This window comes from Oryctolagus cuniculus, chromosome 4 (assembly GCF_051225735.1).
Source record: "Oryctolagus cuniculus isolate XC-2025 breed Fujian yellow rabbit chromosome 4, ASM5122573v1, whole genome shotgun sequence".
In the NCBI taxonomy this organism is placed as follows: Eukaryota; Metazoa; Chordata; class Mammalia; order Lagomorpha; family Leporidae; genus Oryctolagus; species Oryctolagus cuniculus.
Window position 1 is genome coordinate 48,056,450 of NC_142870.1, and position 576,716 is coordinate 48,633,165.

Here is a 576,716-nt window from a genome sequence, read left to right on the forward strand (position 1 = left end):
GTGATTCTGACTTTAAAAATAAATATTTAAAAATTAAATTGACATCTTGCTATTTGGTTATTATTTACACTCCTTGTCTATACTCCTGTGGAACAGTAGTCATTCTACTTTTCTTGGTTGAACATTATGGTTAGTGGTGCGTTAAGTCTGTGATTATAAATTGAAATTATTTTATTGCAAATTTTAAAGGAAAAAAGAAAGGAAGAAAGGAGGGATTGAAAGATGGAAGAAGAAAGAGTAGTTTGGTTATCTCCTTGACTTCTAAGTATGAAAAACGTGAAATCTGTTCTCTTCATATTAAAATTTTGAAAAAGAAATTTCTTTTGTCTGTTACAAACTATCATGAAATGATAGCAACTTAATATTGATTATAAACATAGAAAAGAGACAAACTATAATGTGATAAGAAATCAACAGAGTGAAGATCCATCCTACAAAATGGAAGAAAAGGCCGGCGCCACAGCTCACTAGGCTTATCCTCCACCTTGCGGTGCCGGCACACCGGGTTCTAGTCCCAGTCGGGGCGCTGGATTCTGTCCCGGTTGCCCCTCTTCCAAGCCAGCTCTCTGCTGTGGCCAGGGAGTGCAGTGGAGGATGGCCCAAGTGCTTGGGCCCTGCACCCCATGGGAGACCAGGATAAGTACCCGGCTCCTGCCATCGGATCAGCGTGGTGTGCCAGCCGCAGCGCGCTTGCCACGGCAGCCATTGGAGGGTGAACCAACGGCAAAGGAAGACCTTTCTCTCTATCTCTCTTTCTCACTGTCCACTCTGCCTGTCAAAAAATAACAATAAAATAAAATGGGAGAAAAATTTGCAGAACATGTAAGGAACTCTAACAACTCAACAACAAATAATAATAATAATCCAATTTCAAAATACATGGTAGTTCTAAACAGATAGTTCTCAAAAAAAAATACATACAAATGCTTAACAGGTATGTGAGAAGTTGCTCAACTTCACTAATCATCAGAGAGGAGAAAATCAAAAGAACAATGAGGGACCAATATTGTGGTATAGATGCTGTTTTCCCGTCTGTGACACCAGCATCCCATATGGGTGCCAGTTTGAGTCCCAGCTGCTCCACTTCTGATCCAGCACCCTGATAATGGCCTGGAAAAAGTGCTGGAAGACAGCCCAACTGCTTGAGCCCCTATCTCCACATGGGAGCCCTCGATGAAGCTCCTGGTTTCTGACTTTGGCCTGGCTCAGCCCCAGCCATTGCGACAATTTGGAGAGTAAATCAGAAGATGGAAGATTGATATCTCTCTCTCTCTCTCTCTCTTTCTCTTTCTCTCTCTGTAACTCTGCATTTCGAATAAATAAAATAAATCTTAAAAAATAGTGAGATATCACTGCGTTCCAGTAAGAATGGCAGAATAAAAAAAAAAATGTGCTGGTGAGGATGTGGAGAAAATGGAATCCTTGCACACTATTGGTGGGAATATAAATTAACACACAAATTGTTGAAAACAGTAATCCGCAAAAAAGTTGAAAATAAACTACCGTATGATTCAGAGGTTACACTTCTTGGAATCCATCTGTCAGACATCTATGCTTCCAAGGCTACAGCAGCACTATGCACAATACCCAAGAATTAGAAACAACCTAAAGTCCATTCACCAGTAAAAAAGACAAAGAAATGTGGTACACATACACAGTGAATTACTACCTAGCCATAAGAAGTGATAAAATCTTGTCATTTGCAACAACATATTTGAACTGGAGATCATTATGGTAAGTTAAATAATCCAAGCACAGAAAGACAAATACTGCATAATCTTACTTCTATGTAGAGTTAAAAAAAATAGATGCTCTCACAGAAATTGAAAATATAATGGTGGCTATGAGAAGCTGGAGATGAAAGAGATGGGAGAAAGAAAGGTTAATCAACAGATTCTGGGCTATGCTGGATAGGAATAAGCAGTCCTAGAGTTCCATTGCACAGCAAAGTGACTTTATTCCATTGCACAGCAAAGTGACTTTATATATAAATATATATAAATAATAAATAACATATATAAATATATATATTATACTTCTCTATTCTAGAAAACCTAGAAACTGAGATTTGGTATGCTTTCACCATAAACAATTATTAAGTGCTTGATGGGGCCAGCACTGTACTGTGGTGGGTGGCGCTGCTGCATACTCACATCTTTGGTAAAGCTGAAACTTCCACCTGGAGAGTTGTTGCCCTAAAGATGTACTTATGTTTCTGACTATTGCACCAGACTGCAAGCACTTTTTTTTTAAGATTCATTTATTTATTTGAAAGTCAGAGTTACACGGAGAGAGAAGGAGAAGCAGAGAGAAAGAGAGGTCTTCCATCCACTGATTCACTCCCCAATTGGCTGCAATGGCCAGAGCTGTGCCAATCTGAAGCCAGGAGCCAGGAGCTTCTTCTGGGTCTCCCATGTTATTTCAGGGGCCCAAGAATGTGGACCATCTTCGACTGCTTTCCCAGGCCATAGCAGAGAGCTGGATGGGAAATGGAGCAGCCAGGATTCTAACTGGCACCCATATGGGATGCTGGCACTGCAGGTGACAGCTTTATCCGCTATGCCACAGCGCCGGCCCCTGCAAGCACTTTCAAAACATTTTTTCACTCACCTTATGTTCTTACTCCCAGGTATAATATCTGACACATTATTAAATAGATGAACAAATGAATTAAGGAAACATTCAGAATCAGAGAAATAATGGTATTTCTCCTAAAATTAAAAATTTGTGGTATTAGTGTCCTACTTTAGTTCTTCCCATAATGGTGAAATACACATACGAAGATATAATAGAAAATTAGGGCAAATTTTAATATTTTAAATCTCTAAGATTAATATATAAGGCCTAAATATACCAGATTATGGTCAATCATTTGAGCACAAATACAAGATTAAAAAATTGAAATTTCTCTGTACAACTTCTCATGATCTTAATAATTTCAAGATGATATTTCAAATGCAGCCCCCCAATACAAAGACTATTAAAAATATATTTTTGTAAGTTAACATTAGGATTTCTGCACATACATAAAAATTGATCTGGAGCTAGACTGCACATCTGGAAACATTTTATAAACTGGAATAGAACCTCAAGAGAAATCCAAATGCATTATAGACTTATTCAAAAATTTCAGCTTAATTATACTTCTCATTCTCTTTAAGAAGTCATGCTTTGAGATTGGATTGTCATCAAAGCCATATGCCTAACCAAATGTGTGAAGAAATACAAGGTTTCAGAGTAAAACATTAGCAATATATGTACAAATGAAAATGTGTATGTCTATCGAAAAATAGGCATAGGCTTTAAATAGTTGCCATTTTTTTCCTCATTATAGAACCATTTAAGCTTCATAGAGAATCCTAACTGTGTTCAACTAAAAAACCAGGTAGAAAAAAATTGTATTAGGATTGGGCATTTTTCCACAGTGGTTAAGATACCAGTTAGGGCACCCACATTCCATAGAAGAGAAAATGGGTTGAATTCTGCCTCTAGCTTCTGATTCCATCTTTCTGCTAGTGCAGACCCTGGGAGGCAGCAATGATGGCTTACGCAGTTCTGTTCTTGATAACCACACAAGATACCTGGAATGAATTCCAAGCTCCCGAATTTGGCCCACTCCAGGCTCAGTCATTGCAAATATCTGAGGAGTGAATCAATGAATGGGAGCACTCTCTGTTTCTGCCATACAAATAACTACATTTTCAAAATTTTCAACCAAAAGGAACAAATTTTTTTCTTTTTTTTCACTTTTATTTAATAAATAGAAATTTACAAAGTACAGCTTATGGATTATAATGGCTTTTCCCCCACCCCATAACTTCCCTCCCACCTGCAACCCTCCCATCTCCTGCTCCCTCTTCCATTCCATTCACATCAAGATTCATTTTCAATTATCATTCTATACAGGATATCAATTTAGTATATATTAAGTAAAGATTGCAACAGTTTGCACCCACACAGAAACATAAAGTGTAAAATACTGTTAGAGTAGTAGTTATAGCAATAATTCACATTGTACAACACATAAGGGACAGAGAAACTACATGAGGAGTAAGTGCACAGTGACTCCTGTGGTTGACTTAACAATTTAACACTCTTGTTTATGGTGTCAGTAATCTCCCTAGGCTCTTGTCATGAGTTGCCAAGTCTATGGAAACCTTTTGAGTTCGCTGACTCCAGCCTTATTTAGACAAGGTCATAGTCAAAGTGGAAGTTCTCTCCTCCATTCAGAGAAAGGTACCTCCTTCTTTGATGGCCTGTTCTTTATACTGGGATCTCACTCGCAGAGATCTTTCATTTATGGTTGGTTGTTTTTTTGTGTGTGTTTTTTTGTTTGTTTGTTTTTTCCAGAGTGTTTTGGCTTTCCATGCCTAAAATACTCTCATGGGCTCTTCAGCCAGATCCAAATGGCTTAAGGGCTGATTCTGAGGCCAGAGTGCTATTTAGGACATCTGCCATTCTATGAGTCTTCTGTGTATCCTCCTTCACATGTTGGATCATTCTTTCCCTTTTTTATTCTATCAGTTAGTATTAGCAGACACTAGTTTTGTTTATGTGATCCTTTTGACTCTTATACCTATCAGTATGATCAATTGTGAACTGAAATTGATCACTTGGACTAGTGAGATGGCATTGGTACATGCCACCTTGGTGGGATTGAATTGGAATCCCCTGGCACGTTTCTAACTCTACCATTGGGGGCAAGTCAGCTTAGCTTGTCCCAAATTGTACATCTTCTCCCTCTCTTATTCCAACTCTTATATTTAACAGAGATCACTTTTCAGTTAAATTTAAACAACTAGGAATAATTGTGTGTTAATTACAGAGTTCAACCAATAGTATTAAGCAAAAAAAAAATACTAAAAGGGGTAAAGTATTAAGTTGTTCATCGACAGTCAGTTCATCACAAGGGCTGATCAAGTCATTGTTTCTCATAGTGTCCATGAAATCTGGTCATTTGCAACAAAATGGAGGAATCTGGAAAACATCATGCTGAGTGAAATAAGCCAGTCCCAAAGCGACAAATATCATATGTTCTCCCTGATTAGTGACAACTAACTGAGCACCAAAGGGGAAACCTGCTGAAGGAACTAATCTTAATATACAATCTTCATCATGAAGGAAAACCTGTCTCTCCTGCTCTATGGAGGGTTGATATAAGTTATTTTCTTTTATTAGTTTTAATTATTAATTCAAAGAAAAAAAACTGATGTGTAGGCAACATGCTTCACCAGCTGGTGTTGAACAAACAATTCCACATGTTGATTCAAATGTAGAGGGTAAAAACCTCTGCCTTAGTGTGAATCTGATATCTTTATTAAGAATCAGATATAACATTCTGCTTTTCACCTTATATTTAACATAAATTCTATAAAGTGAGAAACATTAGAAAGAGATTATATAGATTTTGTTTATGGAATGACTTGAAGAGAGATTTGGGAGGCCAGCATTGTGGCACACAGTTAGGCTGCCAGTTGCGAAGCCAGCAGACTGTGTCAGAAGGCCAGTTTGAGTACTGGATGCCCCACACTTCAGACTCAGCTTCCTGCTAATGTATTGGGGAAGGCAGCAGAGAATGGCCTGACACTTGGGGCCTTGACACTCACGCGGGAGTCCGAAATGGATTTCCTGGATCTGGGCTTTGGCCCAACTGAGACCTGGCTGTTAACAGCTATTTAGTGGGTTAATTAGTGATGGAAGGTATCTCTCTCTCTCTCTCCCTCTCTCTCCCTCTCTCTCCCTCTTACTCTTAGTCTCACTCTCTGTGTCTCCCTCTCTCTTGCTCTGTCTTTCAGATAAACAAGTCTTTTGAAAAAAGAAAAAATACTAAAATCCATGCAGATTAATAGTACTCAAAAAGTTTATGAAAATGTATATTATTTATGCACAATTTCAAATTTTTTAAACCAAAATGAATATTTTAATTTAGAGGGAGAGAGAAAGAGAGATTCTCTTTCCAGATATCTGGATGATCATCTCACTGAACTTAGGAAAATATTTAATAATGATGGAGTTTACTAATAGGTCCTAAAGCTTTATTCATTTCCCTTAATGCTTTATTACTTTGGAATCCTTTCTCATTTTAAGCACCTTTTCTTATACGTTTTATTATTAACTTGTTCACTAGGGAAAAATTTCAAAGTATAGAAAGTCAAAACAACTGAGGAAAAGTTCATCTGTACTTCCTTCCAGAGATAACTATTGTTAACTACACTTTCCTAAAAAGGATAGAAATTGTCACTACAATATACACTAAAGTCCAACAAGTTCTTAACAGTGCTAAATTTTATGAGGAAAACAGACAAAGCTGAACTTCTCCCAAGAATATTTGAGCAATTCTTGGGTGTCTCTTAGAATAACTGTACTTTAAACAACTGCAACTGAAAACTCCAAGGTCTGAAAACTCTGGGATGATAGGAGATTCATTGAATATGGAAGTAATTAAAGTCAGGAAATGGTAAGGAAATGACAACAGAATAACTATAAGGTAGAGAAAGCTCACAAATATTTTTAGGAAAAGGCCAATGAATAAGTCAATTTTCTGAACATCGCCAACATTGATGGCAACTCGTCTTGGGCAAACACCTTTGGTTGAAGAGAACTGAGTATTTTCTTGGAGACATTTCAAACCCTGATCCAAGATTGTTAACATATTAAATAATTGTAGAGAAGGCTCTGAGAGAGGATAAGAATAAAGGAGGCTGGCGCCGTGGCTCACTAGGCTAATCCTCTGCCTGTGGCACCGGCACTCCAGGTTCTAGTCCCGGTTGGGGCACTGGATTCTGTCCTGGTTGCTCCTCTTCCAGTCCAGCTTTCTCCTGTGTCCCGGGAAGATGGTGGAGGATGGCTCAGGTGCTTGGGCCCTGCACCTGCATGGGAGACCAGGAGGAAGCACCTGGCTCCTGGCTTTGGATTGGCGCAGCGTGCCGGCCATAGTGGCCATTTTGGGGGTGAACCAACAGAAGGAAGACTTTTTGCTCTACTAACTCAAGTCCTTATTTCCTGTAATCTCTCTGCTTCCTTTATCTAAGTTCCTGGAAATGAAAGGAAAGGAAGGAAAAGGAAAAGTGGGAGTGAGGAAGAGACAGAGAGGGGGAGGATGGAAGAGACAGGGAGGAGTACTTAGGGAGGAAGTGGTAGAAATAGAATGGACAATCAGTAGAAAATTTTTCAGAAAGTTCCTGCTGGATGTCTTCTGAAAAACTACAGCAATTACAAAAAACAATGCATTAGAGGAGTGAAAAAAAAATAAAATAAAAGCCTGCAACAAAAGACAGATCAGCAAGAATTTGAAAACAAGAGAGATAATAGAATGTTTTGAAATACTCATTGTAGTGATAAATACTATACCTTTCTCCTGTGTTGACTTGGACAAATCATTACTCGCTATTTCACCACAGAATTCATATGCTGATAACTACATAGGCCACCAATAGCCATAAAATAACCTCAGGTTGTTGGAAAAATCCTTTTGGTGTTAGAGGTAAGTTGAAACATTACTATAATGACCTACTAGCCCTGCGTCCATTCTTTAATGCCTTCTTCACCACCACCACCCCAAGGCTACTGGATTAAAAACTAAGAAAACTAAGAAGGCTGCCTTCTTGATTTCTTTCCAAGAGACAAGTTAGTGCCTGAGTACAGGAGTAGACAATGATGAACAATCATCAGCTGTTCTCACTACAAGATAAGAAAGGGTGAACAACAGTGGCTCACAGTCCCTGCAACTTGTCACAGTCCACTTCACCACCTTACTTCTCCTAAAATTTACCAAGACCGACACAGAATAATGTTTGTGTTTTCCAAAACAGGTACTTATAATATAAAATAAAAAAATAAAACCATTAACAAAGAATGACAATGAATTGAACATATATGAATTAGAACAGAATGAAGGAATAAAAATTAAAGTATAAATAATAAATATACTTAGATATATGAAGGAAGATGCTAGCAATATCAAATAAAACAAGAATTTTAAGAACAAATTAGGCACTAGGTATTAAATAGTAATAGTTGAAAAGAGAAGAAATTGAATAAACAGCATGATGAACACAATTTAAGAACAGATCAATTAGCAGGAAGTCAGATTTAGTCAATTTTCTAGAAGTTAAAAAGAAAACCAAAATGAAATTTAAGTGAAGAGATAAGGAGAGTTCTAGCACCAATAACTATATGACGGGAATCTCTAAAATAGAGGAGATAAAGAAAAGATGAAATAATGAAGGTATATTGGCTAGAACTAAAATATGATAAAAGGACACAGATTGTTAGGCCTCTGATGACAAATAAATTAAATAATAAAAAAATTCACCTTTAGATGAATTGTTGTGATATGAAAGGATACCAAAGACAAGAAAAGAATCCCAAAAGTTACCCCAGAGAGAGGCAGATAATCATCCACAGAAGAGGAGCAACCAGTGGAACTTAGACTTCTCTGTAGTAGTTTTAATTTTGAAAGAAAATAATCAAAATAAGAATTTTATATACAGCCACATTAACATCTAAGAATTAGGGGCAAACAACCTCCTAAGGCATAAAATACCTCAAATATTTTTCCATATTAAAGTCATCTTGAAAACAATCTTGAACAAAGTATCAAAAATAGAAGAGGAAAACCAAAGGTGACTGTTGTAAAAATTCTATAAACTAAGCATTATCATAATACCTTGAAAACATGTTTAATCAAGAAAGCCAGACCAAATAAAAGAATGAGAAAGTGCATCTGTAAACAACCAGAAGTAAATTCTAGCAAATATCAATACTGCTGTGAGTGAATCATTCTGTAGGATAATCAGTGAAATCTACTGACCAAACTCAGAATGAATATAGAATTTATCCAAGAGTTCCTGATATCAAATCAAATCACAGAATCAATAGCATTTTGTATATGACCAATAACAAATAAAAAAAATAAAAATGAGATACTAAACATTCTGGACTATAAATTCCTATGAATTATTTTAAAAACAAGTACTCAAGTTTCTAATTTGAAAATTTTAAAACTCTACTATAAAGCCCAGATGAGCTAATTAAATCAAAGGATATAGCATGTCCTTGGGTAAGACGACTTAAAAAGGCTCTTCTAGTTTGGTCTATAAATTCCATGCCAACCTAATCCAGTAGGATCTGATAAATTTATGTTAAAATTGGTATAGAAAAACAAAAACCTACAAATAATAAAGTCTATATAAAGAAGAGAAGAAAAAAGAATTATTTGGCCTATCAGACTATACAACCCTGGTCAAAAATAAAATTTAAAAAATGCAGGATCAGTGTGTTATTGGCATAAAAATAGAAAATCATCCAATAGGACAAAATGAAGAAGAACTCAGCTATAGACTCATGATTGGAAGTATATGATAGGAGCTGGCGTTGTGACATACCAGATAAAGCTGCCACCTGAGATTCCAGCATCCCCTGTGAGGGCCAGTTCAAATCCCAGCTGCTCCATTTCTGATCCAGCTCCCTGCTAATGTGGATGGCTCAAGTGCTTTAGCTCCTGCTTACCTACATAGGAGACCTGGAGGAAGCTCCTGGTTTCTGGCTTTGGACCAGCCCAGCTCTGGCCATTGTGGCCATTTGTGGGGTAAGTCAATGGATGGAAGATCTCTTTCTTTCAATGTCTCTCCCCTCACCCTGTAACTCTGCCTTTCAAATAAATAAGTAAATCTTTTTAAAAACAGAAGCATATGAAAAGAAAAGAAGCACAATTCTTGCAAAAATAGTAGAGTGTTTAATTAATGAATTAGGAAGATTAACAAACTGGAGCTTCATTCATAACATATGCAAATGTAGACTCCAAGGATGTTGATTCAGATGTGTAATATAAAAACTAAAAAGCCAATAATAGGTAATATAGAAGGGAAACTTGGAGATGTACAGGTGGGGAATGACATCTTAAACAAACCCTAAGACCATATACACACATAAAAGACAAAACTTGTTACCTTAGGCTTAAGAATTTTCTTTAAGAGAAGACCTTGGTAAAGAAAATCAGAGAAAAATTATCAAGATTCTTTTACACAGATAACACTGAGAAAATTAAAAAGGAGAAAACATCAATCCCAGTAGAAAACAAGCCAAATATATGTTCTATCAATTTACAGAGGGGGTAGTTTTAAAGGTCAACTAGCAAATGAAGAAAAGCTCAAATACATCAGTAATTATAAAGACATATAGTCAAATAATGAGCTATTTTTTCCAATGTTTACCAAAGTTAGAAAGCTAGATAATGCCAAGGGTTGGCAGGCTTGTTGGAGTACGGGAGTCCTCAGGACCACAGGTACAGAGATGGATGGTGCAGCCATTCAAAGAGCAAGATGGAAATACTTACTTGAAGACATGTTTAGCCTATAATCCAGCAACTCTGTCTACATGTATATGCCAACTTAATCCTCACGTAGATCCTTAGGGATTAGGTAGGTAGCTTTGTATGTGGGACAAAAAGCTGTAGACATTCTTGTGACACCACTGAGGAACTGGATAAGTAACATATGGTAAAGTCACTGTGGAGAACCCTACAGGAATCTAAAAAAGAGTCACGGATCACCACTTACCTGAAAAGGAGATAAACTGGGGAAACACAGGAAAACATTGAGTTAAGAAGTTACCACTAGCCACAAAATAAAAGTAAAGTGGAGTTATAAGTCAGGAGCTGAGGCAATGCCTAACAGCTGTTAGGAAAACACTCCTAATCAAAGCAAGAAGATATCTCTGGTCAGTCAGATAACATTGTGCTATGGACAATACCCTCCTACCCATGCTGACTGGACAGTTCAAATATAAGTAAGGCGGGAACAGTATTGACTGGACTGTTCAACTATAAGCAAGGAGGTAACAGCATGGATTGGACAAGTTGGAGGATGGCAAGCTGGAGAACTGCCGGAAATGAGGATAAAAAGGGAGCCCTTGCACCACTCTCCATCCTCTCGGGGATCATGGCCCAGTGTGTGTGAACCTTTGGATCTCCACACATCTGGAGCTAAAATGGCAGCCCGCTACTCTGCATGGAGCAGGTAGCAGCACAAGCCAACCTGCAGAGCTATCCCTGAGCTGTAATACCCCACTGTCTGTGTGAGTGGGGGGGGGGGGGGGCCAGTGTGAGCAAACCTCTGGATCTACTCGCACTTGGAGCTGAAGCGCCAGCTCACTAGCCCCCTTGCTAAGCAGCAGAAGGCAACTACAGGATCAAAACTCCAGCCACGATGCTGCCTCACCGCCTTGCCTGGACCCCTTATCAGCCTGCTGCCAGACCTGACCACAAAGCCAGACCAGGCCTCTCAGCTGGGGTTCTCTCCAACTTCTCGCCTGGCCGTCATCCTGGGAACTTTGAGCCTCCTGCCCAGAGTGACAGCCTTCCCACGACTACTTCCTGCTTGTAAGTGACTGATCTGAGATCCATCTGTGCCGAGACATGGAGCTCTTGACCTTGAACACTGACACTCTTTTTCGTGACTGTGATACGACCCTTGAAAACGCAGCTTTTACAAATAATGTTAGTCATGTGTAATATAATGTAACTACGTTTTGACCCTATGCAAGGTATCTGTAAATAATGCTGGAGACCTTGATGTACATGCACTATTATAATTAGATAGCCCTCAAAATTACTTTAACACTGTATACTGTGATCTATGGATTAATGAATAAGTTCAAGTATGGTGATTGATTCCAGTAGTCCTCTAGTCATTAAGGAAATAGTGTTACTCTGATAGTTAAGTATTATAGTAAGTTAAGTAGATGATAAGCAGTTATGTTAAGCTAAGTAATTCAGTAAGTGTGTTAAGTTAGCTATAAGTTGTGATAAGTGATATTATTGACATTATTGATAGTGATAATAGTGATATTGATAAGTGTGTTAAGTAATTATGTTAAGTTAGGTGATTGGGCCCAGTAGTTAAGCTAAGTAGCTACATTAAGCTAAGTAGCTAAGTAGTTAAGTCACATTAAGTAGTAGTATTAAGTTTATTGATAAGTGTATTAATTAGTATAGGTTGATAAGTATATCGATACTGATAAGTGTATTGACCTCAGTGAACATGTTGATGAATAGTATGATAAAAAACCCCTGGTGTGTAAGCAATAAAATCTCTCATTGGGATGACAGTATTGTGTCCTGGTGTTCCTTTCTTCCCTGTGACTGACAAGTCATATGTCGCACTTCTACTGTCGAGCTGAGTGACAGTAGGCACTCACGACAATCACGCTGTAGTGTACGAAGCTAAAACAATGTTATCATACCACTCATGGTCACAGGAAAAGTAATAAGAACACTTTTGTAGGTCAAAATGTTAAGAAAAAGAACAGGATCTATACTAACACTGTTTCATAGTTGAAAAATACATGTACGTGAACAGCATAACCTACTTTATAAGAACATAAAAGCAGTAGGATATACATACATATAATGGTTGAGTTTTATGGAGGAGGGTGAACAATGAGAACAATGAAAATATGTCACCAGATGAAACGAGAAAGGTGCCTTGTTCAGAACAGTGTAGATCTGGCATTCTGAGGAATGGGGCAAATTAACCTTCTTGTATAATTTTTAAGAATAGTAAGAAGACAAATTGTAGGACAAAATAAATTTTAGCTATTAACATGCTAAAAAGTGAGATTCAAACCAAACAAATACAGAGTAAGGCTCATATTCTCCAACTTTTGCCTCAGGAAGAGATGCAGATTTTCAACCTTCTGGTGCAAGCACTGACAATAAAGAAATTGAAATTTACCTCATTTATACAAGAATATCCCATGTTGTGAATGCCCTTACTTAAAATTATTAAAATAAACACAGTTGTGATGGTATATATTTCATCCTTTTATCTTTGTTTCAGTAAACAAGCATCATTCTGTACCAGCCAGAATTTTTAATGGTATAAAAAATGAGAAAACGCATATGTATGAGCTATCCCAACATTCATTCAATGAACAAACATATATGGAGGTCCTACTATATTGAAGCAATATAGAGCAACAAATTGAACTCTATTTACCACAAAATATGAATAAAAATTTTAATTCTCAGTTTAAAGTTATTCTTGATTCATTATATCATGTATATAATACACCAAATTTATACAGTTTTTATCATAATCATGTCTCAGTATTATAGTTACTGGATCAAAGTCAGCCCTGACAATCCGCCTTGTTTCTTTAAATGTCCAAAATGCATATCAAGAACCTTTAGTAGTGAGATCCATTTTGAAAATAATCTCCTCACGCCCAGCATTCTGACCTTTATTAATCATCTCCCATAAAACTGGTCTTTGACACCACAGACAAATACAACTTTATTAGTTGCAAATCTATTTGGTGGCTTCTAAATGGCTTTCTCAAATTGCCCTGCTCTCACAGGGCAACAAGTCCTTTCATGTTGATTAAAATACTTGAGGGACACAAACAACAACAAAAGAGTAACAGGAAATCCAGTCATTCCTTTCATCTTCCCAGAGGGAGCTGCTCAATGGAACCAGCTTGACTTTCTTCAAACAAAACTTCCCCTTTGGTGGCTGAAGAAAGGCTTTGGCAAACACTTATCCTTTGATATGATACACACTTGACAAAAATCACAGTGCAAATCAACCCACTGCTTTGAAGAAAATACTTATTCAAATCCTGAAGCTCTTAAGTGCCCCAGGACTTACTGCATGGCTAGCAACGTGAGGCCATATGCGTCTGTGGCATCAACTTAAAATCGTTGGACTTCAGGCCACAGCTGCCACCTCACTCCTTTATTTAACTGCAAGTGTACCTTGAAAAATTGTTTAGTTTCCAAGAATATTCTGGAACGTTATTTCTGTGTTTCATTCCAGTGAGGCATACATTTTATTAGGTAAAAGGAATGTGAGAAAATCCTTGTTTTGTAGTTTGTTCCTGTTTGACCTCCTAGAATGTCCAACAACATGCCATTTTTTTTCCCTAGTACAAACTGTGCTTCTAAAGGAAGAATGCTGAAGTACCCAGGGTCAAACCAGATTTCTAACATGAAGTATCAGGTTTGGAAATCCCACTTTCAGGATCCCACAAGAAATGGCACATTCAAATTAGGATCGTTCAACAGGAGTTTGATAAAAGGATTTAGAAATGTATGAGCAGAGGTAGAAAACTCACAAGGGATAAGGGGATGCCCCTGGCTCTTTAACAGGAAGAATGTGAGCAGCTGTGCTCAGCAGCCCTACAGGGAGAAGACAAGGGAATAGACTCCCAAGGTTATTCCCTACTTCCCATCTCCCCCTGCTATTTCCAATTGTTCCCCAAGGGGCAGAAGACAAGGGAGCCAGGTCACACATTCCCCTACAGGTGACCTGCCAAAGGCCAGAGAAACACCTCCATGGATCTCAGCGTGCAGAAAATGACCAACACATACACATCATCACATCCACTTAAATCACCCAGAAAAGGAGACATTTGTTAGGGATAACAGCAGAATGGTTCTTTGAGAAAGGCCTTTCAGTTTCCAAGACAGAAATGTGGGAACTAAGTTCAATGTGCAGTTCAATTAAAAACATATTAGATTCTGTTAATGACTTACATATTTATTTCACCAAAATATGCAACTAGGTTTGCCTTGAAACAACTATAATGGAGGTACATAAAATAGATGCAGAAGTGCAACAGTAAATATTCTTTGAAATAACATATTGCAGTAACAAGTACTTTTAACAAAATGTTCCCCTATGTGATTGAAGAAAACAACACTGAGGAGAAGGTCCTGGTACCAAATGTTTTCCTCAGCAGCTCTGGCTAATCTCTAGATATTTTTGCTCTAGTATTTCTATGATATTTTAGGTCCAGAATCTCTACAAAAGTACTTGTACATGGTCTTCTCTCTTCTCACCCCCAAAATCCCAAAAAGAGTAACTCTGTGAATGATACAGTATGTGTGTGTGTGTGTGTGTGTGAGAGAGAGAGAGAGAGAGAGAGAGAGAGAAAGCTTTTACATTGAAAATATTCAATGTACATATTTTTGATTACTGGGCAATTGGGCTTTTTGACATCTATTTTAAGAGAACAATGAAATGCATGAGAACTATAAATAAGAAATACAGCTAAGAAGGCACTATCTCCTTTGCTGTCCTTAGGTGATCAGGATTTTGCAAGGATGAACCATGATTTACAAATGTTCTTACTAAAATAATGGGAAATTTGACCCAAGAATCTTTATCAATTAAATTGAAATAATAGTCTATAACAGAAACTAATAAATGCAATATTAACCTGTCAAAATCAGTAAAATTCAGAAATGTAGTATTAAGTAATTAGAAGATAATAAAATCGACACACACACACACACACACACACATACACACAAAGACTTCAAGTTAAAATTATGGCAGTGAAAAGAACAATAGCCAAAAGAAGGTGTTCATGCCAAACCTGGGAACAATTATCTGTATGACTGTAGAGAGTTCTATAATACATAGGATATAAATGAAATAAGAGCGGCAATGCAATGATGCTTGTTGAGGTGGTTACAGGCAAATGGGAGTTACAGAACAACACTTTACAAACAATTAATTAACATAAGTCATATATATAATTTCAAAATTTTCTAGGTAAATGTAAATAAGAAAAACAAAATAAGTGAAATCCACTTTTAAAATTGTTTTTACTTAATAATAGCAATGTAGCATATATATATTTTTTAAATATTTCACAGTCCAGAATTTATTTCTCTTATCTAACCATAACTTAGTACCTGTTGATCAACCTTTTCCCATCTTCCCCTCCTCTCAATCTCCCCCAGCTTCTGCTAACTGTCATTCTACACTCAAGTTCTGTGAGATCAATGGTTTCAGGTTCCACATATGAGTATGATTATATGATGCTTCTCTCTCTGCGCCTGGCTTATTTCACTTAGCATGGAGACGTCCAGTTCCATGTTGTCACAAATAACAGGCTTTCACTCTTGTAATGGCTAAATGACATTTCACTGCATGTATGTAGCACATTTTCTTTTTCCATTCACCAGTCAATGGACACTTAGGTTGTTTCCACTTTTTGGTATTGTGAATAATGCACCAAAAAACATGATAATGAAGATGTGTCTTTGGCAGGTTGATTTTATTTCTGATTTTATATACATATATGCATGTGTGTGTATAAATATATGTATATCTTGTCAGTGAATTACTGAATTATAAGATAGTTATATTTTTAATTTTTAGGACCCTTCATACTTTTTTCCACAATGGTTATGCCAATTTGCATTCCCACTAACAGTCTGCATGCGTTCCCTTTTCTCCACATCTTTATCAGGAATGGTTTTTATTGTTTTTATTTTTGATAATCAGTCATTCTAACTGAGGTGAATGATATTCCATCCGGGTTTGGACTTACATTTACCTGATGAGCATCTTTCCTAAACTTCTTTAAGCCTTCTCATAGTTACCACTTTTTAATAAAAAAAAATCTTTTTGCTATCGAATTATTTCATTTCCTTATATATACTGGACATTAACCTTTTGTCAGATTATAGTTTTCACAGATTTTTCTCCCATTCTGCACATTGTCTTCACACTGGTGTTTCCTTTGCTTTTCCGCTTCATGAATCTCATTTATCTAATATTGTTTTTGTTTCTTGTGCTTATGCAGTCTTATTCAAAAATTCCTTGCCTGATTCCAGTGTTGCAAGACATACTTTTTTCTATTAGTTTTATAGTTTCAGGTCTTGCATATAAATCTTAGATCACTGTTGAGTTGATTTTTATGTGATGAGAGATAGAAGTTTATTTATATTCTTCTGCTTGTGGGTGTCCAGTTTCTCATCACCATTAATTTCACCAATGTATGTTCCTAGCACCGTTGTCTAAGATTACCTGTGGATGCTTCGGTTCACTTCTAGGGTACCTATTCTGTATTCAGGCTATATGTTTTTTTTTTTCTTTCTGATGCAATACCACGCTGTTTTGTTTAGTGTACTATGAGTAAACTTTGAAGTTTAAATCACTTGAAGTATAAAATCACTTGCTTTGTTCTTGTTGTTCAAGATTTCCCTGGCTATTTGTGTTTTTTGTGTGTTTTCATACAAATTTAAGGATTTTGTTTTTAGTTTTGTGAAGAATGTCATTGGAATTTCAATAGAAATAGCATCAATCCATAGATGGCTTTGTGTAGTATGGACATTTTAACAATATTTATCCTTCCAATTCATGAACGTAAAATGTCTTTCCATTTTTTAAGTGTTTCTCTGATTGCTTTTATCATTGTTTTGTAGTCTTCCTTGTAGAGATCTTCTTTGTAACCAATTTATTCGGTTAAATTTATTCCTAGGATTTTATTTGTTCGTTTGTTTAGTTATTAAAAATAGGGTTGCTCTCTATTTCTTATTTTGGTGATTTGCTACTGTATATAGCAACACTACTAGTTTATGTATACTTATTTTATTTTCTGCAATTTTACTGAATTTGTTTATTATTCTTATAGTGTTTTGATGAAGTCTTTGGGGTTTTCTGTATGCGATATGTTGTCATTTGCAAACAGTGACAATTTCACTTCCTCCTTTTTAATTTGGATGGCTGTTATTTTTTTCTCTAACTTGCTCCACATTTTAGAGAGAAAATTTCAACTTTTCCCCATTCAGTATGATGTTAGTGCTGAGCTTGTTATACCTGAATATATTTATTATTTTGAGGTACATTCCTTCTTTACCCAACTTGTTCAAAGTTTTTATCATGAAGGGAAGTTGCCTTATCTGCATCTATTGAGATAATCATAGGTTTTTGTCTTTCATTTTATTGTTGTGATGTAACTTTTTTATTGATTTGCATTTGTTCAATCATCCTTGTACCCCTGGAGTAAATCCTACATGACAATACTGAATAATCTCTTTAATGTGCTGTTAGATTCTGTTTGAAATTATTTTGTGGAGGATTTTTGCATCTATATTCCTTGAGGATGTTGGCCTATTTCTCTCTTTATTGTTTTGTTGTTGTGACCCTGTCTGCTTTTGGTATATAGTAATGTGTTCAATATTTAAAAATTATTTATTTACATAAAGAGAGCAGATTTTATACATTTCATACATAAAGTCTGAAGAAGATAACAAAACTTCCCACTCCCTCCCTCTTTCCTTTCTTATTTTTCTTTTCATTTTTGAGATAACATGCTTTCAATTTACTGTATAATCACAAATTTAATCCTCCACAAAATAAAGAATTCAACAGGTAGAGAGTAGAAAAACCACTGTTCCTTAGGAGCATAGACCAGTACTACAACCAATAATCAAGTCTCAAGAGGTCAATTTCACTCATACACATTATATTTTAGTACTATATAGATTAGCTACCATATAACAGAGAAAACATATGCTATATGTATTTTTGGGATTGTCTTTTTTCACTAAGCATAATGGTCTCCAGTAGCATTTATTTTATTTTGAAAGACAAGATTTCTTTCCTTTTATGGCTGAGTAGTATTCAATCATATATACATATACGTATATAGATTAGATATATTTATTACATTTATATATATGTATATAGTTATCACATTTGTATATAGATATAGATGTCACATTTTCTTTATCCTTTCATCAGTTGATGGACATCCAGGTTGATTCCATATCTTAGCTATTATGAATTGAGCTGCTGTAGACATGGGAAAATCAGACAACTCTTTGATATGCCAATTTCATATCCTTTAGGTAAATTCCCAAAAGTGGGATGGCTAGGTCATATGGTAGATCAATTTTCAGGTTTCTGAGGAATCTCCATACTGCCTTCCATGGTGGTTGTACTAGTTTACTTCTCGCCAACAGTGTATTAGGGTATCTTTTTCTCCATATCCTTGTCAGCATTTGTAAATTTTGATTTTTGGATGATATCCATTTTAACTGAGGTGAGGTGAAATCTCACTGTACCTTTTATTTGCATTTCCCTGATGGCTAGTGATGTTCGATTTTAATTTGGTTATTTTAATATTCTGTAGACCTCTTTATTCACTTAGTTCCATAGATCAAGCCCACCAATAAGTACACTCCTATTGTCATTTTGAGAAAGGTTACAGGTGCTCTTTTGTTCATCCCAAGTCGAAAGAAGTTGCATATTTAACCAATTTTAAGAGAATATTATATATGAAAACTCAAGGCTTCTATCATTTATATCTTGTCTATATAAATGCTACTTGCAATATTTAAACGTATGATTGTCCAAAAAAGCACACATAAACCATGCCTTTTTCCAAAAAAAGGAATCTATTGTTGGTACAATCACATGATAAATAATTTTTAAAAATCAATTTATATAAAATTATTTAGGGACCCGTTTACTCTACTGAATTTATTTGTTTATACAAATTTTCCAGATGAAACCTATATAAATATCTATGGATTTAAGTGATATAAATATGTTGATTTTCCCCCAATTATACTGCAGCCTGAAGTTCAAATAGAATTAACAGTTTCTTACCAGTTCTTAGAAAAATAGGTAAGATGTTTTTGTAAACTGTATGCACCTCTTCCAGATGTTAGTTCAAAATGTGATGAACTCCTTTTGAAACCTTAAATTAGTGCTTTAAGGATCAGCAGAGTTCAGGGTTTATGAGGTAATTCCATAAAATACGATTCATAGTGTAAAATCAAACACACATTTTCTGTGGAATAAGTTCCTTCAGTATTACTGTCATAAGAGGGAAATTAATTATGGAGACTATTTTTGAACAAACAAAAATTCATGACCTTAATTCAATTATTTTATTCATTTAATTCCTTGAATTTTCTGTTTGTAATTACCTATGAGGTTCCAGCTTTCTTATTCTACAACATTCATGAAAGTCGAGATATATTTCCCTTAATGGAAGTAAATATCTATTAACTTTATGTAAAACAAAAATCTTTATATAATTATAAAAGAATAAAGGTTGATTTTCAAATCTGAGATAAAGGATTTTCTCTTGAATCGGCAGTTCCTAAGCATACTGTGGAGAAAGGTAGGTAAGAAAACAGTGAATAGAAAAGAAGTAGATTATATTTTTTACCTTGAGCACGCATTTCTACTTACCTGATTTAAATATTTAAAGATGGAAATTTAACTTAATTAATTCAACAAGCAACTTTTGTCTGCCATCAACTTATCCTCAAGGACCTCCTTCTTTTTTATCACACAAACTCAGCATCTGCGGCTCCTACTCTGCCAGAAAGTTTTCCTAGAGAATTTTTTTTTAAGTAGAACCCAAAGGGAATGCTGAAAATGGAGGATAAGACTTGGAGCTCTCTGCTCTCTTTGTAACAAATCAGGAGCTCAGACAACCAGGCACCTCTGGGCCAGCAGTAGCTGTCTGAAAAAGCAGTCTCTTTGGAGGAGATGACAACTCTTCTCCAATAAACTTGAGACTTTCTGGTAATATTTAGACTTGTTTCATTGGTAATAGCAAGTGCCAGAAAAAAACCACTGGACATGATAATTCCATGTAATACCTTCAGAAAATATTCAGCTGTTCCAGCAAGAATGGGATAGAAAATGAGAAGTGACCTTTGAGACTCAAATACATTCAAGGTTCATCATGAAACGGACTCATTCCCTTCTTAGTAGTTTTGCCTACTTTGCCTGCATGCGTTCTCCTCTTCAGAAATAAGATTTTCTCATTATTGCCGAGCCATACTTGAAAATCCACACATCCACTGAGTGTCCTGATATTTCAAATCCAAAGGAAAATGGTAATTTTTTTCTGAAGGCAATTATGACAGATCTAATCTGAATGAAATCAGATATCTAAATTCCACTGATGTCTTCAATTTATCTGGCATTTAAATGCTACCTTAAAGTTCAACTTGTGTTATATATTTCTAGCTTCTACAACTATACAGTCAGCCTCTTATGAAGTTAGCCTTTGTTAAATTCATCCTCATACTAGCTTCCACACCTAGGACACAGCCTTCGCCTTATGTGTTATTTAATTGAAGTTAAATGGATTTTACAAATGGAGAAAGGGAGGCAATGAAAAGTAATATAATTTTGATAACAAAATTATTTGCTGGTGAAAGATATGAAACTAAAATGTAGATCCCCAGGGCAGATATTGGGCACAGTAGGTTAAGTTGCTGCTTGGGATACCAGCATCCCATATAGGAGTGTTGGTTTGAGTTCTCACTCTTCTGCTTCTGATCCAGCTTCTATTAATGTATCCTGAGACACAGCAGATGATAGTTGAAGTGGTTGGGGCCCTGCCACTGGCATGAGAGTCCTGGATGGAGTTGTGGGCTCTTGTCTTTGGCCTGGTCCAGTCCTACCTGTTGGGGGTTTGGGGGCGTAAGCCAACAGATGGAAGATCTTGCTTTCTCTTTCACTCTTGCTCTCATTCTCTCACTCTCTTCCTCTCTCACTCTCTCTCTCTTGCTCTGCTGTTCTGCCTTTTAATTAGATGAATACAAATGAATATTTTAAAAATATATAGACTTCCCTCTTACAAACTTATTGCTTTTTCCAGTAACAAATATGTTTCAAATACCACACATTTATTCATATGCCTTACCCAATTTTAGTATCCACTTAAAAAAACGAAACTGGTAATACTTCCATTAATGAGTGAAGTCACTCATATTTGCGTGGTGCAAATAATACCTCTAAACTGTTTCAGCAGAATGAAAGAGGAAGAATAACTGACATGAGATAGAATTGCTCACTTTCAACTGATTATTGCAACAGCATTAGAAGATAATGAGCAGAAAACTAGGCAGGGCAGGTGGCAATAACTAGGTAATAATGCAGTCAAGAGGAATAGCAACAAAATTAAAAGGACAAAAGGAAACAACTGTCATAACATCTAGTCACTTGACAAACATGTATTCAGAATATACTGTATCCCAGCCAACGCGACAATTAGATAAAAATGTGGACCTGTCTCTTAAGGATCTCTAGCAGAAAAGACAAGTTTTCATACCAATATGTCAGAATGGTGAAACTGATAAATCATAAAGGAGGTTTAAAGAGCTTTGCAGGCAAGGGAGGGGCATAGCAAGCTACATTGGCAGCTTGTTCTCACTGTGCTTCCTAATTTAACACAGCACCCAGCTCTCTGCGGTCACTTAATAACTGCCAGTTGGCAAATGGATAAATGCCAGTGGATGGGAGAAAGGGATGAGTGTATTATCTCCCCAGTAGCCCAGCAAGCTGGTGATATAGGGTGGGAGCCTCCGAGCTGTGATAGCTACACAGTGCCTCCCAGTGGTCACAAATTGAACCCACCTTTAATCATAGTATAATTGAGTGTAGTATATATTATATTTAATAATTTATTATGCAATATGTGATTTAGTGTAGTAACTGAAACCCTTTTAACAAACTTTGGTGTTCATTCTACTTAAAAGTATTTCTGTGAAACAAAATAATGTGAGCTAAATAAACAAAAATTTCCTTTCCAATTCCTAAAGCTAGATCTATGATTTTAAAATAATATTCTAACATAACCAAAGTAGTGCTAAAATTAACATGAAGCAGAACAAATAAAAATATGTTTCTTCAGAAAACTACGACTTGTTTCTCAACTAACAAGAATGCTTCTCCTGGGGAAAAACAAAGGGAATATTTTTCTGAGTTTCACCTGAAAATAGAAGATAGTTTTCTTTACATGGAAGCATTATTAGCTTAATAAGAGTTTCAAATTATTTCAACTATGTATAAATCAAGTACATTCTCTACCTTACAAAGAAGAATGGGTCATTATATTTTTGGCCATTGGTACATGAATTTTTCGTTGATATGTAATTTTTCTTCTAATAAAGGTAGCTATATAGTAGTAGACCATTCTAGCATATTGAATTTTATCGAATCCAGTTCAGTTAAGGTCAAAAAACAATCAGGGTCAGGTACATGCCAAACATCATGCTAAGTCTGGAAAAATAAAAGATGAGTAAGATTCAGCACCTATCCAGAGAGAATTCATGGTGAAATGAAGACAGACGTCATTGTCTTCCAGGAGACAGACGAAACATAAAAGGAAATAATAGAAACTGGCAGTGAGATAAGGCATCAGAATTATGATGTCATTGCCATATATAACTCTCACTTGCTATATATTCCCCAGTTATTCCATGAGCAGTTGTCATCCCCAGTCTATTCATAAAGGCACTGGGAATACCCTGACCTATGACTCCATTGTTGTCAGCCATTCATTTGTGCCTGCATATTAAATTAGATGAGGGTTCTGAACTGACATCAGAAAGAAAGGAACAGGCAGCTAAGGGAAACAGCTAAGCTTTAAACTGAAATCCTTAGAGAAATGCACTGTCAAGAGTGTACCTAGAAAATTCAAGAAGCAAGGTGTTGTATATGGCTGTGTAAGTGTCCAAGGAGATCTTTCTATCCCCAGATGAGAAAACAATGCATGGAATGAAATGATAACACTGTCCTAAAACTAGACACCTAAGTGAAATGTGTAGACATCTGTTCATGCGGTGTGACCCCTAGCGACATAAACCAATTGCTACAACTAGAACAGTCATAAAGTACTGTCTTTAAAAGACCATTCTTCAAAATGTAATGTTAAATGATTTTGTAAAGATAGACATTTAAATGAAATCTATTGTTCTCTCTAATAATTAAATAAATATAATATATAAAATTATAAGGGAGAACACACCTTAACAGCACCATCTAAAATTTATAATAAAGGAGAAAGCAATTTAACAGAACGGATTTATATAAAGTCAATGAGACTGTCTCCTTTAAATGACTAAGCATGTTATTCTGTGTGTCCTCTGCTACTGTTATCATGTCTGCATATCTGTAAGACATTATTTTGGAAGTTTTCATATTTGGTTGCAAGCAAAAATGCTTTTCCATTTCAAAATTTATTTCAATGAATTTGGCATGACAGAAAATAATCGTCTATAAATATGAAATTTTTGCTACAAGTAGTCTTTTAGTTTCTAAGTAATGAAACACTGAACATACATCATCAACACATTGGCTAAATAATAATTTAAAATAAAACTGACAATGCCCATTAAAATAAAGAGTAATTTATTTTATATACTATCTGTACCTTTTTATAGTGCAATGAAATTTATATATAAAAGTCAAGCCTATGTATAAGATGAAGAAAAAACAAGTAAATGGGCTTACACATATGAAACTAGAAGTGAGTAACATTTTATCCTCTATCAGTGTAGGATGGAGGTTAACTAAGGTCATTCTTAATATAATGAAGACAAAAATCACCAACAGTAGTCAAATAAGAGGTCTTATTTGTACTTTCACTTCCTTCAAGATGTCTGTCTTCTATTTTCCCTTTGGCATCCCAAGGAAAAATTTAAAGAGTAGTTATATTTTTCCCCTTTTGCTTCTCAGAGAGAAAAATTTCTTTCACTTTTCTGCTATTCCTCCATGCATCACTTGTGAGGAGGCAGAAGAGGTAGTTACCCATGGCAAGAGGGATGAAGACACACCTGTCGCATATTCCCATCCAACTTTTTGAAGTGGCTATTTCTAGTCCCACATTATGGGGGGAAAAGATAGCATTATGATAAATCACAATATATAAGCCACTTGGAAACTGTCCCTCCATGAGGAACATATACTACAATGCATGGCAGGCTGTATAAACAGATTAAAAAGCTAACATAACTTGTCAAGTCTATCAAGTGTATACTAATAAAATTAAAATCAAAAGAAAGGAGATAATGTATGCAAGCCATTCCTGAAATAGAAAGTTCACCCCAAAAAGGCTCCTGAAACAGGATTTCTTAAGATCAACACATCAAGAAATTCCTAAATGATGCATCTTCTTCTAAGCCAAGGGCAGAGAAATGCATGCTTGAATTTTCTCTTTTTCTTTCATGACCACAATGCACAACGATTTTTAAAAAACTAATAATAAGAGAGAGACAATGTTTTCCAAATGAAAATAAGAGATGCAGTCAACAACAGGGGGCCATACCAACAAATGCTCATTCATGGCACTAGGGATCCTGGCATTCTACAAAAACAACTCAGGTCACTTCAGAAGCTCAAGCTGTAAGGTTCAGCAGTTATGAATTCCAGGGATGGTTTTCTTTTGTTTTGGCATGTAATCAGAGAACCAATAGAAGTACTTCTAGCTAGAATGACTAAAGTCGGTATGGGATTTGAATGTCAGAGACTGCTTTCAGACACATATATCCAGAAAAGTGTTTGTAATAAATGATAATGTCCAGGCCACTTGTGGTACATAAAAGGTCGCCTTCAGTTTTTTCATTGTTGTTGTTTGTTTGCACTATGTGTCTTCCTAAACAAATTTCATTTTCAAGAGCATTTCAAAATTTGTTGCTAAATTTCCATATATACATTTTCTGTGTTTTCCTACAGAAATGTTAACAACTAAGCCCTGAACATTAGAAGTCAACTGCAAGGTATGGAACTTAATAACTAAAGCTTCTTCCTTATAATTGAAAGTGTTTAATGACCATCATGTCCATTCACAAATAAAATTGTTTTTTCACACTTTCTTCTCTTTACCTCTTACACCAGTGTTTTGAAAATATGTATGTGGTCTATCCAATAGCTCTCAGCACCCACATTTCCACAAATTATTCTGTATCTCAGTTAGAGAAACTCTAAAACAACACCGTCAGTCAAGCAGATTCACAAAAAAAAAAAAAAGAAGTACAAATTTCCAAATCAGCACAAAAGTAAAATCTTCAGATAATAAAAAGAGAGAAAAGTTAAAAAGAAGAGGAACTCTTACCCTACATGTCTTAATTGCAAGTCCCACTGCTATCTTTTATTTTTCTTGTTGTATTTAACATATATATATTTTTCCCATGTATTATAGTCATGTCAAAGATCTATCGCACCAAATAGATCCAGATGGAAAAAAAGAAAAATGATCTCCAATTCACACTACAAAATGGACAAAGGGGCTTAGGTTTAATATCCACTACTATATAGATAAGTCTCTTAGGTATCCTTGCACTCTCCAGTTTAAGAAATCTTTAATATCAACATGTGGATGATTTGGACACATTGGGATGTCATTTGTAATAGGTCTTGCCCTCTCTCTCTCCTACAATACTCCATAGAATTATGAATGAATGTATTCCCTTTATAGTTAAAAGAGTTTGGAAATTAAAACTATCTACCCAGAGGTAGATAAGTAAAATCTCACTTTATGAAAGCTTTCCAGATGTCTTTACATCCGCTTCTTTCCCTTAAGGCAAAGAAGAACCAAGGTGGAAAACCGTGATATTTTAAAGAATTCTTTTTCTGCCTGGAAGTTTTTCCTGCACAAGGCAGAGTCTGTATGGTGCAGCTTATGGAATTTTTGGCAGACTGATGTTCACAGTCACATGCAAGGACTCAAACGTTTTGTTTTTTCTAAGCTCAGCAGCTACCACTAAATGTAAACTTGCTTGCTTTGACATGGGAAATCATAACAGAAAAATTACAATTAAACAAACTATGTTCTTTGCCAAACAGCCCCTAAGGTCAGACTCTAAGTCAGTCAAACATAAACGTCATTTCAATAATCCCAAATATGTTGCTAACACATGCAAAAATCTGGAGTAGTCAACTTTCCTTGAAGCTGAATGACCTATCAATAACAATACATCAGAGCTACTCACTCTCAGTCCCCAAGGATCTCAGTGTTTTATGTACCCTCTGCCACTCAAATCATGATTACAACGTAGACAGAGTTAATATTCTACAGATTTAGAAATCAAGGAGCAACCAAGATGAAAGAGCAGGACACTGTAAGTCCAATGCCACATAAGAGAACAAGATGGTGAATCTGATAAGCTGAGTAGAGAGAGGACTCCAGGAGACAACAAACTTGCCAGGCAGATTGGGTTGATGCAAGCCTGTTATGTACCCAGTCCTCCACTGGAAAGTAAGAATGTTGTGTCCACCAGAGCAGCTACTTTTTTGACCTCAGTAAAATTTATTTCCGTCTTTTATTGTCTCTTCACAAATAACCAAAAGAATAATTTTTAATTTATAAAATAAATCCACTTAATGCTTTAAATGTCTTAATCATTCAAAATGTTGGAGAGAAAAAAAATAATAATAAATTTAATTCATTTTAAAGCAAGAAAGGATTACAGGGATTACTTTTCTCAATCCTTCCCTTTGTGAAAAGGAAATTAAGATCCAAATGGGTGACATGAAATGTTCTATATAACAGAATGGATAAGCAACAGAACTTGGACTAGACCTAGATCTACTTAGCCCTGGTCTGACGTTCATTCTACTATTCCATGTGACCGCTCATGAACAAAACCTGTACTTCTGAGATGCTTATTTCATCATTTTGTGATATCTGGAAGTTATGAATCAAGGAATTATCTAAAATGAAGTAGTTTAAAAGATAAAAATATAAATAAACATATTCTGACCTGGGTACATTGGAAAAACTCATTCAAATATTTAGGCAAGTAGGTTAATATTCATTAGCATTTATTATAAAATATTAATCCTCCTTAAATTTAGACAAGTAAGCCTTAGTCCATAAGCACAGATTTATTATTTATGGAAATTTTCTGGGTAATGCTTACTATATATATTTAAGTCCTTTTAAAATTGAGGCTTTCCCAAATGTTTCCTCTTTCCAACCTGAAACAAGTTTCTTAAATGACTATTACACTCAAACATTATCCTAAAATATTTTTTAAAAATTTATTTTTTATTTATTTGAAAAGCAGAATTACAGACAGAAGAGGGAAGGGGGGGAGAGAGAGAGAGAGAGAGAGAGAATCTTCCATCCACTGGTTCATTACCCAAATGTCCACAACAGCCAAAGCTGGACCAGAAGGAAGCCAGTAGCAAGGAACTTCTTCCAGGTCCCCATGTGGGTGCAGGGGCCCAAGCACTTGGGCCGTCTTCTACTGCTTTCCCAGGCACATTAGCAGGGAGCTGGATCACAAGTGAAATGGCTGGTTCTTAAACCCAGGGCCAATATGGAACACTGTTGTTGCAGGTGAAGGCTCAACCTGCTACTTCACAATGCCTGCCCCAGTCCTAAAAATAATGGCTCATGATCCCTCAGATTTTTTACTAAGACGGAAGTAAGCTAATGAGTTATTAAAGGAATATGAATAGGATTTAACTAATTAATACTGTTCACCCTGAAAGCCTATATTTTGTTCTTTGTTCTACAGTGATTTCTTTATTTGCTATTAGAAAGACTTTATCACAATTAGTTTTTATAATATTGAGTGAAACCAAGTTTTAATATGATTTATTTATAATTTCTGTCTTTAATTCAGCCTGTATTAAAAATATTCCTGTAAATTGAAATTTCTAGTTCTGAGTGGCCTCAAAATACATACTGTACTTATAAATCACATTTAATACTTCAGTCTTCTAGGTACAGTATACAAAAATAACTTTTGCAAGAAAACTTGGAATGGTTGTTTCAACACAAGGAGTAAAATGCAAAATTTTCTAATGAGAACATAAGTGTGAATTTTTAAATGTACTATCTTTTCCCTGGGGTATGTTTGTTATAGTATTATGGGACCTAGAAATTTTCAGTTCCATACATTATGGAAGAAGATGAGACATGATTGCTTTTTATTTACTATTCTGTAATAGAGTTTACCAATCTCTATGTAAATGCACAGTTATCTTTTTGACAGTATCTTTGCTGATAATGCATTTGCAAATAAAACCCTTAAGCATAATAGGTTACCCAGACTGAGCACAGAAAGTAGACTGCCTGACTTGAAAGTGAGTGTGATAAAAAGGTCAGCAAGCATGTTCAGTATCTAATGATTTCTCATCAGTGTTTTACAAGGTCCTGTCAATCCAACAATACTTACTGCAAGCCTACTCCGTAGGAAGTAAACCCCTCTGGTTATGATGAGTGTGCACTTGCTCTAATAAACAAATTTTAAAATAGCCTGTGGTGAAAATGCCTGTGATCTTGGCAAAGAAGCAAACATGGTAACTAAATCTGAATTCTCACACCCAAGTAGGGAAACTATGTGGACTCCTCCGTTTCTGAAAGGTTGTAAGGAGCAAATAGGATAACTGTCAAAATGCAGAAACATTTTATTCTTATTAGAAAAAAAAGGATAATATTTTACTTCCAACTTTTCATTTTATGCTATTTTGGACCTGATATATAAAGTAAGAGAGCACATGTTGTGACAGTATTTGTGAAAAAAATGAAGACTAACACTGTCTTTCCTTAAGGGTTTTGTTATTTGTTGTTTCCATTTTAAAAGCATAAAGAGCTAATGAGAAGTTTTCTTTATGTGTTCAAGGATCTTCAAAATAAGAATGAGTTTCACAAATGCAAAAGAGAGTTAACAAGAGGACAGAACAAAAGTAAAATCCAAGAAAATCTGCTTATCCGTCTTACAGCAGGTTCTTCTTCAGGGAACAAGGAGTGAGGACAAGGCCTCACAGCCGCCGCACTCTCACTGAGCGTCAGTGTTTTGGCAGATGGAACACAGAATAAATAAAAAGGCTGCTCCTGCAGTAATTCAGGCACAACCAAGCCTTTACATTGGATTTAATTGACTGACTAAATGTTAACTAGGACTGGCATTGAATGTACAAACAACTCTACTAGATACTACAACTGGATATCCATTTATTAAAGGAAAATGCCTTCAAACAGAACTAGAACAGTTGAACAGAGGCATTTCCACAATAGTATATAAATTTATCTCTAATTATCTGATTTATCATTAGCTTCCTGCTAATGCACGCCATGGAAGGCAGCAGTGATGGTTTAAGTAGTTATGTCCCTGCCACCCACATGGGATACCTGGACTGAGCTCCTGGCACCCACTTCATCCTAGCTCAGCCCTGGCTATTACAGGCATTTGGAGGAGTGTACTAAAAGATCGGTTCTCTCTCTCTCTCTCTCCCTCTCTTCTCCCCCTCTCTGACACACACACACACACACACACACACACACCCTCTCCCTCCCCCTCTCTCTCTCCTTTATAAAAAGACAAGGAATCTTGAGGCTGGCGTTGTGGTCACAGCTCTACCTGTGATGCCATCATGCCTTGTGGAAGCCAGTTCGAGTCCCAGCTGCTCCACTTCTGATCCAGCTCCCTATTAATGTGCTTGGAGAAACAGCAGAAGATGACCCAAGCCTTTGGGCTCCTGCCACCCAAGCAGGAGACCAAGAAGGAGTTCCTGACTTTCTGCACGGTATAGCCCTAGCCATTGTGACTGATCAATTGGGGAGTGAACTAATTGATGGATAGATCTCTCTCTCTCTTTCTCTCTCTCTCTCGCTTTGCCTTTCAAATAAATAAATAGATCTTTTGTTTAAAAAGGAATCTCAAAGAACAGAAAACTAGCTAAATATGAGTCTAAAGCCCTAACAGTTTTACTGCAATCATCTACCTAGCAATCTATTTAACGCGATTGAGCAATGCAGATACAGCAGTGTCTGGCAGTCCTTAGGCTGCATGTGATATTCAGCACTGATCATTGCAGCAAGAGTTAAGCAGGCCTTGAGAAACTCCACAGCATATTTTTGAACAGTCAACTTTCAACTTCTGCCCAGAAATGTTTGCCTTGATCTAGTCTGCACTATAGTTCAGATATTCACTGAAACTTCTTAACCCTTAGTTTTCAAAAGTTATTTCCTATGCAATGCTCTGCTATATATCCTTTTTTTTATTTTTTTTTTTACAGGCAGAGTGGACAGTGAGAGAGAGAGATACAGAGAGAAAGGTCTTCCTTTTTCCGTTGGTTCACTCCCCAATGGCTGCTGCGGCCGGCACGCTGCAGCCAGCGCACCGCACTGATCCGAAGCCAGGAGCCAGGTGCTTCTCCTGGTCTCCCATGCGGGTGCAGAGCACAAGGACCTGGGACATCCTCCACTGCACTCCCGGGCCACAGCAGAGAGCTGGACAGGAAGAGGAGCAACTGGGACAGAATCCAGCACCCCGACCAGGACTAGAACCCAGGGTGCTGGAGCCACAGGCGGAGGATTAGCCTATTGAGCCACGGCACAGGCCTATCCTTGTATGTTCTACACACATGAACTTACTTTCTTTCTTTGCCTATGACTTTTTCTAGGCTCTGAAACCCCGCACATGGCTGTCAGTGAAGGTCCCTTAATAAAGAAAAATGGAAAAGCTGAAATAAATAGTTCTTACCAAATTCCTCCTAACAACTCAGTGGTCAGAGTTTCTCTCTAAGGCATTGAAACAACTAGTGGAACACACTCTAACGAGATACCTAATCATTTCTCACTTAGAGTTTTCCTCCCCACATTGCAGGATATCCTTGAATCCAAGTATTACAATTATATAGCATTTGTCTTTAATTCTAGTGTCTTTCACTGACTAAGTATTCAATAAATATATTTTAACAAATGTCAAGTAATCCTGAAAGTGCCAAATTAGTATGAAAATAACACCACAGGCTATTGATTCTTCTTGATGAACTTATATTGATTCTTCTTATAAAATTTATACTCATCATCGAGGAATCTGAGTGTGGATGAGAAGTAGACTTTCAATTATTGAAGAAAGAAATTAAATATCCAAACCTATGATGTTTCAGGCCTATGAAAGGTATGTAGAATGTAAACTAAATGTGTTTCTTGATTGAAAGAAGTACAACATCAGTATTGGATATATTATGTCTTATTTGTTGCATGCAGAATAAAATCCTGCTTCCATGTATCATGTATCAAGAAGTTATTAGAGATACAGGAGCTAGTCAGTTTCCTGATAGTGGGCATATTCAGTTATTTACCAGAAGCTCACAACATAGATTAACAATCCTACTGTCATGATTTTTAATAGACAACACTAATACGAAATAAGATGTTTTATTGACTCCACAAAAAAATGTTATACCTTTTAGAATAAAGTGTATCTGCAACAGGATTACTTTGATAAGGCCTTCATGTTTTCCTTTTCTGCACCATGACCACGGAGCTCTCTACAACCATTATCAATAAATAGTAGGCCACTACAGCAAAACAAACCCCCTAAAATAATACTGTGAAACCATAACACAGCTAATGACCAAAATATCTTCCTAACACTAACAGTGGAAAGTTATCAATGCAATGGTCTACATGGGTGTTGAAACTTAATCCCCATTGTTGTGGTATTAACAAATGGGACTTTGTGTGGGGTTGACTAATTCATGAAGTCCTGTCCTCTTGAATCAATTAAAGTCTTATGAAAAAGTTAGAGGAGGGTGGTCATTATGGCACAGTAGGTTACGCCACAATCTGGGAAGCCCACATCCTGAATTGCAGTGCCTGAATTTGAGTCACATCTCTGATTCCAACAGTTTCCTGTTAATGGGCACCCTGGGAGCCACAGATGATAGTTCAAGTTCTTGGGTTTCATGTGGCAGACCCAGGTGGATTTCCGGGCTCCTAGCTCCTAGCTTCAGCCTGACCCAGCCCCAGTTGTTGTGGCCATTTGAGAAATGAACCAGCAGATACAAGTTTCTCCTCTTTCTCTCTCTCTCTTTCTCTCTCTCTCTCTCTCTCTCCCTCTCTCTCTCCATCCATGCCTCCCTCTATCCCTCCCTCACTTTCAAATAAATAACAAAACATTTTTTGAACAAAGTTAGAGAGAATTAGGTTCTGCCTCCTTTTGCCCTCAGTCCTTTCCACCATGTGAGGACACCTAGATGTTGCCTTCTGTAAGGAAGGGACCTTCATCAGACACTGAATTTGCCCAGCCTTGATCTTGGACCCTCAGGCTTCAGAACTGAGAAAGTAAATTTTTATTCTGTATAAATTACCAAGTTTATGCTATTTTGTTGTAGCAGCACAAGCACACTAAGACAATCTGTTACTGATCCAGGCCTGAAGCCAGCTTAATGTACACTGATATATATGCTAATTCTGTGTGTGCAATCCAAGCATAATCATGGTTTGTCAAAATTGGAGGCTTGGACTCTCAACTAAAGAAATTACTGCAAGATGATTTTACTTTTTCCACATAAAATTTTCAGGAAATTGATCTATGATGCAGAAAATCACAAAGAAGATAAAGTATTAAATAAGAATCAAGGGCAGTTTGAATTTATAAAACCTATTTTAAATTTTTAAGTTGTTCAAAGGGAGAAGTTTTGTAGTGGTCAGAAAGTGTATGCAAATTAAAACAAACCCTGAATCCATCCCTTAAATGTTATTTCTTACAGAGAAATATTTATTTGTGTAGATCAGAAGACCTTAGACTAAAGAAAACAAGAGAGACGCAGTGGGACAAGGAGGGAATGTGAACTCAGGCCGTCTGTAATTCTAGCTGGTGGTGGCAGCATACGCAGGAAGGTTTGAGTTAGAAGAGGCAGGCTTCATTAGTAGAGGTAAGCGGTGATGAAGGTAAAGAATAATAAGAGCAAATATTTACTGAGACTTCAGTATGATCAAGTCCTTATTTCAGAATTCCTAAAGCTCTTCCAGCTTGCGGTATAGAAGAACAGAAGTTGCATACACTGAACTAGTCCCATTTCTTTATTCTACTGATAAAGATCCTTACCCATAATGGAAAAAGAATTTTCAAAAGTGCTGAAGCTGGCATTATTACTATTTCTGGTTCCTTTTTTTTCCTACTAGCTCATAATGCTTCAGGGAAGAGTTTTCCCAGTGTTTTTAGACAATTAAATAATTATTGTGAAACTGGATATTTTGATTTTATACTGCTAAGTAACTTTTAAATGGTGGTGTGTTTTGTTAGCCATGGCATTAAACTGAGCAGGAGCAAAGGAAACAGCAAAAACTAGAAAAACAAACATAATGAAAAATGTAGCACCTCTAGGCAATGTTTATTAACTAGAAACAACATTTTACTTTAAAATTGCATATGGACTTTTATAGCTGAATTTAGAGGAATAATGAGCAGAAGTCTTTGCCCAAGTCTGAAAGATTTTCTCCTTGTGATAAAATTTTCTTATAGTCTCTTAACTGTATATCTCCTAACTTCAACATTTTAGAGATAGATTCTTTGTTGTTTCATATGTGATAAAACCTATTTTCACAGATAAGGTGCCATTTAAACTGGATCTTAATGAATGAATAAAAGTTTAGTAGGGAAAGAAAAGTAATAGGAAAAGAGTGTTCTCTGGAGAAGAAATAAATCAAGCAAATCATCAAGGAAGTGGTGGATTGCCAACAGCCAGCCAGATAGGAGCGTCTTGGAAGCTTTTTGCTGTAAAACAAGTGAAAGATGCTCAGTCGTGTACAGTGATGGTTGCTATATTAGAGAGATTCAAGGAAACTCTGGTCAAGCATGTACTTGACTAAGGGATGAGCTGGATATGGGTAGTGAGGGAAACTGGGAAAGAGCTGAGCGTGATTTCAAGTTTCAGGCATGCGAAGCTTCCCATTGACACCTTTAGCTAAAATTTTTAAGATACAGGAAGGGAATATTTGGATATATTTGGCCTGTGGTTTTCTGAGCCATGTCTCAATATGCTGTAAATCACATGCTTGTGTAATCGCTTCCCCCAAGGGCATGCCAGAACCAGGAATTTGCTCCTAGCTCCTAATGTATAGTAAGGGTCATGTGATTCTCTTCCATGATTAGGGGTCACAGTCTGTTCAGACTGCTAATATAAAATGTCATAAACTGGGTGACTTATAAATAATAAGTATTTATTCTTCACAGTTCTAGAGGCTGGAAGGTTCAAGATTAAGGCACTGACAGATTCAATACCCAATAAAGGTCAGATTATTCATAGATGGTATAATCTGTGCTTTCATGTGGTGAGAAGGGTGAGTGGTCTCCCTCAGTCGTCCTTTACTAGGGCACAAATAATATTTGTGAGGGTTCAATCCCATAACCTAATCACTTCCCCAAAACTTCACTTCCAAAAACCATCATGTGGGCGTGTAGATTTCAACATATTAATTTGAGAATACATAAACTTCAGACTGTTGTACCCAAGCAAGTGCAAACAGAGGAGCACCACACATTGATAAAATTTGATGGTCCGTTATTGCCCATGGCTGAGATTCGGCTCATGTTCTAATGAACTCTCAACCCCAAAGTGTAAAGCAACAGGGTTTATAAAGGAAAAAACCACAAGGAGGGGAGGAGGAGTACATGGTTGATAGGATCAGAGGGAAATACGTGGTTATTAGGGTCAAGCTGACCTAAAGCCTATGCAAAACTAATATCAATTATATTCTTAACAATACCAGTTATAATCTTGACAGTAATCCAGGTATTGTTCTAAATAAGATGTAAGACATAGACAAATTACAATCTTTTCATTAACCCAGGTGCTGCCTATTTGTTTTTAAGCTTGAGTGATCATGCTAGGGAGTTTCTATGCTTTGCCAGCTGTGATGCAGTTTGCCAAGTGTGATGCAGTGGACTCTTATTTCTTGTCTGAGTGTTTTAGGCCATAGTTTTAAACAACAGTCTTTTTTATTTTTACTTATTTTATTTAGTAAATATAAATTTCCAAAGTACAGTTTATGGATTACAATGGCTTCCCCCCCCCATAATTTCCCTCCCACCTCCTGCTCCCTCTCCCGTTCCATTCACATCAAGATTCATTTTCAATTATCTTTATATAGAGAAGATCGATTTAGTATATATTAAGATTTCATCAGTTTGCAACCACACAGAAACACAAAGTGTAAAATACTGTTTCAGTACTAGTTATAGCATTACTTCACATTGGACAACACATTAAGGACAGATCCCACATGAGAAATAAGTACACAGTGACTCCTGTTGTTGACTTAACAATCTGACACTCTTGTTTATGGTGTCAGTAATCTCCCTAGGCTCTAGTCATGAGTTGCCAAGGCTATGGAAGCCTTTTGAGTTTGCTGACTTTAATCTTATTCCAACAGGGTCATAGTCAAAGTGGAAGTTCTCTCCTCCCTTCAGAGAAACGTACCTCCTTCTTTGATGGCCCTATTCTTTCCACTGGGATCTCATTCGCAGAGATCGTTCATTTAGGTTTGTTGTTGTTGTTGTTGATTTTGCCAAAGTGTCTTGGCTTTCCATGCCTAAAATACTCTCATGGGCTCTTCAGCCAGATCCAAATGCCTTAAGGGCTGATTCTGAGGTCAGAGTGCTATTTAGGACATCTGCCATTCTATGAGTCTGCTGTGTATCCCGCTTCCCATGTTGGATTGTTCTCTCCCTTTTTGATTCTATCAGTTAGTATTAGCAGACGCTAGTCTTGTTCGTGTGATCCCTTTGACTCTTAGACCTATCAGTATGATCAATTGTGAACTGAAATTGATCACTTGGACTAGTGAGATGGCATTGGTACATGCCACCTTGATGGGATTGAATTGGAATTCCCTGGCACATTTCTAACTCCACCATTTGGGGCAAGTCCGATTGAGCATGTCCCAAATTGTACATCTCCTCCATCCCTTATTCCTACTCTTATATTTAGCAGGAATCACTTTTCAGTTAAAATTTCAACAACTAAGAATAATTGTGTGTTAATTACAGAGTTCAACCAATAGTACTAGAACAAAACAAAAAAAAATACTAAAATGTATAAAGTATTACATTGTACAGCAACAGTCAGGACAAGAGCTAATCAAGTCACTGTTTCTCATAGTGTCCATTTCAGTTCAACAGGTTTCCCCTTTGGTGCTCAGTTAGTTGTCGCCAATCAGGGAGAACATATGATATTTGCAAAAAAATCAAGAGCCTTTGTATACACAGGCAATGTCACGGCTGAGGAAGAACTTCTAAGATCAATCCCATTCACAATAGCTACAAAAACAATCAAATACCTTAGAATAAACTTAACCAAGGACATTAAAGATCTCTATGATGGAAATTACAAAATCTTAAAGAAAGAAATAGAAGAGGATACCAAAAATGGAAAAATCTTCCATGCTCATGGATTAGAAGAATCAACATCATCAAATGTCCATTCTCCCAAAAGCAATTTACAGATTCAATGCAATACCAATCAAAACAATGAATACATTCTTCTCAGATCTGGAAAAAATGATGCTAAAATTCATTGGAGACACAGGAGACCTCAAATAGCTAAAGCAATCTTGTACAACAAAAACAAAGCCGGAGGCATCACAATACCAGATTTCAGGACATACTACAGAGCAGTTGTAATCAAAACAGCATGGTACTGGTACAGAAACAGATGGATAGACCAATGGAACAGAATAGAAACACCAGAAATCAATCCAAACATCTACAGCCAACTCATATTTGATCAAAGATCTAAAACCAATCCCTGGAGTAAGGACAGTCTATTTAATAAATGGTGCTGGGAAAATTGGATTTCCACGTGCAGAATCATGAAGCAAGACCCCTACTTTTCACCTTACACAAAAATTCACTCAACATGGATTAAAGACTTAAATCTATGACCTGACACCATCAAATTATTAGATGGCATTGGAGAAACCCTGCAAGATATAGGTACCGGCAAAGACTTCCTAGAAAAGACCCTGGAGGTGCAGGCAGTCAAAGCCAAAATTAACAATTGGGATTGCATCAAATTGAGAAGCTTCTGTACTTCAAAAAAACAGTCAGGAAAGTGAAGAGGCATCCGACAGAATGGGAAAAAATATTTGCAAACTACGCAAGAGATAAAGGGTTGATAACGAGAATCTACAAAGAAATCAAGAAACTCCACAGCATCAAAACAAACAACCCACTTAAGAGATGGGCCAAGGGCCTCAATAGACATTTTTCTAAAGAGAAAATCCAAATGGTCAACAGACACATGAAAAAATGTTCAAGATCACTAGGAATCAGGGAAATGCAACTCAAAACCACAATGAGGTTTCACCTCACCCCGGTTAAAATGCCTCACATTCAGAAATCTACCAACAATAGATGCTAGAGAGGAAGTGGGGAAAAAGGGACACTAACCCACTGTTGGTGGGAATGCAAACTGGTTAAGCCACTATGGAAGTCAGTCTGGAGATTCTTCAGAAACCTGAATATAACCCTACCATACAACTCAGCCATACTACTCCTTGGAATTTACCCAAAGGAAATGAAATTGGCAAACAAACAAGCTGTCTGCACATTAATGTTTATTGCAGCTCAATTCACAATAGCTAAGACCTGGAACCAACCCAAATGCCCATCAACAGTGGACTGGATAAAGAAATTATGGGACATGTACTCGATAGAATGCTATACAGCAATCAAAAACAATGAAATCCAGTCAGTTGCAACAAGATGGAGGAATCTGGAAAAACATTATACTGAGTGAATTAAGCCAGTCCCAAAGGGACAAATATCATAAACTACAGTCTTACAATGAGGTGGTGCTTTCTCATGAGAGAGTCTCAGGCGCTCCAAAATGGAGCCCCTACTGTCAAGGTGTTACTTCAAAACCATAGCATTAGGTTGGCAATACTGTGACTTGCATCTTGCTGGCAGATTCCTTCTTTTGCTAGCTTTGTTAAAGGAAGCCAGAATGTTGGGATATCCCTAAGACACAAACTGAGGGCAGCCTCCAGTCAGCAGCCAACAAAGAACCAAGGTTTTCTGTAGAACAACACTTGAAGAATTGAATCCCACCTAGAACTATGTCTAGTGGCTTTGAGCTGGATGATTCCCCAGTCAAACTTTCAGTGAGAATCTAACCAAATGCCAACACCTTGATTATAGTATTATAAGAGACACAAAGCAGAGAACCCAGCTAAACTCTGCCCATATTCTTGACCTACAAAAACTGTTAGGTAAGGAGTCAGAAACTGAGCCTATGTGTGTATGAGAAAGGCCTGAAGACCAGCACCCACTGGAGAAGCTACAGAAGCCCAGCACCTTGCACTTCAAAGTCCTGCCCGGATCCTGATGACCTTCCAGGGGTTCCTGCTCCTTCTACCTGGCCTGATAAACATCCTTCCTCTTAGGTGGGGTGATGCCAGCCAGGGCGATGCCAGCCAGGCTTCCCCTATCTGATAACTTCAGGGGGAAAACTAAGAAAGGAATTTTTCATATTTACATCCAACAAGTCATTTGTTTGGGAGGAGAAGGAGATGGGGAGGGAAAAGATGGGAAGTCAAGACCCATCCCCTTAAAAACCCCAGCCTAAGTGTGCACTGCGCTCTCTCCCTCAGGTCCTGTCTGGAGAGGTGCCCATCCATTCTTACGGATGTCCCTACCCTAATAAACCTTGCTATTTTGCTTTCCACTGCTCTTTGTCTAACACCTGAATTCTTTCTTGCACAAAGACAAGGACTCTTTGCTTCTCTAGTAACAAAACAGTGAAAATATCCGGTTGCCCCTCTTCCAGGCCAGCTCTCTGCTGTGGCCAGGGAGTGCAGTGGAGGATGACCCAAGTGCTTGGGCCCTGCACCCCATGGGAGACCAGGATAAGTATTTGGCTCCTGCCATCGGATCAGCGTGGTGCGCCGGCCGCAGTGCGCTGGCCGCAGCGGCCATTGGAGGGTGAACCAACGGCAAAGGAAGACCTTTCTCTCTGTCTCTCTCTCTCACTGTCCACTCTGCCTGTCAAAAAATAAAAATAAAAATAAAAGTGAAAATAATAAGTGTGTTCTACAATAATCTATTTCACAGCAATAACTATACAACAATAATTAAAACCAGGGAAGCAAATGAAATTTTAAAAATTAGTTATCCCTGAAACAAAGTTTTGAAGGTAACCAAGAATATCTTTGGGCAATGAGTTTCTACCATTTCTCTCACGACAATTTCTGAGTTCCCAGATTCTCAGTTATTTAATCTGTCACCTGTCTCCCTGTCAAAAAGAAAGCCAGCCTGATAAATTTATTCCAGGAAAAATTATTCAGTCATAATGTGTTAAATTGGGTGGAGAGAATATCTATATTTTTAAAGAAGGCAGGGCCCAGTGTTGTGGCACAATGGCTTAAGTTGCCACTTGTAAAGCCATCATCTTAGTCCCAGCTGCTCCACTTCAGATCCAGCTCTCTGCAATGCCCCTGGGAAAACAGCGGGGAATGGCCCAAGTACTTGGGCCCTTGCCACTCGTGTTGGAGGCCCAGATGGAGTTCCAGCCTTCTGTCTCCAGCCTAGACCAGCCCCAGATGTGTGGCCTTTTGGGAGTGAACCAGAGAATAGAAAATTCTCTTTCTCATTCTCTCTCTCTCTCTCTCACTCTTGCTCTCGCTCTCTCTCTCTCTCGCTCCCTTTCAAATTCAATAAATAAATATTTTAAAAAGAGAGAAGAGAAATCAAGGGAAAATACTCTAATCTGGCAGGCACTGATATTTGTGGGTAAGTAAGAGTTTTACCCTAGGCCGGCGCCGTGGCTAATTAGGCTAATCCTCCACCTTGCGGCCCGACACACTGGGGTTCTCGTCCCAGTCGGGGCGCCGGATTCTGTCCCGGTTGCCCCTCTTCCAGGACAGCTCTCTACTACAGCCCGGGAATGCAGTGGAGGATGGCCCAAGTGCTTGGGCCCTGCACCCCATGGGAGACCAGGAGAAGCACCTGGCTCCTGGCTTCGGATCAGCGCGATGCGCCAGCCATGGGGCGCTGGCCGTGGTGGCCATTGGAGGGTGAACCAATGGCAAAAGGAAGACCTTTCTCTCTGTCTCTCTCTCTCACTGTCCACTCTGCCTGTCAAAAAAAAAAAAAAAAAAAAAAGAGTTTTACCCTGGATAAAAGGACAGAGAGATAGATCACTCCCATATCTGGTTCACTCCCCCCGCAACCCCCAGATGCCAACAATGGTCAAGACTAAGCAGTGTTGAAGCCAGGAGCTGGGCATTTAATACGGGTCTCCCACATAGATGGCAAGAATCCAACCACTTAAACTATCTCCACTGCCTTCCAGGGTCCACATTAGAAGAAAGTTGGAATCAGGAGCCAGAGTTGGAAGTTGAACACAGCAGCTTCCAAGTGGGACATGGGTGTCCTAAAGAGCTGCTTAAACAGTGGGGTCAAATGCCCACTCCTTTTCCTGGCTTTAATTATGATCTCTTATCTGCCTGTGGAAATATTTACATATTGTTTTTTACTTCATTCTAGAATTAATATTCTCAATGGTGAGAGTGAGCAAACTGTGAATTTGTTCAAAACAATGCCATGGGGCCGGCGCTGTGGCATAGCAGGTAAAGCTGCTAAAAGGACCTGATCCTGGACACGTGTGTCTCTATCTCTTTCTCTTCGTCTCTCTGTCTCTCTCCCTCTCTCTTCTTCTCTGTCTCCTGACCTTTGTCTCTGTTTCTCTCTCTTATGCTCTCCTTCTCCCTTTTTCTCCTTCTTCGCCCCTTCCCTCTGGTCTGCTGACTTTCCTCCAATAAACCCGAAAGAAGACAGAAAGACAGAAGGAAGGAAGGAAGGAAGGAAGGAAGGAAGGAAGGAAGGAAGGAAGGAAGGGGAGAGAGAGAGAAAGAGAGAGAGAGAAAGGAAGGAAGGAAGGAGGGAGGGAGGGAGGGAGGCCAGACAATCATCATCCTCACATCTTTATGTCTCTTTCAATACATCTGTCCATGAAGCAAAACATTTACCGTCTTTTGGAATTATCTCTTGAGCTTTTAAAAATGTGAATGCCTCATTAGTGGGCTGTTGCTGTGGATTTCTTTCTGGGAGGAGTGTGGTGGGGGCAAGAGGCGCGGAGTCACCACACAGACCCCGGGAGTGGGGTGAAAGAAGGCCTGAGGCAAGCAGCCTGCCGACTCGTTTATTTCAGTTGCTACAACAGCTTATATAGCCAAGGCAGCCAATCCGGTGAAGGGGCGCTCTATGCCCTAACCAATCACACCCTGTTGCCAGGCAGTTTCTGAAACCATCCAATCACAGCCTGTTGCCAGGCAGACTCCGCTGTCATGTGGTTTCCAAAGCCATCCAATCACAACGTGTTGCCAGGCAGACTCTGTTGCCAGCAGCCATCTTGCCATGGCTTTCTCATTCCACTACAGTGGCCACAGAGATTGTGGTGCATAGCTTGAGGAGAGGTCTAAGCATGTGTGCTCTAGAACTCTTCATGGTGATTCCACACACAGTCACAGTGCAAGGCCACAGGTTACCAGAATTTCTGGATGTGAGCCTTCCTACTTCAGTAACTGACCTGACAATGCTGGAGAAAGCCGTCACCGTCAGAGGTGTGTGAGAAATACACACACAGAGTTATTTAGACAACTTCTCTAGGAACTAATCCTGCGACTCATCAATCCTCTCAGCCATTATGAACCAATAAAAGGGGTCAGAGTGTAGAGAAAAATAAAGGTATTTTGATAAAAACATATTTAGTGAGAGCCATTTTCACTCACCCCAAATGAGAGGAGAACTATTCCTTTACCTTAAACTTTTCTCAGGGGGTGATATGTTCCAAGGGGATCATTCTCATGGCTTTGAAATTCCTTCCCTGGAGCCGAACAACATAAAGAGTGACAAACTGAGCCTGAGAGAGGTAGGCAGATAGTGGCCTGGGTTTAACTCCCAGGCAATCTAGGGATGAAAAGAGTCTGATAGCTGACTTCAAACAAAATGAGGAGATTCCTACTAGGTGGCCATTGGGCTGCCTCTCAGCAGTGGTAAGAATAAAATATCTGCCTGGGGTCACCTTCTAACAGCAAAAAGGACCTCAGAGGGAAACAAAAGTAGACTGGTGTGTCAAGTTGGATACCCACAGGAACCTGTGGAAGGAGACTTAGTCTCCGTGACCCCAGCAGAGGAATTAGTGGTTAATCTTCCAGTGTCAAGAAACCAGAGGAAGTGATAGGGCTGCCCACAAGCCCATGAATGGGATCTATCAAGGAAAGAATCATGATTAAGCCCAGACAACACATAGTCTGGCAAACTAGTCATGATGGCATAATCTGAAGTCAGAGCTTTCCCAGCCCCTCACTTCCTTTCCTCTCTCTTCCTGCCTTCAAGCCTACAGCAGAGAGTATATGGAGAAAGCTACCAAGTGGTGAGAGCAGGGTGATGTGGTGGTTCAGGCTTGGTAAAGAGCCAGAGGGAGACCAGGTATGCCTCCTCCCCAACTTGGGCTTCCATGTCAGAAAGTGATTCAAGCTGGGGATGGAGAAAAAATTTTGACAGTAATTATGTTCATAGTTTATATTAGTATAGCCCACACATCCGACGAACCAAAGGGATACTATGTTCAAGAAACAAAGTTAATGAGATAATGATTATGTAAGAATGACCAAAAAGTGATGATGCCTGCAGCTGTTTTCATCTCAACTGAATACATTTTGAAGGAGCAGGAGGAGATAAAAATTAAGCTGCATTTTAACTGTGTCATATGCTCTGCTTCCTTGTTATATTTATTGACTTAAAAGATTACTGTGGGGCCAGTGTTGTGCTGCAATGGGTTAAGCCACTGCCTGCGAGGTCAGCATCCCATACCTGAACACTGTTTCAGGTCATAATTATTCTGCTTGCAATCCAGCTCCCTGCTAATGTGCCTGAGAAAGCAGTGGATAATGGCCCAAGTGCTTGGGCCTCTTTATCTACGTGGGAGATCCTAATGGAGTTCCAGGCTCCTCAGGCTCCTGGCTTTGGGCTGACCCACCCTTGGGCATTGCAGCCAAGAGATGGAAGATCTGCATCTCTCCCTTTCTCTCTTTCAACCTGCCTTTCAGATAAACAAAATACAAAAAAAAAAAAGAGTGACTTGATTATAATAGAATAATGCCATGGAACTTCTGCCTGGTGAAATTTATAATTTGTGAGATTGATAATTATTTTGGATGACTTGGAAAAGAATATAATATTTACATTGAATACAATGTAAATAGAATTTTATTTTCTAACCATTCAGATAAAACACAGTAAATATGTACAGATATTTTATACCTATAGTCACCTCAAAAGAGGTTGCTAAAAAATCTCCAGTTGTTGGGTAGGATTCATCCAACATCCAACAGTACTTACATATTTAGTGTGTATATATTTCCTTATTCTGAAAAGGCTTTAAGATGACTTTTATAAGAGATGCATGACAAAATGGTAAAATAAAAAAAATAAAAACAGAAAAACAGGTTCAGGCCAAGGAACTATAAAGAGGATTTATTTCAACTTGCTAGATGAGGAAAGCCCAGATGGTCAAGAAGTAAGCTCAACATGTCACTTTTCACCTTCCTTGAAACCAATGCTACCCAAGAAAATACAGTTATGTAATCTCCATTATCAAACATGAGTTTCACAATATTCTCATCACCACATCATGCTACAATTAAACTCTAAAAATTCTCAGTATGTATGGGATCCACAGAGAGGAGAATTGCCAAATAGAGGCAAAATAAAAGCAAAAAAAAATCCTCCAGCATCAATACTTGTATTACTCATGTTCATTGACCATAAACATGAAAGGAAATATTGGCATCCCTTTAATTTCCTGTGGCTGCTACAACAAGTGACCATTTTTTTATTGGCTTAAAGCAAAAGAAACATCTCCCTTCACAGAGAATTTATCTGAAGGCCAAAAGTCCAAAAGCAGTTTCACCAATCTGAAATCAAGTGTGTCAGGGTCGTATTACTCCCCAGTACCCTGGAAGAGACTCTGTTCCTGGACTCTTACAGCTTTTAGAGACTATCTCCATTCCTTTGCTGTACCACTGCAATCCCGGCCTCTGTCATCACATTGCTATATTCTCTTCTGTGGAAAATCTCGGTGTGCCTCCCTCTTATAAAGAAGCTAGTGACTGGCCGGTGCCGTGACTCAATAGCCTAATCCTCCACCTGCAGCGCCGGCACCCCGGTTCTAGTCCCGGTTGAGGCGCTGGATTCTGTCCCGGTTGCTCCTCTTCGAGTCCAGCTCTCTGCTGTGGGCCGGGAAGGCAGTGGAGGATGGCCCAAGTGCTTGGGCCCTGCACCCGCATGGGAGACCAAGAGAGTCACCTGGCTCCTGGCTTCAGATTAGCACGGTGCATGCGGGCCACAGTGGCCACTGGGGGGTGAACCAACAGAAAAAGGAAGACCTTTCTCTCTGTCTCTCTCACTGTCCACTCTGCCTGTCAAAAAAAAAAAAATGCAAGTGATTGCATTTAAAGATCATTTGGATAATCTAGAATAATCTCCCCATCTTCAGATTTTTAACTGAATCATATCTGCAAAGAAACTTTTATCCAATATAAGGTAATATAAGGTAACAACTGAATGTTCCAGTTGCTATCTTTCAAAGAGGAGGGTCATTTTTTAGCCTATCTCAGTGTATGAACTGCAATAAATCCATGATACAACATAGAGTAAAATTTTTTTCATCCACCCATGTTTGGTAATAAGTTGACTTTCTAAATTCAGAAGTCATGGTGACTATCAATAGCATCTTCATTAATGTAGCAAGTTCCCACACTGCAGTTGCAAATAGGAATTTTAGTACTCAATGGTAAGAAAAGAATAGATTTCTGAAAGCTAACAGGAGTGCTAAAATAAAGTGTAAATAAAGTGCTAAAATAAAATGTAAAGATAGAGCTAGATTATTATGCCATTTCATTACTCATATATGACTCCACTAAGAGCACTATATAAGGTACAAAAATTTATTGTTCTCCTATTAGTATAATAAAATCTAAAGTATCTCGGTGTGGATCCTTATCTCACCACAGAATTTAATGCTAGACAGGATCTCAGTCCATCATCCTTAGGTTTTAGATAAGAAAGCGAGGCTGAGTCAAATAATGACCCCATAGCCATCCACACAAAAGAAAGTAGAATTAATATATACTCACTTCTGGTCCATGCACTTTCCTTTGAGCTATCTAACTCTTATTTTTGGTCATTACTGAAATAAAAGTTTCAATTACTCTCCTAACAAATATCTTCTATCTTTAGAATTAAAGAGCATTAGTTAAATCTTTATTTCTAAATAGTCTTACTGAACCCGCTATATGAACGCTGATCTACGGACAAGGTACGTACAGGAGAATAGTGCCTAATTCTCAAATGCTGTTAGGTTAATCCAAAAAATTTGGTCCAGATAAGATTTAATGTGAATAAAAGGAAATGAAAGTCTGCGAAAGTACTCAATACAGCTAGATCTACCAGGAGCAGCGAACAGAGCTTAATCTGCAACAGCTGGAGAGGTTTGCCTCTACAAATTAAATTAAAGATGCAGAAATTGTCTCTCTCACACAGAACAACTTGGTTTTGGTTTTCTAAACGTCACTGGCTATTTATCTATTATTTTCTTATGAAGAGAGACTTGATAAAAGGGCACAATGTCACTCTGATATCCTTTGTAGATAATTTGCTTTCAAGTTTTCCAGGCAAGCTTGAAGAGACAGTTGATTACAACATAAGCCGCCCTTGTATCTCAAACTGATGCCATGATACTGTTTGACAAATCCATCTTAAAAAACCTGAGTGTGTAGGTGATTTTGAAATGATTTACTTCTTCTAGTTGCTCATAACATAAAATGCAGGAGACATTACAACGTGGTCCAAATTTTTTCTCAGAGTATTATAGATCGTGTTTGGACAGTTAGAACTCCCTGCTATTATTTATTCATGCCAACATAAATTATTCTCTTCAAATGAACTCAAGTCACGTAAACTCTGGCTTCCAGGAACCAGAGCACGCTGTCTTTCGGAGAGATGTGAAATTCACCTCATTCCTTGGAAATTGAAAAATCAAATAACAAACAGTCCCAGTGTTTGCAATCAATACCTGCTTCTGTAACTCCTTGAGATTGTTTGACTCCAGAGTGTGCTGCAGTCTTGGGAGTATTAAAGACTTGAAATGCCTTCTTGCTATCAACTCCAAAACCAAGATGAGCTACAGTAGGGAGTTGCCTTTATTATGGGGGTTTGAAGGGGATCTCTGGTTTGTTTTATTTATTTTAAAGCCAAAAGCCCATTCAAGGGTGATGAATGGTGTCAGTTTGACAGCACCAAAGACTGAAATTCTTCATTTCTTCCAGGGTTTAGCAGGGCAGTGACTGCAATTTCTTTTACAGTTTACCCGGTGAAGTGCCTGAACCCTTACCTGGATAAGCTGATTCTAAAACTGTGGTATCGGCATCATGATCTATTCGGACAATTTCTTCTCTCCTGATAGCCCTGATAAGTATGAGGGTGGCTCCGTTAAAAGAGATGCTTTTTTACTTTTTTAAGAGATTTTTTTTTTCTAGTTGGAACTGAACAAAGGCTCCTGATTGAATTTATTCAGGTTGGAACTCTTATTAAAGGATAAAGAAGGTTTGGACTTGGCCTCAACAATGAGTGTACTATGGACCCAATCTCAGATATGGTTCAGATTTATTGACTGAATTTTACCAGATGGAAAGAAAGTCTTTAGGAAAGTTTATACTTACAAAGTCTACCTTTCTACTATAACAGAAGCTTTGCCCTGTGTATGAATGGCATCAGTAATGGTGAGGATACAGAAGAATGGATATTTCTCTGTTGCTGAAAGGCTCCCATGGAGAAAGAAGAGAATATGTTGTATCCAGCTGGTCATTACCATCCATGTAACAAAGGACTTCTGGTGGCTCATATACAGTCTGGTTTTAAATAAGAATCATTTTCTCTGAAATAACTTGCTTTACTCATCCCACCTCAAAATTAATTTCAGCACCTAAATATATTCATTGACAGGATATAAAAACTCAAGGAAAGGATGGAAGACATTATTTTCTTATTTTTATCATTCCTTTCTCAACCTTTTAAATATTATGTTTACTTTTTAAAATGTGATTATTAATAGAGTGAATATATAAATAGCGGGAAAGTGTGAAGAACCATCATAAAAATATTTTACTGAAGTAATGGTGCTGACTTAATGTGCAGAGCAAGAACAATATGAAAATTGTTACTAAAAGATTTTGAGAGAATAATGAAAACAACTTGTTTCAAGGTGTTCTAGTTGGAAAAATAATAATGCACACACACAAAAAAAATAAGCAAGTGGATTTGTGAAGCAAACTTCAGTATTACCAGAAAATTATGAGCATTCTTAACAAAATTATTGCATTACTTTAGAGGAAATCTGAATTATTAATGGGGCTAGACCCTAAATTTCATACTGATGGAATTCAGATGAAGAATAAATTAAGAGGTCAGTGCTGTGGCGTAGCAGGTAAAGCTGCGAACCTCTCCAGTGCCAGCATCCTGTATGGGCACCGGTTCGTGTCCCTGCTGCTCCACTTCCCATCCAGCTCTCTGCTATGGCTTGGAAAAGCAGTTGAAGATGGCCCAAATCCTTGGGCTCCTGCACCCAAGTGGGAGATATGAAAGTGGCTGGAAGACCTCTCTCTCTCTCTCTCTCTCTCTCTGCCTCTGCCTTTCAAATAAAATAAATAAATATTTTTAAAAAATTAAGGGGCCAGCACAGAGGTGCATCTACTTAAGCTACTACCTAAAACATCAGCATCACATATGAGTTGCTCCACTTTCTGATCCAGCTTCCTGCTAATGCACCTGGAAAAGCAGAGGAAGGTGGCCCACGTAACTTGAGCTCCTGTGATCCATGTGAGAAGCCCAGTTGGAGTTCCAGGTTCCTGGCTTTAGCCTGGCCCAGACCTGACCATTGCAACCATTTGGGGAATGAACCAGTGGATGGAAGATAGTTCGTTTCTCCCTCCCCCTTCCCCCTCCCCCCTCCCTCCTCCTCTCCCTGTTCCTCTCCCTCTCCTTCTCCCTCTCTCTCCCTCTGTGTAACTCTCCCTTTCAAATAAATGAAATAAACTTTAAAAAATGGAGGATATGAATTATAAACTAAATTTCAGTAAGAAAAGAAGTAGATTTGAAAAACAGAGTTGGGGAAGGACATTTCTTGTGGGGAAAAAAACTATCAAATACATGATGTGACCATGAATTACATCAGAAGAGTGGAGCTGCCTTCTATAAGGGATGAAACCCATTTTGAAATTATCTTAATGAACACCATTTCTCCTCGTGCAACCTGTGTCAAAAAGTAAAGCAAATTATAGGAAACTAAGCTGGGGAAGTACAAGAGAAGAGCCAATCTCTCCTCCTGAAGTATTCAATTTTTGTGTTGAGCTTGATGGATTAAAAAAAGAAGGAAAAGAGAACTCTTTCTAGGCTTTCCCTGATGAAACCTAAGCAAGAAATTAGCTTGAATTAATCCATTTATTTAACACTTCTTTTTATTTAAGACTTATTTATTTGAAAAGCAGAGTTACAGAGAGTCAGAGAGAGAGAGAAATCTTCCATCCACTGGTACAATCCCCAAATGGCCACCACAGCTGGAGCTGGGCAAATCCAAAGTCAAGTGCCAGGAGCTTCTTCCGGGTCTCCCACAAGGGTGCAGGTGCTCAAGAACCTGGGCCATCTTCTACTGCTTTCCCAGGCCATAGCAAAGAGCTTGATTGGAAGTGGAGCAGCAGGTACTCAACTGACACCCATATAGGATGTTGGTGCCTATACCTGCAGTGGCTTTACCCATTATGCCACAGAACCAGGCCTTTTTTAGCACTTCTTAGTGCTTAGTGCTTAGTAACTGGTTCAAGTATTGATTATCACTTTCTAATTTGTGGTCTTGATCTTTCCTTTCCCTACTCTGTTTGTAGTTTAGTTTTATTCTCTATTGCATGAAAATAATACTACTTATCTCTTAGAGATATTTTCAATATTCGCTCAAATATAATGATGCCTAACACAAAGTTGAAATGAAAGCATTAGGTCCTTCACAGACTGGGCTTAGTCACCTATGAAAGATGACAAACCCATAAAACATCAGGTATCTTGCCAAAGATGCTGTAGATTGAAGGGCTAGGTCTGATTGGTATGTCCAGGTCTACTGTCCTGTGATTTGTCTGCTCTATTGTACAGCCTCAAAGTGATCATACTGATAATTAAGAGAGTATCTACACAAATCTATAGATATATTTTTATTTAACCTAGCCAACATCATTTACATACTTAAATGTATAAATAAGTCATTGTCATACTTCTTTTAAGTGTATACATTTATTTGTTTGAAAGGAAGATATATATATATATATATATATATAGAGAGAGAGAGAGAGAGAGAGAGAGAGAGAGTGTTCTTCCAACCACTGATTCACTAACCAAATAAAACAGCCATGACTAAGAAAGGCCAAAGCCAAGAAACAAAACTCCATCGTGATCTCTCACATAGGTGGCAGGGACCCAAGTACTTGCACCATTATCTGCTGCTTTTCAGGTGTGTTAGGAAGAGCTGGATTGTATACAGAATGTAATATCACTCTGAAACGGGATTTGGATATCCAAGCAGTGGTTTACCCCACTGCACTACAAGGCACTCCCCTTATACTTCCAAAACCATGTACGTGTCTGTATTCTTGTATTCACCTCACAGATTAAACATGGAGCACCTCATAGACAGTGAGTGGCAATATTTTCTGTTAAAATAGGCACTCAAATATATTAAGGGAGACCTATTTTAATCTAAAACTAAAAAAGTTCTTACAGAAGTGTGTAGATCATACCTCTACTCCACATTTATATGATCATATTTTGGCTGATCTTGCTTGATACTTCAGAAAGAAGATTCGCTAATGAGATGCCATGTTAAAAATCACAAACACATTTGTGTTCACTGGAATTCTCTATTTCCTAGAATATAGGAGAGAGATTAGCTTCTTCCCTAATCCCATCTTCATACTACTCATCCTTGTATCTACTAGTTCTCATTTCTTCTCTCCTCCATTCTAAAGGAAATAGTTTTACTTGAGGTAAAATGAAAGTTCTTGATCATATTAAAAGTTCTGATATCGGTGGTATGAGAGCTGCATAGTAAGTGTCAAACCCAGCCTTCCAAACTGCTCTTTGAGATGTTGGAGTTACAAGTCTCGGAGCACATCTGGAACCTTAGCCCAAGGAGCTCCCTGGTTGTCAGTGGTGGGTGTGAGAGGTAGGCTGGATGACTGGAGAAGGAAAAACACTGGTTGCTCTGTCTGCTTCTTGTTCTTGTCTCAGTAACACCAGCAAAACACTTTCTTGCCACCAGTGACACTGTAGTGAGCACAGTTAATTCCAATATGCAGGTTTTCCAGTATTCTCAGCATTTGCTTTTAAATAATTGTTTCAGGCATTTTTAATCATTTACTTAGTTTTGTTCTTATCACCAACAATACCAACAGATTGTCGCTTGCTTCCCCCCCACCCCACCCTTGCGCTCTGTCAGAAATCTCTGGAGCAATCATACCACCTCTCAGCTTTCCCCCAAGAAATTCTCTTTTGTGGAAAAGGAAATACTAGGAAGAGTATTCAAATAACTAAAATAAAACTTGTTTCAACACTGCAAGCTATGAGAACATGAGATTTTATTTCCAACTCTGTTTAAATGTGTTCGTATAAAATATTATGGAATGAAGTAATTAATTCAAACTTGCAATTTAAAGAAACCAACTCCCTTGGGAACTTCTGTGGGATTAGAATTTTTTTTTTCATTTTCCTTCACAGATGCAGCATAAAATATACCAGAAACCTAAACCACTGAACTTCTCACATCTGTTTTTTCTACTTTAAACATCAAAGTCTTCCATTTTTTTTCTTTTCTTCTTTTCCTGCTCTCTATGTCATGCTGTAAAGAGCTCTGTAAAAGTGTCATCAACTAGGATTGATAAAGTGAATAATGATAACAATTTTTTCTCTATTATTCTCAGAATCAGTGCTTAATTTTTCTTATAACTAGTGAAACTAAATATTTTCAGTTTGCTATCATTCCATAAGAAAGGAATACCCACAAAATAAGTTTGAAATATTTTGGAAAGTTTTTATGTTGAAGATTTTTAGTCTTCCAGAAAAGTAGAAAGACTACTATACTAAATTCCCATATACCCATTGTGATGGACAATTTGATGTGTCAATTTAGCTATGCCACCAATGCCCAGAAGAATGGCCAAACATTTTTTATGGATGTTCCTGTGAGGGTGTTTTTGGACGAAGCCAACATATGAATCCATGGGCTTTGAAGCAGATGGCCATAACGTAAGTGGGCCTCAACTAATAGGTTGCAGGCCTAAATAGAACAAAAGATTATAATCTCCTAGAGCAAGAGAAATTCTGCCAGCAGATGCCTTTGGACTTCAATTGCAATACTGGACCTTCCCTGGGCCAACCTGAATATTTTAGATTTCCCATTAGCCATTACTGTGTTACCCAGTTCCTGAAACTAGCTCTCTCCTCCTCTCTCTCTTTCTCATTATACCTCTCCCCTTCTCCCCATCCCATTTCTCTCTCCTTTCCTACCCATTTATACATACATCCTACCAATTTTATTTCTCTAGAAAGCCTATCATCACAATTAAAAGCTGGAAATTGCTATACTGTTTCATCTCATTTTGTGTGTAATAATTTAGAGTAAAATAGACCTCAAGATACATCATCTCTAAATAAATCACCACAGCACTATCCATAATCTCAAAAAATAATATTTTCCTACAAAAGAAAACATCACTGTTGCAGTTGGAAAACTTATTAGTTTTTCGTATGATTAAAAGCATAACTACATCTTGAAATTCTCTGATATTTATACAAGAAGCCAATGAGGAGTCATGTGTTGTGTTGTAATAAAACATGATGATTTATAAATGATGCTGTGCACCTCATCCTGCAAAATAAGAGGTACTTTTAATCTGATTGCTACACTATTAGTGGTGATAACATTAAACTCTCTGTTGAGGGGATGGCAGCAGGACTCCTTCTTTGTAAAGTTACATCTTTTTCCCTTTGTGACTACCAAGTAATCTTTGTGATGGTGTTTTGGCATCCTGTAGCAATCTTTCATCTAATGATTTTATCATCCATTAAGGATTATTGCTGGGATCATGTATTTTATGGGAAGCTGCAAGAAATATTACCAGAATGTCCAATAAAAATTTATTGTAAGATTACAAGAAAGCCAGTTCTTTTCCTCATACTTTCCTAATTTCTTCAACTCTGAACACACAAGCATGTAATTTTGGGTAGTCATGACTACAGAATTAAGGCCTACACAAATGACATTTCTTGTATATAATTGGCTAACATAGCATTGTTTTTACAAATTACCTTTCACTTTTGTAGGACTTTAGAAACTTTTGATTTTTTTAATTCCCATTTTTTTCTCATATTCACTTGGAATCAGAGGTTCTAAAACAGTGAGCTCTACTTATTTGACACTAGATTTTTCACTTTTCCTACTATTATGTATCTTCTGCAGATAAAAATTTGCTTTTCATCTTAACTGAGTCTGTGAAGAAGGAACACCCACTGAGCAAGAATGGAAAAGATATTAAATTTAAGGGATATAGAGAGTTTAGAAATTAGCATTCTGATAGGAACAGAAGATGCTTAGGCAATACTGGAAAAATGCCAGATCTTTATGTTTTTGGTCTGCCCTAGTAAATTGTGGAGGTTTAACTAAGATCCCAATAGACTTTTGAACTCGGAATACTTATTCAAACTCATTGTGAACCCTTTGAGGTTGACTCATTGCTAATATTTTTCCATTTAAGGGTAAGATTTCCCACTGACACTAACCAACACAACCTCAGTGTGGGTAAGTGGAATAGGAAGTTCAAGATCACTGAACTCTTGTAAAATGACTTATTTATTGTTTTTACTTAATTCCTCAGACATGCTTTGTGGGTTTATTATTATTATTATTAGATTTTTAGGTTCTATTTTCCATCCAGTGGCCATAATCTTCCTAGAAAAATCCTGAACAACAGGGACAGCTGTTAAAAGAATGAGCTCACTAATTAGTTTCATACTGGGAAAATAAATAGTGTAAAAAGTAACTTACCTTATTGTTTATTTCTTAAGGAAGAGTGTGGAAAATGTCCACTCCTGACTTAATTGCAATAAAATAAACATGATTCAATTTGTGTACTTTGGTTGACAAATTTTCTAAGAGAAGAACTGTTCCAAATTAAAATAAGAACCTGTCTTTGTAAGTTTGGTTGTTATCTACTTATCTACCTATTTATTTATCTTTTTAGTCTGAGAAAAATTCAATGGTGAATAAATTATTCTCTTAAATCTAGATGGCATACAACAGCCTGATCCTTGAAGAACTCCAGCCTTTAGTCTGCATGCCATTCCACCATGAGAGGCAATATACCAAAAGCTTCAACTGAGTAATGTTAGGTTAATGTAGATTCTAAATAAATATCTTATGCTCTTAACATTTGCTGTTCTGTTTTAATAATGTAGTTAACTCACTCATCAAAAGATAGTTGGTTGTAGATTTGTGTATTAAGTTCTGGGGACTCTAACCAGTTCTATTGATCCACATTTCTATTCCTTTGCCAGTATCAGACTGTTTTGATTATAACTGCCCTGGACATGTATTTAAATCTGGTATTGTGATGCCTCCAGCATTATTTGTCTTGTTTAGGATTGTTTTAGCTATTCAAGGTCTCCTGTGATTCCATATGAATTTTAGGGTCACTTTTTCCAGATCTGCGAAAATTCTTTGATATTTTCATTGGGATCACATTGAATCTGTAAGTTGCTTTGGATAGCATAGCTATTTTGGTGATATTAATTTTTCCAATACATGAGTATGGAAGATTTTTCCTTTTTTTATGTCTTACTCTGTTTCTCCCCTCAGTATTTTATAATTTCATTGTAGCAATCTTGCACATCCTTGGTTAAACTTATCACAAGGTATTTAAATTTTTTTGTAATTGCTGTGAATGGCATTGATCTTGCAAGTTCTTTTTCAGCCATAGCATTGTTTGTGTATACAAAGGTTATTGATTTTTGTGTGTTGATTTTATATCCTGCAACTTTGCCAAACTCTCTTATGAGTTCCAATAATCTCTTAGTGGAGTCTTTTACTCATTTTATCTCTAAAAATGTCATGTTGCTTTCCTTTAAAAGTGCTATCTTTTTTTTTCAATTTTTCCTTTTTGCCTTTTCACTGAGTACTTGTTTCTAAGGTAAATAATTGCATGTCACACATGAAATGAAAAATGTCTTACAAACATCATTGCATATAAATGTGTGTTTTATCTCATTTTGTGTTTCTACTTTTTTTTAAAGGGGAGTGACAAACAGAGAGAAAAGGAGAGACAGAGACAGAGTTTGTCCATCCATTGGTTCACTCTGCAAAATGGCCACTATCACCAGGGCTGGGCCAGGAACTGGCCTGGAACTTCATCTGGGTCTCCCACATGGGTGTCAGGGACCCAAGTACTTGGGCCATTATCTGCTGCTTTTCCCAGGCACATTAGCAGGGAGTTGGATGAAAAGCAGAGCTATTAGGACTTGAACCAGCACTCTAAAAATGGATGCCAACATCACAGGCCATAGCTTACCCCCACTAATTACCACAATGCCAGCCCCATGTTTCTTCTTCCTCCTCAAAAAGCCAATATTCTATCATTCATAAATTCATCTTCTTTCTAGACAAGGTTAAAATGTAATGTGCATCCTAATTGTTATGTGGTTCAACACAACTTTGTTTCTCATTTTTGCCTGGCACCAAAATGATGACAAACCCACAAGCAGGTTCTATGGGGAAACAAAATGCCCATTTGTATTTCCCTATAACCACAGGGGCTACCCAGCATCTAACCTGGGAGGTCAAGCAGCTATTTAGATAGAAATGGCCACCTGCGTTACATCACCTCCATCAGACAAAAGTCAGAAAGAAAGTTAGATTGAGGGAAACAATAAGAAAAAGGAGCTGCTAAAAACAAAGGAAAAAAAAAAAAAACAAGATAATAGGAAAATTTAACAATGAGGTTTTTATTTTCTTTGTAAAGGTCTCCACAAAGTTCTGGAATAAAGGACCATTGTAACATTATGTACAACTAGTAAGCTAAGAAAGAACTGGGAGTTTTACAGAGACTATTAATTAAGAGAGCTCAAAACCAAATAAAAATAAAATATTTTTACTAAATTTATTATTGTATTTAAGTTATTATTAGATATACGTGGCATTAATTTCAAGCATTGTCTTAAGAAAATTAGCCGGGGCCAGTGCTGTGGCATAGCTAGAAGGTTAACCCATCTCCTGTGTGCTGGCATCCCATATGAGCACTGCTTCAAGTTCTGGCTGCTCCACTTCCTATCCAGCTCCCTGCTAATGGCTAGGGAAAGCAGTGGAAGATGGCCCACGTACTTGGGCACCTGTACCTGCATGGCAGACCCAGAAGATGCCCCTGGCTTCTGGCTTTGGATCAGTCCAATTCCAGCTGGCCCCAGTTAATCTCTTACAGAATGTCTTTCCAGATATACCCAGAAACAATATTTTACCTACTACCTCAGAATTCTTTAGTCAGTTTGGCACATAAAAGGGTTGATACATTCGTTAGGGAAGGATATGAATATGAGTGCCCAGAGAGTGCAAATGTTATGGACTGAATTGCGTTCACTGCTGTATTCTTATTCTGATGCCCTAATCTCCAATGTGACTATATTTAGAGACAGGGCATTTAAGGAGATAATTAAGCTCAAATGAGAGCATGAAGCTAAGGCCCTAATCCAAAGGACCAATGTCCTTAAAGGGAAAGGAAGAAACATGAAACACATGTGTGAAGAAAGGAGTAGCCAGATGAGAATAAGCAAGAAACTGCAGTTTGAGACCTTCTCCTGTGGTTGTAGATTTATCTATTCATTCTTTTTCTACTGCCAGTTTCAGGTTTCATATTTTGAAGTTCTGTTATTAGATGCATGCACATTTGAAATACTTATATCTTCTTGATGAAATGATACTTTTATCATTATGTTATATCCTTCTTTATCCCTGCTAATATTCTTTTTTCTGGTTTCTATTTTTCATGACATTAAGATATTCACACAAAATTCCTTGAGTTTAATGTTTTTCTATGCTGCAAGGCTTAACATATAATATCTCAATATTCATAGTGAGTTTCTTGTACATAACATATAGATGGTTTTACTGTCTCATCCTGACAAGCTCTGCCTTTAATTACTGTAGTTGTACCTACATTGACATAGATGTGGACTGAGTATTGTTCTGAATGTTGGCTTTACAACAAACAAATATAACACGTATGAATTTAATTACAAAGCTATACCAAAAAAACTCACTTTGTTGTACAGTTGGGAGTTCTGAGAAAAGCGCTTTTAAAGTCAAGAAGGATTCTGCTACTAAAATTATATTCAAGCCATGGATTACCTGGTTTGATTTCTTAATAGTAATTTGGGTAAAGAATTATTTTTGATTCATCCACACCAAGATGTTTTAGCAGATGCCCAAATAAATTCTGATTTTTCTTTATAGATGTGGGTCATTGTTCCCTACACTACAAGTACTACTATACATTTAGGGAGCTAATTTGACAGCCCTGTGGCTTAAAAAAAAAAAAAGATTTATTTATTTATTTATTTATTTATTTATTTGAAAGTCAGATTTACACAGAGAGAAGTACAGGTAGAGAGAGAGAGAAGTCTTCCATCTGCTGGTTCACTCTCCAATTGGCCACAATGGCTGGAGCTGCGCTGATCTGAAGTCAGGAGCCAGGGGCTTCCTCTGGGTCTTCCCATGTGGGTGCAGGGGCCCAAGGACTTGGGCCACCTTCTACTGATTTCCCAGGCCATAGCAGAGACCTGGATTGGAAGAGGAGCTGCCAGGACTTGAACCAGCACCCATATGGTATGCCAGCACCACAGCTGGCGGCTTTACCCACTACGACACAGGGTCAGCCCAGATCAAGTGCTTTTAAAACTTTCCATTCTACTCAAATAACAAAGAAAAGAAAGGAGAGCTGTTATCTCATGAGCTTTATCCTCTGTCCAGATGTTTTCATTGACTTTGCCACTTTAATGCTCTAAGTCTTCATACCACTGCCTGGAATATGAAAAAATATCATTTTTGTCAAAAACTTTAAAGAGTACAGTCAAGTGTCTTGCTTAATTAATTAATATTCTTTCTCTGAATACAAATCTTGTCTTTATCTCACCTGCTTTTACTGAAAAGAACATCTGTGTTTTATATAAGATATGTTTCTGTCTTCTCTTTCATTTGATAATTTCAACTTAAGAAAAGCAGCTGGCGCCGCGTCTCACTAGGCTAATCCTCCGCCTTGCGGCGCGGGCACACCAGGTTCTAGTCCCAGTCAGGGCACCGGATTCTGTCCCGGTTGCCCCTCTTCCAGGCCAGCTCTCTGCTGTGGCCAGGGAGTGCAGTGGAGGATGGCCCAAGTGCTTGGGTCCTGCACCCCATGGGAGACCAGGATAAACACCTGGCTCCTGCCTTCGGATCAGCGTGGTGCGCTGGCCGCTGCGCGCCAGCCGCGGCGGCCATTGGAGGGTGAACCAACGGCAAAAGGAAAACCTTTCTCTCTGTCTCTCTCTCACTGTCCACTCTGCCTGGCAAAAAAAAAAAAAAAGGCAAAAGCAAAGGGCTAGTGCTATACAGAGAATAGCCCAACTCCCATCAAAGAAATGAGTCTAGGAATAAGTTGCTGGATTTTAAAGGCAGGATATAAAAATATAAATGAAAACAAATTAATAAACACCACTAAGTTTTAAGCAGGTTACCCTACCTGTCATGTAGATGTCAGCTAGAAAGTAATAGACTTGGAGGAAGACCACTCTTTATTTATTTTTATTTATTTGAAGAGCAGAGAGTTAGAAAAAGATAGAATTTTCCAGCCACTGGTTTGTTCCCCAATTTCCCATAACAGCCAGGCAGAAGCCAGGAGCCAAAATTTCCATACAGGACTCTCATATAAGTGACAGAGACCCACCAACTAGAGTTATGGGAGACAGAGTGGGAGGTGAGAAGGAGTGGGGGTGGAGGGCAGGTATGAAAGAAAGAACCGCTATATTCCTAAAGCTGTACTTACAAAATTTGCATTCATTGAATAAAATCTTTCTTAAAAAATTATATATAGGGGCCAGTGCTGTGGCTCAGCAAGTTAACGCCCTGGCCTGAAGCTCCAGCATCCCATATGGGTGCCGGTTCGAGACCCGGCTGCTCCACTTTCAATCCGGCTCTCTGCTATGGCCTGGGAAAGCGGTAGAGGATGGCCCAAGTCCTTGGGCCACTGCACATGTGTGGGAGACCCAGAAGAAGCTCCTGGCTCCTGGCTTCAGATCGGTACAGCTCCAGCCGTTGTGGCCATCTGGGGAGTGAACCAGCGGATGGAGGACCTTTCTCTCTCTCTCTCTGCCTCTCCTCTCTTGAAGTAACTTTGACTTTCAAATAAATAAATAAATCTTTAAAAAGAAATTTTATATATATATATATGATGCGGGAGTCCCAAAAGGTTGCTTAAGAATGCTCTTTAATTCTCTCTTAATTTAATAGATTTGACTAATGTTTTGAGCTACTGTGTTTATCCCAGGAAAATTCCTTTTTTAGTCATTTGTCTGGAAAATGGAGAACTTTAAAAGAGAAATTCAGTATACCAAATCATGAGCTAACTCCCTACAGAAAATTAATAGACAGCTATTTTTTCACAAATTATATAAATAGATATATATTACTGTTATGTGTTTCAGAGATTTCTCTGTAATAATTATGAGTGTATGTGTTTCAGAGATTTCTCTGTGATAATTATGAGTGTAGGAAAATCACACTCAATCCATGAAATATAGCCACATTCATTAAATGTGTTTTATTTTATATTGAAATATATTCTGCCACAAAATGACAAAGAAAAGGTATTAATAGAAAATACAATTGAGAACTGGAATCTACATCATTTTATAAACATAATCTTGTTACAATTATTAAAATTATATAATCTACCCTTTTAAAATATACGTGGAAAAATCACTCATACATTAAAAAAATCAGCATGCATAAAAAGCACAAAAAGCTGGCACTGGACCTATTCTGCATTGGAAATATTTTTTGATTGATAAACTGTTTTCTCTGCTCAATTATTATAAACTGAAGGTCACTCCACTCATTTATAGGAAATTTCTCTATTTGAATAAGTATGCCTTGTCCTAAAGTGCTTATTAGAAGAGTATGAAATGATCTTGAACTGTTTCCTAATTTTTGACAGTGACTGAAAATATAAAACCCAGCCACTTTATTCTATTTCATAGTGAATTTTACACTATTCTGCTTTCCTAGGCATTTTCTTCTAGGTCTCTATTATATAAAAAGTTGAGGCAGATATCCTGAGAGATAAGAGATACTTGCAAATAGAGCTGAAATTATAACCAGTGGGGATTAGAGTATAAGAAAAGAAGGTGACATGCTGTTTTGAATAACAGATGGAATTTGATAACACACAAAGCCATCATTTTAACATTTGTGGGGATCTACCAATGAAAAATATGCTGAAAATGGAAAAATATATTACATTATTAAACAGCACAATGTTAAATTGTTTCATGCAACATTTTTTATATCTACGAGGAGAAATAAATTGCATCAAACTGTCTCAAAATTAGATCGATCTGCAAGTAAATTAACGTTTGCTCATGTATAATAGAAAGAAGGCTCCATCTACCTGACTTGTACTATTTGCCTATATTTACTTGCATCCTCTTCACATTAAAATTGTAATTTTTAAAGTTTCTGTATTTACAGGATAAGCAGAATAATTCCATATCTCAGGTATGATTTATTTTCCTACACTCTTTGGGGAAATGGAATAATTCTCATGGATGACTGAGCATTAAATATGGTTTCATTATCTTAGTTTATTCAGATAGTATTCAATTACCAACTTGATGGTGTCTATATGCCAGCAAGATAGTTTTTAATTTTGATACCAACAAGTCATTAGGATTAACAAGTTAATATTTGTCAAATTACTCTGCACACTCAAGTGTATGGTTCTGCATTGGTACAAAGGATTATCTGGTAAGCTAAATTAACAGAAGTGAGCAGTGTGGTAAAACAAGAATCATCTGCTTTTAGGAATTAAGGAATTATATATAATTAATGGAAAGGAAGAATAATTAGTGAATACACAGTACTTACATAATAATCAGTTAACACTTTAAAAATAATTAACTTTCCTAATGACCATTTTCAGCAAAATTAATGTAGTTTGCATGGCTAGCTAGTGACAACTAAAATACTAACAGCTCTTCATTATAGCATTGCCAGAGGGGGTGGAAAGGATGTGGTGAAAGCAAACCTTCATGTTTTTCATTAGTATACTCCTCATGGTTTCTTTTATAAAGAAGAATAATTTCTCTTTAGGCTATTTAGCTTTGGTTGAATTGACACAATGCAAAATATATACATATATGAGTGTATCATACCCACATATAATATAAATATAGGGATTTCTGATTTATACCATATATAAATTTATACCATATATAAATGCAATTAATTTCTGAGGAAGTAATTATTAAACTCTCTCAGTATCATCTTTGGCATTTTCTCTTTCCTTCTTCTGCTCAGTCAGTCACTAACCTGCATGTATATTTTTCCCTCTATACTTACTCCAATCTTTCTTTTTTTCTTTATTTTTTTAATTTTTAAGGTGAACAAATTTCATGTATTTCATATACAGAGCTTTAGGAGCCTAGTAATACTTCCTACCCTACCCTCTCTCCCACCCATGCTCCCACACTCCCTCCTCGTCCCTTTACCATTCCTTCCTTTGATTTTTACAATGCTTTTCCACATGCTCCCATCACTCCATGTCTGCTCTCCTCTGGGTGTTTTGCTTCAATTTCCAACTCATACATTTTATCTTACACATAGAAATCCTCTTTCTCCTAAAATGTGCCTTACAACTAGGTTCAATTCTGCTCAAAAATACCAGTGACTCCTCACTATCTAAGACAGAGCCCAAACACTCGAGTCTGACATTCAATCTGTTCAAAACACAATGCAGCACTCCTCTCAAGTCTTACTTCATTCTTCTATCCCTGCACTTTAAATATTCTTTAAATTTATTAACTGGATACTATGTTTTTATAAAGTTAATAATTTAGGTATCCAATGGTAAGATGATGGCCAGACTCAGAATACTTTAAGTTACCAGCTATTATAGTGACCTCCTAACCTATTCTGAACTTTTCTTATTAAAAAGGACTTTCTAGACTAGAATTTTTTCTAGAAGTCATATAAATACCAAGTTACTATTTATCATCACAGAGCTAACTGCTTCCTGGTCAAGGGAACAATGTGTTAAAACTTCCTGCAGTGACCACACTTGTTTCTAAGTATGCTACTTATTGCCAACACTTTCTAGGACAATGAATGTGTACAGTAGGAAATGTTCTTTCTTTCATCCTTGACTTTTGGAGCTGTGGAAGCTTACCAACAATGAGGCCCTCTATATGGGCATCTTAACTGCCACATACTGTTTTTGGCAGAACATCTATTGGGAGTCTTTTGGAAATAGAAATTTTGCTCAACTATAAGGGGCAAAAAGACCTGTGAGAGAATTACAGCCCACAACATTGTCTCAATGCTTATTAATGAAGTATTCTATAATGAGAGGTTTCCTGAAATGGTGAAAAGAACGAAGACAAGGAATTCATAATGTGCAATGTTAGATTTTGGTGACTGACCATAAGGATTATTCAGTCCAAATCCCTTACCTTGCAATCAAGCCCCCAAAATATGGATTTATTTGTATAATATTCCACAGTGAAGTGAGTGTGATAGAAAGAGAAAATAGTAAGAACAGTACAATTCTTACTGCAAGCTGGTCCACAGATTTTTCCATAAAATTATTGTATGTATCAAAGGTCTCCAAAATAGAATCCATGCACTCCAGGATGTAAGTAAAACCAAGCCACTATACCAATGTAGAAAATGTTACATTTTTAATTTTTTTTTTTTTTTATAGTAGGCTAAGCCTCTGAATGTGGCACTGGCATCCTATATAGACACCAGTTTGAGTCCCGGCTGCCCCTCTTCCAATCCAGCTCTCTGCTAATGGCCTAGGAAAGCAGTGGAAGATGGCCCAAGTGCTTGCGTCCCTGCACCCACGTGGGAGACCTGAGAGAAGCTCCTAGGTCCTGGCTTCACATCTGTCCAGTCCCAGCCATTGCAGCCATTTGGGGAGTGAACCAGTGGTTGAAATACCTTTCTCTCTGTCTCTTCTTCTTTCTGTCTGTAACTTTATCTCTCAAAATATAAATAAAATATTTAAACAGTGAAAAAAGAAACAAGCAATTAAGTTTCACAAAAGTTTATTATACAGTTTGACACTAGAGTCCTCACTAATGTGCTGTTAGTCACCTACAGCATTCAGGATGCCCTGAGGAAACAGTGCTATCAACAATTAGGAGAAATGGGACAGACATGACTTCATTTATTCAGTTTTTTTCATTTTATTGATAAATGTCACAGTCTACATTTGCAAAAGAAAGTGTGTTTATAGATTACATTTCTCAATTTTAGTCATTAATTTACAAATATTATTGTCCAGTCGCAACTAATTAAATACATATAAAATTTTAAATAGCAATTTTAAATAGTTCCTTCAATTAAACTGAGGCCTGAAGATATACTAATAATGTATAATTAAAAGAAAAAAATCTAGAGCTTATATTATTGCTAATGCTGGTAAGAGAACTTCAATGGCCACACTGATTTTAAATATCAGGCACAGCATGCAAAAGTAATGAAAGATCAGCCAGCTCTTCAAGAACCCATCAAAAAATTAAAATATCAAGAAAACTTAAATATGAACATCCATCAACTAAATATCCACACAATAAAGTTCAGTCTAGGCCGGTGCCGCGGCTCACTGCGCTAATCCTCCGCCTTGCGGCACGGGCACACCAGGTTCTAGTCCTGATCGGGGCACCGATTCTGTCCCAGTTGCCCCTCTTCCAGGCCAGCTCTCTGCTGTGCCCAGGGAGTGCAGTGGAGGATGGCCCAAGTGCTTGGGCCCTGCACCCCATGGGAGACCAGGATAAGTACCTGGCTCCTGCCATCGGATCAGCGTGGTGTGCCAGCCGCAGCGCACCAGCCGCGGCGGCCATTGGAGGGTGAACCAATGACAAAAGGAAGACCTTTCTCTCTGTCTCTCTGACTGTCCACTCTGCCTCTCAAAAAAATTTTTAAAAAAAGTTCAGTCTAAATGTATACTGTGCCTTGAGACATTGGTTCATGATTTATATATACATATGTATATGTATATATAAAACAAATAAATGAGTTAATGAATGCTATGACCAAAAATATTTGGAGACTGCTCAAAATAAGGAGCTAAGTAGAAATTAAAAATAGGCAGGGGAAAAATGGAAACAACTCAAATATTCATCAGCAGATAACTGTATAAGGAAATTGTGTCTTTTATGGAATGGAATACTATGCAATAAAAAAGAAGAAATTATGTATACAATAAACAATATGTATCAATCTCCAAAACACTATGTTGCAAGAAAGTCATTAATCAAAAAAAAAAAATCCTAAGGGATTGCATTTGTTTGAACTTTAAGTTAAAAATTGATCATGATGGAAATTAGAATAATGGTTACCTGGGGCTAGATAATGAATGGAAGGGAGCAGGAGAGAACTTTCTATGACCATGAAAATATCCTGTGCCTTGTTTTAGGAGCTGATTTCACAGATGCCCACAGTTATCTAAAATCCATTCAGTAGTACATGTGAAATCTGCTCATTTCACTGAATATAATATTTACCTGGCCGGCGCTGCAGCTCACTAGGCTAATCCTCTGCCTGCGGTGCCGGTACTCCGGGTTCTAGTCCCAGTTGGGGTGCTGGATCTGTCCCAGTTGCTCCTCTTCCAGTCCAGCTCTCTGCTGTGGCCCGGGAGTGCAGTGGAGGATGGCCCAAGTGCTTGGGCCCTGCACCAGCATGGGAGACCAAGAGTAAGCACCTGGCTTCTGGCTTCGGATCCACGCAGCGCGCCAGCCGCAACACACTAGCCTTGGCGGCCACTTTGGGAGTGAACCAACGGAAAAAGGAAGACCTTTCTCTCTGTCTCTCTCTCTCTCACTGTCTAACTCTGCCTGTCCAAAAAAAAATTATCTGAAAGTAATGAAGCTGGATTTACATAAATAATATCAGGTGGAGTTGTTCACACTTTTGTCTGAAATACTCAAACTCTTTTTCTCTGATATTGTAACTTTTTAACTTATATTTAGTAAATATAAATTTCCAAAGTACAGTTTATGGATTACAATGACTTTCCCCCCATAACATCCCTCCCACTCGCACCCCTCCCATCTCCCCCTCTCTCTCCCATTCCATTCACATGAAGATTCATTTTCAATTATCCTTATATATAGAAGATCGACTTAGTATATATTAAGTAAAGATTTCATCAGTTTGCACGCACACAGAAACACAAAGTGTAAAATACTGTTTCAATACTAGTTATAGCATTACCTCACACTGGACAACACATCAAGGACAGATCCCACATGAGAAATAAGTACACAGTGACTCCTTTTGTTGACTTAACAATCTGACACTCTTGTTTATGGTGTCAGTAATCTCCCTAGGCTCTAGTCATGAGTTGCCAAGGCTATGGAAGCCTTTTGGGTTCGCCGACTTTGATCTTATTCTGACAGGGGCATAGTCAAAGTAGAAGTTCTCTCCTCCCTTCAGAGAAAGGTACCTCCTTCTTTGATAGCCCCATTCTTTGCACTGGGATCTCACTCACAGAGATATTTCATTTAGGTTTGTGTTTTTTGTTTTTGTTTTTGTTTTTTTTTGTTTTTTGTGTGGTTTTTTTTTTTTTTTTTTTTTTTTTTTTTTTTGCCAGATTGTCTTGGCTTCCCATGCCTAAAATACTCTCATGGGCTCTTCAGCCAGATCTGCATGCCTTAAGGGCTGATTCTGAGGCCAGAGTGCTATTTAGGACATCTGCCATTCTATGAGCCTGCTGTGTATCCCGCTTCCCATGTTGGATCGTTCTCTCCCTTTTTGATTCTATCAATTAGTATTAGCAGACACTAGTCTTGTTTGTGTGATCCCTTTGACTCCTAGACCTATCAGTGTGATAAATTGTGAACTGAAATTGATCACTTGGACTAGTGAGATGGCATTGGTACATGCCACCTTGATGGGATTGAATTGGAATCCCCTGGCACATTTCTAACTCCACCATTTGGGGCAAGTCCGATTGAGCATGTCCCAAATTGTACATCTCCTCCCTCCTTTATTCCCATTCTTATATTTAACAGGGATCACTTTTCAGTTAAATTTAAACACCTAAGAATAATTGTGTGTTAATTACAGAGTTCAACCAATAGTACTAGAACAAAAAAATACTAAAATGGATAAAGTATTAAGTTGTTCATCTACAGTCAGGACAAGAGCTGATCAAGTCACTGTTTCTCATAGTGTCCATTTCAGTTCAACATGTTTCCCCTTTGGTGCTCAGTTAGTTGTCGCCAATCAGGGAGAACATATGATATTTGTCCCTTTGGGACTGGCTTAATTCACTCAGCATAATATTTTCCAGATTCCTCCATTTTGTTGCAAATGCCAGATATTGTAATTTGCATTCATGACCATCTCTCCTCCTAAGCTGTAAGCTTACAGAAGGTGGAGGTCATGGCCATATTTTGCTCCACTTTGCTGCCTTGTGCAGAATTTCCATGGTACTTCTCATGACAGGTGTCGCTAAACAAATGAGACACTAAATTTTTATTTACTAGTTTTTTGATATCCTTTTAATTAGTGAGCAGTTCTTTATAATAACCCCACAAGGAAGCTTCTCACTGCTCTTAAAACAGCAGCAAATAAAATTTTCCAGGTTTCTGAAAGCATCTTGGGTTTTAAATCAGTAATTTGGGGCCCCCATTTAGGATGGATGGGCTTCTTATTACCTATGGGAATCATAGGTAGATTCGTTCATCTCCCTGGATTCATTTAATGTTCTGTGTGAATGGTGGTAAGACTCAACTCATAAGGAACAGAGGATTGTAAGTGATACACAGAAAAGCACTATCACACAGTACGATGCACGTAATTAGCTCACCACAGTGTCAGTTTTATTCCCATGTCCTATAAACATGAATGCATTTTTCCCGTAGTCATCAAAATAATACAGCCTACTAAGTTTTTCTCAAAATTAAAGCGTGTGCAGATGGCCAGAGGAGTTCAGTAATTAACCTCTTGTTCCTGCATAATTTGGAGTTGCCAAGCTACCTCTTTCAGTCCTGTTTTTAATTTGGTGTGACTGGGTAAGTGCCAGTGTTAAGACCCACACCTTTTGTGGCTTTTGTGTCAAAAGCCTCTCTTAAACCTGCGAAAAACTTCCTCCCAGAGCGTGCCACAGCTCCCTCAGGATGTGACAGCTGAGCAGGCAGCTCCTGGTGGAATTCCGTTTTATGAGTCTGCTGAAACAGCTGAGGAGCTTCTCCTGTTCCACTCACTGTTTTACTGCCTACCTCACCCAAAAATGTAATGTCAGTTGTTTCCTCTAACTGCCTCATAACATATTCCATTAAAAAGCAAAAACCTAGGGGAGGGAAGCCAGCAGTTTATATTTGTTCTGTTCCCCATAAATATCTTGTTAAAAAATAAATGTTTTTATTTACAGTAATAAAATTCAACTCTAAACTTAGTAAAGGTTTTTCCTCACTTGTGAGCTATCATCCAAAACTCACAAGTCTCTGACAAGTCCTGCTTTCTACATTTCAGGCATTTTACGGTCAAACCTACAAATCATGGAAATAATGATCTCTGAAATTTTAGCTCTTTTAAAACAATACCTATCAATTTCTTCATATATTCAATGCAAACACACTTCTTGTGAGTCATTTCAGAGATAAAAGACTATGCAATTGAAAATGAACCTCTTGGCCAGCGCCGCAGCTCACTAGGCTAATCCTCCGCCTGCGGCGCCGGCACCCTGGGTTCTAGTCCCAGATTCTGTCCTGGTTGCCCCTCTTCCAGTCCAGCTCTCTGCTGTGGCCCGGGAAGGCAGTGGAGGATGGCCCAAGTGCTTGGGCCCTGCACCCACATGGGAGATCAGGAGGAAACACCTGGTTCCTGCCTTCGGATGGGCGCGGTGCGCTGGCCGTAGCAGCCATTTGCAGGGTGAACCAACCTTTCTCTCTGTCTCTCTCTCTCACTGTCTATAACTCTACCTGTCCAAAAAAAAAGAATTAAAATGAACCTCTTGATAGGAAAATATTTAGACCTTTGTACTTTAACATAGAATAATTTTCCCTTACTTTTCCATCCTCATATTTTCTCACTGATTTAAATAAGAAAATACCTAATTTAATCAAGTTAAATGATTTCAATAAGCAAAATGATCTTGACAGAAAATGGTGTTTTTACTGGATAAGCTAGAGGGAGATGCATGTAACCTCAGGTGAAGTCCAAACTCGCAGCATCCTCTAAGGAATGGCTGGATCTTGTCCTCTGAGTGACACTTCCAAAATCATGTTGACCGAAACAACTCAGTCCTTTGGCCACATCTAGTTGTAGCAATTATCAGTTCACGCATCAAAGACAAACACATCAGAACCAGATAAAGGTGAGGTCAATTATCTCTAAAGTACTTTGGCCTGAAATTCTACCCCCATGAACTTGTGATATATTGAAAGATGATAAACCAAGCCAATGAAAGGTTCATATTTTTAGAAATAAAATGTCATAGTGCCTGCATGGTGGCTTGGCAGATAAGCTGCCACCTGACTCACTAGCATCCCATATGAGTGTTGGTTCATGTCCCGGTTGCTCCACTTCAGATCCACCTTCCTGCTAACGGTCTAGGAAAAGTAGCAGCTGATGGTCCGACAGCCTGGGCCCCTGACACTCATGTGAGAGACCCCTTTAAGCACCTGTCTTCTGTCTTCAGCCTGGCTGAGTCCTGGCCGTTGGAGTCAATTGGGACATGAACAAAGCAGAGGGGAGGCCTCCCTCTGTCGCTCCCTCTGTCGCTATAACTATGCCTTTCAAATAAACAAATGAACCTTTAAAAATACATATATAAATGTCAATGAAAAGATGCTTCATATTAATGCTAGATCCTAGATAATACTTAGCTGTGGCTTCAATTCTCCAAAAGGCATGGTATAGTCAAACATTATGACTTTCAACCTGATATTTCTATATAAACTCAATAAGCTTCTGTGGCCATTCATGTGTGCCTCCTTCCTAAGTACTGAAGAACTAATATAACAATATCAATGCTGTGAAAATTTATTTGTGTGATTAACATAGAATATAATAGGGGCCCACACTGTGCTGCAAAGGTTTAAGCTGACCCTGGTGATACTGGTATCCCATATTGGAGCACCACTCAAAGTCTCAGCTACTCTGTTTCTGATTCAGCTTCCTGCTAATGTGCCTGGGAAGGCAGCAGAAGGTGGCCCAAGTTTTGGGGCCTGCCACCCACATAAGAAACCAGAATAGAGTTCCTGTCTCCTGACTTCAGTCCATCTCAGATATAGCTAGTTGCAGCCATTTGAGGAGTGGACCAGCAGATCTCTCTCTCTCTCTCTCTCTCTCTCTCTCTCTTTCTTTCTCTCTCTCTCACACACACACACATAAATTAATCTTTAAAAAATAGAATATGATAAAATGAAGGTCTATCATTGACATTTTAGATCATATTTTTAACTTGTTGATTACCACTAGGAATGTATTCAAAGGGAATGCATTTTAAAGGAACAAAAGGAATTTATTTAGCAAAGCAGTTGACTGTAAAAATTGTGTAATTTGAGAGAAGAATACCATTGCAAATATATATAGGAACTAATTCATTATCCTAAACTCCTTATTTCCTCAGACTTGCTCAGGTTAAAAGTAGAACTTCTATTAAAAAAAAAAGTTGAAAAACACTAAGAAGAAAATGAAAATTCTCTTCAGTTCAGATAACAGAACACAAACCAATCGAATCATCATTGTTGTTCCAACAACAAAAGCAGATAACAGAAATAAAGAAACACAAATGCTATACAGGAAAAAAAAGGAAAACATCAAAATTAAAGCCAAACTTCTTTGAAAAGCTCCTAAAAGGCAGTGTGGACTATAGGACAGCTCCTACTAAGCTCTAAGTGGATAATAATCAGATAGAAGAGAATTTTTATTTTAGCGTGGCTAATTGTTATTCTTCCCCTAGTTTTGCTTTCTCAACAATGTAAGCCCTGACACAGTTTGCACTGTGAGTCTATGCATTCCAGTATTATATGCTACCATATTTGTAATGCAAATCTAATTATATTCAGTCATAAAATATTAATTATGGTTTTGCTGCTTGTAGTTGATTTTAGTAGCAAGCCATGCAATCACTCAATTTCTATGGGCATGTGGCTTCATAGATTCCAGCTTCCTGTGAAACTAGGTATATTCTGGTGTTTTAGTAATGTCTTTCAAAATTTGGCCCTTATTTTCTTGCAGTAATTTGAAGATGTGGTTGTACTACACTATTTCACTCATTATAGTTCACTTTTTAAATGTTTATTATTTATTTGCATCTACTTGAAATGCCCGGTAAGAGAGAGAAAAAGAGAGAGAGAGAAGGAAAGTGATCTTCCGTCTATGGTTCATTCCCATTGTAAAAGGCAGGGTTGGGCCATGCCAAGGCTGGGAACCTGGGTCTCCCATGTGAGTATCAGAGACTCAAGCACTTGAACCATCATCTGCTGCCTCCGCGAATGTGTTGCAATGAAGCTAAATCAAAATCAGAGTAGGATTAGTGGTGTATTAAATCTGTGAGTATACAGTGGACTAAAATCATGTTTTTGCAAAAATTAAACAAAGGAAGGTGGGAGATTGAGGGAGGGAAAGAGAGAAGGGGGGAGTATGGTTATCTTCTTAGAATTGTACCTGTGAAATACATGAAATCTGTCCTCTTTATATTAATAAAAATTAAATTAAAAAAAGTGGAGTATCCAGGATGTGAGCTGGCACTCCAACAGGGGATGCAGGTCACCACAATGCACCACAGTGTCCCTCCTATACTTCACCTTCTGTACACCTGGCCTTGAAATCCTTCATGATTTCTCTTCCTCCCACCTCTCTTGCTTGATGCTTCCAACCCAGACTTCTGAGTTATCACTCATCTCTCCCTTTGTAGAGCTCTTTCTCTCCCTGTCTCCAAATCACTGATACACATGTCCTCCTTTTCATTGGATTATCCTAACCTTTACCCAGAAACATTGTGCATATATTGAGGGTTTTTTTAGAAAGCTTTTATTTAATGGACACAAAATTCATAGGTATAGCTTTAGGAATATAGCAGTTCTTCCCCCCATACCTCCCACCCCAACTCCCATCCCACCTCCTACTCCCTCTCCCATCCCATTCTTAATTAAGATTTATTTTTAATTAACTTTATATACAGAAGACCAACTCTATACTAAGTAAATATTTTCACAATTTGCAACCACACAGACACACAAAGTATAAAGTACCGTTTGAAAACAAGTTTTACAGTTAATTCTCGTAGTACAACTCATTAAGGACAGAGGTCCTACAGGGGGAGTAAGTATACAGTGACTCCTGTTGGTAATTTAACAATTGACACTCATATTTATGACATCAGTGATCAAAGGGTGTGGACTGGTTTCTGTGATGATGGTCTATTCAAACAGCTATCCAAACTAATCCATCTTAGGTGGCAGAGTTTAGCAAATTTTATCAGAAGAGTGCTGAGCAGCAGAAGGCAAGTGTCAAAATTTTGTTTCCAAAAAAGAATATTGTACTTAACTAGCTATCATGTTTATTGAGGTCAACAGTAAGGAAGAAACTATTTAAAGTACCCACCTAGAATCTGGCCTAGTACTAGGCTGTAAATTCAAAAGCAAGCTTGTGGGAAAGTTGGTCTACTTCTTCTCAAAATAGCCAGGGGTGGGGGAGTGGGGAGGGGGGAGAGAGGGAGAGAGAGAGAGAGAAGGGAAGGAAAAAGGAAAGAAGGATAGATGGAAAGAAGAAAGGAAAGAAAGAGGAAGGGAGGGAAAGGAGAGAGGGAGGGAGGGAAGGAGGAAGGGAGGAAGGAAGGAAGGAAGGAAGGAAGGAAGGAAGGAAGGAAATACACAGTTTGGCTAGTGAATAATTCTCCACCTAGTCACTACTCACTATCAAAGAGCAATTTAATTGATTCATCAAATATCTACTGACATTCTACAAGCGGCTGTCAACGGTGCTAGATGTTGTGGGAGAGCGGTAAGTTCGATAAAAGCAGTGTTCCTCCCAGCATAATAGGGGACAAAGTAAATTGTGCAATTTGACCATTCTAGTGACCTTGCAAGTTTAAATTACACTATCCTTTTATGAAGAAGCAGACACTGGATTTTAAGTCCAGATAATAAACCTCTCCTGATTGTTCCCTGTACTTCTCAAAAGAGATACAATGAGAAGTCTAACTTCAAAGTAGGCAGAGTAAAATAGAAGCACTTATGGGTCCTTGTTTTCCACACAACCACCTAAAAAAGATCTATCTTTGAAATTCTAAGAATTTCATGAAACAGGGTACAACCTTGAAAAGTTTACCCAATAAAATTTAGAATTCAAGGTACATGGGAATGTCATTATTCAAATGCAATATCTTAGCATCACCAGTAAAATTATTTTTTTGGCTCAGAGTCTTAGGTTGTGACGATGGGAAATCCTAAAGGTCAGTCCCTAGACTGCAAACACTGGTGCCTGTGACTGGATTAGTTGGTTGCACTCATGACTTATTACGAAACAACTTCTAGCTCAATATTCGTATAACTGATAGGACCTTAGAGAGGGAAAGCACCACAGAAATCACTTGGAGTTGATTTAATGATGGGAAGTCAAATCTCCTGACCACTTGGGGGTAACTAGGTTGAGGTGAGATATACATTAATTTGCTTCACTTTAGTAAACTATTTTACTTCATAACATCATGTTGTACATCTTAAATATATGCAATTAATTTTTAAGCTTATGTCCACTTGATAGTTTCATTTTTCTTTTTTATTTCATTTTTCCTCTATATTTAGCTTTCTAAACCATTTTAGATATCAACATTGCTTTCCCTAAAACACCAGGTTTAATTTTTCAATATTTTCTGCTGTGATGGATGCTCATCTAAGCAAAAAAAATTAAATGGACTTTTGGGGGACTTGCATTTCATGAAAAATGTGAAATTTCAGCCCTAAATTATTCTTTCAAAGAATAAATATTTTTATTTGAGCCAAAATTACATTTCGTAAGCTGTGTCAAATCACTATTTCAAAATATTTTAGAAACTCACACTATATAAGTATAGCCAAGGAAATGCTTTCCTTTTGTTTTAAGAGCCCTTATCTAAAGAACAAAGGACCACCAAGTCAACAATATTCTATACCAACCCAATGTTGAACAGTGTGAAAATGTGATGTGACAATTTGGAGTGGAACACATAACTCTCCTTCATGTTTAACCAATTATTTTATGTACTGATAAGAAAGAGGATGTCCCAAGACAATATTTCAGTCACCAAAAATTTTTCACTAGAATAGAATTGTGTAAAAAAAAATTAGAGAGCAAACAGAGAAAGAAAATAAAGGAATAGAACAATGAAATCTTTGTGTAAGTTGTATTTTCATATACAAAAGGAAAAATGATGAACACATGAGTTCAGAGGCCCAAAATCATCAATCAAAGTAAATTTGAGTAAGGCATGAAGGATGGACCAACTACAAACATAAAAGAAATTTTTTTTAAAAAAGTGCTTAAAAGTCTTGTTTTCCCTTTGATACAAACACCGGTTCTGCATTTAGCTGTTTAATTTTGTTTAATCGCTATCTAGGAGTAAGAAAACAGAAGGAAAAGTAACCAAGAGGGGGAAAGAAATCGTACCAAAAAACTCTCCTTATCTAAATTTTAAGGAGGGAACTTAGAGCATCTGGCGATGGAGGGCAGGAATATAGGAATGGAATGGTAGCTGGACTCAAAGAGGCCCAGTGAGCCTTTTTGATCATCTGCAGTAATGACTAGTATCAGTCACTTGCTGGGCCTGCAAAGCCTCCAACCCTGCTGTGTAACCACCTGAGTATTGCACTAAATGACCCTCCATGGTCCCCACATGCTATAGTAGATCAATCGTGTTTCAGCATTTTCACAGCTGGTTATTTAGTTAAATGTGGGCAATTCCCCAAGTCCTCATTTGATTTTGGAATGTATCTGTTCACTTAAAGCACACTGTAACTGTAACATGTTGCCTTGGATAGTGTATTTGTACCAGGGGAATTAGTTCAACACTCCTGGGTTCTTACCAACACAACACCCTCTCGGAAGGATGGTCAAGCTCTAAAAGCATGCTATCTGATAATGGCTGTTTTTAAATAGAGAAGCTGTTAAAATTCATAAGAAAAACACCAGCGTTGCCTGAATTTTAGTCCAATTTCAATACAACTCCCTCAAAGAAGTGGGTCACAAAATACCAGAAAAATTGCCCACACATTCTAAAATAATTAAATTGGCCAGATTATGGATTTGTTGCCAGAGTTAAATTATGGCATTTTAATTTTATCATTTTATTTTTGAGATGTCATTTTTTTATTCCTTTTATGTGAGAATTTCCTCTTGCCAATCATTGAACAAACAGAAGGAATCTATTCTCCCTCTCTTAGAAGGGAAAAATGATGAGATTATGGAATCTGTTTAATCCCGTGGCCACTCCCAACAGTAGACCCCCAAGAATTGGCTGCTGCTGTAATGTAACAGCTTGCTCCCAGGTCTGAGTTTACCTTTTTTCTATAGGACAATGGTTACAAGTCTTCTCCCTCAGTCACTAGCTATAGAGTTGAAGAAAAGTAACTGGATGCTGCATTTGTTTGTTAAGAATGCACCGTCTAGGTGGTGTTTATGCCCAATCTGTCTCAGTCTCAGTGTCTCCCTCTGTAAATGAGAAGGATCTTGGAATCTAATTCAAAAAGTTCTACAAGACATCAGAACTAATGTATGTGAAGTCCCTGTCATAACACCTACCATGTAGAACGTGTCCCATGATTATTAGCTAGCTCATTGTCAAGTGCCTTATAAAAGACAAAAAGGAATTTGTAGTTTGATAGTCAAAGGCAGGAGGGAAAAAGAAATAGAGCAAAAAGTGAAGTTAGAAAAACATTAAAGGAAAAAACATCTTAATTCACTTCATTTTGATTGAAATCACTGTATTGCTTTGTGCCCTATCTGGGTGCTAAAGGAAGGAAAGTTGAGTCGATCCCCCATCCCTTCCTTATTTAACATTCTATTTCAAACAGAAGCTACAGAAATACATCATTTCTGGGCATAATGGAAGTTGGTTAATTAACACTGTGATTTTTGTATAGGCTCATTTCTTGAGTACCTGAAAGAACTCACAAGTACAAAGAAGTAGAATATGGTAGTTAAGAGTGCCTCCAAGCAAGTACAAAATTGACAAAACTATAACAAAAATACTCCCAAATAACCTGAAGTAGAGATATTTATGTGGGTATGCATGAGTCTTTTGTATTTTAGATGCTCTAGAATTCATTCCTGAAAAAGGAAAATGAATATGTCTACAGTTACATGAGTATGAAGTTAAGAAAAAACATTGAAAAAGCCTCCCCTGGATTCATCTGACTGTTTTCACTTTTTCAGTTTTCTAGAAAGGCCTCAAAATTAAAGTTTTGTTTCTTTTGCAAAGAAGTGAGGCAGAAACAGACAGCAGAGAAGCAGGAACTAACCCCAAGGGGTTAATGAGGGTGTAAGAGATTGAAGGGAGACAGGGCTGGGTAGCTGCTACAGCTGGGGATTGTTAATAGCAATCAAGGGCCACTATAAACAAATCAGCAGGAAATAGAGAGGCTCTACATTTTCCTGGCTTTGTAGCAGGAGCCATCTGGACAAAGGGAATTTGGCTTAAAACCTCCAAAAGGGAACTTGTTTTTAACCATTTCAGTATGGTAGATCATTGTAGTAAACAAAACAAACCAGCTTATGCTTTAACAGATGACGTTACTATCACAAAATATAAAATCCACAGTGGTTTATAATTAACACAACAGTAAAGGAAGAATTTATAGCTAAGCAATAGTAAGTATAGTTTTAAAAGTAGCCAGGGAAAATTAAACCCAGAAGAGAGAGAAAATATCATTAGTTTATAATATATATACATATATATATAATGTATTCTCCAGAGTTTGAAATCATTGGTTGTTTAATAGCACATGAGACAGCAGGACTGGTGACTATGATAAACTCTGTTTAAAAACATTTTATGGGATAAGCATTGTGGTCAAGGAGGTAAAGCTACCCACTTGGGATGCCTGTGTCAGAATACCTGGTTCTAGTCTAGATATTCTGTTTCCAATCCAGTTTCTTGCTAATGTCCCTGAGAGGTGGCAGATGATGGCCCAAGTGCTTGGGATCCTGCCATCCACATGGGAGATCCAGATGGGATTCCTGGCTCTTGGCTTCAACCTGTCACAGCCCTGGCTGTTGTGGAATGAATGAGTGAGGAGTGGCTAGAAAATATCTCTCTCTCTCTCTCTCTCTCCCTCTCTCCCTTTCTCTCTCTCCCCTTCCCTCCCTCCACTCTGCCTTTCAAATAAACAAATAAATGTTTAAAAATATGTATTGTAGATAATCCTGGATATCAGGGCTGCTAATGAGGATGGAAGTAAAATACAATCTGAAAAACAGAATCTAAAAGGCTTTGCCACCAACAAAAGGAATGTCTGGACACGCTAAAAAGAGCAACAAACAAGCAAATGGTGGTAGTTTTCTTCTTTTTGTTTTTCTTTTTTTAGGATTTATTTATTTATTTGAAAGTCAGAGTTACACAGAAAGAGAAGGAGAGGCATAGAGAGAGAGAGAGGTCATCCATTCGCTAGTTCACTCGCCAGTTGGCCGCAAGGACCAGAGCTGCGCAGAACCAAAGCCAGGAGCCAGGAGCTTTTTCTGGGTCTCCCACAGGAGCGCAGGGGCCAAAGGACTTGGGACATCTTCTACTGCTTTCCCAAGCTATAGCAGAGGCAGGATAAGAAGTGGAGCAGCCAGGACTTGAACCCGCGCCCATATAGGATGTCGGCACTGCAGTAGGCAGCTTTGCGCGCTATGCCACAGTGCCAGCCCCAGTGTTTTTTTGTTTTTGTTTTTTTTTTTTTTTTTTTCCCCAAAACTCATCTGCTGGTCTCCACATTCACAGATCTTCTTCATCTCTGCTGCACTTCCAAACAATTACTAAACTCAGACCAAACTCCAAGTCTTTTGTTTTTTTTTTTAATTTTTACCTTGACATTTGCTTTATTTTTCTATGATTCTTTTTGCTTTCATTTGTAAGAGGTAACATCTCATTGTCAAGGGGATAAATAGGACACTCTCCTGAGATGAAGGGGATTCTCCTTCCATGAATTAAGCAGGGTTAACTGATTGTTTCTCTTGGCTTCCTTTCTCTTTCTGTTGTCAATCCTTTGTTGTGAGTCTTGCAAATATTAAATCCAGCTAAAATGCTGACTTCAGAATTTACAGGAATTGAGGAACTAATGCAAGTCATTGACCATGACTTGAGGTTATCTGGATCTGATAACTTCGGGTGCTAAAATGTTTTTAGGAGGTGTCTTCACTATGAGTATTATGTGGGTAATTTTTTTTTTTTTGACAGGCAGAGTGGACAGTGAGAGAGAGAGACAGAGAGAAAGGTCTTCCTTTACCGTTCGTTCACCCTCCAATGGCCACCGCGGCCAACGCGCTGCGGCCGGCGCACCGCGCTGATCCGAAGGCAGGAGCCAGGTGCTTCTCCTGGTCTCCCATGGGGTGCAGGGCCCAAGCACTTGGGCCATCCTCCACTGCCTTCCCTGGCCACAACAGAGAGCTGTCCTGGAAGAGGGGCAACCGGGACAGAATCCGGTGCCCCAACCGGGACTAGAACCCGGTGTGCCAGCGCCGCAAGGTGGAGGATTAGCCTAGTGAGCCGCGGCACCGGCTATGTGGGTAATTTGATGCTAAAGGATACCTCAAAGATGTGGGGATACCCCATGGAGTTGAGCTCAACAGCCAAAATCAGCCCTTCAGTCCAGCATTCAAGTCCTGGCCTTCTTGCATGCATGTATAATGTGTAGCGAGCGTTAGGCTTATGTGGGACAGCTGTGTCCTGCCGTTTGGCATTTGAGAAGAGGCAAAACATCTCTCAGTTCCAGTTTCATAATCTGCAAAATGGAAAAAAATAGTACTCATTGCACAGTATTTTTACAGGGTGAGCTCATGTGTGCAAAGTCTTTAGTCTGATGCCAGGCATAAAGAATATGTTCCAGGGGCTGGTGCTGTAGTTTAGAGGGTAAAGCCACAGCCTGCAGTGCCGGCATCCCTTATGGATGCCGGTTCTACTCCTGGTTGTTCCTCTTCCGATCCAGCTCTCCACTATAGCTTGGGAAAGCAGTAGAAGATGGCCCAAGTTCCTGTACCCATGTGGATGGTCATTGCGGCCATCAGGGGAGTGAACCAGCGGATGGAAGATGTCTCAATCCTCTCTCTCTCTCTCTCTCTCTCTCTCTGTCTCTCTAACTCTGCCTTCAAATAAATAAATGATTTTTTTTAAAAAAAGAATATGCTCAAGAAAGTTAGTTATTATTATTACCAGAAATTGCTTCTGAAAACTTGTATGACTTCTCTCCATTGTAGACAGACTCAAATTTGACTTGTTCTGAAATTGTGAAATAAGAAATATTTTCCTTTGATAGTTCTATTCTGCTTTGCGATTATTTTTGTCAGGTGCATTATGTGCACACAATTCCCACAAAATAATAGCAGAAATCATTTCTTGGTTTTTGCTGTTCTCTCCTGGGCAGCAATTATAATTTGCTGGAAACATAGTTTATTATAAGTCATCAAATACATTTCCCTATGGTGTCATTGCATACCACCTATCTAAATATTTTTCTGCTGAGTTATTTATTTATTCCTCAGAATAAAAATAAAGAGAGCCATATGACAAAGAATATCATTTACTTATCCAAGGGTCTTAAAAGAAAAGGAATGTACATCTTTAATACATTGATCCTCTATTCCCAATGATGATTTCAAATATCAGAGGTTTTAAACTAATTGTATGCCTTCCAAAAATTCTTAGATTGTCCCTAAGAAGGAGAGATTCATATTTGCAGAGTGTGGCTGAAGAGGGAAGAATTTGGTTATTTATTCAGACATCATTGAATTATGGAGATGGAAAACTGAGATTTTTAGGTGTTGATGAGGGTGGCTCTCTCGGAAAGTGAATTGATGAAAAAATATGAAGGCTTACAAAAGAGTTAACTCTACCAATATCTGACAAATAGCATTCCAGGGGAAAGGAGCCACAAACGCAAATAATGAAATAGTTTTCCAAGCAGTCAGAGCAAAGCCATATTTGTGAGTGTATATACCTATAGGGAGTATTTGTATACAATTTCCTTAATTTAATTTAGGCTGAAGAATTCTATTGCAGAAAATGTCATCATTGAATCTTCTTGTCTTCTGTGATAAATCATAGGGTTACTCATTTGAAAACTTAACTTTAGTTTGAAATTATGGATTAAGTGAAGAGGGTTAATAAAAAAGGCCTCAGCTACAGCCCTTCCAGTTTAAAAGAACACTTTATTCCCCATGGTTAAAGACTAAGTCCTTAACACCCAGGAAAGAAGTTTCCTTCAGAAACTCCCTGAATTCACTGTAAGTGAAAATTGTTATCAGCAGGGTATACATGGCCTATAAGATATCTGATTCCTTCAACCTCTAAGATTAAAAAAAAAATGCCCAAAATGCAGCATGAGACCTTAGGAGGAATAAAATAATGAACCACTGAACTACTGGTTAAGAGGTGGGAGCTAGGAAGAATTCAATTCAGCTGACATCAATCGGGCAACAAGATGAGACCTATGCTAGATACACAGAAAGAAATCCTAGCCATCCAATGGGGAAGACAGCTATTCTTAACAAACAAATAAAAACCCTTATAACTTTTTTATGATTTGTTTATTAATTTGAAAGGCAAAGTTACAGAGAGAGAAGGAGAGACAGAGAGAGACCTTTACCTGCTGGTTCACTCCCGAAATGACAACAGCAAGGGCAGCGCCAGGTTGAAGTCAAGAGCCAAGAGCCCCATCTAGGTCTCTCATGTGTGTAGCATGGTCCCAAGTATTTGGGCAATCATCCTTATCCTCCCCAGGCACATTAGCAGAGAGCTGGATTGAAAACAGGGCATCCGGGGCAGCATTGTGGCATAGTGGATTAAGCCACTGCCTGCAATACCAGCATCCCATGTGGGCACTGGTTTGTGTCCTTGCTGTTCCAGTTCTGATCCAGCTCCCTGCTAATGTGCCTGGGAAAGCAGCTGAAGATGGCCCAAGTGTTTGAGCTCCTGACACCCATGTGGGAGACCTGGATGAAGCTCCTGGCTCCTGGCTCCTACCTGGACCAGCCATGGTCATTGCTGCCAATTGGGAAATGAACCAGCAGAAGGAAGACACCTATCTCTGTCTTTCCCGCTTTCTGTAACACTGCCTTTCAAATAAATAAATAAATAAATAAATCAGAAGGAAGGAAGGAAGGAAGGACGGACCAGGAGTAGCTGAGACTTGAACCAGCACTCCAATAGGGGATGCGACTCTTTGGCCTGCTGTACCACTACGCTGGCCCCACACTTAAAATTTTTTAGCCAAAATGAAACCAAAGATCTTCAATATCATTTTTATAACTTGAAGTATAAATCTAAGAGACACACAAATCTTCAACTAGGCCACAGTTGTGGGGAACTGCTGGTCCGAGGGCTGCATAAAGCCCATGAAATCACTGGGTCTGCCCCTGCCAAGGAAACCATAGGCAGGACTCAAAATTCAATAAATGTACAGCAGATTAGTTTTTAAGTTGATAATTTTGTATGGCCCACGAATTATGTTATAAATATCTAAAAGGTCCTTGGCATAAAAGAGTCACCCCACGCTTGACTAGAGTATGTGAAAGATATATAACTTTCCCATCTAAGCCATTCCATATTAACTTACCATTAAAGAAGAAGCACGTTTTGCTTTATTTTTAATTGCTTGTCCATTTATCTGTTTAGCTGGCATTAGGAAACCTACTGTTTATTTGATTGCTTTGTGTTTCAAGAAAATTAATATCATCAGTACAAATATAATTAATTTGATGTGCGAATAATCACGCTGATTTCCGAAAAGAAAAAATATGTAAGAGTATGTTTGAAAATTTCTCTTTGTATTTCTTTTTAAAGACTTTTTTTTAATTTGTAAGTCAGAGAGAGAGGGAGAGAGAGAGAAAGTGAGAGAGAGAGGGAGAAATCCTCTGTCTGCTGGTTCACCCCACAGACACCACAGTGACCAGGACTGCAGCAGGCCAAAGCCAGGAGCCAGGAGCTTCTTCGGTTCTGCCACATGGATGGCAGGGGCACAAACACTTGGGCCATCTGCTGCTGCTTTTCCCAGGCCATTAGCAGGGAACTGGATCAGAAGGGAGCAGCCCAGGCTCCACCAGATGTGCATATGTGCTGCCAGCATCGTAGGCAGTGTCTTAACCCACTACACCGCAATGCTGGCTCGCTCTCTCTTTTAGGAAGTCAAACATTCTGTTTTAGGAAGTCAAAGGTGAAAGTAGAACACAGTTTGGTTTTTATATTCTAAATTTTCTGTTTCACATGAATAACAGAGTCACTCAATACACAAAAGATACCTGACACCCATCACCCTGAATATTACTTCCTTCTTTCTGATGGGCACCCGCCAGATTTAATATCTACCTGACCAGTATAACACAGATCGGCTTAAGGTTTACTACCAGCCAAACCTAATGGAAATGCGTCAGTCTGCTCATTAGTGGCAAACAAAATGTAGTAATGTTTCACCAAAACTGTATCTAGATCTCAAGGTCCAAGAATTTCTTATCAGATTTCAAGAGTAAACAGAGAAGAAAATAGAGAAAGATGCTTGGCAAGATAACATCCTTAATCCTACCTGAGTCCTAGCCTGAAGTTTCTCATTGCTAACAATCTTATTTTTATCTGGTAGGTGATTAATCTTTTGTAAGAGTCATTCTCAATAGTTAGGCTTATCAAAATCAAGAGTAGTTTGACCACATTTCTATTTGAATATCACTTTGAACTGCCAGCCATGCCCTCATTATCTGAAGTTCTCTCGGCTTTGTATAGCTCCCATGTATTTCCCTTTTTCTCATTTCCTTCCAGCACCACCACACACAATGCCAAGGCAGTTTCTAGCATTATATGATTAGGCTTTAAGATAGAGGTGGTATTTATTAAGCACTCATTTTCTCCTGGGTATTCTTACTAAGCAGTTTATCTATTTATTTTTAGAGGTTTATTTATTTATTTATTTATTTGAAAGGCAATTGTGAAGAGACAGAGGCAGAGAGATTGAGATCTTCCATCACTGATTCACTCCACAAATGGCCACAATGGCCAAGGCTGGGCCAAGTTGAAGCCAGGAGCCTACAACTCCATCCAGGTGTCCGGTCTCCCACATGGTGGCAAGGTACAAGCACTTGGGTCATCTTCTGCTACCTGCCTCAGCACGGTAGCAGGGAGTTGGATGGGAAGCAAAAGAGCTGTGACTTGAACCAACATTCTTGTAGGATGCCAAAGTTGCAGGTGGTAGCTTAACCCGTTGTGCCACAACACCAGCCCCCAACCTACTCAATTTAAAAAATTAGAAATAAAGTTATATTGTACTTGCACCTACCTTCGTGTTTCTTAAACTAACATGAAATATGAACCAAATGGGGAAGCCAGTATTTTGGAATCTATGCAGAGGTCTAAAACCATTGCCTTAAATTTATGATTTTATTAATTTGTGACAGTTACATGATCTTGCCATAATAATACCAATTGACATTTACTATGATTAGACGTAATTCAATTATTTTGATAAGTATTCAAGTATTCAATTACATTTCCCAGAAAAATGAGAAATACATTTTTTAAATTTATTCCACACTTATTATGACATTATGGCTTGTTTTCAGGAAACTTCACTCAACCATAACTGAAAATATGGATAGATGCATAAGCATTTGGCACAGCAGTTAAGACACTGCTTGGGACATCCATGTCCCATGTCATAGTGCTTAGGTTTGAATCTCAATTCCACTTCTAATTATACTTTCCTGATAATGCAGACTCTAGGAGGCAGCAGGTGATATCTCAAGTGCTTGAGTCTCTGCCACCAATGTGGGAGACCCAGATTGAGTTCCAGTCCCCTAGCTTTAGCTCCTGGCCCAGACTTGGCTGTTGAGAGCAACTGGGGGATGAACCAGTAGATGGAAGATATCTTTCTGTCCCTCTCTCCCCGTACTTAAAATAAATAAGAAGGTTACTTTTAAAGAAGTTATAGGAGGAATACAGCATGGTTAGAGGCCAAAAAACTTTTGTCTAGGACTGTCTGCAACATGCAGTATGATTTTCCCTAAGGTCAATTCACATTCAAGCTTAATCCAGTTGGGATTTTTTTTCTCCCCTAAAGTCAAGGAAATCAGAGTTACCAAAAAGTCACTTCAAAAAAAAATTTAACATTAACATCAGATAAATAATTGTTCTTAGTTATCAACACATATATGCATATATATTATACAGTCAAGGACTTACACATATATTATACATATTTATATTCTATTGGTAAATTCTATTATTTCTACAAACATGTTCTATCCCAGTAACCAATATGTACAAAATTTCCTCTCACTACCAAAGCCACAGTTAATCTCTCTTCTTTATAGCATGACTCATTTCATTTTAACTCTCTCTTTTAAAAAAAAATATGTATTTATTTGAAGACAGAGTTCCAGAGAGAGAGAGAGAGAGAGCGAGCGAGCTCTTCCATCCCCTGGTTAATTCCCCAAATGGCCACAAAGGCTGGGGCTGGATCAGACCAAAGCCAGGAGCTTCTTCCAGGTCTCCCACGTGGGTGCAGGGGCCCAAGGACTTGGGCCATCTGCTGCTGTTTTCCCAGGCCATAGCAGAGAGCTGGAGCCGAAGAGGAGTGGAGCAGCTGGGACACGGATTGGCTCCCACATGGGACGCTGGTGTCTCAGGCAGCAGCCCAGACCCTCTCTTAAAACCTCTTGTCCTGTGTTCCATTTGAATTGACACTGAACTCTGCAGTTTTCAATGCCTGTCTGGTTCTGTTTTGTTTTGTGAATCCTCCTCGGGAGCCTATACTCTCTATTTTCCCCATCTTTCTCTTTCCACCTGGAAGCTTTCCACAAGTAATAGAAGGAAGCTGGCACATAACTGAATATGAACTGCAACATAAAATCCCCATGACTTCTCTTTGACTCCCCCCCCCCATATTTTATACTAACTCCAGCCTTTTGCATAAATCATCAATTGCAAGTGCTTCTGGAAGGCCACCACAAAACACACCAAACATGGGAGTTAAGGGAAAAGGTTCATTGATGGGAGAAATCCAACAGCCCAGAGGTAAGGGGCAAAGAAGAGAGGGGGGAGAGAGAGGGAGGGAAAGAGAGGGAATCAGGAGAGAGAGAGCACATGTGCGAGAAACAGGTTCTGTTATACCTTTGCAGGGTTAGGGAAGTGGAAGCGAAGAATCCTTTTGGGGTGGGGTGGAGCTGATGCTTTGGTTGGGCCATTTGGTCACCTGGCTTCTAGCAATGACAGTGGGGGCTAGAGCCGAGGATGGTGTCCGAAGCATAGATCATGCCACAGATAAGACTGTGCCATGGGGCTAGCACTGTGGCATAGTGGTTAAAGCCACTGCCTGCAATGCTGGCATCCCATATGGGCACCAGTTTGAGTCCTGGGGGGCCCCATTTCCGATCCAGCTCTCTGCTAGGGCTTGGGAAAGCAGTAGAAGATGGCCCAAATGCTTGGGCCCCTGCACCGCATGGGAGACCCTGAAGAAGCTCTTGGATACTGGCTTTGGATCAGTGCAGCTCCAGCCATTGCGGCCATCTGGGGAGTGAACCAACAGAAGGAAGACCTGTCTCTCTGTCTCTCCCTCTCGCTGTAACTCTACCACTCAAATAAATAAATAAATAATATCTTAAAAAAATAAGACTGCACCATTTTACTAACAGCTTCTTGTTTTTTTAAATACAGCCAAAACTGACACATTTTACATATGTCGGTTTATTTAATCTTCACAATGACTCTGTAAACACAAGTACATTATTAGTCCCATTTCACAGAGGAGGGAAGTGAGCAAAAGGCCACAGACTAACAAGTATAGTGTATGAATAATGGCAATCCGGCTCCAGAGTTTATTCCCTTAACCAGCACATTAATCTGTTCCTTTGTACCCAATATTAGACCTTTTTATTTATATTTTGATAGTTCTGTCTTAGTAAACTAAAAATGGTATTGTTACAAGGACAATGCCAGTCTAATTCAAACTGTATTTGAAATTTTCTGACTTTCGTTAGTTATTAGAAGTTGATATATATACCAGGGACTAACCACATTGGACATTGCCAAACAAAATGCTAATACATCAGGGAAAAAAATACAAGGAAGAGAGGAGAGAAATGTGATGAAGCCACATAAATAATATATTTGCTGAGATTTTCTCCAGGAAATTAATCACCTCCTTTCAAATCTGTCTACTGCCTCAAACAATTGCTGAAAGATTAATATTCTAGTCCCTTCAAATGGATTTCTTGCTTTGTCAGAAGGATTTGTGTACTTGAGATTTTTTAAAATCAAAATAGTAACCAAATTTTGAAAGTGTGCTACTATTTACAAAGTACTTTTATATACATTTTTCATTGAACTATATTGCCCTTTCCTCATTCCTAATGGGATTAGTAAATGTGATAGAAATATGACAATGAATTTTCAGAAAAATATTTTTTAGCAAGTGAAAGCGATTCTTCATCTTCGCTTCCTTAAGAACTAAAAACCTATTTAACTTATAAAAAAGTTCACAGCACCATGGCAAGTGCATCATTTTTGTGCTATTTTCTACAAAATAGTAATCAAGACAAAGAAATGAGAAAGCCTGACAGCTAGCATCCATGCCCCCCAAGAATGGTAAGTCATGTGCAAGTCTATCGATTCATGCTCCAACTTCTGTAGAAAGACATACATGCCTAAACTACCCCCAAATTAGGAATTAGAACCCTACCTCCCTTCTCCTTCTCTGTCTCCCTCTTTCCCTCTGACATATACTGACCAACACACAGAGCAATAATACAAGAGAATCATTTTCTTAATGTACAAAGTTCCTTTCTTCCATGAATTCATTTATTAGTTAATAGCAAATAGAAAATAAGTAGGTAATGGCCGGCTCCACAGCTCACTAGGCTAATCCTCCACCTTGCGGCACCGGCACACGGGGTTCTAGTCCCGGTTGGGGAGCCGGATTCTGTCCCGGTTGCCCCTCTTCCAGGCCAGCTCTCTGCTGTGGCCAGGGAAGGCAGTGGAGGATGGCCCAAGTGCTTGGGCCCTGCACCCCATGGGAGACCAGGAGAAGTACCTGGCTCCTGCCATCGGATCAGCGCAGTGTGCCAGCCACGGCGGCCATTGGAGGGTGAACCAACAGCAAAGGAAGACCTTTCTCTCTATCTCTCTCTCTCACTGTCCACTCTGCCTGTCAAAAAAAATAAATAAATAAGTAGGTGGTCTCCTATATAGAATTATTTGCACCTACTGAAGAGAAAGTATGTTAAGCCTAACAAAATCATTGCAGGTAAATTAGTTGTGGAGGAGATTGACATTTATATATTGTACCCTCTTGGATTCCCATTCTTTGGGGGGGGGGGGATTTTATACTTTTTGTTGTTTTTACATCTTACACACTAAAGGCATTGTTCCACTGAGTTTAGAGAAAATGCAATCACTTACAGATTTTTTTTTTTTTTTACTGGTCAGCAAATAAACAGTAGATGAAGTTAAGAGCAGGATTAAGGAAAAGATCACCAGTGCTATTCTTTATTCTGCAACCAATAATTTTACAATTAACAGGAAGTAGGCCAGCTGTTTCTCCAGTAAAGACTTTTTCATAGGAATTCTTGTGATGTGATTGCCAAGAATAGATTTCTACATCTGCTTAATGTACTTTGAAGAAATGATACATTTTCAAAGTAAACCAATCAATTTCTTCAAAAGTGCTCTTACCTTAATAAGAACAAAACATTTAACCAAGGATTCTAAAGCACTTAAAGAATGTTTCCAAGTATAATTTACATCTATAACGTAAATAGGCACCAACTGCCATCTCTAAACTAGAAAAAAAAAAAGTACTATTTTCTGAGCTTGAGGCTAAATCGTTAGATAGGGTGTGTACCAAGCTCATGTCTGTGAATCTTCCTCTCCTAAGAAGGGAATTACATGCAAATGTTACCACCCAGCAATACAGATAGTCTGTACTATGTTTAATACAAATTGATATCATGGATTCAAACAATCGTTGCTCTACAAAGACTCAAGTAACACAAAGATTAGACTAATACATGGTGTTAATCAGATTGATGTTTGAAGTCCACTAAGTCGTCACTGTAGCTGTTCTTCAATTGTTCTGATTTTTGTTTTTGCTTTTTTTCCCAAAAATCATAGTCTGATACTTCTCATGGAAGCAAGTTGAAATAAAAATTTGTCATAGAGACATCTGTAAATGATATTCTAACTGTAGCCATGGCCAGATCCTCAAATTTAATTATGTGTAAAATGATAAATAAAACAAAAGGAGTTTCCAAATGTAATTAACATGGTAAACATTAAGTGGGTTCAATGGATATTATATTTAAGAAGTTACAAAATTTTACAGGCGTGTAATACCCATACAGTATTTTCCTTTGTAGCATTCACAACACTAGTCATGAATGACAGCATGCAATAATCTATTTAAAATCTTCCCGAAACTGTGGGTGGGTTTTTTTCCATACAAATACATCATTGATGATACTACCCAGCTCCATTAATGAAAAAACAAGGCCAATGCCAGACTCAAATATGAATTGAGAAGACAGAGCCTAGTCATCGAGTCTGCTCAATTTTTGCTCCTCCAGGCTTAAAAGGAAAAAAAAAAAATCATCTTGTCTCAGACCCTTTTTTCTAGTTTGAGATGTTTTCCAGGAGTCTAATTAGTGCAAATGCTTGAGCAGAACTTAAGTCCTGGCCTTTTGGTCAGCAATATCTTTTAATGCCTGCAGGGATTACCAATAACAAATTATCAAGGATAGCAAATGCCAGTGTTCCTTAAGTTTTGAGCCAAATGCAGCAAAAGCATGTATTCAGCAACAATAACTAATATTTTCAATGTAGTCCTGGGTGATAATAAAGAGAACGAGCTCTGGAACAAAGTGACCGAGTCAAATTTGTCCCTTTCATCGATGTGACTTTTGAAAAGTTACTTGACTTTTCTCCATCTTGTCTCAATTGCAAAAGGAGGATAATTACACAGTTACTATGAGGATTGAATGAGTTATTAGGTCTACATAAAACTCTTAAACATTTTGACTAATCATTGTTATATTTCATCATTCAGTTACTTGAGAACATTTTGATTATATAACATTATTTTGAATGTGCGCATTCCCAACAGAAAATACACCTTCTTTATGCCACTGGTTCTCAACTGTAAATTGGCATCATCTGGTTTTAAAAACACAACTAATGGAGGCTGCAGCCTAGGTATCAGAATGTTTCAAAGCTTCCCAGGTTATTCTACCATGCAGCCAAGTTTAAGAACATGATTTATTTCCTTTCTTACCTAGATGACCCATCTCTATAAAACAATTTCAGGTAGCAGATGCTAATTCCCTAAGTTTCCTATGACCTATGACAGTTGCCTTTGTCCTTTACTGCAGCTACAACACCATAGCACATACTGGGTAATGAAAAAACAACAGCCACTTATTTCTTTCATTCCCTGAGGCTGCAAAGTTCAAGATCAACTTGTCAGCAAACTTGGTGTTTCATGAAAGTTCACTCTCTGCTTCCAAGATGGTGCCTTGCTGCTGTGTCCTCACAAGGCAGAAAGTGGAAGGCAAAAAGGTGGTAGTTGGTTCCTCCTGGTCTGTCAATAAAGGCATTAATCCCATTCACCTGCAAAGGGCTCTGTTACCACCACCTCTAAAGGCCTCACCTTCTAATACTATCGCCTTGGGCTTTAATTACAACATACGAATGTTGGCTGTACACATATTCAAACCATAGCAACTACTGTTCTTCATCATTAGCATGCCCAGGAATCACACTAATACAAAGATTGTTAACCATACTCACAGAGTTTCTGAATTGGTAAGTCTGAGATAAGGTCCAAAACTTTCCATTTCCAGCAAATCTCAATGAAATGCTCATGCTTCTGGTCCACTTACCAAGAATTAGTGCAATTGAGGCAATATTTAATCACCACACTGTCCACATCTTTAATGTGGTCTGTAGAAATCTTGCCAGAATTTGAGTCAGTTCTTTGTCTCATGGTTATGAAGAATTGTGGCACAGACAATGAGGATGGGCAAAAGTAAAAGATTTTGGGGGAAACAGACTTCTTGTTAACCAGGCAGGTGACCCAAGAGAGGGTTCCAATAAGGTCTGAGTGTCAGGAGCTTATATAGCGGATGCATACCAATTCTTCTACATAGGTTTTATAAATCAGGGGTCTGCATTTTTTTCCCATGTTTCCCAGGTAGTGGTCATGATTGCTGACCAAGAACAAATGTTACCCGGCTGAGCACTTGAGAAATGTGGCAGTTGAGAAATATTGCTGACCTGACCAGTTAAGGAAGGTTCTGCTAACCTAATCAGTTGCTAAGCACCTGTGACATGCTGCTTTGTGATATGATGTGGTCTGGAACTAAAGCCTAGTTCCTGTGGTTACCTATGGGTAGGGGACCCATTGTGTTCCCTAACTGTCTTTTCATTTTCTTGAGGCAGTGTCTTTTGTCTAATTGGTGGATGACAGGTTTCATAAAAACACCTGGTTCCTCATTCCCACAGAGGCCTTTCCTAACTATTAACCCTTATAACTCCTCACATTTGGACACTAGAGAGAAATAGGACCAACTGAATAAGTACTAAGAGAGACACAGAGAGGGATTTTTAATGAACTGAGTTACATGGCTGTAGAGATGCTGGGTAAGTGCAAAATCTCTAAGGCAAGCCAGATGTTCAGAAGCCCATGTAAGAATTTCAGTTTGGGGGGCCAGCGCTGTGGCATGGAGGGCTAAAGGCTGCAGCACCGGCATCCCATATGGGCGGTGGTTCAAGTCCTGATTGATCCAGCTCCCTGTTAATGCACCTGGGAAAGCAGCCGAGGATAGCCCAAGTCCTTGGGCCCCTGTACCCACGTGGGAGACACAGAAGAAGCTCCTGGCTCCGGCTTCAGATCTGCACAGCTCAGGCTTTTGCGACCATTTGGGGAATGAACCCATAGATGGAAGACCTTCTCTCTCTCTCTCTCTCATTCTCTCTCTCTCTCTCTCTCTATATATATATCTGTAGCTCTTTCAAATAAATAAAATAAATCTTGAAAAAAAAAAAAAAACAAGAATTTCAGTTTGAATCCAGCAGCTGTCTGCTGGCAGAATTCCTTCTTGATTTTGGGAAGTCAGTATTTGTTCTATTAAGACCTTCAACTGATTGGATGAGATTCACCTAACTTATGGATCAAAATCTGTTTATTCAAAGTCCAACAACTCAAATGTCTATGTTATCCAGAAGATATCTACATAGAAATGCCTATAATATTTGACTGAATATCAAGTACCATGACCAAGCCAAATTGACACATAAAGTTAACTATCACATGGCTCCATCTATATATAAGTGTTGAATCCTCTATGGAAAAGAAATAATTTTTCTTCTCCAAATTTATTTGCCATTCATGGCTGTTGACAAATTCCAGATTAATTAGATGTGGGCTGAAATAACAGGAAAAATTGAGTGATACACAGTGATTAAGGTTGATTGTAATAAGTGATAAGAGTGTCAATATATTTAATGATCCTATAGGAATAGCTTTCTAAATAAAATGTTGAGCTGCATGTGAAAAAATAGACACAGGACTCACTCAAGGTATAGTCACAAAGCTGATTCTTCCTCTCCCAACAAATCCATGTCTGAGTTAGGCCTCAGCAGTTAAGCCCTCTAGGTTTTCCTATTATCTGCATCAAAACACACACAGCCTTAGTTCTGATCCCAAAGAATCCTAATCTCAGCTGTGCATTAAATGGAAAATAAAATTAAAGTGTTATCACATCATGAAGTGCAGAGATAATTTGCTGACATTGACTGATTTTTATGTGACTTCATAAACCAAACTCCTGCCCAACCAAATGTCCTGCCCACATTATTTTTCCAATGAGCAACAAATGGACAAGACAACTAAGCCCTTGAAGAACTTATTTTCCCACACTGAGGTCTATTGGCAAGGATTAGAACTAATAGGAGCGCTTTTTCAAAACATATGCTGTCTCATTATGCACACAGGATATGTAACTATTCCCAATGATGGGACTGTTTCAGATAATTTAAATAAAATCCTTCCTCCCATCAGTGATTCTCAATCCTAATTGTGTACTAAATTCACCTTGTAAGCTTTTATTACATACAGATGCCAGGGCTCCTCCCTGATCCAATTAAGTAAGAACCTCTGTGAAGGCTGGAGAATCAGTGTGTTTTAAAGCTTCCCAGGTGATTCTAGCATGCAACCAAAATCAAGAACCACTGCCTCATATTCAGAATAAACCATGAGATCACGGAGTTTGTGGGGCAAAGGAATTACACAACTGACCACAAAATAAATAAAACCTTCACAGTATCAGTTTTATAATATATAGTTACAAACTTTATACGTTGAGCCAAATGAATTTAGAAGCAGACTAATTTAGGAGGAGACTTTAGGATGAAACAAATAGGCAGCGTCCTTCCAAGCACTGTTTAACTTCTCATCCTCTAGCTCTGAAATTGATACTGAAATAGGAAGTCTTATTTTTTAATGGTCCTACAAGTATGCAATATTACAGGTTGCTTGAAATAATAACTTTCAAAGTAAACTGATTTTTAAGAGCAGAATTCTTTTCTTTATTTGGTTTTTCTGTTTGGTATTCTGAAAAACTTGAAAGGCAAATGCCTGCTAACATTATGAAATTTCTGCTATGTCCTAAATCAATTGAATAATCACCACTATTCTGTTCAGATGGGAGCTCAATAAGTACTAGTGATAGGCTGATGGAGGATGAATCATCTTGTTTATTTTATTTTATTTTATTTTTTGACAGGCAGAGTTAGACAGTGAGAGAGAGAGAGAGACAGAGAGAAATGTCTTCCTTTTTCCGTTGGTTCACCCCCCAAGTGGCCGCGCGTTGCACTGATCTGAAGCCAGGAGCCAGGTGCTTCCTCCTGGTCTCCCAAGTGGGTGCAGGGCCCAAAGACCTGGGCCATCCTCCACTGCCTTCCTGGGCCACAGCAGAGAGCTGGACTGGAAGAGGAGCAACCAGGACAGAATCCGGTGCCCCGACAGGGACTAGAACCCAGGGTGCTGGTGCCACAGGCAGAGGATTAGCCTAGTGAGCCGCAGAGCCAGCGGATGAATCATCTTAACCTAAGTGCTTTCATTTATAAAATACTTCAAGTGGCCGGTGCCGCGGCTCACTAGGCTAATCTTCCGCCTAGCGGCGCCGGCACACCGGGTTCTAGTTTCGGTAGGGGTGCTGGATTGTGTCCCGGTTGCCCCTCTTCCAGGCCAGCTCTCTGCTGTGGCCCAGGAGTGCAGTGGAGGATGGCCCAGGTGCTTGGGCCCTGCACCCCATGGGAGACCAGGAAAAGCACCTGGCTCCTGGCTCCTGCCATTGGATCAGCGCGGCGCGCTGGCCGCGGCGGCCATTGGAGGGTGAACCAACGGCAAAGGAAGACCTTTCTCTCTGTCTTTCTCCCTCACTGTCCACTCTGCCTGTCAAAAAAAAAAAAAAAAAAAAAGAAGAAGAAGAAGAAGAAAAGAAAAGAAAAGAAAGAAAGAAAGAAAAAAAAGAAAAAAAAAAGAAAAATACTTCAAGTGGGGCAGGCACCATGGCACAGTAGGTTAATCCTCCGCCTGTTGCGCCAGCATCCCATATGGGTGCCGGTTCTAGTCCTGGTTGCTCCTCTTCCAATCCAGCTCTCTTCTGTGGCCTGGGAAAGCACTTGAAGATGGACAAGTGCTTGGGCCCCTTCACCCGCATGGGAAACCAAGGAGAAGCACCTGTCTCCTGGCTTCGAATCGGCATAGCTCCGGCTGTTGGCGGCCATTTGAGAAGTGAACAAACAGAAGGAAGACCTTTCTGTCTCTCCCTCTCACTATCTGTAACTCTACCTCTCAAATAAATAAATAAAATCTTTTAAAAAATACTTCAAGTACATATATTTTTATACATACATTCAAATAAGATAAATATTTAAGTGCTTTGACTTTGGGGTAGTTAATATATTTGAAAGACAAATAGAGACAGAGACAGATTAAAAAATAGACAAAAGTGCCATCCAGTGGTTCATTTCTCTGCTATCTGCAACACCTGTGATTGGATCAGGCCGAAGCCAGGAGCAAGCAATTCAATCTGGGTCTGCTACATGAATAGAAGGGATCCAGCTACCTGAGTCATCACCTGCTGCCTCCCAAGAATCTGGACTGGAACCAGGCAGGCCTCAACCCCATGCAGCTTATGTGCAATGTGGGCATCCTGAGTGGCATCTCAAGCAATGTGCCAAAATCCTTCCCCAAGTACTTTGCTTTTAGAAAAGCAATGTATATTTTCAGAAAACATTTACAGTGCAGAAGGTTTTGTCCACTCAAAACAGATAAATTTAAGAAATACCAAAGAATTAATGAATACAAAGAATAAGAAATATTGTGGAACTGTTATTCTGAAAATATTTCAGATATCACAAAATTTTAAGTATCATAAAAAAATTGTAGTTGTTAGTAATCCTTATTCAAAGGAAGCAACCTGGGGCCAATGTTGTGGCACTATGGGTTAAGCTAGCACCTGCAATGCTGACATTCCATATGGGCACCGGTTCAAGTCCCAGCAGTTCTACTTCCCATCCAGCTCCTTCCTTGCTAATGATCCTGGAAAAGCAGTGGAGGATGGCCCAAGTCCTAGGGCCCCTGCTACCCCACAGGAGACTCAAATGAAGTTCCTGGCTCCTGGCTTCATCCTGGCTCCAACCTGGTTGTTGCAGCCTTTTGGGAAGTGAACCAGCAGACAGAAGATATCTCTTTCTCTCCTCTCTGTGTGTGTAACTCTTCCTTTCCAATAAATAAATCTTTTTTTAATAATTCACTTTTTTAAAAAGAGGCAGCAACCTATACATAAACAAAATAATGCAGATTTGAAATTGGAATGAGTAGGCATTTATCTATAAGGATGGATTATAGAAGTAACTAGTGTAATACTGTATCTCTCCCCAATCCCTCAAAGCACATCAATTATGACTGAAATGCCACCAGCGTGGTTAAGCATATCTTTAAGCTTTGATCACTTGCAGCAAATACTCCTGAGAAAACTAGCAGTCTCAGTGGATTAAAGTAATTTACACAGGCTATGACCTGAGAGCCGTGGATATAAAAAATGGGAGTAAGGGTTTCAGGACAGCATCAAAGTCTGTCTTTCTCTACTTTTTAGAAACTGCAATTATGAGACTCACCCTTGTCTTCTCAGGTTCAGTCTCTCCATCTGAGAAAAGGCACTATTATTTAGGGCACTGAAAAAGGGACCACTTATAATCATATATTTAAATATAATTTTATAGTTGCAAATTTGAGATTTTATTTTCACATACCTTTAAATATAAAAATAGAACAAATTTGACAAGAGCAGTGTACTCAGTAAAATTTGAGGAAAGATAGGGAGGTAATTAACCTGTTAAAAATAAAAAGAAAACTTTAAAAGAGCTTTCTAGAATTCCAGGGGCTATTCTAGAATAAATATGAGAATAAATTTAAATAATTTTGCTAATGCATTTGCAGATAACATGTAACTCCTACATTGGCAATATTGGTGATTTTTTTAATTGTATTTTGTTGTATTCATTTTTAACTTATTTGACTTTTCAGTAATGTTTTGTTTTTGCCAGGACTAAAAGAAATGCAATTAAATTTATAAATAGAAAAATTATACCATATTATAAATATAATATTGTATTATAATTATGTATAATATGGGCATATAATTAATATTATATAGTCACATTAATACTATATTAGTTAATATTAATTTATACCATATAAAATATCACAGATTTAAAGGCATAAATTAAGAAATATTTATTTTATTTACATTTTTACCATATTGTATGTGTCATTTAGAGAAAGCATTTTGTCTGCATTATATGTGGCATGTAAATTTTGATATTAGTATTCTAACATTAATTTTGTCCTGGACTTGTAATTTGATTTCTCATTTTAAAAATGAATAATAAACATTATATTCAAATACTATGTTAAAAAATCCCTATAAAAGTAAAATTAAATTCTGAATAGAAAAGATTTTAGCTATGGTTTGTATTTTAGAGATACATGGGTACATGGTAAATAAATAAATATAATTTATTATGAATTGAGTGAATGTTTCCAATTTCAAATCTCTACTACTATGTTCACAATCTCAGTGAAAATATATCCAAGATCTCCTTTGAAAATATGAACAGAACCTATCCCACTTTTGCTTCATGGCTACTAACATGCTATTCATTTTTTTGCCTATTGTTGGCCTTGTTATCAGCAAGTTTCTTTTTTTAAAAAAAATTATTTCACACTAGATATACATATACAGAAAAGTTAATAGTACAAAGGGTTCCCATATTTACCCCACACCCAGCTTCCCCAGTATTATCATCTTATATTCATGAGGTACACTTTTCATAATTAATGAATCAATGTTGATGCATCATTATTTATTAAAGTCTATACTTTATTTGTGTTTCCTTAGTTTTTATCTAATATACTTCCCCCTCTGCCAGGATTGCATCTGGGAAACCATAATGTATTTAGTCATCTGAGGTATTTTACTCTGATAGCTCCTCCGACATTCCTCTTCCTTATTTTTGGTGACCTTGACGAAACGAAGTACTCAAGGAGTATGGATGAGGTCTTTGGTAGAATGTTTTTCAGTTGCAGTATTTCTGGTTCGTCTGTGTGTGTGTGTGTGTGGTGATGACTAAAGTTAGAGAGTCTATGGGAGGAAGACCATAAAAGTAAAATATCCTTTTCATCACACCATATCAAGACAGCTACTGTCAACATAACTCATGACTGCTGATGTTGACCTTGATCACCTGGCTGAGGTAGTGATTGTCTTGTGTCTCCACTGTGAAGTTCTTTTTTGACCTGTCTTGCTATACTATGCTCTTTGGAAAGAATGTGCTGTGTGATCTATCTTGTTGAGGGCAAAATGTCTGTACAAATTATTTGTAATACATTGGAAATTTGCCTGTTCTCCATTTATTTGTTTAACGTATTATTTATGTGTCTCAATATATCCATTTATGCTGGATCTCTTACTCTGTATTATACAACCCCAAATTTGCATCTTTTATTAAATGTGTATGCTATACTTTTTGTTATAACCCAATACTACTATTTTTCAACCAAATGGCTCCAGTTTTCTCCATAGGGAGTGGTTTCCATTGATTCCTCAGACTTTGGATTTGCCCACATTGCAAATTATTTTTTTCCTTCTCTTTTCCTTTCTCTCTTTTTTCTTTTGGTGGGGACAGCATCATTTCCAGAAATTCCTAAAAACTCTCAAACCAGGATACCTTTGCAATGATGAGCTAAATCATTAATCCAGTAAATTTTCCTGGAACATCAATTTCATTACCACATTTTGGAGGCACAGAGTGGGAAGAGAAGTTCTTAAAATAGATCAGCCTTTAAGGGTTTAGATCTGGCTAAAAAGCTCGTGATAGCATTTCAGGCACACACAATTATTCTTAAGTGCTGAAACTTAACTGAAAAGTGATCGCTGTTAAATATAAGAGTGGGAATAAGAGAGGGAAGAGATGTGCAATTCGGGACATGCTCAAGCTGACTTACTTCAAACGGTAGAGTTAGAAACATACCAGGGGATTCCAATTCAATCCCATCAAGATGGCATGTACCAATGCCATATCACTAGTCCCACTGATCAATTTCTGTTCACAATTGATCATAATGATAGGACTAAGAACCAAAGGGATCACATAAACAAGAATAGTGTCTGCAAATACTAGCTGATAGAATAAAAAAGGGAGAGAATGATCCAACATGGGAAGTGAGATACCCAGCAGACCCATAGAATGGCAGATGTCCTAAACAGCACTCTGGCCTCAGAATCAGCCCTTAAGGCATGCGGATCTGGCTGAAAAGCCCATGAGAGTATTTCAGGCATGGAAAGCCAAAACACTCTGGGGGAAAAAAAAATGACCTAAATGAAAGATCTCTGTGAGATCCCAGTGGAAAGAACAGGTCATCAAAGAAGGAGGTACCTTTCTCTGAAGGGAGGAGAGAACTTCCACTTTGACCATGGCCTTGTCTAAATATGATCAGAGTCAGTGAACTCAGGGGGCTTCCATAGCCTTGGCAGCTCATGACAAGAGCCTAGGGTGATTACTGATGCCATAAACAAGAGTGTCAATTTGTTAAGTCAACAATAGGAGTCACTGTGCACTTCCTCCACATGTAGTATCTCTGTCCTTAGTGTGATGTACATTGAGATTTAATGCTATAGCTAGTACTCAAACAGTATTTTCACTTTATGTTTCTGTGTGGGAGCAAACTGTTGAAATCTTTACTTAATGTATGCTAAACTGATCTTCTGTATATAAAGAGAAATGAAAATGAATCGTGATGAGAATCGAAGGGGAGAGGGAGTGGGAAAGGGGAAGGTTGCGGGTGGGAGGGACGTTATGGGGGGGAAGCCATTGTAATGCTTAAGGTGTACTTTGGAAATTTATATTCATTAAATAAAAGTTTAAAAAAGAACATAACTTAATTCATTTATTAAAACAAATGATAATACCATGGTGTTGATAATATTTCCCCAGAACCTTTAGGGCTAAACAGGAAACGTCAAAAATATTTACTATAGCTGCTTACATACCAATCACCTGGGACACACATCTACTTTTCTTTGCTTCAGGAGCCGCTTCTGAGGAAAGTGTGAGAAAGGTAGCAACATGTCTTTGATGTAGACAAGGAGGTAGTTAGCGGAGAGGAGCTAGGTTAGGCAAGCCCTATCTTGCTGCAGCCCTGCATGGCCCCATTTCAGCAGCAAGGTCTGGACATGACAACTCCAGCTGACCCAGGGGGCCCTTTTAGCAGGTACTGGGGAATAAGCTTGGCCAGGCAGTGTGGAATCTCGCTTGCATGATCGCCCAGTCTGTACCATCCAAAACCACCTTTTACACAATGCTCATACTCATTTTTATGCACCACCAAACTACTCCCTTTCTGTATAACAGAAAGGACAACTTCTGTGATGTTGCAATTTAGAATGAGTGCCAGCTAGAATTATCCAATATGGCTGCAGGTTGCATATCTGCAATGCACTTAAATTCACCATAATGTCATTATAATGGAATTATCATGGCCCACATTCCCACTATCATCATGCACCTGACACCCTGACACTTCCCAGATTTCCAAAAAAGGGTAGGAAAATTGGTGGCACTCAAGGCCCACCTCAAAGCATGCCTCCTTAAATATTCAATTAAACTTACCCCAAATAACATCCTCTATGCCTCCATATACTGAAAAAGCACTGCCCCATACTTTGTTGATCGCAGCTCCTTCTCTTTTGGCTTTTCTACACTTATTCCTTGACTGTGTATTTATATATATACAAACCTTTCTTTTCTGCTCACCATTGTATCTCTTCCTCTAATTCTTTCTCATGTTCAGACAAGATTTTTCACCAAGCCTAGCCAAGAGCCACCCCCACAGTACCTTCCGATTGTTCATCGAATTGTCATCTGGATCTCTTACTCTGTATTATACAACCCCAAATTTGCATATTTTATTAAATTTAAGAACAATGAGAATTTATTATGTAGCTGATACTTAAATATACCAAGGTACTTAAAAGATTTCATGGAAAATTAGAATTCCAAGATTCCAAGATACTTTATTGTGGTCCAAAAAATGTTGAAGTTTCATAATAAGCAATGTCTGTGAGCTTTTTGAAAACCCCCTTGCAGGCACTCAAAGGGATACTCAAGGATATGCCACTATCATTGAGGGAAGAAAGAATACATAGTAATCATATTTACAGATTTATTAAGTGTGTAGAGATGTACTTGAAATAATGGAATTTAGTAACTCCCACAAGAATTTCCACAGACAATATGGTAACTGCTGAATTCATACAGGATACAGGCAGAGGCCTGGTCACTAGAGAGAGAAGCAGACAATCTGAAAAGCCTGGAAACTTAATTGAATAGAGAGGAAGAGTTCTCTAAATAACATATCAAACAAGGTTGAGAAACATGACAAAGCAAGAAATTGTGTCGTGAAGAATAGGATAAGAGTGAGTATGAAAACAGAGGCCAGCATTATGGCACAGTGGATAAGCTGCCATCTGCGACACAAGCATCCCATATCAGAACACAGGTTGTCCAGGTCCCAGCCACTCAATTTATAGTCCAGCTCCCTGCTAACGTGCCTAGGAAAGCAGCAGAAGATGGATAAAGTGCTTAGGCCCCCGCGACCCGTATGTGAGACCTGGATAAAGTTTCAGGCTCACGGCTTCAGCCTGGCCCAGAACTGATTGTTGAGGCCGTTTGTACGGTGTACCAGTAGATGGAAGAGATTCTTTCTCTCTCTCTCTCCCCCTCTTGCTCAACCTCTGTCACTCTCCCTTTCAAATAAATAAAATTATTTTTTTTTAAAAAAAAGAGTATTAAAATGAAGAATGTTTCCAAGTTCCAAACCAAGAGAACAATCCCAAAGAGATTTGTGGGGGAAAATATCAAGAGTGAAAAATCTCGAGTCTTGGATTGAATATGATGAATTTTCTGTCATTTTTGACAGTCAGAAGAAAATGGAGACTGGTGTTAAAACTTAACCAACATGAGAATAAGAGCGGAAGATAGTTTTCCCCATTTCTCCTAGTGGGAAAAGCGCCTTATCTGATATGTTTAATTATTTCAACCACAGCATCTCTTCTTTCAACATGAAACGCAAAGCCATGACTATTCTCAGTGGACGTTTCGGTGGAATTACTGGGCTTCCTCAATTTTCAGCCTCTCCAGGGGAGTGAAGTTCAACTCAGGGGCATTGAACCAAGCCTCCTTCTAAGAGTTTCTTAATGGTTCACTTTCTCACATCCATCAAAAGATTTTCCAACTCTTTTATAATTTATTATCTTTTAATTTTGTACTATTTCAAGTAACACAGAAAAGTATCAAGAAGAGTACAATGAAAACACTTAGTCTACACGTTTTCTAATTCGTGGGCACACACTGTACTCAAAGGATGTGAGAGTTACAATCCCACAGTGAAGCATGGTCCTACTTCCTTCCTGGTTCTTGCCTGAAAAGATGGCCTGAGCAAACTCCCCTCCAGGAGATAAGCAAAATGACCACAAGGGTTCCTACACTTGGCAACCTGACGTCTTCCAGACCATAGAGTCACCTGGTAGTAGCCATGCCTGTGTGAGCCAGACTTGGATCAGACTTGTGGCCAAAAAAACACACAATAAATAACCGGAAATAATTACAATATTTTCAAATCACTTAAAGATGTCTTTTTAAAATGACAATAAGATGGGATACACTTTAAAAACCACAAACCATCTTGAATAATCTGTTCTCCGCATCTTTGTAATTCTTGACATTCCCTTCAGGGATAGCAGTGGTTTCTAAATTCTTCCTCTGTGATCTCTCAACCCCCACCTAAGTACTCTACTCAGCCCAATCCGCCCATGATGATTTGTTCCTTTCTGGCCTCTCTCATTTTCCTTCCATACTTATTATTTTTTCTCTTCATGAAGTAAGTACTTCATCTTCTCTGTTCCACGCTTTTTTAAAGAAAAAATAATAATTGATCTTAAGCAGCAGCAAAGTAACATAGGAACTGCAAGAATTCCTGATACAGGGAAAGAGCCAGCAGCAAAGGGAAGAGAAACATACAACAGGGTAAGCACTCACTCATTAAAATATTTTGTTCCCATCACATGTGAACGCTCCCTTGCAAAACAATTTACTGTTGTATTGTTTTATTTTTTTCTCAAACTCCAGGCTCTTCAGCAGACAATTAGAACTCCCAGAAGGTCTCCAGATCATTCTCTTTTAGGATCCCTTGAGTTCTTGGAACCAGTGGGAAACTTCATAGAAATCTCTATAATGTCAAACCACAGAGATCTCAAGAGTCGTCCAGCCTTGGAGCTGCCAAATTCTTCAATGCCTCCCTGGCGCCTCAGAGGAAATGCTGGGATGCAGCACAGTGCCAGGTGCTCAGGAGTCTGTGCCTCCCTGCTGTACCACTCCCTAAAGAAGGTTGGGGTTTCCATCTGCCTCAAGAATGGCAGAGCTGGCATTTCCATGTTGCTTCCTTTTTTTTTTTTACAGACTGTTTTTGTGCTACTTTGCTTTTAATCACTAAGAATAAGTTTAATTTCATGATGAACTAATTTTTTTTTAAAAAACTTAAGTATTAGAGTACTACCAAAGAAGAATAACCTTATAAAAATATAGAATCCATTCTTTTTCTGTTTCAAATGTCCAAGGAATTTTAGATTATCAGTAACAATATTTAGCTAACCAGAGATCTTTATATAAGTTATTAGTTTCATAATAAAGAAACAACATGTTAAAAGAAATCTAAGATATCCTTTTGCACACAGTGGCAGCTCTATCAATTTTCTTAGATAAATCATTCTTAAAGAAGCTAAATTACTAACAATGACTGTAGATAATAGTCTCTAATAGAAAACTAAAACAATACTTTCCAAAAAAATTACAACTACTACTTTTTTCTGAAAAACAAAGAATAGTAAGTGAATCTGCTCTTAGGAAAAGTGCATTTTAAGGTAACTTATTTTAATCATGCTACCTGTGATAAAATGTGCACACACTTTAATAATTGCCATGAATGTATCAGGGAGTTCTACATTCTTAATTTGCATTTACAGAACAAAAAAAAAAACCAGTGTAGTGAATTCAGAGTACTAGGGGTTGTAACTAGTAGAATATGGACTTTCTACTGTACCTTCAACCTGTCTAGCACCACTTCAATTGTGTGATGTGTAACTACCTATTACACTTCTTAGACTGTTTATCCAGCTGAGTAAAGACATCAGCCTAAGTAGCATGAAGTACCTTCATATTATACCTAAGTGCTTGACTGCTTTAAAGACATTATTGAATTGTAAATACATAGTAGATAATAATTACATAAAATAAATGAAATTCATACAGAATGAATGAATTCTTATTTAAAACATATTATGTACCACTTATGAGAAATGCTGAATACTAGAAGTAAAGTTCTTTAATTTTGGATGGCCATACTGTGAATACATATGTTTAATGGCATTATAAAATATCACTTCTAAGGCACCATTATGTTTGCAGACAGCATATTCTTAGGTCACAAAGTTATGATTCATATATATCAAGTCACTTAGCACTGCTGGCAAGTGTTGCCAGCCTGAAATATAAAACAGAGAGGATAATAAAACTTTAACAAGCAGCAATAAAACTAATGAAATATAATCTCAAATATACTACTCTAATTCATCCAGAGAGGAAACACAATCACCCAATCCTAAGGATGAGGAAATGGAGCCAGCTCCATAAAAACACATTCATCACAGTAACGTGGATCATTTTAGAATTAGAATGAAAAGAAAACTCAGGCTGCTTCAGTCGTGTCATTATCATGGCCAAATAAATGAGGATGACAGGATGAAGCAACAGTTCACATATGTTCATTTTGGCTTCATACTTAAAATTATTGAAATGAAAATATTGATGTTTTTTTAAGAGGGATAATCTTTCATGCTGAGGACAGAGAAATTTCATGATAGGTTGAGCAGCATTTAAGAAGTGAGTTACGACTTCCAAGATCAATATGTAAGTGGGTCACACGTTTATTTACATACGGTTTGCATGTGCCTATAATAACCATGCAATCTGGTCCAAAACAGCTTCAGCTTGATGTTTATTGCCGCATCCCTTGAGGTTGTAATTTGGCAATTGTGTGTTTCCCCTTATTTCTTGTCATTCTCATCTGTTTTTGAGAATCTAGAATTTCAAATGTGAGAAAATTAGGAGAGAAAACAAGGCGAGAAGACAGCAGAGGAGCAGAAGAGTGAGAAAGGGAAGAGAGAGACAGAGAAAGACACACTCTCTTGGGAGTCCTTTCTCTGTGGTGTTGATGTTCTGCACACAAGTGACTGAAGCATCAGAGACAAAAACAGTTTCTCTTCGTGGACAGTCCCTGTGGTTGTGCATATGGTGGAGTGTATGCATCCAAGATATTAGTAAAGGGAAGTAGATCGAAAGCTGCTTGTTCTCAGAAGTACTCAAAAGACAACTGGTAGTCTTCTGTGCTCAGTTTTTGACTACCAAAAGATTAAAACAAATCCTAAGAAGTCATATCAGTGATCAATTTCTCCAAGGAGGCTCAGGAAACACATGTGAAATGGGGTAGAAAAATGAATAAGAAAGTCTGTTCAGTTATGTTTTAGATAAGCAAAAAAATGAAGAAGTCCAAGATGGTGCTCATGGACTCCATAAAAATTTGGAGTTCCTGTTTTTCAAAGGACAACCTAAATGAAGTAGCAGGAATATTTTCCCAGTACAATGAATTCATAGTTGGTGAAATGGCCTACCACAGGATGAACTTCCTGAGTCACTTTTAAAAACTTACTAAGGTGATGAAAATTAAACAAGAGAAGGAAATAACTCATGAAAATGTATGAATAATAAGATTGAATTACTCTTTTTAATCCATACATTTTATAAAAGTCAACAGGATGAGATTTAATTCTGAATGATACATCTTGCTTGCTTCCTTTTTCCTCAGATAGCTTTTAAAATATTCTTACTCCAACCTATTGATTTTATTTGGTTGATACGAAAACAAAAATTGACTTCGAAATTGTGCTCTTCAAAATGATAATTCTCACTATTTCCAACCAATCCTGAAATTTAGAATGTAGGTAACATTTTTCATCATTAAAATAGTGCTTTAGTTTATTACTTACCTCAGAGGTGTCCTGACAATTAATAATATAGACTAAAAATACTTTAGAGAAGTGAAATAATGAGTTTTGCGAGACTTATAGGTTAATAAAGAGTTAATGTTACTATTTTCATACTGAATATAAATGTTAATCGTTCTTTCTACTGGGCGAAAAAAAGCCATAGTAATACTTTCAACATTCACCTTTTTTCTCTGAATACTAAGAATTCTAGAAACCTCAATCTAAAAGGACTTAAATGGACAATATGGTTAAAATGAAAAATGTTCCGTTGAACAGGAGAACTGAGTTGGACCATATACTTGCTATAAGTGGGTAATTTGGGTTATACAGTCAAAAGTCTTTTTAGGGTATGCTTTTAATTATAAGACATTCATGTACCGCCATCGTGTGGCAACGCAAGCACATAACAGCTTATTTGAAAGGGTCTGAGTGTCCAAAAAAAAAAAAAGGAAGAAATGCATTTGGTTCATGCTGCTATGCTTCATCTTCTAAAAAAGAACCTATCGGTTAGTATTTGCAGACACTAGTCTTGTTTATGTGATCCCTTTGGCTCTTAGTCCTATCATTATGATCAATTGTGAACAGAAATTGATCACTTGGACTAGTGAGATGGCATTGGTACATGCCACCTTGATGGGATTGAATTGGAATCCCCTGGTATGTTTCCAACTCTACCGTTTGAGGCAAATCAGCTTGAGCATGTCCCAAATTGTACATCTCTTCCCTCTCTTATTCCCACTCATATTTAACAGCGATCACTTTTCAGTTAAATTTCAACACTTAAGAATAACTGTGTATTGATTACAGAATTTCACCAAAAATATTAAGTAGAACAAACAAAAAAAAATACTAAGAGGGGTAACATATTAAGTTGTTCATCAACAGTCAGGGCAAGGGCTGATCAAGTCACCGTTTCTCATAGTGTTCATTTCACTTTAACAAGTTTCCTTTTTGGTGCTCGGTTAGTTGTCAACAATCAGGGAGAACATATGACACTTGTCCCCTTGGGACTGGCCCATTTCACTCCGCACAATGCCTTCCAGATTCCTAACAGGGATCACTTTTCAGTTAAAATTTAAACACCTAAGAATAATTGTGTGTTAATCACAGAGTTCAACCAATAGTACTAGAACAAAAAAAATACTAAAATGGATAAAGTATTACATTGTACATCAACAGTCAGGACAAGAGCTGATCAAGTCACTGTTTCTCATAGTGTCCATTTCAGTTCAACAGGTTTCCCCTCTGGTGCTCAGTTGTCGCTGATCAGGGAGAACATATGATATTTGTCCCTTTGGGACTGACTTAATTCACTCAGCATAATGTTTTCCAGATTCTTCCATCTTGTTGCAGATGACTGGGTTTCATTGTTTTTGACTGCTGTATAGTATTCTATAGAGTACATGTCCCATAATTTCTTTATCCAGTCTACTCTTGATGGGCATTTGGGTTTGTTCCAGGTCTTAGCTATTGTGAATTGAGCTGCAATAAACATTAATGTGCAGACAGCTTGTTTGTTTGCCAATTTCATTTCCTTTGGGTAAATTCCAAGGAGTGGTATGGCTGGGTTGTATGGTAGGGTTATATTCAGGTTTCTGAGGAATCTCCAGACTGACTTCCATAGTGGCTTAACCAGTTTGCATTCCCACCAACAGTGGGTTAGTGTCCCTTTTTCCCCACATCCTCTCCAGCATCTATTGTTGGTAGATTTCTGAATATGAGCCATTCTAACTGCAACAAGAATAGTGTCTACAAATACTAACCGATAGAATAAAAAAGGGAGAGAATGATCCAACATGGGAAGCAAGATACACAGCAGACTCAGAATGGCAGATGTGCTAAACAGCGCTCTGGCCTCAGAATCAGCCCTTAAGGCATGCGGATCTGGCTTAAAAGCCCATGAGAGTATTTCAGGCATGGAAAGCCAAGACACTGTGGCAAAAAAAAAAAAAATGACCTAAATGAAAGATCTCCACAAGTGAGATCCCAGTGGAAAAAACAGGTCATCAAAGAAGGAGGTACCTTTCTCTGAAGAGAGGAGAGAACTTCCACTCTGACTATGACCTTGTCTAAATATGATCAGAGCCAGTGAACTCAAAAGGCTTCCATAGCTTGGCAACTCATGACAAGAGCCTAGGGTGATTACTGATGCCATAAACAAGAGTGTCAATTTGTTAAGTCAACAACAGTAGTCACTGTGCACTTACTCCTCATGTAGAATCTTTGTCCTTAGTGTGCTGTACATTGTGATTTAATGCTATAACTAGTACTCAAACAGAATTTTTCACCCTGTGTTTCTATGTGGGTGCAAACTGTTACAACCTTTACTTAATATATACTAAATCGATCTTCTGTATATAAAGAGAATTGAAAATGAATCTTGATGTGAATGGAAGGGTGAGGGAGTGGGAAAGGGGAGGGTTGCAGGTGGGAGGGAAGTTATGGGGGGAAGCCATTGTAATCCATAAGCTGTACTTTGGAAATTTATATTCATTAAATAAAAGTTAAAAAAAAAAGAACCTAGCAAAAGACATAGCTGTGATAACCTGGGACCACAGATCTACACTTATGCAAGTGCTCACTTACCAGTCTGAGATGGAGTGTGTTTGAAGTCAGAACCAAGTCAACTGTCAATGATAAGACCACAGGAAACAAATAATATTTCCCCTTCAGAACTGCTTAATATTTCAGCTGTTTTATATCACAAGCCTATAAAATATACAGAGTTGTTTTATTTATATAATTATTTCCAAAATCATGGTATAGTTATGGTAGTATTTTGTAACAATATTACCTTTTTTATCTAACTGAAAGACTCTGGGTATATGAATGGGCAAGTGTAAGTATACATATAGGGCAAAGCCGAGGAAATGTCAACACACAGAACAACGTTGTATTTTTCTCACTTAGATCGTTCATATCTACTTTTCAAAAGTACAGCATTAAACTCACATCTAACTTCCCCCTACTTGATGTTCAATATCATCTCTAATACTGAAGAAAGGATGCAATCATTTAAATCATGATCATAAAGAGATTGTAATGAATCAGTATCTTCTAAGTTAAACTTTTTCTTCCGAAGGAGGGAGATAGGCATCAAAAAAGTCTATTTGATAAGAGAGTGATTCTGGATTTAAAGTCAAAAGTTTTTATAAAGTTTTTACTTGTTTAGAAATAAAATATTTCTAAAATATAACAAGAACTACAAAGAAGTGAAAGTATGCTAATGATTTCACTCATCTTATAAAGTATTAAATGAGGGGCCAGCTCTGTGGTGTAGCAGATAAAGCCACTGCCTGCAGCGTCAGCATCCCATACGGGTGCCGGTTCAAGTCCCAGCTTCTCCACTTCCGATCCAGCTCACTGTTATGGCCTGGGAAAGCAGTAGAAGATGGCCCAAGTCCTTTGGGCCCATGCACTTGCAGGGGAGACCTGTAAGAAGCTCCAGGCCCCTGGCTTCAGATGGTCCCAGCTCTGGCTGTTGCTGCTATTTGGAGTGTGAACCAGCAATGGAAGATCTCTCTCTCGCTCTGTCTGCCTCTGCCTCTGTAACTCTGCCTTTCAAATAAATAACTTAATCTTTTAAAAAAGAAAATGAAAGTTTTAAATGAGCAATGAGCTTTTCTTTACCTTTAGTTGATAGTATACAGAAAAAAATGTGGTCATTTGAACTCTACAGAATCCAAATATTTTTCAAGGAATGCCAAATGTTTTCCAACACATTATCACAGAATATAAAATTTAAATAAATCAACGTGCTTCATGAAACAAAATCAAAATTTACTTTCCTCTCTTATCTGTTGAACAATAACAAATTGTTTATTAAAAATATAAAATTACCAGCAGATTTCATATCAGAATAAACCTAACTATATATTTAAATTTGGAGTCTTAAACTCTTACTAGTTCTATAATGTCCTTCATTTTAATATAGTGACATTCTATGGATATTCATGAATTTATAAGAGCTTTAAGTAAATGAGCTTTGTTCTGATGAACCAAAGGATATATGTATATGAGAGAAAAGAAAATATGATGTAGTGAGTGCATGTATCCAAACTAATTGAGTGGTGATAGAGATTACCTTATCTTTTTTAATAAGTCATATTCTATTTATTTCTTTAAGAGTTTATTTATTTATTTTATTTTAAAGGCAGAGGTATGGAGAGAAAAAGAGAGACAGGAGGAAAGTGAAGGAGATCTTCCATCCACTGGTTCACTCCCCCAGTGCCCAAAACAACCAGGAGTAGGGCAGGCTGAAGTCAGGAGCCAGAATCCCATCCAGATCTCCCTCAGAGGTGCAGAGGCCCAAAGACTTAAAACATCTTCCACCACTTTCCCAAGCCATTAGACAGCTGGATCAAAAGTGGAGCAGCCTGGACTCAAACCAGTGCCCATATGGGATGCCAGCACTACAAGTGGAGGCTTAACCTGCTATGCCACAGCACCAGCCCCTGTTCTTTTTGATTTATGAAAACTAATAAAGTACCTAAAAGGTAATCTATAGAAGTGAAATTGACACTTTGAGATGCAATGATTTTGAACAAACCTTGTCTGTTGAAGAACAGTGTTTTTGGTTTTTTTTTTTCTACATACTATTTGTTGAACTCTACTTAATGTATGGTTAATCTAATGAACATAAACGTAACTGAAAATAAATATTTGTGAAAAAAGTAAAAATGGGAACAGGAGAGGGAGGAGGAAGAATGGTGGGAATGTGGGCAGGAGGGAAAGTGGGGTGGGAAGAATCATATGTTCTTAAATTTGAATGAATGAAACACATGAAGTTTGTATATTAAATAAAAGGTTTCTAGGTAAATAAATAAATAAATAAATGCAGAGGATGAAGGATTGGAATTGGTACTCTACTAAGGGATTCAGGCATCTCAAGCAGTGCCACAACACCTGCTCCCTGCTTGACCAGGTTTATTGTCAACAACCTGGCTTCATTGGCTTTATTAGTATTCAGCAATTTCATTCTGTGTATGAATGCTAATAGTGACATTATGCTACATACTCCAGGTACCCTGAAATTGCATGGCATAAGAGTAATTTTGAAAAAGTAATTTGAAAACCTACAGTCATTCTAAAAACAGTTTAAACCAACCAAACAAAAACTAACACAAAGAAATATTATTTAATTTCCTCTGCAGCCTAGAAATTTCTCCATTTCATTCTCATCACCCAAATACAATTTCTCCCAGTTTTACATAAACACACAAATAAAAACAAAATTAAAACAAATATAAGCACTTGCAACATAGTACTGGTTCAGCTAGATGCAATAATGCATATAGATGATTGTAGAATTTAGTACATCTATCTAGATGCAAGTCTTTGCAAACTGGGAGTGGGCAAAATGGGCCCCAGAGCCTCCACAATTCCTTGTAGATTTCTGACCTGCAGGACTGTGAGATAATAAATTTTTATTGTTTAAAAAAAGATAATAATTAAGGGCGGTGAGACTACAATTAAGACCAATCCACAAATTACTTGTCTGACAAGCCCAGAAAAATTTAGTTACCATGGGTTTGGTTCAGCAGCAGTATAAGGGCAGCCACCAATGGTAAGGCTGAAAGTCTCCAGAATCTTCCACCTCCTTGAAGGAAATGATGGGCGTTCAGAAGATGGGTCTATGATGTAACATCAAGGAACTAACACTGTCAGCTTCACAGTTGCAAGTCTGTTGTCTTAAGGAGAAAGATGCATGCAAACCATTTTAGCCAATGTTATTTTGACCAAAAGTACTGAACTTGCTTGAGACAGTTTAAGCAAAGCAGGACATTTGCTATGTGGATATAAGAGTACTGTGCTACTCAGAGAATGATGCTGACAGAATTTTGTAGAGGAACTGAGCAGAAGCATTTAGAGAGCTGTGAGAATTTGAGAATGGACTTTCTTGCTTGCTAGCTCTTTACTAAAAAGACGTGGGCTCAATATTCATTCCCTATGGCTATTGTAATAAATGATCAGGAACCCAGAAGCTTTCTTCCCTGTGTGTTCTGGGGGCTGCTCCAGTCATCCTCTTTGGAAAAAAGGCCTCGATTTAGTGAAGTCTCTTTTCCAGGAAGAGCTTGAAAGTTAAAAGCACCACGCCTCCCAGCATGGTCACAAGCTGGGGATGAACTGGCACATGGTATGGTCTGAATGTGTTCTCCAAATTTCACATGTCAAAACTTAATCATCAGTGTGATAGAGTTAACAAGTGGGGACTTGAGAAGATGATTAAGTCTCCAGGGCAATGCTCTCATTTATTGGATTCATGACATCATGAAATAGGTGCCGGGGCACTGCCTGTCTCCTTTGTGCCCTTTCGCCTCCTCCTTCCACCATCAGAGGACATAATGTTCAAGGATCTGGGCCCTCACTGTTACAGGAATTGGGAGCTGGTTCTTTGTCTCACTGCAATGAATTACAATGAGGACAAATAGAGGGGGGGTGAGCCAAGCAGGTGGAAGTAGATTTTATTGAGAAACAGAGATTCCTGCTTGCCAAGAGGGGTCCCCAAGGGAGGAGTTCAAAAAGGTCTGGGGATTGGGAGCTTATTTAGTGAGCACATATCAATTAACCAATTCTTCTACATAGTTCCAATGTGTCAGTGATCTGCTTTGTTTTCCTATGTCTGCATACTGATGGTGGTTCCTGACCACTTAACAAGCATTACTATGTCGACAACTTGGGAGATGTGGCACTTGAGGAATGTTATTGATCTGACAAATTAAGGCAGGTAACGCCTTCTTGATCAGTTGTTAGGATTTGAGACACTCTGCTTAGTGATGTGTTCTGGTATGACGCCGGTTTCTCTTGGAGGATTACCTATGGGTATGAGACCCATTGAGTTCCTTATCAATCTTCCCATTTTCTTGGGGCAATGTCTTTTGTCTAATCAGTTGATTCAGGTTTCATACAAACTTCTGGTCCTTTGTTCTCCCAGGACCCTTTCCTAACAGCCTGTTAACCCTTCCAACTCTTCCCATAATCACACACTGAACCTGTTGGTGCCTTATTGTATTTTTCCAGCCTTCAAAACTGTAAGAAATGAAGGTCCACTCTTAATAAATTACCTAGGTCAGGGATCTTGTTGTAACAGCCCAAATGCACTAGTCAGTGTGAGGGTGGGAAAGCCCAATTCCTTTGCCTTCATTCAGCACAAACAGCATCTTATAACTTACGTTGCAAAATTCCCTGCCGGGTCAGGCTGTTACCCACCCTTGCTTGAAACAGCAACCTTGTGTCCTTCGCCTCCTTACCTGGAGGACTTCCTTAATAAATTGTGAATTCCCTACTTAATGTCTCCTTATTTTGAAGATACTGACTTAATTCAAAGGGTTCCTCACAGATACCTTGCGAAATGATCCCTTAGATTAAGGAAACCAACCTTAATCTAAGACAAAGCCGTGTCACACAAAGCCAATAGGAGCAGTCAACACCCATTGCAGAAGTGGAACTGGACCATCCAGTGTCTCTCTGTGCCGTGGGCATCTCAGGAACTATTCTGTTCCTCCCAGCAAGTTGATTTTGTTTTTGTCCCTGCACACATCTATCACTGCTTAACTGTATGTGTTAGTCTGTGCTGCTATAACGCAAAACCAGGCTTTGGGCTGGCCCAGGTCTGGCTATTGTGATCATTTGAGGAATGAACCAACGGATGGAGGCGCTCTCTCTGTGTGTCTCTCCCTTCCTCTTTCTGTGACTCTGCCTTTTAAATAAGTGAAAATGCATCATTAAGAAATTAATAAAATAGTACAAAATTTATTTATAATATGTATCATAAAGTTATTTTATCATTTGTACGTTAATTGGTTAATTTGGACCACACTCACAGATTCCCAAATGCCATCTATCTGCCACTGACTACATGTTCATGATTGTTTTAAATAATTGTAATCTAGTTCAATATAGTCTGCCTAAACTAAATGTTTTCATATGAATCATGAACTGAGGATATCAATATGAAGAATTCATCAGTCCTATTCTCAAGGTGGGAGCTTGCAATCTTCCTATTACATAACACATTAAGTTCCAGTTCCTTCAGTATATATATAGGAACCTGGGATCTAAGGAGAAAAAGAAGATGCCATTTTTGCATTAATGGTGTATGTCATTTCATAGGGAAAGTGGATACAAACAAAAAAATCATGAAAATAATCATCACATGTAGATAAGGCTATGAAAGAAAGGAACATGGTATTGCATGAATATATATTAGTGAAAATTAATGTATCATGGCAGGCAAGAAAGACTTCCCTGAAAAAAGGATGATTCAGCTGAGATTTGACATAGAGTCAGAGTAAGCTAAATGGTAAAGGAAAACAATGATGAGGGCGGGCAGGCAGTGAATTTTTAGAGTAAAACAACAGCATGTGCTAAAGTTCTGCGAATGCTGATGAAGCCCAGAGCGACTGGGGAGCAATGAATAAGGAAAGCAAGTATGAGAAGATCAGGCTGTAGGCCTACATCATCATGTAGACCAGGCTGTGCATAGCAGGGGGTGCTGAGTCCGAATGTTGGTGTTTATCTAAGGGCCATAGAAGCCACTGGGGAGATTTTAACCAGAGAGATGACTAGGTCGCCCTGGCTGCAGTGAGGAGAATGGATGGAGAGGAGCAACTCTGCAGCGAAACCAAAGCTGTACAGGCAGGCAGAAGGTCATGGAGACTTTGTTAGGCTTTGTGGTTCTTGAAGATGGATAGAAACAAATATTAAATATTCAAAAATATCTAAAAACATAATAATGTCCAGCCAGAACATAGACACAAAGATTTGTTCTTTCTAAAGTGAACAGGAAAGCTGTCCCAGAAGTAGCACGAAAGGTAAGCTTGAACAATAAATAGAAGTTTGCCAGCACAAAAGTGAGGAAATGATGTTTTTTGCAGAGAAAATAGCACAACCAAACCAATGAAGTCTCAAAAATGAAGTTCAACAAAGGAGAAACTTCTTCTGGTGTGTTTTGTTCATATTTATAAGCAATGCTTGCCTTGAAGTACAACATATAGTAGCTATTCAGTAAATGAAAGTGTTTAGAAAGGAAATGCCTTCCAAGGCAGTGAAATATAAGGTACTCAAAAGATATTGGGTACAGAGAATGAGAATGACCAAGGAAACAGGCGAAAACAAGGTGAGATTGCGTTCCTTTGCTGAGCAGTCAGAGACAGCTTTAAGGCACACCAACAACCTGATGGGGCTGGGTCTTGTGGCACAGTGGGTTAAGTCACTACCTGCAATGCCCCACCTGGTTCAAACCCATCTCTTCCACTTTGCATCCAGCTTCTTTGGCCTGGCCTAGCCCTGGCTGTTGGTGGCACTTGGGAAGTGAACCAGTTGATGGAAGATCTCTTTCTCTTTCCGTTATTCTGAATTCAAAACAAACAAATAAATAACTACAGAAATCAACCTAATGAGCCTTTGTTGTCAAAAAGTGAAAGCAGGGGCAGTTATTGTGACACAACTGGTTAAGCAGCTGCCTGTGAAGCCAGCATCCCATATGAGCAACGGTTCAAGTCCCAGTCATTCCACTTCTGATGTAGTGCCCTGCTAATGCACCTGGGTAAGCAGTGGAAATGGCCTGAGTACTTCAAGTACTTGGTCCCTGCCACCCACATGGGAGACCTGTCTGGAGTTCCAGACTCCTGACTTCAGCCTAGCTCAGCCCTGGCTGTTGCAGCCATTTAGGGGAGTAAACCAGTAGGTGGAGGATCTCTCTCTCTCTCTTTCTCTCTCTGCTTCTTTCAAACATACAAAATGAGTATACTCAACAGTGCAGCAAGTTTGTGCTAAGTCAGGAGATAAATGGCATATCCTCTGGGAGTATTTTCAAGCTCCTGCAGATGGAATCAGCAGATGGGGGTTCTCTCTTTCTCAAACAAATAAATAAAAATTCAAATATCTGCAGCCATGTGGGAGGCCCAGAAGAAGCTCATGTCTCCTGGCATTGGCCAGAATTCATCTTGGCTGTTGTGGCCATTTGGGGAGTGAACTAGCAGAAGTGAGATCTCTCTCTCTCTCTCTCTCTCTCTCTCTCTCTCTCTCTCTCTGTTTCTCCTATCTCTCTCTCTCTAACTCTGCCTTTCAAACAAATAAATAAACCTTTAAAAAACAATTTTAATATCTGAGTTATGGTATCAGAGTTAAATAAATCTTAATCTGAGTCAAAAATCAAGAATTTCAAAATAATTTTTTGTTTAGGATGAACTACTTGAAGTTAACATCCAAACCCCTAAAAGACACAAGGTCACTCTCCAATGCTTTTATAGTCACTTTTTCAGTTTTCAAGGCAACCAGAACAGAAGATAGAAGATGCAGTGAGAGATTATCAAATCAGCCATGGAAGTATATGAACTAAATAGAAAACCGAAGATGAAATTTGGAAAAATTCACATTTAAAGGATTACTTTCAGCTCCGTGTCTCTGCCAGCACAGAGGTGGAGGAGTCGGAGAAAGCAGCCGCAGAACCAGATCCACTAGAACGGATGGGGCAGGAACCAGAGGAGGAATCCACAGAAGCAGGGGGCAGCAATTATATTCCTGGACCATGTCCCACCGAAATTCCGTCCCTTGCACGTGCACTTTTTGAGCGCCTAGGGCAAGGTTGGACACAGGTTATTTCAGGCAGAAGACCAGTTTGTAAGGTGCAAGAAAAAGGTAGCAGGGGCCACAGAAGGAAAAAAGCGGGTCAAAGTACAGCGAAGACTACACAGACGGCTGGGTAGAGTTCCAGGACAAGCTGGTAGCTAAACGCATGGCCGCCAGTGTGCACAACCCAGGTGCAGCCCCTTTCATTATGACCTTGCAGCGGTTTAACTGATCCCACCTGGACACCTTGCCTTTGAGCACCTTGCATACTGTATTCCAGACCAGGATGGCAGGTGGCCTGGGCAGAGATGCAGCAAAACTTATTACACACAGAATCCTTGGAAACACAAGCCTTGGGGCTGGTGTCGTGACAAAGCAGGTTAAGCTGCTCTTTGCAACACCAGCATTCCATATCAATTTCAGTTTGGGTCCCAGCTGCTTCACTTATTCCCTGCTAACCTGCCTGGTAAAGCAAGAGCAGATGGCCCAAGTTATTGGATCCTGCCCACCATGTGAGAGACTAGCATAGAGTTCCTGGCTTTGGCCTGGCCCAACCTTGGCTGTTGCAGCCATCTGGGGAGTGAATCAGCAGATGGAATATGTATGTCTGTCTCCTCCTTCCCCACTCCCCATCTCTACCTTTGAAATAAAGAAATAAATCTTCAAAGCAAGGTTTTATACATTTATAGGTTAATGGAAGGCTGGAGTTGTATTTTAACATTCCTTTACTATTCTCTAGGTATAGCCTTTTGGGTATGCCACCTTTCCAGAAAAGTTGGTGATAGCAGTTCCAGTCTATGGCTGGAGAGTGGCACCAGTTAGACTGGCAGGAGGCCAGGGTCCTGTAAGAGGATGAATTAGTGATGGCAGGAGAGACTCAGTATGGCAGCACTATGGTTTGTTGTCACACACACTGATTTCTTAGCCTACTTTGTCAATACCTTATTCATTATTTACTAAGCTACTCTTGGGTAAACAGAGACCACGGGTAATAGCATGGCCATTGGTGTTAAGAGCCTTCTGCCCCATAGACTAAGGTAAGCACGGTGGCAGATGTAGGGGCTACTGAAGGGCATGAAGTGCTCTTACTGCAGACCTGATTCATGATTATAGTCTTCAGATGTGGGCCAGTCTGCACTATATTTTCCAGAAAATTCCTGAAAAGTAAATGGGGAAGATGACAGAGCAAAAGTCTGAAAGAGCTTGTTGTGTTGCTACAGGTGGAAAGTTTGATGAGTTGCCTGTCACATTCAGATCATTATAAAGATGGGTATAGCCTAGATGGGAGTGGAACAGATGCTCCTCAGGTGCACTTAGAATACTGGAGTTGCAAACAGGTGAGCAAAGCAGCCCTGGGGCCTCATAGCATTAATATAAGCCACTAAGAACCATGGAGAATTCTGTTATTGCAATAAACTAAGAAGCCTACACGCAGTGACTGGTCATTCAAGCTGTTAACTTACAGAGTGTAGTAAGAGTGTGGTTGCAATTGTTTGGTCTGTGCTGTTTTGCTTGTGCTGTTTGTTGCTTTAGATTCCATTTCTCTTGTCAATTTTCCATGTGTGCTTTTTGGTAGAGTCGACAAACCTACTTTGTAAAATATAGCCATATTACAATCTTGATGGGTGCACTTTATTTGAAAATTTGGAAGAATAAAAGTGACCACCAAGGAAAATAAATAAATAAATATTGACTTTCGCAGAGCAGGGAAGAAAAAAAAAAAACAAAACAGACAAGCCGGGGAAAAAAAATTTGATGGGGGCAGGGCACAAAAACAGATTAGAAGCATTTCAGCTCAGATAGGAAGCCACAGTCAACAGGTTTCAAATTTTGTTAAAAGGTCAGTGAGAATTACCATTCAAATCTTCATTTTTGCAAATAGGAAGTCAAGGGTGACATTTTCAAAAATTTTTATTTATTTATTTGAAAGGCAGAGTCATAGAGAGAGTGAAGAGAAAGATTTTCCAACTGCTGGTTCACTCCCCAATTGTCCACAACAGCCAGTGCTGGGCCATGCCCAAGTTAGGAGCCAGGAGCTCTCTCTGGGTCTCCCACACGGTGGCAGGGGCTCAAACTTGGGTCATCTTTCTTTGCTTTCCCAGGCCATTAGCAGGGAGCTAATCAGAAGTGGAGCAACCGGGACACAAACCAGTGCACATATGGGATGCCAGCGCTGCGAGTGGCAGCTGAACCCACAGCACCACAGCGCCAGCCCAAGAGTGACTTTAATAAAAGCGATTCTAGTGGACTATCTGTGATCATCATTGGATTATGTTGTAAATAGAAATGTATTTTTGTAAATAAAGCAGCTAATACGGATTATTCTCTTGAGAACGTTAGCAGCGATAAGGAAAGGCAAAACAGATAGCTACTAAAATCAAGAATTAACTAAAAATCATTTCCAGAATGGCAATATCCTGGATAAGTTTGTAGACCAGGGAGAATAGGCAGAAAGGAAAAAAGCTGATTAAGAAGGCAAGGATGGAACCCAGAAGACATTCCTGGCTCATGGCCTCTGCTTGGGTAAGCCCTGGGTGTTGTGACCATCTGGGGAGTAAACCAGTGGATGGAGGATCTGTCTGTCTCCCTCTCTATCTGTATCTCTTTCAAATAAAATACATCAATCTTAAAAAGTAAAAAAGGGGGCCGGCACTGTGGCATAACGGGAAAAGCGGCCACCTGCAGTGCCAGCTTCCCGTGTGGTCACCGGTTCAAGTCCTGGCTGCTCCACTTCCGATCCAGCTCTCTGCTATGGCCTGGGAAAGCAGTAAAAAATGGCCCAAGTGCTTGGGCCCCTGCACTTGTGTGGGAGGCCTAGAAGAATCTCCTGGCTCCTGGCTTCAGATCTGCTCAGCTCCAGCCATTGCAGCCAGTTGGGGAGTGAACCAGCAGACAAAAGATCTTTCTCTTTCTCTCTCTCTCTCTGCCTCTCCTTCTCTCTCTGTGTAACTCTGACCTTCAAATAAATAATCTTTAAAAAAATAAAAAGGAGGGGCCAGCACTGTGACGCAGCATGTTAAAGCCTCAGCCTGCAACACCGGCATCCCCTAAGAGTGCTGGTTCAAGTCTTGGATTCACCACTTCCAATCCACCTCCCTGTTAATGCACCTGGCAGCACAGTGGAGGGTGTCCCGAGTTCTTGGGCCCCTGTACCCACATAGGAGACCCAGAGGAAGCTCCTGGCTCCTGGCTTCGGATCGGCTCAGCTCTCTGTCTCTACTTCTCTGTAACTATATTTTAAATAAATAAAATAAATCTTTGAAAAAAAAAAAGAAAGTAAAGAAGACAGGGTACAAGAAAAAGGAGGAAATGGGGCAGGAGCAGAAGGGAAATCGGTCCTGGATAAAAGATACACTGTTTTCCCCTTGCATCAGGGGAGCAGGGGTGAAGGGGACTGGAAAGTTAGGGTAGATGGTAAGATTTGTGTGCTCTGTCTTCTCAGGAAATTCAAATATTAGGTTATCTGCTGAGGGCTCCAGCATGAGTAGATAATACAAGTTTGTTAAAGTTATAAGAAAGGAGGTGTGATGGTTAATTTTATGTGTTAACTTGATTGGGATAAGAGATAGACAGCTGGTGAGGTATTATCCTGGCATGTCTGTGAACATATTTCCTGAATAGATTAACATTTGAATCAGTAGATTAAATAAAGAAAATCTACCCTCAGCAGTGTGGACATCATCACCTAATCTACTGAGGGCCTGAATAGAACAAAATGGCAATGGAAGAGGGAACGGCTCCCTCTTCGTTAGCTGAAACGTCCATCTGGTCCTGCCCTTGACATCAGAGCTCCAGGTTCTCCAACCTTCAGACTCCAGGATGTTCACCAGTGATCACCCAGGGTCTCAGGGTTGGCTTTGAATTCAGAAATCAAAGCATCAGCTCTGCTGGTTCTCAGGCCATCAGACTCAGGCAGAATTGTATCACTGTTTCCTTGGTTCTCCAATTTCTAGATGACATGTCATGGGGAGCCTCCATCAACACAGTAAAGTGAGCCAATTCCCCGAAGAAATCCCATCTTAAAAATCTGTATTAATAGATACAGGTTCATAGACATATGTCTAATAGACTTTCTTTTCAGGAGGCCAAATATAGAAATGTAAAATAATTATCTAGCATATTCTGAATGTACTAATTGCCACTGAATGCATTAAAATGGCTACAATTCTGTTATGTGAGTTTTATCTCAAGTGAAAAAAATAAGTGGTGAGCAGAAGTGAACCTGAGAAGCATGCAATCAAGGTTAGCATGAGAGTGAAGAAAAGTAGGAAATCTCGAAACCCCCGAGCTTACGTTACGGTTCTGTTTTGACTTGGCTGAACTGAAATAAAATTAAGACAGAAATTTGAGTTTACCTTCAAAGGCAGATAGAGAAAAAAAGCAGTGTTTCAGGCAAAAATACAAGATGAACAAAAAGCAAAAATGTAGTTGGATAATAGGCTTTTAAGTTAGGGGAAAGACAACAGGTCTGCTAAATGTAAATAATTGTGGGTTTTTTCTTTTGCAATTGAGTAGAACTCATTTAAGCTATTCCCAAAGATGTCAAAGTAATGATGAAACACTTCTTTTGTAAGAGTATTTGAAAAATAATGGCATGTCCAGGTCGATGTAAAAGTTGAGGATTTCCTTTGAGACAGTTCTGGCATGATTTGTGGATGTGGGATGTTCTGCAGTAATATGAGTCATATGTTTTGCCTGGGATATGCAATTCCAAGAATGAGAAGAAAAACAGGATGCGTCGTTGCATGTCAATATTTTCTTCCAGGGTAATATCTCTTTAGGATGCAGTGTATTTTACCCTAAATCGTCCTGTTTCAGTCTTGAGGAGAAAGGGCTTAGTCTTGCTTCTTTCTGGACAGAACACAAACACAGATGCCTTCCATGTTTCCCTTTATCTCTTGTTAATGCTCTGCAGTAAACACATGGCTCTGAAAAATTTCACTGTCAAGATAATCGTTCTTCTGGAGGAGATGGTAGTGAAGCATATTATAGTTCATCTCAAAATGCTAAAAAAAAAAAAAAAGCATTTACTAGAACTCAGATGGCTCATTCTTTTTCACTTTATTCCTTGTTCTCCTTTTTGCCTTCACTGGTGCTGAATGAAGATTGTTCAACTATCCATGAAGTCATTTGTATTTTAGGAGGCAGGGAGACTGTTCAGAAGCAGATCCAGGTTCAAAAAGAGTAGTGGTATTTTCCCTGTACATAAGTGTTTGCAACCTAGTTGGTGAAGAAGTAAAGCAAATATATAACAGAATTTATTTATTCAACAAATATGTATTGTTTTCTAAATGCCAGGCACTGGGGTCCAGGTAACACTCATCCTTTTAAAAAAAATTGCTATTCTATGGAGGGAAACATATTGTAAATTAAAGTACACTTAAAATTATATACAAATATAGTTAAGTGCTATAAAAGAAAGTGGATAGAGGGGGTTGGCAAAATCTAAATAAAGGCAGGAAAAGTTCTTTTAATGGAGTGAAAAATATGAAAAGAAAATGTCAAGAAATGAAGACAAGTAAATCAAATGGCAGCTAAGGAGGGCCACAAAGTAAGTGATCTGATATGGTAGGGATGATGGGTGGATGCAGTAGATGGGGAAAGATCATAAAGGACCTTGGACCCTCCAGCGATCTTGGGTAGAAAACAAAGCAGTGAAAGCATTTAAAAAACAAAACAACAACAACAGACAAAAACGGGCTTATCCACAGCACTAGTCCTTTTAGTCCACAATAAACATTTACTCTTAGTCCTTGGACTGAAGAATTTTTCAGGTGAAGAAAGGGTTAGGGTCAGGGAAAACTATGGAGGAAGTATAGTGACATTTCACATTTGTGTCTAATTACCATGTGTGTCACTTACCCCCCAAATTGATGGCACAAATGGAGAGAAAGTTGATGTAAATTCTGATTTTAAAATCCAAGTCACTGTGTTGTGGTTCTCCAAAGAGACAGAACCATTTGAGGAAGAGAGAGAGAGATCTTCTGCCCACTCCAAAAGACCTTATATTTGTTTCTAATAAGAGGATATTTAAATTTTCTAAAATAGAAAAAAAGCATTATATAGCCTCTGCCAATAATTGACTACCTTAAGGAATAGAATTTTTATTTCAATGAATCTATGGTGTACAACTGAGGCCAAGTTGGGTATGAAGTTCTATAATTTTCTTCTTTTTTTTTAACTTCATAAACCACATAATCAACTGAGAAATTATTTAAGGAACCACAATATATCAATGCTTTTAAGCAGTTCTTTCAGGAAGCAACAAAGACATTTTAATGCTTTCACGGGAAATACATCTAAATGAATTATTCTAGTTAATTATTTCCTTGATTCCTTGCCTTCCTCCTCACATAATTTATAAGCAAGTCAGAATCTATTTCTTTTGTTAAATGATGATTAACCTGAGTGCTTAGTGGATTAGCATTTCTGGTCAGAAACAACATGGGTCTGAATGATTGCTGTGGTAGCAGTGAAAATTGTGTTGGTGAAAAAAGACAGCATAAATAAGTATGTCAAGGTTTTCAAATATCACTCTTTCCTAAATCTGGCACTATTACACAATGGGACAGATGTGAGACATCTTTAATTAAAGAGAAGAGATAATCTCTCTTTTTCAGAAAAATGGAATCAAGCTAAGCACGCTGTTGTCACTTGCAAGACAAGCCTAGGACAAAATTGGGAAGCATCAATGCATGAGATAGGATCTTTAGCAATCACTTCATTCAAAACTAGATTTTGTACTACAACATATCAAGTTTCTAGTTCCATAAATGAGAAGATAAGACTTTCACCCATTGTGACACCACTACTTTAATGAATCTAGGAATTCAACCAACATTCTATTTAGTAACAATAATAAAAATAGTAATAGCAAACATTTATACATCAATTACTATGGGCAGTTTATTCTTTCTGCAAACCAAATAACCATGGCACTGTTATTATCCCAATTTACATATAAGGAAACAAAGGCATGGAGATATTAAATAACTTATCCAAGTTCTCATAGCTCTAACTGATGGAAAAGACATTTAAGCCAAATAATATGCATTCAGAATTCATGCTTATTATAATGTAACATTACTCTCATTTTCTGTTATCGCAAATTTTAACATTACTCTAATGCGTAACGTGAATTTACACATATTGTAAATATAATTAGCTGAATGGTGTCATACTGCCCCCAAAAAAGATACGTTCATATCTTAATCTCAGAACCTATGAACGTTACTTTGATTGGAAAGGGGGCTTTTGCAAATTTAGTTAAATAAAGCATCCTGAGATCATTCTAAATTATCCAGGTGGGCCCTAACTCTAATGATAAGTGTCCTTGTAAAAGACAGACACAATGGACCCAGTGTTGTCATGCAGTGGGCTAAGACCAAGAAACATTCTTTCTTCCCTTGAAATCCATGAGTCAATCAAATACTTTTTCAAGCATTCTCCTTTTGTTTAAACTAATTCAAGTTGAGTTTCTACTATTTGCACCCAATGATATCCTAACTCATTTATGTTTATTGTCAGTAATGATTTAGTGTTGAGAATAGAAAGTCTGATTTTGGTTTAATATTAAAGGAGAGCATCCTAACAGAGCTGTAGCAGACATGTAAAGTATGATACTCAGACAGTCTTCAAGGGAACCTACTGGTGGAACATACCTGGCTGACAGCCCTGGTTGTTACACACCCTGGAACTACCAGGGCTGCTTCCATTCAATGACTGAGCACAGTACACATATTTATGTCAGGCTTTGCCCACCTGATGGACACTCTTCTGATGGGCAAACATTTTCAAGAATTCCTCATCGATCTCATTGAAATCTTCCCAGAACTGCACAAAACTTGACTTCCTAGCAGTTAAATGAACAGTAAGGATGCCTTCAGCCCATATCCCAGTGCCTGGGAATGCCCACCTCTGGCTCCTGACTCCAGCTTGCTCCTAATATGGATCCTGGGAAGCAGAAATGATGATGGCTCAAGCGATTGGGTTCCTGCCACCCATCTGGGAGACATGAACTGAGTTCCTAGCTCTCAACTTTGGCTCCCTTTCCCATTGCAGGCATTTGAGGAATAAGCCAGTAGATGGGAGCTTTCTCTCTATCTCTTCTCTTGTGTTGTGTTCTCTCAAATGAGTAAACTTTAAAAAAATTTTAAATATCTGAGACTTCCTATCAACAGACTTCCTTCTTTTCTTTCACAGGTGTCAGATTATAGGGTTTCCTGAATATTCGCCCTACCTTTTCCCTGGGTCTTCCTTTTTCTTTCACAGGTGTTTCTCCCAATAAATCTATTGCCTATTTCATTGATTTGCAAGTTTTGCAGCATAAACACAGACCAGAGGGCTTAAATGATAGAAATTGATGTTATCAAGGTTCTGGTGACTGGAAATCTAAGAACAAGGTATCAGCGCAGTTTCTTGGCGGCATCTCTCTGTGACATGTGGATGGCCACCTTCTGGCTCCGTCACATGGATTTCCCTGTGTGTGTGAACATGCCTAGTCTCTCTCTTCCTATAAAGACATTATATTAGATTGGGGCCTGACTCTATCTCACTGAACTCTTAAAATTTCATTGAACCTCTCTAAAGTACAGTCAAATTGGAGTTTAAGGCTTCAACAAACGGATTTTGGAGGGGCATAATGCAGTCTGCAACACCCATCTAACCCCCTCTTGGCATCTGTTTCTTGAAGGTTCTAAACTGATGCACTGAATAAAGAGAAAATGGGTCCCTTTTGACAAAGAGTAATTAAGCATCAGTGGAAGTGATCACCCAGAGCCTGAGCAATTACTTTTCAGTGATAATGACTGGCCCTATGGATTAAGTTTCTATTTAAATTCCACACCTCCAAAATATATTTTTAAATTGAACACATAAAAAAGTAATCTGGAATCTATCATTCTGATACAAAGGTTTAGAACGGATTACATTAATATTTATCAAGACACAATGCTAAGAGTAATAGAAGACAATGCTGCCTTCGGTTCTAAGGGTTCCTTTCATCTCCATAATCATTTTTGAACATAGGTGCATAGATATTTGTATTCTGTTCATTCTTACAACCCAAGTGACCAAAAACAGTGTAGTGTTTGGTCCATTCCATGTGTTCCATGAATAGTTGTTGAAGGAATTGTTTATCATTGCCTTCCCAACACCTCCAGTTATTGCAATATGCAGATGTAGTTATTGCATATGGTAGATGGTTCAGGTTCTACGTGTTAGAGTTGAACTGCAGGATTATGATGATTATATTACAAACAAGAGGTATAAGACTAGAGTTAACTGATTTTTCTTCATTGCATATCCTAGAAAGTTCAACCTGGGGACAGGAAGTGAAATGCTATATATCCCCAGTCTTTGTAGACATTTCTAAGGAGTATTTTAAACATCAGAAAGGAAAGCACAAACAGCAAGAAGTATGAGTTTAACTCATAATGGCTTAGTACAAGAAAGTTTCTTTGAAAACTACTATTTATACTTGGATATACATTTGCCAAAGGTTCTGAAATAATTCAGTGCTTGCAGGGAAAATAAATGAATCTTTAAAATTTCTAGAATAATCCTGTTACATATTTCTTGAGTTATATAAAAGTTACAGGGATCTTTGAAATTCAAAGATTCCCTTCTAAGGAGGTATTGAATACATATTGAGAGTAGCTGCACTATTGCTTAGTGATTGATTCTACCCAAGTGTTCAGTTCAAGCATGCTTTTTTCCTTCATGAAATATGGAAGACATGGCATTCTCTCTCACTCAGTCATCTTCATAGGCTACTGAATTTGGCACACTACTGGATTTTTCCTCTCCTGCCATCCTAAGAGTGTCCATTTGTGTGTGGTATATCTGCCACAACTGATTCTGTTTGGGCTTGTCTTATGGCAAGAGATTTAAGTTTCCACAGTTCTGATTCCAATACAAAACTCTCAGCATGAAGCAATCACTGACAACTCCCTTTTGTGTAAACATGCTGAGCCCCAAAGAAGTCAGGAACAAGGCTCAAAAATGTCAAAGACATTTGTGGGTCCACTCATTCTTGGCAGAGTGCCCTAAAGTCATCATCCTTGTCCTCGCCTACAGGGCATTTTTTGATGACCTTGGCAAGAGCTTGGGGTGTTCACACTCTAGCAGCCATACCACCAATAGCTCTGTGTCCAGGAACATCTTTACCACAGCAAGTCCTCAGAACCATCTCTACCTTGGAGAAATTAGTTGAGCACCCTCTTTTCCTGCTTTGCTCTTCACTGCTCTACCACTTCCTCTGTGACTTCTCCTGTCTCTGTGGCTTTCATTCCTCATCATTTTGCTTGTTTTCAATATTCCATGTATTCATTGTGCTTGTTTTTAATTTTTTTTTTCATTTTCTGCCAGGTTTGCTTCCTCTTTCCATATTCCTCTGCCTCTCTGTCTCTTTCCCTTCTCCCTTCCCTTCATCTCTGCCTGTCTTTCTTCTTGCCTAATGTTTTATTCTTTCAGTCCTTTGGTCTTTAAAAAACATTATGTATTTGAATGGCAGAGCATTAGAGAGAAGGAGAGAGCGAGAGTGAGAAAGAGAGTGAGAGAGAGAGAGGTCTTCCATCTGCTGGCTCACCATTGCTCACCCCACAAAAATGGCTGCAGTGGCCAGGGTTGGACAAGGCTGAAGCCAGGAACCTGAAGCCAGGCACTCCATCCTGGTCTCCCACTTGAGTGCCATGGCAGAAGTACTTGGCCATTTTCCATTGCCTTTACAGGCACATCAGCAGGGAGCTGGATAGGCTGGGATGACAACCAATGCTTTGATATGGCATGCTAGAGTTGCAAATGACAGTTTAACCCGCTGCACCACAACACCAGTTCCTAATCTTTTAATTTCTATTTCTACCTCGCTATCCCTATCTTTAATCTTTTTTCTCTGTGGGCTTCAATTTTTTACTATCTACTTGTATTTAAGAATTTATAGGCAAGTAGATATTTAGTTTTCCTATTTTTTTCTCTCTTACTATGAAGATCACTGCCTATAGGAAAGTTTCTGCTAATACAAAATATGGTATTGACTTCTATAGCTGTCCTAGAGTGCTGTTATAATTGAATGAGAAACAAAGAATATTTCCTCAAAGGAAATTATTTTTCCCCTTCTTCCACTCTTTTTTCCTTTTCTCATTTTCTTAGTTTTTCTCCTTTTTTTAAAATTTATTTGACAGGTAGAGTTACAGACAGTGAGAAAAAGACAGAGAGAAAGGTCTTCCTTCCATTGGTTCACTCCCCAAATGGCTGCTATGGCCGGTGCTGTGCCGATCTGAAGCCAGGAACCAGGTGCTTCTTCCGGGTGCAGGGGCCCAAGCACTTGGGCCATCCTCCACTGCCCTCCCGGGCCACAGCAGAGAGCTGCACTGGAAGAGGAGCAACGGGAACTAGAACCCAGTGCCCATATGGAAAGCTGGTGCCGCAGGTGGAGGATTAGCCAAGTAAGCCACGGCATCGGCCCCCTCCTTGTTTTTTTACATTAAAACAATTATCAATATTTACTTATTGAGGCTGGCATTGTAGTGCAGTGGGTTAAGGTATCGCCTTCAATCCCATATGGGTGCTGGTTCGAATCCCAGTTGCTCCACTTCTAATCTAGCTCCCTGCTAATGCACCTGGGAAAGCAGTGGAAGATGGCCCAGATACTTATGCCCCTGCCACCTATGTGGTAGACCCAGGCTTAGCTTTGGCCTGTCCCAGCTCTAGCCATTGCGGCCATTTGGGAGTGAACCAGTGGATCAAAGATGGATCTCTCTCTCTCTCTCTCGCCCTCTTTCTCTTTGTAACTCTGACTTACAAATAAGTAAATCTTTTAAAAAAAAATAGTAACTTGTTGATATTCATCAACCACAGTATAATGGTGTCATCTGGGAGAAAATTATGTCCAGTAAGATGACAAAGTACAACTTCTGGCATATGTCAGGTACTCAATTCATGTCATTTTTCATTTCTCCCCTTTTTATACTCCAGTCTACAGTCCAATCATAACCTTTCAATAAATATTTGAGCTTCATCTTTCAACTGAAAACTAATAGGCTGTAAAAAGAGTTGCATGTATATTATGTAATTGTATGTGTTGTTCAAAGAATTGACAGAATAATGATACTATTCATATACATTTTTAAAATAAACACTAATTTAATGTGCTTTGTGTGGTGTAAAATAACTATGGTGAAAAAACATTTTCTAATACTGTCTGTTAAAACATTTCATACACACCTCCTGTGAATGGTTGGGTCAGAAGCAACAAACTTGTCATTTGAAATATATTACAAAAAAAAAAAAAGAAATATATCACCATCCAGTAAGTGACAATTTTACCTGCTCACTTCTTTGATTATTGAGACAGAATACTCAACATATCCTTGAGTGGTTATCCTATTGTTAAAATCTGTTCTATTTTCCATAGTTTGTTTTCTCCTTCAACAATCACCTCTAGCAACTTTCTCTTGTAATTATATATTGTATTCAAGGAAAGATATAAACTTTCATACTTCTTTATTCTCTTTACCATCACTAAATGCTGCCTTTTCTAATCCAGATCTTGCGTGAGCCACTCAAATTTAAGGAATGTACTCATCCTGGCTTCCAACTCATTCCAATGTAAACAAACCACTCTTCTTCATGGAATCCAGTTTCCAAGCAGCAAGATTCCTGTGCTTCTCTCATGAAAATTTATCTCAGTGTTTTTCAGATTCAGTGAAGATCCAGCATCAAATGAGAAACTAGGAAAGGGAAAGATGAGAAAGCCAAGCTGGTCTCACCAGGCAACTGTTCTGGAAGAAAAGTCAAGCCCTCTGTTCAATTCATATTTAAAAGGCCTTCACCTCTTTCACCTTCATTAGGAAAAACAAAACAAACAAACAATACTAGTATCTGCCTATGATACAAGGCATTTAATGACATAAAGTTTTGTTTTAGTTTGCTTTTGAGAAAAATAGATACTTGCTTATGATGACAAAATTAAATTTTACTTTTACAAACAAAAATTGAAGCAATGCCATTTGAAGCAAAAAAGTCCAATTTAAAATATCTGTTCCATTATTTAATTTCTAAACAGCCACAGAAACAAGAATTTTAAATGTAATTTATATCACAACAAAATTTTTTTCTCAAAAAAAAAAGAACCTTTTAAAAGTTTCAGGAAGGCAAAAATACCACAAAATAGTCAAAGATCACACATCATAGGTAAAAACTGTCAACTGTTATGGTATAATTACACATAAGAAAAAGATACTATCAGCAGAGAAAAGGACATTTTAAGAATTGGTTTTATCATTCCAAACTGATGGACATGAGTGAGCTCTGATATCATTATGCTTAGAAACGGCTTCATCCAGGTCCAACTGTACACCATTAATATTCACTTCCATGCAGCCATTATAGAAGGCATTCACTGGTGTGGCATTGAAGGGAACATCTGTGAAAACAGAATATCAGGCTATTAGTCCAAAATTTTGAGCATCTTATTTGCCTTTGATTAAAAGAATCATTTAGATTTTCCATTTCCAATGAAATTCTAATCCTACAGGAAAAGTTAATAATATGAGTTCTATTCATAAACACATTTTATATGACTCCTATACACATAAGGTACTGTGCTTGGCGTGAAATTCAGTATATTCATGACTTTCTCCAATTCTTTTTTTTTAAGATTTGTTTTATTTATTTGAAAGATAGAGTTACAGATAGAGAGTGAGACACAGAGAGAGAGGTCATTTATCAGCTGGTTTACTCCCCAAATGCTGCAACAGCTGGGTCTAGATCAGGCCAAAGCCAGGAGTAAGGAGCTTCTTCCAGGTCTCCCATGTGGGTGCAGGGGTCCAAGTACTTGGGCCATCTTTCACTGTTTTCCCAGGCACATTAACATGGAGCTGGATCGGAAGTGGAACATCTGGGACTTGAACCGGCGCCCGTATGGGGTGCTAGTATCACAGGCAGAGGCTGTTCCTACCATGCCACAATGCTAGACCTGGCTTTCTGCAACTCTATAAACATATTCAGTTACATTCAAATTGAAGACAAGTAGAAACACTTAAGAGTAGAAAAGAGCATATTCTTACATGTGATATTCTACATTGTTATAAAAATAACAAATAAATAAATACACTTAGCAAGATGGCTGAATAGAGAGGTCCTGCACATGCCTCTGCCACGGAGGAGAACCAGAAATAACAAGGAAAGGACCAAGTTTTCCAGAAGACAGACTGAGGGAAAATGTCAGTAAAAAAAACCAGTGACCAAGGCTCCAAAGCACACAGAGACTCAAAAAGCCAGCAGAGAGACAGAAACAAAGCACATCACAGCTCCTACCCTGGTGCCTGGATGCGGGACTCCATCTTGCTGGGACAAGGTAAGCAGAAAGACCTGTGAAATCCATCATCGCCTCAGACTGGCAGCACAAACTACAGGAGAATCCTACAGTCCTCGCCGGCTTTAAATCTAACCTAGAAACCCGACTGGAGCCCAAGTGAGAAAGGGATCCACGTTGCCTCCCACACGAAACCCCAGACCAGAGCTGGGGCACCGCAGCTGCTGCAAAACTCCATTCCATGGAGGTGACAGCAAGCAGCCCTGTTGCTCCCCGAAGGGCCCAGACACAGAGTCATGGAACTTTCGAGGGCAGAGAGCAGACCCCTCTGCATGCTGCAGCCGCAGTATTGCTGGCCACAAGTCCCAGAGCCATACTTACTTGCTTTACCCCATTGCTTTATGCAATCAGCCCTTCTGCTTCATGGGGCTTGGTGCTAGCAGCAGCTGACACAAAAGCCCAGAGGAATAGATCTGAGGAAATCTCCCTGGGCACCTCTTAACACAGGGTGCCCAGAGGCCAGGGCACAAGCCCCAGGGTCACTCTTGCATGACTTGTGGGAACTGGGAGCAGGCCCTTGTGTGTCCTGCAGCTCTGGAACACGCATGCTGGAGGGCTCCATCTGCATTCCTGTGCTTCAGGCTGGCAGTCACCAGCACACAGTCCCTAGCACAATCTGCATTTACCCTGTGAGACCTGGGTAAGGGCCCCACTGCATCCTGCAGCTGTGAGACCACGACTGATGGTTCTGTAAGTTCCAGGGACACCTGTGCTCTTCTGTTGAGTCTGGGGAAAGCCTCACGTGCAGTCTTCTGTCCCAGAACTTCATTAGCTAATGCACAATCCTTAGTTTAACCTACGTTTACCTCGTTAGACCTGGATAAGGTACCCTCTGAGTCCTGGAGCTCTGGAATTACGACTGTTGGAGCTATATTCCATGGTCAAATGACTTCATCAGCACAGACGTTAGGACCCCAATACATCCTGCAGCTCTGGATCAGTGATAGTTGTTTGAGACCCAGGGACACTTCTGGTTACCTGTAGAGTGTCAGGAAGGCCTTATCTGCATCTCGTTGATCCAGGTTTGTGCCTGCTAGTGCACAATTCCAAGCATAAACCTGTCACAACCTGTGGGATGTGAGTAAGGCACTCTTGGAGGCCTGCGGTTCTGGAACAGGGACTGTAGAAGCTATATTCTGCAGTCACCTGATCTGAAACCAGGAGCCAGGAGCTTCTTCTGGGTCTCCCACGTGGGTGCAGGGGCACAAGCACTTGGGCCATCTTCCACTGCTTTCCCATAGAGCAGAGAGCTGGATCAGAAGCAGAGCAGCTGAGACGCGAACCAGCGTCCACATGGGATGCCGGCACAGCAGGTGGTGGATTAGTCTACTATACCACAGTATCGGCCCCAAAGAGACATTTAGTTACTGCCTCAGTCTTGTTTTTTTCTGTCTCTCCCTCTCTCTATCTGTAACTCTACATCTCAAATAAATAAATAAAATCTTTATTTTTTAAAAGGCTCTCATCAAAGAAAATTCCAGGGCTTAATGGCTTTACAACTGAATTCTAAAAAAACACTTAAAGAGGAATGAACTCTAATATTTTTCAAATTATTTCTAAAGACTGAAAAGGATGTAACACTACCAAACCCTCTCTATGAGACCAGCATCACTGTGAAACCAAAACCAATGATAAAACATAAAATGAAAACTACAGGTGAACATAGATGCAAAAACTGTCAACAAAATATTGTCAAACCAAATCAAACACTACATCAAAAGGATCATACATCATGATCCAGTGGGATTAATCCCAACTAGGCAGGGGTGGTGCAACATCACCAATCCATAAACATAAATCACAAGAACAGAATGAAAAACAAAAACCATATGGTCATCTCAATGGATACAGAAAAAAGCATTTGATAAGATGCGACATTCTTTCATAATAAAAACTCTCAAAATGCTATATATAGAAGGAACATACATCAAAATTATTAAGGCTACATATGATAAACCCACAACCAATATCATATGGAACGAGGAAAAGCTGAAAGCATTTCCTCTCCTTCAGATCTGGAAAAAGGCAAGGAGGTCCACCTTGACCACTCATATTCAACACAGTCTTGGAAGTATTAGCAAGAGCAATTATGGAGGAGAAGGAAATAAAGGGCATTGAAACTGGAAAGGAGGAAGTCAAAATATCCATGCTTGCAATGACATGACTTATACATGCAGAAACTTAAGCCCTCCACAAAAACACTGTGAGAACTAATAAACCAGTTTCAGTAAACTCACAAGATATAAAGTTAATACAAAAAATAGTAACATGTTTCACCAATAATGACCTTTCTGAAGCAGGAATAAAAAAATTCCATTCACAATTGCTTTGAAAAACAAATATTTAGTAATAAATTTAAACAAAGAGGTGAAGGTCTCTCTAATGAAAATGATAAAAACACTGCTGAAAGAAATCATCAAGGACACAAAAATCAAAAAGATATTCCTTGTTGATGGATTGGAAGAATTACCATTGCTAAAAAACCCTTACTACCTAAAGCAGTGTACAAATTATATGCAATCTGCATCAAAATACTAATGACTTTCTTCCACAGAATTAGAAAAAACAATGCTAAAATTCAAATTAAAGCACAAAAGACCCAGCATAATCAAAGCAATCCTGAAAGTGAAAAACAATCAAGATGGAGGCATCACAATATCTAACTTCAAACCATACTAAAAACCTATAGTAATTAAAACTGCGTGGTACTTGCACAAAAATTGGCACATAGACCAATAGAACAGAATATAAAACCCAGATATTAATCTACATAAATACAATCAACTAATTTTTGACCAAGGTATCAAGAGCACACAGTAGAGAAAGAGTCTTTTCAATAAATAGTGAAATAATGCAGACACAGAAATACAAATACCACATGTTCTCCTTCACATGTGGAAACAGAGGAGAGGAGAGGAGAGAAGAGGGGAGGGGAGGGGTTTGAGGAGGGGAGGGGAGGGGAGGGGAGGGAGGAAGAAATAAAAGAAAAGAAATCAAAACTCAGTCTAAATACAAAATGGTGATAGCTAGAGGTTGAGAAGGGGAGAGTGGAAGAGAAGCAGTTTGAATAACGGGTACCAAATCAGTTAGACTGAAGGAATACGTTTGTAGTGTTACACAGCATACTGGGGAGCCTATAGTTCAAAATAACCTGTAGACATTACAGGAACAAATAGGAAGAAGCTCTAAGCCTCCAACCATAGTAATGTTAAATAAGAGAAATTATTGCTTGCCTTGTTTCTGCACATGCATTGAAAGATCCTACTGTAGTCCATAAATGTGTACAACTATTATTCTTTAAAATTTGAACAAAAACACTACACTAAAAGAAGAGTAGAAAAGAGCATAATCTTATGATATTATACATTTGTTATAAAAATAATACATATATATTATTTTCTCTGTAAAGTTGAGCAACAGCTTAAGGACTGTTAATATCTATTAAATTATAGTTAGTTGGAAATCTTTTTGAAATGCCATAATAAATATATCTCTTTTCCTACTGTTGGACAAAAATAAAACTTTTATATTTTCCAAAGAAATGGTGTCTGGCTCAGAATACACCAACAGGTCACAATAGACGATTCACTTTTATGCAATATTTGTTGTTCTAAAATATAAAATTTTTAATAACTCCTAAGTGAGTAGGTAAAGGTGATTTTAGGACCTCTGTACATTTCTGCCCTTTCACTCTCTTTATCAAACTGAATTCCAAGTAATAGTCTTGGCTTCTTAAGAATTGAATTTCATTTTAAAAACTTTCATCTCTTGCTTTCTCTTTTTTGGTGTATCTTCTCCCTGAATTTCAATTCACCATGGATATTTTTCGGCCTCAGTACCTTATGCCAAAAATAAATACTTCAATCTTTCCACCCCTGATTTGCCGACATAGTGAATAAAGTCTACCCTCTACTATGAGTTCACAGCAGTTTTTAAAACAATCCTTTTCAAGTCTACCTAAACATCACATACTATGCTACTGTTTAATTTAATATCCCAATTTTCATCCCCCATTAATTTTTCCTCACTCTCTCTCTCAACACATCCTGCATCAAGTCAGTCCTCAGTGTTGTTGCAAAGTCCTGGAACAGCTGTCATTTTAATATTTGTGTGTCTTTAAAACTCTTTCAAAATTCCATTTGGCTAATTTGTAAATAAGGCAGTTTGTGGTCTCAATACAAATTCATTATTTAAACTTCCTCATGATTATTATGGTAATGAACTACTTAACTAACTATATCTATCTCTTATCTATCTACCTATTATTTCTACCACTCTAACCATCCTGTCTATTCTTTCTATCTATAAATAAATTTTAGAACCTATTTATTTCTATTCCTTTGAAATCTAGATAAAATTTCCACGCATAAGTAATTAAGGCCCTGAGGGTATACAGCTACATAAGGAAGGTTGCTGGAAGTCCAGAAGTCGAGCTAAGAATTCTCCCTGAGAACAGTCTGCACGTGGGGCCAGCGTTGTGGTACAGCTGGTAAAGCTGCTTGTACTGCCAACATCCCCTGTGAGTGCTGGCTTGTGCCCCAGTGGCTCCACTACTGATGAGCTCCTTGCTAATGGCCAGGGAAAGCAGCAGAAGATGGCCCAATGTTTGGGCCCCTGCCACCAACATGGGAGACCCTGATAAAGCTCCTGACTCCTGGCTCCTGGATTTGGGCTAGCCTGGCCATTGTGGCCATCTAGGGAATGAAGAAGCAGATGGAAGATCTCTGTGTGTGTCTCTCTGTAACCCTGACTTTCAAATAAATAAACATATCTTTAAAAATAAAATAACCTGCAAATAATATCTGAAAATACTTTTAAAAAACTTATGTGTCAATTTTTTTGCAATATAAAGTAAAATGCTTGTGCCAATTACATAGTTTTCAATTTTAAATTAACTGATTTTCTTAGTTTTTCCTATGTTAAGAAGGATATCCACTCCTGCAACTACTCATGACAGATACTTAAATCCATCCTTAATATCTTTCAGTCATCAAACCTTATTTATTTGGTTTCTTACATACGTCTCCAGTCTGTTCAATGCATACTGTCTGCAGTTGAGTAGTTTCCCCCTCTTCGTCATCTGTAAAATGGGGATCCTCAGTGCTGATTTCACAGGACCATTTGATGACTGAGCGACTTGGTACATGAGGAACACTCTGCACAGTGCCTGCACATTGTACCATGCACCTGGCAATGCTGTGTACTTCCTCCTGCTGCTAAGACAGCTTCTTTCCCTGAAGGCCCAACACCTGTCTAGTTCTCAGCTGCACCACCTGTGGCTCCACCTAGCCCTCCAGGTGAATTTTTACAATGTGTGATATTGATGTAATAGTCTTTACTCTAAGACCTTTAAGTCATTCTTAGGTCTGTTATAAGGCCCTGAACCAGATCTACAAACCTGCCATCCACCCACTCAGTTCACAGCCTCATCCTGCACTACCAACCGCTTGCTCAGTAAGGCTCTAACCCTAAGGATCTTCTGTGTAGTTCTCAAGCACAATCTTTTCTCATTTTGTGCCATTTTACTTGTATGACACCACCTGGTTAAATTCATCTAATCCTTCAAACATCACATTTATATTTTAACCTTATATTCAGAAAGGTTGTTCCTGATCCCAAGTCAAATCTCCATTTTTAAGCTCAAAAAACAACAAAGTTTTCATTTACAGAAATGATCAAAATTTTAATTATTTTGATATTTTCCTAATCATTTGTCTAACATCTTTCTCTTATACTAGACAGTAAAAGCTTTAATAGCAGGGGCCATATCTATGTATTACTATATCCCTGGTATTTGGGACATAAGTTCTTGATCTATATTGGACAAGTGTTAAACAAATGGAATAATGAATGAATAACTGTGGGATAAATGATGAATGAGTGGAAGAATAAATACTGCACTGTCAAGGCTATTGTGAGGAGGACATGGATCATCCTTTCTGACTAGGAGAGCCAAATGCAGAACGGTCAGTTTTGGTTCACCATTAAAAACAAACAAAATATAGTAACAAAATATTAAGGCAGCAGAATGGGGAAGGGTAAATTATTGAGTATTAAGATGGAATTAGAAAGGAGTAAGAAGTTCTTGGGTTCTATTGAACAGTAGGGTGACTGAAGACAACATACTATGTATTTCTTTCTAAAAACCAGAAAACAAAACACTGGGTGTAGCATTGTGGTGGTGCAGCGGACTCAGCTGCCACTCGGGATGCTGGCATCCCATACCACAGTGCCTGTTAGAGTCCTGGCTGCTCTGTTCCTGATCCAGCTTCTTACTAATGCCCATGGAAAGCCAGCAGAGGTGGCTCAAGTACTTGGGCCCCTGTCACACATGTGGGAGAGCAGTATGGAGTTTCCAGCTCCTGGCTTTGGCCTGGACCAGCCCTGCTGGTTGCCATTGTGGGAGTGAACCAGCAAATGGACTATCTCTCTCTTCTTTATAAATAAATATATAAATAAATCTTTGAAAACAGGATTTTGAATGTTTTTATAATAAAGAAATATTAAATGAGGAAATTCATGTATATATCCTCTTAGATATTATAAAATGTACACATGTATTAAAATATCACATGATACCCCATTGCTACATACAATTTTAATGCAGATATTAAAGGGATTTTTCCAAAAAATGACAATATAAGCTTCCAGAAAAAAAAATAGGTATTGGAATTTTGTATTCCCTTCTGATGTCTTCTTGCTAAAAGTATATATTTAAAACATCCTAAATTTAAGATAGTTTTTTAAAACTAAAAGAAAAAGTAACATTACCTGGAAGGCCACCCAGATAAGTGGTCACTGTTCCTTTCATTGCTTCGTCCAAAACAGCAAGATGTCTCTGAAGGTCTTCAGAGTAGATGACATCTTTTACAAGCGGAGTTGACAGCTCCAGATGGTTTCTGCTGACGCTGAATTCCAATTGCGATTGTTGACCAGAACACAGACTTATGGACTCGAGCTGGTATATTACTCTATTCTCAACAGATACCAGAATATCCTAAAGAGCAAAGGCCCAATATAAGCAAATACCAAGAGTAATGCCATTTAAGAGAGATTTTGAATTTTGAAATTAAAAAACTACATAAAAACTGTTTATTTTTATTTATTTGAAAGGCAGAGCAACCACAGAGGGAGAGACAGACAGAGACAGAGAGACAGAGAGAGAGAGAGAGATCTTTCATACACTGATTAACTCCCCAGATAGCCTACAATAGCCAAGGCTGAGCCAGGCCAAGCACAGAGGCTGGGACTCCTTCTGTAACCCACATGGAAGGCTGAGACCCAAGCACTTCAGCCATCCTCTGCAGGCTTCCAGGCACGTCACTCATCATCTGCTGCCTCCCAGAATGCGCATTAACAGGTTTTGGATTGGAAGCAGAGGCAGGACTTGAACCCGACACCCTGATATAGGATCTGGGTGTCCCGAGCAGCAGCTTAACTGCTACAGCACAATGCCCAACCCCAAAAAACTGAATCTTAAGGAGAAAAAAATTATAAAGCCCTCATGCTGTATGAAAATTATTAATTATAATAATAATCGTAATTTTAATATATATTTTAGGTTTTTTTTGGTTTTTTTTGTTGTTGTTGTTTTTGTTTTTTGACAGGCAGAGTGGATAGTGAGAGAGAGAGAGACAGAGCGAAAGGTCTTCCTTTGCCGTTGGTTCACCCTCCAATGGCTGCCGCGGCTGGCGCGCTGCGGCCGGCGCACCGCACTGATCCGATGGCAGGAGCCAGGTACTTCTCCTGGTCTCCCATGGGGTGCAGGGCCCAAGCACTTGGGCCATCCTCCACTGCACTCCCTGGCCACAGCAGAGAGCTGGCCTGGAAGAGGGGCAACCAGGACAGAATCCGGCGCCCCGACCGGGACTAGAACCCGGTGTGCTGGTTTTACAAAATGCAGGTTTACTTAAGATGAAAATGTAAACTGGCTTCTAAAAACTCAACCAACAGAGTTGTTTTACTAACAATGGGCACCTGCAGTAGTATCTTCCTGGCTCTGGTTTATCTTTATGAGCCTTTTAATTTCAAAACTCATATATGGAAAAAAAGGAACTGATTACTGTTTGCTGGAGTAATGTGGAAAATTTGAAGTGCTTTACTAAGCACATGCCGGCAAGATCAAGGGTTTGTCTCTGTCACAGAAACAGTCCCATAGATTTGGGACAAAGTGCAAGAAGATGCCTTGAGAAAGAAACCCCAGGAATCCCGGGCAGAAAGTCAGAGCATCTACCAGAAAATTCTCAAAAAGGAAAACATATGCATGTCGCTGAATTTTCAAACTGCTGATATGCCTGAAATACCAATTTGTTGATAGTGATGTATACAGATAGCTCATATGTGATAGAGCAAATGTATAAAAGAACAAAGAAAATAAAAACTAGAGAGATTGGTTTTACAATGATTCCCAGGTGGTACAAAGACAGTCTGAAATGTACACTTGGAATCCAAGGTATCCACGTTAAGTGAATAGTCTATACTTCACAAATAGAGGTTATTTGAGGAAACCTGTTATTGTGTTATATGAGCACATATACACACCCTTAAATTTCTTAAAGGAGATGGCTGTTTCATAAAATACTCCAGAAAGATCAATGGTAAGTGAAATACCATTATGAAACACTGTAACTAGGATTTGAAAAGGGAATCTGACTTGCAGAAAGAGCAAGGAGACAAACACAGACAGAGTAAAAAAATGTCAAAGACATGACATGAATTAACCTTCTCTAGTGTTTGAATGTAATGTTGAAGATAGGAATTTAAAAAAAAGCAAAAAAAAACCCTGAAATCCAAATGTAGTAAACTTGTAAATTATAGATTAACAATAAACAAAAAACACCAGTCAGTGGGACTTTAAGTTGTTTATTTTTAACCACTAGAACTTGCTCCTGCTCCCCATTGTCTTTTTAAGATGTAAATAGTACTCCTTTTTTCATTATTGTATGCATTATTCAATTACATGTCTCTCTAAAGGTTACTGAGAGCATTCAAGCCAACTCAGGCATAAACATAAGCTTCTTGCTGTAACTTGTTGGAATCCACTGTGGATGACACATGGAAAGGACTATCAGCCTCTAATAAATGTCTGAGCAATACAGATGTTCTGATATCTCTTATATAAGTTTCCTTTTATCCATGACTTTCCTGTTCTTCTTTGTAATATCATATAGGAGTTGCAGGCAAGAAGCCAAGTGGATCAGTATTAGTTTTCTCTCTTATTTCCTAATGTATTCATGAGAGAAATGATTACAAGTTCAAGGAAGCACAAAACACTATAATTAAACACTAAATAATCTGGGAGTGAATTGTTACCAGTCTCACTTCTCTTCTGTTAGTACAGACTAATTCCCACGCTGCTCCAAGAATTCTGAATAAGGATGGATCTCTACATACTCTCTGCTGGTGCCAAGCAGCCTGTGTGTGTCCCCTTCACCTTAGCTCTACAGTCCCTTCTCGCCTTAATTTTTGGTACAGATCTTGTAAATAAGTCAATATTAATGGACATTTTTTGGATCCTTAATAACGTGCTGAAGATTGTGCCAAATACTATTCACAAATTATACCACAAATCTTTAAATTAACCCTTTGAGGCAAATATTATAATTAGATTGATTAATTTCAAAAATAACAAACAGAAACAAGCAAAACAAGGTTCATTACAGGTTTAGAGTAAAGTTACCTGAGAAGTTTCAGAGGTGGATTGTACCAAGGACAAGGCAAATGGCACTGTGTTACCAGAAACCAAGGCAAGCATAACACCAGTGCCTGTAGACGGGCGGATCTTCAAGGTCACATTGACTTGCCAATCTTCAACATAGGATAGGTTATCTGTTTATAAAACATGGAAACAGAGGCAGGATCAATAAACTGCTAAGTGCACTGGGAACAATCCTTGTAATCTAATTAATATTCAAAGCTTTCTTGGTGAAATATGAAAGATTTCAGTTCCCCTTCTCAAAGGTCTATATTATTTAGACAAACCAAAACATAAGTCTCTTTAAATACAGGCAAGAAACACACAAATGTAGCCCAATCCTTATATCTTTCCAGGAAATTCTGGTTCATGGTGTTAAGGTTATTCACAATTTTCCTTATTTGCTCTTTCAAAGTTCCTCCTTCTCTCTTGTTCAAAAGCTCGGAGAGGTTGTATTTTAAAATATACATTTAGAGGGAAGTTCAGACAATTCATTGTAATATTTCTAGGGAGAAATGTGACTATAGCTTCCACCACAATACCAACCACTCATACTAGCATGTCAGGAAAGATGACCTATACACATAAAGCAGTTGGATTGTACAACAATGGAGAAATATTTTGAAGTCAGCTGATGATTTTGACATCAGATTAGAGGGGCGAGCACTGTGGTGCAGCGGGTTAACGCCCTGGCCTGAAGCACCAGCATCCCATATGGGCGCCAGTTCTAGTCCTGGAAGTTCCTCTTCCAATCCAGCTCTCTGCTATGGTCTGGGAAAGCAGTAGATGGCCCAAGTCCTTGGGCGCCTGCACCCACGTGGGAGACCTGGAAGAAGCTCCTGGCTCCTGGCTTCAAACTGGAACAGCTCCGGCGGTTGCAGCCAATTGGGGAGTGAACCATCGGATGGAAGACCTCTCTCTCTCTCTCTCTCTGCCTCTCTTCTCTCTGTGTAACTCTCTGACTTTTGAATAAATAAACAACATCTTTTAAAAAAAAAAGAAATCAGATTAGAAACTTTCGTTCTTTGATTTTCTCATTATAACCCTTGTCAATCTTTTACATGATGGCTAAATTGATCAGTGCACTAAAGTGCAGCCTTGAAAAGGTACATGTCTCTGACATCATGCTTTGTTTTCCATGGCAGCCACTAAATAAATATTTGTTGAATTAATATGTTTCAAAGTAGTTGGAGTCTTAAAAAATTAGTTCACAAACTAATGAAGTCTTCTTCATTTAATGTGAAGTAATATAGCAAAGAATAAAGATCACTTTGGGCCTTCGAAAAGGTGAATAGGAATGGAGAAAATACTTTTTTTTTTTTTTTTTTTTGACAGGCAGAGTGGACAGTGAGAGAGAGAGAGAGAGAGAAAGGTCTTCCTTTGCTGTTGGTTCACCCTCCAATGGCCACCGCAGCCGGCGCACCGCGCTGATCCGAAGCCAGGAGCCAGGTGCTTCTCCTGGTCTCCCATGGGGTGCAGGGCCCAAGCACTTGGGCCATCCTCCACTGCACTCCCTGGCCACAGCAGAGAGCTGGCCTGGAAGAGGGGCAACCGGGACAGAATCTGGCGCCCTGACCGGGACTAGAACCCGGTATGCCGGCGCCGCAAGGCGGAGGATTAGCCTACTGAGCCGCGGCGCTGGCCTACTTTTTTCTTTTACGAGATACTTTTCCATTTAGCTAAATGTAATAATACCATTATATATTTTCTCTATAATCCTAAAAATCCTACTAGAAAGAAATACATATAATCACTGTGAGATAAGTAAATCTAATACAGGATATGAGCACTCAAACTAAAGTGAACATGCAAATGTATAGAAATTATAATATAACATTAATTATTAATTATATAGTACTTCAAGTTTCCCATGAAATAACTAAGTACTTATAAAAGAGTATTTTCTCAGGTATAGTGTAACATTTTCATTTTCTTTTCAGGAACTTTTCCTTTGAAAAAATCATTGTGGGCTTACTTTTTTCATATATTCGATGATTACCCCATTTAAAACATTTTTTTAAATCCTTCATATGAAGAACAAGATTAAAGGCATTTTATTAATTTGTTAGGAAAACAGAAATCACTGGAGAAAGTTCTTTCTTGTAGCTGTAGTAACAGAGCTGGCATTATGGAGTAATGGGTAAAGCTGCTGCCTTTGATGTCAGCAATCCATATGGGTGCTGGTTTATGTCCCAGCTGCTCCACTTCCTATCCATCTCCCTGTTAATGCCCTCAGGAAAAGCAGCAGAAGATGGCCCAAGTGTTTGGGCCTCTGCCAGCCACGTGGGAGCCCCAGATGAAGCTTTCTGCTGCTGACTGTGGCCTGGCCCAGCCCTGTTCATTGCAATCATCTGGGAAGTAAACCAGAGGACGCCTGATCTCTCTCTCTCTCTCTCTCTCTTTATCTCTTTATTCTCTCTGTCTCTCACCCCACTCTGTAGCTCTGACTTTCAAATAAATAAATATATTTTAAAAACTGTAGTAAGTCCTTTTTAAGACTACAAATAAGTATATTTAAAATAGAAATGTTGTTTTAATGCAGAGATATCATGTTGACACTAACTTAGTTGATAACGAAAATTACTAGTAGCTCAAATAATGAACTCCTAAAACAAATAAGACAATTGGATAAAATAAATAAAATGGACAAACAGAGGCAGGCATCTGGGATAATGGTTAAGACACTGATTGGGATGCCTGCATCCTTTATTGGAGTGCCTAAGTTCCATTCTCCTATCTGCTCCCTATTCTATCTTTCTGCCTGTGTGCACCCTGGGAGGCAGTAGGTGATGGCTCAAGTACTAGGGTTATCTGCTTTCCATGTGGTAGACCCAGACTGAGTTCCTGACTTTTGGCTTGGACCTGGTCCAGCGCTATCTGCTGTGGGCATTTAGGAAAGATAAAAATCTATGTCTGTCTCTGTCTTTCAAATAAAAATTTAAAAACCGGAGCTAGTGTTGGGGTATAGCAGGTTAAGTCACCACTTGCAATGCTGGCATCCCATCCTGGAAAGTTATGCCTCAGCCTAGGAAGATCTCTCTCTGTCTCCCCCTCTCTCTATGTTGCTCTTGTCACTCAAATGAATGAATGAATGAATGAATAAATCTTTAAAAATATTTTTAAAATATACAAGTAGCCAATAAACATATGGAAAGATATATAACTTCAGAGAAATTAGGAAAATAATATTTAAAGCTAAAAAATTTATTTTGAAATCAGATTAGAGACAAATATCAAGAACATTCTCATTCTGCACATAAAGTATTAATTGATAAAAGACTGGATTAAAAATTGATGAAAGATATGCAGTATGTATACCTTTGCATAATCTTTGATGGAGATAATCTAATTCCAAGATTTTCTCCTATAAAATTAATCAAATAAGGGTACTAGGATATATCTTCCAGGATGTTCACAGAAGTATTATTTGTAAAGGTAAAAACCTAGCATCTGTGTGGCAAGATTTGCTACTCTGTTTAGGTTGCAGAAACTGGAATAAACACTAGTCCCAGCCTTACAACACCAACAAAAACCAAATTATCAGCATAAACACAACTTCTCTTGAACTATTAAAGACCTGACTATTGCAGAGCAATAAACTAACCAGAAACCCAAAGAATGATAAGTGTTTCCAAGGAGAGACAAGAAGAGAGCACTTTGTTACCCAGGGAAGACACCATATGCCATACAATTTGGTCAGAATAATCTAGGTAAAGCTTTTAACAAATTGCTGAAGCACACTTGGGGGATTGTGTAAGAGTATAAAAGCCCTTAAAACTAGATATAGGAGGGAAATTCAGATCCACATCATACTCAGTGCTCAAGAGAAATACTGGGGGCAGGGAAAAGAACCAGAGCAAGCTTCCCTCCTGGTGCAGTCCTGGGAGCAGCACCAGCTGGAGGAGGGCACAAAGCCCCTTCCAGATCCTTCTCTGCCTCCTGTACAACAAAAGCCCAAACATTAGGGGAAGGGCAGTAAACCTTGTCATTAGTACTCACGTATAGAGCCATTGCACTTTCATAGTAGGGAAAGGAAATAGGAGAGACGGATTAACAAAAAAGAAAAAAAGAAAGCAAGTTCTCTACTACGGAAGAGGAACAGGAAAACATCTTGTTCCTGACCACTGGATCGATGAGAAGCACACAGTCCTGTGATTCAGGCATACAGCACTTATGCAACTGATTCTGTATAGAAAGATAAGGACTGTTTCCCTGACCCCCAGACCCTATACCTTGCTAGCAGATGTAAGTTTTTTTTTATTTAATGAATGCATTTTTACATAGATACAACTCTAGGAATACAGTGGTTCTTTCCCCCATGCCTCCCACCCCACTTCCATCCCACCTCCCATTCCCTCTCCCATCTCCTTTTTCATTTTGGATCATTTTTAGTATGACTTTATATACAGAGGACCAACGCTATGCTAATCATAGATTTCAACAATTTGCCCCCATGCCCACACACAACATATAGAGTACAGTTTGGGGAGAGAATTTGCAGTCGATTCTCATGTTGCAATTCAATAGGGGCAGAGGTCCTACATGGGGAACAAGTGACAGTGACTACTGTTGTTCCTTTAACAATTAACACTCCTTTTTTATGACGTCAGTGATCATCCTAGGCTCTTTTCGTGGGCTACCAAGGCTATGGAAGCCTTTTGTGACTGTAGATTTCGTCGGTATTTGGACACGGCCATAAGCAAAGTGGATGTTCTCCTCTCCCTTCAGAGAAGAGTGTCTCCTTCTTTGATGACCCTTCCTTTCCTCTGAGGTCTTGCAGAGATCCTCCGTGTAGGATTTTTTTTTCCAGGGCCTTGTCTTTTCATGCCTGAGATGCTCTTGCAGGCCTTTCAGCCCGACCAGGAAGCGTTATGGGTTGATTCTGAGGTCAGAGTGTTATTTACTACGAAAGTCATTCTAGGAGTCTGTTGTGTGGACTGCTTCCCATGTTGGACCCTCCTTCCTTTTTTAATTCTATTATTTTTACTGGGTACTTGATGTTATTTATGTCGTCCCTTTTAAACTTAGACTGGTCTATCTGTTGCCTTTAACATTTGATATGATCATTGTAACAGTGAAGATGGTGTTTATACACCGATTCTTATGGGTTTGGAGCCCCATGATTAGTTGATTAGTTCTTAGGCTGTACCGGAGAGGTAAGTCGATATGCCTGTATGCAGAACTATACTGTTTTACAGTTTTAGACTCCCTCCTCCACTAGCAGGAGTAAGTATTAAGTAACAGCACTCTGTGGGGAATCTGTAAGAGCACTCTGGGCATTATCATGAAGGGAGTGCCTAAAATTGAGCTGCTATTAGAATCAACTTGATACTGATCAACTATTAAGAAAAACTCTTGAGAAAACCAACCTGTACCCTAAACAGGTGGTAGTATTAAAGGAGTCTGAAGCCTGTAGCACACTATATTTAATCCTAGAAACAAGAAAACCCAACTAGTTCAACCTCCCTCAATAGAAGCTTAGCAAAAGAAGTGGTAAGCTCATTTCCACATATAATCCAGATATATTATTTATTTATGTCAGTCTTCACTTTTCTACATAAGATGCTCATCTCAAAACCAAAAGTTATGTAATACACAAAGAAGCAAGAGGAAACAACACCTAGTAAAGACACAAAGTAATCAATATGATTAGATGCAAATATGACATAGATATAGAAACTTCTAGATAGGGAATTTAAAATAATTATGATGACTATGTTGAAGGCTAGAGTGTGGATAAGCTTAATAATAAATAAATAGATGAGAAGTTTTATTCACTTGTTTATTAAGCTTGAAAGGTAGAGACAGAGACAGAATGTCCATCTACTGGTTCAATTACTGAATACCCACAACAGTCAGTATTGGTCCAAGTCGAAGCTCAAAGCTGGGAACTCTATCCAGGTCTCCCAAGTGAGTGATAAGAATCCAACTGCTTGAGTCATTACCTGCTACCTACCATGGTGCATGTTAGTTTGAAGGATAGAAGCCAGGGACTGAAACCCAGGCACTCAAAAAAAAAAAAAAAAAAAAAGAATGCAGGTATCCAAGCAGCAGCTTAACTCTAGGCCAAATGCCTGACCCTGGATGAGAAATTTTTGAACAGAGGTAAATGTGATGAACACAGATCAAATGGAAACTCTAGAAATGAAGGTGAATCCCTTTGGTGCATTAACTGGTAGCCTTAACACAAGTGAGAATTCAGGAAACTTTAAAATAGATCAAGTGAATATAAACAGAATGAATCAGGCTGTTTCAATAAAGCTTAAATAACATAAGCATGTCCAGTGGTCTTTATATTTTTTTATTACACTGGAAAATTTTATAAGAATTGTTCAACAGGAGCAATAAGCATAAGACACATGGTAAGCACTCACTGTTTACCGAAGGAATCACTGTTTGTCAACAAATAAATGTAGTCCTTAGAAAAGAAAGAGAAAAACGGTAAATCACTTACTATAATCTATGTGAAATTGAGCAATTCCAGAGCCAGGGTAGTAGGAACCCTTCTCCACAGTGACGAGGCAATGCTTCTTTTGTTTTTGCTGAATAATCTCCTTTACTCCTGAAGCCCCCTGTTTCATCAAATTCCAGCCTCGCATGCATCCATCTAGACGAGGATTAATCTAACAAATTAAAATGTAGGTCATGGAGTACACTGTAAGCAAGTTAGACTGCTAAGTTACTTAACTGACTAGTGGAATGGATTTCATTTGGATAGAAAATCCTTCCTTTGATGACATTTTACAGTATTTTATTTATTTTGATTAGAATTGAATTGAATCCTTCAAGTTGCCTTTCAGATGGACAGTCTTTCTCAGCAAACATGAGTTTATGCCATCCTAAGTGTCCAATAGAACCCTAATGAGTCTCAGCACCCCAGGTTTTACCTGTCTGTTCTACGCCATCCGGCAGTAACTTTCCTCCTCTCAAGTTCTACATAAGCTTCTAGCCATTGCCCGGGCTCTAAGCTGATTTTTTTGTTTTTCTGTAGTTACATTTACAATATACATACATTTTACAAATCAAATTCTAAACTTCTTCAGAACAAAACTGTTGCAGGCTAAGGCCTACGCCAAAGCATCCTACCAGACTTAAGACATATAGTAACTATTCCATAAATGTTTGATTATTCTTGAGTAATTTGCTTCATGTTTAAAGTGTCTTGATTTATCAACTTCAGAGAGCAGGCATATTCATTCTGACAGGGACTAATTAATTCAGGTACAAAATCATAATATAGGAATCTTTTAAAAGTTAAAAGTAGGGGTGCTGGCACTGTGGCATAGTGGGTAAAACCACCACCCATGAAGCCGGCATCACATATGGGCACCAATTCAAGTCCCTGCTACTCCACTTCCCATCCAGCTCTCTGCTAATGCACCTGGGGAAGCAGCAGAAGTACTTGGGCCCATGCACTCATGTGGGACACCGCGAAGCAGCACTTGGCTCCTGGCTTCTGGTCTGGCCCAGTCCTGGCCATGGTGGCCATTCGGGGAATGAAGCAGCAGATGGAAGCTCTCTCTCTCTCTCTCTGCTTCTCTGTTTCTCCCTCTTTCTGTGACTCTGCTTTTCAAATAAATAAAATAAATTTAAAAGAAAACTAACTATGAATTTCCAGGAGTGAAAGACTGATATAAAGGTAGTAAATATGTAAGTTAAATCAGAAAGTTTATCTGGCAGACCTATGATTTCAAAGAAAATTCTAAAAATTTCCAAGGACAATTAGTCTCCTTCATGAAACCTATTCCACAGTTATTAAACAAATATTATATCGAGTTATGACAGGCTGCAATTATATCTTCTATAATTTTTTAATAATACAGTTCACCTTATTGCTATCTTTAAACTTTCATATTTAAGGCTTACAATAGATATGATAAATTCCTTTGACTAGTTTTTGTAATATATGTTTTTTATAACTATTAAAAGATTAACACTGAAGTGACACTTCAGAATTTTTTTAAGAAAAATCACTTATCCATGAGTAACACTGGAGATCTAAATGGGCATAAAAACGCTGCATCCATTTTCTTATTTCCTTAATATAATTTCAAGGGTCACTAATGCTATTTTTCCATGTTCAATTCAAATTGTCACACTTGGTATGTTTAACAAAATAACTTCTACTGACTCTCAGAAAAACACATCTTCAAACCTATTACAGACAAATGGAATTCAGCCATGGAGAATGATATACTTGTACAAGCTTGGATCATTACCGGTCTAATGAGAGCATTTTCCACTTTCCGAGGTAATCCTGCAAAGTACACTTTGGTTTCCAGAAATCCATTTGTAGGCTTAAAAAGGCTTCCAGGTTTATTTATATTCATCACAGGTTCCTGAGCTATTTTGATACTAACACTGTGTTCTAACTCTTCCACAGACACCTACAATTAAACAGACAAAAATTATCAAACCACCAGGCTACACGTCATTTGAAAAAATGGGACTGAAAAATCCTATTGCTATTCCTATAAATAACTTTCTAAAATAATCACTTTAGTGTAATTATTAATTTGTTCCCATCCATTTGGAATGTTAAATTATGATAAACGTGAAAAAAGTGTTTTAAGGTTATGATACTAGGTCAAAAATTAAATATGTACCATATTTTAAAGTTTAAAACAATCAATATTATTCTATTAAGTTTAAATATTCAATTATATATCTCTCAATCCCAATATTCCATAAAATTAACTTTAAAATAAAGCAAGCCACTGTATCTTAGAAACATTTTAAGTGTTCTTTTTTGGCAATTGTCTGATAGTACACATATGGAATCAATAAAGTAAATAAATTCTAAATCTAAACTAAGGAATATCAATATGTTCAGCATTGTTTTCACCTCACATAAATTATTTCATTTCAAAACACAAAAGTGATTGAGGTCTTAAGGAACCATATATAAAAGTAAATTAAGATTTTTCCAATTTTGAAGATAACTTGGATTTAAAAAAAATATTGCAAGTGCTGATAAAAAAAAAATCCTCCCACAAAGGCAATTTCAAAAATTATTACTGTAACTGCTTCGTGTAAAACTATAGCACTAAAAATGCAAATTCTTTTGCTTACTGATTAATGACACTGGCCAAACAATAGGCACATTTAAACCATACTACCAGGGCTGGTACTGTGGCACAGTGGGTTAAAGCCATGGCCCCCAGAACTGGCATCCCATATGGGCACCAGTTCAAGTCCCAGCTGCGCCACTTCTGATCCAGCTCCCTGCTGATGCACCTGGGATGGCAATGGAAGATGGCCCAAGTCCTTGGGCCCCTCTTCCCATGCAGGAAATCTGGAAAAGCTCCTGGCTCCTGCTTCAGATCAGCTCAGCTCTGGCTGTTACAGACATTTAGGGAGTGAATCTGGTGATGAAAGACCTCTCTCTCTTTCTACAATTTTGCCTTTCAAGTAAATAAAAATAAGTCTTTTTAAAAAATAAAACCATACTAACATAGGAAGGGAAAAGCTACTTTGAAATGTAAAATAGATTTGTATCCTTTACAACATGACGATGGCCAATAGCACCACTTTTTTTTTTTTCAGAATCTGAACTTCCAGCTGTTTTTTTTAAACTTTTATTTAATGAATATAAATTTCCAAAGTACAACTTATGGATTACAATGGGGTTCCCCCCCCCATAACTTCCCTCCCAGCCGCAACCCTCCCCTCTTCCACTCCCTCTCCCCTTCCATTCACATCAAGATTCATTTTCAATTCTCTTTATATACAGAAGATCGATTTAGTATATATTAAGTAAAGATTTCAACAGTTTGCACCCACACAGAAACACAAAGTGTAAAATACTGTTTGAGTACTAGTTATAGCATTAAATCACAATGTACAGCACATTAAGGACAGAGATCCTACATGAGGAGTAAGTGCACAGTGAATCATGTTGTTGACTTAACAAACTGGCACTCTTGTTTATGGTGTCAGTAATTACCCTAGGCTCTTGTCATGAGTTGCCAAGGCTATGGAGGCCTTTTGAGCTTGCCAACTCTAATCATATTTAGACAAGGTCATAGTCAAAGTGGAAGTTCTCTCCTCCTTTAAGAGAAAGGTACCTCCTTCTTTGATGACCTGTTCTTTCCACTGGGATCTCACTTGCAGAGATCTTTCATTTAGGTCATTTTTTTTTTTTGTCACAGTGTCTTGGCTTTCCATGCCTGAAATACTCTCATGGGCTTTTCAGCCAGATCAAAAAGCCTTAAAGGCTGATTCTGAGGCCAGAGTGCCAATCAGCAGCACTTTTAACTATTCCCCCTTTTCAAACTAGCCTAGCCTCCTGGAGCTTATCCTAGCTGGCTTCTCCTTAATTTTTACAACTCCTTCTCAGTCTCCTTTGCTGGATCCTCCTCTTTCCTACTCTACTATAAAGCCAAAGGCTCAGTTCTCAGACCTTTTTAGGAATGAGACTGTATGGCCCTACTCAGGGAACAGGGAGGACTTTTATATGTCACAATGAGGAAAAGTCATGTAGGTATTGCAATATGCTAGACATTCTACAAAATACAAGATAGTCATGAATAATAAATCATAAAATATCCAGTATTCTGCCAACCTTCTGAACATCCCTATGAGATATTCATGTTGGGAATATTCATAATTATCTGAGTTTATTTATATATGAACAGAAAATGCTTGTACTGTTTTAGCATTCAATACATTTTTCAAGAAAGCAATAAACTTTTAAAGCAAGGATACAATGATATTTGTTTTGTTTATAGCTTTTTCTCTTCTTTTTAAAGATTTATCTATTTACTGGAAAGACAGAGTGAGACGCAGAGAGAGAAAGCAAGAGATCTTCCATCTGTTGGTTCACTTTCTAAATGGCCACAATGGCTGGGACTGGGCCAGGATGAAGCCAGGAGCCAGGAACTCCAACTGTGTCTCCCACATGGGTGGCAAGGGCCCAAGTCCTTGGGCTATTATCTGCTGCCTTCCAAGGTGCATTAGCAGGAAGCTGCATTGGAAGTGGCACAGCTGGGACTTGAACCAGGCACTCTAATATGAGATGCCTGAAATCACAAGCAGCAGCTTAACTGGCTGCACCACAGTGCTGGCCCCTGTTTAGATCTTTATCAAGCATTCAAATTCTGGTTGCTCTACATCCCATCCAGCTTCCTGCTAATGCACGCTGGGAGGCAGCAGATGATTGCCCAAGTAATTAAGTCTCTGCCACCACGTGGGAGACAGATGGGATTCTGGCTTCTGGTGTCAGCCTGTCCCAGCCCCCTGGCTGTTGAGGGCATTTGGGAAGAGAACAGAATGATAGAATCAACCTCTCCCTCTCTCCTCCTGCCCCTTCCCTTTGAAGCAGATGAAAAATGAATAAATAAACATGAAAAAGTTTCTCACCATTTTGGAAAATTAGTATTACTGATAGCAACATCATTTATGCACTTAACTGCTAACAGAACACCTCAGTCTCAGTCTTCATTTGTGGCTATTAGTCTAGGAATAGAAGCAAGCTTTGACAAGTATTATTATTCTTGAGTATTTACATATTGAAATATATTATTTTCTACATATTGAAACATTATTTTCTAATATAGGGCCATCTAATAAATTATAATGCCTTTATTTCTTTATAAAAGACAGCATTATATTGGATAAAAATGAAGGCAGCTTTTATCACTGATGCATTTCATTATAGGAGAATAAAGAAGCATCACTGTGTATGCAAGCGTATTCAGTCATTGGATGGACGGAGAATCATTGATCAAGAAAACCAATTTAATTACCTTAAAATCACTTAATGCTGAGTATCCAAAACTTTGAATTGGACACTTTTGTATTTATGTACAAACACATTTCTTCCTTTCTTTATTTTTAACTTTACCTATGTATATCCAGGTGGTGTATTTTATACAAATATATGGATATTTATATTATATGAGCAAATATTCTATATGTATAATTTATAGTAAATGATATTTTGATTTCATATTTATTCTACACGTCCTAGACATTTATCCAAATTCTCCTTGAAATTACTGATGTTAGGGGCAAGCAATGCGTCATAGCGGGTAAGCCTGCTGCCTGCAATGCCAGCATCCCATATGGGCATGAGATCAGGTCCTGGCTGCTCCACTTCCAATACAGCTGCCTGCCAATGCACCTGGGAATGCAATGAAAGATGGCCTGAGATTTGGAGACCCTACACCCATTGTGGGAGATGTGGAAGAAGATCCTGGCTCCTGGCTTTAGATTGACCCAGCTCCAGCATTTGCCGACATATGGGGAGTGAACCAGTGGATGGAAGATTCTCTCTCTCTCTCTCTCTTTCTCTCTCTCTCTCTTTTTCTACCTCTCTCTCTGTAATTGTGACTTTCAAATACATAAAATAAACCTTTAAAAATGACTGTTGTTTTTCATTATGTTCTATGGATATCAATTCTATTTTTGCTCTTTTGCTGAAAAAGTAATTTTTTTTCTTTAGTAGATGATTAGGAAACAGGCAGTAAAATGTGTTCAGCACATTGCGGGAGTAGCTGTGTCCAACAAATATTCTAGATGCAGATGTAGCAGGAAAGACATAGTAGCTAGTTGCACTACCCAAAGCATTGGCAGAAATTAGAGAATTTTAGTGATCTGTCTGACAATTTTAGCTGTTCCTGTGCAGATACTATTTTCTTGGAGTTAGTAGTTCCTGGCTTCTGGCCTCAGCTTGGTCCAGCCCTGGCTGTGGTGGGCATTTGAGGAGTGAACCAGCAGAAGGAAGATCTCTGTCTCTCTCTTTCTCTGCTTTTCAAATGAATTAAATAAACTGTAAAATGTACAATTACCCAAGGATAAATAAATCCCTTTTAGGTGAATGACATTGGTGTCCAGATGTCTTTTGTTCACACATCTAGTTATTCTATGTCAAGTTATATTACATTAGTTCATAAAGCAGCACGGTGTGAAATGGAGGTCCTACACTCAAAAGTAGAGAAAATCTCTTGATCCAGTTCTATCACCTTGAACTCAAGAATTTAGCACTTTAAAAGCACTCACCCAAAACTTATTGAATGCAGGAGTGCCAAAGTGGGCAAAGGATGGAAGGAAATAATTTAGTGATGACCTGACATGGCTTCTCAGTAGGTACCTCTCACCAGCACCTGTAGCACCTGTGGGCCTAGAAGCTGTCTCTTTAGGCATCATATTCTAAGGTGAGGCCGACTTTTCTTAGCTATTCTCTGCTGAAAGTAGCTTGAATCACTGTAGTACTATATATGGAAGGAAAGCTCAACCACTAGCAATAATAGATTAGCAATAATCTCATCTCTTTCATTTTAATTAAAGTGTCATTCGTGATTTTTTTAAAATAATCTTATCTTCTAATCCCACTTTTCCATGGATTTTCAAAAATCTTATTTAGTTAGCTTGTTTAAAAGGCATGGAGATATACAGACAGAGATTTTCCATCTGCTGTCCATTCCCTATATGTTCACAACAGTGAGGGGTGGATCAGGCTGATGCCATGAGCCTGCTAATCAATCTGGTCTCTCATGTGGGTGGCAGGGACCCATGAAGCTGGAACACACAACAGAGTCAGAACTTCAACATTCTGAGATGGGTTGCAGGTATCCCAACAGATGCCTTAACTGCTAGGTCAAATGCCCGTTTCTCCATTCATATCATTCTATGGGGGTGCAAACTGTTGAAATCCTTACTTAATGCATACTAAACTGATCCTCTGTAAAAAAAATAATAAAAAAAAAATAAAGGATACTTTTGGCTAATATAAACATGTTAGAATCATATAAAAAGAATTCTAGTTTCTGAGCATTCTCATAGATATCTGCTAATGTATACTGCTTGCACAAAACTGACCACTTTTCTATATGCTTACATCGAAAATTGAAATAACTTTTGCTATTATGCATAGTTCTCTTTCATTTTAAAAGTATTTGTGGTAACTGAGGGTAATTTTCTTTTATCAGTGGTGTCTTCGCATTAACTGTTATGCCTGCTAAAATTCCTGATCTATAGCAGGCACACCATTGTCCACCGAATGATGGCATCTTAGCCACTAAAGAAGATAAAGGGCTAAAGACAATTGTTCACATAACTAAAAATAATTTATGTATGGGAAATCCTAAATACATGAAGTGAGTGAGTATTGTGACTCATTTTATTTCAGAGATTTACAGTATACAGAATATAATTCAGATGGCATCCAATAAATCTGAATCCATTTTGGGGGGGTATTTTTGTGGCACAGCAAGTTAAACCACCACTTCCAACCCTGGCATCCCATATGGAGGTGCCAGCTTTTGTCCTGGCTGCTCCATTTCACAGCCAACTTCCTGTTAATGCATCTAGGAAGGCACTGGAAGATGCTCAAGTTCTTGAACCCTTACCACTTATATGGAAGACCCAGATGAAATTATTGGTTTCTTGCTCTGGCCTGACCAGCCATCCCTGGCTGTTTATGGACATTTGGAAAGTGAATCAGTGGAGTATAAGATCTCTCTCTTTCTACACCCTACTCTGTTGCTTTGCCTTTCAAATAAATAAATAAATCTTTTTGAAAAAGTTTAAATTCATTTTTGTCTGGTACTATTGTAAAAATAAATTAAAATTTTATACAAACTGCATCATAGTGGTAAGATCTTTATGAAATCTGTAAAACATACCATATTCCAGAGTCCATCATTAATAACTTGGCCTCCAGTTGTGATTTGGGCTGCATAATCATTCTTAAATTGAATTTCAATCTTTCCTTGGCGAAGTGCAATCAGGAACCAAGTTGAGTGATCGAGAGATTCTGCATACAGTATAACGCCTTCTGAATCATATGTCCGGAAATCAAATTCAGCTGAAAATCTAAACAATGGACAAACAGAGATACTTAACAGAATCTCTATAGAAATAAGAAAACTAAATAGAAATAAGGAAACTAAATGTATTTTTTTATTCTTGTAGTGACAAACAGTAACATGTTGAAAGAGTTAATTGTTTTGTTCCCTGGAATTAATAAAAGGCAGGGCAGAATTAGACTGCTCAAGTATTATCTGACTCCATGTATGTTTAAAAATCAAGTAATTATATTATCTTACTCGTTCTTATATTATTTTTCCCAGAGAACAGATGCTTTGGTAATTTTTCATTTTTTGGCATGTTTTGAAGGAATCTTTCATATGCTGGAATTAATACACTTGTATAAATATTAGGCATACTGTATCTCTCCTACAGTCTTTTATGTGTTGCATAATCTGACATTAAGGTGATTTTTTTTGCTGTATCCATAAATGATTAGTAAAAGATGTTACAATTTCATGATTGGTTTATTCATCAAAAGGCACATTTCCCCTATGATTTCACCTGTGTCAGGAAGGAATCATTCACAGAGATCTACAAGATAGCATCTGGATGACTGCAAACATAATTAAGCCTTTATGTGTGGTCAGGAAGGTAACATCAAAACTGTATGATGTATCTGTTAGTTTGATTTCAAAAAGCTCTCCAAAAATTCTTACTGTATAAGTCACTACAATACAATATATGGACAGAAAGCTTAGTAAGTATAGTCTAGACATGTCTTCGGGGGTATCTGAGCTATGGCAATGTCTATTTTTATTAAGACTTTAGACGTGTAAGTTGTTAGAGGGGAGAAAATTCTTAGGGATAAGAGCTTTTAAATAGCATATGTTGATACATTGCCCTTGGAATATTAAAATGAGAATCAGCATTAAAATTTCCAAGGGGCCAGCAAGTCAAAATGATTCAAAAAGGACAAATAGGAACAAAAAAGTTGTATGAGAGCTGTATGACAATCTGAGGTCAGTTCAAATAAAGATAAGTTAAAAAATCAGGACTTCAGATAATAGCTAAACGAGGAAAGAAGGAATTCTACCCCCTAACTCACGTTATAGACATAATAGTAATAAAGGCACCATTTACAATGCAGCATGAATCTCAGGTAAACGAGCAAAGAAAAGGTGACGGAATAAAATTTTTATCTTCAGAATTCCAGGGAAATATTCTTAAGATGTATAATGTCGAGTAAAGTATGTTGGGTGGATACCAACGTAATAGATCTACTGAATTCAGTTTAAACAAAAAAGAACTATTTTGCTTGGAATAAGGACTTTTATTTGCTTTCATAACTATGTGAGCACTTGGCTCATGTGAAGTATGTATTATCCTGCCAAAACCCAAATCTTTGTATGCTTAGGATCTTCCAGAAGTTTATCCTGTTATGGAGATAATTTTCTTTTCTTTGTAAAATCATGCTAAAATGGTATTTCAAAGAGTCATGTTCTGCATATTTATTTCTGGAATACATCATCAGCATACTGATTCATTACATTGGGGAGCAATTCATTCTTTTCAGAAATAACAGGAGGAAAAAAAGCGAATTTGTTAACATTTGGATAGTAGAAGTATCTGATTATGGGAAAAGATGCAAAGAGATTTGCAAAGAAAAAAGCACTATCTCTTCTTAATGTTGGTTAAATAGGTGGCAGTTTATGAAGCTTATCAAGCTATACATTTTGTATACATGTATACTTCTGCACTTACATGGTACTCAATAAAAAAGTTTAAACTACTAACTAAATAAAAACACTGGAAAAATTAGTATTTGATCAATTCTGATTCAACAGTAGGTAATAAACTATTGTGAATTGCCAGTGAGAAATGAATACTTCTAAAGTATCTGAAGGTTTATATGCCATAATAAACTTTCTTCTCTCTCATTCTCATTATTCCCATAACAAGAAAGGGTTGTCTCTAACTGGAATCATGTGAAGATTTTATCTGTCTGAGATTAAAGGAGAAAACCAGGTATTGGTGGAAACATGTTAAAAGAACTGTGATTACAGAAGTCAATCTCAGAATAACTTCCAATGTTCCTTAATGATCAAATTTCTATTATTCTAATTGAATTGTTTAATGAATATTAAATCATATATGTGTGAAAGTAAATTCTAAGCATGAATACTTATTTAATTAAAATATTTTAAATTTGTATAATCAGTATCAGGGACTAACATTGTGGCATAGCAGGTTAATCTGCCACCTGTGATGCTAGCATCCCATATGAGTGCCATATAACTCCCAGCTGCTCTACTCCCAAACCAGCTCCCTGCTAGTGTGCCTGGGAAAGCAGCAGAGGATGGTCCAAGTGCTTGGGCCCTTGCCACCCAGGTAGCAGACCCAGATGGAGTTCCAGGCTCCTAGATTTGGCCTGGCTGATCCCCGGCCATTGTGGACATTTGGGGAGTGAACCAGCAGATGGAAAATCTCTCACTTTTGTAACACTGCCTTTGAAATAAACAAATAAATATTTTAAAATAAATAAATAAAACATAATCAGTCTTATATGTGTTTTTTCACACTATTCCAATAAAATTTCTATTTTTCCCAGTTCCAACAATGTAAGGTTTTTAGAAAATTTGATAATTGAAGTACAGTTATGATTGAAAAACTTAACAGCTGCTTCCTCCATAAAGTCAACTCCACTATAGGAATAACAGATAAAACATTCAGACAGGCAACTAAAACCATGTAATACATTTAATATACACTCAAGCAACCTTATGAATCTTTCTTAACAATTTTTAAGATATTCTAAAAGCAATTTTCTAGTATAATCCCATTATGTGGTTTTTATACCATGCATAAAGAACAATGATAATATCACAAATATGCTATATCTACTTTCCCAGCTTATCAGAAAATATGAATTCACTAGAGAAGGAAGAATGTCAGGTTAAAGTAAAAATGATCATCAGTAAAGGTCAGCCCAGAAAGATCCAAAAAGGTTCTAGCATGAAACCTGTATGAGTGAAGGAGTGAGTCAACTTTGGGGTTCCCCAAATAATTTGATGGGTAGTAACACCTTAATTATCAGATTGATCATATAATTTCATACACTTCAAACCACTTCAATCGCTTTTCTTCTGTTGGAAACCTGAATTATCACTGAGATTGGTAACTCACCTGGTGATTTCCGGCAAATGAAATTTTAAATATAAAACAGCTCCCACAAATTGCTCTGCCAAGTAAAGTAACTGGTAATTTTTGTCAAGGTCCAAAGGAAGGCACACTGGAACAGCCTAAAAAAAAAAAACAAACAAAACAACAAACAAGCAAAATGAGTAAGTTGTTGCTTAGTATTTGTCAGTTTGTGCATCCTTTCTCTGGTCCTTAACATAACCTTTGTGTTACACTAAAATAAATTAAGAATATCCTTACAAATAATAAAGCAATGCCTTCCATTCCTCATTTAGTGTATCAGTATAACTTCCAAGAATATGATTGTTTTAAAGCCTTGTTTACTATGTGTGGCTTTAGGTTTTTGTCTTTAATATTTCCTTTGCAAATCTCTGTCCTAAACACAACCTTTCTCTGCAAGGATGAACATGTACATCTTTAGTTAACTATCAGCTATGATCCTTTCCATTAATTAGATCTGAAATTTGTTTTTATTTGTAACCCATGGAAGAACTAATGTACCAAAAGAGAACTTCATTCTCTCACTTGTTAGCCAAAAATGTTTTCAAGCAATATTGTACTATCTAGATAGTAAAGAGTACTAAAAAACTTGGTAGGAATAAATTTTAACTTATCATCTTAGTCTTCAAGGAATTTACAAAAACATGATTTACAGTCATCAAATGTGTATCAGTTATTTTTCTTTTCTGATAGTGAAAACAAACATTAACATGGAAAGCAGGGCAAATGTTGTGGCAAATCAGGGTAAGCAACAACTGTGATGAACACTTGTTATATCAGAGTGCTTGGGATCAAGGTCCCCGTCGATCTTCCAATCCAGCTTCCTACTAATGCACCGGGGAGGCAGAATTGAAGGCTTACGTAGCTGAGTCCCTGCCTCCTCTATGGAAGACCTGTATTGAATGACTCCTGACTTTAGCCTGGCCCAGTCCTGCTGCTCTGGGCATTTTGGAAATAAGCAGTGTACGGACAATCTCTTCCTCTGTTTATCTCTCCCTCTGTCTGTTTTAAATAAAAATGAATAAATGAAAATTTAAAATAATAAAATAAAATGCTTTTTAGCGAAAAACTCTTGAACATATAAGGATATTTTGAGGGAATTGTGTACAAAGCATTGTAATAAATATGGGCCCGGAAATAAGATTCAGTTCCTCATGATAAATATATTTGAGAGCAGAGGATGATGCAACCATGGCAGATGCAACAAATACTGCAACAATCAGGAAGGAAGTTATCAAACATTCACACAGTGCAGCGCTTCATCTCAGTAGCACCTAAGTTATCACATACGCCAACCAGCTTACCTGATCTTCCTTCATGAAGCAGCTAGCATAATGTGGACTGTTAACATTTCTCTGGACAAATACACCTCTGTCTTGGTAACAGATATACATGTATTTGTTTATACATAATAATTATTTAGGAATTATACACATAATTATTTAGGAATTTGTCTCATAGCTGGCCTCATTATCACATAAATTTCACTTGTTATGAAACACAGATGTAAATATTGGAAGAATCATTAATGTATGATACTTACTTAGAGCTTCCCTTCCACCCCCTGAAAGGCCACTGTGGGGAGCAGCCCGGACTGGACTGAGTTACTGGAATTAAGACTTATTCTATGCATCTGCTCTCCCACAATATGGCGCTGGGAGAGAAGTAAACAGCTTCCGCACAGCTGCCTCCAGTTCAACCAATAAACTGTAGGACTTGCTCCTGATTGGAGAGCAGCGTACTCGGTGTGTGGGCAGCCGAGTTGGGATTGGCGGAGGAGGCCTATAAAGGAGGAGAGAGACGGCATGCACCGGGAACATCTAAGGGGAACATCTAGCTGAAGGAACACCTGTGCAGCCCCTGAGAAAGCCGGCCGGCGGTGTGCCGCTCCCCTGCGGAAGTGGGGAAAGCGGCCAGGGGGAACCGCCCTTCCACGGAGGTGGAAGGGACAGTAGCCAACCCAGGAAGAACCAGCAGAAAACCCGGGGAGGGCCGAGCAGACAAAAGAACAGCGCAGGGTCCTGTGTCGTTCCTCCACAAAGAGGGGGAGCGACAGGCCACCACAAAACACACCAAACAAAAGGAAAGGTTTTATTGTTGGGGGTGGAGGGAACCCAACAGGCTGCCTCCACATGCACAAGAGGGCACGTGCTGGAAAAAACAGGTCTTATATAGCCCTGCAGAAATAAGGAAGGGGGACTAAGTTCCAGTGGGTGAGGTGAAGGCAACCCATATGGTTGGGCCATTTGGTCACCTGATTTCTGGTAAGCCAGGCTGGACTTAGGAAAATGAAATTTAATCTTGGAGAAAGCGAAACTTATTTCACAGGATGGCGACTGGGTTGGCCAAAAGCCTAAGATGGCGCCAGTTTCACGTACACCCTCCACCAAAATAAAGAGTTTCAGTTGTTGACCTGTTTGTTTCAAAGAAGGAAAATCCAGCACCTCCTCCACAACATTCAATTCCCAGGACAACTATGGATAAATCTGAGTTACCAAAAGCAAGCTTGTTTGCACAACAATGTCCTCTCTGAATTTTAATATACTTAACCCCACTGAATCCTATTCTGACAAAGTTGTTTTGCTTGATTGTTTGTGAGCACTTACAAGTCCTAACCTGTGCAAGGTGTGATCAAACTTGTCAGAGTGGTGTACAGAAGAGTCTACTGCAAAATATTTTCCTTAGAGTTTCTATGGAGGATCGCGTTCTCACAGAGGAGGATTCATCTCAGCTTCTCTTGCTTACTTTAAGAAGCACACACACTTTCTCTTTTCTAAATGCTATAAATGGGCGCTCTGTCAATTGTGACCATGTAGCCTTGTTTTGTGTTCTGGTTTTTTTTCCCCAGTCACTAATTATCCCCAATGTCTACAACTTACATGACCATAGTTAGTAAACAGATTGCCGCTCAGAGCCTGGATAGAACTATAACAATTGCTGTAGAACATCCGTATTTTCCTGACTTACTCAGTTATGTGGAAATAAATACCGGGATCTCTTACTTCAGGGAAGATGTACATTTAGCACTGAAAAACGTTTACCTCGCAGCTTTTCTTATCTTGAGCAAGTTTGAATCCTTTCTTCCCATCACAATAACAGGAGTAGCCACCGGGATAATTGACACAAAGTTGAGCACACATGTTCTCAGAGCATTCATCGATATCTGGGGTATAGAAGAATATAAACCTTAATAGCTCTTAAGTGCTCAATCCAATAGGCAGAGGAGTATTCTGATTTGGATATTAGGTAATCCGTGATACAAGAAATTCCTATGACATCAAGTCACATTTAAACACTTGGCAAGCAAATTTACATGTGTTACTCGTGTAAGTTTTATTAGCACATTTGAAATAATTTCAATTTATAACTTTTAGTAATTAATACTAACATAACAATCATACAAATTTTTTAATTAGAAGAAAAAAAACTGAAAGTCTCAACTGTATTTCTGATTATGTAAATTCTCTTGTGATTACTTCCAAATTCTTTACTTTGAAGAAAAGAAGAGGAGCAATGGGGATGGGAAAGAGAGGAGATGACATGGCGGAAAAGAAAAGGACGACAAGACCCTTTAACTAAAAGTTAATGCAATAGGGGATTAAGTTTCCACATTATGAATGTTTCTCATGCAATAATTAATGGTGGTAGCTCTCTGCTACAGCCTGGGAAAGCAGTAGAAGATGGCCCAAGTCCTTGGGCCCCTGCACCCATGTGGGAGACCCAGAAGAAGGTCCTGGCTCCTGGCTTCAGATCGGCACAGCTGCGGCCATTGAGGCCAATTGGGGAGTGAACCATCTTAAAAAAAAACTATGATGTTACCTCCCATATTGTGAAAATACCTGCTTTATGTTTTTTTAAAAGCTTATTTTATTTATTTTATTTTATTTGAAAGGCATATTGATGGGGTGGGGGCATCTGCTACCCACTGGTTCCCTCCCTAAATGCCTGTAATGGCCAGGGCTGGGCCACGCTGAAGCTAGGAGCCTGGAACTCCATCTGGATCTCCCACATGGTTGGCAGGAGTCCAGGTACTTGGGTCATCTTCAGCTGCCTTCCCAAGTGAAATAGCAGGAAGCTGAGTCAGAAGCAGAGCATCCAGAACTCAAACCATTGCTCCAGTATGGGAAGCCAGCATGAAGTAGCACTTTAAACAGCTGTACCACAACACCGGCCCCCTGTGAAATTTTCTGTATGGTCCCTGTCCACACTCTGCATTTTGAGAAAAATAATTCTTAAAATTTTGTGGCAATAAGTTTAAGCTAATGTCCCCTTCTGAGGAACATATAATTCTTTTTCCCTTTTTAAAGATTTATTTATTTATTTATTTAAGAGGTAGAGCTAAAGACAGTGAGAGGGAGACACAGAGAAAAAGGTCTTCCATCCATTGATTCACTCATGGCTGGAGCTGCGCAGATCCAAAGCCAGGAAGCAGGTGCTTGTTCTGAGTCTCCCATGCGGGTGCAGGGGCCCAAATATTTGGGCCATCCTCTACTGCTTTCCCAGGCCTTAGCAGAGAGCTGGATTAGAAGAGGGACAGCTGGAACTAGAACCGGCGCCCATATGGGATGCCGGCACTGCAGGCAGAGGATTGACCTACTGTGCCACACAGCCAACCGCGGAACATAAGATTCTTAACATTTTCATCAGATTCACCCTGTGATCTTGGAAAAATCCCAAGTTGATAACTGCTATTATTTGTTCTCATAAAATCCTTGAAAATAGATTCTCAAAGTTAATGGTAACTTAAAAACAATAAAATCATATAATATATGTTTATATATGTATGTGTATGTAGTCATAATATTCTATAAATATCTGTCACTCAATGAATAAAATTACAATATAAGAGATGAAGGTGACTAGTGATAAATCTGTAAATGCCTAGGGTTTGCAGCAGTAATTTCCCCCTGGAATGGTAGCAGAGGAGAAATGGTGTGTAGATAGATACTTTTAGTGAGCTTATAAGGAGATAAGTAAATTCATAGAGAGAAAGATTAGAGAGTTCCAAGAGTTACCTCTATAAAGGTAACTAAAAAAAAGCTTATGATTAATGATTACACAGTTTTTGTTTGGGTTGATGAAAAAGTTTTGGAAAAGACAATGGTGGGACTGGTGCTGTGGTTTAGTGGGGTAGTAGGCTAAGATTCCACCTGCAGCACTGGCATCCCATATGGGCACCAGTTCATGTCCTGGCTGCTCCTCTTCCAATCCAGCTCTCTGCTATGGCCTGGGAAAGCAGGGGAAGATGGCCCAAGTGCTTGGGCCCCTGCACCCATGTGGGAGACCTGGAGGAAGCTCCTGGCTGCTGGTTTCAGATCGGCCCCGCTCCAGTTGTTGGGGCCATTTGGGGAGTGAACCAGAGGATGGAAGACCTTTCTCTTTGTCTCTCCCTCTCTCTGTCTGTAATGCTGTCTCTCAAACAAATAAATAAAATCTTTTTTTTTTTTTAAAAAGTGGTGATGGCTGCATAACAATGTAATCAATGTCACCGAATTGGACACTTAAAGGGCACATTGTATATTACATGTGTTTTGCCATAATGGAAAAATTAGTATTGATTTGGTGAGCTTTAAACCAAATTTAAAGACATGTATAAGATAATTTATATAACAAATATTATATAATTTATAAATATAACATATGCATATGTATGAAATTTAAAAAAAAAAAAACCTCTAATAGCTTTAATCTATGTGAGGCCTAAATGCCAGCACCACTGCACCCCTTTAAGTAACAGTACCTCCAAAGGGATATCCCAAGTCCACGGGCACTGAAATCAGTGATAAGTATTTCTCAAATTTCTAAAGCTCAGTTATCATTTATAATACATGAGACAACAGAACTATGTAGTTTTCCACTTTAGAATAAATTACTTTCTTCTATAAGCACAGAAAATCACTGGAAAGCTTGGAATAAAACCTCCGTCTTTAAACCAGGCTTATTGTTTCATTCACAAGATTTTTAAGTTTAGATTTTTCCTTTGTATGTATGCATTTTTCCTTCAACTGAAATTTCCTTTGTCTTTGAATATTATTTAAATGATGTGATAACAGATTTATCTTGCTTTTATCACACATGGAAGTATCCAATGCATTTATAGCTTAAATAGCCAATTGGAATACAAAACACTAAACCTAAAGACCATATGTCTCACATGCTTTCACTCTGGAAGGAAGCCAATGATTACTTGGTTAACCAAGCTAGCTCATGGATCAGAAAATCTGATTGTTGATGTCAAGCAAAACCAATGCTTTTAAATGTGAACTCATTCTTCAAACCCACCCTCTCCACCAACAGCCAGATACCACCACCGTTCTACCTTCACAAGACTTTGCTGTGGGATTGTATCTGTAGCCTTCAGAGCATTCACATTCAAAGTCTCCTGGGGTGTTCTTGCACACAGCTGTGCCACAAACGCTTGGCTTCACAGAGCATTCGTCCATATCTATAAATAAAACCAATATATTAAAAAATTTCCCATACAAAAGAATCCTTGATTTGTATTTCCTGGATCTAGTTTAATATATGTGAGACAACAGAGTAGTTTTAGAACAATAAAATATTAAATCTATCATCATATTTTAATTCAATAAATATGAATTCTCTGTACAAATGCATTGATATTTACCATGTTCCTTTATAGTTAAAAGCAGTAGGTTTCAGTTATTTTCTTATCTACCAGGTCATAGTATGAAAATAAATCTTAATATTCTTCAAATGTATTCCTAAATACATGTTTCTGAAATATGGTCTTCAAAATATATTCATTCCATATTATCAGAAATGTAAAAGAAAGGAAATGGACTGTCTGTTTTAACTTGTTTTTTGGAAACATCCAAATACCTAATTTGTACATTATTATTGTTGCATAAAGTATTCAATATAGATGCAAATTTAAGATGGAATTGAATAATCTCAAAGTACTTACTAAGATGCAGTTAATTCAATGTAAGTTTTAGCACCAAATTAGTATCCTATAAATTGGAGATGAATTTATTATATCACAGAGTACAGTAGGAATCAAAATACAGATTGCAAGCAATAATCAGATAAGCATTTATGAGGAAAACAAGAGAGTTACAGGAGCAGTCCAAAATGATAACTATCAGTGAACTTTTCTCATCTCTACTCGCTTGACAAAGACAAATTCAGAATGGAAAAATGTGATTTTATTATAAAAAGTTGAGCTTGTTTCCCTTAGACTAACAGCCAAAATGTCTGACATTAGTTAAAATAACTTGCACAAAAATAATATACTCAATCCCTGGGGTAAGGTAATTTTTTTCTCTATCTTGGCAGTATCAATCCCCAATTAACTCACAATAAAATATATATATTTTTAAAAAAGTCATAAAATCAACATTTTTGGAAGAAAATAAAAGCATATAGCTAGCATTCTTTGGTTCAGGGTGTAAAGCAGAATGGTTTAGATTGTGTGAGTTTAGGCTGATTTCATGACTCTACAGTGACATCTAATGTCTGATGAAAACTTCTATTTTTCATTTCTGGAAAATTTCTGGTAACTTAATCCCAAACCTATCCACATTTTGGCAAAGGTCTCACAGGAATTATCATATTCTTCTAACAGTTTTGTATTCTATCACTTAAGTATTATGGACAAAAGGGTATGTAAATGAAGAATATATATTCAAATCATCAGGGACATTCATACTGAGAACTTTCTGTAATCATTTATATACATGTGTGTAATAATTCAGTGGATAAGAGCTAAATACTTATGAATATAAAAATTCATGAATTCTTTAGAAGGACATACTATTCAAGTATTTAAAAATATAAGCATGAAAAGGTAGTAGCTGCTGATGGACTGCATATAGCATTCAGGAATTATGACAGTTTCCTACAGTTGGTGTTCTAATGATACTATTCTAAATACCTGAACTCAAACATACTTTCAAACAGATACATAAGATATATGGTCAGAAATTAGGTACTGGTTTAGAAGAAATTTGTGATAGAAGAAATTGCTAGTTAATTCACTTTACTTTAGTTATTTAAACTGCACTTTAAACAAGAAAACTTTACATTTTATTTACTCTTTTCTTTTAACCTGGTAACAAAACACAGAACAAGGACGAGTACCAGAAAGAAAGGAAAAATTTCCATTAATTGTTTCCAGTTTCTAAAGGCTTTTAAAATGTCAATTCCAGGCTACAAAATTTTATTTTTTTTTAATTTTTAAAATTTTTTTTATTTGACAGGCAGAGTTATAGACAGTGAGAGAGAGAGACAGAGAGAAAGGTCTTCCTTCCGTTGCTTCACCTCTCAAATGGCTGCTACAGCCGACACTGTGCCAATCCAAAGCCAGGAACCAGGTGCTTTTTCCTGGTCTTCCATGCGGGTACAGGGGCCGAAGCACTTGGCCATCCTCCACTGCCCTCCCGGGCCACAGAAGAGAGCTGGACTGGAAGAGGAGCAACCGGGACTAGAGCCAGGCACCCATATGGGATGCTGGCGCCGCAGGTGGAGGATTAACAAAGTGAGCCATGGTGCCAGCCCAAAATTTTATTTTTAATTATCCTCATATCCAACACAAATATTTAAGATTTAATTACCACAGTTAAAGCAATCGAATAGAAAAAAACAGTATACACAGAGAAAAAAAAAGTCAAAATTTGGGATACAGGGAAACAAAAAAAATATGTAGTAAAATGAATTTTTTAAACTGACAAGAATAATTTTAATCTGAAGAAAAAAGAGTTATAACCAATGATATAAAGGGCAAAAAAAACTGGATCATGTTCATTTTTCCCAAAACCACAACAGGAATTGAGAATGTAAAATAAAAGTTTGATTTGGAAATCAGAAAGGTATTTCTGAGAAGGAAGGCTGACATAAAGTGATTAGGTTACTAAAGATTGTGGTAGATTTCTTTGAATAGCCGTTCATCATATTAGAGTAAAGGAAATGCTATTATAATGTCTGAAAACAAAGGATAAACAAAAACCTTGCAAAGACCTGCATTGAAGTCACCTTATAGGAATTCGTTGTGAAAACACACACACATGCATGTGCACCTGCACAAGAAAAGAACAGCAGCAAAATACTCCTGTTATCGGCTAAATAAAAGGAAATCCCATAGTATCACAAGGCTGTAAGTTGGATACAAATGTTTACTATGAGCACTTACAAACAGAGCTTCCTAGAATTTCCCCAGGAAAATTCTTCTGACTGAATTTTGCTCTCAAACACTAAATACACCTTGACTCCACCTTCTTTCCCTTACCTTTACAGTCTTTTTCATTTGCAAGCATAACAAAACCACTTTTACAAGAACAATGGTAACTTCCAGCTGTGTTATCACAAATCTGGCTGCAACCTCCGTTTATATTTGTGGGATCTTTGCATTCATTTATATCTAAAATGGGGAAAATAAATTGTTATTATTTTTTAACTAAAAGAGTTCACAATTTCATTTTCACATTTCATAATACAAATGAAAACTGCACTTTTTAAGAATCCCACTTCTTTCTTCCAGGACTACTCTTTCTTTGATAGGAAGGGGGAGCCAGTCTTCTTTGGGATGCTGTTACACTCAGAGTCACAGCACAGTGAACTCCCGGTGAAGCAAGTGATACAGAACTGCTAGGAAGGGGCCTCCCCTCTATCCTTAGCTGTCTGGCCGAGTCACTCCTGGACGAGTGGCCACCATCATGGGGTGGACCGAGGTCTCATCACTGGGGACCCCAGCATCATTGGTATATGGTCTCTCATGGGTGGCCTCATTCCAGGAGCTGGTCCCACAGGCGTCATCCCAGGAGGAGGAGGGCCCATCACTGGCATCACGGGAGGGCCTCCGATATGGGGTGTTGGCATCCTACTAGGGTGAGGAGGACATAGGAGGCTGGAGGGGCAGGCGGTAGAAGAGTGGGCTCATCAACCCTGCAGGAGAGGAGCAGAGAATAGAATAGAAGGCATGTTTCCTGGGTGAAATGCAGCTGTCATCTTGTCAGTCAGGCACTGGGCCTACCGTTGCATCCATTTCCAACATTCTCTTTGTGTTTCCTACCACTGCAGTGCGTCTCTTGCAGATGGAGAGTCATGGGTGAGGTGTATATCGCAATAGTCACTGTAAAACCTGGGCATGTTGCTCTGCAGGCTGTTGGCCACTCTGTTCCAATAAATTGCTTTCAAAAGTAATATAACCTTCAGTGACCTTTCCCTGAGGCCAGTCAGGGTGGGTTTATACACATACCAATTTCGCACTTTTCTCCTTGCCAGCCTGGTTTGCAAATGCATGTGAATGTAGCTTGGCCATCTTTGCAGTTCAAATATCCCTCTTCACTACATGGCAGAGGATTACACTGGTCTGGAATAGCTGAAGGAAACAGATAGCTATGAATTTTTGTGTCATGCCATGGTGAAATAAAACTATGTGACTTTTAATATAAATTCTCTTCATGAAGCCTATGGTCAATAAAAAAATTACAACTCCTTCCTCCAAATAGTACTTTTCATTAAATTTGAGTGTTAGGCAAAACTTTACAATTATTTTGTGAAAGCAAACTCCTTGTACATTGCAAATATGTAATCATTTTATAACTATAACTTAGATAGCTTTTCTGATTCTTAATCCAATTAGGTAAGCAAAACAAACAATACTACTCTCAGGATAAACAAAAAAAATGAGCATGGAACTTCCAAGCTGAGTTAAGATAGAATAACAGGAACCACGTTTATCTCCTTGCCTTAAGTAACTGAAACTCAAAATATATTAAATAATTGTTTTCAAATATGGGAGAACAGGTTACAGAATGTGGTTATTCTTAAGGGAAAAGAAAGAAACAAGGTGAGCTCTAAAATTGCATCCCCTTACTGCCTGGAGACAGTTTCCATGCAACGGTACAGGGAACTCAAACAAAGCTGAATTATCTCCCAGAGCTGAGAAGGCAAATATTGGAGTTAAGGAAGGCCAAACTAGAATTCTTTGGTCAGAACACTGTAAAAGGAGAGAAAAATGAGGGAAAAAGGCTAAAGACCAAGGAAGAGATAAACTCCTGAGATCTGCAGAAAGATCTTCTAGGGTTCTTGGTTAGACAATGGTTTGTAAGGAACAACTTCCAAAGCTCACTAAAGGTTAAGGATAGTGCATTTTAGACAGCAACACTGAGCAGACTTCACATTACAAAGGACATCAGGTAGAATACTCAAAAGTTTATAGCTTTATTATTGGGGCTAAATTAGTTTTAGATCAATGGCTACTCCACACCGCCTTAGGGGCCTTAAATTTAGGCCAGAGAATATTTCTTTCAATTTATTCCAAGTAACTTAGCTGAACAACAGAACAAAAACAAACTCTATTTAGAAGCAAACAAAAAATTCCAGAACCCAAGAACATAAACTGTCTGCTTATTTCCCTTTGCTTAGGTATGACAGTACTTTGCTGCCTGTTGTTTAATTTCCAAAAATGTTGCTTCATATATATTTGACCAGAATTCTACTTATTTAAGCCAAGAGGGTAGTGTAACACCGTTACTCCATCTTAACCTTTTTCTGCTATTACTGAGAGTAGTATTATTTACTTTGTCCAGTATATAATTAAAAATAACATGATAATGTGTAATATTAAAATGTAAGGCCAGAAACAGCACAAAAAACAGAAGGAAATTACATTTTATAATTATAAGTTCTGTATGTATAGCATATTATTACTTGAATGTAGATTATGAAAAGATTAAAATACATATTGCCAACTCTAGAGACAAGAGCAAAAGAAGTTTAAGAAGCATAATTGATAAGCCAATAATGAAGATAAAATGAAATCAACTCCCTTTCCCCCCACAAAAAAAGAGACTTAATTAACTCATATGATTACAGGGGAAAAGGAAAAAAAAAAAACAAAGAGCAGATGGATCAATAAATTTAAACCATACCATATCTGTGTTTGCATCAGAGAGAAATGGCTACAGTCCAACACCACAGTTATGACAGAAACTGTCAAATTATATAAACTAGCAAGACTCAAAAGGAACTTATTTGAAATATAAACAAATATATATGTTAAAAGTTAATGGACAGAAAAATAAGCCATGAAAACACTAATCAAAAGAGAGCTAAAATGACTATATTAACATAAGATAAAGCAGAATTTAGAATAAATCATCAAGTTTTTAAAAAGTGGTAATAAAATGGATATTAGTTAAAATTACAGAAAATAAACTGATAGGAAATTGTTATCAAAACTATTACTCTCTCTTCCTTTGTTCAATTGAGAGAGGAAAAATAAGGTATAAGTAAAATGTTCAAGCTAACAGTTTTACTTATGTGTAATTATAACCATTTTAGGGAAAATGAAGACAAATGAATATCTAGATAATGCCAATGTTAATTCTTCACTAAGCAATCATCCCAATTTATGTGCTGGTTTCACATTCTTCTCTCTCAGCTGGTAAATTGGTCAATTATGGAAAAATAATTCACTAGAATTATCACTAGGCCCTTTGAAAACTTCAGAACAAGAATGCTAACTTGATTCACATGACAATTTCTGCATTTACATTATTGATGCCAGAAAGTAAAAATAAACATGATTATATTAATCAACTGTAACATTTGATTGTACCACATGGTTATGCAACAACAGTCAAAATAAAGCTGCTGGTAACAAAAATTCTGAGGTCAGTGCCTAAATCTTACTAGATGATGGCACTGTTAATTTTAAATGTTCATTAAATGAAAAATTCATTTGAGTAAAAGAGTAGCATTTACAACTCAAAAATATTAATTTACATGCAGTTTGAAAATACTTCCCTGCAGGACATACAACCCTTCATGGGATCACTTGTTGGTTTTTATGCTTTAGTTTATGTTAACATGAGTGTACTTCACTGCAGGGTTTGTTTTGTTTTGTTTTGTTTTTAAATTCAGTGGTAGAAATGCTTACCATTGACACAGCTCCTTAGGTCAGGATAAGGATTAGCTGACCGGCGTGTAGCAGTGAATAATTTGGCTCGGAAAGAGCCAAGGCAACCTGTAAGTAAGAACAAATATAATCTATTGAGAGAATACACCTTTGCTTGATCTAAAGTCATGGTAGAAATTATCCTAAGAGGTGGAAGGGTTGGAACATGGGGGGAGGGAGGGAAGGAGGAAGGGGTGTGGAGTATCATTATGTTCCTAAATATATATATGAAATACATGAAGAGGCTGGCACCGTGGCTCACTGGGTTAATCCTCCGCCTGCAGAGCTGGCATCCCATATAGCCGCTGGTTGTAATCCCGGGTGCTCCTCTTCCAATCCAGCTCTCTGCTATAGCCTGGGAAAGCAGTGGAGGATGACCAAGTCCTTGGGCCCCTGCACCCTCATGGGAGACCAGGAAGAAGCTCCTGGCTTCAGATCAGCACAGCTCTGGCCGTTGCGGCCATTTGGGGAGTTAACCAATGGACAGACCTTTCTCTCTGTGTTTCCCTCTCACTGTCTGTAACTAAACCTCTCAAATAAATAAATAAAATCTTAAAAAAAAAATACATGAAACTTGCATAACAAATAAAATTTAAAAAAAAAAACTGTTGCTCCATGTGTATTTACAAGAATCAGTAGTCAAAAGATGAACCCTAATATTTTTTTATTAAATTAAAATGACAAGCAAGACGGCAAATATACAGAACTATGATTGATAAGGTTTTGGCAGTTTCTTCCCTCGGGAGAAGAACCTTAGATCCAGAAGTGGGCACGGGCACTGTGGTGTAGTGGGTAAAGCCACTGCCTGCAGCACCAGCATATGGGTGCCAGTTCAAGTTCCAGCTGCACCACTTTCAATCCAGCTCCCTGCCAATTGGCTTGGAAAAGCAGCGGAAGATGGCACAAGTGCTTGTGCCCCTGAACCCATGAGGGAGACCTGGATGCAGCTCCTGGCTCCTGGCTTCAGATTGGCCCAGCTCTGGTGGTTGTGGCCATCTGGGGAGTGAACCAGTAGATGGAATATTCTCTCTCTCTCTCTCTCTCTCTCTGTAACTCTGCCTTTCAAATAAATAATCTTTTTAAAAAAGGCAGAAGTGGAATAGACCTTGTATTAGCAGAGACATTTATTGTCCCTTAAATCTATACTTTTAATCATGTAGCAGGTATGTGATAGTAAACCAGAATTTGATTCAGAAAATGTATATAACTCAGCCATTTGAATGAGCTAGTGTTTCTGGTTGCTGTAGGCGATTTACAATTCTAATATTTGTACAATAATATTTGTACAAATACTTGATGTTACAAAGCACGCGTCCTTCATTCCTTTTGTTCTGCAAAACAGCTCTGTGAAATTAGATACAGCAACTTGGCAAATATTCTTAGCAAACAAAGAATTAACAGCTGAAATAACAGTGATAAAACACGAGACTAGAGGTCAGTTAATGCCATAAGCATATTATTAATAGGCACCAAAGACACATTTATCACTTCATTGTTCAGATTGTCACCAACTTACTAAAAAAGGTGATGCTCTGTCTTTTGCTTAGTGACAAAGCTCCCAGATTAATATCTAAAATAATCATTCCATGTTGCTCATAACTTGTGGGTCCAAACTTTGGAAACAATTTGGTTGGGTTATTTGTCTTTGCTGCACTGCAGTCAGTTCAAGTGGCTGGGGCTGGGGATGGCTTTCCACTCACATTGCCAGCACACATCCTTGGCATCTTTCTGACCATATGGCGTATGCTGCTTCAGGGCCTCTCCATAAGGCTGAACTTCTCTTAGTAGGCTGGTCTAAAGTAGCAGGCAGAATGTTTGCTTGGGCTTCAGGAGTAGAAGGCTGAGTACTGATGCCCCCTCCATCTCTAGGGTATCTTGTTGTAATTGGTCTTTGAAAAGCCCATCCCTGACTTTTTTTTTTAAACAGATATCTCTGCCTATCTTCATTTCTACTCATATTTACTCATAGGCACAAATTCCAATGGATTTTGTGTATTTTTTACATTTGTATGTGTTCTTGTGAAATATATATGTATGATTTTGCATCCATGGATTTCTTTCACTTCAGAAAATGATTTTATGTTATATATTATATATATATATTTTACATATAATATATTCTTTAAAATTTTCAATCAGCACTCTATATGACTCATCCATGGTAATACACCTTTCTTCTAACTGCAGAACATTAATTCATAGTACACAATACCTATTTTTAGAATCCCTGCAAGCCCAGATACTCAGATTGCCTCCCACCGCCCACTTCTACAAGTATCACTGCACTGCTGGGCAATTTCTCTGGAACACATACTCAAGGGTAGAACAGCGGGAGTAGTAGATGGCCATGCATTTAATGGCCTTCCAGAGGGGCATTCCCACCAGCATAGCAAAAGGATTTCTACCTCTTTGCTTTCCAATTTTCCTCATAATAATAGGTAACAAAGTGACATTTTGTAACATTTTACTGATTTCTAATGAGATAAGGCATATCTTCACATCATTTTTTAAAATGTTGGGGTTTCACATTCTGATTTTTTTTGTAATTTGCACCATTTTATTGGCAGTTTTTTATTGTCCCTGTGCAGTTTCAAAAATTTAAACATTTACAAATGTCATGTCTCATTCTGTCACTTGTATTTTCATTGTATTTTCCTGTCTATCTTGTAATAAAAGCTCAGAATTTTGTTATGATTAGATTTATCAGTTATTTTTGCTTTGTAATTTGTGTCTGAATTTCTTACGCTATTGATTGCAAAATTATTCTCCCATCATTTTATTTGATTTCATAGTTTTACCTTAATATTTTTAATCCTTTCTCCATTTAGGGTCTGCCTTTTAGTTAGACTGAAGTATTTAGGAGCTCAGATTTATTTTCTGTTTACTTTTCCCAATACTATTTTCTAAACAATGTACAGTGACTTGTGGTGTCATCTTTATCAAATATGAAAATGTGTATACAGGGGTCTTTTTCTGAGCTCTCTTCATTTCCAGAAGTCTACTTGTTCTGATAATGTGAAATGGCTTTCATAGTTTATATTGATGAGGTATTTCTCCTTTTCCCATTGGAGGCACGTGTGAACTTTTATTCCTTAATTTAAATTTTAAACTGAAATTACTTAATTCCTTAAATTAAAAAAAATGTTCTAACCAGGAGTATTGTTCTACATATAGAATCACTCAATTCAAGGTCATGAAATGTCTTTTCGCGATTTCAGCTCATCTTTTTTTTTTTATTTTTTATTTTTATTTTTTTTTTTTTTGGACAGGCAGAGTGGACAGTGTGAGAGAGAGACAGAGAGAAAGGTCTTCCTTTTGCCGTTGGTTCACCCTCCAATGGCCGCCGTGGCCGGCACGCTGTGGCTGGCACACCGCATTGATCCGATGGCAGGAGCCAGGTACTTCTTCTAGTCTCCCATGGGGTGCAGGGCCCAAGCACTTGGGCCATTCTCCACTGCACTCCCGGGCCACAGCAGAGAGCTGGCCTGGAAGAGGGGCAACTGGGACAGAATCCGGCACTTGGACTGGGACTAGAACCCGGTGTGCCAGCGCCGCAAGGCGGAGGATTAGCCTAGTGAGCCACGGCGTCGGCCCTCAGCTCATCTTCTAGGTCTTGAGTTTTAAATTTTTCTCTAGAGACTTTTTATATTCTTAAAACGTTTCAGGACACTTTATAGGATTTGCTGTTGTCATAAATGGTATATAATCATATATTTTTCTATTAGATTATCACTTGTGTGAAGAAAGAAATGTGAATTTATATATGGTAAATGTAGAATTATCTGACTCTCTTATGTGTTCTAATATTTTGTCTATGGTTAGTATTTTTTTCTAGGTAAATCATGTCAATTACAACTAATGATAGCTATATATGTTTTGTCTTCCTTTCTGCCTCCCTTCTTCCTCCTCTCTTTCTTTTACCTTCCTTTTTCTATGGCTTTTTGTAAAATTAGGGATGTTTGATATTTTCCTAGCAGCATACTCATTTTATCTAAGTTTCCAAATGTATTTGGTATAGCTGTTTATGATACTTTATGGTTATCTTAAAAAAAAAAAAAAGACATAGTCATTTGTTTGAAATGCAAAGTGACAGAGACAGAGAGGTATCTTCCACGTACTGGTTCACTGCTTAAATGGCTGCAACAGCTAGGGCTGGGCCAGGCTGAAGTCAGGAGCCAGAAGTCCATCCAGGTTTCCCATGTGGGCGGCAGGAACTCAACTACTAGACCCATGGTCCGCTGCTTCCGAAGCACATTAACAGTGAGCTAGATTGGAAGCAGAGCAGCCAGGACATGAATCTGCGCTCTCATATGGGATGTGGATGTCCCAAGCCATAGCTTAACCTGCTGTGCCACAGCACATGCCCCACAATTACCTTTGTAAATCCTATAGGGGTTTAGAATATATTCCTTTTCCATACTGTGTTTTGTCTGTTGCCTTATACATTTTTTTTTAATTGCTTCTCCTTGATCATCCTTACCAGAAGTCATTCTAACTTAGGAATCTAAGAAAAAGATTTTGTGTTTGTGAAACCTCTCTTTTGTTTTTCCATGTAACTTAAATTTTATCCCTCCTTTTGTTTATTTATTTACTTTTACTTTGGGCTTTTCATTTGTTTGCTTTCTTGATCTGAGAGCTTAGGTCATTTTCCAAATCTTTCATTTTGTCCTCTTATTGCTGCCTCAGCAGTCAGTGCTGCAATTTTCCCCACACACGCCAGGTCAAGCCCGCCTTAGGTCTACACAGGTTTCTCATACTTCTTGCTGTGAATCGACTGAAATGTTTTATGAACCCCTGGAAGTCTTAAATCCAAACACTGTCCAAAAAATATGGGCTACAGCAGTCTAATTTCGTGAGTAATCTTATCTCACTACTAGGAGCTCTCTAAATGAGCTCTATTAATTAGTAAAACTGTTATTAAGTTTTTACCAGGGACAGAATTGTAAATTTGTTTTTTTTCTAATTAGGGCTACTGGCCCTTAAATATTCCTATAAAATACCAAATGACAGAAAAGTTTAACTTAAGTAGGATTTTTTTTCTCTTTTGCACATAGAATTTAAAACATATACCTATAAATAAATGCAGAAGAAAATATACAGTTTAAATCAAACAAATCATAATTATAAGTATACTTGTGTTTCATATGATAGGTCAATTAAATCATAATATTTTACATTTGGGGTCAGCATTGAGGCACAGTAGGTTAAGCCGCAGCCTGTGACATGATCATCCTATATAAGCGCTGATTTTCAAGTCCTGCTCCACTTCCCATCCAGCTTCCTACTACTGTACCTGGGAAGGCAGAAGATGATGGCTCACATACTTGGGTCCCTGCTACCCACATGAGAGACACAAATAGAGTGTCAGGCTCCTGTCTATCGCCTGACCCAGCCCTGGCATTGTAGCCATTTGGGGAGTAAATCAGCAGATGGAAAATCAATCTCTCTCTAACTCTGCCTTTAAAATAAATTAATTAATTTTAAAAAAATACTTAACATTTGAAGTTGAACACAGTATAAAATCTACTTCCACATATATACTTCTTTTATATTTCAAGAGTTCTAAAGTTAGAAAATATAGTTTCAGCATACACTTAAAAAAAGTACAGAAGCGGAAAAGTTAAATAATCTGCTTAACATGAAACAGCTAGCAACTTTTAGGTTTCGATTAGAGGCCACATCTTATGTTTTTGTGGATTTTTTTTTTGTACTTTTGTCTTCTATTATGCTGCCAAATATGATAGGCAAAGAGAAGAGACAGTTCAGCAGAGCCAGAAACGAGGAAGCTGAGAGAGATAAAAGGAAAAAAAGATTATTTTATTTAAGGATCTTTCCCCAAACACAAATTTCGAACTGAAATATTATTTATCTTTAGCCAGTGTACTCACTGATCACAGAAGTACATTTGCTAATGTATCGCTCCTACAAAAACAGTCTCATTACATGAGAAGGCAACAATTAATATTATATTTTTAAATGCAAGCTTATAATTTTAAATTGACAATCTATTCTAAATATATTTTAATTATATTTAAATTTTTATCTAAATTTGAGAAGCTGTAATGGTCTTGATATTCTCACTCTTCGCCTTAGCAATGCAAAAAGTTTTTGTTTTAGAAAGTAATGAGTCACATGCGGCTTAACAGAAGGAGAGGCCTTTTCACAGATATATGCATCTGTCTAAAATATAGCGGTTAAAGGTTTTAGAAATCTTGCTGCATTTTCGTAACTGTAGACACAAATAACATCACCTCACAATTTTGTCCCTTTACAATTTGAAAAGACATTCTTTAAGTTTGATATTAGTAGCTAGAAAAGGGAAATAAAGGAAAGAAAACAAGAATAGAGAAGTCCGGGAAGAAAATCAAGGCTGACATGCCATATTTTACTGAGTGTTTTGAACACATTACCTTATTTTATTTCTTGTGAGGAACTTATTAGATGAATTATTTCTATCCACTTGGCAGATGAGAAAACTATATGATAGAGTGTAAATAATTTTAAGATCTTGCAGTGTTCTGAAGAGACATACCACTGAGTTGAATCTTACAGTGGTGACAGGGTGCACTGCAATATAGTATGTTGTAGCTGAGTCTCCCTGGCCCAAGATGTACCACAAATATGAGATTATAACTATCTTGGAACCTTAAAACCTACAAGTAGGGGCAGCTGTTATGCACAGTGATTAAGATGCTGCTTCTGATGCTGGCATCCCAGATCTGAGTGCAGGTTCAAGTTCCGGCTTTTCTACTTGTGATCCTGTTTTCTGCTAATGCGCCTGAAGATGGCCCACTTACTTGGATCCTTGCCACCCACATAGGAAACTAATGGAGTTCCTGGCTCCTGGCTCCTTGCTCCTGTCCCAGCCCTAGCTGTTACAATTGCAGCCATCTGGGGAGTGAACCAGTGAATGGAAGACATTCTCTCTCTCTCTCTCTCTCTCTCTCATCCTCTCTCTCTCTCTCCCCATAACTCTGTCTTTCCAATGAACAAATAAATCTTTAAAAACAAAGTTAGTTATAAAATTGTATCAACAATTCTAAGCTAAATAGTTGTTAATGTATAGCAGAGCCCATTTCTGCACATTATTTCTCAAATAAGATTTATTTTCCATTTCAAGTTGGCTGTGTTGAGAATGGGGTGGAAAGATGCACAAATAAGAAATACTCTGAATCTAAAGGGAGGAGGGAGATACCATTCACTGTTCTGGACCGACAAAGAATCACTTGAGAGACAGGTGCACAAATCATAATCTACTTTTATTGTTTAGAAATGTTCACAACTCTCCCAAGTAATAATAATATAAAATATTTCTGTATCTGCTTAAAACAAATTGGAGTTTATTACCTTCAGTGATATTTAATTGAAGTCATGTAATCTATTTGGGTATGGAAACACTTCATTCTTTTGAAATCCCAGAATTATATACAAAAGTAAAACATAGATGGGGTAATGTGTAGTGATGAAATGCTATGGAAAGAGAGAACCTGTAATGATTTCTAGAAATATTTAAATGACAATTATTTAAATGTAATATTGAAAGGGTTTAGAGATATTTCCTTTCAGGTAAGATAATCTATGAAAAATCGCATTCTTATAGAAAATCTAGATACTTAAATACGACTATCAGCCCAATGACATTATGAAACAGACAAAAAATGAGTTAAAGAACCATTCCAAATATTTCTACGTGTATTTAAATAAAAGGACAGCAGCATTGCATACCAAATAGTTTCACTCCCATGAACAGTGAAATAATATTGGATGGAATATATAAGTTTCCTTCCACATTTAAGATTATACAGTTGTGATATAGCAGGTTAAGCTGTTGCCTGTGACACTAGCATCCAATATATGAGACCCAGTTAACATCCAGGCTGCTCCACTTCTGATCTAGCTCTTTGCTAATGCGCCTGGGAAAGCAGCAGAAGATGCCCCAAGTACTTGGGCCCCTGTCACCCATGTAGAAGTCCTGGATGGAGTTCCAGGCTCCTGGTTTCAGCCTGGTCCAGGCCCAGCTGTTGTTGCAATTTGGGGAGTTAAGCAGTAGATAAAATTCTCTCTCTCTCTCTATCTCTATTTCTCTTATTCTCCCTCTCTGTCACTGTGAATTTCAAATTAATAAATAAATCTTAAAAAAAAGATTATTTAGTTGTGATCCTTTGAACTCACCTAAGTATTTTGGGTAAAAATAATCCTAGAAGAAAAGAAAAGAAGAAAACATATTTTAGAAAGCTTAAATGTTATTATAAACTTAAAACTTAATTTCATAATGTGTTTTACACCAAAGATGTAAATAAATCACATAATCATATTAACTGTCATTATAACAAGAATATATAAAATAATAAAACTAAACCAACAAAATGCTTAGACTTAAAGCAATATTGGTCAACTAAATCACATTTCAAAAGCGTCTAATTTACAAACAGTTTCTATTTAAGATACAAAATGCTAATTCTTTCATAGTGATTAGATTTATGGAAAACACATTTTATATAATGAATTCCCCAAATCAGATTTAATGTTGAATAATAGTGACATAATTTGAGGTGAATTAAATTGGACATTTATTTTGTAGCATCTCATGTACATGTAATAACTTACTTATAAATTGGGTCTGTATTGAAAGTTTGTCTGTAAATCAGTAATTTCACTTAAGGAATGTGCATTACCAAAGGGAGAAAAATGTTAAAAATTCCCAACCATGAGTTTCCCAGGCTGCTTCATAAAAGCATTCTTAAGCCATGATGTAAATAATGTGTAGCATTAATAGAATGAAAGCAATTCACAAGATACCAGAATTTCTACACAAATATTCAAAAGCATACTCAATGCTCCAATTCAGTAAATACAGAATATCTTCATACTGGACAAAACTAGTCCCTCATTCTTTCTTCCTCTCATATATAAACTGGCCCTCCACTTATCTTATAAGGACGGAATCTCCTACCAAGCAGTTGAGGCAACAATCTAGTCTTCTACACAAGAGCATCCAGGATAAGCAACAACAAATGGTTTCAAAAGGTGATGATATGATAGTGAAATGAATATATTAGGAACAGTGAATGAGGTAGGCAATAGGGTGAAGACTGGGAATGTGGGTGGGGTTTCCAGAGATGTGCCTGGAGTGGTAGGAATAGGGTAGAAAATGATAAATAGTAACAAGTGTTCATGTACTATTCCTTTCATTTCTCCCACTTCTGCCTTTCTCTCTGTCATCTCTTTCTCTTCTGTCAATGAGACCTACGTTACAGTTAGCAGAGACAAAGAAATGCTATTGAGTTTTCTTTTGCCATAACATTCCTCATCTCCATATGATCTACCTCACTCCCATTTTATTACTAAGACTAAGCTATTAAGAACACATCTACACTGTTAGAAGTCCTAGTCAAGTATTTCCTGGGTTGTATAGCAAAATAATATCTTGGATACATAGACATGCCTTGAAATATTCCAGCAAAATAAAAATTAGAATGATGGAGTGAGAATAGGCAAAATGGGAATGCAAGATTGTTGTTGATAATTGTTGAAGGGGGGGTGATATATTGGAGTTTATTATATTGTTCTCTCTATTTTGGTATATATTTAAATTTTCCATAAAGAACAATGTATGCATATGTATCCACACACTCCAATATACAAATGTGTGTGTATGTATATGTAAATATATATATGACATTGTATCTATGAGGGTTCTTCAAAAGGTTCATAGAAAATTCACATTAATTTTAATTCCATTTTCCATGAATATTTTGAAGCCTTCTCTTTATAGTACATTCCTTCTTAGTAAGGGAATTTATATAATTTATACTATATAAGTACTTATTCTTATTAAGAAAGGTAAAATATGTAGAAAACATGCATACTTACATACTGTACATATGTATTATATATAAATTTCCACTCTATTATAACATGTGCATATTTTTCTCTTGTCAATTGTTAATCCACACACAAAAAAGGCAACAAAACAGAGAGAAATATTTTTATTCAATTTTGGACAGTATAAAACTTTATCTTTGAAACTTTTAGAAAAGATGGTAGTAAAAAGAATTAAAGAATACCACCAGAAAATACAAGTTTAGGAAAACATTATCTGCTCATTATCTTTAATCAATTCTCATGGACCTGGGTGCAATGGCAGAGGCACAGAAGCACTTTGTACAGGTTTCCCACCCCTCTTTCCTCCTGGTTTCACCTCAGGAAAAGGATCTGAAGTCTCCCTGAAGGCTATCAGAACTAAATTCTCAAGGTCACCTTCAAACTCATTGTTAGAGGGACTACTTTTTCTACTGCTTTTAGAACATTACAGAACATCCTCCCTTAGGAAAATTAGGAGACTAAAGCTAAGAGCTGGGAATCCCACATTCCCATATGATAGGTGTCCGCAGGTCTTTAGGATTATTTTTTTCTATATAAACTTAGAAAATGTTACACATTGAGGCATATGTTGTAATTTCAGAAATTACTGCTGTATAAAGTGAGCTCAGGAGTCGTTCCAGGGATTTGTAGAATACATGAAAGCATACTCAGTGTGCACAGTAATGTAATGAAGTTCTCATTAGGCAGTCACAGAATACCTGCTATATACCAACCTCTGTATTCGATGGCCCTGTTTTTTTACTCTAATAATATAGATATTTTAATATTTTTATTTATATAAGGTGAAAAAATTTCATGTATTTCATAAATACAAACTTAGGAGCATAATGCTACTTCCCACCCTACCTTCCCCCCTGCCCAGATGGCCCTGTTTTCTAAAGCCTTAAAATTTATTTAAAAGTAAATGTCAATGGAAAGACTTAAGGAAGTATAGTGATAACAACAGAAGCAAAGACACATATTATACTTGAGATGTCCCCCTCTTTACCACTCCAAATTTTCTTTGGGAGAAAATACTCGCAAACCACAAGGTCAATACTATTTGCTGATAATGAAGTGTAAATGAATCTTCATTTGGTTAGAACACAGGGTAGTGTCTTCCTATTAAGCCCACTTTCCTTGAAAGTCACCTGCTTTTAAAATAGAAGTGGTTACTTATGGAACATGATATGCAAAAATTTAACTTTAAAATGGAACACAAACTGGAAATATTCAGTCTGTAATTATGTGCCTAAGTGTTTGTACTTGAGAGTTGTTATAAATTCTTACCGTTTCAGGGTCATTTTCAAAGACCTCCCTAGCTTCTTCTTTGTTGCACAATTCTTCAATGCATTCTCTTTCAAGATTACCCTTTTTGGTTTCTTCAAGCATAGAATTTGCACGACGTTTCCTTACCAGGACCTGTGAAGCATGTTGCTTCGTTAAAACTGAAGAAAAAAATAAATTGATATGAATAAAAAATGTTTGATTCCTCTACCTAACATTTATTTTATTAAACAATTAGAATTAAACATTTTTTTTCTGTCCACACATTGAAAGTTTGCCTGTTACAGTGGAAGAGACATCACAGTAAACAACTATGGCAGAAGTCATATTCACACTACCTTTAAAGTAACAGTAATACATTTTCACAATCTGAATGGAAAACTTTTGGCATCTCTGTGGAGTTAAAGAAATATAGGGCTTTGTAAAATCAGCTATTTGCAATGTACTTGATAAACTAAAACATTGGATTACACATACCAACAGGAAAACGAGACTACATGGAAAAAGGGAAACCAGATGCAAAGCACAAAATATGGAAGGCAAAGAAAAATTTGTAAATTTACATTAAAAATTTCAAACAAATGACCAACAAAATAACAAAGTTCAATACCAGGTAAGAGCCTTGAAGGGAAAAAAAACTCATCGCATGGGATAAATTACATCTAGAATTTGTAAGTCACTTTTGCAAATTAAAAGCAAGAACAACAATAAGCCAACCAATATGTTAATGTGCAAGACTATATACAAAATAATTTAAACAATACAAATGAAATATAAAGGAAAACTGCTCATAAAATCAACAAATTAGAAACATTCTACATATCTTTCAGAATGAGAAAGAAAAAATAAGTTCTAATATTTCTGAACTGTGGAATAATGTGCTATTGTTAAAAAAGAAGGATGATCGGGGTGGGCATTTGGCCTAGCAGTTAAAATGAGAGTTGGGACAACTGCATTCCTTACCAGTGTGCCTGAGTTCATGAGCCAGCTCTGCTTCTGATTCCAGCTTCTTGCTTATGTACCCTGTGATGCAGAAGGTGATAGCTTGAATAGCTGGGTCCCTGCCACCCATGTGGGAGACCTGGACTGAGTTTCCAGCTCCAAGCTTAGGCCTGGCCCAGGCCCAGCCATCACAGGCATTTGGGAAGTGAACCAGCCAGTGGGAATTCTGTCTATCTCACAAATAAATTAATAATTATTCTTTTTTTAAAAAAAGGAGGATACTCTTATACAGAGAACTTTCAGAAACAATTTAAAAATGCAAGTTATAGAAAGCCACACCCATAGCATAATCCTATATTTTTATCAGCTAAAGCTGTAGATGTGTAAATATCATTGGGACACTTACATACAGAAGACTTTGAAACATGCTCTAAATGCTAACAGCAACTATATTTGAAGAAAAGAATGGAAAACCTGAAATTTTGGTTTTATTATTTTACTAGATGAATAGGACGTAATTTTTTAAATGAGAAATTTTAAAAAGCACAAATAAAAATCTATGAGTAGTTTTTTATGCCTTACTTTAATAAAAACAGTTCTTCCATTAAGAAGATAAGAAAGTAATATGGTTTGCTTTCTTTTCTATTCCTGATTTCCTTACCTGGTAAATAATAACAAATAAAAGCAAAAGGACTAATTAATCAATTGTCACCTTGGGGCCAGTGTGGTGGCACAGTGGGGTAAGCTGCCATCTGCATCTCTTACAGAGTACTGGTTCAAGTCCTGGCTGATCTGTTTCTGATACAGATTCCTCCTAAGGAGCCTGGGAAGGCAGTAGAAGACAGCAGACATACTTGGGCCCCTACCACCCATGTAGGATACCTGAATGGAATTCTTGGCTTCTTGCTTCAGCCAGGCTTAATTGGCTGCTGTGGCCATTTGTGCAGTGAACCAGATGGGGGTGGAAGATGAAAGAGGATAGAAGACGAAATCTCTCATTCTCTTTCTCTCCCACAATGTGTGTGTATGTGTGTGTTTATATTGTCTTCCATTTCACTCTGCCTTTCAAATACATAAATCTTTAAAAATTCTCACCATAGGTATTAATGAAAAATTGAAAAATTTCAAAAGTGAAGTAGTATTACTTCATTTCCCAACATAGAATTTGGGGTTGCATTGATAACACTATGTTTTATTGTTTTTATCACTGCACTTTAAAATAAGGATAGAACCAAGGCTGTAGGTATATATATATAACACATGGACGCCATGGGTATGCTACCTGCCAATTGTATTACTGACTGATAAATGACAGCTCTCTCAACAACAAAAAAGTCTTACAGGGCAATTAGCTCGTTTATTTGAAGTAGTTTGTACTCTGTAATAAATACAGCAAAGACTTGGGCCTTCTGAACTACAAAGCAAATGTGTGAATCTTTCTGGGAAAATCAATAAAACTTTCAATGAATTATGAATGCACTGATTCAATAACAAAACAAAGGTCAAATTCACTTAGGAAAACAAAACCTCCATAAACATTCACTCCTTGCTATTTCTTCCGTATAAAATACTTTCTGGAACAAACAGCCGAATATTGATTTTTCAGATCGCTTTCTCTGCAGGGACCACCAATATAAAACATAGACCAAGTGTAACAACACATCCTACATTCATGTCTGTGAAAGGGGATGTTTTCAACCACTTAAGGAGAACCAAGGTGTGTTTTAAAGGAAACAGAATAAACTTTGTTATTTTAGAGATGATGAAACTAAGGTAAAGAGCATGCAATGTATTTGCCCTAAATTATAAAGTTAATAAACAACAAAAACTAGTAGTAGGTCATAGGCATTAACATTCAGATCTGCAAATCACCCACTATTATTTGAGGCTTCCCAGAAAACAGGAAGTTTTATTGCCTCTACTTATAAGAGAATTATCAAAAAGAAAAAAAATATACCTCTGATCTAAAGGACAATTGCTAACAAATAATAAAACTAATTGTCCAAATATGCTGTACCAAATTTGTATATCTGTTTTATTTCATCTAGGTCCATCCCAATGATGTTTTAAATTGACATGCTACTTAATAGTTTTCAAAGCATGTATTATTACACTTAAATTTTTTCAAAACATTTATTTATTTATTTGAAAGAGTTACAGAGAATGAGAAGCTTAGACAGAGGGAGAGATCTTCAACCTGCTGGTTCACTTCCAAAATGGCCACAGCAACCAGAGGTAGGCCAGGCAGAAGCCAGGAGCCAAGAGCTTCTTCTGGGTCTCCCACATGGGTGGCATGGGCCCAGGGACTTGGACCATCTTCCATTTCTTTCCTGGGCACATTAGCAGGGAGATTGATGCTACACCAGTGCTGCAGACTGAGGCTTAACCTGCTATGCTACAACTCCAGACTCTAACTTGATCTGTATATAAACAAAGAAATAAACCACAGGAAAGAATTATCCCCATTTTCCTGTTTGAGAGATTGAAGCTGAAAGCCCAAAGTCACAGGGCTAACAAGTTATGCAAATGAAATTCAAATATGGATGCCTATTGTGAAGCTGAAAAAACAGCTAACACCCCTAACCTAGCAAACATTCCAGCTTTGGAACACCGGACACTGTAGTGTGAGTTATTTTCCTGACAGGGCAGGCAACTGGGAGCTGCCGCAGCTCAGCCACCTACAAGAGTATCTTACCCCCTATTCAAAGTTCAAAGTACATTTTTGAATGCATATGCCTTTTACACCACTGTAAAGTCAAAACACTGTTAGTCAAATCATCGTAAGTCGGGGACTGTATACTCATTCTCTTAGTCTAGTGCTCTTCCTTCTGTGTACAGCTGGCCTATCGTATCTGAGGATTCCACACTCACATTCCACATCCATGGATTCAACCAACTTCAGATGGAAATTTTTTTTTTAATGTTGTTTGCTCTGAGTTGTACTGTGGAGTTGAGCTTACGGGGGCAGGGTGTGTGTATATGTGCAGATTTTTCTTGTCCTTATTCTTGAAACAATACAGTATAACAACTATTTACATAGCATTTACATTGTAATAGGTATTGGAAATCTAGTCATGATGTAAAGTATATGAGAGGATGTGTTTACTTTATACACAAATATTATACCATTTTGTACAAGGGGTTTGAGATTTCAGTATCTGTGAAAGGTCCTGGAACCAATCTCACACAGATATTTAGAGACAAGTGTAGTCTGACACTGACATGTTATATACTTAACTTTTTTCAAAAAGAAAGCACGTGCCATTTTTCACTGCTTTTCCCAGGCCATAGCAGAAAGCTGGATGGGAAGTGGAACGGCTGGGACTCGAACCGGTACCCATATGGGATGCCGGCACTGCAAGCAGGGGCTTTACCCACTGTGCTACAGCGCCAGCCACAGTGTGTTTTCAAAGGAGTCTCCTAAACTGCAGGATGAGCCAAGTACAAAAGTATTTCAAAAAGTTAGTAGAAAAAAGAATTAAGGGGCCAGTGCTTTGGCATAGTGGGTAAAATCATCACCTGCAGTGCCAGCATCCCATATGTTCGAGTCCCAGCTGCTCTACTTCTGATCTACCTCTGCTATGGCCTGAGAAAGCAGTAGAAGATGACCCAAGTGCTTGGGCCCCTGCACTCTTATGAGGGACCCGGAAGAAGCTCCTGGCTCCTGGCTTCGGATCGGCCCAGCTTGAGCCGTTGCAGCCATTTGAGGAGTGAGCCAGTGAACAGATCTTTCTCTCTCTTTCTACACCTCTGTCACTCTGTAACTCTCTGCCTTTCAAACAAACAAACAAACCTTTAAAAACAAAAGATGTCTATTTTGGTGCAAATTTGAAATACACTCATATTAGCAGTCATTAAAATGTTCCTGAAAATGCATATACTGAAGAAACTATGCATAATATCAAAATGTTTTTGCATCAAAATATACATCTTTTAATTCCATTTTCCACTAACAATTACCCTTTTATGTGGTTAGAGTGATTTTACTAGCAAGTTCAAAGTCCTTCAGCCAAAAATTATCCAGCCAATTGGTCTGTAGGAATGTCTAAAAAGTTTCATTATTTATCAGAATAATGATCATGAAACATAAGCACATAAAGGCATGTTTGCATTATCTCCTTCTAATCCTAGTCGCAACAGTGCTAAGCGGACCACAATTTTTCATCTCATACATGAGTAGGCTGAAGCTGACTCAATTTTCCCAAGTTCACAACCTGTTCTCTTTTTGTATTTATGACTACACTATTCCTAATCATTTGTTTCATTTCTTTGGTTTAAGAAGTATTTCAAAAAAGTCCTTGTTAAAACCCAACTATGTTGCTTGGAAAGTGTTACATTCAGGTTCAAAACATTAGATTATAATGTTGTGCTATGTCTTTCCAGATAAGTATGACTGAGTTTGATTGATTTTTTAAACTTATCTGAGTCATCCCTTCATCAAAACAGTGACTATAGCAGGTGGAAAATTACCCCTAAATGTGATAACATAAGCACTGTTCAAACATTAGTTGAAATCTTCCTGAAATCATCTAGAGGTTTTACTTGTGCCCTTCATATCAGGGGTAGAATTGTTGTTTATGAGTATAAATCCAATTGTCTTATATACAAAAAGTAATTTATTGTTATTGTTTTCATAAAAGTACCCATAATAAGGTATGTGGAGTTGGCATGGCCACTGTTTACAGACAGATTTCTCACTGCTCAATTCAGTTTCAACTTGGTGAAGAGCGATTTCTTTGCTCAAGTCCCCTTACCCACTTAATTGTCCTGTATGGCTCCTGTCTGTTCAGGGAGGGCAGGCCACAAGTCTGCTGGTTTGCCAAATCTGAGCAGGCAGATATGGGACAGGGGTCAGGTGAGAGAGGGTTCAAGTGTTAGGACAGCTCGGCTGCTGAAGCTCTTGCACTTTCCCTCTTGTCTTCTGTATTTCTCCCTCCAGTTATCTCTGCTTTGGTTTTGCCTTCTGCTTCTCCTTGCCCTTTCTATCTGGCATCCCAAGAATGAAAACTGCCTCGGGAAGAATGTGTCTGAGAAAACAATCTTTGGCTAGCATTTGGGCTGGCAGAGTGTTTTTATCTTTGTTTGTGCTTCAGTGTTTGACACGGTAGGGAAAATGGCTTTAACCATACAAATAGAGAGAACAACCAGATAATATTCTGAGACATAATCCTGCCTCACCTGGATATTTCCCCTAAACAAAGCTGGAGAAAAACAGAATTACACACAATACAGAAAAAAACCTTTAGTTATTAATGATAGGAAACGAATGATTAGGCATGTTTAAAACAATCAAATGTAATTAACATTAAAATATTTCAATTTTTTTTCATAATGATTTCTACTACAAATGATTTCCAACTGTCAGGTGGATGGAGTAATTAAATCCTCTGAAGGCTGCAGGAATTAAGAAAAACACAAGGATAGGTCATTTTTAATTAACTGATTAATTTATTTGAAGCACAGAGTGATGGGAAATAGGGTTGGGTTCTCATCTGGTGGTTCACTCTCCAAACAGCTGCAAAAGCAGAGACTGGCCAAAGCGGAAACTTGGTGGAATGGCAGCTGCTCAATTATGTGAACCATCACCACTGCCTCCGGGATCTGTACTGCAAACTAGAGTCAGGAGCCGGAGGCACGAATCAAACCCAGGGATGCCAGGGTGGGACAAGGGCATTTTTACCTGTAGGTTAAATGTCAGTTTTCAAACAAGTTTTCAAAAAAGCGTTCATCAGTCCACACAATTATCAGTAATTTTCAGAAAATCTTGTGCTAGCTTTCAGAATGAAATGTTACACACACACACACACACACACATATATATGTTATGCTTTTCAATGTTTTATAAAGTTTGTTTTTAGGGGCCAGAGCCGTGGCTCACTTGGTTAATCCTCTATCTGCGGTGCTGGCATGCCACCTGGGCACCCGGTTCTAGTCCCAGTTGCTCCTCTTCCAGTGCAGCTCTCTGCTGTGGCCCGGGAAGGCAGTGGAGGATGGCCCAAGTGCTTGGGCCCTGCACCCGCATGGGAGACCAGGAGGAAGCACCTGGCTCCTGGCTTCGGATAGGCACAGCGCCAGCCATGGCGGCCATTTGGGGAGTGAACCAGTGGAAGGAAGACTTTTCTCTCTGTCTCTCTCTCTCTCTCTCACTGCCTATAACTCTACCTGTCAAATAATATAAAAGTGGTTTTTTTTTTTTAAAGGAGGGTTACTACACTTGCTTTTCTCCAAATTTTGCATTTTGTTTCATTTTAAGCATCATGCTGCTGAGCAAGTCAGGGGACCCAACAATAAATAGGCTGACGAAAAATAATTTAAGAGTCGAAAATCATAAGAGATAGATATGGATATGGATTTAAATCCAGAAAAGAAAAAGAAGAAATAATGTGTGATTTACATACTGCATGCATAAAAGTGAATGCTAATAGATTTGGATTAGAGGAGAGAGGATTGGCATTTATTTCAAACTAAGAAAGCCACGGGTAGCATTTCTTTTAAGTGACCACTGACCCCTATCCTGGAACAGATCAGTGAACCAGGAGGAAAACAATGCCTGAACTGTTTAGCCACCACAGAGTGAAATTGACCTCTCCTTACTTGAGGTTTAATTATAACTTTAATTAACACTCCCTATTCTAGAAAAACAAATAAATACAAGTAAATCACTTTGCTACTGTCTGCACATGATTAAAACTTTGACTCAGCCTTAGAAAGAGAAAGCAGTAGGTACTGGTTATTCGCTCGTAAACAACATTTTTACCCAAAAGATGGAACAGGCAAATTATTATTCAGAAAACATTACATTGGCTATTTCTTTGATTTATTTGCTCTTGGTAAATGATACAGGGAAAATACTTCATTTGAAGGGATTCAGAGTTCAGACATGAAGAAGGAAAATTTCATAACACATTTTTTTTCTTCTCTGGACTACTATGCGGCTAACTAGCTGTACTTCTTGAAGCTAAAGCAGGTCTGTTTCATAACACGCAAGAACAAATTCACACAGTCAGCTTCCCTTGTCTTCTTTATCTCATATCCATTAAAACACCAAAACATTTGATTTTGACGTCATGGACCAGAGGCTACCGCACAGGAAATGTTTTGCTGTTGTTCCATGTGACCTATTTTGTTAGGATGGCATCAATATTATTAGATCACTGGCCCGTGTCTGTATCGATGTTTAGAAAATCAACAGGCAAAGGGTTCTTGGACATTTTAAAAGGCAACAGTGAAAGCACTGGCCTAATTCTGCAATATTCCACTCTTGGCAGATCCCTTAGATCTCAGAAATAAGCAAGCCTGAAGTGTGCTTATAGACTTAGAAAGAACCCAGATCACAATGAGTTCCTTTTTGACTCTTAGGATATTATTTATTATTTAAAGTGTTTATGTGAGAATATTTTTAAAAATGTTTAAGTTAGAATACTTCAGGCTATTAGAAACAGCCTGAAACAATGGAATAAAATAACTTATGGGGCCAGGGCTGTGGCACAGAGGGTTAATGCCCTGGCCTGAGGTGCTGGAACCTCATATGGGCACTGGTTGGAGACCCGGCTGCTCCCCTTCTGGTCCAGCTCTCTGCTATGGCCTGGGAAAGCAGTAGAAGATGGCCCAGGCCAGCACCATGGCTCACTTGGCTAATCCTCCACCTGCGGCTCCCGCACCCCTGATTCTAGTCCCAGTTGGGGTGCCGGATTCTGTCCCGGTTGCTCCTCTTCCAGTCCAGCTCTCTGCTGTGGTCCGGGAAGGCAGTGGAGGATGGCCCAGGTCCTTGGGCCCTGCACCTGCATGGGAGACTAGGAGGAAGCACCTGGCTCCTGGCTTCAGATCAGCACAGTGCGCCGGCTGTAGTGGCCATTTACATTCTTGCATTCTCCAATTAAAAAATACAAACTGGCAAATGGATTAAAAAATAAGACATCTATTTGCTGCCTATATGAATCATACCTCAGCAACAAAGAGACACACAGACTGAAAGTCAAAGGATGGATAAAGATATTCCATGCTAAAGAAAACAGAAATGAGCAAGTGTAGCCATCCTAATATGACAAACAATAGACTTTAACAAAAAACTGTCAAAAGAGACAAGAAGTGCATTATGTAATGATTCAAGGATAAATTCTACAGGCAGAAGTGACTATAATAAGTGTATATGCACCCAATGCTAGGTGCCTAGTTATTTAAGACAAATGTTAACTATTCTAAAGGGCAACATAAACTCCAATACAATAGTAATAAGGGACTTCAACACCCCTCTTTCATCAATGGGTAGATCAACTAGAAAGAAAATAAACAAAGAGCCGGCGCCGCAGCTCACTTGGCTAAGCCTCCACCTGCGGCACTGACACCCTGGGTTCTAGTCCCAGTTGGGGCGCCGGATTTTGTTGCGGTTGCTCCTCTTCCAGTCCAGCTCTCTGCTGTGGCCTGGGAGGGCAGTGGAGGATGGCCCAAGTACTTGGGCCCTGCACCTGCATGGGAGACCAGGAGGAAGCACCTGGCTCCTGGCTTTGGATCGGCCCAGTGCGCCGACCATAGCAGCCATCTGGGGAGTGAACCAACGAAAAAAGGAAGACCTTTCTCTCTGTCTCTCTCTCTCTCACTGTCTAACTCTCACTGTCTAACTCTGCCTGGCAAAAAACAAAACAAAACAAAACAAAACAAAACAAAAACAAAGAAACAGTGGAGCTAATTTACTCTATTGACCAAATAGACCTAACTGATATTTATAGAACATTTCATCCCACAGTTGAAGAATATACATTCTTTCATCAGTGCATGGAACTTTCTTTAGGATAGACTATATGCTAGGCCATAAAGCAATTGTAAGCAAATTCCAAAAAATTGGTATCATACCATGCATGTTTTCTGACCACAATGGGATGAAACTGGAAATCAACAACTCAAGAATCTCTAGAAAATATGCAAACACACGGCGCCTGAACAACATGTTCCTGAATGAACAGTGAGTCATAAAAGAAGGTCAAAAGTGAAATCAAAAAATTCCTGGAAACAAATGAAGGTGACAATACAACATATCACAACTTAGGGGATACAATAAAATAAGAGTAAGTTTTTAGTAATTGGTACCAACATCAAAAAAATTGGGAAGGAACCAAATAAATATGAGCTATCAATGCACTCAAGGACCTAGAAAAACAACAAAAAGCAAAATAAGTAGCAGGAAATAAATAATTAATGTTAGAAGATATAAGCAAAATATAAACAAAAATATAAAAGATCAGTGAAATGAAGAGCTTATTTTTTGAAAAAATGCAAAATTGATACACCATTGGTCTAACTACCCAACAAAGAGGAGAAGACCAAAATTAAGAAAATAAGAGATGAAAAAGGAGATATAACAACAGATACCACAGAAACAAAACAAATCATCAAGAGATACTACAAACAGCTATTAGGAATTATTAGGAGGAATGAAATAATTAAAATTAGGGAGGAGATAAAGAAAATTGAAAAAATTACAAAATTCCAGTGGAGAGAACATATTTTGAAAAAATAAGCAAAATTGATACACAATTGGTTCAACTAACCACAAAAAGAGGGAGAAGACTAACATTAATAAAATCAGAGATGAAAAAGGAGATATAGCAACAGATATTACAAAAATAAAGGAAACATCAGTAATTACTATAAAGAGCTGTATTCCAAAAATTAGAAAATCTAGAAGAAACAGAATCCTGAACACATACAATCTACAAAATGGAGTCCTGAAGATATTGAAAACCTAAAGGGACCAATAACCAAGAAGGAGATTGAAACAGTAATAAAGAACCTCCCAACAAAGAAAAACACAGAACTAGATGGCTTCACAGCTGAATTCTACCAGACTTTTAAAGAAGAACTAATCCCAATCCTTCTCAAGCTATTCAAAACAATTGAAAAGGAGGGAATCCTTCCAAACTCCTTCTATGAGGCCAGCATCACCTTAATTCCAAAAACAGAAACAGATACAACAAAGAGAACTATAGACCAATATCACTGAAAAACATAGATGCAAAAATCTTTAACAAAATACTAGCGAATAAAATCCAAAAACACATCAGAAACACCAATCACCCAGAACATATGGGATTTATCCCTAGTATGCAGGGATGATTCAATAAATGTGATATATCACATTAACAAATTGAAGAATAAAAGCCATATGATTATCTCAATTGATGCAGAGAAAGCATTTGATAAAATACACCATCGTTTCAAGATAAAAGCCTTAAACAGATTGGGTATAAAGGGAACATTCTTCAACACAATCAAGGCAATTTATGACAGACCCAGAGCCATCACCTTATTGAATGGGGGAAAACTGGAAGTATTTACACTAATATCTGGAACCAGACAAGGCTATCCACTTTCAACACTGCTATTAATATGGTCCTGGAAGTTTTATTCAGAGCCATTAGGCGAGAAAAAGAAATCAAAGGTATACCAATTGGTAAGAAGGAGGTCAAATTATCCCTGTTTGCAGATGACATGCTTCTATATAGAGATGAACCAAAAGACTCCATGAAGAGACTATTGGAACACATAGACAGCTTGGTAAAGTGGCAGGGTATAAAATTAACACACACAAAAAAAATACCCTCTGTATACCCAGACAATGCCATGGCTGAGAACAAATTTCTAAGATCAATCCCTTTCACTATAGCTACAAAAAAGTTTTTTTTTTTTTACTTTGGAATAAATTTAACTAAGGAGGTGAAGATCTGTATGATGAAAATCACAAAACTTTAAAGAAAAGGATGAAGACACAAAAAAAATGGAAAAATTTTCCATGTTCACAGATTGGAAGAAATAATATCATCAAAATGTCCACACTACCAAAAGCAATTTACCAATTCAGTGTGGTCCCAATTAAAATGCCAATGACATTCTTCTCAGATCTAGAAAAAAACAATGCTAAAATACATATGGAAACACATGAGACCCTGAATAACTAAAGCAGTCTTAAACAACAAAAACAAAGCCAGAGGCATCACAATACCAGATTTCAGGGCATACTACAGGGCAGTTAAAATCATAATAGCCTGGTGCTGGCACATATATAGACATATAGACCAATGGAACTGAATAGAAATTACAGAAATCAATCCACGCATATACAACCAACTAATCTTTGACAAAGGAGCTAAAATCACTCCCTAGGGAAAGGACAGTCATTTCAACAAATGTTAGTGGGAAATTTGAATCTGCACATGCAGAAGTATGAAACAATATCCCTACCTTACACCTTATACGAAAATCAACTCAAAATGGATCAAGGGCCTAAACCTATGACCTAATGCCATCAATTACTAGAGGAGAAGACTGGGAAAATTCTGTAAGACATTGGCATAGGTAAAGATTTCTTGGAAAAGACCCCAGAAGCACAATAAATCAAAGCCAAAATAGACAAATTAGATTACATCAAGCTGAGAAGCTTCTGGCTGTAAAGGAAACACACAATAAAGTAAAGAGGCTGCTGACAGAATGGAAAAAAATAATTGCAAACTATACAACTCATATAGGATTAATCTCCAGAATCTATAAAGAGCACAATAAACTCAACAACAACAAAACTAACAATCCAGTTAAGAAATGGGCAAAGGATTTCAACAAGCATTTTTAAAGGAGGAAATTCAAATGGCCAATAAACACATGAAAAAAATGCTCAGGATCACTAGACATCACTAGACAATTTTATGTTATCTTTAAAGTCTGCTTGGAAGAATAAACAAAAAATGTTTAGAGAAATGTAAACAACTTTAAATTTGAAAATTATATTTTATGTCTTCAATTTTCCTTTATCATAGCAGTCTAATTTTGTTTTATGGATGCCAGATCCTCTCAAATCAGGGAAATGTGAATTAAAACCATAATGAGGTTTTACCTCACCCCAGTTAGAACAACTCTCATATGGAAATCAACAAACAATAAATGCTGGCAAGGATTTGGAGAAATGGTACTCTAATCTACTATTGGTGGAAATGTAAACCAATACAGCCAGTGTGGAAGACAGTATGAGATACCTCAGATAGCTGAAAATAGATCTACCATATGACTCAAATCCCACTCATGGGAATTACCCAAGCAAAATGAAATCAGCATATGAAAGAGTTATCTGTACCCCCATGTTTACTTCAGCTCAATTAACAATAGCTAAGATACAGCATCAACCCAGATTTCCATCAACTGATGACTGGTTAAAGAAAGTGTGATATACATATGATATGGAATACTCTTCAGCTGTAGGAAAGAAAGAGATTCTGTCTTTTGCAATAAAATGGATACAACTGGAAACCATTATACTTAGTGAAATAAGCCTGTCCCTAAAAGACAAATGCCATATATTTTCCCTGGTCTGTGGTAACTAACAGGGTTCCAGAAAAGTAATGTATAGGAGTGAAATTGACACTTTGAGATTCAATGAGTGTTTACAATCCTTGTCTCTACTGTTGAGGAACAGTGGTTTTTGTTTTTTTTTTATAGTATTTGTTGAACTTTTAACTTAGTGTAGGGTAATCTTATGAGTATAAAATAAACTGAAAGTAGATCACTGCAAAAATTGAAAGATGGAATAAGAGAGGAAGGAGGAGCATGGGTGGGAGGGAGGGTGGGATGGGAAGTATTACTATGTTCCTAAATCTGTAAATATGAAATTTGTTTACCTTAATAATTTTAAATTAATGAAAAAGATCCATATGACAAAAGCCATAAAATGTTACTATTAGACATATAAAAATTCTTATATAGTGTCTCAGATCATGATCCTAGATAGAAAAATCCAACTCTTTAAAATGCCTCCCACTTTAATTTCACTCAAAAGTCTACTGAATATTGTACAATTTTATCTTTAAAGTCTGCTTGGAAGAATAAACAAAAAAATGTTGAGAGAAATGAAAATAACTTTAAATTTGAAAATTATATTTTATGTCTTCAATTTTCCTTTTTCATAGCAGCTTAATTTTATTTTACACATGCCAGATCCTCTCAAATATATGGAGGATATTTTTACAAATTTTTTAAAGTAATTTTATGTGTCTTCAATTAACTTTTCCCTTTGGGGTCATTTGTTCTGCATATTCCTCTTATCCTTTTCATTCATGCTATGATTTACGCAAGTATTGGTAGTCATTGGCTATTACACTCTTTCAGATATTCAAAATGAACTATAAAGTGAGATAAATAAAAACTTTGCCAGTGTGGCATAGTAGCAGAGCAACAGATGTATAGAACATGTGTTCATAAGGCTCCAGGATTCTCAAAAACTGTAGTGTCTAAATTTTTCTGGAAAAACAAGTACCCCGTAAGCAGGAGACTCTCAGATGGCTGCTATCTTTAGAATCCCAATGATGCCAGGACCATCGATCTTTCTCATCAACATTGATCTGAGCCAATAACCACACTAGAGAGTGTTATGCTGTAGCAGGGACCAGGACATAATCTAGATCTCATATCTAGAACCCCACACCTGGCCAGCTAGCTACATAGGTTCAGTCTTCACATTTTTATGAACAGGTAATCAAATACAATTCATTTTTACAAATTGAATATTTTTTATCCCACTTAGTAAATACAGCAGGGTTTTACTACATGCATATATCAATGGAGTTGGAGATTCATTCTATTTGCATCACCCTAAAGTTCACATCAAACAGAAAAATTATGAAAACAAATCTGGGGGGCAGGTGCCGTGGCTCACTTCGTTAATTCTCCGCCTGCAGCACCGGCATCCCATATGGGCACTGGGTTCTAGTTGCGGTTGTTCCTCTTCCAGTCCAGCTCTCTGCTGTGGCCTGGGAGGGCAGTGGAGGATGGCTCAAGTCCTTGGGCCCTGCACCCACATGGGAGACCAGGGAGAAGCACCTGGCTCCTAGTTTTGGATAGGTGCAGCGGCAGCCAGAGCAGCCATTTGGGGAGTGAACCAATGGAAAGAAGACCTTTCCCCCTGTCTCTCTCAATGTCTAAAACTTTACCTGTCAAATAAACAAAAAGAAAGAAAGAAAGAAAGAAAGAAAGAAAGAAAGAAAGAAAGAAAGAAAGAAAGAAAGAGAGAGAGAGAGAGAGAGAGAGAGAGAAAGGAAGGAAGGAAGGAAGGAAGGAAGGAAGGAAGGAAGGAAGGAAGGAAGGAAGGAAGGAAAACAAATCTGGGAGCAGAGGAAAAAAGATCTGTTTATCTTAAAACACAATTACTACCAGGAAAACTCAAGGTATAAACCACAGAAAAGATGCAACTAATACGAAAGAGGTTTAATACTTTTAACATATCCAGAGAACCTACAAATCAATAAGAATTAAAAATCCCTATCAGAATAATGGAATAAAAGCATCAATAGGCATTTCATTAAAAATAAAATGACTAATAAGCATATGTATAAAAGGAGGTTGGGATGTTGCCAGAACTCCTACAAGCCTCACCAGACAGAAGACAAACACATGGTAACAATAATATTTGTGGCTGAATTTCACTTTGTGATCCAGAACCTCCAGTCACAAGGTTTTCTTAAGTATTTTGGCCAAGTTTCACTTCAAGATAAGACACCCAAATCCCCACATTCCCTTCAAAGTTTTATCTTTTTCAGGACTATTGCATTGAAAAAGAACAACATTGGCAAAAATGAGGAAACTTAAAATCTACTTTTAAAAGCAGATTTCCAGCCGGCGCCGTGGCTCAATAGGCTAATCCTCCACCTTGCGGCGCCGGCACACCGGGTTCTAGACCCGGTTGGGGCGCCGGATTCTGTCCCGGTTGCCCCTCTTCCAGGCCAGCTCTCTGCTATGGCCAGGGAGTGCAGTGGAGGATGGCCCAGGTGCTTGGGCCCTGCACCCCATGGGAGACCAGGAAAAGCACCTGGCTCCTGGCTCCTGCCATCGGATCAGCGTGGTGCGCCAGCTGCAGCGGCGGCCATTGGAGGGTGAACCAACGGCAAAGGAAGACCTTTCTCTCTGTCTCTCTCTCTCTCACTGTCCACTCTGCCTGTCAAAAATAAAAAAAATAAAAAATAAAAAAAAAATAAAAAAAAAGCAGATTTCCAAAGAGAAATCTAACAAGGTATATGCAAAACCTTTAAAATAGGCATGCTATTTAGACATTCAGCTAGCAATTCTATTCCTAGGAAATGATCTAAAGAAATGAACATGGAGGTATGTATAAATATAACACTGTGATATATATATATATATTGTAATATAATATATATATGACACTATTATTGATATAAGCAAAATATTAAAAATTATCTGATTATCCTAAAATATGATTTTGGATAAATACAATGAAAACCTAGGGTGATGTAGATTTTAACTTACCAGTAAGAAAACAGTCAGCATACTTTTAGGTGAAAAATAAAGTTAACATAATATATAGGGCACAATTCCCTTCTTGTACTTACACAGTACTTTCTAAGAGTGTACATAGGCAGATAAAGTTTAGAAGATGATGAATATGGTAAAACATTACATTGATACTTATTGATTACATTTACATTGATTGCATTATGGGTACTACAGATGCATTTTTTTAGAATGTAACTGTATTTACAAATTAGATTGCATTATACTTGGTGTTATGGTTTGAATGTGTCCCCCAAAAGTTCATATGTTGGCAATTTAATCCCCAAAGTCATATGTTAATGGTATTTGGAGGCAGGGCTTTTGGGAGGCAACTAGGATTAGATGAGGTCATGAGAATACGGTCCCTGTGACAGCATTGGTGGCTTCATAAGAAGATAAAGAGACCTGAGCTATCATCTGTTCCCTGTCTCATTACAGGATGCCTTCTCCATGTTGTGACGTAGTGCAAGAAGGCCCTCATCAGAAGGCAGGGCCTTGCTCTTGGGTGCCCCACCTTCAGAACTTTAAGAAATAAATTAATCTTTATAAATTACCAACTCTCAGGTATTCATTTACAGTCACAGAAAATGGCCTTGGATTACCTGAGTAGTTTTAAGATGTTAAGGAATCAGTAGAAAGGAGCTAGCAGTTTAAGCTGGTAAAAGATATCCAATGAAGCCAAAAAATCTAAATGGATGCTCAGTTTCATAACAATATATCGTACATTTCAAAAATAACTAAGGGAGGGTTTAAATGTTCTTACCACAGTAAATCATAAGTATTTGATGTGAGCGATACTTCTATTAGCCTGATTTGATCACTCCACAATGTATACATGTATCAAAACAGCACACTGTATACCATAAATACATGCAATTACTATCTGTCAATTAAAATAAAATAAGTGTTTTTAAATTTGGACCTCAGGGAACTCTTAACATTTAAGAGAAAGCAGAGGTCATCAAAAAAAAAAAAAAAAGCAAAATATGAAGACATACATACACAGGGAAAAAAAACTGCAAGACAACAATGTTTACAGACATAAAAGTGAATTGCAAAAAGATAAGAGAGTTTCCACACTATCCAAATGCTGGAAAAATGTGACTAACAATGAGAGTTAAAATGTTTACAGTTGGTATAATAATGAGATCACCATTAACATTCTCAGCAATACTAGTGGGAGGATGAGAAGTTTTCAAGAAATTCAAATCAGAATAGGCAGAGAGGGAGAGAATGATAACTTCTGATAGAGTCAAAGCAAGGGTAACATTTTTCCAAAGCTGTGGAGGGGCATTCACAGGATAACTGGGAGACTGACGGAGAAAATGCCAAATGTACCATTCGGAAAGAGAGATTTCATATAAATGCAGGAAGTCATAATTTTATTGTTTTTATATTTTTACCAATACCATGAAGATAAATTATTGGAGAGGGGCTGGAGCTGTGGCATGGTGCATTAAGCTGCTGCCTGCAACCTCAGCATCCCATATGACCACCAGTTCGAGTCCCAGCTGCTCCACTTCTGATCCACTTCCCTGCTACTGAAAGCAGAAGATGGCTCGAGTGCTGGGGACCCTACACCCAAGTTGGAGACTCAGAAGAAGCTCTGGAGCTCTGGGCTCCTGGCTTCAGCCTGGCCCAGCACTGGCTGATGTGGACATCTGGAAAGAATCTCACTCTCTCTCTCTCTCTCTCATCTTTATCCATTTCTCTGTCTCTGTCTCTCTAACTCTGCCTTTCAAATAAATAAATAAATCTTTAAAAAAAAGATTGAAGATTCCAAGATGGCAGAAAAGGAAGGGAACTTACTGCTCAAGTCTAGGGGAAGACAGTTAAAAAAAGTGGAGAGAGTGCAATCTCAGGGAAGAGTTAGGGGGAAAACCACAGTGGAAATTCTAGAGAAGTTAGAGGGATGCTGGGGATCTACATGGAGGATATGGATGTGCAGCACAAGTGTGGATACAACACAGGACCCCAGCGGCCGAGAGCCTCAGCACCAGCTTTGGAGACTGAGGTGAGAACAGACTGCAGCAGCTCAAGCCACTGGCAATAAAACTGCAGGGAGAGCCTAGTGTGAGTCTGGCCTGGATCCCTATGGGGGACAGTGTACCTGCCAACCTAGAGGGGAAAGAGGGGCAAGTTTCTCTCTCTCCTCAACCCCCTGACAATGGTGCCCTGCAACTAGCTGAGAGAGGATGGGCATCATTTTGGAACAAAACAGCTGAGCCAGCTTATGTTCGCACACCCAGCAACCAGCCAAGATGAGACGACTAAGTCTGGCTGGAAGGATTGACAGGGGGCTGGACACCCACGGAGGACTGTGCAGTGCCCCCACAAGCTCTGGGGTTTAGGCTGCCTGGGCGGAGGACCCACAGTTTGCTGACTCTGGGAATGTCTTCATCTCTCTGTGGATAGGATGGACTGGCAAGGCAGAGTGGATCCTTGGTGCCCCGTGACTGTGGGAGCCTTGTGTGCTGGGACTGTGGAACCACTGAGGCTGCCTGGGAGGGTGCAGGGTGTGGATGGGTCTCAGGGCACTTGTTGTGGGTGGCTCCACACACTCGGAGCTCCCTGATTGCCTAGGGTGGGTCACTGTTGCGGGATCCATGACTGCATTGAGTGTTTCACATAAAAACTTGGTAGGTAGGGTAGGCATTTGGCAGAGTGGTTGAGACACTACATGGGATACCTACACCCCAAATAGGGCTGCCTGGGTTCAAGTCCTAGCTCTGCTTCCAATTGCAGCTTCTTGCTAATGTGCACCCCAGGAGGCAGCAGGTGATAGCTCAAGTACTGGAGTCCCTGCCACCCACATGAAAGACTGATATTGAGTGCTGGTCTCCTGGCTTTGTTTCGGCCCAGCCTGGGCTATTGCAGTCATTTGGGGAGTAAATCAGTAGATGGAAGTCCTCTCTCTCTCTCTTTCTCTGCCTTTAAAAAAACGAACAAACAAAACAAATACATCCCGGGTTGGCAAAAGAGGTTGTACTTCAGTCACAATGCAAAAGAATCACCATCTTTCTTTGATTACCAATCAGGAGTCAACTGCCTGATCCAGAACCCCTTGAAAGAAGGAAAGGGAGATGCCCTTGAAGAAACATCCTTCTGTAACCACTCTGTATCCTTCTGTTTGTAGTTTCCATATAGTAAACTTTTGTCCTACTTTCTCAAATGCAAAGCAAAATATCCTGTGGTAAGCGTTTGACTTAAGTAGTTAGAATACCTGCATGGGTCCCACGACCAGCTATAGATCCCAATTCCATCTTGCTGTTAATACAGATCCTGGGAAGCAGTGGCGAGGACTAAAGTAGATGATTTCCTGCCACCCACTTGAGAAACCTGGGTTGGCTTTCCAGCTCTCAGCTTTAGCCCCTCAATCATTGTGCACATCTGTGGAGTGAGCCAATGGATGAGAGCTAATGTGCTCTCCCTTTCTCTTTCTCTCGCTCTCGCTCTCTCTCTCTGCCATCAAATAAATAATTTTTTTACAGGACTGAGCTTCTTGAAAAAAATAAAATATCTTTCCTGGGAGATTATAATAATGAAAGAAATTCAAAACACCTGTGGTAATTATCGGGTATTAGCCTCAGGGAAGTAAAATCTCTAAGATTTAAAGCATATTAGAATTGTGGCTTATGAGGCCCAGGGCTGGGGCACAGCAGGTTAAAAGGCTGCCTGTGACACCTGCATCCCATATGAGTGCCCAGTTCAAGTCCTGCTTGTTCCACTTCCCATCCATCTCCCTGCTATTGCACCTAGGAAGGCAGTGGAAGATGGCCCAACTGCTTGGACCTCTGCTACCCATGTGGGAGACCCAAATGGAGTTCTAGGCTCCTGGCTTCAGCCTGGCACAGCCCTGGCCATTGTGGCCATCTGGGGAATGAAACAGTGAATAGAAGATCTCTCTATATATCTCTCTGTCTCCTGCTCTTTCGCTGTAACTCTGCCTTTTAATTTATTTTTTGTAAAACTGAGGCTTATGGAGATCAACTGATCAAGTAACAACTATAGACCTAAACTCTCATTCCTTCCATAGACTTTACAGTACTCGACAATTTTCAGCAACAGTTTGATCATATTGGAATATTCTTGCCCAAGTGAGAAAAAATTTGTTGTGTACCTGGGTGTCCGTTACTAAGGTGGAAGAATAAATTTTGGTGGATCTCTTATTTTTGAGGCACGTTCTATCTTTAGGTGTTCTACTCAGATACACTTTACATAGGAGCCCAAAAGCTGCCACATGCAGTTAGGAACCAGAATAAAAGAAAGCAAGAATAAACCAAGTCCAAAGTTAGTAGAAGGAAAGAAGTAACAAAGGTCAGAGTGGCAATCAATGAAATAGAGACTAAATAAAAATACAAAACACCAATAAAACCAAGAGTTGTTTATTTGAAAGGCAAACAACAATAGCCGGAAATCCACGGCAGAATAGGGAGGGAGTTTACTGCTCTAGACTAGGGGAAGGTAGTTTAAAAAAAAAAAAAAAGTGGAGAGAGTGCAATCTCAAGTAAAAGGGAAAAAACTGCAGTGGGAACTCCACGAAGGAAGAGGGACGCTGTGGGTCTATGTGGAGGGTGTGGATGTGCAGCACAAGCTTTAACACAACACAGGATTGTAGCCACTGAGAGTTTCAGTGTCAGCTCTGGAGTGTGAGATGAAACCAGACTGCAGCAGCCTCTGCACTCCCTACAGCTGCAGGCAGAGCCTCGCAGGAGTCCATTCTGAGCCCTGTGAGGGACAAGGTACATGACAACCTAGAGGAAAAAAGGGGGCATGATCTCTTCCTATCACCCTGAGATCGGTGCCTGGCAACTGAGAGACAGCAGGTGCGATTTTGGACATATGTAACAGATGCGCTAACTTGTGTGGGCACCACAGTAACCAACCAAGAGGAGAGGCCTGAGTCTGGCTGGGAGGACTGACAGGGGGCTGGGCACCCATGCAGGACTGTGAAGTTCCCCCAGCCTCCCAACACATCACAGGCTCTGGGGTACAAACTGCCTATGCGGAGCACCCACAGGCATCTGGCTCTGGGAGCATCTCCACCTCTCTGTGGACAGGACAGACTGGCGGGATGCAATGGATTCTTGGCGCCTCGTGACTGTGGGATACTTGTGTGCTGGGACTGTGGGAACACTGTGGCTGTGTTGAAGGGCACAGGGTGTGGCTGGGTCTCTGGGCACTCACTGGGGGCAGCTCCACATGATCAGGGCTCCCTGATTATCTGCGGTAAGTCATTGAGGAAGTATCCATGCTGACACTGAGGACTGCACGGATCCTTTGTGTGGTTCTTGCGGTAGCACGGATGAGTATTGCACCCAATGTGGGCTAGCACTTGGACATTGGGTATTGCCCACCTTGGAAAAGAGGAGGTGAGGGTGTGATTATGCCAACGGAGCTGATCAAACCCTCCCCTCTCATAAAAAAGAGATCTACCATGCCCAATGTGGGTGTCACCCTGTATACTTGCCCCACCCTCTAGCACTGACAAGAGCTCCCTGGCCGTAAGAATCTTTAGAAATATGCAAACACATGGCGACTGAATGACATATTCTTGAATGAACAGAGGGTCATAGAAGAAATCAAAAGAGAAATAAAAAAATTTTGTAAATGAATGAAGACAAAAATACAGCTTATCAAAACTCATGGGATGCAGCAAGGGTGGTGTTAACAGGGAAGTTTTTAGCAACTGGTGCCTACATCAAGAAATTGGAAAGATACCAAATAAATGAGCATCTCAAGGACCTAGAAAAGCAACAACAAACCAAATTAAAATTAGAGAATAAATCAACAAAATTAAAGCAAAAAAATACAAAAGATCAATGAAAAAAAGATCCAGTTTTTTTTTTTTTTTTGAAAAAATAAATAGAATTGATACACCATTGGTCCAACTAACCAAAAATAAGAGGGAGAAGACCAACGTTAATAAAATCAGAGCTGAAAAAGGAGATGTAACAATAGATACCACGGAAATAAAATGAATCATCATGATTTACTACAAAGAGCTGTATGCCAACAAATTGGGAAACCTAGAAGAAATGGATAGATTCCTGGACAAATGCAACCTACCAAAATTGAGCCATGAAGTCAGAGAAAACGAAAACAGACCAATAACCCAGATGGAAACTGAATCAATAATAAAGTCCCTTCCAACAAAGAAAAGCCCAGGGTTGGATGGCTTCCCTGCTGAATTTTATCAGACATTTAAAGAACAAATTCCAATTCTTCTCAAGTTATTCAAAACAATTAAAAGGGAGGGAATCCTCCCCAACTCCTTCTGTGAAGCCAGCATCACCTTAATTCCTAAACCAGAAAAAGATACAACACAGAAAGAAAATTATAAGCCAATTTCCCTGATGAGCATAGACACAAAAATCCTCAATAAAATACTGACCAATCAAATCAAACAATACATCAGATAGATCATTCACCCGAACCAAGTAGGATTTATCCCTGGTATGCAGGGATGTTTCAACATTCGCAAAGCAATAAATGTGATACATCACATCAACGAACTTAATAACAAAAAACGTATTATTATGTCAAGATGCAGAGAACGCATTTGAAAAAATATAGCATCCTTTCATGATGAAAAGATGTTAAGCAAATTGGGTATAGAAGGAACATTCTTCAACATAATTAAGCAATTCATGACACAACCTTCACAGACAATATCTTATTGAATGGGGAAAAGTTAGAAGCGTTCCCAACGAGAAGGATGCCCATTTTCAACATTGCTATTAATATAGCCCTGGAATTTTTAGCCAGAGTCATTAGGCAAGAAGAAATCAAATGGATACAAATTGTGAAGGAGGAAGTCAAATTATCCTTATTTGCAGATGACATGTTTCTGTACAAAGGTGAACCAAAATACTCCACTAAGAGACTCTTGGAACTCATAAAAGAGTTTGGTAAAGTGACAGGATATAAAATTAACACACAAAAATCAACAGCCTTTATATACACAGACAACACCATGGTTGAGAGAGAACTTCTAAGATCAATCCCATTCACAAGAGCTACAAAAAAAATTAAATGACTTGGAACAAAATTAACCAAGGATGTCAAAATCTCTGTGATGACAATTACAAAACATTAAAGAAAGAAAGAGGAGAAGACACAAAAAATGGAAAAATCTTCCATGTTCATGGATTGGAAGAAACAGTATCATCAAAATGTCCACACTACTGAAAGCAATTTACAGATTCAATACAATTACAATCAAAATACCAAAGACATTCTTCTCAGAACTAGAAAAAACAATGTTGAAATTCATATAGAAATACAGGAGACCCTGAATAGCTAAAGCAATCTTACACAACAAAAACAAAGCTGGAGACATCACAATACTAGATTTCAAGATATACTACATGGTAGTTATAATCAAACAGCGTGGTGCTGGCAAAAAAAAAAAAAAAAAAATGGGTAGACCAAAGGAATAGAAGAATAGAATAGAAACTCCAGAAATAAATTCATGCATCTACAACCAACCTATCTTTGACCAAGGAGCTAAAATCAATCCCGGAAGCAAGGACAGTCTCCTCAATAATGGTTCTGGGAAAACTGAATCTCCACATGTGAAATAAGACCCCAAAAAGACAAATACCATGCATCCTTCCTGATCTGTGGTAACTAATAGAGTACCTAAAAGGTCATCTATAGCAGTGATATTGACCCTTTCAGAAGCGATGATTTTGAGCAGCCCTTGTCTTGACTGTTGAGGGTGAGTTTTTTTTTTCCATATAGTTTGTTGAATTCTTTACTTAGTATAGGGTTAATCTTATGAGTATAACATTAACTGAAAGCAGATCTTTGTATAAAGTAAGAATGAGAATAGGAGAGGGAAGGAGAAGAAGCATGGGAGTGTTGGCAGGAAGGAGGGTAGGATGGGAAGAATCACTGTGTTCCTAAATTTGTATATATGAAATTCATGAAGTCTGTCTGTATACCTTAAATAACTATATCTACATAAAAAAGTAAACAAAATTAATACATTTTAGCTGGATTTATCAATAAAAAAGAAGCCACAAATAAAAAGGGATAATTTTGTTTTAAAATTTTTAAAGGTGAACAAATCTCATGAATTTTGTACATACAGATCTAGGAACATGGTGATACTTCCCATTCAATCCTCCTTCCTGCCCACATACATACCCTTCCTCCTACTTCCTCTCTTATTCTCTCTCTTAGTTTTTATAAAAATCTACTTTCAGTTTTTTTTTATACTCATAAGATGAACCCTATACTAAGTAAATAGTTCAACAAATTCTAAGAGGAAAAAGAACACTGTTCCTCAACAGTAACAGATATTAGAAACATGGTATTTGTCTTTTGGGGACAGACTCATTTCACTAAGAATAATGGTTTCTAGTTGCATCCATTTTGTTGAAAAAGGCAAGATTTCATTCTTTGTTATGGCTGAATAGTTTTCCATATATATATATATATATATATATATATATATAATTTTCTTTATTCAGCCATCACTGATTGACATCTGGGATTATTCCATATCTTAGCCATTGTGAATTGACCTGCAAGAAATATGGGGGGTACATATAATTCTTTAATATGATTATTTAATTTCATCTGGGTACACTCCCAGGAGTGGGAATGCTGGGTTATATGATAGATCTATTTTTAGCTTTCTAAGGTATCCCCCTATTGTTTTCAACAATGGCTGTACTAGCTTACATTCTTATCAAGGGTGAATTAGAGTACCTTTTTCCCCATATCCTCACCAGCATTTACTGTTTGTTGATTTCTATATGGGAGCAATTCTAACTGGGGTGAAATGAAACCTCATTGTGGTTTTGACTTGCATTTCCCTGTTGGCTAGTGATCCTGAGAATTTTTCCATGTGTCTGTTGGCCATCTAAAATTCCTCTTTTGAAAAATGCTTGTTCAAGTCCTTTGCTCATTTCTAAACAAGACTGTTTTGTTGTTGTTGAGTCTCTTGAGCTCTTTATAGATTCTGGATATTAATCCTTTGTCTGTTGTATAGTTTGCAATTATTGTCTCCCATTCTGTTGGCTGCCTTTTCACTTTGTTGCCTATTTCCTTTTCAGTGCAGAAGCTTTTCAGGTTGATGTAATCCAATTTGTCTATTTTGGCTTTGATTGTCTGTGTTACTGGGGTCTTTTCCAAGAAGTCTTTGTCTATGCCAATGTCTTACACAGTTTCTCCTAAGTTCTCTTCTAGTAATTTGAGGGAATCGGGTCATAGATATATATCCTTGATCCATTTTAAGTTGGTTTTTGTATAAGGTGTAAGGTGGGGGTATTGTTTCTTACTTCTGCAAATAGAGATCCATTTTGCCCAGCACCATTTGTTGAAGAGACTGTCCTTTCTCTAGAGAGTGATTTTAATTCCTTTGTCAAAGATTAATTGGTTGCAGATTAATGGGTTGATTTCTAGAGTTTCTATTCTGTTCCATTGGTCTGCATGTCTATATTTGTGACAAAACTCAAACCAGCACCCACATGGGATGCTGGCATCATAGGTGATAGGTTAATCCACTAGGCTACAATGCTGGTCCCAATAATAAAAAAACTTAAGCAGCTTCTGCACAGCATACAAAACAATCAACAGAGTGAAGAGACAACCTAAAGAATGGGAGAACATTTTTGCAATCTATTCATCTGACAAAGGACTAATATCTAGAATACATTAGAAACTAATAAAACCTCAAAAAATAAAAAAATATATAATTTAAATGTGGGAAATTATATGAATATATGCTTTTCTACAAAAGAATGCAAATTTTCAACAAATTATGAAAAAATGCCTAGCATCATTAGCTATTAGGGATATGCAAATCAAAAAACAGTGATTAAGAAGCCTACCACTTGGCCGGCGCCGCGGCTCACTAGGCTAATCCTCCGCCTAGCGGCGCCGGCACACCGGGTTCTAGTCCCGGTCGGGGCGCCGGATTCTGTCCCGGTTGCCCCTCTTCCAGGCCAGCCCTCTGCTGTGGCCAGGGAGTGCAGTGGAGGACGGCCCAGGTGCTTGGGCCCTGCACCCCATGGGAGACCAGGAAAAGCACCTGGCTCCTGGCTCCTGCCATCGGATCAGCGCGGTGCGCCGGCCGCAGCGCGCCGGCCGCGGCGGCCATTGGAGGGTGAACCAACGGCAAAAAGGAAGACCTTTCTCTCTCTCTCTCTCTCTCTCTCTCACTGTCCACTCTGCCTGTCAAAAAAATAAAAAAAAAAAAAAAAAAAAAAAAAAAAAAAAAGAAGCCTACCACTTGAGACATTCACATCCCATAATGGAGTACTTGAGTTCATGTTCCTGCTCCACTTTTCCTTCCAGCTTCCTGCTAAAGCACACGCTGGGAGGTTACAGTTGATAACTCAAGTATTTGGATCCCTGTCATCCATGCAGGAGACCCAGAATGAGTTCTTGGATTCAGTCTATCCCAGCTTCAGCTCTTGTGGGCAACTGGCAAACTATCTGCATCATTCTGTCTGTTTCTCTCTCTCTCTCTCTCTCTCTCTCTCTCCCTCCCTCCCTCTCTCTCTCTTTCATAAATAAATAAAATGAATAAATGAAAATTTTTAGAAAGACAATAACAAATGCTGGTAAGGATGTAGAGAAAATGAAATTGTTATACACTGTTGGTGGGAATATAAATTAGTAGAGACATTATGGAGAGTAGTATGTAGGTACCTTACAAAACTAAAATTAGAGGCTGGTTTTGTGGTTTAGTGGGTTATGTTATCCCCTGCAATGCTGGTATCCCATATGGGCACTAGTTCAGATACCAGCTACTCCACTTCCTATACAGCCCCCTGCTAATGGTCTGGGAAAAGCAGTGGTCTAAATAGTTCAAGTGCTTTGGCCAATGAAACTTATGTGGGAGACCTGGATGAAACTCCTGGCTCCTGGGTTCAGCTTGGCCCAACTCTGCCTACTGCAGCCATCTGGGGAATGAACCAGTGAATGGGATATATATATACACACACACACACACACACACACATTATATATATATATATATATACAAATACATATATATATATATATATATAATTCTCTCTATTGATAATGTGATTTGGATAGGCCACCTTAAAGCAGATGCTACCTTTTCATCTGGACAAAAATATAGTGTTGACAGCACAAACTGTAATTCACTGATATGAATAACAAGAGCTTAAAGAAATAACTAAGTTGTCTGCAGGTTATTCACTCTCTCCACTTCTTCCCCTCCATCAACTTCCTTCTATGGCCTCATAAAGAGAGACCTATGTTCAACTAATAGAATTCTCTGGTTTAAGGATGCTTCTGGGGGCCAGCACTGGGACACAGGGGGTTAAGCACTTGCTTGGGATGTCAGAATCTAATACCGGAGTGCTGCTCCACTGCCATTTCCGCTCTCCTGCTAACGCACCTTGTGAAGGGCTGGTTAATTAGGGCTCTTCTATCACAGGCTAGCAGCAGTATGTACTCAGAGGAAGAGATATTTGTTCTGTACTTGGATTTAATTTTTCTGTCAGCATCACTGCTGGTAAAATCAGCCAGTGTTTTATGCTAAGACACAACAGTACCTCTAACTACAGAATTCACATCATAATTAAGGACATAAATCAGAGGATGATAATCTGGGTTTTCACTGATATTAACGAATACCCTAATACCTGGAAGGAGCTAGTCATATGGAAGGATGAACTGACTAATTATTGAGGACTCTCTTACTGGCCTTTGAGACATTATATTGTCTTCCAAAGTTTGGTAAAAAAAAAAAAAAGTGGGGCATTCTTCCTACCAGCCATCACCAATATACAGCTATTTTCCTCCTTGTTTTTTATAGATTTATCTACTTATTTGAAAGGAAGGTGACAGAGAGAGGGGGAAGAAGTAGAAGGGAGAGAGGGAAAGAGGGAGAGAGGGAGAGAGAAAGAGAGAGAATCTTCCATCCGCTGGCTTATTCCACAAATGCTTGCTACAGTTGGGGATGGTCAATTCCATCAGCCAGGAACTCCACCCAGTTGCAAAAACGGGTGGCATGGGTCCAAGTACTAGAGCCATCATTAGTACATTCGTAGAAAGCTGTATCAGAAGTGAAGGAGATGGGTTTCAAACTCACACTCATATGGGACGTGGATATCCTAAGCAGTGGCTTAACCCACTGTGCCTCAACGTCTGGCCCTGTAGTGCTGTTTTCCTAAAGCAAAAGCACTCAGGTGAGGAATGAAGGTAGAAAGAGAAGAAACACTGATCATGATTTGATGCTTAATGACTTAAAGTGTGAACGTGTCCCCTAAAAAGATGTTTAAGTCCTAAACACTAATACTTGTGAATGCAATTCTATTTAGAAATAGGGTCTTGTCAGATGACCAAATTAAGATGATCCTTAGGGTAGTTCTTAATCCTATATGACTGGTGTTCTTACAGGAGGGAACATATGAACATAAAGGGAAGATGATAAGATACAGGACTAATGTCATCCATGAGAAAAAGGACATGTGAGGCCACCAGAGGCGGGGAGAAAGGCATGAAGCAGATTCTCTCATGCCCCTCACAGGAAGCAACTCTGCTGACACTTTGATCTCAGAGTTGTAGCCTCCAGAATTGGCAGATCAGAAATGTTTCTTGTTTAATCTACCCAGTGTCTGATACTTGTTATGGTGGTTCTAGGAAGTGAATACAGTGAGCTAGTCTGATGTTTTTACTTATTTTCCTTCCAACTAGGTTCTATTCATCTAGAAATCTGGAAACCAAGCAGGAATGAATTCACCAGGATATTTAATATATGTTCAATTGAAATCAAAGCTGAAACTGCTGTGTAGACAATTGGAGCTCTTTATCTTTATCAACAATAGAACAATAAGATGATACTGAAATGATAACAAGCAAGGCAAAATAATGTTTTTTGCCACATAGACTTCAGGGTTAGCTCCTCCAAGATTCCAGGATGACGACTATTACACATAGCAGAAACAGAAGAGAGGCTATGGATGAACATCCATGGGTAGGAAGAAGGCCAGGTTCTTGCTGAATAAGGGCGTGGTTCATCTCACTGTGCAGACACAAACCAAATGAACAACTTCCTGGGGGAAATTAAATGGGTAGTGAAGGAATTATGAATACCAACTAAAACTTATAACCAAGGGAAAAACAGCAAACTCTAAAGTCATTTGACTCTCTTGCTTGTCAGTCATTTTGGCCTGTAAGATGTCCTGGTGGGGACAGGTGCTGTGGCATAGTGCGTAAAGCCTCTGCCTGCCATGCTGGCATCCCACATAGGTTCCTGTTAGAAGCCTGGCTGCTCCACTTCCAATCCAGATCCCTGCTAATGTGCTGGGGAAAGCAGGGGAAGATGGTACAAGTCCTTGGGCCCCTCCACCCATGTGGGATACCCAGATGAATCTCCTGGTTCCTGGCTTCAGCCTTGACCAGCCCTGGCCATTGCTGTCATTTGGGGAGTAAACTAGCAGCCAGAGTGGACCTGCCAAAATGGACATTTCCTATTTTCCTTCACTACAGGTCATTAATTAGGAATGATTAAAATATGTACATAGTATACACTGAAAATATACACACTTTTATCTCTCATTTAATCTCTATCTCTACACATACACACACACACATACACACACACGAGGGGACTTCAAAACATTTATGGAAAATGTAATTAAAGATGTTTATTTCAGTGCAAATTCATGTATGGATGTCAAATTTTCATGAACAAAAATAAGCATCTTTTAATTTCACTTTCCACAACTGTTTTGAAGTCCCCGTGTGTGTGTGTGTGTGTGTGTGTGTGTGTGCGATATCTGGAAAGACAGTTAATATCTTCAACTTCTCTATAGAGAACTTGAACTAGGTGATTTCTAAAAATTCTCTTGGTAATAAATCTGTGAGTTGTAATTTTTTTCTTTGAACCACAACTGTATTTTTACACATGACATAATGAATTATGGAGTTCTAATTATTTCTCAAATTTAAAATCTTAAGTAAAAACATTCCATCTCTCTCATCAGTAAATCAAGACATGATTTGTAATCCAATTAAGTTACCAAAATTTTTAGACAGACATTAAAGAATCAATTATCCTTTTTGTGATATACTCATACAATTAATTTATTTATGCCAAAGATGTCTCTAGATAATATGTAATTCTCCATGTCTTCTATACACACATATATTTATATAACACACACACACAGGTCATTTTTACCCCTCCAGATTCACTCAAAATGTAACATTATGTACAAAAAGAGAGGCTCTAGAAAATCCTTGTGATGACAAACAGCAGGGGCTCAAACCACTTAGCCTGTTTGCACTCTCCAGAAGGCTGACTGCCAAGCAAATATACTAGAATTTGGCATTCCTTATATGCTAGATAATGAGTGCATGAAGTCGCACACAGGCTTAATGATAGGGATTTAAGAAATTCTTCAGCTAGAGTTCTTTAATGCTCTTATAAGATCAACAAATAATGTCTTTACCCTTAAGTTAGAATTTTAAAATATTTAATTCACCTTGATCATTAATTCATAAAACTAACGGAATGTTAGTAAATTCGTATTTACTTCTCCTGAAACTTCTATCAAAACTTCTATCAAAAAGCTTACTTTGGGACTAAAGTTATTTCTAAGTCACAGTAATGTCTCCCATGCTAATTCCTGAGAATAAAACATAGCATAAGGATACATTTTTAGTTCATGAACATACTCATACTTTAGGAAGCAAGCAAATCAACTGCCAACTAAACTGGGCCATTTCTTTTGTATTTGTATACTGGGAAAACTCAGTATCTTGCCACGGATCTGGCATGGGAACATAAAAATACAAAGTATAAAGAATTCATGCACACTCAAACTAGTGGCACGCACTGTCAAAATCTTCAGTACAGAAAGGTCTGAGAAATAACAATATTTAACAATCTTTGCATTCTAAGGTTATAAAAACACATCTACTGTGTGCAAACCTTCCGCCATACTAAAACATTTGTCGATGTTAGTGAGAAAAGCAAACCAAGCTCAAAGTCCAGAAATTGCAAAAGGGAGGCTGGTTGCAGGAGAGGGTGCAGGCTGGGGGCAGGCGCCTGTCCTAAGGGATGGAACAGCGATTGCTTTTCTTCTCTGGAATGTGCTCATCATTGCCCTATGACTGGGACCTGCGGCTGCAGCAGGGAAACAGGTAGGTGTCCAAATTCCTTTAGATTCTTAGGTTCACCCAGGTTCAGGCAACACCTAAGTTCCACAGAGGAGGGGGGAAAAAAAAAGGCCCTGTCCCACCAGGACTCTGCCCGCTGGCTCCAGGATCCGAGGCTGCCTCCGTCAGCTGCGTGGCTGTGGGGACATACGGGAAACTTCCGAGGAAGCTGCCGCCCGAGAGGAGAAAATCCTGCCACCAGCGCACGTAGCCCGGTTGGCAGTGCTGGCCGAGGGTGAAGACAAGACGCTATGGGTTACTCACAGTTTGCCTCTGAGACGGGAAGCACTAGGGCGAGACACGCCAGCAGCGCCCCGCAGCGCCCCCCGAGAACCCTCATTGCAAAGCGGCAGAGGCGCGGGCGGGGAGCGGGAGCGTGCCGCGGGGCCCGAGCGCTCGGCGCGCGCGCAGCTGCGAGCCCTGGCACTGCTCTGGGTGGACTGCGGCGCGCCGGCGCCGGGGAGGCACCCCTGGGGGCGGGGGACCGCCCGCTCCCAGCCCCCAGCCCTAGAGGGGGAAGTGATAACAAGGACATTTCCAGGAAGCTTTTGCGGCTAGGGGGGAAGGGCTGAGGGACAGCGTTGCGAGCCCGGTAAACACAGCCGAGACCTGCGTCCTCGCCCGCCCCCAGGTCCCTGCGGTTGCTTCCACGGAGGAAGGACACGCAGTCCAAACCTCCGGCCACCCAGGCTGCAGGGCCGAGAGAGAGCTTTGAGAGCTCAGAGGACAGGAGCTCCGGGCTTAGAAGAAGTGCTGAGGATGAGGATGTGACCCAGAACTTGGAAGCCAGTGAGGACCTTGAGGAAGGAGAATGGAAGAATATAGGATGTTTGTGATCGTTCATATCTTTGTTGTGGTCTTGTATTTATGGCTTTAAAAAAACTGCAAAAAGTATTTCGGTGACATCTGAAGTTGTCACCTTCGAACAACTCATTTTGGGTTTTGCACATTACCGCTAGTTTTTGTACTGATGGAACATATTTTAAACGTGTTTAAAGCTGCCTTTGTAACTAAACTGCCTGAATTCAAATGCAGTGCATACTCTGCCATTAATTAGTTGTGTAACTTGGGGCAGACATTTGGTGTAGTGATAAAGATGTCAGCGACATCCTGGGCCAGCACTGTGGCTCTGAGGGTTAACCTGCCACCTGCCATGACAGCATCCCATGATCGCCCGTGAGCTCTAATGGATATCCTGGGGAAGCAGCAGAAGATAAGTGCTGGGGCCCCTGCCATCCATGTGGAAGACTCAGATGGAGTTCCTGGTTCCTAGCTTCCAATGCAGCCATTTAGGGTGTGAACCAAGAGATGAAAATTATCTCTCACCCTTCCTCTCTCTCTCTGTAACTGCTTTGCAAGCAAATAAGTAAATCAAAAAAAAAAAAAAAAAAAAAAAAAAAAAAAGCCAGCATCCCACATCCGTGTACTTGGTGTACTTGGGTTCAGGTGCTGGCTCCCTTCTATATCCCTTCTTCCTGCTAATGTGCACACTGAGATGCAGCTGGTGATAGCTCAACTTGTTCAATCCTTGCCAGCCACAGACCTGGACTGAGCTCCTGGCTTCCACCTGGCCATTGCTGATGTGGCCATGTGAAGCAGATGGGTGATCTCTTTGTCTCTTTGCCTCCCATAGAGATAACTAAAAGTTATAGCCCACCCCCCCCACCTTTCAAATAAATAATTAAGAAATTAAATTTCATGACCTCTCTAAACCTTCATTGTATAAATAAAATGCTAATAATAGTAAGGTTTTTTTGTTTTTTTTTTTTTGTTTTTTTTTTTTTTGTTTTTTTGACCAGCAGAGTTAGACAGTGAGAGAGACAGAGAGAAATGTCTTCCTTCTGTTGGTTCACCCCCAAAATGGCCACTACTGCCAGCATGCTGTGCCTATCCAAAGCCAGGAGCCAGGTGCTTCCTCCTGGTCTCCCACGAGGGTGCAGGCTCAAGTACTTGGGCCATCCTCCACTGCCCTCCCGGGCCACAGCAGAGCTGGACTGGAAGAGGAGCAACCGGAACAGACTCCGGCGCCCCAACTGGGACTAGAACCCGGGGTGCTGGCGCCGCAGGCGAATGATTAGCCTAGTGAGCCACGGCACCGGCCAATAGTAAGGGTTTTTTAAAATATTCATTTTGTTTGTTTGAAAAGTAGTTAGATCTTCCAACTACTGTTCCACTCCCCAAATGGCCATAGTGGCCAAGGCTGGGCCAGGCCGAAGCCAGAAGCCAGGAGCCAGGAGCCAGGAGCTTCTTCCAGGATTTGGGCCATCCACTGCTGCATTCCTAGGTGCATTAGCGGGGATATGGATCAGAAGTGGAAACACTGGGACTCAAAACAGTGCCAAGATGGGATGCTGGCATTGTAGGCAGCAGCTTTCCTGGTATGGCAAAATGCTGGCCCCAAGAGTAAGTTTTCATAGTGTTAATGTAAGGATTTTCAGAGATAACATATAGAGGCTAGCATTGTGGTACAGTGCCTGCAATGCCAGCATCCCCTGTGGGTGGCAATTCAAGTTCCACTGGCTCCACTTCCAATCCAGCTCCTTGTTAATGCTCCTGGGAGAGCAGAGGCACAAAACTCTCTCTCTCTCTCTCTCTCTCTCTCTCTCTCTGTAACTCTGACTTTCAAATAAATAAATCAATCTTTAAAAAAAAAAGAAACAACATATAAAGCTATTAGAATGAGTCAAACAGTACTACTCAACGAATATTTTAGTATTTATCTGGCCAAATGAAGTATCAGTTGATTTCCTTTGTGTCTGAGTGAAATTTGATAGGGCACTCATATTGCAAGGGTCTCTTCGGGCTCTAGTTTTTTTTTTTGTTTTTGTTTTTTTTTTTTTTTTTTGGTTCTGTGACTCAGCTGGATGGAAATTGACACTAGAATCCCCTAGAATCCCCTTTCTGATAAAGAGCATGAGCTGTGGAATTCTCATTCACTTAGTAGAAGATGAATTTTCTTTCTCTGCCTTTCTAGGTCTGGCTGTTCAAAGAATTAAATTGATTTAAGAAAAATTACCAGGAGAAAACAATATTCAGTTACACATATACAAATGGGAGTCACAAAATATGAGATTCAAGAAGGTGGCCAAATGATCTTGTTGCATATCATCCCGAGCTATCCAAAGAGATAGGGGTTTAAGGCTTCTGGGAACAGATGCTGCAAATTAAGAGAAGGCAAGGGGAGGAAATGTAGGGATGGTCAGTAAAATATTATTATGTAGATAATAAAAATTAGCTCTCCTCCTGCTGCAGATACTTATATTTTTACTAAGGGAAATTTCCTTAATAAATGTAAATTTCCTCTACAAAAGAGAAAAAACTTGTGCTGTATTTTAGGAAGTTGGGGGAAAATAAGGAGTATTTTCTTCTGCTGATTCTGGATTGTATTTAACTCAAAATTATACACATGCCAAAGTGGCACATTTTGGAGTGGCACCCCCTCTGAACCTCTTCAACTCATTCAAAAATGAATTATTAAATATATCTATAAATCCGCTGTCTTTTAAATTCCCTTCCTTTTTGGCTTGTCTGACAACACCAGGTCCAGGTCTACCTATTCACCACTTCATTCTCATCCCCACATGATTTAAATATAAATCCAATGCTAATCTCTACAGAATTGTTTGGGTTATAGTAAGCTAAATAATCATTAAGTACTATATTTAATTATAAAATATTGAAATGCATTTAGACCATGACTTTTTTTTAAAGATTTATTTTATTTATTTGAAAGACAGTTACAGAGAGACGTAGAGCCAGAGAGAGAGAGAGAGAGAGGTCTTCCATTCGAGGTCTTCCATTCGAATGGTTCACTCCTCAAATGACCACAACGGCCAAAGCTCAGCTGGTCCAAAGCCAGGAGCCAGGAGCTTCTTCCGGGTCTCCCGTAAAGCTGCGGGGGCCCAGGGAGTTGGGCCATCTTCTACTGCTTTCCCAGGCCATAGCAGAGAGCTGGATTGGAAGAGGAGCGGCGGGAACTCCAACTGGTGCCCATATGGGATGGCAGCACTGCAGTGGCGACTTTACCCACTATGCCACAGTGTCTTCCCCAGACCATGACTTTTTTAACAAAGATTTTATTTATTTATTTGAAAGAGTTACAGAGGAGAGGCAGAGGCAGAAAGGGAGAGAGAGAGACAGAGAGAGAGAGAAAGAGAGAGAGAGAGATCTTAGTATGGCTGGTTCACCCCCCAAATGGCTGCAAAGGCCAGGGCTAGGAAAGGCCAAGACCAGGAGCCAGGAGCCTCATCTGGTATCCAGTGTGGGGCCAAAGCACTCAGGCCATCTCCTGCTGCTTTCCCAGAAGCATTAGCAGAGATCTGGATTGGAAGTGGAGAAGCCGGGCTGGCGCTGCAGGTGGCGGTGGCTGCTTAATCCGCTATGCCACAGCGCTGGCCCCCTAGGCCACTCTTAAAGATAAAAGTCCCATTTGGGAATCTGCACAACTTATGAGGAGGCATTAGGAGGAGAATAGCAACTTTGAGATCTCAAATTTTCTGAAGGAGGAAAATACCTCCAAAATCAGAATTCAAAAATATTCATAAAAATTATCTCTAATACAGAAATAAAAAATAGAAATAGTATGAATAGAAGAAGGCAGTGAAGGTGAAAGAAAAATCTTGCTCTTCTTAACTCTTCAATTGAAAATGAGTATCTTTCTAGTACCACAAATATGCATCACGATGCCAGCAATAGTTGTCAATGCTGAAATTTGCATCCCACACTGTAATACTGAATTTGGAAAACCACCCCAAATAAATTTAATAATACATCTTTAGATAAAATTTTCAGGTTTTTTAAGTGACTTTTCCCCTAAAGATTGGTTGATTTTGAAAGTCATAGTTTCAGAGACAGAGAGAGAGAGAGAGGGAGAATTTCTATGTGTTGTTTCACTCCCCAGATGGCCGTAATGTCCAGTGCTGGGCCAGGCCAAAGCCAGGACCCCAGGAGCTTCTTCCAGGTCTCCTAGGTGAGTGGCAGGGGCTCAAACCCTGGGACTATCCTCCACTGCTTTTCCTAGGAGCATTAGCATGGAGCTGGGCGGGAAGTAGAGCAGCGAGAACTGGAACCTGTGCCCAAAATATCAATATTGATCATGAAATGAAGGAGTGATAGCAGCAAAACTGTTTCATCATTCAGAATAAACTAGATCATACTGTGGTAAAATAACCACAAATTTGCAGTGCTTTTTTATTTATTGCTTGCTCATAAGATGTCTACTACTGCAAGTGTGAATTTCCAAGCAACTGCCTTCCATGTTTTGGCTCAGTATTCTATGCTGTTTGACTTAGTAGTTCCAAGTCAACATAGGCTTCCCCAATTACCATTGAAAGGGAAGAGGACAGAACATGGAGAATTGCTCAGTAGCTCCTAAATGACTTCACCAAGAAGTGACACAGCATTGACATTTCATTGGACAAATCATGTCACATGGCACTCTTGACTTAAGGAGGGTGGGAATAACTGTCTCATCCATCTATAACAACTAGAAATGGCTTAACAGCATTTGTATCTACCACACCACTTATGATACTGAATAAACGGAACCACCATAGTTAGCTAAGTGACTGCCTATATGTTGGCACTAGAAGTGTATAGCTGGTGTTGAGCATACTCACATTTTTAGAAAAATGGATATAGTTCCAGAAATGCTCAAGGAAACGTCACATAGTATGACTTTCAAGACTCAGAGGTAATAATTAAATTTTCCAAAGCTACATGTTCTTAAAAAGCAGTAGATAAAGGAAGATCTTAGAAACTAAATTTAGAAAGCCAGAGGAAGTCTGGCCAAGGAGATAAGGGAACCAGGATAGTGCATAATTGTGGAAGGCCAAGGCAGGCCAGAGTTTTAGAAGAGTTAACTGTATTAAAGGTATTAAATGATGCAAAATTGAAGAGAACTGATTGGTAAGTAGGAAGAGATATTATATCACAAAATATGTTTAGAGTAGGTTGATGGGACAGAAGCCTAATAATAGTTAATAGATAAAATAATGATAATCAATAATAGAGCTTTTTATGGTTTGAAAACCACTAGTTAAGGAAAGTCTGTTGTGAGAGCAATGAGTAGGGACAGTAGTAAAATGGCTTGTAATTAAGGGAGAATTGTGGTTTCATCTTGCCTAACTTTCCTATTCCCTTACCAAGGAGACTGAAGGTAGGAGAATATGTATATTAAATGTTTACAGGATAGGTTACACGAAACTACAAAATCTGCTATTATTCATTAGAAATAGCACTTGAGCTTTATTTATCTTATTTCATCATTTAGCAACCCTATATTTTATTTTAAAGTACAGGATTTGCATCCCTGCAAAATTATTTGGGCTCTCATGTTACAGATGGGTTACAGAGATTCAGAGACAGTAAGTTGTATATATGTAAATAAGTTTTACATATGAGTTTGAATTAGGGTTGCATGAGTTCGTAAAGGACAGAGAATAATTTAAAACCTACATCAATCTTAGTTCCAAACCATTATTTTCCCTTGATTACACAAGAATTCCCACTGGTCTCCTTTTACTGGGATTTGAAAATATATAATTAAAAGTAGAAACTGAATATGAACATGTAGGTTCCTACATTTAATGAGTGCTTTATTTTCTATAGGAATGTACTTGTTATATTTATCTCCAAAGATTATAAATACAAATCCAGATACTAAGTACCTCTTTTCAAAAGTAAAACATTACACAACAAACAATTATATCGCCATCTACATCTTGCAGAAATCAATAGCCAGCAACCTATGTATCTAAAAATCCTGGAATGAACACCTATCAAAATGCTCACCCTAGTTATTTTTGGTTGATGAATCTAAGATATTTTTCTCACCTTGGTCCTTTCAATGTTTTTCACATTTTCTATAAGTAATATAAATTTCTTTTGTCACCATAATCCTACTACAACAAATAGCAAACAATTTCATTTCACGTTTTATGTGACAGTAACTGCAGGTTAAAATGTCACTGTCATTTGAATTATTAAGATATTTTAGCAAATGAGTTTTTCCTTTGCCAGTAACTTATAATTGTCTCTGCATTGTTTCTGTAGTTGTGCAGGCTGAGTCTGCCAGAACCCCAATAGGTTCCCATGCCTACTGCATAAAACAAAGCAGCACAAAATCCCATGCACAGTAAGAGCTGAGATCTCTGGATCTCGGCTGGGGTTATTTGAGATAAAATCAAAGGAGCATCCTCGGTTCGCAACACATTTTGCACAGGTACAAAGCCTTGCCTAAGATCTGACCGGGATCTCTCAGTTTATATCTGGACGCTCCGGTTGCCTAGTTACGAGAACCATTTTCCCCCTAGCTCCGCCTCCTTCTCTTGGACCACTCCCCTGTCCCCGTCTCCTCTATCGGTCGGGGGCGGGGAACCGGGCCCACTCAGCCACTCAGAGGCCCCCGCTGCGGGGCCTCAATCAATGATTGGAGAATTCCTATGTGGGCGGAGCTTGGGGGAGGGCCTTCCGCGCCTCGGCGGAACGTCAGCACGTCGACGCGGGGCTTTTCTCCAGCCAGGTCCCGCTAGCCCTGCAAGGGTGTATCTCCGCCCTTCTCCCCGCAGTAGCTGGGCAAGAAGGACAGTTGCCGTCCGCTCGCGGGCGAAAGCGGTTCGCGGGGCTTTGTGATCCTAACGGCCGCCGTTCCTTCGCCCTCGGCTTCTCCTTCGGGCCTGCTCGCCTGGGGGGCGCCTTGGAGAGGCGGAGGCCCCCGGGACACGGCCCGGGGTGGCCTGCAGCCCATCGGGGCTCGGATGGGAGGTGACGGGAGGAGCGACCTGGGATGTTCAGTCTGATGGCTAATTGCTGCGGCTGGTACAAGCGGTGGCGGGAGCCCGTCAGGTAGGCTGGAGCCGGCTGTCCCGGCGCGGTCCAGGGGATGAGGACAGTTGCGCCCCAGGGGCTGGCCGGGGCCCCGCCTCTGCGCCCGGGGGACTCCTCTCCTAGCCGCGGAAGATGCTTTGGTTCCCAGTTTGGTCCCGGGAGGAAGAGTGGAAGACACAGTGCTTATCCTTGTTAGGTTTTACATAGGATTGAATTTCTTTAAAAGTTGTGGAGTGTGTGTATGTGTATGGACTTGGAAAACTATTTGTGGTGTATTTTTCTCCGAAGCTTTTGTAATGGAAATTTTTTGAAATGAGACAGACACGCATGGGATGTATTTTCTCAAGATCCACACATCGCATTCTCTGTCTCTGTCTCTGTCTCTCTCTCTCTCACACACTATCTTGTTTGAGGACCTAGGTTTGAAATCTGGCTCCACTACTTAACAATTACATGACTCAATTTTTGCTCCACCTTCCTCATACATTAAAGGAGGGTGATAATATCTGTGTCTTTGAAGTGTTGTATTCAGTAAGTGATGGATAGCGTTTTCTTTATTGCAGCTTCAGTTTTCATAAGGACTTTAAAGCCTTCACATTGAAAGGGTCCACTTTTTAACATTTCATTTTGGAGTGCTAGCTGTATTGATATTCAGTTCCTGTTTCTTTGTGGTCCCTTTAACAAGTATTTAAGAATATGCCATGTGCCAAGAACCGTGTTGGGAAGAGTGAAAATGATGGTTTTGAAACAGGGACCCAGCCTATAAGGAAATGAATTCGTTTCTCCTTACAAATAATGTTAACTTTTTTGTAATTCTCTGAAATTAGGCCAAGGATAAAATACAGCAAAGTTTCAAAATCTTAACATTTCAAAAATAGTATTTGAAGTACCATAAGGATGAACTGTGTTTTAAAGAAATGATTCCGGAAAACAACCCTTACACAAAATACATTTCGGAAAAAATTTTGCTTTAAAACAAATCTCTTGAAAACTTTTTCACCATCATTAACTCTTAACTGGATTTGTATGCTTTAAACATAAGTGATATGATTGATTTTTTTTAGAGATTTATCTTATTTATTTGAAAGAGTTACAGAGAGAGGAAGAGACAGAGAGAGATGACTTCCATCCACTGGTTCACTTCCCAGATGGCTGCAATGGCTGGAGCTGAGTTGATCTGAAGCCAGGAGCCCAGAGCCAGGAGTTTCTTCTGGGTCTCCCACATGGGTGCAGGGGCCCAAGCACTTGTGCCATCCTTTACTGTTTTCCCAAGCACATTAGCAGTGAGCTGGATTGGAAGTGGAACAGCTGGGACTTGAACCAGTGATCATATGGGATGCTGGTGCTGCAGGCTGGGACTTTAACCCACTGTATCACTGCGCCAACCCCGATATGATTGACTCTCAAGAGTCAAAGATACATTTCTGGGTGTGTAGACTGATTTATTCTAATCATATTCTGGTCTGGTTTCAGAGTCTCTTATTAGGACTTGAAGGTTATTCGTAATAGGTGGCTCCTTTTGTTTCTCTCTGTGTCTGCTTTAAAAAATGTATTTGATTTTTATGAAGGTATTTTTGCATATAGCCTTTCAACTAAAGATACCCAAAGTTGTAATTCAAAGAAGGAATTTTCAATTTATCTCATCGCCATCAGTCTTCACTTCTCTTAGGCATGTAGTATGTCTCTGGAATGATTTGTTTAAAGAAAAGGTAGAGTTTGGAGGAAGGTGAATGTATTGATTTCCAAGTCGAATAGATAATTGAATTTTGTTAGTAAAGCAGAATCGAAATTCAACTTTTTAACTCAGACTATATTTCCTTCTTTAGTAAGCATTGTCTAAATCTATGCTGTTCAGTAGGCTAGCACATAGCTACATTTGGCTATTCAGCATTTAAAAAGTGAATAATCCAAGTTGGGATGCAAGAAATATGTAATTCATATGAGTAGTTTAATTACCCTTTAACAATAATCATCCTTAAATAAAAAATATTAGCAAGTAGTTTCATTTGTTTTACTGGAATAGATAAGAGGCAAGCAAGCTGATTTTATGCATTTATGATGGTCTGTAAGCTTTCAAAAAGTTGTCTCTCAGTATTTTTTTTTTTTTTTTTGACAGGCATATTTAGACAGTGAGAGAGAAAGAGAGAGAAAGGTCTTCCTTTCTGTTGGCTCACCCCCCAAATGGCCGCTACGGCCAGCGCGCTGCGCCGATCCGAAGCCAGGAGCCAGGTGCTTCTCCCAGTCTCCCATGCGAGTGCAGGGCCCAAGCACTTGGGCCATCCTCCACTGCACTCCCAGGCCACAGCAGAGAGCTAGACTGGAAGAAGGGCAACCGGGACAGAATCCGGCGTCCCAAGCGGGACTAGCACCAGGGGTGCCAGTGCCACAGGCGGAGGATTAGCCAAGTGAGCTGCAGTGCCAGCCATCTCTGAGTATTAATTTTATGTTTAACATATCATTTTTAAAGTTTTAGTTGTGCTATTGTTTATTGGGATTCCTCCTCATATTTTATGAAGACATGTTTGCAAATGTATGATGGTTATTAACATACTGTGTTATGAGTTTCCATTCTGACTTCTCTGTTCTGTAGTCTTTCTATTTACCTACCTTTCCTCGCTTAGATACTCTTTCAATGAGCATGTTATTCTGTAGATTGGGATCAGGGTTTCAATTCATGTGATAAAGGTAAGGCCAGAGTTAGAAATCAAACATAAAGCACCATCTAGGTTTGTAGTCAGGACAGGATGATAGGCATTTCAGGAACCTAGCCAGTGTTCAAACCATACCTGCTATTGTTGACTACAAGTCAGAACCTGAACATAGGCTTTTAAGCTATGTAAATTAAACTTGAATAGACTGTAATGCTAGACTGCCAGACAAGTAGCTTACCCCAATAGGAGCAGTGCAGTGTAGTGGGCTTTTTCTTTTTCTTCTTCTTTCTTCTTTTTTTTTTTTTTCTTTGAAAGGCAGAGGAACAGAGGGGAAAGAGTGGGAGAGGGAGATAGCTGCCATCCACTGATTCATTCTCCAATGGCCACAAACAGCCATGGCTGGGCCAGGCTGAAGACAGAAGCTAGAAACTCTACATGGATGGCAAGGACCCAAGTAACTGAACCATCATCTTCTGCCTTTCCAGGTGCATTAGCAGGAAGCTGTACCAAAAGTAGAGCAGCTTGGCCTTGAACCATCACTCTGATATGGGATGCCAGTATCACAGGTGGCAGCTTAATCTGCTTTGCTGCAGCTCTGAAACAGTAAAATATTTTGTTGCTTTTTTTTTTTAACATTTTGAGACACTAGTACAGTGATAAAAATTGTGAAATTACTTTTGGTATAATGCTATTAGCTAAACCATAGTCTTTATTCTCAGCTTACCAGTTTTTTCAACTAATGTCCTTTTTTTCTCTCCAGAATCTAATTAATCTAGGATCATGTCTTACATTTGCCATGTCTCTTTAGTCTCTCCCAATCTGTGACAGTTCTTCAGTCTTTCCTTGTTGTCGCTCCCCCTCTTCGCGGAGGAACGACACAGGACCCTGCGCTGTTCTTTTGTCTGCTCGGCCCTCCCCGGGTTTGCTGCTGGTTCTTCCTGGGTTGGCTACCGACCCTTCCACCTCCGTGGAAGGGTGGTTCCCCCTGCCACTTTCCCCACTTCCGCGGGGGAGCGACACACCGCCGGCCGGCTCTCTCGGGGGCTGCTCAGATGTTCCTCAGGTGTTCCTGGTGCATGGTGTCTCTCTCCTCCTTTATAGTCCTCTTCCACCAATCCCAACTCTGCTACCCACACGCCGAGTACGCTGCTCTCCTCCAATCAGGAGCAGGTCCTGCTGTTTATTGGTTGAACTGGAAGCAGCTGTGTAGAAGCTGTTTCCTCCTCTCCCAGCGCCATATTGTGGGAGAGCAGATGCATAGAATAAGTCTTAATTCGAATAACAGTCTAGTCCGAGTTGCTCCCCACACTTGTCTTGCTTGTTTTGAAGATACCCCTCAATTTGTTTGATACTTTCTTCTGATTTGACCAAGGTGTCATATTCTTGAGAAGAATACCTCAGAGGTGATGTGTCCTTTACAGTACAAGGGAAATGATGCTGATGTGTGATGTTAACCTTGATCATTTGGTTAAAGTGGCATTTGCTAGGTTATTCAATATAGTGTTTGAGTCAAATTGATTTGAGTGTGAATCCTAGCAGTTTGATATTTTTCCCTCTGTCAAATGCTGGTCATTTCTCCATGGGAGCATTTTGAAAGACAAAGTTTATTATTTAAGTACTTGATGCTTGGCTTATATCTGTCACTCATTAAATGTTATTTCTGATCCTAGGAAACAAGTATGAATTAGTGCTTTACTCTGCTCAATTCATATTTTATTTTCTTTTTAAGATTTATTCACTATATTTGAAAGGCAGAATTACAGAAAGAGTGAGAGAGATTTTTCATCCTCTTATTCCTTCTCCCAATGGCCACAATGGCGGGGGCTATGCTTGGCTGAAGACAGGAGCCAGAAACTCCATCCAGGTCTCCCACGCATCTTCAGCTGTCTTCACTGGCCAATTATCAGGGAGCTGCCGAGACTTGAACCAGTGCTCTGATACAGGATACCTACATCACAAGCAGCAGCCTAACCTGCTAAGCAACAACAGTGGCCCCTCATATTTTATTTTTATCATGATAGCTACCCTTCCCTTTTTCCTTTCCCGTCTTAGTGACAGGAAGGTTCATTTTCCTATCCAAAATTAATTCTTTTAACTGTGCTGTATGTTGCTTCCTCCTTTCAGTTGTGAAGCATTCAGTTCATCCTAAAGTATAAAAGCCAGTGACCACGAGAGAACTTTTGAGATTGAAGAATAAACTTAAACTTTTATCTGAAAATGTATTATTCAGGTTTACTGTCAAATATACAAAATCTCTCTGTCTTCAGAGCTTTTCTTGTATTCCTTTTTTAGAATGTAAACATGGTAGGGGCTGTTATTATGGCACAGTGGGTTAAGCTGCCACCTGTCATGCTGGTATCCCATATAAGCAGTGGTTCAAGTCCTGGCTGCTCCACTTCTGATCCAGCTCCCTGCTAACACACCTGGGAAAGCAGTTGAAGATGGCCCAAATGCTTGGGTGCCTGCTATCCATGAGGGAGACTCAGATGAACTTCAGGCTCCTGGCTTTGGCCTGCCCAAGCCCCAATTGCCCTTGAGTCCTCAATCATAACACATCCAAAATTGAGCTTGTATCTTCTCTCATTTCCATACCACATGTCCCTGTTGTTTCTTTGTATTTATTAGTAGTGAATTAGTTCAATTTTACTAAAATTAGTTCAGTTTTACCCAAATCAGAAGCTGGGGTAATCCTAGATGCCTGTTTGTGCTTTGGGTTTTCCTACATCAGCAGGTCATTTTTGTTTCTACCTGCTTAATGCAGTAGCAAGATATACATTCTTTTCTTCTCTTTTTTTTTTAGAAAACTTTTATTTAATAAATTTCAAAAGTAAAACTTTTGGAGTATAGCGGTTTTTCCCCCCATAACCACCCTCCACCCTCAAACCATCTCATCTACTCCCTCTCCCATCCCATTCTTCATTAGGATTTATTTTTAACTAGCAAGATATACATTCTAAGACTACCAGTGGATGCCTGAAACTACAGGTAGTACCAAACTCTGCATTTTTTTCCTATATATAAGTGCCAATTATAAAGTTTAATGTATATACGAGGCATAGTAAGTAACTAAAAGTGATAACTGATAATAGAACAATTAGAAATACTAATCTAGACTGTAATAAAATTGCTACCATCACTACTCTTGAGTTTTGGGGGCCATTTTTAAATAAAATAAGTGTTACTTAAGCATTGAAATACAGTCTTATTAACTGAGAAGTCTGATGACTAGCACGCAGGTAACATATACAGCATGCATGTGCTGATCAGAAGGATGACTCATACCCTAGGCAAGATTTCTTTGCACTCCTCAAAACAGTGCATAATTTAAAGATAATTAATTTAATATTTCTAGAAATTTCTGCTTTTATTTCCATAATGAACTTGAGGACTGGTAACTGAAACCATGGAAAGCAAGGCTACATAGGAGAAACCATTATAACTTTTAAATGTCTTCCTCTATTTCCATCCTCCTACATTGGTTTTTTCTGTTTTAGATTAGTTTTTATTAATTTTCTCTCACATTTCTCTCACAGACTTCCATATTACTCTCAGTGCCCTTTTTGGTATACAACTGATTTTACATTTTTATTTATTTTAAACAGTTACAGAGAGAGAGAGAGAGAGAGAGAGAGAGATCCATCTTCCATTCTCTGAGAGAGAGAGAGAGAGAGAGAGAGATCAATCGATCTTCCATTCTCTGGCTTACTCCCCAAATGGCCATAACTGCCAGGACTGGGCAGACTAAAGCCAGGAGCTTGGAGCTTCTTCTTGGTATCTTACTTGGGAGCAGAGCCCTAAACACGTAAGCCATCTTCTTCTGCTTTCCCAGGCACATTAGTAGGGAGCTGGATTGGAAGTACAGCAGCTGGGACACAAGCTGGCGTCCATATAGGATGTAGGCACTGCAGGTGGTGGCTGTGCCTGCTATGTCACAGTGCCCTGGTTTTACATTTTTAATGCTTTCTAATTGCCTTAATGGTAATACTAAACTTTTTACAGTGTATTCATGATTTGTCCTCAGCCTGGGTGTTTGGACTCTCTTCTCCTCTGGTCATGCCAGATATGGGTTACTAAATTCTCTGGACCCTCCATTCTTACTTGGAATGAGCCTCTCTTCTTTGGGGTGCCCCTAATCAGACTTCAAATCTCTGTTGGAGGCCGGCGCTGCGGCTCACTAGGCTAATCCTCCGCCTTGCGGCGCCGGCACACCGGGTTCTAGTCCCGGTCGGGGCACCGGATTCTGTCCCGGTTGCCCCTCTTCCAGGCCAGCTCTCTGCTGTGGCCCGGGAGTACAGTGGAGGATGGCCCAAGTCCTTGGGCCCTGCACCCCATGGGAGACCAGGAGAAGTACCTGGCTCCTGCCATCGGATCAGTGCGGTGCGCCAGCCGCAGCACGCCGGCTGCAATGGCCATTGGAGGGTGAACCAATGGCAAAAAGGAAGACCTTCCTCTCTGTCTCTCTCTCTCTCACTGTCCACTCCATCTGTCAGAAAAAAAAAAAAATCTCTGTTGGGAGATTCACCCATTCAGGAGACCTTATGTGAAACAAGCAGCATTATTTACTCTTTCTTTGTGTTTCCTTAGCACAGTGTTTTTGTCTCCACTTATCCATGAATTGTAATGAAATGTTTAGGCAACCATGCGATAGGCCTCCTAGAATGTCTTCAGGACAGGAACTGTTGTTACTTAAACAACATTTAAAAGTGATGGATGTGAACATGGAAAGCACAGTTCAGCTGAATTACCCATAATCTCACCCCCCAAGAGATGATCACTATTCCTAGAATGATGACATAATACAATACTGTTTTATTACTTCTTTTTATTTCTTTAATGCATCTTAATATCTTTCTGTTACATTATACATTTTTCTTCAACACCTTTTTAATAGCAGCAGAGTAGGGTGTTGTATCTATTTACAAAGTGTATTTAATCATTCCTCTGTTATTAAATATTTAGTGAGTTTAAACATTTTCACTTGTTACCGGTAATGCTTTGGTGATAATCCTTGTATGTTTGGAATATTTGGAAGAATATAATATTTGGAAAGGGAATTTTAATTCAAATGGTGTAGAAAATTTCAGGTGATTGATACTGTTAGTATGATTAATTGGAGGACCATTAGACTGAGGTGATCCAGCGCCTCAGTATAAATGATAACCCAACTCAATATAAATGGTAAAATGAAACTTAGTCTTGACCAATCAAAAACTACCAACTAACCTCCACCTATGGACTTTCCATTTGAACTGAGGGCAGAATGACAGAGAGAGAAAGAGAGAGAGAGAGAAAGATTTTCCATCCGTTGGTTTATTCCTCAAATTCCTACAGTTGTCAGGGCTGGGCCAGATCAAACCCAGTAGCCTGAAACGCCTTGTGAGTGGTGGCAGGGGCTCAAGGACTTGATCCATTGTTTGCTGCATCTCAGGCACATTAGCAGGAAGATGAAGAGGAAATGGTGCATCTGGGATTCAAACTGGCACTCCAATATGAGGAGCAAGCATTGCAAACTGCAGCTTAACCGGCTGAGGCACAGTACCTGCCTGCCTGCCTTTTTTAAAAAATGAATTTTTTTAAATATTCATTTACTTATTTATTTGAAAGGCTGAGTGACAGAAAGAAGAGAGAGAGAGGTCTTTCATCTGCTGGTTCAGTCCCCAAAGAGCTTACTCCTACTAGCATATGAAAAAGTGCTGTTTTCACTTAAAAAATGAAATGCTGTCCAGGTTATAGGATAACCTGCTGTCTGCTTTCAGTTTCTTCTTGGTTATGGCTAACAAAAATGTTTTTTCCTTGGACGTTTGTATTTCTTGTTTGGAAACTGTCCATTGACTTTCTTTCTAATTTTTCTATTGAGGCTGATACATTTTCTCATTGAGTTTTAAAAAAGATTTTAAGTGTTTATAGTAACAGAAATTTCTTGTGGAAAATGTTGCAGGTATTTTTCTTATACATAATTTTAAAATTTTTGTGGTTTTTGAAGTATAGACATTTCAGTTTGCTAATTCATATACTATCTCCTTTTCCATGTAATGTTTAGAAAGTTCTTCAGCATTACAAGATTATATTCACCTATACTTTTCTCTAGTACTTTACCATTTTAATTTTTAGCATTTAAATATTTTTTGCAGTTTGTTTTGTGTTTAGGAAGCAGCCTTCATCCTGGGTACAGAACACATGGTGTGTCTTGATTTGTATGGACTGTGTAATAAGTCCTCACTCTTCTTTATTATCGTCTGCATACTTTGAGCTTTTGTTGTTTATACGTAGCATCATGTTATGAAAATAGTACATATAAAATATAGTGTTACAATAGGAAAAAGTCGTAAGACGATTTCCAAGATTTTTAGCTAAAGTCAGGCAAGAGAATTTAGGAAGGGGTCTGATTTTGTGTTTAGAAGAAATGTGTGCACCCTAACTAAGCTTTCCATGAGCATGATTTCAGGAATGGTCCACCTAAGAAAGAAGAAAAGACCAATTCAAATTTTTAAAAAAATGACAAAGAGGGTTATAATATGGGTGTACTTAAAATTAAGTTTGTGGAAACCAAATTGTATCCTGTACCTGAGTGCCTGAGTTTAATTCCTGGCTCCATCTCCTTATTCCAGCTCCCTGCCAGTGCAGATCTTAGGAGGCGGTGGTGCTGACCCAAGTAGTTGGGTTCCTGTCACCCATGTGGGAGACTTGGGGATTACTTTCCCATCTCTTGGCTCAAACCCCATCCCCAGCCCACACAGGGAGTAAATTAGATGGGAGCTCCCCCTCTCTCAAACAATAAATAAAAATATAAGATTAGTTTAATTTTGAAAGTGAAATTTTTGAAATTCATGAATGCACAAATCTTCAAAAAGTTCATAAAAAATGTCAAACATTAGGGCTGTCCTTGTGGCACAGAGGTACAAGCTGTTGCTTTTGATTCCAGCATCACATATCAAAGTGTCTGTTTGGATCTTGCTCTGCTTCTGATCCAGCTCCCTGTTAATGCACCTGAGAAAGTTGCAGAAGATGGCCCAGATAATTGGACCCCTGCCACCCACACAGGAGACCCAGATGAAATTCTGGGCTCCTAGCTTTGGCCTGTCCTAACCCTGGCCATTGTGGCCATTTGGAGGAATGAAATAGCTGACAGAGATCTCTCTTTGTCTCTCCCCCTCTCTGTCACTCTTTCATATAAATAAACAAGTAAACAAATTTTCATAAAAAATGCAAGCCATGAAAAAAATATCCATGGATGATGAAAATTTTTTCATCAAAGTAAACATCTTTTAATTTCATTTCTCCATGAGTTATTTGATGTACCTTTGTATAAAATAATGAAAAAATATTTTTACCATTATTTTATTGAAAACTGTAACAAGTACCCATGTGTTGCCTACCTAGATTTTACAAATATTAACCTTTAATCATCACATTTCAGTTGTTTAAAGAAATAGGTAACAAATCCTTGTAGCTTTCTGCCCTCTGTTCACCTCCTACCATCTCTCCCCAGAGGCAACCACTTGTCTGGATAATTTCTTGCTGGTTTGTGTTTTTCAGCATCACAATTCAGTCCATAAAAACTTTATTTCCATTTTATTAGTAAATTATTCACTATGGCCAAGTCTAAGAGACTTGAAGGCAAACTGAGCAGTGTGATTCAGGGCTTTCTATTCATCATGTTGTTGTCTAGGAAAGCATACTGTAAGGTGGTATGTCATCTCTGCTCTGGAGTTTTTACTGGAGGAATAGTTAGCTGCCTAATACCAGCTTTCTTGTTGATAACTGTAAATCTAGACCATTTATAGAAATTGCTGAGTTCTTAATTACCTAATTATGCTGTACATACAGATTAGCAAGGATTATCTAATGTGCTACCTGCTGAACTGCAGTGTTTTACTTTTTATCCTTGTAGCGTTTGTTTATATATGGTAAGAATTATAGAATTTTAGGATAATAAAGAACCTAGAGACATTTTCATTCCATGTCTCTAAATTTTAAAGATGAAAAACCTACAGTAAGAATTTGACTTCATCAAGGCTTCAGAGCTAGGATATGACCCCAAATTTGGTTCTTTTACTACTTATTAGTACTCAATAAACTTAGATAATGATTTTGATATAATGTTGGGCTAGGTTCTATACTCTAAATTAAAATACCAAAATAATAGTTTCTTTTAGAATTTTTTATTTTTAAATTTTTTCACATTTACACAATAATCATACAGATGTTGCCAAATTCCTTTTCATATATATGCATTTGTTTTTTGGAGGGATTTATATAGGTATTTGTGTTAAAATTTAGACCTTCCTTCTTCCTGTATTTTTTTTTGACAGGCAGAATGGACAGTGAGAGAGAGAGAGACAGAGAGAAAGGTCTTCCTTTGCCGTTGGTTCACCCTCCAATGGCTGCCACGGCCAGCGAGCTGCGGCCGGCGCATCGTGCTGATCCGAAGCCAGGAGCCAGGTACTTCTCCTGGTCTCCCATGCAGGTGCAGGGCCCAGGGACTTGGGCCATCCTCCACTGCACTCCCGGGCCACAGCAGAGAGCTGGCCTGGAAGAGGGGTGACCGGGACAGAATCCGGCGCCCTGACCGGGACTAGAACCTGGTGTGCCGGGGCCGCAAGGCAGAGGATTAGCCTATTGAGCCGTGGCGCCGGCCCTTCCTGTAGTTTTAATTATTGCTTTTAAGTGTTTTTAGTGATACCTTGATGAAAACAAGCCAGTCTACCTGGCTGATTTTCTCTGTGTGTAAAAGTATGAGTAAATATTAGGATAAACAGAATGGTTCAAGTAATTATTATTGCTTTTATAGACCATTATAGTTATACTTCCCAGTGGAATCTGCTGTGCATTCAATTCCTACTAATAGTGAAACCCTTAGTACTTATATCTGCTTTTCTTGCAGAGATAGTGTGATGATAATTAACTTTGAACTATCAAGACTTGCTATGTAAATTAGAAGCATTGGCTATTGCAGGGTTGAGGAAAACAGAGAGCATTTTAAGTCTGAGATGTTTAATTTGAGGTAGTTTATCACAAAGATAATTGTGTAAATTTTTTTAGTCTATGATGTTCATTTTTTAAAAAAAAAGCTTTTTTTAAAACATTTTTATTTATTTTAATTTTATTTGAAAAAGAGAGAGAGGAAGACTGAAACCAGGAGCCCAGAACTCCATCAAGATCTCTTTCATGGGTGGTAGGGACCTAAGTGCTTGAGCACTCATTTACTGCCTCCCAGGGTATGCATTATCAGGAAGCTGGATTGGAAGGTGAGGACCTGGAACTTCAACCAGATACTTTGATATGGGATATGGCCATCGCAAGTAGCAACTTAACCACTGCATCAAATTCCTGTCCCAATAGTGTTCTTCATTTTACCCTTCTGAATACTGTTCTCAGTGCTGCTGTTTCTTTCTTCTTATTTTTTACCTAATAACAACTTGTTGTTTTCTTCAGTGGTCCTTGGAGTTCTATTCTCCACTGTATCTTGCCTCTTCTCTCTCTCATGATTTCCCTGGGCTGTTTCATCTCATTCCCGTGGTTTTAATTGCCACTTAGATGAGTCATAAGTCCAGTTGAGATCTCTTTCCTGGCACCAGACTCCAACCATGGAACCAATACTCCTGACAGATTAACTTTTTTTTTTTTTTTTTTTTTTTAACATTTCTTTAGTTGAAGGGGAGAGTGTCAGAGCAAGAGAAAGAGAGATCTTTCATCTACTAGTTCACTCCCAAATATTTTTGTGCACAATAGCCAGGACCAGGAGCCTAGAACTCCATCTGTGTCTCCCATATGGGTAGTAGAGGCCCAGGTAGTTGAATCATCTTCCACTTTCTTCCCAGGCTCAGTAGCAGGCGTAGCCAGGACTTGAATTGGTGCTCCATTATGGAACGCTAATGAACTGCATTTGCATCAGTTATTCTCTCTTGCTTCAGATACATGTGTTTCTAACTCCCTCCCTTAAGGCTTGACTCATATTTTACCTTCTGAATGAGACCTTCGCTGATCACCCTAAATAAAATGGTCTCATTCCCAACCTCACTCCTCCTATTTATTCTACTCTATTCTTCCTTGTATTCACATTACTTAGTCTTCTAACGTACAATGTAACTTACTCTTGATTTATTTATTATAATTTTATTGTTTGTTTATTGTCACTAAAATGTAAGCTTATAACACAGGAATTTTGGATTTTTATTTCTTTATAATGTGTATTGTTTTCATTAGGGTTGTTCCATGAAGGAAGGGTTCTCCCCATCTTTTCTAAGTAAAACTACAGCTTTTTGAGTACTGTAGATTTCAGGAGTGGTATTTCTGTCCCTCAGTCACAGAAAGGGGGGATTTCTGTTTTTTTGTTTGTATTTTGTTGTGGTGATGGTGGCTTTAATAATCAGATGGATCTCAAGTACCTAGAACACTGGTGTGTGGTGTCAAACAGTCAGTGATTATTTGTTTAATATATGACCAGTTTGACTTTTGCAAGAGAGCTGGTTCTTTGTCAGCTTGAGGCCCACAACTGGACTGCCTCAGGCCCTCAGGAGCTCTGTCTTTTCTTTGTTCTGTGAACCCTTTGAATACATCTGGAATTTTTTTTAGCAAGTCCAGGTTCAAGAGAGCCAGCTCTAGGAACATTAAAGAACACCTTTTACTGCCCTTTCACTTGTAACTCCTTAAGATGATTGCTCATGAGGAATCACTGTCCTTGGCAGAAACCCTGACTCTGTCCCACAGGACTCAGGCCCTACCCTGCGGTCTTAACATGGCAGCTGTGTTAAGCTGTGGCTCTGTGTTCCTGAGACAGTCTCATTCCCAGATCCATGGTGGTAACGGAGTGTTTCACCTTTTACCTTGTGCAAAGGTTACGCTTGGAACAGAGATGAGCTTTAGTGGTAAACTGAATCAGACAATTAATAGGATCAGTATAATAGGGTTTTTTTTTTTTAATTTCCCAAGTTTAAGACGTTCCTAGGAGTTGGTGAATTAGGTTCTGATTCTTACTCTGTAACTGAATCCTATTGTGACTGTTGGCAAATTATTTAATTTATATGGGCTTATGTTTTTTTAGTTGTAAAATCGAACTAGAATATATATAATTTTGGCTGCATGGAGCTTAGGTATGTCATCAGAAACATTTTATGCTTCATATTATAGGAACACTTTCAAAATGTTAGTATTTAAGTTAATGATCATGCTATATTATATTTAATATTTTATGTTTCATAATTTGCTGCATAACTAAAAACAATTGAGCCTAGAGAAATTATTTGCTTGTATACTTACATAAATCAACAGATCAATTATAGTCCATAGAATTCAAAAAGAAATCAAGTCACTCTGAATAACTCAGAGAGTTAGACTCTGTGTTCCTCTTTTTCCTTCTTTCTTCTTCGGCTTATTTCTTCTCTAGCCTTTGGATTATATGTGTACAATTTTACTTTATGTGTTTAGGAAATAGAAGTATGATGTTTTAAAGGTATTTTTTGTGAATTTTACTTTCAGATCTTTATTTTGTTTATTTTTCCTTTAGCACCCAGCAGATTATCTTATAAATAGTAGGTGCTCTTTAAATGTTGCTTGAAAGAATGCATTTGCTTTTATTTTCCTTACTACTAAATCAACCAGAAAGTGACTTTTACATTTCTGTTATTTTAAGAAAAGTGACTCTTGTGATGGTCGGACTTGATAATGCTGGTAAAACGGCAACAGCAAAGGGAATCCAAGGAGGTAAGCTAAAAATATTTATGTATCTTCTGAACTCTGTTAAATTATTCTGAATTATTTTCTTATGTATGTTATATTACTTTATTACATATTAATTGAATATGGATAATGTGTCCTTGATTACTTTATGTCTTAATATACTTGTGACCAATATGGTGGCTAGGACATATCTTAGTTTTGCCAGTGTACTATCATGGAGTAGATGCACAGGTATGGAGGTTACAGGGGCTTGTTGATTAGCAAGGGCAACAAAAAGGAAAAAAAAAAAAGTTAAAAAATAAATAAATAAACTACCCTTACCTTTAAGAATACCCATCTTGTACATAATTTTTTTGGGCTAGTACTTATTATGACTATGCCTAGATTAAAAAAGAATAGAAGTGTAGTTAGCCTACATTGTTCTTTGCATTTTTTCAATAAGATAAACAATTTTTAGTTACAATAAAAATAGAGTCTCTGTCATTAAGGGGCTTTGTATTATATATATTACATCTCAGTGGATGCACTTAGTCTAAATTTAATGCTTTGTACTACAATATTACATCCTCTATGCTAGTGATTTTATTAGATGCTGTGCATATATTACTAGCCAAGCATCTTAATGGTGTGAATTAGAAGAAAAGCCTAACATATATTTGTTCCTGAAGGCTGATGATCAGAACAAGTATCATGCAAATCAAATAGTTGTTTCTAACACCTTACAAAACTCAGTGTTGGAAAAAAACATTTCGTTACCTCAAATTCCATGTAACACAAATTTTGTGTTGTTCTCTGTGGATTCTTCTAAAACTTTTTTTGATATTCCTTATGCTGCCCTCTAGGTTATATCTTTTCAGAGCACTCACTGTCCCCATCTAAATGCAGAGCTCAACAAACTTTTTCTGTAAAGGGACAAATAGTAAATTTTTTGGTTGTGGAGCTGTATGTTTTCTTTCCCAAAGGTGTAATTTTGGCATTGTAGTGAAAGCATTCATAGATAATACGTGAACATATTATATATGTGTATATATATGAACATATTATATATGTATATATATTATATATACATAATATGAGTATGGCCATGTTCCAATGAGATTTTATTTATGACCATGGAAATTTCAACTTCATATGATTGTCCTGTGTTATTAAACATTCTTTCTATTTTTTTTTTGTCATTTAAAAATCTAAAATACATTTTTAGCTTGTGGGTCCTACAAAAATAGGTGGCAAGGCAATTTGACCTACAGACATGATACCTTATCTAAATTTTTTCCTTCTTCCATTGAAGGGAGCAGACACCTAAGAATCTACTTACCAGACCATGTCTGATTTGTTGTATGGACTTGGAATACCCTCTTTCCATTAGGCCTTTTATCTTCTATGTTCCACTTATGTATGACCATCATTTCCTTTTTCTAAGTCTAGAAAATGCTTACAGTATCACATAATAAACTGAAAGTCAAAGCTGCCTTAACTCTGAGGTCTCCTCTGCTCTGTTTCTGTTTTTATCTAATATTTGCTTTCAGCCTACTCCAGTGAGTAATTTTTTACTTCGAATTTTTTATGGTTCTAATTATGTAAAACTACTTAACGTTTCCCAAATTAATCCTTATTATACCTTTGTATTTTTTCTTATGTTGTTCTTATTTGTCTTATTAGGGAGAATATCTACCTATAAAGACGTGTTTTTGTCATATACTCTCCTCTTTTATAAGGTGTTTTTTCTAGTATTTATTTTACTATATTTATTTGAAAGAGTGACAGAAAGGGAAAGACAGAATGATCTTCCATCTGCTGGTTAACTTCCCAAATGCCTGCAACATCCAGAATCCCAGAGCTCCATTTAGGTCTCCCTTGTGGGTTCCAAGAACCCAAATACTTGTGCCACGATCAGCTGCCTCTTAGACATTAGTAGGAAGCTGGATCAGAAGCCGAGGAGCCAAGACTCATACCAGGGCCCTCCTGTAGGAAGTGGGTATCCCAAGCAGTAGCTTAACCTCTTCACTACAATGTCTGCCTAAAAGAGCCTTTTCTGATTCCTTTTGTCCCCAGCCATCCCATAGGTAGAATTAAAAACTAAATACATTCTCTTTTAGACCTACTTAATTGTATTTTGTCAGTATATCTCACCAATTCTCTGGAATGTCAGTTCTCTAAGTGTGGGGAGCAATCCAGACTGGACTAAGTTACTCGAATTAAGACTTATTCTATGCATCTGCTCTCCCACAATATGGCGCTGGGAGAGAAGTAAACAGCTTCCACACAGCTGCCTCCAGTTCAACCAATAAACTGTAGGACTTGCTCCTGATTGGAGAGCAGCGTACTCGGCGTGTGGGCAGCCGAGTTGGGATTGGTGGAGAGGACTATATAGGAGGAGAGAGACGGCATGGTGGTGTGGGTTGGTTGGAGAGTGCGTTGGAGAGTTCGCGGGGAAGTTCGTTACTTCGTTCTTTCTCATTTCTCTCTACTCATTCTTGCTTTGGGAGTTTGCTGTTTACTTCTCTCCCAGCGCCATATTGTGGGAGAGCAGATGCATAGAATAAGTCTTAATTCGAGTAACTTAGTCCAGTCTGGATTGCTCCCCACATCTAAGGGCACTTTTACTCATTTTGATGTCCTAGTTGTTTATGCCATACTTTTTAGTTATAATAGGTAGCCTCCTTAAACCATCTCTCCCTTGGCTTCTATTCCTCCACTTATTTCTTGCCCTTTGCTTATGTCTTGACCTTTTAAAAAATATATATTTACTGGTTTCTTTTGAAATACAGTACCTACTTCCTTTCTAACCATACAGCTGTTGCCTAAAGCCAAACCTTCAGTGTCTTTCACCTGGAATGTCACAATACCTTATTATTTTGTATATATTATTTATTTATTTACTTGAGAGAGTTACAGAGAGCGAGAGAGAGACAGATCTTCCATCTGCTGGTCCATCTGATGACTGAAATCGTTGGAACTGAGCTGATTCAAAGCCAGTAGCTTCTGGGTCTCTCAAGCAGGTGCAGGGGCCCAAGCACATGGGGCATCTTCTACTGTTTTCCCAGGCCACAGTAGAGAGCTGGATCAGAAGAGGAGCAGCCAGGACTAGAACTGGCACCCATATGGGACTCCAGCGCTGTAACGGAGGCTTAGCCCACTATGCCACAGCACCAGCCCTCACAATATCTTCTTAATCTAAATTTAGCTCCCCTACCATGAACCTCAGTTTTTCTATCAACTTCTCTTTTTCATGGCTGTCAGATGATTGTGTTAGTAGGTCGTAAGTTCAGCTGTTCTAAAAGAGACAGCACAGAGTCAGCACAGCCCAAGCTGCAGTGTCTCTTATGACCAAGCTGCTGGAGTCACATGCTGTCATCTCCACCGATCATGGGCCAGCCCTCAATGTGTTGGATACAACCCACAGCAAGGTCACGGGCACCACTTCCTGGGGCCGTCATAGAAGTGGCTACCCCAGACCATATGGCCCCAAAGCAGAGCGGGACAGTCAGAGCTAGAATTGGTTTGAAACACTAAGAGGAATATTGTGTTGCTTAACTGATAAAGGAAGTGGGAACAGCTGTTTTAAGTAATTCAGGTTTTTCTGGGATTTGGGGAACAGAGGTAACACTAACTAGAAATGGGGAAAGGAAAGCAGTTGGATTGGAGGGAACAGATCTTGTTATGTTTAAGTGAACACGGAGATGCAGAGAAGTGCCTAAGCAAGGGATTGACAAGCTTTCTGGAAAAGACCAAATGTAAATATGGCAGGCTCTAGGGGCCTCGCCATTCTTGGTCACATGTCCTTCAGAAGGGGGTCATTACAACCCTGTAAAAACACACAAACCATCTCGGAGCAGGCTGAACGGAAACAGGTGCAGGCTGCAGGCGGCCATCCCCTGCCCCCAGTCACTGTTGTAACAGCTGAACACAGCAAGCTCAAAGCCCCAGAAGGCCAGGCTACATTAGGACTAAAGACTCACTAATCCCTGGATATGCAATAGTTTTATAATAGTTAACTCTCTCCAGTGACTACAATTTTTATAAATTAAAAATACCCTTGCTTAACATGTATGCTCCTTCACCACTGGCTGGTGATTTCCCACAAGAGACTAGGCAGCTCAAGCAACTGGCTGCCAGCAGTGATGATTGCACTGGGGGCTGGGTGTCCACGCCACCAGCACCAAGGTGTTTTACCTGTTGTGCAGTTTGCTCCACACCCAACAGGAATTAGCATCCACGTTTCACTGATGCAGAACTCAAAGCCCAGCAGTCACGGGACCTGCCCAGGCTTGCTATTGCACGCCTATAACAAGCAGAGGACCATCTCACTGAGGACAGCACTTTCCTTACCTGCCTGCCATCCTCCATAGCCCTGCCTCCCTTTGGAGACTGAAGATATAACAGGGCCTACAAAGATCTTTCCTTTACACAGCGGGTTACTTAAGGCTCAGCCTTAAGTAGAGATTTGCTGATGACAACTATGGGTGGGGAGCAGGGCTTCCAGTAAAGGCACTAAGCAGTTAATTCCTAGATCAAAGCATGTCTGCCCCTTCGGAAATATGAGGGTAGGAATGCCAGAGGCCAGAGGGACACTGGCTCAAATCAGATACAGCTTTAATGTTTGCTTCTAATGCCAAATGGGAGGAGAATAGGCAGTTCCATCCCTTTTCTGACAAGAAAGGCAGGCTGATCTCAAAGAGTTCCTGGTACTGCTCTCACAGGGATAGTATGGCAGAAGTTACCTGGCCAAGGTCAAAGCCCCAGTGCATGGACCTCAGGGTGGTTCACTGGGCCTAGCTTATAAAAAGAAAACTAAATGGGCAGGTTAAGATGCCATTTAAGACATTTGAGTCTCTGAGTACCTGGCTTTGAGTCACAACTCTAGCTTCTGACTCCAGCTTCCTGATGATGCAGACCTCAAGAGGCAGTGGTAATGGCTCAAGTGATTAGGTCCCTGACACCTACCTGAGAGAGCTGGAATGAGTTCCCAGCTCCTACTTTAGCTCCAACCAAGCTCCCACTATTGTCTTCCTTTGGGGAATGAACCAGCAGATGGTCTGTCTCTCTGCTTCTCAATAACATTAATTTTTTTATAAAAGCCATGTTTTTCTTGAACATCATTCTAGCATTTTCTGACTTGAGTGAAGGGTTGACACAGAAGCTACTGTGTTCAGCTCCCACTCCTGCCCAACTCAAGGGAAGGAAATGAAGGCTAGGCAGAGTTTTGGGTTGGTTTCTTGGCTTCTTTCCTGGTCATCTCTCAGTGTTCTGTTTGGGACTGTTTCCAGGCCATCCCATATCCTAAAGGCAGAAAATCTGCAGATGCTCAAGGAGCTTCAATAAGCTTCAAAGTATCCACATAGCTACCTCTGCCTCCTTTAGTAAAGACATAAATAAGGAAAAATAGATCCCATTTCATATTCCAAAACTAAATAGGTATATTTTGTGTTACTTGTTATACACATATAGTTGAAAATCTACTTCTAAATTAAGCCCAAGATCTGGGACTATGGAAGGTAATGAAATTGAAAAAACACCAACAAAATGGGGCATGCTAGTGGCTGTGAGGTGCCTGGAACGAGCAAGGGCCCAAGGCACAGGCCTGAGACCAGCATGCACTAGAGCCCTGCCTGTGGGGTCTTGACAAGGCCAGATCTGGGTTCTACTGGCTGAATCTTTAACAACCTCCCTTCAATAACAGCCAGGGAGGTGCGGCAGCTTCACTGAGGGCAGGGCTCCAGGTGAGCACCCTTGCTTTTGTTTCGGTATTTTGGACGTTGGGTAAATTAACTTCCTACTCAGTTAAAACAAAACAAAACAAAAATCTTCCCACCACAGAAGTTAAATTGGCTAAAAGCCAGGAGGAGGTAGTGAATCACTGCCTTTGTCCTGCCCCTTTTGGAAATGTCTTCTGATAGACTTAGCCTGCTGCTGCAAGTTCCCCATGCAGTGCAGGTGATTGACTGTGCTGGGTGAGCTCTGGTGGGTCCCTGCTGGACAACTGCAGTCTCACAAGATCTCAGCCACTAGGTCCTCCAGGTCTGTGTGCAGGTTGCCAATCACCCACTCCAAGGCCTCCCAGTCCATTGCATTGGATGCTAGTGTGTTGGCCATTAAACTTTGCATCTAGCTGCCAAGGCTAATGCCTTTCACAGTGATGATGGTTTCCTGGTGAGCGCCGTCATGGCAGGGTTCTCTGGGTGGGGTGTATATACCAGCTTCTCACTGACACAAAATTTGTGAGTGGGATATTGGTGGATCAGACTTCCATTTTCTTTTCCATTGGATCTACAACAGAATGCTATTTGATGTATGTCAAAGCCCTGCTGGTTCCCAAAATTGCTTACAAGAGGCCAGGTAGCCCCCACTTTGTGCTGAGCAGGCACAGGCTGTGAAGCCGCCCATACCACTACATGCCACTCTCCAGCATGTCCTCACCTACTATGCATGGGTTATTGGGTTCAGATACCTCCTCATGGTGATCTTAGTCACCTTGTGCTATGGATGCCCAAATACCACGTGTTCTGAGCTCCAGGTTTTCATCACTGTGGCCGCAGGGCACACTTTCAGAGCAGCTCTGGACACAAATCTTCGTGGCCACCTCTCAGAGCCTCAGATGCCAAGGTTGTACTCTAAGTAGTTGTATACCTAAACAGTGGTTGTAGTAGCAGTAATCATCATCATCATCATCATCAAAGGCTAGGATTCTCTACCCAATAGTGATTCTTAATAGGGAACTTTGTGATTTTTGGATGTGAAAATTCTTTTCATGGAATGTACATTTTGGGTATCAGCTTGGTTTCATAATGCAGTTAATTGTTTATATTTCTTCAATAGAGTAAGAGTTTGTAAGAACAGAAGATGAATTGTATTAAACATTATATTTCTAGAATCTTGCTCAGTGCTTAGAATAAACCAATGCTAAGTAAATATTTGACTACATATTTGCATTTTTTTTTTTTTTTGCCAGGCAGAGTGACAGTGTGAGAGAGAGAGAGTTATAGACAGTGAGAGACAGAGAGAAAGGTATTCCTTCCATTGGTTCACTCCCCAAATGGCCACTATGGCTGGCGCTGTGCTGATCTGAAGCGAGGAGCCGGGTACTTCCTCCCGGTCTCCCATGCAGGTTCAGGGACCCAAGTACTTGGGGCGTCCTCCACTGCCCTCCTGGGCCACAGCAGAGAGCTTGACTGGAAGAGGAGCAACTGGGACTAGTATCCGGCGCCCCAAGAGGGACTAGAACCCGGGTGCCTGTGTTGCAGGCAGAGGATTAGCAAAGTGAGCCATGGTGCTGGCCACATATTTGCATTTTATCTTAGACTTTCTAGGAATTTAGGATGGTTAGATAAGTATATGGAAGAACAAAATGAAGGATGAATGGATGTATGGACAGCAGCTTCAGCCATCTTAGCAGTTTGGTGCTGTATTATTGGATGTTATATACTTTGTGCTGAGTGGTAAGGATGGCAAGATATGGTCCCATCTGCTAGGAAAGTATAGGCTATTGTAAGATCAAAAAGAAGGGGGAGTGTTATGAGAGGGGATTAAAGTGATATTGGAGATAGGAAGGAATCATTAGAAAATAGTTTATGGAGAAAGTTATACCTCATCATTTAGTCTTACGGATTTTTTTTTTTAAAGATTGATTTACGTATTTGAAAGAGCATGCAAGAAAGAGAGATCCATCTTCCATTCACTGCTTTATTCTCCACATGACTGCAACATCCGGGGCTGTGCCAGATCTAAGCTAGGATCCTGGAACTCCATCTGGGTCTTCCACATGGGTGGCAGGGACCCAGGCACTTCAGCCATCTTCCGCTACTTTCCCTGGTGCATTAAGAGGGAGTTAGACCATAAGCAGAGCAACCAAGACTCAAAGCTGAGCTCTGATATAGGAGGCTGGAGTTGCAGGCAGCATGGTTTAATTCATGCCCTAATTCAAGGCCCTGCAGTCTTAAGTTTTGAAACAAAAATTCTAAGTAGGAACCAGAGTGAAAAGTAGAGAGTGTTCCTTATTTTGGCTTTTCTAGTCCTAAAGACTGGCTGCCCATTTTATCTATGGAAATGAGCTCTGACCTGGAGCAGAGCGATATTGATTTTTTAGTTGATTTTATTTATTTTGAAAAGCAGAGAGGAGGGAGGAGGAGGAGGAGAGAGAGGAGAGAGAGAGAATTTCTTCCTTCCACTGGCTTGCTTCCCAAATGCCTTTAGCAACTGGGGTTCAGCCAGACTGAAGCCAGGAGCTGACCCCTCAGTCAGTGTCTTCCACTTGGAGTAAATAGGGACCCAACTACTTGAACCATTGCCTGTTATCTCCCATGGTGCACATTAATGGAAGCTGGAATCAGGAGTGTAACTGGGACTCAAGCCCAAGCACTCTGATATGGAATACGGGTGTCCCAAGTTGATTCTTAACCCTTGCACCAGTTGTTTACCTCTTGATACATATTTTTAAATATCCAGTGCAAATCTGTTCCTGAAAAATCAAGTTGCTTATTTTAGGTCCAACTTTTGTCTCTCTCTCTTTTCTCTTTCTAGATAATAAGGGATAGTTAGCAAAAACGGTGACTTGTAGTGTCCCTTTTAACTTTCTTAGGAACTGTGTAAACTGTACTAAGGTGCTTGGCAAAGGGGAATCTGACTTTCAGTCATAACTAAGACTAGCAATTGCCTTCAAATTTATCTGCATAATAGTGAATGTTTTGTAAAATGTGAGAATCCAAACCAGTGTTGTTCAGTAGAACTTCCCGTAATGATGGAAATGTTCTATATAGGCTTTTTCAGTAAGGTGGGCCTCTAGTCACTTCTGTCTTTGCAGCGCTTGAAATGAAGCTGATACAACTGAAATTGCATTTTTAGTTTTATTTTAATTCAGTTACATTTTAAAAGCCTCATGTGGTTTGTGGCTACTGGCTTGGACCATGCGATTCTAAATAAGGTCCTGTGGGGTAATATATTGTAGTGGATTCCAGTGATGAAGGGAGAATGGAAGAGATAAACATGAAGCTTGATCTTTATTTATTTTTATTTATTTTTCACTACCATTGAGTCAGCAAGCTCTATTTTTACCTTTCTTATATTTTTTCCATTCTTTCTACAACCTTTATACCTATTCGCAAAGTGTATATCATTCTTACTTTTAGTCACTCTAGAGACCTTTGCAGGATGAATATTAAAGCACTGCTTTAATAGCCCTTACTTAAGTCTTTGGTCTGCCAAATTTCTTCAGTGGCTCCCCATTCTCTGTGTTCAGAAGTATCTTCAATCTGACTTCAGTATACATTCACCACCTTGGGATTTACTCCAGCCATGATGATTACTTTTGCCTACTTTGCCGACTGTTCTTTTTTTCTGTTACTTAGATCATTCTTAAGCCTGTTTAAATCTCACCTAAACGTGAGGTCAAAATCCCTTTTGCCTATGAAGTTTTTCATGACGTTAAAGGATGTTTAATTTTAATCTCTTACTGTTATTACCATTCCTTGGCAATTATAATTATATGCCTTCTATACCTTCTTTGTGTTGTTATATATGGAAGTACAAAGAAAAAAAAACCTCAATTTTAAATTTATTGGATCATCCAAAACATGTACTTTTACAGTTTTCAGAGTACCATCAGAAGTTTCTTTAATGCAATTGTAGCTTTAATTCAACTAATTAAAAAAAGAGTGATCTTAATTCTTTGTAGGTTCTCTCATTCTTTGATTCTCCTAAACTTGTTTTTTCTCTAAATCAGAAGTGGAGAGCCTTTTTTCTTCCAAAGGCCATTTATATATTTATAACATTATTCATGGGCCATACAAAATCATCAACTTAAAAATTATAGATTTATTGAATTTCAAGTCCCTTCTGTGGTTGCCTTGGCAGGAAAAGACTAAATGATTTTGTGGGCCCCTGCTCTTAAATATTGATGGTTTCCTTTATAGCTCCCCAGAAATTGTCTTAGCCAACCCAAAGGGAATGACTATGAAGTTGAAGGTTGAAACATATTGTTTGTAAGGCCGGCGCCGAAGCTCAATAGGCTAATCCTTCACCTAGCGGCGCCGGCACACCGGGTTCTAGTCCTGGTCGGGGTGCCGGATTCTTTCCCGGTTGCCCCTCTTCTAGGCCAGCTCTCTGCTGTGGCCCGGGAAGGCAGTGGAGGATGGCCCAAGTACTTGGGCCCTGCACCCCATGGGAGACCAGGAGAAGCACCTGGCTCCTGCCTTCGGATCAGCGCGGTGCGCTGGCCGCAGCGCGCCAGCCGTGGCGGCCATTGGAGGGTGAACCAACCTTTCTCTCTGTCTCTCTCTCACTATCCACTCTGCCTGTCAAAAAAAAAAAAAAAAAAAAAGGCCGGCGCCGTGGCTCAATAGGCTAATCCTCCACCTTGCGGCGCCGGCACACCGGGTTCTAGTCTCGGTTGGGGCGCCGGATTCTGTCCCGGTTGCCCCTCTTCCAGGCCAGCTCTCTGCTATGGCCAGGGAGTGCAGTGGAGGATGGCCCAGGTGCTTGGGCCCTGCACCCCATGGGAGACCAGGAAAAGCACCTGGATCCTGCCTCCTGCCATCGGATCAGCGCGGTGCGCCGGCTGCAGCGGCGGCCATTGGAGGGTGAACCAACGGCAAAAGGAAGACCTTTCTCTCTCTGTCTCTCTCTCTCACTGTCCACTCTGCCTGTCAAAAAAAAAAAAAAAAAAGAAACATTGTTTGTAATTTGGGGAATGAATAGCCTAAGGCAAGAGTTGTTTCATTTAGTCAGCTTATATGACTTGTTGTTATTAAGTCTCTGCTGGGTGCCGTGTTATCTCTGTAAAAAAATAAAATAAATTCTTATGTTGAATGTTTTATAGTATCTTATGTCTCCCCAAACCAGTATGCTAGGACATAGTGTCTATTGTATAGACAAATGATAAACATCCCATTTAATACTTAGGTAAAACAAATAATACTTTCTATGTCATGTAAGTTGAAAATTAATGTCGTTAATTTAAATACTTCAGATTATTTCTTTTGTATCATCTCAAACAGAACACCCTGAAGATGTAGCTCCTACTGTTGGATTTTCCAAAATTAACCTTAGACAAGGGAAATTTGAAGTCACCATCTTCGACTTGGGAGGTGGAAAAAGAATTCGGGGAATCTGGAAGAATTACTACGCTGAGTCCTATGGAGTAATATTTGTTGTGGATTCCAGTGATGAAGAGAGAATGGAAGAGACAAAAGAGACAATGTCTGAAGTGCTAAGACATCCTAGGATTTCAGGAAAGCCTATACTGGTGTAAGTAACATTAGTGTCATTGCTAACATAGGGCAGTGGCATTACCTAATAAAGGCATTGATCTGTTACAAAATATGCAAAAATCACAGATAGTCATGCCCTAGTATAACAAAATATGTGCAGTTAAGTGGTAGTTGTTAATATTTTGAGGCCTTGCTATAATACTGCCCACAGAGTAAAGGGTTGAGGCTTTGTTATAAACAAGTTTTATAATTAAATCTCATGGGTATTCAAGTATAAACTTTTTGTTTTATTGATGGTTTACTTTTCATTGGATTTTGCCTTTTGAAATTGTCTACTAACAAAATTCTAGAGTATTTTTCTATTGTTTCCTCTTTTAATAACTTAGATTTTGTGTTTGTCCTCTTTCTTGGAAGAATATTCTTGTTTACATGGTTTTCCTAATGTCATTGATTTCTCAATTTTTACTTCTACAATTACATATTTAACATATGATCTTTGTTGTTAGTAGCTTAGTCATATGCTTAAATTATTTTTTCCAGGTACCAGAACATTTTTTTAAAAAATAACAAAGGACTTTTGTACTCATAGCATTTATGCATAGTAAACACCAGATGGTGCTATAACTATGAGATATAGTTAAGAGAAAGCACTTTTTTATAAATTGCCCTTTAGCTTGGAGTTAATTGAACTTTTCCCCATGCCTTCTTGTTCCTTTTCCTTCATTTTTGTGATTCATCATTAAAGATTTAGAAAACAAAATTAGCCTTTCATGTGTTTAGATGAAAGGTTGTCAGTTTCTTAGTGGTCCTCAGTAGTAAAATAATATTTTTGCTTTTTTTAAAAAAAAACTTTTAAATTTATTTGAAAGGCGGAGAGACAGAGAGGGAGAGAGAGAGAGAGAAGGATCTTCCATTCTCTGGTTCACACCCAGTTGGCTGCTGCAGTTGGGGTTGGTCCAGGCTGAAGCCAGGAATCTGGAATTCAACCCTGGTTACCTACATGGAACATCTTCCTATGCCTTCCCAGGCACAATAACAAGGAGCTGGATCCGAAGCAGAGCAGCTGGGACTGGACCTACCAATATGAATTACTGGTGTCACAGATCATGGCTTAACCTGCTATGCCACAATGCTGGTCCTTTTATTTTTTTTTAAATTGTTATTTTCATCTACTTGAAAGGCAGAGAAAAAGAACATGAGAGAGAGATATAAAGAGAGGGATCTTCAGATCATCCATCTGCTGGTTCACTGCTCAAAAACTTGCAACAGCTGGGGCTAGGCATCCCAAGCCTTGGACTGATATCTGGGTTTCCCACATGGATGCCAGGTTCAAGCACTTGAACCATTATTTGCTGTCTTCCTGGATGCATTAGCAGGAAGCGCATCAAAAGCAGAGTATCTGGGACTTGAACCAGCATTCTGGTAAGGAAAGCAGGTATCCAAGTGGTGAAATGATCTGCTGTGCGTTAACATCTACTCCGTTTACATTTTTAAATGAAGTTTTGATTCCAAGTGTTAAAATTTTATTGTGGAGCCAACATTTTGGTGTAGAGATTTAAGCTGCCACCTGCATCCCATATGGGCACCAGTTTGAGCTCGGGCTGCTTTACTTCTTTTTTTTTTTTTTTTTGGTAAAGATTTATTTTTATTTACTTGAGGGAGAGAGGGCGAGAGAGGTCTTTCATCTTCTGTTTCACTCCCCAATTGGCCACAATGGCCAGAGCTGAGCCAGTCTAAGGTCAGGAGCCAGGAGCTTCTTCCAGGTCTCCCAGATGGGTGCAGGGGCTCAAGGACTTGGGCCATCCTCTGCTGCCTTCCCAGGCCATAAGATAGAGCTGGATCAGAAGTGGAGCAGCTGGGATTTGAACTGGTACCAATATGGGATGCTGGCGCTTCAGGCCAGGGCTTTAATCCATTGTGCTACAGCACCGGCCCTCTCTCCCTCTCCCTACCCCCGGCTGCTCTACTTCTAATCTAGTTCTCTGGTATGGCTTGGGAGAGCAGCAGAAGATGGCCCAGATACTGGGGCCCCTGTACCTGCAGGAGATACCTGGAAGAAGCTCCTATCTTCCTGGCATCAGATCTGCCTAGCTCTGCTCCTTGTGGCCATTTGTTGAGTGAACCAGCAGATGGAAGATCTCTCTTTCTCTCTCCTCTGCCTCTCTGTAACTCCACCTTTCAAATAAATAAATAAATCTTTAAAAAAAATTTTATTGTGTCATTTATTGGTAAAGCCTACACTTCTTAATTTTTATATATTTAGCTAGAGAACTTATTTGATGTATATATATCAGTGATAACCTTTGTGGAATCTGAAGTAAAACTTTAACAGATAAACATGAAGAGTGAATTTTGTTGAACCACATGTTAACTTGGTTTCTTTTCTTTTAACTTTTATTTAATAAATATAAATTTCCAAAGTACAGCTTTTGGATTACAATGGCTCCCCCCCCCATAACTTCCCTCCCACCTGCAACCCTCCCATCTCCCGTTCCCTCTCCCATTCCATTCACATCACGATTCATTTTCAATTATCTTTATATACAGAAGATCTATTTAGTATATATTAAGTAAAGATTTCAACAGTTTGCACCCACACAGAAACACAAAGTGTAAAGTACTGTTTAAGTACTAGCTATAGCATTAATTCACATTGGACAACACATTTAGGACAGAGATCCTTCCTGGGGAGTAAGTGCACAGAGACTCCTGTTGTTGACTTAACAATTGACACTCTTGTTTATGGCGTCAGTAATCACCTGAGGCTCTCGTCATGGGTTGCCAAGGCTATGGAAACCTTTTGAGTTTGCCAATTCTGATCTTATTTAGACAAGGCCATAGTCAAAGTGGAAGTTTCTCTTCCCTTCAGAGAAAAGTACCTCTTTTTTGATGGCCTGTTCTTTCCACTGGGATCTCACTCGCAGAGATCTTTCATTTAGGAATTTTTTTTTTTTTTTTTTTTTTTTTTTACCAGAGTGTCTTGGCTTTCCATACCTAAAATAGTCTCATGGCTCTTCAGCCAGATCCGAATGCCTTAAGGACTGATTCTGAGGCCAGAGTGCTGTTTAGGACATCTGCCATTCTCTGAGTCTGCTGTGTATCCCACTTTCCATGTTGGATCGTTCTCTCCTTTTTAATTCTTTCAGTTAGTACTAGCAGACACTAGTCTTGTTTATGTGATCCATTTGACTCTTAATCCTTTCATTATGATCAATTGTGAACTGAAACTGATCACTTTGACTAGTGAGATGGCATTGGTACATGCCACCTTGATGAGATTGAATTGGAATCTCCTGGCACATTTCTAACTCTACTGTTTGGGGCGAGTCTGAGTGAGCATGGCCCAACTGTACATCTCCTCCCTCTTTTTTGCACTGTTATATTTAACAGGGATCACTTTTCAGTTAAATTTAAACACCTAAGAATAATTGTGTGTTAATTAAGGAGTTCACATGTTAACTTGGTTTCTACAAATGCTTAGGCAGAGTCAGGGATTTATAGACAAAAGTAAATAGTTTTAATGACTGTTAATCATCTGTGAAATAATTGCATGTTTTCAACCAAATAATCATTTATTTATTCTTTCATTCACTTATTTATGCTTTTATTCATTTGTGGTTGTATTAATTCAACTGATATTTATTGAACATTATTATTTGCTAGGTTATGACATTAGGAACATATTCTTGAATGAGATACACAATAAGTACAATTAATAAATTGTATCACACATTAGATGATAAGTATGTTGAATGCAAGGAAGCAGGTAAAAAGACATCAAGAAGCTGATGGTGAATTAGGATAATCACAGTAGGCCTTACTGAGAAGATGACATTTGAAGTTAGTAGAGATTTCTGGAAAAGTCCTAAGGTAGAAGTATACAATTATTAAGTGACTACAGTGAATACTGAGTAATCAATTAACTATTTTAGCAGTATATCTGCTTTCAGTCTATTACTCACAGTGGGAGTAACTGCTTCACTATTATATTCTCAGTATTAGCCGGAACTCTCAGAGACGTGAAAGTAATTATATATTATGTTCATGAAATACAGAATGGTTTACCATTTGACCAACTTTTGTCAGGGGAATTTTACAACCATAGAATTTTTTTATTAAAGGAAAACTTTTCTTTTTACACAAAACATGCATGCTTAAAAATTTACCAAGATGTAGGACTTTTTTATGCTTCTTCAAATTTTAAATGATTTTTGAAAGTTGACTTGCCATCTGGAGTCAGCCACTGCTAACATTTTGATGAATTTCCTGTGCTTCCTATGCATATTTTTATAAAACATTCAGTATTCATATGTTACATAAAATTTTGTATCTCACCCATTTTATTTTATTTTATTTTTTGACAGGCAGAGTGGACAGTGAGAGAGACAGAGAGAAAGGTCTTCCTTTGCCATTGGTTCACCCTCCAATGGCCGCTGTGGCTGGCGTGCTGCGGCCGGCGCACCACGCCTATCTGAAGGCAGGAGCCAGGTGCTTTTCCTGGTCTCCCATGGGGTGCAGGGCCCAAGCACTTGGGCCATCCTCCACTGCCCTCCCTGGCCACAGCAGAGAGCTGGCCTGGAAGAGGGGCAACCGGGACAGAATCCGGTGCCCCGACTGGGACTAGAACCCGGTGTGCCAGCACCGCAAGGTGGAGGATTAGCCTACTGAGCTGCGGCGCTGGCCATCTTACCCGTTTTATAAAACAGCTCTTGAATGTCTTCCAGAGACCCATGTTTGGAAGTTTTATTTTTTTTTAAAAGATTTACTTATTTTATTTGAGAGTCAGAGTTACACAGAGAGAGGAGAGACAGAGATAGAGAGAGAGGTTTTCTATCCTATGGTTCAACCCCAGTTGGCCACAATGGCCAGAGCTGCGCCGATCCGAAGCCAGGAGCTAGGAGCTCCTTCCAGGTCTCCAGTGCGGGTGCAGAGGCCCAAGCACTCGGACCATCCTCCACTGCCCTCCTGGGACACAGCAGAGAGCTGGACTGGAAGTGGAGCAGCCAGGTTTCGAACCGGCGCCCATATGGGATGCCGGCGCTTCAGGCCAGGGTGTTAACCTGCTATGCCACACTGCTGGCTCCAGAAGTTTTCATATTTACTTCTTTCTCTCTGATCCACAGATGCTACTGTGTTAATATCATTTTTTAAAATTAATTAATTTTTGACAGGCAGAGTTAGACAGTGAGAAAGAGAGAAAGGTCTTCCTTCTGTTGGTTCACCCCCAAATGGCTGCTACAACTGGCACTGCACCGATCCGAAGCCAGGAGCCAGGTGCTTCTCCTGGTCTCCCATGCGGGTGCAGGGCCCAAGCAGTTGGGCCATCTTCCATTGCCTTCCCGAGCCAAAGCAGAGAGCTGGACTGGAAGAGGAGCAACTGGACAGAATCTGGCGCCCCAAACGGGACTAGAACCTGGGATGCCGGAGCCGCAGGCGGAGGATTGGTTACCTGCCTTTAATTTCTATTCACTTCTTGCTTAAGTTACCAATAACAACAATCTCCTAACTGACTTCTTGCTAGCAGTCCTACCTGTCTTCTCAGCTCTCCTCTATATTACCTGCTGGAGCTCTTTTTCTTAATTGGATGCTTTTCAAATTGCCAATTTGGTACTTGCTTGTTATAACAAGTGAAACAATGCAGAAATATTTGAAGAATAGGAGAGCACTTATATGTAACTTTGATATTTTTGCTATTTCCTTGCTTAAAATTCTTCAGATTCCCTTCATAGCTCTAAGTTCTTCTGTTTATAAATTATCTGAGTCTAAACAAGATGATGTAGGGCTGACACATCCTCTCAGAACTCACTTAATACTTGGGAAACTTTGTCTTCTTACTCCTCAATATTGAGCAAACAGAAAATAATAGACTTCCAAGAAGATTCCATCATTTAGTAGAAAGAAATTTACTTAAGAATTAGAATCTTGCCTATGATCATAAAATTACAAATTGATAGATCCAGAATTCATCGTTCTTTATGGGAAGCAGAGTAGCTGACCTTAGCAGGTCATGGATATCTTTAGCTCTTCAGAATTTATTCCTGTGCTCTAGCCTGACAACACGTGTGATTACAAATAATGCCTCAGTGTCACACATTTGAGCCTTTTTTTGGAAAGTCAGAATCAGAACCTGATTAGGCTTCTGTGGTTTTCTTTAAAAATTTTTTTTTTATTTTTAAGATTTATTTTCTTTATTTGAACGAGTGACAGAGAGGGAGAAACAGAGAGGGAGAGAGATCTTCCATAGCAAATGTATTTGTATTAAGCTACATATAAGTAACATGAACCAGACAGTAGGTTACTAAATATATCCTAAGAACCAATTTTAATAAAAAGTGATTTGCAACATAAATGCCTTGCAAATGCTTACTTAGCTATCATGTTAAACCTGTTCACTTAGTCAGTTTTCTCTAATGTTGACTACAATGATTAACTTTGCCTTATCCTTTTTATTTAAGATGTATTTATTTGAAAAGCAGGGTCAAGAAACTCCATCTGCTATTTTACTCCCCAGGTTGCTTCAATGGCCAAGGCAGGGCCAGGCTTAATCCAGAGCCTGGAACTCCATCTGGGTTTACCACGTGGGTGGCAGAGGTCCAAGTATTTGGATCATCTTTCACTGCTTTCCTAGGTGCATAACAGAGAGCTGAATTGGAAGTGGAGCAGCCAGGACTCAAACTGATGCCCATATGGGATGCCGGCATCACATGCAGTGGCTTTACCTGCTGTGCCACACCAGGCCTTAATTAGCCTTTTCTAACTTATGTAACAAAAAGAAAAAACCTGGCAGCTGCTTGCCACTTGTGCCTAGAGCCCATGCCTGTAGCCGAAACTCCCAGCCGCCTTCCCTTACTGAGGTGTGTCTGACAAATTTGGCCTCGTCTGATTTTCCAGAAACGAACTTCTTGGTTTGAATCTGTATTGTGAAAACTCTTAGGGATACTAGACTGGCATAAAGAGATGTCACTAGGCTGATGGGATTTCCCCATCTTATATCATGCAGTTCATGCTGAAATCCTGGCCCTTAACATTCCAGAAGATAATGCTGATATGGCCAGTTTCAGCCTTCTAAGAGTTGTTGCCTGTAATCTGCATTCCTTAGTGAAAACAGTGGCTTCTTCAAATGTAACTGGTTTGGAGTCTTTTGAGCATATTGATGATGGTGAAATGACCTTATGGAAGTTTCAGCCAAAGTCTAGGTTTGAGTAACAGTTGTATTTGAAACAGGGTACAATGTAGAGGTGTCTGCAGAGATGTGTTGTTCTGATAGTGAAGTCACCTACTTGGAGACTATTTGCCAGTTAGCCTTGAAGGCTTTCACTCATACAACACAATATGATGGATCAATTTCAGGTTACTTCAGGACACAGCAAAGGAATATCTCAACTGCCTTTGACCTGTAGAATGAACCCCCTTGGGGCCGGTGCTGTGGCGCAGCGGGTTAACGCCCTGGCCTGAAGCGCAGGCATCTCATATGGGCGCCCGTTCTAGTCCCAGCTGCTCCTTTTCCGGTCCAGCTCTCTGCTATGGCCTGGAAAAGCAGACTTGGGCCCCTGCACCCACAGGGGAGACCTGGAAGAAACTCCTGGCTCCTGGCTTCAGATCGGCACAGCTCTGGCTGTTGCGGCCATCTGGGGAGTGAACCACCAGATGGAAGACCTCTCTCTGCCTCTTGCTGAAACTCTTTCAAATAAATAAAAAATAAAAAAATCTTTAAAAAAAAAAATGTACCCTTGTGTACCTCGTGCCAAACCATACACTCTGAAGCCCAAGCTCCCCATTGCTATTCTCACAGGAGCTGTTGGATTCATAAACTTACAGCTGGCAAAGGAATGCAGAAGTCCTTTAGGCAGTCAAGTCATGGCCTCTTTCAGACATATCCATCCATCAGGTGCTGCTGTTGGAATTCCTCTCAGTGAATATGAGGCCAGTCTGCATGTTAAATCATTTCTTTAAGATTCTTCCACACATATAAACTCATAAGCAAAAGCCAGAGGAGCTGATGGAATGTCTTTATTTGGTGATTTCTATTGAATTTTCTGCTGTTTGTGATGTCCTAACTGCAAAAATTATCTCCCGAGAAGTATCTTGTGGTATTGTTGCTGCCTTGAAAATACTTTGTAAAAAGAAAAATAAAAAATGGCTGTGTTCTTCAGATGGACTAATCTCACAAACCAGATGAAAATGAAGTTTTAATGCTTTTGGTCTTTGCTTAATAGTGTCATCTACAGGCCATTGTTTAGCAGTGTTGTGACTTAGAATAAAGATTTGCTAGAGTCTGCCCTCAGAGACATTTTCGTAGCAACCATTGCTGTCAAGTATACTCAGTTTCTGTGTGCTGTGTCAAGAATGGGCAAGTAACTGGCATTAGAGCAGATAGCTTACACACTTTGTAGGGATAAGGCAAACTACTCTTGTCTTAGATGCCATCCATCAGTGTTTGTGATGGGATTTAAGACAAGAGTGAAGAAAGTGGAAGTCTTCAGTGATTTGGTCAACATGTGACTGGAACCGTTGGTGAGGATGCAGATTTGATAACAATGGAAGATACTCCTTGAGGAAGTCCCAGAGTTATTAATTGAGGCTGAGAAAAAGGAATGAATTAACAAGCTAAGTGAAGTTTCTGTCAGTTTTGATGCCTTCTTTCCTTTCAGGAATAATGTAGATAGAGATAAAAGGAGTCATAGTATGGTAAACATTGCTGCTCCTGCCAGTTTTTTTGCTGACAAAGTCATGATCAAGGCTTGTGATGAACTGGGAATAATGTTTATCCATATGAGTCTTTAGATCTCTTACCACTGGTTTTATTACATATTATTTTATGGTTTTCTTATAGGTACACAATTTTAAAAAATAGCATTACATCTTAATAGTTGGAAAAAAACATCAAAACTTCAAATTAGATAGTCTGATAAAGAAGGTTTTTCCAAGAGAAAAAGTAAATTGCTTTTGCAGTAGTATAAATAGCACTGGAATGAGGAGAAATACCTGATTTTAAGCTGAGTATCCACCATAGAAATTTTTCATTAATAATACAAGGCAGAACAGATGTTTAACCGAGTGGTTAAGGTGACTTTGTCCTATACCAGAGGACCTGGGTTCAATATCCAGCTTCCTGCTAATACAGACCCTGAAAGCAGCAGGTGATGGATGGATCAAGAAGTTGATTTCTTGCCACCCATGTGAGAGACCTGGATTGAATTCCTGTCTCCTGACTTCAGTGTTGGCTCAGCCCTTGTCATAGGAGTGAACCAGTGGATGGGATTGTTAATAATTAAATAATGCTACAAAAATATGAGACATTGTTTGTTAATTATCTAGTAAACTGGGATGGGAGGTATTAAACATCTTAACCTATTTAGGTTTTCAGCAGTTTACACCACCATTATAACTAGTATTAGGCTCTTTCTATACCTCCTTTCCCTAGTATGGTTTTGAAAGTTACCCTTGGATGTGGCACCAGCATCCCATATGGGTGCCAGTTCTAGTCCCAGCTGCTCTTCCACCAATCCAGTTCTCTGCTGTGGCCTGGGAAAGCAATAGAAGATGGCCCAAGTGCTTGGGCCCTGGCACGCACATGGGAGACCAGGGAAAAGCACCTGTTTCCTGGCTTTGGATCAGCGTAGCTCCAGCCATTGCGGTCATTTGGGGAGCAAACCAACGGACGGAAGACCTTTCTCTCTGTCTCTCCCTCTCACTGTCTGTAACTCTACCTCTCAAATAAATAAATAAAATCTTTCAAAAAATTACCCTCAGAGAGATAACAAATCATCCCTCTTTCTTATTGTTGAATCTTCTAATACTTTTAACCAGAATGACTCTCATGACCCACAGGCTAAAATTTCCTTCTAGGGCAATAACAGTTTCTACTTTGGTTAGCACACTTGGGCTGTTGGAATGGTGCCACTTTCTCATTAAATACTGTCTGCTTTTCTCTAGAGTTATATGGTCTAAGTTAACTTTTTGGTCAAATCTCACAGAACATCACAAATGGAATGTTTAAAATGAAACTAAGCATATAGAAAGCAGTTTCCTTCATAGAGGAAAACAGGAAAACATCTTTGATTTGATCTTACTAGGTCTGAGAAACATTCTAATAAAAGTTTGTGGACCCAGGGTCTTTTTGTTTGTTTGTTTATTTTCTACTTGAAAGGCATCTTTTCCCCCACCCCCTAACACACACACAGACACAAAGTTCTATTTTCCATCCACTGTTCCATTCACTCCCTAAATGTCTGCAACAACCACCATTGTGTCAGGCTGAAGCTGGGAGCCTGGAACTTCATCTGGGTTTCCCACAAGTGTGGCAGGGCTCCAAGCGTTTGAACAACCATCGCTGCCTCCCAGGGTGCATTAGCAAGAAGCTTGATCAGAAGTGGAACAACTGGGACCTGAACTGGTGCTCTTCAGAGAGGGATGTGGGCATCCCAACCAGCTGCTTAGCCTGCTGCACCTGAACACCCGCCTGTTCTAGGGACTTTTGCCCGTGAGTGGCCTCCCTATGAAATCATATACACAATTCCCACTGCATGTGCATTTTTCTTGGGAGTAGATCCTCTCATCCAATTTGTAAAGGGAATTTATGACCAAAAAGATTAAAAAACATGCAGTGAATATCCATATTAGGAGAAACAATAACCAGATTTTTGTTACTATTTTTTCAGTACAAAATTTTTGTCTTTAGTCTTTATGTGCTCACCTGACTCACTTCTAGATAATATTATAGGAAAATATTAGTATTACTGGGAAATGTTAGGAAAATACAATTTTCTTTGAGTTATATTTTTTTGGAAGGCAGAATGACAGGGAGATTTTCCATCTGCTGGTTCACTTCCTAAATGATCTCAAAAGCCAGGGCTGAGACAAGCCAAAACCGAGTCAGGAACTCCATCTGATTCTCCTACATGGATGGCAGGAACTCAGTTACTTGAGCCATCATCTGCTTTCCAGACACAGCAGGGAGCTTGAGAATACCTACAACTGGAACAAGCTCTTCAAATGCAGGCATCCCAAGCCAAGATTTAATCTGCTGTGTCATAGTGCCTGCCCCTGAGTCATATCTTTACAAATTTCCCAGAAGAAGCTCAGGAGGTTATAGATTAACCTAATATTGTTGTTGGAAATTGAGTAAAAAATTTGGGCCAATGTTGTGGTACAATGGGTTAAGCCACTGCTTCTGATACCATCATCCTGTATCAGAGTGCTGGTCTAAGTTCCAGCTGCTCTGTGTTTGATCCAGCTCCTTGCTATTGAGCCTGGAAAGGCAGAAGAGGATGACACAAGTACTTGGGCCCCTACCACTCATGCAGGAAATCTGGACAGAGTTCCTGTCACCTGGCTTTGTCCTGGCCCAATCCTGGCTTTTAATGGTCATTTGGTGACTGAATTGTTTAGAAGGAAGACCTCTGTCCATCCTCTTTCTGGAACTCTATACTTAAAAAATACAAACTAATATTTTTTGAAAAAAATTTTGAGTCAAATATGCTAAGTTTATATAGTAAGTTGGAGATTTGGATCATTTTTTAGAATACTGGAGACATGTAAGTATTTACCTATGTCACATCATCACTCGATTCTTAGATACAGTGATGAGTTTCCTAATTTACTAATTTTACTCTGAATCTCCTACTAACTGAATTTATAGGGCCAGTGGCTTAGGGTTTTCCTCCAATGCAGTGTCTTCATTTCTCTTATTTTCTTACAGTGTTGACTCACCTCCAAACTTCCTTACTGAGGGCTTCCTTTTGAATTTTTTTTAAAGACTTATTTTATTTATTTGAAAGAGTTACAGAGAGAGAGAGAGACAGACAGACAGACAGAGTCTTCCATCCGCTGGTTCACTCCCCAAATGGCTGCAATGGCTGGAGCTGAGCCAATCCGAAGGCAGGAACCAGGAGCTGCTTCTGGGTCTACCATGTGCAGGGGCCCAAGGATTTGGGTTGTCATCCACTGCTTTCCCAGGCTTATTAGCAGGGAGCTGGATCTAAGTGGAGTAGCAGGGATTTGAACCTGTACCCACATGGGATGCAGATGCTGCAGGCTGGGTCTTTGACCCTCTGTGCCACAGTGCCAACCCCTCCTTTTGTCTGTTAATAGCATTCACCTTCACCTGTAGCAGCTGCACTTTTCAGTAAAGCTGCTCAGCTAGTTGACTTTGTAAGTCATTTAAACACTGAAGCCTGCAGAAGTTCCCCTCCTTTCTCCCTCCATCCCCAACACACTCTGGCCTGGCCCAACTCAAGGTGTTTAGGGTGTTTGGAGAGTGAACCAGTGGCTGGAAGCATTCTCTCTCTCTCTATTGCTGTGCCTCACAAAAATAAATGGATGTTTAAAAGCATTGTGTAGACATATAAAATGCTAATGGAAAATATTTTATAAATCCATCTGGATATAATTATACTAATGAATATTGAGTAGTGCTTGATGTTATCACCTTTCATGATAAACAAGGTAGGAACAGTTATAAATAAGTATCACTAAGCTTAAGATACAATTTTAGGAGAGATATGTGTATCACTATCTAGTTAGCTATGGAGATGATCATCTATTTTAAATTTCTTTGTAAAATTATATTCCCTAAATATTCTTTTTTTTTTTTTTTTGACAGGCAGAGTTAGACAGTGAGAGACAGAAAGGTCTTCCTTCCATTGGTTCATCCCCCAAATGGCTGCTACGGCTGGTGCGCTGCGCAAATCCGAAGGCAGGAGCCAGGTGCTTCTCCTGGTCTCCCATGTGGGTGCAGGGCTCAAGCACTTGGGCCATCCTCCACCGCCTTCCTGGGCCACAGCAGAGAGCTGGCCTGGAAGAGGAGCAACCAGGACTAGAACCTGGGGTACTGGTGCCGCAGGCAGAGGATTAGCCAAGTGAGCCGTGTTGCCGGCCCTCCCTAAATATTCTAAACTGAAGTATCTGAAACATTTTTTTCACCAGTGATGCTTGGTAGTTAATAGTAGAGTTTTTATTTTCTTTATTTTTTTTAAGTTAAAAATCACAGTATTTATGATATATGTGTATTTATTACATATATAAATCCAGTGTTGTTAAGTACCCCAAACTCCATTGGTCCATTTTTCTCTTCCACTGTACATCCCTGGAAAAGCCACTATCTTGTTGTGGACCATTGTCTGCACCTTCTGTGCCACCACCCAAGCACTAAGCATTTATTGGTTGAAAACCCATGACTGAAGTGGCTAATTCTACCTTAATGTTGTGACCACACATTTCAGGTGGGCCCTGATTACTGTCTGGTTAGCCCACTACCGTTCTCTTAATATTTCTTATCCTTCTCTCCAAAATGACTGTTTCTCCTTGTCCTTTCTCCCTGTCTTTCTTGATCCTGTTGTGCTTTCAGTTGAGTTTTTCCTCATGGTTCTTTAAGGGAACAATCAAACAAGAGTTCCTTATTTTTCCTGCCACCAGATTTATTCAGCTATCTGCTTTTATTCCTAAATTCTGCCTTCCCACCTATCATATGGAAGATGTGTTTCTGCTCCAACCCAAGGCCAGCCTTTCCATTTGTACTTCCAAATCTCAGCTGTTTCTGCTTTTGCGTATTATTCCTTCTCCATAAAAAGAAAATGTTTATTTATTTGGAAGACAGCAACAGAGAGAGATCTCCCACCCACTGGTTCACTCTCAAATGCTATAAAACCTGAGACTGGGCCAACCAAAGCCAGGAACCAGAAACTCCAATCAAATCTCCCGAGTGCTCAAATACTTGCTGTTTTTTTCTGCCTCCCAGGTGAATTAGCAGGAAGCTGGATCAGAAGTGGAGGCATGACTTGATCCCAGGCACTCTGATATGGGATGCAGGCATCCCAAGTGATGGTTTAGCCACTCTACCTCAATACCTAGCCCATCCCCGTTCTATATCAGGAGTTTCTCTCAGTGGATTCATTCTCATCAGCAGAATGCACTCTTAGGTTTCTTACTTTTAAGTATTGTGGAATGCTTTAACTTTACATCCCTCTCAAGTTACTGACTCTTCTCTACAGTGCCCTATTCAATCTTCTGGGAAGAATTATCTAGTGGCTGCTCTATTTCTTTATGTCATGTTCTTTAACATGTTCTGCTTGTGTTTCTGTCCTTAAAATTCTTTGAAACTACTCTTGTTGGAGTAACAGTTGTCTCCGTGTTGCCATATCTATTGTTGCTTTGCTTCTCATGTTTAACCTGAAGTTGAGAGTTTCTTCTACTTTTTTCTTCTTTAAAATTTCTTTTGCATTATAGCACACTTTTTTGGTTTTCCTCCTACCTCACTTTCCATTTTTTGTCTCTTTTACAACTCTTCAGCTTTAAGCCTCATTTTTAGAATACAGCAGACTCTTTATTGAACTTGCTGTTTTTATATCCACTTACCTTTTCAGGTCACCCAACCTTTATATACCATTTATCTATTGATCACTCAACTGACATATCCCAAGAACCCCTACTGATATAGCTAATATTCTACATGTTTGTATTTTACATCTTATAATTATTTCAGATTCTCTTGGATAAAATGAATGCTTGATTTCTTTCTCACCTGGTTAATTCTGAAACCTTCATCCGTCTTTTTCAATTTCAATAAATGTCATCACCAACTGCTAAGCATTCTGCAGATTCTCTCTCTTAAGGCTATCACATGCTAATATGATTTTTACTGTCGCCACTATAGTCTGTAGTGCTTAAGAACTGTGTCTGGAATCAGACTGTGTGGGTTCAAATGCCTGTTCGCTGTGTACAGTTTCTTTGTCTGGAACAGGTTATTTAACCTTATATGCTTAAATATTTTCATTAGTGTAATTGTAATAATAGTATCTTCATACTTCATTTACTGTAAAATTATTAAAACAGTGACTGGGCATAGCAAGTACCTTAGTAATGTTTAGCATTAGTAATTGTTGCAACCTTCATCACCACCTAACTCTATTGTAGCCCAGACCATCATCATCTCTCACCCTTGACTATGGCATTAGCATCTTATTATTTTCTATACCTGGTTGCTTGTCCTCTACTCACCTCCTTTTAATCTGTTCTAACTCACTGTCCTTACAGTCGACAGAGTGACCTTTTCAGGTATAAGTTATATAATCTTACCAAACTAGAGGTCTGAGAACTTTGCATTATACCTATTTCATTTCATGGCTTACAAAGCCTTAAGTCTGTTACTGATTTTTTTAGAAGATTTATTTCTTTATTTGAAAGAGTTACAGAGAGAGAGAGAGATCTTCCATCCCCTGGTCACTCCCCAAATGGCTGCAATGGCCCTGGGTTGGGCCAGGTCAAAGCCAGGAGCTAGCAGCTTCTTCCGGGTCTTCCAGGTGAGTGCAGCAGCCCAAGGACTTAGGCCATCTTCTGCTGCTTTCCCAGGCCATCAGTTGGGAGCTGGGTTGGAAGTGGAACAACTGGTACTTGAATCAATGCACATATGGGATGCTGGCACTGCAGATGGTGGCTTAACCCGCTGCACCACAGTGCCGGCCCCTGCTGGACTTTTTTTTTTTAAGGCTTATTTATTTATTTGAAAGTCAGAGTTACACAGAGAGAGAAGAGAGGTCTTCCATCCGATGGTACACTCCGCAATTGGCTGCAACGGCTGGAGCTGTGCCAATCCAAAGCCAGGAGCCAGGAGTTTCTTCCAGGTCTCCCATGTGGATGCAGGGGCCCAAGGACTTGGACCATCTTCTACTGCTTTTCCAGGTCATAGCAGAGAGCTGGACCAGAAGAGGAGCAGCCGGGACTAGAACCAGCGCCCATATGGGATGCTGGCGCTTCAGGCCAGGGCGTTAACCTGCTGCACCATAGCAGCAGGCCCTGCTGAACTTTCTTAACATCACCTGTTGCTTCATTTTTTTTTCCCATTATGCCACCATCTTTACTGTCATTTTTCCTTTCAACAGAGTATGTAATAGCCTTCTTGAAGTCTTTCTACTATTTGTCACTTATGCCTATAATATACTTTCCCTTCTCTTCGTCCTTCGTATCTTCACTTAAATACTCAAATTTCCTTTCAGTGTGGCCATCACTTGACAAGTACCTAAGATAAAAAGCCACTCTCAAGCCTCTGTTTCACCTTTAAGTCTTTGCCCAGAGCTTAACATTATTTAATAATTATATTTATCTGCTTTCTCCACTAAAATGTGAGTTTCAAAATTATCCCCTGTGTCAGTTCAAGCTATGTCTCTAGTTTACAGTGTAGGGCCTGGCATCATCATAAAGTGGTGACAAAACAGTTCAGTTGTTGTTACTGTAACTGTATCTGCTGGGCCCCATGCTCTGTAGTATGGTGTCCTGAATGGAGTTACATTCAAGAAAACAGTGCTGGGGCTGGCATTGTGGTGCAGTGGGTTAGGCACTGTCTGCAGTGCTGGCATCCCATATTGAGCAACTGATTTGAGTCCTGATTGCTCTGATTACAATCCACCCACCTGCTAATGTGCCTTGGAAGACAGTGGAATATGACTCAGGTATTTAGCCCCCATCACTCATGTGGGAGACCTGGATGGAGTTCCTGACTCTTGGTTTTGCCCTGGCCTAAGCCTGCCCATCATGGCATTTGGGGAATGAATTTACAGATAGGAGATCTCTTTCTGTCTCTGTCCCCATACCTTCTCTCTGTTTTTCAAATAAATAAAAAAAGCAAGCAAGCAGGTAGTGCCTTAACTTACCTTCTTAGTTCTTAAGCTAGATTCAGCTCCTGGTTACTAATTTGATTTTTTCCATCAAGCACATATTTGTGTTTTTCTAGTATCTGTTGACCACTGAGCTCTTATCTGACTGAGGATAAAAAATTTGATACAGATTCTACATTGCTTGCTTTGTTTTTAATTATAACACCTTTTGAGGTCTCCTTTAATAGAATTCTCAACTACTCATATGTTCTCAAATGATAAATTTAGGAAGTTTTCTGTAATTCAAGTGGGTAAAGATTAAGGAGGAAAATTACAATTTAACAGTGATGAGAAACTTATGAATGGATCCCTGAACTGAAGTAAAACAAAGGCACTGAAATATGAGACGTCCTTTATCCTGAAACTAGGAAACTTTTTTTTTTAAAATAGTTTCTTTATTTTGAACTACAGCATGGGCAGCACCAACAACACAATACCCTGCAAGGATTTCTTTTTTTGTATTTTACAGCTAGTCCAAATTTCTCTTTAGTGTTGCTAACATATTCTTTTGTACTGTTCACCATCATTTCAATGTTGTTGATAGTTTCCCCTTGTTCCTCTACTAAAAGAGATATCTGAATGAAAAGATCCCTTAAGTCCTTTATTTGGTTCTCCAAATTAACAAGTTCCTTGTGTCTCTGTTCAATCTCTGAAAGTTGGGCTTTAGTGATATTGATTTCTGTAAGTATGCTTTCATTAAAAACTTCCCATTTTCCCTGATGAAGCATATCATTTACTTCTTCCTCAGGCATCTCCTTTCCGGCAACTTCGAGCTGACGGAAAATAAATGTCTTGCACTTCTCTTGCTTTGCTGTTATTGTGTCATTGTATACAAACATGGTTTGCTGAAAATGGCGGAACATTGCAGCATGCTGAGATTTAAGTATCCTTGTGACCACTGATGATGGACCATTTTCAGCCTCTGACTTCTTGACTTCTTTAACTAAATCATCCAAACCCCTGTTAATGTTTTCCGCTTGCATTTTTATCTCCTTTGTAATGCTAGACTCTCTCTTAAGTAGACTAAACCTTCTCATTGAAGCCACCAGACTTTTCTGTTGCTGCCCAAATTTTTGAACATCATCTGTCAAGTTGTTAATACTCTCCTGTAGTTTTTGGATTTCATGTAGGTGTCTCTCAGTTATAGGCTCTCTTTCATAAATAACAGCTTGCTGCAGAAATGTCCCTTGTTCTTCTGCTTCTGTAGTTGGCAGGTGACTATCTTTAGAAACTTCGATTTCTTTTGTTCTCTGCTTTAGTTCTTGAAGTCGGTCTTTCATCTTCCCTTTCCTCCTAAGAAACAAAAATGATGGTACTAAACAAAGAGAAATTGATATTTTTCGGGTAGCACTGGGCTTGCTATAGCTATCTTGCAGCAAAATGTTTTTGTGGTTCTTTATGAGGAGGTTAAAAATTAGAAATATTAGTAAGACTTCCTCATAAAGATCATTGAAATAGGAAAAATAATGTAAAATAATCTATACATTACTTTGGATAATGTTGGGCAGCAATGAGTGCTCAGTGCAATAGCTGAGAAACTAGTACTAGAGGCATAGTTGCCCAAAAATCAGTTCTTCAGTGTCATGATTGTATCTGCCACATGTAGTTTTCTTGATAAAGGGTGGGTTTTTGTTGTTGTTGTTAGAATTATTTTCATTTTATTTTGCAGTGTCATCTATGAAAAATATTAGATATCAATTATGAGTTTTCTATCAGGACCATCAGTATAATTATACAAAATAATATGATGTCTGCATAGACTAAGAAAGATATACTAACTGCACTATTCAGAGCAAATTGAAGAGTAAGGACATGGTATTAAGTTCTGAGCATAATTTTTTGAGATGAAAATTAATAAATTATGGATTTCTAAATTAACAGCATGGAAAAGGTGGGATTCAAAATAATCACAAAAATAATCATTGAATGAAATGGATTTATTGATCCTCTGAAAGGGAAGATATAGGGAATCTATTTAACTGTACTCTAAAATACAAATGTCTATATATACAGCAGGAATTAGACCTACTGGACATAACTCCAAAGGACTGTGGTTGGAAATTACACAGAAAGAGGTTTGATTCAGTGTAATGAAGCCCTTGCAGGCAATTAGAGATGTTCCGCCTACACCTGCCTGCATATTGAGAGCCAGCCAGATAAAGAGCTAAGGGAGTGTATTCTGGGTATAGGAGATTGATGTCAGGGCATCGAATGAGAATGTATGTTTTAAGAAAAAAATAAATGCCTGTGTAGATGGAAAGTAACAAGAGAGATAACTGGGAGAAAGAAATCAAGAGGCTAGAAGGGGTTTATGGGCCAAAATTAGAAGTATAGATTTTATTTTAGATGCAGTGGAAAACAAAAAAATGATAAATTGGATATTTGACATGATTTTTATATTTTAAATATTGTTTGCTATGTAAGGTGTAAGGAATACTTTTCCAGGATAGGAGAAATAGTTCACAGGGGAAACTTGGATAATAAAGTGGAGCCATTAGGATGTATTTTTGGACACAGAAGAAATAGTATTTGATGATTTTAACCCATCAGTAATACTTAACACAGTCATTTCTTGAAAGATTCTCAAGAAAACTATTTTTCCTGAATTTTTTTCTACTTAATTTTTTAAACAATTTTTTAAAAAATTTGATGTGCAAAGTTTACAGAGAGACAGAGAGAGAGAGATTTTCCATCCTCTGGTTTACTCCCTAAATGGCCACAACAACTGGAGCTGGGCTGATCTGAAGCTAGGAGCCAGAAGCTTCTTCCTGGTCTCCCAAATGGCCGTAACAGCCAGATCTGGGCCAAGCCAAAGCCACGATCCTGGAACTCCATCTGGGTCTCTTACATGGGAGGCAGGGTCCCAAGTTCAAGGGCCATCACCTACTGGATTTGAAGTAGAGCAGCCAGGACTCAAACCAGCACTTCAATGTGAGATGCTGGCATCATAAGCAATAGCTTAAACTATTGGCGTCACAGCACCTGCCCCTCTCCTGGTTTTCCTCTTACTTTTTTGACTCTCTATCACTTTGGTTTTTTTTCTAATTTTTTCTCATCTCTCCCAACTCTGAATATTGGAATATTTCCTGGATCAGTCCTCTTTGTATCAACATAATTTCCAGTTTCATGGCATTAAATGTTATCAGTTTTAGTGACTGAAATTTGTTTCTGTAGTTAAGACTGTTCTTAAAACAGTCCTGGGTGACAGCTCCATTGGAAAGTCTTTGGTTCAAATGAGCTTGTGCTCTCCCTCCAAGTCCTTAAGCTTTGCCATCTTCATAAATGGCAGTTCTGTTCTTTGAGTCATTCAGACCTGAAACTTTGGACTCATTCTTGGTTATTTTTTTCTCCCACACTTCATATCCAGTCAAATCACAAACTTTGTCATCTTCTCTTTCAAAATATATTTGAATGCAGTCAAATCTTCCCATCTTCCTGAACTAAGTCACCATTATTCCTCACCTGGATTATTGCTGTAGGCTCCTAAATACTCTCCTTAGCACCCCTCTCCTGTCTTAACACGGATTTCACTTTAAAATGTAAGTTAAATCGTGTCACTCCTGTGCCTGAAACTCCCTTGGTGTTACAGAGGAAAAGCCAGATCCTACAGGGTTCTAGATGGCTTCTTCACCCCTCCTGTGACTTTGATTTTACTTCCTATAGTTTTCCCCTTCCATATGCTTCAGTCACACACCTACTTCCTTGTTGTTGCCCACACAAGTCAGAAACCATCTTGGCCTTAGGCCTTTGGCACTTGATCTTTCCTGTTTGAAATACTTTTTCCCAGAATTGCAAGACCTGCTATAAAGCCTTTTTCAGTGGTGTTAGGCACTACAAAGAGATTATCTAGGGTGAGTTCTGAAAAGAAACAATTAGGTCAGTTAAGTGGTCAGGAAAGAAGCCAGATCATAAGGGATAAGACTTTGAAATCTGTTTTTGGCAGAAAAAGCACTTTATAGATACTAAAAGTTTGCTCAGAAACATTTACTTTGTAGTTGTATTGCTAAGCATTTTAAGAGCAAGTTTTTGATAATGTTCTTAAGAGTGTAAATATTTTAAATATTTAATTCAAATAGCTTGTAGTCTTATTTTCTCACTGATTTTTTATACTAAAAATGAAAAAGAAAAAGTTCCATCAATGCAAGTTAGGCAACTAATAGACTTGAACATTGGAAAATGTTCCCTGCATGCCCTCCCCAAACCACCCCCCCCCCATGCCCCACAGCTCTTTTCATTCTCTGTATTCTACTTTGTGTGGAAGGAACAATTTCTTTAACTTTGGAGTAGAACTAAACAAAGTTAGTGAGTTTTCAAGATATGAGGGAAAAATAAATAATAAGCTTTGTTATTAAAATCTGGAAAATTTCTGAAAGGAAGGAACCTAAGAAGGTAATATAAATAGGATTGCCAACTTTGGAAATCAGGAAAACAGTTCCATATAAAATAGTAGTTACAGGGCTAGTGTTGTGGTGTAGCAGGTTGTGCCAGCTCCTGTGACACAGGCACCCCATAAATGCCACATTGAGTCCCAGCTGCTTTACTTCTGATCAAATCCCAATTAATGTGCCTGGGAAAGCAGCAGAAAATGGCCCAAGTGCTTGAGCTCCTGACACCCTTGTGGAAGACCTGGATGGTGTTCCAGGCTCCTGGCTTCAGCCTATCCCAGCTCCAGCCATTACTGCCATTTGGGGAGTGAGCCAGCACATGGAAGATTTCTCTGTCTCTCCCTCTGTAGCTTTGTCTTTCAAATAAATAAGTAAATCTTCAAAAAAAATTCAGTAGTTATTGATCCACGTGATAGACACATTTTCTAGAAATATATTTCTTATCCTTTTTGCATATAAGTAGGAAATAAGCAAAATTGAGCCAATGTATGTAATACTATATCAGCATACTATTTGTTTTACTCTCCTTTTTATATCATTTCTCTCTCTAAACTACTAAGCAAGTTAATTTATAATGTTACTTACAGTTACACTTAATTATAAATAATAAAAATTTAGATTTTAAGAAAGATAAATTGGAAAGAATTTTGAATTATGAAATAATTTGACTTGCCATTTCTTGTTGAGTTTTAAATACTTGGTTTATGAAATTCTGCCTGACCCAATTTTATCAGTCAAGATATGTTTGATTATGTCACAGTAATAACTAGTTGCCAAATCTTGGTGGCTTAAAGCTACAAGCATATATTTCTTGCTCACATTTCGTGTCCTTGATGAATTTTTGTGGGATCCTGCTTTCTATCCTGGTCACTTGGAAACCTAGCCTCCACCTTTGTGAATGTGATTGTCAGCAGGGTAAGAAGAAAGTACGAGAATCTCTCGCAGGCATTAAAATACTATAGACCTGAAGTGATGCGTGCCACTTTCCCTTACTACTTCTCAACCAGCCAAAAGCAAGTGACAATAAACTGTAATCCTCTGATGTTTCGCCAAAGGAGGGGTGAATCTGATCTCTTCGATGCCTATCAGATATTCTAATTTGAATCTGGAAGGAATCCTGATAGGTTAACTAATTAATTTTCTCATTTTTATTTTGAGAAAGCTAAGAACCAGCAAAATGTTTTGTGTAGAGTCATGGTGAGCATGTTAGTGGTAGTACTGGTATTATCAAGCTTCCATGCCATGAGACCATTATATAATAAATAAGATACTTAGGATATTACAAAGTATATAACATCATTTGTTAAGCTATATAATATAAATGCCTAGAATGTATATATTACTTAAGACTGATATGATCTGTATGCCTTTTTTTTTTTTGTAAATTTACTAGAGAGGGAGAGCGAGTGAGCAAGCGTGCTCCTGTCTGCTGGTTCATTCCCCAAATGCCTGTGTGATGGGGCTGGCACTGAAAGCAGGAGCTGGGCACTCAATCCCTGCCTCCCATGTGGGTAGAAGGGACTCAACTAGCTGAACCAATCCCTGCTGCTTTTCAGGATATATGGCAGCCAGAAGCTAGTCATAAGCAAATCCAAGTCTCCAACCTAGGCACTAAGAAGTGGACCATTAGACCAAATGCATGCCACTATATACCTTTTATATTCAGTATTTTATCAAATATTTGATGACTATGTTAATACAGATATTTAAAGATAACTAAACCATAAGAAATACTTATAGAAACTTTCTGTGGGGCCAGTGTTATGGGACAGCAGATTGGACTGCCACCTGGGAAGCCAGCATCCCATTTGGGTAGTAGTTTGAGACCTGGCTGCTCCACTTCTGATCCAGCTCCCTGCTTATGTGTCTCAGAGAGCAGCAGAGGATGACCTGAGTACTTGGACCCCTGCTACTCATGTGGAAGACTCAGATGGAATTCCAGGCTCTGGCTTTGGCCTGTCCCAGCCCCAGCCACTGAAGCCTTTTGGGGAGTGAACCAGTGGATGAAAGGTCTCTTCTCTCATTCTCTCTGTCTCTCCCTCTTTCTCTGTAATTCTGCCTTTCAAATAAATAAATAAATCTTTAAAAAAAAAAAAAAACAAACAAGACTTTTTTTCATGTGGCAGTTTTGTGAAAGCAGTTACTACCCATGATTTAATACAGAGCTCTGGGGGCCGGCACCATAGCTCACTTGGTTAATCCTCTGCCTGTGGTGCCAGCATCCCATATGGGCACTGGGTTCTAATCCCGGTTGCTCCTCTTCCAGTCCAGGATGGCCCAACCTTGCACCCACATGGGAGATGATGAGGAATCAACTGGCTCCTGACTTTGGATCGGCACAGCGCACCAGCTGTGGCGGCCATTTGGGGGGTGAACCAACGGAAGGAAGACCTTTCTCTCTGTCTCTCTCTCACTAACTCTGCCTGTCAAATAAAAAAATACAGAGCTCTGATAAGGACTAATGTCCTTTACAGTGTAGAGGGAATCTAATATTAAAGTCAATTTGAATAATGATTTGTGTTCAGTAGCTCCCTGCTCTTTATTCAGTTTAGTGTTATTTGTCACTTCTTTATGTGCTTTTTCTAGTATTATCATATTGATGCTGAAAATAATTTCTTTTCAAAGTTTTTACCATGTCTTACTGCTTTTGCTATGTAACAAAACATTTGTTTTAATTTTATAACTGATTTTTAATTTTTCTCAAATTAATATATATAAACAGTTTCAGATATCAAATCACTTCAAGACTTATAGCAACATATATGTAGGTACTTTCAAAATCTCATGGAAAATGGAATTAAAAGATTTTTGGAACAAAAATATTTTTAATTCCATACATGGTGTTTTCCTAATATACATTTCCATGAACTTTTTGAAGATCTCTTTATGCATGGATGTCAAACTTTTTGTTCTAGAATAAGCTTATCTTTTTAATTCCATTTTTCCATGAACTTTTGGAAATACCTTCTTATCTGATGCTTGCTACTCCTGTCATGCCCCATTTCCAATTCCCCTTCCCCTAAGGCAGTCATTTTCAGCTTATATAGGTATCTCTGGCTTTTAGTTTTAGATAGTACTTTTTTTTTAAAGATTCATTTTTTTATTTTTAAGACAGAGGCAAAGAAGTAAAGAGAGAGAGAGAGAGAGAAAGAAATCTAAAAATGATCAGAGTCAGTGAACTCAGGGGGCTTCCATAGCCTTGGCAGCTCATGACAAGAGCCTAGGGTGATTACTGATGCCATAAATAAGAGTGTCAATTTGTTAAGTCAACAACAGGAGTCATTGTGCACTTACTCCTCATGTAGGATCTTTGTTCTTAGTGTGCTGTACATTGAGATTTAATGCTATAACTAGTACTCAAACAGTATTTTTCACTTTATGTTTCTGTGTGGGAGCAAACTGTTGAAATCTTTACTTAATGTATGCTAAACTGATCTTCTGTATATAAAGAGAATCGAAAATGAATCTTGATATGAATGGAAGGGGAGAGGGAGTGGATAAGGGGAGGGTTGCGGGTTGGAGGGATGTTATGGGGGGGGAAGCCATTGTAATCAATATTCTGTACTTTGGAAATTTATATTCATTAAATAAAAGTCAAAAAAAAAGAAAAAAAAATAAATCCTCCATCAACTGGTTCACTCCCCAAAAGCCTAGGGCCAAACAGGAGCCAGAAGCCAGGAGCTTCTTCCAGGTCTCCCACATGGTTGCAGGAGCCTAAACACTTGGACCATCTTCCTCTGCTTTCCTATGCCATTAGCAGGGAGCTGAATTAGAAATGGAGCAACTGGGACAGTTGCCCATATGGGATGCTGGCATTGTAGGCCTCAGCTTTACTGCACAATGTACATTTAATTTATGCTATGAAAGATGTGGATTTAACTTTCTCTCTTTTTTTTTTTTTTTTTTATTTTTTGACAGGCAGAGTGGACAGTGAGAGAGACAGAGAGAAAGGTCTTCCTTTGCCGTTGGTTCACCCTCCAATGGCCGCCGCTGCAGCCGGCGCACCGCGCTGATCTGATGGCAGGAGCCAGGATCCAGGTGCTTTTCCTGGTCTCCCATGGGGTGCAGGGCCCAAGCACCTGGGCCATCCTCCACTGCACTCCCTGGCCATAGCAGAGAGCTGGCCTGGAAGAGGGGCAACCGGGACAGAATCCGGCGCCCCGACCGGGACTAGAACCCGGTGTGCCGGTGCCGCAAGGTGGAGGATTAGCCTATTGAGCCACGGCGCCGGCTCTTAACTTTCTCTTAACACCTCTTTCTTTTCCTCAACCGCCACATTAATATAGTTCTGCCACAATTTTTGGTTAGTCAGTATTCCTTGTTCATGTTATTGTGGCTACCCAAATATTATTTATAACCATGTCATTCATGTAACATGGTGGTTACATTTCCTGTCAATCTTTTTTTCATAGTACCTAGTCCCTTTTAATGGACATATATAGAAAATTTATATTTTATCTTTTTCTTTCATAAAACATTTTTTGGAATATTTTCACATATACAAGAAGAGCCCAGAACATAAATGTGTAGTTTGATATCTCTTCACAAGGTGAATGCAACCATATAAGCACTACACAGGTCAAAAAACATGCAGCTTTTACATTTTTCCTTGAAGGTATTATGTAGTTTTTCAGTTGCTTAATTTTTTGTATGTGATCATTATTTCATTCTAAAATTTAACATTTTAAAAATATTCCCTTGACATTTGCATGTAGCAGATTCTCTTTTAATTTTATTTCATTTTATTATTTCATCATTTGAGGTTTATTTTCTAAAACGCTCTAATGTGACCTGGTTGTGTTGAAAATTTTTTTCTTCTTTTTATATTGTCTCCTTTTAATTGAAAACTTTATTCCTTCTTTCTGTTGATATTGTCTTCTTTTAATTCTTGGTTCTTAAGCTCCATGCTTGATTTGCCCTCTTAATTTGGGGAGGGGGGTAGCATAGGTTTCTTTTAAAATGTAAATTTGGTGATAACTTGAATTTCTGAAAAATTTTATTCTATCACTAACAGCTGAATACATATGCTTTCTGCAGATGTAAAATACATTTTTATATTTCCTTTCATGAAACTCTTAGCTTGGCCGGTGCTGCAGCTCATTTGGCTAATCCTCACCTGCGGCGCCCACACCCCTGATTCTAGTCCCGGTTGGGGCACCAGATTCTGTCCAGTTGCTCCTCTTCCAGTCCAGCTAGCTCTCTGCTGTGGCCCAGGAAGGCAGTGGAGGATGGCCCAGGTGCTTGGGCCCTGTACCCGCATGGGAGACCAGAGGAAGCACCTGGCTCCTGGCTTCAGATCCGCCGTAGCGGCCATTTGCGGGATGAACCAATGGAAAAGGAAGACCTTTCTGTCTGTCTCTCTCACTGTCTAACTCTGCCTGTCCAAAATAAATAAATAAATAAATAATAATCAGAGAGATGAGAGAGAAAACAATATCAAAACAAAACATTTTTATTTTATATCTATAGAATTAAATTTTGTTTTATGCTTATATAATGGCTAAGTAGTATTTACCAATCTTTAAATTTCAACAGTTCTCAAGACTATAATGTTTTGAAGTTTCTCTTTGAATGCATAGCTAGGAACAGATCCTCAAACAACTGACTAGCATTTTTATGACTAGATGGATCTTTTTTCTTAATAGAAATAAATTATCAGTGTCATCAAGAGCCTTTAGATTTTAAAAATTGTTTAAGAAAAAAATATTTTTCAAATTGATGTTGTAACATACTATTTTTGTAAAGTGCCTTTAGGAGAGTGAATTTTACTGTCACTGATTTGAGAAACCAAGAAACTTGACTTTAACACCTATAAAAGGCATCTTTTCCTGGATTTCGGTTCAGAACACCAACTCTGAAGGAGTACCACACTTTTATCTTTAAATAAAAGGTTTTTTAAGGAACTCTTTAAAATATTTTAGTGTTGATTTTATTCTCATTAATGTTAATAAACTTACTGACAAAAAAGTAAATATTCTTAATCTTTTTTCTTTAAATATGATATTGATATTAAAGGAAAAATATGTAAATTGAATCAGATTTTTCTTACTATATGTTATGATGTACATATTATGTAAAGGATATTCATATAAAATCAACATAGTGTTTATATTGTACTCAGTTTATGAATCTTATGTCTTCATTTATTCCTTTTGAACATTTAAAGTATATATTTGTTAAAGATCCTTTAAAATTATTTGGCTATTTCTGATTTCTCACTAATAAATTTTATTTATTTGCTGTTGCCACTAGGTAGTGGCCACTTTCCTGGAGGTTGGCAAGTGTATATATTTTTTTAAGTTTCATTTATTTTTAATGCAGAGCATCAGAGAGAGGGAGAGAATGAGAATGACTGTGAGAGACACAGAGAGACATCTTTGATCTACTGGATCATTTTCCAAATGGCCACAACAACAAGGTTGAGCTGGCTGAGGCAAGGAACCAGGAACTCCATCAGGGTCTTCCATGTAGGTGGCAGGAGCCCATATACTTGGGCCATCATATACTGCTTTCCCTGGCACATTAGCAGGAAGCTGGATCAGAAGCAGAGTGTCTGGGACTTGGATCCGCATTCCTATATGAGATGCTAGTGTTGCAAGCGTCATGTTAACCTGCTGTGCCGCACTGCCAGCCCTGGGCTAGTGTATTAATTGAACTCTGTAACCAGATTATATTTGAGAATTATATTTTACAGGAATATCCTGAGTACTCTGCTAAATTATAGACATATTCTGAGGCTATTTTTGTGTGGTTGTCACCACTTGGGGTTCATGGAGTTTGACCATTGTATTACAACTAGTATAAATATAGGCCTCATTTTTCTCCTATGATTTTTGTAGTTTGATGGGTACCTTAATTTTTTGGCATAATTCTGGACAAGTTGATAGAGATATTCCTGTCTTTGTATGCAGATAATGTACTGTATTTCCTTGTTTATTACTTTACCTGAGAAACTTGGTTTTAGTTCCCCATAGGAACTGACCCTAAACATCATCCTCTAAGGCATAATACTTGTTTGTATTAGCATAATAGAGTTAGCTTTAATCTCCACTCTTCATTTTGGCTCTGAGTGTGTTCCCTCTTCATTTCTGGTACCTAGAAACTTCCCTTTTTATGTTAAAATGTTATGAGGCAGTGTTGAAATTTGTCTTTATACTTAAGACTGTATCAAACATTTTATATGTTTAGAGAAAGAGGGAGGAATTTCTATATCTGTGCACCTAGCCTGAATCATAGTAGATTATGTTTGCAGAGTTAACATAATTTGGAATGTTTCTGTAATCCTTGTTTACTTTTGCGGAAATTGACTTAAAGCAGATACTCAGATGTACTCTCATGGTGTATATAAATTGTATTTTCTAGTAGTTATATACTCATAACTATAGGAATGTCTTAACTATTTCCAATTTAATCTCTTGATCTTATATATTTATAAATTATAAATTTAATTTATAAATGACCATATTAGAATTTAAAAGTTGGAAGAGCCAAAGTTTATGTAGGCATAAAATATGAAGCTCATAGTTATGAAATCACTTAATTGCTTCTGCTAGGTGAAATTAATGAGATCATTGTGTTATGCAATCTTTTCTGTTCCTGAATTTTACTTTCTTAAGGTTGGCAGAGTTCTGTCCAAATATGAATAATCTTTTAGCAAGTTTAGCTTGCTGCTTTACAGTACAGTTTTGAATTCTACTGACAATAGTTATCTTTGAGCTTAAACATGATATTTGAAAGAAGAAGGGAAGTTTGAATATTTATTGGTATATATATAATGATGAACTTGCACAATTTCTTCTGGGAAATAGCAAAATAAACTTGTGTCACTCAAAGTTAGTATTCATCATCCTATTACAGACAGTAAAAATTCCTAGAAATAGAAACATGAATAATTAGTCCCTGGGATAAATGTTTAATGTATTTATAGTTTTTTTAAATAAAATGTTTTATGCTATACCTAATATATATTCATTAAATAAAGATTTTGAAGACATATAACCAGTTATACCCAATATAAAATAGAGAATTCTTTTGTTTTTGTATGTGAAGATAATTTGCAATATTTCTATAGTTTAAGGTGAAAGGAGGAGATTCTTACTAGAATATTAACCTCCTGAGCTATTTATTTAGGACAGTATGGTGTTTTCTAAAAAATTATTGCAAGTTATATATATTCTCTAAGTTTGAATTATCTAATATTTTGATAATAGTTTTTAATGCTTTTTTCTTCTTTTGTTTAGTGTAAATAAGTTAATTAAGCAGGTAACTTAGTGAATTTAACAATATTAAGCTCATTTTGTATAACTATTAAGACTCATGTAATTTTTTAGCTTTTATTTATCTGACCAAGTAAGCTTTTATTTACATACATAAAGTGGTTTTTATATTAAATTTAAAATTACATAGCCATGAAGATAATGTGCTCTAGGTTTATGTAGCCAACTTTCAAGTCTATCATTAAAACACTTCTAAAAGTCATTATTATTTTAATTTCAAGTAGAATCTTTATTAAATTTTAACATGGTAACAATTATAATTTTGAAAATATCTGATCTATCTATTTGCTTCCATTAGATAGTGCTGACTTAAACATTATGTTGATGTGATAGCTTGAAAAAATTTGTTAAATTTTGTAATTTATGTGTTTTTAATACACTGGCAGAAACAGCAAAAAAGTACCTGAGTATGTTGATATTTTAAGATAGTCCTTTTACAATAAGATTACTTTCAGATATCCTCAAATTAATTTCAGAAGAATCAGGAAGACAGCACTGAATAAATTAATTTAAACTGTATAGAAATTTACCTAAATTTTAAACATAAAACATGTATGTGAAATTTGGGCATATGCTCATTTTCAAAGTTGAATGAAAAGGTGTTCTTTAAAGCAAGCAGAGCAAGGTTAATTTATAGTCTATGTATAAAAGAAAGAATTTGAGTTGTTTTTATAGGATTAGACTTTGTAATGTCTCCAAAATGAGAAGTAATGTTCTAAAACCTTAAAAATAATTTCCTCTAAAATTGATTTTTAGTATAGTGGTCTATTTCTAAGCTTTCTACATCGCATTCGGTATATAAATAGCATAAATGAACAGATCAGGTGCCTATAGCCCTGTCCAAATCTAAGCAAAGCAAGAAACTTTCTTGTCTGTTGAGCGATTTTTAAATATCACCATATAACCAGATTTCAGTCAATGAATATCTTACATTAAAAAACACACAAAAAAAGAGTGATTTATTTACCTTTCTCTCGTTCCTTTCGTCGTTTTTTCACCTGCGGTGTTGGAGTTTAGCCTTTGAGAGACGTTCTGAATTCATCTCATGTAATGTTTTGATCAATTAAATGTCTGTCTTACAAGTCACAGGCTAATTTCTGCATGGTTTTTATATAGTTAATTGAAAGTCAAATAGAGAAGTCAAATAAGTTAGAGATAAAGTCGTACTTTTGCTGTTAATATCAAATGAGAATAGATTGCTTACTTCACACCTGGAGAATCTGGTTCTGCCTGTTAGGCGTCTGTTCTTTAGAGGAAGGGAAGATCATTTTCATGGAGTTAGTTGGTAACAGGAAGTCCTTGTTAAACTGCCTGCAGAGAATATTTGGCACAGGCTCTGTGAATTCGCTCCCATATTATATGTATAAAATACATTACTCCAAAAATGTGGGTTTATATTTAAATAAAGGTTACTTTCTTTTCTTTAGATTTCAAATCTTTTAGAAAATATAGAATTAAATAGAAAAAAAGAGAAATCAAAAGAGGCTTACTATTAAAATCTTTTCATTTACTTTAAAATGATAGAATTCTAACCTATTTTAGGAAATCCCATAAGAGGTTAGCTCATAAAAATCATAGAATTTCAGAAGTAGAACAGCCAGAAAGGTTTGCATCTTTGTACCTTCCATCCTACTTTTCTTTTTACTATACTTGCTATTTTTGTTTTAAAATGTTTCTTCTAAAGTTTTCAATATGAATGAACTAATATTATATCTGTTAAGCTGTTTATTTAAAATGCCAATATAGCAATTCAGAATTAATTCTTCTCAGGGGGATTTATAGGATCATTAGAAACAAAAACTTCACTCATACTACCAAATTTCTGAACCCTTCTTTTTATTTTCTTTGAATTATTAGTATTTGAGGGTGACAGGAAAGACATTGTTTCTGATATTGTTCAGAATAACATTTGCTTTTATTCTTTGATTTAGAAGTCCCACTTCCTGGAATCACTTCCCCAGTAAGTGACTCTTTCACACACCTGTTCTTTTCAACATCCTTATAGAAACAAAAGCTGGAAACACAGAAGTCCTTCAGTGTAAGACTGGCTTGTAAGTGACAGATCGTCTAAGCAATGGAGCATTTGCAACTGTAGAAACTAATAAAGATTTCTTGGTACTGATTCAGGGTAGTTTCAGCTGTTCAGGTTGAAACAACCACCACCACAACCAAGTATGGTGCATAAGAGTTTATAGGTATGCTCACTTTTAAGGAGGAAAAGGAAGGTGGATATATATTAATATACATGCACGTTCATTTAATTATATCTACACATACACAGTTAATAGCAGTGAACATCCACAGTGCCTGAATTGTCATTTTTAAAATATCATTTTCCCCATACAGTTATTTTTTCCAAAATGAATTTACTACTGCATGAGGTAGGCTTGCAATGTGATGTGAACCAAAACCGATCTGTGACACAAATGTTTTGGGAAAGGAAAAGCTTTACCTGCGTGGCAGACTGGCATGAAGACAGGTAGAACCCCCAACCCAAAACTGTCTCCCTAACTGGAGATCTGGGGAAAGTTTTATGGAGTCAGGAAAGAAAAGTCAAGGTGTGAACAACTCAGTGGGGCAATTTATAATTAAGTGGCCTGTGGCTGCCTGAGCTATGTATTGGTTGGAATGAGGAAGGGTCAAGTCAGTGGATGTTGTAATCTCTTGTCCCATTACAAAAGTTATCTTCTTCCTAAAGCTTCTTCAAAACTTCTTCCTAAAGCTGTGTGGTTCTTCTTCCACTCATTCTCCAATTTTTGGTTCTGTTGGAGGCAGGGCATATAACTTTGGTTCCCGTTGTCATCTGTAGGTCATAATCCTCCTTTTTATGGTGGAGCCTGCAAATATAACTTAAGAAACAGTGATTTAGTAGCCAGTTTTATGGCAGGAACCTATTGTTTAAAAATTGGGTGGAGAAGTTTTCTGATAACGAAAAATGAAACACAACTTGGGGCTTTAGAATTTTGACAGATCATAATCCTCCCTTTTATGGTGAAGCCTACAAATATAACTTAAGAAACAGTGATTTAGTAACCACTTTTATGGCAGGAACTTATTGTTAAAAATAGGGTGGAGGGGTCGGCACTGTGGCATAGCAGGTAAAGTCACCGCCTGCAGTGCTGGCAATCCCATATGGGTGCCAGTTCTAGTCCTGGCTGCTCCACTTCAGATCCAGCTCTCTGCTATGGCCTGGGAAAGCAGTGGAAATGGCCCAAGTCCTTGGGCCCCTGCACCTGAGTGGGAGACCTGGAATAAGCTCCTGGTTCCTGGCTTCAGACTGGTGCAGCTCTGGCTGTTGTGGCCATCTGGGGAGTGAACCAGCGAATAGAAGACTCTCTCTCTCCTTTTTTTTTTTTTTTTTTTTTTTTTTTTGGACAGGCAGAGTTAGAGAGAGACAGAGAGAAAGGTCTTCCTTCTGTTGGTTCACCCCCAAAATGGCCACAGCGTCCAGTGCGCTACACTGATCCGAAGCCAGGAGCCAGGTGCTTCCTCCTGGTCTCCCATGCAGGTGCAGGGCCCACACTTGGGCCATCCTTCACTGCCTTCCCGGGCCACAGCAAAGAGCTGGACTGGAAGAGGAGCAACCAAGACAAAATCTGGTGCCCCAACCGGGACTAGAACCTGGGGTGCTGGCGCCGCAGGCGGAGGATTAGCCAAGTGAGCCACGGCGCCAGCGCTGGTGCCTGCGCTCTCGCGCTCTCTGCCCCTGCCCCTGCCTCTTTGTAACTCTGCCTTTCAAAGAACTAAATAAATCTTTAAAAATATATATAGGGTGGAGAAGTTTTCTGAGAAGGAATAGTGAAACACAACTAGGGGCTTTTGAGTTTCCAAATATCAAGAGGAGACCTGATTAAAAGGGCAACAACTCGGTTTCAAAACAACAGCAGGATCAACTGAAAATAAATGGCAATCTGTACCTGTAGAAAGGAATGAATAGGGAAGGAAACAGATCTATCTGATAATACTTTGTTTTTATAGTTTTGGATTTGGAATCATATATATATATATATATTAAAGATTTATTTATTTGTTTGAAAGGCAAAGTTACATAGAGGCAGAGTTAGAGAGAATGAGAGAGGTCTTCCATCTGCTGGTTCACTCTCCATATGGCCTCAACTGCCAAAGCTGCACCAGTCCGGAGCCAGGAGCTTCTTCAAGGTCTCCCACATGGGTGCAGGCACTCAAGGATTTGAGCCATCTTCTACTGCTTTCCCAGATGACAGCAGAGAGCAGGATTGGAAGTGGAGCAACCAGGACCTAAACTAAAGCCCACGTTGGGTGCTGACATTGCAGGCCCCGGCTTTACCCACTATACCACAGCACTGGCCTTCATATATATGTTTTAAAAATCAAATCTTAGGAGACAGATGATCTCTATAAAAGCAGAAGCACCCTGAAACAAAATGACCTAATTGTATGTCTACATTGTAGGCTAACCACAGAGAGGATTATTTCAAGTAATTTTTGCGACTCGGTATCTTGACTGTGTATATCTAATCGGGTTTATCGTAGAGACAAAAATAACCAAAGAAATATTAACACATTTTTAGAACTTATTTTTTGGTAATAGTAGTGGCATCATTATATTGAAACTCTGATCTATAAGAGGATAAAGCAGATAGATACATTAGTAGGAACTGTTGTTTTCAGCATAAATTAAAAGAAAGAAAATCTAAGAAGATCAGTTAAAAACTTAGTAATGCTTCATCTGGAATAGAAAAGTCCATATGAATTTATTCCAAAACATGTATTTTATGGCTTTTTGTATGGAAAGGTTCTAGGTGTAATGGCAAATCAATAGTAGTGAATATCCATAGCACCCAAATTATGGTGTTGGAAATACCATGTCTCACTGACATGGGGCTCCTTTAGGGAAATGAATGATTCCAGGACTAGGACATGCTGTTTCACAGTGGAAAGCAATTATTAAAGATTGCTGAGTCATACCAGAGGGACCTAGGAACCTATTTGAAGGGGATTCTCATCGACCAAAAATGGATAACTTTGAGCCTCACAAAGAACTATTGTGATAAAAAATTGAAACATGTAAGATACATTTTAAAAATCAACAAATTCATTATTTATGCCCCCAATACAAAATAAACAAACAGCAAAAAACTCAAAGCTACTTGATCACCTTGGGAGATAGCAAGGGCACAGATTCATCATTAAGAAAATTAGGAAATAAAGGCAGAGGATCTCCACTTTGCTCTATGAATTGTTTTGAAATAAGAGTCACCAAGTAGTTGACAAAACTTATTTTTTAAGAGAAAATCCTACTAGTATAAGGAATATAAAGGAGGAAGGAATATAAAACTGGAAAATGTACTATTTCATGAACTCAGAATAGAATTAGGCAAAGTTCTTAAGTGGCTGATTAAATCATCAGTTGAAGTGTTAATGGGAAGATTTATCTTGGATGGACCTGACTTACTCTTAAGTTCATTGATCAATTTTAATATTAGTAAAGTATGACATTTTATGCCTTGAAAGTACCAGCACCACCTATGAAACATGCTTACCAAAACATTTCAACTTGGATGTCATCCAGCCTCTACACTAACTTCCAGATGTAGTCAAGACATGGCATGTATGTCAGATGACCTCATGACAAAGATTTTACCCAAATCCCAAGCATGAGAAATTCTAAAGAAAGATGATTTTTTAATTTTATGAGTAAATATCTTGGGAATAAAAGAGGTGATGTTGAAGTTGGTGGAAGACATGTGGTGTAGATTTAGAAAGATTTTAGATAGACTGTAATGTGTATCTGATTTGGATCTGAATTTGAATATAACACTTATAGAATGATTTTGGGAAATATTGAATGAATTGAGTGCTATTACTGTTAATTTTGTTAGGAGTATTAGGGATGTTGTAGGAATGTTTTCACACCACTTGTGACTCCTGCATCTCATATCAGAGTACCTGAGTTTGAGTTCCAGCTCCTCTCTTGATTCTAGCTTCGTACTAATGCACACCCTGGAAAGCAACAGATCATGCCGAGTAGTTGGGTCCCTGCCATACTCAACACTGGAGACCTGGATTAAGTTTCCAGCTCCTGACTTTGGCCTGGCCCAGTCCCATCTTTGCAGGCACCATAGCAAATAGGAGATCTCTGTGCAACTATCTTTGTCTTTGTCTCTCTCTCTCTGCCTTTCAAATAAGTAAATCTATCTATCTATCTATCTATCACCATCTTTGCCTAAGAATCTGTGAATCCCTGACCAAGACAGTGCAGTTGATCCTCAGTATCTGTGGGATGTACATTGGTTCTAGGAGCCCTAAGGGATGCCAAAAATCATTAGATACTCAAGTCCTTTATGTAAAATGGTATAATATTTACATGTTTCTATGTACATCCCCCAATATACTTTAAATCATCTGTAGATTATTTATAATAATACATTAAAATGCTGCATATAGTTATTACATTGTGTTGTTTAGGGAATATTGATAAGAAAAAGTCTCAACATTTACAGAAAAGATGAGATTTTTTTCAAATATTTTGATCTGCAGTTGATTGAACCCATGGATGCAGAACCTACAGATATCCACAGCTGACTGTTATTAAACTTTTGACCTATGCCAAATAGTGGTGTTTTCTGCTAATTCATGTTTTACTTTACAACGTACTTTAGTTGTTCTTTAGCTCATTCTTAATTGAGTATAATTTTGTTTATGCTCAGTACTATGCCAAGTAAATTAGAGGTGAATTTAAGTCCCAGGAAATTGCACATTAATGTGGACACAGTAGCACATTAATATGTAGATGAACTCAGATATTACAAGCTCAAAGTGAATATTTGGCATTTAAAATATGATGCAACTTGTAATTTAAGAAGATAAGAACATGAAATAAACTCATTTACATTATCATTCAGGTGTTTATGAAGATAAGAACATAATGTATGGGTATGAGCTATGAAGAGTAGCCTACTTCTTTTTCTGTTTGTAGCCTTTTTTTATGGCCTTTTGATCTATTGCTTATGCTTTTGTTCTCTTTTTTTTTAAGATTTATTTGTTTGAAAGGGTAAGAATCTTCCATCTCCTAATTAATTGCCTAATGGCTATACTAGCAGGGAAATGGATCAAAAGCAGAGTATCCAGGACTTGAACTAGCAATGGATATCCCAAGCAGTGCCTTTAACCCACTGTGCCACAGCACCTGCCCCTGTTTATGTTTTCTTGACATTTCTTTTTAACTTTCCTTGTGTAAGCCAGTTTTTGTGAACTGTATTTTAACAATAAGAAGTGAAGGAAAATGATGAAATTGATACTTTCATACTTTCAAAAACCAACATACACTATAGAACATGATAGTAACTGGAATTAGAAGAACATGATCAAAATATTTTTAAGTTTCCACCAAATTTTATATTTGCTATAAAATTACTTCATTTATCTCTTTAGGTTGGCAAATAAACAAGACAAGGAAGGGGCTTTGGGAGAAGCTGATGTGATTGAATGTCTGTCTCTGGAAAAATTGGTCAATGAGCACAAGTGCCTATGTCAAATAGTAAGTATTTTTTGCTGCCTCTTGAAATATGTTCAGTGTAACAATTTTTATAAAGGTTATAGGCAATTAGAAAATGTTCTTTTAGGCCAGCGCCATGCCACAATAGGCTAATCCTCTGCCTGCGGTGCCGGCACACCGGGTTCTAGTCCCGGCACACCGGGTTCTAGTCCCGGTTGGGGCGCCAGATTCTGTCCCGGTTGCCCCTCTTCCAGTCCAGCTCTCTGCTATGGCCCGGGAGTGCAGTAGAGGATGGCCCAAGTGCTTGGGCCCTGCACCCCATGGGAGACCAGGAGAAGCACTTGGGTCCTGGCTTCGGAGCAGCGCGATGTGCCGGTCGCAGCGTGGCGGCCATTGAGGGTGAACCAACGGTAAAGGAAGACCTTTCTCTCTGTCTCTCTCTCTCACTGTCCACTCTTCCTGTCAAAAAAAAAAAAATTGAAAATGTTCTTTTAAAAGATTTTTTTTCCCACCAAGGGAATCACTCTTTCACTGTTTGCTTGGTATTACTTAATAGTGTATTCTATTTTGTTGTGCTTGATTCCCTAAACTATCTTTAGGGTTTCAAAGGTTTTTACATTTGTTTTTTGTTAAAGATATTGTTGATGGGACCTGTAACTATGGCAGCATGTCATGCTGTAAGTTTTGTGAAATGGGAAAGAAATTGTATAAATATAAATTTTAAAAAATTTAAGAGATTTATAATGAGTTTTCAAAAATTCTTTCAGGAAAATTACCATACAATCTTAAGGAATTGGACAGGGGATTCAGTCATTTATTCTTGTTTCTTAAAATGTCTTTAGGTTTTCAATCTTATTGATATTCACTGCTATAAATTTCTTGGTGTAAGAAATTAAAACTTTCTGATATTTTTAAAAAGTAATATTTTTATCATGGCAGTTCAATTTTGATTTCCAACAAGCTTGTAAAATTATAATGTACTGTCAACTTCTTATGTCTCTCATAGTTTACAGGTATTTCCTGTAAAATATTTCAGTTTCTATAACTCACAGATATTATGTATAAAATATTTTAATTTCTATGTCATAACAATGGTTGTGATCATTGCACAGGTATATGTTGTAAATTAAATAAGCACATGAATCACATCATTACTTTAAATGGGTTAATTTTTGTTAGTAATTATGCTTAGTGGTTTACAGATAGATTTGTTTGTCTTTTAGTCTTCATCTTTTGTCAAATAAATTTGTTTTAGGAACCATGTTCAGCAGTGTTGGGATATGGAAAGAAAATTGACAAGTCCATTAAAAAAGGCCTTTTTTGGCTGCTACATATCATTGCAAGAGACTTTGATGTCTTAAATGAACGCATCCAAAAAGACACACTAGAACAACGTGCTCTTGAGGAACAAGAGAAAAGAGAAAGGGCTGAGAGAGTCCGAAAATTACGGGAAGAAAGGTAAGTAAATTAATGTTGTACCAGAGGTCATTTGAAGAATCATAACAATTATATGAACAAAAATTTTGTTACTTCTGTCTATTCAATTTTTTCTTTCTGAAGGAAGACACTAAGTGAATTTTTTATTTTCATGGATATTTCTCTGCATAAGTTTGAGTGATAGATTTCTCAGTTTCCTTGTATTACTATAGTTAAACTTACTTTTTAAAAAATATTTATTTATTTATTTGAAAGTCAGAGTTACACAGGTTACACAGATAGAGACAGAGAGAAGTCTTCCATCTACTGGTTCATTCCCCAATTGGCTGCAATGGCTGGAGCTGCGCTGATCCGAATCCAGGAGCCAGGAGCTTCTTCCAGGTCTCCTGCGTGGGTGTAGAGGCCTGAAGACTCAGGCCATCCTTCACTGCTTTCCCAGGAGAGATCTGCTTTCTCATCAGAGAGCTGGATGGGAAATGGAGCAGCTGGGTCTCGAACTGGCAGTGCCCATATTGGATGTCGGCACTGCAGGCAGCTGCTCAACCCGCTATGCCACAGTACTGGCCCCTAAATTTCCTTTTTTAATACTCATTATTTCCTGAAGTTTTACAATTTTTATCTCTTTATTTCTTAGGATTACTTTTGGTAGAGTGTTTGTTTTTGAATGCATAGGATTATTTTTGTCTCTTAGGGAACACTTGCAGATGTCTGGACACATTTTTGTCATAGCTTGGTGAAGGGAGGTACATGGGATGCCACTACTGGGTAGAGGCCAAGGATGCTGCTGAATATAAGGCACAGGATAACTTCCTCCAATCCCACCAACAAACACTTGTCAGGCTTAATATGCCAATAGTGTCAAGATTGGGAAACTTTAAGTTCTCTTTATACTCAGAGACAGAACGTGAGCGCTTAGAGGATCAGTCAATTTAAGGAAAATCTCTTATTTTTTTTTAACTTTTATTTAATGAATATAAATTTCCAAAGTACAGCTTATGGATTACAATGGCTTCCCCCCACATAACTTCCCTCCCACCTGCAACCCTCCCCTTTCCTGCTCCCTCTCCCCTTCCATTCACATCAAGATTCATTTTCAATTCTCTTTATATCCAGAAGATCAGTTTAGCATATATTAAGTAAAGATTTCAAGTTTGCACCCACATAGAAACACAAAGTGAAAAATCCTGTTTGAGTACTAGTTATAGCATTAAATTACAATGTACAGCCCATTGATGACAGAGATCCTACATGAGGAGTAAGTGCACAGTGACTCCTGTTGTTGACTTAACAAATTGGCACTCTTGTTTATGGCATCAGTAATCACCCTAGTCTCTTGTCATGAGTTGCCAAGGCTATGGAAGCCCCCTGAGTTCACTGACTCTGATCATATTTAGACAAGGTCGTAGTCAGAGTGGAAGTTCTCTCCTCCCTTCAGAGAAAGGTATCTCCTTCTTTGAAGACCTGTTCTTTCCACTGGGATCTCACTTGCAGAGACCTTTCATTTAGGTCATTTTTTTTTTTTTCAGAGTGTCTTGGCTTTCCATGCCTGAAATACTCTCATGGGCTTTTCAGCCAGATCCAGATGCCTTAAGGGCTGATTCTGAGGCCAGAGTGCTGTTTAGGACATCCGCCATTCTATGAGTCTGCTGTGTATCTCGCTCCCTTTTTGATCCTTGCAGTTAGTATTTGCAGACACTAGTCTTACTTGTGTAATTCCTTTGTCTCTTAGTCCTATCATTATCATCATTTCTAAACAGAAATTGATCACTGGGACTAGTGAGATGGCATTGGTACATGCCACCTTGATGGGATTGAATTGGAATCCCCTGGTATGTTTCTAACTCTACTGTTTGCGGCAAGTCAGCTTGAGCATGTCCCAAATTGCACATCTCTTCCCACTCTTATTCCCACTCTTATATTTAACAGCGATCACTTTTCAGTTAAGTTTCAACACTTAAGAATAATTGTGTATTGATTACAGTATTCAACCAAAGGTATTAGGTAGAACACACAAAAAAATAACTAAGAGGGATAACGAATTAAGTTGTTCATCAACAGTCAGGGCAAGGGCTGATCAAGTCACCATTTCTCATAGTGTTCATTTCACTTTAACAGGTTTCCCCTTTGCTGCTCAGTTAGTTGTCGCTGATCAGGGAGAACATATGATATTTGTCCCTTTGGGACTGCTTTGTTCACTCAGCATGATGTTTTCCAGATTCCTCCATCTTGTTGCAAATGACCAGCTTTCATTGTTTTTGACTGCTGTATAGTATTCTATAGAGTACATGTCCCATAATTTCTTTTTTTTTAACTTTTATTTAATGAATATAGATTTCCAAAGTACAGCTTATGGATTACATTGGCTTCACCCCCTCCCCAATGACTTCCCTCCCACCCGCAACCCTCCCCTTTCCTGCTCTCTCTCCCCTTCCATTCTTATCAAGATTCATTTTCAATTTTCTTTATATACAGAAGATCAGTTTAGTATACTTTAAGTAAAGATTTCAACAGTTTGCACCCACATAGAAACACAAAATGAAAAATCCTGTTTGAGTACTCGTTATAGCATTAAATCACAATGTACAGCACATGAAGGACAGAGATCCTACATGAGGAGTAAGTGCACAGTGACTCCTGTTGTTGACTTTACAAATTGACACTCCTGTTTACGGCATCAGTAATCACCCTAGCCTTTGTCATGAGTTTCCAAGGCTATGGAAGCCTTTTGAGTGCACCGACTCTGATCATATTTAGACAAGGCCATGGTCAAAGTGGAAGTTCTCTCCTCCCTTCAGAGAAAGGTATCTCCTTCTTGAAGACCTGTTCTTTCCACTGGGATCTGACTCACAGAGATCTTTCTTTTAGTTGTTTGTTGTTGTTGTTGTGTTGTTGTTGGTGTTTTTTTTTTTTTTTTTTTTTTTTTTTTTGCCAGAGTGTCTTGGCTTTCCATGCCTGAAATACTCTCATGGGCTTTTCAGCCAGATCCAGATGCCTTAAGGGCTGATTCTGAGGCCAGAGTGCTGTTTAGGACATCCGCCATTCTATGAGTCTGCTGTGTATCTCGCTTCCCATGTTGGATTGCTCTCCCCTTTTTCTATTCTATCGGTTAGTATTAGCAGGCACTAGCCTTGTTTATGTGATCCCTTTGGCTCTTAGTCCTATCATTATGATCATTTCTGAACAGAAATTGATCACTGGGAGTAGTGAGATGGCATTAATACATGCCACCTTGATGGGATTGAATTGGAATCCCCTGGTATATTTCTAACTCTACCGTTTGCGGCAAGTCAGCTTGAGCATGTCCCAAATAGAACATCTCTTCCCACTCTTATTCCCACTCTTATATTTAACAGTGATCACTTTTCAGTTAAGTTTCAACACTTAAGAATAACTGTGTATTGATTACAATATTCAACTAAAAGTATTAATTAGAACACACAAAAAAACTACTAAAAGGGATAATGTATTAAGTTGTTCATCAACAGTCAGGGCAAGGGCTGATCAAGTCACCATTTCTCATAGTGTTCATTTCACTTTAACAGGTTTCATTTTTGGTGCTCGGTTAGTTGTCACCGATCAGGGAGAACATATAACACTTGTCCCCTTGGGACTGTCCCATTTCATTCTGCACAATGCCTTCCGGATTCCTACCAGGGATCACTTTTCAGTTAAAATTTAAACATCTAAGAATAAATGTGTGTTAATCACAGAGTTCAACCAATAGTATTAAGTAGAACAAAAAAAATACTAAAATGGATAAAGTATTACATTGTACATCAACAGTCAGGACAAGAGCTGATGAAGTCACTGTTTCTCATAGTGTCCATTTCACTTTAATAGGTTTCCCTTTGTTGCTCAGTTGTCGCTGATCAGGGAGAGCATATGATATTTGTCCCTTTGGGACTGCTTTGTTCACTCAGCATGATGTTTTCCAGATTCCTCCATCTTGTTGCAAATGACCAGCTTTCATTGTTTTTGACTGCTGTATAGTATTCTATAGAGTACATGTTCCATAATTTCTTTATCCAGTCTACTGTTGATGGGCATTTGGGTTGGTTCCAGGTCTTAGCTATTGTGAATTGAGCTGCAGTAAACATTAAGGTGCAGATAGATTTTCTGTTTGCCAATTTCATTTCCTTTGGGTAAATTCCAAGGAGTGGGATGGCTGGGTTGTATGGTTGGGTTATATTCAGGTTTCTGAGGAATCTGCAGACTGACTTCCATAGTGGCTTAACCAGTTTGCATTCCCACCAACAGTGGGTTAGTGTCCCTTTTTCCCCACATCCTCTCCAGCATCTGTTGTTGGTAGATTTCTGTATGTGAGCCATTCTAACTGGGGTGAGGTGGAACCTCATTGTGGTTTTGATTTGCATTCCCCTGATTGCTAGTGATCTTGAACATTTTTTCAAGTGTCTGTTGGCCATTTGGATTTCCTCTTTTGAAAAATGTCTATTGAGGTCCTTGGCCCATCTCTTAAGTAGGTTGTTTGTTTTCTTGTTGTGGAGTTTCTTGATTTCTTTGTAGATTCTGGTTATCAACCTTTATCTGTTGCATAGTTTGCAAATATTTTTTCCCATTCTGTGGGTTGCCTCTTCACTTTCCTGACTGTTTCTTTTGCAGTACAGAAACTTCTCAATTTGATGCAATCCCAAATGTTAATTTTGGCTTTGACTGCCTGCACCTCAGGGGTCTTTTCTAGGAAGTCTTTGCCAGTACCTATATCTTTCAGGGTTTCTCCAATGCTCTCTAGTAATTTGATGGTGTTGGGTCGTAGATTTAAGCCTTTAATCCATGTTGAGTGGATTTTTGTGTAAGGTGAAAGGTGTAGGGGTCTTGCTTCATGATTCTGCACATGGAAATCCAATTTTCCCAGCACCATTTATTGAATAGACTGTCCTTACTCCAGGGATTGGTTTTGGATCCTTGATCAAATATAAGTTGGCTGTAGATGTTTGGATTGATTTCTGGTATTTCAATTCTGTCCCATTGGTCTATCCATCTGTTTCTGTACCAGTATCATGCTGTTTTGATAACAGCTGCCCTGTAGTATGTCCTGAAATCTGGTATTGTGATGCCTCCGGCTTTGTTTTTGTTGTACAAGATTGCTTTAGCGATTCGAGGTTTCCTGTGTCTCCATATGAATTCCAGCATCATTTTTTCCATATCTGAGAAGAAGGTCTTTGGTATCTTGATTGGTATTGCATTGAATATATAAATTGCTTTTGGGATAATGGATATTTTGATGATATTGATTCTTCCAATCCATGAGCATGGAAGATTTTTCCATTTCTTGGTATCCTCTTCTATTTCTTTCTTTAAGGTTTTGTAATTTTCATCGCAGAGATCTTTAATGTCCTTGGTTAAGTTTATTCCAAGGTATTTGATTGTTTTTGTAGCTATTGTGAATGGGATTGATCTTAGAAGTTCTTCCTCAGCCGTGGCATTGCCTGTGTATACAAAGGCTGTTGATTTTTGTGCATTGATTTTATACCCTGCTACTTTGCCAAACTCTTCTATGAGTTCCAATAGTCTCTTAGTAGAGTTCTTTGGATCCCCTAAATAATGATTTATATCATCTGCAAAGAGGGATAGTTTGAGTTCTTCCTTCCCATCTTGTATCACTTTAAGTTCTTTTTCTTGCCTAATAGCTCTGGCTAAAACTTCAGAACTATTTTGAATAGCAGTGGTGAGAGTGGGCATCCCTGTCTGGCACCAGATCTCAGTGGAAATGCTTCCAGCTTTTCCCCATTCAATAGGATGCTGGCCGTGGGTTTTTCATAAATTGCTTTGATTGTATTGAGGAATGTTCCTTCCATACCCAGTTTGCTTAGAGTTTTCATCATTAAAGGGTGTTGTATTTTATCAAATGCTTTCTTGGCGTCTACTGAGATAATAATATGGGTTTTCTTCTGCAGTCTGTTAATGTGGTGTATCACATTGATTGTTTTTCAAAAATTGAACCATCCCTGCATTCCAGGGATAAATCCCACTTGGTCTGGGTGGATGATCTTTCTGATGTGTTGTTGCATTCTATTGGCCAGAATTTTATTGAGGATTTTTGCATCTATGTTCATCAGGGATATTGGTCTGTAATTCTCTTTCTATGCTGCATCTTTTTCCGGCTTAGGAATTAAGGTGATGTTGGCTTCATAGAATGAATTTGGGAGGATTTCCTCTCTTTTGATTGTTCTGAATAGTTTGAGAAGAATTGGAGTTAGTTCTTCTTTAGATGTCTAGTAGAATTCAGCAGTGAATCCATCTGGTCCTGGGCTTTTCTTTGTTGGGAGGGCCTTTATTACTGTTTCAATTTCTGTCTCAGTTATGGGTCTGTTTAGGTTTTCGATGTCTTCCTGGTTCAATTTAGGTAGGTTGCATGTGTCCAGGAATCTATCCATTTCTGATAGGTTTCCCTGTTTGCTGGCATACAAGTCCTTGTATTAATTTCTGATGAATCTTTTTATTTCTGTGATGTCTGTTGTTACGTTTCCTTTTTCATCTCTGATTTTATTGATTTGGGTCTTTTCTTTTTTTAGTTAGTTGGGCCAATGGGGTGTCAATTTTGTTTATTTTTTCAAAAAACCAGTTCCTCTTTTGGCTGATTTTTGTAATTTTTTTTTTGATTCAATCCTATTGATTTCTTCTCTGATTTTAATTATTTCTCTTCTCCTACTAGATTTTGGTCTGGTTTGCTGTAGGTTTTCTAGATCCTTGAGGTGAATTGAAAGCTCATCTATTTGGTGCCTTTCCAATTTCTTGATGTAGGCACCTATTGATATAAACTTTCCTCTTAACACTGCTTTTGCTGCGTTTTGGTATGTTGTGCTGTTATCCTCATTTACTTCCAGAAAATTTTTGATTTCTCTTTTAATTTCTTCTATGACCCATTGTTCATTCAGAAGCATGTTGTTCAATCTCCATGTGTTTGCGTATGCTCTAGGGATTCCTGAGTTGCTAATTTCCAACTTCATTCCTTTATGGTCTGAGAAGCTGCATGGTATGATTCTAAGTCTTTTGAATTTGCTGATTCTTGCTTTATGGCCTAGTATGTGTCAATCCTAGAGAAGGTTCCATGTAATGCTGAGAAGAATGTAAATGCTTTATGTGTAGGATGAAAATTTCTGTAGATATCTGTTAGATCCATTTGGGCTATAGTGTCATTTAGATCTACTATCTCCTTGTTGATCTTCTTTCCTGTTGATCTTTCTATTTCTGAGAGTGGAGTATTGAAGTCCCCTAGAACCATTGTATTGGGGTCTAAGTCTCCCTTTAAGTCCCTTAACAAATCTTTTAAATAAATCGGTGCACTGTAATTAGGTGGATATACATTGATAATCGTTATATCTTCCTGTTGAATTGATCCCTTAATCATGATATAGTGTCCCTCTTTGTCTCTCTTAACAGTTTTTGTGGTAAAGTTTATGTTGTCCGATATTAAGATGGCTACACCCGCTCTTTTTTCATTTCTGTTGGCATGGTATATCTTTTTCCAGCCTTTCACTTTCAGTCTGTATGGATCTTTGTTGGAAAGATGTGTTTCTTGTAAGCAGCAAATAGATGGGTTTTGTTCCTTAACCCAATCAGCCAATCTGTGTCTTTTAACTGGACAATTCAGGCCATTAACGTTCAATGTGACTATTGTTAAGTAGTAACTTTGCCCTGCCATTTGCCAAAGATATTTTCTAATATATGTTTTGAACTTCCTGTGATCTTTTGCTGTGAGGTTTCCTTCATTTACTTTCTTTCATATTGATGACCGTGTTTCTATGTTTCTGTGGGTAACACGTCTTTAAGCATCTTTTGCAGGGCTGGACGAGTGGCGACAAATTCTTTCAATTTCTGTTTGCTATGAAAGGTCTTTATTTCACCTTCATTCACAAATGAGAGCTTTGCTGGATATAATATTCTGGGCTGGCAGTTTTTGTCTCTTAGTACCTGGGCTATATCTTGCCATTCCCTCCTAGCTTGTAGGGTTTCTGATGAGAAGTCAGCTGTGAGTCTGATTAGAGATCCTCTGAGAGTCATCTGATGTTTCTCTCTTGCACATTTTAGGATCTTTTCTTTATGTTTCACTGCGGTGAGTTTAATTACAATGTGTTGTGGTGAGGATCTCTTTTGGTCATGTTTATTAGGGGTTCTATGAGCTTCCTGTACTAGGATGTCTCTGTCCTTCTCCAAACCCGGAAAGTTTTCTGCTAGTATCTCACTAAAAAGGCCTTCTAATCCTTTCTCCCTCTCCATGCCTTCAGGAACTCCTAGATCCCGAATGTTGTTTTTTTTAATAGTATCCTGAAGATTCCCGACAATATTTTTTATATTTCTAATTTTCCCTTCTTTTCTTTAGTTTGACTGTATATTTTCCTGTTCTCTGTCTTCTAAGTCCAATATTCTCTCTTCTGCTTCACCCATTCTGTTTTTAAGGCTCTCTATTGTGTTTGTCATTTGATCTATTGAATTCTTCATTTCATTATGATTTCTCGTCACTATCACAGTTTCGTTTTCTACTACTTGTTTCATTTCATTTTGATTCCTCCTTAAGATTTCATTTTCATGAGAGAGATTTTCTATCTTGTCCATTAAGGATTTCTGTAGTTCAAGAATTTGTTTTTGAACTTCTTAATGTTCTTATCAATTTTTTGAGATCCGCTTCTTGCATTTATTCTATCTCATCATCTTCATAATCTTGAATTGGGGCGTCTATTTCATTTGGGGGCATCATAGTGTCTTCCTTGTTCTTGTTACCTTGGTTTCTGCATTTGTTGTTTGGCTTATTTGAGATATTCTTTGGTTTCTTTGGTGTGGTGATTTTTCTCGTTATACTATGACTCTAGATTAAGTGGACTCTCTGCTTTTGATGGATCCTTAGAGGCTGTGATGGGTATGGCCAGAGAGCTCTGTTTGGTTCTTCAGGGTTAAGGGTTGCCAAAGGTGACTCACCCAGATTGTTCTCTCACTCGTTCGAGCTCTCTCTCTCTCTTTTTTTTTTTTTTTTTTTTTTTTTTGACTCAGTTGGGAAGTAATTCCACACAGCTGAGTGGAATTGAGGGTAGTTGATGTATGAAATCTGGCCCCTGTGGGTATTCGTCTGCTTACCCCTGGGACCACACAGTTTATGCAGCCCTCAGTGTGGTCTCAAATTTCTCCACAGTCTCTCACCAGGTTGCCCAGGTTACCGAGTTTGTGTTCTCAGTGAGTTCTCTTGCCCCCCCCCCCCCGATTTTCACAGTCTCAGTTCGTTAGCTCCACACTTTCACTAGGTGTTAACCTCCTGTTATTTCTCCCCACCAGAGTCAGGTTTTTCTGCTTGGCTAATGGCAGGCACCGCTTTTACATACGTAAAATGGCGCCTGCTCTTTGTCTTGCTTGGCTTTGTAAGGTGAATGGAGAGAGAGGCTAATGTCCATGCCAGTTCCCCTTATTTATTCATTTTTTTCTCTCCTCTAATCAGCCTGGTGAACTTTCCCCAGTGGGGCTTCAGGCCTTGTTCCCTGTAGGCTCTTTCTTCCTTTCCCCATCAATGTCTCAGGTTACCGGGGTTTTTGTCTCACTTCCCCTTCCAGTGGTGGCACACAGACTCTGTGACTCGGCTTCTGCGGATGCTCGGCTCCTGCGGTTCGGCTTCCACGCAGTGGGCAACCTTGCTCTCCCCGTAGGTCCTCCGTGTCACATCCACTAGATCCGGAAGAGTTTCTTCTGCAATTTTTTCCTGAGCCTTTTCCTGAGGCTACATTAACTCCACTTTTATTAAACTATCTTTTCCTGGACCATCGGTGCACGCCCTCACTATTCCGCCATCTTGGCTCCCAGAAAATCTCTTCTTCAACACAAGTTGTGTGAAAAAGTAAACTAGGTAGCACTGTCTTAAATGATCTTAAATATATACTGTATGCAGTGCCAGCATCTTGTGTAGGCGCCGGTTCGAGTCCCAGCTGCCCTACTTCCAATCCAACTCTCTGCTGTGGCCTGGGAAACCAGTAGAAGATGACCCAAGCCCTTGGGCCCCTGCACCCACGTGGGAGACCTGGAAGAAGCTCCTGGCCTGTGGCTTCAGATTGGTGCAGCTCCAGCCGTTACAGCCAATTTGGGAGTGAACTAGTGGATGGAAGACCCCTGTTTCTCTCTCTCTGGCTCTGCCTCTCCTTGTCTATGTAACTCTAACTTTCAAATAAATAAATCTTTTAAAAAAGTATACAGTCTGAAACAAAATATTAAATTAACTGAGCTCTGAATTTCAAAAAAAAAAAAACTGACATAAATCCCACCATAGAATTATTTGTAAGTTGAATTTAATACTTAAGCCTTGTACCCTTGTGTTTTTTTTTTTTTTTTTTTTTTGGTTACTGGACTGCTATTTGATGGGGAGGAGAAAACAGGAGGAGAGATGAAGTAAGAGTGAGCAGTAAGATCCAAAGTTGCCTTAATAATGAGCTTCTTTTGTGATTTTACATATTTGTAGCTCAGTAGGCAAGCACCCACTGCTTTGGTGATGCCTTTGTGAGTTGCTCCATAATGTTGTGGAGGAAATCCTCTGTTAATAGTGTCTTTTATCTCTCTATTTGAAAGGCAGAGTTACAGAGAGAGAGAGAGAGAGGGAGAGACAGAGTGAGGTCTTCCATCCACTGTCTCACTCCCCAAATGTCCACAATAGCTAGGGCTGGGCTGGTCTGGAGCCAGAAGCTTCTTTTGGGTCTCCCATGTGCGTGTGGGGGCCCAAGCACTTGAGCCATCTTCTGCTGTTTTCCCAGGCACATTAGCAGGGAACTGGATCAGAAATGGAGCAGCCAGGACTGGAACCAGCATTCGTATGGGATGCGGGTGTCACAGGCAGCGGCTTTACCCACTACACAACAACACTGGTCCCTAACTAGTATCTTTAATTTAATTCTGAGATAGAACTTACAGGAAAGAAATATTTGTGAAGAAAATTCTCTACAACTAAGTGTATAATAAAATAAGCTTGATATCAAAAGAAAAAATGGTGAGTAGTTTTAGAGGCTGCCAATGGGAGGCTTCAGTTCTTATGAGAATTTTAATTTTCTAGCATTTATATTCATGATATAAAACACAGTGCAACCAGTCTTTAAAGCAAGTATGCCTCTTATGTATTGATAAAAATAAAAATATGAGCATACTTTTCTGAATATTTCTTTGCTTTTCCTCTGTTGAGAAAATAACCAGTGCAACAACAACAAACTTGAATTGGATAAAATAAAATAATTTTAGCCTTTTTTTTCATTTCCACATTGATATTCTAGATCATGTTTTGGCATACTTTTCCAACACTTATTCCCCTTTTTTCCTTTCTTCCTAGCTGTGCCAATTGTGTTCTGAAACTTCCTGTTGAACTATAATTCTGTGGTTAAAAGTAAATTGGAATTTAGGGAGGAATGATTAAAAAAACAACCTTTATATGACACTGAATTCAATCTGTTTTGTTCAGGTAGTCATTTCTAGTATTTTTGAAAAACAATAAAACATGCTATTTTTTGATACATGAAAATAGGAGATCAATGGTACATACCTAAAATTGTTTTTTAATGGTAACATTAGTGACCAGTCTGTAAGTATTTTCATTTCCACTGTCCTCCCATATATGAAGATTTCATTTTCTAAACCTTGAAACACACCTGTAAGGTCTGTAATTCTATCCACATTTGTGAAAGCTGACGCTCAAAAATGCAGGCCCAGGGTCACAGAGTTAGTAAGTTGCAGATCTCCAAGCCTTGTCTTCCTAAGTTCATTGTGAAAGGATATATTCCCATCACAGAATAAAGCTAGTAAGTATCACAGCGTTCATGCTGCTGCCCTACATATATAGTATAATTGGAGATCAATAATACACATTTTTCTGTCTTTGGCTGCTTGTTTTAATCAAGTATGGGAAACTTTAACTATAAATCAGAGTAAATGGTTCAGTGTTAACTAACATGAGAATACTTATTCACTGTTTATGAAATAGGGAAACTTCTTTTTATAGTTTGTGTACCACTACAGAAAGCAACAGTTGTTACCTAGTTAAAATGTAATATGAAATAATTTTATATTACTGCTGTGTCATGTACTTCTGTAGAATCAATCTATACATGTCCTACTCTTTTATTTTCATGTAATAAATAAGAAATGTGTGCATAAGTAAAAACATAGGTTACATTAAAGAAATGTTTTCTCAATTGTATTTTACAAAAAAAGACATAGCCTTTAGGAAGAGGGTAAACAAGAGGACTTATCTGCTCAAGTCAGTAAGGAGGACAGCATTGACTTTATAAAATAATTAGTAAATTGATATATGCCCTTGGACATGGAAAATAATTTACACCATTGACATTAATAAGTTGGTCATAGGAAATATCATTTTTGTCAGCATGTCCTTCATTTAAAATTGAAATGATTAATCCTTAGAGGCTTAAGGATTTCTGAAATGCTCAGTAAATTAAAGCCATGTCCAGATGTTTAAATTACTAGATGTAATAGCCTTACACCTAGTACAAATTTTCTTAAACATGGTTCAGCACTTTTTGAAAAGGAATTGCATTTTCTTTCCCTCAAATAATAGGGAACAAAGAGAACGAGAACAGGCAGACCTTGATGGAACCAGTGGTTTGGCTGAGTCGGACCCAGAACCAGTTATTGTTAATCCTTTCCAGCCGATAGCTTCTGTAATCATTGAGGTATGAATGGTGGCACTTATAATTTTTGTATCGTAAGTCACAAAGATGGAAGTTGGGAAAGGGGGCAGGGAGAAATTTTTCTCCACAGAGCAATTGTCAAAGAAATCAAAAGTGAGAGACTGATGAAAAGTTTACTGCCATTTCTTCCTCTTCAAATTCATCCTTTGGTCTAGTGTAAGAGAAATGTGACTTTAGAATAAATGAGAATTAAAGTAAAAATTTAACACAGCAATTAGTATAGTTACTGTTTTTAAATGTATTTTAATCACTTATTTCATATGATAGTAATTACTCTTGTTTATGTTGTCTTTGCCCCTGTATTGCTGCTACTATACTTTTACAATAATATTCATTTACTTTGGTATATTTATTTATTTGAGAGACAGAGAGCTAGAGCAAAAGTTCTCATCCATTGTTTCACTCTCCAAATACCCACAGCGGCTGATGCTGCCTCAGGAATGGGCCTGGGCTGAAGCCAAAACCATGAAATTCAGTCCAGGTCTCTCAAGTGGGTCTTCATTGGAAGGGAGCTGGTCAGGAGCCAAAACCAGGAGTTGAACTCAAGACACTCTGATGTTAGAGGCAGCCATCGTGATCAGTGTCTTAACTCCTAAACCAAACACCTACCCCATACAATAGTATATAGATACCTGTAATGCATTAGAGTAGATAAACAATTTCCTGGTTTCCCAGTGCACTTAAGCATGGTCAAAACTATACATTTTTCTCTAATTTTAATCATCAGAATTGTCACCAACATTAATTTGTAGATTTTGATTATAAAGGAGTTAATGGTATGTGTGTGTGTGTCTGGGTGTCTGCGTGTTGGTTTTGGTTTTCATTTTCTGCTGGTGTCCAGAATTTGCTGTTTCAGCCTGACTTGTCTTCGGTAGCTGTGCCTCCTCTGAGGCAGTGCTTTCCAGATCTCCTGCATTCACTCAGCTTCTTGTGCAGACTGCCTTTCTGGTGCTCCCGACGTGTACCCCATTCCTCTTCCCCTGTCACTGCCTCCTTCCACACAGGTGCTCTCCTGGCAACGTGGATGATTGATTCTTCCATGGGGCTGCTGCTGAGGAGGGAGGCAGCTCCACAGGTAAGGGGATGATCGCATGGTTTTGGAATTGCTTTATTTTGCAAAATAATTGGTAACATGAGGCATTTGGCATTAGGTTGTTTAGACTCCAGAAGGTTAACTGTATTAAAATTTTTGTTAATCCATTGTACTGACCTAGTTTTCTGAGTTAAAGTCAAGTCGTATTTATAGCAAGAGTTTATGTGTCTCTATCCTATCAGATACTATGTTGGCCTAATTTTGGTTTATGGGTTTTTTAAAAAAGATTTATTTATTTGAAAGGCAGTTACAGAGAGAGGTAGAGATGGAAAAAGAGGCCTTCCATCCCCTGGTTCACTCCCCTGATGGCCGAAGCCAGGAGCCAGGAGCTTATTCCAGGTCTCCCACTTGGGTGCAGGGGCCCAAGGACTTGGGCCATTTTCTGTTGCTTTTCCAGGCCACAGCAGAGAGCTGGATCGGAAGAAGAGCAGCCGGGACTATAACAGGCGCCCATATGAGATGCCGGCACTTCAGGACAGGGCTTTAACCCGCTGCGCCATAGCACCGGCCCCTGTTTTATTTTATTTTTTTTTTTAATTTTTATTTATTTATTTGATAGGTAGAGTTATAGACGGTGAGAGAGAGAGACAGAGAGAAAGGTCTTCCTTCCGTTGGTTCACTCCCCAAATGGCCGCCACAGCCAGCGCTGCACCAATCCGAAGCCAGGAGCCAGGTGCTTCCTCCTGGTCTCCCATGCGGGTGCAGGGGCCCAAGCACTTGAGCCATCCTTCACTGCCTTCCTGGGCCACAGCAGAGAGCTGGACTGGAAGAGGAGCAACCAGGACTAGAACCGGCGCCCATATGGGATACTGGAGCCACAGGCGGATGATTAACCAAGTACGCCATGGTGCCGGTCCCCATGTTTTATGTTTTAAAAAAAGTGTTTAGCCTAATGATTAAGGTGCTGATTAAAATATCCATGTCCTACAACAGGGTACCTGGATTCAGTACCCTGCTCTGACTCCTAACTCCAGTTTCCTGCTAATGTAGGCTCAAGAAGCAAGTCAGAATGACTTAATTAATTGAGTTCCTGCTACCCATGTGGAAGAGTTCCTGGCTCCTGGTTCCTGGCTTCTGCCTCCAGCTACTATAGGCATTTGGGGAGTGAGCCAATAAATGGGACTGTCTTTATTTCTCTTTGTCTGTCTCTGCTTTTCAAATTTAATAAAGTACATATTAGTTAGAAAAAAAGGAAATTAGTTTTACTTTTCACTTTGAAACAACTTACTATTGGTGTTTAGTGAAGCTCTCCTTGTAAATAATGACCAGTTATTTCATAGTACTATCGGTAAATCACATAAAAAGTCCTAGTGCTTCTTCCAGCATTGTATTTTTCACAATATAAAGAAATGACCAGTACTGGTGCACAGCATAACACACCATGTATAGGAAGTTGCTAACTTAATTAGTAGCATGGAGGAAGTACAGTTACTCTCTTCTTCCCCAAAACTTCTCCTTTAATAAGTTGAGATTGTACAGAAGCAGTTCAAATCTTTTGATTTTACCACAAATAATAACAATAATGAGAATTTCTAAGTTACTGTTTCCAGAATAGATAAGTAAATGGAACCTCCTCTTTTTCGAACTGAGCCATGCCCAGGTGTTAGTCCCCAGTGTGTTCAACGCTGATTTGCGCCAGTGATCTGTGCAGTCTTCCTTGAGAACTGTTCTAGCTGCAGTGAGCTGCCCTGGCAACCAAGGAGTTCTGAGAGTGTGGCCCTATACCCAGAGCTTACCCAGAACCCCAGCTACACCTTGCTCCCTTCATGCAGTCACAGTGTTTTCACAGTTTCAGCAGCCAGGGCTCCCATGATCAAGGAGTACAAGAGAGTCCACTCTGTCCTGTCCACGGAGAGACTGAGGGGTTACCAGAGCTGCTGTCCGTGTGTGTTTCACCCGCTTAGATCGAGTCAGATCCCCCCCAGCTAGACTCCAAGTCAATAGGAAACGTGGATTTTTTCCCTAGTAAAATCCTTGAATACAAGTGTGCCCAGAACCTGCCAGCCGCAGCCCTACTCCTTTCACAATTGTGCTGGGTGGGTACAAGAGTCCCTGCAGACAGCACTTTCCTTCAGTGGAGATGACTGCCCCTCCCTGGCCACTGCTGGGTGGGCGTAGTGGGGCTGGTGTTGTCCTGGTGACGAGGTGGGGACAGACCCCTCCAGTTGTCTGGAATTGCTGTGGATGCCCCTGCCAACAGTCCCCTCTAGCTGCTGTGTGTGCACAAAAGAGCTGGAGCAGCTGCTACTTGTTTCTGTCCAAAATGGCGCCTGCCTTCTCACAGCTAGCCTCAGGTGCTGGTGTGGAGGGGCAAGAAGTGGAGAGAGGCAGATGCCCCCTCCCGGTGAGCAGTCACCTCTGAGAGTCTCCTCTGAGAGTTCTGGGCTGGACTCAAACACGGTATAGTCTAGCCAAGATATGGAATCAGCCCAGATGTCCATCAACTGATGACTGGATTAAGAAATTATGACATATATACACCATGGAGTACTACTCAGCTATGAAGATAAAATGAAATCCTGTCTTTTACAACAAGATGGGTGCAGCTGTAAACCATTATACTTAGTGAAATAAGCAAATCCCCAAAAGGGAGAGATCATATGTTCTCCCTAATCCAAGGTAACTAATAGAGTACCTAAAATATAATGTATTGGGGTGAAATAGACATCTTGAGAGGCAGTGATTGTTTATAGCCCTTGTCTCTTTTGTTGAGGAACAGTATTTTGTTTTGTTTTTTCTCATTACACTATTTGTTGAACTGTTTTGCTTAGGGTATGGTTAACTATGTAATAATTAAGTGCACTGAAGAAAGATCATTGTAAAATTTAAACAGTGGGGATCCAAGAGGGAAGGGGAAGAAAGGTTGGTGCATGGGTTGAAGGGAAGATGGGAAGGGGGAAGTGCCACTGTGTTCTTAAAATGGTATAAAGGAAATGTATGAAACTTGTATAACTTAAATAAAATATATAAATAAAAATTTTAAAAATATTATAAAAAATTAATAAGAGTTTAAAAATTCACTCTTATTAGTAATAAAACATTTTAAATTAAATCAAACTCAAATTACAAAGATTCCTACAAGCTATGCTATATTCCAAACTTATAAAAATAAATTCTAAAAATCAAATTAGCTAATGAACAACTAAAGATGTTGAGAAAATCTGATAAATACTACATGTGGAGAAAAAAAAACTGTAGTACTTTTTTGTGCAAAACATACTAAGAATTGTTATTTAATTGTTTAGCAGAGATGTAAAAGGTTGATAATGATATGCAGCACTGAAAAAGGAAGAAATATCACTCCCTGACCCCTTTGCAAGGGGGTTTAAATTGATTCTGTTTTACTGAAAGGAAGTTTGTGAATGTATGTCACATATTAACGTGTGTTTAACCACTGATTCAACAGCTCTTTTAGGAATTTAATCTAAAAAAATGGGGAGATTCCATTTGTTATAGTGAAGAATTATCCATTGAAAGGGGGTAAACAATTATATTACCAAAATTGAAATGTAGTTGATGAAAATAGGAATACCTAATACTATGCTTAGCATTTCATATGTTCATTGACATGCAAAGAAATCTGTATTCTTAAATAAAAACCTCAATTCTTTTTTTCTTTTAGCAGCTAACATATAAATATGCAGTCACACATTTATGTATATTTGTGGGTGGTATATGTCTGTGTGTGTGTGTGTGTATGTATGTGTTGTTAGAGAAAAGTGCATCCTAGGGCTTGTGTTCTGATTATTGGTCATCTGTAGATTATGCAATTACTGATAATATTTATTTTCCTTTCTGTATACTTGTTGCATTTACTGAGTGTTTGGCAGTTAGTCTGTTTTAATGATACATTCAACAAATAACTTTTTAAAAACATATTTCAATATTTCCTTGATGTTGCAGAATGTTTTAAGGTTAGATCTACCTTAGATATAACCATTTTAATGAAAAAAATATATTCTGGGGTTTTTTCTTTTAGAATGAAAAAAAACTTGAAAAAGAGAAAAAGAAGCAAGAGATGGAGAAAAACAGTGATGGCTGTTCCCTGCCACATAAAATGGAGCATGAGCAAATAGAGACACAGAGCCAGATTAGCGACAGTAGTCAAAAAAATAATGAGTTTGGAATAACAGACAATTATAAGGAGGCATTGACACAGCAGTTGGCAAATGAGGATGAGCTAGACCAGCGATCTTCAGAATCAGGTGATAAACCTATTTAAAGTGATTGTCTCATATATAGATAAAGCTTGTTTGTATTTATTATCATGTTTTGCACAAAAAAGTACTACAGTTTTTTTTTTCTCCACATGTAGTATTTATCAGATTTTCTCAACATCTTTAGTTGTTCATTAGCTAATTTGATTTTTAGAATTTATTTTTGTAAGTTTGGAATATAGCATAGCCTATAGGAATCCTTGAAGTACATTTAACACCTTAAGCTTTTTGGTTGTTTGTTTAAAGCCTCATAATGCTGTAGTCAGTAGCATTTCCTTCCTGTTTATATAATATGCTAACATAATCAGCAGAACTTCTTTTTAAATATTTATTTATTTGAAAGGCAGAGTTCAGATGGAGAGGGAGAGGGAGAGAGAGGGGGAAAAAATCTTCCATCTGCTGATTCATTCCCCAAATGGCGGCAACGTCCAGAGCCAGGCCAGGCCAAAGCCAGGATCCATGATCTTCTTCTGGGTCCTCCTCAGGGGTGGCAGAGGCCCAACCACTTCCGCTATCTTTCCCTGCTTTTCCCAGGCCATTAGCAGGGAGTTGGGTCAGAAGTAGAGCAGCGAGACTTGAACTGGCATCTATAGGGAATGCTGGTGTTGCAGATGGCAATTTAACCTGCCAGGCCACAATTCCAGCCTCAGAACTTTTTTTTTTTTTTAAAGTCTTGTCATATAGCCACTCTTCCTTTATTTTATTTTATTTATTTTTTTTTTTTAATTTTTATCTGTTTGAGAAGCAGAGAGAGGTGAGAAAATGATAGGGCTCCCATTCACTGGTTCTCTCTCCAAGTCCCCACAACAGCCAAGTCAGGCCCAAAGCTGAGAGTCAGAAATACTATCCATTCAAGTCGCTTGAATAATGAGTGGCAGGAACACAACTACTTGAGCTTTCACCACTGTCCAAGAGTCAGCATTAGCAGGAAGCTGCACTCAGGAACCAGAACTGGGAATAAAACTCAGGTGCTCTGATGTGGAATACAGGCATCTTAATTGGTAAGCTTAAATGCCTGCCCCTTTAATGTCATACAGAATTTTCATCTAGTAATTGCTTTTCTTTTTCGAATTTCGTGTTTTGTTGTCAAAGAGAGATAGCCTATGCTCAGAATCAGACAACCTAGGACAGAATCCTGACGCTCCCATCTACTAGAATTCAGGGGTGGGAATGTCCCACCTGTGGGCCTTATAAAACTTGAGAAATCATTTGATCTGATCCTATCAAAGCAACCACAGGTGGGACTTGAGATTCAGTAAACATAAAACAGGCTAATTTTTAAGTTGATAATCTTTTTTGCTTTGTAGAAGATGTTTTTGTGCTAACAGTCTCAATATTTTCATTTTGTTCTTTGTTTTCTGTTATAGAAGTTCACTTTTTCTTAAGGATATAAAGTTCTCTGTTTATATTTTCACAGATAACAGTAAAAAGAAAACTAAGAAACTAAGAATGAAAAGGAGTCATCGCGTAGAACCAGTTAATACAGATGATTCTGCTCCTAAGAGTCCAACACCACCTCCACCTCCTCTTCCTGGTGAGTAAATAGAACTTGATACTAAATTTAGAAACACTGAACAGCAAAGAAAAAGAAATTGTGTAGTATTTTATTCTCTATATTCATTATCTTGTCAATTTGTGAAAAAGAATCTTTTGCTCTACTTTGTTCAATATTACTTTTTTAATAAAAATATTTTATCAAAGGAAAATATAAGTATATACTTTTAATAAAACCTTACCTAGTACTTCTAGAATGTGATCAATTTCTATTTGAAATATCAGTACCCATATTGCTAAAAGTAATTCAAGTTTAAGGAATAAATGGTTAATGTAAGCTTCTTAAAAAAATTCCACCTCTCATACTGCAAGTTAATGTCTGAAACCAGAAATTTTCTAATATAGTTCCAACATGCATACCTACCTCTTATGTTGTTATGAGTCTTAGTGGAATAAAGCATGTAAAGAACTGGAACATACCTGCCCAGTAGTTTTAACTTTTTAGCATTGTGCATGGTACCTCACCTGTTACAGATGTTGAATTTATATCTAGTGACTAAGAATAAATATGTTCCTAATGTCTTTGTGGCTGTGATACTAGGTTCAGATGCCAGCATTAGCCTTTGAGAAAACATTTGAAGACTTTTACTATTCCATTTAATAAGAAAACATTTAGCTTTTGCTAAGGTTTAGAACAGTAGCCTAAATTTATTTATGGTAGTGGTGAAAATGTTTATATTTTAAATTAAAGCTGATGAAAAATTTAAAAGCAGATATTACTGGCCCTTAATTACATTTTTAAATTGAAGCCTTTTTTAAGGAGTTTGTGGCTATTCACTGCTATATCATTTAGTATATTTGAATTAACATTGAATGTTATGTACACTTCCTGTTAAGGAAGGGATCCTCTCCACAAAGCTGAAGACATTATTTAACAGAGCTTTAAAATGTTTTTCTTTTTCTTTAGTTGGCTGGGGAACCCCCAAAGTCACTAGACTTCCAAAACTTGAGCCTCTTGGTGAAACACGTCATAATGGTAATACAGTGATCATCTGTCCATCTTACATCTACTTTCTGTACCTCATAACTTCAAGAGATTTGTTTTTGCTTTTGGAGGCCTTTCAAATCCACAGCCATCTTTTTTCATTATTTTCCTTTTTTTTATTTATTTAAGTTTTTTTCTCAAGAGCACTTTGCATGTATCGTGATTTGATGCTTAATCTTAAAATACAGAGGTAAAAAGATGCACTTACATTTATCCATGGTGCACTTATGCACATGATTGAGAGGGGAAAGATTTTTAAAACAATTTAAAAATGAGCCATTACTGTCTTCCTTAACTTTTGTTAAAATCTGCAGTGTCTTGTATATATTCAGTATACTTAATAAGAATGCCACATTTTTCTTTCTCTACTCCTAATAACACACATGCTGTTAAATATTAAATTGAAGATTAACACAATTTGTAAAATCAGATCAAATCAGTGAACCAATAAAGTTCAGCTAAAGAGAAAGTTATTAAAGACGGTATTGAATTAAGAGAACAGTTTTGAGTGAAATTAATATAAACTGGGGCTACGGTTGTAGTGCAGTGGGCTCATCTCATGCTTGGGATGCTCACATCCCATATCAGAGTGCCCATTCAAGTCCTAGCTGCTCTGTTTCCAATCCAGCATTCTGCTAACGCACCTGGGAAAGCATCAGATGATAGCCCAGCTACTTGAGCCTCTTTAGCCCACCTGGAATTCTGGGTGCCTGGTTTCTGCTTTGCCCAGACCTAACTGTTACAGCCCGTTGGGGAGTGGTCCAGTGGATAGAAGATCACTCTCCCTCTTTTTCTCTCTCTTTCTCTTTCACTCTGCCTTTTAAATAGATAAAAATTAATAAGTCTTTAAAAAAAAAGAGAGAGAAAAAAATTAACATAAACTATGTTCCAGTCAGATTTTGACATTAGAACTTTGGGTCCCAAAAACTAGAGAAAGGACAGTTGCAAGCAATAGATAATTGCCTTAGAAAATAGGCAGACATTCTAATCACAGACCTTCAGTTTAGGTTCTTTCAATAATATGTTTTAGAAGGTAAAAGAATGATAATACATAAAGTATAGCTCAGTAAACTTACCTTTAAGAACATCCAGTTCCCTTTAATAGCTGTGTTTTCTTTTAATCTAGAACTTGATTTGCTAAGGAGATCACTTACTAGAAAAAAGTCAGTTTATTTTAGACATGCATTACCATATAAGATATAAATTATTTTTATTCAAAAAAATATAAGTATAAATGTGCTATTTGCATTCTCTTTGACAATACTATAGATCCATAATAAATATTCTTTATAATCATTAGTGAAAATTAAAGCATTTTTTATATTTCTAAAGACAGAAAGATTTGTCTTTATACCATATTTACTAAAATGATAATGTCAGTGGAATAACATCTGGTTTACTGACTGCATTGTGACATTTTTATTAGTTATAATATAGAGTTAACTAGTGTTTTATTATATGGCTGAGTAATATATTGGGGCTGGGGCTAGCACTGTGGTATAATGGGTAAAGCCGCCACCTGCAATGCCAGCATCCCCTATGGGTTCTGGGTCAAGTCCTGGCTGCCTGTTTTCCGATCCAGCTCTCTGCTGTGGCCTGGGAAAGTAGTAGGCCCCTGTACACATGGGAGACCTGGAAGAAGCTCCTGGCTCCTGGCTTCAGATCAGATCAGCCCAGCTCTGGCTATTGCAGCCATCTAGGGAGTGAACCAGCGGATGGAAGACGTCTCTCTTTTTCTGTCTCTCTCTCTCTGCCTGTGCCTCTGTGTAACTTTTCTTTTCAAACAAATAAAATAAATCTTTAAAAGATAGAATGTATTATCAACCTAAAAATTCGCTTTATCCTTGGAAAGAAAATTCGGTAATATTAGTATATATATGCACATATACAGAAAAAATATTAATTTCTCATGTGACAGGTATTATTTTTTCTTACTAAATTGATCACTCAGCAGACAACTGTTTTATATTCAATATCAGCTAAAACATTGAGAATGTCAAGATAAATAAAACTTCTGCTTTTGTGTAGATCTTCGTCTAGTAGGGAAGACAATACTTTAGTGTGTATGACAGTAAGTGCTATGATGTAGAATCAGAGTACTATGCAAAAACTGAAGGAATAGTTAGGGAAAGTAATATTAGAACTGGGTCCTTTTTAAGATTTTATTTATTTATTTGAGAGGCAGAGTTACAGACAGAGAAAGGAAGAGACAGAGAGAGAGGTCGTCCATTCACTGGTTTTACTCCCAGATGGCCGCAACAGCTAGAGCTGGGCTGATCCGAAGCCAGGAGCCAGGAACTTCTGGGTCTCCCAAGTGGGCACAGGGGTCCAAGCGCTTGGGCCGTCTTCCACTGCTTTCCCATGTCATAAGCAGGGAGCTAGATTGGAAGTGGAGTAGTTGGGACTCAAACTAGTGCCCATATGGGATGCCAGAAACACAGGCGGAGGCTTGGCCTACTATACTACAGCACCAGGTCCATCACTGTCTTTAAAGAATCAGCAGAGATAGCAAGCAGGCAAACTATTTAAAAGTAAAGAGGTAGAAAATAAAATTGTTTATTTGGAGAATAGCATGAAGTTACTTGTGAGTGGAGCTTACGTGTGAGTGGATAAGATAGAAAAAAATTTAACATGAAAGAATTCATTAAAATGAAATTATAGGGGCTGGTATTGTGTAATGGGCAGCCCAGATGGGTACTGGTTTGTTTCCCAGCTGCTCCATTTCTGATGCACCTCCCTGCTAGTGACCTGGGAAAAGCAGTGACGGATGGCCCAATCCTTGGGTTCCAGCCACCCATGTCGGAGGCCTGGATGAAACTCCTGGCCCCTGGCTTCTACAACAATCTGGGGAATGAACCAGCAGATGGAATATTCTCTTCCCACCTCCATCTCTCTGTAACTCTTAATTTCAAAGAAATAAATCTTTAGGGGCCAGCACTGTGGCCTACCACTTAAAGCTACTGCCTGCAGCGTCCAATAGGGCTACTGGTTTGAGTCCTGGCTGCTCTATTTCCAGTCCAGCTCCCTGCTCCTGGGAACACAGCAGAAGATGGCTTGAGTGCTTGGGCCTCTGCACCTATGTGGGAGACTTGGATGAAGCTCCTAGCTCTTGGCTCCAGCCTGGCCTGCCCTGGCCATTGTGGCCATTTGAGGAGAGACCCAGTAGATGGAGATCTCTCTGTTGCTTGCTCTCTCTCTCTGCCTCACCGTCTCTAAATCTGCCTTTCAAATAAATAAATTTTAAAAATAAATAAATAAATAAATCTTTAAAATACAAGTGGAATTATGGTGTAAAATGGCCAGATTGTGAAGGCCTCACATATATATATTAGTATGTCAGATGTGCTATAATTTTTCAAGAAAGTATTGGTTTTTAGGAGAGGAGTGGTATTGTTAGATCTGCTGCTTAGGAAATAATTTTTGTCACAACGTAAAATACAGATTTGATAGTGGTTATGCTGGAGGTATACATCTCAGTTAAGAGGCTGTTGCAGTAGTCAAAGAAAGAAGGAACTAAAAATTAGAATGAAGAATGAGGGCCGGCGCCGCGGCTCACTAGGCTAATCCTCTGCCTGCGGCGCCGGCACACCGGGTTCTAGTCCCTGTCAGGGCGCCGGATTCTGTCCCGGTTGCCCCTCTTCCAGGCCAGCTCTCTGCTGTGGCCCAGGAGTGCAGTGGAGGATGGCCCAAGTGCTTGGGCCCTGCACCCCATGGGAGACCAGGAGAAGCACCTGGCTCCTGGCTTCGGATCAGCACGGTATACTGGCCGCAGCCCGCAGGCTGCAAAAAAAGAAGAAGAGTGAAAAATTTGGGCAAGGAATGTTCCAGAAAGTAAAATGACTAATATTTGATGGATGGATGTGTGGGTTGAGGATGACAGAGAAAGCATAATTTGGCCTGTAATACACATTTCTTTTCCTTTATATTCAGAAGCATATTGACAAAAGGTTAATGGGAAGTAGACTACAGATATGATGAACTACAGTAGATAATTAAAATTCAACAGAATTAGTTTGGCTCTTAAAATATATAGTGAGATGAAAAACAATTTGCCACTGTCAATTGGGAATTTTTGTAGATTTATTTTATTTATTTGAAAGGCAGAGTTACAGAGATAGAGGCAGACACACACACACACACACAACACACAGAATTTTCCATCTACTGGTTCACAAACCAAATGACAGCAATGACCTAGGCTGGGCCAGTCTAAAGCCAAGAGCCTGGAAATCCTTATGGGTTTCCCACATGAGTGGCAGGGGTCCAGTTACTTGGGCCATCTTCCACTGCCTTTCCAGGTGCATTAGCAGGGAGGTAAATTAAAAGTGGAACAGCTGAGACTGGAACTTGCACTTACATGGGATGCCGGTACCACAGGCATCCACAGGCAATGGCTACACCCCACTGTACCACAGTTCTGGCCACCTTGTTTGGCAATTTTTAAGGCAGATTCTTATTTGTACTTTGATTATAACCATTTACCTTGGTAGCAGTGTGACTCTATTTTTCTAGTTACATTTATTGTCTGCAAAGCTGGCCCCGTGTAAGAGGTAACAGATAAGACAAATGTATTTGTAGAAGAGACTTGAAAAGAGACTTTACAGTCACTTTCTAAGCATTCTCATCTGCACCTTGTGTGTTATGTGTTATATATTACATATTATGAGATACAATCCAAAGATTCTGTCAGAATTACCAAATGTAAGCACTAGAGAATTATTTCAAATCTTAAAATCATGAAGGAAGGTAAAATTAGGCATGTGGTTTTATTGCTATTCAATTTTAATTTTAAAACTTAGGAGCCCATTATAAAAATGTGGTGGCAACTAATTGATCATTAATTGGGCATTAAATTCAGCTTATATCCTCTATAATTAAGGCTAAGAAACCTGCTTTGTAAAAGATGATTTAATTTTCTGTCAAAGAGATATAAAATTACCAGAGAAATAAATCAGTTTCTTGGGAGAAAAAGAGACATTATTTGTGTGTGCATTTGATTTACTTCTTTAGAAAGTTGTTCTTAAATTCCCCAGAAGTAAAAATCAATGAGAAAACATTTTTACTTTGGTTTGTGAGTTCTGCTGTATATTAAAATTGTCACTAATTTTAACTCAAGAAATTAGAGAAGGCATACTTTAAATTTATCAAAATAATCATGTTATGTTAATTATAGCACTATATGGTTTTTTTAAAAAAGATTTATTTATTTTTCAAAAAGTTAGAGAGAGGGAGACAGAAAGATCTGCTGGTTTATTCCCCAGATGGCCACATTGGCCAGTAGTGTGCCAGGCCTAAGCCAGGAGTCAGGAGCTTTATGTGGGTGTCCTCAGTGGGTGGCAGGGGCCCAAGCACCTGGGCCATCCTCTGCTGCTTTCCCAGATAGTAGAGACCTGGATCAGAAGTGGAGCAGCTGGGATGGTACCCATATGGGATGCCGGTGTTGAAGGCAGCAGCTTTACCCACTATGCCACAATGCTGGCCTGGTTTCTCTTAATTTTTAAATCAGTCTTGATTTTTTGTGTTTGATTTTTTTTTTTTTTTAATTTTCTCATGAGATGTGTTTCTGAGTACATAGTGCATCGCAGGCAGTGGCTTTACCTGCTACACCACAGCACAGGCCTGCTTATGTCATTTAAAATCTTTTATCAGGTGGACAGCAATATCCCTATTTGTGCATTAGGAAACTATACCCCAAGGTCACACAGGTAATAAATGGCAGAATCAGGATTTAATTTTTGATCTATCAAGCTTTGAAACTCACGCATTTGGGACAGGCACTGTGGCCTAGCAGATAGAACCACCATCTGCAGCACTGGCGTCCCATATGGGCACCGGTTTGAGTCCTGGCTGCTCCACTTCCCATCCAGCTCCCTGCTAATGGCCTGGGAAAGCAGTGGAAGATGACCCAGGTGCTTGGACCCCTGCACCTGTGTGGGAGACCTGGTGGAAGCTCCTGGCTCCTGGCTTCAGTCTGGCCTAGCTCTTGCCCTTGTGGCCATTTGGGGAATAAGCCAACAAATGGAAGATCTCTCTCTCTCTCTCTTTCTGTAACTCTGCCTTTCAAATAAATAAATCTTTAAAAAGAAAGGAAGGAAGGAAGGAAGACATTTAACTTTGTATGTTATATTACATATTCTATTAAAGTTTGTTAGAATATCCTTGTAACTGAAGTAGTTGCTCTGAATTATTTTTAAAAATTATTTTTCTATAATTCCTTTTTTAATTACAAATGATTTTGAACACCTATGCTTTTATGGTAATTTCTAGAAAGTAATGAATAAGTGACTGTTTACATTTGCCATTAAATTTATAAGCAAATGTATGATAATTATGGAATAGAAATTCACTTTGAAGAACAATATAAGATTTTTGTATAAAATACAGCCTAGTTTACCGAACTATATTGAAGCATTTTTTTAAAAGATTTATTTTATTTATTTGAAAGAGTTACAGAGAGAGATAGATCCAGAGAGAGAGAGAGGTCTTCCATCCTCTGGTTCACGCCCCAAATGGCCTCAATGGCCAGAGCTGAGTTTATCCAAATCCAGGAGCCAGGAGCCAGGAACTTCTTCTGGGTCTCCCACGTGGGTACAGGGGGCCAAGGACTTGGGCCATTCTCTGCCACTTTCCTAGGCCATAGCAGAGAGCTGGATCGGAAGTGGAGCAACCAGGCCTTGAACCAGTTCCCATACGGGATGCTGCACTGCAGGCAGCGGCTTTACCCACTATGCCACAGCATTGGCCCCATGTTTCCACAAGTTTTAAACATTTTATATTTGTTCTATTATAATGTGAGTGTATAATTAGAAAGAAAAATAATAATAAATGTATGTATTAAGCACAGCTTTTTACTAAATCAGGTAGATATTAATTTATAATCCTGTGTTAGGAATTGAGTATTAGGAATATTGTATTTTGAATTTGTTCAGTTTTTCTCAAATTCTGATTTCTTTCCCCTCTTCTCCCACCCATTGACTCATCTACCAAGTCAAAATGTCTTACTTTAAAAGTACTGGTTGGAAAATAATGGACTATATGAGAAACCTTGATTTCCCATAACTTTGTTTTTGGTTTCCCTTCTTTACATAGATTTCTATGGGAAGCCACTGCCTCCCCTGGCTGTGCGACAGAGACCTAACAGCGATGTTCATGATGTGATCTCATAACCAAATCATGTGGATGGGCTCTCCTACTATCAGCAAAGTGCACTCGAACTTTCTCCTTTCTCAGAAGAAAAACTCTGAGTATTAATGACTGGGGCAAGATAACCATAATGATTTTAGTGAGGAGATTAATAGCAAAGGATCTGACCTGATATTTGACTTCTCTACATTCTTCATGTTAAAACAGAAAGGAAACAGAATGACAAATAGATGGGTGTGAGCAGTTGGACCAACTTAAACAAGATCTAGTGTTGACCTTTTGGTTTACACATCATTACTCTTTGGCATATTCCTGAAGGAAAACATCTTCAGAAATAGAGCCAGTGGACTCTGCATAGTTTCTTTACTATTTGTTTAATAGTTTGTAATTTCTATATATTAAACATTTTTGTAAGATGTGTACACAGGAGAACTGGGAACTTATAAACTAAGTTTTTAACTATTTTTATATTTTTCTAAAACCTTGTTTAGGAATTGTAATTGCTATTATATTGATTGTGCACTTTTCTTAGATGGTTTCTTTAAATTGTATCTGGAAAATAGAGTTAATTTATTTGCCAGATCATGAACAGTCCTCCTACAAACAGGATATATTTATGTGGCTTGAAGTATGTTTTATTATGACATGGTTCCTAAAGTGTACATCCAAATTTGACCTCATTTTAAAAATGATATCTTTTTATAAAAGCGGATTTTGAGATGTTTATTTTACCAAATTATGTAATTTGAAAGAAATACCCAAGAACAGAGTTCAGTTTTGTTATTGTTATTTTGTTTGTTTTCTTTCTTGATGATCTCAATAAATAAAAGGGACTTGAAATACCTTTTTTACCTAAATTTTTAAATATTAATAAAAATATGTTCTATGTGATATTGAAAGTCCCAGTAAACTCTCATTTTAAGGGCTAGATTTTTTTAGAGACCAAGGTGCTCCCTGTCACTCCTTTGTTCTGTCAGAGATGTACAGTGCCACTTTTTGTTATTCTCTATCATGTCTTGAAGTTAAAGGCAAAAAGACTGAAAAAGCTACTGTAGATGTAAAGAGATGTTTTACCACAAATGGCTTGGGTACCAAAGTAATAAGAATACACATGTTCGTTCAAACTTAAATTTTGTAAAGAATTCTAAAATAATTTTTCAATTTAAAATAACACTTCTCTTACAGCAAGATTGGCATTCATAGAGTTCTTTATTCATTTGTCATTTAAATAAACTTTTAGATTTGTATTTTGAGTCATAGATTGATAATGTTCAGTTTAATTAAAAGTATATCAAAGTAAAAATGCAATAAACAGAACAGTTTTTATATAACCTTGCTAAGATTGGTGCTTTTGGTACCTTGTACTGACAACAGATCAACTACATTTGATAGTAACATTAATATTAAGTATGTCTAACACATTTTAATGATTACTTTTAAGATTTTTGTTTTAGAGCATCATTTTATTCACATTTTTTAACTCACTGAACTTTATTAATCAGGTAACTTATTACAACAGTATGCATTGTTTAGATTCTTGGAGCTTGCACATGGGACCTACCTAGCATACTAAGTGAAAACCATTCTAGAGCAGATAAAAATTCATAACAACTGAAACTTGATAGGAGGGTGAAATGTGAGGAAAAATACTACAGGAAGACAGGATATATGTTCAGAAAGGGATTTTAGAGGATAAATTGCCCATTTTTCTGGTTTCTTTTGTACTATTTATATATTAATTTTTGACACTAAATTCATACTTCTGTCATCTTTGTAATATTCACCTAGTTTGAGAGTGTTTTTTAAAATCTTTGTTTCCTACCAGTATTTACTGTAGTATACAGTAATTACTGACTCCATCTTTGAAAATAAAAATGATTTTTAAATTAAATATATAATAAAATTAATCTTTTATATAGCTCACTCAAAACATAATTTTTATTATTAAAGCATTATGAATATACTTTCTAAGGTATTTTGTAAATCCAGGTGGATTTTAATAATTAAATGCCTATTTTGTAATATGCTGCATTTTTATTCTTAATCATCCTGAATTATGGGATTTTCATACAATAAAAATAATTTATATTATTATGCTGTTTCTTTTCATTTGGTGAATTTAAATGACTTCCTTTGTATAATAACATAGGTAAAGGTTTTTAATATGACTGTTGAAAGAATGTAAATCAGTATGCTAAAGTAATGCATTGTCATTTCATGTGCATTTTATTATTTTTATAAGTTTTTATTTATGTTGAAAATTATTTTAAAGACAGCTAAATATAATGTATTACCTTATGATTCTACATGATGTGATATCTTCTGTTATATGTGTATATACCATATATACAGTATTGTATATAATTGGTGTCAGGTATCAAACTATGCATAGAAACTACATTAGAAAGAAATGTTGCATAATGCTAATAGAGAATTTGTTAGAGTTATTGGTTTTACAGCTTTCTCAGTTTTTAAACTACTTTTGTAATTTATAGGAGAAGCAAGTTAACGATTTTATATAAATTATTTAGATGCCAAGTTTTCTACAAGTTTAAAATGAAATGTTCTTTTAAATGACAGACAGACAGACAAAATACTAGAATTCACCTAATAAGTAAAACTTCCTGTGAGTAGCCTGGAAAAGCTCACCAACAGAAAATGCCATTATATTTGCAGCTAATCTTTTGCCAGGTGGTCTCTTACTATGACAGTATTTTGAACTGATACTCACTTTGATGTTCCGTGGTACTCATGTTACTTGGTTTCTCCCATTCCAACTAAAGAAATCAAATACTTCCAGGTGGCAAAATCTTTTCAGCAGTAAAACTGCTTACACAAATAAAGCAGTAGCCTATAAACTTCATCATACTCAGGTTTAATATCAAATTTTCTTTAAGTGGCATATTACTTTGTTGCTGAGATTGTGCTGACACTGCTTAGTTAATGTAAAAAATTAATTTCAGCTGATACAAAGAACAAATTACTTCAAAACCTACATTATATGTGGTATGGTTATTATTATTATTTTTTTTGACAGGCAGAGTTAGACAGTGAGAGAGACAGAGAGAGAGTTATAGACAGTGAGTGAGAGAGACACAGAGAAAGGTCTTCCTTCCGCTGCTTCACTCCCCTAATGGCCGCCACGGCCAGCGCTGCGCGGATCCGAAGCCAGGAGCCTTTCCTCCGGGTCTCCCATGCAGGTGCAGGGACCCGAGCACCTGGGCCATCCTCCACTGCCCTCCCGGGCCACAGCAGAGAGTTGGACTGGAAGAGGAGCAAGCGGGACTAGTACCCGGTGCCCCAAGTGGAACTAGAATCCAGAATCCGGGGTGCCGGTGCCACAGGCGGAGGATTAGCCAAGTGAGCCGCGTTGCCGGCCTGTGGTATGGTTATTAAAACAGCAATAATCCTTTACCTTTGTGGAAACAGATTAAGAGAAACTTTTTAATTTTTTTAGAAAAAGTAGAACTCAGAAATGAGTTTAATCAAAAGGATCAGCTTAAAATTAAAGGAACACAGGGAAAAATTATTTGCCTGTTTAGGGCATAAATTATAAATTCCTTCACTGTGCTGCTAAGGAAGCAGAATTTATGACCCTGGTAAGTCAGTCAGTGGTCTCCAAATTATATTGCTTTCTATTAGTGAACATTTTAAATATGCATTTATGTTTATATTGTTGTATTAGTTTTGTAGGGCTGCCAAAACGAGGTGCCACAAGCTAGTGACTTAAACAACTAATTCATCTTCTCCTACTTTGGGGTTGGAAGTCCAAGATCAAGGTTCTGACGGGTGTCTCATAAGGTCTCTGACTGTGGCTTACAGAGATGTCCTCTTCTTTTTTTTCACCTTAGTGTCTCTCAGTGTGTCTTTTTATAGGGACATTATCAGACTTGGATTAGGACTCACCCTAATAGCCTCATTTCAACTTAAAATCACTTCTTTTAAGCTCCTATCTTAAAATACAGCCACATTCTGAGATACTAGGCATTAAGGCTTCCCCATAGGAATTTTTAGGAGATAAGTTTTGGTCAGTAATGTTACATTCACTCAATAAATTATTATTCACAATAAATATTTTTAAATGAAATTAAAATATTAAATAACAATTCCTTGTATTTGCATCCTAGTCTGCTGGAGTTTGGTCACATCACTTTAGAGCCCTAAACTAATAAAATGAGATCCTCACCCTAAGTGAAAAGTTCAAGATTGCCTATAATGATGTTATCTCTAGCTTGATCACAGGTTTCTCTGTTATACATTTTAAGATCTTTCGATATGAGATTGCTTTACCACAAAACCTGACCTCACCTTTTTGGCAACATAAACCTCTACATAAACATGAATAGTTTTGAGACACTTACTTCATAAATATGAAAGTTTATAAACCTTTGCTAGTATAAGAGATGATCTAAAAAGTGTAGTTACTCCCAAATAGTTCTTAGATCAACACCACAATAAAATTGGTTTTATATGTAAAAATTATTTTCCTGCTTATAGTTAAGTCATTAAATGCTATCATTATAAAACAAAAAAACCAATGTAATTTCTGCCAGGAACTCCATCCGTGTCTCTGATGTGGATGGAAGGACCTCAAGAACTTTAGCCATCTTCTGATTTCCAGATGCATTTACCAGGAGCTAGATTGGAAGTGGAGTAGCCAGGACTCAAACCAGCACTACAGATTAGGATGTCAGCATCCCAAGCAGCAGATTAACCCGTATCAGCTCAGTTTCTTATGTCTGCTGTAATTTTTATTTTTATTTTTTATTATTTTTTTTATTTTTTGACAGGCAGAGTGGACAGTGAGAGAGAGAGACAGAGAGAAAGGTCTTCCTTTTGCCGTTGTTTCACCCTAGGCTAATCCTCCGCCTTGCGGCGCCGGCACACCGGGTTCTAGTCCCGGTTGGGGCGCCAGATTCTGTCCCGGTTGCCCCTCTTCCAGGCCAGCTCTCTGCTGTGGCCAGGGAGTGCAGTGGAGAATGGCCCAAGCACTTGGGCCCTGCACCCCATGGGAGACCAGGATAAGTGTCTGCTGTAATTTAAAACAAGTGTCCTAACAGTTTCTATTCATAAAACTTAATGTGGAGGTTAGCTATTTTGGGTGAAGGCAGGCTGGAGTTAAACCATTAACATTTTAGGATGCACAAATATTGACTATAGATAGATAAAGTGCCTAAATATAAAAAGATCAAGCTGTAAAATGGGTAGGGAGGAAGAAATAATTAGCTTCCTTTCTTGGGAAGAAATTTATAAGCCTGAAAGCAATGGAAGCAATAACAAAATAAATATTTGATAAAATTTAGTTTCACATTAAAAAAAATTATTTATTTATTTGAAAGGCAGAATTACAGAGAGGCAGAGGCAGAGAAAGAGATCTTCCATCTGCTGGTTCACTCCCCAGGTGGCCCTAAAGGTTGGAGCTGGGCCGATCTGAACACAGGATCCAAGAGCTTCTTCCAGGTCCTCCATGTGAGTGCAGGGGCCCAAGGACTTGGGCCATCTGCTTTCCCAGGCCATATCAGAGAGCTGGATGGGAAGTGGAGCAGCCGGGACTCAAACTGGCGCCCTCATGGGATGTTGTGCTGCAGGCAGCAACCTTACGTGCTACACCACAGTGCTGGCCGGCCCCTAGTTTCACATTTAAAGTCAAACGTTTTAAGACAAATTGGAAAAGCATGACATAGCCAACATTTCTATTATAAACATAATAGCATCACCAAGACATATTATAGCTATTAGAATTTGAGATAGTACCTAAACAAAAGACATACTTAGAAATTATAATAATCAGAAGTGCATACACAAATCCATGAGGAAAAATATATTTAAAATAAGAAATGTTGAGGGCTGGTGCCGTGGATTAAGCTGCTACGTGCAGCACCAGTATCCCATATGGGTGCCTGTTGAGTCCCAGCTGCTCCACTTCCAATCCAGCTCCCTATGTGCCTGGGAAAGCAGAGGAAGATGACCTGAGTCCCTTAGCCTCTGCTGCCCACATCAGAAAGGTGAAGCTCTTGGCTCCTGGCTTCAGCCTGGCCCAACCCCAGCCGTTGTGGGCATTTGAAGAGTGAACCAGTGGATGGAAGATTCTCTCATTCTATGTAACCCTGCCTTATAAATAAATAAATATCTTTAAAAAATCAGAAATGCTGAGTTCAAAATAGTAGAATACAATATGACCTCTTTTCAAGTGTAATAAGTGTAATAAGCACTTGCCTGAGAAGCATGAGTGTGGTTTCTGAAGGTGAGCGAGGCAGGTCCTTTTCTTAGGCATTTGGTAGCAAGGCATGTTAGTGAAACTTGGAGCAGCAGCTCACTTTTGGGCATTTTCTGCTTCCTAGTTTCTGCTATACACTTTACATGTGTGCGTCAATGTTAACACTGTTTGAAGAAAGGCGACATTGTCCCCTGAGCTACCTCTAGGAAAAGGCATGAATCAAGTTCCTTTTCACCAGTTTCCACGAGCGTTAAATACCTGGCCTTTCGGGGGTTTTCAGAGTGGCTTATTCACATTAATTCGCTTCTGAGCACATTTTAAAACAAAGGTCAGAAAACTGAACACTGACAAACGTTATTGTACCACGCCCTAGCCACACAGTCCGGCGGGAGGCTTGGCTTTCCACGCCCCGACCGCCCAAAGCTCCACCTACGGGCCTAGGCCACGCCCCTAGCAGCGGTGCTCTCTCGCCTACCGCCGCCTCCAAAAGTCACCCGCAATGGGAACGACGCGAGTGCCTCTCGCGGGGCCTCAGTGTAGTAGGCGAGATCTTGACAAGGCCGGCACAGTAACGTCTCGCGAGAACAGGACGAGACAGCGTGCGGAGGAAAGCGAATTACGGCGAGTCCCGGAAGTGTGCCTGTTGTTTCTGCGCTGTGGCGGCTTTTTGAATGCGAAGCGGTGTAGACGTCTTTGGAAGCTCCCGGCAGGAATATGCTGACCCGGGTGAGGCCTAGGGCGCGGCCTGCCGCCTGTGACGGAACCACACAGTTCTCCACGCTGCGGAGGTGGCGAGGGAGGGGCCGGGATGGGGGCGCCACATCTTTGGGACGTTTGTCCTCTCCGGGGTTCCTTGGCTTCGGGGGCCTGAGCCCTGCGGTAATACCGAGCGCGCGCTTAGGCGAGCGTTCTTCGTCTTTTTTGTCCCAAGCGCTCGCCTCCGTCCCCGGGTAACAGACACTTCACTGCAGCCCACACGCATTCCGTTTTGTTCTGCTTGAGGGATGAGACTGATCCGTGCGTTGAACGGCGCTTAGGGCAGGCACTTGTGTGAGTGAACAGTTGGAAGCAAGTTTCCAAAGGAAACCAAAGTGACTTTTGCTAAGTAAACTTTTTATTTTGGAGTTATTTAAAACTTACAACAATATTGTAAACATAGAGCGGAGTCCCATGGACCTCCCAGCAAGTTTCTCTTGATGTTAAATATCTGTGACTTTTTAAAGTTGTAGACTTTTCGACACAGTTTCCCTAGCACCTCTAGATTCTGCTTTAACCTTGGCCTCACCTTTAACAATAATCGTTTGGAGAATCCCTGCTCTTTCATAAGTAGAATATTGTGATATAATTTTGTCACAGGTGAGATATTGCTCCCACTTCAAAGGCTAGTAATTTTCCAAAAACGTTCTTTTAAAAAAGATAAAGACTGCTAATGTTGAAATTCAATAAATTTGTAATAATATCAGTGTGTCAGCAATTTTTTCTTATCATCATAGCTGAAAGCACCAAGAGAAGGGAAGCTTGCAAAACAGATTTGCAAAGTTGTGTTGGATCATTTTGAAAAACAGTATTCCAAAGAACTTGGAGATGCGTGGGATACAGTAAGGTTAGTATAATTCATCTCTTTATTATAATAGAACAGAGGAAGTCAAGTGTACCTTTTAGGCAGAGGTAGTAAAGGTAAAAGAATCTGGCTGGCCTTCCCTATTGAGGCTGTAGAAGAGAAGAACTAAGAGGAAATATATTGAATCATAAGATGTAAAGGGGAGAAAGAAAACTTTGTAATAATGGGAAGCAAAAATTGTTAGGTCTTTGCCTTGAGCAGTTGCTTCCATCCTTCCAGTAAGAATGCCTATCAATTTGACAAATTTATATAGGAACATAAAAATCAGAAAATGGCATAATTGACTAGTTTTGAAATTCAGAAAATAACACAAGTCTTTAAAGGTACCACCACATTGTCTTAGCTAAAGTCACACTGGTAATCGTGGTTTTTCTGTATTATGTTTATGACTAGCTATGTAATTACACACATATATGTGTACGCAAAAACTAAACTATATTATAAAAATATGAGAAACATGGCCGGAACTGCGGCTCACTAGGCTAATCCTCCACCTTGCAGCGCCGGCACACCAGGTTCTAGTCCCAGTCGGGGCGCAGGATTCTGTCGCGGTTGCCCCTCTTCCAGGCCAGCTCTCTGCTATGGCCAGGGAAGTGCAGTGGAGGATGGCCCAAGTATTTGGGCCCTGCACCCCATGGGAGACCAGGATAAGTACCTGGCTCCTGCCATCGGATCAGCACGGTGCGCCGGCCGGGCCGTGGCGGCCATTGGAGGGTGAACCAACGGTAAAAGGAAGACCTTTCTTTCTGTCTCTGTCTTTCACTCTGCCTGTCCACTCTGCCTGTCAAAACAAAACAAAACCAAAAATATGAGAAACTAATGCATAAACCTAAGTGAGGAAAATTTGAGTTTTGTGTATCTTGAGTTATGCTGTTGATTAGAATGTTACTGTATGGGATTTTTTAAAAAAAAGATTTATTTATTTATTTGAAAAAGTTACACACAGAGAGAAGGAAAGTTAGAGTTACGCACAGAGAGAGGTCTTCTATCCTCTGGTTCACTCCCCAGTTGGCCACAACTTCTGGAGTGAGCCAATCCAAATCCAGGAGCCAGGAGCTTCTTCCAGGTCTCCCACATCAGTGTGGGGGCCCAAAGACTTGGGCCATCTTCTACTGCTTTCCCAGGCCATAGCAGAGAGCTGGATTGGAAATGGAGCATCCAGGACTTGAACCAGCACCCATATGGGATGCCAGCACTGCAGGTGGCAGCTTTACCCACTATGCCACAACACCAGTCACCGTGTATGGGATCTTGACATCGAGTGCCTAATACATTATGTGATAATGTTCTCTGGAATACAGAGCAAGACAGACTGGAGCTTATGAGGGTGATGAGGAGAGGGGCGTAATTACAACTAGTAAGCTGCTGATTTGGGAATACTATCATAGAAGTAGTCAGGAGGGCATTGTCTTTTTTTTTTTTTTTTTTTTTTTAAGATTTATATATTATTTGAAAGGCAGAATTACAGAGAGAGAGAGAGAGAGCTTCCATGCACTGGTCCACTCTCAAATGGCTGCAATGACCAAGGCTGGGCTAGGCTGAAATCAGGAGCCAGGAGCTTCTTCCTTGTCTCCCACATGGGTTTCCCGGGTGTATTAACAGTGAGCTGAATTGGAAGTGGAGCAGCTTGGACCCAATCCCATGCCTGTTTGGGAAGCCAGCGCTGAAAGCTGTGGCTTTAACCTGCTGAACCACAGCACTGGCTCTGAGGACCTTGTCTTACTTATCAAAGCCTGAGGGTGCACTTGAAAGCCTGAAGAAAAAGCAAGTCTTGGTGACAAAAGGAGGAATACAGGTTGTGGAAATGGTGGAGCTGCTGGTGAAGTGAGGCATGAAGCCTAATACATTTTGAACAGAGGAATAAAGTTACATGGCTTCTAATAATACCTGGAACTTGAGGTTCAGGAAAAAATACAGTAAATCTTTAAAGCGAAGGCTGTCATACTGGTAATCACATTTTCACCCTGTTATGTCTGTGACTTGCTATATTTTGAACACATGTACACAAATACACATTAAATTTCAGACAGTAATATCCTGGATTTTATTCCATGTCTCTGTGGATCAACTTAAGAAATATTTAGTTACAAATGAAAGAAAGAAACAGAGGGGCCAGCATTGTGATGCAGCAAGTTAAGCTGGCACCTGTGATTGCCCACATCCATTATGGGCCCAGGTTCAAGTCCTGGCTGTACCACTTCCTAAACCAGCTCCCTGTTAATGAGCCTGGGAAAGCAGTGGAAGATGGCTCAAGTCCTTAGGCCTCTGGCACCTGCAGTGGTAGTCCGGGAGGAATCTCCTGGCTCCCTGCTTCAGTCTGTCCCAGCCCCAGCCCCAGCCCCACCCCTGGCTGTTGCTGCCATTTGGGGAATAAACCAGCAGGTGGAAGATCTCTGTCTCTCTGTAACTCTGCTTTTCTAATTAATTAAACAACAACAACAAAAAGAAATGGAGAGAGTGGAGGAAGGGGGAAGAAAAGGTATATCCTTATATTCTTAGAATTGTATCTGTGAACTACATTGAATCTGAACTCTTTGTGATTAACATGAGAATTGAGAATTGTGTTGTAGTAAGTTTGCATTTCCTGAAACCCTGAGAATCTAATGTATTAATAAATTCTTTAATAAATAAACTAAAAAATACTACTTTACAAAGATGTTTTTTAAAGCAAAGAGATTTAATCTTTCCTAATAGGTGGTTCTAAGATAATTTTTTTAACTTTTTTTAAAAACTTACTCTATAATTTCATCCTCCCATGCCTTTTATTTTATTTTATTTTACTTATTTGACAGGTAGAGTTATAGACAGAGAGAGAGACAGAGAAAAAGGTCTTCCTTTTCCATTGGTTCACTCCCCAAATGGCTGCCACAGCCAGTGCTGCGCCGATCTGAAGCCAGGAGCCAGGTGCTTCCTCCTGGTCTCCCATGCAGGTGCAGGGACCCAAGCACTTGGGTCATCCTCCACTGCCCTCCCGGGCCACAGCAGAGAGCTGGAGTAGAAAAGGAGCAACCAGGACTAGAACTGGCGCCCATATGGGATGCCGGCGCTGGCCCCTGGTTCTAAGATAATTTTACGACAAATTAAACTGGGAAACTCATAAATACTATAATATGAAGACTTAGTTTATAGTTGTGTTCTTTCTTTCTTTCTTTTTTTTTTTTTTTTTTTTTGACAGGCTGAGTTAGACAGTGAGAGAGAGAGAGAGAGACAGAGAGAAAGGTCTTCCTTCTGTTGGTTCACCCCCTGTGTTTTTTTTTTCAAAACTGACATCAAAATGGGTGTCTTCTTATCACAGAGAAGAAGGAATGAATAGTGATGTGTGTAATAAATTCCTGGGGTTTTCAGTATGCCAGGACTCAATTATGATAGCTAAATAACCAAACATCAACTGCAGGCTTATTATATGCCATGAAGTACTGACTGATGTGATCCTCAAAGCAAGTCTGTGAGGTTTGTTTTTTCTGTTTCACCTGATACTCAGCTGGTGTGTGGCAGAGCTGAGACTTGTGCTCAGTTTCTCCACTGCCTCTCATAGCTGGGATGTAATTAGACATGCTTGGATGATTTCTTTTTTTATATATAGAAAGCTTTTATTTAATAAATATGAATTTCATAAGTACAACTTTTGGATTATAGCTGTTCTTCCCCCCATACATGCCCTCCCAACCTCAAACCATCCCACCTCCTACTCGGTCTTCCATCCCATTCTTAAATCTCAAGAACTACTTTGTTGCAGACGTCATAGTAATCTGGATACGTGTATCCTATAATGAGTTATTTTTCTATTTAGTGTGCTGAGACAGACTTGTAAATTATTATTTGACCCTAAACAAATTATCAGTGAACCTTAAATTGATCTAATTAGTTGTGTCTTCTGCGTCATCTACCTTTTTGTTGGATTTTCATGGTAATTTAAATTTTGCATAAACATATGCTAAATTTGCTTTAGGCAAAATAAAGCCTGTCTCAGCTTAGAAAGTAAACTAAGCATAGAAGTTGGCATAAGGAAATAAGAACAGAATTATGTATTTTTGTTTTGTAGTTGTTTGCAAGGTACCATGCTTGCTGAGCCTATTTTTTGGTAAGGAAAGCAAGTTTTTTTTTTCTCTATCTAGGAAGTAATTTATTCAATATTTCTGGTTTCCTGTAGTAGTGGGGGAGATTTAGTACTTATTTTAATTTTATTATTATTTTTAAAGATTTATTTATGTACTTGAAAGGCAGAATGACAGAGAGAAATTCCATTCACTAGTTAACTCCTCAGATTTTCATATTGGGAACTAAACCAGGGGACCAGAAGTCTATCTAGGTCTCTGTGAGTGGCAGGGGCTGGCACTCTGAGGTAGGATGCTGGCATCACAAATCATACCTCAACCCGCTGCACAACACAAGCCCCTAGTTTTATTATTGTGTAATAACTTTTCTTGCTGAATTACCCTCTGAACAGCCCTTCAGAGTTGGAGTTTACCATGGTTTAGTTTTTGCTCTCCTTGTTGCTTATGTGTTCTCCTTCAGAGAAGCCAATTTAGGGAATAATGTTAAATATCCATGAATGAGATGTCATCTTACGCTGCATGGTCCTTCTCAAGATTCAGTTCCATACTTTTAAGTTGTCATGCTTAGCACATTTCAAAGCATATTAAACTGTTTCCTTTCCATACTTAGGTTGCTTTTGCTACGGCTTACATTATCTCATTTGAAGGCTTCACAATCTTTTTACCTCCTTTCTTATCCACACTTTGACTGCCTTTGTGGTAAAGCATGAACCTTACTCTGGAATAGGCCTAGCATTTGCCCTCAGCTCCTGATCTCTAAGTCCTTGGAACTTTCTCTTTACCAGGGAGCGTGGGTCACACTTGTCTTAATGTGATTCATGTTGGAAGCTGTGGACTACAAATATGGGCTCAACCCCCCGAGAGAGGCTAGAGATTTAAAATCAAACATATGGTTAGTCAATCATGTACATGACCACAGCGACATAAAAATCACTAAGGATTTGGTGAGTATTCTTGGATGGCGATACTCCCATGCATATTGTCACGTATGCTTGCTGGGAAAAGTTAGCTTTGTTCATGATTCTGCTGCTGGAAAAGGCAAATGGAAGCTTCATGCATTAAACTTTTGTGGCCACACTGTGAATTTCTTCCCATGACTGATTGTAATCTGTATGCTTTTGTTGTGATGAATCCTAACTATAACAGTTTCCAGTGTGTTTTGTGTGTCATAGAATAAACCTGAAAGTGGTCTTGGGGACCTTGGAACTCATGGTTGATGTTAGAATGCAGGTGATTTTAGGGACTCCCTAGCTTTATACTACCCTACATAACTACTCTACCCTCATCAAAATCTAAATGTTTGCCAAATGCTATTGCTTCTTCCACATTTCTTAATTTGGATCTGTTAGTAAAATGGTACCCTCTTCCTAAGCCCAAGCTGGCTTACTAGAAGTTAGGTGACCAAGTGGCCCAATCACAAGCATCAGCTCTACCCCCACCCTAATGGGATTTGCTGCTCCCGCTTCCTTACCGCTGCAAAGCTACGTAAGACCTGTTCTAGTATAGGCTGTTCTCTCATGCATGAGGAGCAGCCTGTCGGGTTTCCCCCTCCAGACAATAAACTTTCTCCCTTACTCGTGTTTGGTGTGTTTTGTGGTGACCTTTCAGAATCTTTTTCTTTACTGGTAATAGTTAGGTTTTCAGCATGTTTTTTTTTTTTTTTTTTTTTCTGGTATAACGTATCAGCCATGGTCTTGGAACTTTAGTATTTATGTATTTACTCCTTTTGGCAACCATTTTCATGATACTCAGTGCCAGGCAGTGTTCTAATGACAATTTAAGTAATAATCCTTTGTATAAGCCTCTGAAATAATTTCCATTTACAGATAGCAAAGCTGAGGCACACAAAGGTTAAGTAACTAGCCCAAGGATATACAACTCACATTTGAAAGAGCCTTGAGTGTCCTACTCACCCTGCTGTGTTGCTTCCAGAGTGCTATCATATTCCATGTGACATCCCTGGAGTATAATTGTCTGCTTCTTAAGTGTGTTCAACATTACATTTGGACCAAAAATTTTTTTTTAAAAAGATTATTATTTGAAAGGCAGAAAGAGAGAGAGAGAATCTTCCATCCACTGGTTCAATCCCTAAATGGCTGCAACAGCCGGGGTTGGGCCAGGCCAAAGCTAGGAGCCAGGAGCTTCATCTGGGTCTCCCATGTAGGTGCAGGGGCCCAAAACTTGGGCCATCTTCTACTGCTTTACCCAGACACATAAACAGGGAGCTGTATTGGAAGTGGAGCAGCTGGTTCTTGAACCAGCGCCTATATGGGATGCTGGCACTATAGGTGAAGTGGCCACTGGATCAAAGATCTTAACCTGCCTTTTTCATGCCTTTGGGACTGGATGTGCTATTCCTTCTGCCAAAATGCTCTTTTCACTTCTCTCCCCATGTGAAGTGATTTAAGAGTATACGTTCAGGGTAAGTGCTCTGGCGCAGTGGTTGGGTTGCTGCCTGCAGCACCAGCATCCTATATTGGTGCTGGATCAAGTCCTGACTGTTCCTGTTCCCATGCAGCTCCCTTTTAATAAGCCGGGGAAGGCAATGGAGAAAGGCCCAGGTGCTTGGGCTCCTGCTCCCACATGGGATACATGGAAGAGGTTCGTGGCTCCTGGCTTCTGCCTGTCCCCGCCCAGGCGATTGCAGCCATTTGGGAGAGAGAACCAGTGGATGGAAGAGCTCTCTCTCTATCTCCCTTTCTCTCTAATTCTGCCTTTTAGATAAATAAATCTTTAAAAAAAAAAAAGTGTGTTCAAATTCCACCATCATCTTGTAATTAATATATGACCTAGATAAGTAGTAGCTTCATATAAAAATTTGGGAAGATAAGATTACATGTATACAAAATATGTTGGTTTTATACACATTTCAACTTCAATCTGTACAAATCCCTGTGAAGTAGTAACTTTTAGCCCCTTTAAAGTTGGAGGTTAGAACAATCACTAGGTGCTCTCACAATTATGGCAGATCCATCTCTGTGACTTAAATATCCATCTTTTTTCATCTGTGTTCCTGGGGAGGATCTAGAATCTCAGCCTTGGAAGCATGTACACAGTACCCCTAACATGAGAGACTTCAATGTTTAGTTATTTTTGGCCTTTCGTTGTCTCTACCAGAAACACAAATCTTCACTCAGAATTTCTTACCTGGCAAAATTTTGATAAAGATTGTCACTCTATGAGATTCAGGAAAGAAATATTCCCAAGAAAGAGTAGGAGGTCATCTACTCATCGGAATTGCTGAAGGATAAGGGTGAGCCTTTGGTGCAGTGGTTAAGACACCACATCTCATAATGGAGTTTTTGGGTCCTGGTGTCCCCCATCCTGATTCCAGCTTCCTAGTAGGAAGGCAGCAGGTGATGACACAAGCATGTGGAGCCCTGTAACCCACGTAGGAGATCTAGACTAAGTTCTGGGCTCTTGGCTTGATGCTTCGCAATCACAGCTGTTGTGGGCATTTGGGGAGTGAAGTAGTAGGGAAAGATCTATTTCCCTTTCTGTGCTTCTGCCTTTCAAATAAAGTCAAAATATCCGAAGGATAAAAATAGCTTGAAAGCATACTTTGGTGCTTTGCTATGAATTGATTTATTATTCATTTCTAAACTAGGCTTTTAAAATTATCAAATTAGCACCCTCTGGTGGATGATAGTAACAATAAAACAAGGAATTCCTAATATTTTAACCATGAAAATTTAAATTGGTTGTGTAATCCATAGGATTGTACCATTTGTACTTCACAGCTTCTAGATAAAATTTTTTTTATTCTCATTATTAAATAGGAAGATAGAGTGGAGAAATAGAAAAGAATAAAGGTATAGAAAAGTTGAATTAAATCATACTGTCAAATAAAAATTTTATCTATTTTTTAAATGTTTAAGTACTTGAACAGCTGGCATTGTGGGCAGGTAAAGCAACGCTGACATCCCATATGGGTTCTGGTTCTTGTACTGGCTGCTTCACTTCTAATCCAGCTCCATGCTAATGGCCTGGGAAAGTAGCAAACGATGGCCCTGGAGCTTGTGCCCTTGCCACCCACGTGGGAGACTCAGGTGAAGCTCCTGGCTCCTGGCTCCTGGCTTCAGCCTGGCCCAGGCCTGGCCATTGTGACCATCTGAGGAGTGAACCAGCGAAAGATTATCTCTCTTTTTCTCTCTCAATTCTTTCAAATAAATAAATCTTTTTTTAAAAAAAGAAAGAGTCCATCTCAGATTTCTTATAAAAATATTTAAATACTTGAATATCTTAAAAATAGTAATTAGTCTAGAAATCTTTGAATCAGACTCTGATTTTGTTACTTTACTCAGGGGCTTAGCCTCAGCCACGTAGCATGGAAATGGAAAAATGTTAAAGTTCCCACATAAACTAGTTTGAAAATAGGTAAACAGGCAGTGTGACTTGTGCTGTGTTGCATTAATATACCTTCAGTGACTATTCTCAAAATCTGTTCACTCCTTTGTACAATCTATTCAGCTTTATTTAATATGTATCTCTTATTTCTTTAATATGTATCTTATTTCTTATTTAAGTAGAAGCTACTTTCATATTAACAACAATAGATAGATATGCTTAATATATAGATGATACACAATGTATAATTACAGAATGAATGAATGCTGGTGAGAAGGCAGTACTGTCAGCATTTTGGAGGTAAGAGTAACAATAAAGCATGATTCAGAAAGACTTTACATAGTGAATATTTGGGATTTCCACAGCCCAAGCAGTAATGTGTGTTTCAAGTCCTGGCCCAACTTTTTTTTTTTTAATCATTTCTTTTTTTTTTCAACTTTTATTTAATAAATACAAATTTCTAAAGTACAACTTTTGGATGATAGCAGCTTTTCCCCCCATAGCCTCCCTCCTACCAGCAAACCATCCCATCTCCCACTCCCTCTCCCACCCCATTCTTCATCAAGATTCATTTTCAATTATCTTTATATACAGAAAATCAACTTAGTGTATACTAAGTAAAGATTTCAACAGTTTCCACCCACACAGATACACAAAGTATAGACTACTGATTGAGTAGTAGTTTTACATTAATTCTCATAGTACAGCACGTTAAGGACAGAGTTCCTACCTGGTGAGTAGGTGCACACTGACTCCCGTTGTTGATTGAACAATTGCCACTCTTATTTATGACATCAGTAATCACCCGAGGCTCTTATCATGAGCTGCCAGGGCTATAAAAGCCCCTTGAGTTCACCAGCTTCGATCTTATTTAGACAAGGCCATATTCAAAGTGGAAGTTCTTTCCTCCCTTCAGAGAAAGATACTTCCTTTTTTGATGCTGGTGCAACTTTTGATCCAGCTTCTTGCTAATGGGTACCCTGAATAGAGTTCCTGTCTCATGGCTTCAGTTTGGCCCAGTCCTGGCTGTTGCATGTGGGTTTGGGAAGTGAACTGGCAGATGGGAAATCTGTTGGTCTGTCTTACTCTCCCAGTTTCTGCCTTTCACTTGAAAATGAAAATAAATTTATTTTTTTTTAAAAGACTTCTTAACAGATACACAGGCACAAACAAGTTATAGTGATCAACTTCCAGATCCTTATTCCCACTTTAAAAAAGAGAAGGCTCATTCTTCATTCCCAACCTCCATTCTTCAATTTGCCACCTTTCCCTTTACAAAGAAAGGTACATTTTTACCATCATGACCTCAGGATATCAAAACCACTGTATGCTAGTGACAATCAAATGTCACTGTAAGGGCTTGGAAAGTAAATAACTCATAACTAACAAATTCTTTGACAAGTCATGACTCTTTTAACTAAAGAAAAGGAGGCCCAATTGAGTTCTCAGCTGACAATCTATGAGCACTTACAACAGCCCACTAAGTGATTTAGGAATATAACTCAGAAGAATTCAAAGAAATGAGACACCACCCCTGCTATTCAATATAGTTCTGGAAGTTTTAGCCAGAGCTATTAGGCAAAAAAAAAAAAAAAAAAAAAAAAAATTAAAGGGATACAAATTGGGAAAGAAGAACTCAAACTATCCCTCTTTGTAAATGATATGATTCTTTATTTAGGGGACCCAAAGAACTCAACTAAAAGACTATTGGAACTCATAGAAAAGTTTGGCAAAGTAGCAGGATACAAATCAGTGTACAAAAATCAACAGCCTTTGTATACACAGGCAATGCCACGGCTGAGGAAGAACTTCTAAGATCAATCCCATTCACCATAGCTACAAAAACAATCAAATACCTTGGAATAAACTTAACCAAGGACATAAAAGATCTCTGCGATGAAAATTACAAAACCTTAAAGAAAGAAATAGAAGAGGATACCAAGAAATGGAAAAATCTTCCATGCTCATGGATTGGAAGAATCAATATCATCAAAATGTCCATTCTCCCAAAAGCAATTTATACATTCAATGCAATACCAATCAAGATACCAAAGACCTTCTTCTCAGATCTAGAAAAAATGATGCTGAAATTCATATGGAGATGCAGGAGACCTTGAATAGCTAAAGCAATCTTGTACAACAAAAAAAAAGCCGGAGGCATCACAATACCAGATTTCAGGACATACTACAGGGCAGTTATCAAAACAGCATGGTACTGGTAGAGAAACAGTTGGATAGACCAATGGAACAGAATAGAAACACCAGAAATCAATCCAAACATCTACAACCAACTTATATTTGATCAAGGATCCAAAACCAATCCCTGGAGGAAGGACAGTCTATTCAATAAATGGTGCTGGGAAAATTGGATTTCCATGTGCAGAATCATGAAGCAAGACCCCTACCTTTCACTTTATACAAAAATCCACTCAACATGGATTACAGACTTCAGTCTATGATCCGACACCATAAAATTATTAGAGAGCCTTGGAAAAACCCTGTAAGATATAGGTACAGGCAAGGACTTCCTGGAAAAGACCCCAGAAGCACAGGCAGTCAAAGCCAAAATTAACATTTGGGATTGCATCAAATTGAGAAGTTTCTGTACTGCAAAAGAAACAGGAAAGTGAAGAGGCAACTGACAGAATGGGAAAAAACATTTGCAAACTATGCAACAGATAAAGGGTTGATAACCAGAATCTACAAAGAAATCAAGAAACTCCACAACAAGAAAACAAACAACCTACTTAAGAGATTGGCCAAGGACCTCAATAGACATTTTTCAAAAGAGGAAATCCAAATGGCCAACAGGCAAATGAAAAAATGTTCAAGTTCACTAGCAATCAGGGAAATGCAAATCAAAACCACAATGAGGTTTTACCTCACCCCGGTTAGAATGGCTCACATACAGAAATCTACCAACAACAGATGCTGGAGAGGATGTGGGGAAAAGGGACACTAACCCACTGTTGGTGGGAATGCAAACTGGTTAAGCCACTATGGAAGTCAGTCTGGAGATTCCTCAGAAACCTGAATATAACCCTACCGTTCGACCCAGCCATCCCACTCCTTGGAATTTATCCAAAGGAAATGAAATTGGCAAACAGAAAAGCTATCTGCACCTTAATGTTTATTGCAGCTCAATTCACAATAGGTAAGACCTGGACCTAACCCAAATGTCCATCAACAGTAGACTGGATAAAGAAATTATGGGACATGTACTCTATAGAATACTATACAGCAGTCAAAAACAATGAAACCTGGTCATTTGCAACAAGATGGAGGAATCTGGAAAACATCATGCTGAGTGAATTAAGCCAGTCCCAAAGGGACAAATATCATATGTTGAACTCTGTAATTAACACACAAATATTCCTAGTGTTTAAATTTTAACTGAAAAGTGATCCCTGTTAGGAATTTGGAAACCATTATGCTGAGTGAAATAAGCCAGTCCTAAAGGGAAAAATATCATGTGGTCTCCCTGATTGGCGACAACTAACTGAGCACCAAAGGGGAAACTTGTTGAAATGAAATGGACACTATGAGAAACAGTGACTTGATCAGCTCTTGTCCTGACGGTTGATGTACAATGTAATACTTTATCCATTTTAGTATTTTTTTGTTCTAGTACTATTGGTTGAACTCTGTAATTAACACACAATTATTCTTAGGTGTTTAAATTTAACTGAAAAGTGATCCCTGTTAAATATAAGAGTGGTAATAAGAGAGGGAAGAGATGTGCAATTTGGACATGCTCAAGCTGACTTGCCGCAAACGGTAGAGTTAGAAACATACCAGGGGATTCCAATTCAGTCCCATCAAGGTGGCATGTACCGATGACATCTCACTAGTCCAAGTGATCAATTTCTGTTCACAATTGATCATAATGATAGGACTAAGAGCCAAAGGGATCACATAAACAAGACTAGTGTCTGCAAATACCAACTGATAGAATAAAAAAGGGACAGAATGATCCAACATGGGAAGCGAGATACACAGCAGACTCATAGAATGGCAGATGTCCTAAACAGCACTCTGGCCTCAGAATCAGCCCTTAATTCACGAAGATCTGGCTGAAAAGCCCATGAGAGTATTTCAGGCATGGATAGCCAAGCACTCTGGCAAAAAAAAAAAAAAAAAACTAAATGAAAGATCTCCGCGAGTGAGATCCCAGTGGAAAGAACAGGTCATCAAAGAAGGAGGTACCTTTCTCTGAAGGGAGGAGAGAACTTCCACTCTGACTACGACGTTGTCTAAATATGATCAGAGTTGGTGAACTCAAAAGGCTTCCATAGCCTTGGCAACTCATGACAAGAGCCTAGGGTGATTATTGATGCCATAAACAAGAGTGTCAATTTGTTAAGTCAACAACAGGAGTCACTGTGCACTTACTCCTCATGTAGGCTCTGTGTCCTTAATGTGCTGTACATTGTGATTTAATGCTATAACTAGTACTCAAACAGTATTTTTCACTTTGTGTTTCTATGTGGGTGCAAACTGTTGAAATCTTTTCTTAATATATGCTAAACTGATCATCTGTATATAAAGAGAATTGAAAATGAATCTTGATGTGAATGGAAGGGGAGAGGGAGCAGGAAAGGGGAGGTTGCGGGTGGGAGGGAAGTTATGTGGGGGGAAGCCATTGTAATCAATAAGCTGTACTTTGGAAATTTATATTCATTAAATAAAAGTTAAAAAAAAAAAAGAAATGAGACACATCACCATAACAAAATGTTTTGCATCCACTTATTTAAGGTTTTTCCTAGCCTTTATAAACACACGAAATGAGTATAAAATTGATGTTAAAGTCTGACTCATTCTAATAAGAAATGATACTGATCCATGGATATTTGGAAACAAAAGCTCATTTCATTGAGATAATTTCCTCTCTGGTTTTATTTTTAATGTTTATCCAATTAATGTTTTGATTAATTTCATACTAATATCGATAACTGAATCCAAAAGTTACCACTTTAACCATGGAGATTTAAGTCCACAGGAAAAAAAAAATTAGTATATACATGTGTATGTATATATCTATATATCAGACTGCTTGGGTTTAAGTCAAGTACTTGAGTCTCTGTCATTTAGGAGACCTGAATTGAGTTCTGGGCTCCCAGCTTTGGCCTGACCTAGCTCTGGCTGTTGGCAAGCATTTGAGGAGTAAACCAATGCATTGGAAATCTCTACCTCTATCTCTGTCTCTCTGCCTTTCAAATAAATAAATAAATAAACCTTTAAAAATGTAAACCACTACTCTTTCTATTAAAAAATGAATTCAAGTATAAAAGTATATTAGAATAAAGTTATATCAAAAGAATGTAAATAAAAGGAAAATTAATAATTGCTTCCTGTTAAAAATTTTATGATTTTTTTCCAAGATTTATTTTATTTATTTGAAAGAGTTAGAGAAGTGGAGACAGAAAGAGAGTCTTCCATCCGCTGTTTCACTCCTTAAATGGCCACAATGGCCAGAGCTGAGCCCATCTGAAGCCAAGAGACAGGAGCTTCTCCATTGCTCTCACATGGGTGCAGGGGCAGGGGCCCAACTTGGACCATCCCAGGGGCATTAGCAAGGAGCTGGATTGGAAGTGGAGCAGTCGGGACTTGAACTGGTCTCTATGTGTGATGCTGGTGTTGCAGGCTGGGGCTTTAAACTGCTGCTCCACAGTGCTGGCCCCTCATTTAATGATTTTTAAAAATTTCAATTCATTTTTTCTATTTAAAATATAAAGACAGAAAAATAGAGATCTCTCATATGCTGGTTTACTCCCCAAATGTCTCCCAACAGCCAGGACTGGGCCAAATTGAAACTAAGAACCAGGAGCTGGTTCCAGTCTCCCATATGGGTGTCAGGGACTCAACTACTTGAGCCATCACCTGCTGCCTCCCAGGGTGCATATTTGCAAGAAGCTAGAATTGGGAGCAGAGGCAGGACTGAAACCCAAGCTCTCCAATATTTAGGATTCCCAAGTGGCCACATTTCTTAACCACCATGCCTAATACCCAACTACTGAATTTTTAAGCGTTTTTTAAAATTTTAATTTTTAAGTGGACAATGAGTATCAAAATCATTCTGATACTAGGTTTCACTGGAAACATTTAAAAAAGTGATGTATTGTGTATTTAAAAATTTCTATTTTTGGCTGGTGCCATGGCTCACTTGGCTAATCCTCCGCCTGTGGCGCCGGCCCCCGGGGTTCTAGTCCTGGTTGGGACACCGGATTTTGTCCTGGTTGTTCCTCTTCCAGTCCAGCTCTCTGCTGTGGCCCGGTAAGGCAGTGGAGGATGGCCCAAGTGCTTGGGCCCTGTACCCGCATGGGAGACCAGGAGAAGCACCTGGCTCCTGGCTTCGGATCAGCACAGCATGCTCGCCACAGCACGCCGGCTGTAGTGGCCATTTGGAGGGTGAACCAACGGAAAAAGGAAGACCTTTTTCTTTCTGTCTCTCTCTGTTTCTAACTCTGCCTGTGAAAAAAAAATTGTTTTTATTTTTACAGTGTACTGGAAATTGCATCCTTAAACATAAGGCAAAGATTTTGATATCCACATAAATATATCAGAGGGTGCACAGTTGTTTTCAAAGTGGTAATAGATGCACTGTCAAGTATTTGCAGGTCAGTGACATTTTGGGTCCCAATTCTGCATTCTGCTGCTGTACTTAAACTTTCCGTGAACTTGAAGACCAGTAAATGGAGCAGCTCCAGGCTACATGATTATGAATCTTGGGAGGAAGTCTGGAGTATGATGTCTGCCACTGTCTTCTTGAGTCTTATTTATACTACATTATGTACTGCCTGCAGGGCTACTTGCACACCCATCAGACCTTTGAACTTGAGTAGCTACTGCCCTTCCAGCCCCAGGGTACAGCTTAACTAGTGCGGTTACAGGAGAGGTGTTTGTATTGGGAGGGGTACTGGAAGTCAGTGGCAAGTGAGTGCAGGGGAGTTGTAAAACGGTAACATGCAGCTTTGCTTTCTTAGAGCTGGGAAGTACCAGCATGAGCAGCCATAGTTAGTCTTTTATTTTTCTTTCTTTGTTTTTTTTTTTTTTTTTTTTTTTTAAGATTTATTTATTTATTTTAAAGGAAGAGTTAGAGAGAGAGAGAGAAATAAAGATCTTCCATCCGCTGGTTATTCCCTAAATGGCCACAATGGCTAGAGCTGGGCCAGGCCAAAGCCAGGAGTTAGGAACTTCTTCTGGGTATTCCATGTGGATGCAGGGGCCCAAGTACTTGGACCATCTTCCGTTGTTTCCCCAGGCACAGTAGCAAGGAGCTGGATCGGAAGTGGAGCAGTGGGGACTCGAACTGGCTTTACCCCCTGTAATACAGAGCTGGCCCTAGCAGTCCTTTCTTTGAATTGACTCTGTCACAGTTGGCCTAATGGGTAGCATATCGCAAGATATTCTCATTGTTAAATTCAGTGATCCTGCTACAGGGAGCTCAGGGCCACTGGCCCTAAGTGAGGGTTGGGGTAGAAGTTTTCTGTTTCTCCCTGTGTTTGCCACTGGTGCTGCAGAGCCAGGGTCTCAGTCTTTGAGAGTCACTCCTATTACATTTGAAAATCAGCCTGATTTTGAATCATTACTTCGGTTACTAGTGACATGGCCTTGGGTAAGTTGACAAATCAGTGAAAACCTCAGTTACCTTACCTCTAAAATAGGAGGTATTGGTTGCCTTTCCAGGTGGTGTGATGGTTATGAGAAGTAAGCATGCAAAATGAACATTGTAAACAGCAACCAATAGGTTGTATTAATAATATCAGAAGAAAGTGGAGCAGGTGGATTAGGTGGTAGATGGTAAGCTTCCTTGGGGAGATGAAAGCCCCTTGAAGAGTGAACCATTGGGCAAGAAAAGAAAGGTCAACCTAACCACAGGGAGTAGTTAATGCCAAGAGTGGTAAAGGCTCAAGAAACTTGTTCCAGGACATTCAAAGAGCTCAGAGGGCTAGGTGCAGTTAGGAGGGATCAGAAATTTTGCTTATTCTAATCAAGGTCTGTAGGGTTTTTCAAATGGGGAGACAGGACATGGGCACATCCATTCCAAGAGCATGCCACTGAATAGCTCTGCACTCCCACTTTTGTTTAGAGGGTACGAGCAAGTCTACAAGCCAGCAGGCACATAGGCAGGTTATACATCAACTTAAGGATTTGGGAGTCTGCTGGTCTAACAGGGATTAGAACTATGTTGTAAATCTTCAGAGACAGGCCCATTTAGGTGTTCCTGCAAATTTACAAATTCCTGAAAATATTCCATGTACCAATTGACGTCCATTAGCTTCCTACTGCTCCCATTCCCACAAAGGTCTTCCTTTGTCTAGTTGTTAAAAAATGAGTTGAGTAATTTGTGCATATTTCTGTGTCATTGCCATAGTACATTTTTTTTATTTGACAGGTAGAGTTAGAGACAGAGACAGAGAGAAAGGTCTTCCTTCTGTTGGTTCACTCCCCAAATGACTTCTATGGCCAGCGCTGTGCTGATCCGAAGCCAGGAGCCAGGTGCTTCGTCCCGGTCTCCCATGCCGGTGCAGGGGCCCAAGCACTTGGGCCATCTTCCACTGCCCTCCCAGGCCACAGCAGAGAGCTGGACTGGAAGAGGAATAACCGGGACTAGAACCTGGCGCCCAAATGGGATGCCAGTGCCATAGGCAGAGGATTAACCAAGTGAGCCACGGCGCCAGCCCCGCCCTAGTACATATTTTAAAATTCAATTGAGCTATCCCATCCTAAAGTCTTTCAGTGACTTCCTATCACTTTTAAAATTCAAAATCTTTACCATACTATACTTAGTCCGTAGAATCTTCTGCCATCAGCCACACCTGACAACTAATTCCTCACATAACTCTGTTTGTCCTTATATTTGTGTTGTCTGTACATGTGCTATTGCCTTTGTCCTGGAACTTCCTTATTTCCTGCTACTCATTCTTTAATATTTAACATATTGCATAATATGCAAATGTATGCAGTGTTCTAATTGAAAAAAACCTCAAAGAATTGCTTGAAAGGAAATACACAGAATTAATCATAACCTTTGTTAAGAAGTCTGAAAAAAATAGAAATACATGGAGAAACATTGTGGTCAGGAATGGAAAGACTTGTATTCAGTTACAGATGTTAATTTTCTGCAATTTTAATGCATTTAATACTTCTGTAGTCCTAGGTGGGGCTGTTATACCTCTGTACACAAATATTTAATAAATTATCTTTAACTCACCAGTTGACTCTAAAATTCATCTTTAGAGTAAATATCCAAGAATAACTGATGCAAAGTGTTTTAGGTTCTCCACTTTATGCTCTGATGAGGCAAAGATGCAACTGGTTGAAGCAGGAGAGTTTTATTCAAAACAGGATAGCAGAGAAAAGGGTGGGGGCAGTAAGAAGTATTCTTGGCCAGCAAGCAGGGATCTGAGAAGAGATTCAGTCCCCTGAGCTGTGGGCAGCAGCCTATTTATTCTGTTTGTTGGGAGAGGAGCATGTGGACTTGCAGAGACCCACATCTACTCTGGTAAGGTGGGTTTGAATGGGCAGATGACCCCTAATTTACCATGTATAAACTGGTCAATATGCTATGTCCAGAGAGAGAGACACTCGCAGCAGTTGGAGCATATCAGGCAATAAATTGTCAGGTTTGTGATTCAGTATTTGTGCCCCATATTACCAGGGCTTTTAGAATTGTTTTTTTTGTTGTTGTTGTTTTTAAAAATTTTATTTATTTATTGGAGAGCTAGAATTATGGACAGTGGGAGAGACAGAGAGGTCTTCCATCCGTTGGTTCACTCCCAGATAGCTGCAATGGCTGGAGCTGAGTGGATCTGAAGCCAGGAGCCAGGAGCTTCCTCCAGGTCTCCCATGTGGGTGCATGGGCCCAAGTGCTTGGGCCATCCTCTACTGCTTTCCCAGGACATAGCAGAGAGCTGGATCGAAAGTGGAGCAGCCAAGATTAGAACCAGTGCCCATATGGGATGCCGGCACCGCAGGCAGAGGATTAACCTACTGCACCACAGTGCTAGCCCCTAGAATTAACAGTTTGTGCCCCAGTGGTCTGGCCATTCCTAACAAAATGTTCTGTTCTTTCACAGCTAAGGGGTAGGCACAGGATATAAGCCAATCCACTACAGTCTGTGTAGATCAGATTATGTTTCTGACCATTGCTCTGTTATACATGACTCACAATGCTGAGTGCATTTCACTTGGCTTGGAGAGTAAGGTTAGGATATTCTGCCATAAGATTTATGACACTAGCATTCACAGATCTTCCTTTTGAGTCTGTTTTGAAGCAACAGTTCCTAAAGTGTGGTTCTGGAGATAAGCAGTATTGGTGTCACCAGACACTTCTTAAAAATGCAAACTGGGGGCCTGCACTGTGGCATAGCAAATAAAGCCACCACCTGCAGTGCCAGCATCCCATATGAGCGCTGGTTCGAGATCCAGCTGCTCCACTTCCAATCCAGCTCTCTAATGTGGCTTGGGAGAGCAGTAGAGGATGGCCCAAGGTTGCGGGCCCCTGCACCCGTGTGGGAGACCTGGAAGAAGCTCCTGGTTTTGGATCAGTGCAACTCCAGCCGTTGTGGCCAACAGGGGAGTGAACCAGCGGATGGAAGACTTCTCCCTCTGTCCCTCTTTCTGTCTGTGTGTGTGTGTGTAAAACTCTTTCAAATAAATAATAATAATAATAAAAAGAAATGCAAACTGCAGGCACTACCTCAGACTCACCAGAAACTCTGGGCAGTGCCCAGTGGTGTTTTTTACAGACACTTATGCACACTAAAGTTTGTGAGCCTCTTTATCGTTATCCTCCAAAATAGCCGAAACAGGAGAACCAGGTGCCTCTGACACACCATCCATCATAAGAGGCAGTGAAAGGAGAAAGCAGTTCCACATGTTCACCCTAAATTGAAATTCACATGGCATACTTCCAGTCACAGGTGTTACATTTCAATCTAGCCATTCCTCACATAGGCACCTCCAGGGTGAGTAGCAGCTGGAATTTATTTAATTGACCATGGTTAATGAGGCACCCAAATAACTCAGCTAGAAAGGTCAGCTAGTAAATAAATTAAATATTTCCTGCTGTATCATCTGTCAGTTGATGTGAGCTTGTGATTGTCAAGAGATCTAACTGTTGGACTGAATACAAATTTAGGAAAGTAAAGCTGCAGGGGGCAAAGTCTGCATCATCAGTCTGTGATTTTAAATCATCCTTGAATTTGCATTATCTGAGCCACTCATTGCTTCATTAACTCCATTACTGTAGAGTTAACTGTAGGTAGCATTCCGTATCCTAGTCAAAGGAAAACTTTAATTCTTTCAAACACTCTTTTTGGATAATACTTTTCCCTCCAACATTAATAGTTGCTGGTTTTAAATTTTGTCTCTAATCTAAATATTTCATTGTGGAAAGAGTGGTAGATAAGAATCCATTTTGACAGATTTAGAGTTACATAAAGGCAGGCCATGGTTTTTTTGGTAAGATATTCTGCCAGGAGAGATGAGACTGATGCAGGTGAGCCATCCCCTTCCATGCAGGACTTAAAGGGTACTAAGAAAACTTAGTGATCAAAATTAAATTTTTATAAAGATTTATTTATATATTTGAAAGGCAGAGTTATGGAGAGACTGGGAGAGAGAACGAGATCTTCCATCTGTGGGTTCACTGCCCAGATGGCCCCAATGGCAGGCCTGATCTGGGCTGATCTGAAGCCAGGAGGCAGGATCTTCTGGTTTTCCCACGTGGGTTCAGGGGCCCAAACACTTGGGCCATCTTCTGCTGCTTTCCTAAGCAAATTAGCAGAGAACTGGTTTGGAAGTGGAGCAGCTGGTGCTCTTATGGCTTGTCAGCACTGCAGGTGGCAGCTTTACCTGCTACACTACAGCACCGACTCCAAAATTAAAATTTTAAAACCCACAGTGAATAAAATAGAAAACTTTTAAAATAAAGACAGGATCATAACAGTGCTGGGTTGAGTTACATCAGACAGAAGACAAAGTCTAGAATATTGATTACATGTCTCAAAATCATAGGTAAGTGATGTATAAAACGAGGACCACATTCACCCAATGAGTAACATAAAACTATATTTATGTATATATGTATTAATATTCCTTTTTCTCTCTTTTTGCTTTTATAGGGATATCCTCACATCTCCCTCATGCTGGCAATATGCTGTCCTGCTCAACAGATTCAATTACCCTTTTGAACTGGAAAAGGATTTACATTTGAAGGGCTACCACAAGCTCTTTCAAGGATCTTTACCCTACTATCCTAAATCAATGAAGTGTTACCTTAGCAAAACTCCAGACCGAATGACTTCAGAAAGATACCAAATCGGAAACCTGAAAAGATACTATCTTTTAAACGCTGCTTCTCTTCTCCCAGTACTGGCTCTGGAAGTACAGGATGGGGAAAAGGTTCTGGATCTGTGTGCTGCTCCTGGAGGGAAATCAGTAGCCCTGCTGCAGTGTGCTTATCCAGGTAGTGTGTGTTTCTCAGTAATCGGCAACTTTTAAATATCCATGTGTTACAAATTACTTTGCAAAGTATTATGGGGGAATTGTAAGATTGACTTTGCAAATGTAGAAAACCTGAAAACCAGGACCCACTGAAGAAGAATGAGGAAATCAGTGTGTATAAGTAGCATCTTGTTCAAGGTGCTTAGGTAATTGGGGGGAAAAAACTGCATTTTTTAGCACAAATCTGTGAGATAATATAGAGGCTGATAAGCTGATGACAGAAGATTTTTAAATTTTATTACTTACTTTTATAGGCGAGAATCTTGTACTTATGTCTCTGTCACATTTCTCTGCAGCAAAACATTTTTTAAAGATTACTCGTTTATTTAATGAAAGAGTGAGAGAGAGAGAGAGACCATCCATCCCAATGTTTGAAGCTGGGCCAGGCTGAAGCCAGGAGCCAGGAACTCTGTCTGGTCTCCCACATGGGTTGCAGGGCCCCAAGTATGGGGACTATCAACTGCCTTCCAGGTTGTACAACAGGAAGCTGGATTGGAAGTTGGGGAGCAACTCTAAACCAGCCATTCTGACATGGGATGCAGGTGTACAAAGCGGCATCTTAACTTCTATGCCAAATGCCAGTCCCCTCTCCCCATTTAAAAACTAATTCGAGTTTCTCTGGATGAATATCACTTACTGGCAGATGAGATGTCAATTCTGATTGTTTGATAATTTTGAAGTTGCAAATTCTGTTGTTCACACAAATAAGAGGATGTAAATGGAGAGAATTGTATTGTAGTGATTTCATTGTTTATTTAATCTCTTTCTGAATTATAACTCTGGGCTTGGAGCCAATAAACACAGCTGGGGCCCCTAGAACAGGACGGAGATATCCTCTCACTTTGCAGAGAGAGGTCCAAGCCAATAAACATAGCAGGAGCCCATGACCTCGGTGGGGGCTCCTAAAGTGGGATGGAGATATCCTCACATCTAGGAGGGAGGGCTCCACTCTTCCCTACCTTATGCATTCAGGTCCCTGTTCTGGCGCCAGTTGTGGGCTCATCCTGTGAGGCCCACACTGTCGGGATAGTGGGGTGACAATGTTCTTTGACAAGAAGCACCAGAGACAGTTGTGGTGAACATGTCCATTTATTTATTTTTTTCATTTATTAATTTTTTATTTAGTAAATATAAATTTCCAAAGTACAGTTTATCGATTACAATGGTCCCCCTCTCATAATTTCCCTCCCACTCACACCCCTCCCATCTCCCACTCCCTCTCCCATTCCATTCACATCAAGATTCATTTTCAATTATCTTTATATACAGAAGATCGATTTAGTATATATTAAGTAAAGATTTCATCAGTTTGCACCCACACAGAAACACAAAGTGTAAAATACTGTTTCAGTACTAGTTATAGCATTACTTCACATTGGACAACACATTAAGGACAGATCCCACATGAGAAGTAAGTACACAGTGACTCCTGTTGTTGACTTAACAATTTGACACTCTTGTTTATGGCGTCAGCAATCTCCCTAGGCTCTAGTCATGAGTTGCCAAGGCTATGGAAGCCTTCTGAGTGCGCCGACTTTGATCTTATTCCTACAGGGTCATAGTCAAAGTGGAAGTTCTCTCCTCCCTTCAGAGAAAGGTACCTCCTTCTTTGATGGCCCCGTTTTTTCCACTGGGATCTCACTTGTAGAGATCTTTCATTTAGGTTTTTTTTTTTTTTTTTTTTTTTTTCCCAGTGTCTTGGCTTTCCATGCCTAAAATACTCTCATGGGCTCTTTAGCCATATCCCAATGCCTTAAGGGCTGATTCTGAGGCCAGAGTGCTATTTAGGACATCTATCATTCTGAGTCTGCTGTGTATCCCACTTCCCATGATGGATGGATCTCTCCCTTTTTTATTCTATCAGTTAGTATTAGCAGACACTAGTCTTGTTTATGTGATTCCTTTGACTCTTAGACCTATCAGTGTGATCAATTGTGAACTGAAATTGATCACTTGGACTAGTGAGATGGCATTGGTACATGCCGCCTTGATGGGATTGTATTGGAATCCCCTGGCACGTTTCTAACTCTACCATTTGGGGCAAGTCTGATTGAGCATGTCCCAAATTGTACATCTCTTTGTTGATGTACAATGTAATACTTTATCCATTTTAGTATTTTTTTTTGTTCTAGTACTATTAGTTGAACTCTGTAGTTAACACACAATTATTCTTAGGTGTTTAAATTTTAACTGAAAAGGGATCCCTGTTAAATATAAGAGTGGTAATAAGAGAGGGAGGAGATGTACAATTTGGAACATGTCCATTTATTAACAATCAGGCACACGCTTTTAAAGGGCCAGCAAGGAAGAATAGCTAGTTCAGGGTAACAACGCTAATTCTATAGGATAAAACCAATACTGGTGCCTCTATGCTTCTCCAATCAGCTTGAAGGTCACATAGCCTATGTAGCCTTCCAGGTGATCTTTATATTTCTGGGCCACATCCGGGAACTGTTTACCTAGTTGACAATTAGAAGGCCCTTGAACAGGAAGTGGGGGGGGGGGTGCCTGGTGTCCCTGCCGCCTGCCAGCAGCCAGGTCATGTGTGGGGGTTCCAGTGTGCTGTACCCTCGACCAGGGTTTTTCCCAGGGCATGGCAAGCCGTGCCCTCTTAACCCTCCTGCATGGGCTAGGCAGGTAGTCTCCCAGCCAGGCACAGGATCACCCACATAACTCCATATCTCATGTGGACCTTTCATCAAACATTATTTTAATAATATTTATGATTTTAACTCATTTTCCAGTTCATTGAAAGCAAGGCATTTTGTTTGTTTTTGTTTTTGCCAGGCAGAGTTAGACAGTGAGAGAGCGAGACAGAGAGAAAGGTCTTCTTTCCATTAGTTCACCCCCGAAATGGCCACTATGGGCAGCATGCTGCAGCCGGTGCGCTGCACCGATCCAAAGCCAAGAGCCAGGTGCTTCTCCTGTCTCCCATGTGAGCATAGGGCCCAATTCCTTGGGCCATCCTCCACTGCTTTCCCGGGCCACAGCAGAGAGCTGGACTGGAAGAGGAGCAAATGGGACAGAATCCAGCACCCCAACCGGGATTAGAATCCGGGTGCCAGCACCGCAGGTGGAGGATTAGCCTAGTGAGCTGCAACGCCGGTGAAAGCAAGGCATTTGAAGTCATCTAAACTACAAACAGCAGCCTTGCCTGGTGGTCAGACTCTTTTTTTTTTTTTTTTTTTTTTTTTGTAAAAGGGAACACATTTATTTCTGATGGTTGGTAACAATTTACAAATAATCTTGAAACCAACTTACTCATAATGCACACATGCTATAAAAAAAACTCCTAACTCTTCAGACACTGCCACAGGATTTAATTTTCACTGAAAAAAAGAATCATTGAAAAACAGCAGCAAACATCTTGAACTCAAACCTGCTCAAATGAGTATAGTCCCAGCTTATAGAATATGAAGTAGGAACTCAATTTCCAGCTGCTAGAGAATTCTTTATAAAGCCTTTCAGTCTAACCATACAGGGTCTGGACTTTTGATGTTAAACTAAACAGCATGCAGAACCATAAATAACAGTTTGTAATCATAAGAAGACTGTATTTTAGGAAGAGACTACCTATTTTACAAAATGGAAACATTTGAAGCAAAAATGGTTTATGAAATAACAAAACAGTTTGTCTTATACTTGAAGAAATTATGATTGTAAAACATTGCTTTTAAAACATGTAAACAGCTTTTCATTGGGTTGTGTTCTTCAGGATGACATGAAGGCATATTTGACATATAGATTCAAACCTGATAAGTTGCTTCACCTGCAATAAATACTTGTACATCCTCTTAAGTAGGGGATAACTGATCAACTTTTCAAGAAATGTATTTTACTATATATTTATCAATTTATTGTCCACAGGAAATATCAAACAGGAAATATTAACATATGAATTCTACTTCAGTTGCTGTGCTAAAAATGTAGTTTACTATTTTAGATCAAGATTAATGATGGCCGGCGCCGTGGCTCAATAGGCTAATCCTCCACCTTGCGGCGCTGGCACACTGGGTTCTAGTCTCAGTCGGGGCACCGGATTCTTTCCCTGTTGCCCCTCTTCCAGGCCAGCTCTCTGCTGTGGCCCGGGAAGGCAGTGGAGGATGGCCCAAGTGCTTGGGCCCTGCACCCCATGGGAGACCAGAGGAAGTACCTGACTCCTGCCTTCAGATCAGCGTGGTGCGCCGGCTGCAGCGCGCCAGCCGTGGCAGCCACTGGAGGGTGAACTAACAGCAAAAAGAAAGGCCTTTCTCTTTGTCTTTGTCTCTCTCTCTCTCACTATCCACTCTGCCTGTCAAAAAAATAAATAAATAAAAAATAAAAAATAAGATTAATGACACAGATCTAGATTTCAATAGTATACAGTGCTTATTTCTACATAACCTTTGTTGCAAAGATTAAACAGATAAAAACAGAAAACAATATTAAAAGAGCTATAATACACTAAAAGTTCTCAATAGATTAGGCTTTTTTTTAAAAGATTTATTTATTTATTTGAAAGTCAGAGTTACACAGAGAGAGAGCAGAAGCAGAGAGGTCTTCTATTTGGTGGTTCACTTCCCAACTGGCTGCAATGGCTGGAGCTGCGCCAATCCAAAGCCAGGAGCTAGGAGCTTCTTCCGGGTCTCCCACATAGGTGCAGGGGCTCAAGGACTTAGGCCGTCTTTCACTGCTTTCCCGGGCCATAGTAGAGAGCTGTATAGGAAGAGAGGCAGACAGGACCAGAACTGGTGCCCATATGGGATGCCTACACTTCAGGCCAGGGTGTTGACCTGCTGCGCCACAGTGCCAGCCCCAGATTAGGCTTTAATATCAAGTATTACAAACAAAAGCCTTTGTCCTAATTATTACTAGGGACAGAAAGAACTCTTTTAATACAAAGAAAAAAATACTGTATTCACCAAGGGAGAGCAATTATTTTTTAAAAAAAATTTATTTAAGTTATACAAATTTCATATATTTTGATACGTGAATACAGATTTAGGAATATAGTGTGATACTTCACTCCCTACCCTCCCTCCTGCCCACAATTCAACCCTTCTTCCTTCTCCCTCTCCTAGTCCCACTCTTAAGTTTTGCTAAGATCTGTTTTCAGTTTACTTAATGATCATAAGGTTAACTCTACACTAAGTAAAGAGTTCAACAAATAATATGAAGAAAAACATCCACTGTTCCTCATCAGAAGAGATAAGGGCTGAAACAATCATCAAATCTAAAAATGTCCATTTCATTCCAAAATATTGCATTTTAGGTACTCAGTTACCCCAGAGCAGGGAAAACATGATATCTGATTTTTTGGGACTGGCTTATTTCACTAAGTATGATTGTTTCCAGTTGTATACATTTTGTTGCAAATTACAGGATTTCATTTTTTTTTCCTTTAAAGTTGGGTTGTACTCCATAGTGTATATATACCAAAATTTCTCTATTCAGTCTTGAGTTGATGGACATCTGGGTTGATTCCATATCTTAGCTATTGTGAATTGAGTTGCAGTGAATCTGGGGACAGATAACTCTTTCATATGCTGATTTCTTTTGGTTTTGGCTGAAACTTCCAGTGGGTAAAACACTCATCTGCACGACACAAATGATCTTGGCCGTCCTTACTCTGAACAGAGATCCTACCATAGTGCATATTGCACTGCACCTAGTGATTGCCCATAGACCGAGCTGCACCCTGCACCCTCTCATGTAGCCACCAAGTCCCCACAGTCTCAGCACACATGTCACCCACAGTTGCTGAGTGCAGAGGTTCTGCTCTGCCTCACCAGCCTGTCCAATCCACAGAGACACAAGTTCCCCAAGCCAGCTGCTCATGGGTGCTCTGCCTAGGCGGCTTAAGTTCTGGAGCCTGTGGTATGTTGGGAGGCTGGGTGTGCTTCATAGTCTTATGTGGGTACCTAGTCCTCTGTGAATCCTTGCAGCCATACTCAAAGTCTGGGGAATATGGATTTTCCCCTCTGCTAGAATTTCTGGATCATACACGTACAGAAGAGCCACTGGCCAAATGTTGCCCTCTCTCTGCTGCTGCCGACAGTACTGCTGAGAAGATGGCGTCCTGTCTCAGCCAATTGCTATGCGTGTGCACAAGGGCTTCCACAGCTGTCACTAATGCCCAAAATGGTGCCCATCCTCTGTCAGTTGGACATGGGGCTCCATTAGGGGGATGGGGTGAGAGAAATGTGACCCTTTGACTTCCACTGGGGCCATGGGTACCCTCCAGCCCCTAGGGCTGCAGGTCGGACTCATGCCATGCTCTCCCTCCGGCTATATCACCATGGGTTGCTGCAATCTCGTCTTACCTCTCTCTCCAAGCTGGTACCCTCCCCTGCTCTTGGCTGCTGGAGTCATGTATTGTGTGCATGTTTGTGCTGAGCAACCTCACCTTCCACAAAGGTCCTCAGTGTTCCTATTCCTTCTGTAGAATTTCCACTGTGGTTTTCTCTCTAAATCTCCCCTAAGAATGTACTTCCTACACTTTTTTTTAATTATTACTATTTATCCCTAGCTTAACACATTACACCATTCCATATTCTGCCATCTTAGAATCCCCAGACTCATTCATTCTATTAACAAGTGTGCTAAACTACATTTGTTTAGTATTCTAAAGGTTTGTACACCCTGGCATGATTTGCCCTAATAAGATTCTGCATGGGTGGGAGCTTGATTTTCATTCGTGAAGTTAGTGAAATGCTTTGTGAAGGGAGATTCTTCACTGGATGTCTCTTTTTGGGAAGCTGATGACCTGAAAATTGATTGTTTTGAAGCTACCTATGCCTGCTTATCCCTGAGAAAATCATTATGTATCCCCAAGGGATGCATATCCTAGTTTGAAGACTTGTAATATTTATCTTCTTTGAGAGTATTCCCTGTTGAAGTACATTCAAAAAAAAATTTTATGAGAGATGTGAATCCAGTTGTAGTTGGCATTGGTATAGATAAAGTAGCTCACCATATAGGAGAAATATACTGTATGTTTTAAGATTTGCTAATAACTCTGTTCTTGAAGCTTGTTGTGTTTTGTGTAAGAAATCACAGCAAACTTGGTTATACTATAAGATTGTCTTGTTATTTTTGTATTTTAAGCTGAAGTTTTATTGAGTAATATATTATAAATAGGAGCTCATAACTGTTTTTACTTCCTCTCAGTATTCTTTGACAAGATATTTGTTGTTACTTGGCTTATACTCATTAATTCTGGGCTTAGAATTTTTGGTATTGTAAAAGCTGGAATAGAAATGTCAAATTAGGGTTGTATCTTGAATAGAGAACATTTTAATCTTAAATTATCTTCATTAGTAGGCTATAAATATTTTACATATTTATGGTAGGAAGTTGATTTGATGAAGTACCCAAAGGCAAACTGATAAATTCTAGGAGTTTGAAGTGGGGAAGAATCTTCCTGATCTTACATCAAGGGCAATGAACTACAGGCAGTGTTCCAAGGAAAGTAGCTTTTCATCTAAGTAGGACTAATGATAATGGTTTACTAAGAAGTACAGATGTCTTCATGCTGATGCTAAAATTCCAAATTAGGTTAGCTACAGTGCTTGAATTTGGAATGCAGAAGCAATGCTAATCAAAGCTTTTATAATCAAAACTTAAAGTGATGGCTGCCCTAAGTGCATTTTAACACCAAATTTCTTCAGATTAGTACTGGCCTTTATTCTGGGCCAAGAGGTTCACAGCTTTGAATGATTAAAAATCTCATATTTCATATGATTTTTAAAAGTTAATCTACTTTTGACAGTCCAACTGCTCTCACTTCTTAGTTCAGCGATGCACTGACCTTTTTTTTTTTTTTTTTTTGTTAACCTGACCTTTGTAATATCTTTATTTTAACATAAAAAGAGCCAACAATTCTGGTTCTTTTTTTTTTTTTCCAGATTTATTTTATCTATTTGAAAGGCAGAGTGACAGAGAAAGAGAAAGAAAGAGATCTTCTATTTGCTGGTTCACACCCCAAATGGCAACAATGGCCAAGATTGGACCACACCTAAGCCAGGAGCCCAGAACTCCATCAAGGTCTCCCATCTTGGAGCAAGGGGCCCAAGTACTAGGGTCACCTTTCACTTTGTTCCCAGGTACATCCATAGGGAGCTGGATCAGAAGTGGGGCTGCTGGGACTAGAACTGGCAGCAGCTTAACCCAAAGCTCCACAATGTTGTTCCCACATTTCTGTTTCTAAATAGAGTAATATTAGGATGACCCAGTTAGGCAGTGTGACTTAGTCAACTTTCTTGCTGACGTTTATGACTCCAATGCATGAAATTCTGTTTGCTGTCAGTAATAACTTTTGGACATGTGGTGAGCCTTTGATAGTAGAGAATGTTAGAAGCTCTCCTTTCTTTGTTGAATGGTTTTTGCCCTCTCTCCTGACCTTTTCCATCTCTAGGCTTTGTGTGTTCTACTGCTTTCCCCTTCTTCTTTTCCTGCTAACTCTCTAGGAATCAAATTTCCTGGAAGGCCTTCTCTGAACTCACCTACAGTAGGTATGTCTTCATTGCGGTGATAATTAAAATAATAGTTTGGAGTACTTTGTATTTACCAAAGCATTGTTAATCACATCACATAAATCTGTAATTTTCAAGCTTTTTTTTTTAGTAGCCTCTGCTTCTAATATCATATATCCTCAGATAAAAATCTTTCTGAAATCCTAGGGCTCTGAATATACAGTTTGACTGTCATTATACATATGCATTATGCCACTTAACTCTGCCACATTGTAAGTTGGTTTTTATTCTCTCCACTTTAAAGAAATAAAACACAGACTAAGAGAAGTTAACTAAATTCCTTCAAGTAGGAGACAGAGCTGCAATCTGAAAATTTCACTGTAGTGCTGTTGACTCTATTCTGCTGTTTCCCAGTGAGACTCAACTGGTGATTTATCTGGCTTTCTTCAAGATGGTTTCTTCAGCATCAGGACAGGTTCTCAGTTATCTTTGTGTCTGCAGCAACTGGCACTATGCATCATCCATAACAACTGCCTGGTAAACCAGGACTCTCAGGTCTCTTCATTATGTATAATTAATGTAGTGTGTGTGTATGTGTGTAAATATATATATATATATATATACACACCCACATATATACATATATATATATTTAAGGGAGCTGCAGAAAGTTTGTAGAAAAGAAGAATTACAGGTAATGCAAATTTTCTATGAATTTTTTGAAATCCCCTCATCTATGAAACTTGCATTTCAATAAAATCTACATCTAAGCAAAACAATAATAAAGCATAAAGTAATATTTAAGCTGGAAATATTTTAAAATCCTCAATTGAGAATTTTGACTAAATACATAATTTAGTACTACCATGATTTTCAGTTGTAGTGAAATAAATAAATATTGTTTATAATAATTATTATTTTATGCCACTTTCCAACTTACCTCATCTGCATTTAGTGTTCACACACTGTGGTCAATGCATTAGATGGAAGATGTGGAGGTGTAGGATATAGAAATGATGAAAACTTCAATTTCTGCAGAAAATAACTGTAAGTATAGGATATAACACCAATCTTACCTTTTTTTTGGTACTGAAGCCTGGGATAGAATCAACATTAGCATGTTTTTCTAAAATGTTAGCAGACATTTGGCCCAGTGGTTAAGATGCCTTTTGGGGTGGCCACATTCCATATCAAAGTGCTTATGTCTGTATCTTTGTTCCACTTTTTTGTTATCTTATTTATTTATTTGAGAGGTAGAGTTACAGGCAGTGAGAAGGAGAGACAGAGAGAAAGGTCTTCCTTCCATTGGTTCACTCCCCAAATGGCCACAGCAGCTGGAGCTGTGCTGATCTGAAGCCAGGATCCAGGTACTTACTTCTTCCTGGTCTCCCATGTGGGTGCAAGGGCCCAAGCACTTGGGCCATCTTCTACTGCTTTCCCAGGCCACAGCAGAAAGCTGGATTAGAAGAGGAGCAGCCGGGACTAGAACCAGCACCCATATGGGATACCGGGACCGCAGGTGGAGGATTAACCTGCGCCACAGCGCCGGCCCCTGTTTCTTCCACTTCTGATTCTAGCTTCCAGATAATGCACTTCCTTGGAGGCAGCAAATGGTGGCTCAAGTATTTGGGTCTCTATTACCCATGTGTGACCTTGATTGAGTTCTGATTTAGCTTCATCCTGACCCAACCCTGGCTGTTGAGAGAATGTGGGAACTGAACCAACAAATGGAAGATTTCTGTTTCTGCTTCTTTCTGTATTTGTGTGTGTGTGTGTGTGTGTGTATGTGTGTATGTGTATTTGCCTTTTAAATTAAATGTTAGCGTGTTCTTTAAATATGTCAGTAGTCTTCAAATAATGCCAAAATCTAAAAAATAATGGAAACCTTGGGGATGAATTGACTACTGAACCTGGCTTTTGACTTGACAGCATTTGCTTACCCTGAAAAACTTTCAAGTTTATTTTCATTGCTTTATGAAAATTCCAGAATAAAAGACAAACCCAGAGGCCTACCCAAGTAGAGCATCCCAGTGTGCTATCCTCTCCATACAAAAGATAAACTAGGGCCGGCGCCGCGGCTCAGTAGGCTAATCCTCCGCATTGCGGCACCAGCACACCAGGTTCTGGTCCCGGTCGGGGCACCGGATTCTGTCCCTGTTGCCCCTCTTCCAGGCCAGCTCTCTGCTGTGGCCAGGGAGTGCAGTGGAGGATGGCCCAAGTATTTGGGCCATGCACCCCATGGGAGACCAGATAAACGCCTGGCTCCTGCCTTCGGATCAGCGTGGTGCACTGGCCGCAGCGCGCCGGCCGCAGTGGCCATTGGAGGGTGAACCAACGGCAAAGGAAGACCTTTCTCTCTGTCTCTCTCTCTCACTGTCCACTCTGCCTGTCAAAAAAAAAAAAAAAAAAAAAAAAAGATAAACTAGGAAGGAAGTGTCCTTTTCAAGAGACTACAAGTGAAACTGCCTGTCTTCAACTTTGTAGAAGACAATGATAATGTATTGTGGGGTTAGAAATTGTGAGCTCATCAGAGCCAGTGTTATGATGTAGTGGGTTAAACTGACACTTGTGATGCTGGCATCCCATATGGGTACCAATACATGTCCTGGCTGCTCCACCAAGTGTTTGGGCCCTTTCCCTCCATGTGGGAGACCTGGAGGAAACTCCTGGCTCCTGGATTTGGCCTAGCCCAGCCCTGGCTGTTGTGGCCAACTGGGGAGTAAACCAGTGGATGGAAGATTTCTCTCTCTCTCTCTCTCTCTTTCTCTCTCTTTCTCTCTGTCCCTTCCTCCCTCTCTCTCTCTAACTTTGATATGTAAATAAATAAATAAATTTTAGAAAATGTGAGCTCAAATAACACCCATATATATAATAACAAAAGCATTAAAGTTAGAAGGGAGTATTATGAACCTTTTATCTTATAGAAAGACTGTGAAAATTGTCCTAATTTAAAATTTGTAATATATACATGTTAAAATCTTTTGAGTTACCTCTAAAAGAATAACAATAAAATCTAAAATATTTAAACCAGAAAAAAAAAAGGAAAAATGAAATGAAAGATGAATAAGATGTGATTCTTTCCTTTAAGAATCTCATTTTCTGATAGGCAGTGATGGAAACAAGGTGTGATTTGGGGTTATTTTGGATCCAGTGTATGCACCAACACATATCTATTTGGCTTCATGTTTACTACTACCCCCACCTCAAGACTGGAGCTGCTTGAATTCTTTCAAACTCAAAAAACCCTAGCAAAGGCTAGAGTCAGTCATGTAGTTGTCTGTTGCTAATGCTACCACTGCCACAAATTGAGGAGATTCTGATTGGGTTTCATCTGATAGACAGAGATCACTACACATGTGTACCTGCTCTGCTTAGTCCTGGAAACTGCTTGGCTTCTTTAGCAGCTGTCTCAAGGAGCCAGGTATACAAACATGAAGTATGTGGACATTATCAACTTTTACCAACGAGAGACAGGGAACAGCATGCTGCTGACAGATCGTTCCTTCCTCCTTTTCCACTAACACTCAAAGTTTCTTCTAAGAATCTGTAATTTGAGACTTTAGAGATATCCTGAGGGACTGACCTAAGCTGTAGCCAGCTTGATTACAAATATTGTTTTGTGGGCCTTCCTTACATAATTTCCTTCCATTTTTCTCTTAATCTTGATTCCCCAGGATTATACCTCCTCCATGACATAAACTTGTTGTCTTAGACTGTTTTATGGTGATTCCAAAGCCAAAGGCATTTAGACACTTATTTAAGCTCTTTTAGTGAGTCTTCCAAAAGGCTCCTAAAATAAATATGCAAGCTAACTATAGAAGAGTGACATTTGTACCAGTGTAGCTTTAAAATGTTTTCCTACCCTTTCCTTTCTAACAAAATTGATGCCAGCTCCTAAAATGGCATACATACAGAAGTTTGGAGTTGCTGGTGTTAGAAAAGGTGAGCAGTGGCAGTTTGCATTGCAGTGTGACAACGGAGTAGGTGGTGGGATCTCACCATGTGTGTCTGACTACCTTTTTCTCTGCTATGCTTGTTTGAGCTTCAGAATGTGAAATGGCTGGTTTTAAGAGTGGGAAGGACTCCAGAAATGCCATAAAAAAAAAAAAAAAAGATTTTCTGCTCACAGACTGCTAGCATGCAGTTCTTCATGGGCTGTCTTCACCAACATCTAAAATCTGGGATGACTGGCCATAGACATGTGGGCACAACTATGGCTGTGTACACTGCAGCCGTCTTAGTGTACCTCATTGCAAGAGTACTTGAACTGGCAGGAAGGCATCAAAAGACTTACAGTGTATTACCCCTCTTCACTTGCAATTTGCTATTGGCAGAGATAAATTGGATTCTCTCATCAAGGTTACGATTACTAGTGGTGGTATCATTCCCCACATCCACAAATCTCTGAGAATAAAGGACAACAAAAGATTCTAAAGGATATCTGAATTCTCTGTTATCTCAGGATTCTAAATACTCCAACAAGTGTCTAATGTTGGTAATTCCAGTGCGCTATATCTCAATGAAAACTTTGCCTTTTTGTAAGTCCATTATTGAACAAGTTGGAAGTTTATTTAGCTATCCAACCAACCATATTTCTGCATTCAAGACTTAACCATATGTAAGTGTTAATGTGGCTTCAAAGAAGTTATTGTTTCTGAAATAGTAGGTTTTGACTGAGTTGAATAGTTTTAGAAAACTGGATTTTAATTGTGATGCAGAAGTTACAGTAACAAATATTTGAGTTTGTATAGACATTATTTCCACTCTGGTGGATAAGTTTGATAAAAGATCCCAAACTGGAAAAAAAATTAGCTATACACATAAACATCTGTAATGTAAGACAAAATATCATAGATTCTAAAGGAGAGGTACAGAGTGTGTTTGAGAAATGAACAGCTGAGCTTGGAGCACAGACAATATTGGTGAAATGTGGGGAGATTAAAATTGAAAGATTGTCTTGAGGTCTGTGTATTACAGATCTTGAATTAATGACTAGGAGCTTGACTTTTTTCAGTGGATAACAGTAAATTATTCAGTTTTATTTAACAGGAGGACCAACAATCAAAAAATAAACCAGAACAGAGTCCTCCAAGATGGCAGAATAAGGAGGGAGCACACTGATAGTCCAGGAAAAGATATTTTAATAAAAGTGTTGATACTGTAGTTTCAGTGAAGAGTTAGGGAAAAAAACTGCAGAGGAAACTCTTCCAGAACTAGTGGGACACGGTGGACCTATGTGAAGGGCATGGGCGCCCATGGCTCAGGACCCAAGCTGCCGAGTCTATGCACCAGTGCTAGAAAGGGAGGTGAGGCGAAATCTCTGTAGTCCGAGACACTGACAGGGAAGCAGCAGGAAGAGCCTAGAGGGAACGGGGCTTGAAGCCCCATGGGGGAAAGTTCACCAGGCTAACTAGAGGAGAGAAAAAAATAAATAAATAAAAGGGACTGGTACAGATACGATTCTCTCCAATCACCTTACAAAGGTGAGCAAGACAAAGAGCAGGCGCCATTGTGGACATACGTAAAAGCTGCGCCCGCCATCAGCCAAGCAGAAAAATCTGACTCTGATGGGGAAAAATAACAGGAGGTTAGGACCTAGTGAATGTGTGGAGCTTGTGAACTGAGACTGTGGAAAAAATAAAAAAAACAACTCAGGGTGTGTGAGAGAACTCACAGAGTGCCTGAGACGTGAGTACTCTTGGGAGATGCCACAAACTCGGTAACCTTGGCAACCCGGTAGGTAGGATATTGCAAGGGAATCTGAGCTTACACTGAGGACTGCACAGATCCTTTGTGTGCTTCTTGGGACAGAGCAGACAAATATTATGCCCACAGAGGCCAGAGCTCAGACACTGATTGCATTCACTTCCACTCAGCTGTGTGTAATTACTTCTCTTCTGAATAAAAGAGAGAGAGAGAGAGATTTACCACGCCTAACCTGGGTGTGTCACCTTTGGCACACCCTTAAGCCTGAAGAACCCAACAGAGCTCTCTGGCCACACCCATCACAAGCCTCTAAGGATCCATCAAAAGCAGACAGTCCACTTAGTCTAGAGTCATAGTATAACGAGAAAAACCACCACAGCGAGGGAAAAAAAAAGATGAAACCAAAGAATATCTCCACAATGCCAAGCAACAAATGCAGAAACTGAGGAAACAAGAACAAGGAAGACATTATGACGCCCCCAAATCAACAAGACACCCCAAATCAAGATTATGAAGATGATGAGATAGAAAAAATGCAAGATACGGATTTCCAAAAATTTATGATAATAACATTTAGAAGTTCTCAAAAACAAATTCTTGAACTACAAAAATCCTTACTGGACAGGGTAGAAAATCTTCTCATGAAAATGAAATCTTAAGGAGGAATCAAAATGAAATGAAAAACTAGTAGAACATGAAATTGTGATATTGAAGAGAAATCGAAATGAAGAATACAATAAATCAAATGACAAACACATTTCAGTGCCTTAAAAACAAGATCAGTGAAGCAGAAGAAAGAATATCGGACTTAGAAAACAGAGCACACACAGGAAAGTATATGTCAAACCAAAGAAAAAAAGAGGGAATTAGAAATCTAAAAAATATTGTTGGGAATCTACAGGATACGATGAAAAACCCAACATTCGGGTTCAAGGAGTTCCTGAAGGCATGGAGAGAGAGAAAGGATTAGAAGGCCTTTTTAGTGAGATACGAGAAGAGAACTTCCCGGGTTTGGAGAAGGACAGAGACATCCTCGTACAGGAAGCTCATGGGACCCCTAATAAACGTGACCAAAAGAGATCCTCACCATGACACGTTGTAATCAAACTCACCACAGTGAAACATAGAGAAAAGATTCTAAAATGTGCAAGAGAGAAATGTCAGATTACTCTCAGAGGATCTCCAATTAGACTCACAGCAGACTTATAAGAAACCCTACAAGCTAGAAGGGTATGGCGAGATATAGCCCAGGTACTAAGAGAGAAAAACTGCCAGCCCAGAATATTATATCCAGCAAAGCTCTCATTTGTGAATGAAGATGAAATAAAGACCTTTCATAGCAAACAGAAATTGAAAGAATTTGTCGCCACTCATCCAGCCCTGCAAAAGATGCTTAAAGATGTGTTACACACAGAAACACAGAAACACGGTCATCAATAGGAAAGAAGGTAAAGGAAGGAAACCTCCCAATAAAAGAACACATGAAGTTCAAAGCATATACTAGAAATATCTTTGGGAAAATGGCAGGGCAAAGTTACTACTTATCAATAGTCACATTGAACATTAATGGCCTGAACTGTCCAGTTAAAAGACACAGACTGGCTGAATGGATTAAGGAACAAAAAGCTTCTATTTGCTGCTTACAAGAAACACATCTTTCCAACAAAGATGCATACGGACTGAAAGTGAAAGGTTGGAAAAATATTCCACGCCAACAGAAATGAAAAAAGAGCGGGTGTAGCCATCTTAATATCAGGCAAAATAAACTTTAGCACAAAAACTGTTAAGAGAGACAAAAAGGGGCACTATATAATGATTAAGGGATCAATTCAACAGGAAGATATAATGATTATCAATGTATATGCACCTAATTACAGGGCACCGGTTTATTTAAAATATATGTTGAGGGATTAAAGGGAGACTTAGACTCCAATACAATAGTACTGGGGGACTTCAATACTCCACTCTCAGAAATGGATCAACGGAACAGAAGATCAACAAGGAAACAGCAGATTTAATCAACACTATTGCCCAAATAGATCTAACAGATATCTACAGAACTTTCAATCCTACACTTAAAGAATTTACATTCTTCTCAGCAGTGCATGCAATCTACTCTAGGATTGACCACATACTAGGCTATAAAGGAAGTCTCAACAAATTCAAAACAATTAGAATCATACCATGCAGCTTCTCAGAAAATAGTGGAATGAAGTTGGAAATTAGCAACTCAGGAATCCCTAGAGCGTATGCAAACACATGGAGACTGAACGACATGCTCCTGAATGAACATTGGGTCATAGAAGAAATCAAAAGAGAAATCAAAACCTTTCTGGAAGTAAATGAGGATAACAACACAACATATCAAAACTTATGGGATACAGCGAAAGCAGTGTTAAGAGGAAAGTTTATATCAATAGGTGCCTACATCAAGAAATTGGAAAGGTACCAAATAAATGAGCTTTCAATGCATCTCAAGGATCTAGAAAAACTGCAGCAAACCAGACCCAAATCTAGTAGAAGAGAAATCATAAAAATCAGAGAAGAAATCAATAGGATTTAATCAAAAAAATTACAAAAGATCAGCCAAACCTAGAGCTGTTTTTTTGAAAAAATAAACAAAATTGAAGCATCTTTGGCCCAACTAACTAAAAAAGAAAAGACCGAAATCATAAAATCAGAGATGAAAAAGGAAATGTAACAAAAGACACCACAGAAAGAAAAAGAATCATCAAAAATTACTACAAAGAGTTGTGTGCCAGCAAACAGTGAAATCGATCAGAAATGGATAGATTCCTGAGCACATGCAACCTACCTAAATTGAACCATGAAGACACAGAAAACCTAAAGAGACCCATAACTGAGACAGAAATTGAAACAGTAATAAAGGCCCTCCCAACAAAGAAAAGCCCAGGACCAGATGGATTCACTGCTGAATTCTACCAGACATTTAAAGAAGAATTAACTCCAATTCTTCTCAAACTATTCAGAACAATCGAAAAAGAGGGAATCCTCCCAAATTCTTTCTATGAAGCCAGCATCACCTTAATCCCTAAGCCAGAGAAAGATGCAGCACTGAAAGAAAATTATAGACCAGTATCCCTGATGAACATAGGTGCAGAAATCCTCAATAAAATACTGGCCAATAGAATGCAACAACACATCAGAAAGATCATCCACGCAGACCAAGTGGGATTTATCCCTGGTATGCAGGGATGGTTCAATGTTTGCAAATCAATCAGTGTGATACACTACATTAACAAACTGCGGAAGAACAGCCATATTATTATCTCAATAGATGCAGAGAAAGCATTTGATAATATACAACACCCTTTCGTGATGAAAACTCGAAGCAAATTGGGTATAGAAGGAACATTCCTCAATATAATCAAAGCAATTTATGAAAAACCCATGGCCAGCATCCTATTGAATGGGGAAAAGTTGGAAGCACTTCCACTGAGATCTGGTACCACTCTCACCACTGCTATTCAATATAGTTCTGGAAGTTTTAGCCAGAGCTATTAGGCAAGAAAAAAAAAAGTAAAGGGATACAAATTGGGAAGGAAGAAGGCAAAGTATCCCTCTTTGCAGATGATATGATTCTTTATTTAGGGGATCCAAAGAACTCTACTAAGAGACTATTGGAACTCATAGAAGAATTTGGCAAAATAGCAGGATATAAAATCAGTGTACAAAAATCAACAGCCTTTGTATACACAGGGAATGCCATGGCTGAGAAAGAACTTCTAAGATCAATCCTATTCACAATAGATACAAAAACAATCAAATACCTTCAAATAAACTTAACCAAGGACGTTAAAGATTTCTACAATGAGAATTAGAAAATCTTAAAGAAAGAAAGAAGAGGATACCAAAAAATGGAAAAATCTTCCATGCTCATGGATTGGAAGAATCAACATCATCAAAATGTCCATTCTCCCTAAAGGAATTTATCGTTTCATTGTGATACCCATCAAAATACCAAAGACATTCTTCTCAGATCTGGAAAAAATGATGCTGAAATTCATATGGAGACACAGGAGACCTCGGATAGCTAAAGCAGTGTTGTACAACAGAAACAATGCCAGAGGCATAACAATACCAGACATACTACATGGCATTTGTAATCAAAACAGCATGGTAGGTACTAGTACAGAAACAGATGGATAGACCAATGGGACAGAATAGGAACACCAGAAATCAACCCAAACATCTACAGCCAACTTATATTTCATCAAGGAGCTAAAACTAATCCCTGGAGTAAGGGCAGTCTATTCAATAAATGGTGCTGGGAAAACTGGATTTCCACATGCAGAAGCATGAAGCCCCTGCCTTACACCTTACACAAAATCCACTCAACATGGATTAAAGACCTAAATCTACGACCTGACACCATCAAATTATTAGAGAACATTGGAGAAACCCTGCAAGATATTGGCACCGGCAAGGACTTCCTGGAAAAGACCCCAGAAGCACAGGCAGTCAAAGCCAAAATTAACATTTGGGATTGCATCAAATTGAGAAGTTTCTGTATGGCAAAAGAAACAATCAAGAAAGTGAAAAGGCAACCGACAGAATGGGAAAAAATATTTGCAAACTATGCAACAGATAAAGGTTTAATAACCAGAATCTACAAAGATATCAAGAAACTCCGCAACAAGAAAACAAACAACCTACTTAAGAGATTGGCCAAGGACCTCAATAGATATTTTTCAAAAGAGGAAATCCAAATAGCCAACAGACACATGAAACAATTTTCAGTATCACGAGCCATCAGGGAAATGCAAATCAAAACCACAATGAGGTTTCACCTCACCCCGGTTAGAATGGCTCACATCCAAAAATCTACCAACCACAGATGCTGGCGAGGATGTGGGGAAAAAGGGACACTAACCCACTGTTGGTGTGATTGCAAACTGGTAAAGCCACTATGGAAGTCAGTCTGGAGATTCCTCAGAAACCTGAATATAACCCTACCGTTCGACCCAGCCATCCCACTCCTTGGAATTTATCCAAAGGAAATGAAATTGGCAAACAGAAAAGCTATCTGCACCTTAATGTTTATTGCAGCTCAATTCACAAAACTTTGCCACTTATGTATTAGAATTTGATCATCAGTTCTCTATCTTTGTTTCCCTAGTAACCTTATAGTAATTGTCACAATGTTTTTTGGTAACATTGCCATTTAAAAACTCACCCTATTTGGAATCTTGCAGGTACACCAAGAGAGAGAATAAATGAACCCTAGAGAGCTGACTAGAATACCATGCTTTGGGCCTTCTTGAGTGTGACGTATCCTTATAACTGACTGTGTCCCTTGCAGGGACCCTAAGAGCTGTGCCTATTGAGTTGTAAAAAGAAATTTTGGCTCCGGTAGGATTATAAGGTTTTTAAGCCAGGACTGCTCCTTTACCTGACCAAATGGTGATCTCCCTTTCATTTACCCAAATGACCTCCTCGGTGAACTGTATAAGGCCTTTCATGGAGGAATGTTGCACAATGTCCTTTTGGGAAATTGTGGTTCTAGTCCTTCTATTTGAGATGGTACCTAATGTGGCCTGTGTGAGTCTAAATGTTTAGTTTTATCAGACTTGAAGATGGTTAAGAAGACCACTTTAAATAAGACCAGAAAACCTAGAGATTATAAAAGTGTTCTGATTGACTATAAAATCATGAAATTTGTGTATTACAAAACACAGTACAAACAAATTCAGAAGATAATTTAGAAAATCTATTTGTAAGATTGCAAATAAAGAGTTAATATCTAGAATATGGAAATGTCTTACCAGTTAATAAGAAAAATAGAAATTGGGCAATGAAAAAAATGGACTAAGAATAAGAATATATAGTTAATAAAAACATGCATGGATCTCAGAATTTTTGGCAGCAAAATAAACTTTTTCAGATTTATGTATTTATTTGAAAGGCAGTGTTACAGAGAGGAAGAAGCAGAGGCAGATTGAGAGAGTGAAAGTGAGATCTTCCATCCACTGATTCACTCCCCAAATTACTGCAGTGGCCAGAGCTGTGGCAGACAGAAGCCAGGAGCCATGGGTGCCAGAGCCCAAGCACTTGGACCATCTTCCACTGCTTTCCCAGGTGCTTTAACAAGGAAATGGATTAGAATTGGAGCAGCTTAGACTTGAACCAGTGCCTGTATGCGGTACTGGCATCATAGGTGGCAGCTTAACCTGCTATGCCACAGCACTGACCCCAATAAACTTATCTTTTAATTCCATTTTCCACGAACTCTTTAAAGCACTTTTGTGCATGTATCAGTGTGTGTGTATGTAGATAGAAATGTATATTTAAATAAAAGAAAAAACTGTTTCACTAGAGAGAGAATATTTGCTGAGAAACAGTATAGTATGTGGTTAAAGAGTAACTTGGGCTGGCGCCGCGGCTCAGTAGGCTAATCCTCCACCTTGCGGCGCCGGCACACGGGGTTCTAGTCCCGGTCGGGGCGCCGGATTCTGTCCTGGTTGCCCCTCTTCCAGGCCAGCTCTCTGCTGTGCCAGGGAGTGCAGTGGAAAATGGCCCAAGTCCTTGGGCCCTGTACCCCATGGGAGACCAGGATAAGCACCTGGCTCCTGCCATCGGATCAGTGTGATGCACCTGCCACAGCGCGCCAGCTGAGGCGGCCATTGTAGGGTGAACCAACAGCAAAAGGAAGACCTTTCTCTCTGTCTCTCTCTCACTGTCCACTCTGCCTGTCAAAAAAAAAAAAAAAAAAAAAGTAACTTGGGAGATGGCAGGCATTGTGGAGCATTGGCTTAAGCCTGTATTTACAATGGCTGTATTCCATATCAGAATGTTCATTTGAATACTAATTCTTAGGCTTCCATTCCAGTTTCCTGCAAATGCACCTGCGAAGTAGCAGCTAATGGCTCAAGTACTTGTATCCCTGCTACTCATGTTGGAAATCCATGGTGTAGTTCCTAGCTCCTGAGCTCCTTGATTTTGCAGACATTTGGAGATTGAAGCAGCAAATTGGATCTCTCTGTCTCTCTTTCCCTCTATCTCTCCCTCTCTCTCTCTGTGTGTGTGTGTGTGTGTGTTTACCTCTTAAATAATTGAATTTAATTGGGGTTAACGTTGTGGCATAATGAGCTAAGACACCACCTGTGGTGTTGGCATCCCATATGGGTGCTGGTTCAAATTCTGGCTGGTCTGCTTTCAATCCAGCTCACTGCTAATGTGCCTGGGAAAGCAGTGAAACATGCACCCACATGGGAGACTGGATGAAGCTCCTGGCTTCAGGCTGGCCCAACCCTGCCTGTGGTAACATTTTGGAGCGTGACTCTTCCAGTGGATGGAAGATTCTCTCTCTCTCTCTCTGTTTCTCTTCCTCTTTGAACTGTGACTTTCAAATAAATAAAATAAATCTTTTTAAAAAATAAAGTATATGAGAGTATTTACCTACCACACAGAGTTTGTAAAGATTAAATGTTATTGTATGCAGTGTGTTTAGAATAATGCATAACACATAATATGAACTCAAAAATTATTAGTTATAAAAATGTGTTACTAATATTTTTGTAGTACTATGAAATATATGTTATTAATTTGTCATATTTAGTTTTTTATGATTTTTATTTATTTGAAAGAGTTACACAGAGAGAGAAGGAGAGGCAGAGAGGGGTCTTCTGCAATCCTCTCGTTCTCTCCCCAACTGACCTGAACAGCTGGAGCTGTGCCGATCCGAAGCCAGGAGCCAGGAGCTTCTTCTGGGTCTCCCACGTGGATGCAGTGGCCTTGGGCCATCTTCCACTGCTTTCCAGGCCATAGCAGAGAGCCCGATTGGAAGTACAGCAGCCAGGACTTGAAGTGGTGCCCATATGGGATGGTAGCACTGCAGACGGCAGCTGTACCAGCTGTGCCACAGCGCCTGCCCCTGCATTTACTCTTTTTTTTTTTTTTTTTTTTTTGACAGGCAGAGTGGACAGTGAGAGAGAGAGACAGAGAGAAAGGTCTTCCTTTGCCGTTGGTTCACCCTCCAATGGCCGCCGCGGCCGGCGCGCTGCGGCCGGCGCACCGCGCTGATCCGATGGCGGGAGCCAGGAGCCAGGTGCTTTTCCTGGTCTCCCATGGAGTGCAGGACCCAAGCACTTGGGCCATCCTCCACTGCACTCCCTGGCCACAGCAGAGGGCTGGCCTGGAAGAGGGGCAACCGGGACAGAATCCGGCGCCCCGACCGGGACTAGAACCCGGTGTGCCGGCGCCGCTAGGCGGAGGATTAGCCTAGTGAGCCGCGGCGCCGGCTAACTCTTGACAGCCACTCTGTAGCATAGCTAGATACAGTTCTCATTTTATAGATAAAGAGACTGAAACATGCCGAGCTAAATAATTCCTCATTCAAAATCTGAACCCATTTCTTTCTTGTAGAGTCTGCAGCGCTTGTTTTGTCCACATACCACATTACCTTCCCTCATTTAAAATGAAGGTTCTGTGCCATAGAAGGTGTTTTATACACAATGAATGTTCCACGAATTCATGAAAAAATTGGAAATTAAAGCAAAAAATATAAACTTTATTTTTCATAAGATCCACCAGGTTCAAGACACTTTTGCAAGGAATGAAGGCAGCCATTTGTTCCAAGTCCAAAGAATTGAAGCTCCTGGTAACTTAATCATGTCAGTGAAACCTTTTTTCCACTATTATCTGAAGAAAAATGACTGGTCTTTATAAAGTTTATTTTTATGACTAAAAAACAAAGTCAGAAGGAGCCAAATCAGGACTATAAGGTGACTGCCTAAAGATTTCCCATCAAAACTCACCAAATTGCCCTTCTTAGATAGTAGGGATGAGCAGGAGCATTGTCACAGTAGAGATGGACTTCCTGATAACACTTTCCTCAGTGTTTTTCCTTTAACACTTTGGCTCACTGATTCAGAACTCTCTCAGAATAAGCAGATGTTATTGTTTCTTGCTCTTTGAGAAGGTCAACAAGCAGAATATTTTGAGCATCCAACAAAATTTGTCATGACCATTGCTTTCAACCAGTCTGTTTCTGTTTTGGTTGGATCCAGTCCATCTTTTGGAAGCTGTTGCTTTGATTGTGCTTTGTCTTCAGGAGCATATTAGTAAAGCTGTGTTTCATGTCCTGTTACCATTCTGCAAAGAAATGCTTCAAGATGTCAATTCTGGGGCTGGCACTGTGGTGTAGTTGGTAAAACTACCACCTGTGACTCCAGCATCCCATTTGGGCATTGGTTTGAGTCCTGGCTGCTCCACTTCCAACAGCTCCCTGCTAACGTACCTGGGAAAGCAGAGGAGAATGGCCCAAGTGCTTGGGCCCTTGCACCCACATGGTGGAAGAAGCTTTTGGCTCCTGGCTTCGGACTGGCCCAACTCCAGCTGTTGTGGCCGTTTAGGGAGTATACCAGTGGATGGAAGATGTTCTCTCTCTCTGTCTCTCTCTCTCTCTTTCTCTCTCTACTCCCCCTTCTCTCTCTTCTTGTAACTCTGCCTTTCAAATAAAAAAGAATTGTCAATTCCATTTTCTTAAAATTTCCATTAAATCTCTGCTCTTATCTGTAGCTGATCTAGGCACAACCGATTTGGAACCCACTGAGTGGAATGTTCCCTTCACTTTAGTTTTTTAGTCAGAATTGTGTAGTCAAGATGTCTTGAGGGGCTAGCGTTGTGCCGTAGTGGGTAAAGCCGCCGTCCGCAGTGCCAGCATCCCCTATGGGCACCGGTTTGAGTCCTGGCTGCTCCACTTCCTATCCAGCTCTCTGCTATGGCCTGGGAAAGCAGTAGAAGATGGCCCAAGTCCTTGGGCCCCTGCACCCACATGGGAGACATGGAAGAAGCTTCTGACTCATGGCTTCAGATCTGCACAGCTCCAGCAGTTATGGCCATCTAGGGAATGAACCAGCAGATGAAAGACCTCTCTCTCTTTCCCTCTTTCTCTCTCCCTCTCTCTGCCTCTCCGTAACTCTTTCAAATAAATAAATAAATCTTTCAAAAAAAGATGTCTTGAGTATTGGATGCTGTGTCTGCTGTTACTTATTGATCCTCTTAAATTAGGGCACAAGTAAGAGTAGTTTTTTTTCTCATACTTTGATGTTGATGATCTGCTGCTATGGGCTTCATCTTCAGTTATCACATCTGTTCTTAAAATATGTTGTCCATTTGTAAACTGCTGATTTATTTGGGGCATTGTTGCTGTCAACTTTTTGGAAAACATCAGTGATTTCACTATTTTTCTACCATGGCTTCACTATGAATTTGTTGTTTGCTATCTCTTCAGTTTAACAAAAATCTTGTTGCTCTGATAGGGAGTCCTTTCAAATTGCTATCTTATTCTTAGTGCCTCATGCTAGTTCCTGTTCAGACATGTTATTATAAGTTAGTATGAGCATATTTGGGTTCAAAAATATTTTGAAGTTCATGCATAGCTTCTTCATAATATGAATTTTCTATGAACTTTTTAAAAACTTCTTGTATATATAATATATTGGTTACACTTATTGAGTGCTAATGGATGAGAACTGTGTGCTATGTTGACAAAATGTAGTGCATCTTTAGGAATCCATCATTCTCTACAGGGTTGCACCCCCCAAAATTAAACTTGGTTGAGTAAATGTGAGAACTGTTGAGAAGATGTGTAGGCATAACTCTTGAAATGTTTTATATAGTATATACATACAGATTTCTATTTTAAAGCAAAAGATAATCACAGTGCCTACTGCTGAGTCCTATTTCTGCATAATTACCAGGAATTTATTTTCTTCTGAAATTTATTTTCTTCTGAAATTATTTTCTGCAAAGTAGAAATTTAACAATTCCATTGCCTTCACTGAATACTTTTTATCTTTTATGTTTAGGTTATCTTCATTGTAATGAATACGATAGTCTGAGATTGAGGTGGCTGAAGCAGACGTTAGAATCTTTCATCCCACAGCCTTTGATAAATACAATTAAAGTGTCTGAATTGGATGGCAGAGACATGGGAGAATCTCAGCCTGAAAGCTTTGACAAGGTACTTTTATTACATTGTGATGAGATGATGCACTGCCAGTGATTCCACTATTATGTTGCTTTGTTGTTGTTTTCCGTTTGCTCCCAGACATATCCTGACACAGTTTGTCAGAACTCTGAGAAATTTTGAAAAGGTGACCGTGAAGGCAGTTTTCATTTGATGGTAAGCATAGCTCAAAGGAAGTGATAACTTTGGGATTGGGTATTACCAAATTTTTTGTGTTTCCAGGTATCTCAAAGATAACTCAGGAAAAGATCCATATTATTTGGGTCAGTACACAAACATGTGTACTATACTGCTTTAATTTGGAACATTTCATGTCAGAGTATTGCATTTTAAAAAACAGTCAATTTAGTAAGCTGAAATTTAAATATTAATTCTTGAAATGTTCAGAATTCAGATATACTCATACAGTAATATCTGTTTAAGTTGGGTATTTTTTGTAAAGATTTGGCTTGTGTTCATCAAGAGTGTCAAATCTAAGCTTAATAAACCTCTAGTCTTATCATCTTCCTCTTCTAAATGAAACAAACACTGAAAAGTATATAGATAATTTTTCTAAGTGTTAGTGCAAAAATGTCAGAGAAAATTTACCTTGATGTGTTTTAAGCTTCAAAGAAAAATATTAATTTATTTGTTGCTTTGCATGTATTTTCAGTGCAGATTTGCATCGTTCGTCCTTTTTCTTTTCCAGGTGTTAGTTGATGCTCCATGTTCAAATGATCGAAGTTGGTTGTTCTCTTCTGATTCACAGAAAGCAGCCTGTATGATAAGTCAGAGAAGGAATTTGCCTGTTCTACAGATAGAACTGTTAAGGTGAGCACTGTTAATTCAAAGTGTCTTTTGGCTTCTCACATAATTTAAATAGGTGAAGCAAAATATATCAGGCCCCAAAATGAAGGGCTTCCTGTGTAGATGTCAGTGATTATTCCTCCTAAAGCTGCACTTACAAAAGACCTCACCCCCTCTCTTTCAGCTCCTATGTTGCAGTGAAATATAGGAATGGGGTGGATTGTCTTAGAAAAGCACCATGACTACTATGGTGCAAAGTTGTTTGCTTACCAAGCCCATCCCAAGCCTCAAGTTCATCACACTATACTTTCTTTCACCAGAGTCTGAGCAGCCCCTCCATCCTTCTGTAAAAGTAGTCATAGAATAAGATGTATTTTTTGGTAATGTTGTGGATGAGTTAGCCCCCTAGGAAGTTGTTGCTCATTGTTAGCACTTATTTCCCTTATAAGAATTTTCCAGAAGGGCCTGGCTACCAAGAAATAGGAGTCTTCAAAATGTTTGTATAGAATGTGTATTATGAAACAAATTAAATATTATTTCAAAATATTTGTGCACTAAAATAAGCTTATATTTTAATTCTGCTTTTCCACAAACTTTCTGAAATGTGCTTATATTTTGATTTTCTTCAAAACTAAGGTATTTGGGGTCATTCTTATTATAATTCCAAAAGAGGTTTCAAATTATAACCTACTGTCAAGTAATTTTTGTTATTTAATGTTGAATAAAAATTCTCTGTGATATTTAAAATATAGTTAAATTGTACTTTATCATTCACTACCTCTTCTGGCAATGTGCTTTTTTTCCAACTTTTGGCTAATACACAGCAGTGTACATATGCCAGTACCTAAACATGAAACTAATATCAATACGGAGCCTCATTTGTGTACCTGATTTATTTGTCAGCATATTACAGTGAGTCTTGGTGGTACCTACCAGAAGCTTTTCTCGACATTTCTCATCTGGTACTTAGACCATTTCTTTGTATACTTCTGATGTCAGCCTTTCCTGTAAGAAAAGAAGACACTGAAAACTCTATCTTCCTTTCCCTTTATCTCTTGGTTGGTCAGCTTTGAGATATTTTCTAAATCCTTCTCTAAGCCATTTTTCTAACCCAAATTTCATTGTTCTGACTTCTCAATTAATGATTTCTATTTGGACCTTGCCATTGTTAACCTGTATATCATTTAACAGATATTAAATCTTGTGATGAATTATTAGCATTGTGACCCCCAACATTTTTTTTAATTCATGACTAAACGACCAGGCATAATTGACAGTATTATTTTTCTTCTCTTCTTCATGAAAACTCCAACACTGAGTTTTTTTTTTCTTCCTGTTCATCACTTAGCTTTCTGTGTGTTATATTCCATCTCCTTCTTTTCTTCCAGTTTGTCTTAACTCTATCTTTTATTTCCTTTACCCTTATAAAGCTATTCTAATTAAAGTTTTTAAAGCCCCCTTAATTGTAAGAGGATATTTTTCTAATTTTACCTGATCTATTTTTAAAATGTGTTTGATAAAATTTTATTTTATTTTTTTAAAAGATTTGTTTATTTATTTGAAGGTCAGAGTTACACAGAGAGAAAAGGAGAGGCAAAGAGAGAGAGATCTTCCATCCCCTGGTTCGCTCCCCAATTGGCCGAAACTGCTGGAGCTGCGTTGAACTGAAGCCAGGAGCTTCTTCTAGGTCTCTCATGCAGGGGCTGGGGCCCAAGGACTTGGACCATTTTCTACTGCTTTCCCAGGCCACAACAGAGAGCTGAATTGGAAATAGACTTAAACCAGCGCCCATGTGGGATGCCGGCATTGCAGGTTGTGGTTTACCCATTATGTCACAGCACCGGCCCCAAGAATTTTATTTTTTAAAACATTTATTTATTTATTTATAAGGCAGAGAGGGAGAAAGAGAGAGAGAGAGAGATCCCTCTAGTTCACTTCAGAAATCACTGCAACAGCTGGGTCGGCCAGGCCCTAGTCGGGAGCCAGGAACTCCATCCTGATCTCCTATGTAGATGACAGGGGCTCAAATATTTGAGCTATCTTCCACTGCCTTCCCAGGCACATTAGCAGAAAACTGGATCAGAGGTGGAATAACCAGGACTGGAACCAGTGCTCCAGATATAGTATGTCAGTATTGCATGCAGTATCTCAACTTGCAGTGCTACGACACTGGTCCCAGTTGATAGAATTTTGAAATTGTATTTTTAATTATATAATTCATGGAAACATTTACATTTAAAAAATAAGTAAAATAATGTAGGTCAAACAAAATCCCCCTTGGCCATATACCCAGCCAAATACCAACTTTCTTCACAGAGTGAACTATTGGACATGTTTGGTATATATTCTTTTTTTTTTTTTTTTTTTTTTTTCTGACACAGAGAGAGAGACAGAGAGAAAGGTCTTCCTTCTGTTGGTTCACCCCCAAAATGGCCACCACAGCCAGCATGCTGTGCCGATCCGAAGCCAGGAGCCAGGTGCTTCCTCCTGGTCTCCCATACAGGTACAGGGCCCAAGCACTTGGGCCATCCTCCACTTCTAGGGCCACAGCAGAGAACTGGACTGGAAGAGGGGCAACTGGGACAGAATCCGGCGCCCCAACCGGGACTAGAATCCTGGGTGCCGACGCCGCAGGCGGAGGATTAGCCAAGTGAGCCGCGGCGCCAGCCTGGTATATTCTCTTTCAAACTTTTTCTATACAATTATATACACATAAAGAAATACATTAAAAATAGCAACTAGCATGTATATTGTCCATAACTTCCCCCTTTTTTGTATTTAATATTTCTTTGTCTTTTCCCTCTATTTTATTCTCCTTAATCTGTGAAATATTTAGGAGGATCACTTTATTGTATTCTATTTAATACTCTACTTTTGGATGCTTACCTGTTTTAGTTTATTTCCAGGTGATAAAAATTCAGGTTAGAACAAATACCAAAGAGCAAACTATGGCAGGTTTCTGGTCTGTGTTTACTTTAAATTCATAGCTAAGTAAGAATGGCTGAGTGCAAACAGCTACTCTATGATTTTTTTTTTTTTTTTTGACAGAGTTAGACAGTGACAGAGAGAGACAGAGAGAAAGGTCTTCCTTCCATTGGTTCACCCCCCAGATGGCTGCCATGGCCGATGCACTGCGGCCGGCGTGCTGCGCTGATCCGAAGCCAGGAGCAGGTGGGTACAGGGCCCAAGCACCTGGGCCATCCTCCACTGCATTCCTGGGCCACAGCAGAGAGTTGGACTGGAAGAGGAGCAACTGGGACAGAATCTGGCGCCCCAACAGGGACTAGAACCCGGTGAGCCGTGGCGCTGGCTAGTTTTTTTTTTTGTTTTTTTGTAAAAGTTTGTTCTTAAATGTACAACAGGCTGCAAGGCAGTACATGATAGGGAATCTAGATGTTTAGATAGGAATGGAATACACGGTTACCAATGCCTCAGAAACAAAGGAACAGACTACTTTTTGTGAGTTTTCATTTCACTGTGGCCAGCAGGCTCTTCCTCTCTAACTATACTTTTAGCTCTTCAGGTTTCTTCTGCTTCTCTTTTTGTTTCTCCTCGAAAACCTGCACCCTCTTGGGCTTTTTTGTGCTGCCAGACATGATATCTTTCCCAGACCCTGCAGCCTCCTTTTTTTTTTTTTTTTGGAGTTTACAAAGAGTTCTTAATTTTGTCTGAATGAACAGGTATATTAGCATTTTTCTGATTTAAATATCAAGAAGTAGAACTGAGTATCAATATAATGGTTATGCTGAATTGTTTTCCAGAAAGGCTACTGCAGTTTATACTCTACTGTACTTAACTTTGTTGACTCTCAAAACATTCTCTTCCCTTGACATTCATGATCATCTGCTTTTTTCTTCCTCCCCCTAACACCCACCACACACTTCTTTGGTTATTCCTTCTTTGTATTTTTCTTAATTTGCTTGTGATCAGCTCATCCTCAAAATTCTGGGTGTCATTAGTCTGTTGATATTAGTCCTTGTCTCATTCTGATGGCTTTCATATGTTACAAAATGATGTCTCCCAAAAAGGAGTGTATGTCTTGGCTCAGAACTTTCTCCTTAGCCTTAAACCCATATATTCATCTGCTTATAAGACATCCCCTAACAAATAAAACTCAAAGAGTCAAATTAAAGCTCTTAATTTCTAATGCTCTCTGAGCCCCTCCTCCCCAAAATAAACAAAACAGAAACCTCACCAATGTGCATCTTCTCCCACTTTGCTCTTGGTAAATGCCATATCACCGTGCATTTTCCTAAGTCTGAAATCTGTCTCCAGCTCCCTTCTTCTCCTTATGTTTAATCAATCACTAAGATGTCTCATTTGTTCCTGTTAAAATATTTCTCAAATGTATCCATCTCTCTTCATCCCTAATAGCCTAACCTCAGCCACCAGCACCCTTCACCAGATATATCCGACTGACTCATGACCTTCCTGCCAGTCTCCAGTTGTGAGCTCTACCACTTCATTCTTCACAGTGAAGCCAAAGTGATACAACTGAAATGTAAATCTGAATGCACCATTATTCTTCTGGAAATCCTATAGAATTCCCTGTTACCAGCAAGATTTCAAACTGTTGCTATCATATTCAAGTCTTCTTTTGTTTTGGCTTCTCCTTACATCACTAGTTTCATTCTCTTAGGACTCTTGTTGCATTGTGTTTCAACCGAGCAGTTCTTCGAACACTCTATACAGTGTCTAATTTCTGAGGCCAGTATATTTCCTGATCCTTTTGCCAGATAGTTCACTTCATCCTCCTCTCTCTCCCGGCTAACTTTACTGGTTCTTCAGGAATCAGTTCTCACAGCTTATTATTGTAGTCTTGCTGACACCCCAGCACTGGTACTGATATTCTGTGCTTATCTTTACCTTCATTAAAAATATGTGTTTTTTTGTTAGTTTCTTTGCTAGGCATTTGTCTATACTCGTCTGTCTCTTCAACAAGACTGTAATCCCCATGAGAACAGAGATGTTTCATTGTTTTTATCCCCACCATTTCATTCAGTCTCTGTCATGTGGAAAGGGCTTAGTAAATAGTTGTTTAAAACAGTAAATCATAAGGGCTGCGTATTTAGAATTTGCCCCTGTAATCAAATTTATAGCAAAGTTAATCTGACAGAAATAATGATGTAATCATTATTGTGCTGCGTGGTAATTAGGCATAAGTTTAAAGCAATTCACATAATTTATTTAGATAAGTATTACTTTTATATAGCCAAAACATGGTTTTAGCTTTAGATTTTTTGTCCATTTAACGAATTTCTCCTACCATCATATAACATTTAGTCATAATCACGAAGAACATGCAGATAGATGAGACTCAAGGCTTACACAAAACAAGCTCTTCCTTAGTGGCCACTTCTCTGTGCTCTTATCTAAACCTCTAAAAAGAATAACTTGAGTACCGTATTACTTTAGTAACAAATTGGCAGGGCACAAAACTGACATCTCCATCACAGTGAGTATAGGTTTTCATGTAATCATTTGTGATTGGGAAAGGCTGTGACACCAGCCATTCTTTTCTTTGAGCAACTGCTCTGCAGTCTCTCTCTGTGTTCTTCCTGGGCTGCGTGAGAGGTTTTGGAGCTACTTGAAGCAGTTGAAACTCTCAGTTTTGGCTGTGTGATTCTGACGATAAAGAAAAATGAGCTGGATGCCCAAGCTACAGGCACACAAAATGGTTTGATCCCCCACATCTATAAATCCTGGGGTTAAAAAGATAAAGGATAAAATGATAATAGCTGACATAGTATCTCTTTTGTCTCCTGTCCTTGACTTCAAAAAAGAAAAAAATAAAAGACTACAGTAATTTTATCATCAGATAGCTCTATTATATCACTGTCACTTACAAAGAAGCTTCCTTTGCCTGTCTTCCAAATCATCTTTACTTAGTTACTGCCTTACCTTTCTTTACAAAAGGTAATCCTTTTATTCCACAGTAAGAGTTAAAGAGGTTTTAAATGCAAATGACCAAGAGACTAAATACATTGATTTGTATGAGTTTTAGTCAGACTATGAAGGACTAATATCAGATCCTTATTTGCATTTGCAAAGAGCAATTAGAAAGTAAGCAAGCAAATATTGCCTTGCCTGATATTGTGAACATTGAATGGTACCCAGAAGGGAGAAGACCTGGAAAGGGTAGTCAAGAGGCAAAAAGGTAGAACATTTTGGAAGTGCTGTTTTTTTTTGTTTTGTTTTGTTTTGTTTTTTCTGACAGGCAGAGTGGACAGTGAGAGAGAGAGACAGAGAGAAAGGTCTTCCTTTGCTGTTGGTTCACCCTCCAATGGCTGCCGCGGCCGGCGCGCTGTGGCTGGTGCACCGTGCTGATCTGAAGCCAGGAGCCAGGTGCTTCTCCTGGTCTCCCATGGGGTGCAGGGCCCAAGCACTTGGGCCATCCTCCACTGCACTCCCTGGCCACAGCAGAGAGCTGGCCTGGAAGAGGGACAACCAGGACAGAATCCGGCGCCCCGACTGGGACTAGAACCCAGGGTACCGGCGCCGCAAGGTGGAGGATTAGCCTAGTGAGCCGTGGCGCCGGCCCGGTAGTGCTGTTTTTTTAAAGACTAAACTTATATCTGCATATGTCTGTTGACAGATACTTTATGTCCTCCATGGCTGTATTTATGTTCATTTATTTTTATCAGAAATTATTTGTATTTAAATTAAATAGGCAGTCTGTATAGTGTTTAGAACTTTAGCTTTTAAAAAGATGATATTCTAAAAAAAATGTTAAAAAAGATGATATTCTATAACCAAATATTCTATAAATATTAATCTGCATATTTTTATGAATATGGTTACTTAAATGAAAATCAACATTCTAATAAATTTTTTACTGTTACATTTTAAAAAGAGGTATTAGTTGCTGTATAATATTCTTTTTAAAATTCTTTTTTTTAACTTTTTAACCTATCCACAAAGAAATGGAAAAATTAGGATCTTTCATTGGATTCATAAAGCATGAAGATAAAAAGGTTACTTCTGAAGTATAATAGAGAAATGGAATTAAATGATTAGCTTGGGTGTGGGTAGCTAACCTAGCAGTTAAAATGTCTGTGTTTCACGTAGGAGTGCTAGGTTCTTCCTAGCTCTGGCTCCTGACTCCTGACTCCAGCTTCCCTCCAATGAGTATCCTGGGAGGTAGCAGTGATGTCTCAAGTAATTGGGTTCCTACCACCCACATGGGAGACCTAGATTGAGTCCCTGGTTCCTAGCTCTAACCCAGCCCAGTCCCAGATGTTGGGGGCATTTGGGGAACGAATCAGTGGATAGAAGTGCTCCCTTTCTCTCTCTCTCTCCCCCTCTCTCTCTTTCTCTTTTTCTTCCCTGTCTCCTCTTCCCTCTCTCTCTTCCTCTGAATGAAAGTTTATTTTGATACAAAACAGTTTTGAAACCTATGAATATTTTTTTTTCATAATATGCATTTTCATGAAGTTTTTGAAGACCCCTAGTATGAGTCTCAAAAATTTTTGCACCAAATAAACTTTGAATTTCATCTTCCATGAACATTTTTACATGTAAGTTTTATAAAATTCTCTCAAGTTTATGTCTCCAAACTGTTTTAAGAAGATAAAATGAGTGATGGGTATTTGGCACAGCTGTTAAGCTACCACTTGGAGTGTCTTGATCACAAACTGAAATGCTTGGGTTCAAGTCTCTTTTCTCCACTCTAACTTACTACTAACGCACGTCTTTGAAGCAATGTTAATGATTCAAATAGCTGGGTCCATGCCACCCACATGGGAGACTCAAATTAAGTTCCAGGCTGCTAGCTTTGGCCTCACTCAGCCCTGGTTGTTACAGGCATTTGCAGAGTGAACTAGCAAATATGAGATCTCTTTCTGTTTCAAATAAATAAAATTATTTTTTTAAAGTAAGGTAATTTAGAGGCCAGTGTTGTGATGCAGTAAATTGAGACACTACTTACAACACCAACATCCCATATCTGAGTGCTGGTTTGATTCCCAGCTGTTCCACTTCTGATCCAGCTTCCTGCTAATGTACCTAAGGAAGATAGCAGAAGATAGCCCAAATAACTGGGCCCCTGCCACCCATGTGGGAGACCAGGATGGAGTACCTGGCTGCTTTGTGCCTGGCCCAGCCCTGGGTATAGCTGCCATTTGAGGAATGAACCAGTGGAGGAAGATAATCTCTCTCTCTTTCTCTCTCTCTCTTTCTTTTTCTCTGTTTCTCCCTTGCACTCTCTGTTGCTTTGTCTTTGAAATAAATAAATTCTTAAATAAAAGATAAGGGAGGAGATGTACAATTTGGTACACGCTCAATCGGACTTGCCCCAAATGGTGGAGTTAGAATCATGCCAGGGGATTCCAATACAATCCCATCAAGGTGGCATGTACCAATGCCATCTCACTAGTACAAGGGATCAATTTCAGTTCACAATTGATCACACTGATAGGTCTAAGAGTCAAAGGGATCACACAAACAAATCTAGTGTCTGCTAATACTAGCTGATAGAATCAAAGAGGGAGAGAACGATCCATCATGGGAAGCCGGATACACAGTAGGCTCATAGAATGGCAGATGTCCTAAACAGCACTGTGGCCTCAGAATCAGCCCTTAAGGCATTCGGATATGGCTGAAGAGCCCATGAGAGTATTTTAGGCATGGAAAGCCAAGACACTGGGAAAAAAAAAAAAAAAAAAGGAGACCTAAATGAACGATCTCTGCGAGTGAGATCCCAGTGGAAAGAACGGGGCCATCAAAGAAGGAGGTACCTTTCTCTGAAGGGAGGAGATAACTTCCACTTTGACTATGACCCTGTAGGAATAAGATCAAAGTCGGCGAACTCAAAAGGCTTCCATAGCCTTGGCAACTCATGACTAGAGCCTAGGGAGATTACTGACACCATAAACAAGAGTGTCACATTGTTAAGTCAACAACAGGAGTCACTGTGTACTTACTTTTCATGTGGGATCTGTCCTTAGTGTGTTGTCCAATGTGAAGTAATGCTATAACTAGTACTGAAATGGTATTTTACACTTTGTGTTTCTGTGTGCGTGCAAACTGATGAAATCTTTACTTAATATATACTGAATTGATCTTCTTTATATAAAGATAATTGAAAATGAATCTTAGGCCAGCGCCGCGGCTCACTAGGCTAATCCTCCACCTTGCAGCGCCGGCACACCGTGTTCTAGTCCTGGTCAGGGCGCCAGATTCTGTCCCGGTTGCCCCTCTTCCAGGTCAGCTCTCTGCTGTGGCCCGGGAGTGCAGTGGAGGATGGCCCAAGTGCTTGGGCCCTGCACCCCATGGGAGACCAGGATAAGTACCTGGCTCCTGCCATCAAATCAGCGTGGTGCGCCGGCCGCGGCAGCCATTGGAGGGTGAACCAACGGCAAAGGAAGACCTTTCTCTCTGTCTCTCTCTCTCTCTGTCCACTCTGCCTGTCAAAAAAAAAAAATAAATAAATAAATAAATAAAAAAGAAAATGAATCTTGATGTGAATGGAATGGGAGAGGGAGCGGGAGATGGGAGGGGTGCGAGTGGGAGGGAAATTATTGGGAGGAAGCCATTGTAATCCATAAACTGTACTTTGAAAATTTATATTTACTAAATAAAAAAAAAAAAATAAAAGATAAGGTAATTAAAAAGGAAGATAAGAATGAGGCAAAGATATAAGGAATCATTGAATATAAGCCAATTTTACTCATGGAGTGCCTTTTCAAAGTATGCATTTATCAGGCTGGCGCCATGGCTCACAATCCTCCGCTTGTGGTGCCGGCATCCCATATGGGCGCCGGGTTCTAGTCCTGGTTGCTCCTCTGCTGTGGCCCGGGAGAGCAGTGGAGGATGGCCCAAATGCTTGGGCCCCTGCACCCGCATGGGAGACCAGGAAGAAGCACCTGGCTCCTGGCTTCAGATCGGCGCAGCGCCGGCGGCCATTTGGGGAGTGAACCAGCGGGAGGAAGACCTTTTTCTGTGTCTCTCTTTCTCTGTCTATAACTCTACCTGTCAATTAAAAAAATATATATATACATTTATCATCACTTCTCAAAATAATTTTTGAACTGGTCACTTATTTTTTAAATGAGAAAAATATGGAACACTTCTTGAATTTGCATGTCATGCTTGTGCAGTGGCCATGCTAATCTGAGCTGCTCATTGTATTATATACTATGTATATACTATATAATCTACTTCTTTTACCTTATTTATATTTAGAAATATTAAGAATTATTGAGTGGGAAAATATACTGAAAATGATATACATCTTATTTTTTTAGAAAGTGGCCATAATATTTGTGCAGCAGAAAATTACATGATTTTTAGGTGGGAAGTGTGAACTGAAGAGTATGATTTATAACAAAAATGTAGGTATCTTATTGCAGTAATGGATCATGTCATCCATTTCCCAGAAGGAAATCAATCACATATAAAATAGTGACCCCTTTTGGTTTTCTTTTCACACTACTTAACAAGTAAAATTCACTTTGTGAATTCATTGAAAAAGGAACCTTGGCGTATTTGATAACAACTTGAAAATTTGTATAAATCATCCACATAACAATCCTTAAAAGTGGTACTCTGACAGCAAGAATCGTTTCTTAAAAAGAAACATTAAAAAAAAATCACTGACATCTGTTCTCTGATATTCTATACCTAAGTCAAGAGACACCTAATGACTGTGGAATGTATGTCTTCATTATTCATTAGCGTAGTGACCAGAAAATTGATGTGGAGAGTTGTGATGGAAAAATAATCTTTGGATTAATGGTTCTATCAGCATGGAAGATTTTGAGCACACTTTCTGCTATGCTTGTGTTTTCTTTTTAGGGTTAAAATAATTCAATTAATGTTACATAGTGTCATCATATGCTTAATTATATGCTTGGAATCCAGAAAACAAAAGCGAACTACTGCTGCTATGACTACTCTCTTCTTATTCCTGCTCCTCTTCCTCTTCTCCACCTTCTTTCTTTCTGTTTTAATTCATTTTTTAAATTAGGTGGCAGAATTCAGAGACTATGAGATTAAAAAAATCTATACTTTGTGTGAAGTGCACACTCCTTTTTAACAAGAATTTACTGACCAGAATTTTCTACAGTAAATGAAGGTGTAAAAGGTTGAAACGTCCAAAGCTAAAGTTTGTAGCTGTTGTATTTTTGTTTATAACAATGCATCCAAAATCTAAATTAACAATATGAAATACAGTTGCCTTGTCAATATTTATTAATTTTTCCAATATATATATTAAATATTTATTTTGTATGTGAACCTTTACTAAGCACTGCAGATACTAAAATAAATAGAAAATGATCCTTGTTTTTAAGATCTTCGGAGCAATTCTCATAACATGTGTTAAGGCCTATAATAGAGGGAATTACTAGGGTTGGTTGAGAGCAAGAAGGGGGTCCCTAACTTTGCTCAGTTTAAGGATGGAATGCAATAATAGGAAGGGCTATTTTTCAGGGCTGACATTGTGGTGTTTTAGGGATTTCATTCATCAAAGCTACCACTTGCAGTGCTGGCATCCCATGTAAGCGCTGGTTTGTTTCAGCAGCGCCACTTCCAAACCAGCTCCTTGCTGATGGTCTGGGGAAAACAGCAGAAGATGGCCCAAGTGCTTGAGACCTTGCTACCCATGTGGGATACCTGGATAAAGCTCTTGGCTCCTGACTTCAGCCAGGCCCATCCCCGGCCATTGCGGCCAGCTGGGGAATGAATCAGTGGATGGAAGACCTCTCTCTCTGTCTCTCCCTCTATCTCTGTAATTCTGATTTTCAAATAAATAAATAAATCTTTTTTAAAAGAAGATCTATTTTTCAAAATAAGCAACAAATAAATATTTAAACTGATGTTATTCTTCTAATTTTCTTAATCATGAATATTAACAGTCTCAAAAATCACGTGGAAAGCACAAAAGAATATGAGGTCACTGTTGAAAGAAAAGGATTATATTACCTTTAACTGCATATAGTATTTATGTATTTATTTTTTATTTTTTGGCAGGCAGAGTTAGACAGTGAGAGAGAGAGACAGAGAGAAAGGTCTTCCTTCCATTGGTTCACCCCCGAAATGGCCACCATGGCTGGTGCGCTGTGCCAATCCGAAGCCAGGAGCCAGGTGCTTCCTCCCAGTCTCCCACACGAGTGCAGGGCCCAAGCACTTGGGCCATCCTCCACTGCCTTCCCGAGCCACAGCAGAGAGCTGGAGTGGAAGAGGAGCAACCAGGACAGAACCGGCGCCCTGAGCGGGACTAGAACCCAGAGTGCTAGCGCCGCAGGCAGAGGATTAACCTAGTGAGTCACGGCGCCAGCCTGCATATAGTATTTAAAACAACAGGAATCATAGTGATAATCTCTTTTCCTAGTTAATTTTTAATGAAAATTTTATTTATTAGCTTTTGAAGTGGCTATATTATATTGCTATTCATTCATTTTTTGTTCATTCAGATAGAAAAGTCTGAGACTTTTCCAACACAGTGTGATTAATGCAAAAAATAGTTAAAAAGCATATTCTTTTGGAGATTAAAACATTAACTTTTTCAGTGATATAGGCAAAAACTAGATAACTCTTCAGGGAAGGAGTTTCAACAGTTGGCCTGTGGCCGTTTCTCTTTTGACTTTCAGGGAACATTCCTAGGGTAAGAAAATAGTAGATGCCTCAATTATGTCTTCACATAAACATGTTGATAACTGATGCCCTTGATAAATAGACTAATGAGATTTAGTAAGAGGATAGTTCTTATTTATGGCATCCTTTGGACAGAAAGTCCCAATTAGGATTCTCCATGGTAAACACAATGTAGAATCTATAATAGGATTATGAATAAGCACATCCTTTAGGAGAATGTCATATAACCTATTCAACTCCCTAAAGTATATTGCAGATGTGACATAAATGTTCCACATTTTATGAGGTGACCTGTGAACTTTGCTTAGAGAATGAGTCTGAGCTAACAAGTACTTATCCAGGACTGGAAGACCTGGGGTCCCATATCAGATGCCCCAGATCATTCACTGCTTTCCTTGGGTCTTTTGATTGCTTCTATACTTGAAGTTTTTAGCAAAGCTTGATAGTTGGTTAGATGTCTGGTTTGTAAAACTCTGATTTGATAACCTGATCATTTGTGTTAGCTCATCCATGATCCCTAAGCAGACCTCTGTGATGAAGCTGAATTGAAAATTATTTGTCTAAGTCCCAGTTATAAGCCTGTTATTCCAGTCCCATATTTAAATTTTGAAACTCAATTCATTCAGCTGTCAGAAATTAAGAATCCTGCCCTTATTTGCCCTGCATGGAAGCATGATAGAGATGGTGAAAAGATGGGACTTGTTGGACCAGAATTCATCCAGCCAAAAGAACCAGGGAAGTTTCCATTTTGGCTCTATTCACTAGGGAAAATAATAACAGTGAATTCCATTCATTGACTACATTGGCTCTTCAACTCCTTTTTCGCATGGGCTCAAGAAAATGAGTGGAGAGAGCCTTGGAAGCACTCCAGCAAGATGCCTATTACTTTCTGCTTTGTAGTTGAGGGAATCTCTTCCTTTATTGAAATATGAGGCAAAAATTATGATTATTTCCCAGCTATTTATTTTCACAATCTGTTTTTATTTAGTGCCTTTTATGTACCAGGTAACAATGGTGAACAGGGTCAATTCATATCTTGTTTGACTTAGCTACTGTTCTTGTTCTAATTAACTCTCCATCATCTCTGATTCTGGACTCTCCATGTCTTCACCAACATCTGAGAAATTGTCCGACTTTATTTATTTATGTGAAAGTCAGAGTTACAAACAGAGAAATGAGGGATAGATAGAGAGATCTTCCATCAGCTGGTTCATTCCCAAGATGGTTGCAACAGCCAAGGCTGAGCCAGGCCAAAGTCAGGAGCCAGGAGCTTCTTCTGGGCCTCCCTTGTACATGGCAGGGACCCAAGCATTTGGGTCATCTTCTGCGCTCTTCCCAGGCAATTAACAGGGAACTGGATTGGAAGTGGAGTAGCCAAGACTTGAACCAGCAAGCAAGGTAAAATCTTAGATCACTTTAAAATTCTTGACATGTCTGTGCAAGTATCTCCTCCCTATTTTACTCCCTTTTGCATTTTTTATTTATTTTCTTTATGTGTGTGTGTTGTTTTTGTTTCTCACATTATAACTTTTTATGTAATTCATTATATCTGTATTTTTCTTTATGATTAATGATTTTTTGTGCATTATTTAAGAAATCATTATTTATCCCAAATAATCTTTTATTATTTTCTGTAAGATATTTTTTAAATCTATAATCCACTTACAGTTTAGTTTATTCAACATTATAGGGATTTTTAGGGATTTCATTCATCAAATTACTACGTCTCCTTCCATTTCTACTTTATCATGCATAAAATATTAATGTTTTTAAAATATATTTTATTTATTTATTTGAGAGGCAGAGTTACAGACAGAGAGAGGGAGAGACAGAGAGAAAGGTCGTCCATCTGCTGGTCTACTTCCCAAATGGCCGCAATGGTGGGAGCTGGGCCAATCTGAAGCCAGGAGCCATGACCTTCTTTCAGGTCTCCCATATGGGTGTAGGGGTCCAAGGACTTGGGCCATATTCTGCTGTTTTTCTGAAGCCATAGCAGAGTTGGATCAGAAGAGGAATAACCTGGACTCGAACCAGCACCCATATGGGATGCTGGTACTGCAGGCGGAGGCCTAGCCCACTGTGCCACAGTGCTGACCCAAAATATTGACTTTTGTTATATATTTTATACCTTTTGAGATGTTCTTAAGAATATTTCTTCTTTAATTTCTTAGTGTGGTGAGTTATATGATTTGACTTGTCTAATATGAAGCTACCCACATGTTTATCTTGAAGTGTGCTTGTGTGTTTGTATTTGTAAGTGACACTGACATATATATTTTTATTTTTGAGATATTCTTATCAGAATATGGAATTGTTTATACTAGTATAGTCTCATAAAATGAACTAAGAAGAGAACTCTCATTTGTAGTCTCTATGTAACATTCTATATTTTTGTTATTGTTGTTGTTGTTTTGTTTTTTTGTTTTTTGTTTTTTTTTTTTTTGACAGGCAGAGTGGACAGTGAGAGAGAGAGACAGAGAGAAAGGTCTTCTTTTGCCGTTGGTTCACCCTCCAATGGCCGCCGCGGCCGGCGCGCTGTGGCTGGTGCACCGTGCTGATCCAATGGCAGGAGCCAGGAGCCAGGTGCTTTTCCTGGTCTCCCATGGAGTGCAGGGCCCAAGCACTTGGGCCATCCTCCACTGCACTCCCTGGCCACAGCAGAGAGCTGGCCTGGAAGAGGGGCAACCGGGACAGAATCTGGCGCCCCGACCGGGACTAGAACCCGGTGTGCCGGCGCCGCTAGGCGGAGGATTAGCCTAGTGAGCCGCAGCGCCGGCCCAACATTCTATATTTTTAAGAAGCAAGTAAGTTTACGAACATTTATGTATCATGTATATATATACATGGAGACACCCAGGGAATGAGTAGTTCTCAAAAAAGTGGTATAGAATTCTACCTTATACAGTGTCATCAATGAAGAAGAATAAATTTTCAGAGAAATGACAAGAAAAAGAAAAAGGACTCTCAGTCTCTGGGTGGCAAATTAAGAGAAAGCAAAGTAAAACTTTTCATGGGAAGCAACTGATAGAAACCAGCACTGCATGATAGTGAAAAAATTCACAAGAGCAATTAGATAGAATGAAAAGATAATTTTTGGACATGCAGGTAGGACAGTAGGAAGCTGACAACTGCTACACAAAGACTGCAACCTAAAAAAGCATACTTGTAACTCTATTACCTTTTTAGGATGAATTTCCCCTGGTGCAACAGATTTTCCCAGGGAGGTGATTTGTATATCTGAGCAGGGATGCGGAGCCTGTACCACCACTATCTTTGAGACTTTCCCAGGACCATGTTGCAACCTTTCACATTCCCAGCAATGGATTGATAATGACAAATCTTTGACATTTGGGCAAAGTTCTCATCTTTCATAATTGTTTCAGGCTAAACAGGGGCAGTGCATTGGCCCTGCCTAATATTGTTGGGCCACCAGGTTTTGGGGTGTTGCGGGGTCCTGTTTGCAGAGAGCCAGCAGGTAAAGGAGCCTCAAGCAAGTGTGGGTGATCCAGTCCAGAAATATCTGCCATATTAACTGCAGGACTGTAAGTGGCCTCGTCCTTTTCTGTTCTAAAGTTATGAATCATTATCTTAAAGTGTCAGGCCAGCATTATTTTTCTGGAAATTATACTTCTGTAGAATTTTGACTGACAATATGGATAAAACACAAGGCTGAGAACTCTTCATCCCAGGCATTCTGTGCATAATTTTTAGGTATTCCAATGCTTCCAACAATATCTCTTGAAGAGTCAAGCCTTTCAACTCAGGATCATACCATTTGGGGCAATTGGCCAAAAGAAAGGGGCTGACGGAGTAGGCTTTCAACCTTATTAGTTGGGGTGAATTTCCCATCGTCCAACACATTTTCCCCAATAGGTGATTTGCGTTTCTGGAAACAGCTCCTGTTTTGTTTTGTTTTGTTTTGTTTTGTTTTGTTTTGTTTTTAATTCAATTCTTGACAGAACCGGCAATTGAAGCCATATGTTTATGGGGAGATTTTTTAAAATTTTATTTATTTTATTTAATTGAGAGTCAAAGAGAGAAAGTTTGTCCATCTGCTTGTTCACTCCTTAAATGTCCACAACAGCCAGGGCTGGGGCAGGCCAAAACCAGAAACCCTGAAATTCAATCCTGGGTCTACAACATGGGTGACTGAGAGACAACAACTTGAGCCATCACTTGCTGCCTCCTAAGAAGTGGAGTAAGGATCCTGATATAGGCATTCTTGATGTGAGATACAGATGTCTAAAGCAGTGTCTTAACCAGTAGACCAAATGCATATCCCACTTTGTTGGAAGAGTTCCAGCCACTGATTTAATTTTATTTATTTGATGGCCAAGTGACAAAAGGAGAGGTGAGGCACAGAGAGATCTTCTATCCACTGGTTCACTCCCCAAATGCCTGCAACAATTGAGGTTAGGCCAGGGTAAAGCCAAGAGCCAGAAACTCCATCCAGATTTCCCATGGGGGTGGCAAGAACCCAAGTTCCTGGGCCATTATTCACTGTCTTCCAGGCCTACGAGCAGAAGGCGGGGTCAGAAGTGTAGCCAGGACTTGAACCAGCCATTCTGATATGGGATACAGGCATCCCAAGCTGTGGCTTAAACTGCACCACAACACTTACTACTTGATTTTATTTATTTTTTTAATGGTTACATGAGTCTTTGAAGTTTTTTCTTTGGGTATATTTGCAGCAGCAGTGGAAATTGCCACTTGGGACACCCGTATCCCTTATTGTAGTACCTAGTTTGAATGCTAGCTCTCTGCTTCTTTTCCAGCTTCCTGCTAACGTCTACCTAAGGAGGCATAGATAGTGGCTCAAGTACTTAGGTCCCTGCCACTTATATGGGAGACCTCTTTTGTTTTGTGCTTCTGGCTTCAGCCTGTCCCAGCCCCAGTTGTTTCAGGCATTTGGAGAGTGAACCAGAAGGTGCAATATCTCCTTCTGTCTTTCTCTCTCTCTGCCTTTCAAAAAAATGAAAGTAAATAAATAAAAATTATTTTTTAAAATTTTTTCTTCTAAATCAGTTCTATACCTTTTGTTTTATTTTTTCCCATTATATCCAAGACTACAAACTAAGTGACATAAAATTATATACAGTATTTTATTGTTATATTTTTTAATGTTTGCTGGATTTATAGTGATATACTGCTTTTTATGTGGTGTGCGTACCTTTTGTTGTTGGTAATCAATCTTGCCTAAGTTTTGTCAAATTTTTATATCTTTCCAAGATCCGGAATTTAACTTAGTTGATTTTTTTTATTTTCCTCTATTTTCAAACATGGGAATTTTCGTTTTATCTTTCTTGCTGTTTTATTAATTTATTTGTGATTAGAGAATATATGTTATATCAGTCTCCTGAATTTTATTTCGATTTGCTTTATAGCTCCATATTAGATCAGTTTTATTATTTTATCTGTGTATGAGAGAAATGTGAATTTTACATTTATTAGTTAGTGTTTTACTTATGTCCATTAGGTGAGTTTGTAAAAAATTCTTTTTCTAAAAAAAGATTTATTTTATTTATTTGAAATACAGAGTTACAGAGAAAGGTAAAGACAGAGAGAGAGATTTTCCGTCCGCTGGTTCAGTCCCCAAGTTGCCACAGTTTTGGAGCTGCGCTGATCTGAAGTCAGGAACTTGGAGCCTCTTCTGAGTCTCCCACATGGGTTCGGGGACCCAAGGACTTGGACCATGCTCTACTTCTTTCCCATGTACATTAATGGGGAGCTGGATTGGAAGTGGAGCAGCCAGGACCGAACCAGCGCCTATATGGGATGCTGGCGCTGCAGGCTGGGGCTTTAACCCACTATACCACAGTGCCAGCACCCCTAAAAAGTTCTTTTCTTAAAATTTTCTATGGTATTAAAAACCGATTTTCCAGTCATTTATTGAAAGAGTATGTTAAAATCTCCCAAGTATAATTCGAATTTGTGCATTTCATTTTATAGTTCTGTCAAGTTTTACTTCATATATTTTAAAGCCTCGTTATTAGTAGTTTTTGGTTTGTCAGTGGTTTTCATACTATCATAGAACCATGGGGACCACTGCATATTATCCATGAAAGAGTAGCACTCTACTATCTGTACTTACTCTTGAGCCAGACAGTACTGCTTTTTAATTTAGTTATCTGTAATTTGGGTATTATTTAATTTGAATAGCTCCATCACTTAACACAACTGTTGTGTGCACTGTGTGGAGCTACTGAAATACTTTTAATAGTTAAGTGGCATAATTACATATATTTTAGGAACATCACTTTGTTACACATGGAGAATAGATACAAGGGAGCAAACAGAGAGAAGAAACTTATTAGGAAGCTCTGGAAATTTTTCAGATGAATCATGACTACCAATAGGTTAAATTTAGAACACAAAATTCTTCAAAACAAGGTATTTCATGTTAATTAACTCACATAGTTTATTCAGTTTGTAAAACATTATTTATGTTAAAAGGGGGTTAAATTATTGCACTGCACCCCATAAAGTACAAAAGTGCTGGTATTAATCAAAAATTTAAATACTTTAATAACTTGAAAAATATTTAATGGATATTTAAAGTGAACTGAGGAAACAATATAGTAAGTGTATAAATATTGGAAGCATAGGACCACATAAATCTTTCTATTTTAAAAAGTTTGAACTGGTTTTTTTCAGGACTTCTAAAGAGTAACTACTAAGTATAGCAGAAGATGACCTGGCTATTTTTGACTTCCCAAGAAGTGCTTCTTTTGTTATTTGAGCATTCTTAATTATCGGTTGGTGTTCTATGTTCTTTTTGCCACTCTGAATCTTCTTTCTGCAGGAACAACTGCTTTATGATCCAAAGAATTTGACCTAAGGCTGAGAAAGCAAGATTAATCCAGCCTATCCATCAGGAGTCCTTGTGACTCTTTATTCTATTCAGAAAGGTTTTCCTAGCAGTTGCCCTCATTCTGTCACTCACTACAGGTGTCTGAACATACCATCCTATTGACCTAAATGAAGTCACTCAAATGCCTTTAAGTAAACTTTATAGGCTTTTAATTCTCTTATAGTCTGTCTGCTGCAGGAGTCAAATGACTTCTCTCAGAAGGAGATGGCCATTGTTTTCCTCACAAAAATTATTTCAGAAAATATTTTCAAACTGTGCTTTCTGAAGTCGTGGGGGTTCTGTAGTATTGTTTTAGGAGCTACCTTGTGGGAACAATTAGGGATAACAGGAGAGCTCCTTAGTCCACCACACCAAATCTTTTTTCTGGCTAAACTTGTAGAGTTTTGTTTTAAGAAAGTTTTTTCTTAAAAACAGCTTGAAAAAATTAAATTAAGGGCTGGTGTTTGCCATTTCAGTGTAGATGCCACTTGGGATGCCTGTATCTCATCTCTTATGGGAGTTCCTGGATTTGAGGCTCTGATCTGGAATCCAGCTCCCTGCTAATGCATACCTTAGGAGGTAGGAGATAATGGCTCTAGTAGTCAGGTACTGCCACCTATGTGGGAGACCTGGGGTTGAGTTCCCAGCTCCTGTTGGTCTGACCCAGCCCTGGTGTTGCAGGCATTTGTGCACTCAAGCAGCTGATGGGCCATCTGTCTATTTGCCTTTCAAATAAAATAAATAAATAACATTTTAAAAGTCATTTAAATCGAGCCGGCGCCGCGGCTCACTAGGCTAATCCTCCGCCTAGCGGCGCCGGCACACCGGGTTCTAGTCCCGGTCGGGGCGCCGGATTCTGTCCCGGTTGCCCCTCTTCCAGGCCAGCCCTCTGCTGTGGCCAGGGAGTGCAGTGGAGGATGGCCCAGGTGCTTGGGCCCTGCACCCCATGGGAGACCAGGAAAAGCACCTGGCTCCTGGCTCCTGCCATCGGATCAGCGCGGTGCGCCGGCCGCAGCACGCCAGCCGCGGCGGCCATTGGAGGGTGAACCAACGGCAAAAGGAAGACCTTTCTCTCTGTCTCTCTTTCTCACTGTCCACTCTGCCTGTCAAAAAAAAAAAAAAAAAAAAAAAAAAAAAAAAAAAAAAAAGTCATTTAAATCAGTGATAAGCCATCTCCATTCAGAAGTATACTTGCCACGTCCATCAAAATCACATCAGTTTTGGTGGTTGAAAAGACTAGATTTGACAGATCAAAGAGCCAGTCTTGAAATTAGACAGACTTAATGTGGTCTGCTCTCACTCTTTGCTGATTTAAGCAACACAAAACTGGATTCCTAATGTTAAGTCTTCGCTGCAGTTTTAATCACTGACCCCCTCCCACTCATGTTAATGAGGTAATGAACTGTTGGGAAGATGTGCTAATGTGAGATCTCCAAGTGGAGACTGGAAATAAATATGTTAAAAATTGTCATTTATAAGCTATTTCAGGAGTGTTTAATGTCATTACTATGTTCCACAGTATTATATCAAAAATATCCCTTCTTCAAGGTAAGAGCTTATTGCCAGAGGACAGAAGATAATTATCAGCATTGTATTTGTTTCTTAGGCTGACAAAAGAATAGCTGCTAGGTATACTATCTCTGAAAATAGCAAGCTGGATCATGCTTCCTTATCTTGAATTTACAGAGTTTCTTTGATAATAAACAGTTTGATATCTAGAAATTTGATTACTTACTATGAGCATAGTGAAAGGTACCCTCAAGGGTTGTAAAATAATACTTTTAAAACTGATGATAGCACTGGGTAGCTATCAACCTAGAAATATTTCTGTTTGGATGCTTATAGTACCTGGAATTTAATTTTAAATCTGCATTTATTTGATAAATTGTACATGAGCTTCAACTTTTCACATTAATGTTTTCCTTGGTCATAGTACATAATAGCGGTAAGGATTTTTTATTTGCTTTCTTGCCCAGACTGCTGTTTGCCTGAAGAAATAGTAAACTGATACAAGCAGAGTAAAATGATGAGAAACAGGCAGTGGAAAAATGAAAGAAATGAAAACTGCTAAAAAGGAACGAAAGCAGAAACTTTGAAAAGAAACACTAGAAGCCAGCAATATAACATGAAAATATGGAATAAAAAGGAAGAGTCCCCAAATATTTAGGAAAATGGAAGCAAAAATGAAATGAAGATTTAGACATTTGTCATTAGGAGAGACAATAAAGAAAAAAATTAGAGACAAAAGTTGCATAGAGCTCATAAAAGTTGGCAAAAAGATACAGTTTTACCATTTGTGAAGTTGACTTGTAGTGATTAAAACGTTTCTATTCTTTTGTTAAGTTAGGCCAATAATTTTTTTATTGTTATTATTTATTTGACAGATAGAGTTAGACAGAGAGACAGAGAGAAAGGTCTTTCTTCCATTGGTTCACTCCCCAAATGGCCGCAATGGCCTGCACCGCGCTGATCCGATGGCAGGAGCCAGGTACTTATCCTGGTCTCCCATGCGGGTGCAGGGGCCCAAGCACTTGGGCCATCCTCCACTGCCTTCCCGGGCCACAGCAAATAGCTGGACTGGAAGAGGAGCAACCAGGACTAGAACCGGCGACCATATGGGATGCCAGCGCCGCAGGCAGAGGTTTAACCAAGTGAGCCACGTTGCTGACCCCCCAATATTTTGTTTTTAAATATTAAGTTGATGTTTTTCCTTTGTAAAACCAGACCGTTTGCCATCCACGCTAGCTTCCTATTAGATTTCCTTTTTTTTTTTTTAACCACAGTGGCAGTATTGGGGATAATAGGCAATTTTGTACCAAATATCTCAATTTTAAAATAACAGTCATGGTTTTCCATAGAGTCAACTTTACTTACTAAAAGTTATCAACTTAATTAGAAATGAGACCACAGTTGCTTAGTAGCCCTCATTAACAGATTGTTTTATTTTCTGTAGGAGTTTATTTTCTATGACCCATGTTAGTAAATGCATTATTTCCAAATAAAGCCTCTGGCCTCTATCATTTCCATCTGTTCTATAACATAGTAGTTGGAGGTTGCCTTAGCTCTTTCCTACTCAGAATTTTTGCATGTTAGTTGCAATTTAATCTATTCCTTTGCTTTACACTGAAAAGTTCTCTTCATGGCCAGCCTCTTAATTGGGGTAACATTTATTCATTCATTCATTCATTTAATAAATGTATTTTAAGATTTAGGAACATACTTTCCCATTATGCTACTTACAAAAAATACAGAAAGAACATAAAATAACTTTTATATGCAAGGAGTTGAACATTTATTTATTGCTTAGGAAAAATAGCATAGGGAGGGGCTGGCGCCGTGGCGCAGTAGGTTAATCATCTGCCTGCAGTGCTGGCATCCCGTATGGGCACCGGTTCTAGTCCCAGCTGCTCCTCTTCCAATCCATCTCCCTGCTGTGGTGTGCGAAAGCAGTAGAAGATGGCCCAAGTAGAAGATGTCCTTGGGCCCCTGCACCTGCATGGGAGACTGGGAAGAAGCACCTGGCTCCTTGTTTCGGATCGGCGCAACTCCATCCATTGTGGCCATTTGGAGAGTAAACCAATGGATGGAGGAAATTTCTGTGTCTCTCCTTCTCACTGTCTGTAACTCTAACTCTCAAATAAATAAATAAAATCTTAAAAATAAAAATAGCATAGGGAGAAATTCCATAAGGAATCAGTGAAGGTTACAGACTATGTGAGCTTTGAAGTGATTCTTGAAGGATGAATAAAAGTATACCTGTTCTAAAAGTAATATTATGATTTTTGTGAAAAATTATTCATGTGAGCATTAGAAACTGCTAAGCATCTAGAAAGAGAAGACAAAGAATGGATTTTAACTTCTTGTCTTGATAGTTCAATTACACAATCTTGTCTATCTTGCTTTGCATGTGCAGATATTCTGATATATTCTGATACATACACATATATATATATATGTATGTGCATATATATATATATATATATTCAGAGAGGAATTCCTGTAAGTGACAGAAGGGGTTTGTTATTAGAACTAGATCCCATTCAGTTATGGGAGCTGGTTAAATAGTCTACATAAGTTTATATAAGAGTGCCCTACTTGCCCTACTTCTGGTGCTGGATTTGAAGTCAGCAGGACCACCAGCTAGCACATGAAATAGGGGAGGAGAAAGACATAGTAGGACTCATGAAGTCAAAGAGGAAATTCTTCTTTCTATCACCAGAATGTGCATAAATTTTTTACAACTGCTAAGCATCCAACTTTTCTGAAGTAGGTGATCTACAAAAGAATTGGTATATCCTTCCATGGAGCTATACTGGAACCATGGAGAGGACGAAGGAAGATCCTGTGATTGTTGGAAGAATTGTGGGCATAGCTGCTTCTCTCCACCTATAAGTTGAACCAGTGGATCTGCACTGTGTGTACATTAAAGGCACATGCACATTTGAAGGAGTTTTGACAGTTCTATCAACAACTCTATCAAGATAGAGAACATTTCCTTTATCCCAGAGAGAGTCTAAATAATCCTTGAAAATCCACTCATACCTATCACCAAAGGTAACCATTATTCTGATTTCAGTTTTTTTTTTAAACCATAGTTTGGCATTGCCTGTTCCTGATATTTCTAAAAATGTCATCAAGCAGCTTGCACTCTTATCTAAAAATTTTCTTTCAAGTTAGTGTTTTTGTATTCAGATTAACATGTATCAGGAGTTTGCTTCTTTTTAATGGGTGAGATATGAAAACAATATCTTTCTCTTAAAAAACAAATTATTTTTAAACACTTTAAAAAATGATTTACTTCTTATTTAAAAGAGTTACAGAGCGAGGCAGAGAGAAAGATAACTTTCATCTGCTCATTTACTTCCCAAATGCCACAAAGGCCAGGGTAGAGCCAGGCCAAAACCAGAAGCCAGGAACTCCATTCAGGTTTCCCACATGAGTGCAGAGGCCCATGTACTTGGGCCATCTTCTACTGCTTTTCCAGGTGCATTAGCAGGGACCTAGATTGGAAGCGGAGTAGCCCGAATTGGAACTGGCACCCATGTAAGATGCCCATTATCACAAACTGCAGCTTAACCACTGTGCCACAGTGCTGGGCCCTGAAATTCCTTCTTAAAGTTTTTAATTTATTTTCATTTTATTTGAAAGACAGAGAGACAGAGTGACATGTGGAGACAGCTCTTCCATCTGGTCTACTCCCCAAGTCCCTGGAAAAACTAGGGCTTGGCTGGCACCGCGGCTTACTAGGCTAATCCTCCACCTGCAGCACCAGCACCCCGGGTTCTAGTCCCGATTGGGGCATCGGATTCTGTCCCGGTTGTTCCTCTTCCAGTCCAGCTCTCTGCTGTGGCCTGGGAAGGCAGTGGAGGATGGCCCAGGTGTTTGGGCCCTGCACCCGCATGGGAGACCAGGAGGAAGCACCTGGCTCCTGGCTTCGGATCGGCGCAGCGCGCTAGCCTTAGCAGCCATTTGGAGGGTGAACCAACAGAAGGAAGACCTTTCTCTTTGTCTCTCTCTCTCACTGTCTAACTCTGCCTGTCAAAAAACAAAACAAAACAAAAAAACAAAACAAAACAAAACAAAAAAAAAAAAACTAGGGCTAGGACTGGTTGAAGACAGGAGCCTTGAACTCAACCTGAGTCTCTCACTTGGGTGGCAGATACCCAAGTACTTGGGCCACCGTCTGATCCCCTCCCCCATCACCTGGTGTGCATTGTCAGGAGGCTGGATGAAAAGCAAAGGGGATAGTGGGAAATGAAATAGCAGGAACTCAAACCAGGCAGTCTGACATAGGATGCAAGTATCCCAAGCTTGCAATTTAACCAGTGCACCAAATGCCCACCTCATAACTACCTTTGCTGTAAAGAAATTTAGGAAATTAGCTTTAGCCATTCCAATTAAAAGTTCCATTACTACAGAAGGAAGTGAGAATAGTTACCAAAGACTAATAGAACTATCTGCCACAAGTTGGAAATTCCTTGGTTCAGATAGCACTGGAGGATGTGAAGAGAATCAATAAGAAAATCCTTTAGCAAGAAAACCTATTTGTAAGATTTTACATATAGTCAAAAAGTAGGTAACAGAGGTCATATCTAGATGAATGATAGGGGAATAGATACAAGTGGTCAGATTTGCAAGATATTTTCCATGGAGAATTAATAGAATTTTGGTCATTGATTGACTCTAGTGTGGAAAGGAAGAGATGTGGATGTGTCAAGGATAGTTTAAGAGCATGAGCTGCTGGAGGATTTCATTGCCTGGATTTGTATCCTGATTTGGATATCTCCTAACAAAGTGACCTTATACAAGTTATTTAACTTTCTTGCCTTAGTTTCCTCAACTGCAAAGTGAAAAACATAATCCATGTTTCAGAAATTAATTGCAAGATTGAATTAGATGACATGGGTAAAACACCTGATTTTAGGAAAAAAAAGTAAACCAATGATAACATTTTAGGGAGGACTGATACCTATCGTGTAGGAAGAAGAGGAAAGTTCGATAAGGAGGCTTTGGGGAAATTAGGAGAAGTAGGCAATGAAGAAAGAAAGCTAGTGCCAGGAAGCCAAAGTGGGAGAAAGTTTAATGAAGTTGAGTGGCAGAACCAAATAGGATGGCAAGGTGAAGGCTGGAAATAGGCCTTTTAACATAGATTAGTTGTGTACTTATTTTCTCAACAAGCTTCTTAGGAAAACAGTTATGTTTATTTATCTTTAAAGTGGTAGAAACAGAGTATGGTTAAATGAATTGCTAAACTATTTGGAATAATTGATAAATTATTATAAATGCCAGATTATTCTTAGTAATTTGGAATTTTAATGAAGGATTCCCCTACAATTGACTTTTTAAATATTGCATTTTAAGTTACTAAAATTTTTCAAAACTATCATTGCAATGCCAGTCTTATGAAACAGTTAAATTATATTTCAGCACAAGATATTTGGTTCATTTTCATCATCATAAAAGCTGTGCATAAGTACTTCATAGGTAGGGATTCTATGATTTGTAGAAGGACAGCTGGACCTGACTCTCAGGTCATTTGCTTCAGACCTGTTACTTATTAGTTTCTAAACATGCATAGTTTTTCTCAAATATATGCTTATAGTATTCTATGTCTTACTACCTCAGCTTCCATACTTATTTTAGCAGCTGTATTGTTTTCTTCTGGATACATAGCAGTGGTAACCTTGTAGTACTCTATCTGGTATTAGATTAGGTTGGTATTTTTGTGCTACATTATTAATTAGGTCTGTAACTTCGAAGTCTTTGTGACCTCAATCTGATAAATTGGGTCAGACTATTTACTTCATACACCTTACCTCATAAGGTTTTATTAAGACTGTATGTGAAGTACTGTTTAAATTAAGCACCGAATAAATGTAAGGTGATATTTTTAATTCAGAGAAGCATATGTCCTTCACTGAGTTAACATAGGGATCAGCATTTCATTGATTGTTGAACCAAAAACATTTTCCTTTTATTAAGAAAGAATATCATTTTTAAAATAAAAATTTTCTTTTGAAGGAATATGTTCTGTGTGTTCAATGTCCTCTGGAAGTATTTCACCTTTCAGTTTTGGACACAGTTTAACTGGCATTTGAACAGTGAAATAAAACAACTGCCAATAGTTTTCATATATTTTTCACATTAATTATATGATTATTTTTCTTTGTATTTCTTGTATCATAGCCTCATATAGGATCTCTGAAATATTAACTGAATATTAAATGTTTATATCGCACCAACTATAAAATTGATGATCTTGTTTTTATTTTATTTTTAAATTTTAATTTATTTTTCATCTATTTGAAAGGCAGAGAGACAGGAATAGTCAGATCTGTCTACTGGTTTACTTCCCAAATATCTGCAACAGTTGGGAATGGACTTGATTGAAGCCAGGAGCTCAGAATTCAATCCAGGTCTCCCATGTTGGTGGCAGGGTCCCAGACACCTGGGCTATTACTTCCTCTCTATCAGTATGCACGCAAGCAGCAACCTGGAATTGGAAGCAGAGTTATGACTCAAACCCAGGCATTCTAATACAGGATATATTTGTCCCAAGATTCCTCTTAACCACTGTGTCAAATGCCCACCTTGCTTTCTAAGATGAAGGGCCAAAGCTTGCTAATATTGTGGCATTAAAGGAATGTACAAGTCTGTCTCATTGACTGCTTTCTTTTGCTGACCTTTATATCTTACACAATGGGACTGTTGCTTTGATACTCTAATAGTCATAGAAGACACATAGGAATAAAGATGAAAAAGAAATACATTATCATAGCATTATTTGGCTGCTTAATTTTTCAAGAGTACAGGCTTCTATTATTCCTTCACTTCTGCACTGGAAATTTTTGTAAGTGAGACAATGATTACCTTCAAAAGTATTGTAGGGATGACATAAAAAAGAAGTTGCTCATTTCCTGATAAGTCGTGAAGGAAGAAAGGGTGAAAAATCACTTTCTGTTTTGGTCAAAAGATGGCACTGTTGCTGTGCTGGTTTTTTTTTTCCTGTAATTTGGGCTTAGTCCTTCTTAAAAGTAGAAAATAGTTAAATGTAGTGATCTAATTAACACTGACCCTCCAACAGAATGCCAAATTTCATAATCAAGCACTAGAATAGATCACAAAAAATTTATATTTTTAAAATATGTTAGGTGGTCTTAATAGCTATTTATAAAAATAACAACCTCTGTTTGAGACTTAGAGATTTGCCAGAGGAAAATAGGGCACCCTACATCGTGTTTTTAATATTGGTTAGGTTTTGAAATTCCCTCCATTTATATCTTGGACTGCTGTCAGAGTCCCATGACATGTTAGTGTTTGGTTTGGCTTTTTAACATTATTGACTTTATATTGTCCTTAAGGTAATATGTTTGTTCTTCAAAGTGTCATGTAATTCCTCTGTTAATAATTGGACGACTTTTTTGCCTACTCTGGAAACGTAAGAATGGTCTCTCTTCTGGAGCTTGGGAGAGTAACATGTTCTCACCTTGTTGCTGGAGGCTTGGTTCTCTGGTTTTCTCTAAGTAGATCTTTTAAAGATGGAGAACTTCAGTGAAAAATTAAGCATTCAACTTTGGGAAATGCAAAATGAACTACTTGAAAAATGCCTTTATTCTTGATTGTACAAACTAGTGTTCAAAAAACACACAAATCTAAGCCTTTTTTTCAGTGGAAAAGGAAAGAACTCTTGGTGTACTGCGAGAACACAATTCAGTTTTTCTTCTTACAGATTTATATGATTTTTCCATTCCAAGTTGGTTCTAGGATCCCTTTAGATACCAGAATTCATAGATGCTCAAGTCCCTTATATAAAATGGAATAGTATTTACATAAAACCTATGTATATACTTCCATATTCCTGAATACTTTAGATCATTTCTAGATTACTTATAATACCTAGGGCAATGAAAATGTGACATAAATAGTTTTTATGCTGTATTATTCAGGGAATCATGACAGGAAAGAGAAGTTTAGGGGTTGTGACACCAACATCCCCTATTTGGAGTGGTGGTTCCAGTTCTGGCTGCTCTGCTTCCAAATCCACCTAGGAAAGCACCAGAAGATGGCCCAAGGACTTGAGTACCTACTACCCATAGGGAAGACCCAGGTGGGATCCTGGCTCCTGGCTTCAGCCTGACCCAGCCTTGTTCTTTATGGCCATTTGGGTGTGAACCAGCAAATCTTTGTCACCCTGACTTGAAAAAAAAAGTCTGTACACGTCAGTGTAAATACTATTTTTTTCTGAATATTTAGAACTTATGGTCAATTGAATCCTTGGATGCAGAACCTGAGGATGCAGAGGGATGACTGTATTAGAATGAGAAAGCACTGGTAAACTCCTACATATAGACTTTTTATTAGTAGATTCACCTATCTACGATTTACTTGTGAAAGTAATTAAATTAAGCTTTCATTGAAAAGCTAGTGTGTAATAACATGTAGACATATAACATACAAGCATATTCAGAAAATATTTTATATAGCTTTACAATGTAATTCATTTGAATCTAAAATACAACCAAAATTCTCTCCAAAACCTTTGAAATAAGATGTTTCACAATTTCAGTTTTTTATGGATTTTAACTGTAATACAGTATATATTTGGTATGTGCTATACCTCCTTTCTTCAGTAGGTTCTAGAACAGCACTTTGTAATCAAACATTAATACTTTTTCAGCAAAACATAAATAGTTATATTCCATGAGATAAGCCTTGATCATAAATAGCCTTCCATCAGTTTAGGTCAGATTTTGAGGCAAAATAAATCTGCCACAAACTTATTATTTAAGAACTTGTAAATTCCAGAGTTTTTTTTGTTTGTTTGTTTGTTTGTTTGTTTTTTTGATTGTGCAAGCGAATTTGACAGCAGATCTGAATTACAATTCAGGTATACCCTGTGACTGCCAAAAACCTATTTAGGATTCTCTGTTTGTAAGTGAGGAAAATTTAACATTATATTCTATTTAATGGCTTGTTTTGTAAGAATATGTTTTGTTTTGCTTTTAGCTACTTCTTTAGGTGGTTTAAGCACAAAATACATTTCAGCCTATTTCATAATATACTAAAAAACAAAAATTTGGAGAATGTTGTATAGCCAATACCCGCCATCAAAAATAATAGGGTTAGGCTTAGAGGTTAGGACAGCAGTTAGAACTCCCACGTCCCACGTTGGAGTGCCTGATCGATCATCATCTAAGAAGGCTAATGCAGACCCCAGGAGGCAGGGTGATTGACTCTTGTAGGTTTTTATGTGGGAGATGTGGATTGAATCCTGACTCTGAGGCTCAGTACACTCTCCCTATTGGAGGCATTTGAACATGAAACAGAGCTTTCCGAATCTGTCTCCCTTCCCCTCCCTCCTTCTCTCTTAAATTTAACTAGCTAACTAATTAGCTAACTTTTACAAAAGAATTAGAGTGTCTGGAATCCATTCTATGGCAGGAAAACCATCATTCATTCTCTGTGAGTAGTATTTAGGGTAAGACATTTTTTAATGCTATAATGTTAAGAATAGCTTTGTTTCCTAGTGTTGTGAGATAGAATCTTATTTCGTTTAAAGTAGGGTTTAAGCCTGATCAGCACTTATATGAGAGGCTTCTGAGGGGAATATATGTCTTGGGGAATTGATAGAGGGGTTATATTATTTGGCAATTTTGCTTTCTTTAAAGTACTTCCCCAAAGGCTGATGCTGTGGTTTAGCAGGTTAAGCCAACACCTGCAGTACCAGTATCCTATATTGGCGCCAGTTGGAGTTCCGGCTGCTCCACTTCCAATCTAGCTCCCTGCTATGGCCTGGGGAAGCAGTAGAAGATGGCCCAATTCCTTGGGGCCTGCCGGAAGAAGCTCCTGGATCCTGGGTTCTGATCAGCCCAGCACTGGCTGTTGCAGCCATTTAGGGAGTGAATCAGCAGATGGAAGAACTCTCTCATGCTCTCTGCCTCTGCCTTTGTAACTCTTGCCTTTCAAATAAATAAATCCATCTTTAAAAAATGATTAAAGGCCGGCGCCGCGGCTCACTAGGCTAATCCTCCGCCTTGCGGCGCCGGCACACCGGGTTCTAGTCCCGGTCGGGGCGCCGGATTCTGTCCCGGTTGCTCCTCTTCCAGGCCAGCCCTCTGCTGTGGCCAGGGAGTGCAGTGGAGGATGGCCCAGGTGCTTGGGCCCTGCACCCCATGGGAGACCAGGAAAAGCACCTGGCTCCTGGCTCCTGCCATTGGATCAGCGCGGCACGCCGGCCGCGGCGGCCATTGGAGGGTGAACCAAGGGCAAAGGAAGACCTTTCTCTCTGTCTCTCTCTCACTGTCCACTCTGCCTGTCAAAAAAAAAAAAAAAAATGATTAAAAATACTTGCCCAGCTTTACATTATAGTTGGATAATATGTATTGAGTAATATATAAAACAAAATAATGTTAACTGGTTTCCATTTCAGTTTGGAATATCAGGTTAGCAGTCTCCCTAATCTGATCAAATAATTCTTATGTTTCTACTGTGGTCATAATGTCTGTTTCTGACTTCCATTTTTTAGTATCATTTGAAAGCTCTGCTGCTGTCATCACTCATATTAAAATGGTGAATAATTCCAGTCTTAATAAAACTTCATTTATAGTAATTTCACAGTAATATCTTATTACCCAGGGGCCACTGCTTATTTGGAAAGGGTTGGCAGTGAGTACTACTATGCCTGAATGGTTGTTGCTTAGTTGTTTAGTTTTCCTTCCTCTTACTACTTTTTCTTAATTGGGAGTGGGCTTTTAGCCTGGCAATTAGTATGCTTATGTTAATTCAGATGGTTACATCTGAGAGCCTGGGTCCTGTTCCTGGCTCTGGCTCTTGATCCCAGCTTCTTGCCAGACCCTGGGAGGCAATGGTGTTCACTCAAGTTGTTGGATTCCTGCAACCCATGTGAGAGACATGTATTGAGTTCCTGACTCCTGGCTCTGACTCAGGCCTAGCCTTATCTATTGTGTGCATTCAGAGAATGAACCAGAGAATGGGAGCTTGCTCTCTGTCCATATTTCTCTGTCTTTCCATCTTGTTGGCTCCTCAAAACATTATTTTAAAATTTTTTAAAGACAGTTACTGCATGGCACATAAATTTATGCAAGCATGGAGAACTACTTACCTCATACTAGACCAAACCCAACATTATCTTTTTTTTTTTCCTTTTCCAATCTTTTTATGTGGTCAGTATCACAGTTTTGCTAGAGTTTAATGCTATTATTAAAATCTCTATAATTCCTAAATATCTTTTCTCCTTTTTAGTTTCTCCTTTTAAGTTTTGTTTGTGTGTGTGTATGTTAAAGATTTATTTATTTAAAAGGCAGAGCAACAGAGAAAGATGGTGGGAGAGAGAAAGAGAGATCTTCCATTTCCAAAGACAGGAGCCAAGAACCCCATCCTGGTCTCTCACATGGGCAGCAGGAGCCCAAGTACTCTAGCCATCTTTTGCTGCCTTCCCACATTAACAGGAAGCTTGATTGGAAGCAAGGTATCTAGGCCTCAAACCAGAATTCTGATATTGGATGCTGACATTGCAAGCTGTGGCTTAATCTACTGCACCACAATGCCAGCCCCATTTTAAGTTTCTTACAGGCTTAGTAAGACCTCTTTAATAGCACTTTTTTTTTTTGCTATTATTGAATCATATTGTGGGGAGCAACTTGGACTAGACTAAGTTACTGGAATTAAGACTTATTCTATGCATCTGCTCTCCCACAATATGGCGCTGAGAAGGGAGAAGCAGCTTCTACACAGCTGCCTCCAGTTCAACCAATAAACAGCAGGACCTGCTCCTGATTGGAGGAGAGCAGTGTACTCGGCGTGTGGGTAGCAGAGTTGGGATTGGCGGAAGAGAACTATAAAGGAGGAGAGAGACAACATGCACCAGGAACATCTAGGGGGAACACCTGAGGAACATCTGAGCAGCCCCCAAGAGAGCCGGCCGGCGGTGTGCCGCTCCCCCGCGGAAGTGGGGAATGTGGCAGGGGGAACCGCCCTTCCACAGAGGTGGAAGGGACGGCAGCCAACCCGGGAAGAACCAGCAGCAAACCCGGGAAGGGCCTAGCAGACGAAAGAACAGCGCAGGGTCCTGTGTCGTTCCTCCACGAAGACGGGGAGCGACACATATCTATTCCAAAACATTTTTTTTTTAAGCCAGACTGAATTTATTCAAAGAAAATAAATTCGTAGAGGTGGGTGACCAACTGCCTGCGTGTACATTGACAGGATACGTGACAGAAGACCCCAAACCAGCATTTCTCACATCTCACTGTCTCTTTTCAAAATACATATATAGCCCTCTGTTAATGATTTAGAAACCTATGACAATAATTATTTCTTATCTATTATTTTAAAATACATGTGACTGTTATGGAAGTAGATAATTTATCCTAGGTGCTCTATTGCTGGTTAGGGTACTATACATCTATTTAGTTGTTTATATTTCAGAAGTATGTTAATTTTCACTTAGTTTGTTGTAAAAAACTTCATTTAATTTTTATTGGATAACCAAGATCAGATGTATTGCTGTTTAAGTCAGTGAACTACCCGATTATACAGTTATTGTAATGTTCTAGCCTTAACAATTTGAGTACCCATGACCATATTTTGTATTAAATATAAAAATATGTGTTTTGATGAATTCTAACTCTAGAAGTAGTTTTATGCTTTATGCAAAATAGTAGTGAACCACAATATAAAATGATTCAATTCATGAGAAAAACATCATTTTTTTAACTTTTATTTAATGAATATAAATTTCCAAAGTATGGCTTATGGATTGCAATGGCTTCCCCCCCATACCGTCCCTCCCACCCGCAACCCTCCCCCTTCCCACTCCCTCTCCCCTTCCATTCACATCAAGATTCATTTTCGATTCTCTTAATATACAGAAGATCAGTTTAGTATACATTAAGTAAAGATTTCAACAGTTTGCTCCCACACAGAAACATAAAGTGAAAAATAATAGATGATTGTTTTAAATGATGATGAAATCAGATCAGACCTATTGTCATGTGAGAAAAACATCATTTATGACATAAAATAATTCTCAGTATAAAGGAGTCTTAGCCATGATCTCTGGAGGTGAGATCCTGCTTTCCAGATGTTTGCTGCCTGCTTTCCTAGATCTTTCCTTTATGGTACTTATGAAGACCACAACTACTAGAAGCAAAAGGCTAACTAATATTTAAACAATAATCATCAGTAGCAAAACATCAACAGTCATTTGACAGGAATCTGTTATTTTGCCCCAGGGTTTTAATATTAACACAATTTCTAAAAAAGTGTTTGTGTTACCACACACAATTTCCATGTTTAGAAATTAATACAGGCAATTAAGTTTTACTAAGCTAATTTTGGAACAATAAATTATTAATGTTGGAAGGAAAATGAAACAGAAGAATCAGCCAACATTGGCAACACTATAGAAATTAATTTAAATTTGTAACAAGTCAGGACCATATTGTTTGCAAATGAAGAGGTTTCCCTGTGCTTTTGTGAAACTTTAATGAGAAAGAAACATACTTACTTGATTAAGCATTGGCTTTGCTAACTGTAGATGTAGGAGCAAAATATATCCTGTAAACATACATACTTTTATACATACACACATATATTCCTTGCACTATGATCCAACAGGTTACCTATTGCTACAGTCAGTAGAAAGTGAGGCAAAATGACTATAATTATAATTTACAAAATTTTAGCAAACTCTGCATTTGCCTTATTTTATTAGTGTGAAACAAAGACGGCATCAGTTTTTTTGCTGCTATTACATATTACCACCAACTAAGTAGCTTAGAATAGCACAAATGGTGTCATTTTGACTATCAGGAGATTAAAATGGGTCCCGTGAAGCTAAAATCAAGGCACTGGCAGAACTGTGTTCTCCTTGGAGGGACTAGAGGAGAATCTGTTTCCTTTTGAGCTCCCGAAGCAGCCCAAATTCTTTGACTCCTTGTCTCTGGCCAGCAAGCTATCATTCCAACCTTAACTTCCATCATCACATCTCCATTTGTAATTGTCTTGCCTCCCTCTTTAATTATGAGGACCTTTGTGATTACATCGGACACACTTGGATAATCCCCTCATCCCTAGGTTTTGGGGATTAGGATATAGACAGTTTTAGATGATCATTATTGTTCCCACCATAGGATGTTATTCCATTAACAGCTTGTATCTCTGGTGTCTAGATACGAGTCTTTTTTATTTGTGTCAGTGATATTATATTTAAATTTATTTTCTTTATTTTGAGAGGTGTACAGAGAGAGAGAATAAGTGAAAAACAGACAGATACAGAGCTCCCATCTGCTGCTTCAGTCCCCAAATTCCTGCATTGGGCAGGCTTGGGCCAGACCATGTATGGAAGTCAGGAACTCAAACTGGGTCTCCCATGTGGGCTGCAGAGACCTAACTCTGCAGGTCTGCATTAGCAAGAAGCTGGAATCAGGAGCCAGAGCTAGGACTCAGATCTAGGTGCTTGGATATGGAATGCAGGCTTCCTAAGCTCTGTCTTAACTGCTAGCCCCTGTGGGCAACATTAGGAGCACAGTGGTAAGTGGGGGAAAGCTACATATAAAAACTATTTCTTAGAGGTTGACAACAAACACTAAAAAATAAGTAGGCCCTCAGTGGTAGGTACTCTTGAAATATTTGTTTAATCAATGAATACATAGGAAGTCTAGAAATTAGTACCAAAAAATGTGATTATTTGGAAAGTCCAGGATTAAATTTTCTAGAGAACTCATACCTTAACAGTCAAAATTTTTTAAAAAATAATAAATGACGTCTTTGGGAGAAATTCTGTTATTTATCCTGCCTACAAATCTCCCCTTTAATTTATGTAATCATAGAAATAAGTTACATAGGTATACAATTAAAAATATAAATGAGCTTCTAGTTAAAAAGAACTTTCTCTTACTACAACGTCACTCCTCAGAGGCAGCTGCTTCTAATTATGTCTGTTCTTATTTTATTCTCCAGGTCACTCCCTAAAACTCTCAAAAGCATTTTTATCCTTTAACTTCGAAAAATTTATCAACTGTAGATATTGGTTACTTCCCTGTTGCTTTGATTGACCTCACTTATCTTAGTCTTCCTTCCTTTTCACACTTGCACCCTGTTTAATCATACTTTCCCCAGTTTTCTCCCTCATTCAGCTCTGACATTTGGTACCGTCCACTTAGACCTACATTTCTTGTTCTGCTAGTGTTGTAAAGTTACTCTTTAAACACTTGACTCTTTACTTTCTTTCCATTTTAAAAATAAATATTTGTTAGCTTTTCTTTTTTATAAAGTAAGTATGTACCCTCCCTGTCTTCCATTTTCCCCCTCCTTGTGCTTCCCTAGTGTCCTAAATAACTATTTACACAAACCATGTCTTCAAATTCAGTGGCATTCTGAGAAACTTCAGCATAGAAATTTTGGGAGGGGGAAGGGTGTACAGAGTTCGGCTTGTGAAACACTTCCTTTTTTACCCTATGTCCCCCAACTTGATTGTAAGCTTTGTGAAGGTGATGTTTCGTTGTTGTTGTTCTGTTTGGTTCATAACTAATCTGCATTTCTCTGATTACGTGCAGGTCCGCTATTAAGGCTTTACGTCCTGGAGGTTTGCTTGTGTACTCAACATGCACACTTTCCAAGGCAGAAAATCAAGATGTGATCAGTGAAATTTTGAACTCTCACAGTAACATCATGCCTGTGGACATTAAAGGAATAACAAGGACTTGCTCCCAAGACTTCACATTTGCTCCCACTGGCCAGGAATGTGGGTTGTTGGTGATTCCAGATAAAGGCAAAGCCTGGGGTCCAATGTATGTAGCCAAATTGAAGAAATCTTGGAGCATGGGAAAATGATGACATGAATATAAAAACATGAATTTATTACATTTATTATTCTGAGCTCTTTACATGCTAATATTTAAATAATTTTGCAGTCATTTCTTCTGTTTGGAATCCTAGTTAGTTAGTACATTAGCATCTTAGAATGTAGGCTTAAGAATTTTTCAGGTGGATTTTTTTCCTAGAAATATATCTGTAGCAAAGATTTAAGCTGGTGCAGATGGTGTTTGTTCTGTATAATAAATCTGCTGTCTTTTACTTGGCATTTTATAGTTAAATTAATCAAGAATACAGGGTTTTGTGCATAAAATGTTTATAACTACATTCTATCCACGATGTGAGGGCTTTGAACCTTTAAACATGCACAATTGCCAGCACCCTTACTGTTTCCCTGCTGATCAGATGTACAGATTCTCTCAAGAGTTTTCCCTTTTCCATTGTTCAGAACTCTTTGGTATTCTGAGGCTAACATTCTTAAGCAGGACTATTTCTAGTTCTAGCAAAACAAGTTTCTTATTTGCAAAGTTGTTTTCTGTTAAGGACTATCTTATGTTTACTGCAAAGGTCAGTGACTCTATTGACATCAACTTTATTTCCCTCCCCCATTTTTTATGTTTTTTTTTTTTTTTTTTGGTATTCACAAATACAAATTGAAAGGGTAAATTATGTTGAGAAGCCTTTAGAACAGCAGCTTCACATGTGCGTGTTTGACTTTCGACATTCAGCTTGTAGAATAATGGAGTCTATCCAGCAGGCTATAAAGCAAGTACTTGAAACAAAACCAGAATGATTAATAACTGCAATAACTGAACTATATTTGGAGAGTTTTGTTACATAATTGCAGTCATAATGAGCACTACAGAATCTGATTATCTTACATTTGCAATCTGGAGGGGCTTTTTATTTCACTCTGTTATAAAAATGTTATATGAATGTATGATGTCACATATTAACTCACAGGAGGGAGATGCCTAATGAGAGTGGATTATCCTATTACCAAACCCAGTAGCATTTACTAAGTAGCTCCCCCTGTTTACATATATCCTGGGATTATTATACACATTTCCTTATGAGTATTTAGGGTTTTAGCTTCAGTTTTGGATCATGTGTTTTCTCCAGAAACTGCTTCACTTAGGTCTAAGCATATTTTTTCCAACTATTAAGAAGAATTATGGGAACCAGTACTGTGGTACAGCAAGTTAAGCCACCATCTGCAGTGCTGGCATCCCATACGGGCACCGGTTGAAATCCAGCTGCTCCACTTTCAATCCACATCCCTGCTAACATGCTTGGGAAAGCAGCAGAAGGTGGCTCAAGTACCTGGACTCCTGCATCCACGTGGGAGACCTGGAAACAGCCCCTGGCTCCTGGTTTCTACCTGGTTCAGCCCTGACCATTGCAGCCATTTGGGGAGTATCTATCTCTACCTCTCTCTGTAATTCTAACTTTCAGATAAATAAATAAATCTTTAAAAAATATGCAGCATACTTTGTATACTTGTATATACTTTTTATACACAAGCAATGCCATGGCTGAGAAAGAACTGCTAAGATCAATCCCATTCACAATAGCTACAAAAACAATCAAATACCTTCAAATAAACTTAACCAAGGACGTTAAAGATCTCTACAATGAGAATTACAAAATCTTAAAGAAAGAAATAGAAGAGGATACCAAAGAATGGAAAAATCTTCTATGCTCATGGATTGGAAGAATCAACATCATCAAAATGTCCATTCTCCCAAAAGCAATTTATAGATTCAATGCAATCCCAATCAAGATACCAAAGACATTCTTCTCAGATCTAGAAAAAATGATGCTGAAATTCATATGGAGGCACAAGAGACCTCGAATAGCTAAAGCAATCTTGTACAACAGAAACAAAGCCGGAGGCATCACAATACCAGATTTCAGGACATACTACAGGGCAATTGTAATCAAAACAGCATGGTACTGGTACAGAAACAGATGGATAGACCAATGGAACAGAATTGAAACACCAGAAATCAACCCAAACATCTACAGCCAACTTATATTTGATCAAGGATGAAAACCAATTCCTGGAGCAAGGACAGTCTATTCAATAAATGGTGCTGGGAAAACTGGATTTCCACGTGCAGAAGCATGAAGCAAGAACCCTACCTTACACCTTACACAAAAATCCACTCAACGTGGATTAAAGACCTAAATCTACGACCTGACACCATCAAGTTATTAGAAAACATTGGAGAAAACCCTTCAAGATATTGGCACAGGCAAAGAATTTCTGGAAAAGACCCAGGAGGCACAGGCAGTCAAAGCCAAAATCAACTATTGGGATTGCATCAAATTAAGAAGTTTCTGTACTGCAAAAGAAACAGTCAGGAGAGTGAAGAGACAACCGACAGAATGGGAAAAAATATTTGCAAACTATGCAACAGATAAAGGGTTGATAACCAGAATCTACAAAGAAATCAAGAAACTCCACAAAAACAAAACCAACAACCCACTTAAGAGATGGGCCAAGGACCTCAATAGACATTTTTCAAAAGAGGAAATCCAAATGGCCAACAGGCACATGAAAAAATGTTCAAGGTCATTAGCAATCAGGGAAATGCAAATCAAAACCACAATGAGGTTTTCACCTCACCCCGGTTAGAATGGCTCACATACAGAAATCTACCAACCACAGATGCTGGCGAGGATGTGGGGAAAAAGGGACAGTAACCCACTGTTGGTGGGAATGCAAACTGGTCAAGCCACTATGGAAGTCAGTCTGGAGATTCCTCAGAAACCTGAATATAACCCTACCGTTCGACCCAGCCATCCCACTCCTTGGGATTTACCCAAAGGAATTTAAATTGACAAAAAAGCGGTCTGCACCCTAATGTTTATTGCAGCACAATTCACAATAGCCAAGACCTGGAACCAACTTAAATGCCCATCAACAGTAGACTGGATAAAGAAATTATGGGATATGTATTCTTTAGAATACTATACCGCAGTAAGAAACAATGAAATCCAGTCATTTGCAACAAAATGGAGGAATCTGGAACACATCATGCTGAGTGAAATAAGCCAGTCCCAAAGGGACAAATACCATATGTTCTCCCTGATCAGTGACAACTGACTGAACACCAAAAAGGAAACCTGTTGAAGTGAAATGGACACTATGAGAAACGGTGACTTGATCAGCATAGCCCTGACTGTTAATGAACAACTTAATACATTATCCCTCTTAGTAGTTTTTTTGTCTGCTCTACTTAATATGACTGGTTTAATTCTGTAATTAATACACAGTTATTCTTAAGTGTTGAAAATTAACTGAAATGTGATCCCTGTTAAACATAAGAGTGGGAATAAGAGAGGGAAGAGATGTACAATTTGGGACATGCTCAGGCTGACTTGCCCCAAATGGTAGAGTTAGAAACATACCAGGGGATTCCAACTCAATCCCATCAAGGTGGCATGTACCAATGCCATCTCACTAGTCCAAGTGATCAATTTCAGTTCACAATTGATCATAATGAAAGGACTAAGAATCAAAGGGAGCACATAAACAAGTCTAGTACCTGCTAATACTAACCGATAGAATAAATAAAGGGGAGAGTGATCCAACATGGGAAGTGAGATACTCAGCAGACTCATAGAATGACAGATGCCCTAAATAGCACTCTGGCCTCAGAATCAGCCCTAAAGGCATTCGGAGCTGGCTGAAAAGCCCATGAGAGTATTTCAGGCATGGAAAGCCAAGACACTCTGGAAAACGATCTCTCTGAGTGAGATCTCAGTGGAAAGAACATGTCTTCAAAGAAGGAGGTACCTTTCTCTGAAGGGAGGAGAGAACCTCCACTTTGACTATGACCTTGTCTAAACAAGATAAGAATCGGAGAACTCAGAGGGCTTCCATAGCCTTGGAAACTCATGACTGGAGCATAGGGAGATTACTGATGCCATAGACAGGAGTGTCAATTGGTAAAGTCAACAACAGGAGTCACTGTGCACTTAACTCCTCATGTAGGATTTCTGTCCTTAATGTGCTGTGCATTGAGATTTAATGCTATAACGAGTACTCAAACAATATATTTCACTTTGTGTTTCTATGGGGGTGCAAACTGTTGAAAGCTTTACTTAATGCATACTAAACTGATCCTCTGTAAAAAAAAAAAAAAAAATTATCAACTCCCAACTTGACTCTCACTGGGATTAAACATGACAATAGGTCTGATCTGATTTCATCATCATTTAAAAAACAATCATCTATTATTTTTCACTTTATGTTTCTGTGTGGGAGCAAACTGTTGAAATCCTTACTTAATGTATACTAAGCTGATCTTCTGTATATTAAGAGAATCGAAAATGAATCTTGATGTGAATGGAAGGGGAGAGGTTGTGGGAAAGGGGAGAGTTGTGGGTGGGAGGGACGGTATGGGGGGGAAGCCATTGTAATCCATAAGCTGTACTTTGGAAATTTATATTCATTAAATAAAAGTTAAAAAAAAATAAAAAAAGAAATTATGGGATATGTATTCTTTAGAATACTATACCGCAGTAAGAAACAATGAAATCCAGTCATTTGCAACAAAATGGAGGAATCTGGAACACATCATGCTGAGTGAAATAAGCCAGTCCCAAAGGGACAAATACCATATGTTCTCCCTGATCAGTGACAACTGACTGAACACCAAAAAGGAAACCTGTTGAAGTGAAATGGACACTATGAGAAACGGTGACTTGATCAGCATAGCCCTGACTGTTAATGAACAACTTAATACATTATCCCTCTTAGTAGTTTTTTTGTCTGCTCTACTTAATATGACTGGTTTAATTCTGTAATTAATACACAGCTATTCTTAAGTGTTGAAAATTAACTGAAATGTGATCCCTGTTAAACATACGAATGGGAATAAGAGAGGGAAGAGATGTACAATTTGGGACATGCTCAGGCTGACTTGCCCCAAATGGTAGAGTTAGAAACATACCAGGGGATTCCAATTCAATCCCATCAAGGTGGCATGTACCAATGCCATCTCACTAGTCCAAGTGATCAATTTCAGTTCACAATTGATCATAATGAAAGGACTAAGAATCAAAGGGAGCACATAAACAAGTCTAGTACCTGCTAATACTAACCGATAGAATAAATAAAGGGGAGAGTGATCCAACATGGGAAGCGAGATACTCAGCAGACTCATAGAATGGCAGATGTCCTAAATAGCACTCTGGCCTCAGAATCAGCCCTAAAGGCATTCGGATCTGGCTGAAAAGCCCATGAGAGTATTTCAGGCATGGAAAGCCAAGACACTCTGGAAAAAAAAAAAAACCTAAATGAAAGATCTCTGTGAGTGAGTTCCCAGTGGGAAGAACATGTCTTCAAAGAAGGAGGTACCTTTCTCTGAAGGGAGGAGAGAACCTCCACTTTGACTATGACCTTGTCTAAACAAGATAAGAATCGGAGAACTCAGAGGGCTTCCATAGCCTTGGAAACTCATGACTGGAGCATGGGGAGATTACTGAGGTCATAAACAAGAGTGTCAATTGGTAAAGTCAACAACAGGAGTCACTGTGCATTTACTCCTCATGTAGGATCTCTGTCCTTAATGTGCTGTGCACTGAGACTTAATGCTATAAAGAGTACTCAAAGAGTATATTTCACTTTGTGTTTCTATGGGGGTGCAAACTGTTGAAAGCTTTACTTAATGTATACTAAACTGATCTTCTGTAAAAAAAAAAAAAAGAAGAAATTATCAATTCCCAACTTGACTCTCACTGGGATTAAACATGACAATAGGTCTGATCTGATTTCATCATCATTTAAAAAATCATCTATTATTTTTCACTTTATGTTTCTGTGTGGGAGCAAACTGTTGAAATCTTTACTTAATGTATGCTAAACTGATCTGTAGATAAAGAGAATCGAAAATGAATCTTGATGTGAATAGAAGGGGAGAGGGAGTGGGAGAGGGGAGGGTTGTGGGTGGGAGGGACGGTATGGGGGGGAAGCCATTGTAATCCATAAGCTGTACTTTGGAAATTTATATTCATTAAATAAAAGTTAAAAAAATATGTAGCATACTTCAAAATATTGTATCTACTTGGAAATTAGCTTTTTTAATTAAAAAACTTTTCTGATTCTACCAATAGAAATTCTTTTGAAACTGAGTACTTTGAGTTGTTCATTACATTCTACACATTAATCTAGAGACTATTTATTCATATAACTGGGATGACCTAGGAAGAATTTTTTCTGTGTATACTTTCATTCCATTAACATTTTCTTTTCTTTACATCTGATAGTTTAAAGTAAATCTAGATCTTTGAGATACCATCAAATACACTGGCATAATACAGATTCCTGATAATGGGAAAAATATTTTTTATAATTTGCATATTTTGTTTTTTTTTTCTGTTTCATAGTTTGATACTATTTTTGCTACTATAGGTTTATAAAGCAAATTGCTTCTATGTGGGTTAGTCAGAGTAAATTTTTACTCTTGTGTTTGTTGAATTTCATTATTTTCCCAATGTAATACCATGAAGCTTAATCTGAATATTTAGAATGCCTTGTGTCAGACCTTCCTATAATTATTGAAAATAGAGTGCATATATATGTGTATATATATATATATTTGTGTGTGTATGGTACATATAACTTTATGACTTACAATAATTGCAATGAAGCAGCTAACATTTACTGACTACTAAACTTAATTGGATTTTTTATATTTGTTGTCTTTTTTGACTTTAAAATAACTCTAGGAATAAGTTTTGTCACTCTCTTTTCTGAATGAAAAACCCAATCTCAGTGTTGTTCATAGCTTGCTAAGACCACACTGGTAAGTAAGGGGTAGGACTATATATGTATTTTTAAAATTTCATCTAAGGTATACAAATTTCATGTATTTTGTATATACAGATTCAGAAGCATAGTGTTATTTTCCACCCTATCCTCCCTTCTTCCACGCTCCCACCATTCTTTCTTCTCCCTCTCCTATTCCTATTCTTATTTTTTACAATGATCTATTTTCAGTTAACTTTATACTCATGAGATTAACCATACACTAAGTAAAGAGTTCAACAAATAGTATGAGCAAAAAAACCACATTGTTTTCAACAGTAGAGTCAGAGCTATTAAAAATCATCACATCTCAACATGTCACTTTCACTCCTATAGGTTACCTTTTAGGTACTCTGTTAGCTACCTAATACTATATATTCTCTTTGGAACTACCTTATTTCACTTAAGTATAATGGTTTCCAGTTGCATCCATTTTGTTGCAAACTATAGGATTTCATTTTTTTTACTGCTGTGTATTACATACCATATATATGTATATATACCATATTTTATGTGTGTATATACACACATAATATATACATATACATCCTACACACACACATACACACACACACACACATATATATGGTGTATATATACCATAACTTATTTATCCAGTCTTTAGTTGATAGACATCTGAGTTGATTCCCTATCTTAACTATTGTGAATTGAGCTTCAATAAACATGGGAGTAGAGATCAGTCTTTTATAAGCTGATTTCTTTTGGTTTGGGTAAATTCTAAGGAGTGGGATGGCTAGGTCATATGGTAGTGCAGTCTTCTAAGGTATCTCCATACTGGCTTCCACAGTGATTGCAGTTTACATTCCCACCAGCAGTGGATTAAGGTACCTTTTTCCCCACATACTTGCCAGCATTTTTTATTTGTTAATTTCTATATGAGAGCCATTCTAACTGAAGTGAAATAAAACCTCATTGTGGTTTGGAATTGCATTTCTCTGATGGCTAGTGATCCTGAGCATTTTTTCATGTGTTTTTTTGGCAATTTGAAAATTCCTGTTCAAATCCTTTGCCCATTTCTTTAACTGGTTTGCTTGTTTGTTGTTGTTTTCTTGAGTTCTGTATATATTCTGGTTATTAATCCTTTACCAGTTGAATAGTTTGCAAATAATTTTTCCCATTCTGTCAGTTGCCTCTTGACTTTGCTGAGTATTTCTTGATGTTATCCCATTTGTCAATTTTGGCTTTCATTGCCTATACTTCTGGGGTCTTTTCCAAGAAGTCTTGGCCAATGCCAATGTATTGCCAAGTTTCCCCAATATTCTTCTGTAGTAATTGGATGGGATTGGGCCACAGATTTAGGTCTTTGATCCATTTGAGGGATTTTTGTGTAAGGTCTAAGGTAGAGGTCTTGTTTCATACTTCTCACTGAGATCCAGTTTTCTCAACACTATTTATTGAAGAGACTGTCCTTGATCCAGAGACTGTTTTAGCTCTTTTGTCAAAGATTAGTTTGTTGTAAATGTGTGGATTGATTTCTGGAGTTTTTATTCTGTTCCATTGGATTACATGTCTGTTTTTTTGTTTGTTTGTTTGTTTGTTTGTTTTTTGTTGGTTGGTTGCCAGTATCAGTCTTTTTTTTTTCTTTTTTGAATTTTTTAAAACTTTTATTTAATAAATATAAATTATGAAAGTCCAACTTTTGGATTATAGCAGTTTTCCCCCCCATAGCCACCCTCCCACCCGCAAACCATCCCATGTTCTACTCTCTCTCCCATCCTATTCTTCATTAAGATTCATTTTTCATTATCTTTATATAGCGAAGATCAACTTAGTATATACTAAGTAAAGATTTCAACAATTTGCACACACTCAGACACACAAAGTGTAAAGTACCATTTGAATACTAATTTTACCATTAATTTGCATAGTACAACACATTAAGGATAGAGATCCTATAGGGGGAATAAGTGCACAGTGATTCCTGTTGTTGATTTAACAATTGACACTCCTACTTATTATGTCAGTAATCCCCCTAGGCTCTTGTCATGAGTTGCCAAGGCTGTGGAAGCCTCTGGAGTTCACAGACTCTGGCCTTATTTAGACAAGGCCATAATCAAAGTAGAAGTTCTCTCCTCCCTTCAGAGAAAGGTACCACCTTCTTTGATGGCCTGTTCTTTCCACTGGGATCTCACTCACAGAGATCTTTCATTTAGGTTTTTTTTCCCCCAGAGTGTCTTGGCTTTCCATTTTTTTGTTGTCTTCTATTTCTTTCTTTAATGATTTGTAATTTTCAATGTAGAGATCTTTGGCATCCTTGGTTAAACTTATTCTAAGATTTTAAAAATTTTTTGAAGATATTGTGAACGGGATTCATCTTAGAAGTTAGTAGGGCCAATATTAAAAGTGGTTACAGAGTTAAAGCTCTTGCCCCAGTGCAGTGCTGTTTCACAGAGACTAGATTATAGGAAACCTCTTTGTTATCAACTGTCTTTACCCCTCTTCTTTATTGTTCCCCACTTTTATGTAACTCCCTGCCCCCAGAACATCAAAGGATTAAACTCTACTTGGAACAAAACCTTTGAAGCATTTCATACCATGTTCTAAATTTTGTATTTTTGATTGTCACACCCAGGTATCTTTCATGGAGGTATTCTGTTTTACCCTCTCCTTAGAAGATGCTGAGATGAACAGAAATTTGAAGCAGCCTTGCAATATCAGTGGGAAAGCAAATACTAATTGATATTACTTTCTGTGTTGCTGAGTTGCTTTCAAATAGCTTTGTAACAATTTGGGTTGCTTACGAACCTAAATTTCTGCCATCAGAGTGCTGAATAAGCACTAGTTTTAGAAATAAACTGAATAAATGTAATGGACTTACATGATTTGTACAGAATTTTCAAAGCATCAGATATTATCTATGTATTGGAAACAAAGTGGCCTGCAGTTCATTATTCTATTGAATATATCCATATAACTTTATTCTCAAGATTACATATTACTCTCTTAACAGTATTGTGAAAATATTCTTGCCTACAACGTAAAATAATAGCTACCTGAACACTTCCTACATGACTAAATAATCACAAATCTAATAGACCCTTATCTGAAAGGACTTTATGCCTGGAGGATAAGCATCAGAGACTCTGCATAGACTAATGAAACTCATCTGGAATACAAAGAGAAAATTGGAACCAATAGCAACAATTTTATTAGTTGCCAAGAAATCCTTTGATGCAATTCACTGGGACTACTTATATGTTAAGAAAATTTGGCTTTAGGGACAAATAGAGCAGATAGCACAATTTATTTTCAACCCATTTATATGGTTCAAATCAATGGTTTACAATCTCCCTTTCCCTTCCTTATTGCTGCATTGGCGAGGAAGTAAGTATGATTTCCATTACTGCTGTCAGTCTTCAGGCTGACTCTGATGCTATGATCCACACAGATCCCAAAGGGATCTGAAGAGTATTCAGATGGAGGTTCACAGGTTAATTAATATGTGCTGATAATCTAGTACTGGTGCTGAAAGCTCTAACATCATCTGTCTTGAAAACATTAAAAGTAATGTCAGAATTTTGAATGGCTGCAGGCTGCACAGTCAATGGGAGAGAATCAGAAATACTATCGTGACAGAATATTTTCTGTTAATATTACTACTGTGTGATGTTTAAAATAAAATAAAATTTAAAAAGAGTTGATTTGGGATTCTCATTGGTAATGACTAATTAATAAAGTAAGCAAAATATTTTAAAAATGAACTGTGAATTGATGCTAAATTTTTAAAAAGTAGATTTCACTAAATCTGAGGAGGACTAAACCTTGTTAGAGTGCATACCTCTTTAAGATTTAATTCGCTAAGTCAAATTCTAACTCCATACCTTTCTGTAACTTTTTATAAATGAAGAAATTAATTTCTTCAGTCAAGTGAGACTATATAGTCATGTTGAAACCCAGTGAAAGCATATGCTGCCTTAGAAAAAGGATTGTCTGCTTCATTGGAAGCTGTTTAATGGTATACGTCATGACTCAATTAAGCTTGCTATGGCTTGTCAAAAGGAATTTTCCACTGCATATTGCTATGGAAGAGCCTATTACACACAAATAACTACACAACCTTGCATAATCGACAGACTGAAAACGTATGATCCATTGAAAAATATGAAAGAGGACCATAGTAGCCAGCTTCTTTCCAGTTCATGAAAACAAATGGCAATAAAGTTGCAGACATTAACGAAAATGGACAAAATTCAGAGGGATTAGCTAGGGTGAAAATAGAAAAGGTTTTTACAATTGTTAATGTTATGGAGAAAAACATTCTTCGTTTATTCATCCAAATATGGTGTTAGTAACCTTTCTAAAATGGTAAATCTTTTCTTGCTTGGGTATCATAATAATCAATGGGTTGAAGGGTAGTGGAATAAGAGGCCTGGATGATTTGTGCTGACTCATGAATTGATGTTAATAAAGAAGGTTTACTGTGGGCAATACCTTTAACTGCCAACTCTCAAGAAAAGAAAGGGGGCCAGGATATTGTCATGACAGGTAGCTCTGGTGCCACTGGAAATTGTTGTATGTGATAACCTTTGGCCATGAACAGTCAATAAGCTAGCTATATCAGATTCCGCATGCTAGAGATCCCTTTTAAATTAATCATAAAACTTAAATGTAAGTCCTAGATGATAACAGAATGTGTTTAATTAATACAACAACCCTAGACAAATTAAATTGTATTCTTCAACAAAAGATTACTGTGTCATGTATACTAATATGGATAATCTCTGTTGAGTCTTCCGTAAAAATCTGTAACTGCCTGTACCCCTGGATGCAGTATTTTCAGCTACCTGATTACCTTATCCTTACAAAGGTAATACATGGCCGGCGGCGCTGTGGGTCAATAGGCTAATCCTCCGCCTGCAGCACCAGCACACCAGGTTCTAGTCCCAGTCGTGGTGCCGGATTCTGTCCCAGTTGCCCCTCTTCCAGTCCACCTCTCTGCTGTGGCCCAGGAGTGCAGTGGAGGATGGCCCAAGTGCTTGGGCCCTGCACCCCATGGGAGACCAGGAGAAGCACCTGGCTCCTGCCTTCGGATCAGCGCCATGTGCCGGCCACAGCGCGCCAGCCACGGCAGCCACTGGAGGGTGAACCAACGGAAAAGGAAGACCTTTCTCTCTGTCTCTCTCTCTCACTGTCCACTCTGCCTGTCAAAAAACAAAACAAAACAAAACAAACAAACAAAAAAAACCACAAAGGTAATACAGTAGCTCCCTTTTCTGTCCCACAGAATTGAATTGGCACAAGCAGCCTCATACATCAGAAGAGATGATTTTCTTTTTTTTTTCTTTTCTTTTTTTTTTTTAACTTTATTTAGTGAATATAAATTTCCAAAGTACAGTTTATGGATTACAAAGGCTCACCCCCCATAACTTCCCTCCCACTAGCACCCCTCCCATCTCCCGCTCCCTCTCCCATTCCATTCACATCAAGACTCATTTTCAATTATCTTTACATACAGAAGATCGATTTAGTATATATTAAGTAAAGATTTCATCAGTTTGCACCCACACAGAAACACAAAGTGTAAAATACTGTTTCAGTACTAGTTATAGCATTACTTCACATTGGAAAACACATTAAGGACAGATCCCACATGAGAAGTAAGTACACAGTGACTCCTGTTGTTGACTTAACAATGTGACACTCTTGTTTATGGTGTCAGTGTTCTCCCTAGGCTCTAGTCATGAGATAACAAGGCTATGGAAGCCTTTTGAGTTCGCCGATTTCGATCTTACTCAGACAGGGTCATAGTCAAAGTGGAAGTTCTCTCCTCCCTTCAGAGAAAGGTACCTCCTTCTTTGATGGCCCTGTTCTTTCCACTGGGATCTCACTCGCAGAGATCTTTCATTTAGGTTTTTTTTTAAACTTTTATTTAATGAATATAAATTTCCAAAGTACAGCTTATGGATTACAATGGCTTTCCCCCCCATAACGTCCCTCCCACCCGCCACCCTCCCCTTTCCCACTCTCTCTCCCCTTTCATTCACATCAAGATTCATTTTCGATTCTCTTTATATACAGATGATCAGTTTAGCATACATTAAGTAAAGATTTCCGTAGTGTAGTGGTTATCACATTTGCCTAACACGCGAAAGGTCCCCGGTTCGTGACCGGGTGGAAACAGAGGGTGTTTTTTTTTTTTTTTTTTTTTTTTTTTGCCAGAGTGTCTTGGCTTTTCATGCCTAAAATACTCTCATGGGCTCTTCAGCCATATCCGACTCCCTTAAGGGCTGATTCTGAGACCAAAGTGCTATTTAGGACATCTGCCATTCTATGAGTCTTCTGTGGATCCCACTTCCCATGTTGGATCGTTCTCTCCCTTTTTTTTTTTTTTTCTATCAGTTAGTATTCCAAACACTAGTCTTGTTTGTGTGATCCCTTTGATTCTTAGACCTATCAGTGTGATCAATTGTGAACTGAAATTGATCACTTGGACTAGTGAGATGGCATTGGTACATGCCACCTTGATGGGATTGAATTGGAATCCCCTGGCACATTCTAACTTCACCATTTGGGGCAAGTCCGATTGAGCATGTCCCAAATTGTACATCTTCTCCCTCTCTTATTCCCACTCTAATATTTAACAGGGATCACTTTTCAGTTAAATTTAAACACCTAAGAATAATTGTGTGTTAATTACAGAGTTCAACCAATAGTACTAGAACAAAAAAAATACTAAAATGGATAAAGTATTACATTGTACAGCAACAGTCAGGACAAGGGTTGATCAAGTCACTGTTTCTCATAGTGTCCATTTCACTTCAACAGGTTTCCCTTTTGGTGCTCAGTTAGTTGTCACCGATCAGGGAGAACATATGTTATTTTTCCCTTTGGGACTGGCTTAATTCATTCAGCATAATGTTTTCCAGATTCCTCCATTTTGTTGCAAATGGTCAGTGCAGTGGCTCACTAGGCCAATCCTCTGCCTGCAGCACCAGCACACCGGGTTCTAGTCCTGGTCGGGGAGCCAAATTCTGTCCCGGTTGCCCCTCTTCCAGTCCAGCTCTCTGCTGTGGCCTGGGAGTGCAGTGAAGGATGGCCCAAGTGCTTGGGCCCTGCACCCGCTTGGGAGACCAGGAGAAGCAGATAGTGGGTGGGCCAGTGGCGCAATGGATAACGCGTCTGACTATGGATTAGAAGATTCTAGGTGATTTTCTTTTTAAATGAGAAAAAGTTTAAGTGGAATCTGGGATATCACTCAGGAAATAGGACCAAGACTGAGTCAGTCAAGCAAGCATATTTAGGGAGCAAGGGACAATACAATAAACCATACAGGGCTTAGGATACACTGTCACAAAGCTCATTACAACTCCCAACAAAGTTTAGTTCATCTATCAAGTCATGCACTCTATAATCACGGAGGAGTTTACTGTCTAACTCATACATTTTCTGTTAAAACTTGCCAACCTACAGGTTGAATTCAACATCTCTGTGGAAAACCTACCCAAGATCCTACCTTCCTGGGTTCTTAATTGCCTCTCCTTCAGCAGCTGTTGTCTCCACTATCTTCAGTACTCAGATTTCTGGGCATTCCCTGGAACATGAATTATCAAGAGCTACACTTTCCAGTGGACCTTTCTGCATGATGTGAATGTTTTATTCATCCTATCCAATATGTACATCATGATAGCCTATTTGAAATGTGGCAAGTGCAACACTAAGGAACATTCTTTTCAATTAATTTAAATATAAATAGCCACATGTGGCTAGTAGCTAAACACGGATCTGGACAAAACAGATCTAGAATTTTTCCACTTAAGAAAATTTAATAGCAGTACTTTTTATTTCATCTTTATCACTCTATCATTTTTAACATACAGTAATTCTATTTCCTTGACACCTGTTTTTATACTTTTGTTCTCAGAGATTATCCTTTCCACTCCTGATTTTCTTTCTTTTTCCATCCTGGCCTTATGATTGATTCTTTAAAACTTTTCTTTCATGGAGTTCTCATCTTCTTCCTGCTCTTACAGTAACATTGCACTTGATATTTAAATCTACAATCCTGGGGCCGGTGCTGTGGCACAGTGGGTTAAAGCCCTGCCTGAAGCGCCGGCATCCCATATGGGCACCGGTTCTAGTCCCAGCTGCTCCACTTCTAATCCAGCTCTCTGCTGTTTCCTGGGAAAGCAGTAGAAGATGGCCCAAGTCCTTGGGCTCCTGCACCCATGTGGGAGACCCAGAAGAGACTCCTGGCTCCTGGCTTCAGATTGGCGCAGCTCTGGCCATTGTGGCCATCTGGGGAGTGAACCAGCAGATGGAGGACCTCTCTCTCTCTCTCTCTTTGTCTCTATCTCTCTCTGTAACTCTGTCTTTCAAATAAAAATAAAAATCTTAAAAAAACCTTACAATCCTATTCTGTAGTTCCATAGTTCATTCTTCTACTAATAATAACAATGGCTGAGCATCATTCGAACAAAAAGAAAATCAGTTGCAATACAAATTGATATCCTACAAATTTACACAACTGTACATATTATACCACAAATTCATGCACACACACCTCTCCTTAGATTTTTATACTCAATAAATTTGTCCGTTCCTTGGCTAGCTTCCTTTTGCATTTCCATGAGTGACTTTTCCAAACTTTACATATCTCCTATATAAGCACTTCTTTCTTTCAGAAAATGTCCCTACCTTCCAGTTCATTGGGAAAATTGTGGCCTTCAGAGTGAACATCCTTACTTCTAACTCTCCTGATTCATACTCTCTCTTCATTTTATTTAAAAGTACCACCATCCATCCATCTGTGACACAAGTCAGAGACTTGAGAGTCATGTTCTCTTTCCTCTTCACTCTCATGTCTAGGTGACAAACAAGTCCTACCTTTGATTATTGTCATTGTTGTTGTTATTCTCTCTTAGTGCCTTTGGCGTTGCCTTAGTTAAAGTGGCCTAGGCTGTTGGATTTTCTTCCCACCTGATGCTCACAACTCCAAATGTACACTGTTGCTACCAAAGTGCTTTTCCTACAAAATCCTATCAAGTCATTTTCCTGCTTAAAAATTCTTCAGTAACTCCCCATTATCTGCAGGATGAGATCTAAGCTCTTAGCATTTCATACAAGTCCTTTTTGCCTTGAAATCTGGGTCTTTCATTATTTTATGAATTACATCTTCTTTTTACTTTTTTCATCAAAAGTTGAATAATCCTACTGAGGAAATCTAATTTCCAAAATGGTTAAAGTGTCCCAGTTCCTTAGTTGGGATGTCCTTTAAGTCACTTGCCCCAAGTTTCCCTCTATAATTAGCTAGAATTCTACTAGGGAACCTCAGGTTATTTTGTATAGTGATCCAGATATCTTAAAATATAGTCTTTTTTGTTGTTGTTGCTCTAATATCTTGTCTGGCTATACTACAGGTATATTTTAGACTATAATACTGTTTTTCCATAGTGAATTGAAAGAATAGTCAATCCACTTTCAAAAGCTTGTGCTTTGAATTGAAAGATGTAAATTAAATAGAGAATCCACTATCTTACAGGCATGCTTAGGCATGCATACAATATGGGAAAATTTCAAGATGAAATAGGCTCAATAATAAGGTTGGAATGTCAATGGATAAATCCATAATTGTCTTCCGGAGGACTCTTCAAACCTGCAAGGAATATCCAAGGGCAGAACAGCAGATGAGAATGTCCTAAAATAGAAAAAGGAATTATACTTCAGCATATCAAGGACAATCAAAAATAGATTATTAAAGTAGCACCTTAAGAAACTATAGAAAAATCTTGTTCTTTATAAGCTCACCACTTACCACAAAAGGTTTTTTTTTGTAAATGTGAAAATTAGTGTGATTTAATATGAATTTTGCCTTAATTTGATATGTGACAATAAACAGATCCCAAACTTTCTTTTTTTAAACTACTAGAACTTACAAATGAATTTATTAAATTTATAGAATATAAAGGCAACACATAAAGCACTATTGTATCTGTATATATGAACAAAAGGAAATTAAAATATCACCCCTAATATGAAATAACTTGGGAATAAATCTGACAAAGGAGGTGTAACACACTTACACTGTAAATTACAAAGTAATAGTGACAGAAATTTAAACCATAATGAAGAGATGTACCATTTGTGTAGACAGAAAACCCAACATGGAGTTTTCTTTAGAACTAGACATTGAGAAACTGATTCTATATTGTACTGATATTCATGAAAGATGTAAAAAGCATGAATTTTAAGTGCTCTCAAAATAAAAATAACTATCTGAGGTAACACACTTGTGAATTAGCTAGATTTAGCCATTTCAAAAGGTATAAATACTTCAATATATCACACAAGATAAATACATATAATGTTAGCTGTCAAATAAAATTTTTTTAAAATCATATGAAAATGCAAAGGACTTAAAATAACCAAAACCACTTTGAGAAGAGGACAAAGATAGAGGGATAACTTAACTTTGCTTCTTTTTTTTAAAGAAAGCTTTTATTTAATGAATACAAATTTCATAGGTACAGGTTTAGGAATATAGTAGCTCCGTACCCGCCTTCCCACCCTGACTCCCGTCCCACCTCCTACTCCCTCTCCCATCCCATTCTTCATTAAGATTCGTTTTAAATTAACTATATACAGAAGACCAACTCTATACTAAGTAAAGATTTCAACAGTTTGCACCCACACAGACACACAAAGTATAAAATACTCTTTGAAAACAAGTTTTGGGGCCAATGCTGTGGTGTAGCATGTAAAGCGCTCTCCTGCAGTGCCGGCATCCCATATGGGTGCCGGTTTGAGTCCTGGCTGCTCCTCTTCTCAACCAGCTCTCTGCTATGGCCTGGGAAAGCAGCAGAAGATGGCTCAAGTCCTTGGTTCTGCATGCACATTGGAGATCCAGAAGATGCTCCTGATTCTTGGCTTTGGATTGGCACAGCTCCAGCCATTGCACCCAATTGGGGGGTGAACCAGCAGATGGAAGACCTCTCTCTCTGCCTCTCCTCTCTTTGTGTAACACTGACTTTCAAATAAATAAATAAATCTTTAAAAAAAACTTTTACTGTTAATTCTCATACTACAATTCATTTTATTTTTTTTTAGATTTATTTGTTTATTTGAAAGAATTACACAAAAAGAGAGAGAGAAGTCTTCCATCCATTGGTTCACTCCCCAGTTGGCCGCAATGGCTGGAGCTGTGCTGATCCAAAGCCAGGAGCCAGGAGGTTCTTCTGGGTCTCCCACATGGGTGCAGGGGCCCAAGGACTTGGGCCATCTTCTGCTGTTTTCCCAGGCCATAGCAGAGAGCTGGATCAAAAGTGGGTAGCCGGAACTCAAACCAGAACCCATATGGGATGCCAGCACTACAGATTTTACCAGCTACACCACAGCACTGGCCCAGTGTACAACTCATTAAGGACAGAGGTCCTATGTGGTGAGTAAGTGCACAGTGACTCCTGTTGTTGATTTAACAGTTGACACTCTCATTTATGACATCAGTGATCACTCAAGGCCCTTGATGTGAGCTGCCAAGGCTATGGAAGCCTTTTGAGTCCACAAATTCTGTCAGTAAGATCCCAAACTTTCTAAACTTTGCCTAATCTTTAAGAGAGATTATCTCTAAATAAATTGAATACATATTTTGAAACATTACCATATTACAGGGACTGTTCTAAGTATTTACATGCTTGTCATCTTGCATTTATTTAAAGATTTTTTAAAAATATATTTGAAAGGCAGAGTGACAGAGGGAGAGAGACACACATGGCAGGAGGTGGGAGAATATGAGATCTTCCATATATTGGTCCACTCCTTAAATGCCCACAACAGCCAGCAACCAGGAGCGTCTTTCACATAGGTCACAGGAATCCAAGCACTTGTGCCATCATCTACTATTTGCCAGGCACATTAGCAGGAAGCTGGATTGGAAGCACAGCTTAGCAAGGACTCAAACTAAGATTTCCAATATGGGCTGTTTGCATCCCAAGCTAATCTGCTGCACTAAAACACCCATCCTACACTTATCATTTTATTGAATCCACTCTTGGAAAAATTACCTTTCCTATAACGGAGGTAGAGGCAAAGGGATAATACCCTGTACAAAAGTCAAGGAAGAAAGTAAAAGGCCAAGCGGGAAAAACCAACATAAGTCACGGTTTAACAGAAGAATAAGGTATGAGTAGGGAACCTTACTGACAATGGAGTGGCAGCTGTAAGAACCTAGTTGAAGTGGACAGCTGGGTATGTTCACATTCTTGGCAATTGCATTCATGTTGCTAAGCTGGCATTTCTGTTATGCCAACATGCCAGAAAGCCCAATTGTCTGTTTCCCTTTTGCTGCAAACCAGTCTCTTTCCAAGTATTATGTCAGTTTTATCTATATCAAATTTGGTAATAAGAGTGTCTTCAAAAAGTTTATAGCAAATGCATGTTAGTGAAAACTGCACATGGCTTTTATTTTTTCACCAAATAAACATTATTTAATTCATTTTTTATGAAATTTGAAGCAGCCACTTATACATACCCCTTTTAAAAAATAAACAGCTCTAGGGTTCTGGTATTGTATTAAAATTTTGGGGGGGGATGAACAAATAGAATTATACATAAAATTTTTTAAATCTATAGTTTTGTACAATGCTAAAATCCACAAAGCTATAAGAATTTTTAACAGTTGAAAAAAGTAAAATAGAGGGCCCAGTGCTGTGGCACAGTGGGTTTAGGTACCACCCACAGCCTCGGCATCCCAAATGGGCCCCATTTCAAGATCCAGCTGCTCCACTTCGATCCAGCTCTTTAATTGTGCACCTGGGAAAGCAATGGAAGATGGCCCAAGTTCTTAGGACTCTGCTCCCATGTGGGAGATCTGAATGAAGCTTTTGGCTCCTGCCTTGGCCTGGCCCAGCCCTGGCCATTGCTGCTGTTTGGAGAGGGAACCACAGGATGGAAGATTCTCTTTATCTTTCTCTCTCTGTTACTCTGCCTTTCAAATTAATTACTTAATTAATTAATTAATAAAAAGTAAGATAGGTAGTGTTTATTTAACATCCTAGATGATGCTGTCCTGTTGAAATTATGTCGCCACATAAAATCTAAACATGGCAGTTGCTATTAAGATCTAGTAGGGTAGTATGTCTCAAGTATTGTTCTTGTGATTTCTCAGTTGTCCCATCAGTTTTCCCTATTTTAACTGCCAAAAAAACCCCTTCATTTTCATGATGTCCTGTGATGCCATTTTGTCTCCAACTTTCAGAATCTATATATTAAAAAATAGCTTCTGTATTTAAAAGTTATTATTTTATGAATACTAAAATAATATTGCCTTGACAATGACAGAAATGCTTTCTTTTTTTTTTAAAGATTGTATTTATTTAGTTACAGTGAGAGAAGGAGACAGAGAGAGAGGTCTTCCATCAACTGGTTCACTCCTGGAGCTGGGCCACTCTGAAACCAGGAGCCAGGAGCTTCTTCAGGGTCTCCCACAGGGATGGAGGGGCCCAAGCACTTGTGCCATCTTCCACTGTTTTCCCAGGCCATAGCAGAGAGCTGGATCAGAAGAGAAGCAGCTGGGACTAAAACTGGCACCCATATGGGATGCTGGTGCTGCAGGAGTGAGATTAACCTACTGCGCCACAGTGCCAACCCCTAAAAATGCTTTCTAAAGCATCATTTTCTTTTTTAATTTATTTGACAGGCAGAGTTAGACAGTGAGAGAGAGAGAGACAGAGAGAAAGGTCTTCCTTCCATTGGTTCACCTTCCAAATGGCCGCTACGGCTGGAGCTACGCCGATCCGAAGCCAGGAGCCAGGTGCTTCCTCCTGGTCTCCCATGCGGATGCAGGGGCCCAAGCAGTTGGGCCATCCTCCACTGCCTTCCCGGGCCACAGCAGAGAGCTGGACTGGAAGAGGAGGACTAGAACCCAGTGCCCATATGGGATGCTGGCGCTGCTGGCGGAGGATTAACTAAGTGAGCCACGGCGCCAGCCCCCTAAAGCATTTTCTATCAACTATCCATCCAGATGAGGCAGAGCATAGGTACCTTATATTTGTAAAAATTTAGAAGTGTGTTACTTCCCTTGACTTTCAGTTTGTCAGGAATGGTAACCAGGACCTGCCATCTGCTCCTGACAGCTTTGCCTCCTAACCCATAGCCAACATACATGAGTGCAACTTTATCCTCTTCAACCAAGCTTGGTGTCCACTGGGAGCTCTACTTCCTAGAAAATGGCATCCCTCCTCATGGCCAGATGCCAAGTGACAAGACCGGTGGGTGAGGAGAAAACTTCAACATCTTCAGTGAGGCCAGCGTTGGCAAGTCTGGTCCCTTGGCATTGTTTGTAGACCTGAAGCCTATGGCCGTTGAGTAAGTTCTCACGAGCACCTACTGCGAACTCTTCCACAGGCAAGAAAGATGGCTGCCAATAACTCTGCCCATGGGCACTATACCATTGGCAAGGGGATCACTGACCTCATCTTGGACCAAATTTGCAAACCGGCTGACCAGTGTCCAAGCCTGTGGGCTTCTCAGTTTTCCACAGCTTTGGTGGGGGGAACAGGTTCTGGGTTTACTTCCCTGCTGATGGAATGTCTCTCTGTCAATTACAGCACAAAGTCCAAGCTGGAATTCACCATCTACCCAGACCCCCATGTTTCAACAGCTGTGATGAAGCCCTACAACTCCATGCTCAACACTCACACCACCCTGGAGCACTCTGTGCCTTCATGGTAAACAACGAGGCCATCTATGACATCTGTCATAGAAATCTCAATATTACGTACCCAGCCTACACTAATCTGAACTGCCTTAATAGCTAGATTATGTCATCTATCACAGCTTTCCTCTGATTTGATGGAGCCCTGAATGTTGAATTCCAGGCCCTGAATTCCAGGCCAACCTGGAGCCCTATACCTGCATACACTTCTCTCTGGCTACATATGCCCCTGGCATCTCTGCTGAGAAAGCCTACCATGAACAGCATTGCATATCAGAGATTACCAGTGCTTGCTTTGAGCCAGCTAACTGGATGGTGAAAATGTGACCCTTACATGGCTTCGTAAATACATGGCTTCGTCCCTGGTAGTCTATGGTGACGTGGTTCCCAAAGATGTCAGTGCTGTCATAACCACCTTTAACACCAAGAACAGCATCCATTTTGTGGATTGGTACCCCATTGGCTTCAAAATCAGTATTAATTACCATCCTCCAACTGTGGTGCCCAGTGGAGACCGGCCAAGGTGCTGTGAGCTGTGTGCATGCTGAGCAACACCATTGTGAGAGCCTGGGCTCACCTGGACCAAAAGTTTGACCTGATGTGTGCCAGGTGTGCCTTTGTTCATTGGTATGTGGGTTGAGGGGATGCGAGAGAGAGTTTTCTGAAGCTTGTGAGGACATAACTGTCCAAGAGAAGGATGATGAGGAGACTGGTGTGGATTCTGTTGAATGAGAGGATGATGAGGGAGGAGAGAAATGCTAATTTTCCACTCCTTTCAGCCCTACAGCATGTCATAATCTCTGAACTTCAGCTTCAACATTAGCTGACACCCATTAGACTTTTCTTACTACGTTGTCTTCACTCAAATGTAATAATGTCTGTTTTTTTTATGTGAACCTGTAAGCTATTTCCATCAATCTGAAAGTAAAGGCTTTACAAAAATAAAATTGGAATAGCATCAAAATATAATATAAAATTAACCAGATTCTCATGGGGAGCTTCATTTGCTGAGAATCATCTGATAATCCCCAAATCCTTGTGCTTCAGTCTGAGAAACCCTGCTTTGCTCTTAAAAAATAAATAGCTTCCTCTAACAAATGTTTCTCAGAAGATTTTCCAGTAGAAAGAATGGCACAATGAAGTCATACTTTGAGTAAAAGGATAGAACATATTTGGTACACAACCTTTCCCTACAGATATTTCTTTCCAGCCAGGAGAAGGTTTTCCTCTCTATAGAGAGGGTGGTCATGCAATTTATCATCCAAACAGGACATTTTTGAGAGTGGAAGGGCAAGCTATTAATAATTATACCAGGACAACTATGCAACCAGAACTGTCTAAGACACATGGTCATCCTAACTGTGGTGCATGGGGCAGAGAGAGAGGTCATTCATGCACTGAATAGATCAAATAGATTTCATGCTTCATAGGAAATGCTTTTGTCCTTCCTGTATATTTTCTGCGGTCACCCTCTGCAGAAATGATATACTCCCATTCTCAGCACAAATAAAAACCTCTTCATTTACAAAGTAACTTCCTTACTACTTCTCTCCCAGAAATTTAAAGTGTGAGAGTCTCCTTTTATTCATCAACTCAAAGTGTATTCCATGCACCCTCTAATGACTTCAGTCTGATTCTCTTGATGGAGCATTTGACAAGATCTCAGCTGAGATAGCTGATAGTTGAGATGAATAGTCAATGTTAGAGCAGTGCTTTCAAAATTGTTTTTAAAACAATATGGATTACACTTATAAGATATAAAACCATAGACATAAAAATGTTTTACTAAACAATATGCTTGTTTAAACTTGAGACATAAATACACACACATACACACTCTCTCTCTCCCATATACATTTTTAGACTGGTTATGATTGACTCAATTAATTTCATGTCCCACTATGGTTTATAATATATAATTTGAAAACCACTGCTAACCAGCCTTTCTCTTCTGTGTATAAATACATACATAAATGTACTATGTTAATTTATTTCTAAGTGTTTTTACAGAACTTCAATTTACTACTTTACCTTTGTTCAAGTAAAATCTATTTCAGCGTTTAATAAAATCCTTTGTAAGCTGATGTGTACTATCAAATTCCCTAATTCCCTCCCACTCACCCCCCCCCACACATCTAATATGACTATAATTATTAACTTCTCTTGGATCTCAGAAAATGTTTTCAGGTTTCTTGGTCTAGTAAATCATATAATTTCCCATTTGCTTTGGGTGCTGAAAAACATAGCTGAATTGTGTAGTCATTTACAGAAACTGACTGTGTTTTATCCCTTTATCTAGACCATTCTCCATATGGCTTTTATTCCTTCTTTAATAAATGATCTTATGGTGGAAGAAGAGGCAGACCTTATGGTACATTGGATTAAGCTACGGCGTGGAATGCCCACATCCCACATCAGAGTACCAGCACAAGTCCCAGCTACTCTGCTTCTAATCTACCTTCCTGCTAATGCATCCTAGGAGATAACAGATGCTGACCCAAGTGCTTGGGTCCCCGACACTCATGTGGGAGACCTCCGTGGAATTCTAGACTCTTTGGCTTCAGCCTGGCCCAGCCCTGGCTATTGAGGACATATGGAAAGTGAACCAGAGGATGGAAAATCGATTTCTCATTCACATTCTCTCCCTGTCACTCTACCTTTCAAGTAGATGAAAACAAAAAATTTTGAAAAAGAATGTATGTACCCAAATCAAACTGCCTGATTTTAATTCTATGCCACTTTTTAGTTGAATAAAGTTGAGACGTTACCTAACTCCTTAGTATCTTAGAGCTTAGTTTCCTCATGAGTAAAATTAAAATAATCAATAGAACTAATAACTATAACATCTATATTTATGTTTTTTGTGAGAACTAATAGAGATAATACTTTTAAGAGCTAAGAATTTTTCAGTTTATGATAAGTAGGAAAATAAATAAGCTACTACTATTTTTTAAAATATTACTTATTTTAATGACAGAGTTACAGAAAGGCAGAGAAAGAAAGAGGGAGAGAAGGAAATATAGAAAGAGAAATCTTCCATAAGCTGTTTCACTTCCCAAAAGGCTGCAATGACAGAGACTGGGCAGGGTCAAAAGCAGGAGCCAGCAACCAGGAGGTTAATTTGGGTCTCCCACCCAGGTGCAAGCGCTTGGGTCATCTTCTGCCACATTACAGGCACACTAGCAGGAGACTGAACTGGAAGTGGAGCATCTGGGACTCAAACCAGCATACGTAGTGGATGCTGGCATTGGAGATGGCAGTTTAACTCACTGCATCACAACACTGGCCCTAAACCTATTATGATCATCATAAATAGAACCAGTTAAATAATACTACGCACTCATACAATTGGATAAGTCTGGCTATTTTTGAATAAAATAAAACTTAAATATATGATTAGAGAATTATGTTTTTTGAAGATTTATTTTTTGAATTTATTTGAGAGGCAGAATCACAGACAGAGAGAGGGAGAGATAGATCTTCCAACCATTAGGTCACTTCCCAAATGGCCAGAGCTGGGCGGATCTGAAATTAGGAGCCAGGAGCTTCTTCCAGGTCTCCCACATGGGAGGAGGGGCCCAAGCACTTCGGCCATCTTCCAATGCTTTCCCAGGCCATTAGCAGAGAGCTGGATAGACGTGGAGCAGCTGAGACAGGAACCAACACTGCAGGCGGAGGCTTAAACTACTATACCACAGCACCGGCCCTCTAAGATATAATATTAAGAGCAAATCAAGGCATGCAAGGCTTGCTTTTATATTCTTAGACTACTCCTGAAAGAATATACAAGAAACTAGTAGGTAGTTGCCTCTGGATTGGGGAACAGAAGTGAGAAATATGCTGGCATCCTGTGCCCTCTTTTGTATCTACATTAACTTTTTAAAATGAGTAAAATTTAATTTCCAAATTCAAACGTAGAGAAGGATTTAGGATGATGAGGCAAATTTCCTTTGCCCATCCTTTTACATCCTGAATCCCACTCCCCTGGTGGTAATGACTTTTAATGATTTTGCTTTTTGTTCTCTGCTGGTTATTTCAAATAATGTCTTAACTTGGCGATTTTTTAGACCAACAATTTTTTGTAGTATTTTTGATTTTCTGTCCTAACAATTGAGAACTTAGTTCTTTTTCCTTTAATTTTTTTTTTATTTGAGAGAGAGAATAAATGTTTCCATCTGCTGGTTCACTCCTGCATTGCCCACAGTAATTAGGGGCCAAAAATGATAGTGAAGCTGGGAGTCAGGCCAGAAAGTCAACCAAGTTCCGTCACTCAGGTGGCAGAAACCCAACTACTTGAGCCATCACTGCTGCCTCCCAGCGTCTGCATTGGCAAGATGCTAGAGTTAGGAGCCAGGGCCAGGAATTGGGACTCTGGCTTCTTAACATCTAGGCTAAACTCCCACCACCTTCCACTCCTTTAATACAGTTACATCATGTGCTAGTAAATAATGATGCAGCAATTAACACCCCAGAGCTAAGTGACTTCTCTCAATAAAGGTTGCTTTCTCATTGTACTGCACATCTGTAGGAGACAGGAAAAGCAGACTCTGTACAAAGACCAAGGCTCCTGGGACAGCCAGCATCTCACACAATGCCAAGTACCACCTGTAAGAAGGGATCCCATTGGCCCTGAAATTCTTGCCCTACAAGTGCCATCACATCACTTCAGCTCACAGCTCACTTACCAGTACTAATCCCATGGCCCCTCTCGCCACAGGAACAAAGGAGAATGATCAATACCTTATGCTGAACTCATTACAGCATAGCTACTTTGCAATTGGACAGAAATTTCTTAAACTTTAATTTCTTTTTAGGTCAATTCTAGGCACTATTTACTGGCTGTCCATTCTGCCAGATGAGATTACTATTATTTTTTCTTTTTAGCATTTTTACTTATTGATATAAAGAACAGATTTCATGTATTTTGGATATGATTCTAAGAATATAATGATACTTTCTTTTCTCCTTTCTCCTTCTTTCATTCCTTTGTTACTTTTTTCATTTAATTTTTTGCAATAACATACTGACAATTCACTTTATAACTGTTCCTTTAAAGAAAGACTTCTATAAGTAAAAAGTGTAAAGACCACGGTTCCACATGAGTATAAACAAGGGTTATAAATAATAATCAAATCACAAGATGTCAATTTTGCTCATGTGCTATTTTTGGTACTCTACATATTAGCTACCACAAATAGAGAAAACATGATATTTGTCATTTGGGGTCTGGCTTATTTCACTAAGCATAATGGTCTCCAGTTGTATCTATTTTATTGCAAAAGACAAGAATTCATTCTTTTTTATGTCTGAATAGTATAACATTTTGTATATATGCTACATTTTCTTTATCCAGTCATTAGTTGATGGACATTTGGGTTGGTTTTATATCTTAGCTAATGTGAATTGAACTGCTATAATATTGGGGTACTGATAACTCTTTTTTTTACTGATTTCATTTCCTTTGGGTATATTCCCAGGAGTGGGATGCCAACCTGGATAACATAAAAAATAATGCTAGTACTTTACAATTTTCCTGAATGTAAAATGAGGAAAATAAGATTACTTACTACATGCTAAGTACATGTTTCTATTATTATTATGTGCATAAAATGTCCAAAGGTACTGTAAAGATTTTTGGTTTCCAGTGAATAGTTTACTGTTACTACCATAGTTATTAATAGTCTGTGATTTACAATCCTCACATCCAAACAGCTCTGCAAATAACTTTTAATTATTTTTGGGTAATACATTCAATGATCTGACCAGAAGTTTTTGATAGAAAAATCTTACATAAATTGTCTGAGAAGTTACTTGTATATTTTTTGGTTGTGTTTTTCTTTTTTTATTTTTCTTTAAATTTTGTTAATATAGAGAGAACAAATTTTATAGGTACAATTCTAAGAAGATAACCATACTTTCCTCCCTCCCTCTTTCTGTTTCTCGATCTGTATCCTTCCTTCCTTTCTTTTTTTTCTTTAATTTTTGCCAAAACATAATTTCAACCCATTCTATAATCATAGGCTTAATGCACCACTAACCATACAATTCAACAAGTAAAAAAGTAGAAAGATCATGGTTCCATAGGAGTATAAACAAGGGTTAAACACAATAATCAAATCATAAGATGTCTGTTTGACTTCTATACTTTTTTTTCTATTCTATATCTTTATCTTTATTTACATGCAAATAACCACGTATTATGTTTCCTAATATTAATGTATTTGTGATGAGAAAAGACATTTGGTTCAGCCTTCTGGCCTATATTTGCCTATTTCCTCGAATTAACTCAATGTATTTTAAAGATCACAGTAGCTCTTGTATGTTATCTAGATGAATCAAGGGGATGAACTTGGATGCTGATAAATTCTCTTGGGAAAGTTAAAAATATATCACAGATGAGTATACCTCATATTATACTTGTAATATCTGAAAATATATGATTTCAAATTACTCTCAGTGCAAGGACTTTGGATAAAATATAGTGAATTTGTACTATTGTTGATGGAAAAAGGAAAAGGAGAGTTGCTTTGAGGATACAAATAGCTGACTTTATGTATGTTGAACTTGAGGTAGTGGGAGTACATTTATTGCAGCTTCACCAGGCAATTGGAGTTACCTGTTTGGAATTTGAGGCAAATGAGTGGGAGATATACATATGTGAATTATAATTTAATTTTATTATATTTTTAATTCAGGGGGTTCTTTTTTCTCTTTTCCTTAAAACATTTATTATTTTATTTGAAAGACAGAGATAGAGAAACAGAGGCAGACAAACAGTCTGTCACACCCCAAATGCCTATAAGAACCAAGACCGGACTAAACCAAAGCCAGAACTCCAGATTTCCCACATGGGTAATAGCAACCCAACTACTTGAGTCGTTCACTTACTGCCTCCTAGAGTATTCATTTGCAGGAAGTTGTAAGTGAAAGCAGAGCCAGTATTTGAACCAGCCAATGCAGTGCGGGGTGTGGGCATCCCAAGTGGTGTCTTAATTCCTGTTCTAGGGGCTCACATTTTGGCATAATAGATAAATCAGCCTCCTGCAATGCCAGTATCCCATATATGCACCGGTTTATGTCCCAGCTGCTCCATTTCTGATCCAATTCCCTGCTAATGGCCTGGGAAGAGCAGCAGCAGATGATGCTAGTGTTTGGGCCCCTACCACCAACATGAGAGACCCAGATGAAGCTCCTTGCTCCTGGCTTCAGTTTGGCCCAGCCCTGGCTGTTGCGGCCATCTAGGGAGTAAATCAGTGGATGGAATAAATGTCTTTTAAAAAAAATCATTGTTCCAGGGGGCCAGTGCTGTGGTGTGTAGTAGGCTAAGCCTCCACTTGCGGTGCCAGCATTCCATATGGGCCCTGATTCAAGTCCTGGCTGCTTCATTTCCAATCCATCTCCCTGCTATGGCCTGGGGAAGCAGTAGAAGATGACTGAAGTGCTTGGGCCCCTGCACCCATGTGGGAGACCCAGAAGAAGCTCCTGGCTCCTGGCTTTGGATCAGCCCAGCTCTAGCCATTTGAGGAGTGAACCAGAAGACAGAAGAACTTTGTCTCTCCCTCTCCCTGTCTGCAACTCTACCTCTCAAATAAACAAATAAATCTTAAAAAAAAAATCACTGTTCCAAACACCTGCCTCTGAAATCAGTTATCTTTATTTCAGGGATTCTAAATACCAATTATTTATAAATGAAACAGATAACATGGTATGCTTTAGCATTTATTTAGAAAGAAATGCATGGGAAGGTGAAGGCTTTATAAAAGGGGGAAGGGAATTCAGAAATTTAAACCGGGAGTTGCATAACAGGTTTTTCCAGGGAGCAGACCAGAGGCTGCAAGGGAGAGGGAGCACATGGGCAGAAGAGCAGCCGCATGGCCACATGGACAAGCAGGCACCAGATGCGGCAAAAGACCTCACGCCAAGAGGCTGGGGGCGAACAAGGGGTGGGCCCAGCACTCCACGCCTGCCTTTTATTCACTTCCACAGGGAAGTGCTTATATATTCTGATTAACAGGTGCGCATATATAGGTGCCTGAGATCACACCGTGGGTGGGGGGTATGGTTTTCCAGCTCATGAATCTAATTAATTTAATCCTATCTGCCTGCCCATATCACCTCTATAAGTGAAATTTTAGGTCATGAGTAAGAACAGAATCTTCTAGAAAGAGCTCAGGGACTGGGAAAATAGTAGTGGTGATTACAGAATACTTAAAAGTGATGAAAATTTTTGGCTAAGCTGTCATAAAGCAGATGCTTAGTTGGGTTCAAGCTGAATCTCTACAATTTGAGATGGAAAGCAGGATAGCACCATATCTGCCAATGAAAGAACTCATTTTAAGAGGGAGCAATTGAAAACTAGAACCAGGCACTACAGAGAGGATAGAGAAAAAGGAGAACCACAATAACAGAAAGTAGACTGGATTTGGAAATTTTGGAACTTCAGAGAAGATCATGTATGTCTTGAATTGCCCTCAGAAAGGTGAGGATGGAAGTCTTGAGAATTTAAGGGGAGAATGGCAGCAGGCTACCTGACTTGTATCACTTCTCAATTATACCAATTCCAGGTTGACTCGTGAATTCAGCAAAGGTATTGAACAGTATAGCTAAACCTTATCATATATTTCTTGTTTTGCAGTTAAGAAACCTGATTTCTCCAAAGTAGTTAAGATTCTGATAATGGTCACATGATGAATTAGTGGTAGAGTTAAATCTAGAACATGAATACTTGAATTTCCAATTTAGTGCTGTTTCACCTGTGCCAGAGGTATTCAAGCAGGAAGCTCAATTAAGGGTGCTTTTGAATAACACCTTCAGGTATTCCTACAGACTTCTTTTAATATAGAAGTAAGATATTCCTTGACCAGCTCAAGTGTAAAGATGCAGTCTGGATGGATGGATGGGTAGATAAGTAGACAATAATGGTTTTATTATAAATGATTTTTCATCATATTAATTTGCTTTTCACACAATTAGGATTTTATGGTATATTGAAAAATCCTTACTCATTCATGCATTTTAACTTCCAATGGACCCAATGAAATGTTCCTTTGTATCAATATCCACAACTGTCTATAAAATCTTTCAGTAATTTCATTTTTTACTTTTCTGAGAACAACTCATTATACACAATCATCTTCTTGAAAATTACCAAATTCAATATGTTTGCTTAATCCCTATAAATTTCAGAATCTGAACAGCTTGAGGGGTATTAACTAATATAGTGAAGTCCTTCAAGACAAGGACTTTAATCTTACTTAGATTCGTATCTCTGGCATGCTAAAATGATGTCTGCAACATGCATACGTTTCATATATGCTTATTGAAGGAATGAGTGGGTTAGTGAATGGATTAATGAATAAAAGCCAAATAAACTTCATTCAGGAACAGTGGTAAAAAAAGATAGGTGACTCAATTTCCTAACCTAGCTTGTGCTGCTATTCTGACAGTACAACAGAATTGCCAATACAACCGCCCCCTCAATCAGTGCAACAAGTGTGGCTCATCTCTCAAAATTATTTATTTATTTATTTTTATTTTTTGACAGGCAGAGTGGACAGTGAGAGAGAGAGAGACAGAGAGAAAGGTGATCCGATGGCAGGAGCCAGGTATTTATCCTGGTCTCCCATGGGGTGCAGGGCCCAAGTAGTTGGGCCATCCTCCACTGCACTCCCTGGCCACAGCAGAGAGCTGGCCTAGAAGAGGGGCAACCGGGACAGAATCCGGTGCCCCGACCGGGACTAGAACCCGGTGTGCCGGCGCCTCAAGGCAGAGGATTAGCCTAGTGAGCTGCGGCGCCGGCTTCTCAAAATTATTGCTAACAGACTTTACTACTTTGGGTGCCAGTAACCTTCAATAAACATTTGAGACTAAGGAAGGGGATCATGGGGGTAGTTTTGAAATGCACAAGTCCTGACCTTCTGTTTCCACCACCATGCCCCTTTTCTCCTTTTGCTACTCAGTCAACTTTGGTTTGAGCCTTTTGTTCCCTTTGAAATGTAGCTTAGTGGATATACTAGAAATTCCAGGCTTATTTGGAAGGAGTCTAGAGAATGGCATGTCAATATTTAGCACTTTTCCAAATTTAGTGCATATACATGCCTATTTCAAGACATGTACAAAGTGCTGATCATATATTTCAGCTTGTACTATAAGGATTTTTTTCTTTCTTGATTATTGATGCATTCTCAACTCTTAGCATCTCATGTCACAAATTGCTAGAACTGCTGAAACCAAGCCCCCATATGTAGGAGCAGGAACCAGCCTCCTGTCTGTCTTCCTTAGCCCAAAGTGTCCTTGGCTATTGTTTATCAAAATGAATTTGCTGAATGTAGGGAGCTGATACACCTATTCTTGCAAGGTTCTAGTCACCAGACTCAAGGAGTCATTTACTTTTCTAACAGATATGAACCTTGATGGTCAGTATTGTCCAGAGGGGTTTGTTTAGGGGAATTCCGGGTCTGGGCAGAATATAAATGCCACCTTCAGGTAACCCTCAAACCATCTGGAAACCATCTAGCATCATAAATTCATAAAGAACATGGCATTATTAACCAATCAAAGGAAGGTCAGAAGGACCACTGACTAACCAGGAGCCTGGATACAGGCTGATCAAGCACCTCTCAACCCCGATTTCAATCTATACAAACCTTCACCTCTCACTCCTTGGGGAGCCCAGAAATCAAGCAATAGCTGGCTGGCTTCTTGCTCTGTACTTTACAAAAATACCTACTTTCCTCCACCACCCAGTGATTGGCTTTCTGCACAATGGACAATTAAATTCAGTTTGGGGTTCTACAGGAGTGCCTCCAACTAGTTTAGGATGCTGTTGGGTGACACTGCCAGACTAAAATATCTGAAAGGCCTAATGGCCGCCAACTGCTTCACTGTATGCCCAATATTGCCAGGCACATCCCTGGCATTTCCCAAGGAGCTCTGTATTATGCCAGGAGGCTGCTTCTCTGTTGAGTTACCTGGGGAGTAGAACACTTTCTTTCCTTAAATCCTTTTTTTGCTGCCCTCCCTACACTCCAACCAGATAAACCTGTATTTCTTTTTTTTTTTTTTTTTTTTGAATTATTTATGTATTTGAAAGTCAGAGTTACACACAGAGAGAAGGAGAGGCAGAGAAAGAAAGAGAGTTCTTCCATCCATTGGTTCACTCCCTAATTGGCTGCAACAGCCGGAGTTGAGCCAATCCGAAGCCAGGAGCCAGGAGCTTCTTCCAGGTCTCCCAGGCAGGTGCAGGGACCCAAGGATTTGGGCCATCTTCTACTGCCTTTCCAGGCCATAGCAGAGAGCTGGATCGGAAAGTGGAGCATCCAGAACTCGAACTGGTGCCCATATGGGATGCCAGCACTGCAGGCGATGGCTTTACCCACCACGCCACAGTGCTGGTCTTGATAAACTTGTGTTTCTAAAGCAACAATCAAAAATACCTACTTATTTCATAAGGGTTTCTAGCTAAATGGGTTTAAACTGCTGTGTAAGTGGACATATACCTCCCTAGCTTGTCTGCTGGCCTACCCTGAGAACATTCTGGCTTAATTCCTATCCTTAACAAGTTGGGAAAGATGGTCTTTTGTATCTCCCTGTGAAAAGTATTTGCATATTCAGAAGTCAGCTTGGCGGGAACTAAGAGTATGGGGAGTAAACATTGTCTGCGCTTTTTTCCCCTCAAAGTTGAGAAATGCCTGAATAGGAGAAGAGCTGAAAATTGGCAAAAGGGAGATGGCAACAGTGATGTGACAGCTGTCAAAAATTTGTGTTGATCTGAGAGGCCTCTCCGGTTGTGTACCCTTGGGCTCTCGTAGGCTTGAGAAGTGCTTCCTTTCTTCCCCTTTCCTTTCCCAAACTGGCTTTCCTGGGCCACTGGGGCAGAGAGAAACATTCCACAGCTCACATTGCCTGATTTAAAATGCAGGGTGGGTAGAAATTAAAATTAAAATGAGTTCTTTTTAAAGCAAAAATGTCACCATTCTTTTTGAAAGATGAGAACCTGAGTAATGACTCTCAAGAGAAAAGATTGGTGTCAAATTATGAATCTGTGTTTAGTAGGCTTATGATTTATGTATTGGAATATGTAATTTTCTTGAAAAAAAAAAGAAAGATGAGGTTGAGATTGTATTTATTTAGCAAGCTAATGTTGGCTTCTTTTGAGCATTGACATTCATTTTGTATGTTATGTGTGCTTATTTACTATCAGGTGGTAAGGACATGTTACCTTGTGTTCAAAACTAGAGTGGGCACTCATCCACTGGAACATTGCAGGAAGTCTGCAAACAGCTCTACGGGATGAGACCTGCCTCATTGTATTGAGATAGATACGCTAAGCCATTATTTTTGTTCATAGGAGCATAATTTCTTTAGCTATTGCCTGTGTTTCTCCCACCTTCTTGTCTATTAATGTTATAAACAGTGATCTACGCAAATGGAAAATTGGTGTTAGAACTATCAGTCTTTAGAAATTCTGGGGAAAAGTATATTAGTTTCTCCCTATCTTTGTGGCTTGTTATTTTAGCAATAGTTATTTGTGTAACAAAAATAAGGATTATAAATTACCTAATCCAGCTCTATGAAGTAATAATCACAACAATGACCCCATATGAATTCTTCCAGTTGGGAAGTAAAGATTAGTATTATTCTTTAAAAAAAATTTTCATTTTAATAGAAAGGTAAATGGGAGAGAGAGAGAGAGAGTGAGAGAGAGAGATTGACTTCCATCTGCTGGGTCACTCCCCTAATGCTTGCAATAGCCAGGGTGGGGCCAAGCTAAAGCCCAAATCCCAGGGCTCAATCCAGGTCTCCCATAGGAGTGTTAGGGGCCCAAGCACTTAATCCATTACCTGCTGCTTACCTCTCGGGGAGCACATTAGCAGCAAACTAAATTGGAAGCAGAATAGCCAGGACTCAAACCAGACACTCCAATATAGGATTGCAGGCATCCCAAACAGTGATTTAACTGCTGCACCAAATGCCCATCCAAGGATTTAGTTTTATTTTGCTCATTGAGAGCCATTTGATCTAAATTCACCTGCCGTGTTGCATTCAGGCTCTTTTGAGGAGTATGGTTCCACCTTCCCACTAATCTATGAAGGAAAGTCTTGATGATTGATGTCTGTGGAGAAATCTCTGTGTTGTTATTTGTCATTTCCATTATATATACAGAACCTTCTGGAGAGAAAAATGGTTCTGAGTTATAAATAGAATTGTGCCTCCTAAAATTTAAGACATCTTGTTTGAAGATATTAAGAGGTAAACAGCACTTTACTTCGTGTCATAGTTATTCCACAAATTTTAAGTTTGTGATCCCTTCTTGAGTCCCAAATGGAAAATCAGTAATGATGCCTTTATTCATTCAGGTCATTTACCAATGCTAGTATTCTCTTATCACATGCCCAAAAAGATCTTGGAAGAAATGGGCCACATGGAAAGAACACTGTCTTTGAAATGAGTAAGATGCTTAGTAAGTCATTTGGCTTCTGAATACCGCTTTCCTCTTCTGTGAAATGGAGAAGGCAGTACTGTCATGAAGGGTTACTTATATGGCCTAGAAGTTAGAGGCCTTTGGAAACATAGATTATTCCGGGTCTACTACCCATTCTCTTCGCTGGACATTATTCCCAATGATCATGGATTACTCTGCTTGCCACACACATGCAGTGTCAGCACCTTGGTCTTTGTGTGCTATTTCTAATATGTCCAGTATAACAACTACTCTCACTACTGTTCTGAGGCTCATATCTCCTAGAGTTCAAGTGGTTTAGGTTCTGTAAGGCAATGCTTTCAATTAGCAGTTTCAGCCATTTCCCCTCAGTGTGTATAACTTTTGACTTTCTCTCTCCTAAATTCCAGAGGCAGGCGTATGAGTTATTTCTTCATTCACTCAATGGATATTTAGTTCTTTAACCAGCCCTCTATTTCACCCCAGCATTCTAGATACCCTTTATATTGTACATTGTCCCTTTTTCTAATTTACCATTAGCATATAATGTAATTCACTATTTTTATGGCCTCTTACAGAAGCCATATAAAGGCAGGAATCTTTCTTCATTTTGTTCACTAATGTGTGCCAAGCAAATAGAACACTTCCTAGAATTAAGCAAATACTTATCAAATGAGTGTAGAATATACTATGTTTTAAGAATGTAGAAACTGGTATTATTGCTCTTCCAGAGAATGGTTCACTCAGGAAATTTCTTGATGTTTTTAGAATTATCCAAATTTCACATATCTATTTTCTTCTGTACTTTAAAGTAAAGGGGGTATCATATGTTTGCTTTGTGTTATAGGTGAGCACTAGATCTGCTTGATCTGTGCCATCATCATCATCATTATCACCATGATCATCATCATGGTGGCTAGTCTCCTAGGTAATTCCTAAAGGTCCTTAGCTCCCAATATTCACACCCTGAGTAGACATCTCCCATGTTGCATAAGGACAACTTGTGTAACCAATAGGATATTGTGATCATGATTATGTGTAATTTCTATGCTAAGGCATAAAAAATATTTCAGCTTCAGCTTCTCCCCCTCCCCTCCTCAGAACATTTGCTTTGAGAGGAGCCAGGTATCACCTCATAAGGACATTAAAGCAGTGCTCTGGAGTGTTCCATGTGGTATGAACTCTTGACAAAACCCCAGTGAATGAGCCATCTTGGAAATGGATTCTCCTAATCAAAGTTTCAGATGACTGCAAACCTGCCCAGAATTTTGTCTGTTACTTCTTGAGAGACTGTAGGCCAGAACCATCCAGCTAAGCTGCCTAAATCATAGGAAATGTGGGCTAAGAAAAGTTTATTATTGCTTTAAGCTATTAAGGTTTGATGTAACATCACATAGCATCTACTAATCTAATCGCTAATGTCTTGTGCTGCTGATACAATCATATTTCTTGAGTGCCTTCTATGCAGAAGGAAGTGTATGATTTCATTCTTAGACCATATCTCTGAGTACATAATCATATCTTCATTAAATGAAGATCAAAAGAGTTTTTCTACACATTTGGGAGTGGAAGGGCAGACCATTTTTAATGCCTATGCAAGTAGAGGATAATCTTTAAACTCTAAGGCTATTTTTGTCAGTATATGAACATGGTAGCTGGGAAAGGTAACACACACAAACCAGTTTCAATAATGTTCCTTTTAAGGTACAACATGAGCATTTCAGAGATTATCCAAAGCTTCCCACAGTCTCCTAAGATAAATGCATAAATTCTATATTATATTGTTAGCCCATGCTAAGTTTTTAATTAACTACTCAGTAAGCTTTTTGATTCCTGATGGAATAGAACACAAGAGAGGGAAGTTTTAATGCTAGAAAGTGATCAATGATCATGGCATTGAGAGAAGAGAGATACTCAGAAATTATAATTTTAAAATGTGAAAAATAATTTTTGTCATTTCACAAATTCTCTGTCAAGTCCGGCCTTCAAAGAAAAACACACATCTTCAAAAGTGGGTGAAACAATAATTTACCTGGTTTTCCTGGGTTTGCTACTCTAGTATTTCTTCCTTATAATGGCTATCTCCTATAGTGGAAGGTAGAACATAAAAGACCCCTGAATGTTATCCATAGCCACTCCCCAATTGTATTAGAATATCTTTTTGTCAGCCTGAAAAAAAGGATTAAATATAATTAAAGTAATTCTTCCAGCAGTATCTAACCAGAGTAAGATATACATATATTCCGATTGCTTAAGATGTTTACAAGAATTAGACACCAAACTTCTGTCTGCAAAACAGGTTCAAGATTAAAATGTAACTGACGAGTGCTTAAAGCTGACAGTCTAATTTCTCCAAATTTATAAACTACCTTATATTGCTGTTTTTGTGCTCAATACTCCCATTGTCCTTTATGTTTTAAATTCTTTTGCTGACTTATTTCCTGTGTTGGTTTTCCTCAGTCAGCATCCTTTAAAATTGGCTTAGAATTTTGCAACAGAAAATGCTGAAAAATCTCTCGCTGATTGTGTGCAGCATATACCCCACATAAAATATGCCAAATTTCATTTTCCTTCTGAACAATGCTTCTTATAAACATGAAATCACAATGGAGTAGAGAAAACTATCTAGAGATGAATAAATTGTCGTTATGGAGTATATAATAGACTCTCTTCTATGGGTACTGACAATATGGGTATATAAGAATTGAACCTAACTTCAAAAGATGGATACAAATGTATATAAAAGGAGGTTGGGTGTCAGCACAAATAGCCAAATGGGAGATACCATCAGCAGGAAACTTAATGAACCAACAGGGTATTATGGCTGCAAATAAAACTGGTGGGCATTAACAGAAAAATGCTATATAGAATGGGAAAGCCACATTCATCTCAGACATTTGCTAGGATAGTGCATAAGATTCTGAATAGTAAATGGTTAGAGGAATAGAAAAAAGTAAGCCATATTCAAATAAATAAATTCAACATGGTGGATTATTTCAGATCTCTGTCACATGAGAAACATATTTGGATGTTCAGTGAGCTCTGTGGACTCAAGGTTTATATTTTTAGTTAAGTTTTCATAACATGGACCTGAAACCTGTGCATAGAAACAAAAAAAAAATAGGTTGCAAAAGAAGAACAAATAACTAGCTGCTTCAGGGATATGTATTTCTAATTATTGGAGGTGTTCAAATACAGAAATCTACCTGAGAGGAACTAATGAATATATAATATTCAATACACATTTTTCTTAATCACTAGTATAATTTGCCCAATTATTTTCCAGGACTTAGGTCAAGTAGTTTAGCAAATTTTCACTCCGTGGGAAGAGAGTTGGCTCATTGTTGAAAACAGTAGAAGCATGGGAGAAAGGCTGGTTGCTATACTTGTATATTCTCTCCTGCCCACTATACTATATTCATCTTCTCTAGGAAAGAACTGAAAACTTTCTGGAATACTGTTTGACAACATATAATAGGAATTTTAAAGGTGTTCAAATCATTTGACCTAATAATTTTGCTTTAAAAAGCATGGAAGAAAAAATAGATATTGTGAGGGAACCCAAAGAAATACTCACCATGAAAGTATTTTATTAGTTTAAAAAAGAAATCCTTTCAATGTAGCAAATATTTTCTAGCATATATTCTGTAACAGATATACTTCTGTGAGTCTGGGTAACATCAATAAATAAAACAATTTCCTTGTGCTCATGGATTTACTGTCCAGTAGGGAAGAAAAAGAGTAAATAAAAATATCATAAATAAGTATAGTGCAGCATGTTATAAAGTAATAAGTGATATAGAGGAAAATAAAAAAAAGGTAAGACAATATATTGGAGCTTGGAATGGGTGGCTGCAGAGTGGTCAGTACTTGGGACAGACATTAGCCATAGAAACATCTGGAATGTGGAGCCAGCATTGTGGCATAGCAGGTAAAGCTGCTGCCTGTGACACAATTATCCCATAAGTCACCTGCTGTAGTCCCAGCTGTTCTACTTACCATCAAGCTTCCTGCTAATGTGCCTGGGAAAGCAGTGGGAGATGGCCCAATGCTTGGACCCCTGCACCCATATGGGAGACCCAGAAGCTCCTGGCTTAGACTTCCTGGCTTCAGCTCCAGCCCCAACCTTTGTGGCCATTTGGGGAGTGAACCAGTCTCTCTCTCTCACTCTCTCTCTCTCTCTCCCTCCCTCTCTCTCTGTTAATTATGCCTTTCAAATAAATAAAATATTTTTTTAAACAAGAGAAATATCTGGAATGATACAATAGTATATAAACTGAAGGTTCCAAGATGGCAGAGTTGGGAGGGAGCCTACTGCTCAAGCCCAGGAGAAGATAGTTTAAAAAAAGTGGAGATAGTGTAGTCTCAGGGAAAAGTTAAGGAAAAAATGGCAAAGGAAACTCTACCGAAATTAGAAGGACACAGTGGACCTATGTGGAAGGTGTGGGTGTACACAGCTCAGGACTCCAACAGCCAAGATCCTATGTACCAGAGCTAGAAAGTGAGGTGAGACCAGACTGCAGCAGCTCAAGCCACTGACAAAAAAGTGGCAGGAAGACCCTTGAGGTAACGAGGCTTGAAGCCCCATGGGGGAAGTGTACCAGCCAACCTAGAGGAGAAAAAAAAAAAAAAAAAAAAGGATGGGACAGACGTGTTTCTCTCTCTCTGATCACTTTACAAAGGTGTACCATGACAAGCCAATAGAACGCGTGCCATTTTGGACACACGTAAGAGCTGTACCAACTCGTGGCTGTGCCTGGCAATCAGCCAAGCAGAGACCCCTGACTCTGTTGGGGAGAAATAACGGGGCTAGGAGCTTATCACTGTGTGAAGCTTCTGAACCAGGACTGTGAAAAAAACTAAGGGTCTGTGGGAGGAATCACGGTGTGGCTGGGACTTTTAGCAGTCTTAATGGGAGATGCCAGAAGCTTGGGGATTCCTCGATACCTGCTGAAACACTGCTGGGGAATCTGAACTTACACTGAGGACTACACAGATCCTTTGTGTGGTCCTTTGGACAGAATGGACAAATATTATACCCACGGGGGCTAATGCTCAGGGACTACTCCATTGAGGAGAAGAACTCAGCTGAGCTGAATATACTTCCCTTCTGATTAAAAAAAGAGAGAGAAGATTTACCATGCCAAACCTGAGGGTTTTATCTTAGACACACCCTTAACCCTGGAGAACTGAACAGAGCTCTCTGGCCACACCCACCATAAGCCTCTAGAGATTCACTGAAAACAGACATTCCACTTATCTACAGAGTCATGATACAATGATAAAAGTGGACACAGAAAAAAAAAAAGAGTAAACCAACAAGTATCTCCACAAATGCTGAACAACAAACTCAGCAATCCAAGAAATAAGGAAGACAGCATGACACTCCCAAAAGAACATGACACTTCAATACTAGATTATGAAGACAATGATATAGAAGAAATAGCATTCAAAAAAGTTCATCATAAGACTACATAGAAGTAATCAAAAGCAAACGCATGAACTACTGACATCCATGCAGAATATGAAAGAAAATCTCTCCCATGAAATTGGGATCTTAAGGAAGAATAAAAATGAAATGAAAAATTCAATAGAATATGAAATCGAGATCTTAAAGAGAAATAAAAATGAAATGAATAATTCAATAGAGAAATAAAAAAACACAACTGAGAACCTTAAAAACAGAATCAGTGAGGCAGAAGAGAGAATATCAGACTTAGAAGACAAAACTCAGGAAAGTATAAAAGTATACAAAATATACAAAGTATACAAAGACAAGAAGAGGGAATTAGAAAACTAAAAATCACTGTTGGGAATCTACAGGATACTATAAAAAAAAAACCAACATTCAGATTCTAGGAGTTCCTGAAGCCATGGAGAGAGAGAAAGGACTAGGACTAGAAGGCTTTTTTAGTGAAATACTAGCAGAAAACTTCCCGGATTTGGAGAAAGAAAGGGACGTGCAAGTACAGGAAGCACACAGAACTCCCAATAGACATGACCAGGAAAGATTCTTGATATGACACGTTGTAATCAAATTCACCACAATGAAACATAAAAAGAAGATTCTAGAATGTGCAAGAGAGAAATGCCAGATTATTTTCAGAGGATCTCCAAATAGATTCACAGCAGACTTCTCATCAGAAACCCTGTAGGCTAGGAGAGAATGGTGAGATGTAGCCCGTCCTAAGAGAAAAAAACTGTCATGCCAGAATATTATATCCTGCAAAGCTCTCATTTGTGAATGAAGGTGAAATAAAGACTTTTCATAACAAACAGAAATTGAATGAATTTGAAACCACTCGTCCAGCCCTGCAAAAGATGCTTAAAGATGTGTTACACACAGAAAGACAAAAACATGATCATCAATATGTAAGAAGGTAAAGGAAGAAAATCTCTCAGTAAAAGATCAAAGGAGATTCAAATTATAAATTAGGAATATCTTTGGAAAAATGACAGAACAAAGTCATTACTTATCAATAGTCAGATTGAATGTAAATGGCCCAAACTCTCCAGTTAAAAGACAGACTGGCTGAATGGATTAAAAAACAAAACCATCTATTTGCTACCTACAAGGAACACATCTTTCCAACAAAAATGCATGCAGACTGAAATGAAAGGTTGGAAAAAGATATTCCATGGCAACAGAAACCATAAAAGAGCAGCTAACCATCTTAATATCAGAAAAAATAGACTTTAACACAAAAACTGTTAAAAGAGACAAAGAAGGGTACTATATAATGATCAAGAGATCAATTCAACAGGAAGATGTAACCATTATAAGTGTATATGCACCTAATTACAGGGACCTGGCTATTTGAAAGAATGTTAAGAGATTTAAAGAGAGACTTAGACTCCAATACAAGAGAATTGGGGGACTTCAATACTCCGCTTTCAGCAATGGACAGATCAACCAGACAGAAAATCAACAAGGAAACAGCATATGTAATAGACACTATAGACCAAATGGACCTAACAGATATCTACAGAACTTTTCATCTTACAATTGCAGAATACACATTCTTCTCACCAGAGCATGGAACATTCTCTAGGATTGACCACATACTAGGCCATAAAGCAAGTCTTAGCAATTTCCAAAACTCAGAATCATACCATGCATCTTCTGGGACTACAATGGAATGAAGCTGGAAATCAACAACTCATGAATCTTTAGAGCATATGAAAACACATGGAGACTGAACAACATGCTCCTGAATGAACACTGGGTCACAGAAGAAATCAAAAGAGAAATCAAAACCTTTCTGGAAGTAAATGAGGATAACAACACAACATATCAAAACTTATGGGATACAGCAAAAGCAGTGTTAAGAGGAAAGTTTATAGCAATAGGTTCCTACATCAAGAAATTGGAAAGGCACCAAATAATGAGCTATTAATGCATCTCAAGGATCTAACAAAACAAGAACAAATGAAACCCAAAACTATTAGGAGAAGAGAAATAATTCAATTAGAGAAGAAATCAACAAAATTGAATCCAAAGCACAATACAAAAGATCAGCCAAACGAAGAGGTGGTTTTTTGAAAAAATAAACAAAATTGATGCATCTTTGGCCCAACTAACCAAAAAAGGAGAAAGAAGACCCAAATCAAAACAATTAGAAATGAAAAAGGAAATGTAACAACATATACCACAGAAATAAAAAGAATCATCAGAAATTACTACAAAGAATTGTATGCCAACAAATTGGGAAATCTATCAGAAATGGGTAGATTCCTGGCCATATACAACCTACCTAAATTGAGTCATGAAGACATAGAAAACTTAAACAGACCCATAATCAAGTCAGAAATTGAATCAGTAATAAAGGCCCTCCCAACAAAGAAAAGCCCAGGACTGGATGGATTCACTGCTGAATTCTACCAGACATTTAAAGAACTAACTCCAATTCTTGTCAAGCTATTCAAAACAATTGAAAGAGAGGGAACCCTCCCAAATTCTTTCTATGAAGCCAGTGTCACCTTAATTTCTAAACCTGAAAAAGATGCAACAGAGAAAGAGAATTACAGACCAATTTCCCTGATGAACACAGATGCAAAAAATCCTTAAAATTCTAGCCAATAGAATGCAGCATCACATCAGAAAGATCATCCACCCAGACCAAGTGGGATTTATCCTTGGTATGCAGGGATGGTTCAACATTCAAAAATCAATCAATGTGATACGCCACATTAACAAACAGCTGAAGAAAAAACCATATTATTATCTCAGTAGATGCAGAGAAAGCATTTGCTAAAATACAATACCCTTTCATGAAGAAAAGTCTAAGCAAATTGGGTATAGATGTAACATTCCTAATACAATCAAGGCAATTTATGACAATCCCACGGCCAGCATCATATTGATTGGGAAAAGTTGAAAGCATTTCCACTGACATCTGGTATCAGACAGGGGTGCCCACTCTCACCATTGCTTTTCAATATAGTACTAGAAGTTTTAGCCAGAGCCATTGGGCAAGAAGAAGAAATTAAAGGGATGCAAATTTGGAAGGAAGAAGTCAAATTGTCCCTATTTGCAGATGACATGATTCTTTATTTAGGGGACCCAAACAACTCCACTAAGAGACTATTGGAACTCATAGAAGAATTTGGTAAAGTAGCAGGATACAAAATCAATACACAAAAATCAATAGCTTTTGTATATAGAGTCAATGCCACAGCTGAGAAGAGCTTCTACCAGCAATTCCATTCATAATAGCTACAAAAAAAAATCAAATACTTTGGACTAAATTTAACCAATGATGTCAAAGATCTCTATGATATGAATTACAAAGTTTTAAAGAAAGAAATAGAAGAAGATACAAAAAAGTGGAAAAATCTTCTATGTTCATGGATTGGAAGAATCAATGTCATCAAAATATCCATTCTCCCAAAAGTAATTTACAGAGTCAATGCAACACCAATCAAAATACCAAAGACATTCTTTTCAGATCTGGAAAAAATGATTCTCAAATTCATATGGAGGCATAGGAGACCTTAAATAGCCAAAGCAATCTTGTACAACAAAATCAAAGCCAGAGGCATCACAATACCAGATTTCAAGATATACTACACGACAGTTATTATCAAAAATAGCCTGGTACTGGTACAAAAACAGATGAATAGACTAATGGAACAGAATAGAAATGCCAGAAATCAATCCAAACATCTACAACCAACTTATATTTGATCAAGGAGCTAAAATCAATTCCTGGAGCAAGGACAGTCTATTGAACAAAAGGTGCTGGGAAAACTGGATTTCCACATGCAGAAGCATGAAGCAAGACCCTTACCTTATACCTTACACAAAAATCCACTCAACATGAATTAAAGATTTAAATCTATGACCTGACACCATCAAATTATTAGAGAACCTCAGAGAAACCCTGCAAGATATAGGCTTCTTGGAAAAACACCCCAGAGGCACAGGCAGCCAAAATTGACAACTGGGATTCCATCAAATTGAGAAGTTTCTGTATTGCAAAAGAAAGAATCAGGAAAGTGAGGAGCCAGTCGACAGAATGGGAGAAATTATTTGCATATTATGCTACTGATAAAGGATTTTTAAAAAAGATTTATTTATTTATTTGAAAGTCAGAGTTATACAGAGAAAGGAGAGGCAGAGAGAGAGAGAGAGAGAGGTCTTCCATCTGCTGGTTTACTCCCCAATTGGCCCAACAGCCGGAGCCTAGCTGATCAGAAGCCAGGAGCCAGGAGCTTCTTCTGGGTCTCTCACGTGGGTGCAGGGGCCCAAGGACTTGGGCCATCTTCTACTGCTTTCCCAGGCCATACCAGAGAGCTGGATTGGAAGTGCAGCAGCTGGACTTCGAACTGGCATGCATATGGAATGCTGCCACTTCAGGCCAGGGTGTTAACTCACTGCACCACAGTGCTGGCCTGATAAAGGATTAATAACCAGAATCTACAAAGAAATCAAGAAAATCCATAACAACTGAAAAACAACTCACTTAAGAGATGGGCCAAGGACCTCAATAGACATTTTTCAGAAGAGGAAATCCAAATGGCCAGCAGGCACATGAAAAAATGTTCAGGATCACTAGCAATCAGGGAAATGCAAATCAAAACCACAATGAAGTTTCACCTCACCATGGTTAGAATGGCTCACATTCATAAATCAACAATCAACAAATGCTGGTGAGGATGTGGGAAAAAAGGCACACTAATCCACTGTTGGTGGCAATGCAAACTGGTAAAGCCACTATGGAAGACAGTTTGGAGATACCTCATAAATGTGAATATATCCTACCATACGACCCTGCCATTCACTCCTTGGAATTTACTCAAGAGAAATTAAATTGGCAAATAAAATGTAAATTGAGGTACAAGAAACATTGTACCTCAATGTTTATTGCAGCTCAACTCACTATAGCTAAGACATTGAATCAACCTAAATGCCTGTCAGTGGAAGACTGGATAAAGAAATTATGGTAAAGGTACACCATGGAGTACTACACAGCAGTGAAAAAAAGAAATCCAGTCATTTGCAACAAAATGGGGAATTTGGAAAACATCATACTGAATGAAATAATTCAGTCCCAAAGGGACAAATATTGTATGTTCTCCCTGATCTGTGACAACTGAGTACCTAAAGTGAAACCTTTAGAAGTGAAACTGACAATATGAGAAGCAATGACTTGATCATCCCTTGTACTGACTGTCAAGGAACAGCTTCAGATTTTATTTGCTTTATTATTTTCTTTTTCTACTTAATAGCATTGGTTAAACTCTTAACACAGAATTATTCTTAGGTGTTCAAATCCAATTAAAAATTGACCCCTGTTAAAAATAAGCATGTGAATAAGAGAGGGAGGAGATGTACAGTTCAGCACCGTTCCCTCTGACTTACCCTTAAGGGTAAATCTAAAAATTTGCCATGGGACTGCAAATCCCATTAAACTGGCAGTTACCAATGCCATCTTACTAGTTAAAGTGATGAGTTTCAGTTCATAACTGATCATAAAGATAGGATTAAGTGTCAAAGAGATCACATAAATAAGACCACGTGTCTTTTTAATAATAATTGATAGAATTAAAAGGAGAGAATTATCCAACATGGAAAGCAAGCCACACAGCAGACTCCTAGAATGACAAATGCGCTAAACAGAACTCTGGGCTCAGGATCAGCCTTTAAGGGTTCAGATCTGGCTAAAAAGCTCATGAGAGCATTTCAGGCACACACAATTATTCCTAGGTGTTTAAATTTAGCTGAAAAATGATCCCTGTTAAATATAAGAGTGCGAATAAGAGAGGGAGGAGATGTACAGTTTGGGACATGCTCAATTGGACTTGCCCCAAATGGTAGAGTTAGAAGCATGCCAGGGGATTCCAATTCAATCCCATCAAGGTGGCATGTACTGATGACATCTCACTAGTCCAAGTGATCAATTTCTGTTCACAATTGATCATAATGAAAGGTCTAAGAGTCAAAGGATCACATAAACAAGACTAGTGTCTGCAAATACTAACTGATGGAATAAAAAAGGGAGAGAATGATCCAACATGGGAAGCAGGATACACAGCAGACTCACAGAATGGCAGATGTCCTAAACAGCACTCTGGCCTCAGAATCAGCCCTTAAGGCATTTGGATCTGGCTGAAGAGCCCATGAGATTATTTCAGGCATGGAAAGCCAAGATACTCTGTCAAAAAAAAAAAAAAAAAAAAAAAAAAAAAAAAAAAAACCCTAAATGAAAGATCTCTGTGAGTGAGATCCCGGTAGAAAGAACGGGCCATCAAAGAAGGAAATACCTTTCTCTGAAGGGAGGTGAGAGCTTCCACTTGGACTATGACCTTGTCTAAATAAGATCAAAGTCGGCGAATTCAAAAGGCTTCCATAGCCTTGGCAACTCATGACAAGAGCCCAGGGTGATTACTGACGCTATAAACAAGATTGTCAATTTGTTAAGTGAACAACATGAGTCACTGTGCACTTACACCTTATGTAGGATCTCTGTCCTTAATGTGTTGTACATTTTGATTTAGTGCTATAACCGGTACTCAAACAGTACTTTCACTTTTTGTTTCTGTGTGGGTGCAAACTGTTGAAATCTTTATTCAATATGTGCTAAATTGGTCTTCTGTGTATAAAGAGAATTGAAAATGAATCTTGATGTGAATGGAATGGGAGAGGGAGCAGCAGATGGGAGGGTTGCGGGTGGGAGGGAAGTTATGGTTGGGAAGCCATTGTAATGCATAAGCTGTACTTTGGAAATTTATATTCATTAAATAAAAGTTAAAAAAAAGACACATCCTGTGTTCATGGCATTCCATTATGAGTACTAGTCCATGTCCTCATTGCTCCACTTCTGATCCAATTCCCTGCTAATGGCCTGGGAAAAGCAGTGGCAGACAGCATAAGTGTTTGGGTGCCTTCACCCACTTGGGAGACAGGTTTGAAACTCCTGGCATCAGCCTGGCCCAGCCCTAGCCATTGTGGCCATCGGGGCAGTGAGCTAATGGATGGAAGATCTTTCTCTCTGTAATCTGATTTTCAAATAAAATAATAAATCTTTAAAAATTATATTCCCATTAACTTTTTGAAGCTACCTCATATATTTATTTGTTTCATAAATATTTCTTGTGTGCCTACTTATTTTATAAACATTTCTAGTACTTATACTCGAGGCATTATTCTAAGAATTTGCAGATATTAATGTCATTTAATCCTCATAATTTTGTTAAGAAGCTGAGGTGGATGTTAAGCCTAGTGGTTAAGATGACTGCCTCCTGGGACTGGCATTGTGATGTAGCAGGTTAAGCCTCTGCCTGGAACACTGGCATCCCATATGGGTGCCAGTTTGAAACCTGGCTGTTCAATGGCCGCTGTGGCTGGCGCGCTGCAGCCGGTGCACCGCGCTGATCCGAAGCCAGGAGCCAGGTGCTTTTCCTGGTCTCCCATGTGGGTGCAGGGCCCAAGGACTTGGGCCATCCTCCACTGCATTCCCGGGCCACAGCAGAGAGCTGGACTGTAAGAGGAGCAACTGGGACTAGTACCCGGCACCCCAACTGGACTAGAACCCGAGGTACCGGCGCCGCAAGCGGAGGATTAGCCTATTGAGCTGCAGCGCCGGCCAAAAAAATTTTTTTTAAGTAGAAGCTATTTTCATCTCACGAGTGGGAGAGACGCTAATTAATTATCCAAGGTCACATTGTTGGCAAAGCATGGCTATGGTCTGTTACTCCCCATAGATCCTTTTTACTCCCTGCTAAGCATTGTTCAGGTACTGAGAAGAGAACAAAACACACACAAATATTTGCTTAAAAGAAAAGAATTCTGTAAAGAAATTTTCCAAATGCCAGGATTCATATTTCAGTTGGATACAACTATAGATAACATTTACTGCTTTTCATACATATGTGCATTTTACAAATTTTCTGTAATACAGATATATTTAACATTGTAATTAGAATACATTCTTTAATAGTATAGTGCCATCTTAGTGCTTATAATAAAACATCAAAATTTAAACTCAAAGGGTGAGCTGAAGTAGGACTTTGTTTCCCTTAATTTTAAATCAATCTTGATTTTTCATCTGTTTTTCTTCTTCTTCTTCTTTTTTGAAAGATTTATTTATTTGAGGGCTGATACTGTGCCATAGCAGGTAAAGCCACCACCTGCAGTGCCAGCATCCCATATGGCCTACGGTTCAAGTCCTGGCTGCTCCACTTCCACTCAAGCTCTCTGCTATGGCTTGGAAAAGCAGTAGATGATGGCTCAAGTCCTTGGGGCCTTACACCCAAATGCGAGATCTGGAAGAAGCTCCTGGCTTCTGGCTTTGGATCAGCACAGCTCCAATCATTACGGACAATTGGGGAGTGAACCAGCAGATGGAAGATCTCTCTCTCTGCCTCTCCTTTTCTCTCTGTTTAACTCTGACTTTCAAATAAATAAATTAATTTAAAAAAAGATTTGAAATAAGATTTTAAAAAGGATTTATTTATTTTAAAATCAGAGTTACAGACAGAGACAGAGAGAGATCCTCCATTTACTGATTCAATCCCCAGATGGCCACATCGTCCAAGGTCTCCCACGTGGGTAAGAGGGATCCAAAAACTTGGGCCAACCTCTGCTGCTTTTCCAGGCCATTAACAGTGAGCTGGATCAGAAGTGGAGCAGCCAGGACAGTAATCAGTGCCCATGTGAGATACTATGTGGTAAGCGGTGGCTTTACCCTCTTAGCCATGATGTTGCCCCCTGGTTTTTGCTTTTGTTTTCCCCTGAGGTGTGTTTCTGAGTATATAGTGCATCAGATGAGAAAAAAATGACTTCTGAAAGTCAGGTTCTGGTCCTCCTTCTGAAACTAACAATCTCTGCACCTCTCCATGAGTCTCTTAGCCATCTGGGTATCAGCTACTCTTTTTAAAGTTAGAAAATTGAAGTATTTGCTATCTGATCCTTTCTGTTTCTGAATCTCCATGATTCCATGGGAGTTTTTTTATTTAATTAAAAGGCACATGATCCTGAGGATAACACTAGAATATCAGTTCCTGGGCTGACGAGAGATTAAGTGGCATGTGGACAAAAATCCTTGGAGTCTTTGTTAGTATCTCAGTTTTTTAATGAAGCCAAGCTATGAATGTATTGTTTTGTAGAGCAAAAACAGTCAGATATTACCACATTCATAAGGCTTGACTTAATACATGGAAGACAATAATAATCCATAGCCACTTTAGTGATTAATTTTAAAATTGCTATCATATTCATAGAGATTAATGTTAAAATAATGCAAAAATTCTAAGTGGACTCACGGCTTCAGAGTGAGAAATGTGATTTATGAGTATGGAATCAAAACATGAGGCATCAGAACAGTAAAGCTGTCTAATGACATCAGAATAAGAAAGACTGAAGAATCATACCTACCTGGAGATTCAGAATCTGTCATCTACATCCTCCCATGCCACCTCCACTTAAGGTGTAAGGACTAGGAATCATTAAATCCTGTTGAAGTGTTGAAGACTTCCTTTTATATATTCATTTTTTGCATGCTGTCAAAGTTGGGCCCTGCCAGGACTGAGAGCCCTGTGGCTTTCATTTGTGTTTCCTAGTTGGACCTAATCTCTAGAGGATTGGCTCCTTTGAGAGACTTTGCATATTATATCTTCAGTTTATAGTTGGACACTTCAAAGGCTGTTTTATTTTATTATTTTCCTTCTTTTTTGAAAGAGGGAAGCATGAAACCTCCAAGAGCTGATGATACATTTTGCACCTTTGATGTGGCACAATATCCTTTTGCATGAGAAAAAGAAACTTTTCCTTAAAAATTCCTAGACTGCGAAGAAATTCAAGTTACCTGAGAAGTCAACTGGGAACCTCTACAAAGATGTTTCTAGCTACTTTGCTGTCCAAGAAAAGAAGCACCAAATGCACCCTCAAATCAGCTTTGCAATTCACAGATGGGCGTTATTAACAATGTGCACCATCTGGCAGCTTCCTTTTTTTGACAAATTTGTCTTGCTAACTAGGCTCAGTTATGGTCTATGCAGCTAGGGAAGTGCATATGCTGTCAGCATGTATATATACCAAATTTTAAGATTGCACAACCTTAAAATCATTATGTTAAAAGTATTCTTGCTTCAAGTTTCATTTACCCAGAACTAGATATTATTTTGTAGGTTCTTTGCATTCATATATATAATGTTGATGAGGAAATCTCAGAGGATTTTTGTTTAATCAATATGGAGAGCTATCTATGGGATACTAAAATAGTAAACATTGAAAAGTTACACAAGTTCCAAAATTCAAAAAAATTATAATACCACTTCTTTTCTTTTCTTTTTTTTCAGGAATACCACTTATTTTCTAACTCATAGTTTCAAACTCCTCATCTTTTATGTCTTCTGCAGCATCCCTAAAGGGTCTGAACTCTAACATTGTTCTATGGAGCTATTCTGAAGATACCTATCATTAATCATCCTTTTCTTCCTGCTCAATATCCTTTTTACTTTAACTATGAAAAGGAAAATTATATCATCCTCTGGTATACAGCTGCTGTAGAATTGATTAAATACAGTTTCAATAACTTTCTCATTATGGCTAGACCTTGCACTGTTTATGAGAGACTATCCTGCTTATTGACAGAGTGTCAGATCTTTTTAAGCTATAAGGGATATAAACCTGACACAAACAAGGATAAGCGAAAACATTGGACCCTATTGATCCACTACCTGGTAAAAGAGAAAAGGAAACTGCACCACATAAGACCAGATCCAGGTTACAAATGATATCCTCAGGTCTCTTTCTCTCAAGGGCTCGGCTCCCCTTCTCTCTGGGTGTTGGCCTCAATCCTTGCTCTTGCCTTCCACCTTTTCTTCTGCTGGCAGGAAAGATAGCTGATGACCACTCCATTATGTACAACACCAGATTAGCATCGCCAACCCTCTCCCCTAGTGCCCATACTGCAATCTGGGGAAAGGACTCTGTTGGTACTTGTTTGGTCACTTACCCAGCAATGAGCCAATCACAGAGCCCAGGATCGCATGGTACACTCCCCTGACTGGTCTTTGGCCATTCCTTAGGCAGGGGAGAGTGATTGGCTGTATTTGTTAACAAAAAAGGGAGGAAAGAATGCTTCAGTATCAGGCACACATTAGGGTTGTGTAGCTTCCACAGTTTGCTGTACTAAAAACAGAGGCATTTATGATAATATGCTTAACTTTTCATTAAGGTAGCCAAACATTTTGGGTTTTCTGCAGCATTCCTGATTTATCTTACTCAGTGACCATGTGTCTAAAATTTTATATTGGAAATTAAATAGTTCTATTCTATGAAGTGATTGGCTCTCACAAAAGAACAATTTGATAGTTTTACATGAATTTATGTATTTTTAAATGTGCTTATTAAAATGTACCAGCATATAAATGCAAGAAGGACAGGATCATCAATAGACAGTTTAAAAAAGCAGCAAAAATACTAATATAAAGAAAAAATAATTTGAGGTTTCAATGAGCATTCAAATTTTGCCAGCAAATGTCCCTTGCCATATACAAACTTAAGTAACTCTCAAAATTGACATTTAGGCTACTGTTTTCCTGGCGCTTTTCACAGGCTCATTCATTATGCTTTGAAACTAAACTTTACAAACTATTACTTTTTAATGAGAAAACTCATTATTTTCCATTGGAAGGATTTCATTGCCAAGTGTTACCATTTCGTAGGAGGTAGGCAGACTTTAATTTAAGCAGCAACACAAGGCTCCATAATGCTTTTCTGTTCATATTGGCCCCAGTCTGCTGTCTTTTCCCCTCCCTGCCAAAACAAACATTTCTCTCTACCAGGCGTACACTCAACCCTTGGAACTTGAAGCAGTTATCAGGAGTCTACAAATTAATCTGTTCCACTTTGGATAACAGATGTCACACTGGCTCTGGGTACATAGGGTGAACTCAAGGGATTTGCAACATAAAGAATAAGTGTGAAAACTACACTCATTCAAAAGGCACTCATTTAATTCACAGATCTTGGCACTTCATTAAAAAACGTAAACATAAACCCTTTCCTCATTACCCTCCTGAAGCGCTTTTTTCCCTTTGTTTAAATACAATGGTCTTTTTAATAAGCCCCAAGTGAGCGCAGCCAGATGTGATCCGAAAAACTGCAAGAGGCCATAAAAACAAAGGATCATAAAATGCCACCCAATGTTTCTGGACCCAAGGGACTTTTCTTAAGGTCATTGCTGCAATACATGTATTATCTGAATGGGGGAAACACAGCAGGCAGTTAAGAATGGTGGACAATGGTGTGCCTTTCAATTCAAGTTACTCAAGGGGCACTGCTGCTGGGGCTATTTAAAAGGGACAACATGTTTTGTAAAATAATTTTAAAGCACAAGAATAGCTTTGCCATCTTAATGCCATATGATGGAAAAAGCACACCCCAGGCTTTTAGGAATCAGGAGAGGACTGGGGAGCATGCAGTATTCTGATTTAAAATCCTTTTAAAGACTACCCATTTTTCTTATTCCTTTTCATTTCCTGACAGTAGAACAGAAAGCACTCCCTGGTATGCAAGTGACACATCATTTTATGTATCCAAGTGCTTTATTCACTTAACCATTTTTTCCCCAGCAATTTAAATAAATCACAGAGATGTAATTAGATTTTCCTGAAGAGCTAGAGAAAGACAGTGAGAGGCTGAGTCACAGTTAATTTCTACTGAGCTGATAGGCATTTCACTCCCTCCATTTAGGTGATACCATGTAGTTTGGATAGTAAAGTCTGGCATCTTATCTGCCTACTGCTTAAGCTCCTGACTAATGAGTCACTGAAATGTTTCTAATGAATGATGGGGGGAGGAGAATGAAATGGCCTCATGTTTATTCATTTCCTCATTGCAATGCTGGCTGATAGACCGACTAAAAGATTGAGCACTTAAATAATTAACTCATTTAAAGTGTGAATTATATGCATGATTTGCCTGACACACAACTCGTGAAGTGGAACACACAGTCAAACCTCTCCATATAGCAGCAGAGGTAGAGAGAAGAGGAAGTTATTTTAGGTCTGGTTAAATCTAGGCAGAAACATTTAGTAAAAGTGAAATCAGAGAAGACCCCCTAAAATTTGCACTGAAATGTGGCCCCTTAAAGTTCCCTAGAAATGCTATCCAGGGTGCTACATATGCTACTGGAATTTGGGGTGCCATACGATTTCACCATGGGCTTATTACTAAATCCCCAATATTAAGCCCAAGAGGGTTCTTGCCTAATATTTAGAGAAGAATTCTAAATACTGGCACAGATAAATGAGGCAGCATGGCACGTTTTAAGCTTTTATTTAGTGAGAAAAATGCATAAGAGAGTGAGAGCTTTATTTAAGAGAGAGAGGTGAATAGGGGTTCATACTGAGCACCAGGAACCAGCCACGTGGAAGAGCATCTAGGCCAGGAAGCCTAGAGCACATGGCCCGAAGGCCATGTGTGGAGGCGCAGGGCTACAGCAAGCGCCCTCCTGACAAGAGGCCAGGGAAGAAGAGCGGGCTGGCCCACACCACACCGTGTCCCAGCTTTTAACCCATTTCCAAAGGGGAGTGGTTACTTAACCTGATTGGCTGGTGGGCACCGAGGTGTGGCCAGGTAGGGGAATGAGGCCACTCAGGGGCGTGGCAAAGGCATCAGGTAGGGGCATGAGGTCACACAGAGGTGTGGCAAAGGCATCAGGTAGGGGCATGAGGTCACACAGAGGTGTGGCAAAGGCGTGGTCTTCCAGTTCACAAATCTAACAATTTTAATCTATATGCCCACCTACTTCAAAAGTATCAGACAATAAAGGGAATGGAGAAGCAAAGGATCACATACTCACTTTTTTCCCTCATGAGCAGAGGTTGGCAACCTTTTTTTCTGTAAAGGGCCGGATAGTAAATAATGTAAGGTCTACAGGCCATAAGCTCTCTCTCACAAAAACAGTGTAGTGTGAAAACAGCTGTGGGCCGTACATAATAGACTGGGTGTGGTGTGCTACAATAAGATATAATTTATAAACATTCATATTTGAATTTCATATATTTTTGATGTGTCATGAAATAGTATTCTTCCTTCAACTTGTTCACCTACTTAAAGATTTAGAAAACATTCTTAGCTTAAAGGAAAAACAAAAGAGTTGGCAGACTCATGGGTAGTGATTCGCGATCCTGCTGTAGAAAGCTGAACATGACTTTCTCTATTTAGCTATGGAATTACTGTGGCCAGAGTTTTAAGTAGGACTGTGGGTCATAAAATTAGAGAATTTTAAGTTGAAATGCCTTTAGAGATTGCCCAGCTCAACAACTCACGTGAATAACTATCGCCAGCATTTCTCGTTCAACATAAAGAATGGTAAGGCACATGAATAATAGTCCAGTGCAAAGAGTGCCCTATCCTTTGTGATTTTACCTGGGTTAGGATCTGTTTCCTGGTTTTGCAAATTCAATAATGCTAGCATCATTTTGATTTGACTAGACTAGGTGAGGCTGGCTCGTCATGCCTCCGAGTCTTAACGAATATAATGCCATTATTCTTGTGCCAGTCATAAAGTCCACAGATCTCAGAATAATTTTTAAAGACATAAAATCAAATGTACTTGCCAATGATTGTTAATATGAAAAAATGTTAAAATGCATTCTTAGTGGTGGATATTTTTTTTGAGCATCAGTAAGAAGATATTTGGGAGACCCACATCCCTTACCTGAGTGTCTTGGTTTGAGTCCTGACTCTGCTCTCAGTTTTAGCTTCCTGCTAAAGCACATTCTGGGAGGCAGCACATGATGGCTCAAATATTTGAGTCTTTGCTGTGCGTGTGGGAGTCCAGTATTGACTTCCCAGAGACTGGCTTCTGTCTAGTTCAGTCCCAGCTGTTGTGGGTTTTTAGGGATTGTATCAGGGAATGGGAGCCCATTCTCTGGCTGTATCTCTGTTTCTCTACCTTTCAAATAAATAAAAAAAATAATGAAAAAGAAAATATCAAAATGCAGTTTCAAAATTATAAATAATGCTTCTTTATGAGCCCCATAAATAACAAGATCTAGAGAAGCAGTGGTGGATATAAATGGTATTTTGTAAATAATATTTCATGTCACAATATGATGGGAAATGTCTCTGATTTATTTTGTAAACAAAGTCTTAGTTACTGTTAAACCATCATACAATAGTGAAATATATAAATTGGAATGCAATGTGTTAATTTTCAATAAGAAATGCAGATAACCAGAAGATAGTCATCATATTATCTTTACTGTACTCTCTTCTATGTAGGTCAAATACATGAAAATCTAAAGCACAGGACTTTGCTTTATGAGTAGGAAATTAGAGCAAAGGTAGTTGGTTCTGTGATTCAAGTAAGTTGATACTTCCATTTGGGACAAATGGAAATACATAGATATAAGAAGACCTGCTTGGGATTTTCCAGGTGTCTCCTCCACTGGGTAGAACTTGGATGGACACTGACAGTAGTTGCCACTGTGCTAGTGTTTTCTACAATTCCTTTCGAAATAACTACTTAGAGTGAGATATTCTTTTTTTACATAATGGTTTCCCTCTGGTTCTTCTACATCTACAGCTTACCTCCATAGTTTCCGGACTCCTGTTGGTGCCATACAGGTGCTCCTAGACAAGAACCTGCCTGTGTTACATGAGCACACCTTCTACTGGTGCTTTTTTAATGATATCCCCCCCACCCCACCCCACCCCCGCCGCCACACACACACTTATACTTGTTTGCAAGATTTGCTTTGGCCAATAGAAAATAAGCAGGTGTGACACAAGCGGGGCATTGAAATGCCCTCTGCTTTGGTACTTGTCCCTTGTTTTCTTGAATCCTGAAAAATTGATGCAGGCAAATCAGAACTTACCTGTTAGATGGTAGGTGATGTATGACTGATTACAGTGTGCTCACTCTGGACCATGTAGCTCTTGGACAAGCCATACCTGAGTGACTCCAGCAGTTATCAGCTCAGCCTGCCGCAAATCAACAGAACCTTTTAGACGGTGCATGAACTACAGAGCATCAGGAAATGTTTGTTGTTTTAACACGGTATGTTGTACGATGGTTTATTCTCTCCTCCTACTCAATGCCTTTCTGTTGATATGACCCCCAAAGTTTATAGAAATATTATTGCAGTCTGAAGGCACTCTGCTGAAATACAAAATGTCTTCGCAACATTTCCCATTGTTTTCCACATTATATTCTATCACTGAGCTCTCAGAGAAGTTTTCTCAAGCATCTCAAGTCTAAAATATATATTGTGTGCAATCACCTAGTAGTTTGAGTCTAAAATGCATCTCTTTCATTATGAAGAAAGATATGATAGTATAATAAAATCTCTTTAGGGTATTTGAATGTGCAAAAGTATGAAAGAGCTTCAAAAAGTCTGTGGCAACATATAATTAGAAGATGGGTTTCTTTGGTGCAAAAAATTGAAACTCATGCATTGTTTTTTATAGTATGCATTTTCGTGAACTTTTTGAAGACCCCTTATATATCACAGAGAGAAGGCAAAGCTCCACACAATGGATAAATTGCTAATGACAGAATATCAATAAGTTGAGATATTATGAATATAACAGATTTTCTAAGACACCTTATGATGACATAAATGCATTTATTGATCTAATGCAAGGTCCACAGTCAGGGCCAGAGCTAGAGTAAAGCTATCAAGGTTCTTCAGCACACAGTTTAGGAAAGGATCCATCCTCAGGGCCATCCAGGTGCAGGCTCAGCACCTGAGAGGGAATGCCTCCTTACATTTTGTGCCCTACATGCCATACTCTCAGTTGTAGTCCACCACATTATGCAAAGAATTGTGTTTACCAATATTTACTAGAACTTTAGCAAGACCCTGTTGGTTGCAACCTCAACCACCATTTCTCTTATTTTTAAAAATAATGTTTATTTATTTAAAAGGCAGAGACACACACACACACAGAGAGAGAGAGAGAGAGAGAGAGAGAGAGAGAGAGAGAAAGAAAGAGAAAGAGAGAAAGAGAGAGAGAGAGAGAGCGAGCGAGCTTGCTTCCATCTGCTGGTTCTTTTGCCAAATGACTGCAACAGTCAGATGTGGGCCAGTCTGAAACTAGGAGCCAGGAGCTATATCCCAGCCTACCATGTGGATATCAGGGGCCCAAATACTTGAGCCACCCTCTGCTGCCTTCCCAGGTGTATTATCAAGGAGGTGGATCAGACTCGAATCAGTGCTCCACAATGGGATGCCAGCGTTGCAGGTGGCAGCTTAGCTCGCTGTGCCTCAGCGCCAGTGCCTATTTCTCAGTTTTTGTCTTGCTGTTAAAGCCCAAGTTTTGTCGATGTCTCCACAGAGCTGTGTGTTCAGGAATGGGCTCCTGCTTTGCCCTAGGGAGTGAGTCATGATCTGAGGATAAGTCTCAAACGTGGTGCCCCACATCTCCTGCCAATGACTAATTCCCAGAAGCATATGATCCAATCTTGATGAGCAGAAGTTGGAGGAATTCTGTCGTTATGTTCTTGGGAAAGATATACTCACAAATTAAAGGGAATACACAAGAAGAAAGTCTGTTCTATGCTAAACATGATCCTGTTTACAAATGATGCCTAGCTCTGCTACAACCGTTTGCAACCATGAGGGATGGATTACTGACATGCTGGCAATGGCACATTAGCACCTGAGCCCTTAATGACATGCCTGACCTGCAGGATTAACTAGAGATGAGCTCTCCCTCTGGACTTTTTTTTATGCCCACTAAAGTTTTAAACCACGTTTGTCGTCTCTCTTAATTGAAGCTGAAAGCTTCTTAACTGATGATGCAACTAAATACTCTGAATTTGCAGAAAGAGAGTTTTGCCTGTGGAGGAGACTGCCACTTCTTTAATGCCTTAATTAAACAGCATAAAAAATATCTCCTTTCATTTCAAGCATGGTTAAAGAAACAGCAAACAACTTACAAGACCTGAGATCTTATGAATCTACCTAATTTGGTTTCTGCACTGAGCCTGCACAGCCTCAGGCTTGATATTAATGAATGCAGAAAGGATCCTACAACCTTTTGTGATAGAGAGGCATCTCATAACACAGGGTGACAAACACAGGTACTGATAAGCAAAGGACCTCTGCTTTATGAGAACAAGGGGAGTAACATAGAAAACTGGTAGAGTAAAAGGAGCCTCACTTGCATTTACTCCACAGAAACACGTCAGTGGGTCTGGCTCTGTGGTGTAGCAGGTTAAGCTGCTGCCTGCAGTGCTGACATCCCATATGGGTTGCTCTACTACTGATCCATCTTCCTGCTAATGTGCCTAGGGAAGCAGCGGGAGATGGCCCAAATGGGCCCCTGTACCCATGTGGGAGACCTGGAAGAAGCTCTTGACTTCTGGCTTTGGCCTGGCCATAGAGGCCATCTGGGAGTGAAACAATGGACGGAACATCTCTGTCTCCCCACTTGCCCCGTAACTCTGCCTTTCGAATACATAAGTAAATCTTTCTTTTTTTAAAGAAACATGTCAGCAATGATTTAGATAAACTCACTCATATCTACTCAATGGCAAGAAATACATGTCCTGCTCATGGAGACTTTATTTTTAAACAGAGAATTAGAGTGTGTAAAGAAAACAGTGCTATATCAGGACATGTTTTATAATCAGAATTTCTTTCTGTGTTCTGCCCATCTCTGCACTAGGAACATGAAATCAGGCAGAAGTTACTCAGACAAGACAAGGGAAGCAAGAAAACTGGACAAAGGAAATAAAACCCTAGAAAACATGAAATCAGAAGAATAACATTGAAATGAACCCTGAGAAAGGCATGAAGGGAAGGAAGGAAGGGGAATATTTATTTGCTGCTTATACCTATTTTCTCATTTACTTTCCACAATTATCTTAAAAAGAAAGTATCCTTTACACAAAAGGAAACTAAAAGCTCAGTAAGCCAACATGAGTTGCCCATGTAATTGATAGGATGGGGATTGAAATCCAGGTCCGCTGTGTCACATGGCACAGATCAAATATCACTGAGTTCAAAAAGTGGGCTGTAAAGTCTGTGAGACAGGAGAGGTATAAAATCTGTTACTAAATGAAAGCTACATCTAAAATTCTTTATGCTGTGAACGAAATGCAAGACCAAAGAGGCTAACTGATTTGGGGCATTTGATGAAGTGGAGGTAGGATGGGGAAGTGTCCAGTAAAAAAGGAGATTGGATGTGAATGTGATTTTTTTTTTGCTTTCAAACTTTTATTTAATGAATATAAATTTCCAAAGTACAGCTTATGGATTACAATGGCTTCCCCCCCATAACGTCCCTCCCACCCGCAACCCTCCCTTTTCTCAGTCCCTCTCCCCTTCCATTCACATCAAGATTCATTTTCAATTCTCTTTATATACAGAAGATCAGTTTAGCATACATTAAGTAGAGATTTCAACAGTTCGCTCCCACACAGAAACATAAAGTGAAAAATACTGTTTGAGTACTAGTTATAGCATTAAATCTCAATGTACAGCACACTAAGGACAAAGATCCTACATGAGGAGTAAGTGCACAGTGACTCCTGTTGTTGACTTAACAAATTGGCACTCTTGTTTATGGCATCAGTAATCACCCTAGGCTCTTGTCATGAGCTGCCAAGGCTATGGAAGCCCCCTGAGTTCACTGACTCTGATCATATTTAGACAAGGCCATGGTCAAAGTGGAAGTTCTCTCCTCCCTTCAGAGAAAGGTACCTCTGTAATAACAAAGATATTTTAGATGGATAAAACTCAAGAATAAAGAGGAGAAATAATAAGCTCACACTTGGTTCTTCTTATAAGCCAGTATTTCAGAATGTGTCAATAATGTAGACGAAATTATTGAGTCAAGCATACAAATATAGTGGATTTCCAACACGTATGTATTTATCTTATGTGGATTCAGTTATTGTGGCTAAATGTTAGAGTACGATTGAAAAATATAATTTACAGTTAGGGATAAAATGTAATGAAATAGACTTTCGATATTGGCATGCTGGGTCACAGAATCAGTAATGTGAAGCCACGAGTTCTGTCCTTGCACATTCTCATATACTTTGGACAAGGCAGCCTGAACTCTATAGCATCTGTTACTGCTTCTTCAATGCCCACTATCAATAATGTAACCTGCTAGACATTAACAATGACAGTGGGAAGGAATCAAAGACAAATGTGGCCTGTTTTATCCACAGAAGAGCTTTCTATCTAGTGGGAGTGGAGTTGAGTTAACATAGATGTGAACAAAGTTGTGCTGAACATGGACCAGGAGTGGATGTCAGTTCTGCTGCGAAGGACTCTGCTATGAGATAGACAGAGAAAAGTGTTAAGAGGCTACAAGATATGCTGGGATTGAGGTCACAGGTGTATGACTGTCCACACCAATGATTCAATACCAGAGGTTGTCCTAAATGGTCGAGAGAGAGAGAGAGGAAGAGGAACTACCTGGCAGAGTGTGGAAGTGGATCTGTGAGTTGTCACAGTTTTTAGCTAGGAAGCCATCTGCCTATATTCTCTGGGTCTGTTCTTCCTGGGGCAGGTGCGTGTCAAGAAGAGGTGCTATATGCTATCTGAATAGGAGGATGATGGCCATCAGAGAAAGCACAGAACTTCAGTTTCATGAAACCTCCATCTGACAAACCATTTACCTTTCTTGTTTCACAGGCATCTTACAGTCAACATGTCCCAAACCAAACTCATTTTGCTTCCTCTTTTCTTGCTCTTTTTTTTTTCTTCCGAATTATAGGTAAACTCATAAGTACGTGCATTCCAGAAGCCATGCCATCATCCTAGACTCCTTCCTCTTCTCCTCTATTATATCATTCCTTCCAAGTTTATCTCTTCAGCTATTCACTCATCTACTAACTCTTTCAAGTGCACTGTCTGTCCCTGGGATGACACCCTCACAGCGTCCTCTGGGCCTTCCAATTGGTCTCTTCCTTCCAGTCTAGCTCCTCTGAAATTCAGCTTCCACATTGCCCAGAGTGAACTTTCTACAGCTCTGTGGCTTTGATTAGCCACATGTCCTACAGGAATAAGCCTAGGCTGTTTAGAAATTAAGCATGGTTTCTAAGTCTTTCCAGTTACTGCCTCTAACTTCTTTTTTTCTTTTTCTCAATCTTCTCCTTATCCTTCTTCTTTCTTCTCTCTTTGATCTTCCTTATCTCCATTCTGTTAATTTTTAAAAAACGATTTATTTTTATTTGAAAGTCAGAGTTATAGGCAGAGAGGGGGAGAAACAGAGAGGTCTTCCATCTGCTGGTTCACTCCCCAGATGGCTGCAACCTGAAGCCAGGCGTTTCATCAGGGTCTCTTACAGGGACCCAAGCACTTGGGCCATCTTCGGCTGCTTTCCCTAGCCTTAGCAGGGAGCTGAATTGGACTTGGAATAGCTAGGCTTGAACCAGCCCTCATATGGGACGCTGGAGCCGCAGGCTGCAACTTAAACTGCTATGCCACAAAGTTAGTCCCAGTACTTCCTTTGGAAATATTTGTTAATTTATTTTTGAAAAGCATAGAGATAAGAAAGAGACACACATTTGAAAGTGGAGCCAGGACTCAAACCCAGGCACTCTGATATCGGATCCAGATGTCCCAAGCTATACCTTTTTTTTTTTTTAAGCTCTCTTATGTATTTGAAAGACAGACTGACAGAGGGGGAGAGAGTTAGCAAGAGAGAGCTTCCATCTGCTGGGCCACTCCCCAAAAAGCCTCAATGATTGAGGCTGGTCAGGGGTCAGGCTGAAGCCAGGAGTCTGGAACTCTGTCTGGGTCTCCTACATGGGTCGGCAGGGGGCCATCTTTGACTGCTTTCCCAGGCACAGTAGCAGGGAGCTGGATGGGAAATGGAGCGACTGGGACATGAAACTGAGCTTATATGGGATGCTGGTATTTAGGTGGTGGCTTAATCCCCTACACCATAATGCCAGTCCCCCAAACTGCACCCTAAGCACTATGCCAAACACACTTAAGTACTTAATCCTTATCTCTTTCTACTCACAATCCTTAACTCTTCCTGCTCTCTACTTTTAACTTTATTATTAACAATACCTGACAGCTTTTAGTTCTTAGAACACTCCATATAGGTTAATACCTTAGGTCTTTGCTTCTGGATGCCTTTGTCATCTTTCACCACCTTGCTAACTCTTTAGACATCCTCTCCACTGTATTATCCATCTACTTCAGGAAGCCAGAGCCAGAAATGAGGCTAATCACTGCCCACCCTGCTTTGCTTTGGTGCTACAAATAGAACCCTCATTATATTTCTCATTCAACAGCTTGAAATGATCTGTTTATGTGTTTGTCTCTCAGAAGGCTAAAGAATTCTAAATGGTAGGGCCTGGGTCTTGTTTAGTTTAGAATCATCAGGGACCCAGAAATAGCTGGTACATAGTACAGAGATAAGAAGTGTTTATTAAAACAGATGAAAATTCTCTCACACTGACCCAAGTTCTCTTTTTGCCTTTAGCATACACATCAGGACATACTTTGAGATGCAGGGATAGCTGTGGGCTATTGACCTGAGTAATACTTGCTACTGTCTTCAAGTAATCTTCAACCTCTCTTTATTTCTAAAGAAGACAATGAGTTCTTCCTACAAATTTCTTTTTTTTTTTTTTTTAATTGTGCAAACAAGGTGTTGGGGACTAATGTTTAAATCATTACAAAAGAATATGTGACAGTTATTTCTTGGTGAATTATCACCTACAAATCAAAATTAACAGTGGACCTCCTAAGAATTTCATTTTGCGATCACTTGAATATCTCCTTGTTGTTTCTTTATTATTCATCTAAAAAAAGGAGTTAAAAACTTACCACATTGCAGACTAAATGTGGAGTTGGTGGGATAGGCTTGAGGCCAGTAATAATCTGCAAAAATGTTTGTTTCTGAAATTTTCAAAGGACTAATTTACATCATTTGTGCATGTTGACAAGGCACAGAGCAAGTCCAAATCTTTAATGCGGACTGAGTTTTAGAGCTTATTAAGTGAACCACTTACCGTTATCACACTTTCCCTGATATCAGATGCAGTTAAAAACTGATATTTTTGTTGTGCAAAAATATGCTTTTTGCAAAATATAATACTGGAGGAAATGAATTTTGTACAATTTATGCTGTATGCATAGATATAAAGTAGTGCCCCCCATTTTATTTAGGATAGTTGTCTATTTGCTGATCTCTATGTATACTTTTGATTGGTTTCTTAATGGGTGTGAAGTTATAACAAATACTGATTTTGCATCTAAGGTACTGACTGCTCTGTATATGTGGGGATCCATTGTTGGCTGGATATTCAAAGGTTTGTAGTTAACAGTCCAGTGTTCTTTCCCCTCATCACCCTGACTGGAGAAGTACTGAGCTGGAGGACTTCTTTTCTAGCTTTTTTTTCCTACAGCCAATTAGCTATGTGCCCTTAGAAAAAAGTGGCTGGATTCTTTGGGCCTCAGTTTTCTCATCCATAAAATGCAAACATTGCACTTATGGCCTCAAAATTCTTTTTATAATTATAACATTTTATATCTAGTATCAAGTTTTTAAGGTTTGGATAAGGGATGCATGATCACCTTTTTTTTTTCTTTTCCATTTTCTTGTGTTTTCCATTTTTTTCCCAATATTTTTTACTGGCTTCTTCTTGGAGACTGTGCAATAACTTTTAGAATTACATTATTTTCTAAAAAGTTTAAATAGCATTATTTAGATATCCAGTATAGATGTCATGGTGAAAGCATGATCAAATAAATTATCTCATTTACTTATCACATTCACACTGGGAGTTAGAGATTATTATCCCAGATGGAACCCAGAACCTAAGGCATAGGGAGATGAAATCCCTTTCTTAACGCAACTAGTAAATTACAGAATCAGGATGCTGAGCTCTGCATACAAATTCCTGGTATGCCATGCTGCATCTGTTACATGCATTTTAAGAAAATGCTGCTTCCTTACACATATTTTAAAATGAAATATATGAGGAACTGGGGAACAAAAAGGACTTGTCTAATGCAGTTAGCTGGACTAGTAAGGGCAGTGCTATAAGAGCCTGCGATTAAAACTCTCTACTACATTTTCTGTTTTCTAATGGTTGGATTTTAAAATTGTATCGAAGTCATAGCTGGCTGAAAGTACATTTGCCATCTGTTGTTAAATCTCCACCTCCTGGCTGTCCTTTCTGAATCAAGTGGTGTATGCAGGTCTCATCCTTAGTGGTGCATGCTGTGCGTCTACGTGCCACCAATCCGCAAGCCAGCCAGCTCCCCTTCTAGCTGTCACCCAGCATCAGTAACAGATTTCTAGCAAAACTCTGCAGATTTGGCCTACTACCAATTCATGCTGCCTGACTTTAATTGGTTCTTAATCCTTTCATTAATCTCTTGTTGATCCTCTAACAGTCTGCACTAGAGCTATTCCAAACCTCTACTCACTTACAATACTTGGTCCCATTTTTCCCTCTTATTTTAAAGTGGACAACTTCCCTTATTGTCCAGAAAGTTAGTGAGTATGAGCTTTTGTTTTTTTCTTTTAGTAGTCTCTTCACATGCCCTCTCCTCCCTTCTTTTTAGCACAGAGAGTAAAAAGCATCTTTTACTATGGCTAACGTGTCCATCACTGCCATCTCCCCACCATCAGTCGTCTCTTTTCCTCCTGCCCTATCTTTATTCCACCATGCTGAAATATTCGTTCCTTGATGTTATGCTCTCTATCACACAATTTACATTGAGTTTTTCTGCCTTCTAAAGTGTTTTACATTTACCTCTATTCAAATCCAAGAATTTAGAACACCCACTCCCTCTCCCAGGTCTTTAATGATTTTGGCACTCTAAACTCTGTTGAAGCTACTCTGTCAAAAGGGCTCCACAACCACTTTCCATTTTCTTATGAAGACCATTGGCCTTTCATGGTGGTTGTTATTCTTTTTAATATATCTTACTCACTTGGCTAATTCATTAATTCCCTTCATCATGAAATAGCTTCTCTTGTTCTCATTTTCATGATTCCTCAGCTCCTTCATGCTTTTCTTTCCAACCTCTCTCCGTGTTACTGGATTCTGGCTTTGATCTGGCCCAGTCCCAGCTATTGCAGAAATTTGGAGAGTGACCTACTGAATGGGTGTTTGCTCTCTGTCTCTCAAATAAAAAAGTAAATTAAGCATTTTTAAAGTTATTTAGGTACTCTATTAATTTAGTGCCCTAAAATCCATCTCCAGACAATTTTTATTCTCCCAACTCTTTTCCTCATCTTTCATGGTAGAAATAGTGCCATTGTTTCTACCCACCCCGATTTTCCTGTTTCTCTTCATCTGCATTTAATCAACTATAACCTGACTAGTTGTGTTAGTTTGCTGTACTACAGAACAAATTAAAACACATTTAACATCAATGAACATTTATCATATCACATGTTCTCTGGGCTAGGATTCTAGGTATGGCTTCACCAGGTCCTCTGGCTGGACTCTCCAGAGGTCACATTCAAGATGTTACTGAAAATAAGGTCTCATCTCAAGAGCTCAAATGGGAGAGGATCTACTTTCTTGCCTCCCACAAGTTGGTAGAGTTCTTTATTTTCCTTTCTTCAACTTTAGGACTAATGATGGCTTGCTTCTTCAATGTTAGTATGAGAGTGAATCTTCTAGTGTATCTATTTTCTACATATCATCTATCTATCCAACTTCTATCTATCAAGTGTGTTAATCAAGAAAAGGACATTCAATTACCTTTACCATATTCTGCTTGCTAGCAGAAAGCCATGGATCCTGCTCACTTTCAAGTGATAGGTAGGGCTGTCACCAGGGGACAATCTTAGAATTTTGTCCACCACTCTGCTCCTTCTACAGAACTCAAGTGAGGAAGAAATGCCTTTTATCCAGGCTATAGGAATAATTTTGCAGCCAAATTGCATAAACTTACAAAATGCACAGAAGGGATTTTAGTTTCCTAACATCTTGGAGAAAGAATAAAATTGGGTTTGGAAAAACAGAGAAGGAGGAAAATTTGGAGGTGTGAATGTCTCAAGGAGGAATTGCCATAAACATTTTCCTCAAATGATCAAATTCAGTGCTTAAATTGCCAGTGTCCCAGTGTCCATGGATCAGGATTTATGTTGTTTGTTTTTTAACATACCCAGTTTTTCACAGGCCCAAACTTTTGTAAAAGCAAAAAAAAAAAAAAAAAAAGGCAATAACCATGATGACTGACTAGAAAATGAAATTATAAAACAAAACAAAAATGTGCAAATCTGACCTTAATCCTTAATTTCTGTATATTAGACAAAAAAGTCATAAAATTACCATGCAGAATACTATAAAAGTCTGCAAAAGTTTACTTTTAATATTTGAAATTATCTCACAAAAGATCAGATCAACATTGTCTGCAAGCCCTCATTTTAAGCATAGTTGATATAACTCACTCCAGCAGCATAAAGTATTTTTTTTCCTAGATTCTACCCCAGACCTCTTTTCTGAGCTGCTTTTTTCATTCACTCACAAATGAATTATTGAGCACTTACTGTTGTTGGTCAGGCACCACGCTGGACTAGACAAACTGCTAGGGAAATTGATGGCTTCTTTTTGCACATCTTAACCTCAGAATTCAAATAATCTCCAACACAGCATGTCAGAAAGTGAACATGCCATCTTCTCTCTAGCCTGCCACCCCTCCCGTGTCCTCAAAGTTCATAATTGACAACTCCAACCACCAGTTCTCAACGTTGGAACTTTACTTCCCATTCCTCCTGTTTTCCTCCCTAAACATCCAGTCTATCAATCTGCATACATTTTCAGTGCTGCTGCATTGCTTCAGCCATTTCTTCACATCATGTCTTGCTGTGACCATGGCAGACATTTGTTAATGTCACCCTTGATAGACTTCTTTGTCTTTTCCATTCAACCACTGTGGTACATTTACAAGTATTATTCTAGGAGTCTAGCCACCTCCTGCAACACCAGCATCCCATGTGGCTGCTCCTCTCCTGATCCAGCTCCCTGCTAAGAGTCTGGGAAAAGTAGCTAAAGATAGCAGAAGTGCTTGGGCCTCTGCTACCCACGAGGGAGAGCTGGAAGAATTTCCTGGCTTCTGTCTTTGGTCTGGCCCAGCCTCGGTTGTGGTGGGAGTGAGTCAGCTGATGGAAGCTCTCTCTGTGCCTCTCTCTCTGTCTCCCTCTGTTGCTCTCTGTAACTCTGACTTTCAAATAAATAAATAAATCTTTAAAAAAGAAAAATAATAAAAGATAGTAAAGTTTAAAAAGAAGTGTTATTCTAAATTATATTGCAACCTTGCTTAAAACCTCTCAATAGATCTTCATAGCTTAACAATGGACCAGAAAATTTATCAAGGTATGCTGATACAGAACACTTTCTGGACTAAGTCCTGATTGCTTCTTCTTCTTGTCTTGCCTCGCTTTCCCTGTGAAGTGTTACTGGAGCCATCCTGAATGTTTACAGCTCCTGGCCTTGCCACATTCTCTTTTCTCAGGGGTCTTTTGTGTTTGCTCCTTCCCTTCCCTGTCCCATCTTTCTCCTGATCTTTTATCTGAGTATTTCTCTTGGCTACAGCACTGGATTCCCTTTTTCTAGGAAAACTTCTCTACTGTATCTCCCTTCCCCCTCTGTATTTACCTCAACATAGCGTTGTCCCGTTGGATTGTGATACATGTAGAGAGGCAATGACTGGTTTGTTATCATCATTAGACTGTGATGGTTTGCAGTTAGAAAAACCTATCACATTTTCATTGATGTTTTGAAATATAAAAATACATTCTAAGATTTTAACATATATTTTGGGGGCAATTCTGCCATTTAACTGGGCCAACTTGATCTGCCTTTCATCTGTTTTTGCTGTCACCACCACAGTTTAAGAACTCATCATAGCGTATCAGGAATGTCAGTACATGAAATTTCTTTTAGGACTCTATAACTTTCTTAGAATACATTTTAGTGCTTACTCTGAGAATTTAACTCTACATCCAGAGAAACAAGTACATATTTATCTAAATGCATTTCCTTTTTTCAATAATTTTTTTAGCACCTACTCTGTGCCAGGCACTCTTCTTGTTACCTGGTCCACATAAGTCAACAAAATAGAAAAATAAGTCCCTGCTTTTAAAGAACTACATATCTTTTTTTTTAATTTTAAAGATTTTTATTTACTTAAAAGTCAGAGTTATATAGAGAGAGGAAGAAACAGGGGGAGAGAGAGAGAGACACACACACAGAGAGAGAGAGAGAGAGAGAGAGAGTGTTTCCATCTACTGGTTCACTTCCCAAGATAGCTGCAACAGCCAGGGCTGAGCCAAGTTAAAGTTAGGAGCCAGGAGCTTCATCCTTGTCTCCCACCTGGGTGCAGAGGGCCCAAGGAGTTGGGCCATTTTCTGCTGCTTTTCCCAGGTACATTAGCAGGAAGCTGGATCATAAGTGGAGCAGCCAGGACTTGAACCAGCACCCATATGGGATGTTGGTATTACAGGCGGCAGCTTAACCAGTTACACCACAGCACTGGCCCCTTATTCTATTTTTAATTTTAAAATACATAATACAGCTCAAATTGTGCAGCTATTATCATACATGACTAATAGAAAAAAAGACATGGTGTTCCATGCATTTGAAAATGTTGTATCTACTATCCTATATATGTATCACCACCATAATAATGTATAATAAACCAAGTTCCAAGACTCACAAGAGTAAGCTTATCTATTTATCATCAGTCTATGAGTCATCTGTACGGTGATGCTCTTCTGGATAGGACCCAGGTGATCAGAGCTATGCTCATAGAAGCCAGCGCTGCGGCTCACTAGGCTAATCCTCCGCCTTGTGGCGCCAGCACACCGGGTTCTAGTCCTGGTCGGGGTGCCAGATTCTGTCTTGGTTGCTCCTCTTCCAGGCCAGCTCTCTGCTGTAGCCCGGGAGTGCACTGGAGGATGGCCCAGGTGCTTGGGCCCTGCACCCCATGAGAGACCAGGAGAAGCACCTGGCTCCTGCCATCAGATCAGCGTGGTGCGCCGGCCTCAGCGCACCAGCCACGGTGGCCATTGGAGGGTGAACCAACGGCAAAGGAAGACCTTTCTCTCTGTCTCTCTTGTCTCTCTCTCTGTCACTGTCCACCTTGCCTGTCAAAAACAAAAAAAACAAAAAAAAACAAAAAAACAAAAAAACTATGCTCATAGAGCAGATCAACCAGCAGCTTTCTGGTGTAGGACAGGCTGGCTCATGTCTGGCTGTGTACTGGTTGCTGGTTGAGGTGATCCCAGTGACTGGGCCTCACAAATCTCACACTTAGTCTTCTAGCCTGGGCTTGTTATACTCTGGTGGTGGGTTCAAAGGGAGAGAACAGAGGTCAACACCTTTGGAGATCAAAGCTTGCAACTGGAACCCAAACTCTTCTGGTGCTTTCTGTTGGCCAAAAATAAGGTAGAGGCTTTAGTCTGGATTTAAGGAAGAAGAGAGCGGAGGTGGTCATATTGCAAAAGACGTGAATGGAGGGTAAAGAACTGGAGACTTTTTGGCAATTTCCTATCCCAATTTTCTTCTAAGCATACTACATATCTGATAGATTGCTTCTGTAGAGGTTCTGTTGGCCTGCCAATTGACATAATTACCTGACTTTTGTATATATTTCATAACTTATTGTGATATATATAACTAAAATGTGAATGCTTAGTGTTTTTGAACTCACTGAGAAAGGAAACATACCTCATTTATCTCCTTATCTTCCATGGCACACAGCACAGCGCATTTAATCCTGTATATACGCAAGTTATTGACTGGACCAAATATTTGAACTGGCAACACAAGAGCTCATTATGTGTCATTTTTAGATCTCCTTTCCTCTCCACTTGATTTAAAAGGATTATGAAAACATTCTATGATCCCAATATTATTTCATAGATTATACACTTTCCTACTTAATAGGGAGAAAGAAATGAAATATATTCAATTTATGTTATTTTCTAACAGTCATCTAGTGCTTCTGGGGATGAGATAAGGGTTGATTTTTTTACACAGTCAGTTAAAATTCTGTCCAGAAAATAACAAAAGCAAAACAAGACACCATGGAGGAAAGCAGAAGGCCAGAGGTCCTGTCCTGGGCCGCAGTGAAGTGAGACTAGGCACAGCTAAAACCATATTTGAAGGACCTTCAGAAAATTCATAGGATATGAGTATTATTGTAAAAAATTATTCATGGATTTAAAATTTTTTCACCAAAAATATCTTTTATTTCCACTTTTCATGAAATTTTTGAAATCCCCTCATATAATTCTGTTTGGGGGAAGAAGGAGTGTGCTTTAAAAACCTGACCCTCCTCTAACACTTTTCTTAGTTGAGCCAATCCAATGATGATGATAAAGAGTTAATCAAGCTTTTTCATAATAGCATCCAAATTACTCCCAGGAGCCCCTAACCCTCTGGAGACAAGGTCCAGTTTGAAAAAAAAAAAAAAAGGTAAACTATAAAGACTAGCTTTCCTAATACACAGAATTTATGAGGCATGTAACTGTTAGAAAATGTTAATATTAATACAAGAGGTTTTTTTTTTTTTAAGATTTATCTATTTATTTGAAAGTTAGTTACACAGAGAGGAGAGGCAGAGAGAGAGAGGTCTTTCATCTGCTGATTCACTCCCAGTTGGCTGCAATGACTGGAGCTGCGCCCATGTAAAGCCAGGAGTCAGGAGCTTCATCCAGTTCTCCTATGGGGGTGCAGGAGCCCAAGGACTTGGGCCATCTTCCACTGCTTTCCCAGGCTATAACAGAGAGCTGGATTGGAAGTGGAGCAGCTGGGACTAGACCCGGTGCCCAAATGGGATGCAGGCGCTTCAGGCCAGGGTGTTAACCCTCTGCGCCACAGAGCCAGCTCCAATACAAGAGTTTTTTATTCATTTTTTCTCTTGCAAGTTTTATATAAATGTGTGCACCATGCCCGGAGCCCCCGCTTACTTGGCTAATCCTCCGCCTGCGGCGCCGGCACACCGGGTTCTAGTCCCGGTCGGGCGCCGGATTCTGTCCTGGTTGCTCCTCTTCCTGTCCAGCTCTCTGCTGTGGCCCGGGAAGGCAGTGGAGGATGGCCCAAGTCTTTGGGCCCTGCACCTGCATGGCAGACCAGGAGAAGCACCTGGCTCCTGGCTTCGGATCAGTGCAGTGCGCCGGCCACAGCGGCCACTGGGGGATGAACCAAGGCAAAGGAAGACCTTTCTCCCTGTCTCTCTCTCACTGTCCACCCTGCCTGTCAAAAAAAAAAAATAATATATATATATATATGCACAATGAGAAAGATAGGGGGAAATAAGGAAAGAATAGAAAGAGGAAATCTTAGCTAGAATTTGTTTTTTGCATTTGCAAATATGTTTCTGTCCATTCTTAAGAATTGGAAGAAAATGAGAGAGATGTACATTTTTAAGAAGTGTCTTTAGGGGCTGGCGCTGTGGCTCAGTGGGTTAATGCCCTGGCCTGAAGCACCAGCATCCCATTTGGGCGCCTGTTCTAGTTCTGGCTGCTCCTCTTCCAATCCAGCTCTCTCCTGTGGCATGAGAGAGCAGTAGAAGATGTCCCAAGTGTTTGGGCCCCTGCACCTGCATGAGAAACCAGGAAGAAGCACCTAGCTCCTGGCTTCGGATTGGCACATCTCCAACCGTTGCGGCCATCTGGGGAGTGAACCAGCAGATGGAAAATCTTTTTCTCTGTCTCTATCTCCCTCTGTAACTCTTTTTTTCATATAAATAAAATAAATCTTTTAAAAAAGAAGTGTCTTTAAAAAATTGAAGAGAGGAATGATTTTTAGTTAGATTTTATTTTATTAAAAAACATTCTATTTTCTTCAGGAGAAAAGTAATATTTCCTCACATGCTAATTTACAAAAGAGAGTTGCACTTTTTAAAATTAAATTCAAATTTTAAGACTTTGTTTTAGTAAAATCACACCAAAATATTTGGAAAAAGGGGTGTATAGTATGAATATACATGGAAAGTATAATTGTTACAGTGAATTTATTCAACATATTAATTTATAAAATAAATGGGATAAGATGATAATATTGATGTAAATTATTATATTCATAAAAGTTCTTTTTTTTAAAATAATATGGGCAGTCAAGTTTAGGTACTATAACCCCAAATTTGTATTTTGCTCAAGCAATCCAGATCTTATTACATTAGGCAAACACTATTCAGGAGAACGGTGGATCATGTCAATACCTTTAATATTATTCATGAATTTTACTTCCACAGTAGGTTGAAAATATGCTACAGATATTCTCTTAAGGGTGACCTTATTTAACTACAGATATTGCATTTCTGCATTTTTTTATTTCAATTTAAAGAGGCTTTGATTTACCCTTGGCCACAGATTTAGTGATCTTTTGTTCCTACCTTTGGCTCCAGTTTTCTTAACTATGTTTCTTTTTTATTTACCTCCCTATTGCTTTTTCTTCACCTTACATGTCTCTTGGCACAGATTCATATCAGCAGCCAAGATTGGAGGCTAGGGTTAAGTTTAAGTTTGGGTTTTTACTGTATCTGTGTGTGTGTGTGTGTGTGTGTGGGTGTGGGTGTGGGTGTTGGTGTATATATAAACTTGTAATTTATGACTACTTCACAGTGTGTCATTCACTGGCAGAAATGAGACCATAAAATATTTGTGTTCCAGGATGGCTTTGGTAAGCAATGATGCTCATATCACATGATTTCCTTTGAATATGTTATGATCTCAAAAGGATGAAAAAATATATCAAAATCTAGATAAAACTATTTTTAAAATTTCATATATTAATGTGTTTCCGAGTCTCTAAAATAATGTCTCTGCTTTGGCAAAATAATTCTAAGTTGAATATCCTAGGGAATTCAAGTCAGGAATTATGATAAAGTTCTAAAAAATAATAATGAAATTTTGAGGGGACTTCAAAAAAATTTGTGGAAAAATGAAATTAAAAGTAAAGTTTATTTTGGTATAAAATATCTTGAAAACCACACATAGTTTTTTCTTCTTTTTTTATTTTTATTTTTTATTTTTTGACAGGCAGAGTGGACAGTGAGAGAGAGAGAGACAGAGAGAAAGGTCTTCCTTTGCCGTTGGTCCACCACACCTTGCTGATCCGATGGCAGGAGTCAGGTGCTTCTCCTGGTCTCCCATGGCGTGCAGGGCCCAAGTACTTGGGCCATCCTCCACTGCACTCCCTGGCCACAGCAGAGAGCTGGCCTGGAAGAGGGGCAACCGGGACAGAATCCGGCGCCCCGACCGGGACTAGAACCTGGTGTGCTGGCGCTGCAAGGCGGAGGATTAGCCTAGTGAGCCGCGGCACCGGCCACCACACGTAGTTTTTTATTTTTAAAGATTTATTTATTTATTTAAAAGTCAGAGTTATGGGGTGGGGGAGGTGGCATAGAGAAAGAGAGAGAGAGAGAGAGAGAGAGAGAGAGAGAGAGATTTTCCATTCACTGGTTCATTCCCCAAATGGCCACAATGGCCAGAGCTGGGCTGATCTGAAGGCAGGAGCCAGGAGCTTCTTCCAGATCTCCCACATGGGTGCAGGGGCCCAAGGACTTGGGCCATCCTCCGTTGCTTTCCCAGTCACATTAACAGGGAGCTGCATTGAAAGTGAAGCTGCTGGGACTTGAACTGCTGCTCATGGGATGCCAGCACTGCAGGAGTCAGCTAACCTGCTATGCTACAATCCAGGCCCATAGGTTATTGTAACACACATTTTTCATGAAGCTTTTGAAAACCCTTCAGAATTCAGTTATCCATAATCACATTCATTCTATTCATTCGGTCATTAATTCAGTAACAATTCATGGAGCATCTACAATGTTCCAGTTGCTGCTCTGAGCACTGAGGATGGAACAGAGAAGAAATGTTTTTGATCTGTTGAAGTTTATATTTTTCATTGTCAGAGACATAAAAAGAGATGAAGATAGGTCAAGTGCAGATAAATGCCAGGAAGAAAGACAAATCATGAGAATAATATCCAATTACAAGTATGATTATAGATAGTTTGGTAGCGTCATCCTTAACAGAGGAAATAGAGGAGTGAGTGGTGTTGGTTTCTGGAGGTAATAGTTTGCTTCCCAGAGATGGGTGCTTGGCATTTTAAAAAGGGTTGGACAGGCCAGTTTGCTTGGCCAGAATCTGGGAGAGTCCAGAAAAAATGAAGTCTGCCAGGTGGGTTTGGAGGTTGGCATAGTCCCTTGGGAGGGAAGTGGAAGTACCATCAGGCTTAGCCCTGCAGTCCATAGCAAAGGATCAGCTTTTTACTGGGTAACAAGTGAAGTTATTAGTGAGTTTTTGAGGAGAGGAGAAGAGAAGATCTGATCTGTTTTTTTTTTTTAGAAAATTTTCTGTTTTACTCTCTCAGTCATTTTTAAGTCTATAGTTCAGTAGTGTCAATTGCATTTACATTGTTGCCTTTAGCACTTTAACTTCTTGCAAAACAGAAAACTAAGTGGACTGAACTACTCCCAACTCCTTCGCTTCTATCCTCTCATTCCCTGACGGCCACCATTCTACTTGCTATGAGGTAAAAAATTTTTGATATCTCATTTAAGTGCAATTGGACGATATTTATCTCTTTGTGGTCAGTTTATTTCATTTTGACACGACTCTAATATGTTTGGCATCATCATGTTATCTTTATGTTATTGCTTCTGGATGGAGGACGTCTAAGAACAAGGGAGTGGCAAAGGTGGAATCAGAGACACACATTTTGATGCTATCGCATCAAAGAGATGATGGTAAGTTGAATAAGACCAGCAACTGAGATGGAAACAAGTGGATGGAATCTTGTGAGATTCTGAGGACATACCTAATGCAGAGATTAGTAAGGGATGAATCTTACTATTTATATTGTAATATCAGGGACAAAAGGAAAAAAAGTCTATAAACCTTTTCTTTCTAAATCTTTAGGAGTATTATAGCCATTGAGGATTATCTTGAAATGTCTAAAAGTTATTGATTATTGCTTCAGCCTATAAATGGAAAATCAATTATGCACAACTCGAGAGTTTTTAAAAAGCTGGCTATTGTGGCTTGCTTGTTCCTTATGAGACTGAAACAAACGTAAGGGGAGGGACTCTGGTTTCCTATTCTGTGCTTCTCTGCTTCTCATTGTGCCCTGTGTGTTCTTGACTGACAGGAAGCCAAGCAGCAAAGTGCCCTGGGGGCCGTTTACTGTCCATGTGTCCTTTTTTTGACCATTCTTAAAGCATGTCAGGCAGAATTTTGTAATTAGCTGAAAGGCACGCAATTCAGTTTCACTTTGCTGAACCCAATCTGCAGGATTGACAGCAAGCCTTTAATAGATTCCTTCAGTAGATAATTAGACCAGTTTAACGCAAGCACTGCATGAATTAACATTTGCACTTGGGTATGAATATTCAGGGCTATCCTGCTTTGTGTGGTGTGAGTTCTTTCCCTAAGATTTGCGGGAGTGCCTATTAGGTGCTTGTTAATGTATTGATTAGTACAGAGTGGCACCAATTAGAGGGTATGGGACCATCCCTCGAGTCAGAGATGATATGCTTACTGGTAGTACTTAGGCTTTTTCCTGTAAACTCTAACCCAGACAACAGATTGCCTGCTTCAGCTAGTCACATGCTTGGGTTTTGATGTGAATTTTCCTTTAAATTGCTATGCAAAAAAACCTACTAAGTTTTCTGTCTGTTTTTGGAATTATGCCATCTATTCATTTCTCCACTCGATGAGGTTTTTTCATCTGTAAGATTAACTCAAAAGATCATATGCTGTCAATGCTAGAAATAAATAATTGAATAAATAAATAAAAGAGTCACTGAGCCATTGAAGCTTGCCTTTTGTTGTGATAAAAATTGCTTTGGCACAGCTTCTAGTGCATCAAATATTGGTTCAAAACTTTATTTGCATTTATCTGGGAATTTCAAGGAACTTCATCCTATTTATAAAATCATCTCTGGGGGATGGTGTTGTGGAGATGCCTGCATCCCAAACCAGAGGGTTTGTTTGAGTCTCCCCTGTGTTTCCAATCTGGCTTCCTCCTAATGTACACCGTGGCAGGCAGTAGAGGATGCCCCCAAGTACCTGGGTCCCTGCCACCCATGTGGAAGACTTGCATGGAGGTTCTGGCTCCTGGCTTTGGCTTGGCCCAGCCCCAACTGTTGTGGGCATTTGGGGAGTGAAACAGCAGATGGAACTTTTCTCTCTCTTTCTTTCTCTGTTGCTGTGCCTTTCAAATAAAGAAACATAAACAAGCTATTCAATAAATTAATTTAAAAATTATCTCTAGGAATATAAAAATGCAAATATGCATGTCTTTAAACAAATCTAGTCAGAGAATTTGGAAATGGTAGGAGGGATTGAGTAGCTGAGATTCAGTTGAGTTATTATTTCTGTATGATAATTTGAAAGAAAAATAAAATTTCTTTTCTGAAAACTAAAGAGATTGTATGATGTGGGAATTAAGAGCATGAACTCAGGAGCCACTGTGTATGAACCCAGTTCTAACACTTGCTGTTTCTAACTTGGGGAAATTTACCTCACCCCTCAGTTTCCTTGTCTGTAAATAGTGATGATAACAGTAGTGACTTTAGGGCTGTTGTAAGGATTAAGAAAGTTTAATATCCATAAAACATCTAGAGCATTTCCTAGTACTATGTAAGCACGAGGTGTTGACCCATCTGTTCATTAATATACATATGGTAGTGACACTTTTGTTGTGGGGATGAGGGGTGTGCGTCTCCATTCGGATTTATTCCATGACTTGTTTGTGCCTGAGAGATTAATTCAAGGCAGAGGGATAGATAAAATGCAAGACAGAAGAAGGACTTATTTAAAGAGACAGTGTTCATTCAGTGGTGAATTTGAGCAGCCTCTCTCCATGAAAAGAATGGGATACCGGCTGGCCCTGCTTCTTCTGCCTGCTTTTGTGCCCACTCAGGTTCAGGCTGCCCCCTTTATGGGGTGACGAGGGCAAGGCAACTTCAGCTGGCTGACAAGGTCACAGCAGAAGGTCTGTCTCAGCAGGGTATGAGAAGGACAGCTGTGGTCCTCTTGGTGGTTTTAGGTTTGATGGGAACTACAAGCTGGAGCTTCCTGGTGGTCCTGCTAATGATTGCTGTATTCCTAATTTTACAGAAGAGCACTTAGTCTTATAACCTCCAAAATGTTCATTGTTTTGTAGAATTTTAATCAAACAGAGTGTTAGTGTAGAAGAAAGGGTTAATGCCTTATGCAAGGTTGAGCTGTTTGTAGAAAAGAATTAAAAGACAACAGGCTCTCTGGTATATACTTCCCACTAGAATAAAGATAGATGTTAATAAAGCTTTAATTCACTATATACTACAAATACTACAATGGTTAGGATGTCAAAACTGTAAAATAGATCTAAGTAAACCTTTAAATAAGTGCAATAAAAAATTAAAAAATTACAAAAAAATTGCAAAGAGGGGATACATTTTAAAAAGGGTCTGCTTTGAACTTGGGGCTTCTAGTAAAGATTAGATTAGGAAGGTACTATTCTAGCCTATGTAGCCAATTTCTGCATAGTTCAGCAGCGCTCGAGGCCTTGGCTTGTGTGGGCAGCCTGTTATCTTACACCTGTCTGTGATTGTTACCCATGCTCTGAGTATGCCCTTAAAAATAAAAAAAAAAAATTATAATTAAAAAAATGGACAACAGGCTTTTTATTGTAAGAAAAAAAAATCATTATGTGGTTTATAATATAAAAATAAAGTCTGGTGCTCAAAAGCCAGAGCCATGCCATCAGCCTTGCTGTGAGTATCTCTCATTTCTTCGAGTGCGGACACCTCTCACACCTTGGGGCCCATGAACTGGCTGGAGCTGGTCTCCAGCAATGGGGCAGTGGATAGTGCCCTAATTGAAAAGGTACAGCCGGTGCCGCGGCTCACTAGGCTAATCCTCTGCCTTGCGGCGCCGGCACACCGGGTTCTAGTCCCGGTCGGGGCGCCGGATTCTGTCCCGGTTGCCCCTCTTCCAGGCCAGCTCTCTGCTGTGGCCCAGGAGTGCAGTGGAGGATGGCCCAAGTGCTTGGGCCCTGCACCCCATGGGAGACCAGGATAAGTAACTGACTCCTGCCATCGGATCAGTGTGGTGTGCTGGCCGCAGCATGCTGGCCGCGGCGGCCATTGGAGGGTGAACCAATGGCCAAAGGAAGACCTTTCTCTCTGTCTCTCTCTCACTGTCCACTCTGCCTGTCAAAAAAAAATTTAAAAAAAAAAGAAAAAGAAAAGAAAAGGTACAAATGGGGTGGAGTTTAGGGGAGGTTCAGTGCACAAGGTGATCTCTGGGAAGGTTTCATGGCATCTCTACATGGAGCTTACTATACACCTGGTTGTCATGGCACCTTATGCATTATGCCCCGGTGCATCATGGGAATGTGAGTGTCTCATATCAGCATGGAAGGGGCTGGGGTTTTGGTGGTGAATGGCTCCAGCAAGGAGACTGCTGGAAGCCTCTTGGCTCCTTTGTTCACTAACTAGCTCCCTATCTAGACCGTGACACTTGGAAATGATCTGTTCTAAAATATGTAAAACCTTGAATGTAAATTTTAAGTTATTTCAAATACTCCTTACTTAATTACTAGAAGTGACCACTATTCACTTTGGTGTGAACGTTGAGTTTCCCTCCCTTCCCCAAGCTACACGCCGCTGACCTACCCTGTGCTCCTCCACCTTTCACGAACTTAGCAGGTATTTTGAAGGTTAATGTCAGATCTGGTTCGCAGGTAAAGATTTCATGGTCTGGAGCAAGCAAATGATTTTTCAGTACCTTCGCTGTGATTCTTCATTCTACATTGTAGCCATGCAGCAGGATTTGCAGATAGCTTTTGTGTGCATAGCAGCTTCCAATCAGTATGTTTTCCTACCCAGGATATTAGGGCATTTGGATCAAGATATGGAGAGAATGTTAAGAAGCTTCTTTATGTTCTAATTGGAAATGCCCCCCAGATTTGGCTCTCTGCAGGAGAAGACCTGAGGTGCTGTCAACAAAGCCAAATGGAAAGTAGAACCTCGGAGCAGCCGAGTAAGTGGATTCCCTCCCCAGCAGCAAGGCAGAGTTCTATCACTCCTGGGGGTCATTTAGGAATAGCCGAAGGCCATCTATTCTTCCTTTATAGTTTCTCTTAAATGTTACATAAATTAAGGTTGTCTAAATTGAATGGGAGAGACCTCAGGTCTCAGAGTTCTAATGAACACTGTCTAGCAGGGAGTACAGGCTGCCTTCCCCCTGAACGTTCTTCTAATGGCAGAATTCACAATTCCGAGGCATTGCTTCTTTACAACCAGGGATTTAGGAGCTGGGTAAGACTGTGTTCCCAGTATGTCCAACAGTGTTGAAGGGTGCTATCTGGCCAATACAAATTTCATGGAACAGATTTATCTGAGACATTTTTATTGGAATTCATTTGATATAGTATAATCATACTTTTTCCCCTTTCAATTTTGTGAACAAAATGCTGTTGTCTTGCATCCATAGGGAAGTCATTCATTTTAGTCACCATATTAGATATTTTTAAATTTAAAACCTGTGACTCCTCAATAAAAATAATGCCATCTCATTCAAGTATTTGTTTATTTGGGGAGATTTCTTTTAGCGGATTAAAAGAATTGATTTTATATAGGAAGTGCTTCTGCTGAGATGACACAGGATGAATGCATTGGGGCATTCCGGAAGTTTTCAAAGTGTCAATTTTGCTTCCATGAATTACCTTTTAGGTACTTTATTAGTTACCACAGATGAAGGAGGACATATGGCATTTGTCTCTTTGGGACTTATTTCACTAATGTTTTCCAATTTGTTTTACTTTTTTTCATACAATTTGTTGAACTCTGTACTTAGGGTAAGCTAAATCTTATGTGTATAAAGTTAATTGAAAAGAGATCTTAGTAAAAAATAGGAATGGGAATAGGAGAGGAAGGAGGAAGAAGGGTGGGAGTGTGGGTGAGAGGGAGGGCAGGATGGGAAAAATCACTATGTTCCTAAATTTGTGCTTATGAAATGCATAAATGCCAGATTTTTATCTTTGGGCCTATAGTTGCAAACAGAAACAGAAAACACACACAACCCAGATCTATCTCTTCTCTCTCTCTCTCTCTCTCTCTCTCTCTCTCTCTCTCTCTCCCCAGGTGTAAATCACTTAGAATTTTCCAGGCTTTCTTTTCTTTTTTTTTTTTTTAATATTTATTTATTTATTTGAAAGGCAGAGTTACAGAGAGAGAGGGAGAGATAGAGATCTTCCTTCACTGGTTCACTTCCCAAATGACACCAAGGCCAGAGCTGGGCTGGCCTGAAGCCAGGAGCCAGAACCAGAGGCTTCTTCTGGGTTTTCCATGTGGGTGCAGGGCCCCAAGTACTTGTGTCATCCTCCACTGCTCTCCCAAGCACATTAGCAGAGAACTGGATTGGAAGTGGGGCAGCCAGACTTGAACTGGTGGCCAAATGGGTTGCCAGCTTTGCAGGCAGTAGCTACTCCACAATTCAGGTCCACAGGTTCTTTCTATCTCTCTGTCTCTCTCTTCCTTCCTTTCCCTCTCTCCCTCCCACCCTCCCTCCCTTTCCTCTCCTTTCTTTCTACTCTTTATTTTCATTGACTTGAAAGGCAGGGTAGCAGAGAGAGACCAAAACAGAGACAGATCTTCTATCTGCTGCTTCATTTTTCAAATACCTGAAACAGCTAGAACTGGGTCAGGCAGAAGCCAGGAGCCGGGAACTGCATGAGTCTCCCTGGTCACAGGGGCCCAAACACTTGGGCCATCATCCACTGCCTCCTAGAATATATCAGCAGGAAATTGGATTGGAATGGAGGTGCTGAGACTCAAACCAGCACTCTGATTGGGATGTCAGCATCCTGAGTGGCGACTAAGCTACTGTACCACAAAACTCACCCTATTTTCTCATTTTTTGACTTGACTTTTTCATTTTCTATGTGGAAATTGTGAAATAAAATGCAAGATTAGCATTAGCATTCTATGGCTTTCATAGCATAATTAGGGCACAGCACATATTTTTAAAATGCATGTTGGAACGTTGAAGGACAAGTAGGAAATTGAGAATTAAAATAAAGAAAAATAGGGGACTTCATAATCAGCAGAATTCAAATTTGGAATTTTCCAGTACTGCTTTAGTGTGGGGGAAAATCGTGCAGAATCTTTGTTGCTTTGCTTATTTCATTATAAAGTCATGTTAAGGAGTAGTCATTTCTGCATGTTCTCCCCCAAGTTTTCAACTGTTTACCATATTATTGACATGTGGTTTTGCTGAGTTCCATCTAATAGAAAGTACATTTGGTGTCAGATCTGCAAGAAATATCTCGTTCAACATTTACACATTTTATAGGAAAATACTTCGACATGATATTGCATTGAGTAGATATGGATAATTCTCTTTTAAAAATAATAACTTTATGATTAGATACTAACATGAAAAAATCTGAATGAGCAGTCGACAAACGGAATCTCAAAAATTAGAGCAAATAATGTCGCCCGTGTATTGCTAACAATAAGCATGTGTGTCCTCTCCTTCTGTTCCAGTTTCATTACCACTGAGTGTGAGAACAGATATAATTGACAGCTAAGTCTATTACTCAAGCTTTTGCCTTTCATATGGGTGTGTGGGATGTAAGTTATGTGTTGGAAGTTGTCACTATTGTTTCTAAGTACATATTCCCTGATGCACACCATTGCTTTCTTAGCTCTCATTTTCTCTTTTTATTTTTCTCTGTCATTTGTTTCTCAAGGTACATAGTCATTAGTAAGTTAAACTTTTTTTCTTTATTTTTTTTTTGAATTTTCTTTTTTTTTTTAAAAAAACTTTTATTTAATGAATATAAATTTCCAAAGTACGACTTATGGATTACAATGGTTTCCCCCCATACCGTCCTTCCCACCCACAACCCTCCCCTTTCCCACTCCCTCTCCCCTTCCATTCACATCAAGATTCATTTTCGATTATCTTAATATACAGAAGATCAGTTTAGCATACATTAAGTAAAGATTTCAACAGTTTGCTCCCACACAGAAACATAAAGTGAAAAATAATAGATGATTTTTTTAAATGATGATGAAATCAGAGCAAACCTATTGTCATGTTTAATCCCAGTGAGAGTCAAGTTGGGAATTGATAATTTCTTTTTTTTTTTTTTTTTTACAGAGGATCAGTTTAGTATGCATTAAGTAAGGATTTCAACAGTTTGCACCCCCATAGAAACACAAAGTGAAATATATTGTTTGAGTACTCGTTATAGCATTAAATCTCAATGTACAGCACATTAAGGACAGAGATCCTACATGAGGAGTAAGTGCACAGTGACTCCTGTTGTTGACTTTACCAATTGACACTCCTGTCTATGGCATCAGTAATCTCCCTATGCTCCAGTCATGAGTTCCCAAGGCTATGGAAGCCCTCTGAGTTCCCTGACTCTTATCTTGTTTAGGCAAGGTCATAGTCAAAGTGGAGGTTCTCTCCTCCCTTCAGAGAAAGGTACCTCCTTCTTTGAAGACCTGTTCTTTCCACTGGGATCTCACTCTCAGAGATCTTTTGCCAGAGTGTCTTGGCTTTCCATGCCTGAAATACTCTCATGAGCTTTTCAGCCAGCTCCGAATGCCTTTAGGGCTGATTCTGAGGCCAGAGTGCTATTTAGGACATCTGCCATTCTATGAGTCTGCTGAGTATCTCACTTCCCATGTTGGATCACTCTCCCCTTTATTTACTCCATCGGTTAGCGTTAGCAGGTACTAGACTTGTCTATGTGTAAACTTTTTTTCTTTAAATTTAAGTGAAAGTATGTAGATGAAAAATCTTTTCCCTAAGCACATCTGAAAAGTTTTATTCTGGAATTTTGTGTTTTACAGACTTTGAATAACCCATGCATTGAAAATTATGTGATAGTGTTACAAAATAATATTCTCATTTTTTCCTGAATTCTTTTGTGTGTTTTCCTGAAAAAGATATAAATGTTGAACCAGATATTTCTTCCAGATCTGAGACCAGGTGTACTTGCATTATGTGGTGCTCAGCAAGGTCATATACATGGGTCAATAACATGGTAAACATGGCAACCTGGCACAGAACCTCAAACCTGAGTGACAAGGTATCGGACACATCTGCCTTCACATCACAGGGACAAAGATTTTTACTGAGTTAACCTTGGTCAAGACAACCTGCCTACATGAACTCCAATTCCCTACTGGCAACCTGGGTGTAAGAATTTGTTTCCATTTCCTAGGGTTATTAATTAAGATGAAATGAAATACCTTATGTCAAGCACTTTGCATAGTGACTGCTGTATTATAGGTACTCAACAAATTGTAGTTAGTTCCTTCCTTCCTTGTAAGGAAAGAAATTTGGATAAGGATGCTTGTTGCTGCTGGTACTATTGCTTCTGTGGTTGGTTTTATTAATTAAAAATTTTAAAATTATTTTTGCTTTCATTTTTATTGTGAGTTGGGGAAATCATTATAAACTGATGGCATCATTATTGCTCTCTGGGTTCAGTTGCTCTGTGATTCAACGTTTCACATGGTAGTCTGAGAATACATATTAAGAGCTTTAAAATTTGTGTCTCTTCCACCTCCTTCTCCTAAGGAGACAGAGGAGTATGTAAATGTTTATACACAATATTTTTAATATTGAGAAATATAATATTTAAAGCAAATTAAATATATATTATTTAGGGGATTGGTTACAAAATACTTTAGACATGCCAGTAAGGAAACATTTTAAAGGCATTGTTCTCAACTGACATCTATTGGTGATGGGACTGTTTCTATTTTGCACATTTTTTTTTTTTAATTCCAAAAAAGAGCAAGGCTTGCTTGTTTTTGCTTATTTGGAAAGATGTCTATAATTTTAAAAAAATGTTTCACTAATATGTAAATTACAAAGGTAGCACACAGTTCTGGAAAATTCAAACAATATAAAATATATGCAATAAGAAACTGAGAGTTCATTCCACATCACCCGTGCATTTCTTTTATCAGCAGTTAAAAAAATAATAATCAGACCCTGCTATCTAACTCACTATCCTGAGAGCAAGGAGCAGAAATAATGCACAGAACAGCAAGTTTCCTTCCTAAATGGTTTGGTTGATGAAGTCAAACTATTTTGAAAACCGTGACTGTCATTGTTAACTTTTTTCCTGTGATATTTACCATTGTAACCTCATTTGAGGCTTTAAATGAATTCAGAACAAAAACCCGTTGCGGTGGCAAAGAAGAAAAGCCTTTCCTAATATGCAGAACACATATGCCCACCCACTGTGTGAAACTGCACTGACAAGATTCTATTGGAAGCTTGCTGTGCCACAGTAAACTGAATTGTCTGCCCAATCTACCTAGAGCACGCTGAACTAAGAGATGCTACATGGAAAAGGACCTCAGGAGATTTGGAAAAGCAGAGCCAGGAAATCACACCTGGCTTAACTAGTCATAATCACAACTAAAGTTGCTTTCTCTTAATAGACGTGGAGCCACCTGAAAGGTGTCTGTTATATAATCCTGCTTCAAGGTATACATGGTAGGAAGCAATATTCATTTTCATTCTTAGGTTACATTAAGTGTACATGGATTGCAAGGGGTTTAAACCATCATTTAAATGATCATTTTTAGCAGTTTTTAGAATAAGGTGGCCATCGGCGATTTCATCACTTGTTTCCTTGAGCAGGATTTTACCACTAATCGAAAGTGGATATGTTATGTTAGTCTTCACTCTTTCTGTGCCACACCTTCCCTTTGAGAAACTCAAGAAATCAGTAGTGTTCATGGTAAGCTGCCTAACGGGAGAATCTGGACTTATTTCTGTAACTTTTTTTTTAAGATTTTATTTACTTGTTTGAGAGCTAGAGTTACAGACAGTGAAAGGTAGAGACAGAGAGAAAGGTCTTTCATCTGCTGGTTCACTCCCCAAATGGCTGAAATGGCTGGAGCTGAGCCAGTCCGAAGCCAGGAGCTTCTTCCAAGTCTCCCACGTGGGTGCAGGGGTCCACGCGCTTGGGCCGTCTTCTGCTTTCTCAGGCCATAGCAGAGAGCTGGATCGGAAGAGGAGCAGACAGGTCGAGAACCGGCACCCATATGGGATGCTAGCAGCCCAGGTGGAGGATTAACTCACTGTGCCACAGCGCCAGCCGCAGTTATTTCTGCATCTTAATAAGAGCAAGGTGAAGTGGACCACCTTAGTCATGAGGTTTGAAATTTGCCTTTTGATTTCAGCACCTGTACCTCTCTGAACCTCTGAATCTGCACCTGAGAGATGTAAAGAACACACTCATTTCTCTAATATAATCTGAGCTTCTATTGTAAACCAGGTACTAATAATGGTAAGAAAATGAAAGTACCAATAAAGGTTTTTTTCCTTAAAGAATGTCCCTGAGGCAGAAGATAGCATGATGCAGAGAGTTTGGGGATAATGGTAGCTTCTTATTCTGTTATTCAGGCTTGTGAAGGGCAGAAGTGAATGAGAAAGGACTCAAGTATTTTTTTTTATCTTCTATTTAGTAAATATAAATTTCCAAAGTACAGCTTTTGGATTACAGTGGCTCCCCGCCCCCATAACTTCCCTCCCACCTGCAACCCTCCCATCTCCCGCTCCCTCTCCCATTCCGTTCACATTAAGATTCATTTTCAACTATCTTTATATACAGAAGATCAATTTAGTATATACTAAATTAAGATTTTAACAGTTTGCACCCACACAGAAACACAAAGTGTAAAGTACTGTTTGAGTACTAGTTATAGCATTAATTCACAATGTACAACACATTAAGGACAGAGATCCTACATGGGGAGTTAAGTGCACAGTGACTCCTGCTGTTGACTTAACAAATTGACACTCTTGTTTATGGCATCAGTAATCACCCTAGGCTCTTGTCATGAGCTGCCAAAGCTATGGAAGCCCCCTGAGTTCACTGACTGTGATAATTTTTAGACAAGGCCATGGTCAAAGTGGAAGTTCTCTCCTCCCTTCAGAGAAAGGTACCTCCTTCTTTGATGACCCGTTCTTTCCACTGGGATCTCACTCATGGAGATATTTCATTTAGGTTTTTTTTTTTTTTTTTTTTTTGCCAGAGTGTCTTGGCTTTCCATGCCTGAAATACTCTCATGGGCTTTTCAGCCAGATCTGCATGCCTTAAGGGCTAATTCTGAGGCCAGAGTGCTGTTTAGGACATCTGCCAATCTATGGGTCTGCTGTGTATCTCACTTCCTATGTTGGATCATTCTCTCCCTTTTTGATTCTATCAGTTGGTATTTGCAGACACTATTCTTGTTTATGTGATCCCTTTGGTTCTTAGTCCTATCATTATGATCAATTGTGAACAGAAATTGATCACTGGGACTAGTGAGATGGCATTGGTACATGCCACCTTGATGGGATTGAATTGGAATCCCCTGGTATGTTTTTAACTCTACCGTTTGAGGTAAGTCAGCTTGAGCATGTCCTGAATTGCACATCTCTTCCCTCTCTTATTCCCACTCTTATATTTAACAGCGATCACTTTTCAGTTAAGTTTCAGCACTTAAGAAGAATTGTGTATTGATTACAGTATTCAACCAAAAGTATTAAGTAGAACAAACAAAGACACTTAATATATATAGATTTAGGAAGATAGTGACACATAAGGCCAAATCTTCAAAGGAGTAATTATTGTAGTAATTTAAGAGTTTATTCTTTTGTCCCAGTATTGAGAAATTACAAGATGATATTGACTATTAATATTTGATAAAATGTATAAACAAATATAACTTGGATGAAATCCTGGTAAATCTCAGGAATGAAAAAAAACTGTATTTTTCCTTCTTAGGTCTGGCTTTGTAGAGAGTGAGGGTCTGTGCTGGTTGAGACAATAGAATTTGAGGACATTGCTGCCTTTGCACCTTTTCCTACCATCAAAAGGATGCTTGAAGCTTGTATAGCCTTGGGATATCTAAAAACCAATCTATGAAAAAGGAATAATAGCATAGGGATAGGAGAAATAGGGTAGCTAATCAAAGGGTTTAAGGGTTTTTCTTGAATGCAGTTCTCATTGGAGTATGACTGACTCTTCTTCCTTTGTGGCAATTCAATCCATGGATGGGCTGGTGACAAAATTATTCCACCTGTAAATGCCTCTTCTTCTGAGAACTTTGAAAGTCAATCACAAGACACAAGACCATTGCGTGTTAATTTAAACTGCCACCTAGGTATGATTTTTAACTTCTCAATTGGGGATGAAGGGCTAGCCTTTCATTTGTAATAATGGCTTAGACACTTCTGCACAGCATCTTTGCATAATTTGTCTTTTCACTTCCTGAGTGAAATTTTGTCTAATAACTAGGTAGAGTAAGAGAACCAAATAAAATCTTGTGTTCAGCATACTCAATTCCTGTCACGTTTCATCTCATATTGAACAGTGACAGATGATGCCTTGAAGTATCCTTTCATTTTCATGGTTTTGGAGATTCGTGGCTATGTATTTTTCTTGGAAATTTATGCGCTGATTTTAATTCCTATTTTCATTTCCTTCAGTTGGAATTATAGATGATTATTAAGTTCCCTGTACTCACGCTTTGAAATATAGGAAGTTTGTTCTGCCAATGCCAGGGTTAAGTGGTAGGGGAGCAGATAGCAAACTTTTTGATTAAATTCATCATATTTCTCCATAATTAAGAAATATTTAAACACATGGAAAATTTAAGATACTATTACATAAAAAATAGCTCTTTTGTTCTACTTGCTTTCAACTACAAAATGAGATACAAGTTATACAAAGCTGTGTATGGTACATTTCACTAATTCAATCATTCTTTTTCAAGTTCTTACACTCTATTCAAAACTATATGCTTCCATAAGTAGCACATAGACCTGTTCTATGTATTTTCAAGCTTTATGTAATTGCTATTACACTATACATACAATTCAGTTACTTGATTTTTTTTTTTAACTCAGCTCTATGGTTTTAAGATTGGTCTAAGAAGATACATGTAATTCCAGTTCACTTGTTTATATAGTGTTCACTGAATGATGAATCAACATATAATTACTCATCTTTTGATGAATATTTAGTTTACAAACAATGTTGTTAAAATATTTTCTATCTGTACTTTTTGTACACATGAGAAACATTTTTCTAGAACTGTGTTTATTCATCTTAATTTTGCAAGTTGTTAATAAAATTACTCTCTAAAGTAGTTGTGCCAGTTTATCCTCACATCATTGTACAGAAATCTTGTAATTCTCCACATCCTCACTAAATATTATTAAGTTCAGACTTTAAAAAATGTTCCTCACTTGAGAAATGTGAAATGATATCTTACTGAAGTTTCAGTTTATATTTTCCTGATTACTATGTATCTGTTATACATCTGTTTTATTTCTGTTGGTCATTCTTTCTTATTTATTTCCTTTGCTATTTTTCCCCATTTATTTGAGAGATGGAGAGACAAACACAGAGAGCTCCCATTGACTACTTCACTCCTGAAATGTCTGCAATGGACCACCTTCCAGATTTCCCGTATGGATGGCAGGAACCCAATCCCTAGAGTCATCACCTGTTGCCTCCCAAGGTTTCCATTATCTGGAAGTTGGAGTAAGGAACCAGAGCCCATAACCAAATCCAGTCACTCTGATGTGAGAGATAGATATCTTAATTTTCTTTATGATTTATGTAAGTCTTTTATGAAATGTGTCTTTTTGGACAATCCAAGATGATTGAATAGGGTATAACCACACTAACTTATACTGCTCTGGGTTATGAAAAAAACAAAGGAAGGACTATGTTTCCAGGGTCTGACTTATGGAAATTCTCAGCAAAAAGTGAAAAAAAAATGAAGACTCCATGGGACAAGAGGAGAGAAGACAGAGACCCTGCTAAGGCCAGCTCCACAGCACAGCCACCTGCCATCTGTGAGCCACCATCTTACCACATCAATGTACAGAAAATTGTCGTGCAACCTGTTGCTCACAGTTCTAGCTAAGAGGGAATTCCACAGTCACTCACTGACTTTTACTTCAGCCTGAGAGCTGACTGGGATCTGGGCAACTGCTAGGCTTGGAGCAGGGATACAGCATTGCATTTCTTCCCTCCTTCACCCATGCAAAGTGCCATCTTTGACAATGAAAACCTGGGTAGTGCACCTTTATTCTGCTCCTACCAGCATCACAGTCAGAGTCAGGGCAATGCTTGGGGCAAAGGATAGATGGCCTGCATCCTGCAGCTGTGGGCATTTGGGGGCATTAGCTCCAGGGCTACCCTTACACACCCTATGTGAGCCAAGCAGATTTACCTTAGCTTCTGGAAGCTAACACCAGAAGCAACCCGTAGAAAATCTGCCTCCAACCTGGGAGATATGGGTAATGATCCTACCATACTCAGCAATACCAGGGCTGTAACAATACACTCTAAATTTCTTTGTGCCACTGAAATCTACCTAGTGTACATAGGGAAGAACCTACCTGAAGCCACCTCTCTGGACTCAAACCCTCCAGAGTAAAATCTCCTGTATGCATTGTAGTTACCCTGTAGGACTGGAACAGGGTTCAGTTCACATCCTTCAGTCCTAGGACTAGGGCTGTTGGTGTTATAAGCCATAGGACCAATTGGACTGTCCTAGCAGGACCTGAGGAAGGGTCCATCCATATCACACAGTCCTAGAGCCACAGCAGTTGGTGCCACAATCCTTGGTATCATTCAGGCTTGCCAGTAGGACAAGGGAGCAGCCACTCTTATCTCCTTTAGCACCAAGAACAAGACCCTGGCTGTCACATTCACCAGGAAGACTGACACTGAACCCTCTGTGGTCCAAAGATACACACCCAAGGAAACACTCATCTCAAAGCCACACTTCTATCCCTGCGAACTGCAGCAGACTAGCCCACTGTGTCATTTACAGATATAACTGACATTTATAAAACAAAAGAAATAACTCAGAAACTACCTAGAACTAAAGCCAAAGAAACAAGCCCAGTGATACCACGCATTCCAGCTAAGCTATAAACTCTTTTCCAATAAAACTTATTTCGTAGAGAACAAGGGACAAAAAAAAACCAGATGAGCAGCCATCAACGTGGGAACATAGGAGACATGAAGAAGGCAACAAGATGCCTCCACAAGAATACAATAATACTCCAGAATTGGATCCTGAACTGAAGGAAATCTATGAAATGACAGGTATACAATTCAAAATAATGATTATAAGGAAATTCAATGAGATGCAAGAGAATACAGATAGGTTAAAGAAATAAGGAAATCAGTGACATGACTGAAAACATTACTGAGGAGGTAGAATTCATTAAGAAGAATCAAATAGAAATTTTGGAGATGAAATCTTCGTTAGTAGAGGGGATGACTTCTTGGATAAGATCTCCAAGCACAGGCAACAAAAGCAAAACCAAGCAAATGGGACTATATCAAACTCAGAAGCTTTCACACAGCAAAGGAAATGACCAATAGAATGAAGAAACATTCAACAGAATGGGAAATATTTTCAAACTACTTATCTGATCAAGGGTTAATATCCCAAATATACCAGTAACTTTAAAAACTCAACAGCATTTGAGAAATGGGTAAAGAACTTCAATAGACAGTCCTCAAAAGAAGAAACACAAATGTCCAGCAAATATATGAAAAAAAATTCAATATCACTAGCCATCAGGGAAATGCAAATGAAAACTACAATGAGATATCACCTCCACCCTGTCAGAATAGCTAAAGTACAAAACACAGAGAATAACAAATGCTAAGGAAGATGTAGACAAAGAGGAAACTTACACACTGATAGTGAGAATGTAAATTAGTGCAATCGCTGTGAAAACAGTGTGGAGATTTCTTAAAAAACTAGAAATAGACTTGCTATGTGATCCAGCAATCTCACTGCAGGGTATATACCCAAAAGAGTTGAACACAATGTATCAAAGAGATAATTGCATAATTGCACTACCATGTTTACAACATCATGGTTCCCAATAGATAAAATTTGGAATCAATCAAGGTACCCATCATCATATGGATAAAGAAAATTTGGCCTACATACACAATGAATATTATTTAGCTATAAAAAGAATGAAATTCTACCATTTGCAGCAAAATGGAAACAACTGGAGGACATCATTTTGAAGGAAATAAACTGGACCCAGAAAGGCAAATACTACATGTTCTCCCTTGTATGGGAGCTAATATTTAAAAAAGAAACAAAGCAAAGGGAAAGAACTATCTGTGTATATAAGTATTGCTGTAAATACAGCTTTGTATAACTTTGTTTTTTAAAAAATGTGTGTTTTGCAAATATTCTCTCCAAGTCTGTGGCTTGCTTCTCATTCTCTGGACATGGTATTCTGTAGAGCATACATTTTTAATTTTAATGAAGTCTAGTTTATCAGTTTTTTTCCATGGTATATGCCCTTGTTCTATAGCCATAGTCAAATTCACCTGGGTTTTCTCCATTGTTATCTTCTACTAGTTTTAGAGTTTTGTGTATTCCCTTAAGGTCTATGATCCACTTTGGGTTAATCTATGTGAAAGGCATAAGGTTAATGTCTAGATTCTTTTGCTTTTTTAATTTGGGAGGTAGATGTACAGTTGTTCTCACACAATTTATTGGAAAGATGATTTTATTTTAATTTAAAAGGCAGAGTTGCAGAAGGGGAGGGAGACACACACACAACATCCACTCACCCACTCCTCCATTCCACACCCCCGCCACACACACACACACACACAGAACAAGAGAGAGATCTTCCATTTGCTTGTTTATTCCCCAAGCAGCCACAACAGCCAGGGCTGAGCCAGGCCAAAGCCCGGGGCCGGGATCTTCATCCATCTCCCACGTAGGTGGCAGGGGCCCAAGCAGATTGGACCATCTCCTCTGCTATTCCGAGGCCATTAGCAGGGGGCTGGATTAGAAATAGAGCAGCTGGGACATGAATTGGCACACATATGGGATGCCGGAATCACAGGCTACAGCTGAACCCACTGTGCTACAGTGCTGGCTCCGGAAAGATCGTCTTATGCCAGTTTATTGTCTTTACTCGTTTATTGAAGATCAGTTGACTATATTTATGTGTCTATTTCTACACTCACTATTCTGTTCCAATGATGTATTCTTTTAGAGAAGATATGCACTGTCTTCGTTTGATTAGTGTAGCTTTGTAATAAGTCTTGAAGTCAGATAGTGTCAGTCTTCTCTCTATTCATTTTTCTCCTTCAATAAAGATTTGACAATTTGGGATCTTTTGTTTCCCCACAAAAAATTTATAATCAGGTTTTTCTCCCACAAAATCACTTGCTTGTGGTTATGTTAAATCCATAGATCAGGCCGGTGCCGCTGCTCACTAGGCTAATTCTCCACCTGCGGCACTGGCACCCCGGGTTCTAGTCCAGGTTGGGGCGCCGGATTCTGTCCCGGTTGCTCCTCTTCCGGTCCAGCTCTCGGCTGTGGCCCGAGAGGGCAGTGGAGCATGACCCAGGTGCTTGGCCCCTGCACCCGCATGGGAGAGCAGGAGGAAGCACCTGACTCCTGGCTTCGGATCGGCGCAGCACGCCTGCCGTAGCTGCCATTTGGGGGTGAAACAACGGAAGGAAGAACTTTGTCTCTGTCTCTCTCACTGTCTGACTCTGCCTGTCAAAAAAAATTCATAGATCAAATTGGGAAGCATTAGTATCTTGATGATATTATGTCTTCCTATCCATGGAAATGGAATATGTCTATGTTTATCTAGTTCTTTGGTAGCTTTCTTCCAAGTTTGTAGTTTTGCTCATATAGATCTTGTATATATTTTGTTAGATTTATATCTAAGTATATCATTTTAGGAATGCTAATGTAAATGGTAATGTGTTTTTAATTACAAATTCCACTTGTTCCTTGCTAGTGAATAGAAAAGTGATTGACCTTTGTACATTAACCTTGTATCTTGCAATCTTGTTATAATTGCTTATTAGTTACAAGAGGTTTATTTTATTGATTCAGATTTTCTATATAGATATGTCATCTGCGAGCAGTTTTATTTCTTCTTCCCAAGTATACATATGCCTTTTATTTTCCTTTATTGTTTTATTGCATTATCAATATGATATTTAAAGCAGTGATGAGAGGGACCGCACTGAGGCCTAGTGGCTTAAGCCTCTGCCTGCAGTGCCAGCATCACAGGTGGGCATCAGTTCTAATCCTGGCTGCTCGCCTTCCAATCCAGCTCTCTGTTATGGCCTGGGAAAGCAGAAGATGGCCCAAGTGCTTGGGCTCCTGCACCCGCATGGGAGATCCGGAAAAAGAAGCTCCTGGCTCTTGGCTTCAGATCAGCCCACCTCCAGCTATTGTGGCCATTTGGGACGTGAACCAGTTGATGGAAGACCTCTGTCTCTCCCTCTATCTATCTGTTACTCTACCTCTCAAATAAATAAATAAAATCTTAAAAAATAAAAAAAAAGTGATGAGAGGGGACAGCCTTATATTGTTCCTGATCTACATTTCTCATCATTAAGTATATCATCAGTGTTTTTTTTAATTATTCATTTGGAAAGCAGAGAGAGAGAGACAGAGAGACAGAAAGAAATTTTCTATCAACTGGTTTCCTTCCTAAATGCTTGCATCAGCTGGTGCTGAGCCAGGTTAAAGCCAAGAGCTTGACACTAAATCCATGTCTCTGATTTGAGTAGCAGGGAACCACATTCTTGAGCCCTTACCAGTGTTTCCTAGTGTACTCATTAGCAGCAAACTGGAATCAGAAGCAGAGCCAAGACTCAAAGGCCCTCTAGAATGAGATATACATGCCCCAAGCGATGTCTTTACTACTGTGACAAATAGCCACTTGTAGTAAGTTTTAGAAAACAATTTCACTTTTTTATCTGAGAGGCAGAGAGACATAGATTCACATAGAGAGAAAGCTCCCATCTGCTGGTACTCCAAATGCTTGCAATTGTCTCAGGTACTAAGATATAGGACAAGGGCATCCCAACTGACCCATTGCCAATAGGCTAACAACCCCACTGGGGTTTTTGTTGATGTTCTTTATCAAGTTGAGGAAATTTCCCTCTATTTTTAGTTTTATGAGTTTTTAATCATGGACTAATGTTGTCAAAGGCTTTTGCTACATCTGTTGATATCTCATACTATGTTTCCTTAGAGTGTTGAAGTGGTGGATTACATTGATTGATATTCAAGTGTTGAGCCAGCCTCACATACCTAGGATAAATCCCACCTGACTGTGCTGTATAATTATTAGTCAGTATTCTATAAAAGGCACAGAATCAACAGGATATGTGCATAGAAATACAGAAGGGGGCTTATTAGAGGAATTGTTTCAGGTGATCGTGGTGAACAAGAAGTTCTTGATCAGTTATATGCATACTAGAAACCACAGAATGATGGCAGCATTGCTCAGTCCAAGTCACAAGGACTTCAAGCCAGTGAAGTAAAAGGGATAACCCTCAGTTCTAAGTTCGAAGCGAAAAGCCTGAGTATCAACAAGAGGTGCATTGGCGTACGTCCTGGGCTCCAGTGAATCTGGAGTCCAGGGCAGATGAGCAAGTTCCAGCAGTTCCAGCTCTCAGAGAAACAGAGGGAGGGAGAGAGAGAGAGAGAGAGAGAGAGAGAGAGAAACACCAATTTGCCTTCTGTATTTACTTTCTTCAGATCTCCAACCAATGTATGTTGATCCATACTGAAGATGGGTTTTTCCCACCTAGTCTACTCAGCCTCACATGTACTAGTCACTTTTGGAAACATTACATAGATCCACTAAAATAATGGGTTTTCAGGTTTTTAGGTATTCATTAGTATAGGCAAGTTGACACTTAAAATTAACTGTCATAATAATTCTTTTTATACATTGTTGGATTTGATTTGCCAATTGTTGTTGAGCATTTTTTCCTTTATGTTTTTGAAAGATATTGTTTCATAGTTTTCTTTACTTTTGATGTCTTTGTCTGGTTTTCATAATAAGCTGATGCTGCCTTCTTCAAATGAGTTACGAAGTATTCCACCTGCTTCTGTTTTCTGAAAGAGATTGTGGAGAATTCATTTCATATTTTCCTTAAATATTTGATAGGATTCACCAGTAAACTCATCATGGAAAGATGCTTTTTGGGGTGGAAGGTATTCATTATTGATTTGATCTGTTTAATAGATATAAACCTATTCAGATTGTCTATTTCTTCTTGTGTGAGTTTTGGCATTTTTCATTTTCAGGAAATAAGCTCATTTAATCTAGGTTATTAAATCTATGCTATTCTTGTGAGTATAAATTCAATCCCTGGAAATATTAGACATAACACTAGCACTACTACTAATAATAAATGTGATTTTTATGCTACTGAATTTTGAGTGCTTTATTTCACAGCAGTAGACAACCACAAAACAAAGGTATTTTCAACTGAAGTAATAGAGATGGAGTAAAGACAGATTTTTTTTTTAATTAGCTTTTTAAGTTGAGATTACCTTACAGTTAGCAAAAACTTACCTTACACTTAGCAAAAACTATCATAGAGAGCTCTTATGTGCCACTCACCTAATTTCTCCTATTGTTAACCTTTTATATAAGCACAGTAAAATTAGCAACATTAGAAAATGAAAATTATTATAATACTACTAATTTACATATTTTATTTGAATTTTGCAAGTGGTGCAACAAATGTCACTTTTCTAGTCCAGGATTCAACCCAGAATTCAACTTTGCCTTTATTTAGTATACTTTGTTAGTCTTCACTAGTCTAATACATTCCTTTGTATTTGTCTTTTAAGACCTTGACATTTTGAAGAACATGGACCAATTATTTTGTAGAATGTCACTCAATTTGAGTTTGTCTGATGATTCCTCATGTTTAAATTCAAGTTACATATTTTTGGCAAAAAGTATATTCTGACCTTCTCAATGCATAATATCAGGAGGCACACACTATTGGTATGTTGTGATACATGATATCTACAGCATAATATTAACTTTGATCATGTGGTTTAGGTTGTGTCTGTCAGGTTTAACCATTGTGAGTTGTTTTTCCTTTCAAAGTTAACAAGTTACAGAAACAGATGGATAGACAAATGGAACAGAATTGAAACACCAGAAATCAACCCAAACATCTACAGCCAACTAATATTTGATCAAGGATCCAAAACCAATCCCTGGAGTAAGGACAGTCTATTCAATAAATGGTGCTGGGAAAATTGGATTTCCACGTGCAGAATCATGAAGCAAGACCCCTACCTTTCACCTTACACAAAAATTCACTCAACATGGATTAAAGACTTAAATCTATGACCCGACACCATCAAATTATTAGAGAACATTGGAAAAACCCAGCAAGATATAGGTACCGGCAATGACTTCTTGGAAAACACCCCAGAAGCACAGGCAGTCAAAGCCAAAATTAACATTTGGGATTGCATCAAATTGAGAAGTTTCTGTACTGCAAAAGAAACAGTCAGGAAAGTGAAGAGCAACCGACAGAATGGGAAAAAATATTTGCAAACTATGCAACAGATAAAGGGTTGATAACCAGAATCTACAAAGAAATCAAGAAACTCCACAACATCAGAACAAACAACCACTTAAGAGATGGGCCAAGGACCTCAATAGACATTTTACAAAAGAGGAAATCCAAATGGCCAACAGGCACATGAAAAAATGTTCAAGATCACTAGCAATCAGGGAAATGCAAATCAAAACCACAATGAGGTTTCACCTCACCCCGGTTAGAATGGCTCACATTCAGAAATCTACCAACAATAGATGCTGGAGAGGATGTGGGGAAAAGGGACACTAACCCACTATTGGTGGGAATGCAAATTGGTTAAGCCACTATGGAAGTCAGTCTGGAGATTCCTCAGAAACCTGAAGATAACCCTACCGTTCGACCCAGCCATCCCACTCCTTGGAATTTACCCAAAGGAAATGAAATTGGCAAACAAAAAAGCTGTCTGCACTTTAATGTTTATTGCAGCTTAATTCACAATAGCTAAGACCTGGAACCAACCCTAATGCCCATCAACAGTAGACTGGATAAAGAAATTATGGGACATGTACTGTAACGAATACTATACAGCAGTCAAAAACAATGAAACCCGGTCATTTGCAACAAGATGGAGGAATTTGGAAAACATCATGCTGAGTGAACTAAGCCAGTCCCAAAGGGACAAATATCATATGTTCTCCCTGATCGGCGACAACTGACTGAGCACCAAAGGGGAAACTTGTTGAAATGAAATGGACACTATGAGAAACAGTGACTTGACCCGCTCTTGTCCTGACTCTTGATGTACAATGTAATACTTTATCCATTATAGTATTTTTTTTTGTTCTAGTACCATTGGTTGAACTCTGTAATTAACACACAATTATTCTTAGGTGTTTAAATTTTAACTGGAAAGTGATCCCTGTTAGGAATTTGGAAAAGATTCTGTTGAGTGAAATAAGCCAATCCCAAAGGGACAAATACCACTTGTTCTCCTTGATAGGTGACAACTAACTGAGCACCAAAAAGGAAACCTGTTCAAGTGAAATGAACACTATGAGAAATGGTGACTTGATCAGCCCTCACCCTGACTTTTGATGAACAACTTAACACGTTATCCCTCTAAGTATTTTTTTTTGTTTGTTCTACTTAATACTTTTGGTTGAATACTGTAATCAATACACAATTCTTCTTAAGTGCTGAAACTTAACTGAAAAGTGATCACTGTTAAATATAAGAGTGGGAATAAGAGAGGGAAGAGATGTGCAATTAGGGACATGCTCAAGCTGACTTACTTCATACGGTAGAGTTAGAAAGATACCAGGGGATTCCAATTCAATCCCATCAAGGTGGCATGTACCAATGCCATCTCACTAGTCCCAGTGATCAATTTCTGTTCACAATTGATCATAATGATAGGACTAAGAACCAAAGGGATCACATAAACAAGAATAGTGTCTGCAAATACTAGCTGATAGAATCAAAAAGGGAGAGAATGATCCAACATGGGAAGTGAGATACACAGCAGACCCATAGAATGGCAGATGTCCTAAACAGCACTCTTGCCTCAGAATTAGCCCTTAAGGCATTCGGATCTGGCTGAAAAGCCCATGAGAGTATTTCAGGCATGGAAAGCCAAGACACTCTGGGGGAAAAAAAAAAACCTAAATATAAGATCTCCGTGAGTGAGATTCCAGTGGAAAGAACAGGTCATCAAAGAAGGAGGTACCTTTCTCTGAAGGGAGGAGAGAACTTCCACTTTGACTATGACCTTGTCTAAATATGATCAGAGTCGGTGAACTCAAAAGGCTTCCATAGGCTTGGCAGCTCATGACAAGAGCCTAGGTTGATTACTGATGACATAAACAAGAGTGTCAATTTGTTAAGTCAACAATAGGAGTCACTGTGCACTTACTCCTCATGTAGGATCTTTGTCCTTAGTGTGCTGTACATTGAGATTTAATGCTATAACTAGTACTCAAACAGTATTTTTCACTTTATGTTTCTGTGTGGGAGCAAACTGTTGAAATCTTTACTTAATGTATGCTAAACTGATCTTCTGTATATAAAGAGAAACGAAAATGAATCTTGATGTGAATGGAAGGGGAGAGGGAGTGGGAAAGGGGAGGGTTGCAGGTGGGAGGGACGTTATGGGGGGGAAGCCATTGTAATGCATAAGCTGTACTTTGGAAATTTATATTCATTAAATAAAAGTTTAAAAAAATAAGAAAAAAAAAGTTAACGAGTATCTTGTGAGGAGATATCTTGAAGCCAAGCAAATGTTCTATACCTCCTATTTTAAACTACTAATTTTAGTATCCATCTGTGACTTTTTCCAGTAATAGTTATTGCTGTGGTATTTTATTATTGAGATTTTCTATTTTCATCATTCCTTCTGTATTTGTTATTAGAATTTGACAATAGCTTACTGATAGAATTAAAAAGGAGAGAATGACCCAACATGGGAAGCGGGATACACAGCAGACTCATAGAATGGCAGATGTCCTAAACAGAACTCTGGCCTCAGAATCAGCCCTTAAGGCATTTGGATCTGGCTAAAAAGCCCATGAGAGTTTCTCAGGCATGGAAAGCCAAGAGACTGAAAGATCTCCGTGAGTGAGATCCCAGTGGAAAGAATGGGCCATCAAAGAAGGAGGTACATTTCTCTGAAGGGAGGAGAGAACTTCCACTTTGACTATGACCTTGTCTAAATATGATCAGAGTCGGTGAACTCAAAAGGCTTCCATAGCCTTGGCAGCTCATGACAAGAGCCTAGGGTGATTACTGACACCATAAACAAGAGTGTCAATTGTTAAATCAACAACAGGAGTCACTGTGCACTTACTCCCCACGTAGGATGTCTGTCCTTTTGTGTTGTACTATGTGAATTAACAGTAAAATTAGTACTCAAACAGTACTTTATTCTTTGTGTTTCTGTGTGGGTGCAAACTGTTGAAATCTTTACTTAGTATATACCAAGTTGATCTTCAATATATAAAGAGAATTGAAAATGAATCTTGATGTGAATGGGATGGGAGAGGGAGTGGGAGATGAGATGGTTGCGGGTGGGAGCGAGGTTATGGGAGATAAAGCCACTATAATTGGAAAGTTGTACTTTGGAAATTTATATTTATTAAATAAAAGTTAAAAAAAAGAATTTGACAATAGCAAAAGTTATTCCTTATTACCTCTTTATTTATTTAGTCATTTCATTACTTTGTACTAGGGGTTAAAATCTAATGTCATTATTTTGTTGCTGAAATTGGCTAAGATTTGGCCATTGAGTTTCCTCAAGTTGTTCTTCATCTTATTTATTTGTTCCTTTCTTTCTAGTATAACAAGTTATTCCATGATTTTTTGAAGGTTTATTTATTTATTTATTTGAAAGATGGAGTGTCAGAGAAAGGAGAGAGACAGACAGATATATCTTCTATTCTCTGGCTTGCTCCATAAATGCTCACAACAGCCAAGGATGCACCAGAGCCAACAACTCCACCTGTGTCTCCCATGTGGATTTCAGGAACTCCACTCCTTGAGCCATCACCTGCTACCTCCCCAGGCAATTAGCAGGAAACTGGGTTGCAAATGGAGTAGCTGGGACTCAGACCAGCAACTCTGATATGGAATGTAGCTGTCACAGTGGAGGCTTAACCTGCCATACCACAATGCCTACTCTCCAGGACTGTTTAAAACAGCCTGTCTCAGTCCTAGTATTCACCATTCCTTCAAGAACTTTAGTTCCTTTTATTGTAGGATGTTATTAATAAACTAACATCTGGAAATTAAGTATTCTTATTATTGCTATAAAGGCTCTCTCAGATGACAGGGTTAAGAAATACAGGTATGAAAACTAATCCATGTATATGTATATGCACATATCTGAATTTATATTTTTGTCTATCCATATTTATATCCCAATCTGATCCAGATAAGCCTGATTCCAATCCACTACCACAAGTTTATTCTAATTTTCTTTCATTCCTTATTTGTCATCCCTTTGTCTATGACAAAACTCATTAATCTTATCCACAATATATTTTCATATGTAAATGGGCTTTTTTGATGGTTACCAAAAAGGCACTTTCCTATAATGGCCCCTTTTTTCTTACTTCTGACTTCAGTTACTTTCCTTGCAGTTCAGACCTCATAAAGGTAAGTTTGTCAATAGAGACAAATGGAGATTACTAGTTCTGTAGAGTTATGCTGTTTAATGGTGCACAAGGGGTTGGGGCTGATAAGCAAATAGAGAGATCTAATGAATGTTTTTAAGTAATTCCAGTTTACTAGGTTAATTTCATATTGGGCTAAGACAATCAATCACTTGATGGATTTTGTTAAGTGCTATGTGAACAACTTGGGCCAGAATTTACAATAAAAATAGTAAATTGATATTTAATATATCCAGTAATATATGTCAGGCATGTCCTAGAAACTGAAAACAAACAAAATTAATATTATGCATTATTTTAATTTTGTAAAGGATGTTGGAACACTTTATGTGAATGATGCCATACAAAACTAGCTTGCACTGTGCTGGTTATACAGTGACAAGAATAAATGAATATCAATTAGACATTTGATTTTCATTTATTTTAAGCTTAAAATGTTAGCTATAACATTTGAATAATGTATGTACCCGTTTTAACTAATAGTCTTGTTTTTTCAGCTACTTAGTTTAGAAATGATAATTTAAGCTTTAAAGGATGCTTTGATTTGCAAATTTGTTACCCAATCTCTTTTCCTTATAAAGATTTCTAAACATCCATAACTTTAGAAGTAAAATACCTCTGTTATGCTCCTGAAAGTCTTTATCAGTGCATTGGATATCTCATGTGATTTTTTTTAAAACTATAGAAATCTCAGTTGCCATGGCAAGTGTGAGTTTTATACTCATTAATCATAAGACAATTGTCTTAGGAGCTGTCTTCTCATACATAAGGGTGAATATTGAGCAAGTTATACTAATTTTTTTGCTATCAAAGTATGCACAAGAGAGTATGAGACTTAAGGTAAGAAATTTAAATTTAATTCTTAGGAATAATTTTTTTTATAGTGAGGGGAAATGAAACCATCAGTTAGGCTCTTGAAGGTGACGTTTACAATTTTTTCTTAAGGTATTATTATACTAATAAATTTAGAATTCCACAGTAGTTAAGTATATGTTATGCAGTTAAGTGCCCACATTTATATAGACCAGACTTTTAAGTCCTCTCCCAAGCTGAGAATGCCATTTGTACTTGGAATTTACATGGGCATAGCACCACAGAGCCTATCTGGTTCTACCTATGCTGAGTGGTGACACCTATAGAAATGATGAGAGAAAGCTCAAGAACACACATCCTCATGTCAGCAAGTTTGAGACCACAATGCTCTCTGACATATGGTATAGTGAGAAAAAGTAATATCTTTTCCTCATCCATCACAAGATTCATGGCTGACACCCCTAAAGCAAGATTAACAAAAGAAAAGCAAAACAAATTTATTTAACTGAAGATTTATGTGACAATATGATGAAGACCCAAAGTTCCAGGGTATAGTGTATTTTATGCTTAGATTCAATGAAGAATGCACAGTGATGTAGAAATATGATTGGACAAAAATGGTATGTTCCAGTGAGAATAAGCTGGGGTGAAGTAGGAGTTAGCCAAACATGTTTGTTCAGGTTCTTCTCCACATCTCTGTGTCCTGCATGTATAGGACAGGATAGTTGTCATAAGAAACTGTCAGGTGAGAAGGAAGGTAAGATTGTGTTATGGCCTTAGAGGACAAAGGCAGGAGAAGATCAGAGAGTGACTTCTCTGTTTCTGCTAAGGTGCCATATTTTGGGGTATCATGTTATGAGCCCTGAAAGTGAAATGACAATAAGAAGATCTTTTGTATAGTATGTCACATAATTTGGAGGATTTTGGGTGGAATCTGAATTTCTCCCAGCCATCATCACAACTCTGTGAAACAGAGAATATATTAACTCTAGTATGTATTCAGGAAAACCTAGGCACAAAGATTTTAAGAGTGTCAAGAGGCAGAGTTGGTTCTTGAATGTTTATTTTGTTTATTTTTAAAATTTCCATTCATTTATTTATTTAAAATGCAGAGGAATAGACATACCCCATCTGATGGCTTACTTTCCAAATGCCCACAGCAGCTGTGTCTGGGCAAGATCAAAACCAGGAACCTGGAACTCAACCAGGTTTCCCACATGGTGGCAGGGGCATAATTATGGTAGCCATTGTCTGCTGACTGTCAGGAAAATGGAATTGTGGGCAAAGCTAAGGCTCAAACCCAGGTACTCTGATTATGAGATACAGGCAACCCAAGTGGCATCATAACTGCTAGGCCAAACACCAGCCTCATTTTTTTGTCAAAGGCCAATTTACTTGCTCCATTTTGTTTGAGACTATTTGGAATGAAATATAAATAATATAGAAGTGAAGATTTTGTGTGTTTGAATTCAGAGAAAAATGCAGTTGTTATTTTTTTTAATTTTTAAAAATTTTTTTTTAACTTTTATTTAATGAATATAAATTTCCAAAGTACAGCTTATGCATTACAATGGCTTCCCCCCCCCACAACGTCCCTCCCACCCGCAACCCTCCCCTTTCCCACTCCCTCTTCCCTTCCATTCACATCAAGATTCATTTTCGATTCTCTTTATATACAGAAGATCAGTTTAGCATACATTAAGTAAAGATTTCAACAGTTTGTTCCCACACAGAAACATAAAGTGAAAAATACTGTTTGAGTACTAGTTATAGCATTAAATCTCAATGTACAGCACGCTAAGGACAAAGATCCTACATGAGGAGTAAGTGCACAGTGACTCCTGTTGTTGACTTAACAAATTGACACTCTTGTTTATGTCATCAGTAATCACCCTAGGCTCTTGTCATGAGCTGCCAAGGCTATGGAAGCCTTTTGAGTTCACCGACTCTGATCATATTTAGACAAGGTCATAGTCAAAGTGGAAGTTCTCTCCTCCCTTCAGAGAAAGGTACCTCCTTCTTTGATGACCTGTTCTTTCCACTGGAATCTCACTCACGGAGATCTTTCATTTAGGTTTTTTTTTTTTTTTTCCAGAGTGTCTTGGTTTTCCATGCCTGAAATACTTTCATGGGCTTTTCAGCCGGATCCACATGCCTTAAGGGCTGATTCTGAGGCCAGAGTGCTGTTTAGGACATCTGCCATTCTATGGGTCTGCTGTGTATCTCACTTCCCATGTTGGATCATTCTCTCCCTTTTTGATTCTATCAGCTAGTATTTGCAGACACTATTCTTGTTTATGTGATCCCTTTGGTTCCTAGTCCTATCATTATGATCAATTGTGAACAGAAATTGATCACTGGGACTAGTGAGATGGCATTGGTACATGCCACCTTGATGGGATTGAATTGGCATGGTGTTTTAGCAACTTCGTAGGCAAGACATTCTCAGTGTCCTTGAAAAATACTAGTTTTATGAAGTAATGGATGGTGTTACACTTTCTTAAGATGGTTTGACCCAGCATTAAGTAACTAAAAAAAATACGTACACAGAATTGAAGGTTATTTCTCTTTCACACAAAGGAGTCTAGAGGTAGTCACTGAGTGGCTAACTTGGTGGTGTCTTCTAACTTCCTTTACTTTAGTTAGACTTCTATTGGTCTACTTACTGTGACTGTAGTCACCACTCTGCATTCTGTTCAGCTGAAAGGAGGGCAAAAGTGGAGTTACTCAGAGAAAGGAAAGAAATGATCCTTACCTTAAGATATTTCTAGTTTGTCTTACATATTATTTCCACTTTTATCTCGCTGTTCAGAATTTAATTATATGGCCAGAACGAGCAGCAAGGGGAGTTGGGAGAGAAAACCTTTTGGCTAAACAATAGCAAACGAGAATGTTCCTATAAAAGAAGATAAGAAGGGCTGGCATTGTAGTTAAGCTGCCACCTAGAACACCCGTATTCCATATTGTAGTACTGGTTTTAGTACCAGATGCTCTGCTTCTTATCCAACTTCCTGCTAATGTTACTGGGAAAACAGTGGATGATAACCAAGTACTTGAGTCTCTGTAACTCAGATGGGAGATCCAGTTGGAGTTCCTGGCTCCTGGCTTCAGCCTGGTCCAGCTCTGGATGTTGTAAGCATTTGGAGAGTAAAACAGCAAATGGAAGCATTTTCTCTCTTTCTGACTCTCTGCCACTCTGTCTTTTGAATAAATGAGTAAATCAATAGTAATTTTTTAAACAAAATATAATAAGTGGAAATGCAAATTCATTCTGTGAATGACTGCTAAATTCTCATAAAAAGAGGCTCTGTTTTTTTTAAAAAAGAATTTATGGCTAAATATGTCTCAAAAGGCTTGGGTAAATAGTTAAGTAAGTCAACACTGAACTTCTCAAAGATGGAAATTCATGTAACTCTAAGAGTGGAATAGACTATGTAAAGTTTCCACACTTATTTGAATATGGAACTCCTGACTCACAGAGCATCTCTTGGAGCTTATGGGCCCACAGAATATGCTTTAAGAAAATAGTGCTGTACAGGCAATGCAACGGCTGAGAAAGAATTGCTAACATCAATCCCATTCACAATAGATACAAAAAAAATCAAATACCTTGGAATAAACTTAACAAAGAATGTTAAAGATCTCTACGATGAATTACAAAATCTTAAAGAAAGAAGAAGAGGATACCAAAAAATGGAAAAATCTTCCATGCTCGTGGATTGGAAGAATCAACATCATCAAAATGTCCATTCTCCCAAAAGCAATTTATACATTCAATGCGATACCAATCAGGATACCAAAGACATTCTTTGCAGATCTGGAAAAATGATGCTGAAATTCATATGGAGAAACAGGAGACCTCAAATAGCTAAATCAATCTTGTACAACAAAAACAAAGCTGGAGGTATCACAATACCAGATTTCAGGACATACTACAGGGCAGTTGTAATCAAAACAGCATGGTACTGGTACAGAAACAGATGGATAGACCAATGGAACAGAATTGAAACACCAGAAATCAACCCAAACATCTACAGCCAACTTATATTTGATCAAGATCCAAAACAAATTCCTGGAGCAAGGACAGTCTATTCAATAAATGGTGCTGGGAAAATTGGATTTCTACGTGCAGAATCATGAAGCAAGACCCCTACCTTTCACCTTAAACAAAAATCCACTCAACATGGATTAAAGACTTAAATCTATGACCCAACACCATCAAATTATTAGAGAATATTGGAAAAACCCTGCAAGATATAGGCAGAGGCAAAGACTTCTTGGAAAAGACCCCAGAAGCACAGGCAGTCAAAGCCAAAATTAACATTTGGGATTGCATCAAATTGAGAAGTTTCTGTACTTCAAAAGAAACAGTCAGGAAAGTGAAGAGGCAACTGACAGAATGGGAAAATATATTTGCAAACTATGCAACAGATAATGGTTAATAATCAAAATCTACAAAGAGATCAAGAAACTCCACAACATCAAAACAAAGAACCCACTTAAGAGATGGGCCAAGGACCTCAATTGACATTTTTCGAAAGAGGAAATCCAAAGGGCCAACAGACACATGAAAAAATGTTCAAGGTCACTACCAATCAGGGAAATGCAAATCAAAACCACAATGAGGTTTCACCTCACCCCAGTTAGAATGGCTCACATACAGAACTACCAACAACAGATGCTGGTGAGGATGTGGGGAAAAGGGACACTCACCCAGTGTTGATGGGAATGCAAACTGGTCAAGCCTCTATGGAAGTCAGTCTGGAGATTCCTCAGAAACCTGAATATAACCCTACCACACAACCCAGCCATCCCACTCCTTGGAATTTACCCAAAGGAATTTAAATTGGCAAACAAAAAAGCTATCTGCACCTTAATGTTTATTGCAGCTCAATTCACAATAGCTAAGACCTGGACCCAACCCAAATGCCCATCAACAGTAGACTGGATAAAGAATTTATGGGACATATACTCTATAGAATACTATACAGCAGTCAAAAAAAATGAAACCCGGTCATTTGCAACAAGATGGAGGAATTTGGAAAACATCATGCTGAGTGAACTAAGCCAGTCCCAAAGGGACAAATATCATATGTTCTCCCTGATTTGCGACAACTAACTGAGCACCAAAGGGGAAACTTGTTGAAGTGAAATGGACACTATGAGAAACAGTGACTTGATGGGCTCTTGTCCTGACGGTTGATGTACAATGTAATACTTTATCCATTATAGTATTTTTTTTGTTCTAATTAATACTATTGGTTGAACTCTATAATTAACACACATTTATTCTTAGGTGTTGAAATTTAACTGAAAAGTGATCCCTGTTAAATATAAGAGTGGGAATAAGAGAGGGAGGAGATGTACAATTTGGGACATGCTCAATCAGACTTGCCCCAAATGGTGGAGTTAGAAATGTGCCAGGGGATTCCAATACAATCCCATCAAGGTGGCATGTAGCAATGCCATCTCACTAGTCCAAGTGATCAATTTCAGTTCACAATTGATCACACTGATAGGTCTAAGAGTCAAAGGGATCACACAAACAAGACTAGTGTTTGCAAATACTAACTGATACAATAAAAAAAGGGAGAGAATGATCCTACATCAGAAGTGGGATATACAGCAGACTCAGAATGGCAGATGTCCAAAACATCACTCTGGCCTCAGAATCAGCCCTTAAGGCATTCGGATCTGGCTGAGGAGCCCTTTAGAGTATTTTAGGCATGGAAAAGCAAGACACCCTGGCAAAAAAAAAAAAAAAAAAAAAAAAAAAAAGAGCTAAATGAAAGATCTTTGCAAGTGAGATCCCGGTAGAAAGAACGGGCCATCAAAGAAGGAGGTAACTTTCTCTGAACGGAGGAGAGAACTTCCACTTTGACTATGACCTTGTCTAAATAAGATCGAAGTCAGTGAACTCAAGATGCTTCCATAGCCTTGGAAACTCATGACTAGAGCCTAGGGAGATTTCTGATGCCATAAACAAGAGTGTCAAATTGTTAAGTCAACAACAGGAGTCACTGCATACTTACTCCTCATGTGAGATCTCTGTCCTTAATGTGTTGTCCAATGTGAATTAATGCTATAGCTAGTACTGAAACAATATTTTACACTTTATATTCTGTGTGGGTGCAAACTGTTGAAATCTTTACTTAATATAAACTAAATCAATCTTCTGTATATAAAGATAATTGAAAATGAATCTTGATGTGAATGGAATGGGAGAGGGACTGGGAGATAAGAGGGATGTGGGTGAGAGGGAAGTTATGGGGGGAAAAGCCATTGTAATCCATAAACTGTACTTTGGAAATTATATTTACTAATAAAAGTTTTAAAAAAAGAAAAATAAAATAAAATAGTGCTGTAAAATATTGAATCCAGTTAATTTTCAACACTTAAGAATAACTGTGTATTAATTACAGAATTAAACCAGTCATATTAAGTAGAACAGACAAAAAAAACTACTAAGAGGGATAATGTATTAAGTTGTTCATTAACAGTCAGGGCTATGCTGATCAAGTCACCGTTTCCCATAGTGTCCATTTCACTTCAACAGGTTTCCTTTTTGGTGTTCAGTCAGTTGTCACTGATCAGGGAGAACATATGGTATTTGTCCCTTTGGGACTGGCTTATTTCACTCAGCATGATGTGTTCCAGATTCCTCCATTTTGTTGCAAATGACTGGATTTCGTTGTTTCTTACTGCGGTATAGTATTCTAAAGAACACATATCCCATAATTTCTTTATCCAGTCTACCGTTGATGGGCATTTAGGTTGGTTCCAGGTCTTAGCTATTGTGAATTGAGCTGCAATAAACATTAGGGTGCAGACCGCTTTTTTGTTTGCCAATTTAAATTCCTTTGGGTAAATTCCAAGGAGTGGGATGGCTGGGTCGAACGGTAGGGTTATCTTCAGGTTTCTGAGGAATCTCCAGACTGACTTCCATAGAGGCTTGACCAGTTTGCATTCCCACCAACAGAGGGTTAGTGTCCCTTTTTCCCCACATCCTCACCAGCATCTGTTGTTGTTAGATTTCTGCATGTGAGCCATTCTAACTGGGGTGAGGTGAAACCTCATTGTGGTTTTGATTTGCATTTCCCTGATTGGTAGTGACCTTGAACATTTTTTCATGTGCCTGTTGGCCATTTGGATTTCCTCTTTTGAAAATTTAACTGAAAAGTGATCCCTGTTAAACATAAGAGTAGGAATAAGAGGGGGAAGAGATGTATAATTTGGGACATGCTCAAGCTAACTTGCCCCAAATGGTAGAGTTAGAAACATACCAGGGGATTCCAATTCAATCCCATCAAGGTGGCATGTGCCAATGCCATCTCACTATTCCAAGTGATCAATTTCAGTTCACAATTGATCATAATGAAAGGACTAAGAGTCAAAGGGAGCACATAAACAAGTCTAGTACCTGCTAACTCTAACCAATAGAATAAATAAAGGGGAGAGTGATCCAACATGGGAAGTGAGATACTCAGCAGACTCATAGAATGGCAGATGTCCTAAATAGCACTCTGGCCTCAGAATCAGCCCTAAAGGCATTCGGATCTGGCTGAAAAGCCCATGAGAGTATTTCAGGCATGGAAAGCCAAGACATTCTGGCAAGAAGATCTCTGTGAGTGAGATCCCAGTGGAAAGAACAGGTCTTCAAAGAAGGAGGTACCTTTCTCTGAAGGGAGGAGAGAACCTCCACTTTGACTATGACCTTGTCTAAACAAGATAAGAGTCGGAGAACTCAGAGGGCTTCCATAGCCTTGGAAACTCATGACTGGAGCATAGGGAGATTACTGATGCCATAGACAGGAGTGTCAATTGGTAAAGTCAACAACAGGAGTCACTGTGCACTTACTCCTCATGTAGGATCTCTGTCCTTAATGTGCTGTACATTGAGATTTAATGCTATAATGAGTACTCAAACAATATATTTCACTTTGTGTTTCTATGGGGGTGCAAACTGTTGAAATCTTTACTTAATGCATACTAAACTGATCTTCTATAAAAAAAAAAGAAATTATCAATTCCCAACTTGACTCTCACTGGGATTAAACATGACAATAGGTCTGATCTGATTTCATCATCATCTAAAAAAAATCATCTATTATTTTTCACTTTATATTTCTGTGTGGGAGCAAACTGTTGAAATCCTTACTTAATGTATACTAAGCTGATCTTCTGTATATTAAGATAATCGAAAATGAATCTTGATGTGAATGGAAGGGGAGAGGGAGTGGGAAAGGGGAGGGTTGTGGGTGGGAGGGACGGTATGGGGGGGAAGCCATTGTAATCCATAAGTCGTACTTTGGAAATTTATATTCATTAAATAAAAGTTAAAAAAAAAAGAAATAAAATTTTGAATCCAGGTTGGATAATTCTTGTCAGCTCCCTGCTGCCCAGTTACTCACTTAATAAGGCATTCAGTCCCCTCTGATTTATTAAACTTGATTTTGTTCTTTCTGTAAGTTGGAGATATGGTGATACATATATAATGTGCATAACTATGGAGCAATTTGCAAATATAAAGGATATAGAAATGCCAAGTAATTGGACATTAAAGAGGAAATTCTGGCATTTCTGTCTAAAACATCTGTTGAATAATTTTCAGATAGAACAAATCAGCATTCTCTAATACTTCTAAAAAGGTAGAAGGTGCTTTTGAATGACACAATAATAGTATCTACTACTTGTCAAGGATGCAGACAACTCTAGTCCTTTAACTGGGATACTTATACTGGGTTATGCACATGCCATGGCCCTCAACCGGATATTTTAAGTAGATCACTAAATTTATGCTAGCTATTTGTAAACTTTCATTTTAGAAACGTTTGTTCTTAGCCTTTGTCTATTTTTATTGAGGTTATTTATTTTCTGTTGTGGAATTGAGTTCCTTTTATGTTTTGGATATTAAGCCCTTGTCAGATTGCAAAAACAATTCTACCATTTGTAGTTTTTCTCTTGACTCTTCCAATTGATTCCTTGGCTATTCAGAAGTCTTATAGCTGGATATGATCTCATTTGTCTGTTTTTGCTTTTGTTGCCTGTGCTTTGAAGTTCATATTCAAAAAGATCACTGCCCAGACCAATGTCATGGGACTTTCCTCCTTTATTTTCTTCTAGTAGTCTTATACATTTTAGTCTTACCTTTAAGTATTTAATCCATTTTTGAGTTGATTTTTAATTTTACTTTTTAAAAAGACTCATTTATTTATTTGAAAGAAAGAACAAAAGAGAGAGAGAGAGAGATCTTCCATCCTCTAGTTCACTTCCCAAATGACAACAATATCCAAAGCTGGGCCGGTCAAAATCCAGAAGTCAAGGACTCCATCCTGGTCTCCCACATGTGTGGCAGGGGCCCAAGTACTTGAGTCATATTCCACTGCCTTCCCTGGAACATTAACAGGAAGCTAGATTGGAAATGCAGTAGCTGGTGCTTGAACCAGTACTCTGATATGGGATGCCAGCTGTGCTGCAATGCCTGCTCCTGATTTTTTTTTTTTTTTTTGACAGGCAGAGTGGACAGTGAGGGAGAGACAGAGAGAAAGGTCTTCCTTTGCCATTGGTTCACCCCCTAATGGCCGCTGTGGCCGGTGCACCACGCTGATCGGAAGCCAGGAGCCAGGTGCTTCTCCTGGTCTCCCAAGTGGGTGCAGGGCCCAAGCACTTGGGCCATCCTCCACTGCACTCCTGGGCCACAGCAGAGAGCTGGACAGGAAGAGGAGTGACCGGGACAGAATCCGGCGCCCCGACTTCGACTAGAACCCGGTGTGCCAGCGCAGCAGGCGGAGGATTAGCCTATTGAGCTGCGGTGCCAGCCAACTCCTGATTTTTTAATATGCTGTGAGGTAAGTGTCTAGTTTCATCCGTCTGCATTTGGATATCCAGTTGTCCCAATTTTTTTATTCAGTCTTCTGTTGATGGACATTTGGGTAGATTCCATATCTTAACTATTGTGAATTGAGCTGCAATAAACAAAGGGGTACAGATAACTTTTTCATATGCTGACTTCATTTCCCTTGGATAAATTCCCAGGAGTGGGATGGGTGGGTCATATGGTAGGTCTATATTCAGATTTTTGAGGTATCTCCAAACTGTCTTCCATAGTGGTTTAACTGTTTACATTCCCACCAACAGTGGATTAGGGTACTTTTTCCTCACATCTTTGAAGCATTTTTTGATAGTTTATTTCCGTATGAAAGCCATTCTAATAGGGTAAGGTGAAACCTCATTGTGATTTTGATTTGTATTTCCCGGACTGTTAGTGGTCCTGAGCAGTTTTTCAATGAGTCTGTTGGTCATTTGGATTTCCTGTTATGAAAAGTGCCTGTTTAAGTCATTTGCACATTCCTTAATTGGGTTGTTTTTCTGTTGCTAATTTTCTTGATCTCTTTATATATTCTGGTTATGAGTCCCTTACCAGTTGCATAGTTTGCGAATAATTTCTCCCATTCTATCAGTTACCTTTTCACTTTGCTGAGTGTTTCTTTTGTCGTGCAGAAGCTTCTCAATTTGATGTAATCCCATTTGTTAATTTTGGCTTTGATTGCCTGTGCCTCTGGAGTCTTTTCCAAGAAGTGTTTGCCTATGCTAATGTCTTGCAGGGTTTTCCCAATGTTAGCTAATAATTTGATGGTATTAGGTTGTAAATTTAGGTCTTTGATCCATTTTAAGTGGATTTTTGTGCAAGGTGAAAGGTAGGGGTTTTGCTTTTTATTTTTGCATGTGGAGTTACAATATTCCCAACACCATTTGAATAGATTGTCCTTGCTCTATGAATTGAATTTCACTTCTTTGTCAAAGATTAGTTGGTTGTAGATGTTTGTGTTGATTTCTGGAGTTTCTATTCTGTTCCATTAGCCCATCTATCTGTTTTTGTATCAGTACCAGAATGTTTTGATTATAACTGACCTGTAGTATATCTTGAAATCTGGTATTGTGATGCCTCCAGCTTTGCTTTTGTTGTATAACATTATTTTAGCAGTTCAGGATCTCCTGTGTTTCTTTATGAATTTCAGCATCTTTTATTTTTCTATATTTGGAAGAATATCCTTGGTATTTTGATTGCTATCAAATTGAGTCTGTAAATTTCTTTCGGTAGTATGGACATTTTGATGATGTTCATTCTTCCAACCCATGAACATGGAAGATTTTTCCATTTTTTTGTGCCTTCTTTTATTTTGTTCGTTAATGTTCTGCAATTCTCAGAGTAGAGATCTTTGATATCCTTGGTTGAATTTATTCCAAGGTATTTGATTTTTTTTGTAGCTATTGTGAATGGAATTAATCTTAGAAGTTGTTTCTCAGCCATGGTGTTGTCTGTGTATACAGAGGCTATTGATTTTTGTGTGTTAATTTTCTATCCTGCCACTTTACCAAACTCTTTTTTGAATTCCAATATTTTCTTAGTGGAGTTTTTAAGATCCCCCATACATAGAGTCATGTCATCTGCAAATAGGAATAGTTGACTTCCTTTTTCCCAATTAGTATTCCTTTGATCTTTTTATTGCCTAATGGCTCCAACTAAATCTTCAGAACTATAAAGAATAGCAATAGTGGGAGTGAGCATCCTTGTCTTGTTCTAGATCTTATGGGGATGCTTCTGACTTTTCACCATTCAATAGGACGTTGGCTATGGATTTTTCATAAATTTCCTTGTTTGTGTGAGAAATCTTCCTTCTATACACAATTTGCTTTAAGTTTTCAACATGAAACAGTGTTGTATTTTATCAAATGTTTTCTCTGCATCTATTGAGATAATCATATAATTTTTTTCTTCAAGTTGTTAATGTGATCTATCTCATTGATTGATTTATGAATGTTGAGCCATCTCTGTATAACAGGGATAAATCCCAATTCGTTCAGGTGAATGATCATTCTGATGTGTTGTTGGATTCAATTGATTGGTATTTTGTTGAGCATTTTTGCATCTATATTCATCAGGAACACTGGTCTGTAGTTCTCTCTCTGTTGTATCTTTTTCAGATTTAGCTGGCTTCATAGTAGGGATTTGGGAGTATTCCCTCCCTTTCAATTGTTTTGAATAGCTTGAGAGGAATTGGAGTTAGTTCTTTAAATGTCTAGTAAAATACAATAATGAAGCCATTCAGTCCTGGACTTTTTGTTTGTTGGGAGGATCTTTATAACTGATTCAATTTCTATCTATGTTATTGGTCTGTTTAGGTTTTCTGTGTCTTCATGGCTCAATTTAGGAAGGTTGTAATGGTTCATGAATCTGTCTGTTTCTTCTAGGTTTCTTGATTTGTTGGCATGCAGCTCTTTGTGGTAGTTTCTGATGATTCTTTTTATTTCTACAATATCTTTTTTTTTATTTTTTGACAGAGTTATAGACAGTGAGAGAGAGAGACAAAGAGAAAGGTCTTCCTTCCGTTGGTTCACCTCCCAAATGGCCGCTATGGCCGGTGCTGTGCCAATCTGAAGCCAGGAGCCGGGTGCTTTTTCCTGGTCTCCCATGTGGGTGCAGGGGCCCAGGCACTTGGGCCATCCTCCACTGCCTTCCCAGGCCACAGCAGAGAGCTGGACTGGAAGAGGAGCAACCAGGACTAGAACCCGTCACCCACATGGGATGCCGGTGCTGCAAGGTAGAGGATTAACCAAGTGAGGCACAGCGCCGGCCCCCCTCTGTGATATCTGTTGTTACATTTCCTTTTTCATCTCAAATTTTATTGACTTGGATCTTCTCCCTCTTTCTTTTGGTTAGTTGGGCCAATGGTGTGTCAATTTTGTTTATTTTTTCAAAAACCCAGCTCTTCACTTTACTGATCTTTTGTATTGTGGTTTTTTTTTTTTTTTTTTTTTTTTTTTTTTAAATTTAGGTTTCAATTTTGTGTATTTCTTCTCTAACTTTAATTGTTGCTTTTCTCCTATAAATTTTGGGTTTGGTTTTCTGTTATTTTTCTAGGTCCTTGAAATACATTGATAGCTCATTTATTTGGTGCCTTTCAAATTTCTTGATGTAGGCACCAATTGCTATAAATTTTCTTCTTTACACTGTTTTTGCTGTATCCCATAAGTGTTGACATGTTGTACTGTCATCTTCACTTATTTCCAGAAATTTTTTGATTTCTCTTTAATTTCTTTATAACCTACTGTTCATTCAGGAGTCTGTTCTTCAGTCTCCATGTGTTTGCATATGTTCTAGAGATTCTTGAGTTGTTGATTTCCAGCATCATTCCATTGTGGTCAGAGAAAATGCATGGTATGATTTTGATTTTCTTTTTAATTTGCTGAGACTTGCTTTATGGCCTAGCATGTGGTCAATCCTAGAGAATGTTCCATGCACTGGTGAGAAGAATGTGTATCCTGCAACTACAGGAATGAGAGCTTTGAGGGGCAAAGTATTCTGGGTTGACAGGTTTTTTTCTCTTAAGACTTGAAATATATCTTGCCATTCTCTCCTAGCCTGTAGGTTTCTGATGAGAATCCAGCTGTGAGTCTAATTTGAGATCCTCTAAAAGTAATCTGATGTTTCTCTAGTGTACATTTGAGAATCTTTTCTTTATGTTTTACTGTGGAGAGTTTTACAGTGTGTTGTGAAGATCTTTTCTGGTCATGTCTATTAGGAGTTCCATGTGCTTTCTGTACTTGAATGTCCATTCTTTCTCCAAATTAGGGGAAGTTTTCTGTAATTATTTCACTAAAAAGCCTTCTACTCCACTCTCTTTTTCCTTGTCTTCAGGAACTCCTAAGACCCGTATGTTGGTTTGTTTGATAGTATCCCATAAATCTCCAATGCTGTTTTTAACTTTTCTAATTTCTCCTTCTCCTTCTTTTTTTTACAGGCAGAGTTAGAGAGAGAGAGACAGACAGAAAGGTCTTCCTTCCGTTGGTTCACCCCCACCAGTGGAGCTATGGCTGCCGCGTAGCACTGATCCAAAGCCAGGAGCCGGGTGCTTCCTCCTGGTCTCCCATGCTGGTGCAGGGCCCAAGGACTTGGGCCATCCTCCACTGCATTCCAGGGCTACAACAGTAGTAGTAGTAGTAGTTGTTGTTGTTCTTCTTCTTCTCCTCCTCCTTTTTCTTCTTCTTCCTCTTCTTCCTCTTCTTCTTCCTCCTCTTCCTCCTCTTCTTCCTCTTCCCCTATCCCTTCCCCTTCTCCTTCTCCTTTGTCTTCTTCTTGTCTTACTATAAAATTTCCAGAGATTTGTTTTCTAACTCGGATATTCTTTCTTCTGCCTCACTGAGTCTGTTGTTAATGTGTTCCACTGCATTTTTATTTGATCTATTGAATTATTCATTTCCAATATTTCATTTTGATTTCTCTTTAAACTATCAATTTCATGGAAAAGCTGTTCATTCATATCATTCATGGATTTCGTTAAATAGTGGATTTGCTTCTGTTTACTTATAAGTAGTCCCATGATCAATTTTTTGAATCTTGTTTCTGGCATTTCTTCAATCTCTTCTTTTTCACATTCTAGTTTTGAGGTGTTGTTGTGTTCCTTTGGGGGGTGTCATGTTGTCTTCTTTATTCTTGTTTCTTAATTGCTGTGTGGAGATACATGTGTTTTTTTCCCCCTTTGATGGCTTTTATCTTTGGACTATTCCTCTGTGGCTTTGCAGAATGTCTGCTGTTTCAGTGAATACCCAAGACATGTGCTGGGTGTGGTCAGAGGTCTCTTTTCAGTGCTCCAGATTGAGGGAGTGTCCAAGGTGTCATCCAAGTTGGGCATGGCAAATCCCCTCTTTTTTTTTTTTTTTTTTTTTTTAATCCAGCTGTGTAGTCTCATGCTGTGTAGTCTCATGCTCAATTCCTCTCCTCCAAGAAGACCAATGCCTGGGTGCTAGACCCAGTAGGTACAATATTCATATGTGTAGTCCTCAGTGTGAGCACAGATCCTGCAGCAATGACCCTCACCAGGCAATCAGGGAACCCAGAGCATATGGAGCTGCCCACATGGCTGCCCAAAGACCCAGCCATACACTGTGCTCTCCCACATAGCCACAGTGTTTTCACAGTCCCAGCACATAAGGCTCCCACAGTCATGAGCACCCAGCCCCCTGTCAATTCTCCCAGCCATACTCAGGCATCACCTGTCTGATATTTGTTGGGTGTACAGACACAAGCTGGCAAAGCTGATGTGTATGTCCAAAATGGCATCTGCCCTCCTCAGCTAGTTACAGGATGCCGATACCAGGTGGTTGGGGTGAAAGAAATGTGCCCCTCTTTTTTCTTTCTATGTTGGCAGGTTCACTGTCCCCCACAGGGCTCCAAGCCAGACTCAGGTCAGGCTCTTCCTGCGATTTTATCTCCAGTGGGTGGGCTGTTGCAGTCTGGTTTCATCTCACTCTCCATAGCTGGTACTGAGGCTCTTGCCTGCTGGGGTCCTCAGTTGTGCGTGTCCACACCACCCGTGTAGATCCACAGTGTCCCTCTAATTTGTGTGGAATTTCCTCTGCAGTTTTACCCCCACCTCTTTCCTGAGATTGCACACTCTCTACTTTTTTTTTAAACTATCTTCCCTTAGACTAGAGCAGTAAGCTCTCTTCCTATTCCACCATCTTGCAGTCTCCTTGCTCTACACTTTCTTTGTTTGGTTTCCCAAACATGGCTGTGACATGATTTCCTACTTAACCCCCAGAGTTTTTTTTTTATTTAAAATATGGTATATTAGTCATTTTCAATGCCAAATTGAAGTCTCAATATGAGGTCATCAGGGAATATATACAAAATCCCCAAGGCAAAACTGGCCGACTCAGAGAAGGTTACTTAAGAGTCCCTGAGTTAGTTTCTTTATGTGTAATGTGGATAGGTTTAGACTGCATGTGTGTTTTTTTTTAGAAAGCTTTAATAAATATAAATTTTGAAAGTACAACTTTTGGATTATAGGATTTTTTCCCCCATGACCACCATCCCACCTGCAACCATCCCATCTCCCACTCCCTCTCCTACACCATTCTTCACTAAGATTCATTTTCAATTATCTTTATATACAGAAGATCAGCTTGGTATATACTAAGTAAAGATTTCAACAGTTTGCACCCATGCAGACACACAAAGTGTAAAGTACTGTTTGAGTACTAGCTATACCATTAATTCTTATAGTACAGCATATTAAGGACAGGGATCCTACATGGGGAGTAGTTGCACAGTGACTCCTGTTGTTGATTTAACAATTGACACTCTCATTTATGACGTCAGTGATCACCTGAGGCTCTTGTCATGCGTTGCCAAAGCTATGGAAGCCTCTTGAGTTCACAAACTCTGATCATATTTAGACGAGGCCATAGTCAAAGTGGAAGTTCTCTCCTCCCTTCAGAGAAAGGTACCTCCTTCTTCGATGGCCTGTTCTTTCCGCTGGGATCTCCCTCACAGAGATCTTTCATTTAGGTCATTTTTTTTTTTTTTGCCACAGTGTCATGGCTTTCCAGGGACTGCATAGTTTTAAAGTTCTTGCACTGCATGGATTCTTGGAATGCATTTTATGATCTAAAGTATGCCAGGCAAAAGAACAAAATGTCAAGTTTCTAGTGCACAATTCATTCTGAATATGGTCGAACTTTGTGTTAATCCCATATCTTTTCTGAGCCTCAGTCATCTTAATCTATTAGATGAACATAGCAATATCTTTTCTGGCTTTCTTAAAACATGTCTTCAAAAATCAAAACAAATGAAATTATACGTATGAATTAACTTCAAGAACACTGCATTGCTGTGTGATAAGAAAGGATAACCTCAAGTGTGAGAATCAAAAGGGAAAATTTGCAACATAGCAGAATGTTTTATTACACAAATTTTATGTTGTGGTATTCATTACTTCTATCAGACAAAAAGGTAACTCTGCCTTTCTAGTGGCCTAGGTCAAAACCTTCGAATGATCTATTTTATCTTCTTTTAGTGGTTATTCTCACAGCCAAGCCAGTCAGAAAATACTTTCACCGCTATCCTCAAAATCTTTTAGGTGTGGCCATTTGATGCAGTGGTTGAGACTCAACTTGGGACACCACATCTCATAGTGGAGTGCAGGAGTTCAAATCCTGGCTGTGCTTCAGAATTCAGATCCCTGCTAATGTGTACCCTGGGAGGCAGTGGATAATAGCTTAAGTAGTTGGGTCTTTGTCACGCCTGTGGGAGACCTGGATTGAGTTCCTGGCTCCTAGGTTTGACTTGGCCCAGCACTGGCTGTTTCAGGCATTTGGGTATTGAACCAGTGGGTGGGATATTTCTTTGTCTCTCTCTCTCCTCTTTGCTTTTAAAGTAAATAAAATAAAAAAAAAACCTACCTGTAGGCAAACTCTTTATCATCACTCTTACCACAACTTACCACCACCTTTCTGGTAAGTACCAGCAGCATCTTTTCCCAGGAGTTTTGCAGTAGCTTCCAAGTCTCCTGCTTTTCCTTTATCCCATGCAGTCTATTCTCTGCACATCAGCTAGGTGGGTCTTGTTAACACACATTGGCAATTATGTCTTTTCCTGAAAACCCTACAAAGACTTTCAATTTCACTCAAAACAAAGGACACATCCTTAAAACTTTTCATAAGGGAACACCTCACTCTTTCTTACCTCTTTGACTCATCTGCTCTCCTCCTCTTTCACTGGTTCTAGGTGCATTGACCTTCACGGTCCATCTTTTCTGCCAGAAACATGCTTTTCTCAAATTTCCACATGATTAATTTCCTCCTTTCATAAAGTTCTTGCTCAAATGTCACTTTCTCAATAAGGCTTACTCTGGCCACCCTGTTTAAAATTATTACCTGTTCTATTACAGAGAATTGTCCAATCCTCTCTCCTTGGCTTATATTTTCCTATGTCATTGCTACCCTTGAATGTTCCATACCATATATGTATTTATGATATTTATTGTTTATTATCTCTTTCCCTTCCAAATTCAATAATACAGGGAGTATTTTCTTTTGCTATTGTATCCCGAGTATGCAAATGCCTGGTACACAGTACGAATTCAAGATTTCTCAAATGTTAAGTAATTGAGTTCTGCTGGCAATACTGCCAGGTGAGTATTGTAGCTGTTTCACAGCTACATACATTGAGGTGTAGAGAGGTCTTATGATTTCTTCCACTCCATACCATGAGGTAACTGCATGACCCAGAATCAAGCCATAGTCTTCCACTTTAGTGTTTCATATTGTATGTTTTTTTTTTCTTTTTAAAAAGCCTATTCCTGCTTATATGTATCAAAACTCATAATGATCAATAAGTTCTGGGTTGTAAAAGAGAATTTATCATATGCACCCATTTTCAGTTTTTGTCTGTAAGTTCAACAGAAACATGCCTAAGTGCAGTGTAATACTTTTTTCTTGATTTTGAAATTTATTTATTTTTGAAAGAGAGATGAGTCAGACAAAGAGAGAGAGAGAAAGAGAGATGTCTTCCATCTGCTGGTTCACTCCCTAAATACCCACAACACCCAGGACTGGGGCAGACCAAAGCTGGGAGCCAGAAATTCAATCCGGATCTTCCATATGTGTGACAAAGTCCCAATTACTCCAGTCATTACCTGCCACCTCCCAGGGTACACATTAGCAAGTATCTGGAGTGAGGAACAGAGCTGAGACTCAAATCCAGGCTCTCTGATGTGGGATGTAGGTTTCCCAAAGCAACATCTTTGCTACTAAGCCAAATGCCTGCACCTCTATTGTGATTCTGATTGCTATGGCCAAAGCCATAGAATGAGAATGTTTCAAAGGGAGGGTATTGCCAATGACTCAAATTTTCACTATACCTGGAAAAAAGAAGGATTTAGACAAAAGGCTATGGTTCTTTGTAATGAGTAAACAGTACAATGAGCTTTGCAAGAGTAATTTCAGTGCATTTGAGCCAAACTCAGAGAAGCAGATGAGGCAGTGAATGGAAAGTAGGTAATAGAAAAAAGTGAATTGTTGCTATTCTTCAAAAATTTTAGGGAGAAGGAGAAAGGCTGTAGTTAGACAGAAAGGAAAAATTCTTTTTTCAGATCAGTGGGACTCAATTATATTTCCAGGAAGAGAAAAAGAATATACAGGCAAGTATAAGAAGGAGTATATGGGAGAATGGAAGGGACTGCTCTCTAAGAGTGAGCTTGCTGTATAAAATGAAGCACTCACATTCACAGGATTCCTGATCATGCTGTGCTGGCTATACTGTGAGGCATGTGGTCTGTGGTAAAATAGTAATTAGTTACTCCACCACTTCACTCTTCTTTGTCTCTCAGGAGAAACTGTTTCCACTTTGCTCAGCAGCTTTTCTAAGTCACCCCTTTCCTTAGTCCTCCCACCTCAGTTCCAAATCCATCTTCTCTCTGAAACAGATCACATTGCCCATTGTCACCATGAGCAAGGGAGACCAGAGGGCATGAGCTCTTTCAGCTCATCTCTACCTTAGTTCCCACTTGCGTAATCACAGAGTTTACCTCCTATCCTCCCATCTCAATGGCAAGGTACCCAACCTTTACTGTAAGCTTAATATAGAAGCCTAGCATCTTAATCTATCCTTAAAGATATGAATTTTCTTTCATCTGAAACTCCACTCACCAAGTTCTGCATCTATAGATATAGACAAGATTTCCTATCCAAAAGGGATATTCAAACATTAAATGGAAAACATGTACTACCTTTCAATTCCACTTCCCATGAACTTTTTGAAGTACCCCTAACGAACATTCTCACAGGGTACCACTTTCCAGGTCTACCAACTGACATTTAATGATCTTTAATTGACAAGTATATATTCAATCTCTGTTGTCCAGGTTTTTGTGTTTGGTATTGATAAATTACAAAGAAAGTAATCTCGGAAATATAGATTAGGGAAGACCAAAATATATACCGATTGTAATTTTATTGAATTGTAGTCAGGCAGAATTTTTTACAGCAAAATTAGCATCTGTGGTCTGTTCTTCCCATAACTTGTTCCTGTGTGATAAAGATTCCCTTTGTTTTCCTGAAGTCATCTGAATTGGGTTTCTGTGGATTTGGAGAAAAGAAAAGTTGGTCAATAGACTCAAGTTTTAACTTAGGTGGCAGGGATATCTTCCATGGACACTGTGTATAAATAATGTGTAGACTGAATGTTAGTGACACACAGCATAGGACACTTGTTGGGATGAGGGAGGAGATGTTGGTTAGTATTTCCTAGGTAGGCACATACATGTTAGAGAACAGCAGGTAGTAAAGAGACTGGGGAAATCGCAGGAATCAGAAAATGGAAGCTGTTAACAGGCCAGAGAGTGCACTTTGTCTGTAGGCAGTGGGAGTCACATGACCAAGGCTGTGGCTCTGTGGAGGATGGCTGTGAAGGAGGCAAGTCTAACAACACCTTCAATCTCAAACCCAGTTTCTGAGTGCCAGTTCCACTTACACTTCTCAGTTTGCTCAACTTTCTTCCTGTTTTCAAAAAAATGAGAGAGCACAAGTGTATTGCTGATATTTAAAGATGGTAATCTTTAGTCTTCCTTCCCCTCAACTGTTCACATCAATATTATTAATCATATGTGTAGGAGAGTGTTTTTCCCTTTTATTCTTTCCTTTTTTATAGTTGGGAGAGGAAAACAAAATTTAGAATGAGGGTTTGGCTCAAAAGAGGAAAAATGAAACAGAAAGGAGATAACAGCATTTCCCTGCCCTCCACTCCCCTTCCCTAGGTTCCCTTGGACTGAATTTGAGCCTCTACTTGGAGAGTAAACTTTTAAGCACAGTGATGGGTGGGCCTAGGATAGACGTTTTCATTCAAGATGGTTGGAACTGGTAGTTTAAGAGGTTTTTATAAAATATGAAGTAATAGTCATCTTAAAGAGGTAATATACTTTAGAATGTTGTTCTAACCTAAATAGATTTATTGTAAATAACAATGACTTACCAGTATTGATTTAGAGCCAAGATCTAATTTACTGCACTTAATTGCTTTTTGTCTTAAAAATTATTTTTTTAATTTTATTCATTTGAAAGAGAGAGAGAGAGAGAGAGAGAGAGAGAAGAAAGGGGGGGAGAGTCAGAGAGAGAGAGTCAGGTACAGACAGTAGAGATCTCCCATTCACTGGCCCCCTCTCCAAATGTTTGCAGTGGTTGAGACTGGGCAAAACCAGAGCCAGGAGCCAGAAATCAATCCAGATCGTGGTTGGCAGGGACCCAACTACTTGAGCCATAACTCGTTGCCTCCCAGATGCACATTAACAGGGATCCAGAATCAGAAGTAGAGCCAGGACTTGAACTCAGGCACTCTCATATGGGATGTGGGTGTCCCAAGTGGCATCTTTTCTACTACAGTAAATGTCTGTCCATTTTTGTCCTTTTTTGTTTCTTTAAAAAATAGCCCCAATTTGTTACATTTATTTAAAAAAAAAACTGATGTAAAAGCTGTTTATTGTGAAATGATCTGAGTACAGACTTCTAGGTTGATTCCAATCTTTTACAATTGATTTTCATAGACCTAATTTGACAGCAAAATTTGGAGCAACCTTTCTTTGGAGGAGGTGGGTGCAGCTGCAAAAGGGCCATATGTTCTGTATCTTGCATGAGTGTCAATATCCTAATTGTGATAGTATACTAACTTAAAAAGTTCAGTTAAAAAATATTTGTTGGATGCCTATTATGTGCCAGACTTTATTACTGATACTAAGGAAAATCAGAGCTGGCTGAAAGTTAAAGCAGTGGAGACACATTTTATTCAGAACCTTTGCAATAGGGGAAAGAGATCCTAGTATAGAATTAGGTTCCACTTGGAATACAGCAGAGAGAAGTGGGGATTGATAGCCAAAGAGCAGGAGCAATCAGTGGATAGAAAACAACTAAGATAAGCACATCATGTGTTGGGGAATTCTGGTTGAACTGCTATAAGAGGATTTCTGTGGATGGAAGGCCAGGGTAATCACACCAAAGGTGGGTGATGAGGAATTTTGATCAGATATTGAGAGTGATCAGGTATTAGAGAAAGGGCTTCTTGTTAAATTGACCCCTCAGTGTTCTTGCTAAACTAGATTTTGCAAATAAATGCATAGATGGGCCTGGGAGAAATTCAGGAGTGTAACTAAAGTTAAGTGAAGAATCTTGTCATAGATACAGAGACATTGTGGTAAAAGAAGCATTAAAATCTCTACTTTCATAGAGCATGCATTCTGGTAGGGGAGAAATTTCAATGGCAAGCTCTTGGCCAGCACTCTGCCTTAGTGTGGAATCAGTGACATTCTGAAGGTTGTAAACCCCAAAGTCTTAGGATCATTCAGATACAGGATATGGTCATTGACCAGGCCCGTTCTGGTGGCAGGTGAAGTTGTTTAAAGTTGCTTTGTAGGCAGCTAGTGCTGCTGAGTGGGAGCTCAAGAATGAGAGAAGGCGCACAAAAGATGCACCATAATGGCTCCAGCTGACTTTCTGCTTTGTGGATATATTTTTAAAAAAATTGAAAGCTTTGAGGAGGAAGCTGGGGGTCTGTTGCAATCAGATGGAAGGCTGTTGAAATAATTAATGTTAGGGCTACATTTTCTGCAGTGGTTAAAAACATTACCATCTACTTTGTCCTCAGTCAGAAAAACCTTAATGTCCTTTTGTCTCTTCTCTCTCCCTTACACTTGATATCCAATTAGTACACCCAAGTTCTGTTCCTCCTCCGTTTCTCTTCAATCTTTTCCTTCCATCTGTACTTGTAGTACAAGTCAGATAATTATGATCCCTTGTCATGACTCCTCAGATCTGTTAAGTAGTTTCATTACAACTTTTGATTCATGATTTATTCTGTGTTCTGATTTTTTTAAATTAAAATCTTGGAGCTTAACTTGTGGCATATCCACTTGCAATACTGGCATCCCATATCGGTGATGGTTTGAGTCCCGAGTGTTCCACTTCTCATCCAGCTCCCAGCTAATGCACCTGAGAAAGCAGTAGAAGATGACCCAAATGCTTGGGTCCCTGCCACCTATGTGGGAGACCTGGATGGAGTTACAGAGCTCCTGGCTTCAGCCTGGCATAGTCCCACTCATTGTAGCCATTTGGGAGATGAACCAGTAGATGGGAAATCTCTTTCCCTTCCTCTTCTTCTGTAACTCAGCCTTTCAAATAAATAAATCTTTAAAAAGATTTTAAAAATAAAAATATTCACTGGGGATTTTGATGTAGCTGGGTAAGTAGCTATTTAGGATGAGATATCTGCATCCCATACCAGAATTCCAGTTCACATTCTGGTTCTTCTGCTTTCAGTCTGTCTTCATGCTAATGTATGTTTGGAAGCAGTAGTAATGGCTCAAGTACTCAGTCCCTGCCTCTCATATGGGAGACACCAGTGGAGTTCTCGGCACCTGGTATCAAATTAGCCTAGTCATGGTTATTGCAGGCATTTGGGGGAGGGAAACAGTGGATGGAATTTGTGTGTGTGTGTGTGTGTGTGTGTGTTGCTCTTCCTTTCAAGTAGAAAAAAAAAATAAATCAATAAAAAATTAAAAAATAAAAATCATATTCCTGCTTAAGAAATTATATTCCTCCACGCACAAATGATATAGATTGGCTTACAAAAACTTCAGTATATAAACTATCATACTTTTCTTTTTTCATAACTTTAATTTAATAAATATAAATTTCCAAAAGTACAACTTTCTGGTTATAGCGGCATTTTCCCCCCATAACCACCCTCCCACCCACAACCATCCCATCTCCCACCCCCTCTCCCATCCCATTCTTCATCATGATTCAGTTTCAATTATCTTTATATACAGAAGATCAATTTAGTATATACTAAGTAAACATTTCAACAGTTTGTACCCACACAGACATACAAAGTGTAAAGTACTGTTTGAGTACTAGTTACACCATTAATTCACATAGTACAACACATTAAGGACAGAGATCCTACATGGGGAGTAAGTGCACAGTGACTCCTGTTGTTGATTTAACAATTGACATTCTTATTTATGGCATCAGTAATCACCCAAGGCACTTGTCATGAGCTTCCAAGGCTATGGAAGCCTCCTGAGTTTGCCAACTCTGATCTTGTTTAGACAAGGCCATAATCAAAGTGGAAGTTCTCTCCTCCCTTCAGAGAAAGGTAGCTCCTTCTTTGCTGGCCTGTTCTTTCCGCTGGGATCTCACTCGCAGAGATCTTTCATTTAGTTTTTTTTTTTTTTTTTTTTCCCAGAGTGTCTTGGCTTTCCATGACTGAAATACTCTCATGGGCTTTTCAGCCAGATCCACATGTCTTAAAGGCTGATTCTGAGGCCAGAGTGCTGTTTAGGACATCTGCCATTCTATGGATCTGCTGAGTATCTCACTTCCCATGTTGGATCGTTCTCTCCCTTTTTGATTCTATCAGCTAGTATTAGCAGACACTAGTCTTGTTTATATGATCCCTTTGGTTCTTAGTCCTATCATTATGATCAATTGTGAACAGAAATTGATCACTGGGACTAGTGAGATGGCATTGGTACATGCCACCTTGATGGGATTGAATTGGAATCCCCTGGTATGTTTCTAACTCTACTGTTTGAGGTAAGTCAGCTTGAGCATGTCCCAAATTGCACATCTCTTCCTTCTCTTATTCCCACTCTTATATTTAACAGCGTTCACTTTTCAGTTAAGTTTCAGCACTTAAGAATAACTGTGTATTGATTACAGTATTCAACCAAAAGTATTAAGTAGAACAAAGAAAAAAAATACCAAGAGGGATAACGTATTAAGTTGCTCATCAACAGTCAGGGTGAGGGCTGATCAAGTCATCGTTTCTCATAGTGTCTCCTTGGAATTTACCCAAAGGAAATAAATTCGCAATTAAAAGAGCTGTCTGCACTTCAATGTTTATTGCAGCTCAATTCACAATAGCAAAGACATGGAATCAACCTAAATGCCCATCAGCAGAAGACTGATAAAGAAATTATGGGCTATGTACTCTATAGAATACGATACAGCAGTAAAAAAAAAAAATGAAATCCAGTCATTTGCAACAAAATAGAGGAATCTGGAAAAGATCATGTTGAGTGAAATAAGCCAGTCCCAAAGGGCCAAATATCATATGTTCTCCCTGATTGGTGGCAACTAACCGAGCACCAAAAGGGAAACCTGTTGAAGTGAAATGGACACTGTGAGAAACAAAGACTTGATCAGCCCTTGTGCTGACTGTCGAGGAACAACTTAATACTTTATTCCTTTTAGTATTTTTTGTTCTACTTAATGCCATTGGTTGAACTCTTTAATTAACAAACATCATCCTTTTCAAAACTATTCTGCGCATTCCCCACAACATGCCCTGCCATATTGATGGCTGACATTTTAAATACCATTTCCTGAATACCTTTTGTTGGCTGATGCCTTTCCCACCCTCTGATATTTCATTCTTTCTTTCTATATTTTAAAGATTTATTTATTTTATTTGAAATTCAGAGTTACACAGAAAGAGAATGAGAGGCAGAGAGAGAAAAAGAGGTCTTCCATCCACTGGTTCACTCCCCAGATGACTGCAATGGCTGGAGCTGCCTCTGTCTGAAGCCAGGAGCCAGGAGCTTCTGGTTCTCTCTGGATGGTGCAGGATCCCAAGGACTTGGGCCATCTTCTACTGCTTTCCCAGGCCATAGAAGAGATCTTGATGGGAAGTGGAGCAGCCCGGACTTGAACTGGTGCCCACAGAGGATCTGGCACTTCAGGTGGTGGATTTACCCACTATGTCACAGTTTCGGCCCCCACCTCAAGTTTCTACTCCATTGTTCTACTCAAGCACCAACTCATGATTTAACAACTGTCCTTATGTAACCTCTTATCTGGGACTTTCCCTAAAATCCTAAAACCTCAAAGCCAAAGAAAGGAGTCTGTCTCTTACCACAGTAGTCATTTTTGCATATCTTTTTTTCACCACTTGTCACACTGAATTGCAGGTATTTCTTGCTGGTATATCTCCACTACTATTCCCTCTAGTAGTAAGATGAGAGGGATTGGAATGTGGTTTGGAAAGTAGGGGAGGGTTGCGGGTTGGAGGGACGTTATGGGGGGGAAGCCATTGTATCCATATTCTGTACTTTGGAAATTTATATTCATTAAATAAAAGTTAAAAAAAGAAAACATTTTCTATCATATATACATATAAAATAAACACAGACTATATAAAACACACACACACACACACACAAAAAGAAAGTAGATGCTTTCTTCTAATCTTTAAGGCATGGGATTTTTTTTTTCTCCTCTGGCATTTCTCCTTCTCTGCTTAGGCATTTCTAACCCTTGAGATATTTGATGGTTCAGCTTCTCTTGGGAGCCAAACAAGATAAAACCCAGCAGTAACTTTCTGGTTGGTGAATACATTGAGGTGCTGGAAGGGTGGTGTCAGGAAAATGGAAATTCATGCTTGCCCTCCACCACATATCTATCCCTATGCATCTCTTCCATCTGGTTATTTCAGGGTTGGATCTTTATGACAAATCAATAAATGAAGCTTTCTAGTTAAAGTTGGTGTTAAGCTGAGCAGGCCACGAAAGCAAATCAGTTTTGCTTGGGCTGACAACTTTGGGCTTCTATGTCATGAAGACAACTTCTGTTTCCAGTTGAAGAATAACTGAGACCTGATTTAACCTGTCTTAGTCCATTAATGCTTCTACAACAAGACACCTTAGACTGGGCAATTTAAAGGAACAGAAATTTTTTTTTTTCTCACAGTACTGGAGGCTGTGAAGTCCAAGATCAGGGTACCAGGATTCTGGCTTTGGCATTACCCATACTTGGCTCTTGCAGCCAACTGGGGAGTATACCAGCAGATGGGAGAGCTCTCTGTCTGTCTCTCTTTTTCTGTCACTCTGCCTTTCAAATAAATAAAATAAATGGTTGTACAATTTGGGACATGCTCAATCGGACTTGCCCCAAATGGTAAAGTTAGAAATGTGCCAGGGGATTCCAATACAATCCCATCAAGGTTGCATGTACCAATGCCATCTCACTAGTCCAAGGGATCAATTTCAGTTCACAATTGATCACACTGATAGGTCTAAGAGTCAAAGGGATAACACAAGCAAGACTAGTGTCTGCTAATACTAACTGATAGAATAAAAAAGGGAGAGAACGATCCAGCATGGGAAGCAGGATACACAGTAGACTCATAGAATGGCAGATGTCCTAAACAGCACTCTGGCCTCAGAATCAGCCCTTAAGGCATTTGGATCTGGCTGAAGAGCCCATGAGAGTATTTTAGGCATGGAAAGCCAAGACACTCTGGGGAAAAAAAAAAAAAAAAAAAAAAAAAACCAAAAAAACAAAAACAAACCACTTAAATGAAAGATCTCTGAGAGTGAAATCCCAGTAGAAAGAATGGGGCCAACAAAGAAGGAGGTACCTTTCTCTGAAGGGGGAGAGAACTTCCATTTTGACTATGACCTTGTCGGAATAAGATCGAAGTCAGCAAACTCCATAGCCTTGGCAACTCATGACTAGAGCCTAGGGTGATTACTGACACCATAAACAAGAGTGTCAAATTGTTAAGTCAACAGCAGGAGTCACTGTGCACTTACTCCTCATGTAGGATCTCTGTCCTTAATGTGTTGTTCAATGTGAATTAATGCTATAACTAGTACTGAAATGGTATTTTGCACTTTATGTTCTGTGTGGGTGCAAACTGATGAAATATTTACTTAATATATACTAAATTGATCTTCTGTATATAAAGATAATTGAAAATGAATCTTGATGTGAATGGAATGGAAGAGGGTGTGGGAGATGTGTGGGGTGCGGGTGGGAGGGAAGTTATGGGGGGGAAGCCATTGTAATCCATAAACTGTACTGCGGAAATTTATATTTACTAAATAAAAGTTTAAAAAAATCAAATAAATAGTTAAACATTGTACAAAAAGAGTCTACATGGAAGCTTCTCAAAGTGTATTATGTGGCACTGCAGAGAACAGAGAAGGAAAAACTAAGGTGATGTTTAAGGGTGTGTTCAGGAGGGTGTGTGTGACATTGTGGGGGAGATGAGAAGTTTTTGGAGTTTCTGGGTGTGGGAAAATTTTAAATAGTGAGAATTTTAAATAAAAGCTACTATGTACTTGTTGCTTGTACTTCATTAAATGTTTGGGGAATATGGAATGAAATAAAAAAAAAAAGAAAATGATCAGGGACTGTCATTTTCTGCACATTAAACCACTGTTTGGGATGCCTGCATCCCATGTTAGAGGGCCGTTCAAGTCCTCTATGTTCTGCTTATGATTCACTCTCCTGCTAATGTGCACTAGGAGGCAGAAGATGATGGCTCAAGTTTCTGAGCCCTAGCCATGCATATGGGAGACTTACCTGCAAAGCTGGGTTCCTGGTTTCAGGCTGGCCTAGCCCTGGTTTCTTTGGACATTTGGTGAGTGAACCAGATGATACAGATCTATCTGACTCTATCGTTTTCTCTCTGTCTTTGTTGCTCTGCCTACAAGTAGATGAAAATAAATGAACATTTTTTAAAAAGGATCAAATCCAGCTGCAGCCTTGCTCCACAATTCCCAAGTGGCTGGGGCCTCTCGGCAGCACCCTAGAATGTGTCTTTGTGTCTTCCAGGCTTAGAACTGATGTGGAAAAATCATCTCTGTCTTTGTCTTCCTCATTTTCTACATCTGCTGACCTTGTGCTAAGGACAGCAACAATAACTGGAGCCCCATTCCAACGTGAACGTTTTTTCTGATGGATCTGTGCTAATCCAGGAATCACTGTACTGTGTCAGAGGTCACCTATTTTAGATCACCAGGACGAAGGACACCATTTACTGTGGTGCTTGAAGTCTCTGTAAATTTGGTTGTCATCTGCTCAGTGCTCTGAGGTTTGTTAAAATAGGAGACATGTATAATGCTCCGATTTGTCTACATTCTTATTGATAACCAAGTAGATGCCTTGTTGTCATGCTGATATATTCAAAACATGCAGCTTCAGGCAGACCTTTACACTACTCTGCAAACAGTTGTCAGAGCTTCCTGCATTTGCTGCTGCTTTTGTCATGACACATGGATAGCAGCGGATATCAAGGTCCAAGGAAGGACAGTGAGAGTACCTTGAGACATACTTTATGTTTTTATTAACACCTTAACTCACCCATCCCGCATTCATTTCAGATCTCATAATATATTTTTGTGAATATTATTACTATGGATCATTCATCACAGACATGCACACACACACATGCATATAAGCATGGAGTTTTGGTACATATATTTCTATTAAACTGAAAACCCTCAGTATAATGCATATTATTTCACAATTAAAACATTTAATATTGCTAAATTGAAGACAGAAGAAGCAGGGGAGGGAACAGGAGGTGACAAATGAAGAGGAGGAGGGAGAGTGGGAAGGCAGTGTGTAGCAGGAAGAGGGAAGGCATATGGGAAAACAGGGATACGTCAAGTTCATGGAAAATAACAAGCCAATATCTGATTGATGACAGGCATTTGTCTCTCAATGATGTTTCAACTTAAGGAGTTCTGATAATGAGAAAGGCTGCTAACTGTCTCTTAGTGACAGAGACCCCATGTCTACAACATGGGGTCTATAAAATACTCTATAAAATTACTGACCTAGAGGAGTCCTCTAGAAGTTTGGAGCACTTTGTTGGCTCCCTTTTATTTTATCCTTTCTATTCATATTTGGCAGGAAATCTCACTCTTTGTCCCAGCCTCCCTGAAGGTCAGATTCATTTTTCAGCAGTTTCTAGAAGCTTCCTGATTATAATCACTATGGGTAAGTACAGAATTCCCTGACTGAATCAACAGTGAGTACAGATCAGAGAGCAAAGAGCCAGAGCTCACCCAGTTCCTCACTTTTGTGGCACATGTAGCAGATTTTGTGCCTCTTGCTGGTTAGAACATGAAGTGGTTTACAGTGGAAAGAACAGGGCCTTGAAATGACACAGACTTGAATTGCAATCCCCTGTTTGCAATAATGTGACCTTCTGAAAGTTACTTAACTTTTCCAAGTCTTTATGTGCTCAGCTAGATGACTGTTAGGATTGACTAAAATAGCAATGTACCATCATTAATCCTCGGGTAGCAGGTTCTATAAATGAACATTTCTTATGTATTTATATCACCCTTTGCTAACCAACATTTAGGATCTCCACTTGGACATAGACCAAATGCACAAGATTCTGGCATGTCTAACTGTATTTACAGTATTTATAGACTTGGGGAGTCTCTGCCAAGCATCATAACCAGTGGTGGACACACCATGCTTAGGAAGCTGTCTCAGTGAAAGGGGTAGCTCATTGATAAGAGAAATTTCAGTAGTTGCTATCACAGGGAGTGATAACAGGAAAAGGAGAAAGTGAAATGGTTGTTGTTGGAATGGGCAGGCATTACCTTCAGGCTAAAAGTATTATCTGGAGGAAACTAAAGCATGTTTAGAAATGTAGCATCAAGGCAGAAGAAATACCATTTTGTGCTTCTTATTACAAGCCTGTTTTCCCCCCAGGGTTAAAATAATCTTGAAATTCCTCCTGCATAAAAAGATAATTGGCTGTGGTCAATTGTGCCCTATTCGCTGCCTTATCCCAGCATGATTTCATGTCATAACACCATAAAAGTCTGAAAAAACAACAGATTTTTAAACTTCTTTCTAGTTTCTTATTCCAGAAAGAATGCCATAAATTCAGCTCAGAAATATTTCCTAAATATCTGGGCTGGCTATTATTGTGTGGCTGATGTCCTTAGTGATCACTTAAGTGATTGAAGGATGACATTGTAATTCTGACTGAAAAGTGAGATATTAGATTGACCTCATGTGATAGACAAGATTTGAGTGATTCCAGAAAAGTGGGTAAGTTGTTAATGATCATGGCTTATTCAAGGTTTAAAGACCAGGTAGTGTTTGAGCTGAAAGGAACCGAGGCAGGAGAATTAACTAAGATCTCAGTGCCCATAAACTTTTCAGTCCTTATACTTCAGGCAATTGTGAAATATGTGTTTTTGAGCAATGAAGAGCTTACTGAACGTGTACCTTCTAAGAAATAAAGAATTAACTATTCGGACCATTAGTTGGCAATGCTTTAACAACCACTGCCCTTGTGAGAAGCACAAGACCTTAGATGCCAGGGTGGACTCTGAAGCCGTCTTACAGTTCCCTGTTAATAACAGACTTTGGGAGCTACTGAGAACCCTTCTCTGCACAGTGCCCCAGAATGCGCTGGTTGGAGAAGACTTGACAGACTTCTGCTTTCATTGAGCACTTATATATTTATTTTTTGTACTTGACACTTCTTTGAAGGTTCTGAGGAACAGTAAAAAAACAGCACCTTGCAAAGATGGTGAAGTATCCATTATTTTTAATGACTCCCCAGCTCTCTCCCTTAATTACCTACCACGTTAGCTGGGATTTATTGCAGAGTAATAATAGTCATGCTTTGCATTCACATAGAGATTTCTTCCATGTGGTTCAAAACATTTGATTGATATTCCATCACTATTATCACAAAAAATAGAAATGTTGAAAAACACTCCTACAGACAAGAAAAATGTGAGGCAGCTATGTTCACATATTTTTCTGCTGTGATGTATTCTAGGGATTAGTTCACAATAATAGTTAAATGTGAGGGACTCATAATAATCTTTTTCCCTCTATATTTCACATTTTGTTTATTATACACACTTTCCATATTTGTTCATTGATTAAAAATATTTTCCCAAATACAAAGTAAGCATACTACCAAATATTGAATAATATTAATACTACCAGGAGTGCAAAATACATTGCCCATCCTAATATTTAAGTAATGGATCCAGCTGTCTTTAATGTGAGAATCCTTGCATGGTAGCAAAATATTTTGAAACTTCAACAAGGTAGTACTTATATTTTAATGTACATTCATTGGAAAAATCTATCACTGGTAAGTGTATTAATTGTACTAGAATATTTATTATGGCATCCATTGTCCTAAAATATACCATGAGATAAGTGAGGATAGCTTTAATTAACCCCATTCTGTAAAGTCAAAAATTATTCACTCCATCTACATTTGATGTGCTTGTATCCATATTGTTTCAGACCTTGCAGCCCTACTGCTGCTCAGAGTTCTGCTTCCCAGTATTGGGGATGATTGATCTAAGCTATAAAATCAGTGTTTTCAGGAGTAACTGCTCATATACAGAATAATGATGTTGCACTCAAAGGAGGAACTGAGGAACGTCATTCTGCATTCAAGAGCTCCTCGTTGGTTAGTGAGCTACCCTTCAGGGTTAAAACTACTTATACATTAAAACAATGGAATTTACATGCTTCAGAGGTTTTCTTTTTCCTTATCTTGTCTGTTAGAATTAATAAGTTAGAAGCATTCAGCTCAGAATGGAGGCTTGATTGCATGCCACTTGCAAAGGATCTGAGACGTGAGGAGACTGCGGTGCGAGACACTTACAGAGTAAGCACCTTTTGGACCTGAAATTGCCTTACATTGTTTCCCTCTTTACTTTCCATCATTTATATTTAAGGTACCCTATTGCTTGCAAAGATATCCTAAAAATATTGTTTTTTATGTCTAGTCTAAAGAGGGTAATGGAAACCAAGTACTCTGTTTCCAATTTATGCTATTTGAGTAGTAAATTATAGCAGACAAGATCAAAAAGTATTGGGATTATCTTCGCTTAGGATTTATGTTGTGGTCTTCACTTTCCAGTAATAGATAATCTTAGAAAACAAGTTAAGTTTGGAAAAAGGCAATGGAATTTTGATTAGGAAGCACTTATTCTTAATTCTAGTTTGGTTTTACCTTGTAGTGCTTTGAGATGGAATTGCAGTTACCATACACAACAAAAATACAATTGTGTAACATATTTCTTTTAAGAAAATAAAGAGATTGGAAACAATGTTTTGTTTATTGGGTAAGATACTGAGAAGCAAATCCAAAATCAGTGATTGCTTCTGAGTTTGATTATATTAATTATCCTATTGCTTGGTTCACCACTTACAGAATGAATTTAATTATAGCCACTCTCACTTATCTCATAAGATTTTTTAGAAGAATGGATGGAATATGGTCTCTGCTGTGTTATTTAGTTGGAATGTTCTGATGTTGGATTCGGGCTTGGGGAATGACAGTGCACAATATGCAGCGAGGTAGCCAGTGATCTGAGGTCGGGGAGTAGAGCAGACCATACAGGCATTTAAAGAGAAAACGTCTAAAGCTGAAGCTATTGGAGGCCCTATAAATTAGCTTCTGCTAAGTTTTTCAGTGAAATGATCATTTGACTCTAAACCCTGATTTGAAAGACAGTTATTGTTCTATTTTCTCCCTTTTTCATCTTCCACATCTAAGAAGTGTTCAAATTACATAAAAAAATTTTCCCATAATGTCACTTTCAAGTCTCTTGCATTTTCATTCACAATGCTACCACTCTAGTCCTGTCACTCCACACCTTTTTTTCTACTTTTATGCTTGAAGAGCTGTTCCCTTTTTTGAAATTAAAAGATTTTTTCTTTTTTTAAGATTTTATTTTAGTTATATAAGTTTTATGCATTTCGAATATATAGATTTAGGAACATAGTGTTACTTCCCGCCCATGCTCCAACCCTTCTTCCTCTTCCCTCTCACATTCTCACTCAATGTCTACAAAGGTCTATTTCCAGTTTACTTAATGATCATAAAGTTAATCTTATATTAAGTAAGAGTTCAACAAATAGTGTGAAGAAGAAAATACTGTTCCTCAATGGAAGAGACGAGGGCTGTAAATAATCATCGAATCTCACAATGTCATTTTTACTCCAATATGCTAGATTTTAGGTACTCTATTAGTTACTTCAGATCGAGAAAAACATGATATCTGTCTTTTTGGGACTGGCTTATTTCACTAAACATAATGGTTTCCAGTTACATCTATTTTGCTTCAAATGACAGGATTTCATTTTTTTTTTTAATTTGACAGGTAGAGTTATAGACAGTGAGATAGAGAAACAGAGAGAAAGGTCTTCCTTTCATTGGTTCACTTCCCAAATGGCCGCTACGGCTGGCATGCCATGCCAATCCGAAGTCAGGAGCAGATGCTTCTTCCTGGTCTCCCATGCGGGTGCAGAGGCCCAAGCACTTGGGCCATCCTCCCTGCCCTCCCAGGCTACAGCAGAGAGCTGGACTGGAAGAGGAGCATTCAGGGCTAGAACCCAACACCCATATGAGATGCCGGCACCGCAGGCCAGGATTAGCCAAGTGAGCCACGGCGCCAGCCCAGGATTTCAGTCTTTTAACAGTACTACTCCATAGTGTATATATACCACAATTTCTTTATCCAGTCAACAGTTGATGGACCTCTGGGTTGATTCCATGTCTTAGCTATTGGGAATTGTGTTGCAATGAATATGGGGGTTACAGATAACTCTTTCAATTGCTGATGTCGTTTGGTTTGGGTAAATTCCCAAGAGTGGGCTGGCTGGATCATATGGTAAGTCTATATTCAGATTTTGGAGGTATCCCCAAACTGTCTTCTGCAATAGCCACATCTGTTGACATTCCCACAGAGTGGCCCAGGGTACCTTTTACCCCACATCCTCGCCAGCATATTGATTTCTGTATGAGAGCCATTCTAACTGGAGTGAGGTGAAACCTCATTATGGTTTTGATGTGCATTTACCTCGTGTCTTTTGGTCATTTGGATTTCCTCTCTTGAAAGAATGCCTGTTCAAGTCCTTTGCTTATTTTTTAACTGGAGTGTTTGTTTTGTTGTTGTTGAATTTCTTGAACACTTCATAGAGTCTGGATGTTAATCCTTTATCCATTGGATATTTTGTAAATATTTTATCCTATGCTGTCAGTTGCATCTTCACTTTGCAGAGTGTTTCTTTTGCAGTGCAGAAGCTTCTCAGCTTGATTTCATCCCATTTGTCAATTTTTGACTTTGATTTCCTGTGCTTCCAGGGTCTTTTACAGGATGTGTTTGCCTATGCCAATGTCTTGCAGGTTTTTCCCAATGTTCTCTAGTAATTTGATGGTATCAGGTCACAGATTTATGTCTTTGATCCATTTTGAACACTCCACATTTTGCAGTGGGTCTCCAGGTCTGTAAGTCTCCAGTCTTTACCTTCTTCTGATGTTTTCAGAATTCAATAAACCAATCATTTCTAATTCCTGAGCTAATCAGTTTCCTCAAAAAATGTTTGGGAATCGTCATTTGCTACCAAACAACCTTTTTAATGTACTTTGCTTCAAGTTGCCAAAAATTTGTCTAAATCCACTTTTCCAAACTCACCATTTCTTTATGTGTATGCTTAGTCTAGTTGGACTGACCTCATATAGCTTCCCTTAATACCCCTTAATCCTTATGTAAAGGCTTTATTCCAGCTGCTCCTCTGCATTCAGAATTTTCTCAACTCTAACACTTTCTTCTAATTTAGTCAATGCTTTAACAATACCCCTAAAATTCTGACACTGGTGTTGTGGAGCCTGAATTGAGAGTGTACATGTCTTCCTAACTCTGGGTTCAATTACACCTCATTAGAAGTTTGAAATCAGTCATGGTAGGAATATTTGCACAATAACAATTGACAAACAAAATCAGCCCTTTCTCCCCAACTAGACACATGACCTTTAAGCTAGCACACCATCCTACTACCACTAAATCTTTGATAATTCACAGGTACCTACTAAAAATTGTTTTGAAGTTATATTTTCATTTTATTTGAATGACAGAGAAATAGAGGAGATGAAAAAATGGAGAGAGAGAGAAAAAGAGACAGACATGAGCTATTTTCCCTCTGCTGGTTCACTCTCCAAATACCCGCAATAGTCAGGACTGAGCTGAGCTGAAGCCAGAAGCCCAGAACTCTACCTGGATCCCATTTAATGAATGGCAGCAATACAAGTGCTTGATCATCATTTCCTGCCTTCCACAGTATGTACCAGCAGGGAGCTGGAATTGGAGGTGGAACAGAGCCTCAAACCCAGGTACTTCCTCCAATGTGGGATGCAGGCATCTCATATGGTGGCTTATCAAATACTCAACCCCATAGACTTTTTCTGACACTCATCTGAGCCTTTCTTTATGTGCTAAAATATATACTATAAAATTTTTTAAATTACATTTGACTTTACAACTTCTAAAGCTCACTGCCCAAATCCCATATTTTCTTGTTATCTGTCTGTCTGAAGAAAAATATTGAGTAAAAACTGAGACATTCCATAAGCAACTCCTCCTGATTTTTACATCTCTCAAGATTATTGCTTGATACAAATTCAGAAATTACAGCTTATAAATTTTTCCTTTCTACTCATCTATTGCCTAATCTCACTTGTTTTATGTACACTACAGTTTTTATGTGAGTCATCTCTGTGTGCTCATAGTGAATGTTAAAGAAAATACTAAATTGGCAAACAAAAAAGCCGTCTGCACATTAATGTTTATTTCTGCTCAATTCACAATAGCTAAGACATGGAATCAACCTAAATGCCCATCAATAGTAGACTGGATAAAGAAATTATGGGACATGTACTCTATAGAATACTATACAGCAGTCAAAAACAATGAAATCCGGTTAATTGCAACAAAATGGAGGAATCTGGAACACAACATGCTGAGTGAACTAAGCCAGTTCCAAAGGGACAAATATCGTTTGTTCTCCCTGATCGGTGACAACTAACCGAACACCAAAAAGGAAATCTGTTGAAGTGAAATGGACACTATGAGAAATGGTGACTTGATCAGCCCTTGCCCTGTTGATGAACAACTTAATACTTTATCCCTCCTAGTATTTTTTTGTTTGTTCTACTTAATACTATTGGTTGAATTCTGTAATTAATATACAGTTATTAGAATATGTATTTCACAGATATAATTGGAATGTCAGTAGAAGAGTAAGTGTTTCAACAAGCTAACAGGCATTGGCTGTTTACTATGTGTCAAACACTGGTTTTTAAAATACACTTTCTAAGTCACTCCAAGTATCAACTTTCTGACAGAGTACCATTGATGCACTCATTTTACAAATGAGAAAATTGGCTCTGGTATGATTACATGACAATACCCATTGATAATGTAGAGTGACTTTAAGCCATTCTGATTTCAGAACTCTCATCCTAACCACCATAGACCTTAATTCCACATAAGTACAACCCTTTATTATTAGACTTCTGTTGACACATGCTAAGTATGGAAAGCTTTGATAATTAGACTTAGAATGTTCAAGCCAGGCTCTTAATAATCCATCTTTTAATTAGTGAGGTTTTATTTTTCAACCTATCCTGCTAGCCTATTGTAAGGTAGAAAAAATGTTAGTCGTTTCCCTGGGTGGAGGCTTACTTTGTGCCTAACTCTATTCCAGATGATTTGGAAGTTAAAAGAAGGGGAGAAAGATCTGCTAGCTTTCCTCAAACTTATAAACTAGAAAAATGGCAATTAACTTATATAGAACAGTAAGAAAACAATTAGGTAGCACACCATCCTACTACCACTAGCTGATAGAATTTACGATTTAGGAGATATCAGTAAAGCAAAAAACTGGTACAACTTTAAGGAAAAGTGGGAATGGAACCTCGAAGGTTGCATTTGAAAGAGAACAATGAGAATAAGTAAGTACACGACGGCAGAAAATGAACACAATATATTATAGACTATCATTTCTTTTTATCTTCATTTTTTTCTAAAAAAAGATTTATTTATTTGCATGAAAGGCAGAGAGAGATAGAGACAGAGACAGAGACAGAGAAAATTGATCTTCCATCAAGTGGTTTACTACACAAATGCCTGCAACCACCAGGTTAGTGAAGCCAGGAGCTGAAGCCAGGAGCTGAAGTCAGGAGCCAGGAATTTCATCCTGCAGTCCCACATGGGTGTCAGAGGACCAAGCACATAGGCCTCCTCCACTGCTTTCCCAGGAGCATTAAAAGGAAGCTATATCAGAAGTGGAACTGTTGGGACTGGAACTAGCACACCAATGTGAGTTGCCAGTATTCAAGTGCTGCTGCATCTTAACCTGCTGCACTACAGCGCCTGCTCTGAGATGATCATTTCTGAGGTTCTCAAATTTCAGAGGACTCAGCCTTAATCCTATCAATATCATTTGTGTAAATCACAGAATTCAAAGTTACGACTCATTTTATCTGAAATAAATGGTTTTCTTGCTGACAAGGAAAGTCAAATTAAATGCAGTGTATCCATTTTTATTTTGTTCCACTTGGAGGCACTGGCTATGCATAGCATCCATTTCCCTCTTCCTACTACTTGACTGTTTCATGGTGCCTTGCAACCAAAAGCACTAGTGCCTTTGATGGGAAGCCCCAGAGCCTTCGAGAGACTGTGCCACAGGCTGGACATTGCTATTTTTGAACTAGTTACTATCCCCTTTTTTGTCAAACTCAATTTTTGACCTTCGGGTCTGTGATCTCACACCAGAGAGACAGTCATTTTCTCCATGATGTTTTTAGTCATTTCCCCATGTGATTCATCAGGCGCCTGACTGCCCTTCTACCTTTCTCTATTTGTCTTGTTTTGCCTCTTAGACAGGATTCCCAAATTCACTCTCAGGCTGAGTTAAAACCAGTAAGTGCTTCTTTATCCGGCCTATGCAGCCCTGTCTGCTTCTGGCACATTGTTGGATAAACAAATGTTCTGCTTTAATTTACACTGACAGGTTTTTGTTAAAGTATTCCTCTCTAGAGCCAAAATGGGAGCACATGCCCTGATCTGGAAGGGCTAGCTTTCTTGTTTAGATGCTTCCCAAAGGACTTGCTTTTTTAGAGACCTCCTACACATTTCCTTCTGATATCTCTGGCTGCATGAAGTTTTTTCAGGTCAGTGGGTTTTCTTTCTAATTAGCACTCGGAGAGACTGGGGGGAGAGTACAATGATAATCTGTATTCTTTCGCCTCATTCATGAGCATTTCCTGTACTTTCTAGTGATTTTAATTCCTGGGTACCTGGTCATAAACATGTCCAGACTTTTCCTAGGTCTTTGCTTACTTCTTTCTCCTCATTTCCTTGGATGACAACTGTTCATCACCCTCTAGCATTTCCGCTGAAGTTCCCCATACTGCATTTGACTCTGCTATAAACTGAGCCAGAATCTTCAATCTTCAGTCTTCAAGAAATTTCATCGTAAGAGTTAAGTTCATTCAAGTTGCAACAATGTCTCAAGATTCTTTGTGACAGAAGGGTCATCTGTGTGCTATATGTAGCTGGTTCTTTTGTTCTGAATGGGGCACTCCAATTCTAATTCAAAACAGCTAGGTGTTGGAATGCTTTTATTAGATGTCAAACATGTATCCCTCCCAACAATGCTATTTGCAAAACAGACTTACTGCCTTATCCCTCAAGAATTCCTGGCTAGACAGCCACTTCCTGAGTTCCTGAGAAATAAATCACATGAAGATCCCAACTTTGGAATCACTTGTGCTCTCCATTTCAGTTCTACTTAATATGACTGGTTTAATTCTGTAATTAATACACAGTTATTCTTAAGTGTTGAAATTTAACTGAAATGTGATCCCTGTTAAACATAAGAGTAGGAATAAGAGAGGGAAGAGATGTACAATTTGGGACATGCTCAAGCTGACTTGCCCCAAATGGTAGAGTTAGAAACATACCAGGGGACTCCAATTTAATCCCATCAAGGTGGCATGTACCAATGCCATCTCACCAGTCCAAGTGATCAATTTCAGTTCACAATTGATCATAATGAAAGGACTAAGAGTCAAAGGGAGCACATAAACAAGTCTAGTACCTGCTAATACTAACTGATAGAATAAATAAAGGGGAGAGTGATCCAACATGGGAAGCGAGATACTCAGCAGACTCATAGAATGGTGGATGTCCTAAACAGCACTCTGGCCTCAGAATCAGCCCTAGAGGCATTCCGATCTGGCTGAAAAGCCCATGAGAGTATTTCAGGCATGGAAAGCCAAGACACTCTGGCAAAAAACAAAAAAACAAAAACAAAAACAAAAACCCTAAATGAAAGCTCTCGGCAAGTGAGATTCCAGTGGAAAGAACAGGTCTTCAAAGAAGGAGGTACCTTTCTCTGAAGGGAGGAGAGAACCTCCACTTTGAATATGACCTTGTCTAAACAAGATAAGAGTCGGAGAACTCAAAAGGCTTCCATAGCCTTGGAAACTCATGACTGGAGCATAGGGAGATTACTGATGCCATAAACAGGAGTGTCAATTTGTAAAGTCAACAACAGGAGTCACTGTGCACTTACTCCTCATGTAGAATCTCTGTCCTTAATGTGCTGTACATTGAGACTTAATACTATAATGAGTACTCAAACAGTATATTTCGCTTTGTGTTTCTATGGGGGTGCAAACTGTTGAAATCCTTACTTAATGCATACTAAACTGATCTTCTGTAAAAAAAAAAAAAAGAAGTAATTATCAATTCCCAACTTGACTCTCACTGGGATTAAACATGACAATAGGTCTGATCTGATTTCATCATCATTTAAAAAAATCATCTATTATTTTTCACTTTATGTTTGTGTGGGAGCAAACTGTTGAAATCTTTACTTAATGTATGCTAAACTGATCTTCTGTATATAAAGAGAATCGAAAATGAATCCCCATGTGAATGGAAGGGGAGAGGGAGTGGGAAAGGGGAGGGATGCGGGTGGGAGAGACGATATGGGGGGGAAGCCATTGTAATGCATAAGCTGTACTTTGGAAATTTATATTCATTAAATAAAAGTTAAAAAAATAAGTAAATAGCTCAATATCAGTATAAAATTACAAGTAACTCACAGAGATATTTTAAAAAGCTATGCTGAGTGAAATAAGCCAATCCCAAAGGGACAAATATCATATATTCTCCCTGATTGGTGACAACTAACTGAGCACCAAAAAGCAAACCCGTTAAAGTGAAATGGACACTATGAGAATCGGTGACTTGATCAGCCCTTGCCCTGACTGTTGATGAACAACTTAATACGTTATCCCTCTTAGTATTTTTTTTTGTTTGTTCTACTTAATACTTTTGGTTGAATACTGTAATCAATACACAGTTATTCTTAAGTGCTGAAACTTAACTGAAAAGTGATCGCTGTTAAATATAAGAGTGGGAATAAGAGAGGGAAGAGATGTGCAATTCAGGACATGCTCAAGCTGACTTACCTCAAACGGTAGAATTAGAATCATACCAGGGGATTCCAATTCAATCCCATCAAGGTGGCATGTACCAATGCCATCTCACTAGTCCCAGTGATCAATTTCTGTTCACAATTGATCATAATGATAGGTCTAAGAACCAAAGGGATCACATAAACAAGACTAGTGTCTGCGAATACTAGCTGATAGAATAAAAAAGGGAGAGAATGATCCAACATGGGAAGTGAGATACACAGCAGACCCATAGAATGGCAGATGTCCTAAACAGCACTCTGGCCTCAGAATTAGCCCTTAAGGCATTCGGATCTGGATGAAAAGCCCATGAGAGTATTTCAGTCATGGAAAGCCAAGACACTCTGGAAAAAAAAAATAACCTAAATGAAAGATCTCTGCGAGTGAGATCCCAGTGGAAAGAATGGGTCATCAAAGAAGGAGGTACCTTTCTCTGAAGGGAGGAGAGAACTTCCACTTTGACCATGGCCTTGTCTAAATATGATCAGAGTCGGTGAACTCAAAAGGCTTCCATAGCCTTGGCAGCTCATGACAAGAGCCTAGGGTGATTACTGAGGCCATAAACAAGAGTGTCAATTTGTTAAGTCAACAACAGGAGTCACTGTGCACTTACTCCTCATGTAGGATCTTTGTCCTTAGTGTGCTGTACATTGAAATTGAATGCTATGACTAGTACTGAAACAGTATTTTTCACTTTATGTTTCTGTGTGGGTGCAAACTGTTGAAATCTTTACTTAATATATGCTAAAGTGATCTTCTGTATATAAATAGAATTGAAAATGAATCTTGATGTGAATGGTAGGGGAGAGGGAGTGGGAAAGTGGAGGGTTGCGGGTGGGAGGGACGTTATGGGGGGGAAGCCATTGTAATCCATATTCTGTACTTTGGAAATTTTTATTCATCAAATAAAAGTTAAAAAAAATCTAAAGTAAAAGAAAAATACATATAGGAAGATTACTTTCTATTAAAAATAGTATTTACCTAATGTTGAAAGGTAGTTCTCCATGGGTTTCTCACATTGGTGTATATATTTGGGCATATGTACTACTTGTCTTTTCCTGACTGTCTTTTCAAGAATATTTGCACAAGAAATAGACTTTGAAGATAGAAATGCTATCTCTACTGGAACTAAATTTGGTCAGGTTCATTGTTCCTTATAAAACATGTAGGTTTCCTGAGGCTAGGGTTCCTCTTCTGTATGCAGACCAATATGTTTATAGGCATTGACATGGCCCTATTTTTTTTTGTCATCCTATAAGAATTAAGACCCAGGGATCTAGGATAGATGGCGACATTTGAGCACTGTTATTTTTGTGAACGAACAAATCATGTATTGTTAATCATTAAAGAATCTTGTGTTTTTCACCAGTATTTACAAAACTGGAGCAAGTTAGGTGGTTAGACTGAAAACTCTGTATAGTTCATTTTTAAATATTTATTTATTTATTTGAAACAGTTACACAGAGAGAGATGGAGAGAGAGAGAGAGAGACAGACAGACAGAGAGAGAGAGAGAGAGAGAGAGAGAGAAAGTCTTCCATCCATGGGTTCACTCCCCAATTGGCTGCAATGGCTGGAGATGAGCCTTTCCAAAGCCAGGAGCCAGAAGCCTCTTCTGGGTCTCCCATGCGGGTGCAGGGACCCAAGCACTTGGGCCATCTTCTACTGCTTTCCCAGGCCATAGCAGAGAGCTGGATTGCAAGTGGAGCAGCCGGCGCCCATATGAGATGCCTGCACTGCAGGCAACGGGTTTACCTACTATGACACAGCACTGGACGCTTCTGTACAGTTCTTGATACTTAGATAAATTTTTAATATTCAAATATATATATATATATGTATTTATATCAGAATGCTCTTCTAGAACATTCAGAGTAGAATTGCTTATGATCTCCCAAAACTGAAAATAAATAAGCATCTCTCAACAGTAGTTATATTATGAAATTACACACAGTGTGTAAATAAGCAAGAAAATTAAAATTCTTTGCCACGTCACAGATGAATCATACAAGCATGATACTCAAAAAAGGAAACAGGGTACCAAATAATTCATCCCAACTCAAACACACAAAACTAAACTATATTTTTAGAGGTGAATACATCAATGACGATAGTACCACGAAAAAGAAGAGATATTATGATGAAATTCATTGTGGTGAACTTGTCCCATGAGCAGAGAGAAGGCTATATTTGAGAAGAGATGCATGGGGGATGCACACCAGACTAGTAGTCCTCCATGTTTTGACTTGGATGGTAGATAAATGGATGCTCACATTATAGGTATTCACCACATTATGATAATATGTTTTGTGTACCTTTTCTGAGTAAGATTTTTCTTGATAAGAGTGTTTAAAATAATTTTAGAAAGAATTCTCCAATCTATTATTTTTTGAATGATATAATCCAACAATAACAGTAAGAATGTGAACAGAGGAAATAGAGAACTTCATTGTAAAGATTAATTAAGTGTTCAAAACCACTAACCAGTCAGTTTGGAATATGATTTTGTAAAAATGTTACACTTATAAATATGCCATATAGTATTAATGTGAAAGTCTCAGTGTATTTTATCATTCATTCTTATGTGTTTTCAGTAGGGTTTCTTTATTTTAACTTTTTAAAAGATTTTATTTATTTATTTGAGAGGTAGATTTGTGGAGAGAGGGAGAGACAGAGAGAAAGGTCTTCCAACTGCTGGTCCACTCACCAGATGGCCGCAACAGCTGGAGCTGGGCCAATCCGAAGCTAGGAGCGGGGGGCTTCCTCCAGGTCTCCCACATGGGGGCAGTGTCCCAAGGACTGGGGCCATCTTTTACTGCTTTAAGAGGCTATAGCAGAGAGCTGGATCAGAAGTGGAGTGGGAGGTACTCGAACTGGTGCCCATATGGCATTCCAGCACCACAGGCAGAGGCTTAGCCCATTACACCATGGCACTGACTCTTCAGAAGGGTTTCATCTTGGGAATAAGAACTATAAATGTAGACACAGGGAATACATCTCTTTGAAGTGCTTTACAGAAGAATATAAAGTGATAGTACCTATTCTCATGAATATACTGAGATCATCCCATAACTTTTCCATGGTTATTTACTGTTTGAGTAAAAAGTGACCCATTAACAAAGTAGGCATTTGGAATTATTGGTGCCATCTCCATGTATTATGTTTTTTGAAAGAACAGAAAATATATGTTAATTCGATAAAATGTATGTAGTGGTCAAGAAAAATTTTGTTTTTCTGCTCCCTCATGTTCATCCCTATGTATTAAATATTAATATTTCTTTGATCTGCTAATATATGCATCTCTAATGCATCCTCTTTGCTGATCATAGCATTCCTTGCCATTTATTAGAAGAAAATACAGGAAATGTACTCTTCTCAGTCTTAACTCTTTTTAAAGGAAAGAGTTTTTCTTTCTTTTCAATAAAATATAAAAAGGAACAATAAAAGTAATAATCATGGGGTGATGTGGCAGTGTAGTGTGTTGAATAGCTGAAACAAAAGAGCTTTATTTATGTTTCAAACGATTTGAAATCCTTCCACCATATAGCTTGTTACAAATTGTACTGCAGGAGTGGGGAATTTGGGGTAGTAGATAAGATCTCATTTGGGATGCCAGCATTCCATATTGGAGTGCTTGGGTTTGAGTCCCAAGTATCTGTTCCTCATTCCAACTTCCTGCTAATGCACACCCTGGGAGGCAGAAAGTGATGATTCAACTACCTGGGTCCCTACCACTCATTTCGAGATGCAGGGATGCACACCAGGTCCATAAACCTCCATGTTTTGACCTGGATGGTAGATAAATAGATGTTTACTTTATAGGTAGTCAACATACTATGATATTGTGTTTCATGTACCTTTTCTGAATGTGATTTTTCTTTGTAAGTGTGGTTAAAATAAGTTTAGAAATAATTCCTCAATGTATTATTCTTTGAATGATATAATCCAATATTAATAGTAAGAATGTGAGAAAAATAGAGAACTTCATAGTAAAGATTAATTAAGTCTTTGTAACTACTAACCAGTCAGTTTTTAATTCTTTGGAATTTGATTTTGTAAAAATTTTACTCATAAATACATCATAGTGTTGATGTGGAAGTCACAGTGGGTTCACAGAGGAGTGAACCATGGATGGGAGATATTTGCTCTCTCTCTCTCTCTCTCTCTCTCTCTCTCTCTCTGTACTTCTGTTCCTCTGCATTTCAAATAAATAAAACAAGAAAATTAAAACTGAAATACTTCAACATGTAAACGAAAAATTATAACAAAAATATATCACAAATTCATGGATCAATCGTGGAGGGTGTTCTGGGGATGAGGAAATGAAAGCCATGCCAACAGAAAGGACTAACACAAGGCTACAGGATTATCAGCAGATTCAGCCCCAAGAAATCAGGAATCAAACACAAGTCCAAAACTCTTTTCTCAACTCAATTTTATGGCACTCTCTTTCAACCTAAAGCCATCATTACTTTTGGAAAAATTTTCTAGGACACCTTGCTCCCTGACTTCCATTGGCTTCAACTCAGCCTCCTTGTGCTTGTCTACAGAAGTTAAATTTACAACTCTAATTTCACTCTTGGGCCCCCTCCCTGGGTATAGGAATAAAGAATGAGAGATTGGTAGAAACTTGTGGTCTGATTTTTTTTTATTATGATAAACACGGGCAACTAAAACAACAGAAGATTCAGCAACAGATGGATGTAAAATACCCTTCATATTCAATATATTCAGAAACAGAATTAATTTTTAATACCACATATTAGCAACCACCTAATACACAGACAATCTCCTTGCAATTCCTTCCAGTAAAAAAGTTACTGCTGATGGACTACATAGAAATTAGTCATCTTAATCCAAAAGAAAGTGTTTTCCTATCTTTTCCTGGGCTAGGCATTTTGGTTTGAATTTTACTACCATGTATTTATAAGACACTCAATAACTGTTTGCTCTATTAGGATATGGATGAGTGAATGAATCATGGTATAGTAGAAGAAAGCACTGGACTGGAAACAAGAGAAATTGAAACTTGATTCTTAGCTTTTTTTGGCTAACAAATGATGTGAGTGTAAATAAATCATTGACTGTCTAAGTTTAATTTTATTAATTTGTATAATAAACAAATAAATAAATGAATCTGATGACCACTGAGATACTTTTAGTCAGCTGTGTGTTCCTCAGATTCTGTGAATGGTGAATAATACTCTATCTTCAATGATTCAGAAAAAAGAGAATAATTAAGTTTTTAATTCAGTGGTTGAAATAGGGTATATTCTTCAGTATCTAAAGGTTAGTTACCTGACACTTAGTAGTAGGTATGATTTATAGAGCCCTTAATATGTTTCAACTACTATACTAAGTACTTTACAAATACTTTGTCATTTAGTCCATTATGACATAATTAAAATCATTTTGTAGATAAACTCAGGTCTTGAACGTTTGAAGAACTTGACTAAAGGCCAGCAATTTTTCCTACTTGATAAGATATGACCTTGATTGTATAACTGTGGAGGCTGTGCTTTTAATTACTGAATCCAAGTGGGATTTGATAATAAAGGATCATCAGGTCAAATCTTTGGGTCAACATAAGAGGGTCTGAGGTGTCTGTAACTTTTTCAAAAATTGTTTTATTTCAAAGGTATAAATAGTTATATTCTTGTTGTGAAAATTAGAACAATTCATGAAAAAATGTGAGGTGTGCTCCTTACCCACCCATCTACTCTCACTCTGTTCCCCTAAGTGTAGTCACCATCTGCAGACTGTAGGTTAATGGTAATGTCGGTGACTATCAGAAGACTCAAAAAGCCCTCTAAGGAGATTATGATGTTCTGATTCTTGATCAGAGTGCAGGCTGTCCAGATGTGTTTATTTTCCAAAAATAAATCAAGCTATATATTTCTGATTTGTACATTTTTGTGTATGTGCACAATATTCCAACGAAAACTTTTTGAAGAAAAGAGGATGAAGCACAAGCAAAATACACTGTTATCTCAGAACCTCCCTTTTGGAAAACAATGAAAATGGATTTGGGGACTGGCTAAGAGGACATTGCAAGAAGTCCTGAAAAAGGATGATGACTGCCCAAACTAAAATTCTCTGTGGTTACTATGATGAAATACACATGTCCTCTCATGACCCAGGGATTCATTAGAGAAATGCAAGAGTGACATAACTTCGGCAGTCCTCCAAGAGTGGTTCTGCCAATCTCTCTCTGTATGTAAGAATTAAACAGAAGGAATTTTGGATTAGCAATTTTAAGTGCATAAATTCTGTATGTGCTAGACAGTTAATTGGTATCATTATGACATTTAAGCATTAATGAGGACTATCTCATCACCTCTACTCTTCCAAGAATGTCCACAGCCTACCCTGTGTCACCTCTGGCCCCAAGACTCCTTGGTAGTGAGATGTATCTCTGCCAGGGCAATGCTGTGTTATAAGGTGTGAACTGGAGTCTTCCCTCTATGACAAGGAACTCTTGCCACACAGACGTTCCTGTCACAAGCAGCACATGAGTACAAAGAAAAACAGTTCTTAGAAAAGGAGACTCCTATGCAAGAAAAACTGCGTTTTCCTAAATGGATCCTTGACTTCTTGCTCGAGCTGGGAATAGATCTATAAAATGTTAGTTAAAAGGTACCAAATGGCTTGTGGGGCTGAAGCACTGCTGCAGGCTCCTCTCTTTTCTACTTGCTGCATACAGCTTAGCAGTAAAGGCAGAATGTACATTTGTACACAGCACTCATGTTTTACTTGAAGATTGCTTGCTCATTGATGGGTATGCACGTGATGAAATTCTATAAACAGGCCAAGCAAATCCCAGGGTAGCCAAGATTCAACAAGTAGGTAAATAGACACCAACATTTGGTGAAAAATTGGTAAACCACAGCGCAAAAGGCCATGCATCTTATATTGGGAAAACTTTATGGTCATATTTCTTAATCTACAAAAAATATACAGAAATGGTTAGGGGAATAGCTACGCTTACATCCTGCAGTCTTCTTGTAGAAACATTACTGGGAAACCCAGGGCTTGCAGTTTTTAAAAAAGAAGCTGGTATGTATTTAAGAGAAAATTCTTAGAAAGCTGAAGCCATTGTGTTGGTGGAGAATAAAGACATTTATGGAGTTGGATAATTTTCACATATGCTGAGTGAATCCCTTCATGATTAATCTTCTTCCATTATGAGTAGATATTTAGTTTTTGTTAGTGCTTGATGATTTTGTAAAAGTTTATTAATTCCTAATCAGTATTTCCCCAGAGTGTAAGGTGGAGCAAAAGGAAGGATATAGAATGAAGTATCTGGGCTATACTGGCAAGGCAATTGTGATGTAGAACCAGTATTTGATAGAATCACATGTGATAAGATAATTAATATTCCCTACAACAATGTTCAGTAAGAACAAAAATGTATTTTAGAAATTATATACTTTTTGGAAAATTGTTTCACTTGTTACATTTCTCCTGCATTTCAAGATTTTCACTTATGTTATCTTTAAATGTTATAGCAATAATAAAAAGTATCAGCTCCTATTTTGTAGGTGACAAAACTGAGGCCTAGAAAAGATAGGAGAATTTCCCACAGCCAAAAATTAAGGTCTGAACTACCAGATGCCTATTCAAGATCAATTTTCTATGAGCAATGGAGCCTCAACTTTGTTGGAGGTGGCAATGCATTTTGCCCAAACAATTTTTCATTGTTTTCTTTGCATAGCCAATAGAAACTATTTGGCTGATAAAATATAGCTGCAAGTTGTTGCATATGGCTTCGGGAAAGGCACTTTTTTCAAAAAAGGATTTAGATGATATGAACATCATTGCCATTTCTGTTGCCTGGAACAATGTCCATAAAACTAGAATGGTAGAATAGAGACTTGGAAGAAGTATGAGTCCCAGAGAAGTTGTGGAGATGTTTTCCAGCTTTTATATGAAAGAAAAATAAAACTGTCATCTTTCTTATGCCAGGATTATTTTTCTTTTTTATTTACATTTTTATTTATTAATATAAAGAGAACTGATTTCATATATTGCATAGACATGATTCTATTAATATGATGATCCTTTCCTTCGTCCCCCACTCCTCTTCCTGTTCTATTAAAAATATTTTTATGTGATAACATACTTTCATTTTACTTCATAATCACAGGCTTAATACTCACTTTTTTGGTAATTCTTAAAATCTTGTTTATACAGATTTGGAACATGATACTCCCCCCGCCACTTCCCTCCTACCTATACTCTCCCCTTTCTTCCTTCTCCCTCTTCCTTTCCTGGATTAATGCCAGCTCATTTAAATAAAGAATTCTGGAAGTTAAAAGTAGACCACAGTTCTACAAGGGCTATAAACAATAATATCATAACATGTTAAATTTTCTCATATACATTATTTTTGTACTCTATATATTAGCTACCACAAATCATAAAAAAATGTATGATATCAGATTCTTGGGTCTTATTTCACTAAGCAAAACAGTCTCTAGTTACATCTACTTTGTTTCAAAAGACATGATTTCATTATATTTTTATAGCTCAGTAGTATTACATGGTGTTTAAATACCACATTTTTAAAATCAAGTCATAGGTTGATGGACACCTGGGTTGATCTGATATATTTTCTATTGTGAATGAGATGCTATAAACATGGGGATACAGATAACACGTTCATGTACTGATTTCATTTTCTTTGAATAAATTTCCAGGAGTGTGAGTGTTGGATGATGTGATAGATCTGTTTTCAGATTTCTGAGAAATCTCCATACTGTCTTCCATAATGGTTGTAGTTGTTTACATTACCACCAACAGTGGATTACAGTACATTTTTCTCTATATTCTTAGAAGAATTTTTTTAACTTTTATTTAGACTATAAATTTCCAAAGTACAGCTTATGGATTACAATGGCTTCCCCCCCCAATAACTTCCCTCCTACTGGCAACCCTCCCTTTTCCCGCTCCCTCTCCCCTTCCATTCACATCAAGATTCATTTTCGATTCTCTTTATATACAGAAGATCAGTTTAGTATATATTAAGTAAAGATTTCAACAGTTTACACCCACACAGACACACAAAGTGAAAAATGCTGTTTGAGTACTAGTTATAGCATTAAATCACAATGTACAGCATATTAAGGACAGAGATCCTACATGGGGAGTAAGTGCACAGTGACTCCTGTTGTTGACTTAACAAATTGACACTCTTGTTTATGGCATCAGTAATCACCCTAGGCTCTTGTGATGAGTTGCCAAGGCTATGGAAGCTTTTGAGTTCACTGACTCTTATCATATTTAGACAAGGTTGTAGTCAAAATGGAAGTTCTCTCCTCCCTTCAGAGAAAGGTACCTCCTTCTTTGATGACCTGTTCTTTCCACTGGGATCTCACTTGCCGAGAGCTTTCATTTAGGTCAATATATTTTTTTTTTTTTTTTTGCCAGAGTGTCTTGGTTTTCCATGCCTGAAATACTCTCATGGGCTTTTCAGCCAGATCTGAATGCCTTAAGGGCTGATTCTGAGGCCAGAGTGCTGTTTAGGACATCTGCCATTCTATGAGTCTGCTGTGTATCCCACTTCCCATGATGGATCGTTCTCTCCCTTTTTTATTCTATCAGTTAGTATTTTCAGACACTAGTCTTGTTTATGTGATCCCTTTGACTCTTAGTCCTATCATTATGATCAATTGTGAACTGAAATTGTTCACTCGGACTTGTGAGATGGCATTGAATTTGAATCCTCTGGCAGCTTTCTAACTCTACCGTTTGGGGCAAGTCAGATTGAGCATGTCCCAAATTGTACATCTCTTCCCTCTCTTATTCTCACTTTTATATTCAACAGGGATCACTTTTCAGTTAAGTTTCAACACTTAAGAATAACTGTGTATTGATTACAGAATTCAACCAATAGTATTAAGTAGAACAAACAAAAAAATACTAGGAGTGATAATGTATTAAGTTGTTCATCAACAGTCAGGGCAAGGGCTGATCAAGTCACTGCTTCTCATAGTGTCCATTTCACTTCAACAGGTTTCCTCTTTGGTACTCAGTTAGTTGTCACCAATCATGGAGAACATATGATATTTGTCCCTTTGGGACTGGCTTAGTTCACTCAGCATGATTTTTTCCAGATTCCTCCATTTTGTTGCAAATGAATGGATTTCATTGTTTTTGACTGCTGTATAGTATTCTGTAGAGTACATATCCCATAATTTATTTATCCAGTCTACTGTTGACGGGCATTTAGGTTTATTCCAGGTTAGCTGTTGTGAATTGAGCTGCAATAAACATTAATGTTAAGACAGCTTTTGTGTTTGCCAATTTCATTTCCTTTGGGTAAATTCCAAGGAGTGGGATGGCTGGGTTGAGTGGTAGGGTTATATTCAGGTTTCTGAGGAATCTCCAGACTGACTTCCATAGTGGCTTAGCCAGTTTGCATTCCCACCAACAGTGGATTAGCGTCCCTTTTTCACCACAATCTTGCCAGCATCTGTTGTTGGGAGATTTCTGAATGTGAGCCATTCTAACCGGGGTGAGGTGAAACCTCATTGTGGTTTTGATTTGCATTTCCCTGATTGCTAGTGATCTTGAACATTTTTTTCATGTGCCTGCTGTCCATTTGGATTTCCTCTTTTGAAAAAAGGTCCTTGGCCCATCTCTTAAGTGGATTGTTTGTTTTGTTGTTGTGGAGTTTCTTGATCTCTTTGTAGATTCTGGTTATTAATCCTTTATCTGTAGCATAGTTTGTAAATATTTTTCCCATTCTGTTGGTTGCCTCTTGACTCGCCTGACTGTTTCTTTTGCAGTATATAAACTTCTCAATTTGATGCAATCCCAATAGTTAATTTTGGCTTTGACTGCCAGCGCCTCTAGGGTCTTTTCCAGTAAGTCTTTGCCGGTGCCATTATCTTGCAGGGATTCTCCAATGTTCTCTCATAATTTGATGGTGTCGGATCATAGATTTAGTTCTTTAATCCATGTTGAGTATATTTTTGTGTGAGGTGAAAGGTAGGGGACTTGCTTCATGCTTCTGCATGTGGAAATCCAGTTTTCCCAGCACCATTTGTTGAATAGACTGTCCTTACTCCAGGGATTGGTTTTAGATCCTTGATCAAATATGAGTTGGCTGTATATGTTTGGGTTGATTTCTGGTGTTTCTATTCTGTTCCATTGGTCTATCCATCTGTTTCTGTACCAGTACCATGCTGTTTTGATTACAACTGCCCTGTAGTATGTCCTGAAATCTGGTATTGTGATGCCACGGCTTTGTTTTTGTTGTACAAGATTGCTTTAGCTATTTAAGGTTTCCTGTGTATCCATAAGAATTTCAGCATCATTTTTTCCAGATCTGAGAAGAAGGTCTTCGGTATCTTGATTGGTATTGCATTGAATCTGTAAATTGCTTTTGGGAGAATGGATATTTTGATGATGTTGATTGTTCCAATCCATGAGCATGGAAGATTTTTCCATTTTTTGGTATCCTCTTCTATTTCTTTCTTTAAGGTTTTGTAATTTTCATCATAGAGATCTCTTTTTTATTGAAAGGCAGAGTGGACAGTGAGAGAGAGAGACAGAGAGAAAGGTCTTCCTTTTTGCCGTTGGTTCACCCTCCAATGGCCGCTGTGCTGATCCAAAGCCAGGAGCCAGGTGCTTCTCCTGGTCTCCCATGGGGTGCAGGGCCCAAGCACTTGGGCCATCCTCCACTGCACTCCCAGGCCATGGCAGAGAGCTGGCCTGGAAGAGGGGCAACCGGGACAGAATCCGGCGCCCCGACCGGGACTAGAACCCAGTGTGCTGGCACCGCAAGGGGGAGGATTAGTCTATTGAGCCGCGGCGCCAGCCTCATCATAGAGATCTTTAACATCCTTGGTTAAGTTTATTCCAAGGTATTTATTGGTTTTGTAGCTATGGTGAATCGGATTGATCTTAGAAGTTCTTCCTCAGCCATGGCATTGCCTGTGTATACAAAGGCTGTTGATTTTTGTGCATTGATTTTATATCCTGCTACTTTGCCAAACTCTTCTATGAGTTCCAATAGTCTCTTAGTAGAGTTCTTTGGATCCCCTAAATAAAGAATCATATCATCTGCAAAGAGAGATAGTATGACTTCTTCCTTCCAAATTTGTATTTTTTTAATTTTTTTCTTCCCTAATAACTCTGGCTAGAACTTCCAGTAGTATATTGAATAGCAGTGGTGAGAGTGGGCATCCCTGTCTGGTACCAGATCTCAGCGGAAATGCTTCCAACTTTTCCCCATTCAATAGGATGCTGGCCATGGGTTTTTCATAAATTGCTTTGATTGTATTGAGGAATGTTCCTTCCAAACCCAGTTTTCTTAGATTTTTCATCATGAAAGGGTGTTGTATTTTATCAGATGCTTTCTCTTCATCTATTGAGATAATCATATGGTTTTTCTTTTGCCGTCTGTTAATGTGGTGAATCACATTGATTGATTTGTGCACACTGAACCATCCCTGCATACCAGGGATAAATCCCACTTGGTCTGGGTGGATGATCTTTCTGATGTGTTGTTGCATTCTATTGGCCAGTATTTTATTAAGGATTTTTGCGTCTATGTTCATCAGGGATATTGGTCTATAATTTTCTTTCAGTGCTGCATCTTTCTCTGGCTTAGGGATTAAGGTGATGCTAGCTTCATAGAAAGAATTTGGGAGGATTCCCTCTTTTTTGATTGTTCTGAATAGTTTGAGAAGAATTGGAGTTAGTTCTTCTTTAAATGTCTGGTAGAATTCAGCAGTGAATCCAACTGGTCCTGGGCTTTTTTTTGTTGGGAAAGCCTTTAATTCTGTTTCAATTTCTTTCTCAGTTATGGGTCTATTTAGGTTTTCTATGTCTTCATGATTCAATTTCGGTAGATTTCATGTGTCCAGGTATCTATCCATTCTGATATATTTCCCTGATGCTGCCAAACAACTTTTTGTAGTAATTTCTGATGATTCTTTTTATATCTGTGGTGTCTGTTGTTACATTTCCTTTTGATCTCTGATTTTATTGAATTGGGTCTTTTCTCTTCTTTTTTTAGTGAGTTGAGCCAATGGTGTGTCAGTTTTATTCATTTTTTCAAAAAACCAACTCTTCGCTTGGCTGATTTTTTGCAATGTTTTTTTGGATTCAATCCTGTTGATTTCTTTTCTGATTTTAATTATTTCTCTTCTCCTACTAGATTTGGGTCTGGTTTGCTGCAGTTTTTCTAGATCCTTGAGATGCATTGAAAGCTCATTTATTTGGTGCCTTTCCAATTTTTTGATGTAGGCACCTATTGATATAAACTTTCCTCTCAACACTGCTTTTGCCATATCCCATAAGTTTTGATATGTTGTGTTATTATCCTCATTTACTTCCAGTAAGCTCTTGATTTCTCTTTTGATTTCTTCTATGACCCAGTGTCCATTCATGAGCATTTTTTTCAGTCTCCATGTGTTTGCATATGCTCTAGGGATTTCTGAGTTGCCAATTTCCAACTTCATTCCGCTGTGGTCTGAGAAGCTGCATGGTATGATTCTAATTCTTTTTAATTTGCTGAAACTTGCTTTATGGCATAGATTGTGATCACTCCTAGAGAAGGTTCCATGCACTGCTGAGAAGAATGTAAATTCTTTAAATGTAGGATTGAAAGTTCTGTAGATATCTGTTAGATCCATTTGGGCAATAGTGTCGATTAAATCTGCTGTTTCCTTGTTGATCTTCTGTCCTGTTGATCTGTCTATTTCTGAGAGTGGAATATTGAAGTCCCCCAGTACTATTGTATTGGAATCTAAGTCTCCCTTTAAGTCCCTTAACATATCTTTTAAATAGACCGGTGCCCTGTAATTAGGTGCATATACATTTATAATAGTTACATCTTCCTGTTGAATTGAACCCTTAATCATTATATAGTGCCCCTCTTTGTCTCTCTTAACAGTTTTTATATTAAAGTTTATTTTGTCTGATATTAATATGGCTACACCTGCTTTTTTTTTGGTTTTTGTTGGCATGGAATATCTTTTTCCAACCTTTCATTTTCAGTCTGCATGCATCTTTGTTGGAAAGATGTGTTTCCTGTAGGCAGCAAATAGATGGGTTTTGTTCTTTAATCCATTCAGTCAGTCTGTGCCTTTTAACTGGAGAGTTGAGTCCATTAATGTTCAATATGACTATTGATAAGTAGTGACTTTGCCCTGCCATTTTCCCAAAGATATTTTCTAGTATATGCTTTGAGCTTCCTATGATCTTTTACTGGTAGGTTTTCTTCCTTTACCTTCTTTCATGTTGATGGCCGTGTTTCTGTGTTTCTGTGTGTAGCACATCTTTAAGCATTTTTTTGCAGGGCTGGATGAGTAGTGACAAATTCTTTCAATTTCTGTTTGCTATGAAAGGTCTTTAGTTCACCTTCATTCTCAAATTAGAGCTTTGCAGGATATAATATTCTGGGCTGGCAGTTCTTCTCTCTTAGTACCTGGGCTATATCTCGCAATTCCCTCCTAGCCTGTAGGGTTTCTGATGAGAAGTCAGCTGTGAGAGCAGAATTTTATTTAAACTTTTGGATGGCAGTCATTCTAATTAAGGTAAGGTGGCATCTCATTGTAGATTTTATTTGAATTTCCTTGTTGTCTAATGATCCTGAGCACATCATTCATGTGTCTGTTGGCCATTTATATTTCATTCTTTGAAAAATGCCTGTTCATGTCCTTTGCTCATTTCCTAACTGGATTTTTGTTTTGTTGATTGATCTTCTTTATCTACTTATACATTCTGGATATTAATCCTTTATCAGATTAGGATTGCAAAATTTTGTGCAAAATTTTTCTCCCATTCTGCCCGTTAACTTTGCTGAGTGCTTTCTTTCTTGTGCAGAAGCTTTTTACCTTGATCTAATCCCGTATGTCTATTGGTTTTATTGCCTGTGCTTCCAGGGTCTTATCCCAAGAAATCTTTGCCTATGCAAATGTCTTGCAGTGTTTTCCCTTCAGTATTTTTTTTTAATTTATATGTATGATACATTTCAAATCAATTTTTTCTCTAAGGTATGATTACAGATGTCTTATTGGTCTAACCTAATTTTTAAAAATTATTTATTTATTTATTTAGAAAGGTGGAGTTACAAAGAGAGAAAGAGAAACAGAGAGAGAAAGAGAGAGAGAAGGAGAGAGATCTTTCATTGCTGGTTCACTCTTCAAATGCCTGCAATAACTAGGGCTGGGCTGTGCTGAAAGGAGGGACCAGGAGCTTCTTCCAGATCTCTCATATGGATGCAGGGGCCCAAGGACCTGGACAATTCTCTGCTGCTTTCCCAGGCTATTAGCAGAGATCTGGATTGGAAGCAGAGCAGTCATAACTCAAACCAGAGCCCATCAGTGATGCTGGTACTGCATGCTGTGGTTTAACCCACTGCACCACAGTTCCAGCCTCTCTTCATATAATTGAAGGAATCAGGTGATAGATTTAGATCTTTGACTCACTGTAGGTTGATTTTTGTATAAGGCGTAAGATAGGCGTCTTGCTTCATGCTTCCGCATGTAGAGATCTAATGTTCCCTGCACCGCTTGCTGGAAAGACTGTCATTTCTCTAGGTAGATTTTAGCTTGTTTGTCAAAATTGATTATAGATGTATGCATTTATTTATTTATTACTGATTTAATCTCCATCTTGTTTATGAGTCTATGTAGGTTTTCTATTTTTTCCAAAAATTGTACGTGTCAAGAAATTTAACCATTTCTTGTTTTTTAAATTTTTTAGCATATAGCTGTTTGTAATAATTTTAGATGATTCTTGTTTTTCTGTAGCAGTTGTAACGTCTCTATTTTCATCTTTGATTTTATTAATTTGGGTCTTCTCCTACTTCCCCTATTTTTGGTTAGTTGTGCAAATGGTTGATGAATTGTATATTTTTTTCAAAAAACAGTCATCATTTTGCACTTTTATGGCAATTTTTTTTATTTCTTATCTAATTTTTTTGTTTCTTTCCTCCTACTAATTTTAGGTTTGGTTTGTTCTTATATATATATATATATTTTTTTTTTTTTTTTGGTCCTTGAGATGCATTATTAGATCATTTATTTGTTGCCTTTCCAATTTCTTAATATAGATACTAATTGCTACAAAATTTCCTTTTGGCACTGCTTTTAGTGTATCCCATATGTTTTGAGATATTGTGTTGTTATTTTCATTTGTTTAAATTAACTTTTGATTTCCTTTTTGATATATTTTATGAACCACCAGTCATTATTGAGCATGCTATTCAGTCTCCATGCACAGTCTCCATGCTATTCAGTCTCCATATACAGTTTGTATATTTTCTATAGTTTCTTATTTTGTTAATTTTCAGCTTCATTTCATTGTGGCCAAAAAAGATACATCATATATTTTCAGTGTTTTTGAATTTGTTAGACTTTTTTACATGTCATGTATAGATTTTCTTATTTCTTTAGTTGCTTTTCTGTGTTTTTGAGCAATCTTTTTATTTTATTTTATTTTTTTTATTTTTTGACAGGCAGAGTGGACAGTGAGAGAGAGAGACAGAGAGAAAGGTTTTCCTTTGCCGTTGGTTCATCCTCCAATGGCCGCTGCGGCCAGCGCGCTGCGGCCGGCGCACCGCGCTGATCCGATGGCAGGAGCCAGGAGCCAGGTGCTTTTCCTGGTCTCCCATGGGGTGCAGGGCCCAAGCACTTGGGCCATCCTCCACTGCACTCCCTGGCCACAGCAGAGAGCTGGCCTGGAAGAGGGGCAACCGGGACAGAATCCAGCACCCCAACCGGGACTAGAACCCGGTGTGCTGGCGCCGCAAGGTGGAGGATTAGCCTAGTGAGCTGCGGCGCCAGCCCTTTTGAGCAATCTTATAATCATTCTTTTGAATTCCTTTTCAGGCATTTTGTTAATCTCTCATCTTTACTATAGACACATCTTCCTGTTGAATTGATCCTTTAATCATATACAAAGTCTTTCTTTGCCTCTTTTAACAGGTTTTGAGTTAAAGTCTATTTTGTCTGATATTAGGATGGCTACATCTGCTTGTTTTTGCTGTCCATTAGCATGAACTATCACTTTCCATTCTTTTTCTCAGTTTGCATGTAGCTTTGTTGGTGAGACGTGTTTCTTTTAAGCAGAAAATCAATGGGTCTTTTTTTTTTTTAAACCATTTGACCCATCTGTATCTTATAACTGGAGAATTTGGGCTGTTTACATACAAGGTTATTATTTATAAGTACTGATTTGTTCCTACAATTTTCCATAAATACCCTATGGTTTACTTAGGATTTCTTTTGTACTTTTACTAGGAGATTTTTCTGTCTTTACATTCTTTTTTTTTTTTAAAAAAAAGATTTATTTTATTTATTTGAAAGACAGAGTTACAGAGAGAGGTAGAGACAGAGAGAGAGGTCTTCCATCTGCTGGATCACTCCCCAGATGGCTGCAATGGCGGGAGCTGCACCAATCCAAAGCCAGGAGCCAAAAGCTTCTTCCAGGTCTCCCACATGGGTGCAGGGGCCCAAAGACCTGGGCCATCTTATACCGCTTTCCTAGGCTATAGCTGGATTGATAGAGAACTGGATGGAAGAGGGGCAGCCAGGACTCAAACTGGCACCCATATGGGATGCTAGTGCTTCAGCCTAGGGCTTTAATTAGCTGTGCCACAGTGCTGGCCCCTGCCTTTACATTCTTTAGTAGTGATGACTGTCATTCTCTGTTTCTGTGCATAGCATGACCTTAAGGAGCATTTGTAAGACTGGACAAGGGGTTATAATTCTTTCAACTTCTATTTGTTTTGGGAGGTCTTTATTTCACCTTCATTTATGAATGAGAGCTTTCCTGGGTATATTATTCTGGGTTGGAAATTTCTTTGTTTTAGGACTTGAATTATGTCTCTCCATTATAATCTAATTCCTAAAACAAAGGATAGGTCTCTCCATTCTATCCTAGCCTATAGGATCCTGATAAAAAATCAGCTGTTATTCTAATTGAGGTCCTCTATAGTTAATCTGGCATTTCTCTCGCAGTTTATGTTTTATTGTTGAAAATTTGACTATAATGTGTCATGGTGAAGATCTTTTCTGATCATTTATATTAGGAGTTCTATGTGCTTTCTGCATTTGGAAGTCCCTTTCTTTCTCTAAATTAAGGAAGTTTTCTGCTATTTTCAGTGCTCAAGTGTGGGGGGAGAATCAAGAGTGAAACCCAAGTTGGACATGGTAGATCTCCTCTATTGTCAACAGGCGAGACAGTATGATCATGGGTGTTGGTAACCATAACCTCATTTCCTCTTTTCCAAGGTGATCAATGCCTGGGCTTAGCCCACAGTGGCTACAACCCCCACCCATATATGCTCATGAAGCACAAAAAGGATCTATATGGTCCTCAGTGTGAGCATGGAACCCTCTACAATGACCCATTCCAGGCAGTCAGGGAGCTCTGAGCCTCTGATGCCAGACACAGTGATTGCCCAGAGACCCAGATATACTGCACACCCTATCGTACAGTCACAGAATTCTCACATAGTGCACAAGGCTCTCACAGGCATGGGGTGCAGAGGATCCAGTCTCAGCCCAGCCGGCCTGCACTGTCCACAGATAAAGCAGAGACATTTCCAGAGCCAGTACCTCACAGTGCTAGGTGGGTGCCCTGATGCCGGCCAATCCTTCCGACAAGATTCTATGTCAATGGGGAACATGGGTTTTTCCCTCTGGTAAAATTCTTTGGTCATGTGTGCATGAGAGCCATGAAGCCTCTTCTAGCATTAGGATGGTGCTTTCTCCTGGCTGGTCACCAGGCACTCTTGTTCTTTTCCTTCACTGGATTATGTGGGTCCCTGCCCCCAGTTAGGGCTCTAGGCTGGTCTCACAGTCAGTATAGGCTGCAAGGCTCTCCATCAGGCAGTGTCACCAGTGGCATGGGCTGCCACAGTCTGCTCTCACCTCACTCTCAGAAGCTGCCTCTCCTGCAGCCTGGCTGTGTTTGTCATGGGTGGTGTCCTTGTTCACTGCTGCATGTCTGCACTTACCATGCTGCACCCTCTTATTTCTGTGGAATTTCCATGGCGACTGTCTCTCCAGCTCTCCCAGGGAATGAACTTTCTCTTTTCTTCTGTTATCTTCCCCTTGTCAAAATCAGTACGTCTTTTCCCTTTTCAGACATTTGGAATCCTGGAACTTTTATTTTTTAACATACACTCTGTGTAATGTATTTCACATGTTGACCATTGAGAAACCATGTTAAAACTTTCCCCTTAACCAGTGCCTTGTGGAGCATTATCTTACCCAAACTTGCAGTGTTCAATGGAGGAAAAATATATATTAGTGTCTTTAACAGTTAAGGATGGAGTGAAGAAGAATGTACAAGAAAGAAAAAAGAACAACAATGTGGCTTAAACAAGACAAGGGCTATAATCTCTTCTGACATAATTCCTGCTGTGGTATGAATACTAAAGATGATTCCTGAATTTTAGTTTGCCAGGTCAAGGAATTATGTCTGGCATTCATTATAGAGATTTCTTTGTAAAGCATTAAATTTCTGCTAATTGATATCGTTGGCACAAATATTACCAGATGGATAGGTAAGTCTCCCACTTTTGCAGGGTTCCAAGTTGCCTTTCCTCTTCTTAATTATTAAAGATTAATTTTATTTTTTAAATATTCATAGTAAATTGCCAATACCTTTCCTCAAAGGACATAATTTAAAACTTTAAATGATGAAAACTTTAATAAAAATTTGAAAATGTTGCCAATATTTTTGCAGAAGCCATTAAGGGATTTCAATTTAACTGTTGCATAGTAAAGGTGACGATTATGAGAAAGCAAAATTCAGGTCACACATGGAATGAAAAAAATGTCCATCAGCAAAATGACAACATAAGCCATCTTCTACTCTCACGAAAGTAGAATGTGCAACAAAATGAAATTGGAAATCTAGTAAAGCCGATATACTTGTTTGAAGACAGAGTGAGATATTTTATAAAATCTGCTGTTATACCTGACTAGCCCATATCCATTACTAGTTTTTCATACATGCTCTTATATCTTTAATTCTATTTTTTCCAATTTATCTCTCTTCAGCTAGGTTTGAGTCAATTTCTTTTATAACACCACCACTACTAGTGCTGCCACTGTTTTTCGAACCTTGCCCTCACCCAGTTAGGTGTACTGTCAGTGTAATATCTATATTGAAGATGTGCTATCACTTTCATCATTTTGAAGAAGCATCTCTCTGCTCCCATGTCAGTTAGTTGATCTCTAAGCCTGATGTAGTTTCAGTTTTGGGATCTCTATTGGCTCTCTTCTTCAGAATTCTCTCCCTTTTTTTTTCTCTTCTATACCAACTCCTAATTTCCTAGCTTTCCTGATTTTAATTTCAATTCATCTCTCATTTTGGTGTGACACAGTATTTAGTATTATCCTGTAAAAGTTGCATGAGAGGTAATCTTTTAAAGTTTTGGATGTTTGAAACTGTCTTTATTGTATTCTTATTTTAAATTGATACTTTTATTTATCAAGAATTCTGTACAAGAAATTATGTCTTTTTAATTGTGATCATGCTGATTTCCTCTCTTCTAGCTTCCATGTGATTGCTGATTAATCTTGTATCATTCTTGTTCTTGATCACTGTATACAATATGATCTTTTTGCTGTTAAGGCTTTTCAAAGCGTTTTGTCATCCCTAGGGACCTGAAATATCATAAAATGTCTCATAGTGCAAGTCGATTTTATGTACTCTGTCAGAACTCTTTTGTGAGGTCTTTCAATTTGGCAACTCATGTTTTCAGTCCTCTGAATTTTGCCTGCATTATTTATTTCATCAGTTTTTCCTCTCTTTTGCTTATATTTTTTGTTTAATTAATATTATTTGGATGTTAAACTTCTAATTTTATTATGTTTTTCTTGTTTTTCCATCACTTTGCCATGTTTTCTTGGTTTTGTCTTCTCTTATATTGATTATTTACTAAATGTTATTATGCCTTTTATTTTCCAGAACTACTTTTGTTGTCATTTTCTTTCTTTTTTTCAGTAGGGTGACACATATTCCTTTCTTCAATAGTGTGACATAATATAGATTTTAAGATTTTTAATAGTTATTATTTTTATTATGTTAAAGGAAGACAGATTAAAAGATAAGATCAGATAGAGATCTTCCATCCACTAGCTCACTGCCCAAATGCCTGCAATAGCCAACGCTGGTATAGGCCAAAGCCAGGAAGCCTGGTATTCAATTTGGATCTCCCACATGGGCAGCAGGGACCGAAGTAACTTGAACATTCAGTTACTGCTTTCCCAGAAAATGCATTACCGGGAAGCTGAAATCGGATTTAGAGCTGAGACTTGAACTCAGGCACTGTGATATGGGATGTGGTCATCCTAAGCAGTATCTTAATTGCTGCACAAAACCCTAACCCTCACTTAGTGAGAGATCACATTTCCAGTCTCCCCTTGAGTCTTGCTAATGGGAAGTGAGCAGAAACAGTGTGTTTATATTTTCAAGGCCAAAGAATTAGGAACTAAGTATAACTCCTTGTTCATTTCTTTCATCATTCGCCAGGTGAATATATAGAACTCCAGAAACAGATGGAGAAGTTACAAAATGGTGGGAGTCTGGGAACCTGAATGACAATGCAGAGCACAGCCATCTGTCAATCTCATTCGTAAGTGGATTTTGTACTGATGATACAGTAGATGTCTGAGATGTTAAGTTTAGAAGTGCTTGGGTATGTCTTGTAATAATTACTTTAATTATTGCCTTAATACTTAAGTATTACCTTAATGACAGAAAATATTCTTTTTTATTTATGAATGAAATACATTTTTATATTTCTGAGTATGCTAACACTATCTTTTAAAAATTTTTATGTGTTTATTTTAATTTCATTTGAAAGGCATAGACACACACACACACAGGGAGAGAGAGAGAGAGAGGGAAACAGAAAGAGATCTTCCATACCCTGGTTCACTCCGAAATCTTGGCCACCTCCAGGGCTAGGCTAGTCCAAAGCTGGGAACCTGAATCCCATCTAACTCTCCCAAGTGGGTGACAGGAACACCAGTATTTGAGCCATCACCTGCTGCCTCCCAAGGTGCACATTAGCAGGAATCTGGAGGGGAAGCAGAGCAGAACTCTCTGATACAGAAAATCAGCATATCAAATGGCAGCTTACCTGTTGTGCCAAAATCCTGCCCCAATATTGTCTTTTAAATTTGTATTTCTAAAATTTCAGTATAGTCTTGTTTTCGTTTCATGGGTGTGTAGTTTGACCACTGTCGATTTGGTCACCTGGAGGTGTAGTCCTTAAAGTTAGAGCTATGAGAATCAGGAGGCAGAATATTGCTGGAGAAGGGGCTCTCAACCTTCAGGCTGGACTTGTTCTTCTACTGTTGTGATGATGCCTCTGCCCTCTGTTGTGCCTGGTGCTCCTGCAGTAGAGCAAACCTCAGTTTTGCTCTGTCTTCACAACAAATATCTGGTATTCTGCCAGAGGGAGAGAGGCAGGGCGGTCAACTTCACAAAGTTAGTGAGAGACCCGGAGGGTGTAATGGTTTCTTAAGCTCGGCTTTCAAACAGTCCTGCTGTTTGTTAGCATTACTTTCCCCGCTATTCTTTCAGAGTTACTTGGTCCTCTTAGTGGTAGTCTCTGGGAGATTCTGTCCTGTGTTTCAGGAAGTTTCTCAGCATTTCGTGTTGGGCCTAGAATTCAGCTTTCATGTTTGCTGAGTAATTTATCATTCACTCACCTGTTTCTATGTTTCAAAGCTGTGACCCTTTTGTCTCTTTTCCAATATTCTGTGTCCATGCCTTTAACAAATACAATTTATTGGGCATTTCAAAGACAGCAGAAAGTGCTTTCGATTTACCATCTTTATTTGGAAACTTAAAAAACTATTTTAAATTAAAATCAAGTCAGTTTTATAAATTTCAGGACAGCAGGATATCCGGTGTCTTTCTTTTTCTTTTCTTTCTCTTTCCTCGCCTCTCTCCCTTCCTTCTGTTGTCCTCCCTGCCCTTCCCTCCTTCCCTTCCCTTCCTTCCTTCTCTTTCTCTCTCCCTCCCTCCTTTCTTTCACTCTTCTCTCCTCTCTTCTTTTCTTTCTTCTTTTAACTCTCCCCCTCCCTCCCTCCCTTCCTTCTGTTGGTTTCTCCTCTCTCTGTATTGTTGGATGACTACGTGGGATTATTCATTTAAGCGCCAGATCTTGCTGACAATTGCCTTAGTGAGAGGGAATTGGAGAAGTGAGTGATTTACTAGTAGGATTCATTTTTCTGCTGTCGTTGTTTCTGTAGTTGCTATACAGTGTCACTTTGTAAATTGATTTAACAACAGAGTTCACTGCCGCATTTGTGCCTTTCCTGGTCCAGACCCTTGCACGTGTTCCTTGGTGGAGGTTAATCTCACTCCTTCAGCAGATGATCATCCATATTTTGTTAGAGTTGCATCTTTTTTATTTCATATCCTTATTCTTTGCCTTTCAGATAAATAAAAAAATAAAGTTATTTAAAATATACAAATCATTATTTACTTCCATTATTTTAATAGAATCTGTTGGTGGATTATAAAATTGTACTTTGAGTGAGCCACATCTGCCATCAAGTTATTAAGATTACAGTATAAGGGCTCATGCAAAGACCAGTGGTTGTTTGCAGCTTATAGCAATTTCCCATACAAATTTAATTGATTTTACTTATATAATATTTATATCCTGCTTACTTGGGAGAAACATTGGAAGAGCCTTATGGAACTAAGTGTAGTGTGAAGTAGGGAAGTTTTAAAATTGAAAGAAATAGAGCAACAGATATCCCTGGGGCCCTAGGTTTATTTTATAAAGGGGGGCAGATCAGTGTAAATAAAAGAGAAATTAATTTCACATGGATCCACATCCTAATCTCTGTGCTGCAAACAAACTAGTTGTGTAAACTTGGTCCAGCTTCTGAATGTCAGTATGCAGCTCTGGTAAACAGATATGAGCTGTAGTCACCTTGGCTGGTTGAGTGTGTCCCACAACAAAGCCTTAATGGAAAACTCCTTTCTAGGTTTCCTTTGCTATTTCTTCTGGGATCTCTGGTGGAGAATGCTTCCAATTGCTTACGACAGCCAGAGCTGGGCCAGGTCAAAGCCAAAGGCCAGGAATTCAGTCTGGGCCTCTCGTGTGCATAGAAGGGACACAATCACTTGAGCTATCACCACTGTCTCCCAAGGTCTGCATTAGAAGGAAGCTGGAGTCAAAAGCAAGAGCCAGGTATTAAACTCAGGTACTCTAATATGCTTGGGGGCGTGTCTTAAGTGCCCTGCCTAATCCTCGCCTCCCACACCACTAATTTTTTGCACTAAAATAACCTTATCTTTGAATTGCATTTTTCCATCAATTTTTGAGGTCCCCTCCTACTTTTGCTGACTCAGTTGCTGAGCCTCTTTGCATTCTGATGTGGAGCTCCTCTGCTGCGTGAGCTCCAGGCCTCCCAGCCTGTGCTGCTGTTAACCTCCTTTACTCCATTCCAGTCTTATTCATCTTCTTAGGATTGACTTTTTCACTCTAAAAATACCACATCACCAGTAATGCTGATAACCCCTTAGTTACCTAGATTTCTCTTTTCCAGAGGACAGAACCAGCAGGCTAGGTTAAGGGATGATCAAGTACAGTCTTCAACTAGAATTTCTGCTTATTTTGCAAGCCCTACTCTGCTGCCTCTATCTGGGCCACTATGGATTCAAAGGATTTTCTACGAGATTCCAGAGGGTCTCTTTTAATGCAACTTCCAAGCCTCAGACAAGATTGTAACTCAGTTGACACACAAGTTCCAAATCTCAGGACCCCTATCAAATGCAGACATTCACCTGAGCATGCGCCTTAGGGTCTGCTGCCAAGAATGCTCTGCCCAGATCGTACAGGTGACCATGAGGGGGCAGTGTTGCCTAACTTCATATTCAGCTTATCCCAAACCTTTTGTTCAACTCCTTTAGATGAATTGTGGTCTAAGTGAGATAATATAATTGCTGCAACTGTTGTTTCTAAATACCTTCTATTTTATGTGCTATTTGGCTTAATTTTCTTATGTTCCAAATAACATTTGTGAGTTTCTCTGCTCAATGAGTTTTAAATGACATTGCTTCAAATGCTAAAATTCTATAACACTTCTTCCATGGTTCTGTTTGTTTCCTTGCCTGTGTTAAATGCTCATGGTTCTCTCTGTCTATGGCTTTGGAAAATGTACATGCTGCTTCTATTTACACAAACTTTTTTTTCCCTCAAAAATAAGTATCCACAGGAAATTCATTGCATTCACACTCTTTTAAGGGATTCATAAGAAGACGTCAAGTTTTCTTTCCCACCTGTGTGCTCATTGTTCTCCTCATTGTCTTCTCCACAAGCCAAATTCCTTCTGTTCTATCTCATAATCACCTAATCAGTGTATCTGTTGCTTGTACTTCGTTCAGCTAAGGTACAGGGAGACATCTCAAAGTACAGTCTTGGTGGCATGGTTTGCATGTGTGAACGCTTTGTCAATGGAATGTTTATAATTTCAGATCTTTGAGCATATGCAAAAAGGCTCTTATACTAATGAGAATTTCCCAGGGTTGTTCTCCAGCAGTTACATGTGGAGTGGGTTAATTATGAACCAGTGCCTAAAAAAGTTCAGCACACCAAGAAGATATCAGAAATATCTCAAATGAATATTAATGTTTTGAAATGTCTATGTAATTGAAATCAGTTTAAATGTAAAAATAATTTGAAAAATGCTAATGTAATGGCAGAGTCCCACAGATAAATATGTCAAAACACATTACAATTTGTCTGAGGCTATGGCAGGGAACTGCATTCCGATTCGGCCGTGGAAGAGGTAGATCTGATTTCATTTTTTTCTCCTCTAAGTCTGTTTTGTTTTGAGTTTTCCTATTTGCATCCTTTAGTCAGAAGATTTTTCTTTGGTCCTGTTGACTTTTCTGGGAAATGGCTCCTTTATTTCTATTTTGGCTTTGTTTGACATTGCTGACATAGCTATATACCCAGGTTTTGGTTTGGAAGTCATAAATAAACTTCAATTTTAAAACAATTAATAGTTTTCTTCTATTTAAAATTGTTTAAAATTTATTTTAATTATGTGAAAGGCAGAGAGATGGGGGTAGAGAGGTGAGGGGCAGAGGAGGAGCACAGATATAGTCCATCTGCTGGCCTATTCCTCAAACTCCTGCAATAGCTATGGCTGGTCCTGTCCAAAACTGAGAGCTGGTAACTTAATCTGGTCTCCCACATGGGTGGCAGGTACCCAAGTACTTCAGCTATCACCTGCTGCCTCCCAGGGTCTGCAATAGCAGGAACTTAGAATCAGGAGAGGAGCAGGGACTCTAAACCAGGCACTCTGATGTGAGCTGTTAGCATCCCAAGTAGATCTTAACCACTGTGATAAATGCCTGCCTCTGCAATTAATAGTGAAAAAATACATTGGCTAGACAATTACTACATGATGTCACTTAAATGATCTATCTCAGCCAATAAATATGAAAGAGAGTAGAGTGGTGGTTGAAAGGGGATGGGTGGGGAAGAAATGAGGGGATGCTGTTCAATAGATACAAAGTTTCAGTTACACCAGATGAGTACACTTTTGAGCTCTCTCATATAACATAGTGCCTATTGATAAAAATACTATATTGTACACTTAGAAATTTGTGTTAGCAGGAAATTACTATGTTAAGTACTCTTACCAGAAAACAAAAACAAAAGCAAAGGGGCATGAGAATACTTTTGGGGGTGATAAGGATTATGGTGAGTTTCATGGGTCCAAGCTCATCAATTGTAAGCATTAAGTATATGCACTGTTTTGGCTATAATTTATATATCAATAAAGCTGCTAAATATATAGATTTTTAAAGGTTATGATATTTTCTTATTAAGTTACTTCAAAAGTCATGTGGAAAGGGCAAAGAAAGTATGGATGTTCTCATTTTACAGTTGAAGAACTAAGGCTCAAGAAATTAAGCAAGTTGTACCAGGCCATTGTATAATCCTTTGTATTATATTGTGCTTAACCATTTTTTACATGACTTCAGATACATTGTGTCATCTGAGATAGAGTTCTACATTCTCCATGCAATGAATTACCAAGTGTTATCTATTCCTCCTCATCTGCTTCTCCACCTGTCAAAATCTTTTCATTCCTGAAGTTTCTGAGCCTGTCCAGCTTTTTCTAACCTCCCACCAGAAGGGATCTACTACATTTAAACCCTCCACTGGCGCTTAATTATATCAGTCATATGACCCTTGCCACATGCTTCCTCCACTGAATTATTTTCTGTATCTGATTTATTGACACATTACTTTTGGGTGACAATATAGGAAATTAGTAATTTTCATATACTTATAAAAGTTTATCATCCTGATTTTCTTGTAGTTGTGACTTAAGAAATGGCTGTTGAAATAACTAAATTTCTTCTTTCCCTTTTCTGCTATCATTGATATTGTCATTGCCACCCATACTTTAGCTACTAAACAATGTTTTCTGCCAGAGCAGTAATGCTGGGAACACTTTGTAGTTTAAAAACAAAAACAAAAGCAAAGCAAAAATAACATCCGAGTCCTTGCTTATTTTAATTTACTTTACAGGGATTCTCATAGAATTGTTCCCTAAATCTGGCTTAATTTGTCTCCCCCTTCCTCAATTTCTTGTATTTAGAGCTGTATTTCTTTTCTCTGATATTTCATGGGCACTTAGAGTACAAGACAAAAATGCTATCTACCTTCCAAGCTGATTATGCAAACTGAATAATATCATGAGTATACTATGTTTCACAGAGATCTTCTTTTATGTGTTCTTCCATCACGTAGTACAAAGCAGGTTTCACTCATGGTTTAAAATATTTAACACGTTAGTTTATTGACTTTGGTTTTACTTCCTGATCAAACTGAAACACTATGGACTGGAAATTGGACTGCAAATCTGATATTATTAGGTTTTCTATTACAAAAATTGTATTATCTTCCTGTTCTAAATAGGTTAGATATTTCCATTGTTTTTGTCTTCTCAGAGGTTGTAACTGTATATAAACTGAGGGATTGCTGTGTGATTCCTAACAAAATCAAGTAAATGGATCAACTTGTCAATGTTTCAATATGGTCTTCTTATGACAGAGTTTAATATCGAGTTTCCTTACAGAAACAAAGAAATTCATTATTTTTAGACACAGCATTTCTATGGTCTATAGGAAAGCACTGATTTTTTTGTGTAATAAATTCTCTAATTTTCCTTTCTAGCTTTATGTGTTTAGTGACTTCACCTGTATCTGACCTAGTAGATTTTCATTAATGCTTGTGGAATAAGTACAAGACTATACAGATGAAAACTGTCATCTATGCATATCTTCTCTATTCTGCTTGATTTTCTGATTTATGAGTTTAAAATGAATCTATAGGGAAAAGAATATTCCACCATTTTCCAAGTGTGGTTTATGAAAGACTAATTTTATAAGAAATTGTAAGTATTACTACAAACAAAAACAAAGTGATAAGGCCTGTAGAAAATAAGAAATAGTATGAGAAATATCAATGTTAAGTAGGTTTTGCAGCAGGACTTCTTGTGGTTCTAATATGCTAATCTAGGTTCGTAGACTCTAAGATAGTATGCACTATTACCCAAATTTACTTAAGTCCGGTATCAGTAAACCTCCTGGCTTTCAGTGACAGAAACACAACTCAAAATGGCTTAACTTAAAGGTGGAATGAATTTAGGTATGTATCTCAATAATCCAGGGCTAGACTGGCTTTAGGCATGCATTTCTACATAGAGGTGCTCAACTGAATCGACAAGACAAAATCACAGTTGGACACGAGGAATACATTTCACAGATCTATTCTACAACAGTGTTTATAGATCATAATAATAAATTATCTGCTTGAAAATCCTGAGATTAAAACATGTTTATTTTCATTTTATTTGGAAGGCAGAGCGAGAAAGAGAGAGTCAGAGAGAAGAGACAGAAATCTCCCATCTGCTGTTTCACTCCCCAAGCCAAGAGCTGAGAACTCCATCCAGATCTTCCATGTGGACAGCAGGGACCAAACTATTTGGAACATCACCTGCAGGCTCCTAGATTGTGGATTAGGAGAAAACTGGATTGGAAATGGAGAAGCAGAGACTCCAACATAGGATGCAAGCATCTGAAGTGACAACTTAACCATTGCTTCAAAAGCCTGATTAAGAGGTATTTTAAATGTTATTAAAAAAGGAATGTGAACCAATACATATGTTAATAAGATAGTTTATCATTTCACAATACATATACATTTTTCAAAAGATCATTTTGTACACATAAAGAGATATAATCTTGAGTACTAGTTATAGCATGAAATCACAATGTACAGCACATTAAAGACAGAGATCCTACATGAGGAGTAAGTGCACAGTGACTCCTGTTGTTGACTTAACAATTGACACTCTTGTTTATGGCATCAGTAATCTCCCTAGGCTCTTGTCATGAGTTGCCAAGGCTATGGAAGCCTTTTGAGTTCACTGACTCTTATCATATTTAGACAAGGTCATAGTCAAAATGGAAGTTCTCTCCTCCCTTCAGAGAAAGGTACTTCCTTCTTTGATGACCTGTTCTTTCCACTGGGATCTCACTTGCGGAGAGCTTTCATTTAGGTCATTTTTTTTTTGCCAGAGTGTCTTGGCTTTCCATGCCTGAAATACTCTCATGGGCTTTCAGCCGGATCTGAATGTCTTAAGGGTTGATTCTGAGGCCAGAGTGCTGTTTAGGACATCTGCCAATCTATGAGCCTGCTGTGTATCCCACTTCCCATGTTGGATCATTCTCTCCCTTTTTTATTCTATCAGTTAGTATTTGCAGACACTAGTCTTGTTTATGTGATCCCTTTGGTTCTTAGTCCTATCATTATGATCAATTGTGAACTGAAATTGATTACTTGGACTAGTGAGATTTCATTGGTACATGCCACCTTGATGGGATTGAATTGGGATCCCCTGGTATGTTTCTAACTCTACCGTTTGTTTTCTATGTGGGTGCAAACTGTTGAAATCTTTACTTAATATATACTAAACTGATCTTCTGTATATAAAGGGAATTAAAAATCAATCTTGATGTGAATGGAAGGTGAGAGGGAGCGGGAAAGGGGAGGGTTGTGGGTGGGAGGGAAGTTATGGAGGGGGGGAAGCCATTGTAATCCATAAGCTGTACTTTGTAAATTTATATTCATTAAATAAAAGTTTAAAAAAAGAGATATAATCTTAATTTGTTAATTATCAGACTAAATATAAATGGGTCATTAGGGCTGAGTGTTGACATCTCAGTTCTGGGCTGAATTTATTATTGAATAAGATCTCTCAGTGAGGAGAAAAAGATAGCCACTGCAAATTCAGTCTTAAATTATATTAGTTCATCAACCACAGCTCAAAACTTCCCTGATAGCTCTGGAAAATTTCCACTTGTCCACAAATTGTCACAAAGAATCTTTTCTATTTTGCTTCAAAATACATTTGCAGGTGCTGGAAGAGTCTCTATTTGTAGTCAGTGCTCAATAAATTGAGTTGCATTTACTTGTCTTGAGCTAAATTCTTGAACTGACTGCTGTGAACAGGAGTATGGAATCATCCACATGGAAGACTGTATCATGTTTCTAGTTCTGGTGTTAAAGAGAAAAAGTGTTGGACCCACCTGACCCAGTTAACTAAGAATGGATGAGAGAAATTCAAAAAAATGAGAAGAATGGGAGGGTAGGTAGGGAGGAAGGACAGAAGGGAAGTAAGAGAGGAAAAGAAAGACAAAGAATCCAAGAAATCTTACGTGTTAAAAGAGAGATTGTTTGTCCCTGTGGTTTACCAATGGTTTTCAGAATATCTAGATTAGGCACAAATAATACATAGTAGTGCAGGTTTGGAATTTTATTTCCTACTAGTTATAAGCTAATAGGGGAGTCTGAGATTATTTCATGGATGCTGGCAGGAGATATGAGATCCCTTTTTTAGAGACAAAGGACTTCAATGCTCATAACATGTGAAGCAGCTAACTATTTGCTTCCATCTCCTTGCCCCAAGTCTCATGGGATGTGGGACAGATGGATGCCTCACATGCAGTGGTCTTTCATCACACTTTGGAGAACAATAACTTGAGGCACTTATACCTTTATAATAAGTAGTAAGCAAGTCTACTTTTTGGATGGAGATGTCAACTCGTTTCTCCAGATTGTTAATAAATACAACCCTGATAAAGTCTCCTGTGTAAAGAGCAGTCATGGCCTTTCATTGCTGGCAGCCAGCAAGACATGTAGAAGCATGAGAGATACATGGAGAACTACCTCCCAACACTTAGCTTGAGAATATTACCTTCATCCTATTTTATCCAGCTGAGAAGGTAAACAGAAACTTTTGGAGTTACCTAGGATTTGTATCATTTCTGAAGCCCTGTGACATAAATAACTGCTTCCTTTTACTAGCTGCATGTATTCAAATTCAAGAAAAAATGTGCATATATTTTGGGGACATTGAAATTTGTTGGAAAAGGAAGTAATCTCTTTATATTTTATGACTCTGGAATATTCTTTAGTATGAAAAAGAAGATACATGCAATTCTTTGGCTTTCAGGGAGAACA

At 38.8% G+C, this 576,716-nt stretch overlaps 4 protein-coding genes, 3 non-coding genes and 5 pseudogenes across 27 annotated transcripts; 6 read left to right on the forward strand and 6 right to left on the reverse strand.

Moving 5' to 3' along the window:
- Positions 1 to 127,091: 127,091 nt before the first annotated feature.
- Positions 127,092 to 212,178, reverse strand: PROS1 (protein S). The gene is made up of 15 exons (XM_002716756.6): positions 212,001 to 212,178; positions 180,315 to 180,472; positions 177,333 to 177,357; positions 169,143 to 169,229; positions 166,455 to 166,577; positions 165,486 to 165,617; positions 162,558 to 162,683; positions 159,280 to 159,401; positions 156,224 to 156,339; positions 152,914 to 153,103; positions 146,506 to 146,673; positions 144,741 to 144,909; positions 138,272 to 138,420; positions 135,364 to 135,589; positions 127,092 to 127,641 (listed from the first exon to the last, which is right to left on the reverse strand). Exons 1-15 carry the CDS (start codon positions 212,074 to 212,076, stop codon positions 127,481 to 127,483), a joined length of 2,028 nt encoding a protein of 675 aa, XP_002716802.3. The 5' UTR covers positions 212,077 to 212,178; the 3' UTR covers positions 127,092 to 127,480.
- Positions 165,725 to 166,435, reverse strand: LOC103350572 (U1 small nuclear ribonucleoprotein C pseudogene; annotated as a pseudogene).
- ARL13B (ARF like GTPase 13B) lies at positions 211,613 to 313,087 on the forward strand. 12 transcript variants are annotated; one of them, XR_016232387.1, is made up of 11 exons: positions 211,613 to 211,721; positions 233,847 to 233,917; positions 244,885 to 245,134; positions 281,821 to 281,926; positions 283,140 to 283,342; positions 295,872 to 295,986; positions 297,009 to 297,079; positions 301,077 to 301,302; positions 302,732 to 302,848; positions 303,776 to 303,844; positions 310,943 to 313,087. XR_016232387.1 is itself a non-coding variant. In XM_008267086.5 (10 exons), the coding sequence occupies exons 1-10, from the start codon at positions 211,639 to 211,641 to the stop codon at positions 311,017 to 311,019; spliced, it is 1,317 nt and encodes a 438-aa protein (XP_008265308.2). In that variant the 5' UTR covers positions 211,620 to 211,638; the 3' UTR covers positions 311,020 to 313,087. The 12 variants fall into 12 exon arrangements, 4 of the variants coding, with proteins under 4 accessions (XP_008265309.2, XP_008265308.2, XP_002716800.2 ...); XR_016232391.1 differs by lacking the exon at positions 211,613 to 211,721 and adding an exon at positions 219,193 to 219,581; XR_016232389.1 differs by lacking the exon at positions 303,776 to 303,844.
- On the reverse strand, positions 239,802 to 240,418 carry LOC103350612 (PRELI domain containing protein 3A pseudogene; annotated as a pseudogene).
- Positions 245,357 to 252,692, forward strand: LOC138849442 (bifunctional purine biosynthesis protein ATIC pseudogene; annotated as a pseudogene).
- Positions 252,698 to 253,904, forward strand: LOC138849262 (bifunctional purine biosynthesis protein ATIC pseudogene; annotated as a pseudogene).
- On the reverse strand, positions 262,120 to 275,512 carry STX19 (syntaxin 19). Its single transcript, XM_002716755.5, has 2 exons — positions 275,375 to 275,512; positions 262,120 to 263,039 (listed from the first exon to the last, which is right to left on the reverse strand). Exon 2 carries the CDS (start codon positions 263,024 to 263,026, stop codon positions 262,142 to 262,144), a length of 885 nt encoding a protein of 294 aa, XP_002716801.1. The 5' UTR covers positions 263,027 to 263,039; positions 275,375 to 275,512; the 3' UTR covers positions 262,120 to 262,141.
- A 4,618-nt stretch (positions 313,088 to 317,705) lies between the features above and the next one.
- Positions 317,706 to 406,214, forward strand: NSUN3 (NOP2/Sun RNA methyltransferase 3). 10 transcript variants are annotated; one of them, XR_007908929.3, is made up of 8 exons: positions 317,755 to 317,939; positions 318,707 to 318,816; positions 339,365 to 339,708; positions 347,633 to 347,830; positions 364,738 to 364,892; positions 365,587 to 365,708; positions 368,733 to 368,977; positions 402,207 to 402,733. XR_007908929.3 is itself a non-coding variant. In XM_051819162.3 (7 exons), the coding sequence occupies exons 1-7, from the start codon at positions 317,928 to 317,930 to the stop codon at positions 402,481 to 402,483; spliced, it is 1,218 nt and encodes a 405-aa protein (XP_051675122.1). In that variant the 5' UTR covers positions 317,755 to 317,927; the 3' UTR covers positions 402,484 to 406,214. The 10 variants fall into 10 exon arrangements, 8 of the variants coding, with proteins under 8 accessions (XP_002716799.1, XP_051675122.1, XP_089186806.1 ...); XR_016232395.1 differs by lacking the exon at positions 347,633 to 347,830; XM_051819162.3 differs by lacking the exon at positions 368,733 to 368,977 and having other exon boundaries at positions 402,207 to 406,214.
- On the reverse strand, positions 375,737 to 375,838 carry LOC127483055 (U6 spliceosomal RNA). Its single transcript, XR_016233364.1, has one exon. It is a non-coding gene; the product is annotated as a U6 spliceosomal RNA (small nuclear RNA).
- Positions 406,215 to 415,353: 9,139 nt separating the features above from the next.
- TRNAV-AAC (transfer RNA valine (anticodon AAC)) lies at positions 415,354 to 415,426 on the forward strand. The gene has a single exon. It is a non-coding gene; the product is annotated as a tRNA-Val (tRNA).
- A 7,975-nt stretch (positions 415,427 to 423,401) lies between these two features.
- LOC100337745 (tubulin alpha chain pseudogene) lies at positions 423,402 to 424,593 on the forward strand (annotated as a pseudogene).
- A 97,751-nt stretch (positions 424,594 to 522,344) lies between these two features.
- Positions 522,345 to 522,471, reverse strand: LOC127483089 (small nucleolar RNA SNORA40). Its single transcript, XR_007909053.1, has one exon. It is a non-coding gene; the product is annotated as a small nucleolar RNA SNORA40 (small nucleolar RNA).
- Between the last annotated feature and the right edge of the window lie 54,245 nt (positions 522,472 to 576,716).

Bases quoted from the DNA above. Each gene is read 5' to 3' on its own strand.
- ARL13B (XM_008267086.5), top strand. From the start codon at position 211,639: ATGGAACAGCGATTGCTTTTCTTCTCTGGAATGTGCTCATCATTGCCC. The intron at 295,987-301,076 runs GTATGAATGGTG...TTTTTCTTTTAG, and splicing joins TAGCTTCTGTAATCATTGAG to AATGAAAAAAAACTTGAAAA. The intron at 301,303-302,731 runs GTGATAAACCTA...ATATTTTCACAG, and splicing joins CCAGCGATCTTCAGAATCAG to ATAACAGTAAAAAGAAAACT.
- PROS1 (XM_002716756.6), bottom strand. From the start codon at position 212,076: ATGAGGGTTCTCGGGGGGCGCTGCGGGGCGCTGCTGGCGTGTCTCGCC. The intron at 169,230-177,332 runs GTGAGTTCAAAG...TCTTACTTACAG, and splicing joins TTTTTACCCAAAATACTTAG to GTTGCCTTGGCTCTTTCCGA. The intron at 146,674-152,913 runs GTATGTTTTACA...GTTTAATTGTAG, and splicing joins ATGATGGACTCTGGAATATG to GTGTCTGTGGAAGAGTTAGA.
- STX19 (XM_002716755.5), bottom strand. From the start codon at position 263,026: ATGAAAGACCGACTTCAAGAACTAAAGCAGAGAACAAAAGAAATCGAA.
- NSUN3 (XM_051819162.3), top strand. The intron at 318,817-339,364 runs GTTAGTATAATT...TTGCTTTTATAG, and splicing joins GATGCGTGGGATACAGTAAG to GGATATCCTCACATCTCCCT. The intron at 364,893-365,586 runs GTACTTTTATTA...TTTCTTTTCCAG, and splicing joins AGCCTGAAAGCTTTGACAAG to GTGTTAGTTGATGCTCCATG.